Here is a 444,736-nt window from a genome sequence, read left to right on the forward strand (position 1 = left end):
GTCCATAAGTCTGCCATATTTCAAATTGATATATCGCGTTCCTTGAACCCCTTTTAGATCGCACCGACTCATTTTTGTCACGAATGTATAAAACTCGCAATTTAATTATAATTCGCAGCATCCAAGAAAACGGTTTTTCCAGGTCGAAAAAATTTGAGTACACTCTCCGAGAGTCGCTCCACAAGCCTGCCAAATTTCAAATCGAAATACCCAACAGGTTCGCTCCAAAAAATTCCCGAAGACAGCCTCGCGCACGATAAGTCGAAGGAGACTAGGTTGATCTCGGAATTCGGTCACGAACAATACATTCCAGTTCGAAGGAACGATTCCGAGACTAGTCCGGAACAAGTCCGAAAGGGTTCGACGAACCGACCCACACCCTATCTGCGATAAAGGTCTCCGATAATGGTCTCCGATAATCGATCGTCGCTGCGGTGGAAAGGGTTCTCGGTCACCGGGAAACTAGCCAGTGCGTCGAACCGTCGGAAACGGATCCGTCGCCGACGTGTTCCGGGACGTTCCGAGCCAACGAAACGCGTCTTTGCGAGCTACCCCTGCAACCGACGTCTCTAGCAAGTTGCCAGCACCAAATCAGACCGGGGAACGAGCAGCGGAAACTTCCGCGGACAAAGGTAAACTGCTTAGCTTGGGCACGAGGCGCCCGGTTCCACGCTCCGTTGCACAGCCCTGAACTGGTTTCTTTTTGCTGGGAAGAGCTCAATCGCCGCTTCTGGATCCGTCTGCGACTGTAACGCGTTTGTCGAACTTTTTGCGCGACGGTCGCCCCATTTCCTAGCCGTTTAAAACAACTTATTTAATAATTAGACTGCGGATCTTTATGTAACTGGCTTTTGAAAATGTTCAAAAAATTCTAGGATGTAAAATCTGACAGAATTTAGTACGATTTTCATTTATTTCAAATCTAAAAAGGAAAATAAGGTTCTATTTTATTCCACTTTCTTAAAATTCATCTACAAAAATTGAAAATTGCATAAACCAGACTAGAAGAGACAATATTTATCAATGGTTTTGTATATAATGTGTGTAAAATGAGAATATATCTTACGTTTTACATCCCGAATCTGTTCGAGAGCCACCCTCCGTCGTCGGAGCATTACATCGCGCGATTATGGTCACGTGGAGGCGAACGGTGCAGCAGGGCCGTAGTTGCGAAACACTGGAATCAATACGGTGCATTCTCTCCCATTCATGACTTGTGCGCGCGGTGTTACACGCGTTCACTCATTCACGGTGACCGAATGCTGCCGGGTAAGGGCACCGTCTTCGATTTTCGACGGATCGTTCAAGTACTCGACACCTGCCACCGCAAACCGCTATCGATACTATAGCACTCGCCGTTTCCTTCCTGATATTGTCACATACCTGCTCGTGCTCGATGATGTACTCGAATATTGTGCGATCACAATACTGCGGGAAGCATTTATTAGAAAAATTGGTAGACGTATTGGTCAGTGACCACGGCCTACCAATTCGTGCGAGTATTCCCTGGGTCACTGACCATTGTCTGCCAGGTCTCTCCAACCATTTTGACCAAAAGAAAATGCGTTTGAGAGTTTGCAACAAGGTCTGAATCCCTTTACCTCAAAAATTTTGAAAATATGAGAGGCTGCAGTGATCCTTCGATCACTTGTGATCGCAGGTGTTCAATTGAAAATTCCCGGATCAAGCAGAGCTTCCGGGTGGTATTGTGCGATCACAATACTGCGGGAGCATTTATTAGAAAAATTGGTAGACGTATTGGTCAGTGACCACGGCCTACCAATTCGTGCGAGTATTACCTCGGTCACTGACCATTGTCTGCCAGGTCTCTCCAACCATTTTGACCAAAAGAAAATGCGTTTGAGAGTTTGCAACAAGATCTGAATCCTTTTACCTAAAAAATTTTGGAATTATGAAATGCTGCAATGATTCTTCAATCACCTGTGATCGCAGGTGTTCAATTGAAAATTCCCGGATCAAGCAGAGCTTCCGGGTGGTATTGTGCGATCACAATACTGCCGGAGCATTTATTAGAAAAATTGGTAGACGTATTGGTCAGTGACCACGGCCTACCAATTCGTGCGAGTATTACCTCGGTCACTGACCATTGTCTGCCAGGTCTCTCCAACCATTTTGACCAAAAGAAAATGCGTTTGAGAGTTTGCAACAAGGTCTGAATCCCTTTACCTCAAAAATTTTGAAAATATGAGAGGCTGCAGTGATCCTTCGATCACTTGTGATCGCAGGTGTTCAATTGAAAATTCCCGGATCAAGCAGAGCTTCCGGGTGGTATTGTGCGATCACAATACTGCGGGAGCATTTATTAGAAAAATTGGTAGACGTATTGGTCAGTGACCACGGCCTACCAATTCGTGCGAGTATTACCTCGGTCACTGACCATTGTCTGCCAGGTCTCTCCAACCATTTTGACCAAAAGAAAATGCGTTTGAGAGTTTGCAACAAGGTCTGAATCCCTTTACCTCAAAAATTTTGAAAATATGAGAGGCTGCAGTGATCCTTCGATCACTTGTGATCGCAGGTGTTGAATTGAAAATTCCCGGATCAAGCTGCTTCCGGATGGTGTATATCCGCTTGTCGCGGGGGTGGTGAAGCGCGGAAAATGGGGGTTGGTCGAGCGAAAGAGAAACGAATGAGAGAGAGAGAGAGAGGGAGAGAGAGGAAACACGGCGGAGAGCATAGCGCAACACAGGCAACTATCGTGAGGTGGCCGGATCAATATTCCGTCCGGTCCATCCTCTGACCCATATCTCTCTTTCTCCCTTACTTACCTGTGCACTCCCGTCTCTGCACCCCTAACCCCTGACCCCCCACCCTAGATTTTCTTCGTTTGATCCCCTCTATCCCCCTCCGACGTCCCGTATCGTTGTCTTTGACCGTTCCACGAGCGCATCGTCGTCGTTGTCGTCGAATTTCTTCAATTAGCTTTCCAGCTCTGGTTCTTGTCTTCGACGATCCCCGTGCAGCCGGGGGTGGGTTTCGTCGTAATAGAACCGCTCCTTGCCCTCGGCTTCGGATTTATTCAGATTGGAATTCATAATTGGCGGATTTAGGTTGCGGCACGATCGAATTTCGCGAACCCACGTTTCTTAGCTGCGAGCTGCAATATTGGTACACTGCGGAGCTTCGAGTTTCGTAGTATTGTTATTAATTCTTGGGCGTGCAAATGAAATTCGCTGCCCTGTTTGTCCGACTTGACTGAGGATCTTCATGCAAAATTACAATTGTCTGTTTCGATTGTAAGTCACGGGAATCATGTAGGAATTGGTTTGTTTCTTTAATCACGGTTTCAAGTTGATAAGTAATAAATGCAGACAATTTTGATTTTCCCAAATTCATTTTTGGGTACAATTCTGCGGAGATGAACCTACGAACCCAACTGAATCATGGTAAAATGTTTTTCTAGCCGAGGGTATTAGAATACGAACTCTGGAGATAATGCTTTATTCAATATTGTTGTTAATTCATTAAAATGACGTGAAACTATTTACAATGATGCGAGCACAGTGTTGTGCTCACCCGAACAAGATGAAAGTGAAGTTAACCCTTTGCACTCGGAACCATTCTAATTCGAAAATCGAATTTTTCATCCGGCCTGAAACGCTTAACCATAGATCGAGAAACAAAAACGTGATCGATGAACACAAAGACGTGGTCGACGATGAACACAAAGACGACAAAGACGACAAAGACGTGGTCGACGATGAACAAAAAGAAAAATCACACTAGATCGGCACGCGACGACGTAAAAAGGTCTACGCGCATTCTGAGGGTCTGCAGCGACCCGCCCGTAGCCGGGCACGGTCCGCCAAGCGAGAATCGCGATGAATTTCGGGCTTTCTCGTGTTTCGCACTTGTGTTTCTTACATTGGTGATCCGACCCACTTCTCTCCACTTGCACTTGGTTCCCTTTCCCATCCCCGCAGCCGGTTCCTTTCGCAGGGAGCCGTTGTCTTCGCTTTTGTCCGGTATTTCTTTTCCCTCGTTCCTCAGGCCGGGCCGGGCCTGGGTTGGACCGGAGCGTTCGCTTTTTCCCTCGCGACTCCGCCGACCGTTCGCTCATTCATTCACGTCCATCCAGTCACGAGCGACTCGTTACTTTTCATTCCCTGACCTACATAGACCGTCGTCTTTTATTCACGTATCCTTTCCTGCCCCATTCTTTCGACGTCCCTAAGCTCGATAAATATATAAATCGACTCGACTTCCCGCTCGGAACCACCCCCACCGACGCCGACGAATAAATGAATCTCATCCCCCATCTCCGTGCATTTTATTCTTTGATTATTATCGCTGTCGTTATGCCTCGGTGTCTATTGTGCGCGTCGCGAAAATTCAGAGAGTGTGTTACAAGGAATAAACCCCGTCAGATTAATTCTAAGGGTGCAAAATCGAACCTTGATAATTCGGATATTTTTCGATTTTGCGGTACAATTAGTCTGTGGGTGTTTATTTTTAATTGTTGCAGGCGAATTTCAAGAAAGTGCGAGCAAATAAAATCTTATTTTTAGGGGAAGTAGCCTTTATAGATCTGAAATTTATAAAAATCGTATTAAATTGTGTGGAATTTCATGTTTTAGCACTTTTCGAACATTTTTAGAACCCATAAATGCATAAAGATCCGCAGTCTAGTTATAATATAATCGTATAAATAAATAAATAAATGTCGTATTCAATTGCGTGAAATTTCATATTCTGGCATTTTTTGAACACTTTAGAAGCCATCAATGCATAAAGATCCGCAGTCTAGTTATAATATAATCGTATAAATAAATAAACGTTGTATTCATTTGTGTGGCATTTCATATTCTAGCAATTTTTGAACATTTTAGAAGCCACCAATGCATAAAGATCCGCAGTCTATGATATAATAGTATAAATAAATAAATAAACGTCGTATTCAATTGTGTGGAATTTCATATTCTAGCATTTTTTGAACATTTTAGAACCCATAAATGCATAAAGATCCGCAGTAGGATTATAATACAAATAGTATAAATAAATAAATAAACGTCGTATTAAATTGTGTGGAGTTTTTCATATTCTATTATAACATTTTTAGAACCCATAAATGCATAAAGATCCGCAGTATGGTTATAATAGAAATAGTATAAATAAATAAATAAACGTCGTATTAAATTCTGTGGAATTTCATATTCTAGCATTTTTTGAACATTTTAGAAGCCATCAATGCATATAAAGATCCGCAGTCTAGTTATAATATAATAAATGTTTCTCAATCGTTTATGTAATTAGAGAAAAAAATGGAAAAATTATCAAGGGAAATCCAGTTCCGCTTGTTATCGTTCCCCGGCGTGTTGATGCGAACCATCGAGATTTCGCTCCGTCGAAATGTATGTATATCGCGAGGATACGACGTCGTCGTCGGAGTCTATAGCCCGGTTAGAGCTGCGAAACACGCCTCTGTGTACCTCTGTTGACACGTAATTATCTCTGCGTAGCGGGTACACGTGTCTTTCCACCGGCGTCGTCGTCAGCTTGTTTGATTTTCGTGCGTTCGACGGTGTCGGAATTCTCACGTTCCGCCGATAATGTTTGTCCGACTGGCTGAACTTTCGACTAATGAGTTGCACAACTTCTACTGCGCTCGCACAACGTACACCAAGTTATGCTAATCCTTGGGAACCTTCGAATTGTTCAATCCATATTTATTAAGCAGTTGATGCAAATGCTGCATTCGACAATTTTTTTTTAGAAAAATGGCGGACTAAACAGAAAATTTGTTACGTGTCATTCGTAGTATCTATCTTGAGCTGCACAGGAGTATTTTTTAATTTTGGCTTGCCTACAAAATGGCGGTGTAGCAGCTCCTACAAGTGTCATTGATTTTCAAGGTCCAAGACATTGTGAAGTTGCTGTAAATGCTACTTTTAGCAATTTTCTTTGGAAAAATGGTAGAGTAATCAGAACATTTGTTACGAGTCATTAGTAGTATCAATCTTCAGTTGTTCAGGAGTATTTTTTAATTTTGGCTTGCCCACAAAATGGCGGTGTAGCAGCTCCTACAAGTACACACCATTGATTTTCAAGGTCCTAGACATTGTGAAGTTGCTGTAAATGCTACTTTCGGTAATTTTTTTTTTGGAAAACGGTGGGATTAACAGAAAATCTGTTCCGAGTGATTCCTAGTATCCATCTTGAGCCGCGCAAGAGTATTTTTTAGTTTCGCCTAGCCGACAAAATGGCTCCAAACTCGCCATTCGAAGTAAGAATCGTTCTGCGAAAACGAACTCTTCTGTCTGCCTCAACCTGATTCACCTTCCCGTTGATCAGTCCGAGATTCAAAACAAAAGTATAAACAGTGGATTAGCTGTGCCATTCCTCGGGAACGCTAGAATCTCGCGCCGAAGTTCGTAGAAGTATCCGCTGCGACCCATTTGCGAGAAAACAAAAAAAAAAGTATCGTCGACACAGCAGCGTCGCTTACGTTTATCATTGTCGCGGGCACGATAATGACGAGCTCACACACACTGGTCGTTGAGCAGTGTGCGACCGACTTGCGTCAATCGGTCGAATAATAAAAAGAAACGAGAGAGAGAGAGACAGAGAGGCTCTCCTTCTCGATCCTGGCGTTTCTTCCGGCGGTTGTTGGTCGATCGTTGATAAATAACAAAGGAGGAGGCCGAAAAGCGACCTGGTTGCGGGTCAGCGATGATTCCCAATAATTAGGAGCAGCGTATCGCTGGCATAATCGTCCTGATTTCTGTTATTTCAGTTGTATTAACGGATGAATATTTCGCTAGTATTCGGAACGGACGCGTTCCAGGTCGCCTGGGGCGAACTTCCGGTTGATCGACGTATCGAAACCTTCTGCTCGAGACTCCTCCGGATAAATGAATGATCGAGGGCGGAAGGGGTGGGCTCGGTTTTTCTCGGAAAGCCGGCCGGAATCGAAATTCGATGTGGAATTGGCCGGCGGCCAGCCGAGCGCGCATTGTTACCGTGTCCACGGTATGTAAGATCGCGCAGTAAATCGACTCGAGTGGATTGTCGGACGTTTGACAGACAGCCCGACAGGTGGCAGACGGTCGCCGAAAGGTGTCAAGAATTTTCAGAGAAGAATCCGGCCGACGCGACGCTCTGCCAGAGGACTTTCTCGCTGTTGTTGTCTTGTCTCGCTGTCTCGAGCTGCCCGGTCCTTTGGATGAGTTCACGAACGCCCACGCTATTTACACAGGTGTGCCAATATCTGTCACGAGACCGTCATATCGTCGGCCTCGTATGAAAATTGCCTAAGTCCAGGAAAGTCAATTTTACAGGAGGCGAAGAAAACGAATTAACGGGGGTATATTCTCGTTTCTAGGATTATAAGCGTGCGGGTTGCGTCTTCTCGTTTCTCGATAATGCAAAGATGGAGTTTTTCAGTAGTCAAATGCGCTAGATAAAAGATCGATCTAGGTCGCGATCGCCCTCAAAAGTCCTATTTTTACGTCTACGAGGCGTAATTTGCATTATTCGGCAGCATGCAGCTATCGCAGTTTTATCGACGCTGTTTTTTCGAGCTTCGAAAGCCGAGCCGAACTGCGACTCTCCGCGTCTCTTTCTTTCCCATACGCTGTCCATCCTTGCGCCCGAATCGGTCATCGTCAATTAAACCACTAAATACAGTTGAAATTATATCGTGTTCGGTATTATCTTAATCAGAAAAATGCCACAAATACGTTGGTGAAAGTTTCATGAAAAAATAAGTAATAATAAAAAAGATTTTATGGGAAAACCCCCATCTCTGCATTATCGAGAAATGAGAAGGCGCACCCCCCCCCCCACCCTTGCGATCCTGGCAACGAGAGTCTACCCCCTTAAAGCGAAACTATTTTGCTAAACAAGCGCAGTTTTCAAATTCTAATATTATGGCGCTACTTAACAACTTGTCGGTGAACTATTACCCTCAAACCGTAGGAATTGAAGAATTATACCTAACAAGGCGAAGCTGAAAACCCAAGTTTTATAAAAACCGGACCTAGGCAGTTTCCATACGAGGCCGACGATGTTATACGCGGAACGCACAATCGAAAACGTATACTATCCAACTTTTCTATACGGGCAACCATTCCCGAGAAAATCGAGCCCGGCTCGCGAAACGCGATAGCCCGTATTCGAGCATTGATTTTTTCGAAAACGCAGCCTCCAGCGGAAAAATGTTATCCTACGTTTTCGACTAGGGTTTCCGTGTAGGATCGACGCGGCGTTCGAACACCCGGGTCACTGTCACCGGGAACGGATTATTATTTCATTTCGACAAGCCGCGCGCCTCGTTTCCCAGAGAATCGATCACGCGGCCACGTTCGATCGTAATTTTCTCGAGAACGTAGAGCTCGAATGAAAAAACATTGTCCCGCAGTTTCGATTCGGTTTCTCGCGTAGAATCGATACGGCGTTCGAATATCCAGCGCGTTGTCGCAGGAAATGAATTATTGTTTAATTTCGGCGACGAAGCTTCGTTTTACGAGGACCGCGTGCGCGCGATGTGGACACGTTCAACTCTGATTTTCTCGGGAACGAAAGCTCGAATCAAGAAATACTGTTCCACATTTCCGGTTCGGTGTTTCACGCGGAATCGCCTGGGCATGGTAATATTCGGCCCAGTGCACTCGCGAACGAATTATCATTCAGAAATCTGATAGTCAGGCGTCGGAGGAGATCGTGGAGGGTTTGTAAAATGTTTAGGCGGTTTGTTGTTCGGATGATGGAGCACTGTTTGCAGTTCTCGTAATGAAAACTTCCGAATGACAGCGGCGAATGTACACCCGATGGTCGAATTAACGAAGATCGACCACGGCGGACGGGACAATCGCGCGTTGATCGCGTCATAATCGAATTCACCTGGATTACAATTTCCAGGCCGTTTGGAGGACCGGACGGTCAGAGGGGTCGAGGGGTGGCGGATGGCCTCCCATAATTTACTTTCGACGGTCCCGAACGCGTTGTTATATTTGGTGAATTTCAATGACTCCGGCGTCGGGCTGTAGTCGACAGCAAAGTGTTTCCCGGCGCTTGATTGCGCTCTCCGGCCCCTCTGAACAAACGCGTTAAATTTCGAAAATATTGATTGTTCATCGAGTGGGGGTCTCGGTTCGGGATCGGGAGTGGTTTCCGGTGTGCCTGACGCGATTCCGCCGCGCTGCACCCGAAATTTCGTTGCAGTCGCACTGCAGTCGCCCGCAGACCATCACCATTCCCAGCAACGTGACCCCGAACTGTTTTATTTATCCCGAAAACAATCCGGAAAAAATTGTTCGCTTCAGTTTTAACGTGTCTTTTCACATCCCAGGAGGTCTTGGTTCCCCATCACGAATGGTTTTCCCAGGGAAAATTCAGAAACCCTCACTTTCCTCTCACCGCGTGCATCGATAAATTATTTATTCCTCCCACGAGCGACAAAGAAAGTGGGCCTGGAAAAAATATTTTGCTGTCGTTTATTAACGTCTTTTCACATCCCAGGGGGTTTCCGTTCCAGATCGTGGACGGTTCTCCCAGGAAAAAATCAGAAACGCTTCATTTTCAATTTACTGAGTGGCTCGATAAATTATTTATTCCTCCCACGAGCAACAAAGAAAGCGGACCTGGAAAAAATGTTTTGCAGTCGTTTATTAACGTCTTTTCACATCCCAGGGGTTTCGGTTCCAAATCGTGGACGGTTCTCCCAGGAAAAAATCAGAAACGCTTCATTTTCAATTTACCGAGTGGTTCGATAAATTATTTATTCCTCCCACGAGCAACAAAGAAAGCGGACCTGGAAAAAATGTTCTGCTGTCGTTTATTAACGTCTTTTCACATCCCGGGGGGTTTCGGTTCCAGATCGTGGACGGTTCTCTCAGAAAAAAATCAGAAACCCTCACTTTCATTTTCCTCTCACCGCGTGGATCGATAAATTATTTATTCCTCCCACGAGCAACAAAGAAAGTGGACCTGGGAAAAATGTCTTGCTGTAGTATAGGGATGCCCTTTTACATCCCAGAAGGTCTCGGTTCCCTAACGCGTACGGTTTCTGCACAAAAAATTGCCATGTGCTCCATTTTCATACCCTCTCCAGTAACGCGTATTCATCCGCTCGATCGATACGCCATCTGGAGAGATCGACGCGTCGATCGTTGCCGAGCTGATCGAGCACAAGTCGTGTATTAATCAGCGTGATGTAAACACGTCAGTCGGCGGAAAATACCGGCACGGAGCAAGATTCCCGATGGAGGAATGGCACTCGACTATTTCGCGATGCCTTCGCACGTGGCGTTCTGAGCCGATGTCACCGGCGGAACGTATTTTGGGAACGCTGACTGCATTCGCGACGATCCACGAAGATGCAGAGGGCCCTTTAGTTCGGTGAGAATTTCGGTTTCATCTTATATCATATTCCGCACGCAAAGATCCTCCAGAATCAATTTTCAACAGTTTCCTGCATCGGAATTCTCAGGGTCCCTTTCGTTCCTCTACCGTCTAATTTTCCTGCAATTTTCTTTCGATTTTACTGCAAGTTTCCAGACAGTTTTGCGGGTACAGTAGCACCTTGATTAACCGGCTTGATCGGGAGACAAACAGCCCGGATAAATTCTATTCCAAAATAAATTTTTTATTTTCGATTCCATTCATAATACCCGATTCCTACTGTATTCGCTGCTATTTTATCATCGTTGGTTTTCTTATTTGGTTTTCCATGTGAAATTTTTCATTTCCGCGCAATTACTTCGCAACTCTCTTTTAAGTTCACTGAAATTTTTGCTTGGGACCACCGTTTCCACGGTATTAGTATCGTGTTCGTTAATTACCCGGCTTTCCGGCGAGTTCGTCATTGTCCCGACACCAATAACAACGCGCGAACCGTCGACGACGCTCAACACAAACTTTCCTGTCCTTGAACGCCGGCGCACATTTTCGGGAAACTCGACCGTTTCCGACGCGAAATTCCTAACGAACGACCGTCCATCAACTCGCCTAATATGCGCCATCAACCTAAATTCTCGCGACGTAACGCAATTCCAGTTGATCGATCACAAAATAAACTCCTCGAGGACCGAAAAGGTAGATTCGAAATTTTTTTTTTTGGGAAAACCGTCAGCCAAATAGAAAATCTATTCCGAGTCGTTTATGGTACCTATCTTGAGCTACGCAAGAGTATTTTTTCTATTTCGCCTTGCCTACAAAATGGCGGTGTAGGAGCTCTTACAAATAGCATCGATTTCTGAGGTGCATAGTTGTGTGACATTTCTTAAGAAATTACAAACGCTGTTTATGGCAATTTTTTTTGGAAAAATGTTGGAATAAGTGAAAAATCTGTTCAGTGTGGTTCATAGCACCTCTCTTGAGCTACATATTAGTATTTTTTTATTTCATCCTGGCGACAAAATGGCGGTGCCAGAGTCACCCCAAACGGCATCTATCATTCAGTTCTACAAATCCGCAAAAAATCAAATATTCGACTTTCAGGAATTTTTTCCGGGAAACCGGCGGGCTAAATGATAAATCTATTCAGTGTCATTCATAGTACCCATCATGAGGTGCACAGAAATATTTTTCTTATTTTTCCTCGCCGCAAAATGGCGTTGCTAGACCACCTCCGAATGGCGGCGTCTATCATTCTACAATTCCCCAAAAACCAAACACGCCGCATTTAGGAATTTTTTCTGAAAAAGCCGGGGTCTAAATGAAAAATCTATTCAGTGTGATTCATAGCACCTATCTTGAGCTACATATCAGTATTTTTTTTATTTCATCCTGGCGACAAAATGGCGGTGCCAGAGTCACCCCAAACGGCATCTATCATTCAGTTCTACAAATCCGCAAAAAAAAATCAAATATTCGACTTTCAGGAATTTTTTCCGGGAAACCGGCGGGCTAAATGATAAATCTATTCAGTGTGATTCATAGCACCTATCGTGAGGTACACGGAAACATTTTCTCCAGCTCTCTCGGATCCTAACACAGTAGGTACGGCTGAAAAGAATCGCTAGAATCGCGAAAGTTCTCGCGTAGAACAGTAACATAGCCAGAGCCGGTCGCGGGGTAGATTCTATTCATGTGCAGGCGTTGCGAAATCGTTCCAGTTGGGAAACCGATCCGGGACCGCGTTTCTCGCGATTCGGGCGCGATTAAAAACTTTTCTGTCCATGCAACACGACGCGACGACTTGTTTTTGTCAGTCGGACTATTAATACGCGGCTTTTGGCAGCTAGGCGAGCGAGAACAGTCACGTTACTCTCTCTCTTCCTCGCTCTCTCTCACTCTTCCATCCTCCTCTCTCTCTCTCTTCGAAGAATTTGCCAAAGCTAATGTCTTCTCTTCGAATCTCTCTCGTAGATATCTCCCTACAGAGAGATCGTTCCGAATCGCTCGAGCGTGTAGATACACTGCGTTTCGAAAACACGTTCCAGCTGAACGGTCACGCGGAATGTAAACACGACAGTTTAATGAGATTACGCAGCGGATTACTAGCTGGTCGCGTGTCGCTCCCAGAGAACTGTACCCGCAAATTGAAATCGAACTTTATCGAATTTTTCTTCTCTCCAATCCTATTGCCTCACGGTCCTATAAATGTTCCTTCGTCGAGAATGTAGCTGAACGTGCAGTCTAGATTTTCACGGAGATCATTGTGTGCGGAAATTATGCTGGCTTCGAAACATTAATCGTTTTCCATTGGGAAGTTGTTGGCACACTGTTGATTTACATATGTGGCGAATGGCGTCGCAAAATCCGTCTGCGAGGATTGGAATTGAATCTAGTTGCTGTGCAGAAGGCGTAGCAGAGCCTCGAGCATTTAAATAACTTTTGACATAATTTTATAAGCATTTAAATCATTTTTAAATCGTGAGTGGACTGGGATTTCATGCATTCTTATTCAAAATGAATTCATTGCAAGATTGTAAGAAGAATTCAATGAGATAGAGTATTAACTATTGAAAAATTTTTTAAAATAATTTTAATAATTGTTTTATCACCGACTTCTTCGAGAATAATGCATTAAGTAGACTAGGATTTCATGCATTCTTATTCAAAATGAATTAGTCATTGCAAAACTGTAAGAAGTATTCAATGGTAGACCATCGACGATTGAAATAATTTTTTAAATAATATTTTTAATTGATTTATCACCGACTTCTTTGACAATAATGAGTAGACTGGGATTTCCTGCATTCATGCGTTCAAAATGAATTCATTGCAAGAAGAATTCATTGCAAGAAGAATTCATTGCAAGAAGAATTCATTGCAAGATTGTAAGAAGAATTCATTGCAAGATTGCAAGAAGAATTCAATGATGTTAGACCATCAACCAATGAAATAATTTTTTAAATAAACTTTTTAATGGTTTCATCACCGACTAAAGAATAAGAAGTCGATGGTCCATTATTTTCGATTAATTATTGTTCCTAGTATTATTAAAAGAGAGACTCCATTTCCATTGAACTTTTGTCGCTGATTCGCTTAACAACTTCTGGGAAACGATTAATAAACAAAGAGAACAGGTGAAAAACAATAGCTCTGCTCGCAGACAAAAACCGGACAGCCGACAGCGCCGCTAGCCAGAAGATCCACAGAAGTTGTTTGATCCAGTCCAACCAAGGATCCGGTCGATCGTTTCCAATCCTCGAGAGGCCGTCGTCAAGTCGCAACATCGTGACGAGGATCGATCCAAGATCGCGAAACCGCGCGAATCCTTCAAAATCGATCAATTTAAGGATCCGTGATGCCCAGGGTCGATTTCGTTCGATCTTCCGATCGATTCGCGTCCGAGGGTCGATTTCCACCGACGACTCTAGAGCCTTGTGCGACCGATTCGCATCGTTTCGGACTTCTCTGGGATTTTCCAGCAAATTTGCAGCGGTTTATTAGAAGAATTTTCGCGATTAATCAAAAGGCAACTTATAGATTAAGGGAATCGTGCAATAGCAGGGGCGGTGTATCCGCTGTGGAAGATGATGTTTTTAGTATAGCGATCGTCGGGCTGCGATCCGACGCAGATTATTATGCGGGGAAATCGTTGCGCGAGTCTCGGCCGGAAGCCACGTAGCGCTTGGGACTTCTGGTCGCGACTCGCGCGCCATTTTTCGGGGGAAGGTGGCCAGAATTAGTGTTAAACTTGTTGCATGAATGTTCACAATAGGTCGAATTTAGTTTTAAGCTTTTCGCGTCATATCCGCAGCTCGGTCTGCTAACCCCTGATTCGTTTAGTCCAGTCCAGGCTCTGATCTTTCCTCCTCTGAAGTCTCGTCTGGGGTGTTTCGTTCTTCAAAGCACTTCCTCTACGATCTACGGCGATCTCGACGGGCTCGCTGTCACACGAGTCCTCTTTCGATTGTTCACTGAACAGATCCAGGAACCTGTTCAACCTCTTTAGCCTATGGCTCAGACTTTTCATCAGCAAATGCGAGGAACGACTGGTCGAGATCAGCCGTGGAATCGTCGACGTTGTTGCAGTCAGAGATCCTACTGCCCCTCATAGAGTCCTCCTCAGATTCATTCGCCGGGTCATCACCTTCCTTCGAGTTGGTGATGGAAGGACTACCTGCAGACGTCGAGTCGGTGTCGGGATTGCTGAGGCTGTCACAGTCAGAGGATATTCCGACTCTCATGGAGTCCTCCTCAGGATCATCCTCCAGGTAATCCTCTTTGTCCGAGTTGCTGAACGAAGGACTCCCTGCAGACGTCGAGTCAGGTTCGGTATAGTGGAGGCTGCTGGTGGACGAACCCTGATACGTCCGTGCTTCAGGAGTCTTGAAATAGAAATTCCTGATCATCTCGGGGTCCCTTGAAGTCTCGTTCGGCTGCGTTTGGTCCATCAAAGGACTCCCTTCAAAATCTGCGTTGATCCCAACAGGATCGCTGTCGGACGAGTCCTCTTTCGACTGTTCACTGGACAGATCCAGGAAGTTCGAGTCCACGTATAGGCTCAGGCAGTCCGAGGTATTTAGCTCAACTACTTCTTCCGAAGCACCTCCCGAAGATTCTCCGGGACGAGGATCAGGATCAGGATTCTGACGAGCCTTGCAGATCTTTCCTTGCACGTAAGGACTATCTGACAAGGTAATGCATTCGACCCAGCGATGCTGATGCGAAGATGTCTCCAGCTTCTCCACGTCATTATTATTTGCATCGATATCTTCATCATCCACCTCGAGGTCGTCGATCCGTTGAATGCAGGACACCAGAATCCGCTCCTTCTGATCCTGGGTGACCGTGTCCCTGAACTCTTGGTTCAAGCTCAGTCTGACCTTTTCAATCTTCTCCTGCTGGCTCATGCTAGTATCAACACTCCGCCTCGCCTTCTTCAGGATGCAGGTGTAGGTCGATATGAACGTGGCCGTGCGGTCCAACAGGGAACAGTTCTCCTCTTCCATCGAGTCGTACAGTTCCGGACAAGGCGAGCCGGTCTCGGCCTGTACGGGACTGTCCACAAAGTAACTGCTCCTCCTGCAACGATTCCTCAGAGGAGTCTTCATCCTGCACAGCTCATCTACGTCGGCTTCCAAGTTTCTTCCGGGCTGGTCCACGTGCTCCAGGATCACGCCGACAGCCTCGTCGTCGAAGGGCCTCCTCCCCCGGACCGAAAAGTCCATGTGAAAACGTTCCTCCAGTTTCCTCTTCAGCCTCTCGAGCCCGCTGGTGTTCGGCTCCTCCGCGTCCTCGGCGAAAGAGGACTCTTGCGAGTCTTCACAAGCTGACACCTGTATCGGCACCTTCGCCGGCGTACTGGTCGGCGCGCAAGGGCTTCCAGATATTCCTAGCGAGCTCAGTTTTCGCACCAAGTCCCTCACCGAAGAACGACGTCCACACTCCGCTCGCGCCAGACCGGTCCGCGCCGGGGTATTGTCGTTCTCTAAGGCAAGCAGACGCTCCAACGAGTCCGAGGAACTGTTCGCGCTCATTGTGGCAGTAAAGTTCTCAACTACAATGAAAAAAGTTTGGGTAATCTTTTCTGAAATTTTTGCCTTTCTCCTATAAATTTCTGCCGCTTTCCTATGTTATCCTGTAGATTTTGGCGAGAACTCCGGGGGAGGATCGCCGAGGATCAGAATCCCTGCGAGCCTCCTATTTCTCTCCCTGATCGTTGGGACTGCTGTCTGCCAGCACTACGCATTCGACCTCGTGTGTCCCGCTTCTCTGCATCATTATTGTTCATCTCGGATGCAGAACTCAGCTTCTCCATCTCGCTGAGGAGCTTGCTGCAGCAGCGTTTACAGGCGGACTTTACGCTTCCTCGGCGAAATAGTCATAATATCAACAAGTCCGAGATGAACAACGATGCAGGGGTAGCAAATGAAACGACGGGAGGAGCGAACAACGGTAGTGATCGAATTTTTACCTCGAGATTTTAACGTGATCAATTCTCAGCTTTTTATTTTCTTATCGAACGATCCTACCCGTTTTATTTACCGCGACGACCGGTTTTATCGATCGAACTATCACTCGACACCGTTGATCGCTTCTCTCTCTTGTAAATATTCACCCTGGCTCTATTTTATTGTACTATTGCGGGCAGAACTTCGGGCAAAACAGTCGAATGATCGATCTTTTTGAAATGATCAATAGCGGAGTAATTGAATTTACAATTTCAATTAATCTCTGTTTCTATGGAAAGCGTATAATAGTGTAGAAGGCTCGTCGCTAAATTAATTTCCGGGATCGCGAAATCGTCGATGTTTATAATATTGATATACATGTCTTAAATAATAGAATAGTTTGGAGCGAATTCCATACAGTTAATTATTATAGTGAACAGTAATAATCGTAGTATCATTAATTATAATACTCATTGATAATTGGTAGCACAATGATTGTATCACAGAGTCAACAATTCTACGAATACACTCACACGATGTACTGTAATTTCTTCTGTACTTGAAATGTATCATTTATTTATGTATCATATATTGCGCGTAAAGGGGATACGATTAAATTCTCGTTTTCAAGAATACTTGTGTATGCATATGTATCGAACTTTATCTCGTGTCTGATCACCGACGACCTATTCCCCTTGGACGCCTGAAAATTCAACCTCTCCGCGGTTTCTTAATTATTTATGGCTCCGAGAGTGTTCCGCCGTGTTAATTATTAAATGCCAGCCGTGCGAGGCGCTTTCTGTTGCGTTTCAAGTATTTAGCTCCCTGGAAATTCGCTGTATGAATTAGATAAACTTTTCGGCTCCTAGGTTTGGCTGTTTCTGTTCACTTTTTTTCATAGCTTCTGGTTCATCTTTGGAAAAAGTAGTCTGTAAAAGAATAGTCTGGAAGTCGCAATTTTACTTATAAATCGGGCACAATTTTTGTTTGCTTTCCGTTTCGAGAACAATTCCCAACTCGATGGCGTTGATTGTTAAAATTAGAAATTTACTTATCAATCGTGCACGTTTTTTTTTTTAAGCTTTCGGTTTCGGAAACAATTTCAAATTCGACGGCTCCAATCGTTAAAATTTGTAAAATTTAAAATTTTGTTTGCTTTCCGTTTCGAGAACAATTCCCAACTCGATGGCGTTGATTGTTAAAATTAGAAATTTACTTATCAATCGTGCACGTTTTTTTTTAAGCTTTCGGTTTCGCAAACAATTTCGAACTCCATGGCGTTGATAGTTGATTAATCGACAGCGAAAATTCGTATTTTCTTTTAGAAATTTCCAATTTAGGAAGTTGCAGTTTTATTTATAAATCGCGCACAATTTCTTTTTTAAGCTTTCGGTTTCGGGAACAATTTCAAATTCGATGGCTCTAATTGTTAAAAATTTGTAGTTTCTCTTAGACATTTCCAATTCAGTGTCACTTGAATTTTCTTATTATGCAAAAATTGCTCACAACTGTTATCAAAATGTTTTTTTTTTTAAATTTTCTAAATATTAATCGTGCCTTCTCGTTTCGTGAGCCGAAGCTTGTAAATAGAGGACGGGGCGAAAACCGATATTTGCAAAATCCGGGAAAATAGATGACCGAAAGTACGCGTTCGAAAATACCGCCGCGGTGCCCTAAAATTGGACGCTCCTTTAATATTTCGCAAGACTTAGAATACACCGTGCTTGAACCGCAGTTTCTATGATTAGCCGAGAAATGCTCTTTCCGTTCCATGATTGGAATCGCGGCTCTATTAACGGAACGGCCGGCCAAAGAAAATGTCGATCCCTCTCGCAGAATATTCGTCGATTGCGGATCGATTCGCGAATTTCATGGGTCGATTAAAAATTCAGCTTTAATGGTGGGGACGCTTTCGTGCAAATTTATGTTGGTTTAATACAAGGTTCGAGTGCACGAACGCGAGCCTTTTCCCGGACGATTCTCGATTATTGAAGGTTCTATTAAGGGACCGACGAAACAGATCGGTCGAATCAGTCACCCTAAATCCCGACCATGCCAACCACATCGATTCCAGATGCCACAGTGCACTCGTATCTCGAGGTTAATCGAACCTGGTTGCAGACTGCAGTGTAAATGAGAAAATTGTGCTGTCGACTGAACCGTACTTGATTAGCTTTTTCAAGAATATCTTTTACCAGGTTGCAGTGCACACCAAACTCTTTTTACACACGGTAGACATGCTTCCACAAACACCGAGGGAAAAGGTAACTCAAACTTAACTGCAACAATCCTATTTTTAACGAAATTACAACGGTTCAAACATCGTCAAATAATTTCTGAAAATTAGAAATTTACTGTCCTCGTTTCGTCACTTGTGACGAAGTGGATACATTTTTCATGAGTAAATTAGGGATAGTTCGTGGAAGCAGAGGCTTCAAGCTTGAAAATAAGCCTAAATTTATTGTTATACGATTTTTTTTCACGAAATTAAAACAGCTCAAACGTCGTCAAACATTTTTCTGAAAATGGGAAATGTAGTGTCCTCGTTTCCCCACTTGGGACAAGGTGAAAAAATTTTTGATGGGTAAATTAGGGATAGTTCGTGGAAGTAGAGGCTTCAAGCTTGATAATAAGCCTAAAATTATCACACGATACTTTTTTAACGAAATTACAACGGTTCAAACGTCGTCGAACATTTTTCTAAAAATGTCTAATTTAGTATCCTCATTTCTCCAACTATTACAAAGTGGACAAATTTTTTCTGAGTATATTAGGGATAGATTATGGTAGTAGAGTCTTCAAACTTTAAAGTAAGCCTAAATTTATTATCGTACGATTTTTTCACGAAATTAGAACAGCTCGAACATCGTCAAACATTTTCCTAAAAATTGCAAATCCGCATATTTTCCAAGAGGTACCTACCAAATTCTAATATTTCTAATTCACAATTATTAGAGTGAAATGTAATAATTAAGATAATAATAGTTACTTTTGGCCTGCGTAAGCCTATCGTGAAATCCCCTAAGAAATCACCGAGAAATGAATAAGGTGGGAACGGCTAATCAGAAATCGGTTTTCGCCACTACCAACCTCGAAAACTGAAACCGTGTGAGACTCTCAGCAGCACCGTGGTTCGCCACGTGTCCGTAGCACAAAGCTCGCGGTTAGTGGAAGAAGCAGAAGCCAAGTGAAAATGTCGGAAAACAATTTGGCCGAAATGGTGCAGGACTCCTCGTGTTGTACAACGAAGAAGTTTTGCAAAACTTTGGACACGCTGCCGTTGGACAATAATAAACGCAGCGATAACCTGTACCTAGCGGTACGACAATGTTTGCACAAGGTGCACAGGTTGTCCCGCAGTTCCATGATGTCGCCATTGAAGAGTCCCAGACCTGTTTCAAGCCATGGAACAAGCTCCGGAGTCTTGCAAGAGTCCTTGGTCGAGAAATTCTGCGCGATCAAGGCGTTCTTCGATCGGAACGCTCAGAAAATCGAAAAGACTGGATCTAGGAGATGCAAGACGACCGTGTGGCTGGCCAGCGTTATGGGATCGACCGATCAGGGCTCCACTTCGGACAAAGTACGGTGATTCGATCTATTTTATACTTCAAGGATCACTTTATACTAGATTTCACTTTATTTATACTTCAAAATTGTTATTTTTCGTGCTCGAAAATTTCGCCAGTGGTAGAACACTCGCTAAAGTTTTCTAGAAAATTGTAGAACGTTTTTTCTCATTATTTTTTATAAACGTACGAATTTCGAAATTCATACTTCGACTGTCGTACTGTAAGCATCTTCAATAATTTATAGTTTAACATTAAAATTGTTGTTTTCCTTTCTCGAAAATTTCGCCAGTGGTAGAACACTCGCTGAAGTTTTCTAGAAAATTGTAGAACGTTTTTTCTCATCATTTTTTATAAACGTACGAATTACGAAATTGATACTTCGACTGTCGTAATGTAAGCATCTTCAATAATTTATAGTTTAACTTTAAAATTGTTGTTTTCCTTTCTCGAAAATTTCGCCAGTGGTAGAACACTCGCTAAAGTTTTCTAGAAAATTGTAGAACGTTTTTTCTCATCATTTTTTATAAACGTACGAATTTCGAAATTCATACTTCGACTGTCGTACTGTAAGCATCTTCAATAATTTATAGTTTAACATTAAAATTGTTGTTTTCCTACCTCGAAAATTTCGGCAGTGTTAGAACACTCGCTAAAGTTTTCTAGAAAATTCTAGAACGTTTTTTCTCATCATTTTTTATAAACGTACGAATTTCGAAATTGATACTTCGACTGTCGTACTGTAAGCATCTTCAATAATTTATAGTTTAACTTTAAAATTGTTGTTTTCCTTTCTCGAAAATTTCGCCAGTGGTAGAACACTCGCTAAAGTTTTCTAGAAAATTCTAGAACGTTTTTTCTCATCATTTTTTATAAACGTACGAATTTCGAAATTGATACTTCGACTGTCGTAATGTAAGCATCTTCAATAATTTATAGTTTAACTTTAAAATTGTTGTTTTCCTTTCTCTAAAATTTCGGCAGTGTTAGAACACTCGCTGAAGTTTTCTAGAAAATTGTAGAACGCTTTTTCATCTTTTTCACGAACGTACGAATTTCGAAATTGATACTTGGACTCTCTTAGTGCAAATATCTGTAATAATTTCTTGCTATTCGTTTCGCTTAAAATAGTTAAATATTTTAAATAATTTTCTGACGGTGTGAATCCTGGAATCGCGCTGATTTTCTGTGTTTTCTCGCAGTAATTGCTGTTGGGACGTGGAGATCGAGGCGAGGACGACGAAGGATGTATTTTTCGAAGAGGTCGTCGAAAAGCGTAGAGAGCTCTCTTGTTATATATTTATTTATTATTCCACCACGTTCTCCGGGAGGTTATGATTTGAAGATCGATGGTCGCGTTCGATGCAGGGGTAACAATATCGAGTAACATGTATGGAAACAACGTTAGACAGTGAGAGAACGGAGAAAATGGCGGAGAGAGAGACGAGTAGTTTCTTGCGATGCGATTCGCGAGCACGATCGCTCGGCGATCAGGATGAAAAATGTCGCTTGGAGGTACAGCGCGACAATAACGCGAGCTAGTTTGTCCCAGGAATGATAGGTCGGCGGGAATATAAAATGATCGTCGCTAGCGTTTCACTCGCGTGCTTATTTACACGGCGCATCTGCGCTGCATTTATCAGCTGTTCGCGATGCATTCGTCCGGCGTAATTGTCGGGCCGTTCGCGCTCTTTCTCTCTCTCTCTCGCTAATGAACCCTGCTCGAGCAATTATAATAGATTGCGCGTCGAAGCCGCGAGTTCCCGGGAAAGAACTCGTTTATGCGAATCATTTTATCCGCCGAAAACAACGTGTTGCTTCCCGTTGTTCTCGGCCCTTCAACTCGAATATTATACTACTCGGTGATTTTATATGCGAGGATATTATATGATACATTTTGTATACGAGAATATTGTACTGTACATTTTATATATGCGAAGATTATACATTTTATACGAGGTTTATGTTTGATTTCTAACTAAATAAAAGATTAATCGCTTGCGGAACGATGATTTAATCCTTTAAATTGTTTGTTATTTGAACGCAACAATTATACCGCAATGCGGAACTTTATGTAAAATAGGAATTTCCTTGCTAGAATTTGTTAGAGATGTTACTGCACTGTGGACGTAGCTTTACATCAAACTTGCAGAGAATTAAAATTGTTATCGAGTTACAAGATTTGATTTATTCACATTTCTCGCGATTTTTGTTAAGGTATATTGTTGAATATAATCTGTTGAAGCAATTCCCATGAATAACTTCGATAATTGTAAACTGAACAATTTGAAATATTTTTCATTCACGATTATTGAGATTGAAAGATGCATCCATGAGGAATTATTCAACAAATTCATTTCGTTGGGTATACAATATTTAAGAAATTTGGATAGATGCGCTCTTGTTATTTTTATAAAGTAACGTTAGTGGTAATAATTGTAGGAAACCTATGATACACTGCTAGGGATTTTCTAATTACAGTCAAAGGTATTTGAACGCACTTTAAAACAGTATAACTTTTTTATATTTGTAGCATTGGTTTACTAAATGATCTGCAAAACAGATTCTCCAAAAATTAGAATTTACAAGGTTGCATGCAAGAAGAAAAAATTTTGGGCCCTTAATGAAAATTTGAAATATATGTTTTGTAGATCTATGTTAATAATACTCATGCTGAAGATTTCATCAAAATCGATTAACATACTCCATAATTCCTCGCGACTTTTCGATCTTTCGATGCGTGTCGTTTTTTTTCTGCGTCAACCGATTTCGATGAAATTTTCAGCATGTGTATAACTAACATACATTTGCAAAACGCATATTTTAAATTTTCATTACGGGCTCTAATAAAAAAGTTATATATGGTGCCTCTTTTTCGTTCTCGTGTAATTCTTAGCAATTGCAATTTTTTCGAAATCTTCTCTGCATGTCGTTTGGTAAATCAATTCTTCTAATTGCTCAAGAAAAATCAGGTTGTTTGGACCGAACACAAAAAAAGTTATACTGTTTCAAAGTGCGTTCAAATACTTTCGTGGTTCACTGTACAAAGGAATCTTCCCCAACGGGCAGATTCTCCAAACACAGACAAACTACATATATCTCCTTCCTTCAACGGGTCTGGTGACTTTCCACTAGTGACTTTCCTCTCGCATTTGCTGACCGTATCCAAAACAAACCGATCGTTCCCGTGTGTCTGTTGTCACTGCGAACGAGCCTTGATCGTCGAACGACAATTTGGAAACGCAACTTAATCGTAGCCGTTAGAATCGCGCCGCCATCTTTCGCGTTCCATTTGCTGGCATCACAGTTTCGCAAACGAAGCGGTATAGGACGGTTGTAGACAAGTGTGTCCAGTTAAGAACAAATTTTTTTGGTGATTTATAGTTCCAGAAACTTTTCAGTTAACAGTAAAACTACCGAGATCCGAACGAGCCTTGATCGTCGAACGACAAGTTTGAGAGCAATCGTGATCGTAACGTAATATATTTAATAATTAACGTAATCGTTGTCGTTATCATCGCGCCGCCATCTTTCGCGTTCCATTTGTTCGCCCCATAGTTTCGCGAACGGATCAGTATATCTCGAATTCTCTTTCGACGACGTGAGTGTTGGTTTCGGACAGTGTGTCGAGGTAAGAACAACTTTTTGTCGGGTTGTAGTTAAAGAAAATTTTCAGCTGAATCACAGTGATCTAGTTAACACTAAAAATACCACCACCGGTCAAATGACCGGTTCCAGATTATTTACTTCACAATGAACCGGGCAAAGTTCATATAAAGCTCAATTTTTAATTTTAAAAAAAGCTCAATAGGTTTGCAGATTCTTCTTTTCTCGAGTTTGAAACGGAACGCTTTTCGACGACGTGAGTGTTGGGTTTTCGGACAGTGTCGAGGTCAGAACAAATTTTTGTAGAATTGTAGTTAAAGAAAATTTTCGACGACGTGAGTGTTGGGTTTCGGACAGTGTCGAGGTCAGAACAAATTTTTGTCGAGTTGTAGTTAAAGAAAATTTTTAGCTGAATCACAGTGATCTAGTTACAGTAAAACTATCCAGCCTCGAACGAGACTGAAATTTTTTAATTTATAATAGAAAATACGACACAGAATTTAGTATGATTTTTATTTATTTTAGATCTAAACAGCCTATTCGATTCGGGTGTCTGAAAACTCGTGTTCAAAAAAGTCGTTTCCAACTGGCAGATTCTCAAAATACAGAAAAACTATATCTACTTTCTCCAACGGGCCTCGTGGCTCTTGTGACTTTCCTCTCTTGCTGACCCTATCCAAAACAAACCGATCGTTTCAAACCGAAAAAATTTCTCCAACATATATTTGTTCACTTTTGACAGAAAAAAATGTGGAATCTGCCATTTCGCCGGGCTCTGTGGTTCCAGCGTTACTTCAACCAAAACTGGATGCATTGAATTTCGGTTCTAATCAAAATTTATTTTCGTCCATCTGTTACAGTAACATATCTCTACGCGACAGTGAACGTGTTGAATCGAAAGCAACGTTTATCAGTGAACGTTCGAGTGTACATTCATCTAGTTTATCAAAAAATCGGTAGGTTGAAGACGTTGATTGGTTTCTCAAATTTCTTCTTCGCCGAGTCTCTCAATTCAGAGGGGGTGAGGAGAACCAAAAAAAATGTTCGACTGCTCTTTTCCTTGCGTAACCAGAAATGTTTTCCTTTCCCCTATAAATTCTCACCGTTTCCCTATGTATATCCAGTAGATTTAGACGAGAAGATGTGAGAAATCCAAGTTTCGATCCTGGTGGATCAATGGTTCAAAAGTTATGAATGTTTAACACTAGGTTTACGGACATTTTTTTTACGGACACCCGTCAAATTGACGGGTAAAGGAAATCATGTGTTTTCTTTAAAAAAATAAAGCGGTTTATTTAATTTAAAAACAATTACGATCTTAACAAACTGAATATAAGTTAATTAAATCGGGTTTACTTTACCGGACTCAAAATTAGTACCTTTCTCCTACGAATTATGATGTATTTGGTATGTGATCCAGTAGATTTGTACCCGGCGCAGATGCAGATCGAAGTTTCGATCCTGTAGGATCAATATTTGAGGAGCTATGGTCGCTTAAAGTTGAGCATTTTCGACAGGCAAGGGCGCCGCACAGTGGGACCTGTCGTCCAAATCGGAGACAAAATCAAAGAACTTTCGATAGAAATGAGGTAGAGCGATGAAATTTTTTTTAAATGAAAGCTGAAACTTTGCAGAATATGGGAAAAATAGGGAGATTATGGTAAGAACGTTTTTTAACGTTGAGAAAATTCGTTAAACTTGCACAATTTCAAGAAAATTGTGGTTTTTCCAATACCACGCGCGGAAAAATTTTTTTTTGAACATGCTATACTTCATTTCCGATAGATTTTTTCACGCTGATTTCAAATCTGGTCTCAAAATTTTTCTACGACCTCAGGATATTGCAAAATCGATTTCTTGAAATTCTACATGTTTAACGAATTTTCTCAAGATTAAAAACCGTTCGTACAGTAACCATCCTATTTTTCCCATATTCTGCAAAGTTTCAGTTTTAATTTAAAAAAAATATCATCGCTCTACCTCATTTCAATCGAAAGTTCTTTGATTTTGTCTCCGATTTGGACGAAAGGTCCCACTGTGCGCCGCCCAAGAAACTGGGAATTATGTACAACTTTAAGCGACCATAACTCCTCAACTATTGATCCCAGAGGTTCGAAACGTCGATCTGCATCCGCGCCGGGTACAAATCTACTGGATTACACAGCAAATACGTAATAATTCGTAGGAGAAAGATACTAATTTTGAGTCCGGTAAAGTAAAAAGCAGCCATTAAATCTGTTACGATTACATAAATAAAAACAAACTTTTACTGTTCATACATTTATTCCGCGCATTTCTTTCAGACATGAATAGTATGCCTGTCGGATAATTGTCCCTAGGCAGACCCGTGTTGGGGATAAATATCGATAATTATCTCCGTTGAATTATAATTTTTATTTGGTATCTACGTTCTAACTTTACATTTGTCACCAGGAAAATAATTTCATGAAAATAAAAACGGTTTATTACGATTGACTATGAAACTGGCCTCCCCGTCACGATAGATATACATCATACAGAATTCTGAAACTACAGAACTGAGGGGGAAATAAATTTGGGTATATATTCGTTTCATTACACCAATAATTGCCAGCACAAATTGGAAAAAAATGAATAGTTATGGTTTTGTAACCTGGTGTCAAAGTTGTTCAAATCGCTCAACCTTAAACATTTACAACTTGTTAACCATTGATCCTTCAGGATGGAAACTTGGACTTCTCACACGTTCTCGCCAAAATCTACAGGATAACATAGGAAAGCGGCAGCAATTTATAGGAGAAAGGCAAAAATTTCAGAAAAGATTACCGAAATTTTTTTCATTGTAGTTGAGGACTTTACTGCCACAATGAGCGCGAACAGTTCCTCGGACTCGTTGGAGCGTCTGCTTGCCTTAGAGAACAACAATACCCCGGCGCGGACCGGTCTGGCGCGAGCGGAGTGTGGACGTCGTTCTTCGGTGATGGACTTGGTGCGAAAACTGAGCTCGCTAGGAATATCTGGAAGCCCTTGCGCGCCGACCAGCACGCCGGCGAAGGTGCCGATACAGGTGTCAGCTTGTGAAGACTCGCAAGAGTCCTCTGTCGCCGAGGACGCGGAGGAGCCGAACACCAGCGGGCTCGAGAGGCTGAAGAGGAAACTGGAGGAACGTTTTCACATGGACTTTTCGGTCCGGGGGAGGAGGCCCTTCGACGACGAGGCTGTCGGCGTGATCCTGGAGCACGTGGACCAGCCCGGAAGAAACTTGGAAGCCGACGTAGATGAGCTGTGCAGGATGAAGACTCCTCTGAGGAATCGTTGCAGGAGGAGCAGTTACTTTGTGGACAGCCCCGTACAGGCCGAGGCCGGCTCGCCTTGTCCGGAACTGTACGACCCGATGGAAGAGGACAACTGTTCCCTGTTGGACCGCACGGCCACCTTCATATCGAGCTACTACTGCATCCTGAAGAAGGCGAGGCGGAGTGTTGATACTAGCATGAGCCAGCAGGAGAAAATTGAAAAGGTCAGACTGAGCTTGAACCAAGAGTTCAGGGACACGGTCACCCAGGATCAGAAGGAGCGGATTCTGGAGTCCTGCATTCAACGGATCGACGACCTCGAGGTGGATGATGAAGATATCGATGCAAATAATAATGATGTGGAGAAGCTGGAGATATCTCCGCATCAGCATCGCGGGATTGAATGCATTACCTTGTCAGATAGTCCTTACGTGCAAGGAAACATCTGCGAGGCTCGTCAGAATCCTGATCCTGATCCTCGTCCCGGAGGATCTTCGGGAGGTCCTTCGGAAGAAGTAGTGGAGCTAGATACCTCGGACTGCCTGAGCATATACGTGGACTCGAACTTCCTGGATCTGTCCAGTGAACAGTCGAAAATGGACTCGTCCGACAGCGATCCTGTTGAGATCAACGCAGATTTTGAAGGGAGTGCTTTGATGGACCAAACGCAGCCGAACGAGACTTCAAGGGACCCCGAGATGATCAGGAATTTCTATTTCAAGACTCCTGAAGCACGGACGTATCAGGGTTCGTCCACCAGCAGCCTCCACTATACCGAACCTGACTCGACGTCTGCAGGGAGTCCTTCGTTCAGCAACTCGGACAAAGAGGATTACCTGGAGGATGATCCTGAGGAGGACTCCATGAGAGTCGGGATATCCTCTGACTGTGACAGCCTCAGCAATCCCGACACCGTCTGGACGTCTGCAAGTAGTCCTTCGATCACCAACTCGAAGGAAGGTGATGACCCGGCGAATGAATCTGAGGAGGACTCCATGAGGGGCAGTAGGATCTCTGACTGCGACAGCTTCGACGATTCCACGGCTGATCTCGACCAGTCGTCGTTCCTCGCATTTGCTGACGAAAAGTCTGAGACAGAGGCTAAAGAGGTTGAACAGGTTCTAAGCATGTTGCGCTTAGACTATGGAATTTTATGGAAAATAAAAATCGTTCGAATTGATACCACGGTATGAGGATCGTCTAGATATTCACATCTCTTCGTAACGATTTAACGGAAATATTGCAACAGTGTCTTTAAACTCTTTAACTTTCTCTCTGCGTATTCTTATTCTAATGTTAACCGTGTACAGGGGGGTAATTGGACAGTTTTCGAGCAAAATGAAAGAGAAGATTTGTCTGCATAAGTATTTGTGAAATTTTATTGATTTTTAAAAGATAAGAGTGCACAATACTTACTTAAACATTTTGGATACGGTTAAACACTTTCATAGTTTGATATTTGATTTTTAATAATTGAACGGCTCGGTATGATTTTCTGAAAATTTCCCTACGTTTACACAGCACTTTGAGGAACGTGTACAAAAATTTTCAGCTTCAACAATTCATTTTTTGATTAGTTATAACAATTTCACTGAAGGGGCCTCTCTTGCGATAAATTTAGAGGGGTTGTGCTAGACTTGCCCTGTTATGCAAATTTTTAAAAACTGAACAGCTCGGTATAAATTTTTGAAAATTTTCTCACGTTTAGACAGACATTTGAAGAACATATACAAAAATTTTCAGCTTAAACAATTCATTTTTTTGTAAGCTATAACAATTCTACCGGGGGCCCTCTCTTTCGGTGAAAGTATTTAGAGGTTGTTCCAAACTTGCTCTCTTTCAGAATTGTTATAACTGAGCGGCTCGGTATAAATTTTTGTAAATTTTCCGACATTTAGACAGACCTTTCAAGAACATATACAAAAACTTTCAGCCGAGAGGTTCCGCTTTTCATTAAGACACAATAATTTATACAATCCTGGTAACGAGTCTATCCCGTTAAACACTTTCATAGTTTGCTATTTGATCGGTTTTTATTCTACATAAAATCCGCAGCCAGGTCGGAAGATCATTTCGGTTCTTTGTAACTGTTTCGTAATTGCTTCCAATCCTGGTTTGAGCAGGTCATGGAACCGACGAGGTACCTCAGTTGTTCTTCGATAGGGAACGAATCCACGTGCGCCGAGGGCTCTGCGGAAACTGACAGTATCTACGTCGAGTTGGAAGACGATGTCTTCAGAGACCGTGTGCCGCTTAGTTCGCCCAAGAAAACACGCGGTGGCCCCCTCAAGGAGTTCTTCGAGAAGCTTTCTGGGAAGCGCAGTTCACGCTCGCCGAAAAGTTCACGTAATCCAACCTGCAGGTCACCCAGGGTGATGATCGACAGGTGCAAGGACAACTTGTCGAAATTGACCAAGAAGACGATCGAAAACCCCGAGAGATGTAGCCCAGGTAACACTGTCCAACAAATTTCAACGTTTCTTTCACATTTCGATTTTCACTATGCGATTCTTATAGTTTGTTGCGCTGATCCCGAATCTGTCCTTAATTTTTCCCCTAGTCGTTGAGTTTGATTTTGAAGAAAAGACGTATTCAACTTTAAGCAAATATTCTGATGTTATTTTAAAAGATTTTGGATTGTTCTTTCCCGAGTACAATGATATTCAATATTATTACGTTATGAATGTTGAAGCACGTTTAAACAATCATTAGTAGACTTTATGCAATTTTCAATTTTTTGTAGACGGATTTGAAGAAAGCGGTACTAAATAAAATCCTATTTTCATTGGTAATAAACTTTAATTAGTTAAGACAGCGAATCTTTATGCAAAAGAAAAATTTTCTACCTGGATTACAATAAACTAGAGCGAAATAGAAATTTCTTTTTTAATTTGTTTGATAGATTGAAAATGTAATAAGTATTTTTAAATTCTTCCAATATATTTTTACTGTTTGAAATTACACCTACTCATCTTCGACAAGAATGTATAAAATCTGCTGTCTAGTAGTAATATTTGCAGTTCCGAAATAAATACGAATCGTACTAAATTCTGTCGAATTTGATGCTCCAGCATTTTTTGAAAATTTTTATAAACACCAATTTTTGAGGATATTTTTCAGTTTATCTTAAAAAAAGTAAGGGTCCAGCGTAAAATCTATATCACGCGATGGAGCAGACTTTTACCTTGAGAAACCCCTGTTTGAAGTTTGCAACTCATGTCGGGCGAAGATGTTTCAAACTTCTAAGGGAGGTTTCTGAAGGTATATTTCGATTTTACGCTCTGGACCATTATTTTGTAAGATAAACTGAAAAATATCCTAAAAAAATTGATGCAAAAGTGGTGTCTCTCCATCTCTAATGATTGTTTAAACATTCCTAATGTATTAATATTGGACATCGCTGTATTCACGAAAGTCTACAGAATCTTTTGCTGTAAAGAACAATTCCAAATATTTTACAATTACCTCAGAATATTTGTTTAAAGTTGAAAAATATGTTTTTTCTGCAAAATAAAATTTCTCAAAAACTGCACCATTATTCGAAATATTCGTTACATTGTTAAACATGTCGGGATCTAACCAATTACAAAACTTTTAAATACAGTATGATGTATTCCATTAATGTCATATCCACAAAATGAAAAAAAATCATGTATTTGGTTGGATCGAAAGTTCGTAGCGTTTGTAAATTAAAATTGAAAGCAGGAATTCAGATATTTATTCATAGATTTATTCAATAACATATTTTCCATTCAGTTCTGTTACTTTCTGCCATTTTCGAGGTAACTTCTCGTGTTATTGAATAAACACATGAGCAAATACCTTAATTTTATCTTCGATTCTTATAATTTGAGCTACACACTTTCTCTTTCCAACCCGATAGAATGGAATTATTCTAGATCGGAAGAAATGTTTCATTTCCGAGCTAAAATAGCTCCGAGTGCAAAGGGTTAAGATTCGGAATCAGCGTAAAAAAATTCTATAAGAATCGCATAGCGAAAATCTAAACGTTTTTTCGCTGTTGGACAGTATAATGGACGTTGCGGAGAGGAGACTCAGAACTACTCGAGGAGAGTGGGAGGCTGTTAATCATGCTGCTAGGCAAAGAGTACGCAGCCGGAGGATGATAGGGGACTCGCGATAACTTTGCGGTCGGCCTTTAGGGTGATCAATATTTGCCGAACTCGGTTTTAATTGCGCGCCGATTCCCCGCTCTTCTTCGCGGTTTTGCGCGCTGCGGATAGTGCGCGCGAAACTCTCGCTGGTGCCTCGCGGAATCGATATATCCGGGCTACTGGATCATTCTAACGAGCTACGATCATGCTCGTTTAGAAGATGGCGACGGTTAAAGGTTCTTTTTCATGGCACGGAGACGTTGAGGAATTCGCTGCGGATTCTATTCCGGATTAAAGTTTATTTCATTCCCCGACAGACCTTCCACTTTTTAATGTTTCGCTAATTTCTTCATGAATGCGTACAAATCCGCAGAATTTTTAAGATAAATGTGTCTAATAATGATTCTTTAAGGAATTGATTCGTGGAAGATTGATGATCGACGGTGTATTACATGACTCTGTTTTCCTTGTTCGCAGATGTCCTCTTTCCGCCATCGCACAAACTGACAGTGGCAGAAGTGTTCGACCCAGAAACGAATCGGCCGCGGCCGGAAATCCTCAAACAACACTTTATCCTCGAAGGTAGGATCGACGAGGCGGCGGCCCTTCGTATAGTGAACGATGGAGCCGCCCTACTGCGCTCGGAGAAGACTATGATCGACATAGAAGCTCCCGTCACCGGTGAGTACCGAATATCTTTCAATCGAGACCTGTTCACTTGCTCCGGGAAACTAAAATGTATCGGCAACAGCTCCCAGCACCTTGAACAACACATGTAAAATTTTCCGGCTTAAACAATTTGTTTATTGTTGAGATATAACAATTTTAGGCCGTCTCCTTCGGTGAAAGAATTTAGGGGTTCTATCAGATTTGCTCCGCCGAGGAATTTTTAATAACTAAACGGGTTGTTCGAAATTTACAAAACTTTTCACATATTTCGACAGTACTTTCAAGAACGTATACGAAAATTTTCAGCTTAATCAGTTCATTTTTTGGTGAGATGTAACAATTTTAGGCCGTCTCCTTCGGTGAAAGAATTTAGGGGTTGGACCAGATTTGCTCCATTGAGGAATTTTTAATAACTGAACGGCTTGGTATAAAATCGCAATACTCACGGTACATTTATACAGAACTTTCAAGAACACGTGCAAAAATTTTCAGCTCGAACAATTCATTTTTTGTTAAGACACAACAATTTCAGTGAAGGCTCTCTCCTTCGGTGAAAGAATTTAGAAATTGCTCCCTTTCAAAATTGTTCATAACTGATCGGCTTGTGATAAATTTATAAAACTTTTCGCATATTTGGACGATACTTCGAAGAACATGTACGAAAATGTTCAGCTCGAACAACTCATTTTTCAGTAAGATATAACAATTTTAATTGGCTGAGGAAATATGTGAAAACTTTCGTCACGGATGAAACCAAATCAAACCCTCTCGCGACAGTTCGTTTCTAACGACGAAATTCCTTGGCTTGGAAAATTAAACCAACATTCCGAGAAGCTTCCGAAGGGTTGACAAAGTGTTTGGAAAGAGGTGCTGGCGGCTAGGAGTGAATTTTCCTTGGCGGCGTATCGCTGAAGAAGGTCCGCGTCCGTGGAAAGCGGCTGGCCGCTCGAGTGGACGCATTATATCGGGACACATTAGAGCGAAAAATGTGGAAAAGCTCTTGACACAGTTTCCACGTGTATAGCGGGAGCTGGCGAGCTTGCGGAGGACCGATTCGTCACCTTCGGTGTGCGTTTACATGAACGGTCTCGCAATCGCGCGCGGAAGGCAGAAAAGTATCGACACGTCGTCGTCGTCGTCGACGATTCCCGTCACCATGAAACGAGCCACCGCGCCGTCGTGTTGACGGATGCACGGTCGAGCGGCTCGTTTCGCCTGATCCAATATGGGACGAGCATGAGATCGATTCCGCTCGTGTGGACCGGCCTTAAACCCCCGGCCCGATGGACAGTCGAGGACGAGGGACGCTTTAACGCTTTGAATCCAGCTGGCGACTGGTCGATTCGAATCTTCATACACGGGGTCGCGGAAATACACCACTCAAACCGACCTGTAAGCTTCATCAAGCTTCATCGACTCATTAATCACCGAAAATCGGAGGTCAACGCTGCTAATCTCTCATGCAGTCCTCCACTGACCAGCCGAATCTCTAATTAGTTGAATTACTGTTAGATGAAGCAAATTTTCGGAATCATACAAATTAGTTCCATGTTCGAGCGCGGTTCAGAGCCATCGCTACCGCTAGTGATGGGCACAGAACTATCCAGATCGAGAAACTATTTAAAGAGACTGTACATGTGTATTTTATACACGGTATATATTTATGAGAATGTTCATTGAGGTTTTTGGTCAGCCATTTTGAGTGATTATTGCTAGAATGGACACGTTTCTCACAGGTGCGTACCTCGTACTCTTTCACCCTTTTCCCGGTGTTTTTCTTCCCCCCAACCACCTGATCATTTTCCCACCCCCAATTTACTCCTTTTCCTACAGTTTTTGCTTTCAACCCCTCGTCGCCACTCTCTGACTCTTATTTCTCACTCCTCTCTTTTTCCCCTCGTAGTTCTGGACTCCTTTTTCGCTCGCCATTTCTCTCTCTCTCTCTCTTTCTGCACCCCTTTCTTCGAGTCAGCATTCACAGCAACCCCTTTCCATTTTCCCTTCAACTCGACCTTCCCTTTCTTCGCCGCGTCCCGAGAGACGTTTCGCCGATCTCTCCACTACTTTTTACTCGGTGACCCTCTGCTAATGCACTTGTGCAACCCTGCGCACATAAATCCACGCGAGCGTTCATGGCAACGGTCTCTCTTTGTTTTTTTTCTGTTTCCCCACTCTTTGCTCTTATCTTCTCCTCACTCGTGACGACCACGTGTCCAAGGATAACGCTGCTACAACACGTTCGCTACCCGCTGCGTCACGATCATCGTTTTAATTTCATGTAAAGAAAATTCATCCGAGATATTATTCCTTTTGAGTCCCTCTCCATAGGCGAAAGAATTTAGGGGTTGTACCAGATTTGCTTCCTTTCAGAATTTTTCATAACCGAACGGCTCGGCATAAATTATTTAAATTTTTCCTACACGTAGACAAACCTTTGAAGAAGATATACGAAAATTTTTTCAGCTTCAACAATTCATTTTTCGTGAACATATACCAATTTTAATGGGGACCTTCTCATTCGGTGAAGGAATTAAGTAGTTTTTCCAGATTTGCTCCCTTCCAGAATTTTTCATGACTGAACGGCTCGGCAGAAATTATTGAAAATTTTCCTACATTTAGACAGACCTTCCAAGAATATGTAGAAAAATTTTCGGCTTAAACAATTCATTTTTCGTGAACATACAACAATTTTAAGGGGGTCTCTCTCCTTGAGTGAAGGAATTTAGACGTTGTACCAGACTTGCGCACTTTCAGAATTTTTCATGACTGAACGGCTCGGCATAAATTATTGAAAATTTTCCTACATTTAGACATTCCTTTGAAGAACGTATACAAAAATTTTCAGCTTAAAAAATCCATTTTTCGTGAACTTATAACAACTTTAATGGAGGTCTTTCGGTAAAAAAATGTAGGGGTTGGTCAAGATTTATTTCTTTGAGAAATATTTAACAACCAAACGGCTCCATATAAAATCGCAATACTTACAGTAAATTTAGACAATACTTTGAAGTACGCGTAGACAAATTTTCGAGTCCCTGAACTCTTGCTGAGATTTTTCATTTCCGTTTAATACAAAGCAAGACCGTGATCGGCGCCACCCCCTCGCACCCCGAATCATCAATTACACGCATCAATTAGTTCCATCAGGGTCGTCTTCGCGGTGTCTGCGATTGTTCTCCGCCGTGGACAATACACAGACCAGAACACAATAACTCGGATCGATTCGATTGCGTCCTTCACCCCACTCTCGCGTACTTCCCCCGACCCCTTTTCAACACTGTGACCGCCGAGTATAGTTATTGCGTTTCGTCGGCGACGCAACAACTATGTTGCTGATCTAATCCTTTCGCTTCGATCCCCTTCGTTTGCCCAAGGTTCCCACACTTACAAGGGAAGAATTACTCCAAGTTTCCGACTTCGATTTTGATAATTTCTTGTGAGACGATGGTATATGGATCCCTGATGATGTCTGAAAAATATTAGGTGTAGTTACCCAATAGTTTCAAAGATATAACCAATTAAAGTTGAAGCTTGTTGAGTAGTTTTCGAAGTTCCGTTAGCCGTGAAAGTTCAATTGTTTATATCTTTAAAACTATTGAGTAACTACGCCTAATATTTTGCAGACATCATTAGGGATCTATACACCATCGTCTCACAAAAGATTATCAAAATCGAAGTCGGACACTTGGCGGTCCCTCCCTTGTTAGGGGTGCGTTTCTACTCTCATCTCCATAATTCGAAAAATTTTGGGGAAACACTGCTCCGAATTTCTCATTTATAGTTATAGGTTAATATTTTCGATTATTTCATTTTTTAAACGTTAGACCTCACCCTTAATAAATGTATTTATTTTTGAAATTGACTCGATAAAATTTTCAATAGTAAGAAAGTTAATGGAATTTAAAAATGTCAGTATTTTTGATCTGTTGAAAGAAAAATCTTTCCACGTGGTTGTCAGTTCTCCAAATTGGAGTAAAAATTTTTATTCTGCATGCAGATGAGAAAATTCGATTTTTCGGTGACAGAGTCGAAGGTTCCAGGAGCGATTAGGCTTCGTCTCCAGGAAAGTCGACGGCTACTCTTTCTTGGCCGGGTTCTTTCCGTTCGTTTCGCTTGTACCACCGGCTGCTGCATCCGCCGCGCTCATAACTCATCCCTCGCCCACCCCCGTAGTCCTTTCTTCGGCAGTTCCGTTGCAGATCCACGTTCTTTCTACGTAATTTCTCTTCCCGTCGTTCTTTCTTCTTTTTCCTTCTCGGGGAAGACACGCGTGCCTCGGATCTCAGCGAAGATTCTCTTCTATCACGTCCGCTAATCACTACATCGATCATTACCCTAATCACCGGAATACTTGAGAGCTTAATGCATTAATCGCATCCGGTATCGTCGAAGCGTTTGGAAACGTTGATAGGCTGATTCTTGTTCAATTATTTAACAATGTTCCACCCGTTTGATCGTCTTGATACTTTTGTGCATGATAGTCACGTGATCGAAGATTATTCCCGATTTTTTTCAAGATCACTCGAAGGGTTGATTGCGAGAACCACAGAAAAATAAATTTTTCAACCCTTGAAATACGACGAATAGGATAAGAATGAAAAATGTATAGTTCATAATTCGTAGTGATAATCAATTGTCTTGCACCTAGTAGATTCCAACAAAATGCATTAAATAGACTCAACAATTAATTTTTAATTGTTGAGTCAATTTCAAAGGATGCAAGCAATGAATATAAATGGTACTTACTAATTTTTTTCTGTTGTAGAGAACGTGTAAATTAAATGTGACCAAAGTATCCTATATTTTCTAAATATTAATTATTCTTATATTTTATAATTTTTTTAAATTTAAGGGGGATAATCATTTTCCAATTTCGCTGCTAGAGCTGTCCATAATCATCTCAGAATTTCTCAATCTCTTTTGTAAAATTCATTCAAGAAGCATATGTATTATATATATATTTGATTTTGCGTTGAAATATTATCGTATAATAGCTGCATCTAATGAAATTGAAACAGTAAAATCAAGTTGGCAGCTTGCATTCTTTAATTACCATTTTGTCGAATAATCGTCCCACGATTTCTCAATCTCTTTTTTCCAAAATTCATTCAAGCAGCCTATGTATTATATACATTTAATTTTGCATTCAAATATTATATCGTATAATAGCCACATCTAATCAAACTGAAACAGTAAAATCAAGTTGGAAGCTTGCATTCTTTAATTACCATTTTGTCGAATAAACGTCCCACAAAATTTCTCAATCTCTTTTTTCCAAAATTCATTCAAGCAGCCTATGTATTATATATATATTTAATTTTGCGTTCAAATATTATCGTATAATAGCCACATCTAATCAAATTGAAACAGTAAAATCAAGTTGGAAGCTTGCATTCTTTAATTACCATTTTGTCGAATAAACGTCCCACAAAATTTCTCAATCTCTTTTTTCCAAAATTCATTCAAGCAGCCTATGTATTATATATATTTAATTTTGCGTTCAAATATTATATCGTATAATAGCCACATCTAATCAAATTGAAACAGTAAAATCAAGTTGGAAGCTTGCATTCTTGAATTACCATTTTGTCGAATAAACGTCCCACAAAATTTCTCAATCTCTTTTTTCCAAAATTCATTCAAGCAGCCTATGTATTATATATATATTTAATTTTGCGTTCAAATATTATCGTATAATAGCCACATCTAATCAAATTGAAACAGTAAAATCAAGTTGGAAGCTTGCATTCTTTAATTACTTTAATTATAAAATTCACTGTGTCCGTTATAATAAAATCATATCTGAAAGATGCTGCCGCTGCAACGCGACCTGCGAAGTCTTAAAAATACAGTTTAGTAACAGGATCGTACAAACAAGTATGCTCGAGACATTGAGAATACTGTATAGTATAAATAGTTTATGCGACCTGGTTTCCGAGCGATGAAAGGCATTTTTCAATTGTTACGGGGAAGATGGGTCCCGGCGGGAACCGAAATTTTTATTCCCTCGGATAATTTTACGATCCGCCGCTTTATGGTCGCTGTAGCTCTCTCTCCGGGAGTCTGGCAGCCGTTTTTCTGATCGAGACGAACGGAGAAGACAATGAAAAGACAGACACGGAGTGGTAAAACTGTCGACGAGACGCAGCTCCGCGGGGATCGCCCGAGCAATTTTAATGGCGTCTCTCAGCTCGCGACCCCGTTCTCTTGATCCTTGGAAAGGAGATTGTTCGTCGTCGGATTCATTTATTAATTTCTGCCCAGCTATCGTTGCACCGTTTAAATCTCCCGACAAGATTCTCTACTCGTTAGAGTTTGCGGACGATTTCCGATGATGCTCTTCTTCTTCTTCTTCTTCTTCGATTTCATCGATTCCCATCGGGGGTGTTAACTTAATGCACTTCCTAGAAAATTGTTCGGCCACCGCACGCCGCTTGAATTATTCAGAATATTCCCGCGGGATCAACGGGAACCGAAACTTTAGATGCAACTCTCGTCGAACATTAATTGAGTCGCCGCGACCTGCAACACGGACCGTTCGATCTTTCCTGCTTAACGAGAAATTATCTTTCGCTTCGACAGGAAAACTTCGGTTTTATGCTTGTCCCTGCGTTATGCTCTTCTGGGAGCGGACGGTCGGTGATTAGAAATGTTAGGGTTTACGTGGGATTTACACAGCACTTTGAAGAATATATACAAAAATTTTCAGCTGAAACAATTCATTTTTTGAGTAATTATAACAATTTTATTGGAGGCGTCTTTTGCGGTACATTTAGGGGTTGTTCTAGACCTGCTCTCTTTCCGAATTTTTAAAAACTGAACGGCTCGGTATACATTTCTGAAAATTTTCCTACGTTTAGAAAGGCCCTTGAAGAACATACACAAAAATTTTCAGCTTAAACAATTCATTTTTGGTGTACATATAATAATTTTAATGGGGGCCCTTTTCTTCAGTGAAAGAATTTAGGGGTTGTTCCAAGCGTGCTCTCCTGCAGAATTTTTAATAACTGAACGGCTCGGTATAAATTTCTGTAAATTTTCCTACACTTGCACAGCACTTTGAAGAATATGCTCCAAAATTTTCAACTTAAACAATTCATTTTTCGATTAGTTATAACAATTTTATTGAAGGCCTCTCTTGTAGTACATTTAGGTCTTGTGCTGGACTTGCCCCGTTTAGGAATTTTTCAAAACTGAACGGCTTGTGTTAAATTGATAAAAATTTTTCCACGTTTAGACAGTACTTCGAAGAAAGACAAAACATTTGCAAAGACTATTTAAACCTTTTGTAGTCGCAGGTATATCCGCGGGAAAATCGCAGACATTTTATTCGACTTGGAGTGTTTCTATTGTGTACGGTTTCGAGGATTTCGTGCATACGAAATCGTGGCGCGTTTGTTTAAGCCATGCACAAGTCAGCAATCCTAGAGCTCTGTGATTCCCTCTCGTCTCTGGCAGACGTTCGACTGGTATTCCATTTCGGCTGGAAACAGATCCTCTAATGGAATCGCGGCTATGTAGAGGCAACCAGTGTTCCCGTCAGCTTGAACAGCCACGGAGTTGTTAATTATCCTATTAGACGGTAACGAGACAAAGTCGACCCCGCGGTTAATACAGCACGCGCGGCTCCCGGCCGTGTTAACAACGCCTCGGAGCTGGTAACGCGTCCCGATGAAATTACACACGGTTTTGGCAGTCGTGGGAAATAGCAGTATCGGTTGTCGAAACTCCTGACGAAGGAGATTGTCCGCCATTGTGTTCTCCGACTTGGACTTCCGCAGCGAAATTCGACCGGTTCAGATCTGGCTAAAAATCCTTGAAATGTTTGCCGAAACATTTTTAAATATGTTGATCAAGGCTGCATGGTTAAATTTCCAGAAAAGAGTCTGAAGAATTTTATAATAGTAATTATTTTACTGTGCAGAAGTGAAAGCATAAGTACATCGGAGGACTTTAAAATAATATAGCAGAGTTCAGCCAATAATCCGAAAGATAGTGTTGGCTCCAGCTTGGAGAACGTGGACTCTGGAATCGTGTAAAGGAAAATTGGCTCCGTAACAAATTGTAACACTCGCGGTACACTTAGCTGGTACTTCGAAGAGCCCATACAAAAATTTTCAGCTCTATCCACTTACTTTTTAATAAGATACAACAATTTATTTAAAAATGTTAATAACTAAACGACGCGGTGTAAGTTAATGGAACTTTTCCTACGTTTGGATGGTATTTTAAAGAAGGGATAAAAAAATTTTCATCTCGAACGGTCCATTTTTTATTGAAATATAACAATTCTTTCGAGGGGCCCCGTCTTGTCAAACTCTAAAGGGTTGTACTCGTCGTACTGCCTAGAAAAATTGTTAATAACTAAACGACGTGTTGTAAGTTAATGGAACTTTTCCTACGTTTGGATGATATTTTGAAGAAGGGATAAAAAAATTTTCATCTCGAACGGTCCATTTTTTTTATTGAAATATAACAATTCTTTCGAGGGGCCCTCTGTCTTGTAAAACTCTAAGGGGTCGTACTCGCCGTACTGCCCAGAAAAATTGTTAATAACTAAACGACGTGGTGTAAGTTTGTGAAACTGTTCCTACCTTTAGATGGTACTTTGAAGAAGATATACAAAAATTTTCATCTCAAACGGTCCATTTTTAATTGAAATATAACAATTCTTTCGAGGGGCCCCCTGTCTTGTCAAACTCTAAGGGGTTGTACAAAACTTGCTGTTCAAAAAAATTGTTAATAATTAAACGACCTGGTGGAAATTTCTGATACTTTTCCTACATTTATTCGACACTTGGAACAACGTATAGAAAAATGTTTATTTCAAATTCGAGTTCCTTAGCAATCAGTTTAGAGAACATAGACTCCAGAAACGTATAAAAGAAAATTGAAAATTGGAATTATGAGAGGTGTGCACAGGACTATCGATCAAATTTCGAAGGGGAAACGATCGCAGGTAGGGTCGGGAAATCGGCGAATTGACACAGCAGAGTATCATTAGGCAACCAGGAACGATTCGGATCGCGAGCAAGGGAGGAACAGTTACACGATTGCCGAACAAGCTCTAATTCATCGTGGATGGTCCACGGATACCTGTTCCACACCCCGAAGGCACCATTAAGGGGCTGCCTATCTACCAGCTCGCTTCCGGGCTCGGCGTTATTGCGACGAGTTCGAGATACCCGTGAGGAGGAGGAAATTATTTCGCGAGCAAAGTAATGGCGGGTGTCCTTCCGCGACGCCATCGGCCCTCCAATTAGAGACACCCTCCGAAGGACGTCTTTCCTCCGCCCCTGCTCCCCGAACCAGCCAACTTTTCCTTTGTCGCGTTTCTAGACCATGTTCCAAGTGGTGTTAATCCTTTCAGCACGAACATCGGAGACAGCGTCCGATTTCTGAAGAGCTCCGAACAGATCTGTTCTAAAGAAATTATTGTATCTTAATGAAAAGCGGAACTTGCCGGCTGAAAATTTTCGTGTATTTTCATCAAACGTCTGTCTGAACGTAGGAATATTTACAAAAATTTATACCGAGCTGTTCATTTACGAAAAATTTTGAAAAAAAGTAGATCTAAAACAACCCCTCTTAAATGTACTGCAAAAGAGACCTTCAATAAAATTGTTCCAACTAATCAAAAAATGAATTGTTTAAGCTGAAAATTTGTGTGTATGTTCTTCAAAGGTCTGTCTGAACGTAACAAAATTTTCAAAAATGTATACCAAGCTGTTCAGTTTTTAAAAATTCTGAGATGATCAAGTCCAGCACAACCCCTAAATGTCCTGCAAGAGAGGCCTTCGATAAAATTGTTACACCTTACCAAAAAATGAATCGTCCAAGCTGAAAATTTTTGTGAATGTTCTTCAGAGTACTGTCTAAACGTAGGAGAATTTTCCCAATTTTATACCGAGCCGTTCAGGTATAAAAAATTGCATAATTGAAGAAATCTCGTGAAACGTGAAATCGAAAGAGGTCGGAGGTGGTGCTTCATTTTGCGAAGAAGGGTGGAGCCGGTGGTCGAGCTGCAATTTCCCTGGCGGATAGGGGGGGTCGGATTGCAACTCGGCTCGTCACAACAATGAAAGATTGTGGTTGCGCAAGGGGAAGACGCCTGCCAGGACCGAGTTCCGTCGGAATCATCGTCGTATCCGGGAACAAGACAGCATTGTTGCTGTGTCGAAACGGAGGACAGCCGGGCCAAGACGAATGGCCACCGCGAGAAATGATGAGAGTAGAGTCGCACCCGTGCTCCCTGCCATCGGCGAATTAAATGAAACGAGATAAATGGATTACGGCAGTGGCAACGTTGGCGGTTTGAGACTTTTCCACGTTGTCGCGTTCCGAGGGACCTCTGCCATTTACGGCCGCGCGTTGCTGTTACGAAAAAGCCTGGCAGACGCATTAAAACACGCGTTAAATTTCTGGGAAGCCTCGAGACAATAGGATGGGCCAAGACACCGGCGAGAAATACGGTATTCGGCTCTCTGTTGATTCCGACGCTCTACCCAGCCACAATTTATGGCCGCTCGTCTAAATACGCCGTTCCGAAATCATCGTGATCGCACTGTCGCACCTAATTCCTCTCGATCACCCTCTCCGGATCGTTTGGGACTCCTACGTCGTCTTTCGGAATTTTTAATAGCTAAATGGCTCGGTATAAATTTCTGGAAATTTTCCTATATTTAGACAGTACTTTGAGGAACATACACAAAAATTTTCAGCTCGAACAATTCATTTTCTGATTAGATATAACAACTTTGGGAAGGCCACTTGGTAAAAGAAAACAGCGCTAGCCGTGCTGCCCTGAGGAATTTTTTAATACTAAACCGCTCGGTGAAAATTTCTAAAATGTTTGCGCACATATACACAGTACTTTGAAGAACGCATACAAAAATTTTCAGCTCGAAAGAGTCACTTTTCAGTAAGATACATACAAAAATTTCTTCGGGGGCTCTGCTGTTTTTGTAGGCGTGGTCAGCGGGGGTGGGCGTGGTCTCATTGCTCCCGTCAGAGCCAAAACAATATTCTACAGGTTAATCTCACTCTGAGCATACTCTCCAGCATCAAAACCCACTTATAGTCGTTCCATCTTTCTCGTGACCAGGAAAATGGGGTGGAAACCACCCCTAACTTCAAAACTGCATTCCTCCTCCAAAAATCAAGCTATTCGAACCAATCCAAATGCAAAAGAGAGCTTCATGTCCCCTCTATCTTTCACATATTTCCTCAACATTTTAATATACAGCAGGACCTCGATTAACCGGCTTGATAGGGAGACAAACAGCCCGGATAAATTAACGAGGGAAATAATTGAAATGTACATTATATTCCAAAATTAATTTTTCATTTTTGAAAATTTATTTCTCTTCATAACATAATTATATTTAAACGCATTTTTATTTATAATAATCGGGATCCGGTTAATCGAGGTCCTACTGTACTTGTCAAGCCTAGAAAAAGTAGTTGAGCTGATTTCCGAAGAACTCTGTGCGAGACTTTCAAGTTTCCCGGTGAGTCCGGGCGTCGTGTTGCATCGATTCGAAAATTTCCATCAGGATTTCGCGGAGGACAAGGTCGCAGGACACGGCGGGGCCACGTGACCTAACTCAGCCTCGAGTCACGAACCGAGAAACCTAACCCAGACCCTCCACCGTCCGAGATCGTATCTGCCCGTTTCGTCCGATCGCTTAATCGTTCGCGTTTTAATTGCTCCACGGAAAAAACGAGAATTTGCGTGGGCTTCGCGGCGCTCGGATTAGATGTTATCACCATCGGCCAGGATCGTTCCAGATAATCGGACAGAACCGGCGCCGATCGCACGGAAACGTTAAACACCCGACAGATCGGGATCGGATTAACGGGCTGGATCGTGCACGCCTTCTCGCTAGCCGCCATTTTATTCCGCTCGTAGATTAAATTCTTAACGCCGGAATAACCGGGCACGCCGAAACGAGTCCTCGTTTCGCGTCTTTTATTTTACGGCTGCGGGAATTGCGCAGTCGCCTTTGCGGAATGTTATTAACTATCTCGCGAGCGACGTTGCACCGCGGATCTTTATATGCAAAGTCATGATTTTCCGAATAATAAGAATTTTTATCTTGCAACGTAACGGGCCGAGTACAATGTAAATATTCCGTTTCCGGATACGCGAAAATCGTAATAATTATAATCACTAGACTGTGGATTTTTATGCATTCTGGGTTCTGAATATTTTTTAAAAGTATTCAGAATATGTTCCACGAATATTACCATTGAAAATGAAACTCTCATTTTGTTGACCATCGCCTACGAAAATTGAAACTTTTCAAAAACTAATGAAAATGTTCGATACATTTCAGCACGATTTTTATTTCTTCAACAACATTGTTACATCTGAAAATTTTTATTTATGTTCTTCAAAGTACTGTCTAAATACAGGAAAATTTTCAAAAATTTACACCGAGCCATTTAGTTATTAAAAAATTCAATAGCAGGGCAAGTCTAGCACAACCCCTAAATAAAATAAATAAAACCCCTAAATAAAATTGTTATAACTAATCGACAAATGATTCGTTTAAGCTGAAAATTTTTGCATATGTTCTTCAAAGTACTGTCCAAACGTAGGAAAATTTACAAAAAATTATACCGAGCCGCTCAATTATAAAAATTCTGAAAGAGAGCAAGTCTGGAACAACTTCTAAATACTTTCACCGAAGGAGAGGGCCCTCGGTAGAATTGTTATAGCTTACAAAAAAATGAATTGTTTAAGCTGAAAATTTTTGTTTACGTTCTTCAAAGGTCTGTCTAAACGTAAGAAAATTTTCAAAAATTTACACCGTGCAGTTTAGTTTTCAAAAATTTCCATAACAGGGCAAGTCTAGCACAACCCCTAAATTTACCGCAAGTGAAGCCTTCAATAAAATTCTTATATCTAATCGAAAAACGAATTGTGTAAGCTGAAAATTTTTGTACATGTTCTTCAAAGTACTGTGCAAACGTAGGAAAATTCTCAGAAATTTATACCGGGCCATTTCGTTATTAAAAATTGCGGAAAGAGACATAGTAAAGGAATTGAGTGCGACAGTGCTATCACAAAAATCGAAAATAGCATAAAAATCCGCAGTCTAATAATCTAGGGAGGATTACGCTGCCCGATGGAATATTATATTTTATCGTCGGGGCTTCGACGTTAGTGTTTCTTTACATCTTCATCAAACCGTTCCGCGTTCCCGAACGCAATCAAATCATTTACCGACCATAACCGGCGTCGTCGTTAAGTCCGTCAGACGGCGAGTTTCCGCGGCGCGTAAAAAAATGAAATTCCAAGTTCCAGGCGAGTGATGTTCGTCCTAAAAAAAATTCTTTTTTAATGCTCGAGCATCAAGGGAGAATAAAACTGAGCGATTTCGGCTTGATCCTCGTTGGATAAAATCGCGAGGCGCGCTCGATCGTCGGAGAAGCCGATTTTTATAGCGCTGCGAAGCCTTCCGTGTTTACGGTTCAATTTTCGCGGGCCAGGAATCTAGAAAATGGTCGTTCAGATGCTACAGGCGATTTTGCACGTTGTAACTATTTTTATTATCCGTCGGGATCTATAAAGCGACGAACCTCGATTTTACGGAGTCGCGGGTTTTATGGGGCTGCGTTAATTTTTATTCTGTGGTCCATTTTCTGCGTTGAAAATATTGTTTAAACAAATGACTTCTTCGGAATGTTTGTGGCTGAATTCCTCAGTCGAATACGCGTCATCTGAAAAAAATTTCGTTGTTCTACGTCTTCTGCTTGTCGAGATATCTCGGAAAAAGTCTTTCATCCCCCATTTCGAGGGATGATCTCATGTCTGAGACAAATCGCGTTGTAAATGAAGAAAAATATTTTTCCACGTCGATTATCTTTTTTAACAGACTAGCTACAATTACACTTGCGTAATGTTAGAATTTATTTATTTATTTATAAACAAGGTGAGATAGAAAGATGGCAAATATAATGATACATTGATTGTGGGAAGTAGGAATAACGTGAAAATTGATTTCATCCTTTAACGACTTTCTTACATTAAAAGCAACATTACAACATGTTTGAATTTTTAAAATCTTTTACTACTTCAAATTTCACCCAACCAATTTCTTCATAAATTCGTAAAGATCCGCAGTCTAACCGGGTTGACCGTTCGGACAGAAGTGACAGGAAAAACAATGAATTCCATCAATTCATTTATTCATTGCTTATTGCTTTAAACCGTCAGGAATGAACCCAGAAGTTTAATAATTTACCAAATAATTATATTCCTTGGAAAATCAACCTAAACAGACGGAATTCTCGGTTTGTTTCTGGAGGCAACGCCCTTTCTCCAGCTTCTCGATCGAACAAATTAAGAAAAGCTGCGATTCCGTGCGAATCGGAAGATCCCGAGTTGAAATTTCCGGTTGTCCCGTTGGATCTCCGTGAAATCTCGCTGCGTCCTCGAGATTATCCCGGGAGATTTGAAATTTTCAATCTCGCCGACAATGGTTCGCCCGTGTTGGGTCCCGGCCCGCGAAAACCGCCGGGGAAAACGGTTTATCCGACTTTCTCGTCGAATATGTGGTTGGGGAGGGGGTAGTTCGCCGAAAAAGTCTCGGCCCCGACTGACTTTTTAATAAAACCTGGAAAATCTCGTTGGTCGCGCGCGCGAAAAGTTTTCCTCGTATCGATTCTGGCCGGCAGCCCTCTATCATCGAGATGCCTGCACGCTAGCGCAAAACCTACCCCTGTGATCGAATTCGAGAAAGGCCCTTTCGATTCTGCGAGATTTCTTTATGTAAATAATTGTTCACAAACAAACGGCTCGGTCTAATATTTTTAAATATTTCCTATACAGGGTGTCCCAAAATTCGTGAAAATCCCGAAAGGGGGTGGTTCCTGAGACCATTTCAAGCGACATTTTCCTTTGCAAAAATGTTATCCGCGGCTTTGTTTAGGAGTTATTAACGAAAAACACGGACCAATCAGAGCGCGCCCTGGCCCGGCGCGCCAAGCCGCGCCGGCAAGCGAGTGTCGCGGTACGCCGTGACATCGCATCGTGACGGCGCGGCGGCCCAGGGCGCGCTCTGATTGGTCCGTGTTTTTCGTTAATAACTCCTAAACAAAGCCGCAGTTGACTTTGGTGCAAAGGAAAATGTCTCTTAGAATGGTCTCAGGAACCACCCCCTTTCGGGATTTTCACGAATTTTGGGACACCCTGTATTTATAGAAGGTACTTCAAGGAAGGGGTGGGTCAATTTTCAACTTAAACAATTCATTTTTTCGCGAGTTGCAACAATTTTATTGAATGGCTCTCTTACGGTACATTTAGGGGTTGTGCTAAACTTGCTTCTCTTTTCAGAATTTTTCATACCTAAACGTCTTGCGACGAATTTATAAGAATTTTTCTATATTCAGACAGTGCTTTGAAGAGCATATACAAAATGTTTCAGCTAAAACAATTCAATATTTTATTAGATACGACAATTTTAGGCCATCTCCTTTGATAGGAAGATTTAGAGGTGGTGCTAGACTTGCTTCCTTCCAGAATTTTTCATACCTAAACGGCTTATAACAAATTTATAAAAATGTGCCCATATTTAGACAGTACTTTGAAGAACATCTACAAAAATTTTCAACCAATAAGATTCGCTTTTAAGTAAGATAGGTACAATAATTTCATCGGGAGTTTCTCCTACGACTATTTTAGGGGTTACGCGCGATTTGTTCCTCCGAGGAATTTTTTGGAACTGTATGGCTCGGTGAAAATTTTTCGAACTTTTTCCGCGTATAGACAGTACTTTGACGAACGCGTACAAAAATATTCAGCCGAAAAAAATGATTTTGTCCCGAATGATCGAGTGATCTTCCGGCGACGCTCGGAGACACGCTTTGTGAATAGCGACATACATATTTATCCGGTTGTACCATTATCGATCGACATTTCTTTTTTCCTTTTTGACCGGGAGAACGGCGACGTTTCAACGCGTTGATGGACGTTTTAAAATACCAGCTGGAGGCGCGCTGCGACGCGTTTATCGACGATAGCGATACATCGTTGCGCTCGCTCTCGCCAATTTATTTACCGCTCGCTAATATCTGTTTCGAATTTGCACGCAGTCCTTTGATCGGTTAAACTCTCTCTGTCAAATCCCCTCCGCGTCCCGTAGTAGTTCCCCCGGATCTTTGAAATGTTTGATTCTGTGTGCTGAAGCGGAAGCGGAGAGCCAGAGGCATTAGCACTCTGTTACTCGGGCCGATTGAGCGATAAATCCCGCGATGATCCGCCGGGGACACCCCAGGCCGAGCTTCATTTCCACGAGGATCCTTATTTACGAGCTCGTGGCTCCGGGACCAGATGAATCCTGCCGCTACATAACCGAAAGGTTAGAATGATCGCGCCGGATCCACGCGAAAAAATAAGCCAAGACACGCCAGACAATTTTTTAATATGACGCGTCCTTCCGGAGATTCGAAGTTTATCTCTCTCGATGATCGTTCCCTTCGGATTTCCTCGGGAACGAAGGCAACTACAGAGAATCTTCGTTCTACATTTTCGATTCAGTTGCACCCGTAGAAATCACCCCCCCCCCCCCTGCACGCTTTTATCCGGACATCTTGCGGACAAGGGTGCCTCTTGTTTCCTCACGTTCCGCTCGAGAAACGAGAGAAGGAAGAACACTGCATAGGAGATGTTCGAACCGAATTTCCTCGGGAACCAGAACACCTATGAAAAATCTTCGCTCCACATTTTCGACTCAGTTTTTCCCGTAGAATTCATCCCCCGGCTCGCTTTTATCCGGACATCTTGCGTAGGAGCTGGATCAGCTGTTGTTTCAGAGGGATTGTCAGAAAAGGGAACGACTGCATATGCAGGTTTCAAACTGAATTTCCTTGGGAACCAGACCACCTATGAAAAATCTTCGTTCCACATTTTCGACTCAGTTTTTCCCGTAGAATTCATCCCCCAGCTCGCTTTTATCCGGACATCTTGCGTAGGAGCTGGATCAGCTGTTGTTTCCGAGGAATTGTCAGAAAAGGGAACGACTGCATATGCAGGTTTCAAACTGAATTTCCTCGGGAAGGAAGCCACTTATGAAAAATCTTCATTCCACATTTTCGACTCAGTTTTTCCCGTAGAATTCATCCCCCGGCTCGCTTTTATCCGGACATCTTGCGTAGGAGCTGAAATTCCAAGAAAGGGGAACGACTGTATATGGAGGTTTCAATCCCAATTTCCTTGAGAGCGAAACCACCTACGAAAAATCTTCGTTCTACTTTTGCAACTCGGCTTGTCCCGTAGAATTCGCTCTGCTGTCTGTAAAGGGAAAGATTGGAGTCCAGCGGGCCGGTTAGGGTTGGTTTATTCGATCGGTGGCGCTAATGGCCGACGTTTTATTGGAAGATGCACCCCGAGGAGAGAGGGCTGATTAAGCGACACGGCTGTGCCACGCGATCGCGATATACCGAAGTCGGATTCGGAGCAACGATTAAGAATAATTGCCGGCGAACCGAGCCACGCAGTTCTATTATGCCGAGGCGCGATCATTTCGCTCGATTACCATTAAACTCGTTAGTTTTCATTTTCCACCAGCCGAAGGACAAGCGAATCCAAGGCTCTGGATTGCGGAGAGCCGCGTTTAAAAACTCTCTGTCTCTCTCTCTCTCTCTTGCTCGCTCGCTCTCACTCTTCGCGTTTCACTGCGTCGCGCGACATTGACATTTCCTACCGCCCTGCCGCCGGACCTCTCGTCTCTCTCTCTTTTTTTTTATAACCGCCTCTGACCTCTAGTATTTGACGCGGAGACCTCGTTTTATTTTGCGCAACTTTTTGCAACAACAATCCACCGGCCGTTCTATTCTCGACCAGCCGCCTGCGCGGAAGGGTTGAAATTTTTACCGCAGACTATGATGCTCCTCTTCCGTTGTCTCTTCGGGGCACGTTGCTTTCGACGGACAGGCTGTTTCCAATCTTTTTCTACCATCGGATGGTGGTTCGAAAAACGCGTGCAAAAATTGTCGGCGTGATTAATTCGGTTTTTGAAAAGCTGCGTCAATTTTAGCGAGGTTCGGTTAGAGAACATAGGTTGTGCTGGAGTTGTTTCATTGAACAATTTTTTATAACGGCTCGTTTCTTTTTTATAAAACAGCAACGATTATAGTAAATTTAGCTGGTACTTTGAAGAACCTATACAAAAATTTTCAGCCCGAACCAGTTACTTTTTAGTCAGATACAACAATTTCTTCGGGGGCTCATCTTGTCGTCAAGATGTAGGGGTCGTGCAAGACTTGCTGTTAGAGAAATTTTTAATAACCAAACGACTCGGTGTAAGTTTGTGGAACTTCTCCTACGTTTAGACGGTACTTTGATGAACGTATAAAAAAATTTTCATCTCAAACGGCCCATGTTTTACTGAAATATAACAATTCTTTCGAGGGATACCCTGTCTTGTCAAACTCCAAGTGGTCGTCTGCTCAGAAAAATTGTTAATAACTAAACGACTCGGTGCAAGTTTGCGGAACTTTTCCTCCGTGTAGACAGTGCTTTGAAGAACGTATACAAAATTGTTCATCCGAAACGGTCCTGTTTTTTATTACGATATAAAAATTTTCCGAGGTACCTGTTCACGTCGAACTTGAAGGGGTCACACACACGGTACTGCTCGGAGAAATGTTTAATAAATAACCGACCCGGTATAACTTCATGGAAAATTTCCTCCGTTTAGATGGTACTTCGAGGAACATACAGAAAAATTTTCAGCTCGACGGACCGGCTTGTTCGGAAGATACGACGGTTCCCGTGGGTGCTTGCTATTTTATCGTGCTCGATATATTTATTTCAGTAAACTTGAACCTTCTGCTGTTTGGTGGCGGTAGAGAGCCGAGTAGGAGAAAAATTCTGTTTCCGTTGCGAGGGTTGCGCGGGGGACGTCAACCACTTCTCGCGTTGACCCAGAAACTGCGGGGGTGGTGTTGGGGTGGTTGTGGGTCGACGCGGCATGGGCTGCGGCCGAGCACGTTCGTTAGGAGATATTTATTCGTTCCGGCCAATTTTTCCCGTCCACCTGTATTTCCCCGAATCTCGTTTGCCATGGGGAGGAAGCGATGGCCCCGCGGATATCTGCATAGCGTTCGCGATAGCCTCGGCCTTTAATTTCCAGCGCACGTAACACGACGCGAGAACACAGGCGAGAGACAGCAACCGTCTAAAAAGAGAGAAAGAGAGAAAAGAAAGCCCCAGTCTTCGCAGGCTCGTTTCTCTTCGCCTCTCTCTTTCTCTCTCTCTCTCTCTCAACCCCTCGCGCAACCCCCGTCGTCGTTTCTCGTTTCTTTCGGTTTCTTTCCCTCGCGAAACCTTATCTCCGTTCCCCGTATCTCGACGAACGATGGAATACATGCACCCTCGCGTGTCGTGTTACGTACAACGTAAAACCACCCCTGTTCCAACAACCGCGGCTCGGTTAAAAAGGGGCGACAGACGCGGGGCTGGGGTTGATATACATTATCGCGGCCAACGAGCACTCCTCGGACCACCCTTCTACACCCCGGAACGAATTTATTCGGCTCGGACGCCCGAATCCTCCACCCCCGTATCTAATCAACCCCTTCCAGTCGGAAATCCATTCTTTTACCGGCGTACTTTGGGATTTTTTGCTCACCCAATCGCCTGCCACAAGTTTCCCGAACTTTTCTCACACCTAGATAGCACTTTGCACCTGTAGAACAATTTTCTACTTGAACAATTCATTTTTTCTTAAGGTATAACAGTTTTAGTGGACGACTCCCTTGTGGTGCATTTAGGGGTTATGGAACGGCTTGGTATAAATCTTTGAAAATTTTTCTACATTTAGACAGCACTTTGGAGAACACGCAAAAAAATTTTCAGTCGAACTATTTCATTTTTTGGTAAGATATAACAATATTCGTGAACACTCACTCATTCAGTGAAAGTATAGTAGTTGCTCCATTTCAAAATTTTTCATATATAAACGGTTTCTGAAAAATTTGGAAAAAAAATTTCCATATTTAGAGAGACCTTTCAAGAACATGTACCAAAATTTTCAGCTCAAACAATTCATTTTTAGTTAAGATATAACAATTTTAGAGTGATGACTCTCTGCTTCGGTACATTGAGGGGTTGTGCTCGACTTGCTCCGTTTGAGTTTTTTCAATATCTGAACGGCTCGGTATAAATTCTTGAAAATTTTCCTACATTTAGACAGCGCTTTGGAGAACACGTAAGAAAATTTTCAGCTCGAATGAGCCACTTTCCAGTGCGGTACAATTCAAAGTCCTCGGTGTTAAAATGCAGGGTTTGTACGAATAAAACTTTTCACGTGTGTAGACAGCACATTGGGAAACGTATAGAAAATTCGTTGGCTTAAAAGATTGATATCCGGTGCTATTGATTTTCCGTGAGTCGCCTCGGCGACGAATTAAGAAACGAGGAACGGATAGCCGCCGGTGCTCGTGCACCCGTGCAAAAATCGCATCGGGAATCTGTTCACGGAGAGTAAGAATAAAATTTTCAAGATAACGACGTCGATATCTTCCCTCTCGAATTGCAAAGCTCGGATCTTTCGCTCGGCGAGGCTCCAGTTAACGATCAAACTTTAAGACGCTCACGAAGCTTCTGTTTCCCTTTCGAAAGAGACAGAGAGACGCTCTCCGTTCGTTGCTGATATTTCTGCTTGTTTCGCGGAACCCAGCAATCTCGTTTCCCCTCTTTCACCGTCTCTCCGTTCAATCCCGCTTCATCTGCATGTTTCACGAGCTCCGTTTCAGTTTTCTCCGCCGCGTGCAATTCCATTCTCCGTTTATCAGAAATTGATCCGGTTCTGGGTCCTCCTCCGTCACTGTTTCGGATTCGACGAGCTGCATCCACCCACCAACGACAGATTCAAAGCCATCCGAAGGCGAGCTCTCACGACGGCACTGTTCGATTTTATTAAATTAGCAAATGGAACTCGGGCCTCCTTCCGAGTCGACGAATCACGGGAAAAATTACTCGTTTTATTCTTAATCTCCGGAAAAAATTGCAGTTCAAATGGAAAGTGCTAATTAGCCCCTTTCAGGGTGAAATACTCTTTATTCCTAGTATGGGATGAAAGTTCATTTGACCACATTAAACAATTTTTTTCAAGGAACTAAAATCAACATGTATTCGAACAACTTCTAGGATTTTATGCATTCATGGGAAAACTGGGTAATCCTAGTTTTAAATAATAAAAATACGACGAGAATTACACAGCATAACGTTTCTGGCAACCTAACAAAACCACTGAACAGAGAAATAAATTCCTACTCGGTTCCTACGTCTTGCAACGAATGCGAATGATTGTTATTACCACGCTTATATTAGATTGCCGAGTTGTTGTTGTTGTATGCGTCAAATCTTCTAATCGAATTTTAAACCACTTCCCGATGAGCTGGAGACTTGAAACTATAAACGTAGCTCGGAACTGGATGACAATGCAATACTTTAAAAAAGCCTATGCGGTTAGGAGATATAAACTATTAAATTTAACCGTTACACCTCCTCGCGCGACGCTCGGTAGTACGTGATCGCGTTCAGCGATCCCCACTCCGCGCGCTAGCGCTCCCTACTCCACTACGCGTTCCCACTCCACTGGCCCACTTCGCACCGAAGGAACTCAGTGTGGTTTTGATGTTCCGTTCATTCAGTTCCATTTTGAATTCTCATTCTCATTCTATCTCGCGTATTTCCATATCTTACTATTTCATACCAGCATTACTATATCTTGCGTTCCATTTAAAAAAGACTAAAAAGTAGAAAATAAACAAAAAATACATTAAAAAAAACTTTCTAAAAACCACGCTTATATTGAAATGCACTAAATAGGAGAAAATAATTTTTTTAAACGTTAGTGACTATAAATAAAAGCGTGGAGCGCCCACGAAGATTACGTCAATATAGTTCAGCGCTCCACGCTTTTATTTATAGCGACTCTAATGTCTAAAAAATTTATTTTCTCCTTGTTAGTGCATTTTAATATAAGCGTGGTTTTTAAAAAGATTTTTTTTTGCATAGAAAAGGTATGTTATACCGAAAGGATCATTTTTGCGAGAGATCGGACGTCTCGAGGGCTCGAATCTCGAAGGAAGCTTGTTCCCGAGGCAAGGGGTTGCGTTCGACTTTTATATCTGGGGGCGTTAGGGGCGGCCATTTCGTTTGCGGACAGATGCAGCTGGTCGCGGCGAATGCATCTCAACGAATGCATTCCGGTGTTATTACGCGCGGAACCGACGTCGCAGTGTTTCCAGCGAGAATAGAGTAGCGTTGAAACACGCGTCGCAACGCGGTTGCATACCCGCTGCATCGGTGTTACGAGCACCGCCGCGCCGGTGTCCCGTTTAATCCGAAAAAGCAATCCGTGCACGCTCTACGCCGGCTTTTATGGGCAATTTTAACGAGCACCATAAATCCGGATGATACGCCGCGCGTCGTTCGGCCCGTCGTAAATTACCGGGAATATTTTCGTATCGTATTATATTCCGCTCGCCCGAGCAGAGCCCGGCTGCGATTCTCCGCGATGCACCGGGACCACCGCGAATATTCTGCGCTCTGAATACGCTTTCCCCGGCGTCCTCTCTATGTTCTTGTATTTTTTTAAACAAATTGTAACTGTCTCAATCTTCCAAATATCAATTTCAATTTTTAAAAAATTTAATGTCTCACTTCTCCATCTGTCACGTTGTGCAAACATTTTTTCTGGGCAAATTGTTGATGGTCTGCGGAAGTAGAGGCTTCAAGCTTTAAATAAAGCCAAAGTTTATGTTCGTACGAGTTGTTTTAACGGAACTACAACAGCTCAAACATTTTCAAAGAATTGCAAATTTAGTGCCTCTGTTCTCCCACCTGTTACAATGTGGAAAAATTTTTTATGGGAGAATTAAGGGTAGTTTATCAAAGTAGAGGCTCTATGCTTTAAAATAAGCCCAATTATGTTGTCAAACTATTTTTTTTAAGGAAATTGTAACAGCTCAAACATCGTTAAATATTTTCTAAAAATTGCAAATTTAGTGTCCCCATTTTCCCACCTGTTACAAAGTGGAAAAATTTTTTATGGGTAAATTAAGGACAGTTTATCAAAGTAGAGGCTCCAAGCTTTAAAATAAGCTCAATTATATTGTCGAACTATTTTTTTCTAAGGAAATTGTAACAGCTCAAACATCGTTAAGCATTTTCTAAAAATTGCAAATATAGCGACCTCATTTCCCAACCTCTCACAAAGTAGACAAATTTTTTATGCGAAAATTATGGATAGTTCATCAAAGTGCAGGCTCCAAGCTTTAAAACAAGCCGAAGCTAATGTCCATACGATTTTGTTTCGCTAAATTACAACTGTTCAAACATCATCAAACATTTTTCCGAAACAGGAGATCCATGGAACAATCGCGAGAAAATTTTTCGTTTCTATACACGCTTTAATTGACAGGATTTTCGAGAGAGAAAATGTCAGTTCTCCACCGCGAGATCGGACGCTAGATTGTTGTTCCTAGTTCGTTGCCAAATTCGTAGCAGGTCGGTAATAAACCTCGACGTTTGACGTTGAATGATGGAGTTGGACCTCGCTTGATGTCACAATTATACTCGAACAATTCGGACGTCCAAGATCCCCAATTTTATTCTCGATTATATGAACCTGAAACAGTATTAATAAATTTCCCACAGAGAAAAGTACAAATAAAAATCGCGCGAGAGCAAGCAACGTGCAAGAGCTCTGCTAGATTTCAATTCGCAAAAGTAGAGATAAAATTTCGACGCGGAGAAAGAGCACACAAACGAAATAAAGTACAAATAATAAAATAAAATCTCGACGTGGAAAAATTCGAGTAAAATTCGCAGAAAACGTGGGTATGTGAAAGAGCGCCGGCTGGTCTGCGTTCGCAGAGGGTTGCGATCGCTCGCGACATGACTCGGCAAAGAAGAAAGCACACTATCGAGCTTGCTGCTCGCTCGAATGCACTTTTCAGCAGAGTCCTGGTGGGTGGACACCGCGAAGTGCCCTTCGGCCTGCATTGTTAGCGGATGACAAATGAACCGGACGTGTGATTGATATTGGCGAACCACAGGATAAAGCGGAGCGCATGGTCCAATGGGACGGCCATCGTCTTCACGTCATCGACATGCGTGTCAACCCCGGTGAATGCGTTTTCATCGCAGCCCTCGCGCGTTTATCTAACGTGATCTATCTTGGATCTTCGTCATCGGCTGGATCAACCCAGATCCCGGCTGCTCTTTACTTTACCGGACTTAAAATTTGTGCCTTTCTCCTATGAATTATACATCTAAGTTTCGATCCTGTAGGATCAATGGTTCAGGAGTTATGCTTGCTTAAAGTTGAGCGTTTTTGACAGATAAGGGCGCCGCCATATTGGTTTGCAGCGACGGTCGCGCGCCGCTTACTGAGTTGGTTAGGATTAGGTCGGGGAGGGGGGCAAGGTCCGGCGGTTCTGCTCGGTAAGCGGCTCGCGGTCGTCACTACAAACCAATATGGCGGAGCCCTTACCTGTCAAAAACACTGCAGATTGCTCAACTTTAAACAAGCATAACTCCTGAACCATTGATCCTACATGATCGAAACTTCGATGTATAATTTATAGGAGAAATGCACAAATTTTGAGTCCGGTAAAGTCAAGTTTACCCCCAGGTCCCTGAATAATTCGTATCATTTCCCTTTCGATCGATGGAAACTCTGATTTTTGGTGACTCGGATCGATCTCTCGTGATCTCGCCCAGGAATTTCTGTGAAAATTAACTGTGACATAGTTCATACCAAATTATGGGGGGGGGGGGTTAAGACATCACTATTATGGTATTATACTGGAGTTAAAAAATGTATTCAATCAAATCCCATGAAAATCTCCCTTTACAATCTCAATAATCGCGAAATAAAAAATCTAAAATGTTTTGATCGTTAATGCTTTGACATGGGGCATAGGTTAAATTGCATTATTTTTTCGAGTCTTTCGAATTTATATTCATGACTTTTTTTCTGGTGGAGACGTGAATCCGATACTATAAAGCTCAATTAATGTATAAACGCAAATTTGTTGGAATTGTGACGTTTCCCCTGGCAACCACAGAATTCTCCGATACACTCTGCCGAAAGCTTTTCGATCGCAGATCATGATATATCGATTTTGATAACGCGGTTGACGTTTGCGAGTTGTCGGCGAGTGATGTGCGAGACTCGGATATATCGGCGTGCCCGGGCTAAAGATAGCCCGGAAAACGCGTGGCCATTGCTAGGCGGCGCGTCAAAGAGAAGGCACGATTGTCTGTCAGATATAAATAGATCGATCGAAAGCACACATTACGGTTGGTGTCGGGTCGTCGATCGTGCCGCGTTAAGAATTCACGAGAAACGTTGAAAATCCCGGCGGAGCCGTCAGCTGTTCCTCGTGCACGTGCACACGTGTCCACGTGGCTGCATTTTTCGCGCCCAGAGCACACTCCGGTCGAAACCCTGCTCGCCGTCCCACACAATCTCGTCTGCCCGATTATCGGTCGAGCTGAAACTTTGACCACATTTAGACGGTGCTTCCAAATCTATGTAGAAAAATATTTAACTTGCACAATTCAGTTTTTGGTGGGATATAACAATTTTAAGCCATCTTCTTCGGTGAAAGAATTTGGGGATTGTACTAGATTTGCTTCCTCTCAAAGTTTTTCATAGCTAAACGGAGTATGAGAAAATTATAAAAATTTTTCCATATTTAGACAATACTCTCAAGAACATATACAAAAATTTTCAGTTTGAACAAATTATTTTCTGGTGAGATATAACAATTTTAAGCCATCTTCTTCGGTGAAAGAATTTAGGGGCTGTACTAGATTTGCTTCCTCTCAAAATTTTTCATAACTAAACGGCTTGTGATACAATTATAAAAAATTTTTCATATTTAGACAGTACTTTGAAATACGTATACAAAAATTTTCAGCTTAGACAATTCATTTTTTGAAGAGTTGTAACAATTTTAGGCCATCTCTTTGGATAGGAAGATTTAGGGGTTATACTAGACTTGCTTCCTCTCAAAATTTTTCATAACTAAACGGCTTGTGATAAAATTGTAATAATTATTTCATATTCAGACAGTACTTTCAAGAATACGTCTAAAAACTTTCAGCTTAAACAACTAATTTTTGGGCGAGATATAACAATTTTAGTCCCTCTCTCCTTTGATGGAAAGACGTGGGAGTCTTGCTAGACTTGCTGTCTTTCAGAATTTTTCATAACGAAACGACTTGTTGTAAATTTATAAAAATTTTTCCATATTCAGACAGGACTTAGAAGAACATATAGAAAAATCTTCAGCTTAAACAATTCATTTTTTGGTAAGATATAATTTTGTTGGGTCCTTGCCAGTCCTGCACAGCGTATAAGACTGGAGCATCGTTGGGATTTTACGATCCCAATAGATTAGCGGAGGACGAAGGGTGGAAAGGGCGGAGTTTGTGGGGCTGGCAGACTGTAAAATAATTATTTAGGGGCGCCAGGAGACGTCTGGTCGACGGAATCATTTGTATTCGTGTCCCGAAGACGCGCACCCCCCGGGAAACACAGCTCTCGCAACCCTCGAATCTCGGCCGAAAGATAAATCACCGTGTTTCCCAACCCCCTCCGACAGCGTAACAACCGTATAATGATCCATAATAAGAAACGCATTTCGTCCTCGAAGGGTTCTTGATGGCGCACGGTAAAATGAAGATGCGTCGGTCGCCATTACTTGTCTTTCCCCCTAGTCGTCGCGGAATGAATATCCTCAACAAAGTATATTTCGTGATATGTGTTGAGAGCCAACGGGTGCGTGGACGTTTTTTAAACTTCTCGCGTATTTAAACAGCACTTTGAAGTAAATGCAGAAAAATTTTCAGCTTAAACAATTCATTTTTTGTTAAGTTATAACAATTTTAGTGAGAGTTCTCTCCTTGACTGAAAGAATTTAGGGGTTGCTTCCGTTCAGCATTTTTCATTCCTAAACGGCTTGTGGTAAATTTATTAAAAAATTTCCACATTTAGACAGTACTTTGAAGAACATCTACAAAAATTTTCAGCTTAGACAATTCATTTTTTGTTGAGTTATAACAATTTTAGTGAGAGTTCTCTCCTTGACTGAAAGAATTTAGAGGTTGCTCCTTTCACAATTTTTTATACCTAAACGGCTTGTGGTAAATTTATAAAAAAATTTCCACATTTAGACAGTACTTTGAAGAACATCTACAAAAATTTTCGGCTTAAACAATTGATTTTTTGGTAAGATACTGAATTTTTTTCGAGGGTCTGTCCGTGAGAAATTCGTCTAATGCTTTCAAAAATCTGCAAGGGTAACTGCAGGACTGAAAGCCTGATGGGGGTATGCTATAACAAGCATAATCAATCTGTCCCAGATCCTCCGGTGATCATTCTCGTCCCAAAGGACAGTTCGCAGCGGGATTTTCCTGGTCGGCTTGTGAACGGGTGTCGTTTTTTCCCGTTCTGCGATGTTGGAGAAGCTTGCTCGCGAGGGTGTACGGGGATGCACGGGGGTGGTGGAGGATCGCAAACAGAGAGATCCCTGTCTCGTTAGGTCCGAACTTTCCGTCGCAATCAGGCCTCGTTCCGGCATGTCGCAAGCCTCGCAAGAGCGAAAAGAGTGGCGCAAACGGGGCCGGAGAACCCTTTTAACCGAGGGTTCATTACTCGGGGCTCGTGACCCGGTTTTAATTAAATGTACTCACGCGCGCGTGATTGCGTGTGCCGCCTCTGTAACACGGTGTCCTTACGCGGCGTGCCGTCACGCGAGCCGTTGCGTGCACGCACTGTGCCACTGCCATAAACGCGGCCGCATGGAGTCCCATACACCGTTCCATTATGTTCCTGTCAAGATTCCAGGCCTTTTTATTGGCTTTGAATTTGACTGAGATCGTATCTCTCCCCCTTCGAGAGATTATTTCGAACATGTTTGACAAGACTCAGATTTATGGGGTTCTATGGGAATATAGTAGGCAGAGGAAAAAGGCTGTTCGGAGTTAGGGGTGCGAGTTGTTATATTTCTGAGGAAATTAGTTGGGTGAAATATAAAACAGTAATAGATTAGAAAAAATTCAAGAATATTGCAATGTTATTTTTAACGTATCAAAGTCGTTAAGGGATGGAATAAATTCTTACGTTATTCCGCAATCAATGCAGAATAATTTTATTTTGAAGTCTAATTGTATTCACGAAATAAAAAAACTAACGTCAATTATAGGAAACAGAGGCTAAATTAAAGTGTGATTCTTCTTTTAATTATTTCAATAAATTTCCAAGAACGCAACGATATTTTTTGTTCTCATCAATCTTTAGTATTTTAGCTAGACATTTTGTAATAAAGTCCGCGGTCCAGTTATGATACTCCTACGCCAATGAAAAGTGAGACAGAATCTAAATACAATTGACTCAGCAATGATCAGATAAAGTAGAATATGTTCGCAGTGGTCAGACGAGGGGGTGTAGGTCGGCGAATGGTCAGGCAAGGTAGCATGTGTCTCTCGGTGGGCAGATTCAAGTGGAAAGTCACTAGCAGTGGACAGGGACAAGTAGAATAAATCTGTCTGTGGTCAGACGGAACTAGAATATCTCCGTTTGTGGTTAGACGAAGGTAGAATAACTCCGTATGTGGTCAGACGAAGGTGGAGTGCATTCCAGTGGCCCGGTGAAGGTCGATATATCTGCTTGCGGTCAGATGATAGTATTATTAATAGACTGTGAACTTTATGCATTTATGACAAAAGTGAGTGGGTGAAACAGTAGTGAGATATAACTAAATATAATTTTAATAACAGCTTCTTAAAATTATTCCAGTGGCCTGCACATGATGTTTAACATTTTTATTTGTGAAGGTCCGCAATCATTGATTTAATGGTTAATGTTAATAGTGAAAGTAGAATAAGTCCGTCTGTGGTCAGACACATCTAGAACGTCTCCACCTGTGATCAGAAAAATAGATTGCTTCAGTCCAAGATCAGAAATTGTTCAAACTTTGCGAGCAGTTAGACGGTTGTTTAAAGAACATATAGAAAAATTTTCAACTTAAACAAATTATTTTTGGATAAGATATAACAATTTTAGTCCCCGTCCTTCGGTGAAAGAATTTAGGGGTCCTGTTAGACTTGCTGTCTTTCAGAATTTTTCATAACTGAACGGCTTGCGATAAATTTACAAAAATTCTTCCATATTTTGCCAGTACTTTGAAAAACATATAGGAAAATTGTCAGCTTAAACAATTTATTTTTGGATAAGATATAACAATTTTAGTCCCCGTCCTTCGGTGAAAGAATTTAGGGGTTGTGCTAGACTTGCGGTCTTTCAGAATTTTTCATAACTGAACGGCTTGCGATAAATTTACAAAAATTCTTCCATATTTAGCCAGTACTTTGAAAAACATATAGGAAAATTGTCAGCTTAAACAATTTATTTTTGGATAAGATATAACAATTTTAGTCCCCGTCCTTCGGTGAAAGAATTTAGGGGTTGTGCTAGACTTGCGGTCTTTCAGAATTTTTCATAACTGAACGGCTTGCGATAAATTTACAAAAATTCTTCCATATTTAGCCAGTACTTTGAAAAACATATAGGAAAATTTTCAACTTAATATTTTTAACGTTTAATGTTGCTCCCCTCAATCGAGCCTACACTTGGCAGGTTTGAAATTCCTCAGGGGATTCGACAGTTTCCCAGTAATGTAGATCAGGTAGGTTCCCGGGATTGATCAGGGGCGGACTTGGACAATCGTCTGGGAAGAGGAGACCCTTAAGCAGGAGGAAGTAGGAAGCCTGAGGCTGATACGTGAGGGGAATACCTGAGCACATGAGGCCTGGGGGGTGGGGGGAACTCGTGTTCCCGGGCAACAGTCATTGTGCTTAGAAGTAGCTTAAGCTAATTGTGAGAGCCGCCCTGGGAATTTCTCTCGCACGGCTAATGGGGCGGAGCCGGAGTGGCTCTTCAGGAACGCTATCGTGCTCGAGCTGATTAAGTGCGCCGTGGACCGATGTCAGAAGACGATAATTTGCATCCGGATTATGTCGCCGTGCACCGGATGTACCGGATGCACCGAATGCAACGCAGAGAGACCCTCTTGAGGCCGCGTAAAACCTGGCCTCTCGACGGGACTCGACGAGCTAACCCAGAATCGAATCGCGCGGTGGCTGATCGTTAGCCTGATCGATTACTATTCTCTCTGCCCCCTCCCCTCTATTCCACCCCTCTCTCTCCCTTTTCTTGATGAGTAGACTGCGGATCTTAATGCATTTGTAGCAAAATTGAATAGGTGAAATTGAAAATTGTTGGAGAATTTAAAGAACTTTCGGATTTCATCCCCTAAATTTGTCCACAAGTGCGATTTGCAATGAACTATTTATATAAATTGAATAGATGAAAAATTGAAAATGTCGATATATGATCTCTCCTCTATTAAAATCATTAAGGGAAGAAATAACTTACTTGATTAATCTTACTCTTTCGGATTTCATCCCCTAAATTTTTCCACTATTGCTAAAGATTTGACAGTGGTCGCACAGAAAATACGATTTCCAATTAACTATAATCAGTAGACTGCGAATCTTTATGCATTTGTAGCAAAATTGAGTAGATAAAATTGAAAATTGTTGGAAAATTTAAAAAATTGGAAACACCAATACCATATTTTTCCACAGAAGGAACGATCTCTATTCAATATCAGTTTATTTCAGTTTGTTTATGAAACCGTTTGTTGATATATGATTTCTCTCTCGTCTATTAAAATCATTAAGGGAAGAAATAACATTCAGCTTGGTTTCTATTTCTTGCAATAGATGCAGACAATTTTTATTTTGCATAAAGATCCGCAGTCTAGTGATGAGCTTTCGCGATAAAAACACTGCCTCTCTCTCTCTCTCTCTCTCTCTCTCTCTCTCTCTCTTGCTTGGTTAGTGTTATTATTTTTCCGCGGCAGCGTATCGCGGAATGGTCCCGTCGGATATACAGGTTAACAGCGATGTCGTGACCTGGATGTTCAGGACGTTCCGATGCGCCGTTACGATGCTACGTGGACGGAATTCGCGACGACTGGCTTTCGGCGAGCGTGCGCCGCTGATCTCGACCCGATGGGAATGGATAAGCTATCTCTGATGACCGCCGATGCGTCGTGATCGTCGCCTGTTCCGATTTCGCTAAGTGGACATATCCGCTCTTATCACTTTTATAATCTATGAAATTTGAATAGTTGGAAGCCCATGGGGCCCATCAATAGGAATTTTTTAATAGATCCTCGAGTAGCAATAGCAATTTTCATTTGTGAACCACTATTCACCCCTAATCACGTGATTGAATAACTTATTTGAAATGATTTTTTAATAGTTCCTTGGGTTACAATAGCAATTTTTATTTGTGAACCACAACTCACCCCTAATCACGTAATTTAATAATTTATTTCGGAATTAATATTGAAATGATTTTTTAATAGTTCCTTGGGTTACAATAGCAATTTTTGTTTGTAAACCACAACTCACCCCTAATCACGTAATTTAATCATTTATTTTGGAATTAATATTGAAATGATTTTTTAATAGTTCCTTGGGTTACAATAACAATTTTAATTTGTAAACCACAACTCGCCCCTCATCACGTAATTTGATTATTTATTTTGGAATTAATATTGAAATGATTTTTTAAGAGATCCTTGGGTAGCAATAGCAATTTTTATTTGGGAACCACAACTCACCCTTAATCACGTAATTTAATAATTTATTTTGGAATTAATATTGAAATGATTTTTTAATAGTTCCATGGGGTACAATAACAATTTTAATTTGTAAACCACAACTCACCCCTCATCATGTAATTTGATTATTTATTTTAGAATTAATATTGAAATGATTTTTTAAGAGATCCTTGGGTTACAATAACAATTTTAATTTGTAAACCACAACTCACCCCTCATCACGTAATTTGATTATTTATTTCGGAATTAATATTGAAATGATTTTTTAATAGTTCCTTGGGCAGAGCAATAGCAATTTTTATTTGGGAACCACAACTCACCCCTAATCACGTAATTTAATAATTTTTATATAGAAATGATTTTCTAATCTTTCTTTTGGCAACTGTAATAAAAAGATGTAAGAAAGTGTTGTTTCTATGCGCGCGCGCGCAAAATAAAAATTTTCTACCCGTGGAGTGTAACAAAAATGTATTTTCATTCTTCAGAAATGTAGGTTTATATTCTTCTAATGCCTTTAGTGTTTCAAATTACACTTATTAATTTTTCTCATAAATGCATGAAACGCAAAGTGATTAACATTCGAAAGCTGGAGACATTAATCCCGTGTAATGAGATTGAAAAGGTATGTCCGTGAATCGGGAGAAAACTTCCGCAGAGAATTGCAGGATGTTCGAAACGGAATTAGTTTAAAAGAGAGAAACGTTTAAAAAGTTCGCCAGCAGACTGGCATAATTCACTTGAGCTCAGTTGTTTTGGAACGTAACGAAGATATTAAGGAAACGATGTTAAAAGTTTGCAAATTGTTCGCGACGCGAAACAACGTTTCCGGAGAGTTAATTATTTCTTAGCGGAATTAAATCATTGAATAATTGATTTTCACGATATTTGAAGATCTGTTTCGTTGTACACTGATTCTTCTATCTTCGGTGCTTAGGATCCCAGTGTATGGTCAAGCACAGTGGAATATCTCAGTCTGTGGTCAGACAAAGTGGAATAAATTATCACAAAAATGGTCGAATGCGAAAGTGTACACATTACAAGAATTTAAGGACATGGTTGCATCATTTCAACAATTTTTGGTCCTTTCAAAGCTGAATGAATCGATGAACAAGTAGAATCGTGTGGCAAATGTCGGACGAAGTAGATCATCTCGTCGAATATCGACCACAGTAGAACAGGACGAGCTGTTGTCAGCCGAAACTAGAATAGACCGGCCTGGGACCATACAAAAGTAATAAAGGTCAATCTGCGATCTGCCGAAAGTAGAATAGCCCTGTATACAATCTTCGAAAACAGAGAAGGGTCACTTTAAACAGATTAAGTCACTTTAAATTTGGCACTATTTCTTATTTGTGAAGATCAGAGTTCGACAAGTGGTTAATGGAATTGTATAAAATTATTAATTGTAAAAGAAACAGTATCTTTTTATAATTAGAAATAACAATTCTCAGTGGAAGACCCTGCAGAATATTCAGAGATTCGAGTTGTCATTCTTCGACACATGATTAGTAAAATTGTGAAGGATTCTAAAATTGTCAAACAATTACTAATTGTAAAAACACAGTGTTTCTTTTATAATTTAAAATACCATTTATTAATGGAAGACCCTGCAGAATATTCAGAGATTCGAGTTGTCATTCTTCGACACTTGATTAGTAAAATTGTGAAGGATTCTAAAATTGTCAAACAATTACTAATTGTAAAAACACAGTGTTTCTAAATTTATAATTTAAAATACCATTTATCAATGGAAGACCCTGCAGAATATTCAGAGATTCGAGTTGTCATTCTTCGACACATGATTAGTAAAATTGTGAAGGATTCTAAAATTGTCAAACAATTACTAATTGTAAAAACACAGTGTTTCTAAATTTATAATTTAAAATACCATTTATCAATGGAAGACCCTGCAGAATATTCAGAGATTCGAGTTGTCATTCTTCGACACATGATTAGTAAAATTGTGAACGATTCTAAAATTGTCAAACAATTATTAATTGTAAAAATAATAGTGTTTCTTTTACAATTTAAAATACCATTTATCAATGGAAGACCCTGCAGAATATTCAGAGATTCGAGTTGTCATTCTTCGACACATGATTAGTAAAATTGTGAAGGATTCTAAAATGGTCAAACAATTACTAATTGTAAAAACACAGTGTTTCTTTTATAAGTTAAAATACCATTTATCAATGGAATTCTCTGTAGAATATTCAGAGATTCGAGTTGTCACTCTTCGAGAAATGATTAGTAAAATTGTGAAAAATTCTAAAATTGTCGAACAATTACTAATTGTAAAAACACAGTGTTTCTTTTACAATTTAAAATACGATTTCTCAATGGAAGACTCTGTAGAATATTCAGAGATTCGAGTTGTCACTCTCAGACACATGATTAGTAAAATTGTGAAAGATTTTAAAATTGTCAAACAATTATTAATTGTAAAAATAATAGTGTTTCTTTTACAATTTAAAATAGCATTTCTCAATGGAAGACTCTGTAGAATATTCAGTGATCCGAGGAAGTGTAGTTTGAATGTTTATCGGTGTAAAGAAAAATTGATTAAAAGATACGAAGCTTGAGAATTTTGGCCAGGAAAAGCATGTTTCCAGTTGACTGTACCGGTTCGGGATCGAACGGCGTGCAATAGGTTCGCATGCTTTTAATCGGAGTAAGAGAGCTCGGGTCGGGACGAGTCGTTCGAACGAATAACGAGGGCAGCTTGTTAATTCCCGCAGGTAGGTGAGCAACGGTGAAAAACACCGGTAAACAATTCGCGATAAATCGCTGAATACGATCGCGAATCTCCTTTCCCGCGACTCTCGGCGTCCTCGTTTAAGCCGCGCGTCGGCGTCGGTCGTTTAAAGCCGGCCATTCGTATTAATTATTCCCACGTCGGCCTGATTAACGAGCTCACCCGTGCAATTTGTAGTCACGCTCGCGACCGCTCTAATGATAATATAGCTCCCGAAGAGAGGGAGAGGGAGAGAAATGAGAAAAAGGCAAACGAGCGATGACTTCGTTGGCGCCCAGACGCTATCGATCTCTCGGACTCTCGCACTGGACCGGACGATCAAACAGTTCATTAAGATTTTCACAGTAAATCTACCACTGCCGATCAAATAACCGGTTTTATATTTCTCATTTCACAATTATTGCAATTATGAAGTTGCTTACATCGAAATTGATTCGATAAATTTCTTTATCCAAGCCAGAGTTGTGCTCATTCAATTGCATTGTAATTTTAATTACATAGTATTTTGTAATTGTACTCCAACTGCAATTACGAATTATATTGTAATTTAATTACAATGTATTTTATAATTGTACTTCCACACACTTGCAATTACGAATTATATTGTAATTGAACTGAATGAAGATCTGATTTATAAATTGCAATATGACTGAATCAAAATGTAATTCGATTAATTTGTAATTATAATTCCTGGAGTAATTCAATTGCAATTCTGCACTACTCTGATCCAAGCACATATTGCCATAAAAATTGCACAGGATCTAAATGAATAGAATCTTGTGATTTTTGTGTTAACAATATTTAATATATTGCAATTTATATAATTTAATATATAAATTATATAATGTTATATATTGCAATTTATAGATCTCTAAATGTGGTTTCAATTTCGTTTGAAACACATTTTTGTCAGATTAGTGGAACTGCCTGAAGAAACTAAAAAATGCTGAAAATAAATAAAATGTCGATTTCCACAAACAATCCAAAGATATTGTCGAAAAGAATTTCCATCACATTTTGCGTGTTTACTCCATGTATAATTCATTTCATTCGCGGAATGAAAGATTTTAAAATAAAGTCAAAATAGTTATTGTAGTATCGATCACTGAATTCCTTGATATATTTTCTTATATTCTTACATAGTGTCACATTAGTATTATATGTAGTATTATAGTGTCGCACAGTACATATCACTAACTACCACAGGTGTTGCTTTTTTCCTTCGCGTCTTTCTCCTCGGGATCTACTCGGAAATTGAATTAATCCTCCCGAGATTATAAGAAAATCGTTGGGACTCGGCTTAATGGATTTCGCAGAACTCTTATTCGCTTCGAAAAAGTGGCACAAGCTTCCCGGTAAATATGTGTTGCGAGTTCATCGATTCTGCTTTCTCCCCGGTGCAAAAACGAGGAGAGTAAAAAGTGTTGTGAGGAAATTGAAGAGAAAAAAGCAGGAGAACAGAGTGGTAAAGGTAAAAATGGAATTTACAGGGTTGCGCCTACAGAAAATGGAGGAAAATGTAGTAATCTCCTGGGAGAGTTGTTGCAGCAACCCCCTGGGATCTTGAACGAATAAAAACAGAGAACACAAAAGAGCACGCTATGAATGAAATTGAAAATATGCTTGCAAAAAGCTGACTTTATTAGGAAAAAAAAAATATGTGGAAAGAAACTTCTGCGGAGTGTTGTTGGAGGTGGGAAAATTTCAGCGCGCGTGAAAAGTTGCACGAGCGGAACATAAAGCTTGCATGATGAAAAATGGCGTGAAACTTGAAAGAAAGGGGTTTGTTAGGGAGTTAGAAAAATTTGGAAAAATCATGAGAAAATCAAAATAGCTTTCCTCTGTCGATTTGTGCAAGGAAAATTCGGAGAAATGGGGGAAAAGAAGCAGTTTTCTTCGGTCGAGATTGGTACAAGAAAAATTCCGGATCGAAAAAGAAAAGGTGCATTTCGAATGGGGGGAAATTTATAGAATTTAGAAAATAAAGCAGTTTTCTACAGTCAAGTGGTACAAGAAAAATTCTGGTTGGAAAAAGAAAAGGTGCATTACAAATGGGAAAATTTGAAAGAAACGGGAAAATCTAGAATTTTTCTACAGTCGATTGGCAGAAGGAAAATTCCGTATCGAAAATGAAAAGGTGGATTGCAGATGAGAAAATTTGGGAAATAGGAAAAGTAAGCAGTTTTCTACAGTCCAGTGGCACAAGAAAAATTCCGGATCGAAAAAGAAAAGGTGCATTGCGAATGGGGGGGATGGGATTTAGAGAATTAGGAAAATAAAGCAGTTTTCCTCTGTCGATTGCCAGAAGGAAAATTCCGAATAAAAAAAGCTGCACAGCAAACGGGAAAATTCGCAGAAAAGTGCAGAGGAGGAAGACTGTAGGAGAGAAATAATAATAATTATTATTATTTATTATGAACGGACCGAGGTCCATTTACACAAATCTTTACAATAGAACAAAGACTTAACATAAATTACTAAGAAAGGACATGCATAAAAAAAAACTGTTGGTATAAAGATACTGATATTATAAGTTAATCCTGCGTAATTTTTTTTTGAACGTGTGTAACGACCCATTAAAATAATCAATACTATTATATAGAGTGTTGGAGAGTTTGCAATAATTCTATTTTTAGGATTTATTAATCCATATGTGGATTTGCATTTAAGTGTTTGAAAACCTGCTCGAGGTCTCAAAGCACGTTCAGGTGCGTAAGAATTGATTTGCATAAGGAGAGAGGGACAATCTATATGGTTATTAATTAAATTAAAAATAAAGCTCTGGTCGGATACTGTTCTGCGAGCAGACAATGTTTCCAGGTTGACTATGTTTAACGAGTCAGAATGCGGACAATAAAATATCGAAAATACGGCGGGCTGGGGCTGCGAAATGCGCAATTTCCGCAAGACGCAGCCGCATGAGAGCTGCAAGACTTCCTGCATCTTCTATACCTGTCGCCTCTCTCACTCTCTTTCCATTTAGAGAGGAGAAGAGAGAATGGTCGTTTAAAATATGACGCGCTGGCTGGTTTCCTTCCAGAAAATCTTTCACGCCCGCCGGCGTGTGTACAGGGTCGTATTTTTCTTGGAGGGACATTACTTAGCATCGTGGTGTCTGCGCACGGGACCGGGCGGCGGGTCGGGTCGGGGCGGGTTTATATACCGCTATGTAGCGGTGTAAACATACCGGGGAGGCGGATCGATTTATGCAGCTAAGTAAGTGCATTTTTATGCACCGTTTCACAGCCGAGACGAGCAGCCTTGCAACGAGTCACTTCGTTTAACGAACGACCTATATAGCCGACGCTCGCGCGCACCTCCCTCGCCCTGAAACTCGCCGTACCCGCGCGCCGCACCGTGTCAAATCGATTCATTCGAGAATTCGACGTACTCTCGCACCCCCGGGAACCTACTCCCACACATTAACATCCTCGAGACACACTTGATAAATCTCCGCGATCCGCATTCTATTCCTTCGACGACGGGCCGGCCATCCGATTGGAATTCTCCACGATTTCGACCAATCTACAGTTACGCACGCAATTGATCACTGGATTGTTGATTTTATGCATTTATGACGAAAATTGACGCGTTCAATTTGAAGCAGTGAACGAATTAAGAAGATTTAAGGACATCGGTGTATTAATTTCAGCTTGATAGGATGATTAACACTAAATCTTTGCAAAAACGACCAGGCTCTATTTATTTAGATTTTCTGCAATTTTTACAACAATATGTGCTTGGATACAGAATTTTATCGAATCAATATTCACGTAAGCAGCTTCATAATTTCAATAATTATGAAATGAAAAATATAAAACCGATCATCTGACCGGCAGTGGTAGGTTTAGTGCTAAAAGACGAATACAATTTTTATTCGGCTCCTCTGTGTCCTGCTGTCAATGCAAACATTTTTCAGTTTGCATGAAGATCGCGCACTTCAACCCCTTGCCCTACGATTTATTTTACGGTTTTAGTGATCAGAACTTTAATATAGTTCGTATAATTTCCTTCAATAGCTGTATTATAGCAAAACCAAAGTAGAATTCGATTTTTTAAGTTGTTTAAAGGAAATTAGTAGCATACATAATTATTTAGACTCTGTTCAGAATCTTCATCATGAGTCAGACATGATATTGTAGGGGATGCGGTTAAATCAGAATAACTTGTTTATGAATGGACCAAACGAGTTCAATTTCTCTGTAATGCTCGAAGGATTAGTTTAGTAAATGACGTCTAATAATCAGGTTGAAAAAATGCAATTTGATGTGTTTTGTAAACTCGTATACATTATATACGTTCTGAAAATTTCATTGAAATTGGTTAATTGGTTTACGAATTATAAACGATCAAACGTGGTGAAAATTGCAATTTTTCTTAATTTACACTTTTGACGAAGACGTCGTCCAAGAATCTTTTCTAAGCTTCATTTTATACTTAATAACCAGCCGAATGATTAATTTCTACTAGAAAATTTTTAGAACATCAGCTGTTGAAAGTTGTGAGCTAATCGTCAGCAGATGTGTTGGGTAAAATACAATTTTTGTCTAAATGAGAAAATAAAAAATTATTTTTCGAACACAGACGCGATGTAATTGGAATTGCTGGTACAGTGAAATCGCGGTAAACGAGTTCTTTGATTGGGAAATACCGGCAGGAGTATGATCGATGTATAGCAGGTAATGCGAGATAATGAATATCGCACCGAATCTATCATATAAAATTGTTTGTCGTCGAGTGAGAGTCTTTTATCGTCGATTTATCGTGCCAGCGTCGTCGTAGCGCGTGGCCTTTGTGAGCTTCGGGTTTAATACCCCGTTTAATTAGCGCGTTACATATTTCCGCTGCGTTTAATTAAATATATTTATTCGTTGCGCGATTCTGTCGGGAAAGGTGGTGGAATGATAAAATCGCGACAACGGAATTCGAAATTGCATTCTAGGCGATTAACACTAAACTGCTGGTCACGAGATCGGTTTCAAATTTTGCAACTCATTATCATGATTAATGATTCTATAAATTAGCCTGACCACGCATAATAAAAATTCTGCACAGTTCATATAAATTTTACCTGGTCATTTTCGTAATTCAAAACATATCAATGGCTCTCTTAATAAAAATTTCACAATATGTACGACATGAAAATAATGGTGCAAAATTTATGTAAATTTAATCCTGTCATTGTCATAATTTAAAACATATGAATGGCTCTCAATAACAATTTCATGTCATAGAAATATCATATAGAAATATTATATAAAACGTTATAAAAATTGTGCAAAATCTACATAAACGTAATCTTGTCATTCTCATAATTCAAAACACATCAGTGGTCCTTAAAAAAACGTCATGATATACAAATCTGATATCAAAATAAAAATTGTGCAAAATCCACATAATGTCATTTTCATAATTTAAAATATACCGGTGACTCTTAAACAAAATTTCATTTCATATAAATATGCATAAAAATGTCATATAAATCGTTATAAAAATTTTGCAAAATCTACATAAACGTGATCTTGTCATTCTCATAATTCAAAACACAATAGAGTGGTCCTTAAAAATACGTCATGATATACAAATCTGATATCAAAATAAAAATTGTGCAAAATCCACATAATGTCATTTTCATAATTTAAAATATACCGGTGACTCTTAAACAAAATTTCATTTCATATAAATATGCATAAAAATGTCATATAAATCGTTATAAAAATTTTGCAAAATCTACATAAACGTGATCTTGTCATTCTCATAATTAAAAACACATCAACAATATATAGATCTCGCATCAAAATAAAATTAGTGTAAAATCTGTAAAATGTCATTTTCATAATTTAAAATATTGGCTGTAAACGCTCGGTAGGTAACGTTAATCGAGACTCGTCTATCGAGAAACGATATCAATTACTTGTAAGGCGCTCTCGCGATTCTCGGGCAAGTGAAACCCATTGTTGCCCATTTTTGCCCATTTTTGCCATTGCAAAAATTCGTCCGATTCCGCGACGTACAAAGCCGGTTAAGCGGAAGTGGTGGTCGATACAGCATCGCGCGTTGCATCCTCACTAAGTAAGTGCCAGTTAACGTTTGCATGTGTGCGCACCGGAAACGGAGAGGAGCTGGTTCGATTTGGGAAACGCAAAGCCGGTAATCATCGGAGCCGCAAACCGTCATAATCGCGTGTCGATTGCCGATGCTCCTGAACGGAATTCCGGAATTCGCTGGACCGGTACAGGCTCGAGACGATCTCCTTTGCCTAGTCCAGGCTTTAATCACCGTGGCCCTTAATTATCTTGGACAGGAAATTAATTGGGAGTCGGGAAAAATGAGGAACCCGGTGGGAAATACTTCTGCAATTGGATAAAGACCCAGGAGTGGGGAGAGGAGTTTTAAACAGGGACCAAAAATAACAATTATTATAAAATTTTCTACGATGAAAATCATTAATAAAAAGTTATATAATGTACACAAAACATAAAGAGAAAAATTCGACGAACAGAATGATTTAAAAATATCGATTTTTATACTTTTTGGTTAAAAGTAACAATTATTAGTGTCCAAAAAATTGAATCCTCCTCGATAACTGTTATCGATGTAGGAAAACTGTTTCGCTTGCTCGAAGCAGTTAGAAAGAGAAATGTATTTCTATCGCTTATAAGTTATCGATGTGATCGAATTTATTTTCACTTGTTCACGATAATCATTGATGAGAAAATTCATTTTCGTTGCTTCTTTATTGAGTTGTCTACTATTTTTCGGATGGAGCAAGCCTGTGAAATTCATTGCGGTTTCGTGCAACAAGACAAGTCAACAGACCATAAGAACAATACAAAATCGTTTGTTTGTCACATTAAATTTTGATTGTAGCGATTAATTTTACAAATAAAAAATTTATGAAATAATTGACTGTCTACCATTCGAAAGTTGTACTTTTAATAATAACTATTACAAATTGCCTCCATCAATAAAACTGTTATAAGCAATCGAAATGAACTTCCCTCATTGATAACTGTTATCAGTAGACTGCGGATCTTTATGCATTTATAAAGAAACTGGTTGGGTAAAATATAAAACAGCAAAACATTTAAAAAATTCAAAAGTGTTGTATTGTTACTTTTAATATAACAAACTCGTTATGCGATGAAATCAATTTTCATGTTATTCCTGCTGCCCACAATCAACGCGACACACTATTATTTTGCATAAAGATCCGCAGTCTAATTATAAAAGACTAAATATAAAATTACTCGAATTGATTAATGGCAATATTGAAATTATACAGCCGAATAAAACAGTAGGAGATGAATACGTCTCTTCTGCAACAGAAGCTACCAAATTTTCTTCTCGATGGTGGAAACGTACCAGTGTACGCACCAGGTTTCACGTAACAGAATTAATTAATGGCAATATTGAAATATAGTGTGATACGCGTACGCGAACAAATGAATTTAGCCACGTCCCAAAAGTAGTTCTTCCGCAGGAAAACAGCGTCAGCTCGACAAAACGCGAGCGCAGGGCAAGCTCGAGCTTATGGCAGCCGAGCTGCGTGCGTGCACGCGTAATTACTAGGTTCTTGGCTGACATAGTTGGCTCTCTTTGCCTGTGATTCGCCGTTGGGATCGGCAGCACGCATAATTAACGCGATACGGAACACAAGACCCGGTGCCTGTATTTCGGAATAGTGGATCGTTTGAAATATGCAGTGGACGCCGCAAGCCCCTCTGCAATTAGTCAGCCTGTAATCTCATCTCGGGCTGTTGCGGAGACAACACTACTGTTACGGTCCCCTAATTTCGCCTAATTTCGATTCGAGAATTTCGATCACTCTCGCGCCCGCGCGTCGAACACCGTATCTCTCGTTTTCCACCGCATCTTTATTCCCCATTCTCTTTATTTGATATTCCCGGTCGGTCGACTGTCAGCGATCGTGTTTGCGGCTGACGAGGGAAATCCGCCAGATGTTGAATTAGTTTCGAAACAATAATAGTCGCGCGAAGCTATAAGGCTCGACCTATCACAGCGTAACAGCGAACACGTTAACGACGAATTAATCGAAACACTTTCCAGCTGAGCTGTTGACAGTACTGCCCCTGGCAGCAACCTGCTCTCCCGATCAATATCGTCGACGGAATTTCCACGTTAACCAGAACTGCTGCTCGAGTCCACGTAATTTTTTGGAATTTTTTTCTGAGATAAATGCCAAATCGATCACGTTTTGCAGGCACCATCGTCGATTTTGTTCTAAATTAAATATGTTACGGTCCATGTGAAATTAGGGGGGGTTTGAGTCATCATTTTGTCGGTTTCGAATTTGTCTAGAAATGGCAGGCTTGCGAGAATTTCAATTTTTTCGCCAATATGTTCAAAAATTTTTATCCTTTTGAGGAGTGGAACAAGTCGCAAGCAGTGTTGGGCATTAATCGATTAAAATTTTAATCGTGATTGATTGATTAATGTATACGATTAAAACAAGAAATCGTCGAATAAATCGGCGATTGATTCAATCGATTGATGAAGAGTTAATCGTCAATCGTTGATTAAATGAAGAAATCGTCGAATAAATCGGCGATTGATTCAATCGATTGATGAAGTTAATCGTCAATCGTTGATTACATGAAGAAATCGTCGAATAAATCGGCGATTGATTCAATCGATTGATGAAGAGTTAATCGTCAATCGTTGATTAAATGAAGAAATCGTCGAATAAATCGGCGATTGATTCAATCGATTGATGAAGTTAATCGTCAATCGTTGATTAAATGAAGAAATCGTCGAATAAATCGGCGATTGATTCAATCGATTGATGAAGAGTTAATCGTCAATCGTTGATTAAATGAAGAAATCGTCGAATAAATCGGCGATTGATTCAATCGATTGATGAAGAGTTAATCGTCAATCGTTGATTAAATGAAGAAATCGTCGAATAAATCGGCGAATAAATCGGCGATTGATTCAATCGATTGATGAAGAGTTAATCGTCAATCGTTGATTAAATGAAGAAATCGTCGAATAAATCGGCGATTGATTCAATCGATTGATGAAGTTAATCGTCAATCGTTGATTAAATGAAGAAATCGTCGAATAAATCGGCGATTGATTCAATTGATTAATTTAATCGTCGATCGTTGATTAAAAAAAGGAATCGTCGAAAACAAACATAAAAGCACGTAAACAGAATTTGTATTATGGACCAAATGACAATACACCTAAACACAGTTTACATTTTTTTCAGTATTCATACAGTACCGATTACGTATTTCATCTCGAAATTTCAGCAATAATCATTAAACAATTATCCGATTGACGATTAATAATCGTTAATCGCAATTAACGACTAAAGTAGAAATTTAATCGTTAACCGCAATTAACGACCAAACTAGGAGATCAATTGTTAGTTGCGATTAACGATTGAAGTAGAAATTTAGTCGTCAATCGTTGATTAATTTTTTGCCCAACACTGGTCGCAACGAAAAAAAAACTGTTGACCTCTCGCCTTGAGATTAATTTGGTAGTTTGCTCATAGTAATTTTTATTTTTTCATTTATTAAAGCGAGATAATTAAAGCGCCCATTAAAAATTATTACAAGCCGCAGAATAGGTGTGTTTTGAAGTAACCCGCTCGTTAAACGGAGTGTGTTAGTTCCGAGAGCGGTTTAATTAACAAAACTAATTTAAGCGTCCAGCAAAGGAAAAGCTCTGGGAGAATTGGATAGCGGTCGGAAATGTAGTTCGTTGAAATGGGGTTTGCTGGTTCGATTTTCGAAAAAGCCTGTGGCGACGGTTACTCGATTTGATCGCGTTTTGAAATTCTCTGGAGTCCGGGGGCAGAAAAGGGACGATCTATCAATGTTCCCGCAAGGAGAAGCTGATCAACCGGAAAGCCGCTGCCACGAGACGCGCTATCGATCCATGTTCAGGTTAATACTGGCATTAGCTAAAATAAAATTTATCGAGGAAAGGGCCGCCGCGGTAGAATCATTTTCCGATAACGCTCGGCCCTGAACCTTCCCGTGGAATATTTACGCGGCTGTTTTCTTCTCGATCATGCTCCACGCTTTCAGGGACAAGCGCCGGTGGACATTGAAACTGCGCTGCTTCATCGATATCTTTTTATTTAAAGATATTTCACACTGGAACTAGCAAGCTACAATTTTTCCTTACCGAACCGGGAAACGTATCTCCACGAAACTTTACACACACTTTCTCACAGGTCCAAATTGTATTTTCAAATTTTTTCACATCGGTATCATCAAAATTATAATTGTTATTAAATATTATTCAGTGGTCATTCACTGGTTATTCACGTCTCCTTCTTCGGGGAATAACTATCACAATTTCGACGATAGCGGGATAGGAAAAATCATGGACGCGGGCCAAAGGTGCCCAAATATTTCCACAAAGTTTCCCAGGGCTGTGTCTATCGGGCCCCGCACGAAAAATTCCCGAGTCCCACTAGGCGCCGCAGTAGTATAGGTCCGCGTGTGGTCAGACCGTACGGTGAAGCTTGTCTGCTTTATCACGATTTTTCAAGGGTTTCCGACAATCCGAGAAAAAAATGTTTCCCACAAAAGTTGTACAGTATTTGAACATCTACAAACATCTGTATATAAAATTTCGAAAAGAAATTTTTTCGGACAGAAAATGAAGATCATTTTGATTTTTTAAATATTAAGATGCATTTTGGATTTCGTGATATAGTATTCTATCTGGTGGGGTAAGACGAATTCAACAATCTGCTATATCATGTCCACGAGTCCATAAATAACGCTAAAATATTATTTTCTGAAATCCACCAGAAGATCGCCACTTGTTGCTGAATTATGCGAGCGTTCGCCCGATGGGAGACGATATGGACACCGTTATTTAAACTCCGCGCGTCCTAGAAAACAATAGTCCGATAAATGCTCGAGGAATCTAGTCTCGGATACTGTGCGATGGTTCGTTGTTTGACACATTGTGTACAGGGCTCCGTACAAGAACGTTTGCGCAAGTTTTGAGGAACCGGAGAGGGCTTAGGAACATTTTCCTAAGTTTCCCCGAATAACGCTCGACGACCGAAAGTTTTCGCAGCAAGAGCTTCCCGGCTACCTTCGTGCACCTATACCTCGCCGCTCCAGACGACACGAAAGCGTAATTTCACTTGGAAACGTTCGCAAACAAGTTTACAGAGCCTCGAGGGCCGATGACGATGCTCGCTCGCTCGCTCGCTCGCTCGCTCGCTCGCTTGCCTATTAATCGCGCTCAGCTAATTTCCCGAGATCGACCTTGAGCCCCCATGGCGATCTACTTTTCATGCAGATCGTAGATCCATTGGTCACACCGATATCCCTGATGTAACATTTTATCCATTCAAATACGAAATTCAGTAATTAATCGACAATTTTGATACTTCGGGTCTGGATCGACCCGGGCACCGCCGCCGAAGGGTTAGAAATATTCGTTGGAAAGTAGAAAGCAATGACAGCGAAACTGGTCGACCTGCAATTTTACTTGGGAAGCTCTGAGTCGACAAAATGAAATTTGATCTTTAGAATTGTAATGCTTTAGTAATAAATAATAATTTATGATACTATATATAAATAATAATAAACTAAAATTGTAGATCCATTGGTCACGCCGATATCCCTGATGTAACATTTTATCCATTCAAATACGAAATTCAGTAATTAATCGACGATTTTGATACTTCGGGTCTGGATCGACCCGGGCACCGCCGTCGAAGGGTTAGAAATATTCGGCAGTGGAGTGGGTAGGCACTGGACAGTGATCGCACAGGCGACCCAGGACAGTAAATGAGAATTTACTATGGTTGCCTTTCCAGAGCTGGAATAAATGAAAATCATGCTAAATCCTGTCGTATTTTATATCGTAGCATTTTTTCAAAATTTTCATAAGTGCGTAAAGGTCTACTATAAATAATAAGAAACTGAAATTAATGATAATTTGTAATTATAGTCTATCCAGCTTGTAAATCAATCAAATTTCCATTCGCATTAATATTTGTACGCAAAGTATTTTTCGCAAGACATTTTGTAGTTATTTTTAAAAAATCGTTCGCTATGCAAAATTGCACAAAGGTGCGTCGAATGAAAAAATCAATCAAAATCTGTGACGTACGTCCAAGAAATTCGCACTGGAAAGTTCTCCCTTGTAAACAGCACACTTGATCGGTCCCGCGCGTTAATCGGGTCGAAAACAATCCAATTTGTTTACCGTGAATTTAACGGAGCTTATGGGGTCGACCCTCGTCGAACAATGAGGCATCTCTCCCCACCACGCGAGTGTATTTGCCACTGCGAAATTATTCACAATGAGGGACACGCGTGGAAATACCTGGTACAGTTTTCCGCCAATCACGATTAGCCTAAACGGTTCTCCGATTCAGGTAGAAGTTGCATCGACATAGTCCTCCGTCGACCTTCGTGCCGCGTGTGTCTTGTGTATAGTGTTCTTCTGCTTCTGTCGCCATTGGATTATATTTATCTGCGAGGTACTTTATCTGTGTAAATTATCCTTAATCTTACCAAATTTTTATCTAACGAGGAGAGAGGGAAATAGATACATTAAGTTGGCAATTTTTAGAAAATGTCTGACGATGAACTGTTTTAATTTGAACTGTTGTAATTTCGTGAAAAAAGATCGTACGAACATAAACTTAGGCTTATTTTATAGCTCGAACCTTCTACTTTCACATACCATCACTAATTTTCCCATGAAAAATTCTTCTATCGTCTAACAGGCGGGGAAGTGGAGGCACTAACTTTGCAATTTTTAAAAAATGTTTGACGATGTTTGGGCTGCTATAATTTCGTGGAAAAAAATCGTAGGTCGGTAAATTTAAGCTTATTTCAAAGCTTGAAGTGTCTACTTTCACCGACGATACCTAATTTCTGCATAAAAATTTTTTCCACTTTCCGACAGGTGGGAGAGTGGAGACATTAAATTTGCAATTTTTTAAAAATGTTTGACGATGTTTGGGCTGCTATAATTTCGTGGAAAAAAATCATAGGTCGATAAACTTAGGCTTATTTCAAAGCTTGAAGCTTCTACTTTCACCCACTATACCTAATTTCTGCATAAAAATTTTTTCCACTTTCCGACAGGTGGGAAGGTGGAGACATTAAATTTGCAATTTTTTAAAAATGTTTGACGATGTTTGGGCTGCTATAATTCCGTGGAAAAAAATCGCAGGTCGATAAACTTAGGCTTATTTCAAAGCTTGAAGCTTCTACTTTAACTGACTATACTTAATTTGAGCATAAAAAACTTTTCCACTTTCTGATAAGTGGGGAAACGAGAACACCGAATTTGCAATTTTTAGGAAATTGTTAATCATATTTAAATTCTTGTAATTTCGTTAAAAAAAATAGTGCAACATTAACAGATTCGATTTTCCTTGGTGTTTCAGTATGCGGGGACATCCATGGCCAATTCTACGACCTGATGAAGTTATTCGAGGTGGGCGGACCACCCTCCTCGACGAAGTATCTCTTCCTCGGCGATTACGTAGACAGGGGTTATTTCAGTATCGAGGTAAGTTCATTGTTCAACTTTCGGCTGCTCGGTTGGCCTACAATGATCGGCGAGAAATGACACGGCATAGTCGTTTACCACCCGCGATCTAAATCGCATCGTTTGGTCGATGATTCTCCTCAATTTTGTAAATACATAAATAAATAAATACCAGACGAAGACTGTACAAGGCCAGCGGATCGTTTCCTGCATTCCGCAATTTATTCTAATTGCGTTTTAATTGTCATTCAATTTGCTTCTCGTGGTACATAAACATCCAAGCGCAATATTTCAACAAGCTCCATTTAAAAATGAATATTTAGACAAATAATTACGTCGCTTGGGGAAAATATGGTTCGCAAAAGTAATATAATAACGTTGCAAATGTTAATTGAATAAATTCATGAGCGCTTTCGTGTTCAGAAAAGGTACAAACGAGAAAAAAAAACCTGAAAGCTTCCGTCGAAATCGAAAAAAGCTCTCGCGCAACTCGCGTGTTTGTCTTCCGTTAATTTCCTCCCTTGTTTCCATTGTTATTTAAAAAAGGGGGGGATAGGCCACAAAGTTTCGTCGACAATAGCGCTTCTGTTCACGGAGACGCATAAAAATTGAAAAGCTAGCCCGAAAGCGCCGAGTACACAGAAATATACGAGAGAGGAATCGACGAATCCCGGGCCCGGCTAATTACCGAGGCTACTAATTAGCGATTCGCTCGGTTAATCATCAATTAATGCTCTCCTCGTTTATCTTCCATCGCCGCCGGAGCTGCGCCTCGCGGGAAGCTTCCGAACTTGTGGAACGTTTACGGGACCTTTGAGATGGGAGACGCGTGTCCCATGCAACGGGTGTCCCAGAAATATGCGCGAATTTAAACGTCAGAATTCAAACGGTTTTTCACAACGTTCTTGTCACAATTCCAGAGTTCTACCTTTTGTTAATTTCTTACAGCTGTAAATTTTGTTTGTTTTTACTCCACGTTCTTTCAAGCCCTCCTTCCAGCCTCCTTTTATTTATAATATTTTTAAAAATTGCCCGACACTTCGATTCTTTCTGTGGAACAACACTCATCTCCAGTGCTAAATGTACATTAAAAAATGTTTTTACTCCACATTTTTTCGAGCCCTCCTTCTAGCCTCCTTTTATTTATAGTATTTTTAAAAATTGCTCGATACTTCGATTCTTTCTGTGGGAACAACGATCATCTTCAGGGCTAAATGTACGTTAAAAAATGTTTGTTGGAAGTCGTTTGAAAATGGTGGAGACCCTAAGAGACAGTTCAGACGGTTTAAAAACTGTTGCAGTATTTTCTGTGTCTCGCAGTTGAATTGACAATTTTTATTTTGCGTGGAAGTCCGTTTAACAAGTCATTCGGTTTTGGATTTCTGAATTTTCGTAAATATTATTGTATATTTGACAAATATTTCGGTACACATAACGCAAATATATTGGATTTCGAAGGATGGGTTATCGATGTATATAAAGATCTCGAAAACATTTTTCAAAAACGTGTTTCCACTGTGGGTGGAAGCTCTGGAAATCTTTTTCGACCTGGTAGTTTAGACCTGACAGTTTAGATGTTTTAAATGGTGCTGTAATATTTTCAATTAATGCAGACAATTTTTATTTTGCACTAGAGCTTTTGCCCGCGGCTTCGCTCGCATAGAAAACCGTTTAATGCCCTCGGAAATTGATATTGTTTCTCCATAAAACCTTTTAACCCCCCATTCACCCCTATAGAGTTTTAATTTTATGTTATGCCGCCATCTTAGATTTCAAACCCCCTTTTCACCCCTTAGGGGATCAATTTTTTAAAATGCCGAAACAGGTGTTTGATTAATTCTACTAAAGAGCATTAAGACCACGTGTATGAAGTAAATCCGACCACGAACAAAATATTCCTCATACAAACGTTACAACCCCTTTTCACCCCCATGGAGGTTGAATTTCTAAATATCCTTTCTTATCCCTTGTGTAGATCATAAAGGAAACCTCTGTGCAAAATTTCAGCTTTCTGGGTACAAGGGTTTAGCCTGGGCGTTAGTCGGTGAGTGAGTGAGTCAGCACTGCATTTTTATATAATAGAGATGAAAATAACAATCTAATACGTTCTTGGGTTTCACAAATATTATTCTATTTGACAAATATTTTGGTAAAGATGCCTGGCAAATATTTTAGATTTTGAAGAAAGGGGGTTGTCGGTGTATAAAAAAATTTCAAAAACATTTCTGAAACTCTGTGGATGGAAGCTCTGGCAATCTTCTTCGCGTAGCAAAGGACACGGGTCCTCGTCGAAGGGTTCGAAGGTAGTTCAGGTTCGAAGGACCTGGTTGAAGAAGAGCAGGAATTGTAGGAAGGATGAAGAGAGAGAGAGAGAGAGTGAGAGCCAGCCAGGGGCGAGCGGCTGCGAGCTCTCTCGCCTCGGCTCGGCTCGCCGATCGATACTCTCTATCCGCAATATGCTTCGCCGGATTCTTCGAGGCTGGCGAGGAGAGATTCGCCGGGATTTCTCCGTGGAACGTGCACGCGTTCCGCGAGGATTTTCATTTTCTGAGTGAAACGACGAGGCAAGGCGAGGCGCAGAATCCGGAAGAAATGAAGAGGACCGAAGGGAACCGAACTCTCCCTGCCTCTGGAAAGATGGGATTATGAGCGAATTGCTGCGGGAAAGACGAAGCCGAGTGGAATGTTTAGATTACAAACACCCGGGGAACCGAAGATGGAGAGATAGGAATCACCCGGAAAAATGGATGAACGCTCGCGCGACGCTCCCACTTTTACCAGATCCTTCGGGATACACTGGTGGAACAGTGGGAATTTGTTTTTTTAAAGACTCGATTCTCTTCTGCCGAGTCTTCAAATCTCGAGCGAGGTCTACTGAAAATTACACAAGCTAGTATTTCTCGAATTTATTGAACACTCAAGTGAAACAGTAAAAATTTATATTTTATTCTATTTACATACACAGTCTACAAGCTGAAATCTTTGGGAAGGTCTCTAGGAATTTTCAATTTTTTATTCACATTGTATTTTGGGAGTCGTAACATTGTTTTCGAATTTTTCTTACCCTTAATATTTGGGGCGAGGTCTCTCGTGAAATTTCAATTTTGGATCGAAGTCGTAAATTATAGAAATACATTTTTTCCACCCTCAATAATTTGCCCACAGTCGTGAAAAAAATATATAAAACGCAGGACATCGATTCGAGTATTTTCATATTTTTTTTCATCCCTGTATCTTAATAAACAACCGAGTAAAAAAATGACAAAGTTACGGGTGTTCATACAAATGTCCATAAACGAGGGTCTGGCGACACTTTAAATTTTCAGGGAATATTTTTCAGCTTAAGAGCATCGTTTTGCACACGATACTGAGAACCTCGTGGGGGTTGTTGAACCGTGCTTGTTCCTTAGATGATCGCGTCGATCAATCACCTAATTCCTGGACGTGGCGTTCGTTACCGGGAATGTTCTCCGTGTAGGTGACTGGGATCTATGGCAGCACTTTCGTACTCAGGTGTGTTCGGCGTCGGTTCGGTGTGGTATAACTTCGGTCCTCGAGCGGGCCGAAGATGAATCGGGGTCTCCACGTTTGCGGAAGTGTAAGTAAATTGGGTTCTTACGGTCCCCTGGGTAGCCGGTTCAAGTGCGCACTCTCGGGTTTTCGATGATTTCGAGTGGCGCCGATGAATTCGTTCGACCGGGGCGCGCACTTGTCTTCGGAGACACGCGAGCCTCGCGATTTAAATTGGAAAAACGGCTCTTGTCGAGTGCTCGCCGGGAAATTGGGTCGAAGATGAAAATAGCTGGGGAACGCTGCTCCGGGGAATATTAGAAATAAACCGGGAAAATATTCCCGTATTCGAAAAACCATTGTAGAAGACCGCAATCCATTTCTTCCGCCGCGAGATCAACTTCTACTTACTCCACGAACGTTATAAACAATCAGGAAAATATTCCTTTACACGAAAAACCATTATAAAAGGCAGCAATTTATTTCTGCCACCGCGAGATCAAATTCTACTTACTCGACGAACATTATAAACAATCAGGAAAATGTTCCTGGGGCCGTAACACCATTGTAAAAGACCGAAATCAATGTCTTCTGCCGCGAGATCAAATTCTACTTACTCGACGAACATTATAAACAATCAGGAAAATATTCCTTTACACGAAAAACCATTATAAAAGGCCGCAATTTATTTCTGCCACCGCGAGATCAAATTCTACTTACTCGACGAACATTATAAACAATCAGGAAAATGTTCCTGGGGCCGTAACACCATTGTAAAAGACCGAAATCAATGTCTTCTGCCGCGAGATCAAATTCTACTTACTCGACGAACATTATAAACAGTCAGGAAAATGTTCCTGGGCCCGAAAAACCAGTGTACAATAGGCCAATCCATTAATTATGCACGTTATTTATTAACTAACGCGAAATTGATTAAGACAAACGGACGGACATGGCCGCAGACAGGGCGAGATGACTAACAACACCCACGATGGCAGTGAATGACGAGATACTCGACCATCTGCCAAGACAATAAATCAGCCGTGCTGTTGAGCCTCATCCCAAAAAATTCGGAAATTCCTCGACGCACGGTCATCCAGTCGCGCGCGGCCAATAAAACGTAAATGGACTATCGCGCGGATGATAACGCGTAATGGAGATGCGGATAACCGATCGGCGCGTGCATAATCCCGGAACGAGCCTGGACAATGGCGGCGCCGCGTCGATCAGCTTTCGGATTTCTATTAATCAACCGAGTCATCGGGAAACGAGGATAGAGCCGACGCCGCCACCGGTAATTTCCGCGAGCCCCCTTTGTTTCCCCCGCGGACAAAAGACGCGGACGCGTTTCGCGTTAAATCGCTCGGCGTACTGGTGTCGTTATTGTTTTGCGGGTCGATCAACAGGGAATTCGATATTTTTGGTCGAACCGATCCAAATCGAGCGAGAAAATCTATTCGCAGAGGGTTATTAGCTGTGTTTGTTTTATAGTGGTGGTTCGGTAGTCGCTGATCGGTCGGGGGGTGGTCAGTGACCCGCGATCGGCAGGTTAAGCAAGCTCCGTTCACGTTGTGAGTTAAGATGGGTGACCGCAGACAGGATTTTCCATTTTCTGGGTTTTTTCCTTTGGTTTGGGGTTGGGGAATTATTCTTTGGGGTCATTTAGAGGTTACTGGGAAGGTTCCTCGTGATCCGAACTGACCATCATGATCACAAATTGGGTTCTGTGGTTTCTGGGTTCCATGAGATCACCAACGCTCCTGATAACAACGTAGAAATTGGGTTTTCGTGGATGATTAAGGACGAGGTCACGATGATCATAGGGTTCTAAGCTGTGGTATTGTGTCCTTGGGTCACAAAGGTCACAGAAGCAAGGTTCCTTGTGATCATTATGATAAAAAATAGGGTTCTGTAACCTGGGTTCACGAGATCATCAGGATAACGACGTAGAAATTGGGTTTTCGTGGATGATTAAGGTTGAGGTCACGATGATCATAGGGTTTTCTAAGCTGTGGTATTGTGTCCTTGGGTCATAGAGGTCACAGAAGCAAGGTTCCTTGTGATCATTATGATAAAAAATAGGGTTCTGTAACCTGGGTTCACGAGATCATCAGGATAACGACGTAGAAATTGGGTTTTCGTGGATGATTAAGGTTGAGGTCACGATGATCATAGGGTTCTGAGCTGTGGTATTGTGTCCTTGGGTCACAAAGGTCACGGAAGCAGGGCTCATTGTGATCATTATGATAAAAAATAGGGTTCTGTAACCTGGGTTCACGAGATCATCAGGATAACGACGTAGAAATTGGGTTTTCGTGGATGATTAAGGTTGAGGTCACGATGATCATAGGGTTCTAAGCTGTGGTATTGTGTCCTTGGGTCATAGAGGTCACAGAAGCAAGGTTACTCGTGATCATTGTGATAAAAAAGTGCGTTCTGTAACCTGGTTTCACGATATCAGCATGATAACGACGTAGAAATAGGGTTTTCGTGGTTGGTTAGGGAATCATGATAGTCATAGAGTTTTGGGGTGTAGTATTGTCTCCTTGGGTCACAGAGGTCACAGAAGCATGGTCCCCCTCGTGATCATTATGATAAAGAATTGGATTCTGCAACCTCAGGTTCACGGGATCACCGAAGTGAGCGAGTTCTTAGTGAAATTGCGTTCTTATGAGAGAATAGGGTCGAGATTACAAGATCACACAAGATGCTCATGCCTCGAGAATAATGTTTAAGGTTCCCCAGAGTCGCGGAACTTCGTACAAGTCGTAGAACTCTCGCGGTCTGACTATGACGAGCCTATTCCCCTGAAGCGGAGAGTCTTATCAAGCCCTAAACGGTGTTTCAAAAGCGATAGGGAAAATGGTTCTGCTGGGTTTACAGTAATTTATCCGAGCATGATCGTGTGGACCATACTGCTCGTCCAATAAAACAAGGTTTTCATGGAAGTCATTATATCACTGGGGAAGAGGAGGAGGGAACAATGGCGACGTTTCTCGCTCTCGTACCGCATTCATAGCCACTTATGCGATTGTTCCCGAGCAGGGATACGCGACGCGTACCACCTCTCGCGCATTAATACTACACGTGATACCCGCATTCGAAACAAACCGTTAATGTATACACAATGAATAAAAGATGCGTCTCTCTCTCTCTCTCTCTCTCTCTCTTCGCTCATCCTGCTCCAGCAGCAGAGCCGCCCTCTCTGCACACGCTCTGTCTCCCATTCGATATCGATTCGACGACCGCGGCCAAGTTTATAACGATTGTTTACCGTGTGCGTCGTGACTGCGCATTTTTCGCAAATAAATCGTCGTCTGCGTTTTAAACGCCAACCGATCCGCGAGCATTGTTTGCACAATAAACGCGGTATGTCTCCGCTCGCTTTGCAAGGAAAAACACAATTTCGACGAGGAAAGTGAAATATCAAAATGTAGAAACGTAGAAACGTAGAAATTCGTGATTCATACAAATATTGGGATATTCACCACAATTTGATTAATAAGACCGTCCCCCCTTAGAAAAAATGTTTTCTATCACTAAATATTATTATTTTTCGACGTAGAATAAGAATATGAAATAAAAAAAATATGGGTTTCCATTTGAAAAAATGAAGTTGAAAAATTTGCACAGCGCCATTAAATGTGCCCCTTCATATGAATAATATATTTTGTATAAAACATTTTTTCACATTTATGCTGGTATCCGTAATAATTGACTGTCTCAAGATAAATGGACCACCCTGTACTTCCAAGCATTACTTCCATTTACCAAAGTACTTGTAAAATACTCGAAACTATCTGGAATAGATTCGATTATACTTCGGAGTACCATTTCTATTTTTCGAAGTACTTACAGACTGGTAATTATTTTTCTCGGCGCACAGGTTCGATCAATTTCTACACTAAATGAATATAGCTTGAGGGGCATGATCGAACCTGTGCGCCGAGAAAAATAATTACCATTCTTTCAAATAGTGCGATCGCGAAAAATACCTCCTTTACTTACAGACTCTCCGAATTCAATCAATGTTCGAACCTGTCTCCGAGGTACTTGATCACACCCCTAATAGACAGTACTTTCTCCCCCGCATATTCGTGGAAAATGGCGGCCCATGGTGAATCGCTCGATGGTTAAATCGAGTCAGCCCTGGATCCCGAGACGCAGGAATTCAGCGACGCGTTGCCAAACCTGTCAACTCAGCCGCTTCGAAAACAAAGACACTGCGCCTCGAGAAGATTAATCGCGGAACGGCCGATCGCGTTGAGACGCGAGCGCGTAGACGCTTTTGTTCCGCGTTGCCAGTTTCGTTAATCCTGTTGCTTCTCGTCCGCCCAGCGATTAATTAGTCTCGTGCTCGAAATACAGGCTGAACCACGAATCCTGACCAGTAGAGATTACTCTGTTATTAGTAGACTGCCGATCTACATGCATTTATAGCAATATTGAATACATGAAATTCAAAATTGTTGAAGAATTTTAAGAAATGAAGATGCCCATCTATGATTTTCTCTCTATTGAAATGATTAACGGAAGAAATAACATTCAATTTAGCTTATATGTTTCTTCCGGACTGTGATCCTTTAATATTGCCAAATAAATATTAGGTTGTCCCAAAAGTTGGTTTTCGATGCATGCACATAATGCAAATTCATATTAAGAAGTACTAAAATATTAACATAAAGATTATCGTATTGTTTGTATTTATTTAGCGACATTAAAGGAACACATTCCGGAAGAAACTTTTGGGACAATCTAATATTTCTTGTATTTCTTATATGTATATCTGCAGTCCAGTGATAAAAACATTTTCGATCGGACTGCTAATTACAGGGTGATCTCTACTGGTCACGATTCGTGGTTCACCCTCTATATTAGCCGTGCAAATGAATTCGACGCCTTTTTTAGCTCGCCGTTCAACATCCTCCGATCATGATTTCGGCCCGGACGCTCTATAAATCGCAAGACGATGAAAGCGGATAAATAACGCGCCGATATTAGCACTTCGACGAAACGATAAACGTTTTTACGACGGTCTGTCTCGCCCGCGGAGATCTATAAAAAGCGAATTCCCACCCGGAGAAAAAGAACCAGCCGGTCATTGTCGAGCGTTATGTGCTCGCGACAAGACTCGTAAAGCGCGTCGGGTCGGAACCTCGTCCATTCTTTCAACGTAGCCAACGATTTTTCAATCCCACGTGAACTTTTTGCCGTCGCAATCCTCTTTTCTTGCTCGCTCGACTCCGCGGAATTCGGAGCTTAAACGCGCTCGAGCGGTTTGGAAGCGACGTTCGCGAATTTATTTCTGAGGAACCAGGAAGCGTTCGGTAAAGAGTATTCGTGGGGCTGAAAGGCGATATTATCGACCGTGCCTCGTAATTTTTTCGTTAAGAAATATTTACTGTAGTCGTAGATATGATTATTTTTTATGTAGCCCGTCGGCGGAGGTTGTGTACTCGAAAAGCGACTTTTGTGAATTTATTAATATGCAACTAGGAAACATATCGCAACGAATCTTGTCGCGTTTGAATACTGATAGTATCGAGTACATCTCGTAATTTTTTCGTAAAGAAATATTGACAATTGTCGAAGATACGGTTGTTTTTTATGTAGCCCGTCGGCGGAGGTTGTGTACTCGAAAAGCGACTTTTGTGAATTTATTAATGAGAAACTAGGAAACATATCGCAACGAATCATGTCGCGTTTGAATACTGATTGTATCGAGTACATCTCGTAATATTTTCGTAAAGAAATATTGACAATTGTCAAAGATATGATTATTTTTTATGTAGCCCGTCGGCGGAGGTTGTGTACTCGAAAAGCGACTTTTGTGAATTTATTAATGAGAAACTAGGAAACATATCGCAACGAATCTTGTCGCGTTTGAAAACTGATAGTATCGAGTACATCTCGTAATTTTTTCATCAAAAAATATTGACAATCCTCAAAGATATGGCCTTCCTCCCGGCGGTGCTTTCTGAAGTTTACGGAGACGAAAATGTTGAAAATCGAATTGTGCGAATTGTGTGAACTTTGTGGCGTAACGCATCCCTTTAAAAAATGCAAAAAAATCGAGAAATGTGCAGTCGTGTGCGAACAACACGCCAGCACGGTTTTCCCAAAGTATTCTGCACGGTGGCAGGAACAGAAACGATCTTTCTCTGTCCGAGTCGTTGTAAAAACACTAACGAACCTTGTTCTCTGTTGCAGTGCGTATTGTACCTGTGGGCGCTGAAACTGTGCCATCCAAATACACTGTTCCTCCTCAGAGGTAACCACGAGTGCCGTCATCTCACGGAATACTTCACATTTAAGCAAGAATGTAAGTAGCCTCGACGTGTATTTCCCCGGAGGGTGATTTTCGGTTCGCGCGCGATCGGCGAAATTCGAGAACCCCGTTTCCACGGTCGATTTGCTCGGAGTCGAGAAACCCTGGTCGTCGTTCCGACGAAATTCCGTCGCGTCGACGTTCTACAGCTTTTTTTCGACGGCGGTGGAGGGGGGCAACAGCAAACAATGAACTCCTATCGATTTTCGATGGGCGCCGATATGTTTTCGGCGGCCACGGTTTTCACGCCCGGGACCGGAAGTGAAACAGCGCGGAATGCCTGCGGAATTCTTGCCGGTCGATCGCGACTGGGAAAATCGAGCAAGAAAATGTATTTGCAGAGTCATATTAGTCGAACAATAATTGTTTTGCAATTGCGGCTCGGTCAGGATGGTCAGTGACTCGCGATCGGTCACGTTAAACGGGCTTCTAGGTAAGCTAAGCGAGTTTCTGGAGTTTTCCCTCTAGTTTGTGTCTGGAGAATTATTCTTTATGGTCATATAGAGATTATTAGGAAGGTTCCTTGTGATCCGAACTGACGGTCATGATCAAAAATTGGGTTCTGTGATCTGGGCTCCAAGAGATCATTCAAGCCCCTGATAACGACGTAGAAATTGGGTTTTCGTGGATGGTTAGAGTCGATTTTTCCATTTTTCTGAGTTTCTAGGGTTTTCTCTCTAATTTGGGTCTGGAAAATTGTTTTTTGAGGTCGTAGAGATCATTGGGAATACAGTTTCTCGTGATCCGATCTAACGGTCATGATCAAAAATTGGGTTCCGGATTCCAAGAGATCATTCACGCCTCTGATAACGACGTAGAAATTGGGTTTTCGTGGATGGTTAGAGTCGATTTTTCCATTTTTCTGAGTTTCTAGGGTTTTTCTCTCTAATTTGGGTCTGGAAAATTGTTCTTTGAGGTCATAGAGATCATTGGGAATACAGTTTCTCGTGATTCGATCTGACGGTCATGATTTCGTGGATGGTTAGGTTTGAGGTCAGGATGGTCACGGGGTCCTGGGCTGTGGTATTGTCCCCTTGGGTCACATAGGTCACAGGAGTAAGGTTCCTCGTGGCCAGAACCATGCAGCATCATGAAAAATTGAGCGCTCTTACAATGAGCGAGTTACGTTCTGAATTTATTATTGTCGTAGCCGTGCCATTAGCGGCAGGATGTTTGCCGGTCGATCGCGACTGGGAAAATCGAGTTCGCTTGAATAATTCGTGGAACCGGTGTCCGACTCCGTCGACCAGGGCATTTTCAATCATTAATCCCGCCGCTCCGAGGAACGCGGGTCTCCCCAGCCATATCAAAGGGGACGAGGATTTTAATTGCGTCCCTACGGCGATCCCAATTTACAATCGAGTTTACACTTAGCTCGATTTCACGCTCGAGAGAGGGCGAATTATGGCGCGGACACTGGTGCGGCCAACGGGCTGCTGCCTCTTTATCGTCGACTAATGCTCGGCGATACGTGTTTTACCCGGTGAAAGGAGCCGTCTCTCGTTGTCCGGTTTCCGCGATTTCAATTCGCCCCGCGGTTAATTCAATTCCAACAACAATTCCGTGACGTTTCACCGAAACTGTGGAACCGAGCGTGGCCGTGAGAAACAGCCTTCGACGTTTGATCGGCGATCGAGAGAATACCAAGTTTGATTTCCGTTCGCTTCGAGCGGAAGGGAAAAAGTTAAGTGATTCATATTTTTACAGTAACAATGTACGACTGTAGTCGTTGCTCAGGAATTTTTTCAGAATTTTTCGTGAAGTGCTTCACGCTTTAAAAAATACGAGAATGTATTCTTGTCCATAGCAAAGTTCATCCCCCTGCTTCTTGATCAGTGGGAAGATAATACGAGTTTTCTGCGGAAGTTTAAAAGCGACGTTCTTAATATTTTTATAGGAACAATGTACGATTGTTGTCGTTGCTCAGGAATTTTTTCAGAATTTTTCGTGAAGTGCTTCACGCTTTAAAAAATACGAGAATCTATTCTTGTCCACAGCAAAATTTCATCCCCCTGCTTCTTGATCAGTGGCAAGATAATACGAGTTCTCTGCGGAAATTTAAAAGCGACGTTCTTAATATTTTTACAGTAACAACGTGTAACTATGTCCATCACCCAGTAATTTTTTCAAAATTTTTTATAAAGTGCATCCCAGTTAAAAAATTCGTCTATTTCCTCTATCAAACATTACACTAGACGATCCTGCGTGAGCTAGTATACGGATGAAGGAGGGTTAGAATTTATCCTGAAAATATTTGTCGAAATCGATTTCCGGTTCGAGGAGTGATGGTTTGAAAACGCGTTCGAAGGTTGATTACACGGAATCAACTTTCCGCAAGGAAAATGTCTCACGGTGGATGGAGTGAGGTTTTCTTGGTATGCGTGGGAAGAAGAGGTCTTCGCGGGTTATTCTAACCGGGTCCAGGATCCCAGGTTCCAGGGTTCGACCGGAATCACCTCGATATCTCGAGAAGGTCTGCGTGGCGCAGTCGAGTCGAGTCGACCCGCGGAAAACCGTATCGATCCTGGAAAATTCTCCGATACTGGGTCAAGCCGCGCGTATTTACGAGGCTCGCGTTAACCCTCCGCTACCAACATTACGTTTATGATTCCTACGTCGCTCCTTTCGACCGCTATCAATCCCTCAGGGAGCCTTTCGGTCCTATCCTCTTACCTACGCCCTCGGTTATTACCGGAATCTCCATTTTTCCAACTAACCTCCGCAATCGCAAACCTTGTTACAGAAATACCCAAGTCTTTCTCACACGAGTTTGAAAATAGGACGCTAAACTTGTAATTTTTGAAAATGTCGATTTTCGGGTTGCTATAATTTCGGGAGCAAAAATCGTACGAGCATAAACTCGGGTTTATGTTAAAGCTTGAAGCCTCTACTTTCACGGTCTATTATTAATTTTCCCATAAAAAATTTGTCGACTTCGTACCAGGTGGAAAAATGAGGACACTAAATTTGCAATTTTTTGAAAAACGTCGATCTTCGAGCTGTCGTAATTTCGTTTAAAAAAATCGAATGATGATGAACTTAGGCTTATTTCAAAGCTTGAATCCTGTATTTTCACGGTCTATTATTAATTTTCCCATAAAAAATTTGTCGACTTCGTACCAGGTAGAAAAATGAGAACACTAAATTTGCAATTTTTTGAAAAACGTCGATATTCGGGCTGCTGTAATTTCGGGAGCAAAAATCGTACGAGCATAAACTCGGGTTTCTGTTAAATCTTGAAGCCTCTACTTTAACGGTCTATCACTAATTTTCCCATAAAAAATTTTTCGCCTTCGTACCAGGTGGAAAAATGAGGACACTAAATTTGCAACTTTTGGAAAAACGTCAATCTTCGAGCTGTCGTAATTTCCTTTAAAAAAAATCGAATGATGGCTTATTTTAGGCTAATTTTAAAGCCTGAATCCTCTACTATCCCGGTCTATCCCTAGTTTATCCATATAAAATTGTTCCACGTTACACCAGACGGGGAAATGGCATAATTCCTAGAAGCCAATTCACGATTTTTCACGTCGCACTTACGTCCTTAAACATAGAATTAACTGGGGCATGCGTCGAAGGACATCCCTAAATGTAACATGTATTCTCTGCGGAAGGGTTCGTTAGAGGATCGATCGATGCTTTCGTCCCGAATCATGTAAATTTTCTGTTCTTCCTGTGACGTTCTACTTTGCGAATTTTCCGGTTTCGCAACTGTCGAGGCGGAGTATACATCGTTGGCGTAATTTCCCCGGGAAAAGCAAGGTTTCCCGTTGAAATTCCGACAGCTGGGTGAGCCAGCATGATCGTGTCGAGGTCCCAGGGTTGTTTATCGCGGCCGCTGTGTGTTTCATCAGGGTTCTCGTGTTTCGACGAGAGAACCTGCCGAGAGAATCTCGGTTTCGCGGCTCGGCGCATCGGGAACCAGCGGAGAACGCATTATTCGTAGGACTTCTGGCACAGTGAGGGTACACGGGAGAGCTGCTGGCAGCTGTCCAGAGGGTCAGCGGAGTCGCCAAAAACGATTGTTCCGGCGAAAACACCGACCGCGAAACGAGAGAGAATTAATCGATCTCGAAGCGAAACCGAAAGCCGGCGCTTTCGGATCGAATCATCCTCCGCGATCTGTCTCCCCTAATTTCTGTACTGTCCTCAGCCTGAACATGCTCGGTGGTCCTCCATCTTTGCTCAGAAAATAGTCAAATTCAAAATTCTGGGTCACCAATTAACTCTTTGCACTCGGAGATATTTTAACTGAAAAATGAAACATTTTATAAATTTTATGGATACGAAATTGGTATAATACCTCATGCAATACCTAAATGTTTAGTGATTGATTGGACATATTTAATAATGTAAAAAATATTTCGAATAATAGTACAGAAATTTTGTCTTCAGACAATTTTCAACAAGTATCGGAAATATTCAGTGTGGACGAAGTCATTGCTCCATCCTGTACGTTATTTTGTAAATAAATTTGTGTTTTTGCGCCACTTTGTATATTTGTGGAAGGGTTCTTAGGCCAAATACGTGTTCACTTTGTTTCCTGCGTGGAATTCGCCAACAGACATTAGGAAGCCTCGCAATCAAGGTCGAGAGGGGTCGAGATATCTCGACGGGTGGCTCGAGCTGACAGGTTCGACCAGCAATCTGTCCGCCGACAAATCTTGAGGCTGTCGAACCTCGAGATCTCGGTTCTTTTATTGACAGGGGATTCTTCTTGGTCAGAGGGCCAGGGTCGTGGCAAACACTTTGTCATTTCACTGTGTCCTTCGTCGAAAAACAATTACGGAAGGTTAACGTCACTCGAACGAACTTCTGACGGCTCTTCAATCTACTTTCACTGAAATCGTAACATTGTCTTCAAGGCAATTGCAATGTTCAGTCTTCCGAAAATTTTGATTGCAATCTTCAAGTTCTTCAGACAATTTTCGAGGACTTCAGACAATTTTCGAGGACTTCAGACAATTTTCGAGGATTTCAAACAATTTTCAAGGACTTCAGACAATTTTCAAGGATTTCAAACAATTTTCGAGGATTTCAAACAATTTTCGAGGACTTCGGACAATTTTCGAGGACTTCGGACAATTTTCGAGGACTTCGGACAATTTTCGATGATTTCAAACAATTTTCGAGTACTTCAAAGAATTTTCGAGGACTTCAGACAATTTTCGAAGACTTCAGACAATTTTCGAGGACTTCAGACAATTTTCGAGGATTTCAAACAATTTTCGAGGACTTCAATCAATTTTCGAGGACTTCAATCAATTTTCGAGGATTTCAAAGAATTTTCGAGGACTTCAAACAATTTTCGAGGACTTCAAACAATTTTCGAGGTCTTCGCACAATTTCCAAAGTCTTCAGACAATTTCCAAAGTCTTAAAAAATGTCACTTTTACTTAAAACTCCGTGACAATCTACTAAAAATGGAATTTCATTTTTTCTGTCGGTCTTCAAAGCGATTTCGAGACGGTCCCGAGGAGGGGACAGTCCCAGGGCCGTGAAACTGGTACCTCTGAAGGGGGCTGCTTCGCGGCACGTCGGGATCGAATAAAAGCGCCGAAAGTCGCTTTTGTTCGCGGGCAATAACACTGGGGACGACAGTTCGTAGCCGTGGCCGCGATAAAAGAAACAAAGCGTGGAAAGTAGTCGAATCGAGCCTGTCGCTGGCCAACTTTCTCCGGCTTTTTTTCCTGTTTCGTTTTCTATTTGATCCTCCACAACCCTCCCGTCGTCGATCCCCGATTGAATTTTTTTCTCCGGTTCAGTTGTTGTTTTCTCTTTTCGTTTTCGTTCATCCGGTTTTCATCTACCTCGCGACATAAAAGCCTGGTACGATCGCGACCGGTTTTCACGGATGAGAATGTCGCGTGGTTGTTTGTACGATTGTTTGTCTGCTTTCAGGTAAAATAAAATACTCGGAGAGAGTGTACGACGCGTGCATGGACGCCTTCGACTGTCTGCCGCTCGCCGCCCTCATGAACCAACAGTTCCTTTGTGTACACGGTGGCCTGTCACCGGAGATACACAATTTAGAAGACATTCGGAAGGTAAGTAGAGCTTTCCCCATTCTTCCTACCAATCGTTTTTTACTATTCTAATCGCCGGAAATCGTCTGCGGATTTTTCAAGAGACCCGAAATTTTCCTCTTGCTTCAATTCTGTCGACAGGGGAGGATGAGCCTTCGAAATTATTTTTTTACCAGAGAACTATTACACGGATCGTTTTGAAATTTTTTCACCGCATTGTTCTAACATCAAGCCGTCGATACGAATTTTTCTAACTGGATCACGGTCATTGTTTCCGAGATCAAACTTATGAAGTGCCGCGGTACAGTGTCGAGCGGTGCGCACCTGTCCTGATCTGTAACTAAGTCAATTTTAGAGATTATTCAATGAAATTTTCAGGGAATACACCTCAAAGCTAACACTATCGGGCAAAAATTTCCAAAAATTTATTTCCCAAGCCGGTCACGCAAAAATAATTAATATCCCCTTGGGGGTAGTTGTCTAAACTAACAATTTTGATGCCGTGCGCATCTATCGTGATCTGTAACCAAGTCAATTTTAGAGATTATTCAATGAAATTTTCAGGGAATATACTTCAAAGCTAACACTATCGGGCAAAAATTTCAAAAAATTTATTTCCCCAGCCAATCACGGAAAAATAATTAATATCCCCGTGGCTTCCAGTTGTCTAAGACCAAAATTTTCAACTCCAATGATTGACAATTTGGAACGATCCTTTGATTGGTCGAAAACATTTTTAGAACCTGAAACATGGCGGATCAACGTCACACCATTTGCTCGGCGAATGGTTCGCCGCGACAGGAAAATATTTTCGGGGTTCGAGTGGCGTTATTATTCAACGGTAAAGTTGCCGGTCTCTCTCCGAGCCAATCTGTTCCGGTTAAAGAATTCCGACTTGCGGCGTCTGGCTCGCGTTCATCCCTCAAAGGATCAATTCCTGCCGGAGTTCGAACGGCGAAAAGAAATCTCTTTGAGGAGGAGCACGGCGCGGAATTCCTCTCTCGCTGAGTGAGAGAGCAGAGGCGAAACGGTGGCTGAATTTCGTTACAACGGGTGTCGAGTGTGTTGCTCGGCGGGTTTCTGGATCGTTGCGAGGGTTCCAGGGGTTGCTCCGGGTTCGCCTGAACCGCTGCATTCCGTCTCGGATTCCGCGCGTTTTTCCCTCCGCGATGATGCGAAGGACTCGCCCTACTGGGAAACCGCCTCGGAACGAATGGGATTCCATCGAGAAACACGTCCTCGTAAAAGGAGGACAGGCTTCGCCCTTCAAAATGAGCCCGGTTAGATTATCGCGCGATTTTTTCCGGTGGAGTTATGGCAAATTGAACGCGGAGATGTTCGGAAGAACAAAAACCTTCAGCTTTTTTATTTCCGAGGCACCGTTCTCGTTTGCGCGCTCGATTTTTAATGAAAATCACGGTTTAAGAAGGTTGAAGTGTAGGCTCCGCCCTTCAAAATCAGCCCAGTTTGATAAACGCGCGATTTTTTCCGGTGGAGTTATGGCAAATTGAACGCGGAGATGTTCGGAAGAACAAAAACCTTCAGCTTTTTTATTTCCGAGGCACTATTCTCGTTCCCGCGCTCGATTTTTAATGAAAATCGAAGGCGAACAAAATGGCACTGTAAGGAGGTTAAAGTGCAGACTCCGCCCTTCAAAATTATCTCAGTTTGATTATCGTGCGACATTTTCTCGCGGAGAGTTACAGCAAATTGGAAATATTCGAAGATCTGGGGTAGGTACTACGAAACATCTCCATCTTCTCGTCCGATTTTTAATGTAAATCATTGTTGAACAATATGGCGGTTTAAGGAGGTTGAAGTATAGGCTCCGCCCTTCAAAATGAGCGCGGTTAGTTAGGTTGCCGCGCGATTTTTTCCGGGGGAGTTATGGCGAATTGAACGCGAAGATGTTCGGAAGAACAAAAACCTTTGATTTTCTAATTTCCGAAGAACCATTCTGGTTTCCGCGCTCGATTTTTAATGAAAATCGAAGGCGAACAAAATGGCACTTTAAGGCGGTTGAAGTGCAGACTCCGCCCTTCAAAATGAGCCTGGTTAGATTATCGCGCGACATTTTTTCGCAGAGTTATAGCAGATTGAAAATATTCGAAGCTCTGGGGTAGGTACTACGAAACATCTCCATCTTCTCGTCCGATTTTTAATGTAAATCATTGTTGAACAAAATGGCGGTTTAAGGAGGTTGAAGTATAGGCTCCGCTCTTCAAAATGAGCGCGGTTAGGTTGCCGCGCGATTTTTTCCGGTGGAGTTATGGCAAATTGAATGCGAAAATGTTGAAACGTATGCAACTCTTTAAAACTCGGGGAACCATTCTTATTTCCGCGCTCGATTTCTAATGGAACAAAGTGGCGGGCTGAATTTCACTTTAGGGGACCAAAGATTTTGTACTTTTTAAAACTATAATCTCGCAGATTTTGAAGAGGAAATTCCAAACATCCAAGTTGCAACGTTAGTTCTAACTAGACTGCGAATCTTAAATAAAAATGTTCTGCATTGATTGTGGGAATCAGGGGAGAAATAATAGTTGATTTCATCCCTTAATGATTTTATCGCATTAAAGACAATATTACAATATTCTTCACATTTTCCAATTGTTTACTGTTTTATATTTCACCCAACCAGTTTCTTCATAAATGATTTTAGACATTTATGAAATCTTCTCAAAATCTACTGGAATTATATAAAAAAATCCAAATTACATAAAAGAATCATATAAAAAAAAATTAAAATCAGTCCAGCGAGGTTCATCGGCGCCGATTTGCCCAGGAAACGGGTGAAACATTTTCGGGCAGCGGTCTGCTCCCTTACCTTGGCGGCGGAGTTCGTTTTATCCTCGCAGAATCGAGACGTAATTAGATCTTGAAGGAAATTACGTCGGTTCCCCGAGAAAAAGGAAAATTGTTGGTGTTTGACTTCGCGGCGATGTAACTTCGCAGAGGAGAGTCGGACGACGATGTTTCTCGAGTCATTTCGAACGGCGGGGCTTCTGTTTTTGCTTTTGCTCGAGATATTTTTCTTCGGGGATGCTTTTAGACCGAAGTGCGGAAGGGAGAGTGCAACCTCCTCGAGTAGTATCCTGGATTACCGTGCTGTCCGCGATGGGCGCTTCGTTTAAATTGCGCGGATCGGTGAGAGAAAATCGTGCGACTAATTTTGAGACTTAATTGGAGCTTCGAAACAAAAATTGGCCAAGCTCTACAGACAACATTCAATATCCTCCTCCTCATCATCAGTCCTCGTTTGTAAAATTTTGGAGTGCCACGCGATTTTTTTCGTCCACTTTTCAGAAGTATCCCGAGGAAGGAAATGATTTAAAGGGATGAGAGTAGAGACTCCTTTAAAATGAGCTCGGTTAGGTCGTCGTGCGACTTTTCCCAGCGGAGTTACGGCGTGAACAATTTTGCCCTTCTGCTTTGAGCTCACTGTAGGTCTCGATCGTCGGTTTATCGAACGATTATTTATCGAGCGATGGTATTATCGTATCGAATCTGTTCCTGGGAGAGGAAACCGGTCGGAGAGCCGTGAAATATTCATACATTAATAGAAAATGGAAGGAGGAGCCGGGTTGAAAGGGACATCCGACGGATGTTCGAGGCTGAAGCCGTGCGGGATCCACTTTTATGGTCTTTTACGTCTCAAAGGGACGACTTATCGATCCGTCGATCTCCATATCAAACGTGTGCCGGGGATGGTCTGCGATAAAATCGTCTCCGGAAATAAAACGTCGAACCTCGGAGTCTCTTTGGATCCTAGGAATTCCTAATTTCGTGGTGCCCTGGCATCGGGCGAGCACGCGATAAATATTAAAAGCTGGCCCGAGAGAGGGCTTTGCTCCCTGGAGCGTTCTAACCCTTTGTCGGCAGCTAACAAAGAATCATGTTAATTAATTAGACGATCGATTAGCCTCGAGATGATGCCAACCGCAGTCTTGGCCCCCTTTCAGTCGCGGTTCGTTGAATCGGTCGTTCGTCTCCCCGCTACTTATTCTTTCTGTTTTCTGTGTCATTTAAATACACTCGGAATTGGCAATGTTATGACTTAACCCCCCTCCCCTGAAATACATAGCTAATTTTACATCAAACTTAATTTTCAGCAGGATCCATAGCCTACTTGTTTGAGAAAAACGATTCATACCGCGTTGAATAACCCCTTGGCTAAACGAGTCGAAATAATTTGCAGAACTCCACGCGTATCTTTTATACAAATTCGAAATTGGCAAAGTGATGACTTAAACCCCCCTTGAAATAGCTCATTTTACATCATACTTAATTTCCAGCAGGATCCATAGCCTACTTGTTTGACTAAACCGACTCATACCGCGTTGAATAACCCCTTCGCTAAACGAGTCAAAATAATATGCAAAATTCCACGCGTATCTTTTAAACAAATTCGAAATTGGCAAAGTGATGACTTAAACCCCCCCTGAAATAGCTCATTTTACATCATACTTAATTTCCAGCAGGGTTTACAACCTATTTCTTTGAGAAAAACGATTCATACCGCGTTGAATAACCCTTCGCTAAACGAGTCGAAATAATTTGCAGAACTCCACGCGTATCTTTTATACAAATTCGAAATTGGCAAAGTGATGACTTAAACCCCCCTAGAAATAGCTCATTTTACATCATACTTAATTTTCAGCAGGATGCATAACCTATTTCTTTGAGAAAAACGATTCATATCGCGTTGAATAACGCTTCGCTAAACGAGTCGGAATAATATGCAAAATTCCACGCGTATCTTTTAAACAAATTCGAAATTGGCAAAGTGATGACTTAAACCCCCCTTGAAATAGCTCATTTTACATCATACTTAATTTTCAGTAGGATGCATAACCTATTTCTTTGAGAAAAACGATTCATACCGCGTTGAATAATCCCTTCGCAAAACGAGTCGGAATAATATGCAAAATTCCACGCGTATCTTTTAAACAAATTCGAAATTGGCAAAGTGATGACTTAAACCCCCCCTGAAATAGCTCATTTTACATCATACTTAATTTCCAGCAGGATCCATAATCTATTTGTTTGATAAAACCGATTCATACCGCGTTGAATAGCCCCTTCGCTAAACGAGTCGGAATAATATGTAGAACTCCACGCGTATCTTTTAAACAAATTCGAAATGAGCAGAGTGATGACTTAAACCCCCCCTGAAATAGCTCATTTTACATCATACTTAATTTCCAACAGGATCCATAACCTATTTGTTTGAGAAAAAGTATTCATACCGTTGAATAAGCTCTTCGCTAAACGAGTCGGAATAATATGCAAAATTCCACGCGTATCTTTAAACAAATTCGAAATCGGCAAAGCGATGACATCATAAACTCCCCCTGAAATCGCTTATTCTACCCCACACTTGGTTCTCGACTCCCCGTTCCGATTCCTTGAAAGAAAAGCGATCAATCCCTCCAGTCTCATGATAAACGGAGGTAATTCAGCGTCGCCGCTTTTCAATTCGCAGTTTTCTCGTCGAGGAAAGCGGATGAAAAGCGCGGAACAGGAAAAGACGAGTAAGCAACGAAGCCTTGTGGGTGGTCGATGGGGTGGGTTGAAGCGAGAAAGAAAGGGAAGATAGAGCGAAGGAAATCGCTTCGAAAGATGGCGCAGGAGAAAATAGAGAGAAGGTAAGAAAGAAAAACAGACCGAAGCGAAGAAAGACAGAATAAAAGGAAAATGGGGAAACTAAGAGGGGGTGCATCTGTTCCGGCAGATCACGAGGGTATTTCTCGTGGGAGAACGGGGGGGGAATGGGTAACCCTCTTCTTCCAGACTGTTCCCGTTCGTCGCGCTCCCCTTTTCAGCTGCAACAATCGCGGAAAATAAGTCGCGGCAGGGGGTGGAAGGAAGGGGGTTGGATCCCGCGGCGGGGAAACAAAAGCCTGGGAAACTGGGTGAAGTTCGACGAGTCGGAAATATTCGCCGGGTATTCCGCGCGGTAATTTGCATCGACGTTATCGGTCGTTCCTCCTCCCGGTCGATCGCAGGCCTCGATATTTTAATAGTCCCGCGAGCTCTCTCTCTCTCTTTTCACCCCTCCTTCTTTGTCTCTCCGTTTTCAAGAGTTGGGCGGGGTCGCTTCCCCACGAAACTACCGGTTGAAGATGGAAAAAATTTTCTAACAAAATTTCGTTAAAACTTTAACACTCTCGAAACCGTTAGGAAAAATTCTATATTATTTTTATATTTCATCTTGTTGCAATTCGACAGAGCGAGAAACCAATCTCTGATCATTAGTATGTGGATCTTTATGCAAAATAAAAATTGTCTGCATCGATTACAGGACATGGAAACTGTATTGAATGTTATTTCTTCCCTTGATGATTTTAGAGGAGGACAGATCATCGTATATTGACATTTTCAATTTTTAAGATTTCCTTACAATTTTGAATCTCATCTACTCAATTTTGCTGTAAATGCTTAAGGATCCGAAGTATACTGATTATAGTTCATTGGAAGTCGCATTTTCATCATCGAAAAATGTAGGGGATGAAATCCGGAATATAATAGTAAGATTAATCCAGTTATTTCTTCCCTTAATAATTTTAATGGAGGAGAGATCGTATATTGACATTTTCAATTTTTAAAATTTCCTTACAATTTTGAATCTCATCTACTCAATTTTGCTGTAAATGCTTAAGGATCCGAAGTATACTGATTATAGTTCATTGGAAGTCGCATTTTCATCATCGAAAAATGTAGGGGATGAAATCCGGAATATAATAGTAAGATTAATCCAGTTATTTCTTCCCTTAATAATTTTAATGGAGGAGAGATCGTATATTGACATTTTCAATTTTCAAAATTTTCGTACAATTTTGAATCTTATCTACTCAATTTTGCTGTAACTGCATAAAGATCTGCAGTCTACTGATTATACTTCATTGGAAGTCTCATTTCCATCACTGAAAAATTTAGAGGATGAAATCCGAAGTAGTAAGATTAATCAAGTAAGTTATTTCCTCCCTTAATAATTTTAATAGAGGAAAGATCGTATATTGACATTTTCAATTTTAAAAACTTTCGTACAATTTTGAATCTCATCTCATCAATTTTGCTATAAATGCATAAACATCCGCAGCCCACTGATTATAGTTGATTGTAAATCGAATTTTCTGTGCGATCACCGGCGAATTTTGTGCACTTGTGGAAAAATCTAGGGGATGAAATCCGAAATAATTATTCAAGACCGTCAGTGCTATTAAAATTGTTAGAGAAGTACAGGACAATATTTATCCTGTCTGAAGCCACCGCTCTACAGTGGTCCTTCTAGATCCACGATTTCTCTTCGGAAAATCCTTCCGGGGGAATTTTTGCGAGACGAATCTCCTCGAGCAGATTTTCCAGGAGGGTTACTCAGCCCTTTCCCTCCCAGCATCGAAGACGGTTTTTCCTTTAGCTAATCGGCCGGTTTCAAGGAATCGCGTAGGCTCGAGGTTTCCGAAGGTCGGTATGCAAATGTCAGCAGAAGAGGGTGTCCGTTGTATTCCCCTGTCGACATTTGGTATTCATATCGCTTACCCGCGGTTGCAAAACCCGTCTTTTACGTCGGAGCACACGGAATAATACATAACAGAAGCCGAGGGAGCGGATCTATGGGACTCTGATAAATATTGCATGGTCCCGACCGACTTCCACCCTCGCTGTCGCCAGAATTTCCAGCATATTTCGCGCGGACACTTCTCTCGCTGGACCTGCACCATACCAAATAAATGATCCGCCATCTTATTGGACGAGCACGGTCTCTTTTGCTCGAAACTCTTTCGATTGCCACACGAAATTCCGTCGAACTCGAAAAATGCGACGTTGAAATGCGACCTAGAAACTCTACAGGTTTTCTGCAGAATCCTGTGCACATTTAACCTGTTCTAATTCCGTAAAAAACAATCCTACAACAATAAACTTGGCACGGTTTTGAACCTTGAAGATTCTACTTTCGCACGCCATTATTGATTCTCCTCTGAGATATTTTTATATGATGTAGCAGATGAGAAACTGAAGAGCAATTTTTACTAAAAAAATGCTACGAATTGAAACCTCTGTGAAAACATTAAAAAATTTTTCTCGCGAATGAATCTTCCACAGATTTGAAGATTGAAGCCTCCTCTTTGCAACGACACCTTAAAAATTTATGTACGATTCTTTTTCACTGATTTATGGAAGAAAAAGTAGGACCTGGTTCGATGCTGTAAAGTATTCACGCTTGTACCAAGGATGGTGGTATACCTACCATTCAAAATTCGATAAATCGGTTAGAAAACATCGTAGATCAAGTTTTAAGCACTCATTGGAAAGAGGAAGCTTCGATCTTTAAATCTACGGCGGTTTCAGTCGTGAGAAAAATTTTTCTACATTTCTACAGATGTTTCAAATTGTAACATTTTGGACCAGAAGAGTGTCTCTAGTTTTCCAGTCGCTGTATTCTGCAAAACTGTCTTGGACAAAAATTATCGATGGGTGGCGAAAGTAGAGGTTTCGAGCTTTGAAATAAGCGCAAGTTTATGTTCGTACGATTTCTTTTCACGAAATTACAGCTGTTCATATATCAACAATTTCTCGAGAATAATGTGCTGTCTGGATCCACTGTACAATTGTACTGTAATGTACGTTCACGAAACAATAGAATGCTTACGCTACGTTTCTCGCACATTCGGATGATAATTCTTCCACGTCAGACGGTCGTCGCATCAATTCCAAGAGAGACCAAGGTCCCGACGCCAACACCGACAGGAAGCTAACGTCTCTAATTAGATCTCCGCTGTTCTCTTTGGGAAAACGCGACGCAGTTTTAACGGGCGAGTGGTCGCTGAAAGATTCATAAGAAGCTGAACGAGGAGACACGAGTGTCCGTCGGTCCGGTAATAATTCCATTTGCGGGGGCGACGAAGGTCCTGCCACGTCGAATTGGAACGGGAAATATCCGGAGCGAGTCCGAGTATTATTTAATGGGAGAACTTCCGCCAGGAAATTACTCTAGACGCTGTGTCGAGGAATGAAGATCTATCGTTCTCCAAGCAGCTTTTGTAGATCACTTTTGTAGAAAGTAATTGTAAAATCTCGGGTGACTATACAAAAGAGTAGGAAAATAAATTCGTGCCGCTGAGCCGTCCGTTTCTTACGGGAACGCGGCACGAATCATCTGTTTCCGGGTAAGTAGTTTCGGACGGCTTGTAGTCAGACAGAGTCTAAATTGTTCCTGTTAGTTCCCCTATCTAGATATTCATATTAATTCCTATACATTCTTACAAATTCCTACAAATTCATATTAATTCCTATTAATTCGTACAAATTCATATTAATTCTTATAAATTCATATTAATTTCTACAAATTCATACAGATTCCTATAAATTCATATTAATTCCTACAAATTCATATTAGTTCATATTATATATATATATAATTCCAGAAATTCATATTAATTCTTATAAATTCTTACAAATTTTGTATTAATTCCTACAAATTTCTATAAATTTTTTTACGAATTCGTATTAATTTTTATAAATTCTTGCAATTTCAAATTAATTCCTATTTTACATTAATTCCTTTATATTTTCTTACATATTCCTATTAATTCCTATAAATTCATATTAATTCTTATAAATTCATATTAATTTCTACAAATTCATGCTGATTCCTATAAATTCATACTCCATTCCTATAAATTCATACTCATTCCTATAAATTCATACTCATTCCTACAAATTCATACTCATTCCTACACATTCATACTCATTCCTACAAATTCATACTCATTCCTACAAATTCATACTCATTCCTACACATTCATACTCATTCCTACAAATTCATACTCATTCCTACAAATTCATACTCATTCCTACAAATTCATACTCATTCCTACAAATTCATACTCATTCCTACAAATTCATATTGATTGCTATAAATTCTTAGAAATTCCAGAGAATTCCTACAAATATTCTATTAATTCCCCCATCATATTCGACACGGCCAACAAGAGGATCAAAACGGAACTGAACAACGAGTTAGCTCGTGTCTCCCAACAAATATAATAAAACTATAGAATATAACGACTAGTTGTGTGGCTCTCTCGTGTACCTTGCCACACAAACGAGATCTACTGACGTAACCGATGGAAACACACGGTTAATAATCGAAAATCCGTAGTAGAGGGAACAGAAGAATACGGAGCAAAAAGGAATCGAAGCAGCTTATTATAATACCAAAAGGGAACATTGTGAGCCGCCTGAAATCTGTTTAGCTGGCAGGGAATTGCGATAGAAAAAGGCAAGCGTGTCGGAGTTTCTAGCCAGGTTGTCGAGCACCGTTCCCGATAATTACCGCGCTGTAATTACCCGACCATAACGAGCCGACTTAACGTTGACGTATCGACGTTGTCTCTGCGTGTATGCGCGCCTGACGCCGCGACGGAGGCTCGGTACTCTGGACTGCAAGTTTCGATCATAATGGGTAACGCTAATTATGCTGAATGGCATTAGTTCTCGACACACGGGACACGTGCGAGCATGTCGGCGCACGCGCAACGACTCGACCCGACCGGCCTGATGCAGTTTACACTGTAACTAGCAGTTTGCACCTAATAATGCCAGACGCAATAACATCGGCATTATTGCCGACGGCGACGTGGCTTTTCGGAATAGACGATCAGAAACTTGCCATCTTTGCATTTTTGCCATGATGACAGTTTTTATTATTTTTGCTTGGAAAAAATTACATATATACTTGAAACACCCACAAACACATGTGCAAAATCCTGATACGAAAAGTTTGATAATTCTCTTGAAAAAAATGTTCGAAAATCAGAATACTCTTTAGACTTTATTTCTATAGAAACATTCCCACCCCTATAGCAATTCTGATTATTTTTACTTGGAAAAAATTACACATGTGCAAAATCCTGATACGTAAAGTTTGATAATTCTCTTGAAAAAAATTTTCGAAAATCGGAATACTCTTTAGACTTTATTTCTATAGAAACATTCCCACCCCTATAGCAATTCTGATTATTTTTACTTGGAAAAAATTACATATGCATTTCAAACACCCACAAACACATCTACAAAGTCCTGATACGAAAAGTTTGATAATTCTCCTGAAAAAAATTTTCGAAAATCGGAATACTCCTTAAACTTTATTTCTATGGAAACATTCCCACCCCTATAGCAATTTTGATTATTTTTACTAGGAAAAAATTACATATGCATTTCAAACATCCACAAACACATCTACAAAGTCCTGATACGAGAAGTTTGATAATTCTCTTGAAAAAAATTTTCGAAAATCGGAATACTCTTTAGACTTTATTTCTATAGAAACATTCCCACCCCTATAGCAATTCTGATTATTTTTACTTGGAAAAAATTACATATGCATTTCAAACACCCACAAACACATCTACAAAGTCCTGATACGAAAAGTTTGATAATTCTCCTGAAAAAAATTTTCGAAAATCGGAATACTCCTTAAACTTTATTTCTATGGAAACATTCCCACCCCTATAGCAATTTTGATTATTTTTACTAGGAAAAAATTACATATGCATTTCAAACATCCACAAACACATCTACAAAGTCCTGATACGAGAAGTTTGATAATTCTCTTGAAAAAAATTTTCGAAAATCGGAATACTCTTTAGACTTTATTTCTATAGAAACATTCCCACCCCTATAGCAATTCTGATTATTTTTACTTGGAAAAAATTACATATGCATTTCAAACACCCACAAACACATCTACAAAGTCCTGATACGAAAAGTTTGATAATTCTCCTGAAAAAAATTTTCGAAAATCGGAATACTCCTTAAACTTTATTTCTATGGAAACATTCCCACCCCTATAGCAATTTTGATTATTTTTACTAGGAAAAAATTACATATGCATTTCAAACATCCACAAACACATCTACAAAGTCCTGATACGAGAAGTTTGATAATTCTCTTGAAAAAAATTTTCGAAAATCGGAATACTCTTTAGACTTTATTTCTATAGAAACATTCCCACCCCTATAGCAATTCTGATTATTTTTACTTGGAAAAAATTACATATGCATTTCAAACACCCACAAACACATCTACAAAGTCCTGATACGAAAAGTTTGATAATTCTCCTGAAAAAAATTTTCGAAAATCGGAATACTCCTTAAACTTTATTTCTATGGAAACATTCCCACCCCTATAGCAATTTTGATTATTTTTACTAGGAAAAAATTACATATGCATTTCAAACATCCACAAACACATCTACAAAGTCCTGATACGAGAAGTTTGATAATTCTCTTGAAAAAAATTTTCGAAAATCGGAATACTCTTTAGACTTTATTTCTATAGAAACATTCCCACCCCTATAGCAATTCTGATTATTTTTACTTGGAAAAAATTACATATGCATTTCAAATATCCACAAACACATCTACAAAGTCCTGATACGAAAAGTTTGATAATTCTCTTGAAAAAAATTTTCGAAAATCGGGATACTCCTTAAACTTCACTTCTAAAGAAACATTGCCACCCCTATAGCAATTTTGATTATTTTTACTAGGAAAAAATTACATATGCATTTCAAACATCCACAAACACATCTACAAAGTCCTGATACGAAAAGTTTGATAATTCTCTTGAAAAAATTTTCGAAAGTCGGAATACTCCTCAAACTTTATTTCTAAAGAAACATTGCCACCCCTATAGCAATTTTGATTATTTTTCCTTGGAAAAAATTACATATGCATTTCAAACATCCACAAACACATCTACAAAGTCCTGATACGAGAAGTTTGATAATTCTCTTGAAAAAAATTTTCGAATATCGGAATACTCTTTAGACTTTATTTCTATAGAAACATTCCCACCCCTATAGCAATTTTGATTATTTTTACTTGGAAAAAATTACATATGCATTTCAAACACCCACAAACACATCTACAAAGTCCTGATACGAAAAGTTTGATAATTCTCCTGAAAAAAATTTTCGAAAATCGGAATACTCCTTAAACTTTATTTCTATGGAAACATTCCCACCCCTATAGCAATTTTGATTATTTTTCCTTGGAAAAAATTACATATGCATTTCAAACATCCACAAACACATCTACAAAGTCCTGATACGAGAAGTTTGATAATTCTCTTGAAAAAAATTTTCGAAAATCGGAATACTCTTTAGACTTTATTTCTATAGAAACATTCCCACCCCTATAGCAATTCTGATTATTTTTACTTGGAAAAAATTACATATGCATTTCAAACACCCACAAACACATCTACAAAGTCCTGATACGAAAAGTTTGATAATTCTCCTGAAAAAAATTTTCGAAAATCGGAATACTCCTTAAACTTTATTTCTATGGAAACATTCCCACCCCTATAGCAATTTTGATTATTTTTCCTTGGAAAAAATTACATATGCATTTCAAACATCCACAAACACATCTACAAAGTCCTGATACGAAAAGTTTGATAATTCTCTTGAAAAAAATTTTCGAAAATCGGGATACTCCTTAAACTTCATTTCTAAAGAAACATTGCCACCCCTATAGCAATTTTGATTATTTTTACTAGGAAAAAATTACATATGCATTTCAAACATCCACAAACACATCTACAAAATCCTGATACGAGAAGTTGAGCGGTTCTTCTGGAAATAATTTTCGAAAATCAATATACCCCTGGAAATTTATTCCTAAAGGGGTAACGGTGATCGATAGCGCTTCTATAGCAAAGCTTCTGCACCGTGTACGGTCACGACGATTACGCAGCGTATTTACCGATGTGTATCGGACAGTTCCTTGGACTAATTCGATCGATGTTGACTTTGCTGTTACAGTTGGACAGGTTCAAAGAGCCACCGGCGTTCGGCCCCATGTGCGACCTGCTTTGGTCCGACCCGCTCGAGGACTTCGGCAACGAGAAGAACGCGGACCACTTCTCCCATAATAGCGTCAGGGGTTGTTCGTACTTTTATAGGTGAGAGACTGCCTTTCTTTTCCTACACACGTCTTGCACGGAAGAACTCCGAGTCTTTTGCGCGAACGTGACGGAACCTCCCATCTTTTCAATTTAGTGCAAATATTCGGTCGAAACGAAGCTGGAAATACGATGAAAATTTATTTGGAATTTAGTGATCAGCTTCAGTGAAACAATTTCACGTTTCTGAAAGAATTGCGTTCACTCCTGCATGAATTATTGTCTCCGGCTGAGATTTATGAGCAATTTTTCGAAATTAAATTCAACCAAACCCAAAAAAGAAACACGTCAGAGCGTCGGCGAAACGAATTTACAGTGTCGAGCTCGAGCGCTATTTTCCAGCAGAAAAATTATCATTCGTGGTCGGGAACGTGCCTCGATAGGTGTGAAAAATTTCGAAAATTTTCCTCGAGCCGTTTCCTCTAAAAAAATTCCCAAAGTTCTCATCCTCAACCAGCATCCCTAAACGAAAGAAAGCGATTTTTCCGAGTGAAAGGAAAGAATTCTTCGATTTTTGCGTGCCCTCTAGCGATAGGGGGTTGCGAGGGGGTTGGACCGGGATGTGTTTGAAGCGTTCTATCGGTTCGATTCGAAACCCATGTCCCGGACAAAGGAGCATCGGCGTGGAAGGGGAAAGAAGGGGCGGCGCTGGGTCGCGCGACAATTGTTATTAATTTCCCCGGATAGAGCGGAAGAGGACGAGGTTGCGCGGGGTTGTCTGGGGAGGGGTGTGGCGTGGCAGATAGAGGGTGAACTTCCGGTGAAACTTGTCCCGAAGTTGGCTCGTTTCGCGTCGCGCGATCGCGGCCACCCGCTTCCGACCGCTTCGCGGGACAAACGACCGGCTAATTACTCGTTGAATGGGATAACGACAAAAAAGGAGGCAGACATTCCCGAAAGTGTGATGGCGGTGTGTGAATGAGAACCGAGCGAGAAGCGTTTTTTCGGTGGAAACGCGCGCGAGCGCGGCTGAAAGGAACGAAAATATTTTTCCCGACGTCCACTCGTCGGTTTTTCGAGATCCGACGCGTCGATTGCCGATAACAGCGCCGAATGAACGTTTCGGCTCTTCCTCTGCCTCCCGGGACTTTTATTTTCAGCAGAATCCTTCGTGCGACCGGATAATAGAGGAATTTCGCTCGGCACGGACGATCGTTTCCGTGCTTTTTTAATTCGATTCGCGGTACCGAGGTGTCCGAACTTAATTTGGAAATGTAGACAAATGTACAGGATAATTCAAACTATTGAGTTGGCAAGAAAGTAATCTCGGTATTTTAAGGTGAAATGAAAGCCAATTTTTTTACTCGAGCAATAAACTCTTTAATCAACAAAATATTTTCCATTACGTTCGATGATCTTCTGCCATCTTTCTGGTAGATTCATAATTCCGCGCTGGTAAAACTTCTTATCATCATCAGAGAATGTTTTACCATTCAAAGAGTTTTGTAAACTTCGCAGCAAATGGTAATCTGATGGTGCAATGTCCGGGCTACATGGTGGATGTGACATCACTTGTATTATCAAAGATACGTGTGGCAAAACACAATGGTAAAACATTCACTGATAATGACAACCTGAAATCGCACTTTTTGATCAGTTTTTTGCCGATAAGGACCAGAGGTTTCATGAGCGCGGAATTATGAAGCTATCAGAAATATGGCGAAGGATCATCGAACACAATGAAAAATATTTTACTGATCAAAGTTCATTGCTTGAATAGAAAAATTCGGTTTTATTTCACCTCAATATTTTGTTAACTGTCAAATTTTTCGGCCACATCCTAGTACCTTTCTACGTAGACTAGCGAGGAGAATCGATTGTATGAAAAAAATTTAGCCACTCATTTAAAAAAATGTCGATGACCTTTATACGACCTTGATCTGATCGCTGCTCCTCCAGCTAGGGAAATATGATCGACACTATCTCGTAGCTCCGTAGAAGCCATTCATCTTTTCCCGGTAACATTATTTTCTAACTTCAAGCGGAAATTTTAAAATTTCCTGGATCAGCCTGTAGACTGAATAGCAGAATTCCAGATAATTTTTAATAGTTAAACCGCACGAAGTCCAAGGAAATTGAATCTTGTCATTTGTGTAACTAGACTGCTCTTTATGCGAAACAGAAATTGTTTGCTGGGTTTGCAAGAGACAGGGGGCAAATGGAAACGTCACTTTTTAATCATTTTAATACACTGGAGGCGATTCACTGATTTTTTAAATCCTTTTAACATTTTTACTTGAGTTACAGTGTTTACCTGTCACCTTGCATATAAATGTATAAAATGCAGTCTACTTTATAAGGGAACATGGAACAGTTACTTTTGAGGCTCGATAAGGGTTTGATGTTAATATTCGATGTCGGGCCGTTGACAAATTAATTTCGGACATCTCGAAGCTCGTTTCCGTCGATCGATTAATTAGGAAGCTAGAAAACCCGCGTATCGCACGGACCAACGCAGCGCAGCAAGTAGTTGCCAGCGCTGATTCGACGCGGTCCGACCATACACGTGACTCTTCCACTGAATTCGAACAATTACGCGACCAGCTGATTAACTATGTTTACAGGACACGATTTCGTAACCCGGTCCGATCCCGTCGATAATTTCTTCGGCTAATGAAGAGGAATCGTGCCTTGTTTAAATTCGCTCGACGCTCGAAACGAACCTCCATTACCGGAATCGATCTGGTCCGACCTAGCGCGGACTCGTACCACTAAAATCGCGTCCTGTTATCGCTCTGCAGCAACAAAACATTTTTCGATCTCTCTCGCGTGACAACCTTACAGATATTAATTTATTAAAGATCAAATGGGACTTCTCTGGACCGACAATTAATTTATTTATGGCCGCACAACGATAAGGCTCCTAATCTAGGCTACCCTCGACTGCTTCTCGAGAGTTGGGGGTGTTCACATAGCATTTTGACACAATTAAAAAATGTAATAAATTAATAAGCCCATAGCTAGTGCAATGGAGGCTTGAAAGCCATATAATGTAGGCCCAAGGCTTCCCTCAACTGCTCCTCAAGAGTTGGAGGCGTTCACATATGTTTTTAACACAGTCAAAAAATTTAATAAAGTAGTTCAGATTAAGGCCAGTTCTCATACTGCCACAGTGACTTCGCTGAACCAACAATTAATTTATTTATAGTCGCACAACGATGGTAGGGCTCCCAATCTAGGCCTAGAGCTACCATCAATTGCTCCTCAAGACTTGGAGGTGTTCACGAAGGTTTTTAACACAATTATAAAATATAATTAATTAATTATGCCCACAGTGTGTTCTAAATGCAATGTAGATTTCCTTGATGCAGCAGATAATTTATTCATCAACGTATAATGAAGGTAGGGCTCCCAATCTAGGCCCAAGGCTTCCCTCAACTGCTCCTTAAAAGTTGAAGGCGTTCACATAAGTTTTTAACACAGTCAAAAAATTTAATAAAGTAGTTCAGATTAAGGCCAGTTCTCATACTGCCACAGTGACTTCGCTGAACCAACAATTAATTTATTTATAGTCGCACAACGATGGTAGGGCTCCCAATCTAGGCCTAGAGCTACCATCAATTGCTCCTCAAGACTTGGAGGTGTTCACGAAGGTTTTTATCACAATTAAAAAATATAATTAATTAATTAAGCCCACAGTGTGTTCTAAATGCAATGTAGATTTCCTTGATGCAGCAGATAATTTATTCATGAACGTATAATGAAGGTGTAGGGCTCCCAATCCAGGACTAGGACACAGCATTCCTTCCTCTCGCTCGGGAACCGCTTCCTTAATCATTGCCACGGTGTGAACGGTGCCTAATGGTCGTTAGCGACCTTGCCTCTACCTTGGCTCGGCCGTTTCTCACGGTCCTTGGCCAGGTCAGTTATAGGCGCGCGAAACAGGTCGGTCGTCTGACGTCTACCGGTTAATTTGTTTACACGAACGCCGTGGACGCCGACGCCAGGCGTCGTCGGTGCGCGCCCCTCCCACGACGCGATCCTAGCACGAACATCAGAAATTATTGAAAAACTGCCGTCATTCTCCGAACGAACTTCGATGCTTTTCCGATACTATTTTTAGTTCGAAATGACACCGGCTCGTTTCAGCAATTTTCATGCAAACATTTCGTAGAGTATTTTAAACAAATTCTTCCGGTGCAAATTTTACTAATTATTAGATTGTCAATTTTAAACGAATTCTTCTGCAAGTTACAATTTTAAACTAATTTTGTTGCAAGTTATACCATTTTTAACAAATTCTTTTCAAGTTACAATTTTATATAAATTTTTTGCAAGTTACGATTTTCAATAAGGTTTTTGCAAGTTACAATTTTGAAAAAGGTTCTTGCAAGTTACAATTTTGAAAAAGGCTTTTGCAAGTTACAATTTTGAAAAAGGTTTTTGCAAGTTACAATTTTGAAAAAGGTTTTTGCAAGTTACAATTTTGGAAAAGGTTTTTTCAAGTTACAATTGTGAAAAAGGTTTTTGCAAGTTACAATTTTGAAAAAGGTTCTTGCAAGTTACAATTTTGAAAAAGGCTTTTGCAAGTTACAATTTTGAAAAAGGTTTTTGCAAGTTACAATTTTGAAAAAGGTTTTTGCAAGTTACAATTTTGAAAAAGGTTTTTGCAAGTTACAATTTTGGAAAAGGTTTTTTCAAGTTACAATTGTGAAAAAGGTTTTTGCAAGTTACAATTTTGAAAAAGGTTCTTGCAAGTTACAATTTTGAAAAAGGCTTTTGCAAGTTACAATTGTGAAAAAGGTTTTTGCAAGTTACAATTTTGAAAAAGGTTCTTGCAAGTTACAATTTTGAAAAAGGCTTTTGCAAGTTACAATTTTGAAAAAGGTTTTTGCAAGTTACAATTTTGAAAAAGGTTTTTGCAAGTTACAATTTTGGAAAAGGTTTTTTCAAGTTACAATTGTGAAAAAGGTTTTTGCAAGTTACAATTTTGAAAAAGGTTCTTGCAAGTTACAATTTTGAAAAAGGCTTTTGCAAGTTACAATTTTGAAAAAGGTTTTCGCAAGTTACAATTTTGAAAGAGGTTTTTGCAAGTTACAATTTTGAAAGAGGTTTTTGCAAGTTACAATTTTAAACAAATTTTTTGCAAATTACGATTTTCGTGGGATACTTTAGAAAAATCGGAAAATTTTTAGAAAAATGTGCCACGTCGACTGAGCGAGTCCTCGTAGTCCTCGGAAAAATGATGGCGGGGCGAAATCGAAGGACGACGCGAGTTTCAGCAAGGTTCTCGTCGGAAGTTCGGTGCGAAGGCGGCTTAAAACGGTCTCGAGAATGTTGCGAGCTTAGGCCTCGGCACGCGAGGTTGCACGCGAAATTTTCGCGATAACTCTGCCCCTCTTTCTCTCTCTTACTCGCTTTCGCTCGGCTTTCTCGCCGAGTAATTTTATCCAGAAGCGAGGCGAGGCGATCGAACGCGCGATAACAGAACCACGGGCCGAGCATTTAGAAATTATAATGCGCCTCCCCCCGATAAATCATCATCATCTGACGGGGGTCATCTCGCGGATCGATCCACTCGAATTCAATTCATCGGCTCGGGCCACCTGAAGCCGCGGTGAATTAATTGAAACCGCCTGACTGAGACAAATTTCCCGCGGAACTCCTTCGTCAAACTGTCGGAGCAATTCTTCGAGAAATTGCGTTGATGGCACCAAACATACAAATGAATCTGCACCGTTTAGTGCAAATGTAATTACTTTATGGAATTAAATCGTTTAGAAATAGTCTCTTCTGTTAGACTGCTTTGATTACTTGCTATTCCATTTTGAACGACATTCGGATTAAACTTCTCTTTACGGGACCAAAAATATTAGACTTTTTTCAATATAATGCCGTAGATTTCGACGAAGAAATTCCAGAAATCCAAGTTTAACGTTAGGAATTCACTGGTTAAAAAGTTGTGGGTGTTTAGATATGGCGGCGCTCTTATCTCTCATAATCGCTTAAAATCGCTCAACTTTAGACACGCATAACTTTCGAACCAGTGAGTTCCTAACATTAAAACTCGGATTTTCGGGATTTCCTCCTCAAAATCTACAGGAATACAGAAAAAGAAGTCGAAATTATCGGCCCCCTGAAGCGAAGTTCAACCTATTTTCAGCGCTATTTTGTTCCGTTGAAATTATTTCAGAAATGAGAACGGTTGTCGACAGAGGGACTTCCACATTTGATAAAAATTCGATATTGCGATGATTGTAAAGGGTTAATAGAAATCGGTGCAGCACCGCGCGGTGTCTCCTGGAAATTGATGCGATTCGACGCGTACAATGGGAACGCGCACCGGTATTTCAATCCGGCGTCGCGTTTTCGCGATCGAACTTCAATTGAAATTTCAGAATTTCATTTTCGCGTGCTCCGGAGAGCGATGTTCGAGTAAATCCCTGGGGGTTCTCTGCCGCGACGGTTTCCACAGAGAGAATGAGAGGAAGAGAGCGAGAGAGAGAGATAGTCGTCGAATTTACGGGAAACAAGTGGTTCTCGGTTGTATTTGAATATTTGAACTTTTAATCCGCCGCCTCGGGAGGCGCGGCACAATAAAGCCGGCCGCGATAAATCAGTTCGCGGCTCGCATAATTCATCGCGAATTACGGAATCCACGATGAAGCCGGACGATAAATCATTTCCGGTTAGCCGTGTCGGTCGAGAGCTTCGCCGTTCCTTCCCGCGAAAGGCGAGGCTTGTCGAACGGCAAAAACACCCTCTCCGATTAATTTCCATCATCCACCGACACATTCTCTTCGTACGTGTGCTCGGGTTTAATCCGCCGCTACAGTGATTAGAACTTCTTTATCACCGGACAAGAATGGCGAGATCCAGGCCGGTCTCTCGAGGAAGCATTCGAATTGAAATTCCACTTGGAGTTGGATCGTGTGTCCCGGGCGAGCAAGCGAAGTTAATGTGTTCAGCAGGATTGACCGGTTCCGAGCCGGAAGACGCATTTAATTTTAGACGAGAGGGGCCAGCCTCCGGTCGTCGAGCTGTGAATTTTACGGCGACTTTTACCGCGAGAATTATTCCCGGCCGATCGTAAAACCGGGAGACGGTGCCCGACCGTTATGGCCCACGACGGAGTTACGATCGTTCAGCTTTAACATTAATTGCCGCTCCAAAGTAACCGGAACCGTTTCCTTGATGATAATTTTTTTTTTTTTGTTATTCTCTCGATGCGGGGGAAAACAGTCACTCTTGAGGAGCAGTCGAAGGAAGCCCTAGGCCTATATTGGGAGCCCTAGTCGTAGATTGGGAGCTCTAGTCATATTTTAGCCCTAGATTGCGAGTCTTAGGCCTACCCTCGGCCGAGATTGGGACCTCTAGGCCTAACCTAGGCCTAAATTAGAAGCACTAGGCCTATATTGGGAGCCCTAGTCATAGATTGGGAGCCCTAGTCATATTTTAGCCCTAGATTGCGAGTCTTAGGCCTACCCTAGGCCTATATAGACCTATATTGGAAGCCCTAGGCCTATATTGGGGGCCCTAGTCCTAGATTGGGAGCCCTAGCATCTATATGCCTAGATTGGGAGTCCTACGCCTAGATTAGAAGCCTTAGGCCTATATTGGGAGCCCTAGGCCTATTCTAGCCCAAGATTGCGAGCTTTAGGCCCACCTTCAGCCTAGAGTGGGATCCCTAGGCCTACCCTAGGCCTAAATTAGAAGCACTAGACCTATATTGGGATTCCTAGTCCTATATTGGGAGCCCTAGCCACAGATTGGAATCCATATGCCCCGATTGCGAGCCCTATCTTCGCTGCATGACTGTGTATAAATTATTTCTTCCTTACAAGAAGCCTCCAGTCCACGTACAACACTTCCCTTAATGAATTTATTATATTTTTTAAATGTCTGAGAACCCTCTAATCTCTGAAGAGGAGTCTGAGGAAGCCTCAGAGAGTCCCGTCTCTGTCACACGGTTATAAACAAATTTGTAGGTCCTGAAGGTCCTGTTTGAGCTGAAGAAAGTCACAATTATTTTTTGAACGTAGAAACCGTTCTTCGGGTCCTGTGACCTCTGAAGGACTAGGGTTAGAATTGTAGCTGACCTAAGCTTGCGACTGGTCCAGAGCACCTTGGAGAGTTGATATCCGTTCGGAAGTTGCCAGGCGTTTACGAGGATGGAATAAAACCTTGAAGAGCTGCAGGTCCGGGCGTTACACAGCGGTGTCGAGGATTTACGAGGTCTTATGGGGGGTTAGAACGTGGGAAACGGGCGAAGTATCGCGTAACGGCTTCTTTATAGCACCGTGGCCATTACGGAATTGCTCTGGAGTCGCGTGGGATCTCGCGAATATTATGATCCCGCTTCCTCATTTTGTGATTGCGCTCCTGGAACGTTCTCTCTCTCCTCCGAGAAACCTCTCAATTTTTGACAAAGAATTCTCCTGAAAAAATTCTTACAGATCACTTTCAGTGGAATTAACCCTTTGCACTCGAAAAATTCCCTTATCGCAATTCGAAAATTGCTGAAAAATACATGTGCACGCCATTTCATATGCCTAACATTGTGAAAATCGTGTAGTATGATAATGTTCTGAAGTCGGGATAACATCGAGTGCAAAGGGGTGAGTCGATCACTGTGATTCAGGATTCAATTCCGTGGATTGTGTTCGCAGTTACGCGGCGTGCTGCGACTTCCTGCAGAACAACAACCTCCTCAGCATCATCAGGGCACACGAGGCGCAGGACGCAGGGTACCGCATGTACCGGAAATCCCAGACGACGGGCTTCCCATCGCTAATTACCATCTTCAGCGCGCCCAACTACCTAGACGTTTACAACAACAAGGTAAGGATCAAGCTCTCGCGCCTCTTGGAAACAGCTGTTTCATTACTATTGTCGGCTCGTTATGGATCCTCCCGCATTCATCGCCCCTCCGAACAACCCCATCACACAATGGAACACTGAATTCATTAATATTCACCATCTACGAACCTAATCTCGATCAGACAAGTTCCCGAACATTTTTGCACAAAATCTTCGAATTCCAAGGTTATTTCAAGGACGTGTGCCGAACTTGTTCTTTTTCTGTGCTTTCATCGTATCGAAACACACATATGGAATTCCATTGAAAAAAACCACGAGGTCATTTTGAAATAATCTTTAAAAAATGAAGATAGAATTTTTTTATTTAAATCAAATTGTTTTTAATCAAATTTCTCAGTCATGAATTAACATTTAAAGGATCAATCTCCAAGCAAATATGCCATTCCATTTAAAGAACACTTTGTGATCTCGAACAAATTAATATTTTTTGTCACAAAATCACTTCTTCGTTTTCCTAAAATTTCTCAGTCACGGAATAATGTTTAAAGGTTCAATATCCACACAAAAATGACATACCATGTAAAGAACACGAGGTGACCTTGAAATAACCTTGAAAAATGAGCTTTTTTTGTCAAAATCTTTTGTAAAACTTCTCAGTCACGAAATAATATTTAAAGGATCAATCTCTCCAAGCAAATATGACATTCCATTTAAAGAACACGAGGTGACCTTGAAATAACCTTTAAAAAAAATAAAGACAGAATGTTTTCGTCAAAATCAAATTTTTTTTGTAACATTTCTCAGTCACGAGATAACGTTTAAAGGATCAACATCCAAACAAATACAATATTCAATTGAAAGAACACTTGAGGACACAAATTTCAAGAAAAAATTAACATTTTTGTCACAAAAACAAACTTTTTTGTGCAATTTCTCAGTCACGAAATAACATTTGAAGGATCTTCTGCAATATTCTGAATCCATATTTGCAAAGAGCAGCCCCCGCGAGCCAGAGAGTCGATTAAAATTGTTACAGAGGTTTCTCTTTTTCGGAGTTAGTAAGAATTCGCGAATTCGGTCAGTCGGTGGTAGCAGCGCTGGAGGGGTTCGGTAAGACACGGTGTGCAGCCCGTGCTGCAATTAACCGTCGGAATTGGAAACTAGGATCGTTGCAGCCCGCCGCGGTCGACAGCTCTGTTGCGGAGATTAATTTCGTTGCGTTTTCCAGGCGGCCGTGCTGAAGTACGAGAACAACGTGATGAACATCAGGCAGTTCAACTGCTCGCCGCACCCCTACTGGTTGCCGAATTTCATGGATGTATTCACGTGGTCCTTACCGTTTGTCGGTGAAAAAGGTAAGTGAACGATGGACCCGACCCTCGTGAGGTTTTTCCTTCAGGTGTCGAATAACCCTCTCTTTCAGATATAATAATCACGTCTGTCCCACAGAACATCGTTTACCACGGATTTTTATTCGTTTCGTTTTCTGTTGATTGAACCGACGATCGAAATTAAAGAAACGCGATGTCGTTACCAACGATGTTCAATCCGCTGTAACTTCTTCAAGAAAAATGCTACGACGATCTACCTGTGCTCATTTCAAAGCGTAGAACCTCTACTTTCATCCCCTGAAACTATATTTCCCCCATCATCCCTCTGTATCAAACCAGGCAAGAAATAATGACAAGGGGGTTGCCCCAAATATTTAAAATTAGTTCAAATATTTCTGCGGGGGTTAGAAAATTTTTGCTGGGGGACTCTAACCACCGCGAACTCGAAGATCAAAGTCTCCTTTTTGAAATTTCCTGTACGATTTTTTCCATCCGATTTTTCTCGATTTTTCTCCCTGTCGATAAATGCAGCGTCCCCTAAAATTATGAAGCTAGGCGAGGGTGGTAGAGGATTTTCTCATTGAAACGAGCCGTGTTGGTTCGTGGTACGATTTCCCTCGTGGAAGTTACACCGGCTGGAACATCGTGTTCCGCGATCCGCTTTGATTTTCATCGTCGACGAGCGAGACATGGATCCGTCCGGTGATCGCACGTTCGCGACACAATTAAAGGAGATTAATCGCTGGTTGTTTCCACGTGTCCGCAGTCACGGAGATGTTGGTGAACGTGCTGAACATCTGCTCGGACGACGAGCTGATGAGCGACGGCGACGACGGGCTGGAAGAAGGTAATGTCGAGCATCTCGCCCCGCATATCTACATCTCTCTCCTCTTAATACGATATCGTATATTTCTTGCAGAGTCACTCTTCTTTCTTTCTGTTCGTTTCTATTCGTATTCTCCCTCTCCACGGCTCGGCAATGTCGCGAAGAGCCAGGAGAGGAAAAATCCAGAACAGAAACGATTACTGGTCCCTCTTACATCGTGATCAGAGTGTTCGTTTTTCACGTTATTTTGTGGTGGTGCTTGAACGATTAACAGTTTGGAAACTGTGAGAGCACGCGGTGCGTTCCCGAACGTGTTCTCCGAAACAAGGACAACGGTCCTCGAACTCTCGTTCGCCGAAAGTTTCCGCGGATGTTGACGCGCCTCGCGCCAGCCTTCTCTCGATGATGCATCGGAGTGCATTCCCGTGTTCATTCCGAGTCGATCGCCAAGCGTTTCCGAGTAAACAACGCCGGATGCGTCGCACCGTTGTCAGACACGTGCTGAGAGTCTCAGCCCACGGTTTCACATCTCCAGACACGATTTAAGAGAGGCCACGTTTCACCCTCGGCACCCTGAGGATCCGTTCGGATCGTTTCCGGTCGGGATCGAAGGATCCAACGGGATGGGCCGAGGATCCTCGCGGTACCCTGTGGATCCGTGTCGATCGTTCCGGTGCGGAGCTGTCGATCAAATTGGAGGACCGAACGTGTTTACGCAATGTTGATGAGAATAGTTGAACTAATTTTTAACTTTTATATAATCCCTGTAGAGATTTTGAAGAGGAAATTCCGAGGAACAAAGTTTTAATGTTAGGAATTCACCGGTTCAAAAGTTACGCGTGTTTGAAGTTCAGCGATTTTAAGTGCTTTTGGTAGTAGGAAACTAAACGAATGAATATTAACGGTCTAAAACTATTTTACAAAATTTACAGCTAATCAATGTTAAAATAGAGACTCACATTATCGATATCCGCCACGTTGTGATGTCGGTAAATGATGTGGCAATATGGCGGCGCCCCTAACTCCTCTCCATAGCGCTTAAAGTCGCTCAACTTTAAACACTCGTAACTTTTGAACCAGTAAATTCTTAGTATTAAAACTTGGATTTTTCGAATCTCCCCCTCAAATCTGTGGATATTACATAGAAATAGTTGTCTACGTAAAAACTAAAAATGTACATTCCACGGTTGAAGCAGGAACAATTCTCAAAATTGAAAATTACGTATTTATGATCGCATCAGAGGTGTTTCAATCTCTTTGAATATTGTTTAAATGCTCGTAATGTTAAAGAAAAACATATCGCAGTGTTAGAAAGAGTCTGTAGAAATTTCCAAACTTTCTTCCGATCATGTAGTTAAACAGCGTAGATGAAAATTCAGGTGATCTCGATCGACGAACGATCTATTACGAGGTACAGCTCCGCACTCGGACGACCGACGCGAGAAAAGCAGAAGAAAGGAAAGGCAGACTGCACCCACGCGTGTCTATCCGGGTTTCTATCGAGATATAATCACCCCCAACAACCCCCTCGCGCAAAGAATAATCACTTTTGCTACGGCCGCACCTCTTTCGAAATTTCACCTTTGTCTCGCTCTCCCCCTGCCCACCCCTCTCGACGATGTTCTCTCTCGCTCTCTCTCGACCCGAATAGTATCAAATTTATCAACCCCCTCCGACCCCAACCCCCGACCCCTTTTTCAACATGTATCACCGACCGGGCCGAGAATTCGCGAGATAAACACGCGATCACACGCCTCTATCACTGTTGAGGAAGATTTTGAATTCTGTTTCTGTTTCCATTTTCACCCGCTGCACGGACAGATGGTAAGAAGCGCCACTCGACTCTTCTAATCGTCACATTGTTAAGAGCTTCATTGGTTATCATTCTGATTTCTTTTAGCTGTTTTTATCATAGATAGTGTCTCGGTGTGTCAAAGACTTTTCTCTCTATCTATCTATCTATCTATCTCTATTTGTATATTTATTCAACATGTTTTTACGTTCTTTCTATCTCTCTTTCTCTCTATCTCTGTCACACCTATTCCGTTCTCTTGTCCTTCCTCGAATCGAGGAGCAAAAATGACGAGGATCGACGGTCTCGAAAAGAAATCGCCGCTCGTCTGTTTCTGTCTCAATTTCCTCTTTTATGATTCTCCATTTCTCTCTCTCACTTTCTTTCTCTTACTCTTTAACTGTCTGTCTCTGTTTCTTTATCATTCACTGTCTTTATATCACTATACTATTCATCTTTCCATGGTTCGTCATCAAGGTACGAGAGGATTCTACTTTTTTTTTTCTTAATCTTTTTCTGTATCTAGATATTTCTCTCTCTCTCTATTATGTATATATATATATATAAATATCTTTCTATCTCTGTTCTTCCTCTCTCCTCATTAAATATTGTACGTACATACTGTATATTAAATATATATACTTACCCAAGTATATGTATACTTCGATGGCACACTGCCTGGATTCTTAACGTTGTCACCGGTAGACTCTCATTTTCTGCATCGTTGCGATCATAGTACATGCATAGACATCTGTTTTGTCACCTTCGCTCGGCCCTGTCAAGATGGCGGCCACCCACGCGCTGCGAGAACACAATATACCTACCGAAAAGTGTACATTCCGAAAATAATCGGTGGACTGCGGATTTTATGCATTTATTAAACTAGATAAATATTTAGTGAACCTAAAAATATTGTGTTATATTTATCGAGAAAAGAAATTAATGCGAAGCTTGTATGTCTTGCAGTTAGTGGAGACAATTTTTATTTTGCTTAAAAATCCGCTGGTATTCTAATCTACTCGTGTTGCTATCGCTATAATTAAACTGTGGATGTTCATACAATTTGGCAATCTCGAAATTTTTATTAACCACATCCGGTATTGATGAACAACAAACAAAAATCATGTATTGTATGCAAATAATATTTTCTGAAAATTTCAAACTTCCACAGTTTGATGCAAAAGTGAATTCTTGATCGTCTCCTCGCCGCCATCTTGAATCACGCGAATCTCGCATGCATCGATCGGCCGTAGCTCGATCACGATCCAGGATCGACCTCCGGCCGATCGGGAAACATTCTCGGTGTTAATTAAGGAATAAAAATATTTCTACCCCCTACGCCCTGCCCTCAGCCCCCCATGAAACCCCATAAAGCCCCCACGTCTCTCCGAATTGATTCCGCTCAACTCTCTTTCTTTGTACCATTCTCCGAAATCAGTTTTAAGTCCAATGACCCACTTATTCTCTTCTGTACACCGAACTCTTTCTACTCCACTTCTCCCATAATGCGTAGCGGCCCTCCCCTGCGACGGGGGTGGCTTCTGGACACAGGGGAAGACCCAAATCAAAATTCAATCTAACCCCCTGAACAAAAATTTCGAGGACAGGCCCACATAGAATTTGACAATTTTTCTCCCCCCCCCCCCCCCCCATTACAAACCACTGATCTTTGAAAGAAAATTTTTTTAAGTAGAATGAACCTTAAAGAACACCCCTGTATTTTTTTCTCGATGATTTTTTCTTTCTTTTCGTTGGAACAAAATTTTCTACTCGTCCACGCTCCCGGACGGAGCTTTCCTGAGGAACGTAGCATCTCAATATTGAATTGCAGATTTTAATCACGAAGCTGTGTTAAAAAATAATATTTTTCGTCGGTCAAACGAAGGTCAAACAACATCCCTGTATTTTTCTCTCAACGATGCTTGAAATTAGCTTGAAAAAAGTTGTAAACTCGTTCAATTCTGTCTCACACTGATACAACGATCTGGTCCAATCGTCCTCCCCCTCGTCCCGGAAGCCACGCCCCGAAAGCCACGCCCTCGTGAACCTCTCGAAAAGAAAGATGGGTCTAACACGAGCCGTTAAAGAACATGATAAAGATCGATGTCCTTATTGATCGAGCAAGATCGATCATGATCGCCGAGAGACATAGAGCACAGCCCCCAGCCCCTAGCCCCGCCCCCATAAATCGAAACCACGCCCATTAGCCCCGCCCCGAAAACCAAGAAAGTTGCACTGACTGTCTTTTATCGTACTCCTTCTCTATTATATTTGTATCAATCACACTGGCCTTGGACTCCTCCTATCTCGGCACGACACTATGCTACTACCTCTACTTCTACTACTTCTACTACTTCTACTACTACTACTACCACTACTACTAACTACTACTGTTACAATCTACGACGTCTACTACTACTACTACTACCTACGACGTCTACTACGACTACTACCTACTACGTCTACTACTACTACTAATACTACTACTACTACTACTACTACTACTATTACTACCTACTACTACTATTACTAACTACTACTACTACTACTACTAACTACTACTATCAACTACTACTACTACTACTACCTACTACTACCACCACTCAAAACTCCGTTGTTCGGCATACGCAACCCCCGTAAAGTCGCAGCCAAAGTCGTTGTCCAAAAAAAGAATGGTAAGTCCCCGTGAGAGCCGACGACTTGACGCAAAAGTTTTCTGTCGTTCTTTCTTTCTCTCTCTCTCTCTTTTTCTTTCGTTTTTTTTATTTGTTTCCTTTGTTCTTTGTCTCTTCAAGCCACCAAGTAACCCGTAATATATTCTTTGAGTTTGTCGCCATGTGAACGTGTTCTTGCCGATCCGAGAAGCGTTCGTATCGCGCGCGTGCACTCGCTAGCATCGCGAGGATGCTCGCGTGCGCACGCGCACATCTGACCGCAACTGTTTTTTTGTTTCTCGCCAGTGTTTTCTTGTATTGTTTGCGAGCGCGGTCACGTCGTCGAGGCGGCGGCACCCCGCGATCCTAATTTCATTATAATGACGTTGACATTTCGTCGTCCAGTTCATTCGATCGAGTCTGACCGATTTCGACTTGTACTACTGGACTGCGGATCTACGTGCAGATTTTACTAAAAAAAATTAGCCAGCTTCTCTTGGCGACAGCATTCACCCATCTTCAATTTAGAAATCTTTCAGTGAGATTTGCTTAATCGTCGAAATTCCAAAATCAGATGGCTAGTCCAGCTTTTTCGGAAAATATCGCTGTCCATATTGTGCATGAAGAATTTATAAAATCTGGACTTCCACGCATAATGTATTGTTGATTAGCAATCGATTAGAGTCGAGTCCATCTAATTAAAATGAAAATGGGTGTAGCCCTGTAGTATCTATTTCGAAAGAACTCTAATTTTAATAATTGTTGAAATTCGCAGTCTCAGCTAAAAAATTTCTAACGATTCTGATCGAATTTTGAACCTGAATTGTTCACGCTGTGAGTTCATAAAAGATGGAAGACTGTTCGCTGGGATAATTTCAAGTAGAAAAGTCGTCGATTAGTCCGACAGAACCGCCTCGCGACCGCTGTTCCGCTCTCAAGCCGATAGTTCTCACTTGTTTCTCGTCTGTTCCTGTTTAATTGCGACGTTTGTACACGTACATACAACCAACATAAATGTGCGTCTCCGCGTGCACGTGTACACGACGTCCGTCTATTTGTTCCATCTACTTCTTGTTCCTTTTTACACGCGAGCTCTGCAATTTTGGTTTACATCGCGCGCGATTCATTCGGAGTTGTTTCTCTCTGTTTTACTCCATTCAGTTCGATTTCTTCTTTGCGTTTATTCTTCCCCGTTTTTCTTCTCCCTTGGTTCTGTTTCGTTTACACCTGTCCGCCAACACCTGTTCCTACATCCCTATCTCTGTCGCCCACGCTGACTTCGACTTCGACTTCGTGGAACCACCGAAGTCCTCAAGATAGCGGTAAAACTCGTTCATGATGTGGAATTTCGTTGATAAATAATTGCAATGTTGTTTTGACTCTTCGGTCGTTCCACGTGCCAACACAAATCGCTCTCGTCACCAGCCACCTGTCTCGTCAAGATTATCCATCCCTCTCTTCGATCGACCATCTGACTAAAATTGACGATCCCTCGAGTACACTGGAATTGCCGAATAGAAGTTTTCCCCAGGAAAAAACAGTTCTTTTTAGATTAACCCTATCTGGGTCTGTCTCGACCCGGAGTATCCATCGTCATTCAATTGTTCGACCCCTCGGAGTTAAATTGACACGCTCACTTCCAGTTTAATTAATTGTTTACACTTTGTTATATAAACTGATAATATTCAGTATCCTACTAAATCGTTTCAGTATTTCGTAGAGTTGCGTAAACATAATAATAATGATAGCGAGCGTGTTAAATGAACAGGTATTGTTAATTAAAAAATGAATAAAAGGTCTCGAAAATTTTGAGGTTTTTAGGTCCCAGTTAGGTAATGTGCTCCAGTTAGGGATGCGTTTATTGATCTTTATGGTTGTTCATTCGTCGAAGCATTTGTTGGAATAGGGAAATAATTCTTCTCTCTGATCAAATTTTGATTTCGGTCTGCATTTTCGAGGATTTCGCGCAGATCGTTTGAAAATGCTGGAAGCCTAAACGCGCGGGCGACCGACGGCAATACGTTTCTCCATAAACAACCTCGAAAGGCAAGCGTCGACGGATAATCCGGATGGAACACGGTTAATCTGCCGGCGGTAGCATGCAAGCTGGTCGATTGTTTTAAGCCCTCTCCGTTGCTCTTCTTCTTTCGTCCACTGCCCCCCCCCCTCTCTATCTATCTGTCTTTCTCTATATATCCCCCCCCCCCCCTAGTCTCGATGTCTCTGATCCCCGGGGAACGTGTGCAGATCGATCGAACGCATCGAGTAGCAATGGGATAGAGCACCTTGCAAGTAGAATCCTAACTGATTGCATTCCAACCCCCATAAGTACACCTCGGGGGAAACTTTGAGCCGAAACTCCCCGAATTGCCATAAACAATTTTCAAGCTGATTGCAGAGAACAAGGAATTTTTCAATTTTAAATAATTGTTTGCTATTGAGACCCTTCGGAATTTAGTACATCATGTTTAGTATAAATCTCAATCTGACTTCGGAAAACAAGGAATTGTTCAAAAATTAAAAATTGTAAGCTTCCGAGATGCTTGATAATTTTGTATACTATTTTTAGTATAAATTTCGATCTGACTTTGGAAGCCAAGGAATTGTTCAAGAATTAAAAATTGTAAGCTTCCGAGCTGCTTGGAAATTTAGTACAACATGTTTAGTATAAATTACAATCTGATGTTGGAAATCAAGGGAATTTTTCAATATTTAAAATTGTTTGCTATTGAGACCCTTGAGAATTTAGTACACCATGTTTAGTATAAATCTCGATTCGACTTGGGAAAACAAGGAATTGTTCAAAAATTTTAAATTGTGAGCTTTTCCAACCCTTGGAAATGTAGTGTACCGTATTTAGTATTTTCAATCTGATTTTGGAAAACAAGGAATTTTTCAATATTTGAAATTGTTTGCTCTAGTGAGACTCTTAGAAATTTAAATTTAGTATTTATGTTTAGTATTTTCAACCTGACTTTAAAAACAAGGAATTGTTCAACAATTAAAAATTGTAAGCTTTCTGTAAGCTGCTGATGCTTGAAAAATTTCTACACGATGTCTAGTATTTTTAATCTCCAATTAAGACAATTTTTATTCTGCATAAAGTCTAAAGATTAAATAATTTATGCTAACTTGAAAAATATGAAAAATCCCATTGGTCAATACAGTTTCTCCAGCGTTCTAACCAACGTCGATCCTATCGTTAAAGGAGTCAGTATCGATCCTTCCAAATCAAATTTCGAGGAGTACAGAAATTGGAGAAAGCAATGTAGAGTTTTATTATCGAGTGTTCTCTCTCTCTCTCTCTCTCTCTCTCTCTCTCTGTCTTTCTGGGAGCGCCGTGCGACGTGTCTTTTGTTGGATCGAACCACTTATGGTCGCACGTGAGTAGTCGTTTCGACGGCCAGGAGCGTAGTAGTCAGGGGGCAAAGGAAACAGCCGACAGTCGAGAGCCCCCCTTTCTCTCCACCCCCTCAAACACCCCTGGGACTTGACACCATCCCCTATTTCTGCGTGTATTTTTATTATTTTCCATTTACCTTTTCTTTCGTTGAACTGGACAGGGACCGAGTCACGAGGACCGTCCTACCGTCACTCGTAGCTCTCTTCCGCGTCGCCATTTCCTTCTCTCTCTTTCTCTATTTCTCTCTTACTCTGTCTCTCTCTCTCTCTCTTTTTGTGTTTCCGAGTGGGACCACCCCCGCGAGCCCACGTGACAGAAGCATCTCCGGACAGGACGACATTTCAACCACCCAGCAACCCCTCTCGATCCAACAACCCCTGTCGGCACTGTGCTAACCCTCTTTCAGACCCTGCACGCTTCTCTCTCTTTCTCTCTCTCTTCTCTCTTTCTTCTCTCTTTGTCTATCTATTTATCTGTCTTCCTCTACACGCCCGCGTTCGTGTTAAAGGAGAACCAGGAAATGATTGCCTGCCAACGCTTTCGAATTGGATCAGTGACACCGTTGCAAAATTGGCTTCTAACAATTTTTAATTACAAACAAAAAAGTCTACAACCTTTTTTACGCAACTACAGTGACAAATAAGCATACAAGGATAATCTACGTCGAAAAACACGTCGAAAATTTAGAACAGAGTTTTCTCATACGGGGCTTCGTTTTCGAGAAAATCGAATATTTTTTTATTTATCGGCTTAATCTCTGTACCACGATAAAAAGTAAAAGTACCAGAATAATCTACGTTGGAAACCACGTCGAAACTGTAGAATCAATACTTTTGTACGAACCTTCGTTTTCGAGAAAATCGAACTTTATTAAAAACGCAATTTGTTTATTTATCGTCAGTATCTCAACTACAATAAAAAAGTTAAAATACTGGGATAATCTACATCGAAAACCACGTCGAAAATGTAGAACAAAGTTTTTCCATACGAGCCTTCGTTTTCGTGAAAATCGTGGGTGAATATTGCCTTGTCTGACCATGGCTGTCCGTTTCCCCTTAAAATCGAGGTGACGATTTGAATTCGATTTTCTCGGCAACGAAGGCTCGGATCGAAAAATTGTATTCTCCATTTTCTACGTGGTTTTTAACGTAGAATCTGCTGCGTTAGTTTTTAATCCTTAATTCGAGCGCATAAATGTAAAAATCAACAGTGAAAGACTGTTGGACGGTACTCCTTGAACCCGAACGCCGAACGAAAATGATTCAATCAGCATAAGCTCTGTCGCCACAGCATCATGTGTCACACTACGAGCTCATCTTTCACGAGACCACGTCTGCTCCACAGTGTTTCGTCTACATTATACCTGTCTCTCATTCTCTTTCTCTCTCACTCACTCTTTCTCCGCTCTCTCTCTCTCTCTGTCTCTTTTTCTTCCCTGGATTTGCTTGTGTTCTAATCGTTTCTCAGTTCTCTCCCTTCAACGAACCAGTTCTTTTCTTTCTGTTCGTTAATTATCTTCCCTTTCTTTTCAGTCTGTTTTTTTTTGTCTCTTTCTCTGTCTGTCTTTTCTTTGAGCGATTATGCGAAACCCCTTTTCTTTTTCTCCCAATGATTTATTTATTATCGCGCATGCTAGTGTGAAACGTAGATGTCCTAGGATTATTCTAGACTAATTAACTTGACTCGAGGGATTACCTCGAGCTCGGGGATCATGCGAGGAACAATGCTTTCAATTATCCAAACAAATTCTACATCGAAATTATTTTTGAAGTTCAACAGCGATTTAAAAATAGATTTTTTTTAAATTTTTCTGTTCCTTGACGGATGATCGCGGATCTCTCGCACGATCAACGAGGAAACGTATATTAATCAAAGATTTTTCTTAATCAGTTTTTCCAGGTAGCTTCTATGTAGCGGTGTGTTAATTACCGCGCACTAAATACCCCTTCGAATGTCCGACGTGATGACGGTCTCTCTCTCTCTCTTCCTCTCAATCTTTCTCTCTTCTCATTTCTCCGTCTCTCTATCGAGATTACTTTCCTCAGCGGTTGTGTCTCGACAGCAGCAATGTCGATAATACGAAAGAACGAGACGAGAAGAGAAACAGTACCGCCACGTAGAAAGTAATCACGGAGTTTCCGGTGGCCAGGGCGGTCTGCGCGACTACGCAGATCAAGCGAGCAACAATCTTCTCCGGTTTCACCGAATTACGATACTGAAACCACTTCTGAACACGCAGGACCAATCGATTTTATCAGTTTTGCGGCTTTCTTCCGATATTTTGCGGACGTCAAGCTGCCCGCCATTTTTACCATTTTTCTTTGATGATTAACTACGAAGATTCCGTGGATAGCATTTTAATTTTTATTAGAATGAACATTCACGATCAAGCTATTCTTCATTTTTGCCATTTTAGACCATTTTTCTTTGGTAATTAACTTCGAAGATTTCGTGGATTATATTTTATTTTTAGTAAATACATAGCTTCTCTAGTATTACTGTTTACTAGAATGAGCATTCACGATCAAGCTACTATTTATTTTTGCCATTTTTCTTTGGTGATCATTTTTTGTATTTTATATTTGTTGAATTCTCATTGCTTCTGGTACCCTTGTTTACTAGAACGAACGTTCACGATCAAACTACTGTTCATTTTTGCCATTTTTACCATTTTTTTTTATGATTAACGTCGAAGATTTTGTGGATTATATTTTATTTTTAATAAATACATAGCTACTGGTACCATTGTTTACTAGATTGAACATTCACGATCAATCTACTGTTCATTTTTGCCATTTTTACCATTTTTCTTTGATGATTAACGTCAAATATTTCGTGAATAGCATTTTATCTTTATTAAACACATAGCTTCCAGTATTATTGTTTACTAGAACGTCCCTCCACGAAGCTTCTGTCCATTCTTACCATTTCTCTCCGCTAATTAGTAGACTGCAGATTTTTATTTCATTAATGTATCAATAGAATATTATTAATATATTATTATTAATTGCCAGGTACAGTAGCTACGTAGACATTCATTTCTTTTCCTAATAATTTTATTAGAGTGCAGAACAATACAACAGTATTAACAAACAATTTTTATTTTCCAGTTTTTGATCATCAAATTTGATTCTCTATTTTTGCCAGTGGAATCTTGAATATACTTTTTGGAATCGCAGACCGCCCGTGCCTCTTATTAACGAATTACCTTTTTACGCTTTCAGTGCCGATCGTTGTAACCGACAAAGATCGATGTATCATCCAATTGATCTACCAGTCCAAGTTCGAGGATCTCCGAAATCCACACAGAAACAAATTAACTCGAGAAGACATTTCTTTCTAAAGTCAATTCTAATCTTTTCTGACGACATGCTTTTTAAAATTTCTTCTTTCCAATGAAAAAATATTAGGTTGTTCCAACGCAATGCAAATTCGACCCAGTCTTTCTTGAAGAAAATTGCATTATTAGCAAATACGTATAATAAAACGTTAACGATCACTTGTGTATGCGTTGATTTAACAATATCAATACATTGGAAACTTCTAGGACAACTTAAAAATAAATTCTCAAAACTTATTACTGCCAATATTGTTAGCAAACACTCGATGGCTTCGTCAAAACTTCGAGAAAAATTGTTTTCCGTGGATTTTCCCGGTAAAATCCAGATTTTCTCGGTAGCGGGCGCCATCGCGATTGTTTCTGTGTCAGCGGTTTCCGGCTGGGCGATCGATAAAACTCGTGTTTCGAAATAACTCGGCCCGAAATCCCGGGGAAAATTCGGATTTAACCGGAGCGAAATTCCGAAACGATCTCGTGATTTCCGTCGCGGGGTCTTCGAAATTGGACGGCAAATCCTCTCGATAGCACATCGATCCGCCGATCCGTGAAGCAGAATCAACGACAAAAAAAACATCGATGTGAAATCGAGATGCGATCCCCAACAAACGGGAGCGGGCTGGAAAAACAACCCAGCGCGATTCATATCGAAAGACCTGAAATTCTTCAGCGTTGTTCAAACTTACTGTTATTTGGTAAGGGTGGGCAGCCACCCGGAAATTTTTGACACGTGGGTACCCGGAAATTTTTGGTACCCGAAGTCGAAATCGGGTCGGGGAACCCGAAAATTTATATTGTTCGGAGACTCGAATGTCATAGATTTTGTGATGCCAGAGTATTACTAATTTTTTATTTAATTTCCGAGTAACTGACCCAGACATAACAAATTTTTGGGTCCCTTGTTAATAGACAGAGGATCTTTATGCAAACTAAAAATTTTCTAATAGAAATTTGTATTTTTTCTTAACATGTTTAATAGAGGGAAAATAGCATAACAGTATTTTTAAATTGTTCTAATGTCTTTACTGTTTTAAATTACACCTACTCATTTCTCTCATAAAATGCATAAAATCTACTGTCTACTAATTAATTGTATTAAATTTTTGGGTCCCTTGTTAATAGACAGAGGATCTTTCTGCAAACTAAAAATTTTCTACTTGAATTACAACAAACTTGAGTGAAATAGAAATTTGTATTCTTTCTTAACATGTTTAATAGGTTGAAAATAGTATAACAGTATTTTTAAATTGTTCTAATGTCTTTACTGTTTTAAATTACACCTACTCATTTCTCTCATAAAATGCATAAAATCTGCTGTCTACTAATTAATTGTATTAAATTTTCGGGTCCCTAGTTAATGGACAGCGGATCTTTATACAAAATAAAAATTTTCTACTTGAATTACATCAAACTTGAGTGAAATAGAAATTTGTATTCTTTCTTAACATGTTTAATAGGTTGAAAATAGTATAACAGTATTTTTAAATTGTTCTAATGTCTTTACTCTTTTAAATTACACCTACTCGATTTTGCCATAAACGCATAAAATCCGCTGTCTACTAATTAATCGTAAAAATTTTCTACTTGAATTGCAACAAACTGGAGTGAAATACAGAAATATCTATTCCTTCTTAATCCGTTCAACAGATTGATTCTTTAATCTATACTTAAATTCTTCTAACATTTTCACTGGTTTAAATTACATCACCTCATTCCTGTGATAAATGCATAAAATCCGCTGTTTATTACAATAATTATATTAAATTTCCGAGTACCTGACTCGAATGCAATTTCCGGCCCGCTCCCCGCAGACTAAGATAAGAATAATCAAAAGCAGCGACTCGCAGAAAACGTTCTGCGGAATGTTTCCTGGGAGGACGTTGCGAGAGATCTTTCTGAAACTTTGAACCGCACACGCTTGACTTGAATGCCACTTACGCTGTGCACTCTTTTTCTTGTCTGTTCTATGTGTTCTTTTCTTTACGCCACAATTCTACAACCAACCAACCAACCAACCAACCAATGAACCAACCAACCAACCAACCATCACCAATTCGAAAAAAAAATTTGTGCAATGATTCGCAAAAACCTCCTTCGTCGGACTGTCCGAGCGATCGATTCTGACGTCGATCTCCAATCGAACATGACCGAGCTGAACAAAAAAAAAAAAAAATAATACCAAAAACCATATATGTACATATATGTATATGTATATACATCTGTCCGCCTCTCTCTCTATCTCTTCTCTTCGGCCGCATTGACGCTGCTCTCACATTGTTGGTTACTTCTGTCCTTTTATTCACGTCCACGCTCACCATCGGTAAACCGACCATGGGCACCATGGCCGCCATGGTAACCCGATGGTCACCCGACGGTCTGGTCCGAAAACGACCCCGCCTACCATCGCGTACGGTGAGTTCTTCTCTTGTGTTGACAAAACAAAAACAAAAAACAAAAATATATACGAGACAAAATACGCGCGGGATCTCGACGCGTGGAGGATCCCGACGACGTTCGGGAGACCTAATCCCGATCTATCGATCGCCTCGCGATCGATAACGTTCAGGATTCCGAGTCGCGATAGCGGCTGAACGAGGATTCTTCGATTTTCTGGAATTGCGCACTCTGAGACGGAACCGCGGTGTTTCCATCGGCGGAACCTGTCAGCTTGTTCGATCACTCTGAGAGCGATTAGGCCTCCCAGCCCGGGGCTATCCTCCATGGATCGACACGCAGAACGGAATGGGAGCTAGCCCGCGCCCAACGGTCGCATCATTTTACAAAGGAAATTGCGTTAGAGGACCTTCGGGTGTCAATGTTTTAGCTCGCGTTCGTTTAGTGTTAATTTAGTTTCAATCGGATTTGTTTGCGGAGACAGCCGTTGGGCGGGGCCTCCTATCGCACAGTGGCGGCCATCGAGGAATTTAGTGTAGCTTTAGAACTACAGCGAGTATTCAGATGGAACTCGAGGAGTCCGGAAGGATTTTAGAGTTAACGGTGAATCTACTGAACACTGGAAGCGATTGAACAGTGACCAGATCGGATTTTGTATTTTTATAGTACGGTATGTTTTAGAGTACTGTTTATAGTCACTTTTAGTGCTCAGTAGGTTTATCGTTAATAGACTGCGGATTGCGAAAATAAATTTATTAGCTTCACAAATTAATTCGTGGCGATTAACTAAATTCAATGTGGGATGCTGCAACTCTTTGTTAAAGGATAGGGATTATTTTTAAGAATATATATTTTAATTTGTAAATGAACAACGAATTTATGAAGGTAAAGAGATTAATTAATTTGCACAGCTAATAGGAATATTATTAGAAGCCAAAATAGATTTTTATTGAATTCTTGTTTGTAAATGAACAACGAATTTATGAAGGTAAAGAGACGAATTAATTTGTACTAGTAAAATTATTAGGAGCCGAAATAGATTTTTATTGAAATTCATGTTTCTTAAAATTAATGCGATCAATTTTGCAAGGAGATCCGCAGTCTAATTATTAGATTATAGTTCAATAACATTATTGTGTCTCTATTTTTGTGTCCATCTGCTTCTTTTTTTAATAATCAGAGTAATGATCGATAAAATTTTTTGAAATTTCTGTGGAGCAAGTGAAAATTCTTCGATCGAAGCCACTGTGCAACGTTGCCAAACGAAACCACGCGACACGGCATCGACGCTAGCACATAGGCGTCGCGACGAGAGTGAAACGTCACCAGAGGAGTCTGTTCGCAGTGGCGGCGCCTATGGTCGTCGCAAAGTCACGGAGATCCATCTCTGAAGAACGATCTTTCTCGAGGATCGACGGCTCCGAGCCAACGAGGACGCGATTTCGATCGTAGAGATCATCGTTCGTGATCTCTAACTTTCCTCCTCGATCTTCTCTTGACTCGTTGGCTCGAGCTCTGCTGCGCCTGTTAGAAATGCTGAATGATAGAGCACTCTGGTAGAAGTGTTTTTTATCCAGGGATCGAAACGAACAAATTTTTAATCGACTCCGGAAATTTTTAGAAAATCACTCTTCGGGACTTTTTTAACAAGGAACATATTGTCGTGGAACAGATGTTTTAGTAGTATGAAATTTGTAGAACGTGAAAATTATAGGGCTTCCAAAATAATTGCAGAGATCTCAAAAAAAATGTAGAGCCTTCAACTAAAAATTATAGGTCTTGCAGACAAATTGTAGGCCTTTTAGAAAAATTGTAGGCCTGTCAGAAAAATTGTAGGCCTGTCAGAAAAATTGTAGGGCTCTCAGGAAAATTGTTGGGCTCTCAGGAAAATTGAAGAGCCTTCTACTAGAAATTGTAGAGTCTTCAACTAGAAATTGTAGAGCTTCCAAAAAAATTGTAGGGCTTCCAAAAATATTCTAGGGCTTCCAAAACAATTGTAGAGCTTTCAGAAAAAATATACTCTTCAACTAAAAATTATAGGTCATGCAGAAAAATTGAACAGCCTTCAAATCAAAATTATAGGGCATGCAGAAAAATTGTAGTGTATTCTAAAAAATTGTAGGGCTCTCAGGAAAATTGAAGAGCCTTCTACTAGAAACTGTAGAGCTTCCAAAAAAATTGTAGGGCTTCCAAAAAAATTGTAGGGCTTCCAAAAATATTCTAGGGCTTCCAAAACAATTGTAGGGCTCTCAGAAAAAATGTAGAGACTTCAACTAAAAATTATAGGTGTTGCAGAAAAATTGTAGGGCTTCCAAAACAATTGTAGAGCTCTCAGAAAAAATGTAGAGCCTTGTCAACTGAGAATGGTAGTCAACTAAGAATGGTAGGTCTTACAGAAAAATTGTAGGGCTTTAAGAAAGAATACAGAGCCTTCAACCAAAAATTGTAGGGCTTCCAGTAACATTTTAGAGCTTTCAGAATAATGACAGTGTATCCATAAAAATTGCAGAACCTTCAACAAATAATTGTAGGGCTTCCAAAAAGAATTAGTCGGAGTATATTCGTCGAACAGAATCCCGGTTAGCGACAATTGCGAACTTCTTTAATATCGATGAACAAAATGTCTGTTGCCGCGTTAAACTTTTTCAATATCGATGAACAAAATATCTGTTCCAGCGTTAAACTTTTTCATTTTCAGATTTTTAAAAGTTCTATTCGTACTTTCACTTCCGTGGACAGTTCTGATCGGTAATCAATACTGCAAGTACGTTTTTTAAAAAAGTCCCACGGTCTTTATTTAAAACAGATGCTATGAAAAAGTTCCACAACTCTTTCGATCCCTGTTCTGTTCGAGTTTCGATCGTCGAGGTGTCCTTCCAGGTTCCTTCAGAGGAACTTTTCCTCTTTCTGTCTCTCTCTCTCTCTCTCTCTCTCTCTCTCCATCTCTGTCTTTTTCTCTTTTTCTCTCCTCTACTGGCGGGTTTATAATGTGTTAGTTACGCTCTCCTGTTGCGCGATGGATCTCCGTTTCTCGAGGTCGAACACCTTATGATAAATGTTAGCTCGGTAGATGGCTGTCGCAATGACTCCGAAAGATCCATAGATCAAACTGGCATCTTAGAGTCTCGTAATGCATCTGATCTTCCATCAGAATATTTCGGAACACAGTGTCATAAAATTCAGTATTAAAACTGCAAGGACAACAACACAACATTGTTATTAAAAATGTAGACAAGTAAATCCATCATTTATACATCTATGAAACAGCATTAAACTTTCAATACGTTTCATTGAATCGTCCGAAGGATTTCCGAAATTGTTCGAGGCTGATGAATGATTTATCGCGACAGACATACGATGATCCTGATGGAAGGTTAGCGGGTTGATTCACGATCATTGTACCGTGTCATTGCGACAGGCTGGGTGCGTTACCATGCGCTGACACGTAAATGTCTAGAGAGCAAAAAGGCTTGATCTGTTGTACAAACTAGTAGTGACGTACGTCGTTGTATGTGCCGCATCTCGTCCTTCCCGCGAGAACCGCAGGATCCAAGGGATCCAAAAGATATACGAACGAACGCGTACGGTGAAAATCCATTCGACTCGAAACCGATGGAAAGTTTTGCCGATTTTACACACTCAGTCCTCGCGTATCGATTCCGTGACCTTTCAACTTTTCTTGATCCATTGACAATGGGACGTTGTCGCAATCACCGACCCCTCTGTAGGAACGCAGCTCTTGCAAAATTCGTATTTAATTCACTGTGATTCTTTTGGTACTTAATTGTTTGGGTACTGTCTCCGAGAACATTGTGGAGCCCTCAATTAAAAATTGTAGGGCTTCCCGAAGCATTCTAGAGCTAGCCGAAATATTGTGGGGCTTGCAGAAAAAATATACAGCTTCTAGACAAGTGATGTGGCTTTTCAAAACATTATAGAGCTTGTAGAAAAATTATAGATCCTTCAAATAAAAATTATAGGGCATGCAGAAACATTGTAGGGCTTGCAGAAACATTGTAGGGCTTGCAGAAAAATTAGAGGACATGCAGAAACATTGTAGGACTTGCAGAAAAATTGTAGTGTATTCTAAAAAATTGTAGGGCTATCAGAAAAATGTAGAGCCTTCAAATAAAAATTATAGGGCTTTCAGAAAAATTGTAGAGTCTACTAAAAATTGTAGAGCTTGCAGAAAAGATGTAGTCTTCAACTAAAAATTATAGGTCTTGCAGAAAAATTGTAGGGCTATCAGAAAAAATGTAGAGTCTTCAACTATAAATTGTAGGGCTATCAGAAAAATGTAGAGCCTTCAAATAAAAATTATAGGGCTTACAGAAAAATCGTAGAGCATCCGAATAAAAATTATAGGGCTTACAGAAAAATCGTAGAGCATCCGAATAAAAATTATAGGGCATGCAGAAACATTGCAGGGCTTGCAGAAAAATTGTAGAGCCTTCAAATAAAAATGATAGAGCCTTTAAATAAAAATTATAATAGAGCCATCAATAAAAATTATAGGGCTTGGAGAAAAATTGTAGAACCTTCAAATAAAAATTATAGGGCTTTCAGAAAAATGGTAGACCCTTCAAATTAAAAATTGTCGGGCTTCCAGAAAAATGGTAGAGTCTAGAAAAAATTTGTAAGGCTTGCAGAGAAGTAATAAATCTTGCAGAAATTCCGATTTTTTGCGAAACCGGATTTCGTAATCCCTGCAAGAGCTGCGGTCCGAGGAAAGTTACACGGCAATCCGGTGGTTGTTACGCGTCCCTGAGAAGTCTGTAACCCGAGTGACGAATTGCCCAATTTGCTGTAGCGACCTCGCCACCACCCCCGACAACCGGAGACTTAGCTCGCGAACCGTTAGGCAAGCGGAAACACGAGGACACCGGGACGATACTTTCACGTACGTCGACTCGTGTGCCCGTAGAAAACCCAGCTGGACCTTCGTGTAGTACTCGTGACTAATATCCGTGTCGTGACATCCCTTGAACGAAAATTTGCAAAGAAACGCTATGAGACGCTTGCAGTCCTTGACCGAAGACGCCACAGGGAAAAAAAGAAATCCACACGCTTCGATTTACAATTTCTTAATCGAAATAAGTAAATACTGTGTCGTTCGGGAAGTATTGAGTGTCGTAAATTCGACGTTTCCGATTTTTCCCCGTGGATCTTCGCGCTCAGGAACAATAAAAAAAGGGCCCGCTGCGGCGAGTAGCTCTAGAAGGCTGTCCGATGGTCGAAGGGTTTCTATTTTCCATCCCCTATAACAATCGGAACCATCCCTGGATCGCTGAATTCGAGTTTCAACCCGTATCGCCCGGAGATTGTTAAATAAACATTTATTCCGGCGACAGTGGTTCTCGCGTTTCTTTTCTTCTTCATTCCGATGATTCATAGGACAATTAGAGGCTCCCCGCGGACCTTCTCATCTGGAAGTTGCGCGATTAACATCGCGGATTAGGTTTAATGGGGGCCGCGAGCGCCTCGCGATTATAATTACTGTACACGGGCGTAATTAGTACGCTAAACGAGAAAGAAACGGCGGTCGGGAGTGCTGCTTTTTAGGTCGCGATATTGCGACCCGTTCCCAACAGGTTATTTCCTTTCGTTTATCCCGTGCTGCTCGTGTATGTGTGTGCGACGCGTGAATTTTATTTCTCCCGAGTCGTCGTTATTTCACGGCTAATTTGTCGCGTCGGGAAAATGGCGCGGAGGTTGCGCCGGTTCACCAGAGTTCGTTCGCTTCTCTTTCGATTTTTCCGCTGAATTTGCTTTTCCGACGCCCATGTAATTGGGGTGCTAAAAGAGCGCGACGCGATTATGTCAAATTGTCGAGACGGGATCATTGGAAATTTTCTTCGTGGGAAAGGTCATAGGGACTTGGATAACATCTTAGATTCTTTCGGACCGTTCTAGGGACTTTCTAGGGATTTAGAGATCGTTCTAAATACTTCTAGCTCATTCTAGGGACTTCGAGGACATGTTAGGGCCTCGAAGAACGTGCCAGAAACGACTAGAGAACCACTGTGCGCGTCCCACCGGAAAATTCGCTTCCCCAGACACGGGCAATCGCTGTTCACCGCGAGAGCCGTTCGTTTCGCTGCCCGGGGGGCGGAGCGAGCGGAGTGGGCGTGGCCCGAGCGCTCCGGCGTTGCCCGTGTCCGCTGCGTAACGTAAAATCGGTGATCCCCTCGGATAAGGGTTAAACGAACGGAACACGGAGAGCTCACGGGGAACAAAAGCCTCTTCGGACGGCCTCCCGAGGAATTTCTCAGTACCGAACGAAAAGAGAAACCGGGGTAAAAGAAAAAAAGAAAGAAAGAACCGGTAAAAATGCGAACGAGAAAGTAGGCAAGTAGCGGTGAAAAATTAACCAACGGCGAGCGCAACGGTTTAAAGCGCCGCAGTGACCGACGGTGCGTACGTTTCTCGCGCTCAGCCTGCATGTGCATGCGACCTATTTTTTTCTCTCTTGCATCCCGTGTTTTTTGCATATATGCGACATAATAGAACTGCGAAACGCGCGCGCACACGCGAGAACAGTGTGCCAGTGTGTCGCTGTGCGTACGTGTATATTCGCGCACGATCACACACACACACACACGCGCGTGCATCCGTATGCAATGAGCTTGTGCTATTATCCTCGTGCACATACACACACACGATGTCTCTGTATCTAGCTCTCTCACTCTCTGTCTTTCTCTCTCTCTCTCTCTCTCTCTCTCTTTCTATCTTTCTGCCTCTGTATATATGTATGTCTGTGTACATAGTCGATGCACGTGTACACGGTGGCGCGAAAGTATGCGAGAAATACATTCTGACGCTTCGTCTACCGGCGGGACTCGGTTTTTAACGGTGGACTCTCATTGCGAAAGGATCTGGAATAGACTCTGCGGATCTTTATGCATTTATGTCTTCAAACAATTTTTTTTAAAATGCTGGACGATAGAATTCCACAGAATTTAGTAGGATTCTTATTTATCGCAGATCCATTGGGTCGGCAAGAAAGTAATTTCGAACATTATGAAGTTTTACGAGCGCGGAATTATGAAGCTACTAGAAAGATGGCGGAAGATCATCGAACAAGATCAAAGAGAATATTTTACTAATTAAAGTTGAACAGAAAAACTGTCTTGTCAACCCAATACAAAGACCATTGAAAATAATATTTCACATGATTCCAAAAATTTTGAAAATTGCATAAACATCCGCGTTCGACGTGTCGATCGTTAAACAAATTCCCCACGGAGTAGTAACTTGTTCAACGAAGACGAAACTAAATCGCTAACACGTCGAACCCTCCTTTGACCCCGATCGAATTTTACTTGTTTCGCCTAACCTAATCTAACCTAAACGATCGACGCGTCGAACTATACTCCCGAGGAAAATCTCTCGCATAAAACAATTTGATTTGCACTTCGAAGAAATGTGAAAAGAATGAACCGCCACCGGTAGATAATGCGTCAAGACTTTTCCGAGAGTCTGATCACGCCAAAATGGCGGACACGTAATGTCCAAGTACGCCGAGTCTAATAAGCACACGCTCGTCGCGTGCGCCTACTCCTGGCTGTTTAGTTTTGCCGTTGTTGTTTGCCGTGCGACTCGAGATTAACGAGTGACGTGTTCTCCGTTAATTTTTGTTTCTATCTCTCTCTCTGAAACAATATTATTTTCCGTTTTTTATTTTTGTTTTGTCTCTTGGTAAATTATTTTCTTAACAAAAAAGAAAAAAAGAAAGAAACATTCACCGGTTAATAAAAAGCTGTGGTATGAATAACGTAGTTCTTGTTGGCGAAGATCGATTAACTCGGCCGATCTACCGTATTGTAGATCGCCGGGTGAATCGGTGATCCCGATCTCGCGAAGGCTAGCCGCACACCCACGCATCTTGTATGTAGTTGTACGCCTGAGAATCCCCTGGGAATATCTGCTGCTAAAACTCTCGTTCCTCGCGAGATTCCCATCGTGCTCGACCGAGAGAATATGTGTTTGCGTGTATTCGATGGCGGAGCCAAAGCAGCTTAGAGCTTGATCCTCGTAGATCGGAGATATAACCGAAGAGACGCCTTCGCGATTTCGTCGATCACTAGAGCGATACGCGTGGTCGATTCCGGAACCGATCGATCTAACCGGTGGCTCTCGGTTTTCTAGGTGCAGCAGCCAATCTACGCAAGGAGGTAATCAGAAACAAGATCAGGGCCATCGGCAAGATGGCGCGTGTCTTCTCTGTCTTGAGGTAAGGATATTTTGTTGTTCGCTTCCCTAAACGTACATAGGTTCTCTCATCCCCTTAAACTGTGAACGAGATTCACGAATCTCGAACGGTTTCTAAAACGCATGTATTTTTATTTGTACTATTTACAAACATAGAATATTTCAAAAAGGATGTTTAGGAGATGTTTAGGATGTTTTAAATAATTGTTACACGGCAAAAGCTGTGTCAAACATGTAGCACCAACCCTTGGAATTTATTGTTACTTTAATTGATTAAATATGAGGAATTAAATATTGCAGAAAATGTGGAGAATTTAATGGAATTACGGGGTTCATTAAACCCTTGCTAAATTATTTGTCAAATTCGCGACAACCTCAATTTAAAATGTTTTAAATAATTGTTACACGGGAGAACTGTGTCAAAAATGTAACACCAACCCTTGGAATTTATTGTTACTTTAATTGATTAAATACGAGAAATTAAATATTGAAGACAATGTGAGGAATTAAATATTGAAGGAAATGTGAAGAATTTAATGGAATTGTCAGGTTAATTAACCCCATATTAACACCATCATGCTAATATCATTCTTTCGTTTTAGGGAGGAAAGCGAGAGCGTGTTACAGCTGAAGGGGTTGACACCGACTGGAGCTTTGCCTCTTGGCGCATTATCTGGTGGCAAGACGTCCCTAAAAAACGGTAAACAACTCCTGGAAATCTCTGGAATAATTAGAACTGCGGTAACAATTACGTGTCAAAGTACCACCGAATTTGGGCGAATTGGAAACATTAATTTTATAGTAATTAATTTTCCAATGTGGAAATAACTTTGTGTGAAATTAATCAAGCCGTAAACGGTGACCTTGGTATACCTGCGCCTCGAGTTGATTGGGGGTGCCGTAAACCACGCGTCACCCTAATTACAATACCCCCGATGGGACTTGTATATCCCCACTTTATCCTCCATATTTTCCGAAAGCGATTCAGCGAGTCTTCAATCTTCATAGAGTGAGCGTCGTGTGTCAAGTGTCACAGTTACGTATTACTATCTTATTATAATAATATCTTATCACAATCTATCTCTTATTCTAATAATTATAAATATTCTATCCATATATTCATGAACACATAAGTGTCTGTAATAATCTATAGTTATTTAATCTTGTTAACGAATCGATCATAAAAATGTCGTCGCGAACGCGAGTATGTATATGCGAAAGAATAAACTGTGTGCGTGGGTTCTCGAGTTCGTCGACCGATCGAATCGATTTCGAGCGCGATAATGGAAAGGTTTCGGTGGTATTTTGATTGAACGGTGTCGGGGGTGTGAACGGTGGTGACCGGTGCCGTTGTTTCCAGCTCTCCAAGGGTTCTCGCCGAACCACAAAATCACCTCGTTCGCCGAGGCGAAGGGTCTCGACGCTATAAACGAGAGGATGCCGCCAAGAAAGGACGCTCCACCCACGCCGGTAAACGAGGAGAAGCCCGTGATAAAGCCGCCGACTCCTGCGGGAGACAAGCGGGACCACAACACACCGCAACCGCAATCGTGAGCCTCACACTCGTCCAATCAAGGTACACATCACGCCCACGTGGACGATCCTGACCGAGGGAGATGTCACTCTAACCCCCTCGATCTTTCTCTCTGCCTCCAGCTCTCTCTTTCTCTATCTCTATCTCTCTATCTTTCTATTCGTATCTCTAACGCCGCCCCTGGCACAGAATATTCGACCGAAATCGCGGATTAGATCCAAAGAACTATTCTGACAGCGAGGTAGCTATCGTATCAGCCTCCATCAATTTTAGTAGGTACACTCACGTTGGAACAGTAGACATATTCTTCTAACACGGTAGCTAGAGAATTCAGCAACCACCATCAGTTTTAGTGGACACACTGAACCCTCTGATAACGGGGTAGCTATTGAGTACAGTAGGTTCCCTCAATTTCTAGTAGGTACACTCACTCCTCTTATAACAAGATAGCTATTCAATTCAGCAGCCTCTATAAATTTTTAGTAGATGTAGTCATTCAGGTCATCCTTCTCATAATATGGTAGCTATTGAGTTCAGCAACCAGCATCAATTTTTAGTAGATATAGTCATCCTTCTTATAATATGGTAACTATTGAGTTCAGCAACCACCATCACTTTTTAGTAGATATAATCATTCTTCTTATAATATGGTAGATATTCAGTTCAGCAACCACCATCAATTCTTCGTAGATATAGTAATCCTTCTTATAATATGGTAGCTATTCAGTTAAGCAATTCAGTTAAGCAGTTAAGCATTTATAACACGCTAGTTATTGAGTTGAATAGCCCCCATCAATTTTTATTGTAGTAGGTACAACAACCCTTTTCTAAATCGATAGCTATTGAGTTCAGCAATCGCCATCAATTTTCAGTAGGTGCACTCAACCCTTTTCTAAATTGGTAGCTATCGAGTTCCACTGCTCTCATCAATTCTTAGTAGGTGCACTCAACCCTTTTCTAAATTGGTAGCTATTGAGTTCAGCAACCACCATCAATTTTTAGTAGATACACTGAATCCTTTTATAACACGCTAGTTATTGAGTTGAATAGCCCCCATCAATTTTTATTGTAGTACAACACCCCTTTTCTAAATCGATAGCTATTGAGTTCAGCAATCGCCATCAATTTTCAGTAGGTGCACTCAACCCTTTTCTAAATTGGTAGCTATTAAGTTCAGCAACCACCATGAATTTTTAGTAGGAACACTGAACCCACTTATAACACGGTAACTATTGAGTTCGGAAGATTCCCCCAATTTTTAGTAGATATAGTCATCACTCTTATAACACGGTATCTATATTGAGTGCAGCAACCCTCATCAACTTTTAGTAGGTACACTCAACCCTTTTCTAAATTGATAGTTATTGAGTTCAGCAACCTCCATATTATTTTTTAGTAGGTACACTCAACTCTTTTCTAAATTGATAGTTATTGAGTTCAGCAACCCCCATCAATTTTTAATAGGTACATTTAACTCTTTTCTAAATCAGTAGCTATTGAGTTCAACAACCCCCCTCATTTTTTACTAGATACATTCAACGCTCTTCTAACAAGATGGCTATCTATTTCAGCAGTTTCTATAACTATAGCTAGATCACTCTCTACAGTCTATGCTTAACACTTAACAAAATTAACCCTTAAGTGGATAATATGACTATTTAATATTTAATGTAACTATTTAATAATGTAACTATTTGTGGATTTAAACGAAATTTTACTAAGTTTCTAATTACTTTGTTTCTATTTAATTGTAACACTGCATTTTTGAAGTACATTCTAAAGTTCCACTCGAGGGTTAATATTTTCTAGATAAAATCATCCATGTTTACTCCAATGCTCGAGGGATTAACAATTATTTCTCGGGTCGAATATGCTTCGCCAGGGGTGTATACATACTCCCAGAAAATGACCGCGTGTATTTTCTCTGGCGATGAAGTTAAACGACATGTGTGTCGCTTTCTGTTCGAGTCGAGTCGATGAGATTGGTAATGTAATTCGGTGACGGGAACAGTTTCCACGAGTGATCGTGTATCGAAAACTCACTATTCAGCCAGTGCATATCACCGACTAACATGCACGAGCCGCACTCACGGACTGACTTGTCTATCACGCAGGCTAACCCTCTCATCAATTTAACACGGAACACGCGGACTCACGGCTTCGCGTGTCGTCCTGCACGCCTCGGTGTAACACTTTGTCGACCGTGGATGCGTACCTTGTTAACGCTAGAACCCCGTTCATGCTTCGAACACCTCGGGATAGTTGATCGATCACGGAACTGATATCAGTGCCCTCGGTATTTCTAGCGTTTGATAGTACTCGAAAACAATGATGTTTTCTGGAAGCTCGAGCTGGGGTTCTAGCCACTTAATTGTTGATATAATTGTTCATCGTTTAAAGGTAATCGTTGTGTGTGAATGGACAGTCTCTTGACCCTTTCGCTGCTTTGAGGATTCGTTAATTTTCGGAAATTTCCCGCGCACGACCAATATCGCGCCGTGTTAATTCGCATGGTCTAGTGTACGGCCGGCCTCATAAACTATGGCACGTCTGCGGAACTTCGGAAACGTTCGTCGAAGTTTCGATATTGTCATCACGGTAACTGTCCGCGACTCGATAGAATTAGAGGCAAAGTAGTTGCGGCCGTTTATTGTCAGGCCTCGGGTCACCGGGTACGCTTTTGGGAGTGGGTAGACGACAGCTATTAACTGTCGAACGACGACGCCTGGGTCCGTTCGAACCCCAGTTTCTCGAAAGGTCTCGCAGCGCAACTTCTCATCCTCTAAAAGCCAAGTTAATAACCGATTGATATATGGGACCGTGATATCCTGGCAGCAAAAGGATTAAAAGACGGTTACCAAGTACCACAATTTTACCCCCTCGTGTATATCACAAATCAGTGTCCTCGAGATATATTGCCTGCTGGGGATTAAGGAGAACGCCACAGGGGATTGGGGATCGCCTCACAATGGACGCTGCAATCTCAGAAGCTTCCGATATACAATTAATAAAACCTAACCCTTAAAAATTGGTAGAGGTAGATTTTTTAACGCAATGAGGGTGTTGCAGTTCTTGGTTTGCTCTGTCTACATGTCAATTGTCAGGTGGGGTTATAAATTGTTGCACCCCCAACCCCTACATATTTGAAAACCAAATTTCTCCAAAACCAAGGGATATTTTAAACATCTCCTTGGGGGATTTATAGTACTAGGTTCACTCTTAGTTATCAATTTTCAGCTATGGTTATAAGGATAGTAATTCCAGCACCCCGAACCCCCAAAAGTTTAAATCTTAAATTCTTCAATATTGGAGGCATATTTTAGAAAACGGACTGGGGTTGTTACAGTACTAGCTTAGCTCTGTCTAAATATAATTTTTACGTCGGGTTGTAAATTATTATTGCGATTGCTGCACTCCCAACCTTTAAATATTTCAAAACCAAATTTCTCCAAAACCAAGGGATATTTTAAACATCTCCTTGGGGGATTTATAGTACTAGGTTCACTCTTAGTTATCAATTTTCAGCTATGGTTATAAGGATAGTAATTCCAGCACCCCCAACCCCCAAAAGTTTAAATCTTAAATTCTTCAATATTGGAGGCACATTTTAGAAAACGGACTGGGGTTGTTACAGTACTAGCTTAGCTCTGTCTAAATATAATTTTTACGTGGGGTTGTAAATTATTATTGCGATTGCTGCACTCCCAACCTTTAAATATTTCAAAACCAAATTTCTCCAAAACCAAGGGATATTTTAAACATCTCCTTGGGGGATTTATAGTACTAGGTTCACTCTTAGTTATCAATTTTCAGCTATGGTTATAAGGATAGTAATTCCAGCACCCCCAACCCCCAAAAGTTTAAATCTTAAATTCTTCAATATTGGAGGCATATTTTAGAAAACGGACTGGGGTTGTTACAGTACTAGCTTAGCTCTGTCTAAATATCATTTTTACGTGGGGTTGTAAATTATTATTGCGATTGCTGCACTCCCAACCTTTAAATATTTCAAAACCAAATTTCTCCAAAACCAAGGGATATTTTAAACATCTCCTTGGGGGATTTATAGTACTAGGTTCACTCTTAGTTATCAATTTTCAGCTATGGTTATAAGGATAGTAATTCCAGCACCCCCAACCCCCAAAAGTTTAAATCTTAAATTCTTCAATATTGGAGGCATATTTTAGAAAACGGACTGGGGTTGTTACAGTACTAGCTTAGCTCTGTCTAAATATCATTTTTACGTGGGGTTGTAAATTATTATTGCGATTGCTGCACTCCCAACCTTTAAATATTTCAAAACCAAATTTCTCAAAAAGCAGGGGATATTTTAAAGATCGTCTTCAGGGGTTTATAGTACTAGGTTCACTTTTAGTTATCAATTTTCAGCTGGGGTCGTAAGGACAGTAATTGCAGCAACCCCAACCCCCGAAAGTTTAAATCAAAAATTTCTCAAAAACTAGGGCATATCTTGAATATCACCTTGAAGGGGGTTATAGTACTAGGTTTACTCTGCTTAGTTACAAATTTTCACATGGGGTCATAACGGCAGGGATTGCTGCACCCCAACCCCTAACAATTTCAATCTTAAATTCTTCCAAAACGGAATTGTATTCTTAAAAACGCATTCAGGATGATGCATTACTAAGTTCTCTCTATCTACATACCAATTTTCACATGGGGACATAATCACAGCGTCGCCTTGACCCCCAACCCCTGAAAATTTCAAACCCTTTCTCAAAAACCAGGGCATATTTTAAAGATCGCCTTGAAGAAGATTATAGTACTAGATTTGCTCTGTTTAGTTACCAACTTTCACATGGGGTAAATAATAAAAGCAGCGATTGCTGCACCCCAACCCCTAACAATTTCAATCTCAAATTCTCCCAATACATGCTGCATTACTAAGTTCACTCTGTCACATACCAATTTTCACATAGCATCAAAATAACAGCGACTCCTGCACCCCGACCACTAAAAATTTTAATCTTAAATTGCTAAAAAACGGAAACGCAAATTTTTAACCTCTTGCCGTATTTTATTGAGTCAGACTCGTGATGAAGATTTCAAACAAAGTTTAACAGATATGAATGTTATGCCATTCTTTTAAGCTGAAGTAAAATTTAAACTGAATGTAGCCGTACAAAACACATAAAATTTCTTTATTCTTCTACCTTATTCTTGAGGATGAAGACTGTAACTGTATCGAAAATGTTACGGCAAGGGGTTAAAAATACTTCGAGGATGTTGCAGTACCAGATTCGCTCCACTTAATCACCAATTTTCACATAGAGTCACAAAGACAGGGACTCCTGCATCCCCTAAAAATTCAAAAATTGTTCAAACTCAGAAGCATATTTCAAAAAACGCTTCGAGGCAGTAGCCAGTACCATATCCACCCAAGCCACCAACTAATTTACTGTCGCACAGCAAACACTCCCCACCCCCGTGGCGTTCTCCAGGGACCCAGTGACAGTCGACACAATCGAATCCACACAGAGCATGCCGGGCACGCATGGGACTCGGTCGACAGAGTGTTCCGTCCCTGTTCCAAGAAAATATCGATCGAGTCCAGACCGAAGTCTTGTTTCAGGTGGCAAGGATGGGTCGTAAGGTCCCAGCGCTGTCGTCGCCACCATCGAAAGATCCAAACCATTGCTCGTCTCTCCCCCCCGGTTGTTATCGCTAGTGCACTGTTCGTCGAGGCAAGAGGATGTCGCCGCGGATCCGAGAAGGATCCTCCTCGCAAGTACGAGGCCCGAGAAGAGAAGCAGAAGAAGAAGAAGAAGGATGATTCGAATAAGAAGGATGATGCTGATGACGATGATGATAAGGAAGATGAGGATGAGGCTGCGCGACGAGGGATCCGCTCGAACAACTTTGGCCGTCGGCGCAGAAGCGTCAGGAGCCGAGGTTCCTGTCCCCGTTTGTCAAGGTTCCTCGAGGATCATCGCCAGGGGCGACGATGGAGACGGTTCGGCCCTGGTCTGGTTCCGTTCCGCTCGCGTTTCGACCGCGTCGTATCGTCAAAAACGCATCGAAAACGCGGCGTCTCGTTGTTCGCCTCGCGGGAGGAGGAATCGCGATCATCATTGATCCCGTTCGTCCTGTTGCTGTCCAGCGACGAGGACGAGGACGACTTCGATCTCGATCTGTCCGGCGATCTTCTGCTCTCTGTGATCGCGAGATAGTAGGGCCTCCGACCTTCTTCCCTTCGAGAAGAAAGCTCAGAGTAAAATGTAAAAGAGTATGCGTGTGTGTGAAAGAGAGAGAGAGAGAGAGAGAGAGAGAGAGAGAGAGAGATTATTGGATCGATGGGAATTCCGGGGGACCATTGAGAGGATTGATTCGAGAGTAAAATGAGAAATCATACCAGGATTATTCTCCTCGATCCTCACGCTCGGATAGCCCTATTATGTACCAGCGTGTATTCGAACAAAGAAGGTTCGGGGGTTCTACGGATACATCAGGACACCGTCGCGAGGCGAACGATCGAGAACGGGGCGAGAAAAACGGTTCTCTCCGCCGAGTAAGTTATTACGAACGAAGATTATATGCGAAACGGATTTTCTTTTTTCGATCTTCGACGCGCGATTCTTACCACGATTATAATATGAATACATATACAATACATGCATACACGTACACACATAGAGAGACATATACGCGACAGGTTTCGACGAGAGTAAATTTCGAACGGAGTTATTCACACGGGAGATGATATAGGGAAACAAAGATACAACAACAACAAGAATAAAGAAACCATAGAAAAGAGAAAAAAAGAGAAGGCAGCTGGCCTGTCGGTACGGCGGAGCTTCCGGTTTTAGGATTTACTAGGTTCTTAAGGAGTCCGCCCCTGGGTGGTGCGAACGGCATCCCCACGACAGGGTGGGGTTTACTTAAATCTTAAGTCGAGCTAAGCGTTTAGGGTTAAGCCGTAAGTTATATCGGAGAATTTATTTAATATACCGCATATATATACGATAAATATATTATTAATTGATTATTACTATTATTATTATTATTATTGTCGCTATTAATATTATTATTATTATCGATTACCGTTATTATTATTGTTACTATTATTATGATTTGTATTATCGATATATGATACGGTTACGGTGATCACCGCCGCCGCGTGCACACGCTCGCAATTATTTTTTGCACGTCGAGCGAGTCCTTTCCGCGAACACCGAGGCTGCGTGAGTTTCTCACACATACACACACACACACACACACACACACGACTGATCGATATGTCTCGAAGTCTCGTTTCTTCGTGTTCTTTTCGGGTGTTTCTTTCCTCTTTGCTTTGTCTCCCCTTCCGCGTTCGGTTCGCGACCTTTCGTTCAGTCGGTCACAGCGTGTCCTGGGAAATCGTTCTTGGAAACCCATCTTTATTTTTATTTTTAAAGCGTTCGGATACCAGAAAACGTACATCCGAATCGTACTTCCTGCATCTATACGATGCTCAGGACTTTTCGTCTTTTTTCAAACGGAATTTCTCGAGTCCTTACAATTCGGATCTTCATGCAAAACAAAAATGACTTTCCCTGGGAGAACTAGGACTCTTCTCCAATTTCATCTGTCCACTGTTTTAATTTGCATCTGCTCAGTCTTATCGTAAAATCTACAGGGTAATCCGTTTTTAAACGGCCAAATGTTAACCAGCTGTAGCGGACCCCAAATGGAACAACTTTTACCCCTATCACTTTTTTGGTTTCAGTCTTGATTTCCAGATAATTGCAAAAAACTCCATCATTTTTTGAGTTTACATAAAATTAAATATCTCAGGACTCCAATGATGAATCTTGATGGTTTTTCCTTTGTTTAGTTTTAAAATAAGTAGGAGCATCTTTTTTATTAAATAAACTTTTTTGTATGACCTTCGGATAAAAAGAAAAAAAAAAGTGATATGGGTAAAAGTTGTTCCATTTCGGGGTCCTCTACAGCTGGTTAACGTTTGGCCGTTTAAAAACGGATGACCCTGTATAATTACATTGCGGATCTTTACGCGGAATAGAAATCATCTACCTCAATCGCAACAAACTGGACAAGATGAAAATCGATTTCATTCTTTGATGAATTAAATAGTTTGTAAAAATATGACTGCGTATCTTTATGCGAGATAGAAATGTTGTACATGATTTGTAAAAGACAGGACCCTTAATAAGTGAAAGACATCGACGTTTCTAATTGTCTTAGCTGGTTCACAATTGTAAATCGCGATTTTTGTCATGAATATTTACAATCCGCAGTCGACGAATAGGACCAAAGGGTTTCCCGTAGCGTTTTTCCGAGAGCCAAGTGACCTCCGGCGATCGTCACCCCATGAAAACCCCGTGCGATCCCGCATAGCGCACGGGGTCCTCGGTGTTCTAATTACCATCACCGCTCTCCCCGTTCGCGAGAGCGAAAAAAAATTATCAATCGATTCCCCGTCAAGTTTCTACCCTCGATCAAACCCGGGAAACCGATATCTCCTCGTGTCATCGATTCCAAAACTTGCCTCTCGCGTTTTAGAGAACAAAAACCACCCCATCGAACGAAAAAACATCGTGTAAAAAACACACAGAAACACATACACACACAGGAGACTTCGAACGAAAGCAAAAATCGAAAACGGAGAGGGACGATCGAGATCGCAAAAAAGAAAGGAGAAAGGAGACAAACTGTGAAAGAGAAAAAAGCAAAATGGGCGCGCTCGACGGGGCAGACACAGGGAATCTCGCGGAGGCTTCGGCGGGCCTCTCGATCGCAGCATCGAGAAACGATTTCTATCAAATTTCGATCCTCGTATACACAGAGATGAACATGGACACACACACACAGGGAGTCGCGGTTGGTCGAGAGAGACAGACAGACAGACGGAAACCGGAAAACAAGACACAGTAGCGTCGAGTCGAATTTTCTCGCGAGGGGAGCCGATTTGCGGTTCCGGGAGGAGCGAAGGAACGGAAAAAAAAAGACAAAAAAGGATCGACCAAAACAATTGTAATCCGCGTCCTCGCGTGTGAAGGGAGCGTATATAATGATTTAAATTATAAAAACCGTAGAGCACAGCCGTGTATAAGGGAAAAGAGAGCGACGGGAAGAGCGAAAGCCGCGCGCGAAAACACAGAGAGAGACACGAGAAACAATTTTGACGAACGTGTTCGCGGGCGTGTCTCGGGGACAGCGAACGAATATTTTGTCCGAGTCCAAGAACGTCGGGGTCCCGAGGGACCCAGAGATATCGGCGCCACGGACAGCCACTTGCATAACACGTCTAGTAACGTTTGATCTTCTATGATTTTAATGTGTGTTCTTGCTACTATCCGACATAAGTCTGGGCCACGGCCGCGCACCGCCTGCTCGCGCTTGGCGCCGGAAGTTTCTCCTCGAGAAACAAAATACAGAGACCTCCTCACCGCTCTTTTTAAAAAGATAAATTTCAGCTAGTGCGTAGCGTCTCGAGAAACCGCGAGATTGACTCTTCGAGGATCTTCTGAAATATCAAACATGTTTGTCTCGAGGTATATTATTAATACTGGGCCAACGAGAAGCGTTGATGGTCTTGTATTATTTATATACGCTGCGGATCTTCGTGCGAAAATTGTCTAGCCTCTTGCCAAAACTGTGACGGAACTCTTTGATGTATTTATTTCCATTAATTTGTCAGACTTCGTTTAAAATCTTCGTCGCGAATCTAATTGCGAGAGATTGGAGCCAGAATTTAATTATTTAATTCTTTCAAAAAGCTGAAAATTATAGATTAGTATTTTTAACGCTAAACCTAGCAAGTATTAAAAGCGCATATTGTCTCGTAAAAATGACGAGATGATTTATTGCGATACTGTGCCATTTTTATTCAAGTGTATACTTCAGCAAAGAAATCTGTTCGATAATTATGAACGCATAAAATCCGCGGTCTAGTTTAATTATATCAGTGTGTCTTGTACTTTAGAAACTAGATAATCGTCCTCGAAGGGTTAAATTAAGGCTTCAAGCTTAGGGGATCAGCAGCGACACCACTCGGTCCCGACGTTTCTCGAATATCAGTGCCAAACTACATTCCCTTTTTCATTTACGTTCACTTATTGTCAGGCGAACAGGGTTTTCGATTGTTTGAGAGATTCTCGTTCCGCCGGGAACTCGAGGACTTCCGGTCTTCGCTCCCAAGATGGCCGCCCCGTGGCCCTTCTCCAATCCCGAACTCACTCGAGACTTCGCGTTTGTTCCCCCCCCCCCTCCCCCCGTTGATTTTTAAGCACCAATCGGACTGTTCTCCGTTTCGTTTTTCAATCTCCCGCGGTTTCCGGCGCGCTGATTTCTCACCGGAACCGGAACCCTGTAACACCCTGTAGCACCATCCCCGAGGAAATCATTTCGAGCAACTTTTTCAGTCGGTTTTGCTGTTTTTCTCTAGCCAATTGCGATTTGAAACGGCTAATCGAGAGAGCTGAAGTGGAGGCGGCGGAAGCGGTTCGGGACCGAGGTGGTCGCACGGTGTTTCGAATGGCGCGTTCCAGTTTGACGAAACTCCGAAGCTGCAGATTAATCGGAAATATCCATCTAGATTAATATTCCTAGAGAAAATTATTTCTTATAATAATAATTAAAACTCAACTGCGGATCTACATGCGAGATAAGTTTCCTCCATCAATTGCGAGAAATGGAAATCACATGGAATACTCATTCGTCTTTTAATAATTTAGAAATATTTCTTAAATCCTTTTAATCTTGCCACTACTTTATATTTCACTTTCTCAATTTTGTCACGAATACATCAAATCCGTAGTCTGATAACTAGCAATGTCGTTTCCGTTTTGTTCGTCTAAATAGATAATAATTGTTAGAGAAGCAGTTTCGTCAGCTGGTTCCTGCGAACGAAACAACGTGTGTCGCCGGGGAATCATAGCGAGACGTGTGCGTAGCAACAAATGAACAACAAAAAGGAGAAACGACGGTCTGAGGGGGGGTTGGAAGGGAGGGGGAAGTGGATCGAGGGCCACTTCCGGCGGCCGAATCGCGTTCCGGCGGCAGTGTAAAAGAATTACGGTCTGAAACATAATAAAGATAATTGAGAAAAAGAATATTATTATAAAAAAGGAGAAAAAATGAATTAAATAAGAAATACACATATATATACATACGCATATATGTATATATATGTGTATACACAGGAGGAAGGAAAAAAAAACAAATTATTATATATATATATATATATCTCTCTCTCTTCTCACTATGATAAAGAAACAAACAAAAAAAAAGGATATACAGTGAAATAATAATTCTATCTCTCTTTGCTACCAAGTTGTACTTATTCTTAATTGATTTACTTGTACAAAAGAATGTGTTAAATAATAATGAAATACATGATATACATCTATAAATAATAACATATTATAAATAATATAAATATATTGTGTGTATGCGCGCGTGTACACGTGTTCCGTACACGCGAAAAAAACAAAAAAAAAAAAGCGAAACGAGAGAGAAAAAAAAAACGTTGAGTGTGTGTGTTGCGTACGGTGGTGTTTCTCGATGCCACACACGTGTACACGCACGTGCGTGATGATATAGCGTTAATTAACGATTATTATTCTTATCGATTAAATATCACGGTCGTACGTGTGGATACCACCGGTTTATTCTTACTTACCTTTTTAATTATCGATTGTCACGCCGATTCGTGTCCGTAATTCTGATTACCACTAATTAAATAATCATTCTTCTCGTTGCCGTTCAGCGACGACGTTACACCGGCGCCGTTTAACACTGATTGTAGGCTGCGGAACAGGGAATATCCGGGGCTGGGTAAAATCGTATGCGAAATATCATCATCACCGAACAAACGCTATATACAAATTACACGGCCAATCATCCACAGTTGAACGAGAAACCCTCACGATCATCGTCGAACGAACCGTTCAATTTTATCGAATAAAATATTTATCGAACAAACAAATCGCGTACATTCTCGTTTCGACCCTTTCGACTCGAGGGTGTTGCATTTCAAACGTTCATCCTAAACGTTAGGTCAGCGCACGAACTCCTGCCCGGTCTTCCTGTAAATCTATTAAGGTTTACGGAGAACTAAAATTATTTTAAATCATTTTATCGAAATATAGCTAGAATTAATGTATCAAAATTTTTAGCGCCATTCTTTTTATAATATCTACATTGAATGTATCAGAACCCATACATCTATTGTTAACACTAAACCTACCACGACGATCTAGATTTTTTATCTTGCAATTATTGAAATTATAATGATGCTTCCATTAAGAAATGATTTAATAAGTATATCTTTATCAAGAAATCGGGCATGAACATCCGCACTGACCTGACACAATGTTCCCGTCGTTTTGCTAGACAAAAATCAGTTTCCTTCGGAGAGAGAATATCATTGTCTAAAGAGAGACGCTAAACGAGGTCCCCTTAACCCTTAGCAGTCGAGGGGTGACTCGGAGTCACCACTAAAAATATCCACAATATTATTTGCATTATTAAATATGTCCATATTTAATCAATTGCTACAAGTATTGTATGAGTTTTTTTAGCTTGAAGTTTGCTTTAAGTATTGTACGAGGTATTATTAAATGTAGAATTATTCTAGGTCGCGGAAGAAACGTTTAATTTTTAAGTTAACACATTACCGACCGGTGATTACTGCACAATTTTTAAAATCTATGGTTCATGGCTGAATTTTTAATGGAACCTTCAACAGCGACAGCAATTTTCACTGTGAACTAACAAGTCACCCTCAATAACGTTATTTAACACATTACCGACCGGTGATTATTGCTTAATTTTGAAAAATCTATGGTTCATGGCTAAACACTTTTTAATGGAACCTTCAATAGTAACAGCAATTTTCATTATGAACTAACAAGACACTCTCAATAGCGTCATCTAATAGCTTCATTTAAGATTGCAATGTAAAAGAAAATTTCTATGCTTCCTTTTGGTACAGAAAAATTATTAAAAATTTCTATGCTTCCTTTTGGTACAGAAAAATTATTGAAAATTTCTATGCTTTCTTTTGGTACAGAAAAATTATTGAAAATTTCTATGCTTCCTTTTGGTACAGAAAAATTATTGAAAATTTCTATGCTTTCTTTTGGTACAGAAAAATTATTGAAAATTTCTATGCTTTCTTTTGGTACAGAAAAATTATTGAAAATTTCTATGCTTTCTTTTGGTACAGAAAAATTATTGAAAATTTCTATGCTTCCTTTTGGTACAGAAAAATTATTGGAAATTTCTATGCTTTCTTTTGGTACCGAAAAATTATTGGAAATTTCTATGCTTTCTTTTGGTACAGAAAAATTATTGAAAATTTCTGTGCTTTCTTTTGGTACAGAAAAATTATTGAAAATTTCTGTGCTTTCTTTTGGTACAGAAAAATTATTAAAAATTTCTATGCTTCCTTTTGGTACAGAAAAATTATTGAAAATTTCTATGCTTCCTTTTGGTACAGAAAAATTATTGAAAATTTCTATGCTTTCTTTTGGTACAGAAAAATTATTGAAAATTTCTATGCTTTCTTTTGGTACAGAAAAATTATTGAAAATTTCTATGCTTTCTTTTGGTACAGAAAAATGATTGAAAATCCTATTAATAGGCTTCCGGTAGGTAAAGTGTTAATACTTTCATTTAAGATTGTAATGTAAAAGAAAATTTCTATGCTTTCTCCTGGTACAGCGCAATTATTGAAAATCCTAGGCTTCCTCTAGGTAAAGTGTTAAACTAGCTCTGACTGCGAAGGGTTAATCCTTAGCACTCGAGTGGTGACTCTGAGGGTCCACTAAAAATGTAATAATATGTTGGTATCTAATCAATTACTAAACATTTAAATATTGTACGAGGTATAATATCAAATATTTCATATCCACCAAATTTAAAAAATGGTATACAATGTAATTGTTTTAGTTTAGAAGAGATGTTTTTAATTTTCAAGCGGAGGGTTAACCCTTAGCACTTGAGTGGTGATTCTGAGGCGGCACTAAAAATTGCTGTACCATTATTTAAAATATTCTTTACATTATTAGAGATGTTAGTATCTAATCAATTACGAGTATTATATCAACCATTTTATATCCGTTAAATTTAGAAAATCATCTAGAATGGAATTATTCCAGGTCGGCTGAGATGTTTCATTTTCAAGTTGAAATAGCTACGACTGCGAAGGGTTAATATTTTAATATTGTGTACTTCAGAGTTTTCCTTCCGAGTAGAAGCGAATTCTTCAACGGTGTCCCCCGGAACGGATAATTTTCGTGTAGCCGAGGAAACTGCGGTATCGAGAGAGAGAGAGAGAGATCGTTCGACGTCGGGAAACGAATTTTACGAAGACGTTCGTGCAACTGAGGATGCGATGAACCCGTCACACGGCTATCGAGAACAGTATTTTACCCATCCCTGCAGAACACGATCGCCGCGGAGTGAGCACGTTGAAGTGAGAGAACGTGTGCGTATGAGAGTCTTCGGTAAAGCTAATATACAAGCTGTATATTAACTGTTACCGCTGTTCACTGTCATTGTGATGATGGTATTACACCGTTTTAGCTGCACGCTGCCACGAGGGCCACGGGATTCCATTCTCGGGACGCCATTGCACCCAGATCATTCGATTCGGGCTCGTTCGGGTTTTATCTTCAATCGCAAGCCAAGGAACGCACTGGAGCCTGTCGTGTTGCGCCGAGGATCTTTACGCGTGATGCTATTTTCCTTCATTTTACCAACACTAGGTTTACCGAGCACTAAAAGTCACCATTTTACATATTTCAGACAAGTAACGGGGAACGGATCTGTCGAAATTTTTAGAATACACACGCCGGAAGAAGTCGATTTGTTCGAATCTCAGTAAGGTAACAGCGCCAATAGTTGACCAGCACAAATCACTGCGTGAATAATAGCAAATGCCTTTTATCCTCTATTAAGGTGGAAATGCTGTTTGAACTTTTTACATTGTAAAACAAAGCTGTCTTTTCTTTTTAATAACTGTATTATTCAAATTTTCTAGACATTTTTGAAAATTCAATAATCGTGGCAGAAGTTGACCATCCTTGAAAACGAGAGAACTACTAATTGATCATACATTAGTTAGCAGTTGACTTGCAATGATTAGTACATATTACAAGTAAAAGGGCAAAGAATGAATTAAAGAAGTTAACCCTTAGCACTAAATATTGTTGAATCAATAATGTAAAATGATTGTTACGTTATTAAATTATCAGATGATTAAATTGTCAATGGTTAAGTTGTAAAGAATACAGCTTTGTTAATCAATTATATAGTCGCCATTCTTATCTACAATTAGAAAAGAAGAAGAGTTTAGTATTCATGTTAAAATACTTCCGCGTGCAAAGGCTTAACACCAGATAATTCTAATTTAGAAACAAAGAGTAGGTCTCGTGATTTGCTTGTTCTTAATTAATATGAGAATCTACTTACTTCCACGTTTCCCTGAAAAATGGTCAACTTCTTATACGAGGTCAATTATTGGTGCGTTTACCTTAATCGTAAATTAAAAATTGCGGAGGCACAGGGGATACCTATTCAATCAATTAATTAGAAAATCTGTACTGTCAATACTGGGACAAAAGCGTCACTAATTCGTGCTGGAAAATGATTATCATCGTTTTTTAACGAAATTCCTGTCTGTGCTTTCAACCAGAACATATTGGAGCCTGTCGCAACCCTGTCGATCTGCGACACAGATCAAAGAATCCACGAGATCGCGTAAAGATCCTGAGGATCTATCCCCGAAGCAGGGCTTCCCGCCTCGCAGCTTTGCCAACCGGAAAGAGCCGTGTTCGAGGCGTCGAAGTTCGAACATACGCGGTGGAAAAAAAGTCAGTTTCGAAGACGTGTGCCCTCGTGCGTCCCCGTGCAGCCGCCTCGTAACATTGTACATATTATCTGCGCGGGTGTCTCGATCCCAACGTGTATCGTGTCGTAGAAATCTCTTTAGATAGGCGAGAAAAAGTGACGATCGATCGTCGGTAAGTTATCGACTCGGCTCGGATCCCCCGCCGGATTTTCTCCGATCCTCGGGGAGGATGGATCCTGTGGATTCGTCAACATTTATCAATTCCTCGAAAGGTCCTGTTTCTTCGGGATCATCCTGGGCGATCGTGTCCTTTCAGAAAAATCTTCCTCGGGAGGGAGAAGGACGCGATCGTCGCGAGCCGTACTGCTTTCGTAACGACGGATCCTGACGATCCTCGCGCCGCCATTGCGCACCGTAGATCCTTCGGGCAAGCCTGGATCCTTTGAATCGGCGCGCACAAATCAGCGTTTTCATGATTTAGAATTCACTAGACTGCGGGTTTCGAGCATATTTATTCGGTAAAAAATTAATTAACGAGTTAATGAAATGTTTGTATTTTTCTCGGAAACCGGTGTGACCTCAAGGTCAACGTACCACAGTCATTTTAAAAAATACTAAACCTCTGGTTTTCTTAGTTAGAACGGTTAGAAATGTTTAATTTGATGTTTTATTTTATGAAAACCAGGATGAGTAACAAATTGATCAACCAGAAAAAATTTCCTTCTAAAAATTGCTGTACCATTATTCAAAACATTTAAATATTGTATCAGGTATTAGACTTATTTTTTTATCCATAAAATGAAAAGATCATATGGAATGGAATTTTACAAAAACCAAGACGAATAATTAATTGATCAACCAGAAATTTCCTTATAAAAATTGTTGTACCCCATTATCCAAAACATTTAAATATTGTATCAGGTATTATATTTACTTTCTTATCCATAAAATGAAAAAAATCATATAGAACAGAATTTTACAAAAACCAAGATGAATGATAAATTGATCAACCAGAAATTTCCTTATAAAAATTGCTTCGTACCATTGTTCAAAATATTGTTCACGTTATTAAATATATTTAGTCAGATTACATTATTAAATATATTGGGATCTAACCAATCACTACACATTTAAACAGTGTATGAGCTATTATATTTACTTTCGTATCCATAAAATGAAAAAAAATCATAGGAAGAAATGTTTAATTTCCGAGATAAAATAGCTCGATGTTTCCACAGATGTTTTCTCGTGCTTTCGAACTCCGTGCACGTTATAACCCCGCGTAAAGATCCGCAGTCTGGTTATATCGGTAGGATGCGGAGGATCTGCGAAATGCTCGATCCGCGCGATGGCGTCGCGAGGACCGGCGACGAGGAGGGGAGGAGCTGTATAATACTGTAGAAGCGTGTATATCGTTAAACTTACGATTGGGTCGAAACCCAAAGCCTTTCTCTTAGACTTACGTGCGTGTCCACCGGCTCTCGAGCGCCGGGATCGATCGATCCTTGGTCGTCCTTGCGAGAAAAAGAAAACCTAGAGCGAGCGAGAGAGAGAGAGAGGAGAAAAAGGAAAGAGAAGAAGTGTGTGAAATCACGCGACGGCGATTTTCGAGAAGCTCGCTAGCGAGAGAGAGAGAGAGAGAGAGAGAGAGGGAGGGAGTGAAAGAAGCGACGCGACGGTTGCCCCGAGACAGAGAGAGAGAGAGAGAAAGTAAAACCTTCCTCAATAGCAATATTTTACTCAATAGCAAAACGAGAGAGAAAAGAAAAGAGGGGACGTTCTAGAAAACTTGTATTCTAGATTTTATATGTGAATCTCAACGGGGGAGAGAGCCGGGGGAGAGATTCTTAAAACGTTCGTTGTCTTTTTATAACGCGATTAATGGCGGAGGGGAACAGTGGAGGATCGAAGAACGGTTGAACGAGACGTGGAGGAACGTGTGCGTGCGAAGAGACACGGAGGATCGATCGATCGTCGTCACCCTTTGGTGGGGCTAGCGATCTCTTAGATTGTTAAAAACGAACAAAAAAAGGAAACGAGAGGAACTCGTTCGAGACACACTTTTGTCCCTCCGTGACGCGAGCAAGAGAGAACGCCGACGAGCGATTTTACCGTTTTATCTACATTTTTCAGACGCGCACTCTTTTTCTCTATCTCTCTTTGTAACTCTTTCTATTTCTGTCCGCGCGATGTGTTGTCCCCGCGATCTATATCGCGGCGACGATCTATCAGAAAGATAATTATACGATATTCAAGGAACGGATATATATAGTCGTACGCCTCGATCGGACCGGAAGCAGCCCCAACCACGGATATGTATGTCGGATCTTTTTCAAGCTGCTTCCGGTAGAGGCGCGACCGGATCGCGGATGTGATATATCGATCGATTAAGTATCCCATTTGAGCTAAGAATAAAATGGAATCGTTATTAATCATTGCACGAGACTGTTATTCTATACGTTCGGTTCTTTCGCCGCATAATCATCGCTGGACTGCGGATCCTTGTGCTTGTCGATCGCACGATCTCCAAACCTATGTGAAACTATGATCGATTATGTGAAACAGTGCTGGGCACGGGTCTCCTCTCTCCCCTCTCCATGGCAATCGACGCTTAACCGGAGGGGGACGCTGTGGGGGGACGGTCTTGTCTCGATTTAAGCAAATGTGCCCAGCACTGATGTAATGTGATTTGTTTGTAATTACTAGACGGCGGATCTCGGAATAAACATTGTCCATGTCAATTGTGAGAAACCGGAAGTTCAACTGGAATATCAGTGCGAAAGTTCGCGACCGATTTCGTATTTAAATACGACACACAACGGAAAGCCATCGTGGAAAGTAATAGTGCAACAATATCCTCGATTTATGCTGTCTTTTCAGTTCGCATCTCGGATCGCATTCTTGTCAGCATATAAATCCGCAGTCTAGTAATCACTAGACAGCAGATTTCTTTGGGAAATAAACATTTTCTTTCTGAATTTCAACGAACTGGTGTCGAATGGGAATTTATTTTCCTTCTTGATGTGTTGAACCCTTTGCACTCCTTTGTCGAGTCTTATTTTTTAGTGAAAAACAGATATAAATTGCAACGAAGTTTGAGTAATATTTTAACCCTTCGCACTCCAGCCTAGTGGCTCGTATAGTACACTAACAACTCCAGCACTATATTAGTTAGAAGTGTATAAATACAGTAGCGGACAAAAGTTTAAGACCTCTCCAAAGAAGACGATAACTTTTTTTAATATTGTACTATATACGATTTGAGCTTTTTTGGCAAGCTAGAGCAATTAGTTTACTAAAGGAATGTGAAAAGAAATTTTTTCAAAAATTGCAATAGATCGGAATTGATGAAAAAAATACTAAAAGTTGAATTTTTAACTTTTTTATGTGAGCCTATATTGAAAATATAAAAAATACGTTTTGTAGATCTGTGTCAATTAAACGTATTCTGAAAATTTCGTCAAAATCGGTCGACGTTGCAATGAGCTACAAACGTTTAAAGATGGTAAAAATTGCAGATTTTCACAATTTTCGGCAATAAATCGTTAAAAATAGTTAAAAAAATTAATTTTCACATCCTTAACTAATTGTTCTAGATTCCCAAAAAGTTCAAATCGTATAGTACAATATTAAAAAAGTTATCGTCTTCTTTAGAGCAGTCTTAAACTTTTGTCCGCTGCTGTATGTATACAGGATGAACATTATAAAGCGTTACAGACGAATATCTCCAAAAATATTGATTGTACGCAAAAATGTTTCAGATGGAAGTTGTTCAGTACCGAGGGAGACATCACGTGGTGGGACTTTTATTTTTCCCGGTGGACACTCCAAGGTCAGGTGAAGGTCAACTTTCTTTTTTCAAATGGAATGTCCTATTTTTCATACCATACATCGATAGAGTATCAAATTCTGTGTATAAAAGTGTTGACCTTCGTATGTCCTAAACCCAATAGTTAACGAGATATTATCCAAAGAAGAAAGAAAATTGTTTCGATAATATCTCGTTAACTATTCGATTTAGGACATATGAAGGTCAACACTTTTATACTCGGAACTTGATACTCTATCGATCTATGATATAAAGAATAGGACATTCCATTAAAAAAAATCAAGGTGACCTTCTCCTCACGTTGGTGTGTCCATCGGGAAAAATAAAAATCCCACCACATGATGTCTCTCTTGGTACTGGACAACTTTCATCTGAAACATTTTTGCATATGATCAACATTTTTGGAGATATTCGTCGGTAACGCTTTATAATGTTCACCCTGTATATATTTAATAAAAAAAATACGGTTGCTGCAATAAAACAAAATATTTGTTCCTTAGCTATATTATATGAAACAAGTTCGAATTTATAAATCTTCAACAAAATGAAAATTTTATTTTTCCAAATTCATATTTCAAATGTCACATTATCAGCGACAGCGGAGTGCTGAGGGTTAATATAATTAGTAAACAAAACAGTAGGGATTCGTTGCCAAGAAAATTGAAAAATAATTCAGAGTGCGAAGGGTTAATAGATTTAAAATGATATATAATAGTGTTTGTAAATTCTTCTAATGTTACTATTGTTGTTTTAAATGACGCCTGCTCATTATTGTCATAAATGCATGTAATCCGCTGTCTAGTAATCACAAATTTTAAAGACACACCGTTTTCGAGGCTCTCTCGAGACTCCATTTTGTTTCCTCATTGTCCAGACATTTTCCATTCGCGTGCGAGGGTTGGAAAGTAAATCATACAAATCCAGCTCTTGAAAAATCGTTGTTAATAAATGGAACGATTGCATAAAGTTGCGCAATCCTCCAATCATTCTCCAGCAATTCCGACCACTCTGTCCGCCATTTTGTTGTCGCTCAACTTCGTCGATGACCTTCCACGCGTGATTTATTATTGCGAGTAGACTGCGGATCTTTATGCAAATTTATCCGGAATTGTTTTACACGGAGTACAGAATAACAAAATGTTTTTTTTTTGTCCACACAGAGATGAGTTAAATAAATCAATGAAATCAAAACATCCCTATTCACATCGTTGCTAGTTTATTTATAAGCAAATTCGGATCAGTTTTACTAATTTCGCCTACTTTCTTTCGAACTTTCTTTGGAAAAGGAAGGACGTTATTGCATATGCACGATTTAGGTAAATCCTGATCCAAAAGACGCCATAAGCTTGCGTAGGTCCGCGGTCCAGTTAGAAATGGATACGGAAAAATTCGGAGGAGCATCAGTCCGATCGACGCGTACGATCCAAACAAAATGGCGCTGGACTATCGCGACTTTACAGGCGGTTCTATACATGTATATATATATATACACGCATATAGTAAGTATGGAATACCGAATTACGTTCCGTGCATTCTCATCTTTTTATATACATATTTACATAAATAAAATATATACACTCGCACAGATGGAGGAGCGAAGAATCAGGCACACACACACACACACACACGAGACCGTAGGCTAAAACACATCCGACACACACAGGTGCCACTAAAAATATATCATTATTTAAAATATATATGTATTCTCCACACATTACTAAATTTATTTATATTTAAGAAATTACTTTATAATTATTACTATTAAATTATTATTATTATTATTCTTACTGTTGGTACATTAATGTAATTGTTTGTAATTAATCATTATCATTAGGATTGTAATTGTTATGATTAAAGACACACCACACACATTACCATACATACGACACATACACACACAGATCGACATACCGATATCACCGCTGTTATTATTATTAACGATTATCATCGGTGAACAAATTAGGAGGAAAGAAAAAGGAGTGAGGGAAGGAGGAATACGAAGAGGTATGATATTATGGGATAATTGCTAACGATGGAAGTGAAATAAATGATCTTACTTATACATAATTATAAACACGTCGTGATGACATATTGATAACAATTAATTATTACGATAACGTAACGAAATTATTATTATTACTATTATAAATAACGCCCTATTCCCATTTGTTGTGAATGTTTACGTTGCTTTATGATATTCCGGATATTCTAAAAATAAAGTCTATAATTTCCACGATCGAACGTCTTTCAATACGCCCGTATTTGATGATCGATAGCAATCTTATTAGCTGTTTTTCCAAGTAGTTTGTTTCTAAGTCTGTGATATTGTTTGCACTAGGTGTGGGCATTTTTGTGGCAGTTGAGACAAGACGGTCCCCATCGTGGCGACCACTCTCCCCCACCAGCATCCGTCGTTACTTTGAAGGAAGGACGAGCTTCGTCCGTCGCAAGCAGTACGCAGGCTTCGTGCATCGGAGAAGCAAGCATTTGAGGGGCCCCAACCGTGCTCAGCACTGCCTGATGACATTTTACAGCAAGAATTATTTGCACGAAGATCAAGAAATGAATAACAGTTTAAAAATTTATCAGTAACTAATTCATTAATGCAAACTCTGTCGAACAGTGTGTAACTTAACAATTCTTTGCTGCGATTTATTGTTTAAGAGAGCTCTTGTACACTTTTAATATACAATAAATATCCTATCTATATACCCAACATCATGAACTATTTATTTAAAACCCTACCCTACTATTAAGTTGGCGAAATTTCAGAAACGTAAAGATTGCGGCCGAGTTGTCTTTGAATTGTACTACTGATTTGGAGTTGTAAAAATAGTGAAAATCTTTAAAAATCTAAAATTTTCGACCGTCTGACTTTCCTTGAGTTGTACTACTGAATTTCGTGCCACCTCCTGTGACGTCATGTTCTCCTAATACAAAGTTCAATTTTCGAGATTTTCGAAAAATTTCCTCGAAAATTGAGAAAGTATTAGGAGAACATGACGTCACAGGAGGTGGCACGAAATTCAGTAGTATAAGTCAACGACAAATCAGACGGCCGAAATTTTTAAAAATCTCGAAAATTGGAAAAGTATCAGGAGCACATGACGTCACAGGAGGTGGCACTAAATTCAGTAGTATAAGTCAACGACAAGTCAGACGGCCGAAAAATTTTAAAAATCTCGAAAATTGGAAAAGTATCAGGAGCACATGACGTCACAGGAGGTGGCACTAAATTCAGTAGTATAAGTCAACGACAAGTCAGACGGCCGAAAAATTTTAAAAATCTCGAAAATTGGAAAAGTATCAGGAGCACATGACGTCACAGGAGGTGGCACGAAATTCAGTAGTATAAGTCAACGACAAGTCAGACGGCCGAAATTTTTCAAAAATCCCGAAAATTGGAAAAGTATCAGGAGCACATGACGTCACAGGAGGTGGCACGAAATTCAGTAGTATAAGTCAACGACAAGTCAGACGGCCGAAAAATTTTAAAAATCTCGAAAATTGGAAAAGTATCAGGAGCACATGACGTCACAGGAGGTGGCACGAAATTCAGTAGTATAAGTCAACGACAAGTCAGACGGCCGAAAATTTTTCGAAAATCTCGAAAATTGGAAAAGTATCAGGAGCACATGACGTCACAGGAGGTGGCACGAATTTCAGTAGTATAAGTCGACGACAAGTCAGACGGCCGAAAATTTTTAAAAATCTCGAAAATTGGAAAAGTATCAGGAGCACATGACGTCACAGGAGGTGGCACGAAATTCAGTAGTATAAGTCAACGACAAGTCAGACGGCCGAAATTTTTCGAAAATCTCGAAAATTGAACTTTGTATTAGGAGAACATGATATCAAAGGAGGTGGCACTAAATTCAGTAGTATAAGTCAACCATAAGTCAGACTGTCGAGAATTAAGAAAGTATTAGGAGAACATGATACGCACAAAAGTGTTCCATGTAAGGAAAGGGAAGGTATGTAAAGGAAAATAACTTTGTTACTACAAAATAGTGTTTGTACAAAAGTTTATTGCACACTTATATTAGTACAATACATTATAAATAAGAAAAGACATGTTTAAAATTAAAAATAACAAACTTAAAACGTAGTAGGATTTTAATAAACGAACTACCATGTTGAAGATATTTTTTATTGTATATTAACAACGCTTGAACGTGTTGGTTGTCGTTTCGTATAATAAATAATTGTATCCGTGTCGCGCGATCCTCTTCTCGTCGTCTTATATGGCAAAATAGATAGTAGAACACGTCAGACATCCTCGACGGTCGGCGGTAGACTAAATTAATGTGCAGCAATTAATTAGGAAGCGGTCAATGGACTCGATCACCATCTGTGGCAAACCGCTCAAGCTGCAACCCGATTCATAAGCTTATTTTGTGTCAGATGGCGCCACCAGACATGGGTAACAGTCGGTAACGTTGACTATCAGTTTGAATGTTTTGCCACTACGTGTAATGGCGCTGTACGGCGGTTTATTCAAAACAAATAATTCCTGTCGGAGATTTCATTGCACCTTATAGAAACGGCGGCAAGAATTATTTGCGCCAATCCCAGACAATCGAAAATGATTTCTCTAATAAAAAGGGATATGGAAAATGCTGAGGTCTAGTCATGATTACAAAAAATCGAACAAATGTACACGTACTTAGGGATGGTGAAGGAACGAATGAACACACACACGGCAGAAGTTCATATTTTCAACAATTTACTCCTAGGCTCTTGTTTTGGCCAGATCGGGACCGGCAAATACTTTGCGGGCCCCTTCTTGTTATACAATACATAAAAATAATGATATTTACAAATGTAGGATAACGTTAGGCACTCAATGAACAAAACAATGAAACTATAAATGGTTTTTCTCTATCATACATATTGGAGGTGTGTGTTTTACGACGAATAATAATAAATCATTGAAGAATGCACTCAGAGAGCAGAGTGAGATACAATTACAAGGATACTAATAAAAAAAAAAAAAGATAGAAGAGAAAAAGAAAATTAGCATAGCGCTGATTCGATTGGATGTAAAAGACGAAAAAAGAAAAGCGACGAAACAAAAAAAGAAACAAAATATATCGTGTTTGAATAATACGAATTTTATTCGTACTCGATTATCGTTTTGCGATTCGATTACGGTTTCGAACGTGTGGAATGTTGGAGGTCGGGTGACAAGCAATGTTTTCTCACGTGGAATGTGCTCGCGCGATGTCTCTCTCTCTCTCTCTCTCTCGCTCGCTCTCTCTCACGTTTTTTTGTTTTTCATTTCTTTCGCGATTTTTTTAAATTAAGTCACTTTACCTATACTGTATAAGTACCTCACTGCTGTTATTACATTAATTTCTTTTCTCTCTCTCTCGTGTGTATTTCACTGGCCTTTGCGTTCATTGTCGTGAACAGTGGACATCGAAAGGAAGTGTCAGTCGCTGAGCCGACCTCCTCTCGACGAGAGGTCGGATCAGCCCCGTGAGTTTTCCCCGTGTTCTACGAATGTCCGTAGACTAGAGTTATCTCTATCTCGAAATATCGTTTAAGTTAAAAATAATCGTTCTAGTTCTACAATTTCGTTTCGTTAGTTCTTTTTCCACCCGGTTTCTTTTGTTTTCTATTCTCGAATTGATCGTGAATCGCAGTACACGTTCGAATGATGTGCATCGACACAGAGCTCTCTCTCTCTCTCTCTCTCACTATCTCGCTCGCATACACCGTCGTTTACGTGGATGCAAAAATGAAAAAGAAAAAGAGGTCACAGTCTCTATACGTCGGAGTAACGTTCTCTCTCTCTCCCTCTCTCTCGATTATCACTGAAGCCGATTTAAATATATTTATTCGGTGAATGTTAATCCTTTTTCTTCTCTGCTCATATTTCTTTCTGTTCTCTGATCGTCCCCCCCTCATTCGTCGCTCGGTTGATATTCAACGATCCCGACTCGTGTACAAATTACGACAATATCATTGTTCCAAGTTCATCTCACATAAAGTCCACATTACGCAGAATAAAATAAGTTATACGATTTGTCTATTTCTCATTAAAATATTATGATACAAATTACAATTATTTATAGTTCAGGGTCTAAGAGCCGTTAGATCGAACTAGAAAAATCTTTATTACCCACTTCCACGTTAGATAGCCGGAGAAGTGCCACGTACAATTGTATATTGTTTTATTTGCAATAGAATTTTTTGTACAAACAATCACTCTTACACGTGTTCGCGTACGGCTGATATGGCTTTCGTTTATTTTTTTTCCCAAAAAAGGACACAACAAAAGAGGATGACCGGTTATTATGTTCGCATGGTCACCTCCGACGAACTGTTATTTCGAAGTACTGTGTGTTTTCTGTGTATGTAGCGTGTATTTATTCTCTCTCTCTCGTTCTCCCGTGGGACATCTGTTATGCTTGTATATAACGAGTAATATTTATACTTAGTCGCAAAGAATACGAAAGGCTTGGTTGTACATTTGGTCAATAAAACTTCCCTTGCAATCGCGCGCGCGTCTCGCTCGCCCTAAAAATAGAAAGTTTTTATAATCGGTACTGCGTTGTATGCTAACGACCCTTAACCCTTTGATAATATCACAGATGAATGAGTTTCCGTGTTGTGCGTTACGCGTCGCTACCTAAGGTTCCTAACAAGTGCGTTGATCCTTTCGATTTTCTCGCCGAGCACCCGCCTCTCCGAATCGAGGGCAGTTTTCGCGGACAGGAGCTCGTATATCCTTCGTTCCAGCTGGATCGTCTCGGAACGCAAGCTGTTCGACTGCGCTGCCAGCCTCGATGTCTCGCTCGTCAAAATTCTCTTCTCCAGCGTTTTCTCTGAAACAATGCACAAGGGGACCAATTAGAACCACTTCCGGGACAGGAGACCAATATTGTTCGCAGTAGAAAGGGAAATATCAATTTTAACAAATGCTCGCAAATTGTTCTTACTGCATTGAACGTTATTTTTTAAATAGAGTATTTATATGAATTTTTATCACAAAAATCTACTCTTTCAATGTTCATTAGAACTATAACATTTATTAAATTGTGCTAATTTCTTCGTTTCCGAGGCTCATTTAGGAAACAATGTTCGGGAAAGTTTATTTTAGGACCACAGTGCGCCGTCAACATTTTTTTTCTCAGTTGCTATTCGAGGCATTCGGGTGAAATAAAATGGCAAAAACAGCTACACATTAGCACGACCTTGCTTAATTTTTTCGAAACTGTAAACCGATTATTACGGAGAAAAATAATTTATTGAGCTCGGCTCGTTCTCTGCGAATGAAAGTCGTCTGGAGGGTATCCCCGAAAGATTACGATCCGCAGTCAACATTTTTTTTCTCGGTTGCTATTCGAGACATCCAGATAAAACAAAATGGCAAAAGCAGCTACACATTAGCACGACCTTGCTTAATTTTTTCGAAACTGTAAACCGATTATTACGGAGAAAAATAATGTATCGAACTCGGCTCGTTCTCTGCGTGTTCTCTCTCTCTCTCGCCGACTATGCTATACTGCGAGTGTGGCCCGCCGTCAACATTTTTTTTCTCGGTAACTATTCGAAACATCCAGGTAAAACAAAACGGCGAAAACAGCTACGCATTAGCAGTACCTTGTTTAATTTTTTCGAAACTGTGAACCGATTATTATGAAGAGAAATAATTAATTTCACGGGGTTAGGCACACTGTAGCAACAATTTAGCGAAGAACACCCTTCCCCTTTTCCTGTAGGATTCTCGAAACGTTTCGAACTGTGTACCTTTGGAATACTCTCTGTAGGCGAGCAGAATGTCCTCGATTCCGTTCCACTTGGGTCTGTCTCGTTTCCCGGCGACGTTCTCGTCGGCGCCGTCGTCGATGATCTTGACGTCGACGATCTTGCAGTGTTGTTTGACGCCATTCTCGCCGGGCACCGGTAAAACAGGATAGCACATCGGAACTATGTTCGGAACCAAAGGCGGCAGAGGCGGCGGCCGTTCAGGAACGTGCTTCACTTTCACCCGGTCCAACAGTCTCATCTTCTGCGGCGGTTTCGGTAACATTGGCGGGTTCATCGAGTAAGCCTTGGCGATCCTCTCGCAGTACGCTGTCACGGTGTTCGTGCTCTTCCGCTTCTTGCGATCTTGAAGGACGTACTGCCACGTTACCTCTGCCTCTGAAATGTTCCACATCGAATTGTTAATAAAATGAGAAAATTAATAAGAAATAAGAGGAGAGAGTATACCAGAGTTGTTCGCTTACCGTCTCTTCTGCTTGGAGGCATCACATCGAGTCCTATGGTTTTCAGGAAACCAACTTTCGGCTCGAAGTCCGCCGAGTGAAGCAACGCGTCCGGATGGTCGCGAGGTATCGGTAAGACTGACTCGAGGAACGGTTCCCCTTCCGAAGGCAAGTCCGGCGGGTCTGGGTTCAATTTGTACCTCTTCTCCACCTTGCAGAGCTCCATCTCTGTAAAACGTTTACCAACCAGTCACAAACTACACCGTGAATTTGGAGACGCCATTCCGTGGCAATGTAGGGGGCAGGTCGGTCGTACTCTTTTAGATCATACGTATTTTAAATAACATTTTAAATAAAGTAACTTGTAAAGATATAAATGCAGATTTCATATTATATACAGCTACGTTAACCCTTTGCAATTATTTTTCAATTTTATCCGCCAACAACTCTCTACTATTTCAAGAGTTTCTTATTTTAAACAGTTTCGTTTACTAATTATTAGACTGCGGATCTTTATGCAAAATAAAAATTGTCTACATCGATTGCAAGAAATAGAAACTAAATTAAATGTTATTTCTTTCCTTAATGACTTTAATAGAGGAGAAATCATATATTGACATCTTCAATTTTTTTAATACATATTTCAACAATTTTTTGAATTTCATCCCCTCAATTTCACTATAAATGCATAAAGATCCGCTGTCTACTAATTATATTAAACACTGCTCTCAAACTTTGTTGTAATTTATATTTGTTCTTAACTAAAGAATAAAAAATTTAATAAATGAAGGAAGAACCAAATACATATAAAAACCCGTTTCATTTACATTTCTCTTTCTCTGATCTCGACAAAGGAGTGCAAAGGTGTGCCTAACCTAACCTAATCTAACATTTAACCCTTCGCTGCATATTTAGTGTAAATATCATATCTGATACAGTTAACAAAGCTGGTATATAGTAAACTAAGAATGTGCTTTCTTACTATTCTACACATTTTATCTCATTTGATGAAATGTTGTTTTGGTGTTTTTAAATATTTTTTCCTTAAATAAAACACAAATCTGACCTTCTTTCAATTTTTTCATCCCAATTAAAAAAATCATGCAGTGAATGGTTAACTTTTTCCAAATGATATTTAAAATAATAGAAACCTGTCAAAAACACTGTAAATCGCTCAACTTTGAACACTCGTAACTAGACAGCGGATCTTTATACAAAATAAAAATTTTATACCCGAACTGCAACAAACTGAAGCGAGGTGGAATATAATTTTCTTCGTTAATACGTTTAATAGATTAAAAATAACAAAGCAGCATTTTAAAATTCTTCTAATGTCTTCACTGTTTCGAATTACACCTTCTCATTTTTGTCATAAATGCATAAAATCCTAAAATATGTTTTTAAATATATTTTTCCCTTAAATAAAACACAAAAACTGACCTTCCCTCAATTTTTTCATCCCAATTAAAAAAATCATGCAGTGAAGGGTTAACTTTTTGCAAATGATATTTAAAATAATAGAAACCTGTCAAAAACACTGTAAATCGCTCAACTTTAAACATTCATAACTAAACAGCGGATCTTTATACAAAATAAAAACTTTATACCCGAACTGCAACAAACTGAAGCGAAGTGGAATATAATTTTCTTCGTTAATACGTTTAATAGATTAAAAATAACAAAGCAGCATTTTAAAATTCTTCTAATGTTTTCACTGTTTCGAATTACACCTTCTCATTTTTGTCATAAATACATAAAATCCTAAAATATGTTTTTAAATATATTTTTCCCTTAAATAAAACACAAAAACTGACCTTCCCTCAATTTTTTCATCCCAATTAAAAAAATCATGCAGTGAAGGGTTAACTTTTTGCAAATGATATTTAAAATAATAAAAGCCTGTCAAAAACACTGTAAATCGCTCAACTTTGAACACTCATAACTAGACAGCGGATCTTTATACAAAATAAAAATTTTATACCCGAACTGCAACAAACTGAAGCGAGGTGGAATATAATTTTCTTCGTTAATACGTTTAACAGATTGAAAATAACAAAGCAGCATTTTAAAATTCTTCTAATGTCTTCACTGTTTCGAATTACACCTTCTCATTTTTGTCATAAATGCATAAAATCCTAAAATATGTTTTTAAATATATTTTTCCCTTAAATAAAACACAAAAACTGACCTTCCCTCAATTTTTTCATCCCAATTAAAAAAATCATGCAGTGAAGGGTTAACTTTTTGCAAATGATATTTAAAATAATAAAAGCCTGTCAAAAACACTGTAAATCGCTCAACTTTAAACATTCATAACTAAACAGCGGATCTTTATACAAAATAAAAACTTTATACCCGAACTGCAACAAACTGAAGCGAAGTGGAATATAATTTTCTTCGTTAATACGTTTAACAGATTGAAAATAACAAAGCAGCATTTTAAAATTCTTCTAATGTCTTCACTGTTTCGAATTACACCTTCTCATTTGTGTCATAAATGCATAAAATCCGCTGTCTACCCATAACTATTGAACGACAAGGAAAATCGAACCCAGTAACACTATCCGTAGAGAGAAAAGTAACACTATGCGAGGGAAGACAGTAAACATGTAGGTTTACCGTTTCGCGTGCTGAGAGTGGTCAATCCGAACATGGCGAGGAACGCGAGCTTCTGATCGGAGTATTGTAGCTTAGCGGGCGGTCCCTTGGTGATCCACAGATCAACATCCTTGATCTCTTCCTCGCCCTCGGAGTCGGAGCTACAAACTAGACTGGCGTTCCTCTCGCGTTTTCGTTTCCGCCGCCTCTCGGCGAGGTCCAACGAGGACGTGAGCTCCTTCGGCTTCTCAGGTACAAGGAAAGAAGACGACGACGACGTGGACTTGTCGCACGGTTGAACGGCGACGTCCTGTTTGACTAGAGCCTTGCTCAGGTCGGGCACGTTCAGCACCGGTGGCTCGCACTTCACGGAAATCTCAGTCAAATTATTGCACTTGTCGGTGAAACAAAATGCGGCGGCGGCGGCGGTCTTCAGCTCGTTCGAGAAGTTCAACAGCTTCTCCTGGTACTTCGGTATCTGGAGCAGAACGTTCGACACGTTCTGACAGGTACGTAGAACCTCCTCGGACTTGATGCTCTGCATCAGCTGGCTGGTGTCGATCGGTTTCTGCGCGATCTCGTTCACGCTGAACTTAAAACTCGGTTGAAACGATAATGTGGACAAAACGTTGTTGCTCGACAGATCGGTCGTCGGCGGATTGTTCGCTGCTTGATCGACGACGATCTCGGGCTTGATCTCTTTCTCAGTTAGAGGAGTAAACGCCTCAGGCTGAAAGATAGGGGGGGCCTTCACCTGATCATAGCTCGAATGGGGTACCAAGGGTTTCTCGATCGAGTGATTCTTCCCCGAATGATTCTGGCTAGCCGGTTGCGCGGCTTTCTCGATCATCTTCTCGCAGTACGAGGAGTTCTTAGCGTCGATCTTCGGGGTCACCTGGTGACTATTATCACCGTTGCTCTTCTGATGCGAGTGGCTGGAGATCTTGCTCCCAGGAGCGACACTATTGCTACCATTGTAACTCAAGTTCCCGGAAACAGTTTTCTCAGCGACGCAGTTCGCGTTCATCACGACATTCTCCGATCTCTGGGAGGACGCGATCGTGGTGACCGGACTGGACTCGCTGGTAGGATGATGGGAGCTCTGTCTCGTGCAGTTCGAGCTGGTGACGCTCGTCCCGGTGGCACTGCCTCCGCCGCTGTTGCTGCCGTTCGTGGCCAAACTGGGAACATTGATCTTCCCCTGGGGATGATGTTGCTGATGGGCGGACGCCGAGGGGAAGTGCGGCGGTTTGTACAGTCCGGGGACGTGCGAGACGGGTATGTGAGGATGATGGAACTGTTGAGGAGGATAGGGTATCGGCTGCTGGGACAAGGATGACTGTTGAAGACCGACGATGTTCTTGGTCTCCGGGCTGTCAATCGGCTGCGAGACTTGCGTGGTCGCGGACGATTTGACAGACGGCGACTCGGTTTGGTGGGACAGCTGGCTGGTGATGCTGTGGTTGTGACTGTTGACCAGGGGCCTTTGCTGCGGCTTCGACGAGGAACGGAACGAGTCCTCGAACGGCCTGACGAACACCGGCTGCGAGATGGGTGAGGAGCTGCTGGCAGCGATGGTGGTCATCGTGGTGACAGTGGTGGAGGCGGTGGCAGTGGTCGGCACCGTTGCCAAAGTGTCTTTGCTCCTTGAAGACGTGTGAACGCCGTGAGGCAACGACGGCGGCGGCGGCGGTGATTTTCGTGGCGCCATATTCACGTGATTCACGTTGCTGGATGGAACGGTGTTAGGGGTGGTCATAGTGTGCGTGGCTAGCGTGGTGATGGTGCCACCGCCGGATAGACAGCTGGTGGTGGCTGCGCCGCTGCGCTGCTGCTGATGGGAAACCGGTGGTGGCAGCGACGGAGGTTGTTGGGTTTGAGGTTGTTGCTGTTGCTGCGGTTGCTGATGGTAAATAGAGGTCGTGACGGTAGTGGTCGCGCTGCTCATTATCGTAGCGGTGTGCTGACTAGAATGATTAGTGGTGGAGGGCACGGGAGGCAGGTGTAACGATGGGATGGAGATGATGGGAGGCATGGGCATGTTCAACGGTGGAGGTGGAGGTGGTGGTCCTATCACTGCTGGGGTTAGAGAGGACATGGAGGCTATGGAGGGTATGGGGGGTGGACCGATAGGCGCGGAGCTTATGGCTGGAGGGGGTCCAAGGTTCAGGGGCGGCATACTCGAGGCTAGTGGAGGTGGGGGCATCGCGGCGGAGCTCACGGAACAGATTGAAGCCGTGGACAGGGGAGGAGGTCCGATCGGAGCTGGAGGATTCGGGAATCCCGGCAGACGAGCGTGGTACATCCCTCCTCCCGATCCTGATGGATCCGTCGTTGCTGTTGGCGGTGCTGACGACGATCCCGAAGATCCATCTTCCTTTCGAGATTGATGGTGGTTGCTGACCACCGTCGCCACGTTTCCGCCGCTGTTCCCGTTGCTGCTGTTGTTGCTGGTGACCACGCTGTTGCTCGCCGAATTGCTGCCGCTGTTGCCACCCCCTTGACTCGGCCGGTCTCTGTTCTCGCGGTCTCGCTCCCGGTCGCTGTGCATCTGAGCCGCTATGGTCGGCTTCCTAGCTGGAACAAATCCCGAACACAATGCTTGGTAATCTTCCTCTGACACCCAATGCTGGTCGCGACTTACGGGGAACATGGCCGGGTCGATACACGCTATCCGACACTACGAAATCACGTAGAACTGCCGTCGGATATTCCTCAATGTGTTTCAATTAGGCCTGTCATTATCCGGATTTCGAGTTACAACGAGCTATCCGGATAATGAATCCAGACAGAATTAGTGACAGATCTAATTTGGACAGAGGTGTTTAGTATCCGGAAACTAAACAACAGGATTATTGAATTATTATTAGCATGCTGTGTGCCGGATAGTGTAGATCGACCTTTGGACGTGTGCAAGAGAAAATGGCGGCCGTGGACGCGGGTCGGCAAGGCATCGAGTCGGGCTTATCGAGAATTTTGGGATTATGCTTGCAGGGGTGCACACCCCTTTGAATAGATAGCTATCGGGGCTTCTATGGGATATGGTTGCTTGTCTCGTGCCTCCCTTGAGCGTTACAGTGACGATAAAGGTGCGTCCACACTACTTTCATTCGATAAAAGAATGTTCCTTCAGTGTGGACGTAGCTTTATGCCGATGATGATTGTACTTTGGTACATCGAGGACACTGATGCGACTGCGGATTTTGGCATGGTGCATTCGGTGTGAGAACTATCTTCCACGCGAGTTTCGTAAAAATTGAATGGACTGTAGAAATGTTTACAATAATTATTGTACAAATTTTGTGTGACTTGATCTTGAATTGTCGAAGGCATGTACAGAGTCGCCAGAAAGTGACCAAACCAGCACTCGAGGGGAATACAAGGTACCCCCTCTCTGATGACCAGAGGTAGAGTCATATGCGCGTGCGCAGCGCAACGTGCCACTATTACTCTACTCTGGTCATCAGAGAGGGGCTACATGGTACGTCATCTCACCGTGACTCCCCTCATCTGGCGACACTGGGCATGTGTGCAATCATGAGCGAGATCGTTGACACAAATATTAAGTAAATTCATTCCAGATCAAAATGGCAGATCCAAGACAATTTAAGACTATAATAAATCGACCAGGATTGAAGATCACTGGTTCCGATGTACATCGAAAGTTGCTCCACTGGTTTCTAGGTTATCCTAGGTGGCGCTAGCAGCGTCGCAAGATGGCAGTCTTCTGGGGCCGATGAGGAACTCATTGCACCATACCAAATACAGACAGAGCAAGCGTGTACACAATGTGTCATCAAATTTGACATTCTTTTTAACCAGCGTTATCAAATCTTTTTGTGAATAAAATAATTCTATTGTACAGCTGTCATTATCGTCAATTGTTTCGTCGTATACATTAAATAAATCGGCAGATTTATGTATCAATATGAAGGACGTTCCAATACATGCTTGCTCCATCGATGTTTCGACAGATACCTTAAAGAAAAATGGTTAAACAAAATTCGAATGAAATTCAGTTGGTCTCCGATGGATTGCGAGGAGTCCGCTTAGGGTTAATTGGAGGTTCAAGGTCGCGAGCTCCAGGTGGTAAGTGGGAGCTGGGCGATTTGGTGTCGCGAGGAGAAGCGTTCGGTTAGGCGATCATTATTTTTCAACTTAACTCTGATCAGTGAATCTCTTGGTTGGTCTACCTTGTCGTCGACTTACCTGACTGGTTCCCCGAATAGCGCACGCGCGCGCGTAATCTCGCAGCCTGTCGTTCGTTCTGAGCACAGTAAAACACACGCATTCGCATTCGCAAGTATTGGGGATGATTTGCCTTTTGTTTTTTTTGCCATTTTTGTTTTTTCTCGATAAACACAATCGCGAGAGAAAAACTACTGTCATCTTGTTTCTCTTCGGCGGAGAGCTCTGTCGGGATTGACGCGCGATCGATCGATAGATCTCGAACGGTATTACAGCACGCAGTAACGCTACGAGACGATCTCTCTCTTTCTCTCGTTCGACATATATAGTAGACACGTGTGGCCGCATACTTAATAGAAAAGCAGTAAACTCCGTTCACGAATCGTCCCCAAAACTGTTTCAGAAAATGTGAATCGAAGGGTCAAAAGTAACTCCAAGTCAAACAGAATTTTGATCACTGTGTTTGTTTTTTTTTTGTTGCTTTATTTTTATTTCCTTCCTCTTCCTCTCTCTCTCTCTCTCTTCACCATTATTTTATCATCATCGTCATAATCATAATAATTCATCATCATCAGCGGCAGCATCAACTTTCTCTCTCTCTCTCTCTCTCGCTCACTCTCTCGCAATGTTTATTTTCAATTATAGTCGTCCAAATATACATGTTTACATAATAAATTATATAAAAAATCGGTGTAATTTTGATAAAAGAACATTGTTTGACAAACGTTATATACATCGGTGGATTCAGTCAATAAATTGATCAATTATTATACGATCACTACACAATTCAAAAGAAAAGGAACGAGTCAACTGCGACATTCATCATCATCATCATCATCGATCAGTTTAGTTTGCAAATTCTCTAAAACAGTTGCGGGAACTAACGCAAGAGTGCACTGCTTCCGGGAAATGGTCTCTCTCTCACTCTCTCTCTCTCTCACACGCTTACAATCCACAGAATCTCTCCCTTTCGCTCTCTCTCTCCCTCTTTTATCTCTCGCGGGGGGCGGAGAAAAGAACACCTTATCCTTAAAAAAGAAAACAAAACAAAAAGACAAAAAAAAACAATCGGGTATAAGCGAGCGACGGAAGAGCACGTTCCCTGACGAGTTATCGGGAACTGACTAACTGACTGATTGGCTGACTGACTGACTGACTGGCTGACAGCCACCGATAGTCCCTTCGAATTGTTTATCGTGTCACGAAACCATCGTCGTCTTAACACATTACCCGCCAGCGATTTTTACGTTGTAAAATTACGAATTTGTTCGCAGACCATCCCTAGGAACGTTTCTTAATTCATCCTTCGAGAACCACCACCCCCACCCCACCCCTGCGCGAGCAGGATCGCGAATGTGATTGTTTAAAAAATCATTTGAATTAATTCATCGAATATTTTACGTGTAGCTCTGAGTGAATCATTTTTATAGAAATCATTCGTCGCTTTGTACCGCGTTTTCCAAATACAACGAATCCTCTATAAACGCAAAAAAGGCCGTTCACGATAAACGCAAAAGAAACATCCACTCCGCTGTAGTAATCTTAGCTCGGCTCGGGTATATCGGTGTGAACTAATGCGACGCGGAGAATCGCAGTCGTCGGTACAAGTTAGAAGGCCCGTGCGCGTCCTCACAATGTAACGGCAATATTTAATCTTTTTTATTATTACTTATTTTACATATTTTTTCATGAAACTTTCACCAATATATTTGTGGCATTTTTCCGATTAAAATAAGACCAAACACGATATAATTTCAACTGTATTTAGCGGTTTAATTGACCATGAACGTTTCGGGCGCGAGGAAGGACAGCGTATGGGAAAGAAAGAGACGCGGAGAGTCGCAGTCGCTGTCTTTCTACTGTCCCGTCTACGATAAATGCAAACGAACCTCCCCGAGGCTTTTCCGTTCATACAGGATTATACTGTAATTGGAACAATTTTTTTGGAAAATCAAAAATAGTAAATATAGTAAAAATATTGTTTACTAAATTTGTTCGCGTCACACGAACGACTGAACATGTATAAATAAATTGGGACAACGCGACACATGACTAAAATAAGAAATTACGTAGAAGAAAAATGTTTGAATCATTAACTTCTGTGTCTTACAGTCGGATAACTTTTATCTTGCAGAAAAGTCCGCAGTCTATTCAAGCCGTCTACGTTTCATAGTTTTTTGTGAATTTTGCTCCGCTCAGAAAAATCCACGGAACGCGACGAAAATAATTGTAGATGTTCTACAAACTTGGAAGATCACCCGAGAATTTTTAGAGGCGCCTGGTACCGCAAACATTTAAGGAAAAAATTGTCTGAACCCGGCGCGCGAACCATGCCAGCGAGAAACGAGGTTGCAGAGGGGGTTTCTGGTGGGTAAAGTGTTAAAAGAGATCGATTTGTGAAAAAAAAAAAAAAAGGAAAATACGAATGGCGGAGAACGCGACGCGGAAGGGCGGTTCGGAGGTTCGCAGAGAACAAGAGCACGGGTCGACGATCAGGATCAAGTATTTTCCGTGGTCGTGCACTCTTATGTTCGAGTCTCGCCGTTCGAAACGCGTTACTAGCTACGGAACGATTAACTATATAACAAGGCTTGAAACGGTTCCGAAAATAACTGTTCAAAACTGTTATAACAAAGGCTCTGGCTGAAACGATTACGAAGACATTTTCTCTCTGAACTGATACTCCCATTTTTTCGATTTCCTATTGTATTTCTTTCATCCTCGATCATTTATTCACGAAACCTTCACGACCATACTCGCGACATTTTTCCGAGTAAAATGAGTACCAACACGACATGGTTCGAAGCACATTTGCATTAGACCTTCTATTATCCGAACCGAGTAAGTTCAATCCATAATTATCCATATAGATTTCACCACAAACAATTCATTAAAGATTTAATCTAGTACAATATCCATACTCAGTTTTCCAAATACTAATTTTCCTCGATCAGTTCGGATAATCGAGATTCCTCTTAAAAGTGATCGGAATGGTACCGTGTTTGGGCTCGTTTTAATCGGAAAAACGCGAGGAATACGATGCTGTAAGTTTCGCAGAGAAATGATTGAAGTTAGGTTTTTCCTAACAACGATTCAGCATGAACGTTCTCCGTGACCGTTCTCGATCGATGCTATAACAGTTTCCAAGCCCTGCTAAAAGTAACACGGGGCGTCGTGCGTGTCATCGTACATAAACGGGGTCCGCTGTCGTTACAAAGGAATATCAGTTATCACCTCGTGGCCCGACCTTGAACACAAAACGATAGAGAAAACGGGCGTCTGACGACCGACCGAAGGCCGACTTACATCCGCGATCATGATGCCAGAGGCATCTGCCGATAAGTCTGACTTCGGTCCGCGCTGTCGAACAGTAAACTGTGTTTGCGTGTGTGTGTGTGAGTGTGTTTACTTCCTGCGATTTGGTTAGAAATCTCGGATATGACCTGTGTGACCTCTCGGTTGCTCGACTTTCTCTCTCTCTCTCTCACCCTCTGCGCTACGCAAAAAACGTTTGTGTACATATCTCTCTCTCTCACTCTCTCACGTTCTCTCTGCTTTTTCTGTGTACATCAGGGGCGGGCACGGTAGGGGCCCCTCAAACTCCTGCTTCCCCCACCAACCTCCCTTTTAACACATTACCGACCGGTGATTATTGCATAATTTTGAAAAATCTATGGTACATGGCTAAATACTTTTTAATGGAACCTTCAATAGCAACAGCAATTTTCATTGTGAACTAACAAGTCACCCTCAGTAATATCGTCTAATAGTTTCAGTTAAGATTGCAATGTAAAAGAAAATTTCTATGCTTTCTTTTGGTACAGCGCAATTATTGAAAATCCTATTAATAGGCTTTCGGTAGGTAAAGTGTTAAGCAACTGCTTGTGACGGCCGAAAGCGCGTCCTTTCTCCATGGTAACGACGGATGCTGGTGGGGGACACTGGGCGCTGTGGTGGGGACCCCTGATGTACATCGTAGAGTGTGTTTTGTCACCGTGTGTTTGTGTAGGTTCGCGCAGACATATTAGTCGTCTTTGTTTTCTCGAAATTCGTCTCGATCGTCGGCGACACCGTGCGCTTGGCTAGAAAATATCGATTCCTACCTCTCCTCCAATAAGAAACGTTCGACTACGTTACGGCTAGAACTTCGATTATAATCTAAGTTAAAATTAGAAGCGTAGTATTGTTCTTTTGTTTGTCGATCTTCGATTCACAGTCAGATGTGTATACGTGTGTGTGTGTGTCTCTCTCTCTTTCTTTCTTTCTCCCTCTCTCTTTGTGTATGTGTGAGTATAGTATGTTTATGTATGTCGAAGTGTGGTTTTCTTTCGTATTTTACAAAAACGACTTCTCCTCGCTTGCCTCGCCCGGACCATCCGGAAAAAAAACCGCGGATGGACCGTCGAACGCAGTACAGGCTTGTCTGACGATTACGTCGTCGACGGATCAACGCCGACGGCTCGACGAAACACATGGGGTGGAACCGATTTTAGAGGGGGAAGCTCGGCACGCACGCCGATTCTTATGGGGCTCCCGACAATCGTTCTTGAAGCTTCAAGGACGTTCCCGTTCGGAGCAGTCGATCACCTCATTCTCTCTTTTTAAACACATCTTTTTTAAAAATGAGAACGCTTTAATTTAACTAAAAATAGCTTTAATTAGATTCACCCTTAGCTGGTTAAAAATTTCTATTTTGTCGTTAATGATGTTCAGGCTATTTTCTGAAACATTTTTTGGAATTTGTGTTTCTATCTCGAATGTGACAGCTGTTTATTTAATCTGATCTACGTAAATTAAGTAAATAACGATCTTTATATCTTCTAGGTCAAAATAGACCCAGCATCAGCCATCGGAGTTGACACTAAACCTATCACTGACACATATATGACCGATTTTACATAATTTATTTCATAATTGTTAGATTATGAAGATCTTCCCGTACGAAACATCTTATATATATTACATGATTGTTTAAGTTCGTGCCCGATTTAAAAATAAAATTCAATGGTTAAATTTTAAAGATTGGTTAAATTAAAATTGAATTATATATATATTTATATATTTATATATATATATATATATATATATATATAAAATTTTCTACAATTAGAAAAGAATGATGACTATATGTATAATTGATTAAGAAAAATTTTGTTATTCAAGTAAACATTATAATAAAAACCTCGAGAACACCAAATAAATTCAATCTTGACGTTCTATTTAGCTCGAGTTCGCTGATTCGTGGCAGCAATAAACAATGATACATCACAGACAAGATATAATATATTGTTTGATAACGTTGTATTGTCTTGAGAGAATGTTTTGCCTAAATCGACAGCTCCGAATGGAAACGCCCCGTTTAACCGACACCAAAGAATTTTGCGGTATTCGGTTGGGGGTTGTTGCAACCCCTGCGTGTATTCTCTGGGTCTCCTTCGACCCAAGGCTCTAATAATTGTATAAAATCCTCGAAAACTTCAAAGGCAGTTGTGAATGATCTCCGAAAATGCTAGGGGAATTCTTCACGAATCTCACGAATTGCAAAAGCTTAACATATTGATTGTTTTGAACTACCAATTTCTATAATTTAAGAATATGATAAAATATTAAACATGATTCTCAATAATTATCTTTGTCAATAGAGCATCTCTCACAGTGGTGGTTGCTCCCGTAAAAGTCGTTTTGTTAGATATTCACAGATGCATGGCACCAACCGAATACAGCAACATTTCTAGAGTGGCCCGAGATAAACAATTGAGAAGTGTTGCATAGAAATCGGCGTCGATTACTTACCGATCTTCCCTCGTGGTTCGCAAAAGTGTTCGCACCCCATCGATTACAGTGACCGAGCCATATTTTCTGAGGGGAATTGCTATAACGCAAACAATACCTATCTGGTACAACCGAACAGATTTAATAATTACTATCCGCAAGGATATCTATGCGAAAGAAAAATTCTCAATTGAACAAACTGGAGCAAGATAAAAATTGATTTCTCTCCTGAATACCTTCGTTAAGTTGAAAACAACTAAACTCTTTCTTCTCCTTCTAAAACAAGGGGTAGCTCGTGACGAAAAATGTCTGCTGTACAGAAGGGAGCTCAAAAATCATTTACATAATAATCCCAAACATAACGTTACCGAGGCTGACTTGGTTCACGATTGAAATAGCTGTGAAAAGATCCATTAAAAAATCTATGGACTTTCAGAGAATTGTGAAACAGTCGCCGGTAAATAATGCGTGAACACTGAGAAATCCGAGGGTGTGCTAAACACCTGGAAAAGGCAATGTACAGTCCCATCTCGATGAAAATCTGTCGCAGTCACTGACAATCGAAAGGTAGCGAGCACTTTCTCAACCCACGCTATAGAGGTCTGTAGTCCGTAGACCGAGAGATTCAACTAAAACGAGACACAAAGGAGGTAAAAACGAGAAACGTCTGTGCCGCGTAGGGAGAAAAAGTAGGGAAGGACGAATAGGAGAGAGATAAGGGGATGAAGGAACGAAGGGAATATAAGGTATTGTCTGAAAAACGATGTGATCAGGTGTGTTGGACGTTTTCTCGCGATACGCAGGCACACGCTCGCAAATATTTGAAACAAGAGAAGAAAGGGGGGCGGGGCGGGGTGCAGAAGAAAAATGGATAATCGTTTGACGCGCGCGAGAAAAGCGAACCTGCGGGACAGAGTCTCGCGATCGCTCGGGCAAATCGATGCTTTCTTTTTAATGAAAGGCAGTGGGGGGTGGAGCGACTCGCTCACCTGCAGTATCGGCAGATGCAGGTGCGGGCGCGGGTACCGGGGCTGCAGGTGCGGAAGTTCGCGCCGCTCTTCTCCTCTCCTCCTCGTCGCGCAGCGCGGCTTGTTCCCGTGCTTGCCTTAACCGATGCTCCTCCTCCAGTTTCAGCCTGAAAACCGGAAACATCTTGTTCAATACAACGCCGAGCATACGGTACACATCGAGGCCCGATTGAGCCCGAAAAATTGGCTGCACTCGTCAAGAAAATTCAATTTGACAACCCCTTGCTCTCGCCTTTGCTGCAATTTTTCTAGCTTTTCTCTTTCACAAGCTCCTTTTTAATTGTCCCAGCTTTTTACGTAATATAATCAGACTTCTCATCTCTGTGCAAATTGAAAATGTTTTGCGGAGCAATTGTGGGGGACACTGAAGTCAAACAGAAATGTGTCTCTCCTTTTACAACTTTAATAAGTCCAGAATAATGTAATCTGCGGATGCATTTATGACAAAAATGGACAGCTGCAATTCTAAACAGTCTGGTAATAATATTTCTAAACTCAACACACACTTCGCTGACTCTGTATCGTTTGTACATGTATGAATCTCACGTTCAAACCTAGCTACACCCCAAACACAGTAATATTTCGTACATTTTTGAGTCTATTAAGGAAAGAGGACGTTCCAGAAGATTTTTAAGTATTGTATACTGTGGAGCAGACTTTCTATAATCTCAGCGAGCGTTCCAGAGCACCATTGGTAGCGAGTTGATGGGGTGTCTCCTAATTCCAGGCGAATGCAACCAACATCTCCGCTTCTCCCACTTACCGTTCGTGCATCACGGGAGACATCAGGCCAAGGGACGCGGGCGGTAGCATGTCCGGGCTGTATCTTAACCCGTACAGCGGGTACGAAGGTAGCCCGGGGAACAACGGCGGTCTCAGCATTCCACACCGTTCCAGATACAACTGTTCCTCTAATCTGTGAATTGGTAACAGAAGATACGGTGTTATTCAACTTTGCCCTTGTTCAGAGAATCAGATAAATCACAACATCGATCTTATCGGACGATTATATTGCTTGTCATTTAACACATTACCGACCGGTGATTATTGCATAATTTTGAAGAATCTATGATACATGGCTAAACACTTTTTAATGGAACCTTCAATAGCAACAGCAATTTTCATTATGAACTAACCAGTCACCCTTAATAACATCATCTAATAGTTTCATCTAAGATTGCAATATAAAAGAAAATTTCTACGCTTTCTTTTGGTACAGCACACTTATTGAAAATCCTATTAATAGGCTTCCGGTAGGTAAAGAGTTGATAAAATTTAGGGAAGGAATAATAATGCAGTTTCTATTTCTTGCTACATCACTGCGTAATGATCCGCAGTCTAATATTAGTAATTCTGAACATCAATCTATCTGTTCCGAAGTGAATTGAATTATAGCGTAAGGTGCAAACTTCTTTACCAAGTAGTTAAAAGTGATTGTGACTGAACCTTGATCGTTTGCACGAATGAAACAAGCAAGTCCTGCATGAGACGTTAACACTAAACCTGGCTCAGTCAGATGACCAGTTCTCTGTTTCGCAATCATTGTAATTATGAAACCACTTTCGTAGGAAATGACTGAATTGGCTTCCATATTTAAGTATTAGATTCGCAACTAAGTTTGCAACCTCAACATTTTCTCAAACAAAGTCAGTTATATATATTTTTTAAGCACTAGTATTTTATATAAAATTAATTGCAAAATTCAGAGCTTCTCAATGATATGCAGTCCAAAAGGTATGGTCACTGAATGAGGTTATAATGATATATTAGGTTGGCAACTAAGTTTGCGACCTCAACATTTTCTCAAACAGTCATTTATATGTATATATTTTTTAAGCACTAGTATTTTATATAAAATTAATCGCAAAATTCAGAGCTTCCCAATGATATACAGTTCAAAGGGAATGGTCACTGAATGAGGTTATAATGATATATTAGGTTGGCCACTAAATTCGCGACCTTTTGTTTCGCAATTCCTTTATTGTATCATTATAACCTCATTCAGTGACCATTCCTTTCGAACTGTATATCATTGAAAAGCTCAGAATTTTGCGATTAAGTTGATCTAAAATACACGTGCTTAAAAAATATATATAAATGACTTTGTTTTAGAAAATGTGGAGATCGCGAACTCAGTTGCCAACCTAATAATAAAAGAATTACGAAACAAAAAGTCGCGGATTTATTGTATCATTATAACCTCATTCAGTGACCATTCCTTTCGAACTGTATATCATTGAAAAGCTCAGAATTTTGCGATTAAGTTGATCTAAAATACACGTGCTTAAAAAATATATATAAATGACTTTGTTTTAGAAAATGTGGAGATCGCGAACTTGGTTGACAACCTAATAATAAAAGAATTACGAAACAAAAAGTCGCTGATTTAGTTGCCAACCTAATACACTTGAGTAAATGTAATCTGCACACTTTTATAAAGCGTTTGTACGTTTTGAAACGTTCAACGCGAAGATCGAACAACGATTTTCGATGAAGGAAGAATTTCAAAGTTGACAATTACCTATAAGCGTGTTGGAGGTGTGGCGGTGGGTAGAGACCATGGTGATAGGGACTGTAGGCCGCAGGATCCAAGGCAAAAGCCGGTGGAGCATGGGCCGGATGGTGTTCGGGCCGATACGGCTGGAAACCGGAACGGGCCAGCAAATCGGAAGCTGCGGCTGTCACGCTATGTTTGCTGGTGTCGGCGGGTCTTGCGGTCGTGTACAACGAGGGAATCTCTTCGGGTCTTCTCTCGTGGGTGGATCGCTCCTAAAATAGAAACGATAAATCATGGTTAGTCACACAACTGTCCGCAAGTTTTACATTTAATCCTGGACGGCCTCGCCGCGATTCCGACAACCTGATTCGACCAAATCGATACATACGTATCTATACATTGACATCCTTCAAATTTTTGTTACTAATTTCTGTTCAATTTTACCGACAAAATTACCTCAAATTCTACTATTAACTTCGTCTTTAACAATTCACAATGGGTTTACGGGACCATTATTACTAGACAGCGGATTTTATGCATTTATGACAGGAATGAGTCGGTGTGATTTAAAACAGTAAAAAGATTAGAAGAATTTAAAAGTACTTAGTTTTCAACCTATTAAACATATTCAGAAACAAAATAAATTTCCATTTCACTCCAGTTTGTTGCAAATCGGGTAGAAAATGATTATTTTGCAGAAAGATCCGCTGTCTCGTTAATAATAATTATTATTGAGAGTATAAAGAATTACTCAACAAATTTATTTCTTTAGTTATAGTCCCGAACGCCGTCAATTATAAAATTGCAAGAAAGATCCTAGGGTTAAACAATTTCATTTTAAAAACGTGTAAAGAGTTGAATAAAAAGTGTGTTGATTCGTCGAAGAAGAAATAGCGTGAGTAGGCTGTCGGAAACGTTCGAGAGGCCCATTCAAGGGTCCGATTATTGTAAGAGAGGACGGAGCTCACCTTGGCAGGGGAAGGGCCCCTGACCAGAGGAGGCGGGGCCCGATTCTTGGGACTCGCGCGAGGTTCTTCTTCCTGAGGTGCTGGGCCTGCCTGTTTTGCCAGGTTCCTCAACGCGGCGGCGAAGCTTCTGCTGTTCTGCTGACTGCCCGGACCAGGCCCAGGTGTATGACCCTGAGGTAAAACACCGGAACTGGGCCTGTGGGATTTGCTGATCGCGGTGGGTTGCGCTTTGGTGCTGGCTGGCTGGAGACCTGAAATCAGAATTCACACACATGTTAAAATCCACTTTATACTTCTTGCACATCTACCAGAAATGGGAGACTAAGTTATTTATTTAGAAGTGTGTTCGATGCTACGAGTATAAAGGTCCGCCATAAAACCACCGACAAAAACTTGTCTTGATTGACAAATGAGCCTAATCCGGTAATTAAGCTTAGCCCACCGTGCCGAGGAGAATTCATACCGGTACAATAACTCTTGTGAAAAAACTCGCATCTTCGGGGGATGATGGAGGGGAGAAAAATTCGACGAAGCGATTTCACAATAAAATAAACATTTTCCAGGGAATCTGTTCATCCGACGGTTCGCGAAGGGTTAAGTAAAAGGTCAGCAGCCACGATCCTTGAGGTTGGCTCTCTCGCTTCCCACCTTCTTTCCCACCCCCCGTTTCCTTCGTCCTCCTTTCGGTCTCCGGTGTTGCGCGTCAACGAGCACCCGATAAAACGAGAACGGGGCTGTTATCGAACACGGTAACGACGATCTCCGTCTTATCGAATCGCTTAGAAGCTCGGCTCGGGATTTCACCGGACCATCCCCGCGCTTCCGGTTATATAAAAAGCTTTGCGACTCTCCGCGAAAAAATTCCTTCCACGCACGGAATCTTCGAGTTAAAAATCTGGAAAAATCACGGATTGTACACCCCAATGCCAGAAACCTACTAGAATTTTTTCGAAATTTTCCAGTCGAGAATAGCGTAGATACAAATCGATTTCCACCCCTCCCTGTATGTACTGGTAGCGGTAGCAGTAGGCTCGTCGATTTTGATTTTTCACGCGCGGAATCTTCGAGTTAAAAATCTGGAAAAATTAGAGGTGGCAGATCCCAATGCCAGAAAATCATTGGAATTTTTTCAAAATTTTTGCAGTTTCCGATTTGGCAGAAATTGCTTTTCTCTTCAAGGTATGGATAGAGGGTTGAAAAGTACTCGAAAATTTCCTCTCGCGGTGTATAATGAATACTTGACTGGTTGGCGTTCCGAGGGTGGTTTCGAACCCCATTTTTACGGTGCACCGTTTCTAGAAGACACACCCTGTAGATTCGGAAGGCGAGAATCTCGACGGCGGGCGTAATGCGTGCATATTGCTAGGAGAATTTACGACGCCCGAGAATTCGGTGGGAACATTCGTACTCCGGAGCAGCAGTGCCGACTTTCTGGAATTTTTTCTGCCACCCCTCGCCTTATAGATTTTTCACAAAGATTCGCTAACTCCTCCGGGATCGTTTGACACTTCTGATTTTTCGTTTTGCGATCGCTGAGGCAGCTGGAAGTTTTTTCTCGCTCGGGGGATGAAATTGATTTTCTGCATTTATGTTTGTTAGACTTGGAACAATTTTAATTTTCACATAGATCCGGTCTAGTAATTACCGCAAGGGACTGAAAAAATCCAGCAGTATTTTCGGCATTAACGAATCCCGATTTCCCACCCCCGGTGGCAAAATTTCGAACAAACTTCATTTGGCCCGTGGGAACCGTGGCCTACTCGAAAGTTTGCCACTCGGGGAGGAAACGACGTGGGTGGTCGATGAAATTTTTCCCGAAAAACTCGTCGGGATTTTTTGCCAGCAGACAGTGGAGGGGTAGCAAGGTCGACGCTCGTTAACCCCCTGTCTAAGCCCCTGCGCCGGTGTATAGCGAAATTATTATGTCGTCTTTGTTGATCGAGGCTCGTGGCGTTCTACACATTCGACAATTTTGTTGAAATTTTGCAGGGGGTTGGAGAGGATTGACAGGCGTTTCTAGACCGATTCAAATTCCCAGTTCCGAATTGAATTTTTCAGGCTCCAGTCACGACACAATAGCTCGGTGGCTGTAGAGTGCTCCCCTAAGTTCCAAAATTGAAGGGGGCCAGGTGGTTAGCACCCCTTGTTAGTTTCGGACGCGGAATTTAACGGGCGTCCCGTTTTCGTCACGCGTTACGAAGCAATCTTCACGCACGAGGTGTCCCATTCAACGTCACAAAGCGAGAGCATGTTTTGCAAAATTCCTAAAATAAATAATGGCCTGCGAAAGTACAGTTTTCGAGGTTTAAAATGAGTCCAAGTTTATGGCTATACGATTGTTATTCACGAAATGACAACAGGTTGAATATCGTCAAACTTGTCTCATAAAAATATTCTGACGATGTTTGAAAATTTCCAATCTCTAGAAAAAAAATCATACGGACATAAATTTGAGCTTATTTTAAAGCTCGAAGCCTCTACTTTCACGAACTATCACTAATTCGTCCATAACAAATTTGTACGTCTTGTAACAGTTGGGGAAATGAAGAGACTAAATTTCCAATTGTTAGGAAATGTTTGACGATGTTTGAATAATTATAGTATCGTTATAAAAAATAGTACAACAATATAATTGGACTCATTTTGAAGCCTGAGGCTTCTACTTTAATCATGCGTCGTTCATTTTTGTCAAAGATATTTTTCGGCGATACAGGGACTGGGAAACTGTCGGCTGAATATTTTCTTTAGCAGAATCATCCCCTAGCTGGGTCCTGGTGGTTTGGGACACCCTGTATATACTACGTAGAACGTATATACAGGAGGACGAGCTCGGTGAAAACACTTTAGTGTAAAAACAGAGTTAGTGGCGTAATCCTTCCCTCTTTAGTCGTGGTTGCCTCGCTCTCCGGTATCGCTCGCTCGCTGGCTTCTCTCCCTCGTTCTTCCACGGGGATGCAGGAGCAGCTATCCACCCCCTATCGCGGGGGTCGGTGGAGGGGGTCACGGGGACTGTGGCGGTCTGGATTCAGGCTCTTCCTGTCTTAGTGGTGTGGCGTTACCATGGTAACAGACTGTAAGCCGCTTAACACCACCCCCGGTTGCACCCTTTCCACTCGCTGGTGGAATCCTTGTGCTTCCGACGTCGAGTCAACCCTCCCTTGCTTGGTCGTTCGCGTTGGCGAATGTCGCCATCCCTTCACCATCCCTTCCACCTCATCCCTCGAACACAGCCCTTCGTCGATCACCAGAAAGAGAATAAGAGAGAGAGAGAGACTCGTCGTCGTCAACGCACCTTCTCGCGCTTGCGACGAGCACGAGGGCTCTCTTCGATTGTTCAACGGGGGACAATCTGTGTTTCGGGGGGGAACCTAGGCAACCCTTAACGGGGATGACACGTTGACCACCGACTTTTCGATTCGGTGGAGAAAATCGCTGGGGAGCCGTGCCTCAAGCTACAGAGTCGAATCAGCTCGGTAAGGGTAGGTTCTGCGATTTGTTTGTCATTTCTGAATTGATTTTAGGGCTTGCACAAATTTCTGTTTAACGAGCACGAGTGAAAATGTCGAACCCACCCCCTCGTGACTTATGTAATTGCGTGGGATCGATAGACGACTGCGGGTTTTATGCTTTCGTCACAATCAATGAAGTTGAGAACGTCAACTTATCAACCCTCAGCGATCGTTCCAAGGCAAAAATTGCTACGACATTAAACAAAATATGTATTGGGTTGGCAAGTAAGTAATTTTGGTATGTTAAGGTGAAATAGAAATTTCTTTAATCGATCAGATATTTTAATAAAGCTTAATAAAGTTATTGGAGCTATTTTCATAAAGCCAACATATTGAATAACAAACTTGGGTTTCATTTATTCATTCACCTTAAAATACCGAAACTACTATCGTGCCAACCCGATACACTCTGAAATTTTTTCGTGTCCAACAAGTTACCGAACATTTAATTTGCGAGGGTGCACCAGCGAAAAAATCGGCTCGCGCGAGGGATGAGAACGCGACGAGATACCGGGAACGCGATCTCCACGCGCGGAATTTATTTCGAATCGCGATTGTGTTCCGGCGATACCGTCGCTGGCTCTCCGCCCCTATTTGTTCTTGCCTCGGCGTGGGGGGAGGACAGACTGGAGGGTCGGGAAACAAAAAGAGAGGTTATTAAGATGACGGCGGAGAAAGGAGCGCCGGGAATACGGATGAAAAGACATCGGGTGCCGAAGTCGTGCGTTTCGAGAGGGTGGAAACGGTGACGGTGGTTTTCTCTGTCTCCTCCCCTGCTCGGAGGGAGGAAGATAGAGGAATGGGGATGACAGAGGGTGGGAGAGAAAGAGACGCGACACGGAGGGAGGTAATCGCGTGTCGGTCGAGAGGAAGCAAAGGTGTGTGCGCTCCGCTGACGAGGAATTGAATGGAGGGTGAAAACCATCCTCGGAATCACCGAGCCCACTGAGCCATCGGGTATTCTACCCTCTCTCTCTCTCTCTCTCTCTCTGCCACGGTTATATTCTCGTTTCAACCGGAGAGCTGACTCGCACACGCGCAGCACCAGACTCGGATGTTGTCCCAGACCAGGCACCGGCGTTCCTCGGTTAAAACAGTTGAATAATCATTATTTCGATCATTCTTCCGCCGGGATCTTTGCGCAGAAGATTCTAGCGTTCGTCTGGACACCGGGACAAATTCAAACTGACATTTATAAACGATTGTGAAAAACTCTGCACTATATTCTAAATAATGCCTTCTAGTTTGAGGGTGAAGAAAAATTGTTCATCTCGGGAGGTTCGATTTTAATCACGCTATTTCTTAATATCTTCTTGCGAGAAAAATGGAGATTCAAAATTACACGCAAATTTTAATCACTGCATAAAATAAGTCGTGGTGCAGGGGTTCGAAGAAAACGTGCAGAACTAATGAAATTTGCGATCGGCGTTCGGGGGGTGGTAATCCTTAATTCTAAATACCTCCTGGTTCAATTTGATGCCGCCATTTTTTAATATTTCCTTGCGAGACAAATTAATCACAGCATAAAATAAGTCGTAGTGCAGGGGGTCGAAGGAAACGTGCAAAACTAATGAAATTTGCGATCGGCTATCGGGGGGGGGGGGGGGGTGGTAATCCCTCGTTTGGGAGCAATCTTCGTCGAACCGGGAGACTTCGTCGCATAAAGAGCTGGGCACTTATTTCAAATCGAGTTTGCCGATGGCAGACAAAGGATCGCCCGGATGTCGTCGCGTCTGTGACGCTTGATTTTCCGAATCGAGAAAACGAGTAGAGGGTAGGTAGCATCAGAAGGAAAGAAAAAGAGGGCGGTGTAAGAGTGGCGTAAAATGGGGTTGGTCCGACGTCTTGCCGATAGAGATCGCGTGCTCGAAAGTTCTTCCGAACCGCTTACTCTTTTCATCTGGTTTCTCCCCGCGGAATCCGAGATTCGTATCGAGCTTGGCAAAGAGCTTTTGAAGATCAAAGGGCCGCGTTTTCCTCTTGCCGATCGAGCGAGAAGAGAAGCGCGTGCACTCTCTGCACGCGCGTTGTCGAGCCAACGGAATAAGAGAGAGAAAAATAGAGGGGTGGGGGGAGAGAGAGAGGACGTAATCGCGAAGTCGGAGAAGCTACGAGCGCGAATAATGCAAGCTTTCCCGCTGCAAGCTTGCCGCAGTTTGCTGCAACGACGACGACGAAGCGTCAAGTCGCGCGGGAAGCCGGGAAATATCGGCGCGAGGCAATTTGTAATTAGCCAGACACCGTCCCGGAGTTATTGCCGTATCGTCCCGTTCGCGCCGGATTAAAAACTGCAATTTATATTCCGCCGCGATCGTAGGAAATAATTAATGCCTGTCGGCGGATCGAGCGACACGCCATCATTTTTCTCTTTCTCCCCACCCCCCCCCCCCCTCTCTGTCTCTTCTTTCCGTGGTTATCGACGCCATACCGGAGCAAATTATGCGTTCCCATTCCGAGGAAACAGAGATCAAAGAGGTCGACTGGATATGCGATCGACTGCCTTCTAATCGGGGAAACCATCGGATTTTTCATGCACCCTCATGGCGGATCCTGTCATCTTCGAAATTTTTGTATGAAGCTTTCAGCAACTTATTCCTCGCAGTTTTCCGATTCAAACGAGCCCAAACACGACACCATTCGGAGCAGATTTGCGCGATTCACGATTTAATGAGATTATGCGAACTGATTAGGCGAACGAGCAAAAATGGTCCGAAGTGTGCCGTGTTTGGGCTCGTTTTAATCAGAAAAACGCGGCGGATACATTCATGCACATCTTGTTCACATATCAGGTCATCACTATAATAAAATTGAATGTTGTTTACGTATTATCATTCGTCGCATTTTTCCGATTCAAACGAGCCCAAACACGACACCATTCAGAGCACATTTGCGCGATTCACGATTTAGTGAGATTATGCGAACTGATTAGGCGAACGAGCAAACATGCTCCGAAATATGCCGTGTTTGGGCTCGTTTCAATCAGGAAAACGCGACGAATACATTCATGCACATCTCGTCCACATATCCGGATATTACTCCAACAAAATTATTGCTAACAATCACGACCTCGGTCGAAATGTCGGTACAACGTGTCGAACACTGCCCCGGTGTCACAGGCGGTCACAAAAGCGAGCAGAGTTTGCCAAGGGTTAATCCCCACGAGTTCGCCTAACCGTTCGGGACAGGCGTCGGGCGTCGGGTCCACGGGAAGTCGAGTTTCGCGTGAAAAATCAATGCCGGAAGGACTGCCGCCGGCAAATTGGAAAAGGGTCGCGACCCCGACGCCGTCCGCGGGAAATCGAGCCGAATTAAAACGACTATGGTGCACGCCCCCGCGATAATTCATGCGCGCGGCTTACGCGTGTTTGCCCGGCCTGTTGCCCGCTCGCAAAACCGTCCTACACATTTTTCTACTGATATTTTATTTACGCCCCCGACCACACCGTTGTCACGCACCGCACGCTCTCGCAACGAGCTCGAACACGATCGATTACGCGAACCGTACCGAGGAATTGATCATTCGCGCCATTCTCTTTCGCCCTTCTGCGGTCCCAAGTGCTCTCTGGCTTTTCTATTCTTATGTGGCACATAGTTTTATGTATATTGTGTGCACAAATATGTATGAAATGTACACAACTATGTATAAAACGTATCCAATCATGTATACAACATATCCAATCATGTATACAACGTATCCGATCATGTATACAACATATACGGTTATGTATACAAATATGTTTAAAATGTATACAAACATATATAAAATGTATACAAATATGTATAAAACGTATACAATCATGTATACAACATATACGATCATGTATACAACATATACGATCATGTATACAACATATACAATTATGTATACAAATATGTATACAACATATACAATTATGTATAAAAAAATATGTTTAAAATGTATACAAACATATATAAAATGTATACAAATATGTATACAACGTATCCAATCATGTATAAAACGTATCCAATCATGTATAAAACGTATACAATCATGTATACAACATATACAATCATGTATACAACATATACAATCATGTATACAACATATACAATCATGTATACACACAAATATGTATACAACATATACAATTATGTATACAAATGTTTAAAATGTATACACATATGTATAAAATGTATACAAATATGTATACAACCTATGTATAAAACATGTACAATCGTGTATAAAATGGTTCTAGCCATTTCTTAAATAATACACACCCAAATGAATAAATTTGTCGAACAATTCCTCGTGGATTTTACAATCTCGACAACCGTGGATAATAAATATTATAACTCGTCACACTTTGGCAGATCTCGTGAACCTGGTGTTAAATAAAATTGTAGTGGTCACGTATGTGTGACTTTAGGTACGTCGATATATTATATCGACTTTATTAAAATCGTTGTAGACAGGAAGAAATTGTTAAATGTCTACTGCTGTACGTGAAAAAATGTGTCGGAAGGGTGCAATGATGTACCCTCGTTCAGCGAAAATCTGGCTGAATGGTAACGTCTGATGGTAACATGCCTATTCTACTAGCAGCTAACTAGCGATCTCGTTTCGCAGGAATGAAATCGCAAGGAAAACGAGAGAGTAATATCTAAAACTGAGAACAATATCAGGGGCGGTGGAAAAAGGCTTGGGAAGAGGAAGGGTGGCGGTTGAGCCGTTTGTTTGGCTAGCGGGGGTGCGACGGGTTATCGATATAGAGGGGGTGGGAACACAGCGGTTAGAGTCGAGGTAAACGCGAAGCCGATCGGCCGAATCAATTGTTCGACTTCCCAATAGGATTTGACCGCGGCCCGAATAAAAGGACGCGTGTCCCGCAGTTTTATTTGCTTGGACACACGGGGTGACAGCGGCGATCGCTAACAGAGGAACAATCTCGGTTCTACGGTGACACTGTCGTCCGATCCTTTCGGCCTCGATTCAAACGGGACACCCAGGCGAATCGATTCGAGAGAGACAGCATCATCGCAGAGCTATAGCGTGTGCTGTTATACACGGCTATAGCAGTGGCCGAGCGTGCGACAGATGTTGATCTAACTGCGTGTGGCAACCCTTTGTAGAGGCTGCAATTTACACGCGCCCACCTCGCGGCAGAAAAATATGGGGGACGGGGTGGCGATGAGTGGTTGTCGACCAGAGGGGATGCAACGGGGAACATGGACAACCGAGCCAACCGTTCAACGGTGATTGTTCGCGACCACACTGTGCACCGCGTCTGCGCTGCCAACGGTGCACACTGCCATTCCACCGATCGCCCGCAAAACCGACCCCGCTTCCGATACCACCCCCGCCGCGAAACTCTGCGGCCCGAACCGACCACCAAATTTTCTCCTTAACCCATTATACCCCAAATTCTAATTTTTCAAGTATTCCAACCCTCAGCACTCCAATGGCGACTCTGAGGCGCCACGAAAAATTACTGTGGCATTATTCAAACTATTGTTAAATCACACCAATTCCATATACACAGAATTTCAAAAATCATAGGGATGGAAATATTCTGAATCGAAGGAAATGTTTTAATTTTCTAGTGAAAATAGCTTTGGGTGCAAAGGGATAAAACAAACTTACTTGGGATCGAAGAATAACTCCTATAACCTGGTGTTAGTAATTTTTTTATAGGGGGATGCGTGAAGGAGATACGTAGGTCAACTCCGTTTTTTAAAATGGAGTGCTATGGTTTACATTCTTTAGATTCGGATAGTTTCAAGACGAATGCAGTGTCCTATTATGGACGTCATTCAAGGTCAGTCAGGGTCAACTGTTATTTTAATTTAATGGAACAGTACATATGATTTTTTATCTATGTTCTGATAGTTACAAGATGAATACAAGGACCTCTATTATGAAGGTAATTCAGGGTCAACTGTTACTTTTTTTTCTAATGGAACAGTGCGTATGATTTTTTATATTCTGATAGTTACGAGATGAATGCTATGACCAATTATAGAGGTCATCCAATATCACTCAGGGTCAACTATTTTTTTTTTAATGGAACAGAGTATGGTTTTTTATCAACATTTTAATAGTTTCAAGATGAATGCAATGACCAATTATGGAGGTCATTGAATGTCTCTCAGGGTGAACTCTGTTTTTTAAAAATGGAACGGTATGATTTCTCTATTTACATTCCGATAGATTCAAGATGAATACAATGATGTATTAAAAAGATTTTCTATTTACATTCCGATAGTTCCAAGACGAATACAACCAGCTATTCTAAAGGTCGTTCAAGGTCAATAGAATATAAATTGTCTCGAAGCACTCTTGGAATCGTTATCCGGGAAATCGTTCGGCGGCGAACATTCGCACCTCGCCGGCGTAAAATTTGCATTTTTCCCTCTTACCATAGTCGGCACCCGGATTGTTCGGGGATGCCACCGAGGTCGTGATAGTCGCGAGCTTCGGCGAACCGCGGGCAAAACGTTATTAAATCGTGGATTCCCGTCACGTTCCACGATCTAACGAATTAATATGGAAATGCCGAAGCACCTTACGAACGAACCCAGCGTCGAAGCGAAATCCCAGAGGCACCCTTCGATCGTCGCCACCAACGAGGGTGAGCAGATCGAGCCGCATTGGCGTCGCCGTTTCGATTTTCCATCCCTTCCCGTCCTCCATCCGCGTATTTCTTATTTATTCGCCGTCGTAATCCGACCGTTGGCCCGCGGATGCAATCGTCGGACGTTCTCATACCTTCGGCACTGTCTCTCTGACCAAGTTTCCCCAATTTTTATTCCTCCAAATTTCGAACAGTAGCGCGAATTACGACGTTGTAATTTGAAGTGGAAGTCCACGAAGGGATTCATAAAATAATTTGTCCATGAAAAAGTATTTTTACTGAGATTGTCGAAGCTGATAAATATTTCCAATTTCTCATACTTTCGAGACTCTGTCTGCCCAAGTTTCCCTCAATTTTTATTCTTCCAAATTTCGAACAGTAGCGCGAATTAGGACGTTGTAATTTCAAGTGGAAGTCCACGAAGGGATTCATAAAATAATTTGTCTATGAAAAAGTATTTTTACTGAGATTAGCGGAAATTTAGTGTCGAAATAATTCTTCGGACCCGCCAGTTTTCGAAGCAACAGTTTGGAATAAAAGGGGAGGCTTGTTCTCGAGACCCTTGTTTTCTATTGTTTCGATCGCAGCCCGTTTTATACGGCGTTTTACGCGATCGGAATCGCCAAGTCCGACAAGCCTCGAACGCTCGCCATGGCCCCCATATACAGGGGCGGAATTTCGACGCCCATGATGACTGCAGAGTGCCACGGCTACGACCGTACTAAAATGAAACGTATATTTGAGGTCGGGGCGGATCAGGCCAGGGGTTGAACTCGCGGGGCCCCCGAGTCGTTTATATGGTGATTCAATGGGGGTGCTTGGCAAAATGTCAAGGGACTCGTAAGGGTGCCACGAGCTACGCAGAGCTACGACTCTCTTCTCGAACCAGCTCGGTTATCCCAACGAAAATTTCTACCGTTCCTTCTGCGAATCCTTCGGAAACCTTCATTTATTATTACTGCGGTGCGGATTTTACACATTTATTGTAAAAACCAGTGAAACAAATATAACACGGCGGAAGCTCTGAAAATATTTAACCAATCTAGTAAAATTATTAGATGGTGAATTTCATGCATTTATGACAACAATGAAAATATTTAACCAAACTAGTAAAATTATTAGATGGCGAATTTCATGCATTTATGACAACAATGAAAATATTTAACCAATCTAGTAAAATTATTAGATGGTGAATTTCATGCATTTATGACAACAATGAAAATATTTAACCAATTTAGTAAAATTATTACATGGCGATTTTCGTGCATTTATGACAACAATGAAAATATTTAACCAATCTAGAGTAAAATTATTAGATGGTGAATTTCATGCATTTATGACAACAATGAAAATATTTAACCAATTTAGTAAAATTATTAGATAGCGATTTTCGTGGATTTATGACAACAATGAAAATATTTAACCAATCTAGAGTAAAATTATTAGATGGTGAATTTCATGCATTTATGACAACAATGAAAATATTTAACCAATCTAGAGTAAAATTATTAGATGGTGAATTTCATGCATTTATGACAACAATGAAAATATTTAACCAATCTAGTAAAATTATTAGATGGTGAATTTCATGCATTTATGACAACAATGAAAATATTTAACCAATCTAGAGTAAAATTATTAGATGGCGAATTTCATGAATTTATGACTACAATGAAAATATTTAACCAATCTAGTAAAATTATTAGATGATGAATTTCATGCATTTATGACAACAATCAGTAGGTCTAATATAAAACAGCAAACGAAGTGGAATAAATTAAACGTACTGTTATACTATTTTTAACCTATTAAACGTATTAAGAGAAAAAGCAAATTTCTGTTTCATGTAAAACATTTTTATATTGCATAAAGACCCACTGTCTAATTATTACCGTTCTATTTTTTAATATTTACTCATAGGGTTGAGCTGGGAACTGTTGTCACACTGAATTTGTCGAAACAAATATTGTTTAACCTTTAACTACCCGCGCGCCCTGAATTTTCACTTAAGTACTCGCGCGGTGTATTTTGTACACCATATGTATCACTGTGTGATTAAGTACATATATCATTGTATTAGTACAAGAAAATACATTATCTTGATGAATTATGATATTTACTGATTATTTATTGATACGTCGATTCCAAGACACAGAGGTTGCATAGAAAGTTCTTTCTTGTTTTAATTATTTTATTGAACTGAAACTAATACGTTGATGTCCTTAAATTTTCTAAATACGTCCACTGCTTTAAATTGTACGTAACAAATTGGATAAGCAACAGAACATTGTTCTCGAATTTTTGGAAGTGGTGTCACTCGATGGGTTGCTTGCAATACCCACCCCTAAAAAATTAAATGATTTTTTTCCACCCTTAATAATTTGAACACGACGGTGAAAAAAATGTATGATATGAAGGAGGTAAGTTCGAGTATTTTCGGTTTTTTTTTTAATCCGAATATCTTAATTAACAACCGAGAAAAAAAAATGATACAGTTAAGGGTATTTACCCTCATATCATCCTTATACGAAGGGTTAGCGACTTAAAATTTTAGGGGGTTATCTTTCAGCCTAAAACTAACCTAAAACCATTGTTTTCCACATAATATCAATAAAAATTGTGGGTGGGGCAGCCGCTGGACCAATCTTAGTCTGCTAGGCCCTTTCGGCCCGAACGAATTCAAACAAAGATTGACTGGAACCCAGTCCGGCTGCTCAAACAAGCACGGAGGGTGGTCGATTCGCCTGTAGGGGTGGAGATGGGAACGTTGAACCGATTCCAGGAGAAAGATATCGGTACATCTCGGATCGAACGGTGTCGGTTGGCGTCGTTGTCGCGTGGACCACTTCATTCTCGTTTCTTTTTAGTAGTACCGCTGTACCGCAGCCGGGTATCAAAAGCAGCAACAGCGTAGCAGTAACAGCAACAGCGGAATAGCAAGAGCGACGAGGTAGCCGGTCGGTCGTCGCCGAATAAATTCCCCGGGGTAAATAGTAAAATGAAATCTGCACCCCGGCACTCGGCCGCCGTGAAAACACGGCCCCTCATTAATTCCGACCGCCGCTATAAAACCCCGGAACAGCGGAACACATCGAGAGAGTGTAGCCCAGTCCCCAACCCTTCCTCTCTCTCTCTCTCTCTCTCTCTCTCATCCCTTCTTCCTCTCTCCTCTCTTTCTCTAGCTTCGCTCCCATCAACACCTAGCTTTCTCGTCTCCTTCGTCGACCCCTCTCCAACCCCCGTAAACCCCTGCTGTCCCCATTCTTCGTCGAGCGGAGAGAACCGGTGGCGTACACCACCCTCGGTCACGTATAAAAGCCGCGTATTCAATTACCCGGCATCGACCGGTCGAATAACGAATGTGCACGCTATGGAAAATATCCCCGACAACCCCCCACCGATGCTTTTGTACCGACAACCCCCCCTGCCAACGCCGTGGAATCGCGAACCTGCGCGCGTAAACCTTCGCGGCCGCTCGCACTGCCCGAAAAATAAATGGAACGAGCGTCGCGGCTCGCGGCTACCAATTCCACTATCGAGACGATGGCACAGAGGAACAAGCTATTAGGTTGTTGCGTATGAAACGTCCGATTTTAGAATGCAACTCTTAGAACACGTTTCGATCAAGAAATGCTATCACAATGATGAAAAAGATTTTACAAAAATTACAATTTACAAGGTTACGTGCGAAAATAATAAAAGCATTTTCTAAAACTTTATTTGGGACCGTAATGAAAATTTAAAATATGTGTTTTGTAGATCTATGTTAGTTATACACATGCTGAAAATTTCAACAAAATCGGTTGACATACCCGAGAGTTACGAGCGGTAAAATTCAAAGTTTTTTTCGTAAGTTTTGGTCAATTTCTGCATAAAATCCACAGATTCCTACATGTTTCGATGCGCGTCGTTTTCTTCTGCGTCAACCGATTTCGATGAAATTTTCAGCATGTGTACGAACTAACATAGATCTACGAAACGCATATTTTAAATTTTCATTACTGGCTCTGGTAAAAAAAGTTATAAATGGTGCCACTTTTACTTTCTCCTGTATAATTCTTAGCAATTGCAAATTCAATTCTTCTAATTGAAGTTATTCTATAATAAATTAAAAATTTAATATTATTCTAATAAAAAGTTATTCTGTTTTAAGATGCGTTCAAATAGTTTTTTGTGGTTCACTGTATTTGTGTATTTAAGTTATATGGAAGCTTGTATCATCCCCATCGATCCCCACTACCCAGATTACCTGTTGGAGACGCCGGTTGCCGTCACGGGTCGGCGTGCGATTCGATCGATCGATCGATCGATCCGCCGGAAGTCCGCGGATTTATCCGACGCTGTAATGCGATCAAGGGATTAGCCGGCGATCAGCCGGTCGAATGCGCGAAAGCGGTCGCGAGCGGGTACAGTGTACGCCGGATTACCGGCACCATGGACGACGGGTACACACGTATCAACCGCGATCCGCGTTTACCGATCGGGCAAGCGGTAACCGGGCCACCCTTCAACGTGGTCCACACCACCGACCACGCGGGTTGGTAACAAAGAACAATGAGGGTTTCTACTTTTTTAACACCATACGTTCCTCGAAAAACCGTGCAAAAATGTAATTAAAACCGTAAAAATGTAAAAAACAATCGTACAGCGATGAACTCTCGACTCATTTTGAAGCTTGTACATTCTACTTTCGCATACCACCGTTCGTTTTTTCCCCAGAATATTTGTGCATGATGTAGAAGGTGAATATTGAGGACACGTTTTTGGTCGAAAATTTTGAAACCTCTGTAGAAACATTGAAAAATTTTTGTCGCCAACGAATTTTTCACAGATTTGAAGACCGAAGCCTCCCCTTTACAACGAGACCTTAAACATTGATGTGCGATTTTTTAAAACGAAATTACAACAGTTCAAAGTTCATCAAACATTTTTCTAAAAATTGCGAATTTAGTGTCTTCGTTTCCCCACGTGTACCGAATTTGACAATATTTAACCTGTCGTAATTTCGCGAAAAAGAATCGTGCGACAATAAACTTGGGCTTATTTTAAAGCTTGAAGATTCTACTTTCGCAAATTATTATTAATTTCCCTGTAAGACATTTTTACAGAATGTGGAGGGCGAGAAACTGGGGTACTATTTACCTAAAAAATGCTATGAATTGAAACTTGTGTAAAAGCATTGAAAAATTTCTGTCGCGAACGAATCTTCCACAGGTTTGAAGACCGAAGCCTCCCCTTTACAACGAGGTCTTAAAAAACGCTGTACGATTTCCTGAGGTTGTTTTACAGGCAAAAATAAGGACCAAGTTACGTCATATTTGATTCGGAGAATACCACGGGAATATCGTGGCGAATTTCTAGGCGAGAGGAAGCGACGAGTTCGCGAGCTTTCGAGGAGGTTCTAGACAGTTTCGAGCCGCGTCTGCGTGCACCGGCGATGCACTCCTGCACTCCGGTGCATGCGGTTGCCGGGAACACATATTGCCTTCCGTCGGCGAAGCGGCCACGTGAAAACGAACATGCAGGCGTCCTCTCACCCCGCACAGGCCACTAGCCTAAACCCTGGCCAACGCGTTCGCATAGAGCTGGGAATTGCAACGGCGCAGCATAAACCATTCGGCGGGATCGCAATCAACTCGCTCGTGCATTTTCAATTGAAACGGCGCGGCGCGCAACTCTCGGATGCGTCTTGCGGGCACCTCGGAAATGGCGGCGGCTTTCCACGAGGTCTCATACAAAATGTACACAGTGTACGAAGTATACGTTGCTTTGCAAATCCAGCATGGAATTTACCCTGTCTTTATTATTTTTAATACATTTTTAATTATGTACTTTTATTACCTTTTAATAAAATTCTTTTATTTCTTTTTAATAAAATACTTTTATTTTCTTTTAATAAAATACTTTTATTACCTATTAATAAAATACTTCTATTTTCAATAAAATACTTTTATTACCTTTAATAAAATACCTTCATTACCTTTAATAAAATACTATCATTACCTTTAAAAACAGACTTTTATTACCCTTAATAAAATACGTTCATCTCTAATAAAATACTTCAATTACTTTTATAATGAATACTTTTGTTAATAAAATACTTTTGTTTGTAATGAAACACGAAATTTAACTTCATTTCAGTCAAATTCATTTGACCAGCGATGAAGTACTCTATTTGAAAATATTTTTCGTCTTCCTTCGAGAATGAAGACTTCCTTCCTCTCTATCGTCCCAAGACAATTCGTCTTCGAGATTGTTTGCCCGGAACCGTAAAATGTCGAATTTCGTGAGGCCTCGGTCGAGTCCCGAGAGCGCGGTGCCGCGGAATGATTGCACAATCTAATAGTGGTCGCGGGGGATGCAGACACCGTCGGCGAACAGGTGCAATTAAGCGATACGGCACAATTACGGCGGAAGGAGCGATGCGCGCCGACGCGGAAAAATTTTCGCGAAGGTGTTCGGCGTCCGCGTTTCTCGGGGAATTAAATAAAAACCCGCGGAGAGGAGAGGGTTGTTCTGGCGACGTTGTACCGGTCGGATCTAGTCCTGGTTCGCGGAACGAAATGAAATAACGAGTAGGTGGTCGCGCGAAATGGAATGAAAATTCACGCGGAAAAGGCCGAGCGGGAACGCGAGAAATTAAAGTCCCTCCTTCCTCTTTCCACTCTGCTTCTTCCTTCCTCTCTTCCCGAGCTTCCGGTTCTCCTTTCCAGCGGGGCTTTTTGTCCACGGCTCTCTATCTCGTCGACGAGACGAGAAAAAGGAGGAGAACGGATCCGCGGACTGATTGCGATTGAAATCAAAACGCTACGAGGGGGATGGAAAACGATCTGCCCGACGAGAATCTCTCTCTCTCTTTCTCTTCCTTTTTGTTTTGCGCTCCTCGCGCCGAATCGAAAGTCCATCGACCGCCGTATTTATGACGGCCGACGGGTCGAGAGTTAATTTCCACCTCCCCGAGATCAACCGGATCGCGGGAAATATTGCCGAAAGGTGAAGCTAGGCCCGATTTAACAGTGGAAATGATAAACAGCCGGGAACGATTCGTTTCGCGGTTATTGGAAAGGGGAGAGCGGTTTATTTTTTAACTTTGAAATGAAGCGTCGTGGTTGCTTGAAAAAAATTGGATACATTCTTCGAATGTTAATTGAAAACTGTACCAAGTTTGGGGGAGGAACACCCAGTACACTGCTTTCGAAAAATTCCCGAAGATGGCCTTACAAGCGCCGGAGTAAAACAACCCCTAAACCGCGTCCTCTGCCCAACACTGTAACTCCGAAGAGAATGATTATTCTAACTTGTAAAAATTTGAGCAAGTACTTCGAATTCTACTTAAAAACTACACCAAGTATGAAATTATTGTAGTCGACATTGTTCCTCTAAAAAATTCCCGAAGATGGCCTTACGAGCATCAGAGTAAAAAACAAGCCCTAAACCGCGTCCTCTGCCCAACATTGTAACTCCGAAGAGAATGATGATTTCAACTTGAAAAAATTTGAGCAAGTTCTTCGGATTCTACTTAAAAACTATGCCAAGTATGAAATTATTGTAGTCGACATTGTTCCTCTAAAAAATTCCCGAAGGTGGCCTTACAAGCGTCAGAGTAAAAAACAACCCCTAAAACGTGTCTTCTATCTGTCACTGTAACTCCGAAGAGAATGATTATTCTAACTTGAAAAAATTTGAGCAAGTACTTCGAATTCTACTTAAAAACTATGCCAAGTATGAAATTGTTGTAGTCGGCACAGTTCCTTTGAAAAATTCCAGAAGATCGCTCGACTCTCGGAGCGAAAAGCTAGAACATCCAGCGCTGTAACTTCGAAGAAAATGGCTACTGTTGCCTGACAAAATGTGAGTATGTGCCCCAACCTTTGGATAATTAGTGTACCAAATTTGGAACTGCAGTACCCGGTACGTTCCAATGAAAAAATTTCCGAAAATTACGATCTGAGTGAAAAACTCGCACGATTTCTCTCTCTCTCGTCTCCAGGCGATTTATGAATTTAGAAGTACCTCCGGACCGTGAAGATCGGCCGGATGGGATAATCCGTCTCATCTTTTCTATCCTGCGGTCGTTATCGAGAAACTCCCGTCGGGGGACAGGGAGACCGGGTCGATTTATCCATTCGACCCTGGCGGCACTCTCCGGCTCGTTAATATTAATTAACGGCGGTGACATCACGCTCTCCTAAATATTTGATTACCTCGTATACCCTCGGAGCGAGATAGAAAGAGAGACAGAGGCCACGGTGGCTCGGTTTTCCGCGTCGTTAGGCGCCGCTAATCATCCTTTAAATTCGTTCCCAACCCCGGAAATTGAACGACTTCTAGGTCGCTTCCGCGCTCCCGGCGAAAAATGATTACCTGGAAGCTAGCTCGCTCGTCGAGGCTCCAGAAAACTCTACTCCCCGCTTTCCTGTTTCGACCCGGTTCGAATTACCCGCTCGAATCCATTCTTCAAACCGGACTGGCCGAGAAACCTCTCTCGAAGACGTTCAGACACTCTTCAAGTTCTTCCCAAAAATAATTTCTCTGTGTAACCATTCGTCATTGCATTCGCGACATTCCTCCGAGTAAAATGAGTCCAAACACGACCCAATTCGGGTCAAATTTGTTCATTTAATACACGATAAAGTGTAGCCTCGATTATCCGAACTGATCGATGAAATCCGAGTATTCGGACGACCTAGCTACACCAGATCTACACTTGAATCTTCGTGATTTTCGTTCTTCGTTTTTTAGATCTTTATGATGATCGTTATGCACTGAATTAACCCCGTTCGGATAATAGAGGCTCCACAAACGTGCTCCGAAAGGTGTCATGTGGGGGCTCGTTTCACTCGGCAGGATGTCACGAGTGCGTCGGTGAAGGTTTCCCGAAGAAATTGTTGAAAAGAAAAGGAATACAATATAAATAAACAGTGAAAAGTGGACCCTGGATTATCCTCTCGAAGCACCGTTCCGAGCCACCTGTTCGGGACGAATGAACGCACTCATCGTATCGCGTATCGGTAATAATTTCGGAGAAGCGCGAGAGGGATCGGGTGGCGACGGTAATAAGGCGGAACGAGCCCTCTTTCCGCGAGGTCGCCGGGCGTTCCTTTTCATCTTGTTGGAACAGGTTCCCGGAGAGAGAGCCGGTCTTTGAATGGCTTTCGGGTGTGCGGGAGGTCGGTGCAACCCTCGACAAATGCACCGGGTAAACAGTCCGCGTCGCATTCATTAGGAAAGTTTAGGTGGAGAGAGTTGCCGGAGGGGGTGGTTGGTGTGTCGCGCAGCCTGTTGGCGTAAGTTCGTGGTCAAAGGATTGCGGAGAGCAAAGAGGCCAAACGAGAGCACGAGAGAGACAGAGAGATACGAAGCAGAGATCGGGTGACGTCGGTCGGCTCTTTCAATTTCCGTTGAACCGTCGGGCGTATTGGTTCGACGCTTTTCCGATACGGGGCCAGAATGGCCCGACGGAGCTCGAGCCGCTATCTACCGGGGCAAGCTCTCCGCCAGAGTCCTTTCGCTCCGAGGGTTTAAGCGTTCTCTCCTCCATCCACGCTTTCCACCCCCTCTCCGCCACATTCGCCCTCTGAACCACCATCCGGCACACCCTCCGACCCTTTATTCGCCAAAGAGGGCTGCGGCAGCAGGGGTAGCAATTGCGAAACTAGTTGCCTGGCTTTAAACTCGCCTGCCATCCCTCCCTCTCGAGCAGGGAGGGAGAGAGAGAGAGAGATGTAGCCCGCTCTCTCCGTGCCAGCCAGCCGAGTGGTTGGAGAGGATTGAGAGGGCAATATGTTCCTGAGAAGCCTCCAATTTCCTCCGTACAAGGCCACCGCGGACCCCTACAGGGGCTGGCAACCGCCATGGGAACCATGGCGCCCGCTCTCCACCGGCAATCCACTCCTACCAGACGCAACATCGATTCCTACGGTCCCTTCTTCCGACCGAGCATCCCTACGCACCGCAGGGACTTCTTCGGGGTCGACGAGCTGCTCCCTACGGATTTGCCGGCCAGATTCGTGCGCGATGCTCACCTGGTACCGGCTCGCAGTCACGGAGCTTCGTTCACGGATGGGTAGATTTTGACCATGGTCCCGGCACCGTGTTCCTCGCTTCATCATGTTCTTTTTTTACTCAGGAAATCTCGAGATTTATTACAACATTAGGTACAAGCACAACCAAAGTATACAGTAACCTCTACGTACCAGCAAGGGAGCAGCGAACTGGGTCGTGTTTAATCGGAAATATGCCGCCGATATCTTGGTACAGTGTTCATTAAAACATTCATTAATTTTGAAAATCGAAAATGAAATTTTCGAACCAAAAGACATTGGTCAGAAACATAGATACGTCCACAGGCTGCTGAAATCTGAACTCTTTAACCCGTTATAATATTGTGAAAAACAATCGTACGACGATGAACTGGGACTCCTTTTGAAGCTTGAACATTCTACTCTCGCATACCATCGGTCATTTTTTCACAGGATATTTGTGCAAGACATAGCAGGTAGAAAATTGAGGACAGGTTATGCCTGAGTAGTGTTACAAATTGAAACCTCTGTAAAAACATTAAATAATTTTTGTCGTCGACGAATCTTCCACAGAATTGAAGAGCGAAGCCTCCCCTTTACAACGAGACCTTGAACATTGATGTACGATTTTTTTCGACAAAATTACGACAGTTCAAACATCGTCAAACATTTTTATAAAAATTGCTAATTTAGTGTGTCTCCATTTCCCCACGCGTTACAACATTGCGATAATTTTTTATGGTCAAATTTATGATAGGCGGCATAAGTAGAGGCTTCGAGCTTTAAAATAAGACCGCGTTCATGGTCGTGCGATTTTTTTTCTGGAAATTATAACTGTTATAATTGAAATTGTTCTCAACTAAGTGAACTCTTCAGCTTCAGACTATCAAAGGAGGTCCCATCTAGCTTTACACTAGGGAATTATTTCCGAGAAAAGTACCAGGCGCGACGATTTCAAATTTTGCGTCCTCGTTAATGAGCATTCGAGGATGACGTGAGAATTTTTTCACCCCGAAAACGCGAGTGGGTCGCGACCTGGAACAGCATAGGCTTCGCCAGAGGCATCACGATGAAAGTCACGAGGCTTCGACCCGGCGAAGGGTGTCAAGGGCGCTTCTCAACGGAGTATCTCGACGAACCTGTTCGATCAAGGCTCATCTGTAGGAGAGATCATCTCGAGGAAAAAGCGCAGCGTTAGCGCGCGGCGCTTATCTCGCTGCGACGCGGCCCGGAAGAAAGAAATACGGGGCCGGCCGATAACAAAGTCAAGGAGGAATAAAGAATTGTTCGAGGAGGGTTGACTCGAGTGAGAGAAAGCCGGAGAGAGAGCAATCGATATCGTCTCTGCCCCTGCGAGAAGCCAGTGTAATCCACTCCGCTATCCACTCGCGAACCCTCTTCCTTCCCCCGCCCCTCTCTATCTCTCTCTCGCTCCTTCTCTTAATTCGCAGACTTCCTCTGGCAAATCGTTTCCAGGTCTCCGGTCGTTCGAGACGGTTTTTCCCGCGGTTCGAGCGTACAAATTTCACGGGATCGCTGCCGCCACCAAGCTTTACAACCTGGCTCGGTATCCACGGCAGTCGACTTTTTCCTGCCTGCTGTTATTATTTATTCGGTAGCGGCGGCGACGAGCCTACAGGCCGCCGCAGGAACGGTGGTCCTGGGTGTAATCGCAGGTAAAGTTGATTTTAATCAGCTAGAAATGAACTGGCATCTTGCTACGCAGATTCGCGGAGCTGTGGTTCGAGGAAATGGTCCTAAAAATTCCCTTAAACATAGTCCTAAAAATGATCCTAGAAATGGTCCTAAAAATAGTTCTCGAAGTGGTCCTAGGAATGGTCCAATTTTAACTTGAAAAAAATACATGCTTGTTTGAATTATTTTTACTCCAGCTATCATAATAAAGAGATCTAGATTAATTTCACCGGTTCCTAATTTTCGCAATTTTTTGTATCCAGTTAATTCGTAATGCAAATCGTTATAAAACACAGTAAGTAATTAATTAATAAATTTGTTCCTAGAAATTGTCTTAGAAATTGTCCTAGAAATTGTCTTAGAAATTGTTCTACAAATGGTCCTACAAATACTACAAGAAATGGTCCCAAAAAACGGTCCTTTCTCTATCTTCAGATTTTAACTTCAAGGTAGATGGTTATTTATATTATTACTTTTACTCCAAATTCCATAATAAAGAGATTTTCAAATTTTCACACCCAGTTTACTCGTAATGCATATCGTCATAAAACACAGTAAATAATTAATTAAAAAGCCTATTCAATTGCTGAGCTAAAGGACATGTTTTCATCGAACTCTCGTTTGTTTGAACAATTTCTAAACACAGTAAATCATTAATTAAAAAGCCTGTTCAATTGCTGGGCTAAAGGCCATGTTTTCATCGAACTCTTGTTTGTCTGAACAATTTCTGAACACAGTCAATCATTAATTAAAAAGCCTGTTCAATTGCTGGGCTAAAGGTCATGTTTTCAGCGAACTCTTGTTTGTCTGAGCAGTTTCTGAACACATTAAATCATTAATTAAAAAGCCTGTTCAATTGCTGGGCTAAAGGCCATGTTCTTATCGAACTCTTGTTTGTCTGAACAATTTCTGAACACAGTAAATCATTAATTAAAATGCCTGTTCAATTGCTGGGCTAAAGGTCATGTTTTCAGCGAACTCTTGTTTGTCTGAACAGTTTCTGAACACATTAAATCATTAATTAAAAAGCCTGTTCAATTGCTGAGCTAAAGGACATGTTTTTATCGAACTCTTGTTTGTCTGAACAATTTCTGAACACAGTAAATAATTCATTAAAAAGCCTGTTCCATTGCTGAGCTGAAGGACATGTTTTCATCGAACTCTTTTTTGTCTGAACAGTTTCAGAAAATATTGTGTTCGAACCCAGGCCTCCAGTTTTGCAACGTCCTGTATTTCTCTATCTACCCTTCGGCTTCCGGCGTTTCCTCGACGAAAACTTGGTGCGAGGGTCTACGTAACGCACGATAAACTTCAAGAGGGTGAAGATTAACGGGCACGGGAACTTTTCACGCCAAGTACACGGCAAGCAGAGGCTCCACCGCCTGTGGGATTCGCCTGGGTAAAAGCGGAAAAGTTTCTCGTTGCCTCCGCAGTACCACCCTTCCCCGGATTCCAGCGGGTCCTTGGAGATCGATCGCCGGAATTGATTTCTCGATTTGAATATTCTCGAATTCATTCTGATCGAACATATTCGTCATGTTTTTCTGATTGAAACGAGTCCAAACACGACATTGTTCCGATCAAAACTGCTCGTTTAATCGCACAAGACAGTACAACGATGATTCAGTTCGCATAATCGAGGTTGTACTAAATCGAGGATAGAACGAGCAAGGGTGCACCGAACTGGGTCGTGTTTGGGCTCGTTCTAATTGGAAAAATGTCGACAATATTTTGGTATATTGTTCAGTAAAAAATTGATCAATTTTGAAAATCGAAAATAAACTTTTTTGATCAATGTCGGAACTTTGACTTTCCTATAACCTTCTGTGTAGAAACATATATAAATCCGCACGAAACCAGCGGGGAAGAAGAGTATTTCTGTCGGTGCCGGACGATTATGACACGCTCTAGTAACGTCTGTTACTTTGTTCAAAAAAACGGCCAGCACAGAGGGTCCCGCCGTGCCATTTCGCTAGATTAATTTCTCGAGACGAAGACTTCCTCCCCGAGGCACGTCTATTCCACTTTTCCGAGATATTTGTGGTAAAAGACTCTCTCTTTCTCTCTTTTGAAAATAAAATCGTTTTCTATGAAGCTTCAGAGGGTAGGAATTACGAAGTTCAAACGGACCGGTGGTCCCGGAGTTCTCGTTGTCCAACGGCGGAACAAAGGCCTCCATTTTGCAGTTTTGTGCTCGCCAGCTGCCGTATTTCAATTATTTAATTATGTCTTTCGACGGGAGGATTTTAGAAAGACGGTCGACTCAGAGCATTTTTAGAAAGACGGTCGACGAGAGGATTTTCAGAAAGACGCTCAATGAGTATTTACTGCAATACAGTTAAATTTTTGTACTGAACTCTTACAATATTGTAAATAAAAGTTCGCTTTTTATAATTTCAATAATTGTGCAAAAAAATTTTAGACAATGATTCAGTGATTTGTGAATCAAAACTTTGCAATGAAATTTTTATTTTACATGAAAATTCGCATTTTATGATTTCAAAAATTGTGAAACAAATATTTGAAACAGTGATTGAATGATTTGTGAATTAGTACCTTGCAATAAAATGTTTATTTTGCATAAAAATCCGCATTTTATAGTTTCAATAATTGTGCAAAAAAATTTTAGACAAATTCAGTGATTTGTGAATATGTAAATACTTTGCACTAAAAATTTTGTTTTCCATAAAAATCTGCACTTTATGATTTTAATAACTGTGAAACAAAAATTTGAGACAATGATTGAATGATTTGTGAATTATTGATCAGAGTCCGGTAAAAAGGGGAGGAAAGCAAAATTGTTTGGAAAATGCATAAGAAGAGCATATCAATTTCATAGAACCGAAAATTCGGAAGAATTTCGAAGATGTCGCGTGTGTTTCGATTTCCATATTTCGAAACGGATGTTATCCATTTCGAGGACGAAATACCGGGTTCCCGGTGGCTGTTCCCGTTGGTTTCCGGCGGGAGCGACGCGGATCGAGATTTAAAAGCTGCATTTTCCGCGGAAAAAGAACGGGCCCGGTTGGTTAAAGCGAGGAAAAGGACGTTTGCGATCCTTTTCAAGCGCAAAGATAGAAACGCTCCGCTGCTTCGCTGACAGCGGGGAAAAAAGAGAGAAGGGAACAACCGTGAAGAGAAAGGGAGAGAGGGAAAGAGAGAGAGAGAGAGAACGAAGAGAACCGGCGGCAGAGAGGAGAGAATGGGAGAGCGCGCGAAAGAGGGAACGCTTTAATCACTCGTCGCTCGGAAAACACATTTATCTGGAAATCCTTGGCACCGAAAAGAAATCCCGGCATTTATCCGCGGATTGCGTTTCACAGGCTGCGCGCTCTGCTCTGTTCGAATTCTTTCGAAACGCTGCCGAGACAACGCCGCGAACGGAAGCGTGCAATCTACATGGGATGATTCACGTTCGACGAAATCCTGATTGTTCATACTTTATGCTTGTATTCCAACGTGCTGCGAAATTAAATTTTATCAAAAATTGCCCACGTTCAAAGTGCTGTAACTTTCTAAAAAAAATCTCGTAGGATATTCATTCTGGTCTCATTTTGAAGCTTGGACCTTCTACTATCAAACCCCAATGTCCGTTTCACCTAACAAAATTTTTCCACAGAATTCAACCGGATAGAAAGTGGGCATTTTGTTCCGAATTTTCCGCAAATTCAAACGTTCGTGGAGAGGTCAAAAAATTTTTCTAATTAATAAAACCAATGTAAATTTAAAAATTAGAGTCTCGTCTTTAAAATGAGCTGCGGGTGGTCGTGCTACGATTTTTTTTCGCCAAGTTATTGAACATTGAATGAGGACGGGAGACGATTTCCCGGGCCGAATTTTCGTCCGGAAAAATTCATTTTTCCTCCATGTTTCTCTTGTCTACGTTCGGATCTTCGGCATTCCTTTTCGGCGGGAACGCCGCTTTGAAAGACCTGGCGAATCCTCTTCGGAGGAAGCGGGTCTCGCGACGGATTTTCCGACCGATGGAAAACCGAGGAGGGTTTTTCCGGCGGAAGCGATGACAATCGCTCGGCGGATCCGGCGAACCGGAAGGGAACAGGAGCCGGAATAATCGCAGCCGATGCTTGGCAAGCAATCGGCAGCCTCGTTACCAGCTGCCGGCTCGTTAATTAACCGCGATTACGGGGGCGGCGGTGCATGCGAGAGAGCAGCCCGGCTCTCTTCTCCGCCCACTCTCAGCCCCCACCCACCCAGTTTCCCCCTCCATCGAGAGGAAACCACCCACCCACCACCCGTGCACACACGCCTCGCCCCTCGTTACACTCACCACTTCCCTGCGCGACAAGCTTGCATCCGAATAACCGTCCGTCCGTGAAATCGTTACGACTCCGCACACTCTCCGGGCTCTCTCGTATCGGGCGCAAATCCCCTTTGCGAGTTTTCAACGCCGCCGACCGTTTCCCAGGCCGCCGCCGAGGAAATCGGTTGTTTCTAACGACCGGGCTCGCGCAACAATGCCCGGAGAGAACCCACTCTCCTCCTCCACACCGTCCCGGATAAATGTATCAGATGCGCTCGCGATACTTTTTCCCGAACCCCTCCCCTATCGTGGAATTATACCAGACTCCTGCCAAGTGGATTTTTATTTGCACTCGATCGAGCATTTTTTCGATCGTGGACGATTCAATTTATCTGAAAATCTTGAAACAACGTCCAACTGTCTTCCCAGCGTGCTGCCCCGCAACTGGAAGCCACGGTATCGCGGCAACGATCGTATACCGTTAGATATGCCAGCGGGAGAGCTCTCTCTCTCTCTCTCTCTCTCTCTCTCTCTCTAGACCGTTTGTTTTTGCACCGGTCCGCCGACGGGACTGCGAGACGGTCTGATTAGCCCGAGCACGATCACCTGAACGCCCGTGCCCAGTTTCACTCACCGGCAGAGCTATGCTCCGGTTTATTTTCCGATGACCAGAGCGGGCGTGGTCGTGTATCGAGACACTGTGCGAGATACACCGTGTACTTTGTGTGATTTCTAGGGGATTTAGTCGGGGGCACGCCTACCGGGGCTACGAGGGCGACAGGCCACGCCTACTTGGGCTCCGAGAGCAACAGGCCACGCCTATTCGGCACGTAAGAGAAAAAATACTTTACTCTATTTGAAATGCCAAGGATTGGGACTAAAATTGGACACAATTGAATCCTGACAAAGCTGGGGACCACTCTTTACTTTTGCTACCAATTATATATACACGTTATTATTAGACTGCGGATCTTTATGCAAAATAAAAATGTTTGCATTGATTGCAAGACACAGGCGCCAAACAAAAATTTCATTCTTCTTTTAATTATCTTATTAAGGTGAAACAAGTACATTGGTGGCATTAAATCTTTTCAATACCTCCACTGTTTTAAATTTTACGTACCCATGTTTGTCATAAATGCATAAAATCCGCAGTCTAATGATTATATACACAGTCCAACAATCTGGATTTTCAGAAAATAGTTCGGGTCACGCCGACTGTGTCGCAGGAGTAAACCACGTCCACGCAGAGCTCCGAGAGCGACTGGCCACGCCTATTCAATGTCCCGGGAGCAACAAGTCACGCCCACCCGAAGTTCATTGCACACGAGGCGCATGAACTGAACGCTTTGTCATCTTTTTTTTCTCGAAACCTACGGACTCTAGCGCCACAAGCAATGATTCAAAGACTGTAAACAGGATAAAAATTCGACGCGCAGACAGATCCTGCAGAGATCATTCACCAATTGGAATGCTAGCGCCGGCAGACGGATTTTTCTGTTTCGAGGAGACGGCGACACTCGAATCACGGTTTAATTTATGCGTATCAACGCGCGAACAATGAAGACGTCGTCGCCCATTTATATGCGACGGGGCGCGCGAAAGCGTGCCGTGATCGACGACAGACCGTCGAGTCAAATAGCTTATTCTCTGGTCGCGACACTCCGCCTCTTTCGTCGTTCTCTTTTCACTGAGATCTGTCTGTCGCGACGACGATTGACTTACGAGTCGGTTTTGCATCGAACACACCTCGGACAAGTTTATCTGCTTACCTGAAACAAAAAAGAAACGAGGATGGTTAGAAGAGGTGACTCTTTGGAGAGTTTTAGGGAATGTGGAGTGTGGGCCACGCCTACTAAGACTAGGCCACACCTTCCCGGACGAAACCACGCCCACTTAAGTAGTTCTAAAGATCAACTTCTGTGGAATATTATTTTCCTATTCGCTCCTAGTGATCGTCAAAGCTAGATTATGAATTTAAATAGGCACAACGTTTATTCGAACGACTAATATACAAATGTAACGCAGCTGAATCGAGCGGAATACAATCCAGAGGCGTCTCTGGCGGATCAGGGGACAATTGAACGGTCCCGATAACCAGTGGCATCGGATTGTCGCCGCCCGGATGCGTCGATATTAATTTGACACGGTAAACGTGGCGGTGGAACGTGCCGGTTGGCCGCGTCAGGCCAAATATAGCTCGGCGCGGATACGCGTGTCAGTCGTCGTCGTCAGCTCGGCCGTTTTCGCATCGCGAATCATCAAGCGATCCGATCCGATTCGTCTTCGTCCCTGGGAGAGAGGCTATTTCCTTTTTCCTTCGCACATACGGACGCGCTACACATGTTTATCCGTTCTGGTGTTCGACTACCAGAGTAACTCCAACGGCAGGTTCAATTTTAACTGTTTCTCGATGCAAAAATTCCAGAGCATTGCTGGAAGATGGACTAGACTGTCCGCAAATGTAGAAAACAAGAGAGCCCTTAGTTCCAAAATGAAAAAATAGGACAAGGACCACTGTTTAATGGTTGTGTCCAGTGGTTGACTTTATGACGTTCAAACGTTTACTGCAAGCTCAATTTTATTTGTTTCCCGATACAAAAATACCTGAGCATTGCTGGAGGATATGGTAGACTACTCGCAAAAGTAGAAAACAAAATGGCTCCCAGCTAGACGACAAAAAAATCCAACAGAGGACCATTGTAGTTTTTGCTGAGTGGCTAGCTCTGTGACATTCAAACGCCTACTGCAAGCTCAATTTTGACTTTCTCACGATGTAAAAATTTGTGAACATCGGTGAATCGCCTACGAAAATGTCTGCCAACGTACAGGGCAAAGGGCCTGCCAGTTTCGCGGCAAAAACATCGCGAAGTCAGGCATCTTCGGTACGTTGCAATGTGCGTGGATCGACGATCCGCTTGATCGATAAGATCGGAGGAAACGGGGAACGAGCAGGGCAGCTGAGAGAGTCCATTTCGCTCGTCACTATGTACCTCCGAGCCTCGCTAGCTCGACAAGCCACTCGTAAATACGCCTCGGACGTAATTCGTATCACGCGGATCGTCCGAGCGCGGGGTTAACCGGTGTCACGGAGCCACTTGACCCGCGATCAATGAAACCTCGGAATTCTCGGATGAAAAATTCTTCGCGGGTTGCCTCCGGCGTCAAAGGCGAGAGAGGGCCGGGGTTCACGCTCGAGCGCGAAACAACGCGCGCTCCGCGCTGCAAAACGTTACCTTTGTGCACGTGTAATTACTTTTCGAGAGCGAGTTAATTAACCGGCCCGCGGTGCGGTGCGCGCCCGAGCGCGCGCGCGTCCAGAATTTCAGAACGTTTATCGAATAAACGCGGCCCCATCGGCCACGCCGGCCATAAAATTCCCAAGCCCCCGGACGCGCCGACGACTTTCCGAAATTGCTATCGGAAATTTTCGACGCGCCCACGCCGGTCTGTTCTCCGCTTCCAGCGATTACTCTGTCGCGCGATGATAGAGGAGTTTGGCTTAAAAATCAGCCTCGGATCTCTCGATCGACAGTTTCCCCACACGTCTACCATAGAATTATCCTGCAATTTTTAAATATTTTCACGGACTTTCCAACTTTTAGCATTTTCAAGAGAGAACCTGCCTCCGGTTTTTGACCTGCTGAGTCGTGGAACAATTTTCTGGGGAAAAACGAACAACGGCTCGAGAAAGTAGAGGCTTCCATCTTTAAAATTACTCCAGGTTGAATGCCGTACCATTTTTTGTTGCGAAATTATCGCATTTGTAGATGATCGTTTCTCGAACACTTTCTGGATCTAACTGTACACTCGCTTACAGCGAGACGGGAGTCTTCGCCCCGCCCCCTGGAGCGCGATCTCCGTTGTCCCCGCCCCCGAGCGGACTCGTGGCACCGCGTCACCCTTAGCTACCTCTTATCGATGGTCGACTGGCAGTCGATGTATCGATAATCGAGTTTGCGCGGAACGCTGTCCGTATCGGCGCGACTCCGTCCGGCATGCCGGCTGGCGTCGCTTTGCCGTCGGTAATTGATTTATATACTGTGCCTTTGATGTCAGTCCGGCGTTTCGACGCCGACGCCAACGTTCGCGATGAAAGCGTACAGGCAGCCAGGCAACGCGACGCTTCGCCCGATCCTCTTATCGGAGACACATCATCGATTTCGAGCCTCGTCGTCGTCGGTTCCAGATTTCGTTCCATCGATCCGGTCAACGGATCGATCCGACGCGGATCCCTCACCGACGATGTTGGCTTTTAGCCGCTGCACGCCGAAGAGACAGAGACGCCGCACACGGTCATTTATTATGAACCAGCTACGAAGGAAAACTCAAAACTCAGCTTAGCCGTACTGTGTGGCTGCTCGAAAATTATTCCGTAGTGGTCCGGTGGGTTTTTTATGTTGGAGCTGGGAGTTCTTGTGTTTTGTAATTTTAGCGGCAGTTTTGTACATCTTTCAGCAATGCTCAGGAATTTTTGGATCGAGGAACAGTCAAAATTGAGCTTGCAGCACGCGTTTGAATGTTACAGAGTTAGTCGCCCGATAAAAATCCTGCATTGGACCCCTGTTTGATTTTCTTATTTTCCAACTGGGAATGTTTTGTGTTTTGTACTTTTGCGAGTGGTCTATCCTATGATGTTCCAGCAATGTTCAGGAATTTTTGGATCGACGAATAGTCAAAATTGAGCTTGCGGCACGCGCGTTCGAATGTTACAGAGCTAGTCGCCCGATAAAAATCCTGCATTGGGCCCCTGTTTGATTTTTTTATTTTCTAACTGAGAATGTTTTGTGTTTTGTACTTTTGCGAGTGGTCTATCCTATGTTCCAGCAATGTTCAGGAATTTTTGGATCGAGGAACAGTCAAAATTGAGCTTGCAGCACGCGTTTGAATGTTACAGAGCTAGTTGCTCGACAAAAATCCTGCAGTGGTTCCCTGTTGGATTTTTTTATTTTGCAACTGGGAATAATTGTGTTTTGTACTTTTGCGAGTAGTTTAGTCCATGTTCCAGCAATGTTCGCACATTTTGCACCGCAGATAAATTAACACTGAGCTTGCAGTAAGCGTTAGAAGGTCACAGAGTTGGTTGCTCGACAACGAGACTGCATCGTTCACTGTAGAATATTTGTGTACTTCAGAACCAGGAGGGTTCCGCAAATTTTTACATCGTTAGAAAGTGAAATTACGGCGTGCTTTTATCCGAGTCGATTCGGATTTCGATCTGGCGACGTTGGCTTTTCCCAGCGTCGTTTCCGGCACGATCGAACGAAGACGGAGAGACAGTCATTTATTATGAAGCAGCACGGAGGAAGAGGAGAAATAGCGTGGAACGGGTAAACAGACGAGAGGCACACTCTCGCGCGGAACGTGATACCGAGAAATTCAATGAAACAGGGACACGGGAGCCGGATAGTTCCCGGGAAAAGCGTTTCTAAACCGAGCCCGCTCGTAAAACCGCGGGACTGCCGCGGGTTTACGATCAATTACGGGCAGAAAGGCTGAACAAGCGGGAAACGGGGCGCGCGTGTTTGTTTTGCGGCCGAGAAACAGCTGTACGCGTCCAACCAGAGGATTACCGAATTCGATTCGCCGCGGTGTTCCGCCTACCAGCACGCCCAATCGCCTTACCATCGTCTCTCGATTATGCGAAATCCTAGCGGAGTGGAGATTTTCGGGGCCGATGCTTCTCCGCCGAGCGAAACGGAAATCGGAGCGACGCGATCGCTGCAATCGGCTTTCAAACGTTCACTGCAAAGCTCAATTTTCATTGTTCCTCGATACAAAAATTCCTGGACATTGATGGAAGAAGAGCGAAACTACTCGCAAAGGTAGAAAACACAAGGATTCCCAGTTGGAAAATAAAAACGTCCAACAGGGGATCGCTGTAGAATTTTTGTCGAGTGACTAGCTCTCTGTAACTTTCAAACGCGTGCTGCAAGCTCAATTTTGACTGTTCCTCGATGCAAAAATTCCTGAACACTGCTGGGAGATGGACTTAGACGACCCGCAGAAGTAGAAAACACAAGCATTCCCAGTTGGAAAATAAAAAAATCAGACGGGGGAGTACTGCAGGATTTTCGTCGAGCGACTAGCTCTGTAACATTCAAACACGTGCTGCAAGCTAAATTTTGACTGTTCCTCGATGCAAAAATTCCCGAACACTGCTGGGAGATGGACTTAGACGACCCGCAAAAGTCGAAAACACAAGCATTCCCAGATGGAAAATAAAAAAATCAGACAGGGGACCACTATAGAATTGTTGTCTGTGGGCGGGTCGGCGCGCAGAGAGGATAGTCGGTGTAATGGTACAGTCCGTGCGAACCCGGCGAAGAAATCTATGCGGGGCCATCTAGGCGGTCCGCTAATTAAAGCTCGCGGCGCGACGGAAGCCGTAAAACGCGGGAGAAAGCGAGCAAGCGTTTGCGATTTCGCGAGAGGAAATTCCAGCGGGTAGTAGTCGCGAACGCGCCTTAAACTTCGTGGCCCGAATCAATTTAGCGGATTCGCGGTGGAAGTTGGAGGCTCACGCATGTGTCTTCGCAGAGAGGAGAGGAGAGGAAAGAGTAAAAGAGGAGGATTGGATCCGCTCGCTGGCACGTGAACGCGTGCGGGAACACGCTCCGGCGAGTACGTGGAAGAAAGCGTGTTCGTGCGTGGCGCGCGCTTCTTCAGAAGCGCTGCGATCCGAGAGGAGAGTACTCTACACGTTGCTGGCACGTGTGTCCGTGAGCGTGTGTACGTCTGTAGGTTTGGAAAAAGAGAAGAGAGGGAGAGGAGGAGTAGGAGAAGGAGGAGAGAGGGTCGGTGAGAGGCGAGAGCGCGGCTGCCGGATGATTACGGAGGGCGATGAGGCCAGGGAGCAAGTTTAACGGGCTGGTAAGCCGATGACTCGGAGTCATGACAACGCGTACAGTGGGGTCAACGAGTGCCAATTGGGGCCAACGGTGTCAAACGACGCCAATAGCCTGTTGGGAAACAAACGTGGCTGCCCTCTCCGCTGACCGTCTGCCATGCTCGATTCTCGGGATCGTTCGTCACACCACGAAAACGTCAACGATCTCTCGCGACGAACGCGGGAACACCGGCGGTCGTTCGTTGATCCACGAATCGCTTCGACGTTCCACCATCTCGCGGGAAAAGACCGCCAAGACACGGGAAAATTGGGATTTGGTACTGGCGATCGGCTCCGCGGGGCCACGAAGCCACTCCCACTCGGGGTATTTCATGTAGAGCCATCTAAAAGGGCTTCCAGAGCACGATTTTGTCGAACACGGTAATCGCTGCTGAAAAGCTGGGCTTTAATATTGGCGATTGGCTCTGCGGGGCCCAGAAACCACGCCTACTTGAGGCATTTAGTACAGAGCCATCTACAAGGATTTTCAGAGCACGATTTTGTCGAACAGGGTAATCGCTGCCGAAAAGCTGGGCTTCAATATTGGCGATTGGCTCAGCGAGGTCACGAAGCCGCGCCTACTTGAGGCGTTTCATACAGAGACATGTGAAAAGGTTCTCAGAGTACGATTTTTGTCGAACACAAAGCCACGCCCACTCGGGGCATTTTGTACATAGACGTCTGAAAGTGTTTCCAGAGCAGGATTTTAAGAGAATAGGGAGTTTCAGGACATTCTGAGCGAAGATAACACTGTAGTTAATTGTCGTTGTTGAATGTAGGCCACGCCCACCGGGATTCAATGGTACCGGATCACCCTCAGCCGGCCATATAAGAATTTATACGAACGAAAATGAATATCCTGATTATTTCCAAAAGAATCTTGCGGTCGTTGCAAAAATATCGAACGTAAAAATTCGCGTAAAGTTTTGCGGTAGAATAACAATGACTTCGGCGAACTGGTCGGTGGCCCGCCGGGATCAACAAATCCCCGACAAACGATTTCACGGCGAGCATTCCGAGGTATCTGCGAATCGGATCGACCGGCAGCCGCCCTCGGCGTATCCACGTCTACGGTTTCGCGTGTCGCGCGCGTATCCGGTGCTCGCGAGGCAATCGAATTCCGCCTTTGGCGAGCTCGAGGGGTCGCGAGAGAACGTGTACGGCGCGGAATGCGGCGCTAGAGAGCGCGAAAAATGCCGGAAATATTCGACGTCGTTGACGCTGCGCTCGCTCTCCGTGCGAGAAACGAGAGAAATGGAGGAAACGCGATCGCTGCTGCGGATACCGGAGAAAAGCTGTTCCGACGGGGTTCGGGGGGAAGCGGGAGTGGGGAACTTCGGTTTCTAAAGTCTCCGGAGTCGAGATTGGGGAGAGCACCGCGAGAAGCCTTTGAGCGCCGCGATGCAACTTCCGCTTTTGTCCGATCCACCCCCGGCAGGGAGGGGAAAACGTCTCCGGCGACGTTCGGTTCGTTGAAACCGGCCCGGAATATCGATTGCCGGAAGTTAACAGCGGGGATGACAAAAAAACAGCAGCTCCGTTGGCGGTGCGGTTTGCCGGCGAGATTGGTTTTCATGGGAAATGTCGCTCGTGACTGCAGAGAGCACGCCGCGCATCAGCTGCGTTGGTTTAGCTTCATCTTTGTGGCTCTCACAGTTTTCAAGAAGAGCCACAGTTCACTATAGTTCGCACAAACCACGCCTGTTAAGGATTAACTACGCCTACTTGGGACAAACCACGCCTATTAAGGATTAACTACGCCTGCTCAAGATAAGCCACGCCTATACTTCGGGGAAATCGCGCCTGTTAAGGATTAACTACGCCTACTTGGGACAAACCACGCCTATTAAGGATTAACTACGCCTGCTCAAGATAAGCCACGCCCACCACGCTACCTACTTTTCTCCTTTAACATCGAATTCATTGTTTCCTCTGGGAAATTGCCGCAGAGGACTGCGCAGGTCGCTCCCCGGGGCCAACAGGCCCGTACCGAGTCCGATAAAATTCTCCGCAGTCAAGGCATCGGCGCGAAGCGAGTTAAGACAACGCCCAAGCCTTGGAGTTCTTAAATCCCGACAGGTCGACCGAATATTGAACGATATCCTCGGAGTGCATTAGCGATTCCCGGCACGGGACACCGGCAGACTGTGACCGGACACGAGAGGAGGCAATCGCCTCGAATACACGGGACTCTCGTCTTCGGTTCGGAAACGCGTCACACCGACGCGCGACCGAACAGAATAACAAATAGGGGGTACGGGGGCTGTTCCGAAAGAGGACCCCGGATAAAATCGTCGAGGCCGAACCGCCTAATCGAACTGTCGGTAGCAGATAACCGGGCGATAATTACTTTTCGAAGCGACTCGATTAATACCATGATCAGCCGCTGCCGCCACCGCCGCGCTTGGCCCTCCTCCACGCTCTTCTACAGCCTCTGCTAATCACCTTCTTCCTATCCACCGAGTTTTCCTCTTCGCCACCGGTGGGCGGAACACCACGGTCTCTTTTTACTCGGGCAACACGTCCACGGTGTCTCTCGTCGTCGTTTCACCGGGCTGCCGCTACTCCTTGCGCCCCATTAACACCGATTTCTTTTTGCGACGCGTGCCAACTTTCTTCCGGACCCGTCCACCGAGACACTGGCCTCCGCGATCCTTGCTTTCGGGACACCCGCTCGATCGCGTGGACTGTATCTCTGTGGCCGGGACTGCGAATTTTTCGGGGCTATTTGTATATTACTGGATACATACACTGTTTTGAATGTTGAATATTATAAAATTAGAACTAGAAGAGCCACGGCTGATCGATACAAATTATAAAGTTTAGAAAAATTAAATTCGACTTTTCTGTACTGTGAATAATTAACCCTTTGCACCCGAGTCGCGACTTTCAGGCGCCACTAAAAATTGCGCCGTCAAAATAAACATTTCGGTATTCTACGTGTAAATTGTGGGGATCAGTTTCATATAAAATGGAATCAGGGGAATTATCAGAAGAAAAATTTGGTTTTGGAATGTAAACAACTCCGAGTGCAAAGGGCGAACAGGGTTGGGGCCGATACCCGAAAATTCGGGTTCTATCGGGTCCCGAAAATTCATAATACACATTCAGGCACCCAAATGTTAGATTTTCGGGTACAAGGGCGAACGCCGAAGGATCTCCATCAAATACGAAACAAAATGGTGGAACCAGCGTTACTAGGGATCGGCGAAAAAATCGTTCGAGCTTCTCGCTGCGGAATTTGATACGCAGCTGTAGTTGATGCATTTCGGAGGCTATGAAAAAGAGCTGCGGATGTGTCGCGGACCGATGCCCACCGGAAAAAGAGAGAAATAGGCGGGCCACAGGTTGCCGGTGCGGTGGACGGAAATTTCGCGAACGAGCCCGCAAACCGTCGCGGACGTTTCAGCGCGTTGACAGCGCGCTCTCTCGGCTCGTTATCGTCGCGGGATCCACAGGGGCTCGAAATCGCTGGTGCCGATCGAAAACATTTTCTCGTTAACGCGCGCCACAGCTTTCTCTGTTCTGGGGTTGGCTCTAGCGGGATAGAGAGAGAGAGAGAGGGGGGGGCAAGTGCGGTTCAGAGCGGACAGAAGCGGAGGGTTATTAATTTCGTCGACTGGCCGGGTAATCGATCGACCGCGTCGCTATAGTGGCCCGCTCATTAAAATAATCATGGGCACGCGCGCCCCTGCCGTGTTGGAAACCGAACAGAGAGGAAGGAGGGCTTAACATGCACGGGACCGCGCATTATTATTAATTAATCCGTTTAGGATTTATAGGACATATCGCTGCCGATGTCCTGCACAAAGCTCGCCCTGATTCTGTCCCTCCTTTCCTCGATAATCGATCATAGACCGTGGAAAAGAAAAATTGAACGATCAATAGGAATTTTTCGATCTCCGCCATCGATACAAATGCGAAATTTTGAGCGTGCGCTTTACACTGCGGATTTACAGCAAAAATATCGAGAGGCAGAAGAAATAATACAATATTACTGTAAATTATTATCACTGGTATAATTACTGTAAATATAGAATTACTGGTGGATTGCTTGTAACCTATTCAAATTATTCTGAGAAGAAATCAACTCGTGACTTCTGGAAAATATATGAATATTACTGTAAATTACTGTCACTATTAAATTACTGGTGGATTGCTTGTAACCTCTATTAAAATTATTATGAGAAGAAATTCGACTTCACGGAAAAATTTGAAGGGGTGAAACGTAAAATAGAAAAAATGTAATACATATTACTGTAAGATACTATAATTAGTAATTACTGTAAATATAAAATTACTGGTGGATTGCTTGCAATCTGTTAAAACTGTTAACAGGAGAAATCAAGTAGCAACTCCTCGCAAGTGATGCAGGCAATTTTTCTTTTGCAGAAAGCTCGCAGTGTGTTAAATCCGTGTTAAGATCCTTCTAAAAAATTTTGGGAGATTGCCCAACGCACGATATTTGAATTTCGAGAGTTTCGAGAGGATCGGTAAATATTTCGAGCAAGGCAGCGCGATCGAGGAGCGGAGATCTCGAAGGTCGGCGATTTCTGGTTGCGCTCCCTCCGCCTAATTGCGGATACGAACATTTGTATCCCGGGTTTATTGGTTCGTAAAACGGAGCCATTCGACGTTTGTTCTCCGCGAAGGAGAACAAGAACTCGACAGAGAGAGAGGGGGAGAGAAGAGGAGCATCGACCGAGACAGTAGGTTATTCGAGTAACGCGAGGAACAGGCGGCCGGGTTCTCGGCTTCGCTCGCCTCGAATCCTCTTAAAGTTCTCCTAGTCGAACACCGTGTTCGTTTCTTCGGTGCGCCAACCATCTCTCTCTCTCTCTCTCTTGCACAAGTGTGCACTTGCACTCGTTCGTCCGCCTTCGTCGAATGGTCTGTACAAGAACGAATTCCACCAGAAACCTGTTTCCGGCTTCCCGACACACAGCGATTCGTGCACAGGTACTCGAATCCTCTCTCGTTTAGAAGCTCCGTTGCCGGCTTCGATCGACTCTTACCGACAAACGTGATCTCGTCAAGGTATGCCAGTCTCCTTACCTTGAGAGCTCCTTCTTTCGTTCTCTCGATCTTTTTTCCCCCCCGTCCGACCAGAGTATAGTTCGACCTGGTTCGCGTTACCTCTCGCGATTACGCTCGTTCGTTTAACACGTCCCGCGATGCCGATACCCGCGTTTTGTCGATCGGATTCTCGAAATTTCTCGCGTCTCGATCGCATTTCGCTCCTTCCCAGAGGTCGGTTGCACCTAGGACAACTATGATGCTCCTCGTGGCCCTAATCGAGTGAATAATTTCGCGGGAATATTATTTTCTGCGGATTTCAAGGGGATTTTTGGTCTCTGGTCAAAATACGAATTTTCTATTAATTTTCTACTATTATAATAATTCAAATAATTTCTTATATTCCCACGCTTTTAAATTAGCTTACCGAGTTGTCATTGTTGTTGTTGTTGTTGTATCCGTCAAATCTTGTAATCGAATTTTAAACCACTTCCCGATGAGCTAGAGACTCGAAACTTTAAACATAGCTCGGAACAGGACGACAATGCGATATTAAAAAACAAATTTAAAAGAAAAAACTGTGCGTTCAGGAGAAAAAAAATTTATAATATTAACCGTCACACGGTTGAACCAATTTGGAGGAGAATAATTATTGTAGGCTGTTTGGAAGTTATTAAAGAAGGAAACAAATTTCGGACTCGACTTTCTTGCAATTGTTGTAGACAATTTTTCATTTCCACCCGCAGTCTTTACTTAATAAAGCTTCCAGTAGTCCAAGGAACTGCACATTTTCGAATACGAAATTTCGAGACCTCCCGGAGATCGATCAAGATCACTTCGATTTTTTAAAATATTAATCTTCATTCTCATCTGAGGATGTAGCTGACGTTAAGACAAATCCAATAATCTGACCGTGGACCTTCAAAAAGAAAATTTGAAAAACATGCTAAACCTGCTCTCGAACCCCATGTTAAAATCTCTCAGGGGATCAGGGTTTAAATTATTTTCCGGCTAATACGCAGCTCCCGCAAATCGACTGCAGCCGCGAAGACAGGAAGGAAGGAAGGAAGGAAGGAAGGAAGGAAGGAAGGAAGGAAGAAGGAAGCCGCAGAGGAAGAGGACGATCGTCTCCCGAATTACGCGCTCGAGTAACGCACAGTCGCCGGAGAAGTCTTTCTCGATCGTTTTTTACGGTGTCTAATAAACCGGGAGCCCGATATCGACCATCCTGAATTTCCGGGGTGCGGAATTACGGGTCTCCCGCGCGATCGTCCACAGGAAATTTGTCCCTCTCGTGGACGCCGATCCGGAATGGCCAGATTAAGACTTGTCCCCCACTCTACCGTTCCCCTTCTACACGATCTCTCGATGTCACGTGACTGGCCCGATACTGGCAGAGAGGGGGTAACTGTATTCCCCTCCGATTCGAGTCAATTCCCCTGATTAAGACTTGTCCCCCACTCTACCGTTCCCCTTCCGCGACGCTATTCCCTGGCCACAGTCTTTGGCTTGACACGCCCCTGCGTGTCACGTGACTGATTCGGTACTGGCAGAGGGGGGATAGCTTCCCTTCCGTTCGAGTCACAGTTGCGCTGATCATAACTCTGTGGTTATTAGGAAGAACTGTGTCACATACTTTCACTTTCGAGATATTGCAGTTTAAAGTTACGATCACTAATGTTTTAATATAGGACAAATCGGTTAAAATGCATTAATTTTTGGAGCCTTTCGAATTTCTTTTCATGAATTTTGTCGTCATGAAGCTCAATATTAATGAGTAAACTCAATTTGAAATTGTGGCATGTTTTTTCCTTGTAATCGCGGAACTTTGTGTTAGCGTCACCATGTTATGATTTGTCTCCCCACTCCACCGTTCCCCTCCTGCGTCACTGTTCCCCACGCTTCCTTCACGGCCCTGGCAGAGTGGGGGTATAACCTTTTCCCCTAGTCTGGCGACGCTGATCTACGCGTTACCGCGCCCTCGTTTACGCTCCCATCTCGAATCGGCGGATCCGAATGCCTCTCCGGAGAATACGGGATCGAACCGACCGAGAGAAATAGAGGGAGAGAGAGAGAGAGAGAGAGAGAGACCGCGGCGGAGAGAAATTTTAACGATTCTCTCGTTGCACAGCAGAGTTGCGGCGATCCGCTCTCGGCTTAAGCAAATTGCCGAGGGAATTGCCCGCATCAGCCACTTTCCTTCTACTCGGTTATTCCGATAATTTGCTCGCCGGCGACGTCGCCGGAGAAACAGAGATAGAGGTGTTCAACTCGCGCCTCGACACCGTGGCCCCCTTAATCGGAATTTACGCGATGGACGCGCCGCGTTAAATCCACGAAAGAAGCGATACCGTCCAAGTCTCGTAAAGGGGAACAGCTTTTACGGCTCCGTATATTTCATCGGAATACTTAGGCGATTTTTTTCGCGGGGGAAAGCTTTGGACGCACCGCGCGATAAAAGCTCGACGACCACGCCGCTGCGACTCAGAGCCGCGGTCGCAACAGTTTCTACGGGATCGAGAGCTTTCTCTGTTTTTTATTTTCGGTTTTCCAACTCGGTCGCCAGAGAGCGGGGTTGTCCTCGTTCGCGAACGCGACGAAACTTTCATAGCGAGACACGCGGCCCATGAAAAATGGCTTTATCGCGCGGACCGGCTCGGTTTTCCGGCCACCGCTCCGACCCCGCTTTGCATAAATGTTTATACATTCGCCCGCTTCCTCCCAGAGAGACGAACACGTCGATCCTGGCCCCACAAGCAAAGAGCGACGATTTTTCATCGTTTTATCTCGGGATCGCCTTCTAACTTTGGTGTAGAAGTGTGGAACGTTTTGAGGACCTTCGTCTGATGTTAGTTAACAAGCGTGTGAAATTTTGAGTCGCAATGTCCGATAATTTCGCTTCAAAAAATTCGCGAAGATCGTCTCTCTGGGACAGGCGTTAAACTATCAAACCCCTTTGTACGAGTTCGAACGACTATGCGCAGTTCAAAAAAATTTTTTCAGGACTGAATCCACCGCGATCTTACAAAGGGAAGTTTCTCCTTTACAACGACAGCTCGAAAGACGATCTACAATTTTTTATTGCAAAGTTATTGCAATATTTGTTATAATAGGCAGCGAGAAACTGAAATCGCGATTTTTCCTATCTTTTGGAAATTGTGCAACTTCGAATGACTCTGCGGAGTTCGAAAAATTTTTGTCGGGACTGAATCCACCGCGATCTTACAAAGGGAAGTTTCTCCTGTACAACGACAGCTCGAAAGTCGATCGGCAATTTTTAATTGCAAAGATATTGCAATTTTCGTCGCAACGCCGACGTAGAAATTACGATTTCTCTGACTCTCTGGGAATTGCGTAGATTCCAACGATTCCACGGTGTCCAAAGAATTTATGTCCAGGTCCGTATCGACGCGAGGTAGTAGGGGGAAGCTTCCGGTTCGCAACGACGCCACGGAAGTGGTTCCACGATTTTTCCTGGGGCTTTTATTGCAGCTGACAGGATGGTCGTGTGAAAATGTACCTTGTTACGCTGTCCGTTCGCAGGACCGTTCGGTCCGAGATCGGGAAGGATTCGCGGACGATAAAACGGCATCGATCGGGTGTGGATTGAACGCGAGTAAACGTACGAGTGACCCGAAGTCGGGTCGCCGGTATCAAGTTGACCCGAAAAATTCTGGAATCGTCGAGAGACCGCGGTGGAATTGCCTCGTTGCTCGCCCGGCATATCAAACGTCGTGGTCGTTGTCGTCCGTGTGCACAGTTCTCGTTGTCGGCATGATATCGCGAAGAGGAATGCCTGTCGCGTACACACCGTCAGTCCGAGAGTCGGATATCCCCCCGGGAACGCGTTTTCGTGTCTTTGAGATATCAATTTCCGACCTGGGCTAGACGTGCGCGCGCGTACACGCTAATTGAAATTTATATTACCGTCGCGCGTTGCACGCCACTCGACTCTCCCCGGCCTCCTATCCTTTCGCGTATTTATTAATGGAGCCAGCCCGATTCTACACCGTGGAACTTATTCCGTTACAATAACCCGATACGCCCGGCGACACGCGATACCGTATATCCCAAGCCCGAAGCGCTGCGCTAAGCGTGGGCCGCGATTTTTCCCAGTAGATCGTTCGACTCAGTTTTATCTAGTCTCTTCTCGGCCGCTCCTCGCGTTATAGACGTTCAATATTATTAGAAAATCGAATTGTTTAATTCTCTCTTGTAATTTTGCAATGGTATCATTGAAATTATTACGTGGCTGTGTTCGTGACATTTTTCTGATTGAAACCAGTCCAAACACGACCCACTTCGCAGCATATTTACTCGTTCAATCCAGCATTCAGTAAAATCTCGATTATGCGAACACTCATGTTCCGACGCCACTTCGCGGATTACGGGAACAATTGTGATCCGAATTGTGTCGTGTTTGGGCTCGTTTTAATCAGGAAACCGTCGCGAATACGCTTCTGCAGGTTTCATTGAAGAAGTGCAACATTTGTTTATTCTGTTAAACAATTAACTGAGTCATGATCAAGCTGTAGCGCTGGAATAGCGAGTCTGAGCCGCCACTAAACATTGCTGTACATATTGTTGACGTTAATAATCAATTAGAAATTAATAATTGAAAATATTCTTGGTCGGAAGGCTCGGATCGCTGGATCATCGTCGATCGAGGCGATCCTCCTGCCGTTTATTGGTGAATTGCGGGACGGGAGGAGCAAAAAGTCGGCGCGAGGGTCAAGTGGCCGATACGAGAGCGTGCACTGCAAGCCGAAGCGGAGCGGCGAGCGCGTTTCAACCTGTAATGAAAATTGATGGGCTGGCTAACCGCGTTTCACGACAGTTGCAGCTGCAGCAGGCAGTCCGCGGGCCTTCTGGCAACTTCCTCGCCTATATCCCGTCCCGGCCGAGCAACTGGTCCGTGCACTTCCAAGGCTGGTTGCGAACGCGACACTCGTAACGATCTCGAACTCTTTCTCTGCGCTCCGGCTTTACGATTGTCGGAGACGCTTATGGAGCCTTGTGCAACGCGCTGAGAATTTTTCTACCGAACAACTATTAAAGACCGCTCCTGGCCAGATCAGGGGAATTGAGGGGAATCCCCCCACCCCGCCGGTACCGGAGAGTCACGTGACGCTGTGACTCATGGAGAGGCGGAGCAAGTCACGTGACGCGGCTGAGACGGGAGGGTGGAGGAAGAAGTCTTAATCTGGCGACTCCTCTGCGTTCTCTCTGCGATAATTCGGTTAGTTCGATGAATTTTTAAATGAAGTTTTCGGGGGAACGCAGTTCGAGAGGTGCGCTGTACTGCAGTGTAAGCGAGTTTCGCGGTCGTTTCCCGGGAGACGGAAAAAAGGCGGTCAGGAGGCGTGGCTCTCGGCCGATCTTCGACCAGTCAACTTTACGACCGATTACGCGATAAATTCCCTCAGTCGTGTAGAACGACAGGCGTGACCGACAAATTGCTCCTCGACCGTGTTCCTCTCGCAAGGATTCGTTCTGCGGCACGGTGCAGCTTTTACGATTTTCGCCGGGCAACGATAATCAGGCTCGCGAGCTGTTCGACGAATGTCGCTCTACTTTCTTGATCGTATACTCAGTCTGTTGTAGATGCTTATAAATTGTATACGAGTTCGTCGTAGTTCCAATTTTCTATGAATATTATAGCCTCGATCGACAGAACCGATTACGCTCGCTGAAATCCGCAGTTCGTCGATCATGGTCGAACCGTAACTTCCGAATCCGAAAGTTCTTCGATCGTGCGGTTTAAACGGTGGAAAAGTTTTCGCGAGACTAAACGATCGGTAGCCTCATGCGGCGTGTAACACGAAACTGAAATAGCCCTCTCTCTCTCTTTCTCTCTCCTCCCTTCGATATTCCCGAGCTTGTTGCGTCACGCGTCGTTGTTTCAGTATTGTATCCGAGACCGGCCGAGATAATAATATTTCCCTAGATAAGTAAGGCTGCCGGCATAATCGTAAATTCCCGTTCCCGGCGTAACGAAGCCGTGCTCTCTCTTTCTCTCTCTCTCTCTCCCTTTTCCACAGCATAAATTCCATTTTATACACCGAGGCGAGGCAAGGCGTCGGCAATCTTCGACGCGGCACGTTGTTTCGCGGCGCGATACTCTCGATATAATCTTCCGGCAAACCGGTCGCCGTAATTTGACATTCGCGCGAGATACGCCGAGAAAAGGGAGAAAGATCGTGGAAATAATTGCGAGAGGGCCGGCCCGGTGCCGATTTATGCGAGCGCAAGAGCGAATCGCCCGACAAAGGAGACAGTGCTAGCTCGAGGAAGCGAAAAACCGTTGAAAAAGCCAGACGGAAACGTAATGGCCCGTTAGCCGAACTTCGAAGGTAACGAACTGGCACAATAGTCGCGTTAATTACCGACACTTTGAAGTCCGCACGCTTCTCCGGAGTCCTTCTCTCAATCCCACCCTCTCTCTTTTTCTTTTGGTTTCTCTCTAGTTTCGTGGTCCACGACGGCAACAGTTAACTCGCGCTTCGTTGGAACACCGCCAAGATGGAACGCGAGCTACGTTGCCATCGGTGATTAATCATCCGCAGAGTGGAAAAGGCACGGTAAAGAGAAAGGCCGAACCTCTACACTCTGTACGGTTAGGCGAGCGCGGTGCAAGCTGTTTCCGATCGCTGGAATACAGATTTTATGCATTTAAAACGAAAATCCAGGCCCTCCAGAATTTTACCAGACTGTCTAGAACGTTATCCAGGCCGTATAGAACATTTCCCTGGAACTCTAGAATTTTTCTCTGGCCTCTAGAATTTTCCTAAACCCTTCTACAATTTTTCTGGTGCCCCCTAGAATTTTTCTCTGGCCTCTAGAATTTTCCTAGACCCTCTACAATTTTCTTGGAACCTCTAGATTTTTCCCGGGCTCTCTACCATGTTCCTGGGTGCCTTCAGAATTTTCTCAGACCCTCTAGAACTTTTCTCTGGCCTCTAGAATTTTCCTAAACCCCTCTACAATTTTTCTCTGGACTCTAGAATTTTCCTAGACCCCTCTACAATTTTCCTGGAAGCTCTAGATTTTTCCCAGACTTTCTACCATTTTCCTGGATGCCTTCAGAATTTTCTCAGACCCTCTAGAATTATCCTGGTACCTCTACAATTTTTCTAGGGCCCTCTACAATTTTCCTGGAGCCACTAGATTTTTCCTAGGCCCTCTAGATTTTTCCTAGGCCTCTAGAACCTTCCTACGATCTTCATAATCTTCCCACAGACTCTAGATATTTTCCAAAATTCCTGAGCACTTCCTAAGAGACGTCCAAAATTTTCCCACGGCATCTGGAACCGCCCTAGAATTTCTATAATTTTCCTGCTCCCTCTGGGATTGTTCCTAGATCCTATAGAATTTTCCCAGAGCAATGGAAAACAAGAAAGTTCTCGGTGACAGGCCGAGGAACACATCGCCTGTACGCGAGAGTGACATTTCAGTCCGGTAGCTTTCCCACCGGTGTTGTCCCAGGGGTATTCAACAGCTACGATTTTCGGGGGGTGAAACACCGGGCACCGAATCACCGTGCAATCTGGGGGCGGTGGCAATTAGGGTCGTTGGGAAGCATCCGCGAGCACGCGTCTGCACCGCGTAAAGCTTGTTACGATACGATCGAGCGATTCCGGGTGCTCGCGTTCGCGCGGGGGCGCGCGTGGGTGGCTGGGGCAAAGTGTTTAACCGGAAAATCAAATAGGCGTCAAGCAAAAAGGCAAATAAAAATTAGCCGTGCGGTAGCTTTTAAACCGATTCCCGTTCGCGGACCCTTCGATTGCCAGAGACTGCCCCTGGTAATTTCATTGCAATGATTTCGCTGGCCATTTTTCCGATCCATTTCTCGTCGGGCACGATTTCCACCCCTCTCTCTCTCTCTCGTTGGGGCTCTCTCGTCCCGTTCGCGAAGCGCAGGCGCGATTGAATCGTAAATTCGCGTGGTAATTGAAACGCAAACGCCGTTCGCCAGTTACGTTAATCCAATGAAATACAGCGCTGGTTCCAGAGAGAGAGAGAGAGAGAGAGAGAGAGAGAGAGAGAGAGAAAGCCATCTCCGTAACCACCATCGACACCGTGTACCCACACCCCGCTCTCCCGGCCTGCATCCCTCGAAACACCGTCCCTCACGGTTATCAACTCGCCAGCGAGAAGTCAACATGCGAACCGACCCGTCCCCATAACGGCTCGCGTGACTCTAATGATTACGAATTAGCCATAAATTGTGCGATCATGTAAAGCGGCCGTAATTTATAACGGCGGCGGTGCAGGCTACCACCGACTTCCAACCCCTCTACCACTGCCGAAAAAATACATTCGACTACGGCACTTTAGGGCTAGATGATTCGCTTCGGCGATTGGTCGTGGTACGGATATTCGCGGAAAATAATATTGTAATTTTTCTAGTGAATTTTACGAACTGCATGAAGGATTAACTATACTTAAAATTCGTCTCGATAAAATTCTTTACTAATGTACTATTAATTTGATGATAATTTGGTGATTTCTATACGAAATTAAAATTGTTTGTCCCAATTGCCAGAAACACGAGTCACATAGACATGGCATATATTTTTTTTTAATGTTTAAACATGGCATATTATAGTCATCTGAATCTAATTTTTATATTAAATTGCGTTAACGATATAGAAGATTTACTATACTCAAGATTCATCTCAATAAAACTCGTTACTGATGTAAAAATTAATTTTATAATAATACTGATCACTAGACTGCGTATCTTTATGCAAAATAAAAAATGTTTGCATTGTTTGCAACACACAGAAGCCAGAAATTTCTTTCTTCTTTTAATTGTCTTATTCAGCTGAAATTAATACACTGATGTCCTTGAATCTACTTAATTCGTCCACTGCTTTAAATTGTACGTGCCCATTTTCGTCATAAATGCATAAAATCCGCAGTCTACTGATCACCTATTAAATTTAATTTTTGTACAAATTTCGTACCCTACGTGTAGATTTTCACACGAAATAAAAATTGTCATTAATTGATGCGGGAGCTACGTAGACAGTCATTCCACTTCTCAATGGTTTACAAAGGTTGAAAATGGTGCAGTAACATTTTTAAATAACATCTACAAATTTCTATTATAAATTCATAAAATACGCAGTCTAATTAAATTGCATTTCCGTCACAAATGCCCAAAATCCGTGACCAACCCTTAAATATCAGAAATGGAAAAAATTGTCTGCGCGCCCGTCCGGAGAACAATCGGACACGAACAAGAAAAATCGTTAAGCCGAGTTTCGAACAGCTAACGTCTCTATTTCATCTTCGGTTAGTCGCGGCAGGAATTCCCCTCATTGAACCTGTCGGTCGATCGATGCGGCTGCGATGAAACGGAGCACTTTGCTCGTGCGAGTGCCGCACACGGGTCAAAAATACCTCGCCGAAAAAAAAAAGAAGAGACCAACCATTTTGCATCCGGCGGAAACGAGCCGGATTGAACGAGAGGCAGAAGGTTGATCGCGTGCCCGTTCGTTTTCCGGGGAAAGCTGCCCTTAGACCTCGGCGGAGAGAAAAGAGCAAAGTACAAGGAGGAGGAGGAGAAATCTCTCGGGCGATTCCGAGAGTCAAGGTTTATGGAATTGGACAATCTGTAAGGGACGTCGAAGCGTCGGTAAATTAATTCGAAAGCGACGTCGAGCGTGCCACTCGTTTGTCAAGGGCTGTCTGCTGATTTATATTCGGCTGTCGGCCTTTGACTGGCGCGGAGAGAAAGGTCGAGAGGGAGAGACAGAGAGGGGTGTATATCTCTTCCGAAGGGACGAAAGAAGAAACCAATGTGTGTGTGTGCAGACCGTGATCCCCTTCTACTGGCACCTACGCCACCGGAGAGTATTGATCGAAATCGAAGGGGAGAGTTTCCGATGTGGGTTGGGTCATACCTAATTCATAGTCCTCGGGTTCTTCCAACCCTCTTCTCGGTGATTATTTCAGGGTGGATGGGGGCTTGAACGCACCGCTTACGGAACACGACGGGACCGCTGTACACACCGGAAACCGACCGTCACACAGAGCCAACCGAGCCCGCAACTCTGCTTGCACGAAACTATACTACTCAGCAAAATCAACCGGATGCATTCTCGATCCTTCCTGCAAAAATTCTGGATCGTTCCGCAGTGGAACACCGAAGTTGCCATTTTTCTCCTTCGATTTTTTGAAGATTCAGTTTAAACAAATCTGTGGATTAAAGGGTTTATCTGAGACTGAATCCAACGCGATCTTACAGGGGGAAGTTTCTCCGTTACAACGACAGCCAGAAAGTCGATCCACGATTTTTTATTGCAAAGTTTTTGCAATTTTTGTTATAATAGGGAGCGAGAAACTGAAATTGCGATTTTTAGGAAATTGTGAAAATTCAAATGACTCTGTCGAGTTCGAAACATTTTTTTCAGGACTGAATCCACCGCGATCTTACAGAGGGAAGTTTCTCCTTTACAACGGCAGCCAGAAAGTCGATCTACGATTTTTTATTGCAATGTTATTACAATTTTTGTTGTAATATAGAGCGAGAAACTGTAATTGCGATTATTCTAATTATGCAACTATAAATGAGTCTGTAGAGCTCGAAAAATTTTTTTCAGGACTGAATCATCCGCGATCTTACAGAGGGAAGTTTCTCCATTACAACGACAGCCAGAAAGTCGATCCACGATTTTTTATTGCAAAGTTGTTGCAATTTTTGTTATAATAGGGAGCGAGAAACTGAAATTGCGATTTTTAGGAAATTGTGAAAATTCAAATGACTCTGTCGAGTTCGAAAAATTATTTTCAGGACTGAATCCACCACGATCATACAGAGGGAAGTTCCCTCTTTATACAACGACACTAAATATCGATTTTATTTACAACTCTATTATACTTCAACTGGGAAGTGTGAGGTTAACGTTAGAACGACTCGCAGCACAGGGGTAGTGTCCATTCGAGATACGATAAAACGGTAGAAAAAGATCGTAGATCGACTTTCGAGGTATCGTTGTAAAGCGGAATCTTCCGTCTACAAGATACTGTAGGAATCAGTCTCCAAAAAAATTTTTTCCCACACAAGATTTATAAAGAATCGGAAAAATCGCAACTTCAGTTTCCCTCTCTATATCACAACAAAAATTGCAATAACATCACAACAACAAATCGTAGATCAACATTTATGGTGGCGTTGAAAATCGGAAACATCCCCCTATACGATCCCCATGGGATAATTGTTGAAAAAAATTTTTATTTATCGTAGTCGCGTATTTAACGACGAAATGGGATTTCCGAGAGAATTAGAACTCTGTGGATAAAACCACAAGATTTTTCCGCGGAAGGTCGTGCGATTTCCGCAAGGGATCGCGAGAGAGAGAGGTAACGTGTAAAAACCGCGTCGGGGACGTTGATAATCGCGGGGGCGGCAGAAGTTTTACGACGGGTGAGAAAGTGGACGCCATAAGGCGCGCGTTTCCTCCATAAAACACAACCCTTCCCCGAGTTTCGCTCACCCTCGACCTCGCCACCCGTCATCCGCTATCCGCCATCCGCCTACAAGCCGCCGTTACTCCAGGAAGGCAGTACGTGAGTTATACAACAGGAAATACTCGTGTCGGGACGCCGGCATGCATTTTACATGCGCGCGTCCGCGTTAACGCGGGCCCTGCTCACCTATCAACCTTCGAAACCCGCGAACGAGACCTCTATCCGCCAAGATGAGGCTCCAATTAACCCTTTCCCTTCTCGCCATTTATCCCAATCCCTCGCGTCGCGATCTCCGTCTCCACCCTTTACCCTGCGATTTCATCTTCACCTTCTATCAACTACGATGCCCTTAAAAAAATCAGAAAAACCCAAGAACATCGTGGGACTTTCCACTCTCTTTTTAAACACGTTTGCTTAATGCGAAAAGATAATATCAACGCAGTAATCCGAGAACTTCAATATAAAATCAGCAATTTTAAGTTCCAAAAATTTTTTAAAAATCGATTTTATGGTCGAAAATTCGGAAAAAATTCACAGTGGCGTATGCTGTTGGTTAGAATATTCATCTATTTTTTCGGAATTTTTTGTTCAGCAGAATGGGAGATATAATTCGCGAAACGTTTCCTTTGTGGACCCTGATCGAATCTAACAGATTCCGGTTCTTCGTGCAAAATAAAGCGGCATGAAAATGCATCTCCTTTTGCAATAACGTGAAGTCGACGATGATGCCATTTTCGTGGAGGTTGTGCCTTTTTCCAGCATAGTTTCCGAGGGTAGTTTTCACCGTCGATCGAAGAATAATGGCCGCGGCGGACTAGACTTTCCCAGAAAAATCCACGAAGATGGGGGGTGGAGGAAATGAAGATCGACAAGATCCAGAGACCGGGGGTTGGTAAATACGCTGAACGTCGCGAAGCAAAGGGTCGCAGGGACAGGGGTAAGGGTAAGGGTGAGGGTCGAAGAGTGGGCAGAAGGTTGGAGAAAGGAGACCGGGCTGAAAGGGCATCGTGTGCGTCGCTGTGAAGGGGTTCGCCATGCTCGAGAGGAAGATAGACGTTGGGAAAGGGGGTTGGATAGAAACACAAAGGGTTATTTTAACAACTCTTTGTGCCCGGCGTGGCGGAACAGGAAGGAGAGGAACGTAACGCCGCTGCCTTGCAATTATTCAGTGGACGGCGGGGGAGGGGCGAGACATCGGGGAACGAAGAAAGGGAACGCGACGATTAGTGGGGGGGCGGAAACAGTGAGACACAGACAAAGAGACTGTGTGAGTGATCGTCCCGAAGGGTGGAAAAGTCGAAGTCCGAAAGACGATAGGTAATCGACTCTATCGGACCGATGGGTGGTCGACCTTCCGCCTTTTTTCTTCTTCAGCTTCTTGCACCGGTCAAACGACCCTCCCCACATCCCCGTGGATTCTAGTTTTTCATTTGCGAACAAATTTTTGCGTTCTCTCCAAGCGTTGTGTAATACGTATGCGAAAGGATTTGCTTGAATCAAAGAAACGGCAAAGAAGCCACGCCCACTCCGTGTACTTCGAGCTCGAGTTACACTGGAGAAAGAATCCGAGATGAACCGGAGCAGGGGTCTTTAAAAATCGGCGGTGAGTAGGCGTGGCTATACTGGCGAGAGCAACGGAGCCACGCCCATTCGATGTATTTTAGATGGGACTGTCGTTAGAATATTTAGAAATTCATTTTTAGGTGGGAATCGAGGGTTGAAAGAGGTTCCGATTAATCGACGAGGCTTCTCAAGCCACGCCTACTTTATGCAGCATGCAACGAAGCCCCGGCCATTTCAAACATTTCGCGTAGACTTTCAGACACGAGCTTCTGAAAAATATCAGATTAAAACCCGAGGTGGGAATCGATCGCGTTTTGGAAAATGGATTGTGATAAAGCCACGCCTCCAACGACAAGACCAGAGCAGTTACGCCTACTATCCAAGCGAAAATGATCGTTTGCGAACATATTTGGCCGACAAGATAGTTCGACCGCGCTATACTCGGGCTAGTTGGGGTACCGGTTGTCGCACAGGCAGATGCGCGCAGCCGCCGCGACGAGGTTAGGGGAATTAGCCAAGTTAGACGCTGTTAGGCGACCACCCGGATCGGGGATCCCGTAATGGAACTGGATTTAACCCCGAGGGCCGCCGGTGGGGCTTCGTCGTCGTTGCAGAGACTCCCGCAGCCCGGAGCTCCCACTGACGTTGCCAACATGACAACGCGTCGCCGTAGGTATCGATATCTCGCCGGGGGATAAGCAATCTCCCACAACCATCTCGGGGGAGCCTTGCAGAAAGCAACAGCGCCGACGTTTTCCGTGGAGCAGGTTGCACGGAATTCAATTAAGACGCTACAAAATAGCGAACACTTCGAAACATATTTTTCTGTTTAAAAATACAAGCGAATTGATTTGCACACCTAACTATCAGCCTTCGGTTTTTCGCACCGCTGCACATTATTATCGACGAGGCTGAGGTCGCGGGAAACTTTGTCCACGCGCGATAAGGGCTATCTCTAATGACGTACAATTGCTAACAATCGTTGGCGCGACGATAACGTTACGTCAGAGGCTGGCGAAGCTAACGGGCTGCGACATTTCGGTGTGTCGATGGAGTCTCTCTCTCTCTCTCTCTCTCTCTTTCCGCTTCGAAATTTCCTCGAGCACGCCACCCGATTATCGATCGTCCGACACCGAGACAGAGAGACCGTGTCTCTATACCTCGTACAGATTTCGAGCCGAGAAATCTCTTTTGTTTACGCGCGTGAAACGGTGCAGAAAACCGAGAGAAATGTACCGTTCGCGAGTGGGAAGCTGGAGGGGAGAAAGGGAGAGAGACGAGTTCCGTTCCTGGATATCGGAAGAACGATTTACGCCGGTGACAAACCGTTCGAGGAGCACCGAGAGACTACCACCGCGGTTGTTTTGTCTCCGCGAGCTTCGACGAAACGATTACTCGCTGTTCCGGGGACGAACGATCGCACGGAGGAGAATAGCTTCGACGATCATTCGACACCAGCTCTGCCACGCGATCTCTACTCTCGCGATTGTTCGATCGACGAGGGTCGTTATTAAAATTCTAAAACGCCGAAAGTATCAGTCGCCGAGCTGTACTCTTCGACTATCGATTGCCAGGGACCAAAGTCGAATCGTTTTAATCCTTAAACGATTGTCAGTGCTTGTCCAACTTCTTCGTCGCGAGCCACACGGTCCCCGTCATTAATCAGCTCCCCCACTGCTGGCGCTGCGACCGCCCACCGTGTCGGAGAGTGGGGTAACGTCAACGCCCACATATGTAATACCTACAGATTCTGCAGGAATTTTACAGAAATTTTTTATAGGAACACCCCTGATAATCTGACCGATAATCGATTGAGTGCGGATTTTATGCATTTACACAGAATAGAGAAAGAAATAGATGAATTTATTATTGGTACGTTTTAAACAACCTATTAAAATTATTAACTCTTCTTGCAATTGATGCAGACAATTTTTAGTTTACAGAATGATCCCCACCCCAGTAATTAATTTTGTAATATTCCTCAGAATTATATATATAGGATTCCTGTTCCTTGCAACTGATTTAATTACAATTTTGCATAAAAATCTGAAGGTCTAGCTAGAACATCTTTTATTTTGCAGAGCAATTTGCCTCCCTGTAATTAATTTTGAAATACTCCTCAAAATCACACACAGGGTTCCTCTTCCTAGCAACTGACGGAGACAATTTTGTCAAATTAGAACAGACAATTGTTCTTTCGCATAAAACTCCGCAGTTTAATAATCGCATTCGTTCGACTAAACCACAAGTCTTAATTACGAGACCGCCTCGAAGTTACAAAGAAACGGATTATATCGGTGATTCGGAGGCAGCTATCGGCAACTTTAAATATGAATTAACGTCGACGTTGCTGCGTGGAGAAATGCGACGGGGGGTGGAGGGATGATTTCTGCAGAATCGAGCGGGATTTAATTCGAGAGCTCGATTGCGAGCGAGTGTCCGGCGAAGGGCGCCGAGCTCGGCCATTTATCCGCGAGCGAAAACTAATTAAGCGAGGTATCGGAGATTCTGGTTTTCGCCGGCGCAACAGGCGGAACAACTGGAGTCCTTAATCGGATATACTCTTATCCAGAGGTGAGGGAGGGGTGTGTGTCAAACACAGAAAGAGTACGAGGGTCGTCTGAAAAAAGTTTTGAGTCTCAAAGTCTCGACATGAAGATGACGTTACTCTTGAAAACCATTCTGGTACTACAATAATATGTTTTGAAAGATGCCGGGAAAAATTTCAGACATTTGAACGCTCAATTGTTGTTTGAGAGTCATTTGTGTCAGGCGATGTCTTTTCATTCTGAGGCAAATTATAACTAATATATTTAACATCGCAGAGATTTTGTAAAAAGGAAATTAGCTGGTTAATAGAATGATACAAATTTTTATTTTGAAAGTGGCCCGAGTCCATTTGTCAGTTGTTTGATGTTGTTTGAGGATTTCATATCAACAAGATTTTTGGAGGACGCAATTTTTAAAATGGTAAACAATTCTAACGGAGAAACAATAAGAGAAATGAACCATATAAAATTTTCTACAAGATATCAATGGATGAGAATGCAGAGTTTAAAATGCTGAATTTATTACCGCGTCGGGGTAGATCAAAAAAATTCGAAAATATTGTATTGACACCACTTTATAAAAATATAAGACAAATTACAACAGCGAAATGCAAGGATATGATTGACTTACTACGATATATACCAACGGAGCCACCATGACTTCTTCAAATCCCTCGCGCATACACAAAATATAATTGAGGAGTAAATTATTATGTAATTTATATAGTTAGAAGATCTCCTGAATTGCATAAATGGTGTCTTTCAAGTTTTGTAATGAAATATAAAATGAATCGAATATTGTTTCTCCACAATTTGAAGCATTTTAAATTATATCGAATGGACTCGGGCTGTTTCAAATTTTATGACAAATCTGGTTGTTAATTTTGAAAGTGGCTTAAGTCCATTCTTGGTAAGAAGACATATATTATCCACTTAATAATTGCTACTATTTTAATAGGAATTGTAAATTTAATTCTCTTAGATACACTTGAGGAGTGTGATACAATGGTATCCTATACGTATATTTTTAATTTCATTGAAACGCAAACTGTTAAATATCTCAATTTAAACTTAAATGGACTCAGGCCACTTTCAAAATAAACGGCTCACTCGTTTCCATGTTGGGCTCAAAACTTTTCAGACGACCCTCGAATACACAAACTTGTCCGAGCCGAATTTCTCCGCAGAATTCGGAACGGGAAACTAGCTGGCCGATTTTCGGATTCGAGCCGCACGGACTGGATTAAAACGAAAAAAAAATGATATCAGCTCTCCGGATCGCTCTCGTCACCGGCAGATAATTAATTTCTCTCCCCGGGCAAAAAACGGCGACAACGAGAGATGGAAGAGAGGCGAGGTGGATATACCCATCGCGGAGGGAATATCGTGGAGAACCGGCTCCCGGGGCTTCGTGCGCGATCGCCCGACACGATACCCGACATCCGACAGACGACATCCGACATCCGACGCACCGAGCGCGCGCAGGAATCAACCGGGAACTCTTCTGCGACAACTTCGAAAAATCAATCTCCTTGCCGACACGGTTCCACGCGAAATCGGCCCGAACACCGGCAGTTGGAGAACGATGTGGTGGCCGATGACTTGGGAAAAAATGGGGATGGAAAAAATATTCTGGCGTACTCGAAGAATGTCTTTTCACTCTCCAAGAGGAATTATTCTTGTACACCTAATCGTTTCGTCGAGAAAAATTCGTCAATTTCGAAATCGTTTGAAAAATGCTGAAATTGGAAACGAAGGAGTTGACACAGGATCCTGAATTATCACGAGAATGGGATGGAAAATGAGGTTGAAAAAAATATTCTGGTGTACTTGAAGAATGTCTTTTCACTCTCCAAGAGGAATTATTCTTGTATACCTAATCTTTTCGTTGAGAAAAATTTGAGAATATCGGAAAATATGCTCAAAACATTCTGAAATTGGAGACGAAAGAGTTAACACAAGATCCTGAATTATCAAGAGGATGAAACAGAAAATTAAGTTAAAAAAATATTCTGGTGTACTTGAAGAATGCCTTTTCACCCTCCAACAAGAATCATTCTCGTAGCGCCAATCGTTCTCTCGAAAAAAATTCGTGAAGATCGATATCAAAAAATGAAACTGGAAACGAAATGTTTCGCGAGACCCTAAATTATCATGCGAACGAGGGTGAAAACGAAGTTCAGGAAAATGTTCTGTTGTATTCCAAGAACGCCTCCTCGCATCGAAATCCGATTTACCCGTATATCATCGATAACACGCTCGAGAAAAATTGCGAAAAATAAAAAACGCCCTCGGTTCAGCTCCGTCACGTTAAGAATAATCGCGGCAGGTTGCGGAGGGGGAAGCGAGGGTGGAGGACGGGGGTGGCATAGATCGAGCTGTCGCCGAGAACTCGATCAAGAAGCCGGAAAGCCGGAGAAGTACCGTGGAAAGAAAGCAGAAAGGAAGTGGCACGAACGAACAGAAAAGAGAGATAGAAAACCGCCACGCGCGGGAGAACCGACAGATACTACGCCAATGTTTCAATATTTACTGTGGTTCGATAACCGATTAAAAAAAGGATCCATAATTAATCCAGGAACCGCTTTCGCGTGAGCCGGATTAACATCGTCGGACGGATAGTCGTTGCTGGAGTAATTGTTTTTGTTTTTAACCAGAAGGCCTGCTCTGGTGAAAAAAGCTGCGAGATATTTTCAGCTCGAAACGCATCGATGCTCTACGGTTCTCGGAGCAACACCGGCGGTGGCGATAACTTAAATTATACGCGCGGCGATCAACCGGAGGCGAAGTGCGCCGAGGTAGTTAAGAAAATTGCCAGTACTCCTGGCGAACGCCTCTCTCCACCTTCTCTTTGAGGCGAAACTACTTATTCTTTCCTGTCCTTCTTTTTTTAATCCCTTTCTTTCTCGTCGGCCTCGCGGAACGTAGGCGACCGACGCATGAGGCACCGTCGATCGCTGGAAACTTCGGTGAAAGCCAAGAGATTGAACGATCGAAGTTCCTGCGCGGATCGATCTCGACGATTCTTTCACTGTTGCCCTTTGAAAATTATTATTTCAATTTTAGTTGACGTTTTCTGAATCATATTTCAACGCGACGATTTTCTAAATTCTTGCGTGCTCGTGATAACGCCTCGGCTAACAATTTCTCAGATCATTACGAAAATAGTGAACATTACAGGACTGGAAATTACAAAAATACTGGAAATTACAAAAATACTGAAAATTACAAAAATACTGAACCCAAATTAACGCATCATAAAATCGGTCGATACGCAAAGATCGACACTATTTTCAACGAAAAAGGTACCGACATATAATAATGAAAATTAATGATGAAAACAACAATAAAAATTAATGACAATAATAAAAATATCGATTCGGTCGCAAAGATCGGTATCATGTTTAACGAAAAAGGTACCGACCCATGCTTAATGCATCGTAAAATCGATTCGATCGCAAAAAACGTTACTCTACTCAATAAAAACGCTCCCAAAAAAAATCACGGGTTATAAAATCGGTTGGATCGCAGAGATCGTCAGTCTTCTCAACGAGAAAGGTACTGATGTCAATTTGCAACGTATAAAATAATCGTTCTAACATAAAAATCGCTAACCAGTTCAACGAAAAAGATGCCAAAAAAATCTCAACAAATAAAAACGGTTCGATTACAAAGATCGTCACTATTTTCGACGAGAAAGGTATCGAACCAAGGTCAATGCACCGTAAAATCGGTTGGACCGCAGAGGTCGCCACTGTTTTCAATACAAAAGAGGTGCTAAAAAAAAATTACACCGCATAAAATCGGTTCTATCGCGAAAATCAACACTCTTCGCAACGGAAAAGCTACTGAAATTGATTTGCAACGAATAAAATCGGTTCTATCGCGAAGATCGTCACTGTGCTCAACGGAAAAGCTACTGAAATTGATTTGCAACGAATAAAATCGGTTCTGTCACAAAGATCGTTAGCCTGTCCAACGAAAAATTTGCCAAAAGAAAATCACAACGTATAAAATCGGTTCGATTGCAACGATCGTAACTCTTTTCAACAAAAGAGGTGCTAAAGAAAAATGTCACCGCATAAAATCGGTTTTATCGCGAAGATCGACACTCTTCCCAACCGAAAAGCTACTGAAATTGATTTGCAACGAATAAAATCGGTTCTGTCACAAAGATAGTTAGCATATTCAACAAAAAATATGCCAAAAAGAAATCACAACGTAGAAAATCGGTTCGATTGCAAAGATCGTGACTCTTTTCAACACAAAAGAGGTACTAAAGAAAAATGTCACCGCATAAAATCGGTTCTATCGCGAAGATCGTTACCCTGCAGAATGAGAAAGGTACCAAAAGAAGATCGCAACGAGCAAAATCGGTTCCGACCGCGAAAATCGGCGCTCTCTCCAACAGGAAAGTAACTCGACCAAGACGAGCGCGCCGTAAAAATCGGTTCGATCTGAAAAGTCGTTGTCGAACGAAAAGGTTACCAAGAATAGCACATAAAATCGGTACGGCTTGAAAGTACCTGGATAGTAGTACGGATGTCCAGCGTGCGAGGGATGCACGAGTGGATGCGGCGCCCGGAAGTCCATTTCGGAAGCCGTTGATGGGGTCGTAGAGCTTGCGGAGTCACCGTCGGCTAGACTCTCTATCCGGATGCACAGAAACCGTGCAGAGCACCTCTCTACCACAACGACGCACTAAATCTTTCGCGAGAGAGAGAGAGAGCCTACGGAGCACGGTTCCGTTTTCTCTCCTCCGGCTGATCAGCGGATCGATCGCGCAGCATTTTCCGAGGGAGAGATCGCGATCGCGAGAAATTCACACAAAACCACCACACATCGGGGACAACCTTCGATATATATATGTATATATATCTCACTGTGCGGAGAATAATCCTGTTGGCTGCGGCAGGATTCGAAAATAAATCACAGGACCGGTATAACAAGCTGGATCCGCGGGGTTCGTTCTCAGCGGGGATCGGTGAAAAACCGTGCGGCCGTTGTTGTCAGAGTCATTGTTTTCCTGGACTGGGGGTTCGGAGCGCGCGATGCTCGCGACGCTACTCGCGCGGTCCCGTCATCATTCATCGCGCATACTCGCGCGGCGCGCGCGTTCCCGTCGACGCGTGATTTACAGCGGGTAAGCTCGAGAATTCCACGAAAAACGAAAAAAAAAAAAAGAAAACGGAAAAACCACGGGCACCAAAAGGACAAAACACTGCGCGCACTTCTTGGTCGCCGGAAACCGAGCGCCGACAAAAAAGTTTTCCGTAGGTGTGTGCGCGTGTTGCACCGACGAGAAAGAACACCGAGAGGAGAGAGAGTCGTTTTTCGCTGCGGCAGAGGGTCGGCCAGAGCGGAGACACATACGCGTTGCTCGAACACCGTCCGCTCGTGCACTGTCGGAGCGTAGCACGAAGCCGGAGGCGAACTCGCGGAGACAGGAACAGAGGGAACACGCACACGCAGAACCGCGCACGCACTCGCTTGCTTGCTCGTTCGCTCGCGCGAGAGAGAGGGGTGTATGTACGCGCGGAGCGATGGCAGAGTTCCGCTCCGCGCACTAATCACCACTTAATTGGCCGAGACCGACGCGGCAGGTCGTGCCATTACGGCTAATTGACTGAATGCTTCGGCGCTACCGCCGGACGGCCAGGATATATTTTCACGCGCGCCGTATCTCTCTCTCTCTCTCTCTCTGGGATAGAGTGGGGGGGATACAGAGTCACGGGGTTGCGTGAACCCGACAGAGAAAGGGAGACAGGGGGTGGGAGGGGGAAGGATCGAGAGAGTATAGACGCTTTTAAAGCGCGTCGGTATCGGTGTCCTTTGTCCGCGGACGCAGCGCTGCGCGCGTGCGCTAACCAGACGCTTTTCCGACGAGCGTCGCGACGGCGGTGACGACGACGCCGGCTACGCAACCCGCCAGAGAAAATCCATCGTTAACGAGCGGCTCTCTCGCTTTTGTCCTCCGTTTTTTTTTCTCTTGCTGTCTGTTTTTCTCTCTCTCTCTCTCTCTCGTCCTCGGTCGCTCGCGCGCGCGTCGCGTGCCGATCACGACAACACGCATGCGACACCACCCCTCAATCTCGCGACGCGAACCCAACGATGGCTGGTGCTCGACTGAGGTGACGCGCGGTCGACGCGCTTCGTTCGTCTTCGGCCTTACCCCCCACTTTACCCCAACGCCTTTCTCTCTCTCTCTCTCTCTCTCTCTCTCTCTCTCTCTCTCTCTCTCTTTCCCTCCGGTCGGCTCAGAAGTGGGGGGAGAGATCGTTTTGCAGTGTGCGTGGAGCGGACGATTGCCGCGCTTCGTCGAGATCCACCGATCCGCTCGGAAACGCTCGGCGAACCTCGAGCGGCGTGCGACGAGCCGTGAAACGCGCCGATCCGCTTCCCGATCGTGGGATCGATCTTCGATTCGATACGATAGTCAGTTCTTAAATAGTAAACCTTACCGCGAGCTCGAAATCCGATTAGAATGTTTCAGTTTAGACAAACGACAAGGCAAGCTTGGATGAAAAATTTATCTTATCGATTTCCAGGGGTGCTACTTCATGATTTCAATAATTATGAAATGGCAACGTATGTATTGTGATTAGGGTTGCCAGAAATATTTTGTCCAAATATAGAAGAAGTAGTGAAAACTGCAATTATGTATATATGAGGTAGCCTCAAAATATAGGAGTTCAAGTAAAAGAGGTAGACAGCACATTTTAAACTTTTTTATTCAAAGATGATTTTTTATTCAAATATGATATAGGAGATCTGGCAACCTTAATTGTGATTGACGCTTACGATGACTTTCTTTCGGCCTTCGTTATTACTAGACTGCGGATTTTATGCAATTGTGGTAGAAATTGGTAGGCGCAATTTAAAATGGAGCAAAGATTAAGAGAATTTGGAAACGTGAATTTACTACTTTCAACGTATTAAAATTATTAGAGGATGATAGAATTTTTTATGTGGCCCCTCCTTCTTAAAATCAATGTGCACACAATTTTTATAAATTATTCCCTACAGGACAAAGAAAATTTGTGTCCACTATTGTCTGATCGGTACATATTGTGACAACGAAATAGAATTTTATCATTTTAAAACTTGTATCACGAGTGTCTCTGACTCGATGTTGTAGTGGAAGGGGTAACCCAAACCTTGAAGCTATTCGATCTCGAAAATTTGACATTAAAATTCTACAGGATCTTTTTCACACTGTATGAATACGGAATTGATTCGATTGATAAAATATTCACTCCAAACCGTACTGAAATGTTCGGTAATTTGTTAATAGACAGCGGATCTTTGTGCAAAATGAAATTTTTTCACGCGAATTACAAGAAATTGGAGTGAAGACATTTATTCCCTTCCCTAGTATGTTTTGTAAATTGTTCTAATTCTTTTACTGTTTTACATTGCACCTATTCATTTTTGCCATAAATGCATAAAATCCAGTCTAAATGATAAATAAAATAATAGATATTACCCACGTTTTTATGTGAATTACAACAAATTGGAGTGAAGACATTGATGCATAAGATCCGTTGCCTACTTATTGGACACGAATCTAGCAATGTGAAGAATAGTTGACTTCTCGAGTTCGGGGTTGCAGGTTGATAAGGCAGTGGAAAGCCGCGAGAGACGCAACGTTGGGGATGGGAGGGGGGAGGGAGGGAGGGGTGGCGCGAATTTAATGAAATCTCGGAGAAAGGCGAAAAACGGCGCGCCGTTCGAGAATGTTGGCTGAGTTCCGGTTCCTTTATTCGCGCAGCCCTCTTGCGTAACCGTGCTCGCCTCGGGGTAATAAGTGAGAAGGGGGGGGGGGCAGAGGCACCACACGTATATACGAAGAACACGATATCCCGGAGGTTCCCCTATCTCCGTCCGACTTTCCCTTTACCTTCTCGCTCCGTGCTTCGAAAGCCATCTGGCGCTGAAGCGGCACGCGCTGTGAAACCAGCGCGGCAACCCCCTCTAACCACCCCCTTAACCGCCCTTCCCCCTCGCAACACCCCTATACACATCGGCCAGTCGACGATCCACCCTCTCGCTTCGTGTGCTGCTTCCTTCCCTTCACCGAACCGCCCCGTTCAAATCTAGCTACTTCGTCGAGTCCGACCGTACCAACGACCACCGCACACATACAAACACACTCGTGCGGATATGCACACACGCACACACATCTTCAGGAGTGCAAGCAACCCCCTTCGGTCGACCTGTAACGTGCAACTCGCGCGTTAGCCGAGCTACGGAACTTTGTACACACGCGGCAGAGGTGCGAACAAAGGACGATTAACGGAAGCGGACGCCGGAAGGAGTATCGCGGCAGTATCGCCATCATCGTCCGGTCACTTTGTCCCGTTTCGTCGAAACCGTACAAGTCAACCGAAAATCGTTTCTTTCAATCGATACTTCTACATCCTACGCATCGGTTTTGCATTCACCCATTGCACTCGGAGAAATTTTAACTTGAAAATTAAACATTTCTTCCGACCTCGAATATTTCCGTTGTGGGTAAAACTTTACTTTACCGGACAGTGGCGGATCTAACGGTTAGCGGACTAAGCGGCCGCGTGGGGCCCCTGGATACGTTAGGGCCCCGAATTTTAAATAAATTTATTTAACGTGTAACGCTACGAAAATTTTCATCACTTTCCTTTTTTGTTAATAAGTGTTTGAGAGTTTTTTTTTTGCAATCTTCTATATCTAACTTGAGTTTGAGAGCCCCGAATTTTAAATAAAATTTATTGTATAACGGTATGAAAATTTTCAAGACTTTTCTTTTTTGTTAATAAGAGTTTATGAGAGTTTTCTTGCAACTTCTGTTTCTAACTTGAGTTTGAGGGCCCCAAAATTTTTACCGCTCGGGGCCTCCACTTGACTTGAGTCGCCACTGTTACCGGACTCAAAATTTGTGCCATTCTCCTGTAAATCATTATGTGTTTGGTATGTAATCCAGTAGATTTGTACGCGGGACGACTGTAGATCGAAGTTTCGATCCTGTAGGATCAACGGTTCAGGAGTTATGCTTCATTAAAGTTGAGCAATCTGCAGTGTTTTTGACAGGTAAAGGCGCCGCCATATTGGTTTGTAGTGACCAAAGTGGGAGAGAGTTGGTTGGTGATTAGGTCGGGACCTAACCAATATGGCGGCGCCCTTACTTGTCAAAAGCATTGCAGATTGCTCAACTTTAATGAAGCATAACTCCTGAACCATTGATCCTACAGGATCGAGAATTCGATCTGCAGCCGCCCCGGCTACCAATCTACTGGATTACATACCAAATACATTATAATTTATAGGAGGAAGGCACAAATTTTGAATCTGGTAAAATAAAGAGCAGCCTTTTCATTTACTATAATTTTTTTAAATTTTGTGGATATGAAATTGGTGTATAATACCTCATACAAATAGCTAAATGTTTAGTAATTGATTAGATACAGACATATCCTGCTCCTTTTTCTTGTAATCGATAACATTTTTATTTTGCATCAACATTCGCAGCCTGCTTGGGCCAGTCAGGTAACTTGAATACCTCAATTTAATGATTTTGTTCAAAAATAGTGAGACTATTGTAGATTTTTATGTTCGTTCAATTTATATTCGAGGTATAAAAATATGTATCAATAAGAATATCGTAGAACATTTTCGTCGTTGACACGAGGGTGAAATTTTTGGAATATTTTTGCTATCTTGAATATTTCGACCTTAATTTAGGTAAATCAAATTTTCTTTTCCTTATCAAATGGTAAGACCATTGTAGATTTTTATGTTCTTTGAATTTACATTTGATGCATAAAAATATGAATAAGAATATCGTAGAAAATTTTGGTCATTGACACGAGGGTGAAATTTTTTGAATATTTTTGCTGTCTTGAATACCTCGACCTTAATTTAGGTAAATCGGATTCAATTTCTTTTCAGAAATTCTGTAATGTTTTTGTTAACAAATGGCAAGACTATCGTAGATTTTTATGTTCTTGTAATTTACATTTGACACAAAAAAATATGAATAAGAATATCGTAGAAAATTGTGGTCATTGACACGAGGGGGAAATTTTCTGAATATTTTTGCTGTCTTGAATACCTCGACCTTAATTTAGGTAAATCGAATTCAATTTCTTCCCAGAACTTCTGTAATGTTTTTGTTAACAAATGACAAAACTATTGTAGATTTTTATGTTCGTTCAATTTACATTTAAAGCATAAAAATATGAATAATATCGTAGGAAATTTTGAATATCGGAGCGGGGGTGAAATTCTTTGAATATTTTTGCTGTTTTTTCGCCTTCTCAAGTTTGTGTAAATTATTCGTTTGGGAATCGAGGAGCTATACAGTCTTCGTGACAAGAATATGTTGAAACGCGTTCCGAATTCGTTTCGAAATGTAGTCTACTAGACATTTCCGAAGGTCTGCGGTTCGTAAGCCGGCCACCGTGTAACGCAACAACGAGTTAATTATTCAAGACGTTGAAAATTTCAGCCTTGGATGCACTTATCGCTCATCGTCGCTGTTAATGGACGAGATACCTTTGCAAATTTCGCGACACAATGCATCGGCGAGCGATTTACGTAACGCGGCGACAATGTTGAAACCCGATAAAAATTTTGAAAATACTCTTATCAATGTTGGAACAGTTACACCTTAGGCTGTAAACGTTTTTACAAGCAGTTATGGCTTCCGGAAATTTTCAAGAAACGGTAGAATATTAAATTCCACAGAATTTAGTTCGATTTTCATTTATTACGACGGCTACCAATGAAAATATGATTTTAATTTTTAAAAAACTTGCTTAAAACATAAACATCCGCAGTCGATTCACGTCTAATGTTTTTAATAACAGTCGAAAGAATTGGTTTATCTTCGAACATTCTAAATTGAGATTATCGCGATCTCGACAGAATTTATTTCGACTTTCATATATTTTCGATCTACAATGGCTATTACCTATGAAAATACGATTTCATTTACCACTTTCTTCAAATTTACCTATAAAAATTGATAATTCCGTAAACATCCATGTAGTCACGTTTGATAACGTTTTCCATAACAGTTGTAAAAGTTCGTACGTGCTCAAACATTAAAAATTGTGAACATTTCAAGATTTGAAGAAACAAAATGAATTGTTACTTGAAACCTTAACACTAAACCTACCACTGCCGGTCAAATGACCGGTTCTATATTGTTCATTTCATCATTATTGAGATTATGAAGTTGCATACATGGAAATTGATTCGATAAACATTTTCACCCAACACATATTGATAATAAAAATTGCACAAAATCTAAATAAATAGAGCCTCGTCATTTTTATCATCTAAAACATTTTAATCGCTTTTAGAGTTCGATAGGTTTAACGTTAAAATTGCGAAAAAGCCACACGTAACCAGCAGACATCCAAACGATCATCCATCAACGCGACACGGTTCCGTCAGAGTCTCAGCAGAAGAACCTGTACATCCGTCAAGTAATTACAGCGTACGTAACGCGTGTGTCGCGCGTTCGAAACCGGAAGCGCTCTCTCAGTTTCTCTGCGGCAGCTATCGAAACCGGCGCGGTCCAATAAACTGATACGGCTATTAGCCGTTATCGTTGACTCGATATAACCGCGAGGCGTGCTCTTTTGAACCGGGGTTCGGCGGATTAAAGCGCGTGCACACGTCGCCGGAGATTGTTTCGCGGACGCGGCGCGGCGCGCGCGAATCAATATTTTCGTTCCGGCGAGATCAACCGACGCGACAGCAACAAGTTTCGCCGCGGCGACGAGATAACGCTGCAATTTTCCGCGAGAGCAAGGATAGAGCAGTGCACGGCTCGTCCGTCGACGTTTCTCCGGCGGCGCCCGGTGTCGAGAAGCGAAAAAGAAAAATTCTTCGAAAGAGAGAGAGAGAGGAAGAATGGCCGGAGAAGCTCGAGGGAGGGAAAGAGAGCGTGCTAGCGAGCGAACAGTTAGGTTCCCGGAGTCGGAGAACCCAACAGGCGGCTGTCTGTCGAGCAAAATCAATGCGTGCCAGCGACAGGGAACCAACCCCCTCTCGCCCTTCTTTCGTTCCGACGGTGAACGACTATCCTCCTCCAGCTAGACCGTGACCAACCCTCTTCTTCTCTCTCTCTCTCTCTCTCTAGGCCCGCAACCCCCTAGCTCCCTGTCTTTCTCTTCTCTTTTCACCTAGCTTGCTCGCTTACTCCCGTTTCCCACTCGTTCGTTCCCTCGTTCGTGTGTTCCCTCCTGCCGAACCTCCGAGGCACAAACGCGTCCGCCAGTCCGTGCTCACCCTCGTTTCATCCCAACCCCCTCTTCAAAGCCCCCGCACCCTCAACACCCCCGCTCAAGCCCAAAAGGCACAGCCAACCCCCCAACCCCCCAGGGACTAATAAGCCGTATTATTTTTATCACGGTCGGGCGAGACCGATTCTGCGACCCGTCTTCGCGATACCCATCCCCTTCCGGTCAATCTGTGATTCGCTGCCGGATTTTCCAAATTTTTCATTCATCGAATTATCTGCAAGCGATACCATCTTGACATTGATCCTTTCCTATTAATTTATGCGCACCAATAATTATTTTAAATTATTATTCCAAATAGACCAGCAAAGCTACGGAATATAGTTAAATAATATTTGAAGCCAGTTCTAAAATAAAACTCTCAATATTCCCGTCGAATTGTCCGGGAGCCCATTGATACCATTTCTCTAAGTCGACCACCCTAGTCGAAGTGCCTTGGAGAGCGACAGACTCGGTTCGGATAATCGAGGCTCCACTTATATCGTGGATTAAACGACCAAATACAATCCGAACTGTATCGTGTTTGTACTCGTTTAAACCGTAAAAATGTCGCGAACATGTTCCTGTACATGTTTTATAAATCATTCTGGTATGTACACGATCTGAGTAATTTTCTAGGCCTGGAGAAAATTCTTCTATCGTCGAAATAAATTTCCCTGTCGAATTTCCTGGTGGATCGGCAGGAAATCGGCGCGAGCGACAGACACGGTAGGCGAGTGTTGCGTTAGTCGGATCGGTAGGCAGAAGAGAGAGCGTAACAGGAATGTTACTCGAAACGAAACGAGCCGTGGAGTTGGCCGCGAGTGCTCCTCGCGAAAGCTACTCGGCGCGGCGGTTAATTATTAACGCGAGCCAACACAGAGAGAAACCGCCGCCGCACGTTGCTCGTGCACGCTCTCGCTCTAAGAGGGTTGCACGCGCGCGTGTTTCCGCCGGCGCGGCATTAACCCGCTAGCCATCAAAATGTAAATATCGCCCCGGGTATCTGATTAAAGCTCCTCCGTGTTCCTGACGAGTTCGGATTAAATCGCGCGCCCCGTCGCTGTCGACGAGTCGATAGACCAAACGATGTTTCGATCCCCATCTCGATCTTCCTCTCGATCGCGAGGGATCTACCTTATTTCCCACCCGACTCGCAGTGGCCTGGAAACACGGTTTTCGTCAGCGAAATTCAATTTTGGAAGCATCGTTATTTCCAGAAAACAGTCTTCTGCTGTTCGTAAAATTCGATATCCGAATAAAAATTGAGTAAGAACGATTTAAAACAGTGAAATGATCTAAAAGATTTAATAATATCGTATTGTATCATAATGATTAGTGTAACAAGAATTTTTAAAGAACTCTCGTTTCTTCCAATCGATGCAGAAATATATAATATTATTTCCTAACGAAAACGTTTGATAATAATTTTGTATTCCAATCAACAATCGAATACAATTTCTTCGATGTACCACGCAATCGGACAATTTCTACTTCACCCGATCCGATCGGCGTCTACTAAAAAACCGACCACGCTGAAGCATCGCCGCGCTCCCCTTCTCTTTCCAATAAAATATATCGGGCGTAGATCCATGACTCAGACGTAACGCGGTTGGATAACGATCTCGATCCTTCCCGGCGCAATTTCATTCCGCCGAGAGGCTGCACCTCGAGACGGTCCAGATTCTCGGGGAATAGTTCGCGTGGAAAAAAAAAAAAGATGCTGGAACAGTTGTCGGTGGAGAATAGGGGCCGCCGTCGTGTTAGAGAAAGAGAGATCCTTCGGAATCCTGGCACCGATTTCGCGGTGGAGAATGTACACCGAGAGATCGAGGCTTTTGGCTGCACGCCTGCCGAGAATACGCGAGCAATTCCGCTCTCTGCGGTTCTTCGAGCGACAAGGAGCGCGGAAAGCAGTCGATAACGTTGATATCGATCCTCAAAGGAAGAGGAAAACGAACTCTGGTACTCTCCTCTCTCTGTCAAGAGAAATCGTGGGTTGTAACGGGTTTCTCTCTTTCTCTCTCGGTGTAAGGAGACGATGATGTCCTGTCGGTAGGTTTACCAGGAGGACGGGAGAGCCGTGTTGACGAGAAACGACAGGGCCGGCTCCCTAATTCGAATTTAGGTGTTGGGCGGGTTGGCAAGTGGGCGCAATGCGGTGTCACGCTGCGGGCGTTTGCTCTTTCTCCCTCTTCCCCTCCCTTCCTCCCTCGCTCCTATTTCTCTCCATTGTACCCTCCTTTCCGGTTTCGGCTCTCCACTTGCCCCGTTTCGAACCAACCCCCTTCTCTCTCTCTCTCTCGCTCTCTTTCTCTCTACGCCAAACTCTCTGTCACCCCCCTTCAACCCCGTTAAATCCCACCAACACCTCCAACCACCTATTCCGTCTAAGCCGGATCGAGCGACCTTAATCGACCCCCTGTGATCTCGACGACGATCGCAAGCGCACACCCGAGACCCCACTACACTCTCCAACACGCGTTACCCTCACCCGACCACCCCTCCACGCTCCCCGCACCACCAACGTCACTAATTTCTGCGATCATCGCTGATTTTTCGCCAGGAACTTCTCCCATCCCCTTCCGCTCCGGAGAGCTGCTCTGGCTTTCAATTCCATTTTTTCACCGTCGATTTTTGTGAATTTTCTTCGGAACTATCAACCTGCCAACCCTGACGTATTTTGAAGAAAACATTTGAATCAATTTATGCAAATATATGTTCAACCCTTTGCACGCGGAGCTATTTTAACTTGAGAATGAAAGTCGATAACAATTTTATTTTGCTCGGATATTCGCTGCCTGCTCGGGCCAATCAGGTACCTTGAATACCTGAATATTAACACTTTACCTATCGGAAGACTGTTAACAGAATTGCCAACCCTGAACTGTGTCGTATTTAGAAGAAAACATTTGAATCAATTTATGCAAATGTGTGTTCAACCCTTTGCACGCGGAGCTATTTTAACTTGAGAATGAAAGTCGATAACATTTTTATTTTGCACGGACATTCGCTGCCTGCTCGGGCCAATCAGGTACCTTGAATACCTCAATATTAACACTTTACCTACCGGAAGACTGTTAATAGAATTTTCAATAATTGTGCTGCACCAAAAGAAAGCATAGAAATTTTCTTTTACATTACAATCTGAAATTAAACTGTCAAATGACGTTATTGAGGGTGACCTTTTAGTTCACAACGAAAATTGCTGTTGCTATTAAAGGTTCCATTAAAAAGTGTCATGTACTTTTTAATGGATTTTTCAAAATTATGCAATATTCACCGGTCGGTATTGTGTTAATTTAAGTAAGTCGAGTTCTTTAATGATTTCTTCCAACCCAGAATAATTCTATATGATTTCCTTATTTTATGGATATGAAATTGATTTAATACGTCATACAACACTTACAAGGAAAGGACCCCAAGTGTCCGACTTCGATTTTGATAATTTTTTGTGAGATGATGGTACATGGATCCCTAATTATGTATGCAAAATATTAGGTGTAGTTACTCAATAGTTTCAAAGATATAATCAATTGAACTTTCACGCAACCTGCTTACACGGCTAATGGAACTTCGAAAACAGCTCAACAAGCTTTAACTTTAATTGTTTAAATACTTTAAAGCTATTGAGTAACTACACCTAATATTGTGCAGACATCATTAGAGATCCATGTACCATCGTCTCACAAAAAATTATCAAAATCGAAATCGGGTCCTTCCCTTGTTAAATGTATAGCAATTATAAGATGACATATGATTTTCTCCTCCATCATTTTTTCCTACTTTTGCTTAACCCTTCGCCGCATTTTAACGAGTCACACTCGTCATGAAGATTTTAAACGAAGTCTAACAAATATGAATATTACGCCTATCTTTTCAAATGAAATAAAATTTGATTTGTTTGTAATCAATAGACCGCGTATCTTTATGCAAAATAAAAAAAATGTATGCACTGATTGCAAGACATAGTAACAAAATAGAAATTTCTTTCTTCATTTAATCGTCTTATTAAGCTGAAATTAATACACAGATGTCCTTAAATCTTCTTAATTCGTTCGCCGCTTTAAATTGCACGTACCCATTTTTGTCATAAACGCATAAAATCCTCATTTCATCTCAAACATTTTTGCGTATAATCAATATTTCTGGAGATATTCGCCTGTGACGCTCTATAACGTTCACCCTGTATAATAGTCCGCCATTAAATGCTCCAAGTATTCGATCAAACGTTTGATATCCGGCCAAGAGCAATCCTGGAAACCCGCATAGTACAAGGAACGTAACCGCGGAATAAATCCAGTCGATAGGCGATTGACGCCAGCGTGGCGTCACCGGTAGAGTCACGCTAGTTTCGCGAGGCATTCTAGTTTCGCGAACGTTTCGCCCGCGGCCACGCTCATTGAAAAGAAAAACGCGCGAGAGCAGGCTCGTCGAGTGTAAGTTTACGACTTCTAAATAGCAGAGCCGTGCTCGGCGTTACACGATCGCCGACACGTAAAACTCGAAGAAACTCACCTCTTGCCACGGGAGAGAAACACGTACCACGGCCGGTAAGCCGAAACGATAAAAACCGAAACGGCAGGAGAGAAGAAAAAAAAAGAAGAGAAGCAACACGAGGGTAAAAAGGGGGAAAAGAGTGTTACGATCTAACCGGTGGAGAGGCGAAGAAGCTGAGAAGTTACCCCTGGCCTAGGGATTTCGTTTCTTGGGAAAATATACACGCCGCGAACGGCTTAAACGATACAGAAAACTTTCCGGGACCCGATGAAAAACCGCCGGAAGATCTTTGTGTACTTTCCACCCCTTCCGGTCGCGGCCTTTCCTTTTTTTCGTAGTTTCCGGGGACGTTCTACTTGATTTTAGCAGACAGACACACGGCGATCTTTACTGAAGGGGACGCTTCGTTATTTCTAGTTTTGAAACACTATTGATTGGACTGCGGTGCGAGATAAAAATCGACGGCATCGATTGCGAGGAACAGCTGCCATATCTTTTCCTAATTACCAGTTGAAAATTACGTTTACGCCATAAATGCTTAATCCCTTGCCTATCCCTTGCCCTACGATTTATTTTACGGTTTCAGTGATTAGAACTTTTTTGTACATCGTATAATTTCCTGAAACAATAGCTGCAGATTAACAAAAACAAAAAGTAATTCTATTTCTGTTTAAAGGAAATTAATAACATATTTGTTAGACTTTGTTGAATTCTTCGACACGAGTCTGACTCGTTAAAATACGGCAAGGAAATTGAGAAAAGCTGTTGATCTTCGTTTTCCCTCGCGATTTAAAATTTCGCAGACACCGTTACAGTGATTAGAACACGTCTTTATCCCGAAAAATGTAGAAGAGATAAGAAAATTTATATTTCTTGTATGGCTACATTTATTTGGATGCTTAAATATTGATTGGAAATTAATCAAATGTCATTTCATCTAAAAAGAAAAGCACAGTATTCATATTTGTTAGACTTTTTCAAATCTTCGTTAGACGTCTGACTAGTTAAAATACGGCAAGGGGTTAACGGACGTACAACCTCAGAAACTGAGAAAGCTGTTGATCATCGTTTTTCCTCGCGCTCGAAAAATTCTCGAACTCCATAACCGCGCGAAGATCCGCAGTCTAATCGAACGGGAGCCTAGCGACGTGAACTCCGCGAGGAATGTGATAATGCTCGCCGGCTTCCGGTTTTCCAGCGTAACGCGATCCTCCGCAGCGTGTCGCGTGGCAAAAAATTCGAAATCCAACGATTTCTCGCGATGTGTGAAACTCGAACTGGCGTTCGACTCGAGTGGCTCGCGAGAGGTGAAGAAGACCGAGGTATCGCTAAACCGAGGACCGATAACCTCACAATCTGAAAAATGTTCTGCCCGCCGGAACGTTTTCGTTATCTTTCGCTAGACTAGTTCGTCTAATCTCCGCTGATGTGCGCGCATAGATCTAAAAAAAAACTGGGGAAACGATGCCAATAAAATAAACATCCGGTTTCCCAATGTACTCTCGATTAGCGTGTTCGTTCATCCGATTCGTTCGGATTTCCTGCCGTTTTATAACAACAACATCAAATGGTATATTGTTTGTAGAACTGGGTCACTCACCTTGCTCTTTCTCCGGGACCTTGGCTGGAACCTTCTTGTCCGGCGCCTTTGGCGAACAATTCTTTCGTGCTGGTCGAACTGACGTCAACGTCGATGGCACCTGCAACAAACATTTAACGTTTATTCAACAGACTGCGATTATTAGACGGATTTTATGCATTTTATGCGAGGAGGTGAAACCATTTCGATGAATTTTTGCACATTCGCAACATTGTACGATGAGCAGGCGTATTCGATCGTAAATTACATTTTGCAAGTTTCCAGGATTGCAAGGATTTTCCAGTAGTGAAAAGCCCTAGATAAAATATCAATCTAGTGCGAGAGTAGAATTCTTTTCGAGATCCAGACGAGTTCTCGAAAATTTCAAGGTTTTCAGTACTCGATTACCATTACAAGTAGACAGCGGATTTTATGCATTTATGACAAAATTGAGCAGGTGCAATTTGACACAGTGAAAATATTAGAAGAATTTAAAAACACTGTTATATTATTTTCAGCCTATTAAACATATTAAGAAAGAAAATAAATTTCTGTTTCGCTCCAGCTCGTTGCAATTCTAGTAGACAATTTTATTTTGCTACATGCTGCAGAATAATGCAAATTAGGACAGATTGATCTTTATCTAGCGCTTTGGGCTACTGGAGAACCTCATCTTTGCATTACGAATAGCCAGCGGATTTTTATGCAAAATAAAAATTGATTACGTAAATTGCAACAAACTGACGTGAAACAGGAACTTATTTTCTTCCTGAATATACTTAATGGGTTGAAAATAATATAATATAGTATCTGAAATTTCTTCTAATGTTTTTATAAATGCATAAAATGCGCTGTATGATTATGAAGAAACCCTGGAAACGAGTTTACCCCGTTAAAGATGTGTCACAGGTACTCACCACCTTCTCGGATCGTTCACCGGACGGCAGTCTGGCGATGGTAGCGTCTGGACTGTCCTCCGGCGGCGGTGGTTGTACTATCCAATTATACTCTCGTTTTTCAACCGGCAGGCCCCACCGTTCGTACTCGAGGCTTTGTGTGCGCAACGTTTCGTAACAATCGAGGCAGACCACTGCGAAATCCCCGTTCTCCAGCAACAGGCTCTTGTCCGGCTGCCGGTGGTACTTGAGGAACGGGAAATCCTTGACGAGCAACGCTCTGACACGTTTCCGGTAGGTTGTTATGCCGCAGACGTAGCAGCAGTAGTCGTGGGTATTGTACTGTCTCTCGGCGGCGTTCACTTGCTGGCCGCTGGGGAGGGATTCGTATCGACGCCACTGCGCCAAAAGGGAGTGATAACAGAACGTGCATACCAACGCGGAGCCGTCCTCCCTTAGCTGCTCGGCGTTCGGAGGCGACTGATGCCGCAACAATTCTGGGAAGAACGGCGCGTTCCGACCCTGAGGACGACCGTACAACACTCGAGCCAGTGTCAGGTCACTGTGCAGACCGCACAGAAAACAGTATATGGAGCTGCTCGACGTTCCCGGATTGCTGCCGAACGTTCGATCCGAGCTGGAGCTTGGCGGCGTCGCGATCGACCGATTCACGTCGCCGTTTGGATGAGGACTAGGAATATCATACCTGAAAGACCAGTTAAAAGACTTTAGTCAATGCGACCAAACGTGGAACACTGCTGGAAGAAATTGTCGAGGAGCTACTGCCTTGTATCATTGCCAGCTGAAAGGATGTCACCCCTTGAATCTTTTTCTGGTTTTTGATTTGAATTTGTAAGTACACATTGAACTTGATCCCACCCCTAAGCAAAGCCTATACATTGGGACAACGGGAACATCAATGGCGATGTCTTTTCAGCTCGCAATCATACAAGTTTCCGAAACACTGTCGCTGTAAGAAACTTTTGCATTTCGAAGTAGATTCCCGACAGTTTTCTGTTCCAGAGGATCGGACAAAGGTGTTGAACAACCTGCGACGTTCTAGAGGAACACGTTCGGCGTCCATACTCTCCCACTGTTGGGCCAGGTGGTTCACACAGTGACTACAGGCCAACACTCTGCCGTGACTATCCATACAAGCGTTCTCCGAGGTGCGTGCCATTCCTCGCAGACAGGGAAAATGCATGGCGTGCGAGTTCATTCCTTCCGGGCTCGTGGACAACCTACCAACAAGATAATTGATTAGGTCTCGATGTTCGATGTCCAATTAGGTTGTATCTCAACGCGGTCGCTACGCTGTGCTATCCACAATCTCGTAATTTATTCAAAGATTGCCCCTTATAATTTCTCGTAAGAAATAAATCGATGTAGGGTAAAGGTACCAGTTACCGTGCCCCAGTTAGCGGACACAAAACAAACTTTTTAGAAATTAATAAAAATAACATGAAGTACCTAGTATCTCTTCATTTTTAAAAATAAAATTTATGTTTCCCCTTTGTATTATAAATCGACAATTTTTAATTTCCGATTACAGAAAATGCTTATTAATGTATCTTTTGTATTTTAACAAAATCGTCCAGAAAAATTTGACGATACAGATGATAATCGATCGTTTATCACAAACAATGCAAAATTAATTACAGAATGCCTTCGAATTAATGAAAAACTTCCGAGTCCTCGCTAAACATCCGGTAACGGTACCTTTACCCTAGACCATTTTTATTTTAAGTCACAACATTTAACCCTTTAGACTCGAAGCGATTTTAACTCGAAAATTAAACATTTCTTCCGACCTAGAATGTTACCATTCTCTATGATTTTTCAAATCTTGTAATCAATACAATTCCTAAATGTTTAGCAATTGATTAAATGCCGATATATTTATATTTTGAAGAAACGAGTACGTACCATTCCATGTGTGTGCGCGGATAGAGTCTCTCGCAGATATAGCACCTATAGTTTTGGCCAAGTGCGACGGTTCCGTTCTCAGCGGGCGCGTTGTTCGGCGAGTTTCGTTGGCCGGCCGCGGCGACCTTAACCCCTGTTCTTTGCTTGTTCACGGCAACCGAGGATTTGTTAAGATCGTACGGTTTGAACCGGATATCGCTGCCGGCCGAGTTCGCCGGTGACTTAGCGACCGCGGGCCTCGGCGAAGGGCCCTGCTGCCGGAAGTCGACCACCGTTTGACCCGCTGACTGGGTCTCATGATTCTCGCCGCCGAAAACTTGCTGTTTCTGCGGTATGGCTTTGTAACAAATGGAGCAGACTTGCACCATCCCCTGAGGACTAATAGGACTAGCTCCTGACGGAGGTTTCAGCGAATAAATATAAGGATAGTACGCCTCCTTCTCCGGGTTCGCGCAGCAGTAGAGGAGCCTAATACTGGACGAAGGGTACTCGAGCGCGCACGTGTAGCAAATGAACGTGGTCGTGTCCATGGCCGGCGCTTGACGTTTGCGGAGCGTGTAGTTCCGGTCGTCGTGGGGCACTCCTTGTCGTGTATACGCCTTCCATTGCAGCAGAAGGTGGTTCTGGCACGCTGTACAAGCCTGGAATCCCCAGAAACATCAGTCAGAGTAATGGCGAGGCGAGCAGCAAGCAGCAAAATTTCTTTAAAAATTTACGCTGCAGAATAATTCGAATTACGCCTCGTAAACGTAAAAATAGGACTTTTGAAGGCGACTGCAGCCTAGATTGGCCTTTGGACTAATTAAAAACCCCATCAATAATGGAAGAACGAGTCTACCCCGTTAATAGCTCGGGAATCCTCCATATTTATCATCTTGCATGGAGGGTTCTGTATAGGTAAGAGGTAAAACGGTGTACCTGTACGCGACCTGCGCTGTCCATAGGTCTACTTCTGCTCGGTCTCGGATGAAGCATCAGAGAAGGGAAGAATGGGGGAGGACTGGCCGAAGGGTGCGGCGGGGTTGGCAGTGGTTTGGCTGCGATATGACTAAGCGAGCCTCTCTTGAACTCGTCCCCGCAAACGTAACAAACTTCCGTCACCGAATTCTTGTCCGGCATCGAGAGATCCAGGATGTCGGTGCCGACGCTCGACGAGGATCCACCGCTGTAAATCGCTGGAATTCAGAGAAAAACAAGACGGTTACTCGTAAACCATACAGAAACGTTTCACAAAAGAAAAACTTGCGTGCGTCGAACGATTCGAACGCAGAACTATGATCCCGTAAGTAGTTACGAACCGATTTCGAGCCGACCTATTTATCTGCGACGCTGGCAACTAATGAGTATCGGATTAGCTGAGTTAGATCTGGAAAGGTCGCGCGCGAGTTGCACTTGAGATCAGAATTCGAATTAGATATGCATTTAGCGCTTTATCTGCGAGACTGTTGACCTTTATTTACAAACATTCAGCCGGCTGAATGCAGCGTCTGTGTATTTAACATAAAGAAAGCGTGTGCAGACTCGCAGACTCGTTAATCGTTCCACAGCGAAATGCTGACAGCGTTGAATTACAGTTCACTGTAGACGAGAGACTAAGGGTACGAACACATCGAGAGATGCCACTAACGATCAGACCGAAGCGTCGAAATAAAATGTAATACTTTCGTAGTGGAAGCGCGTTCACGTTGAAGCGGCGAGTAGATCTAGCTGTCTTAGCTTCTATCGCGGCTCCAATGAATTCTAACAAGGACGAGCTCCAGGATATCTCTCTCAGCTGATACATCCTGAAACGAGGACTAATCGAAACTATTCGATCGGTACAGTAAAGTCGCGATCTAGCTCCTTGAGGATCTCCACGATCACTGTCCCTGCGCCTACCCTTCCACTGGGGAGCATCTCCACAAGGAGCCAAGGCACAAGTTTTGTTATTGGATCAGTGATGTTTACACTTCTTGGCGACCGAGGCCTCTCGAGCTTCGCTGCCCTTTCCTACGTTCGGCGCGGTCTTTGAAGCCACAGAAAAATAGTATCCCGCTTATATCTAGGTCGGAACACAGAACCGAGATACGCGTTACAGTCGGACATTACTGTAGTCTCCCTACACGATCTCTTTCCCTGCTCGGAACAGGCGATGGGAGCTAGATCGCGACTTTACTGTAATATTGTAGACCGCGAACGTACGTTGAGGCTGTGGCGGTAACGCTGGTTGCGGTGCTGGCGAGCTCCTCGGTGCGTGTCGCAGATCCAAAGCCGCTTCGCTGGATATTCTGGCGTCCTCGACGGGCTGCCTGGGGCTCTGTAACCTCTGATGGGGCGATTGCAGTCTTTGATGGGGAGATTCCATGGTGAGCCTCGCCTGTTCCAGGTGCCTGTGCGTTTCAGCAGTGTTCGAGTGCGGTCGTGGCAGTTCGATGGAGTTCGACGGGGGCCTTGTTTGCTCGACTCTCGGCGAGGGCGAGTTCGCCGGTAGTCTCGGCGAGATTCCGACCGGTCTGTTCTCCGGTCTGAGCTGTGGCGTTTGCTCGTTGGTCAGACCAAGAACTTGAGCAGCGTACTCCCCTTGAAGAGCCATCTCGGCCCCGGTGAACGGCCCGCCATCGCATCTCTTCAGCCAGTAAATTCGTTGACTGTGCGGCCTGGCATCCTGTTCGTAGCTCTCCCATTGCTGCAGTAACAAAGCGTAGCAAAGGCTACAGGCTTTCACAGCACCGCTGCGGGCTCCCTCGCCGCGATAACCGGCTGGTGGTTCATGGGACTCGAGGAACGGGAAATAAGGCTCGTTCGGCGCACCAGCCGGATTCGGCTTCACTCGCAGCCAGTACTGCTCGCTGTGGCCCACTGTCCCACAAACGAAGCAGACCCTGGCACCTCCGATCTCCTCGGAGGTTGGATTTGGCTGCGGATTCGCGAGAGACTGTCCGTCCAGGCCAGGCTCATTTTTCACGTACAGTTTGTTTTCCATCATGTCAGGAAACCATCGGGTTTCTTTCTTCAACGACCTTCTATATACTTCTGTTTGGCACGCATATACGATCACAAGTTACTACGATTGACGATGCTCTCTTGGAATTTTCCGCATATCTGGAAACAAGAAAGAACAATCCTATTAGTACAGGGACATAAGAGTATTTCTGGCGCGAAGAGTGTCACCGATGGTTAAACGGATACAAGGTATATTACTTCAGATGTATACAGGGAACCTTATTGTATGCAAATTAGTTTATTCGGGTGCAGCTGCGACCTCGTTCTTTATTCAACAAGGAATACGCCAAACACAATTGCTCGTCCGGGAACAAATTTGTCTTTTAATTGTATAACACCCGGCCCAAACTCGACGACAGGGCAATAAACTTTTACGTAAACACCGCTCCCCGTTCCTCCCCCTCGAACGCACCAGAGTTTCGAATAACATTCGCAAGATTATGTGCTTGGTATTACAAAATGTTACCCGAGGAAAACATGTCATGAACTTGGGGCCTTAATAAACTTTGCGCTTCCTCTTCTACGGCGCTAGACTGTTCAGCGAAACGAAATCAAGACAACGAGACAACAGAGTCGGTGGACGGTGCCTGTAAACACAAGTACTTGGTTATGAAATATGTATCCGAACAATAGACCCAGGGAAAGATTACTTTCGATTCCGCCAATTCCAGAAGGTGCGGGCTCGAGTTCGTCGTAAACTCTTAACGTAATTGAAGCATTGCAACGTGCGATGCTTTTAGAATACGGTAACATGTGGTGTATTTTTGGCGCATTGCTACATCGACGTTTACCGACACCGACCATAAAACACTTCTTCGGGCGTCGGTAACAGAAGGTGAAAACCGCGTGAGGCACGTTTCGTTTCGCTGAGGTGCGCGTGGACGATGATTTTTCGTGGAGGTAGGATTCCGAGTAAGGTTCGTGGAGGAAGCACATAGACGAAGGTAAGCGTTTTCGGTATGGAATTAACGTATCCGTCGAGGAAGGGTAAGATCCGGGGACGAGAGATCGGTGGAGAATCGTCGGTGGACGATCCGCCCCTGGAACGGAGAAGAAAAACGTGATTCTGTGAGAATAATCGACGCAATGGTGGCCTTAGCGGCGAGTCGCACGTCGCCAAACGCTTTCGTCGGTTGTCTCGACGCTGGTTTATCTGCGATCGGTCGCGCGAATCGTTTGCGACGTGCTGAGGAGGATTTCGACGATAAAACGATCGGTGGGAGAGGGATCACAGGGATCAAGGGGAAGAGGCAGAGCCGTGCACTGTGCCTCTGCTACCGAAATACGCAGCCACGACGGGCACACACTGAACACGCACCGTTCACGGGCCTCCACGGTCGTTCCACTCACGTTTTCACAGTCCGGCGAGATTGGCCACCGCATCGCTATTCAACGGCGGTGATTTTGCTCGGCGATACGTATTGCTTGGTCGAAGCGGAGCCTCCTTATCTCGGGTTCTAGTCTCTGCCATACGTGCTCGAGCTGCACACCGAGCTGCGGGGTGTCACCTTCGAAAGAACGTTCCGGCTCGTTCCACTCATATTTACATGTGTCGTGCACCGTGCTACCCGACCCCGATCCGTATCCCACTGTCCCATCCACGAGAACTATAACAAAACCGGTCCCGCGACTACGAAAAATACATTTTCTGATGGCACAGCACCGCGACTTTGGCTCAATTCACCGCCATGTTGCAAAATCGCGATCCGCTTCCCATGATGCCACGCAGCTTCGTCATATGACAGTGCCGCGCCGCTAACCAATCGAATGCGACGACGCATGCGCACCAAACGCCGACCACGACCGAACCGCCGCGAACTACCTTCGCCCGCGAAGTTTGAAATATTTTTTTTCCAACCGCGGATACCCAGCAATTTTATAATTGCGTTACGTAACGATAACCGTGTTCGTTGAACCTCCCGGAGAGAGATCATACGCGCACCTCGATCTACAGAAAATTTACGCAGCTACACCGATTATCGATTTCTCGAGATTTATTGTTCGTAGTTCGGATTAGGATATTCGAATCGGACGAATACTAAACGGCGCCGATTTCGATTTATTCCGGGCATCGAAGAATATCGAAATTATTGTTGTTATTACTCTTTTCGATGCATTTACGCGCTTCATTTGGATTAATATTCTGGGAGAGAGAATTCGACGTCTGCGGAAAAGATAATTTAGAAATACATTTTTATTTTCCTGAGAAATTCATTTTGAAAGAATTATGTACCGTTACCGAGGGTACTGCTATTTTTAATCTTGCAAGGAGAGATTGAGGAGAGAAAGTAAAGTAAACAGAAATTCAGATTTCAAAGGTCTCGAGATTTCCTCGACGTCCACTTCGGGAAATTATGGTGTGCATCGTAGTTTAACGAGACGCACACGATAATTATTGATACAACATGATTATACACAGAAAATATTGTTGGGACAGGCTTACATGGGTGGCGACGTCTGGAGGGGGGAATAAATACGAACAACAATCGATGTTTCACCGTATTTAATCAACAGGTTGGGACATTGCACCTTCGTATTGCTAAAAATTATTTTTCATAGATTGTGTTGTTTCTTTATATGTATATATATATATATATTTTTATATTTATAATATGTATACCACTGTGTCTCAAGTGGAATCCTGATATAATACTAAAAAATAATTGGAAATACTTTAAAAATACTCTTTGCAAACGATAATTCTTAGAAATCCATTCTCTCTGATATCGTTCGTTTCTACCATACACATCTAACAGCTACGATGATCTCGAATTCCTCCGTGTACGGCTTTACACAGACAATTATAATCACAAAAAGGTTTCCCCTCCTTCTCACGTTACTCTAACGGTGGCGATGTTCCAAACAACAAATTGCATTTTGCGGCTCGTAGAAAAATGTCTCCCTCGTTCTCGGAGAATTATGCGCAGTCAGAAGAACCGACAGGGAAGTTTTTCCGACCTGATGATCTCTCTCTCTATCTATCACTCTATCACTCTCTCTCTCACTCTTTCGTCACTGTGTTTTAAACCTAAAGAATCATTGAAACCGATATCTGATTCGTAGAAGCAGCGCGATCACGATCTCCTCGGAACCGGTACGGTATAAAAATACTAAAAGAAACTAAACAGATGCAGTTCGACAGGGAAATAAAAAGGTATCTACGCCTTCGCTGACTTAACGAGACTGTGTGTATGCGTGTGTGTTCGGTATACACATTGTAATAACATGTAAAAACGCTGTCTTTCTCTCCCACCCTTTCACTCTCGCTAACGTTCTTTCTATCTCTCTTATTCTCTCTCCCTCTCGCTCCCTTATAAATAATTATAAACTAGGTCTGTTTTGCATTGATGAATGACTACAACGATCTCCTTGTCTCTCACTTTTCTCCCGCTCTTTCTCTCTTTCTCCAGAACACGTACCAAAGAGCTCTATTAACATCCAGCTCTATTTGCCATAGTGTCTCAAACTGATTCATACTCCTTGGAGGATGGTAGCTGGACTGCGGATCTTTCTGCAAGATGTTTGCCAAAGATTCCCGTTTGTTCGAAAGAATTGTCAGTGAACACTTTTTCTCAAGGACCCATTTTTCAAGATACAGGGTCGTCAATATTTCTTTTAAAGAAAATTGCTCAGGGCGTAAGATCCGCAGTTCAGCGACGATCAAGGGAAAGGCAAGGACGACGCGGGGCGCCGCGCGAAATGAACCGTAATAAATAATACACGCGAAGAACAACAATCGCAGGCTCGTCCGAACGACCGGCCAACTCACTTTCGTTTTTTCTTTTGATTCTGTAACAACCTTTTTCCTTGCTACTGACACGCGAACCTGGCAGACCGCGGACTCGTTACGGCGTAATTGTCAACGGGGTTACGTTTCGTAAAAATCAAAGGAAAAAATCACGAGTGTCTTACGCTAAAAACCAACGCGAAAACGTCACTTGGAACATGCCGCTGGTGGCAGCGACGCAGTAACAGTCCGCAGTCTACCGAGATCCTATAATCAATCCTCGTTTGTTCGTTCGTTTTTTTCTTTGCGCTATGAGTTGCTTAAAAGATGGCATACGGCGGCGAGTTCGTTAAATCGGATTTGACATTTGGTGAACGCATGACTTTTACTCTGTCGACCCTATCGGTCGGGTTATCTCGTTTTTATGTACATATAAACAGATATATTACTGTAACAAGGTTTCCTCCTCTCGTACAGGACGTTCCACAACGCGCAGGGAGAAAAAAAAGTAGCCAGCGAATGAATAAACGATCGACAGTACGCGGTTCCCGTTATCGAGCAGGCTAATCTATACAGGCGAACGCGAACGGAATCACAGAGAATACAGAGCGAGCGTGTTGCATCACGAGCCGGGGAACAGTTTTCTATAAATCGGTGTCATTCACGAAGATTATTCGCCGCGGTCGCTATAAATGAAACGTCCTTTACGAGGAGGCACGTCGCGCCGCTCGTTTTATAAACGATACACAACGCGTAATGAATAACGGGGCATTATATTAAAAAAATACGATGGGTCACTGGTTCCGATAACACCGTTCACCCCTGGGTCACCGCGATTATCTAAATGAAAGTTGACACACACGAGAACAAAACGACCCGGCGGTCTGTCTCTATCTATCTCTAATTGTAAAGAGAAACAAGAGCAACAAGTGTCGCGCGAGCAATGAATCGAACAACGAACGAAACTTATTGGTCCGATTTCCACGACGATTAGAACAAAGAAACGAGAATGAAACATAGAATCAACGCGTACGAAAGCGATTCGCAGCTCTTATCTTGACGCAGGTAGATAAGGACTCATCACAGTGACAACCAACTAGCCGTCCGACGTGCAGCGACGTACAGCGAACGACTTCCGAGACTGTTTCGCGTTCAGCATCGAAAACGGGCTTTAGATTCTAGTTACGCAAGCCAATTTTCATTAAAAACGAGACACAGTTCCTAGAAAAATAGTCGACGTGTGTTTCCTCGGTGTAACAACCCCTCTGGCTAGGGGTTGTAAATATTTCTTGAAATGTATCGCTAACCAGACGGTTTAGTAGTGTCGTACAATCTTTTTCGAATCGCGCAATTACCAATGGTCATCTCTTTACACAACGCATTAACAATTCTGAAAACTTATGAACTTCAGCAAACTCATGTGCATGACCTCCTGGATGTTTTGCTCCTCGCCATACGACAATAACTATTAAACTATATTAAGCTCGCTAGACGAAAGAATAATGTGTCTGCAAGAAATATGTTTAAAAAATTAATCAAGTGGACAATGTCCGATCTCAAACTCCGAAAGAATCTCAGATGCTTCTAATCTCAATTCGTGGTTGACGTGTTTTTCGTCGTGAACGCATCAAATCGTTACTAGACAGCGGATCTTCACGCAAAATAAAAATTAATTTTCTCTCTTAACATGTTCAACAGGTTGATAATGATATAAAAGTAAGTTTTAATGTTTTAAATGACACCTACACATTTTTGTCATAAATGCATAAAATCCGCCGTCTAATCATTACCGTTCTAAGAACTGTTTCTCGTCTGAGTCTCGGAAAAATCGGCTCGCGTGGTTCCCGTGTGACCTAGATGGCGGGCGTGTAGATCAGTAGGATCCAGCGACTCGACGAGCGAAGACCCCGAGGACTCTTTGAACGACGCCGAGCCTGGCGACTTGCCGGTCTCAAATATCGTCGCTGTTCACCGATCTCTCGGAGCTGAGACTCCTTTTGTCGACCTCTTCGGAAGATGTCCGACGATAACTAGGTTCGATCACAGCGTCCGCGACCGACCTCGGGCTGTGCTTGTCCACGTGCGTCAACTCGATCGGAAGATAGATCGTCCGACAGTGATCTATGTCCGCCCGACACAGCGGACACCGTTCGCAACGACGAGCGCAATCCAAACAGGCGACCGCGTGTCCGCACGGGAACAACGCCGTGTCCAGGCTGCGGTCCATGCAAATGCGACACAGCATCGCGTCCAGTAATCTTGCCAGGCATTCCCGGGATTCCTGCGGGTTCAACCGAACGTTTAAAATCCATCCGACCCTTCACGCTTGGTCATACTTCGCACATTTACGACATAGTTTCCCAAGTTCGCTTCAGAGTCTCATTTTTCAAACATTTATCACAGTTGGGACATAGTTAGACCGTCAGGACTTCCTGCGGAGTCCGTTGTAAAAGTATGTGGCAAATCTTGTCTTACAACAGTAGCAACACTGAGTTTATTCAGATAATAGATGCTTGGACATGGAAATTTAATTTTGCAGTAAATGTTCAACCAATACTTTGTTCCTGACACATTTGTCTAGAGTTTACACTACAGATTTTGACGTCACTTTTCATTGATACTTTTTCGTTCAATTTTTACTGTCATTTAATTGTTTAACTTTTGTCAGATTTTTGGTACAGTCCCAGCACAGGCAGGTGACTTCTTTTTTGAACAATTTTGGCGAGTTAAACATACTATAACAGTTTTGATCTACTATTTTCTGCCGCAAGTGTATGAAATCAGTCCATCGACTCTCCAGACTTCCTCAGCGTCCAGATTGAGAAACTATGCGTCGAGGTGCAGTTCGAGTGAACTATACCTTGCACTTAGGATCCTCGCAGTCGCCAGCGCAGTCGTGCCTCTCCAAGATCTGTTTCTCTTTCTCGTCCGGCAATCTGACGGTCGCCGATTCGCAGTATAGTGCTCGTCGCGCGTTGTCGTACACCTCTCTGCAGGTCCTGCGGATGTCGAACACGTACTTCTTCCCCAGCGTCGAGTCCTCGTTGAAGATCGAGATAATGGTGCCCTGAAAGACCAGGGAAATGATTACACTATTCTCCAATGCTCCAGTGGTGTCGATGGACAGCCGGATTGTATGCGTTCGTGACAAGAGTGAATAGGTGCAATTTAGAAGAGGAAGTAACAGATTTATAAAGCGTTCAAGAATTTTCAGCATATCGAAACTATTAACCCTTTGGAGGCGACGATTGTCAGTAAGTAGACTGCGGATGTTCATGCATTTTCCAATGTTTGTAGACAAATTTTAAGAAAGTGGAATAGAGAAATAGAATCCTATTTCTAAATAAAACAACAGAATTTTATATTCTAGCCTTTCTTGAAAATTTTCATAAATGCATAAAGATCCACAGTCTAATTGTCAGTTTCCCTCTGCACGATCAACATTATACGTTGTTATAATAACCTCCCGATAGTTAAGACGTTTTGATATTCTCCCTAGCCATCTTAAAACTCTAGAAATCGCTCAATAAAGCGTGTACTCAATTCTGAAACATTTCTCAGAGCCATTCCGGCGAGCTGATGTCGGGTTCACAAGGAAAGTAGATTTTATTTTCATACAAATTCGATTTCGCATAAAAATCCGCTGTCATCGGGATCCTAATATGATAATTCGAGGGTACCTTCAGGTCTCGAATGAACTGTGCGGTCACAGCGCTCCTGACAGTCTCGCAGCTGTAGAACGCGTGTTTCTCGGTGATCGCTCGATACAGGCCGCTGGCCGATTGACTCGAGTCCAACTTGAAGTTCAGCGACGTCTCGTCGCCGTCCAGGGACAGGTACACCAAGTGGAACATCCGACGCTGCGACGTAGCGCTCTGTATCGCTGTGTACGGTATACTGAGAACAGAGAAACGTCTGTTATATAGGAGTTAGGGAGGACAAGTCTCTCGGTGGTTGCTGGAAACGTACTTTTGCGTTTCCTCGCCGTCGTTGCGGTACACCGTGATCCCGTGGGGACCCACGCCGATCATGGACACTCCGTTGTAGCCGAATTTGCTGTGGAACATCTCCTGGCCGAAGGTGTCCAGGTTCGAGATCTCCTTCAGCAGCCAGTACTCCGCCGTTGACGCTTTCATACCCTGCACAGAAAATTGAGACTATGAATTGTTTGGAACCTTTTAAAAAATCGAAATTTAAAGACATTCTTTAAGACTGCAATAAACGAGCCTGAATTTCATTTTTAATTTTAATTTAATCCGTCCCTCGTGCCAATTTCACACAGTCTTCGTGACAGGAACTTCGTGACTTTTATTATTTTTTTTTTTTTTACAAAAAGCATAAAAAAATAACGGTTTATAGTATTTTTATAGAAAAGTTTAATATAATTGAGGGGTAATATTAAGATATTTTAGAACAGAGCGTTTTCATAGAAAAGTTTAACATTATTGAGGGGTAATATTAAAATATTTAGAATGGCGTTTTTATGAAACGAAAGGTTTAATATTAATATTAATGAGAATTTTAATATTAGCTAAATAAATAAAATAATTAACCAAATAATATAATATTGTTATTTTATCGATCTTTTATCACTGTGTCAATTTGACTCCGAGGAACAGATTCAGTTCGCGAAACGAGGAACGGATGAGAGTTAATGTTTGCTCTCACCTAGTTTCCTAGAGGTGAAAAAATTTTAGAAAAATTGGTCGGGATCATGGAGAAACTTTCAAATGTCGTTTTTCACAACTTTTTGTAAACTCATTATAACTTTGTTCCACTCAAATGGCTCGTGCATTAATTTACCTTCACCGACTTGACTCGTGAAGCACAGAAATGTTAAAGAATTGTGTACTGAAAGAATTTAGCAAGGCTACTTCAGCCACAATGTATGTAAATTCAAAGGACTGTATTGTCCGCTGCAATAGCTGCCTATATGCAAGAAACTAACGTGAGAACGTGCATAGCTGAGTAAGGTGAAAGAAAAGTCTCGAACCTTGATCTCCTTGTGTTGCTGGACTATCCGGTGCAGCAGATCCTGTGGTTTCGTATCGCAAGGCTCTGTCGGCTGTATCTGACAGCACTGCGAATAAAGCGCATGCAACGGCGATATGGCATCGTAATCGCCGACGTCCGCTTGCGCTATCAAGGCGACCAACCGTGCTACCGAGCCCCAATCCGAGACCTTCAATCTACCTTCGACCAGCTCCAAACGAGAGTGCAAGTAGAACTGGTGCCTGCGGATCCGAGAAAAACGAGTCGCATTAGAGAACAGATTACATACTTGCAGGTTGGGTTACTGACCGTGTCGAGTTCACGATGGAATTTTGTACTGGGAGGGATTGTATAGTGCAACTAACATTAATTTAAGAAAACGAAAGGCGAGTTTTCGAGTCCCCATTTTATGGGGTAGGTTGGGCCAAATTAGGGAGGTTTGAGTCATCACTTTGCAGAGATTGGATTCGTTTAGGAGCTACGAACCTTTCAATCTTACCGAGTTAGTACATTTTTGTTGAAACTTATGGTGCAGCTTATTGGTTAGGGGGATTAGCTCTTTGGGGACCATGATGATTATTTTGTCACTTTCATGAGGTACTTTGGGCCAAATTAGGGGGGGTTGAAGTCATCACTTTGCAGAGATTGGATTCGTTTAGGAGCTATTGGCTTTAGAGTCCTGTCATGTTTTTCAATTTTTGTGGAAACTGGTGGTGCTCATTGATTAGGAAGGTTAGCTTTTTGGGAACCATGATGATCATTTTGTCACTTTCATGGGGTAGTATGGGCCAAATTAGGGGAGGTTTAAGTCATCACTTTACAGAGATTGGATTTGTTGATGAGCTATAAGCCTTCGACTCCTGTCATGTTTGTCAATTTTTGTGGAAACTGGTGACGCTTATTGATTAGGGAGATTCCTAGCTGTTTGGAGACCATGATAACCATTTTGTCACTTTCATGGGGTAGTTTGGGCCAAATTAGGGGGGGGGGGTTTAAGTCATCACTTTACAGAGATTGGATTTGTTCATGAGCTTTGAGCCTTCGAGTCCTGTCGTGTTTTTCAATTTTTGTGGAAACTGGTGGCGATCATTGATTAGGAAGATTAGCTCTTTGAGGACCATGATGATCATTTTGTCACTTTCATGGGGTAGTTTGGGCCAAATTAGGGGGTGTTTAAGTCATCACTTTACAGAGCTTCGATTTGTTCAAGAGCTATGAGCCTTCGAGTCTTGTCATGTTTATTACTTTTGTGGAAACGTGTGATCATCTATTATTGAGATTCCTAGCTCTTTGGGGTCCATGATGATGATTTTGTAACTTTCACGGGATCCTCGTGCAAGGATTAAGTTCCTGAATGAAATAGAAGCCTCCGAATGCATTTTCGTCAATTTTCGTAAATCTCATTCACCGATTTCGCTAATTCATCCGGTGAAAAGGCGACCCCGGCCCGAAAACCCCGAAAACCGCTATCTCGCGTTACTTTCGACTCGACTGTCAGATCCCGGTGGTTTCGGTTTTATCGGGGACGCGGAACGTCGGAAGATAATTAGCTCGAGGATTAATTGCCCCGACGCCGCTCAAAGTATAACCGAAGGAGTTATTAGGTTGAAAAGCAGCTGCATCCGTCGATTCCGAGCGTCGCGACGTTGCCATTAATCTGGCTAACTATGACGAGCCTTCCAGTATAACCGAGCAACGAAATACAACGTTGAAAAGCGGCAAAAAAAAGTCGTCCTTAATTTTTGCCAACGGTGTGGTACACGTCGTCTACACTTTTCAGCCGCGAGATGCTGAAAATTCGCGGTCTGGTAATATAACCCGGGAATAAAAAATTCCCAGCCGTTTCAACCGAGATACGTTCTCAGTTTTTCGATTTGGTGGAGAAAAGCGACGCAGCAGAAAAGAAGAAACGCGATTAACGTTGAACGATCCTCCGACGAAATGAAGCATCTCGGATGCGAATTTCCAGCCGACGGAAAGTTGGATACGCCGCGCGCCCTCCCGAAGGTGAACGGGGGGGAAAAAAGCGCGGAAGTGGCTGTGCCGCGTGCTAGCATGTAGGCGGGCGAATGTGTTCTCGAGATTTCGTTTACTCCGACTTTCGTAGCGCGCTTTGTAATCCACTGGCATTACGAGCCACTCGCCCCGAACCTCGTTTCGCAGGAGGATTATTCGTCGGCTGCCTTCTCGCCGTTACAGCGGCCGGCGAAAACCAACTTTCCCGGGGAAACTCCCGCCGGGAGAAATTTCGAATCGCGCGAAAATTTCGGCGACGCTTTTCCGGGGAACGTTGGCTTTGGAAATTGACACAGTGCTCAAAAATAAGGTTCGTCCTCGTGAATCAAACCAACTGCATTCTCCTTAACGCGTCGGCTAGCAGCATTTTTGCCTGTCTTCATCATTGAAATGTTTTAGGTGCAACGCAAACGGTTTACATATTTATCGAGCAACTATTTTGAATACTCGAGTGCTCGAAGACGATGTTCACTCTGCGGTGAAGATCGTCCGTTACGCAACGTCGAGAAATTAGTTTGCTAGACGGTTGTTGGAAAGTTCCGCAGGCGTGTTGCCGCAATCGCGAGTGCGGAACGAAACAGGAAAAAGGGGAACGATCATAAACTGAGAGCGAGACCTGTTGATTGTCAGAGGATGGGCCAGCGAATGCGGATGGGTCGATTGATACACCCGGCGCGCCGAAAACCAAGAAAATAATTAGCGTAACCCAGTCGACCGAATTGCTCTAAACCTTCTTGATCGCAGGAAGTTGTGCGTATTCGATTCAGATGGTTCGTAGAAGGCTGAGAACCTGCCTAATCAAGCAATGTGATTCGAGGAAATATACAAACACTGCAGGATCGTACTTTAAAGACTCGAAATTCATACACAAAATGGTGTGTGCAATGAAATGATGATTTGCACTCTCTAATTTGGCCCACACCATGCGATATAAACGGTGAAATGGTCGGCATAATGCGCAAAAGGTTGAGGATCGCCTCAATTAACGAGCACGATTCACGAAAATGGATAAACCCTGTAGGATCGTACTTCAAAGGCTCGCAATTCAAAGAGGACATGGTACAGGGCGAAATGATGGCATAAACCATCCATAATTTGACCCACACTACAAGACAAAAATGATAAAAATATCAACGTCATCGCAGGAGGCTGAGAATCTCCCTAATTAATCAGCGAGTCTCGCGAAAATGGATAAACCCTGCAGGATCGTACTTCAAAGGCTCGAAATTCATCGACAAAACGGTATACAACGGAATGATGACTTACACTCTCTCATTAGGCCCACACCATGCGATATAAACGGTGAAATGGTCGGCATAATGCGCAAAAGGTTGAGGATCGCCTTAATTAACGAGCACGATTCACGAAAATGGATAAACCCTGTAGGATCGTACTTCAAAGGCTCGCAATTCAAAGAGGACATGGTACAGGGCGAAATGATGGCATAAACCATCCATAATTTGACCCACACTACAAGACAAAAATGATAAAAATATCAACGTCATCGCAGGAGGCTGGGAATCTCCCTAATTAATCAGCGAGACTCGCGAAAATGGATAAACCCTGCAGGATCGTACTTCAAAGGCTCGAAATTCATCGACAAAACGGTATACAACGGAATGATGACTTACACTCTCTCATTAGGCCCACATCATGTGATATAAACGGTGAAATGGTCGGCATAATGCGCAGAAGGTTGAGGATCGCCTTAATTAACGAGCACGATTCACGAAAATGGACAAACAATATTATACAGAACGAAATAATGGATAAACATGATAAAGATATCGACGTATTAGCAGGAGACTACGAAAATCATGCATTCCTCGGTACGTGAAACCTTGTAAAATAAGTTCATCGATTCCCGGCCCGACAAGAACCTATTAAAAAGTTGCGCAACTCTTCCGCTGTCCGATGGTCACTCGATCCAAGTTTGCAGATCGGCGCTCGTTGGAAGCTGGACCGATCCCGACAGTGTCAAGCCGATTCTCTTGGTTCCCGGTGCACGGAGGAATCATTAGATTCGCGAATGGACGTGGTCCCGGCTTAGCCCGGGAACTTCGCGAGGAACAACTTCGACGACAATGCGGTTCCCGATACGGCCGAGGATTTTCCGAACTGTCTGCTCGCGGTCGACAATGTTCCGTTCCGTCGTGGTTCCGCTTGACGATCGTCTCCACGACTTATGCACCAGGTCCGATTTCGCGAGAGTCTCTCCTTTCTCTCTCTCTCCGTAGGGCGTTCGTTCGATCGGGAAGTTGCGCCGGAGGCGTGGCAACTAATGTTAGCATTTCAATTTAATCTGGACGCAACAGTAGCATCAAACCATGGAACTCGATTTACTAGGCGGAATTCAGTTTCCGAAGCTACAATTGTATCTACGGGTAAGGTCGAGCCGATAGTCTCGCGACGGCAACGCTGCCTAGGCCACGGGCGACCCCCATTTTCTTATCCCGCGACTCCTCGCGGACCGCACACATCCCCGTAGCAATATTCGAAAGTTCCAGGGCTCGGATTAGAGCTCAAAGATCAGGTTTTATGATATGTCCAGCTAGGTTTGTAGAAAATGTCCTTTCAAAGTCTTCGAATGCCTGTTCAAATGTTCTGGGGCTGTGCTAACTTTAGCGACCGCTGGTATCGCAAACCCACCGAAAAGAGTAGAACGGTTAGAGGATGCTGGATCGATCGAACAGTTCCTAGAGTCTATTAAAAAGTTCCCGGACTAGATAAACAGAATAAAACCTGGAAGAGGTGACCAGGTCCTTCTGGGACCTACGGAGCGATTTTAAATTCCACTACGCCCGGATTGAACGTATCGATTCGTTCGAAACCGAGAGGTTAATCATTTCTATCACATAGTGTGGGTCAAATTAGGGGTGGTTTAAGTCATCATTTCGCCCTGTACCATTTCCTCTTTGAATCGCCAGCCTTTGAAGTACGATTCTACACGTTTATCCATTTTCATGAGTCCCGCTGATTAATTAGGGAGATTATCAGCCTCCTGCGATGACGTCAATATTTTTGTCATTCTTGTCACGTAGTGTGGGTCAAATTAGGGGTGGTTTAAGTCATCATTTCGCCCTGTACCATTTCCTCTTTGAATCGCGAGCCTTTGAAGTACGATCCTACAGGGATAATCCATTTTCGTGAGTCTTGCTGCTTAATTATGGAGATTCTCAACCTCCAGCGATGACGTTGATATTTTTATCATTCTTGTCATGTAGTGTGGGACAAATTAGGGGTGGTTTAAGTCATCATTTCGTCCTTGCGCCATTTCCTCGATGAATTGCAAGCCTTTGAATCCTCCAGTGTCGGTAGATTTCGCAAACCGTCGAACAAATGAACTTTTCCGCCCGAAATTAAAGAGACTCGTTACAACTTCCCATTGTAATTTCCCCTGCGACAACGACGTATCAGAATGTTTCGGCGAAGAAACCGATTCCGCTCGCGGCATGGCCGGGCCAATTCATAGCTGTCCCAAACACGGGCCGGTCTAGCTGGAAATTAACGCGCTTTGAAATTACCACGGTCGAATGAAACGACCTCGTCATCCTCCGGTGAATTAATTACGCGGGCAAACGATGCCCAGCAGACTCGGCCAACCCACCCACGTCCACGCTTTTCACCAACGTGCAAATTTTTGTAGCGCGTCCTCCCCGTCCCCGGGATAGTACAATACACGCCGACAAACGATAACGCGCAATTACGGGTGACGTTAAAGTATAAAGCGCGACGCGTCATAGATAAATCGAACGAACACGGAAACTCTTCGAGAAATATTCCCCAGATACACTCGCTTAATTCCTGGTCAAACGATTTCGCGATTTTTCGCCTCGTCGAAGAAGCTCGGCGCTCGTGCGCGCCTTTGTTCAGCGTTTATCTTCGGAACGAAATTCATTCGAATCTTTGCGTAGCCATTTTTCCTTTTCGCGAACGTGCACGGATTTTTTGTTTCGACTTTCCTGCATCTTTTCTCTCCGGCAAAAGTTCCGTCGCTCGTTTCACTCACATTTGCATGTTTCTGCTAGGAATGAACATATAAATAGTTAAACATTTCTTCTATAATTTCTTTTCATAACTTTATAAATATTTTTATCATCACAGATTAATTTATATTTGAAAACCTAACCCTTATGTCGATAACCGGGTACACACTTTTAGCTTCTTTTAATAACTTTATACATATTTTTATCATCATAGATTAATCTATATTTGAAACATGAAATTATGCATCGAACTATGAAGTGCATCATCCTTGAAGATCGTTGGAACTTTTCGTTATTGTTGCAATACTTGGATTCTATCGTTCGAGGACTAATTCATTATAGATTGCAGCTCTTCCAAGGATAAACATTTCCACCGGAAGTTAAAAGCATAAAAAATAATGCAACAGCGGTGTTGAATTTCGTCGATGGTTTCCACTGTTTCGCGTTTCGTCCGCCGATTTTTGACATGAATGCGCCAAATTCCCGGCTGGAATTATTAATACCCTCGGATTGGGAGTTTCGATGATGAATCGACATTGTTTCGTGCATGATCCATTCGGCCGCATCAAATATAAACGACGCTGACGCAGCGCTATCTCCTCATCCGCAAATTTCACAATTTATTTTGATGCGGTTGCGAAACGATATAATTGTCGCGTGCAATCTGCTCGGGCGATTTGTGTAGAAGGATAATTGGAAGAGACCGAACGAATAGTCGTGAGAATGTCACAGTATTCATATTTCGCGGTTTCAGGCGAGCGAGTCCAATGAAAATGTCCAAAAATAAACAAAACTATTACTTTCTCATTGTAAAAATCGGTTTGCCACTCGAAAGTCAAATCGAAATTTGCGCCATTTTCATCCCGAAGGCCTCCATTATCGATGACCAGATCGGAAAAATTCTTCCACAAAATGGCACCCGGTTAGCCCGGATGTACTTTGAGTAATCGAGGGTTTGAAGAAACCGCGGCAAATTGTTATTCCGCTGCGACGAAATCTGCGAGGATCCAGTCCTGCCTCCCTACGTCCAATAAATTTTCTTGGGACCTCTAGAATTTTCTTGGGACCTCTAGAATTTTCTTGGGACCTCTAGAACTTTTCCTAGGACCTCTAGAACTTTTCCTAGGACCTCTGGAATTTTCTCAGGACCACTAGAACTTTTCCTGGGATCTCCAGAATTTTCCTGAGATCTTTAGAACTTTTCCTAGGACTTCTAGAATTTTCTGAGTACCTCTAGAATTTTCCTGGGATCCCAAGAATTTTTCCTATAGCCTCTAGAACCTTCCGAGAGTCACTAGAATTTTCCTGGGATCTTTGGAACTTTTCCTAGGACCTGTAAAATTTTCCTCAGGTCTTTAGAACTTCTCCTAGGATCTCTAGAATTTTCTTAGTACCTCTAGAATTTTCCTGGGATCCCAAGAATTTTTCCTATAGCCTCTAGAACCTTCCGAGAGTCACTAGAATTTTCCTGGGATCTTTGGAACTTTTCCTAGGACCTGAACAATTTTCCTAAGATCTTTAGAACTTTTCTAGCAGTCCTGATTGATCTGACAAGCATCATTTTAATCCTCAGGGCACGCTATTATTGGCTCAAGGATAACGGATCGAAAAAATTCTTCCACAAAATGGCGCCCGGTTAGAACCGGATGTACTCACGAGTATTCATGCGTTGAAGAAAACCGCAGCAAATTGTTATGGCGCTGCGACAAAATCCAAGAGGACCCGGCCGTGCCTCCGTCCAATAATTAGTCGCGAGGCGGAGCAGCTTATTAAGCGAGACATTAAGAACAAAGTTTCGAGCCGCGGGACCGCGGGAAGCAAAGGGAAATACGGAGAGGAAGTCGCGGTGTTTGCGCAGCCATCTAACGCCGTCGTGTCGCAGTTTGAAGATAAATAGAACGGTACCCGGGAAATCTTCCCCGTCGTGTGGATATTTCGTTTCCCGCTGCACGAGTCCTAAAGATGGCGCCGAACGCTGCAGACTTGACTTCAGCAAGTTCCGCGCGATCTGGCAGTTTTTAACAATAAAGAGAAATGATGAGAGAAGCAAAGAGAGAGAACTGTTCCGACCATTCTGCTCTGCAAGTTCGAGCGGAACCAATATCGTCCGCGCGATGACAAATGTCGTCCTGCCTCGGGACTCCTCCATTTGTACCCTTGTCCACCCTGCGAGAGTATCGAACTTCCCCGATAACTTTCATCCGGCGAGAAAGATGTCCTCGAGGAAGCTCCCCGACGATCAGGCCGATCATCCCCGCAAATTACCGGTCGCACCACCGTACAGACTTTTCGAAACTTTATCGACAACGTCAGAAATCTAATTCCTGTAACGTGTAATTTCATTTTGCGACCGTAACGATTGGTACGTACATTTGTGTGGTTAAGTCTGGGTTAGGTTACATTATGTAGAAGAATCTCAAAATAATACTGTTATATTATTTTCGACAAATTAAACATATTAAGACAGATAATAAATTTCTGTCTCCCCCTCCTGTTTGTCGCAATGCAGGTACAACATTTTTATTTTGCATGAACGCCCGCTGTCTATTTATGAGTACACATTTTTCCCTGATAAACATATTTCCCTACATCTGTGGTTCCAAGGGAAAACGCCGCAAAATTTCAGTTCATGCATTCATTGAGCTTTATAGTATACATATAGGATTTACGGATCTACCAGAGAAAAAGTCAGGAAAATCTGTGATATATATAGAACCAAAACGTTAAAATATAAATATATAAATATAAATAAAAAAATATAAATATAAATTAAAATATAAATATATAAAGTCAAAGCGTCAGTGATGAAAAATTTAATCTCCGATATTTTTAATTCGGGATTACTTAGATCGTGGAGATGCATTCACATACTTAATAAATTTATTTCTCTGGGTATATATTATTTATAAACTGGCTGAACATTTGGATGCACACATTCCTGTTATTTTTATAAAGCGTTGTCAAAAATAGTCGCTTTTAGTGTTCCACTGGAGGTACACCCTTATGACTGCAATTATTAGAATTCTTCTGACAATTTACCGAGCGAAAAAGAACATTTATATTTATCGTATGAGCACACGAATTCACCAATGGTTGAATATCATTTAAAGTTAAGTAGAATTTTATTTCTCGATGTTATATTGAGTTGGGAAGAAAATAATTTCGGTATTTTAAGAAGTGAAATAGAGCCAAATCTTTTTATTCAAGCAATGAACTTTAATGCATAAGATATTTACCCTTTCGTTCGATGATCTTTTGCCAAAAAGGAATAAACAAGAAAATATTTCATTGATTACAGTTGAATTAAAATTACTTTCTTGCCAACCCAACAGTCACATGTCAACCAACGTCACACATGTGTGACAACGATTTCGTACAGTGCATTTACGTGCGTACAGAATGATGCTTGCAAATGTTATAACTTTTCTGCGACAGTACTTTTATTTTGGATTTTAGGAAGAGATTTTAGGAGATTTATTTACAATTAATATTGTAACCAGAGAGGCTGAAACGAATGCTGGACGTGTTAACGAAAGTAGAACAAGGTCGTGCGTGTATGCGTATTCTGGATCATTTTGGACCCGCCACGTCATTCTCCGTAGCGCCGCGAAATTTACGAACGCGCTGTAACGCAGGATATGCTTGTCGTTTTTGAGAGACGATTTCCCAAGAGCGAGAAGTGGTTTCGTCAAGTTTCACGAGCGGGCCCCGTTCGTTCCAGCGAGATATTGAATAATTGAAGCATCCCCGTAATCTCGGCTGGATGGTGTTCTCCTTAAAAAATGATTTACGGGACGGTGCAGGGGGAACAGAATTTATTGCCGGCGGTTGTATCGGCTGGGCGGAGATCGGGACGCGAGCGGGGGTGGTTAATAACGATGCCTCGGCTGAGTTTCGAGCGTAATCAAGCTAGGATACGGCTACTTCGCATGGTTTACGCTATGGTTTTCCAACGTGGCTGTTCGAAACCTCTATTCTCTTTCGATTCGTCTTCCGACTTGAAAATTGCGCCCGGACAAGAAGACTTTAGGGAGGAAAAATTGAATCCGGAAAGAGTGATCGGAATTTTTCAATTTCTCAACGTGTTTACAATTTTTCCGCAAATCTAAATAGACCTGTCATAAAGTGCGAGATTTCAGCTTTAATTTGAGCCCTCGAACGTTCGGAAATTCCTACTAGAACTCATTGTAAACTTTACTCCAATCAACCCCTTAAAATCGAATCAATTATGTCTGGGCTATTGATCAGAACATTTCAATTTCGGAAAACGTGTTCGAATTTCCCGGAAAACCTAAATGCACCAATCACGAAGTACAAGCTTTCAGCTTTAATTTGAGTTCTCGAACGTTCGAAAATTCCTACGGGAACACACTTTAAAATTGACTCGAAGTAACCCCTTAAAATCCTCGCATTGCTAACCGAGTGATCGACCGGGGTTGTTCAAGGGGTTTATCACTATTTCTATACGATCTCGAATTTTCCCGGAAAACCTAAATAGACCTATCACAAAGTACGATCATCCAGCTTTAATTTGAGTTCTCGAAGGTTCAAAAATTGCTACTGGAACACATTTTAAAATGTACTCCAATCAACCCCTTAAAATCGAGTCCAATTTTTCCGAGCTACTGATCGGGGCATTTCAATTTTGGAACAGCTGTTCGAATTTTCCCGGAGAACCGAAATGGGCCAATCACAGAGTACAAGCTTTCAGCTTTAATTTGAGCCCTCGAACTTCCGAAAATTCGTTCGGCAACGCATTCTGGAATTGAAGAAGCCCCTTAAAATCGACGTTGCATCGATTTGTTCAACCCTGTTCGAAAACGCAGCGAGAAGGACAAAGTATAACGTGGAAGGTTGATGCATTTCCCAGCGTTTCGTTTCGCTCTGCTTTTCTTCTGCCCGGGAACAGGTTAACAGTTAATGATCGTAGTTCGTCAGAGTCAGGATTCGGGAGGCCATCTTTTGTTGAAGACACGGCGCGGTGGAACGGTCGAATGCCGGAACCGTGGAACAAAGGGCGTGCAGTCGCGGAAACCAGTTCGCCATAGAGCACGATTTCGGGCCTCGGGGGAGTATAAATCAGAGATTATTACAATGGTTTTGCCGCGAGATACACACAGAGAGAGAGAGAGAGAGAGAGAGAGAGCAATGGCTGCGTTACATTCGATGCAACCGATGCGAGACACAATGCCTCTGCGATTCTGTAAAATCTCTTAATACCTCTACGGGACATCTGTACAGGATTCCTTTGTCTGCTCCTTTTAAACACGCGTAGAGGCTGTGCGCAAGTATGCGCCAGCTCCGAAGGCACCTCACCTAATGAAAATATTTTAGGAGCAACAAGAGAAAAACTCGCCAGAATTTTAATCATGCCCTGAGGAAGCTTTGAGAATGCCTGGAGTCTAGGAGAGGGTCGCGAAAAAATCGTTGGAGCGGTTTCGTCGCGTGTTTGGATACTGTGAAAAAGGGGTAGAAGCGAGTATGAAAGTAACTAGTACCTCCGGAGGGCCTCTGGAATTTTTACTAGGACATCTAGAATTTTCCTAGAGCCTGTAGAATCAGTTTGCCAGAAGATTTAGAATTGTCGTAGGGTCGTAGGATTTTTCTTATCATTTTTTCTGGAGCTATAGAAACTTTCAGGGGTTTCCAAAATTTTCTTAGGGCCTCTAGAATTTTTCTGGAACCTCTAGAACTTTCCTGGAATCTCTAGAACTTCCCCTAGAATTTTTCCTATTGTCTCTAGAACCTTCTTAGGGCCTCTACAATTTTTCTGAGATCTCTAGCACTTTTTCTAAGACCTTTAGAATTTTTCTCACATTTCTAAAATTTTTCCTCGAATCCCTAGAATCTTCTTAGGGTCTCTAGAATTTTTCTGGGGTCTCTAGCACTTTTCCTGGGATCTCTAGAATTTTTCTAGCAACTCTAAAATTTTTCCTGGAAACTCTAGAATTTTCCTAGCATATCTAGAATTTTTCCATTTGCCTCTAGAACCTTTCCAGGGCTGCTAGAACTTTCCTGAGGTTCCTAGAATTTTCCCGGGGTATCTAGAATTTTTCTGGAGCCCCTAGAACCATGCTACAAGTTTTAGAATTGGAATTATTGAATTTTATATAGCTCGCGCATCATGATAGGGCTATTTAAGTTTGGCAGCGATGACGAGGTAACAGGGGGGACACGACGATTACAAGCAGTTACAGAGCATTTGATGGAAAATGACCGGTGCGAGCCAGACGAGCGGTTTGCGGTCGAATTTAACGACCATTCGAGATCAGCGAACTTTCCGCCACGCTTCGAAATCCGTGTTTCGTGTTGGTGTTGGTATATCGCTTTCAGAGAAAAGTCGCGTCGGCGAACAAACAAACGGCAATCGAGTGGCACGGGGGCGTAATTTCATTCGGGGTTCGTTTCGCGTTCGCTCGTCGAACCGGCCGAGATCATAATTGGCCGGAGCCGAGGGTTCTAAAGGCTAGTGCAAATATTTAAAAGCGTTTTTATATTTAAACGTGCTGCCCCGGCTCCGGTGACTCGAGAGCTCAAGGAGGAAAACCAGTCCGGAACGCTCGGAAACGTTTTCGGAGACAAAACGAGAAACGTTCGAACGGTTTCTCTTATTGTTCCCGGAATTATCCTGCTGAAAATAATTTATTTCGCCGAACGTGCGGCTTCTGTCTCTCCGGAATCCTTGCTGGTAGCAACTGGATCTGATTTATCCTCGAGAAACAACGTGTACCCACTGTCGCGACAATCACTCTGAACGTATCGTGCATAAATAAAATTGAAATGTCTCTTGTCCGTTTTCAGCAGGTTCATAGAGCTACCTAGGGGAATACAATTGGAGAGAAAGAAATTTTTTAAACTGCATTGACAAATGTTTTTTTACCATCATTCACTGCAATTTTAATTTCGAGTTTTTTTAATGTCGTTTGCTGTTCTTCAAAATCCACGAGGATCCACTCACTCCTGTCTCCCTATGTCCAATTAATTTTCTTGGGACCTCTAGAATTTTCTCAGGACCACTAGAATTTTCCTGGGATCTCTAGAACTTTTCCTAGGATCTCTAGAATTTTCTTAGTACCTCTAGAATTTTCCTGAGACCCCTACAATTTTTCCTACAGCCTCTAGAACCTTCATAGGATCTCTAGAATTTTCTTAGTACCTCTGGAATTTTCCTTGGATCCCTAGAATTTTTCCTATAGCCTCTAGAACCTTCCGAGGGTCTCTAGAATTTTCCTGGGATCTTTAGAACTTTTCCTAGGACCTGTCAAATTTTCCTCAGATCTTTAGAACTTCTCCTAGGATCTTTAGAATTCTCTTAGTACCTCTAGAATTTTCCTGGGATCCGTAGAATTTTTCCTATAGCCTCTAGAATCTTCCTAGGGTCTCTAGAACCTTCCTAGGATCTCCAGAGCTTTTCCTGGGATCTCTAGAATTTTCTCTATAGCCTCTAAAAAAACATTTTTTACAATCAATTCACTGCAACTTTAATTTCGACTTTTTTAAATATCGTGTGTTGTTCTTCAGATACTTGACGAAAAAGAATATATTGAAATTTTTTCCTGAGGGTTGATTTCAGCCCTTCGCGAGAAGTGGCATGAAAAAGTAGGATTGTGTATGAACCCCTTGATTTATCATTTTCTTTACAAGAATGTCGTAGAAGAGAAAAGAAAATGTATAAATTTTTTTTCTTTTTTAAAAGCGTAACATTCCTATTCATTAAGCTTTCTTAAAAATCTTAATTACGAGCCTGACTCGTTAAAACACGGCAAGGGATTAATTGTATAACTTCTTTTGTGAGAAAGTTCCTGAAGAATGACGCGTGCAGATTCGAACGAGGGTTTGAAGAGTTAGCAGCGTTATCAAGGATAAAGACTAGCACACTCTCTAACTAATGCAGTATTTACGGAATCTTTCAATCCCTGCTCGTACGGGGTAATTTGTAATTTTTCGAACGAGGAGAGCCAGCCTCCGTTCTATGTTTTTTATTTTCGCTTCTGGGTTATTCCGGGCGAGGAGAGCGTTGTTAACGGGTCGGTCCGGTATAATAGCGTAATAATAACAATATTTTCGACGGGTTACGTTGGTGCCTCGAGCGTGAAAGCTTTACAGGAAACGAGCGCCGAGTAAAAACTACTGAATCGTTTAACCCGCGCACCAGGGGGAACGGTGAAAACCGTCCCGGGGAAAGTTCACCGATATGAAAACTTCCCTCGCGGGGGTTACACCCGTGGAGGAGTACATATAGAAAACTTAAATGGCTTTACGATCGTTCTTAATCCGAAACTCCGACTGGTATCGCACCGAAGTTCGCGTTCCTTCCTACGGCTTCGGAAACCGTAAACTCCCGGCTAAGATAATCCCCCACCGTTCGTGAGAATGCCATGGGGCTAAACACCGTCGAAAATGGTCCGGAAAACCGTCCGACAGCTATAAGAATCATCTGACAAACGGGGCGACGCTGTTGCACGATGGGGTGGCTCGAAAAACACGAACGAAATTATTCTAGCGTTAGTTATTAGTGCAACCGCATAACGTGCTACGTCGTTGTATTCGTCTTAACGTTAGCTACGCATTATTCTAAAATGCATCGAACTAGACCAACTCCGCAGCAGATACAAAATTTCTAAAGAATTCTCTTAAAAACACCGTCACTTTTTTAATATTGGACTATCCGATTTGAACATTTTTTAGAAGCTAGAGCAACTAGTTTACTACAGGATATGAGAAGAAATTTTTGCAAAAATTGCATTTGGTCGGAACTTTTTTTATGCGGGCCTATATTGAAATTTTAAAAAATACTTTTTGTAGATCTGTATCAATTATATGTACTGTGAAAGTTTCATAGAAATCTTGTTGATGCGGGAAAAAAACGACGTTTGTTATCATTTTTATGTTCAATTCCTTTATAGCAAAAAAATAAATATCATAATAGTAATTATCAAGAGGATATAAATTATTCAAAAATAATTTTGTCCACCTAAAATTGAAACATTTACCACTGTGCGTCGATAGCAAGAAATAGAAACTAAGTTGAATGTATTTCTTGATCTGTGAATAGAGGATATGCAATGACGATCGTTCTAAAATTTCCGACACCTCTCCTGACTTAAATAGAGAAGAAATCATATATTGACATCATCAATTTCTAAAATTCTACTACAATTTTGAATTTCATCTTCTCAATTTTGTTATAGATGCATAAAGATCCGCAGTCTAGTCATCCGAGTCGATCGAGTTTTGCAGGATAGGGAGGAATATAGGAGGAACCGTTCGAACGCGACCCCCGAAATCGCGAGTTTATGCATCCGTTTCTGCGAGGGGTTGCATTCCCGATTCCTTTGGATCTGGAAGCGCGAGGCGGTCCACGAGATTTAGCTCAGGAGTTTCGGGGCTTAGGCGAACCTCCGAAGCGCTTACTATTCGAATCGCTGGGCGTTCTGTTCCGCGAGGCCTTCTTAATTGCGTCGGATCTCTCGCAAAGGGAAAGAGAGACCACCGAATTAATCCTGGTCACCGATTTCTCGATCCGTTCTGACGTTTCCTCGAAGTTCTACGGAGACTCCGAGCCCTGGAGACCTGCGAAAGTTCTAGGGAACGTCTTTAATCAGAAAGATTTTAAAGGTCCCCAAGCAGAGTTCCGAAACTGCTAGCAAGGTTCTAGAGGGTGCAGGAAAAATCTTAGAGACCCCAAGAAAATTCTAAAGACCTCAAGAAAATTCTAAAGACCCCAAGAAAATTCTAAAGACCTCAAGAAAATTCTAAAGACCTCAAGAAAATTCTAAAGACCCCAAGAAAATTCTAGAGACCCCAAGAAAATTCTAGAGACCCCAAGAAAATTAAAGAGACCCCAAGAAAACTCTAGAGACCTCAAGAAAACTCTAGAGACCCCAAGAAAATTCTTGAAATCCTAGGAAAAGTTCTAGAGACCCTCTGGAGCTTCTAGAGGGTGCAGGAAAAATTCTAGAGATCCTAAGAAAAGTTCTAGAGACCCTCTGGAGGATCTAGAGCTTGCAGAAGAAATTCTAGAGATCCGAGGAAAAGTTCTAGCGACCCTCTGGAGGATCTAGAGGGTGCAGGAAAAATTCTAGAGATCCCAGGAAAAGTTTCTACGGATCCTAATCAAATTCTATAGCTCCTAGACCATGACTTCTAGAGGTCCTCGGTGTCCACATCGGCGAGTAAATTCACCGGATGGCGTGCAAATGTCTCGACAATAGAATACGACAGCGCACACAAGTTCCGGCAACGTTTCCTGCTTTCCGTTAAGTAAAATACCGGGTCGTCGCGTCGGCTTGCGACGAGCAAACGCGACGTAATGGGAAGCGAGTTCTCAGTTTACGGTCGAACACTTCGACCCTCGAGATGCATTAATTAATGCCGACGAGCCAACGCGATGGATCGCTCGTTTGCACGCGGAACGAGCACGGCCGGTGGCGCGACGCATATTTCCAATTATCAAATAGTAAGCGCGCGCAACGAAATCAATTTCAGGTTTAATGAAATTCCAGCGTCTCGCGGATAGGATGCCGAGCGCGCACGCCGCGAATAGCAGGCGCTCTCTCTCTCTCTCCAGTGAGTGCTCTTATTAAAAATATCAACCTTTTTTCCTCGACCCTCTCCACCTTCATCCCTCTGTCTCGCTCGCTAGCTGTCTTTTCACATATTTCTGTCGCCAGCTCGTTTTCTTTAATCTCGTCGACTCGGATTCGCCGGTCGACCGACGCGGGTTAAAATATTCATGCCACGATCGTAAGTTAATTCGTCCCTCTGGTCGACGACACGGACGTTTAAGCGGCCCGGGGAGATATTAACGGGGAAATATTCAAACGACGTTAATGCAGTACGCGCGCTAATTCGCGTCGCGACGCCCGACGGCTCGTGAAACTTCCGGGAATTATCGTTTCCCGTTGCTCCCGATGCCTCGGCCACGACTTAATCTCGACCCTGCGAGAAATAAACCCCATTCCCCTCCTCGTCCCATCAAATTAGATTCCCGGATCGTTTTATGCGCCCGGTCCTCCTCCGAGCACAAACCACGTGCGCGAACGGACTTCGGCAATTTCTCTCGGCGAAACGATTCCGTGGAACTTCGGGAAACCTTGCTCACGTATCACAGAATACTGCGGAGTGTACGGGGGAATTTTTGTGCAGGATGATTACCAGCGAGGTACCAGATGGAAATGTTTATCCCCTTGCCCGACGATCTATTTTACGGTTTCGGTGATTAGAACTGTTTTGCAGTTCGTAATCTTGCTGAGGAAGGAGAAAATTTATGTCCACTGTATGCCTGCATTTCTCTAATAACTGTACATTAACGAAATTAAAATAGAATTTCATCTCGGTTTGAAGGAAATTAATATAACTAGACCGTGTGCGGATTCTATGCATTTATGACAAAAATTGGTGGATGTAATTTAATACAGTGAAAGCATTAAAATTTAAGAACATCCATGTGTTATTTTCAATTTGTTACGATTGTTAGAGATAGGAAGACATTTCTGAAACGTTTTAATCACTATAACTGTAAAGAAAATGGTACAGCAAAATTTGAATGCAAAGAACATCGATAAATAACTGTTCATCTTGTTATTTCATCGATCTTTCATCACTGTGTGAATTTGACACCGAAGGACAGATTCAATTCGTGAAATGAGGGACGGATGAGGGTTAATAACATACATATTCATTAGACTCTGTTCAGAATCTTCATCACGAGCCTGATACGATGTTGTTGTCGGCGATTCCGGGAATTATTTCGGAACGATTTCGCCGTTCGAGGTAAAGAACTACCGGTGAGTTTCGAAAAGATTCCCCGGGATTAATTCGGAAATGAGGCAGGGGAGCAGAGATAACGATCGAAACAATCGAATATTCATCGGTTTCCGATAACGACGGGGCCACCGTATTCCCGAGAACAATCAACCGTTTAATCAATCGGCTTATCGCAGTTTTCAATTTACGGGGCCCCCGATCGAGGGCATACTACTTTCCGCGAATGCTACACCGTTCGTTGTTGTACCAATTCCCTCCATAACGTCGCGAATTACCGTTTTAATCCCACGGTGCATGCTGCAAACACGGGTTCCAACAACAGTGGCAGTTTTCTGACTGTAGCTTTAATTTAAGCCCTCGAAAGTTCGGCAACTCATTTTAAAATTGGTTGGACGTGACCCCTTAAGGATCAATCTTTCTCCTGCAAAGTACTCGTTGGGATTTATCAATTTTTTAAAGTGACCACGAATTTTTCTACAAGTATACATGATACTGTAAGAAAGAGCAGGATTTAAGCTTTAATTTAAGCCTTTGAGCGTTTGAAAATTCCTACGGGAACACATTTTAAAATGGTCTGCAAGTCACCCATTAAAATCCTCAGATTTTTCAGTGAGTGATTCATAGGGGTTTTTCAATTTTTCCGTATGATCTCGAATTTTTCCCGCAAACGTAAATGGCACTATTACAAAGTGTAATTCTGAAGCTTTGATTTAAGCCTTTGAACGTTTGAAAATTCCTACGGGAACACATTTTCAAATTGATCTGCAGCCACCCCTTAAAATCCTCAGATTTTTCAGCGAGCGATTCATAGGGGTTTTTCAATTTTTCCGTATGATCTCGAATTTTTCCCGCAAACCTAAATGGCACTATCACAAAGTCCGCCTCTGAAGCTTTGATTTCAGCCGTTGAACGTTTCAAAATTCCTACGGGAACACATTTTAAAATTGATCTGCAGCAACGCCCTTCAAATCCTCACATTTTTCAGCGAACGATTCATAGGGGTTTTTCAATTGTTTAAAATAATCTCTAATTTTTCTACGTATCTAAATGACACTATCATAAAGTGCGATCCTCAAGCTTTGATTTAAGCCTTTAAACGTTTGAAAATTCCTATTTTAACACATTTTAAATTTATTTGCAGCAACGCCCTTCAAATCCTCAGATTTTTCAGTGAGTGATTCATAGGGGTTTTTCAATTGTTTAAAATAATCTCTAATTTTTCTACGTATCTAAATGACACTATCATAAAGTGCGATCCTCAATCTTTGATTTAAGCCTTTAAACGTTTGAAAATTCCTATTGGAACACATTTTAAATTTATTTGCAGCAACGCCCTTCAAATCCTCAGATTTTTCAGTGAGTGATTCATAGGGGTTTTTCAATTGTTTAAAATAATCTCTAATATTTCTACGTATCTAAATGACACTATCATAAAGTGCGATCCTCAACCTTCGATTTAAGCCTTTAAACGTTTGAAAATTCCTATTGGAACACATTTTAAATTTATTTGCAGCAACGCCCTTCAAATCCTCACATTTTTCAGCGAGTGGTTCATAAGGGTTTCATCCTTTTTCTGTGTGATCTCGAATTTTTCTACAAATCTAAATGGACGCATCAGAAAGTGCGATCTTCCAGCTTGAATTTAAGTCCTCGAACGTTAAAAAATTCGTCCCGAAAACAAACTAACATCAATTCGAAGCACCCCCTTAAAATTCGCTGAACTTCGAAGTATCTCTAAAAAAAATCTCAAGTTTCCCAATAACCTAATTGGATCTTCCATAAAGTACGACCTCCCAGCTTCCGTTTACAACCTCGTTAGCTAACAAACAAATATTTCTCGCTTTTTTCTAATCCTTCTCTGTTACAATCTCGTTCGAGTTTGAACGGATCGCGTTCGAGAACGACAATCAGGTTCGAGGAGGATCAGCGTGTGCGAGCTGATTGAATTTCGTTGGAGGATTTCCGGGATTTTTCGCGAGCACCGGCGACAGGACAGGGATCCAGGACAGTGTAAATCTGGGAACACGTGTTGCTGGACGCGCGGCCGTTGCGTCGAGCGCGTCAGCTGCGCGCAATTACCGTGCGACGAATTAATTCGCGTGTGTCGGCGGCATTACTCGACTCGTCGCAGAGTTTACCCTCGCCAAGGCCAATCCGTGCGACCGCGATTAAACTCGAATTACAATTTCGATCCGTCCGAGCGATCGATCGGATACCGAATTTGCTCCCATCCAATTATCGTCAGAAATGTTCCTCAAAAAACCGCGCAAAAAAGGTAATTAAAACTAACAAGTTCTAAAATATGGAACCAAAAAATATTTGAACATCGTCGATCTTCAACCTCGTGTAATTTCGTGGAAAAAAATCGCACGGCGATAAACTCGGACTCATTTTAAAGCTTGAAGACTCTACTTTCGCACACCCTTGTTCATTTTCCTCGAACATATTTTTGCATGATGTAGCAGGCAAAGAATTGAGGACACAATTTTCTTTAAAATTTCTTCCTTAGAGTTTCTTTAAAACTCTGCAGAAATGTTAAAAAATTTATCTCGCGAGTGAATCTTCCACAGACTTCAAGATCAAACCTTCCTCTTTCGAATGAGATCTTGAAAATCGATGTACGATTTTGTTTTGGTCAAGTTGTCGACGTTTGAATGAGCTGGAGGAGCAGGTGCTGGTTAAATCAAGTAGCATCAAACGGACAAACTGTGCCACATTGAATCGTCTGTAGAAAAGCTAAAAAATGTTTCTCGTGAACAAATCTTTCACAGATTTGAAGATTGGACCTTCCTCTTCGCAACGAGATCTTAAAAATTGACGTACGATTTTTTAAAACTGTTTCATGGAAGGAAAACCAGAACCAAGTTCGATGGTGTAAAACCGATCAGCTTCCGCGTTCAAACTTTAATAAGAGGACTAAAAAAAATCGTGGGGCGATCTTTTTGGCGTCGTTGTAAAGGGGAGACATCAATCTTCGAGTTCCCGGAGGATTCACTCACCGGAAAAAATGTTCAGTGTTCCCGAACGTGGAGAAAGCGCTAATCTTTGTAGAAATTAATATAAACCATGATCTACGAAAAATGGTAGTTTCTCTACAAGAATCCTGCACGGATGTGAATTCTTGAGACCGACGATATAGTTAGAGTTCCAGGGGAGGTCCTGGCGAATCCTCGGGACCCGTCTCGAGAGTTTAGTCTTTCTCTCCGAGAGTTTCTTACTCGCGAGAGAGTCGATTCGTAGACGAGAAACATTTCGGTTCGGGGAGAACGAGGCAGAGGATAGTCGAAGCTCTCTGGTCGAATTGAAAATCGTTCCCGCGGAAAGAATCCTCCCTAACCTCGAGAGCGTAGCGCTGGGAATCGGCTCGATTCGTCGAGTACGCGATTGATCGATCGTCAAGAGGAGGCGAGGGAACCGGAGAGAGGTTTCCTCTTCGAATCGGCGAACGAGCACGTACAAAATTGCATGCCACGATCGAAGTACGGTCGCCGCGCTGATTGCGCCGCATAATATGATCGCTGAATGCACGGGGTGTCCCGTAATAAGCTTCCTGTATCTCAGAAATACCGAAAAGAACCATGAAACAACCTTCCTCCGCGAAAAATGCGAGGCGAACTTCCGGGAAAATTTGCTGATTGCGAACTCTTCCCTCCTCGGATCCTATCTCGCAGCTCCTTCCGAACGCTTTGTCGAGGTTCTTGATGATGCAACAACCGTCAGGGTTTCGCCTGATCAGCGCGGAAAATAAATCGACCAATTTTTATTTGTCGCGATTCGCTCGGGACACCCTTTGTCCACTCGTCGGATTCTTCGATCCCCGTTGAAATAGTTTTTCAACCCTTAGCGCTCGAGTGGTAACGTTGTTTCAAATATTATTTAGATATGTAGGTGCCTAATCAATTACTAAACATTTAGGTATTGTATCCACAAAATTTAAAAAGTCATTGAGTATGGGAAATATTCTAGACCGGAAGAGATGTTTAACTTTCGAGTTGAAATAGTGCAAAGGGTTAAAACTCGTAGATATTTTTCGGTTAAAATTGCTTCGGCAAAAGTCCGGCCGCCCATTCTCATTTCTTCCGCAGATTTGCCAAATATCGTGGAAAACTTGGAAAATTTCTTGCGCAACTATTGGTTCGTGACGTGAATAAAATAGCAAATTGTATGAATTTAGGGGATGGTTCCGAAGAGATCCTCGGAGGATCGAAGAAGTTAGGCTCGCGGTGGCTACAATTGTTGGAGTCTGTTTGGCAGAGGTGGTGATGAGAGTTCTGCTCTTACCTGGTGGCTTCCTGCAGCAACAGGTGAGGTGGAACCCAAAATTTCACCCTTAACGCGAACCTCAGGGGTGCAACACCGCCCCCGGTTTGCCTTTCTATGGGATTCCTCAGGTTCAGCCAGAGCTCCTCGCCTTTCGCGTTCTGGTACTTCAATCCGAAATAGTCGCACTCCTTGCTGATTCCCAAACAGTCGCACGCCTGCAAACGAAACAGTCTATTATTAGAAGTGTCGAACAGAGTCATACGAGGAACAATTAAACCAAACTTTGCAATGATAAACCTTCCCAGGACCATTGGAACCATTATAGAGCTCCTAGCAATTTTTATAGATGCTTCAGCACCTTTCGAGGACCTCTAGAATTTTTCCTGCAGACTCTACAACCTTCCTAAGATCTCTAGAATTTTTCCTGCAGACTCTAGAACCTTCCTAGGATCTCTAGAATTTTTCCTGCAGACTCTAGAACCTTTCTAGGATCTCTAGAATTTTTCCTGCAGACTCTAGAACCTTTCTAGGATCTCTAGAATTTTTCCTACAGACTCTAGAACCTTTCTAGGATCTCTATAATTTTTCCTGCAGACTCTAGAACCTTTCTAGGATCTCTAGAATTTTTCCAGCAGACTCGAGAACCTTTCTAGAATCTCTAGAATTTTTCCAGCAGACTCGAGAACCTTTCTAGAATCTCTAGAATTTTTCCTGCAGACTCTAGAACCTTTCTAGCATCTCTAGAATTTTCCTAGAATCTCTAAAATTTTCCCAAAGGTTCTAGAACTTTTCTTGGATATATAGAATTTTTTAGGACTTCTAGGACTTTTCCTGGGATCTCCAGAATTTTTCTCGGAGACCCTAGAACCTTACTAGAACTTCTACAATTTTCCCAGATTTCTCTTAGAACCATCCTAGGATTTCTAGAATTTTCCAAGGATTGCTGGAATATTTTTTAGATCCTCTAGCCCGTACCTAGGATCTATAGAAATTTTGAACAGCCTTTAGAATCTTCCTAGGGTCTCTAGAATTTTTCTAGGAACTCTAGACTTTTCCCAGAGACTCTAGAACCTTCCAAGGATATTTAGAATTTTCTTAAGTTTTCTAGAACTTTTTTTGGAACCTCGGTAATTTGTCTTAGGATTTTTTTGAATTTTTCTAGGTTATCTAGAGTTTCCCTAGAGCCTCTAGAACTTTTGTGGAACTTCTAAAACCTTTGTGGAGACTCTAAAGCCTTTGTGGAGCCTCTAGAACCTTTGTGGAGCCTCTAGAACCTTTGTGGAGCCTCTAGAACCTTTGTGGAGCCTCTAGAACCTTTGTGGAGCCTCTAGAACCTTTGTAGAGCCTCTAAAACCTTTGTAGAGTGTGATTTCTGACTTCAGTGTGAGAATTTGAGGAAAAATATTGAGTATGCGACTTAAAAAGCTGATAACAGCTGTGCTCTGTCCGAGCAAACATGACAAATAGTTACATGTTTTTCCCCGCAATAATTTACGAGAAATTTCGGATTATCGTTCGTACTTTCCAAAAGTTTGACGTTGTCGGCCAGCCGGGTAACAAGAGGTCCCGGGAACTGATCGAAACGTTTTTCCCCGGGGTCCGCCGGTGCAGTTTGTCTTGAGGGGTGATTTGTTCGCGATTCGTAGTCGCACGACGAAAAAACGCACGCCTGTGTTTGTGTATGTGTACTTCGCTCGGGAGAGTAACACGCTCGATCCGATTAATACCCTCGGAAGCCACAGACTGATTCGCGGGAAAACAGCTGCCGCGGTCGAGCAAACCGTCTAACAAATGGCCGGTAATAATTTCGAAAGTTAGCCCGAGGTCCCCATGGTGTGCGACAGGACTCCTCCGAACACTATACCACCATTACCAAGTATGCTACGCTCCTTTCTCTCCTGGGGCACCACGGGAAATCTGCCTTTCCTTGCTACGTGGTCGTATAAACATTTTCAAACATGTTCCTGTGCATTTTGTTTTGAACTTCTTAGTATTATTGATGGGCTATGAACATGCACATGTGTAAAATAGGAATTTTGTTGGTTACTATATGTCCATAAGATTGTAAATATAAACCCCAATAATTAATATATAATTTTATTCTAAGAATTGATTTCTCAGCCACTTTCGATAATCTAGCAAAAAAATGTGTGCAACGAAACTTTATCAGTATTTACACATCTACAAGCTCAGTATGTACAAATTTGGAAAAAAATTGATCGTGACAAAAAATCAAGGTCACTATAAATATATAATTTTATTTTAGAAATTCATTTTTCCGCTACTTTTAATAGTCTAGCGAAAAACTTTGTTAGACAAAACTTCAATATTTAAACATCTACAAACTCAGCATGTAAAATTACGGAAGAAGATAGTTCCTGACAAAATATCAAGGTCACCTTGACTTTTTAGACAGAAATATTCACCTTATGTCTTATGTCTCTGACTTGTGACGTACAATACCATAATTTACCCCTTTTTAGAGAGGAACAGCCCCGTGCGCCGAAGCGGTTTCGAGCCATCGACGATTTTCGATTTCCCATTTTCGCGGGGGTCGAAACAATAAGTCGGGGACCGGGATGCAGGGTTGGTCGGTCGATGGAGTCGTTAGGTGTTCGCTGGTTGGGTGGTTTTCGGGAAGAAGACGGAAAGTCGGTCACAGCCGGGTCGCGATAAGGGAAATTCGCGGCGAGAAGAGGAAGAACTGCGGACCAAGAAGCGTAAGAGAAGGAGGCCACGATAAATTCGGCGACGTCGCGGATTGCGACTGTGATTTTTGCTGGGGCCCCGGGAAAAACCTCGAATAATGGTCGAGCTGGCTAGGCGTCCTGCGTCCATTTTTCGGGGTATGTATTTCCGGTAGCGAACCAGCCCTGGGGCTCTGCCGGCGACTCTCGCGTTACACGGCGGGCTCCTCCTTTTTAATTTGTTACGGATCCCCGCACGGGCGAAGCTCGGCTATCCGGTTCCTTTTTTTCTTTTTTGCGCCCGCGACTTTATCGATGCAACCCGGGCAAAAAAGGAATATCGTGCAATATCCGAGCGAACCGGGTCACAAAGGTTTCATCAATGTTTCAAAGGCTCGACCCACCGAAAAATCGCTCGGAACGGTCTTACACGCACACGTTGCCGCGTTCGCACGATCACCGTTCACCGTTCATAGCGCAGCCTGTGCTTTTTTCCATCGGAACGACACGACGACCTATCGGTTGCAAATGGACCGATAACTGCGACGCACACCAACGAACAGCATTCGCTTTTCGGACCGTTGCGTTGCAAGAACGTCCGCGGCTCTGGGACGATCGACTAACTAAAATTTTGGAATTGAAAAACTCGCCGCGCGAAACGCCGAATACATATCCGCGAAACTTCGGAGCCTTTAACCTTCCCAGGATCAGCAAATTTTCCTCGGTGCCACTAGAATTTTTCCTGGACCCTCTAGAATTTTCTTAGTAGCTCTAGAATTTTTCCTAGTTCCTTCAAAATTTACCTGGACATTCTAGAACCCATACAAAATATTTAAAATATTTTCTAGTACCTGTAGAACCCTTCTAAGACCACCAGAATTTCTCCCAAGTTCCTTAGCACCTGCCAAAGACCTCCAGAATTTTCGTAGAGAATCTAGACCCTTCCCAATAGAATTTTCTTAGTAGCTCTAGAATTCCTAGTTTCTTCAAAATTTTTCTAGAGATTATAGAATCCATCTAAGATATTTTAACTTTTTTCTAGTACCTCCAGAACCCTCCTAAGACCTCTAGAATTTTTCCTAAGTTCCTTAGCACCTCCTAAACACTCCAGAATTTTCGCAGAGAATCTAGACCCTTCCTAACATCTTCAGAATTTTCCTGTGGCCTCTAGAATTTTTCCTGGACACTCTAGAATTTTCCTAGTACTTGTATACTAGAAATTTCCTAGAATCTCCCTCGTTATCTTTCCTAGGTACTCTAGAATTTTCCGAGAGCCTCCGGAACCTTTCACTCCTGCATAAAGATCGTCAGTCCGATAATTGCATGTACAATTTATGTACAGCAGCGTGCAATTCTGGCGTGGAGTTATTTAGGTACAAAAATGAAAACTGACTCGTATCGAAAAAATGGAGAAATTCGAACTTGAAGTGATCCAACAGTGCAGAAAAAAATACGTGAATCGCGCCGTAAGGTAGGATCGCCGGGATTCCGTTCGAGGCGAAAGGAGAGCACGATTGAAATTTCACGATGGACTAAGGTAAATAAGGAAATGGCGCTTGTTCTCTGGCCGACTTCCGGTATTCCGGTCACGTATCTGCGACGCGCGAAGCGGAGAATCCGCGCGCAGCGTAACCGCGTCTAGTATCGAAACGCGTCGGTCGCGGGAAAAGGCTTTGGGAATCTAGTTTCCGGTAAAGCCGCGGCTGCGAAACTTCGTTACCCTGTTAGACCGTAGTTTGTTCAATGGAACGGATTAAACGGAATTCCGACCGCCATTTGGATAAAAACGTGCGTTCCTACGGAATGGGAAGACGAATTCGCGGCTTCTGGAAAATTGTGCACGTTGTAGGAATGTTGTAGAGAGTCTGAGATAAATCTGGGCTTTCTTAAACTTGGTGCTAAAGGATTCACGAAAAAATACTACACATCCTATGAAGGATCTAGAGGCGCTGGGAAAATTCTAGAGACTGTAACAAGGTTCTAGAGACTATAGGGAAAGTTCTAGAGATCTCAGGAGGACTGGAGATCCTCATAAAAGTTCTACGGATTTCAGGAAAATTCTAGAGGTCCGAGAAAAAGCTCTAGAGATCTCAGGAAAATTCTAGAGGTCCTAGGGAAAGCTCTAGAGATCCCAAGAAAATTCTAGAGGTCCTAGGGAAAGCTCTAGAGATCTCAGGAAAATTCTAGAGATCCTAGGAAAATTCCGGAGGCTCTAGAGAGGTGCTATAAAATCTGGAAAAATTCTGGAGGCTCCAGGGATCTGCTGAAGGAATTCTGGGCTCAGAATTCTGCCCAGAAAATTCTGGGACACCGTTCCAAGCGCAGAGCTATCAAAGCTTCATGAAACTCGTAAGGGTTTCTTCGTAAATCATATTGCTCGCATAGTAATTTCGTCGACGGTACAGCAGGCAGCGGAGGACTGGTGTACGGTGGAAAAGCGCAGATGGTTTACTGGTCTGTTTCCCTGCGGTTTGTAAAAAAGCATAGCCGTGTGGGCGAGGGGGGGGGGGAGGGCGCAGGTCGTTTTTCGGTGGCAGTAATCTGTCGCCGTGAGGTCCAGAAATTCGCCGTGGCCAACGCAGCAACGGTTGATACCCGGTGCTCTCTCTCGTTTGTTGTCGGTGCCGCGGCGGATTAACGAGTTTATTTAATTCGACCCGGCATGGCAGAGATATTAATTTTCCCGGCACGAATGCAAATTGCTTCATTTCGGGGCGGAGAGTTGTTTTCGCTGCGGCGCGTGTGTGTCACCGTGTAAAATGTGTTTGAACGCACAGGTTGGCGCTACGTTGTGTGTTGTGCGTGAAGGAAGGCCGCACCGCGCGCGTTTCGTTTCGTTTCGGCCCGTGCTCGTTTGCCCGCGACCGTGCGCACACAGGCTACGTACATTAAACTTTTCCGATTACGCTGCCAGCCAAAAGCTTTCGCGCACACGCATACACACACACAGACACGCACGGAATGCCGCAGAGTAAAGCCGCTCGAAATACGTGCTGTTTTCGCGCGAAATTCCACCAGCTTTCGCTCTCTCCCTCAGGCCCGCTCGGTTTTTCTCAGTCTGCCCTCGCCGCTTCGTTAACGCGGATTCTTTTATTCCTACGTTCTTAAATAATCATCGACCACCGAGCATACTGTCTGCGTGAATGCGCTTCTTACGATTTATCCGCTTTCCGATCCCTGTTTAGCAGCTTAGCCTTTTTTTTCGTCTCCCTGCAGTTCGTTGTTTTTGCGAGTTTTTCCGTGGCCGCCAATCCTGGATTAGTCCTACAGACGTTCTACAAATTCGAGAGGCGGTTCGGGGTCCCTAGAAAAATTCTAGAGACTCTATCACGGTGCACGAAAATCAAGGGAAAAATTCTAGACCCTGGGAAGGTGCAAGAAAATCTATGAAAAAATTCTAGAGTCTCTATCAAGGTGCAAGAAAATCTAGGAAAAATTCTGGAAACTCTATCAAGGTGCAAGAAAATATACGAAAAATTCTGGAGATCGTAAGAATGTTCTAAAGGCCCTCGGAAAATTCTAGAGACTCTATCAAGATGCAAGAAAATCTAGGAAAAATTCTAGATACTCTATCAAGGTGCAAGAAAATCTAGGGAAAATTCTGGAGACTCTATCAAGGTGCAAGAAAATCTAGGAAAAATTCTAGAGACTCTATCAAGGTGCAAGAAAATCTAGGAAAAATTCTGGAGACTCTATCAAGGTGCAAGAAAATCTAGGAAAAATTCTAGAGACTCTATCAAGGTGCAAGAAAATGTATGAAAAATTCTGGAGACTCTATCAAGCTGCAAGAAAATCTAGGAAAAATTCTGGAGACTCTAGAAGGGTGCTACACATTTGGGCAATATTCTAGAGGTCCTAGGAAAGCTCCAGGCGCTTTATGAAAATTCAAGATACCTTAGGAAGGTTCTAGTAACATCACCAAAGAATTTCGTTGTATATCGTGCTTGCGATAAATCGCAAGATCGCCGATCGAAGAGCCGGCAAACACAAGTGTCGACCTTCCGAGAGGCCAGTGCACCGGTGCCCCGTGTTTGTAATTCCTATCGGCGCGTTTCTGCGACGCCTCTCGCGTGCGTTCGCAATAACGATCGGCTCTTTAAATATTTGCATCGCGAACAGGGCGCGGCGATACCGCGCGCAGACGATACATACTGGATACATATTGGGATTTCCACAAGAGCCCGGCGAAATTCTCGCGGCTGTCTAAGCCAGGCACGCAGGATAAAATTGTTTCGCGGGGAACAACGACCAAGCCTTTCGCTGGCGACCACCCATGCATACCATGGTCACGAACCCGGAATTCTTGGATACGAGTACCTCGGAATTCTCGAAGGTATCCCCTGGTCTGCTTCTAATAACTCGGATCCTTTCTCGATTTTCTTTTTCCACCCACGGAATTTCCCGTGACGATTCCCTCCTCTCTGGCGACGCGCAACCCTAACGAGCCGAACCTAACGAAATTTGCCGGCCAGTCCGCTTCCGGATCCGGTATTGCTCGCTTCTCGCTCGGGGAAGCTCGATTTCCTCCCTGACCGAGTGTTGGAAACTAGAGTGCGGGAAACTCGCTGTGACGCCGCCATTTTCTAAGGTGCCATTGTAAAAAAATTCATACAAGTAGCGCAATACATGCACCTTCGCGTGAGGTAATTGTTTAAAACAGAAGCCAATTAATTTTCTCAAAGAAAAATTTCTAAAGATCTGTTAACTAGACGTGACCCGTCAAAGAGGAGGACAGAGACTTTAAAAAACAATTTTTGGGAAAGAGACTGCCACTAGGGAATTTCTTAACCTCCCCCTATAAAAAAATTACTGCAAGTAGCTCAATGTGTGCTCTTTCGAACGAGGTACCTGTTTTGAAGAAGAACTCATTAATTTTTTCAGAAAAAATTTTTTAAAGATCTGTTAACGAGAGTTCACCCTTCAAAAAGAAGGGTGGAGACTTTAAAAAACAATTTTCGGGAAAGAGGCTGTCACTCGGCCACTTTTTAACTTTCCTTTACAAAAAAATTAGTACAAGTATGGCAATGTATGCACTTTCGAATGAGGTACTTGTTTTCAAAAAGGTCCGATTAATTTTTACAGAAAAAATTTCTGAATATCGTGCAGAACATAACCGCGTATCTATTATTCGTCGACTGGACCGGCACATTTTCACGGACATGATCGCAACTCCCAGCCGATTATTCCTCGGACAAGATGAAGTTTCCCCCGCGGGGAAAGAGTGTTTCGATGTTTGCCGGATGCTGGAACGACGACCGGGAACTTCGGAACTGTCGGCGTCGGAGGCAAAGTTTCCCGTCGATCTGTTTTATCGGATCGAACGAGTCGTCGGCGTCGTCGTCGGGAAATTGTTTCGCGAAACTTTTTCGGTGGATCCGCGCCAAAGAGAGAGCCTCTTCCCCGCGGTTGCGCTGCAAATAATTTCCGATTCGCCCCCACGGTGATGCGTTTTATCAACGGAATGGAATTCCCTCTCGGTCGACGAATATTCGCGGATGGAAACGTTTCGGTTTGGAAACGCGCGACAAATCACTCTTGCGCTTCGTGATCCGCGTGCGAAGTGCGGTTCACGCGGTCCTCGGAACGTCTCCAGAAGGAAATCCGTTTTCCTGGACGTTTCTGCGTTGTGCGACGGTGGATCCTTCGTAGAGGTAACGTCGGTCACTTGTAGCGAGTAGACTGCGGTTCTTTGCGTGATACACATTTTCCAGGGCCTTTAGAATTTTCCTAGAGCCACTAGACCATTGTTAGGATTTCTAGAATTTTCCTAGAACGTCTGGAAGTTATTCTGAATATTCTAGCATTTCCACGGAGCCTCTCTAAAATTTTCCTAGAGCGTCTAGAATTTTCCTGGTGATTCTAGAACATTGCTAGGATTTCTAGAATTTTCCTAGAACGTCCAAAAGTTTTTCTGAATTATCCTAGCATCTCCCGAGAGCCTCTAAAATTTTCCTAGAGCGTCTAGAATTTCCCTGTAGCTTCTACAAGATTGCTAGAATTTCTAGAATTTTCCTAGAATGTGTAGAAGTTATTCTGAATATTCTAGCATTTCCACAGAACCTCTAAAATTTTCCTAGAGCGTCTAGAGTTTGCCTGGACCCTCTAGAACATTTCTAGGATTTCTATAACTTTCCTGGAGCTCCTAGACCCTCGATGGAGTTTCTAGAGTTCTCGTAGGACCTCCGAAATTTTTCCAAGGTCTTCTAACTCCTTCCTAGAGTGTCTACAATTTTCCTGGAGGCTCTAGAAATTGTCTAAATGATGTTAACTATTCTGCAATAAAAATATGACTCGAAGGAAAGGTCCATGGAAGGGTTAACACTAAACGTACCGACCATCAAATGTGACTAATGTGTATGGTATTATAAAAATAAGATTAAATATCTCGTGCGATTTTTACTATAATATACATATACTGGAGTCAAAAAGTATGTTCATTCAATTCCCCCATGAAAACACCTTTACAATCTCAATAATTGTCAAATAAAATATCTAAAATGGGTCATTTCACGCCTCGTGGTAGGTTTAGTGTTAAAGAAGGATCGGATGTTGAGAATGAGGGATTAGACGTGAAGAATTTCGGTTGAGGAAGACAAAGGTGAAGGATGCTCGAGCATGGCCGAGGATTTGGTTGTCGGAGCGCGAAATAGGTGCCGGATCGAGCGTAATCAAGTTTCCCGAGAGCGTCGAATCGTTTTTCCTGTTTCCGCGGCAGAATGGAAGCGCGGTGACTAGGTCATGGAAGCGATAATTATTTACACCAGCGAGTCGACTCGACGGTCCCAGTAGCTCGAGGTTAGCTGAATTGGGAAGCGTCCAACAGGCTGTGTCGCAACGTGTCGCGGTGGATAGATAAAGGACCTAGATCCCGGAGATATTCCACGAGGGGAAGATGGCGTGTCCGTGTGCTCCATCTGTAACAGGCGGGTCGACATCGTTGTACCGGGGTTTCGGTTAGGTTTAGGTTATATACGCCTCTCTACCCCCCACCCACACCCCACACCTCCCTTGTTCCTCTAGGCCGACCTTGCAGCGTAACGACCCACGTTACACGTCCTCTAAATTGGCTCGCGAACATGTCTCGCCGCCAGTATAGATCGCTCGTCAAAGCAGCAGCACGCGTTGACCTTCCTCCATTTTCCTCGAACGAAACTATCGTACATCTCACAGAATTTTTGCGAACAGACGATCTGGAAATTTGGAACTTTGCAGTTGTGTTTGTCCAACCTCAAAGAACTCAACAATATTTTTTGCAACCGGATGTAGCGATCGTAGCGAAATCTGCAAAATTGACCAATTTGACGCAGGAGGACTTTTGACAATTTTTTTTAACGAGACTGGTTAACCTGGAAATTTGAAATTTTACAGGTGCGTTCGTCCATCTTTAGAGAACACAACAATATTTTTTGCGATCGGATGCAATGACCGTGTCGAAATCTGCAAAATTTAAAAATTTGACGTAGGAGGATTTTTACCAATTTGACGCAGGAGGATTTTTAACAATTTTTTTTAACGAGACTGGTTAATTTGGAAATTTGAAACTTTATAGGTGTGTTCGTTCATCTTCAGAGAACTCAACAATATTTTTTGCAACCGGATGTAGCGATCGTAGCGAAATCTGCAAAATTGACCAATTTGACGCAGGAGGACTTTTGACAATTTTTTTTAACGAGATTGGTTAACCTGGAAATTGGAAATTTTACAGGTGCGTTCGTCCATCTTTAGAGAACACAACAATATTTTTTGCGATCGGATGCAATGACCGTGTCGAAATCTGCAAAATTTAAAAATTTGACGTAGGAGGATTTTTATCAATTTGACGCAGGAGGATTTTTAACAATTTTTTTTAACGAGACTGGTTAATTTGGAAATTTGAAACTTTACAGGTGTGTTCGTTCATCTTCAGAGAACTCAACAATATTTTTTGCAACCGGATGTAGCGATCGTAGCGAAATCTGCAAAATTGACCAATTTGACGCAGGAGGACTTTTGACAATTTTTTTTAACGAGACTGGTTAACCTGGAAATTGGAAATTTTACAGGTGCGTTCGTCCATCTTCAGAGAACACAACAATATTTTTTGCGATCGGATGCAATGACCGTGTCGAAATCTGCAAAATTTAAAACTTTGACGTAGGAGGATTTTTACCAATTTGACGCAGGAGGATTTTTAACCATTTTTTTTTTAACGAGACTGGTTAACCTGGAAATTTGAAATTTTACAGGTGTGTTCGTCCATCTTTAGAGAACACAACAATATTTTTTGCAACCGGATGCAATGACCGTGTCGTAATCTGCAAAATTTATCTTTATTTTTTTAATCTGAACAATTTTTATTAACGAGGCAAGCAAAATTTACTTTTGACAATTTTTTTTTTTAACGAGACCGGTTGACAATATTTTTGAATTAATTATAAATTAAAATTATTAGAATCCGCCATTCGGACGGGTCCGGTAAACTTATTGTGACGCAAGACAATTTTACGAGATAGTAAATAATGATTTGCGTTATTAATTTCTCATTGTTCTCCGGAACGAGAACGCGAAAGATAAACAGCGGTATCCCATTTTGATAGATGATCACTGCCAACGGTGGTCCCTTTATTCTCGTCATTGTGTGTATTATATCCTTTTATCAATGGCCCCGACTGATTTTATAAATTGACAATGAATTAATTGCTGATAATGTAGACAGAGTTTCGGATATCTTCGGAGGAAAATTAATGTTTGTACGAAACGGTTGATTTTTGCCCGGTCAGAGCTGTATTTTACCGTGCGTCGTGGTCGCGGTCTCGCGATCGATACGGAATATGTAATTACCTTAATGGGACCAAAGAAAACTGTCCGAGCAGCGAACGGGATTTTCCTTGTCCGACAGAAATTACGATAATTGATTAATGGCCTCGCTAATAAATTGGAAGTCGGTTTCGATCGGATCGCTCCACCTGCTATTTTAACACGCCTGCTACTCGAGTTACTTGACCGGTCGTGACGTACTTCCAATTAAAGCCCAACCCACTCGGGACTCTAATTTCAGTATTAAAAATTACTGCCGAATTCGAAACCTTATATTATTCATCGCGCGTTAATTTCGCACATTTTTATTCTGCATTTCTGGTGAAAGTATTCGAAAGGGCTCAAATTAAAGCTGGAAGATCGCACTCAATGATAGAATCATTTAGATTCAGTAGAAATTTCGGAATAGTGTAGGAAAATTAAAAATTATGGCCGCCACTGTCCACACTCTACCTTCCCCTTCTACGACGCTATTCCCCCACGCTGCGGCCCGGTCACGTGACTCTTTCCCCTCAATTTGTGCTCACTTCGCTCATCGAATTCTAATTTCACTATTAAAAATTAGTTAGATTCACACATTTTTATTTTGCACTTCTGGTGGAAATTTTCCGAAGTTTGAGGGCTCAAATTAAAGCTGGAAGATCGCACTCAATGATAGGATCATTTAGATTCAGTAGAAATTTCGGAATAGTGTAGGAAAATTAAAAATTATGGCCGCCACTGTCCACACTCTACCTTCCCCTTCTACGACGCTATTCCCCCACGCTGCGGCCCGGTCACGTGACTCTTTCCCCTCAATTTGTGCTCACTTCGCTCATCGAATTCTAATTTCACTGTTAAAAATTAGTTAGATTCACACATTTTTATTTTGCACTTCTGGTGGAAATTTTCCAAAGTTTGAGGGCTCAAATTAAAGCTGGAAGCTCGCACTCAATGATAGGATCATTTAGATTCAGTAGAAATTTCGGAATAGTGTAGGAAAATTAAAAATTATGGCCGCCACTGTCCTCATTCTACCTTCCCCTTCTACGATGCCATTCCCCCACGCTGCGGCCCGGTCACGCGACACTTTCCCCTCAATTCTGTGGCTCGGTTCGCAGAGTGCGATGTGGAGAGAAGCCTCCCCTTACGCCACACCGAATAGAATAGGTTGTCGGGCCCCGTGCGGCCCGCGGGCCTTTAATTTGGCACCCCTCTACTGAATCAAACAACCAAACGTAATCCAAATTGTACCGTGTTTGGACTCGTTTCAACCGGAAGAACGTCGCGAATATATACGTGGAAGCCTAAGAAAATTGCCAGTTTTCAGAAAAAATCGTGCACCTCGTGCAGCAGAAATAATATTTGTGGAGACTATAGATTACCGAACAGGTTGGAAAGGTGTTCGGCGTTGGCCATCGCTGTAAGTGGATGCGACGGGTTGTTTCGCGGGGAATTCAACCGGGAAGAAGGTCCCGGGGGTGCGAGGGGGAGCGGGATGTCGCGGGTTAAGTGGTTTTGTTCGGAAACAAAGGAGGAAAAGCTACATACCCGGGAGCTTTTTGCCTTCTCTTGTCCTGGCTTCTCTTAACGACCCTCTCGAGCCGCCGGCAAAGAGCGACGGGGCTCGCCGAAGAAAGAGGAAAAGTGGAATGAAAGGGCTGCGCGCTATGACGAGAGACGAGTCGCGACGCAGTCGAAAAAGTTGCGGTACGTGCCGAAGTGGTCACCGGCTTTGCGGAACAGACGGTCGTTAAACCCTTCGCTCCTATTCCGGAACCTCTGTTATCCGAACCTGCGCCGGCTCGAACGACGAAACGATCCTCGAACTAACTGGAAGACATTTCAACTCGATTTTTCGATAGGGGTTTTTCAACGAAAAATAGCAGTCTACCGGAAACTTTCTACCGGATCGACGCGCCATGAAAATATTTCTCGGTTCTACAAAATGGCGCGTCGCAGCAGCTGCAGAACGAAACGAATGTGACCCCAAGGGGTTGCGACGTAAAGCCGATACCTTTACACGGATTTTTTTGTGTTTCGAAAAATAGTGTGGTCGTTTCGAGAAGTTCACAGATTTTTCGGTTCCGCAAAATGTCGGAGACAAATGTTCCCCTCGAGGGGTTGCGACATGAAAATGGAAGTTGTCGAACCTTTTTTTGTTCGGAGATAATGGAAGAGTCGATCGAAGAGCTTTCTCGAACAGTGTACACGTTTTTCTGTAGAAAATGGCTGCTACGGATGTTCCACAAACGCGTGGCCGCTCGAGGGGCTTCGAACTGCGGAGGGTGCGAAAGTTCTCGCAGCATTTGCGATCGTGACAGCATTAGGTTCGTCGAGGGTCAAGTATCCGAGCACCTTGGGGAAGGTTTTCGAGAGTCTCGAAGCGCCGGGAAAACTTCGGTGCTCGACCAGTTCGAACAACTGCGCGGAATAAACGCCGTGCCGCGTCGAAACTTCGATCGGAGACTAATTAGTTTTTTCACTTCGAACGGAAAATCTCGGTTAGACAAGTCGGGTGGTCCGTAGGGGAGGGGGGAAGTCTTGGCGAAGAGAGCGTTTTTCTTTTGGCCGCGTTCGTTTTCCGGGTGGTTCGAGAGTCGACGATGCAGGGCGGTGAATGCACGCTTCGAAACACACGGCCGAGCGGAAGAGGTCGGTGAAAAGGAGTCGAAAAGGAGTCGATAAGGGAGTCGAGAGGAAACTGGAAAAGCTCGGGAGAGAAAAGCGAGGTGCGAGCACGGTGGCGGGCGCGCTGGTTTATGCGACGAAACAGGTACTCGACCGGAAATACGATAGCGTTCCTCCTCCCGCCGTTTCTTCGACGTCGCCTGGCGTTTCCCCTCGGCCCGAGTTCAATAAGTATCGACTTTGCATTTAGTAGTGCATCGATACGGCTCGTTTCTTGGCTGCGAACGCCGACCTGGCTGCCGCAACATGCTCGCTGTATTTCACGCGAGAGGAAATTCGCTACGCGATCAACGTTGCGCCATTTGCATCCCCGCGGAACCCACCAGTATCTTCAACTCTGGGGAATTTAGAGCGACCCCGCAGAATCATCCCAGCACCTCTAAAATATTTCCTATATTCTGCTGCGTCTATCTACGATTTCCAGAATTTTCCTGAAGCCTCTAGAACCTTCCCAGGATTTTCAGAATTTTTCCGGAGCTTTTAGAAGCTTCCTAGGACATTTGGAATTTTTCTTTGATCTTCCAGCAATTTTTTTAGTGTCTCTAGCATTGTCCTACAGCCACTAGAACCTTTCTAGGTTTTTGCTAAATCCGTTAACAACCTTCCTAGGATCTTTAGAATTTGTCCAGAACCTCTACAATCTTCCTCAAATTGCTAGACCTTTTCTAGAGCATCTAGAATTTTTCCTGCATCTTGTAGCACCTTCCTAGAGTCTCAAGAATTTTCCTGGGCCACCCAGACGCTTCCTACGATATCTAAAATTTTCCTGAAGCAACTAAAACCTTTCTAGAACATCTAGAATTTTATCCAAATCCTTTAGCACCTTCCTAGAATCTCCAGAATTCTTCCAAGATTTTCTTGCACCTTCCTAGAGTCTCCAAAATTTTCCGAGAGTCTCTGAAATTTTCCGAGGGCCTCTAGAACATTCCTACGATATGTCGAATTTTTCTAGAGCATTGAAAACCTCCCTAAGATATCCTAAATTTTGCTAACCCAGATCTAGAGCTTTCCTAGGACCTCTAGAATATTACTCAAATCCTTCAGCACCATCCTAGAATCCTCAGAATTTTTCTGGAGCGTCTAGAATTTTTCCAACATCGTGTAGCACCTTTCTAGAGCTTCTAAAGATTTTCCAGAACCTTCCTACGACTTCTATCTCATCATTGTCTCTTTCGCTGTCACCTTTGAAAAATGCGACTTCACGATCTTCCTACGAACGCAGTGGGAGAGGAAGATCGACAGAGGAGAGATTGGTTGCCAGGGTCGTACAGGGCACAGGTCCTTTGACTCGCAGAAAGCCGATTAATCGATTTCATAAGACTGCAAAGTTATTCCCGCGCCGACAAGGCTGTAAGAGGATTCGAATTTGCATAATCCGAGCGCGGCCGAAAGGATTCGCATTCTCGCTGGAAGGTCAAAGATCCGTGAACGTGTCTGACGCGTTTCAATGAGGATCAGAGACCTGGTTCGAAACAGTTTCGAAATCGTTTCTCTTTCCCTTCTCTCTCTCTCTCTCTCCTCTCTTTCGCGAATATCCAACCGAGGAACCAGCGCTGATATAACCGGGACCGTCGCCGTTACTATCGTTGACTGGTCGCTTTAATTACGCGTCCAGCCCCGCAATATCCGAACAATAGAAGTTGCCCGCTGGTCGAAGGCGAGGTGAAGAGGGAAACACATATACAGAGAGAGAGAATTCCATTGAACGTGGCGAAGCGCGTTCCGGCCGAGCTTTCGGCGTGTATTAATTATCCCGTCTAATCACCATGGCAATTACGCAATGATCCGCGAACCCTTCCCGCGCCGCATTCTCCGTAATCATGCCAACGGTCGGTGCGTTTGCACGCGCGACACGTTCCGTTCGTCGACAACCCTCTAATTTACCGACGGAACCGCTCCTAAGGGCTTCAACATAATATTTCAAGATTCTCCGGCTTGTTGCACCGCCTCCGCGATACATCAGATCCTGTTTGCCTTGCGACGTGCCGCCGAACTGCGGATTTTAGGCGTACAGAACAAGAATTAAAATGTTCTAGTTTTTTGGACCAACACTTTCGACTAAACAAAACAAGAATGAAAATATTATAGTTTTTTGGACCAGTACTTTGGACTCAACAGAACAAGAATTAAAATGTTCTAGCTTTTTGGACCAACACTTTGGACTCGCCAGAACAAGAATTAAAATGTTCTAGTTTTTTGGACCGACACCTTGGACTCAACAGAACAAGAATTAAAATATTCGAATCTATTGAACCAGCACTTTGGACTCAACAAAACAAGAATGAAAATATTCGAATCGTTTGGACCAACACCTTGGACTCAACAGAATAAGAATTAAAATATTCTAGCTTTTTGGACCAACACTTTGGACTCAACAGAACAAGAATTAAAATATTCTAATTTTTTGGACTCGACAGAACAAGAATTAAAGTATTCTAATTTTTTGGACTCAACAGAACAAGAATTAAAGTATTTTAATTTTTTCGACCAATACTTTGGACTCAATAGAACAAGAATTAAAATATTCTAGTATTTTGGACCAACAGTTTGAACTCAACAGTACGAAAATTTAAATATTCGAATATTTTGTACTCAACAGAACAAGAATTAAATGTGCTCATTTTTTGGACCAACACTTTGGAGTCAACAGAACGGAAATTAAAGTATATAATCTTCTTGATCAACCCTCGCTATCCTCACTTGAAGAATAAATTTAATGAAACAATTTATATCGGGATTAGGCCGCGGATCTCTAAGCAAAATGAAAATTTTGTGCATTGACTGTGGGAAGCAGGACTAAAATAAAAATTAGTTTCATCCCTTAATGACTTTGTTTCATTGAAAACAACATTATGATATCCTCGAATTTTCTTCATAATTTCTTCATAAATGCATAAAGATCCGCAGTCTAGTCGGGAAAAACTCCAAAAAATTGTACGAACCCCTTCGTAATCCAATACGGGTACTAAACTACTGAACATACATACATATATCAGTTCAGATCCCTGACACGATGAAGGGGTTGAGGACACATGTTTTCGGAAGCGTGTTTAGGAGTACACAAGGTAATTTTTCAAGACCGGTCAAGCGACGGACCTGTCGAAGCAGCGTTTCGATCGAGTCACGGCTCAAAGAGCGCGAACTGTGAAAACCTCTCGCACGAGCGGCGACAAAGAGCGTCAGTTTATCAAGAGTTGCTGTGCTCCAGGCTCATCGTCGCGTCATGTCCACCCCTGTCGAGCAAGTTTCGAAGTGAAACCGACCGCGTAATTTCCGGGACGCCGGTCCCCCGATGAAATTTCGCGAGGAAAAGAACCGAAACGACCTTTCCTCTTTTCTTTGCACGGGCGACAAGCCCCTCCGAGCTGAATCATTTCAGCCAGGGTGAACCCAAACAATTAGAACACTTGATTCGGTTCTTCGAATTATTCAAAATGGGACCTAGCCAATGCGACAGCTCACACGTTCGATCGTGAACGTACACAGTAAATCCTCTATAAACTCAAAAATGCCGTACAAATTTTTAAATGTGTTTTCACAACATTCACAAAAAATTGGTCGATGTCCAACAAGGATCTCGAAAATCGGCTAGCTCTATCGGGGACGGTTCCGGGGGCGGTATCGGCCTCCCTGTCGCAAATAAATTCGCTTCCGGCGGAGGTAAGCGGATCAGGATCGAAACGGAAGAAAGAACGAATACTTGGACGACCGAAGATCGAACATCCGGCGCGTGGGATCTCCCAAAGGGGATTTCACACTTCGAAGATGATCTACAAGCTTCCTCGCTTCCTCGGTTCCTCGGCTTATCCCGCTTTCTCCCCATTCCCGCGATGGAATCGTTAATTTTTTTCCGCCTCGAGCCACTCCGATAAACAGGAAAGAAGAGCGAGAGAGAGAGAGAGAGAGAGAGAGAGAGAGAGAGAGAGAGAGAACGAACGATCGAAAAAGAGATTCTTGTCGATCGACGAGGAATTTATTCTACAGAATTCCCTTTGGCCGAAGAAATTCGGAAGAAGTTCCGAAGCTCGAAAGTTTCCTTGGTCCCGGACACGACTAGCCGAGAAAAGTTCCGAATTCGAATTTCCCGCGCACGGGACAAGCTTCTTGTTGAATGCGTCTCGAGCTGAATTACTTGGACGCTGTAGAACCGAGTTTGAAGCTCGTGGGAGTCGTTTGAAAGGATTTACTCGAGTCGTCCAGGAAAATTGATTTAATTAGTAACAACTGGAGCTGCGAGGCAAACGAGTTCTGCACTAGAATCTGTACCTGACACTCTTACCAGGTTTATTTCCGTATTAAAGGCTACATTTTTACTTAAAAAGAATCACAATCAAATGTAAAAACAGAATACAATTGAGTATTACTCGATTTTTCGCTCCGCCGAGAGTCGAGGGCCACGAGGCCGCGCCCAGGCCCCGCCCACCGAGCCAGACCACGCCCACTCCATGCAGAAACCGCGAGCAGTTCTCGGATTCTAACCTCCTGCAGAAATACACTTTTCTCCTCTCCTGTCAGCCGTCTCGAAACACGTCACGGAAGTTCATTAGCACCGACAGAGGCGACGGTTTTTTCATTTCCCCGTGTAAGCAACTGTCGGGTCGCTTTTGACGTAATCCCGATATTTGCATCGCCGCGGAGCTTCGGAGGCGACCGAAGAGGGGTCGATTGGGAGACGCGATGAATACGGAAATGAAAGCGTACCGAGATGTCGCCGGAAAAAAACGGTCGGAGGGAAAGAGCGGAGGGGACAAAAAAAGATGGGACGAGTAACGGTCGATCTTGCGAGGTGGAAACTAGTACCGAATTTACATTAACGAAATAGAGACAGGACTATCGATTCCCGATCGTGGCCGGGGGAAAGAATAGAGCCGGAAGGGGCGGGGAAAGGGGGAGGATAAATCGAGACGGCACAACGGCAATCCAGTTAATTGAAACCGAGGTGTACTCCTGTGAATCCGTTCTTCCCCGGCCCCGAAATATAACGAAAGTTGTTGAAACATCGACGCGGGTCTGCTGCGACGCTCCAGGTTAATTGAAATTATTAATTAATGTGGGAGCGGGAGTCTGCTCTCCAGATTCGTGACACCTGGGACACGATCGACTACGGAGAAAAGCTATTTTCTATCAGGCTTGCTTCTTTCATAAAATTCTTCTAGAGATTTATTCTTAAAAATTAAAATAATGTTTATGTGTTCTGAAAAAATTCTTGTAGACCCTCGCCTGCTAAGCTTCGATACAGCTTTGTCCAGAGTAGCCAGTTTAAGACTTGTCTGCCCACTCCAGCTCCCCCTTCTAAGACGGTCTTCCCCCACGCTTCCGTCACGGCCCGCCCACGGCCGCGTCACGTGACTGACCCGGCACTGGCAGAGAGGGGGTAACTGTTTCAATTGGAGTCAATCCCCAGGCGACTCTACGATATCTGTCGCGATCTGGTTCGAGCAACGCAGCCCGGGAGAGCGGAGCGATAGATTCTCGGTTTTCAGTGGTTCCCAGCCGTGTCACGTGACTTCCCCGGTACTGGCAGAGAGGGGGTAACTGTTTCAATTGGAGTCAATCCCCAGGCGACTCTACGATATCTATCGCGATCAGGTTCGAGCAACGCAGCGTGGAAGAGCGCAAGATCTAAACGGCGTTCAGCGGCCTCGCGAGCGGAGGATCCTCGGTTTTCAGTGGTTCCCAGCCGTGTCACGTGACTTCCTCGGTACTGGCAGAGAGGGGGTAACTGTTTCAATTGGAGTCAATGCCCAGGCGACTCTACGATATCTATCGCGATCAGGTTCGAGCAACGCAGCTTGGAAGAGCGCAAGATCTAAACGGCGTTCAGCGGCCTCGCGAGCGGAGGATCCTCGGTTCCCGGTGGTTCCCGAAGCGATATCGTCGGGATCAGATTTTCATCTCGCGGAGCACACTTGGGTCAAGAGGACTCTCTTCCCCGGCGCATCTTTTCCTTCTAGATCGCTCCGCTTGCTTCCCAGAGACAAACGTTCCGCTTCTAACCGCTCCGTCAACGCTCCGCACCGCTCTGCACCGCTCCGCACGGCGAAATTGCACCCAGGGTGGAAGAGAGCACTCGTGCGGCCCTGCGAGGAGCGGAGAGGACACTTGAAAATCGTGGAATAGTGAGCGAACCTCGGGTAATTTCTTCGCGGAGAAAATAATCCTTGAGAAGTTTATGGAGGCCGGTGCTTTGTCGATCGAGGAGGAAGTAACTGTGTTCCTATCCATGGCGAACGCGCGAGAGTCAATAAAACCGTCGACCATGCGGGAATCGATCGGCATTGTTGGACCCAAACGATCCCCGCACGACAAACACCCGCTTTTTCGAGCTTTTCTGCCGAGTACTTCTACCTTGCCCAGGAAATTTCAAATAAATCGCAAGATCCGGATGGCACTTCCCTCCCCACCTCTCTCTCTCTCTCCCTCTCTGTGTCTTTCTTCTTATCTGGACGTTGTTCTCGCTGTTCCGGCTCGCACCGGGAACCGGAAATCGGACTTCTAGTCGCCACGTGTGACCAGAGACGGAATAACGTTCCGAGGAGCTGAAGAACCTGCGATTCAACATACTAGATAGAGGCAGCTCTGTGTTTATAGAACAGACTAGCCTGTACCAACTTCCGCTTGCGAGTTTCCTCTTTACTGGACGCGGAGATTTCGTGCACTTACCACGAAAATCGACCGAACACGCTGAATTGTAGAAACATTTTAAAAATTTAAATATATGTAAATGTTATACTAATATTTTCGATTTATTGCAATGGTTGACACTCGGTCTACGAGGCGATTTGTTGAGATTATTTAACAAAATCTTTCTTTCGGTATGCAAGTTATAAAAAAGGTGGCTGAAAATTTGGATAGACACGTTGTTGCGTGTGATTTTGGTGAAAAAATATAATTTCGCGTGGTGAGGTGTAACAATTAATATTTAAATATTTTTCTTCTCCTAGACGCACAGTCTCTTTTTAAAATTTGTTTTTTAATATTGCATTTGTCATACAGTTCTGAGCTATGTTTAAAGTTTCAAGTCTCTAGCTCATCGGGGAGCAGTTTAAAATTCGATTGCAAGATTTGACGCATACAACAACGACACGGCAAGCTAATACGAGCGTATTAATAAATAAAAATCGTACTAAATTCTGTTGAATTTAATAATAAATTTTTATAAGCCACGAATGCATAAAGATCCGCAGTCTAATAATAACTGTTTCAAAAATCGTACCGTACGACTGCAGTTTGAGACGTTAGAAGCATTAATTTACGAGATAAAGTGTAAAAAGATTTTCGAAATGGCGTGCGTTTATCCAGTGTGTTGATCCAGACCTCCTCAGTCTGGCTGGGAAATGGTTTTCCCTGAATTTCCGTAGGCGCTTCACGTGGAAGAGTGGTAATGCCTGTAACCGCTGAAATAAATGATAGTGCGCGGGGGGTTAAGTACGAGTCGGGCCAGAGGGCTTCGATGCAAAGCGACGGGTGCGACGAATCGAAGAAAACGGGAGCGGACAGGCGTAGGAAAGACCCGACCCAGAAGAAGCATCCCCGAAGGAACAAAAGGGTTGCGCGCGAAGGTTTGTTGGCCCCAGCCGTGCTGCTTAAGCTGGCGTTTTCCAACTAACGCGATCACCAGAGCAAGCTCCCCTCGGTAGTGGCGCGCTTTACGCGGATAAAGGTAACGAGAGTGCACACGTGGGAGTCCTCTTATCCGCTGGTTACATCGAGAATCGCCTCCTTACAATCGCTAACACGCGCATGACCCGGAAATGAAGCAGGCCTTGACTGTGCACGAGTTCATTTGAACTTGACACTGGTGTCTGCTTGCTGACGGTTCTAACGCGAGACATTATACAATAATTGAATAATTAATGGAAATCTATACGCCAGTAGAACTATTACTTCGTGGTAACGCGCCTCGTGGATACTTCGGAGTCGGAGCGGTGAAGCCACGCCCACCGAGAGGCCACGCCTGCACTCTACAAAGTAAATTCTTTTCAAATCTCCCTCCTCTATTTTCTAAGTAAAAGAAGCTTTGTCTACTCGCAAGACAGTGCCTCTCGGTCCCTGTGGAATCGGGAGCAACAAAGTCACGCCTACTGGAAGACCACGCCTATATTCTGGGGAGCCAAGTAAATTCTGTATAGGAGATCCTTGGTCTCTTTCTCTATTAGGTAGAAGTGTTGAGCATGTTACTCGTCCTTGCGACCACTGTGTGTGGAATGGAATCTTTTGACTCCTGTGACACGCCCACGAGAAAGCCAAACCTGCATTTCACACGAGCACGGTACAGTTTGTTCAGAGAGACCTATTTTATGCTCTATGGAAAATTGAAAGGAGCAAGACTCTGTCTCTTGGGGTTTGATATGCTGATAGGTACGAAGCCACACCTACCAAGAGACCACGCCTCTATATAATGAAAGTAAGATACTCTGATTAATCCACTCCCCTTTTCTAGTCAAGTTGCTAGTCGATGCAAGTGTCCTTTGATCAAGGGCGGTATCTCTCGACTCCTTCGGAATGGGGAGCAACGAAGCCACGCCTATCTTTAGGATCAGCCACGCCTGCTCTTTGAGGATTTTGAATTTGATCTGCTGCTGGCTAAAAGTATTAAAATTCTCTGTGTCTCCCGTGGCACGTTTCCTGAACGAGCTCCTGGGCCCGTTCGGAGGATTTATCAGCGAAGTTACCGAGCGCAGTCTACCTTAAAACAAAGGGGCTTTAGCCGAAACTCTTGGAGACCCAGGATTTTGACCTGGTAAGCCGGTAAGTGCCCTTTCGTCAAGAGATTTGCCAAATACGAGCTAGTGCATTGAACACAACAGGTTCCACTTGTCGAACCCCGCCACGAACCAACGCATTTTTAATGCTTTGATCGTTGAATGCATTGCACGCTTCCTGCTTTTATTCTTTGATAATTCGGTTGCACTGTCGAGTTCCCAGGATTATCATAGTGTGAATGTGAGCAGTCGCGACGATTACGTCTCTGTTTGCATTAGCAAACACCCGGCAACGACGCGACGGCACGGAGGCAGAAATCCGCGATGGAAAGCCGGCGTTTGAAGCGATTTGTCTCGATCATCGATCCATCGATTCCCCCGCTATCCATCTCTCGCTGTTTGCTGGGAATTCGCGTTCGGATTCGCGCGCTTGTCCACCTCGTAATTCACGGCTTATTGTGCGCGACGAAGAGGCAAGCATGCCACGCCGCGGAACGCTTGCCATCCGAACCATAATCTTCACTAAAATTAACTTTCAGAGCAGTAATGCTCTTAGGCTTCTCCGCGACTCTATTCTCGGCCGCTGATTTATCCGATCACCACCGCCCACTTTCTCCGCGGTGTTCGCAACCGGCGAGTACGAACTAGAAAATTCAATAGCAAGGGCTGGCAACTTCGAGCGGAGCAAGTCTGCCGAAAGTAAATAGACTGGTGGCGCGACGGTTCCCGAAAACGTCATTGGACTACTCTGATTCATTTGCGGTGAAGACACTTTGATTATCGCCTGAACTCGGAGAGGTCTTGCAAAAATTGTTGTTGTATTCTCTGAAGGTGGGTAAACAGGTCTGTAAAGTTTGAAGATGCCGGGATCACTAGTTGAGTTCAGAAAAATTGCCCAACCTCTGGGATTAAGATCGTTTCTGAAGCTTCCAGTCGAGATACCCTAATTCTGCATGCAAATTCTGATAGGATCATGACGTCCTCTTACAAAAAATGTTATTGCCTTCTCTGAAGATGGGTAAACAGGTCTGCAAAGTTTAGAATTTCCAGACTGACTACTCTCGTTCAGAAAAATTCCCGAAGATCGCCTAGCCTCGGATTAAGATCGTTTCTGAAGCTTCCACTTCGAGTAACCTAATTCTGCATACCGATTTCGATACTATCACTATAGACGCCAACAAAAAATATTGTCGTCTTCTTTGAGGATGGGTAAACACATCTGCAAAGTTTGAAATTTCCAGACTGACTAGTTTCGTTCAGAAAAATTCCCGAAGATCGCCTAGCCTCGGATTAAGATCGTTTCTGAAGCTTCCACTTTGAGTAACCTAATTCTGCATACTGATTTCGATACGATCACGATGGCCGCTTGCAAAAAATATTGTCGCCTTCTCCGAAGATGGGTAAACATGTCTGCAAACTTTCAAGTTGCCAGGTTCACTACTTTCGTACAAAAAAATTCCCAAAGATCGCTCAGTCTCGGATTAAAATCGTTCCTGAGGCTTCCAGTCTCGACACCCTAATTCTGCGTACAGATTTCGATACGATCACTATAGCCGCTTCCAAAAATTGTTGTTGTCTTCTCTGAAGATACATAAACAGGTCTGCAAACTTTCATGTTGCCAGGTTCACTACTTTCGTACAAAAAAATTCCCAAAGATCGCCCAGCCTCGGATTAAGATCGTTCCTGAGGCTTCCAGTCTCGATACCCTAATTCTGCGTACAGATCTCGATACGATCACTATAGCCGCTAGCAAAAATTGTTGTTATCTTCTCCGAAGATGGCTAAACACGCTCGCAAAGTTTAAGATCTGTACGTTGGGTGGTTTCGTTTGAAAAAATGATAATGTATGTACATGCAGCTAATGCGGGGGGTTTATTTTTCGTGATACGTTTCGGGTGAATTCCGAAAGGAACAAAACGGCAGAGAGTAATATCGTCTGGCGACGAACGCCATAGCGAATCGTATGAAGGTATAATTAGAGAGCGCGCCGGAAGACTGTGGAAACGCGCGGCAGCGGTTCGTCGAGTTTTAATAAGGGAAGAGAGCACACGACGCTGCCGGTCCGCGCCTAATTTGAAATTTCATAAAGCGAGTCGAGTGTAAAATTCAATTTTACGGGGAACGCTGTTTGAATAAACATAAGGAAGGATCTTTCCTAATTGATTCGACGGAGCGTCGCGATTAAATCGTTGCGGCACCCGGGGAAAAACGTTACCGCAACCGTTACCTCCGGGGGTGGTGTGGCGCGGCAAGGCCGACAATTTTCTCCGCGAATTTCCCTCCCCGACCCGGTTACTCTAAGCTGCTGCCACGGAATCGAACTTTTTTACAGCTTGCGGCTTGGAAAACGCGAGTCGCCTCGCCGCAGGAAATTCGGGAAATTGCTCAGTCCACGGCGAGGAAGGGGAAAATGCGAGCGTGAAACCACGGTGTCCACACGAAGGCAATATCGTCGGACAATGAAATTGTCGGCCATGTAACGCGTCGCATTTTTGCGCGACGGAAAGGGCGGAGCTAAACTTCCCCCTACCACGCTACTCTCCACGTGACGCGGGGAGGGGGTAGCTTTTCCCCTCGATTCGTGCTGCCTCATCTGGCTGAATGAGAAAGGAAAGAACAAAGGAGCTCTCAAATGTTGCGAGAAGTACCTAGAACGGATAGAAACATGCAGGATCAACAGCACTCGATCCTGCCAGCTCCATTCGTCCGTTTCAACGAGAACGATCCGACGAAAATTGCGATCACATTCCACTTTGGTAATTGCAGTTATTGCGACCGTTGTTAACGAGCTTTAATTGTAATAGATCGCGGGGTTTATGCGTTTATGACAAAAATGGCCGACCGCGATTGGGAACAGTGAAGGAACGAAATAATTTTATTATATCGACGCATTCCTTGCAACTCGCTAAAATTAATACACGGAGAAATAAATTCCTATTTGGTTTCCGTGTGCTGCGATGGGCAAGAATCGTTATTATTTTGCATAACAATCCGTACAATAAAATTCCTCCGTTACATTCCGCAAAAATAAAAATTCCTTTCTCTTCATTTGTTTAATACAATGGTTCTACTAATTATTTTGCCGTTTTGTGTTTCCGCATCCATTTTTTCTCGCGAATGCGTAAAAACCGCAGGCATTAACGGATTCGCGATTTCTCGTTGCTCGGCTCGACTGTTCAAATATTTTAATAAACCCCTTTTCAGCAGAAGATGAATATTAATGCTTCGAACCGTGACTTTCGACGCACAGGTGGCTGAAATGAATTGGTAGCTATCTGCGAGTCCAGGATTGTGGACGTCACATATGGCGCCGGTAGCGACCTGAGATTAATGACTCTATTATTAAGTGCGAGGTTCTAATTGAAGCCCTCTTGAACGTTCAAATACTCCGGGCGAGTCTCGCGAATATATCGATCAAGATCGATCGTTCTGTGACAGAAGGATGATTCCCGAAGACACGTACAGCGGTACCAGCGATCAAGATCAGCTGCCATGACTCGGCGAAGATAATGACACGTTGATGCCCGCGAATAATACGTTTGTTCGCAGTGGAGTACGAACGTGAAAGCGATAGGTGCACGGCGATATGCACGGTGTAATTGCACAGGATGTATTGAGTTCGAAGTGCGATCGTTACGAAGCGACGGGACGCGACAGAGGACACGCCCATCGCGAGCGCGTGTTACGTTTATCAGCTCGTAATAATAATCGCGATCGAACGCTATGCAAGTCCGCCCCCTCCCGTAACACCGTCCGCCATAGCCGCCGGCGTGTCAGCCTGCGAAAGATTTACGGCTGAAAATCCGCGGCGACTAGACGAGCGTGAGCGTGCGCGCGAACATCGAGGAATTTATTAACGGGAAAGAGACAAACTGCGCGCGCGACCTGCCAGCCCCGGTAACGCGTCTTTGATGTCGAGAACGTTTCGAAACTTGCCCCCGAACGTCGCAGTTCTACAGACAGCCGGAAACTTTCGGCAAGCAAGTTCGAAGCCGAGAGGCGCGTCCTGCGTCGACTCCGAAGACATGTCGCCGCGCGAACACTGCCGAGAGGTCGAAAAGAAAGCGAACGGAGCCGCGATCCTAACCTGTACTTCCATCTTCTCTGTGCTGTGTTCTTAGACGCTTTTCTATTTTCATTATAATGCACGATACGAGAGGATACAAACGTGTTTAGAATCGTTGAACGCGTTACTAGTCCTTGGGACATAACGCAGACCACTTTGTACGCGGAGTCTTCTGGCCCCTGTGACACGCCCACTAGGAAGCCACGCCTGCGTTTAGACGCTCCCCTATTTTTATTATAATGCACGATATAAGGGGATGCAAACGTTTTTAGAATCGTTGAACGCGTTACTAGTCCTTGGGACATAACGCAAACCACTTTGTACGCGGAGTCTTCTGGCCCCTGTGACACGCCCACTAGGAAGCCACGCCTGCGTTTAGACGCTCCCCTATTTTTATTATAATGCACGATACGAGAGGATACAAACGTGTTTAGAATCGTTGAACGCGTTACTAGTCCTTGGGACATAACGCAGACCACTTTGTACGCGGAGTCTTCTGGCCCCTGTGACACGCCCACTAGGAAGCCACGCCTGCGTTTAGACGCTCCCCTATTTTTATTATAATGCACGATACAAGGGGATGCAAACGTTTTTAGAATCGTTGAACGCGTTACTAGTCTTGGGACATAACGCAGACCACTTTGTACGTGGAGTCTTCTGGCCCCTGTGACACGCCCACTAGGAGGCCACGCCTGCATTTAGACGCTCCCCTATTTTTATTATAATGTAACGTAGTTATTCAACAATTTTTAAATAGAGGTAGGTTCAGCGTTGAAATCGTAGCTTTTATGGATCCGATCACAGATAACTTCACGCCGAGAAGACTCGACATCGGTGACAAAGATCGCGAGCAATTATGCGACCGCCGGACCGCACGCGATAACAGACGGCGAAGAAAGGCGCGAGCAAGTTCCCGCAATTTATCAGCCCCGCGGAAACGTAAAGAGATCGGATCTCTCACTCGTCGACGCTCCGGATCGCGGTGGAAATAACGATCCAGCGGTCCAAGTCCGCTAGATCCCGTGAGTCGCGAGAAATCTTCGAGATGTCGGCCGAAAGCGTTAACCTGCTCCTCTCTGATCGAGAATTTTTAATTTTTGCAGTACGATCTCGAATTTCTCTGCGAATCTAAATTACACTGCAATAAAGTGCAATCCTTAAGCTTTAATTTAAGCTCTTGAACGTGGAAAAATTCATACGGGAACACATTTTAAAATTACCCCGCAGCAACCCCATGAAATCCTCTCATCTTTCACCGTGCCACCAATCGGAATTTTTAATATTTTTTGCAGTATGTTCTCGACTTTTTCTGCAAATCTAAATTACCCTATCACAAAGTGCAATCCTTAAGCTTTAATTCGAGCCTTTGAACGTTCGAAAATTCCCACGGGAACCGCATTCTGCTGTAAAATCATTCCACCACCATTGAAAGAAACGGCCGAAGATTGAAATGATCGGTGGAATAAAACAGGATTAAAAGCTGGGGCTGGAAAATGATCTCGCTCGGCCTGTATAGGATCCTTTGAATTCCTACGAGAATCGTTAGAAGGCCCTTTTCGTCCTTTCGAGAGAGCTCGTGAAATTGTTTAGAAACCCTTTAGGTTCCGAATAGACAATCGAATCCTCTCGGGCGTAAGCCGAGAAGTGTAAAGAACGAATCTCTAGCGGCGAAGAGAGCGGTAGAGGAGGAAAGCGAGAACATCAGTCTTGTCGAAACCTCGTTAAATGAATTCTCGAGTCAATCGATTAATCTTTCCGCAATGAATGCCTCTCGCCTGACGGATCGTTTCGCTTTGGGGATCTCGCGTTCGAGCCTCTTCCCGATCTCGATCTCGGCGATTGTATTAAGCGCATTCGGCATTCTAATCGACGTAATGGATCGCGTCTCCGTGGCGGATCGAAATCCTCGCTACCGATCCTCATTTTTCCTGGCACGGGAGAAATCGCGTCGTTAAACAAAATGATTTCCTAACCCCGGGATTAAACATTACACGAAATCGCTCCAATAACGCCAGACTGCGGCCCGAGGCGCAAACAAAATTAGTCCCACGGGCTGTCGGGCCGAGCCCCGTTAATTAAACTCAATTTGCGTGATCGTAGTTGCCAAGAAGTTCCATCATCGCGCGCTCGCGAACTTCGAACCCGTGGCGGTTCGCAAGCAGTGCCGCCATCGCGATTTTCCTCGAGCACTTGTCGACGACCGCTGGGGATCCAGCGATTTTTCAAAGACACGGCGAATATTTTCGTTCGGCCGGCTCGAATCCGCGCTCGTTAGCTTCATTATCTCGACCGAGTTTGCGTCTCGAGTTCGGAGCGTTTTCCGCGCACGGTTCGCCACCGAGTTGGATTTTTCCCGTGGTCCGCGCGCCGCGTGTTCGCGAGGAGGTTTTATCCCAGCGACCGGAAAGCAGCTTTCGTTCCCGAAAGCATTCGAGAGTCCTAGTGACGCGCGAGCTCTTCGACGCCGAGAATAGTTATTTATTCGGGAGCACGTTCCGCTTTTGCTCATTCGGCGAGAGGAAGATTTCGGAAAGAATGGACCGCCGAAAAATATTGATTCCCCGGCGACACGATTGTACCGTGGTAATTTCCTTCTCCTTACTCGTTCAGTTTTATTCGGCCATTCGCGGCGGGCAAGAACAGTATTAGCTCCATCGAATCGGGGTAACTGCGCGCGATCATGGCGAATGGAACCGGAAAGTTTCCGCCGAACCTTCTTGTCCGGGCGCGCGCGTGTGCGCGGCCCAATTGCGTTTCCATGTTGTCCCTTGTTTATCGCGGCGCACTAGAAGTTCCATTCTGCTCGACGAAAAATGAGAACCGAGAATTCTGGAACTGTTATTCTAGAACAGTTCGTTTATTCTTTGGAATGGGGAGCGGCGAAATCACGCCCACCGGGGGCCACGCCTGCAAAGTATATTCTTCCCAGAGAAATGGAAATTGCTCTTCTCCATTTTGAAACAGCGTTGTCTGTTCGCAGGACAATGCCTCTTGGATCCCGGGGAATTGGGAGCAACGAGGTCACGCCTACTGCAAGATCACGCCTACTGGAAGGCTACGCCCATATTCAAGGAAGCTAAGTAAATTCTGTAGGGAGCGAGCAATTCTTAGCCCCTTTTCCTATTTTCTAGGTAAAATTGTTAAACATGTCACTCCTTGGGACAACTCTGACACGCCTACTAGGAAGCCACGCCTGCATTTCACACGTGCATAGTAAAGTTTGTTCAGGGAGACCTATTTTACCTAAAATTGAAAGGAGTAAGGCTAGTATGTATGTCGGCAGACACTGTCTCTTGGCGTTTGCTGTACTGAGAGCAACTGAGCCACGCCTACCAAGTGACCACGCCTGCGCTTTACACAATATAAGTATGATAGTCTGTTTATTCCACTACCCTTTTCTTCTACTACCGACTGGTTGTTACATTAGTCGATACAAGTACAGTTTATTTAGGGTGCGGTGTCTCACGATCCCTCCAGATTCAGGAGCAACGAAGCCACGCCTACTGCCAGGGCTTGTACTTGTAGGGACCAAGTCGTTAGTCGATACAAGTACGGTTTATTTAGAGAACCGTCTCTCCCGACCCCTTCGAAATTAAGAGTAACGAAACTACGCCTACTGGCAGGCCACGCCCACGTAACGTCCCAGCTGTCCGATCCAGCAGAGTATCCAGTATTTTATAATCGACGTTCGCGCGGAACGTCCGCCGTAATCCGCGAGTGGATCTCCTCTGTCTCCCGTCGATTTTACAAGCGGAACGAAACAAAGTATTCGACAACAGCGCAAACACAATCCGGAAAGGTTACGTGCCCGTCAGCGTGTTTCCATCCGAAGGGAGGGAAACACAAAAAGACCCGGGGTAGCTGGATGAACGAACGAACGAACCTGTTATCACGCAAGCTGGCTCGATACAGCGTCGACTGACTCCCCGTCCCCCGGGGGTGGCGGCACCTCCGCCGTGTCATTTTTCGTCGATAGTCGGCTCCGAAATCCATCTAACAAGCGAACTTTGTCGTCGAGGGGACGAGATCCTTTCTAAATTTTGATACGATCGTCATATCCGCTTGGAAAAAATATGATTGCATACTCCGAAGATCGGAGAACCTGACTGCAAAGTTTAAGACCGCTGCGTCGACCGGTCTCGCCGCAAAAAATTCCCTAAGCGGCGAGACGTTAAGGGGGGGGAAGTGCGGCGAACAGCGAGGAAACATTGACAGGACACTTTCTACGAGAAAAAACGTGTGTCAGATTGTTTCGGATCGACTTGCCGGCGCTTTCGCATTGTCCCCGAATTTTTGTCCCGTTTGTTTCGCCGGTCGTCGCGCAGCTGTCCGGACAATTAAAAAAGCAGACAATGAAACGTCCAATGTACACAGGCGCGTGTGTGTACGCCGCTGTTTGGTCGAGCGGAAGGATAATAAACATTCGGGTGATCGCGCGCGAGTCATTGAATCATTCCGGAATCCTTTTGTTCGGTTCCCGTTCCGTTCCATAGCGTTTTATTTACTGTACACCGAGCGGACCGGACGACGAGCGCGGGCTGTTTTATTTGGTCGCGCGTCCGCACGGGCGAGAGCGCACGTTGCGTCAAAAAGACGAGCGGGAAAATCGCGACGCTTTTCCTGCCCACCGTGTAAATTGATCTGTCAGCCGTAAATGAAACGCGAGAGCATCGTGGCTGCCTTCCTATTCTTCCCGGCGAGTCGAGTTGAAGGGAAAACAATTGCTCGAGATTCCGGAAAAACAACGAAAGCGCGCCCAGGCAAATTGCGAAAAATAAACGCGCGCTTCGAGCAACAACGTTCGCCTTCGAAATTCCTATTGAACCTAAACGCGACCGTAGCGTTCCCCGTCGTCGGATAAAAACCGCGCGCACGCGATAAAAACCGTGGGATGAAAACCGTGCGCGTCCGTTTTATCGCCTCGAGGGTCGAGCGAAATATAATTTGCCGTTGCTAACGGTGGGGGAGGTTGGAGGGTGCGGAACAGGTGCGGCACCGCGACGCCAACTATAAATCCTGTTTACGGCGGCGTTGGCCTGCTTCGCCGTTGGCCGTGTGTCACGTGCGATAACCTGTTCGAGCACGTGGCGCGCGGCACACGCTTCGGGAACACAGAAAGAGAAACAAGGTTCGGTACGTTCATCCTGGACTTCGGACTCCGCGTGCGTCTTCTTTCACGTCGGAAATAGAGGCGGTATTGCGCGAGAGCTGCCGTTCGTTGAGAAACACCGGGGAAATTGAGGAGGCGAGCGACCGTCACGCGCGTGCGAAAACGAGTCGGCTGCCAGAGGCGAGTATGTATAGTGGGAGCATGATTAACAGCGCTGCTGCCAGCGGAGGCGCCAGATCAGGGGAATTGACTCGAATCGAGGAGGAAAAGTTAACCTACGGAAAAGGATAAGCCCGATGAGGACGCAGGAGATCCGATACGATGAGTCGCCCACCACCGCGGGAATAAATGCGAAGAGTAGGACCCCGGGTGATGGTACAGTAATGTCTCTATTGATGCAAAAGCCTCGGGGCGATTCGGTTGCGTCGGTCGTGGACGGGTAGCTCTATTTTTTTGAGCTTCAAACACCGAGCCGAACGTAGAAAAGTACCACGTGTAAAGCGAATTCAAAAACTGTGCCGGCGACTGCGACTCTCCGCGTCTTTTTCTTTCCTATACGCTGCCCTTGCTTGGGCCCGAGACTTTCATCGTCAATTAAACAACGAATTACAGTTGAAATTATATCGCGTTTGGTCTTTCTTTAATCAGAAAAATGCCACGAATATATTGATGAAAGTTTCATTAAAAAACAAGTAATAAGTAATAAAAGTCGGCCTGAAACCTGCTAGATCGCTCGCTCCTCGGTTTATACTGAAGCAAATTTCTTGTTTTGAAACACATAAGACCATATGAACCATTTATTTATTAGAGAGGTGTGCGTAACACAACATTTACCCACCGCCCTGAAACAAAACAAGAAGGGAGGCAAAGTTACCATCTCTGCCTGTACCCGGACTAGTCACGTGACGTATTCCCCCCAGAATGCTCCCCCTTCTACCACTAACTGTGACTCGATTCTCCTCGCAAGTGGGAGCAACGTGACCACGTTATTAGAACACGTGACGTCATATTATCCCCACTCCCCTACTTTTTCGGGCAACTCTATGAGTGCGAAGCCAGCGACTAATTGCGTAAGCGAGGCGCGGAGATGCAAACGAGCAAAGGAGAAAGCGTGATGGGTTGATTCGCCGTGTTCAATTTAGAACGTCGTCGTCGTCGTTGCTCGATAAAGGAGAAAGTGACGCACCAGACGGCCAGGCACCTACAGAGAAAGGAGAAAGAGAGCTGAAAACTGCTGTCCAAGTTCTGTCACCCGAATTTCTTACAATTCAGACCTGACCAGCTAGAGATTCGTGCGTTTCGCTCGTCGCTTGCTTTGCCACGGCTCTTTCCCCTGACTAGGCTTGACCCCACCCCCATTTCGCGACGATACGGAGGAAAAATTAGGAGAAAAATACTGAAAATATTTCGGGAAAATCTAAATATACTGTTTCACTACTTTAAACTTAATAACATAATTAAGAACTTGCAGGCGTACACAGTCTATTAAGATCTCACGCTTTAGCTCCGCCCTCGATCGCGACGATACGGAGGAAATATTCAAGCCCCAGCATTTCTGCCAAAATAGGTCAGATTAAAATTAAAATACTGAAAATATTCCGAGAATCTAATATTACTGTTTCGTTATTTTCAGATTAATAAAATGATTAAAAAATTGTATTTGTAACTCGTACGTGTTGTAATTCCACAGTCTTACGGTTTGGCCCCGCCCTCAATCACGACGCTACGGAGGAAAAATTAGGAGAAAAATTAAAATACTGAAAATATTTCGGAAATCTAAAAATACTTAATAAAATAATAAAGAACTTGCAGATGTACACAATCTATTAAGATCTCACGCTTTAGCTCCGCCCTCGATCGCGACGATACGGAGGAAATATTGAAGCCCTGCATTTCTGCCAAAACCGAGCAGATTAAAATTAAAATACTGAAAATATTCCGAGAATCTAAAATTACTGTTTCGTTATTTTCAGATTAATAAAATGATTAAAAAATTGTATTTGTAACTCGTACGTGTTGTAATTCCACAGTCTTACGCTTTGGCCCCGCCCTCAATCACGAAGCTACGGAGGAAAAATTAGGAGAAAAATTAAAATAATGAAAATATTTCAGAAATCTAAAAAAACTTAATAAAATAATAAAGAACTTGCAGATGTACACAATCTATTTCGATCTCACGCTTTTGCTCCGCCCTCGATCGCGACGATACGGAGGAAATATTGAAGCCCTGCATTTCTGCCAAAACCGAGCAGATTGAAATTAAAATACTAAAAATATTCCGAGAATCTAAAATTACTGTTTCGTTATTTTCAGATTAATAAAATGATTAAAAAATTGTATTTGTCACTCGTACGTGTTGTAATTCCACAGTCTTACGGTTTGGCCCCGCCCTCGATCGCGACGCTACGGAGGAAGATTGGAAAATGCCGTTCCGACTAAAAAATTCGAAGAAACCACGACGAATTCGATTAAATGAGGGAGAACCGACGCTTCGAAATTCGGGAAGATATTGGCTCGTGTCTGGGGAGCATTCTTCGAGATCTCCGGAGCGCTCTTATCGAAATATGGAATGCCGGGAATTCGGTGGGATTCGTGTATTCCGCGGTGAAGTTTTCCCATTATCGGCGATGTTGCACCTTTCGAAACTAGATATCTCCCTAGGAGAGCCTTGCTCTCGGAATAGAAGTATGAAACGTTCCCGGGGATCGACTCGTAATTCTTCGATTAGTATACCGATCCGGCGCACGAGACAGGCGCGTGCTACACTAACAAACACGCGGACGGAGCGTGACGAGCAGCCACGCGCTCAACGTGCTCCATTGTTCGCCGAGAAGCTGCTTTTACTGTTCCGCGAGGCGCACAGTCTTCTTTTATGCTGGCTCCGTCAGGAGAAACTTTAACTCGTGAAATCCGAATTTATTTGAAACCGACCCGCTGCGTTACGATTTTCTTTACGTCCTTGATTAGAACTTGCCGAGTTGTTATTTTCCAGAAAGAAAATCTATCGGACGATCCGGTGACGACACTTTGCTGCTCTTGATTGACTTTATGGGAAACTTGCTGGAGAGTAGTCGTCATATTTTTCTGATTGAAACGACACCAAACGTAACACAATTTGGACTGTTTGTAATTCGAGATGCGGGGGGTGAAAACAGTCGAGTATCTTGGGAACCATTGGATCTAGAGAGTGGTTCAAACGACGAAGTTGTGTATTTTTTTACACTCAATCCAGCCACGCAATATGGTTTTAGAGATCTCAATTGGTTTAAAAAATATTAAATGAAATTTCTCTCTTAAAACATTGTTAATCTTATCTGGGTGAAACTTTCTGTGGAGTACTCCTCATAATTTTCTGATTAAAATGACACCAAATATGGCACAATTTGGACTGCATTCGGTAGTTTAATTCATCAGGGGGTGAAAACAGCCCCAATTTAGGGTTGGAACCACTTGGTCGAATATCTCAGCACCTACTGCAGCTGGAGGGGTGGTTCAAAGGACAAAGTTGTACTTTTTTTTACACTCAATCCAGCCACGCAATCTGATTTTAGATATCTCAATTGGTTTAAAAAATATTAAATGAAATTTCTCTCTTAAAACATTGTTAATCTTATCTGGGTGAAACTTTCTGTGGAGTACTCCTCATAATTTTCTGATTAAAATGACACCAAACATGGCACAATTTGCACTGCATTCGGTAGTTTAATTCATCAGGGGGTGAAAACAGCCCCAATTTGGGGTTGGAACCACTTGGTCGAATATCTCGGCACCTAATGGAGCTAGAGTGGTGGTTCAAAGGAGAAAGTTGTACATTTTCTTACCCTCAATCCGTCCACGCAATCTGATTTTAGATATCTCGATTTAAAAAATATTCAACAAAATTTTTAAAAACCACAAAAGTAACGCTAGCTTGAAAATAACGAAAAATGTTCTTCCTGAGATCGCATTTTCGCGAATTTCTCTGCCTACGGATTTCCGTCGACATTGTCCCAGCGAGGGAGCCGTTAATTAGCTGCGAGAACGCAAAGGAGCACAGAGAGGCGAGGCAGCACACGAAGAATATCGGTTCTGCGTTGCCGATGGGTGAAGGGTTGATTAGCCTCCGGGTAAAATGAGCGGAACGGAACGGAACGGAACAAAGGAGCATCCTGCTCGAGGGAAAAGAGAGAGGGAGAGAGAACGAGGACTTTGGAGGGAACCGAGACATCCGGGCAATCGAACGGAGTATCTGGAGATGGGCAAACAACTCCGGGATACGAATCAGCTCTCGGACCGATTAAAGAGTCCAGATTCCAGAAGGGCGCGAGGAATACCAGGCAAACAGGCCTGGGAGCTGAAGTAGCTGGTCTCTCTTCCGATCGGAATCAAAGAAAGGAAACTCTCTCTCTCTTGAACTCTTCCAGTCTTCCAACGTGCCCGTTCTTTTATTTCACCCGTTCCTCAAGAGCACTGCTCGCGGAAACTTCTCCACGGATTTACCCCCGTTCCCTTGTATCTTTGCGCCGAGCTTCTCCACGTCTCTCGAGCTTCGAAACTTCGCGGAACTTCGGGAAACAACGGCTGCGTCCTCTTCGTGGATTAACCCATAGCCCAATTTATGCGCGGGGATTTTTTGCAATATTGCGAGCAGACTCGCGTATAACAATTGTGTGAACAAATTACTTAAATTTAAATTAATATCATGATCTTGATAATGACACCGTCCATGCCCCCCCCCCCCCATTATGTATGATGTATTAAAATAATTATTATGATACCGAAACGAAATATTATGTATCGTGTTTATTTATTTCGTCGTGTCCTTCGTGAAATGTCTGAAAGCGTTCCAGGGTACCTGCAAGTGTGTTCGCGACTAATTTGCGAGTCCAGGACCGGTGGACCTTGTTCCTCTTCGAAAAGTTGTTCTGTCGACACGGTGTCGAGCGTCGAAACTTCGAACGGTGCTCGTTGCCAGCTATTTCGCGAATCGATGCCGCCGGCACCTCTTCTCGGTGCAAAGTCCAAACTGACGAAACGACGCGACGGTACGGTGCACGCCGCGCACGCGAAGGTAAAAAAAGATACAACTCTGACAACGACAGACACATCCGGCCCGGAGAAAGTGCGCTGACACCTACGCGACGGTACTTTGGACCCAGCTCGGACGCATTTCGGGCTGGATTAAGGATGGTCCGATAAGTATCGAGATTGAGTTCACTGGAAATGCTGTGGACATCGTCTAAAATGTCCAAAATGTCTAAAATTTCACACCCAACATCTTGTTCTTCATACAGCCTGTCCCAAAAATGGACTCCCTTGAAAGTGGTGATCCCTGACATGATTCCAAGCAACTTTTTCCTTTGCGGAAATGTTCTCCGTCGCTTCGTTAGGGAGTTATTGACGAAAAACACGAACCAATCAGCCTCGCCCATTAAAGCCACGCCCAGCGGGGCCCACAGCCACGCTCTAATTGGTCCGTGATTTTCGTTAATAACTCCTGAACGAAGCCAGGGAGGACATTTTCGCAAAGAAAAATGTTACTTCAAACGACATCAGGAATTCCAAAATGTCCAAAATTTGATATCCAACATCTTGTTCTTCATACAACCTGTCCCAAAAATGGACTCCCTTGAAAGTGGTGATCCCTGACATGATTCCAAGCAACTTTTTCCTTTGCGGAAATGTTCTCTGCGGCATCGTTAGGGAGTTATTAACGGAAAACACGAACCAATCAGCCTCGCCCATCAAAGCCACGCCCAGCGGGGCCCACAGCCGCGCTCTAATTGGTCCGTGATTTTCGTTAATAACTCCTGAACGAAGCCAGGGAGGACATTTTCGCAAAGGAAAAAGTTATTCCAAACGACATCAGGAATCATCCCTCTCAAGGAAGATTATTTTCGGGACACCCTCTATTGTACGCGGTTAATTAGCGTGTTTCCAGTCAGATGATTTTATTCCTTATTTACATCGGAGGCCGATTTCCGAAATAATCCGTCTGATAGCGCGATAAAGGAACCAGCGGCCGCTTAACGAAATAACGTACGTGCAGGCGAGTCTTGCGAAAGGATAAAGGATATACGTGACTCACCTCCTGGAAAATTTCTCCGTCTCGTACATACCGGTGTATCGGACGGGTGGAAGCTACGTACGCGGCTTCACGTTCCAATGCACACTGTTACCCCCGTGGATTTCTCGAGTTCTTACCTGAAACAAAAGAAACAACGTGTCAGAACAGAGAAAATACTTTCATTTCACTCGTCCTCGGTGTTTATTGTATTAAACCCTGTATATGCCAGCTGGAAATTCGTTTGTTCTCCGTTTACCGTGCTGCGTTCCATCCGTCGCTTGCTTTGGACACGCCCCCTTTCGCGACAGTACGGAAAAGGTATTCGAGAAACTTCGATTTTGTTATTCGGAACGATTGCGTGCATTTAAAATGGGAAATTAACGATTATAGAGAATATAGAGAATCCAGTGGTGATCAGTAAACTGTTTCGGCCACGCCCCCTTTCGCGACGATACGGAGAAAACGCTCGAGAAGCTTTTATTTTGTTATCTAGAGCAATTGCATGCATTTAAAACGGGTAATGAATGATTATAGAGAATTTAGTGAATACAGTAGTGATCAGTGACCTTTTTCGACCACGCCCCCTTTCGCGACGATACGGAGGAAACGCTCGAGAAGCTTTTATTTCATTATCTAGAGCAATTGCGTGCATTTAAAATGGTAAATTAATGATTACAGAGAAGTTAGTGAATACAGTGGTGATCAGTGACCTTTTTTGGCCACGCCCCCCTTCGCGACGATACGAAGAAAACGCTCGAGAAGCTTTTATCTTGTTATCTAGAGCAATTGCATGCATTTAAAACGGAAACTTAATAATTATACAGAATTTAGTGGATATAGTGGTGATCAGTGACCTTTTTCGATCACGCTCCCTTTCGCGACGCTACGGAGGAAACGTTTGAAAATCTGTTATTCTCCTCTCTGCGGCTATTAAATTCGTCCGAAACGTGGAGCACCGACTAAACCACGATTCGTGCTGGTTTTCTGGTCGGAGGATCGCGAAGTTCGAGATCTCGGAGAGGATCGTGCGGTGCAAACGGGAAACGAGTGAAGTAACTGGTTATTTCTGTAGCAGAAATTCGAATCGACCGGCAGACACGCGGATAGCGTTGTCCGTCGCGTCGTTTCCGGCTGTGGTGTAATTTCCTGGCCGGGTTCAGCGACACGGGCAACGGATATCGAGTCGCGTTTCGTTAACCTCGAAAAGAATCGCGATCCTATCTGTTACACAGTCTCCGACGACACGTCGTCGTTCAATTCGATCTCCGAGACCTGCTCTACCCCCGGTAACGATGTAACACACGGGCGAGACCGAATTTCTTCGGGCGAGAGAAACGAAGAGACGGAATAAGATCACGAAAAACCGAACGATATTATATCGGAACGTGTCGCGGAATCGATGACGATGATCGTGGACGTGTTATACATAGTGCGGTGCTCGCAAATTGCTCTTGTTAATTTACGTCTATTCGCGTATCTGCAATTGGCAACTATTGTTGCGCTGTATTAGCATGATTACCTCGGAGTATGCACGTTCGAGCGACTATAATGGACCTTGACGATCGTCGCATCGATTTCCTATGCAACCAGACGTTCAAATTGCCTGATACTTCCAGAATCGGTCACGCGCGCGAGTTTGTTACCATTGTGTGCATATTTTCACGGTTCGAGAAGGAGAGAGGAGGGAAGAGAGGGGAAGCTGACAATGTTGAGATAGCCGAGAGCATGTGCTGACGGAGCTGAGAGAATGTTCTGAGGAAATGTTTTCCAACAGTTTTTGTGCATGTTCCGGTCTTAGTTAATTTACGCGAATTCTTTCTTTTTCTATTGTAAACATTTGTGTAAAAGGACTACGATCCGTTTGTAATAAATATGATGATAATAATAATAAATGTGCTGAGAAAATGAGCTGAGAGACTGTGTGTTGAGAGTGTGTGCAGAGAGAGCTGCGAGAGTGTGCTGAAAGTGCTGACAGAACTGTGAGGGTATGCTGAGAGTGCTTAGAGAGCTGTGAGAGTGTGCTGAGAGAGTTGAGACAGCTGAGAGAGGGCGCTGTGAGTACTTAGAGAGCGGGAGAGTGTGCTGAGAGAGTTTAGAGTGCTGGTAGTGCTGAGAGAGTGTGCTGTGAGCTGAGAGAGCTGTAATAGTGTGCTGAGAGTGCTTAGAGAGCTGTGAGAGTGTACTGAGAGAGTTTAGAGTGCTGGTAGTGCTGAGAGAGAGAGAGTGCTGGTAGTGCTGAGAGAGAGAGTGCTGGTAGTGCTGAGAGAGAGAGTGCTGGTAGTGCTGAGAGAGAGAGAGTGCTGGTAGTGCTGAGAGAGAGAGTGCTGGTAGTGCTGAGAGAGAGAGAGAGAGAGAGAGAGAGAGGGAGAGAGGGAGAGTGCTGGTAGTGCTGAGAGAGTGTGCTGTGAGCTGAGAGAGCTGTAATAGTGTGCTCAGAGAGCTGTAATAGTGTGCTGAGAGTGCTATGAGAGCTGAGAGAGTGTGTGGAGGATGCTGTGAGAGATGAGAGAGATGAGATAGCTGAGAGAGCGGAGGAACTCGTCTCAGGTAAGACGTCGCGAAACGACGTTATAATAGTCGACGCGTGGAATAAAATTGTAACATCGCCGAGAATACACCGCTGGGGAAACAGACATTCCGAGACGCGCTCGGTTCCCGAGAGCGACAATTTAAAAATGAAATCGTGGACTCGTTCCAGGATACACGAGTAATCCGCGGCGTAAATATTCACCGTTGTCGACCCGATAGGTCGCGTTTCCACGACCGGTTCACCGCGCACATTTATACGACGTCGCCGCGAGCAACGGGAGAACACCGTTGATTTCGTTCATCGCCGATAAATTAAAACCGGTCACGATAAAACGCCTACAGCCTGCGCCCGGTGTCTGGTTCTCTGATGTTGGCGCCACGCCAGACACTCGATTTCTTGGAAGATACGCTTCGAAAATCGCCTTCTGCTTCGATTCCGTTCAATGTCTTGCCAGACTGCTTAACAATAATTCATTTGTAATTATCGGACTGCGGATACTCATGCAAAATGAAATTGTCCGCGTCGATTACAAGAAAGCGGCGCCACGGAGAAAAATTGATTTATTGTCGGAATAAATCATCAGGTACCTTAAAGTTTTATTCATCAATGTTTGACCATGTCTGATCGATTCAGAGCTCAGGCTAGGTCAAATTTCGACTGAAAGGCCCCGAAAGAGCGAATCCCAAAATGTCCCAACAATTCCGAAAGGAGCAGCGCCGCGTTAAAAATCGCGTTTGACCATGTTTGATGAATTTAGAAATCAAACTCACAGTCAAATTTCGATTTAAAGATCCCAAAATGTCTCAACAATTCCGAGAGAAACAGCGCCGCGTTAAAAATCGTGTTTCCTCACGTTTGTCCGCGTTTCACCATGTTTGATCGATACAGAGCTCAGACTCGGTCGAATTTCGAAAGGCCCCGAAAAGAGCGAATCCCAAAATGTCCCAACAATTCCTAAAGAAACAGCGCCGCGTTAACAATCGCGTTTGACCATGTTTGATGAATTTACAACTCAAACTCACAGTAAAATTCCGATTGAAAGATCCCAAAATGTCTGAACAATTCCGAGAGGTACAGCGCCGCGTTAAAAATCGCGTTTGTCCAGGTTTGACGGCGTTTGCCCGCGTCGAGCGGCTCGGAAACCGGCGAGCGAATAAATTGAAAAAAGTATTGCGACCGGGACAGGCGAGTGGACAACGACGTCGAAGACACAAAGAGATCGGTGGAAAATACGTGGACGGCTGCAACGGCGGCATCCGAAGATAATTGAAAAGAATCTCGGGTGGTGCTCTCGGTCCAGTTTACTTGAGGGTTGCTGTCACCTTTTCCGCGAGCCTCGTAAAAGCTACGAACTACCGATCCATTAATTATCGCCGGAAGCCCGGGAACTTTTCTAATTCGGGAAAAACCTCGTTGGATCTGTCGCTTTTCACCGAGAGAGGCAACGGGCGCGCGTCACTTTCGGAATCAAAGAGATTCGTCTTCGCTCAGGAATTCTTCGCGAAGGATCCGCGAAACGAGGGAGAGAGAGAGAGAGAGAGAGAAAAATAGTGGAAAAACGAAGAAGAGAAGGTCGTTTCCGCGACGTCCAATCAACGTCGGGACTCTGCAATTACGTTCTGGTAATTAAAACCCGAACGACGAATACTTTGCGAAGACTACTTAGAACTTCCCGCAGGAGAACGGCGTCCGACGTCGTTAAACGTGATGTGCCATAACTCGCCGCGCTGCTTTCTTTTCATCCTTCAGCTCCACTCATTTTCCGAAGACTACCGTAGATTTTTCGCCGCGGAGTGAAGGATTCTCTTGTATCGTCGCGCGCGATTAACGGTGGATCGTGCACCGTGTTCGAGCACACGGCGAACATGTTGGCCGCACAAACATCGACGTAACGCGACGATGCTTCGAGTATGCTTGCGCTCGGCTCCCGCCTACCGGCTTCCGGAGGCACGTACCCGCCGATATTTGCATAAGCTACCCGACGACACCCGCTCTGCTACGGAAGAACGAAAATTAATCTGCCTCGGACTGAAAATCAAGACTGAAAACCTTCTGATTCAGCAATTTGTCTGCCGGCATATTTTTCGATGCGCAAAATCGGGGACGAAGAAATGAACAAAAGAATGTTCAATAGAATGTTCAAAGACATTATGAAAGAAATGTTGAAAGAAATGTACAAAGACATGTACAAAGACAAGTTCAAAGAAATGTTCAAAGATCTTCATCAACTCCTTTTAGAACTGTTATCTAAAATTATGCTGTGCAGTCAAACTGTGCAGTCAATGTACTCATTGATAAGCTTCCGGTAGATAAATTGGATCCAATTGAGTGGAACACGGTTACTCGCTCTCTGCCAGTACCTGACAGTCACGTGATACACGCAAGACAGAGACGGAACGCGTCACGTGACCGGGCGGAAGCGTGGGGGGCAGAGTCGTGGAAGGGGAAGGTAGAGTGGGAGGGGCCAATCTCAATCTGGCCACTCTGGTCCTACGACGAGCCAATTCACTTACACTACACTCATGAATAATGCCATAATTGTGTATATTGCAACAACTGCAGCCCCTTTCAGCTGTTAACAGGCTGGCAAAGCTACTACATATAATATTTCGTACAGTGTTACTTTCAAGACTGCGGATATCTTTATGCATTTGTGAAGAAATTGGTGAACTATAAAACAGTAAAAGATTTTAAATGAATGTTGAAAACACAAACTCGTTAAGGGATGAAATCAATTTTCGTATTACTCCTGCTTCCCACAATCAATGCAGAACATTTTTATTCTGCATAAAGATCCGCAATCTAGCAATTGCAATGTTTCGGCAAGTTGGTCGGTAAAATTCGCACGAATAAAAATCCCCGGCGCGCTTTAAACCCGTCGCTGCTCGGGGCCGCGATTCGCTCGTCAGCAACAAGTAGAATTAGTCTTTGAGATTTCTGGCGAGCGGGAGCGTGTTCCTCGAAACACCTTGGCGGGTTTCGCGGGGTTTCAACCGCGCCGATTGAGCCGGGGCTTATTCCGCGAGCGATTTCCAGCTGGATTCGAGCGATAATTCCCATGAAAATCGAGCAGTTCCGAAAGTAAAATTTAATATCGCGCGAATGCAACCGTACAAGACCGTTCGGAATTCTCGTTAGGGAAGCATTCAGAGATATGGGAGACGGTGGAGAGGTGTTATTTGGGGGGAATGAATCGACGGTGCGCAGTCGGCGAACGAGTAGAGCAGAAACTGCACTTCTACCCGTTAGAGGAAGAAAGGAAGAATGTGTGCTTCCTGAGCTCGGACGAGGTAGTTTATGCTTCGTCGACGACACGTACCGTCTCTACGACGGGAGCATGATTGGAGGCTTCCTCTCGCCAATTAGTTTGTCTACCAAACTAGCCCGACGACGATCGCTAGCTTCGAACACGCTGCAACCCCCGTTTTTTTCACGTTCTTCCATCAGATCGAAACACGTGGAGAACGCAAGGGCTCGCTCGGAAGTGACCTAACTTTCCCTGCAGTGAAGCATTTTCGCGAGGATCGCGAATAACTTCGGTGTTTCCCTTGATTTGATTAGCCCCACCGAGTTGGACGTCCATATACGAACAGCTTTTCCAATTCTGTCGAAAAAACCGTTTCCCGAATTTTTTGAAGACACGGTGTCACGACAAAACATATGTACATTTCTTTTTTCTCACTCGTGCAATTTTGATTGTTCGCGCTTGAAAAAAAATCGCGCATGTACTCCAACTACCCGCAAAAGCGTGTGTAAAATCCTGGTGGGAAAAGTTCGGTGGTTCTTGCGAAAAAAAAATTCGCAAAAATCGCGTTCGAACTCGAAATGACCCCTCCAGGCCGTTTTCGATGTTTAGGAATTATTTTCTGCGAAACTGTTGGACCTCTCGCGTCGAGATTTTTCGCACGTATTTGTTGGTGTGCGGAGTGCGCGAGTGATTTTTCTCGAGTAAAAATAACCAGAGTACATATACTCGTTTCGACGAATCCGGGTCGGTGTTCGTGGTTGAAAATAATGGGGAAAAAATCGATTTTTTTCGGAAATTAAAAACCACGGTGACCGCTTGAATACGCGATATTCGCGGAAGCGGTTTGTTGATGTTTCTTTTTTCAGAGATCCCGGCGGCTGTAACTGAAAAATCCGTAGTCGATAATGAATTCAGTTCTTGAACAAACGAGCTGTCGGCGCACGTGCACTACCGCGCGCGTTTCGATGCACCCAGCGCGACGAACGCGACGAGTGCGTTTACATGGGAACGCGGCGTGCGCGGGCGCGCCTCTGTGCAGCCTCTCTGCGTGTATGCGCGAGATCGTTAATCGCCCCAGGAAAACTATTGACCCGATTCAATCGCGAGCGCTTTATCGAACACGAATGGGCAAACCCATTTTGCCCGAAAGGCGGAACAGAAATACGGGTCGAGGACTGGCCTCCCCCGAATGTAATCGAATACCCTGTCCCCCTCCACTCTCCTATTTCCCCCTTCCCCCGCGTTTCTAGTATTATGTCAATCTGGGTATACATATTCAAAGTTCGCGACTCGTGGCCCCGGTGAACCTGTTTATTCTGTCGCGCGTTCCGTTCAAGTCTGCGCCCGGAATTCTATGGATCTATTTAATAACCCGCCGGTAACTTTGCTCTGCCATTCAACGGGAGCTTAGGCGACGAAACTAGTTGGCCATTGAGGCTCGAATGGTGCCTGTTATTAAAGTGGCATCCTCTAATTTTCATGATACACGCCGGACGCGTAAGCCTCTTCCAGATGCGCAGGACAAGGTCTTTTGAAATATCTGCGGCCGAGAACTTCGTCTTTATGCGAAAGAAAAATTGTCTGCGTCGTTTGCAAGAATTTAATATGCTCGTGTAATAAGCTCAAAATAAAATATTCTTCAATTCTTTTAACTTCGTCTTTGTCGTGAGTGTATAAAATTCCCAGTAAGATTATTCACTAATTTCGTATCAATACACAGACTGTCTCCAAAAATGTTGTAATACTTGAGAGGGGCGATTCCTGAGGCGATTTGGAGCAACTTTTCCCTTTGCGAAAATGTTCTCCGTGGCTTCGTTAAGGAGTTATTAACGAAAAACACGTGGACCAGTCAAAGCGCGGCTTCAGAGCTCGCTGGGCGTGGCGTTCTCCCCACTCCTGGGCCCTCCCCACCAAATTACTGTAAAGTGGGAGGAGACTGGGGAGAATAGGAGTGTTGTATCCTTGCAGTCACGCGAGACAGAGCACGGTGGGGGCAGTATGAAATAATTAGTAGTGGGGGAACTGGTGCACTGGTAGTGGGAGTGGTCAAGCGACAGGGGGGAGGACCGCGCTCCGATTGGTCCAAGTTTTTCGTTGATAACTCCTTAACGAAGCCTCGTAGAAGATTTTCGCAAAGGAAAAAGTTACTTCAAATTACCTCAGGAATCACCTCCTCCAAGGAAGCATATTTTTCAGGCTTTTTCGACTGAAACAGGACACAGTTTGAATCATAGTTGCTCGTTTTTTCCACGCTACAGCATGATAGAGTTATCCTGCTGATAAGTTGACTTCTTATCGATGAATACCGCGTCTACTTAACCCCCGGTATCTTTATCTAAGCTGTCGGTGAACGCTCGAACGAGCTTATCCAAGTGCCGGGTGCGCTATTGCAGCTTGTTCCCCGAAAAATTGTTATAGGAAAACTCGTAAAAACAACGGCTCCATCCAAGCGTGAAGATAACCGTGGCAGGTAACGTCGGCTGCTCTCTGTATCACGCTCGATCGGAGACACTCGAGGAAAAAACGATTCGAATAATTTTCCCCTGGGCGAGACGCGATTTCTCGCGAACCTTGTCCTCGCAATTTCCTCCTCGCCATTACCGTCGGATTTCCCTCGAGCTTCCTCTTTAGGTCTCGCAACCTTCGACTATTTTACGCGAGTCAACCGACCATTTCCGCGCTGACAACTATACCAGGTCGTTCTCTCCTTCGATCCTCGACTGCATCCAGAAATCAAATCCTGTGCCGTCGTCGCTTCTTCCCAAATTAGCGCAAGTTTATTGCACTATAAATTTGTGATGGAAAAATGTTTGATGAAGCTTGAGTAGTTACAATTTCGTGAAAAAAGATCGTACATCGATTTTCAAGGCCTCGTCGCAAACTGCAGACTTCAATCTTGAAATTTGCGGAAGACTCGTTCTCGAGAACCATTTTTTAACGTTCTCATACAAAGGTTTCAATTCATACCATTTTGGAGGTAAAATGGGTCCCCAGTTTCTCATCTACTACATCATGCAAAAGTATGTTAGAGGAAAATGAACAATGGCGTGTCAAAGTAGAGTCTTCAAGCTTTGAAATGAGTCCAAGTTTATTGCTGTACGCTAATTTTTCACGAAAGTATGACAGGTTAAATATCGTCGAACTCGATTCCAAAAAATAGTCGAACAGTGTCCGATATTTGAACAGTCATAACTTCCAGGAAAAAAATCGTACGGTCGTAAACTTGGGCTTATTTTGAAGCTTGGAGCTTCCGCTGTTACACGTTATCACTGACGTGTCCATAAAAAATTTTTCATTCTTGTAACATGTGGATATATGGACACACAAGTTAGCAATTTTACCACGTTTTTTAGAAAATGTTTGAGCAGTTATAATTTCGTGAAAAAAAATCGTATGATGATAAACTTAGGCTTATTTTAGAGCTTGGAGCTTCCACTGTTACACGTTATCACTGACGTGTCCATAAAAAATTTTTCATTCTTGTAACATGTGGATATATAGATACACGAAATTAGCAATTTTTAGAAAATGTTTGAGCAGCTATAATTTCGTGAAAAAAAATCGTATGGTGATAAACTTAGGCTTATTTTAGAGCTTGGATTCCATGCGATCGCATCCTATCGCTAACTCACCGATAAAAAATGTTTACGTGTCGTCACACGTGGATAAATATAAAATGTGCAATTTTTAGAAAATCGTCGATTACGTTACAATTACATTCAAACAAAAATAGTACGGCAGTATAACGGTTGCAGTAAAATGTGATAAAAACCAAAGAGTCGGGTGTACCAAGGATAGCTCTAAACTTGCCAAGAATAAACCCGTTTTATAGCGAATTCGGGGACGTTGTTCATTGACCCCTGTCACCGGCGTGTTATACATGCGCATCGGTAATCAGCTGACAGCGATAATGTCAACGGTTGCGAGCTTATGACGCCTCGACAACCGGTGCACTTTGAGTCGCTTAGGATCGACGAGACAGGTTAGGCCAGTCGTACAGGAAACCGTATTTCGGTCGCGGAAAGATGGCCGTTGTTTTTATCGTATGTATATGCATAGCGAATAGAAACAACGTGGAGCACGTTATGCCTGAACGTATCGCCGGCCATTTGCTCGAGCCATTTCGCACCTGACGCCCGCGAATGGCACGCGCCGTCCGGAAATCGAGTTCCATTTTCATTGTCGGTGTTTACCATAAATTCGATACGTGGACAAGCGCCATAATGGAGGATTCGAGTCGTGCACGCATCCCGACCACCGTAAATCCACAAGCATCCTCTCGTCCGACAACTGCACCTTCCCTTTCGACCCCTTTCGCATCGTGTTAAACCGATGGAGATTTTAACCCCCCTACGTTTTCCACTTAACACTAAACCTAGCTCCACCGGTCAGAAGTTCCAGATTTATTATTTTGCAATAATTGGAATAATGAAAATGATTTTGTAAGACTTTACTGTATACATATCTTTAGTGGAGGAAATATTATAGTAGGAGCCGCACAAAGTCTAAATAAAATCAATCTTGTCATTTTTATAAGGGGACATGTGTGTATCAGTTATTTCTAAGGGTGCTCAAATTGCTCGCAATGAGGTATAGAAGAATCCCAGCAACACTAAAAAACAACAAAAAATTTCCCACAGTTCCGATCGGATAATCGAGGTTCTACATTAACACGTTCAACGATCGTCAATTAATATATTAGATTGGGAAAAAAGAAATCCATTATTTTTACGTTATCTCAACCGGAGAAATGATGGATTTCTTTTTCCCCAACCTAATATAATCCATGTAGCATTATTATAAAATATTTAAACTAATAGACTGGGTATTTTTATGCAAAATAAAAATGTTCCTAATTGATTGCCAGAAATAGGAGCCGAATACAAATATTTTTCATTACTTAAAAATTGTACGCGGTTGAAAATAATACAATGTTTTAATCTTTTCGCTTTTGTTCAATTTTACCAATTTTCTCCACGAATGCTTCGAATCCGCAGTCCCCTAATCCAACAGGAAGGAAATCAACGTATTTTTCATTATTTAAAAATTGTATCGAGTTGAAAATAATATGTATATTGTTTTAATTTCTTCGCTTTTGTTCAATTATGCCAATTTTCTCCACGAATGCTTCGAATCCGCAGTCTTCTAATCCAACAGGAAGGAAATCAATGTTCATGTTGCTCCAGTTTGTTGCAATCCGGTTGAAACATTTTTATTCTGCACAAAGACCCGCAGTTAAGTGTCACGAGCCTCCGGTTAAAGTTCCATACAGAAATCATTAGAATGAAGAAAATGGTTCATCGAATCAAGATCTTGCTATCTACTCCGCCAAAACTGTGCCACTTCGGAGTTTCCTCCGCGTTAACAGTGGCTCAATAAACCTGGGCAAGATTAGTGTTGCGGGCCCAGCTTGCGTTATAGCCGTGGAATAAATTGCGGAAGGGTTAAAGCAGCAGCCGCCGTTCTCAGTTGGAGTCCACTCGAACCGGAAGCTCCGTCGTTTCGGTCAATTTAAATAAATCACCGCGATAAATACCGGGAGAGGAGCCGCCACGACCCCTCGGACGACCCAGTTCGAGCCTCGAAGCACTCGTTCGCGACGCTAATCGCGAGATTTATGCAGACACTTCCGGTTCCGCGAATATTCATGCATTGTTCGGTCATTGGAAAGCGGGACGAAGGCTCGACTGAGCTCGTCGTTCAGATTCTTCGCGTAAGAATCTAGAAAGACGTGTTCGATTATTGCAGCAATCGAGTTTAGTTGGTACTTTTGTTTTTGGTCAGTTTTTGGTCAGAAAACATTCGCCAGAGTCGCTTAAACGTGTGCCCCACTCTACCCTCCCCCTTCCACAACGCGTCACGTGACTAATCGGCAGAGGGTGGGGGGTAAGTATTTCCCCTCGATTCGTGCTCCAACCCCTCATCCGGCGACTCTAGCCACGAGAACCTAGTCTCTCACTCTGCCTTTCCTCTTCTACCGCGGCGTTCCCCCACTCTCCCGTCCAGCCACGTGACGCGTTCCGCCTCTGTGGTGCGTCACGCCGTCACGTGACTGATCCGGTAGAGAGGGAGAAACTTTTTTCCCCTGATCTGGCGACTCTGACCGTCGAGGAGCGGTTTTATAGCTCGCGCGCGTTTCGTTCGCGTAATTTCAAAAGCAATCTCGAGAGGAGTCTACCGGTAATCTCTTCCGTCCTCGAAAGCACTCCTCGAAAACTCTCTCTGTCCCCGAGATATTCATATTCCCCGAGAGAAAATAACTGCGATTAACGGTCGCGCGATTACCGAGCGGTATTAACGCGATCTTCCGTTATGGAAGCATCCGACTTCGTTAAGCCGTTCGCGTAATTGGTCCAGATGCAGCCGTGGCTACGGGAAATCCCCGCCCGCGTCTCCGACACGTGGGATCCTCCAAACAATCGTTAAGTAACGAGAAAAAAAACTCGAATCTAAGAAGGAAACCAGGAGGAACTCGTAAAATCGAAATGAAAAGCCTGGCTGGCGCGCACAGGCCGTCAAAGGAAATCGAAAAATGCATTGTTTCACGTCGATCCTATAATGGAAATTTAACCATTGCGCAATGCATACTGCAGCAAACTGCTTTCAATTTGCCTTTCTAATTTTTTGCGAACTCTCGTTGGGACAAATAGCACAATTGCGCAGATCTGTAGTACGTAATGCTCGTGAATCGATTTATAATCGATTTACATTCGATTTACACTTACACCCAACTCCTTCTTCACGAGATTTTGAAATAACACTGTCCGAAAAAAGATACGTTTATATGTACAGTGGGTTCAAAAAGTATTCGAACACTGAATCTCCCAGTTTCGAGAAACGAAGCAATCGAACTTCGTCGTCGATTTTCTTACATAAAACAGGTGGGAAAAAATCGTATATCAACTTTCAAGGTCTCGTTGTAAAGGAGAAACTTCAATCTTCAAATCTGTGGAAGACTCGTTCCCGAGAAAAATTTATTAACGTTTCTACAGACGATCCAATTTACCATAGATTGTCCCTACGATCCTACTTAATTTAAGCAGGACCTCGTTCAAACATCGATAACTCGACCAAAAAAAATCGTAGATCGATTTGTCAGATCTCTTTGTAAAGAGGAAGGTTTAGTCTTGGAATCTGTGGAAGATTTGTTCACGAAAAAAATTTTTTAATGTTTTCATAAAGGTTTCCATTTTTCCTCAAAAATGGTATAATTTCTCGTCCCCAGTTTCTCGCCTACCACATCGTGGAAAAACATCTTCGAGGAAAATTAATGATGGCGTGCGAAAGTAGAATGTGCAAGCTTCAAAATGAGCCTAAGTTTATTACTGTACGATTATTTTTTACGAAATTATGTCAGGATAAACATCGTCAATCTTTTGAGAATTAGAAATTTGATGTAGACTCAAAATACTTTTCGGATCGACTGTACATATCTCGGAACTTATACAGTTAAACTCTCATTATCTTTTTTGCGCGGTTTTTTTTTAGGAGTATATGTAAGAACAGAGTTGGTTGGACTAGTTAAATTATGTACTTACATAACTGATCGTATTTATGAACATAGAATTGAAGTTAGTGGATTGATCGTGAGTAAACTGGCAACTGCAGAAACTTCTACAAACTAGATTTGCAACTCAAATTCTTAAGAAACAATGCAGTTCCTGTTTCACACAATCTTAATTTCGCATAAATATCCAGTTATGAATAAAACACTAAAAATTGCATTGATTCCAAGTGGACAAAAATCAAACGTTCTGAAACTCTTTTTACCTCTCGACTCTGTTTCGAATTTCACCCACTCTGTCGCAATTACGTGAAATCGTAACTTGTTTGTGCGCATAAATATGATATTACCTCGGGGACAGCAAAAATTATGGTGATCTGTCGAAAGAACTTCGCGAAGCACGAATTTTTTAAATGAGACCGTGATTAACCATTCGAAGCGTTGCGATGTACATTTATTATTCCGAATTCCAAGGCTGTTTTGGCAATTTATTTTCAGGAGAAGTATGGAACCTTTAGCATTGGGAGTTTGCAGACATATTCGTTGGCATTCGAAGCACACGTGTGATTTTTTTTCACGCAGAAATAATCACAATTACGTGAGTTGTACATATTTTTATAGAGCACGTTTTTAAAACACATTGTTGAAAAGAATCGATTTTTGGGAAATGAAAAACCATAGCGAATGAAACCGATAGTGAATGAAAACCAATAATGAATCGTATATATTTTGATAGAGCACGTTTTAGAAAACATCGTTGAAAAAAATTGATTTTGTTTAGTTAAATAAAATGCAAATCAAAAAATCGTTTTATGAGTTGTACAAATTTTTATAGAGCACGATTTAGGAAGCATTGTTGAAAAGAATCAATTTTTGGGAAATGAAAAACTATAGTAAATGAAACCATACTGAATGAAGAACAATAGTGAATCGTATATACTTTAAGAGCACGTTTTAGAAAACATTGTTGAAAAAAATCGATGTTATTTGGTTACATAAAATGCAAAATCGATTTACGAGTTGTAACAAATTTTTATAGAGCACGATTTAGGAAGCATTGTTGAAAAGAATCGATTTTGTGGAAATGAAAAGCCAGTGTACCCTCGATAAACGATTACTATCGCGGGCAAAGGGTTGAATAAAATGCAAAATCGATTTTCCGAAAATGGAAAAGCGTCTTAAAAAGATTGCCCTGACCGGAAAAAAGGATCGATAATGTTCAGACGGTCCGGCACCATAATATCAGTGCTTTATGTCGCCGTTTCTATTGTAGTTCCGCGTCAGGACTAGGAAACTAATCTCGGGGCGCAGCGATTCGGCGTCTGGAATGCCGCCAGCGCCGGAAACTGTACCCGGCCTCGAGTTAAGCCCATTTGTAAACCGTCGCGATTGCATACTGTCGAACGAAAAATAGCAATAAGCTGCCGAACCCCTTCTTACAGAGCTCTCCAGCTAGCAATAATCGTCTGGGAACGTCGTCGTATCTACATCGTTTCTCGGACTGTTTCTACCGACAACGCGAGGGCAATCCGACGACTGTCCTATTTTGATTTTAACGAGCTTTCCTCCGACGATAGCCTGTGGGGCCATAATGACCGCCGCTGCGAACATACTGTTGCCGTAGCCACCGTTTCCTTCTTCAAACCGAATTTTCCTCCAAGAAAAATATGAAAAAAAGCATGCATCTTCAGCGTTCAAGATCATTTGAAGGTCACCTCACGGTGCATGTTCAAACATGTGCAGCAAACATGTATGTATACGAGCCGTTCATTTTGAAAGTGACCTATGTCGATTAAATATTATCGTATACTCGTTTATGACAGATAACTTCGAGTTGTACACGCTACTACAGGCAACGAAAACCAATTAACAAATGGACATGGGGCACTTTCAAAATAAACGGCTCATATGTTATTAAAAAAAATATATCAATGCCAAAAAGATATTGATGCCTTTCAAATAACACATAAAAAGTTATTTATTTTTTCAAATTTGAAGAGGATATTCTGGGGGTCGCAGTTGAGTGAGACACCCTGTATAGAGGTAAATGCATAAAGGCATTTCCTCTTCATTGATAATTTCAATTGTCACACTGTGTCAAACTGTAGCTGCTCATTTTCGTCATAAATGCATAAAATTCAAGATGGAGGATCCAAATTCAAGATGGAGGATCCAAATTCTAGATGGAGGATCAAAATTCAAGATGGAGGATCCAAATTCTAGATGAAGGATCCAAATTCTAGATGGAGGATCCAAATTCTAGATGGAGGATCCAAATTCTAGGTGGAGGATCCAAATTCTAGGTGGAGGATCCAAATTCTAGGTGGAGGATCCAAATTCTAGGTGGAGGATCCAAATTCTAGGTGGAGGATTCAAATTCTAGGTGGAGGATTCAAATTCTAGGTGGAGGATCCAAATTCTAGCTGGAGGATCAAAATTCTAGCTGGAGGATCAAAATTCTAGATGGAGGATCCAAATTCTAGGTGGAGGATCCAAATTCTAGGTGGAGGATCCAAATTCTAGATGGAGGATCCAAATTCTAGATGGAGGATCCAAATTCTAGATGGAGGATCCAAATTCAGATCGATAAACTACCAATTTCGAGCCCACACGACCCGAATGATTCCGGAGGAGGACGAGAGGAAAAGTTGTCTCGAGTTTCTTCGTGGGACTTTCGACTTTTACGATCGGATGAAAGAATAATACCAGGAACGGAGCAGTAAGTAGTGTCCCTCAGCTCAGTGGCAGCCACTTTCGATATACGCTGTACGATATATCGTGGATGTATCATCGAGAAGGAGAGACGACAGTAGTTTCGTGAAACCGAACCGCCATTTCGGGGCCACCTCCGGCCCGCTTTCTAATCCACGACGATCGCTCGATATCGGCAGAGAGGCTTATTGTGCCGGAGGGTGTACCGAGATACTATACCGATGTACCGTCGACGGCTATGCTCGTCTATAACTCTCGCTTATCTTTGACACGACGTCGTGCCGGTGTACCGAGCGAACGCGCGCCGTTACAATAACGTTTTCGATAGCTGTCGCGACGCCGACAGAAATTCTCCAACAGCTGCGGGACCGGACGATTTTTCAGAATTTTTTCCGGGAGAACCGTCCCCGATATGGAAATAAACTATCCGGGAAGGTAAAGTGCTAGTCTTACGTTATGCGAGAACATTTTTGTTCGACTCGGTCCTTTCGGCGTTTCTCCGATTATTATCGTCTTGATCAAAAAAGAAGTCTTTTTGAAGAGAAGTTATTCCAACTTTCTGGAAAGTGAATCCTGCGAGCTGAAAATTTTTGTACAGGGCCCTCGAAGTAGTGGATAAATGTAGTAAAAGTTTCAAAAATCTGCGCTCGGACGTCTGGTCTCGAAAAATTGTTGAAGCTCATGCTTTTTGCAGCCAGGCAAATGGTTGGATGACCGCTGTCGCTTTACACTGCTAAAAACAATTTTAGAAAATGAATCAACCGAGCTGAAAATTTTTCTACATGTCGTTCAAAGTATTTGTCTAGACGTAGCAAAAGTTTCGCAAATCTGCGCTCACGTGTCAGTTCTTAAAAAATTGTTGATCCATGCTTTATCGATCAAGGCAAATGTCTAAATGCCACAGGCTGCTACAATGATTCATATAATTTTTGAAAAAATGAATCGTCCGAGCTGGAAATTTTTCTACAAGGTCTTCGAAGTGTTATGTAACTGTAGAAAAATTTTCGCCAATCTGCACTCACGTGTTTTTCCTGAAAAAATTGTTGATCCATGCTTTACCGAGCAAGGCAAATTGTCTAAATACCACAGGTTGCTAAAAGCAGTCATACAATTGTTAAAAAACTGAATCCTCCGTGCTGAAAATTTTTTAACACGTTCTCCAAAGTGCTATCTAAATATGGTAAAAGTTTCAGCAATCTGCAACTCACGTGCTTGTTCTTAAAAAATTGTTGATCCACGCTTTTTCCAGCGAAGCCAAATGGCTAGATAACACAGTCTGCTAAAAGCAGTCATATAACTTTTAGAAAACTGAATCCTCCGAGCTGAAAATTTTTGAACACGTTCTTCGAAGTGCTATCTAAATACGGTAAAAGTTTCAGCAATCTGTGGTCACGCATTTGTCCTTAAAAAATAATTTTCAAAGATGAATCTTCCAAGCTGAAAATTCCTGTATAGATCCTCCGAAGTTCTGAAAAAATGGTGAGATCTAGGTCTTGTGTCCCAGCCATTATCGGATTAATTTCCCGTCCATAGAAACTGTCGGATAGTAGGTCGGCTAGAATGGCTGAAGTTCTCGATGCGGGAGCATTCCTTCCGGAGATGGTGGAGCTGGCTGCTGCGTGGGCGTCGTCGTTCCCGATCGTCTGTGTCTTAGAGAAACGTCGCGTCGTCCTGCTGGAGAACTCGTCGGGAAGCTGGCGGAGATTCGTAAAGCGTATTCAGGGCCAGTTTAGCCCGCGGAGAATGGCCTTAATGCGGTCCATTCTTCTTTCTCCCTCCCTCGACCTCTGTATACCAGTTTCTCTGTTGGAATCTTACTCTTCTCGCTCTCATGCATATGTAACGACCGACGTGGCCTATACAGAGGCTCGCGTCTGTACACGTTCCGGCGAACACGTTTAAGGGTAAATACTGTTCGTTCAGAAACGCGCATACGAATGCATCGTGGAATGCTCGGGCCGTTCGTAGAGCCGGGTACAGGCGTTATTATCACCTATACTTGGGGATCGTCGAACGCAGATACCTCCGGGTGCTCTACCCGCGCCCGTTCATCGTCGAAATGGAAGCGATAGCGGACGAAATTCCTAGACACCCTCGGAAATTAAGGGAAGTGGGCTTCGTACTCGTTTCGTACGACACTGAACTGGTTCGATCAGGGTCCTTCGGAAATTAAAGGGAACGACACGAGAAATTTCCAATTTAAATCGTCCTCTCCAATCGATCGTTCCCAGCGATTCCCTTCGAAATCCACCAGCGTGTACGGTAAAGTGCCCAAATGTGGTATAGTCGCCTATTATGGCACTACCTTATATCTTGTATAGGAAAAGTTGCACTCCAGTGAGAAAATCCTCAAAAAATAGTTTCGACCTGGGGATCCATGGTATCGAATTTACAAAATAATTCTCAACAGACCTGACTAAAACTAATAAGAAAAATTATCTTCATCGATCTTTCATTGTTTAAAAATTGTACGCAGTTGAGAATAATATATGAACATCCTGTGAAATTGTTTTATCAATTTTCTTCATAAATGCATCAGGTCCGCTGATTAAACAGGAAGTCAATTTTTATGTTACTCCAGCTTGTAATCCGGTTAAAACATTCTTATTTCGCACAAGTTTCGTACAAAAAGTCATTAGAAACAAGGAAGTTGTTCAAGATTTTCGCATCTACTTCACTGTAACTGTGCCACTCCGAGTTTCCTCCACGTTAACAGTGGCTGGATCTCGAATAAATTGCGGAAGGGTTAAGAAACATTGGAAACAAGTAGAAAATTTGTTCATCGAATCAAGATTTCCGCATCTACTTCACTATAACTGTGCCACTCCGAGTTTCCTCCACGTTATCAGTGGCTGGCTCTCGAATAAATTGCGGAAGGGTTAAAAAACATTAGAAACAAGTAGAAAAGGTTGTTCATCGAATCAAGATTATCGCATCTACACCGCTGTAACTGTGCCACGCCGCGTTTCCTCCTCGTTAAAAGTGTCGCGTTCCAGAGAGAAAAGGAAGAAGTTTCGCTGGCACGGGCACGCGAAACTTCCGCGAGTCTGAACGTATTAATTCGCGGTGGATGATGTCGCAGCCACGCACCGGGGATTACGTTCTCCCGTAGTTGTGTAGGCTTGGCGAAATAACAAACGCTAGAGAGAGGGAGCGAGAGAGAGAGAAGGGGGGTTGGCGGCAACGATGCGGGTTCTACGGCCCCGTGGGATCCGTAAGAAAAGCTCGCGAACTTGTGCATCGACGCGGTAAGCCGAGGCTGCATCGTTGCAAAACGCTGCCCGCATCGCCTGCAACGGCTGCACACCGTTATTATCTCTTCCGGCGATGCTTCCCCGCTAAAACCTACGGTAATCTGCATCATCCGTGGAACACGTCCATCCCATGTTCGAACCGATAGCGAGACCTCTACGGGCTGCCCTAAATTTATCTTTCGAGGGAGCCAGAGCTTCGAAACCGTACACCGACGCGAAACTCAGGGTCGGCGAACTTTGCATCTCTTCAGGGGTCCTCGAATATCCAATAAAGTCTGCGGTCTGGCGTTTTATCTTAGCACCGGCTGCATCTCGATTCTACAGCTGACTGTTATCGGTGGAGATGCAGTCGCAAGCTCCATGATTGCACTAACTGAATGATTCAATGACTGACTGGTTGGTGGAAGCACGCGCGTCACCCTTGTGGAAATTGCAAGACTTAAAAACAATTGTTCGCGAGAAGATCACAGAGAAATTTGTAGGCAGGGTCACCAGACACCAGGGGAATCGAATTGAATTTAGGGGAGTACAGTTACCCCCTCTCTGCCACTACCGCGTGAGTCACGGCGCAGCCAATTGGGTGCGCGCATCGCATCACGTGACGGAAAGTGGGGGAATAGCGTCGTGGAAGGGGAAGGATAGAGTACGGACAAACCTCGCGACACTCCTCTCAATTTTGAGGACTGTAATACAGGCTCAAAACGCTATTGAGGAACATTAGAGATTGTTCGATGCAACAACGGTGCAAGACAGTGGACGGATCGAGTAAAAGTTAATTTTACTCGGTAAGGATTAAACGGAGGACGCGGCCGAACCAGACAAATATTGGCTGACGCCGCTTTCGCGTTAAAAGCTCGCATATTTTACTCGATCCTGCTGCCAGTCTAACCGGTTGGCAGACGCTGTCGCCGTAAGACAAGGCGTTAAAGATCATATTCAATCTGTTCCCCCGACTTTGCTGCGGTCTTCCCGTTTTTCCGGGCGAGTGGAGTGTAGGAAAATGTGCTCTCGGACGGCTCGGTGCATTTTAAAAGAATCCATTAAGGCTGATCGATACCTTATCGGGGCACTTTGCGCGGCTCGAGTGTTTTACAGCGAGCTCCTTTGCTCCCGTCGACGTTCTTCGGCCGATTTTTCTGTTAGACTCGACGCGAATTTTCACGGATTTTTCGATGATGGTTCAATGGAGCTTCACGGTGCCTTGAACGTCTCCTTCCAACGATAGGAGCCCCGAGGCATCACGATTTTAACGTTAAACCCGCCGACTTGATTAAACATGCGTGTACAATCATTTCCAGCGAAATCGATCGGAGAGGTTCGGAGGAATAAATATCCCAGTAAATGGAATTGTGCTATCACTGCTGCTGCAATGAACAGAGATATTTCGGAGCAAGCTTTTATCGCCGCTGTTCGTAAATATAAACGCGCTCGAGAGCGTGGCGGTTTTCTTTCGCGCGAGGAGCGCATAAAACTGGGAGCCGCGGTGCAGTAGCGTTCAGCCGGGATTATAGTCGACGGGGGTAGCATTAGCGCGGATTAACCGATCGCCATTGAAGGCTTTATTTCGGGGGCGAGCACACGCGTTCCGTATCTCGATAACCAGATTGCGGAAGTAACCGGAAAAGAATGAGAGAAGAAACGTGTCGCCGAATGCAAAGCATATCGATTAGCTTCGCGTATTCGACTTTTATGGTGGTTCCGAGCAAATCCTCTTGTGATTCTCATCGAGGTTGGTTGCGGCACGGGTTATCCGCGGATGGCAGAAATAGCTTCGTCAATGTCGAAACGGAACGAAGAAGAATCGGGAAAGCCGATGGCACAGCTGACCAGTGTTCTCCGTGCACCCTCGAACGAGACCAGTACATCCTGCTCTTCTTCTTCGGGAAGAAACGATACGGTCCTCTCGGACATTGGACAGCCGTGGGATGAACGGCGAAGACAAACGAGCGGAAAAACAAAATACGCTCCGGAAACCTATTACCGTATAACTCGATTTTCTCTTCGGAACGAAGAGAAACCGCTCGCCTCCGCAGTACTGCCCTTCTCTTCGGGTTTCTCGCACTAGTCGATTGTCTCTCCCGACTGGAAAATCCACTCTCGGCAAGAAGCAACTCTGTGTGTCCGCTCCGACTCCGCGAGTAAATATCGGCCGGATACCGGAGCTTGGAATCTCTAAACCGTCTTGAGCCGTGCAATGGGTTTCTAGGAGCTTGCATGGGTCTCGGCAGTGTTCTGTTTGCCTTCGATCCCACGGGATGTCTCGCCGAAGGAGACTTAGAATGTGGGCGAAAGAATGCGAAATTGCAAGATTGCGAAGACTTTCTGCAGTTTTTTAAAATTTTTCATCGCGTTTTAAGGCTGAAAAAAATTATTTCGAGATCTAGCTATCACTCCGAAAATCCCGGCTTGCAACCCCCAACTTTCCCAGGACATTTCTCCATCAATATGCAAGATATTCGAATAAAGCAAAATGGAAATAATGGGTCTACATTGACCCTACAACCTCAATTTTTTTCAAAATTTTCGGTCACGTTTTACATCTGAAAAAATTATTTCGAGATCTAGCTATTACTCCGAAAATCCCGGCTTGCGACCTCTAACTTTCCCAAGACATTTCTCCATCAATATGCAAGATATTCGAATAAACCAAAATGGAAATAATGGGTCTACATTAGCTCTACAACCTCAATTTTTTCCAAAATTTTGAGTCACGTTGTGAGTCTACAAAAATTATTTCAAGATCTAGCTATAACTCCGCACATCCCAGCCTGCAACCCCCAACTTTCCCAGGACATTTCTCCATCAATATGCAAGATATTCGAATAAACCAAAATGGAAATAATGGGTCTACATCATTAGCTCTACAACCTCAATTTTTTTTCAAAATTTTGAGTCACGTTGTGAGTCTACAAAAATTAGTTCAAGATCTAGTTATTACTCCGCACATACCAGCTTGCAGCACGCAACTTTGCCAGGGCATTTCTCCATCAATATGCAAGATATTCGAACAAACCAAAATGGAAATAATAGGTCTAGATTGGTTCTACAACCTCAATTTTTTCCAAAATTTTGAGTTACGTTACGAGTTCAGCATCCACAGCTGAACCTGGATGCAGTCTCGGTTGGACACTCACACGAAGTAGTGTTATCAGATTTAGTCGATAGTTCGTATCGGTGCGAGCGATCGACGTTTTCGTAGACGGTATGTGTCCTGGGTAACGCAATCATCGTGACGAGTTGGCGATCGTCTCGGTTGGTTTGATAATGTTACGACCAATGGTCGGCGACCGGTAGCCGTCGCTCAGTGTCCGGCGCAGTGTAATTCCACGGGCAGAAACCCAGCATCGGTTAACCGTACGGGGACCGTAGTTACTCGTTGGTTTTCACCGATGAAAACGTAATTACGTACTTTGTCTCCCGGTTACGGGGAGACTGGGGTCGCATTTAATTGCCGCGTCGCTTGCAAACAGAGACTCGAAATTTCATCGCGGACCATTCCCCTGAAAGTAGACGCTTCTTCGTTTCATTCTGCCATCGCTGTCCTCCAGAGTACGGGTCGCGGTTCGTTTCTCACTAGAGAACCCCCGTTTCCCTCCACCTTCCCCTTCCACGACGCTATTCCCCACGTTTCCACCACACTGTCACGTGACTGATCCGTTACTGACACAGGGAGGTTTACTTTTTACCCTCATCTGGCGACTCTGACTTCGGTTTCGGTCTCGATCTGATATAATTCATAACTACACTGCGGATCTTTACGCATTTATGGCTTAGGAAAATCTTCAAAAAAGGATAGAATACAAAATTCGACAGAATTTTGGGCAATTTTGATTTGTTTTGGATCTGTTAGGTGTGCTAATAAGTTCCTTCCCCTTTTTTACGTCATGATACAAAGATTAATACTGTTCCGAGAACTGTTGTATACATATACATTCGAGGAACCATATCTGCGAGTGTTGATATATGACGTCATGATACGGAAATGAATACTGTTTCGAGAACTATTGTTTTAAACATTCCAGGGCCCATATCTGCCGGTCCTGTTACAGTAAACATCGCGATATCTTAGGTTTGTAAACAAAGATAGAGCGACGGCCGTTTGGGTCTCACGTTTTTGGTATAAATTGTATCGGCGAGCTCTGGACCATAGTCACTCTAACCCCAGCTTTGGAAGAGAGAGCATCTATATAAATATCGTTTAAAAGATATCTGCCTTGTTTCATTATTACAAAATTACTTCGAGACAATCTTATGCCTGATTTATGTAATACAATCTTTTTGGAAAAATAAGGGAAAGAACTTATTTGCACATTTAATACAATGGCTGTTTCCATTAAAAGTAGGAGTTTATTTCATTCCACTTTCTTCATTTGTCTACAAAAATTGGAAAATGCATAAAATCCGCAATCTATTCGCAACATTTATTCGCACACGGTCCCAGTTTGCAATTTTTCACCTCGCAGTGTTCACTGATCCGTTACTTTTTTTTATAGATGCCCGGACTGCGGATTTTTATGCAATAAAATTTTCAAACGTCGATTACAGTCTACCTGAGCTAAGTACTTTATTTTCCCTCGTTAATAATTTCAACATGTTGAAAATATGACGCCTACCGAGATTCGTTTTCCTGTTTCAAATTGCACCTGATTTTTGTTCATGAATGTAAAGGGTAAAAAATGTATTAAAAAACTTTTTAAAAAACCACGCTTATATTAAAATGCACTAAAAAGGAGAAAATCATTTTTTTAGACATTCGTAACTATAAGTGAAAGCGTGGAGCGCTGAACTACATTGACGTAATCTTCGTGGGCGCTCCACGCTTTTATTTGTCGTCACTAATGCCTAAAAAAATTATTTTCTCCTTTTTAGTGCATTTTAATACAAGCGTGGTTTTTAACGTTTTTTTCATTTTCTATTTTTTAGTCTTTTTTAAATGGAACGCAAGATATAGTAATACTGGTATGAAATAGTAAGATATATATATATATAGAAACGCAAGATATGGAATGAGGGGATGAATCCGAGATACGACGTGTCTTGATGGAGTCCGAAATTGTCCGGAATGAAACTGAACGAACGGAACACCACACTGACCGAGCTCCTTCGGTGCGAAATGGGTCAGTGGAGTGGGGATGAGTGGGAACGCGTAGTGGAGTAGGGAGCGCTGACGCGCGGAGTGGGGATCGCTGAACGCGATTACGTACTACCGAGCGTCGCGCGACGAAGTGTGACCGTTAATATTAACATTTTTCTTCTCCTGAACGCACAGTTTCCTTAAAATTTGTTTTTCAATATTGCATTGTCATCCAGTTCTGAGCAATGTTTAAAGTTCCAAGTCTGTAGCTCATCGGGAAGTGGTTTAAAATTCGGTTACAAGATTTGACTCATACAACGACAACCTCAACTCAGCAAGCTAATATAAGCGTGGTAAAAAGATCACAAGAATTTAGCGTGAATACATTTCTCGCCATAAAGGCGGGTACAGAGTTCTCGCAATTAACGCCAACGATTTTTATTTCGCACGAAGATTCCAGTCATCACAGTTCACCACTTAATGGACGCTCATCCGACGCTTCTCTCAGTTCTCCCGCGATCTCGACCGAAGTGTCGGACAAAGGTATGACAAGTTCGGAACGGGTTCGAAACCGCGATGCATCGCACCGCGCGGGTAATAGCCGCGGAGATTGCAGTCGCTCGAGTTGCAGTATCGCGGCGGAACGAGGGGTAAAAAAACGTGCTATACGACGGGAGTCATTCGTCGCGCACAGCAGGGAATGGTGGTGGAAAAAAAAAAGGAGGAAGAGTTATGCAGCTGTTTTCACAGTTTCAAATCGTCGCCATATTCCGGGGCAAATGAGGGATGCATAATCCACGGGAGCCGTCCGCGCATAGTGCGCGCGGTGTAATGAAGCGTTTTAAATGCAGCGTTTTAAATCAGCGACGGAGGGAGAGATCTACGAGAATACGGGGAAGAATCGTTTTCTCGTGTGTCTGCGCGAGCTGTATGGATTTTAATGATATCGCGCGGCACGCATAATCGCTGACGTTAAAATTGCATCCCTCGCGCTGCAGAGCGGTGCAGCGCGAGTGCAGCGCGAGTGCAACGGCGATCGGCCGGTTTATCATACGGCTAAATTCCCAATTTCCCAGCCCGGTCTCACCGCTCGTCTAATTTCGCTGCGGTCCTCGCAAAACGTTACGAGCGGCCCGCGGTCGCTGTAATTCCCACCGTAAAACAACGCCGACCCTGTTTGCCGGCCAGGAAAAATTTGAATTACGCTGCGACGTGCAGTATGCCGACGTCGAATCCACCGCCGCGCTAATTTCGCCAATTTTTTCGCCACGCCAATTATTATTGTCGGCGAGTTAAATAACCTCACGAGGCACCTCGACGGCGCGATTCTGCCTTTGAGAGAAATTTTCTGTGTTCGTTATAAAAACGAGTGCACATTCAAACGGTAAAAAGATTACGAGAATTTAAGAGTACCGATACATGCTTCGCAACTTGATACACCAGGTCAATAATAATAATATTATATTGATAGCAGCAAAAACACATCGTTACATTCCAAATCGATCTGTCAAATAGCTTGCTTCAGGCAGCTGATTAAAGCAGACGTGTTTGCTTTGGTTAGAAAAATGGAAAACTTGAGAAATCGTGCAGTCATTGAATATTTATATAAAAAAGGATTAAACCGGCTCCTTCCCTAGAGGAAAATCATTTCGGAGATGGGGTAAATGAATCAGAAGATCGCTGGAAAAAAATGTATCCAGCTTAAGGGAGAATTTACTGAAGAATAAATATATTCTGTCTCGTTATTTCATGTCATTTCATTGTTAGGCTACGAACTTTCTGAATGACCTAGTGATAGTGTTGCGGAGGCCCCGTCTTGTCGGAGAACACATTGCAATTATAAAAAGACAGGACAATAACACTTCTTTATTTTCTATCAAACGGACAATGTCTAATAACGACTCGAGAGGATCGGTCGTCTTTCTTCTTGTCAACAACAACCTCGTTGTCCGGATAGCACAATAGTGATCCGACAGACGACTTCTCTCGATCTCTGCGATATCTTCAGAATATCACAGGAGGATGCAACTTCATCTCAAGCCGCCGTAACAATAGAACCACTGAAGAAATAAATTCCTAGCTGGTTATCATGTCCTGCAAACAATTCTGTTTACAATTCTCGTTCCCCTTCCACGACGCTGTTCCCCACGCTTCCGCCCGGTCACGTGACGCGGCTAGTCCCTGTCGTGCATGCGTCACAATGTCACGTGACCACGTGACGTAAACACCAGCGTTCGTTTGTCAATTTTCAAGTTAAAATTGCTCCGAGTGCAAAGGGTTAAAAGCGAACGATCATCGACGAGTGAGACAGGATTTATTAATTCGACAACTAAAAGAAGAACGTGCGAAGCCCTGGATCTTGTATGTATATTCATTTCCGAGATACGCGAGCACAAAATAGTGCACGGTTGGAACATGAAAAAACTGGAAACAGTCGAAGAAAGCAAATAATCTCTGGTCCTCGGAAGAAGAGGGCCGCCGATAGAGCCGATCGGGAAATCCTCTTGAACGCCCGGAGCCGAATGAACAGGGACGACCATATTAATATTTCATTTATGCAAACGAGCGGAGTTCGTTTTGTTCAGTCTGTGTATCGCGCCATTGATTTACGACCGAGAATGTCTACTTTTCCCCGTTGGAAAACATCGATTTCTTCTCGCAGAGCGAAATTCCTGGGAGAATTGTTTCGAGTTTACATTTTCGCGAAATAGCCGCGCGAGACTCTCGTTCGCCGGACAGCATCTCTGCGATTATAGGTTCAGCGTGCACGCGCGTCTTTTTATCGCGGCTGTTTATCTTTTTGAGAGAGCGGAGAAAGTACGAAGAGCCTTCGTATGTATGCAGTATGCAGTCGAGCGGCAGCCGTCGTCGGGTTCTAGGCGACGAGAAACGAGGATCTTTTCATTTCCGACTGTCGCGTCACTTCCAATTTAACGTATTTCATCCAATTTCCGTTTCGGTCGTCGAGAATCCAATCACCGCTAACATTTCATTCGACCTGTAACCCAGATATTACTGTTCTCCCATTTCCGTCTGTTTTTCCTCAAGGCAGAGCCGGAGCGATCGCTGTCGAAATTCCCCAATAACTCGAAACGAACCCGAACCCCGTTCGCCGAATCCACGGCGAGAACCGCCGGGCCCGAATTCTGCTGCGAACCAGTCACCGCCTTCGAAATCCACCCTGAAGAAGGGTTAAAGTTAAGTAAAATGACGACATTTTTTCGCAGGCTACGTTTCTAATCGGACGACTTGTATTCATGAGAGCCTCTTACTTAGTATCTTCTCAAAATTCCTGACATCATTTGAAGCAACTTTTCGCAAAAAGTTGCTTTAAATTACCACGTTAATCACCCCACCCGAGGAAGTGCAAATTTTTCTCGCGACTGAAACCTCCACAGATTTCAAGATTGAAGCTTCCCCTTTCCAACGAGTGCTTAAAACTTGACTCACGATTTTTTCTGGTCGACTTACCGAGCTTTCAATGAAACCTGCACTCCCATCTTTGCAACAATACGAGGTACACACATGGTCCTCATTTTTGTTCTATAAAACAGTCCCAGAAAGTCGTACATCAACTTTTAACATCTCGTTATACAGAGGAGACTTCAATCTTTAAATCTGTGGAAGATTCGTGAACGAGAAAATTTTTTTAACGTTTTTACAAACGATTCAATATACCATAGTTTGTCCTTGCGATCCTACCTGATTTAAACAGCACCTGCTCCTCCACCTCATTCAAACATCGATAACTTGACCAAAAAAAATCATAGATCAATTTTCAAGATTCCAGTGTAAAGAGGAAGGTTTAACCTTGCAATCTGTGGAAGATTCGTTCACGGGAAAAATTTTTTAATGTTTCCACGGAGGTTTGAATTTGTACCATTTTTGGGGTAAAATGGTACAGAGTTTCTCGTCCCAAATTTCTCGTCTACCGCATCATGGAAAAACATCTTCGAGGAAAATTAATAATGGTTGGCGAAAGTAGAATGTTCAATCTTCAAAATGAGCTAAAATTGATTACTGTAGGATTGTTTTTTACGAAATTCCAACAGGATAAAGGTCGTGAATTTCTCGAGAATTTTGAGAGGAAGGAATGACGCTCGCGTTTAGCAAATTTAGTTTGGAATCTTCACAGGGATGTTCTTACCCCTAAAGTTGGGCGTCTTTGGGAACACGCAAGTGGAATCGGTGTTTCCGAGGTGGCAGACTAGAACGGCCATTTCTATTGGCGGTTGAACGAGCCGTTGACGAACAGCGAGACGTTTTTATCGCGCGACGCGACGATTCGCCGGCATTGTTAAACAGGCGTTTTCCAAGCGGAGGAAGAAAGCGGTCTCCGTCTTCGTAATTTCATCGCAAATCCGTGCACGTCGCGAGTTGATGTAGTTGCAACGAGTTCCGTCGGAGCGTCGCGACGCCTCGCGTCCCGTCGCGTCGTCGCCCGTACCAGCCGCCGTGTATCTAATTAATAGGATTAATTAAGAAGTTCGCGCCATGTTTCACCAAGTACCGTCAGCTTTCCCTACAATTTTTCCCCTTTCGTCTTGTCGCCGTGAATCAACCCCCTGCCCCCGTAGAAATTACGGGATCTCCTGCGAGGCTCGTTTACGCGCCGATGTTTGCGAAAAAGGGACCCAACGGAACTGGAAACACGTCGGAACCGACGGAACAAGAAGGAAACACGGGACTCGTTCACCCTCGACAACGCCTTCAATCAACATATCCATTCGTTGTATCGTAATCTTTGTATTATTTATATTATATGTATAACAAACAATAGTTTATACTTCACAGACGCGTTCGCGACATTTTCCCGATTGAAACGAGTCCAAACACGACGCAATTCAGACCGTGTTTACTCGTTTAATCCACGATATAGTGGAACCTCGATTATCCGAACTATTCAACGGAAGTAAGACTTATACCGAAAATAACTCCGTTGTTTTTAGTAATACAGGAAAATGTTTCAGGCAGAAAATGTTTGGTTCAGTGGGGCGATTATTGTGACGGAGAAGCTTTTTTTTCTCCAGGTCATATTTTCCATAGATAATGGCGAATTCGGTTCGGATAATGGAGGTCCCAACGTATCGTGGATTAAAGGACTAAATGTAATCGGAATTGTACCGTGTTCGGGCTCATTTTAACCAGAAAAATGTCACGCATGAGTTGGTAGAAGTTTGATCAGATAGGTTAATGGTGATATCCCGTTACGACCGTAAGGGGCTAATGGGATCGGCACGCGTCGTTAAGAGGAGGCGGGATCGAAACGCGCGAGACGACCCGGCATAAAGTATTAAATAAACGACCTCCTCGAAGTTACGTCTCTCGCGGGTGAGTTAGGAAAGTAATCGAGGCCGTGAGAAAGAGTAATAGTGGATGGAACCGAGCGAAGACCACGGTGCGCCATAGTACCAAGGGGGTTGCGAGCTCGTTCATCACTGCCCGCCACCCCTAAATGTTTCCTTTGTGGGCTTTCAAAGTTTCAGTGGTGGCCAAGCCCGTGTCTGTAACTATCTCATCGATTGTTTTATAGCGGGACGAACCTATGGGATTTGTCGCTTCTATAATCCGTACCACCTACCCCCTAGTCGTTATTCTTTGCGCTATTCCCCTCCGGAGCTTCGACGAAAAAATTCCCTCTCTGGAAATTACCTGATCCTCCTGTAATCCCGTTTTCCCAAGGTTCCGCCATTTTTCACTGTTTCGAACGCGTTCGAACCCTGTACCAACTACTCCAGTATCAACCCTTTCGAGCACGGTCATCCCCAAGTTCATGGAGGTCCTTCGTTGTTCGCTAACAATTTAACGCCTTGTCCGGCGATTCCGAAATAAAATTCTATTTCTTGCAGTCGATATACAGGGTGAGTCTCCAAACTTCACGACTTCAAATAACACTTCATTTTATGTACGAATAAATTTTTTAAACATATGTTGCATGGCTTTCAGTGCTGGTACGTGTCTGACACCGAATCCGCATCATGGGCTAATCTACTGAACAATGAATGAGGTCTTCCTTCGTCAAGGCATAACTCCTACAATTTTGAGTATTCCAACTCCAAAAAATTCGGTTGTACAGTACAAACAGTAGGAAACATGTGTGCAAAATTTGGTTAACAAACAGCCGTCAAATTTCTTTCGAAAAATTTTCAAAAATTAAAAAAGTGACGCGATGAGTGAGCGAGTCTCCTCCATCTTCAAGGCACTATAACTCCTACAATTTTGAGTACTTCGACTTCAAAAAATTCTGCTGTATAGTTGAAACAGTAGGAAATATGTGTGCAAAACCTGAATAAAAAATAGTCATGAAATTTCTTCCGAAAAATTTTCAAAAATTAAGGAGGGTCGCGATGAGTGAGCGAGTCTCCTCCATCTTCAAGGCACTATAACTCCTACAATTTTGAGTATTTTGTCTTCAAAAAATTCTGCTGTTTAGTTCAAACAGTAGGAAATATGTGTGCAAAATCTGAATAAAAAATAGTCATCAGATTTCTTCCGAAAAATTTTCAAAAATTAGGGAGGGTCGCGATGAGTGAGCGAATCTCTTCCCTCTTCAAGGCACTATAACTCCTACAATTTTGAGTATTTCGACCTCAAAAAATTCTGGTGTATAGTTCAAACAGTAGAAAACACGTGTGCAAAATCTGAATAAAAAATAGTCATGAAATTTCTTTCGAAAAATTGTCAAAAATTAGAAATTAACGAAATACTCGGTTCGGGTAGAAACACGTGTTCCAGCGTGTGCGTTCGCAAATATTTCTCTCCGCGGGGAATCACTTTCGAACCGATGAAATTAATTCGCATGGGACCCGAATAGCGATCGGACATGTATCTCGGCGAGCATTCGGCCCGCGCCTCGCAAATGCAACGTATCCGGCCGGTGATTCTCGGCATGAAACGTTGCGAGCCATCAGAGGAATATATACGTACGATCACAGACGCGACGGCCTTTGTCGGGATTCGAGGTATAGGATCCATTGAATTCCGTGTACCGACGCGACGAAACGCGGAATGAATTCCTTAGGAACCCACCTGGCCCGGCGAATGCCGCGAGCATTCACCGAACAGTACCGGGAACGCTATAATAATTACACTGCGGAGCTTCGTGCAAAAAGAGAGGAACAAAGGGAATGAATAGCAGCCACGAAATATTTAATTATTTAAATATTTCATTACTACAGTGATCGACAGTGATATTCGGACATCTTTAAAAGGATAGCTGTTTTAAAATTGAACCAAACGACTTGAATTTTTTCGAAAAATCCAAACGAATTCTGACGAACATTTTTAAACAGTTTGAAAGGTGTAAAGGTGAAATTATACAGAGTGTAAAAGTGAAATTATATAGTGCAAAAGTGAAATTATATAGCGCAAAAGTGAAATTGCTCTTCGATTTCTAAATCCGCGTTGCTTCGGATTCCAGACAGATGAAAGTCGTGTAGACAATTATTATCATAATTGTATGAATACATTATGCGTGATGGATGTACACAAAAAAACAATCTATATATATAAAAGCGAAGTCCTGACTCACCTATCAACGTCCAGGCTAAACCCTTGGACTTAGAAAGCTGAAATTTTGCACAGAGGTTTCCCTTATGATCTATACAAGGGATAAGAAAGGATATTTCGAAATTCAATCCCCAAGGGGGTGAAAAGGGGTTGCAACGTTTGTATGAGGAATATTTTGTTCGTGGTCGGATTTACTTCGTACTTGGTCTTAATGCTCTTTGATATAATTAATCAAACACCTATTTCGGCATTTTAAAAAATTCAACCCCTAAGGGGGTGAAAAGGGGTTACAACGTTTGTATGAGGAATATTTTGTTCGTGGTCGGATTTACTTCATACTTGGTCTTAATGCTCTTTGATATAATTAATCAAACACCTGTTTCGGCATTTTAAAAAATTCAACCCCTACGGGGGTGAAAAGGGGTTGCAACGTTTGTATGAGGAATATTTTGTTCGTGGTCGGATTTACTTCATACTTGGTCTTAATGCTCTTTGATATAATTAATCAAACACCTGTTTCGGCATTTTAAAAAATTGAACCCCCAAGGGGGTGAAAAGGGGTTTTGAAATCTAAGATTGCGGCATGACATAAAATTAAAACTCTATAGGGGTGAATGGGGGGTTAAAAGGTTTTATGGAGAAACAATAGCAATTTCCGAGGACATTAAACGGTTTCCTGTGCGAGCGAAGCCGCGGGCGAAAGCTAGTATGTAATAAAGTTTTTGCGCAGCTCGCGTGAGAACCGTATCTAAAAGTAATCGCGTGTAACAGTGTAATGCATGCGACAACACGTATGTAGATAATACGCAAAGCCAGCTACTATTTCCAAGCCACAAGGTCGAAACAGTGTGTCTCTATTTGGTAAACAAAGTATCCAGCGAATTCCTTACATCCTGCAACCAGAACTTACCTCTTGAAACAGATGCGCTTGATTAGCCTCTGGAAAGCTTAATTTTCATTCTTTCTTCGTCGAAAAAATCATGAACATAGTCGAATCATAGACGAAACCATGCGCGACGGTTTCATCAAGATGGATTTCGTAGTTTCGTGGTGAAAAATTCGCAAAACCAAAAATATTGCATCTTTCGAGCAAAACTTTCCTCTGAGAATTGGTAAGCTTGATTACCTTTTGTGAAGCTCAATTTTCATTTTTGATTCGTCAAAAAAATCATGAATGTAGCCAAAGTATAGTCGAAAGTGGTCGCGAAGGTCTCGTGAAGATAGATTTCGTAGTTTTGTGGTGAAAAAATGGCAAAGTACATAGTACTAAAATATCCATCTTTTGAGAATTTTTCAGAACTTTGAGAATTGGTAAGCTTGATTAGCTTATGGGAAGTTCAATTCTCATGTTTACTTTGTCAAAAAATTCATAAGCATAGCTAAAGCGTATACGAAACTGTACGCGAAGGTCTCATGACGATAGATTTCGTAGTTTCGTGGTGAAAAAATCGCAAAGCCAAAAATATTGCATCTTTCGAGCAAAATTTTCCTCGAGAATTGTCGGCGCTTGATTCGGTTATGGGAAGCTCAATTTTCATTTTTTCCTTATCAAAAAATTCGTGAACCTTGCCCAATCATAGACGAAACTGTACGCGAAGGTCCCACAAAAGAAGACGTCGCGGTTTCGCAGGGAAAAAATCGCGAGGCAAGCCTAAGCTACCTTGGCTCGGGGGAGAATGGTCGTTTAATCGAACAGAAAGGTTTCCGGTCGTGTGAATCGGCTCGCCTTGAGCGTGCGCTTTGCAAAAAACGTGGAAAATAGAATTTCTTACGATCCAGCGAAAGGTAGGAGACGCGACGGGTCGGACAATTCGAAAAGAAGAAAAGGGCTGAAAGCGCATTCAGCCACGGAAGAGAGGAGGTTCCTGCGGAACGCAATTAAGTGGCGTAATGAGATTCCTGCGACGACTCTGCCGGATCGACGTCCTTTCAACGTATGCCCGAGAAATTCGGAAATGGTTCAAGTTAAATGAACGTTCCCGCGACCGTGAAAGAAGACCGGATATCGTTCCTACAGCTAATTAAACTCCAAAGCACCTCTCTAGCCACTCCCTTCGCCGGTTTCTTTTACGAAACGACCAGAAAAATCGGACTTTCAACGGTGGCCTTTGGGGACAAGAAGACGGTCTCTCTGATTTTGCGGTAATTAACGATTCGCGAGGGTCAATTTCTCCGGAAACGTGCATGAAATTCGTATCTTTGCTAGATACAACTTGGTCCCCGTTTTTCTTCCAAAAAAAAGTGAAAAATAATCGTACATCAACTTTTAAGGTCTCTTTGCAAAGCAGAGACTTCAATCTTCAAATCTGTGGAAGATTCATCCGCGAGAGAAATTTATTAACGTTTTTGCAGAGGTGTGGGTTAGGTTCTTCATACAATTCTTTAGGAAAACCAGGACCCCCAGTTTCTCATTTGCTACATCATGTAACAATATGTTAGGGGAAAATGAACAATGGGGTGCGAAAGTAAAATCTGCAAGCTTTAAAATGAATCCAAGTCTATTGCTGTACGATTTTTTTTCACGAAATTACGACAGGTTAAATATCGTCAAACTTAATTCCAAAAAATATTCGAATACTGTTTGCGAGAAATGGTTGATGATATTTGAACAGCCATAACTTTGTGAAAAAAAAAATCGTATGAAGATGAACTTGTGCTTATTACAAAGCTTGAAGTCTCTACTTTCACAGACTATCAGTAATTTATCCATAAAAAATTTTTCCATGATGCGACAAGCGAGAGAATAGGGACACGAAATTTTCAATTTTTAGAAAAACGTTTGATGACGTCTAAAGCGTTCCAATTTCATTTTTAAAAAAACCGTTCATCAATTTTTAGGGCGTCGTCGTAAAAGGGAGGCTTCAATCTTCAAATCTGTGGAAGATTCATAGAACGAGAAAAATTTTCCAATGTTTTCAGAGATGTTTCATCCACGTTTACGGGTGTAAGCTTTTGTTTTCCAGTGTCGTCCACGTTTTTAATTTCAGGCGATTCGGAGATTCCTCTCTCGAAGAATGCTCGACACATCGAGATTTCAAACGGCCCGCGCGCGAAAGTTTGTCCTATCGCGAGAACTTTATCGCTGCAACTTGAAGCGGAAAGTTGAATTAAACGATTAAGCACCGCGAGAGAGAGAGAGGGAGAGAAAACTGGCCGTAAAGTTTGTATACTTTCGACTGGGTGGTCCAGGTGAAACAGCTATTCTCGCTTGTTCAAAATTACCCCCGGCAAGTCCCGATTAATTCGAATCGACAATGCCGCCCGGTGCTCGAGGCAAGAAACGAATTCCGGGGGAAAAGACTCGCATAATCGCGAGGGAATGGGAAAACACGCCGGTAAACACAAATTAGATCCCGGGGGAGGGTGAGAGCTATACTCGCTGATCGGATCCGAGACACAAAGACGACGTAAATTGAATTCCAGGTTCGAACCTCTGCCACTTTCGACCTAATTCCCAACTGCCATCTCCTCCCACCCCCCGAAATTCCGCGAAATTGTTTTCAATCGAAATTCTATCGAAAAACATCCGGCGATGATACAAGCCCGATGATGCAACCGCCAAGTCAGCGCGCGAAAAGAGGACGCGAACTGCTCTTTCCCCCTTTGTCGAGATTAGGAGGGAAGAAGAACGACTCTCTGCCCTTTTTGTAGGCTAGGAGGGAGCACAAATCCAAGGAAAAAGGCACGTGACCGGACGGGAAGCCTGGGGGAACAGCGTCGCAGAGGGGGAAGCTAGAATGAGCACAAAAATTCTAATCTGCCACTCTGCGTGGCACAAACGCAACTTTACCAAATTATCTCCCTTTTCCATTTAATTTTCTATCGAATTGAGAATTGTTTGTAACACTAGCAGTACACTTTGCCTTATAATAATGACGAAACTGCATTTATTTAGATTTCGTATCAGTCTCGCCGACAATTGTCCCAGAACTATCCCCACCCCTGCGGGATGTAGCCTTTTGGTATAATTTTCATTAGAAAAATGCCACGAATATGTTGGTCAAAGTTCCATCAAAAAACAATGAAAAATAAAGAGGTTTTATTATTGGATTAGTTATGTTTACACTTCTCGGCGACCGAGGCCTCTCGAGCTCCGCTGTCCTTTTCTACGTTCGGCAAAAGTCGAAGAATAGTATCCCTGCTGGATAATTGTCTCTGGGCAGACCCGTGTTGGGGACAATTATCGATAAAATACTGTACTTCAATAGAGAAGTTCACTGAAACAATTTCCCAGGGAAAACATATTTATAATTTTAATATTTTAAAAGAACAAATCAGGAGCAAGTCATTATTACTTGCAGTAAGAAAAAATAAAACGTTTTAATTACTATGGAAACAAAGGTGGCTCCTAATTCGAAATCGTGGCGTTCTGTACGTTTACACATTATCTACTTATCTACTTCAACCGAAGCGTCCACGTTTTGCGCCAACAACCCGGTGGCAATGAAGTGGTATTCCAGCACGATTTTGGCAGCGTGTCAACGAGATTAGAGCGGGGAGGTGCATTGTCGTGGAACTCTCGGAGAGATTCGATAGCGATCGCGGCTCTCCGCGGAAAATGGGTGGGCGCGGGAGTCAAACTAAAATCGCGTCGGACAATTTTGTCGCGGTAGGCGCACTCCAAGCATCTAATAATACGGTGCTCAGTGAAATTGCGACCCAGTTAGGCTTTGACCCACTTGGTTGCATCGTAATCATCGTCGAGTGCTCCGCTCGGATTGATATTAGAGGTAAACACACGCCCGTGTCGGAAGAGACTAGCTAGATCTAGGGTCTCTCGTTTGCATTGGCCATCGCAGCTGCTTTACCTTCCCACGACTCCGTGAAAACTCGCTCGAGATGCTTCGAACTTGATTACCGCGTCCCTCAACGCTATCCGTGTCTTTGTTCAGTATTTTTCCAATTATCGCCGAGTATTTGCATTTTTATTTCCATCCAAGTCGGCCTCGAGGTGTTATCTCTGGGTTCAAACTTCGACGGATTAGGTGTTCAAAGACCCGCGGACACGCGTGACTTCGTATTTACATATTTTAGTCGTTTCTAATCCTGCTGACCGACCGTACTGATTAGGGTTGCCAGAAATGTTTTATCCAAATATAGAAGAAGTAGTGGAAACTGCAATTATGTATACATATGAGATAGGCTCAAAATATATAGGAGTTCAAGTGAAAGAGGTACACAGCACATTTTAAACTTTTTTTATTCAAACAAAGACTTTTGAAAATTCAGATATGGTATAGGAGATCAAGTTCAAATATAGAAGACTCGTATCAAATATATGTAGAAGATCTGGCAACCCTAGTCCTGATCCTCTTAGTCCGTCCGATACACAATATGGCGGATGCTCGTCCATTTTTGTAGCTGTACAATACTGTACATACAGTGCTGCGAATAATTATAAACACACTTATTTCCTGTCTTTTTTCGTTATTATTTCCAAGAACCCACTAAGTAAATTGTACTACATTTATGATGAGGGAGTAGGACATTTTCCATGTTAACAATTTTCTCGTTATCTCTTCTTCGTGCAATGTAGCAGGCTAAATGTTTCAAAACAAGGAAATTTGAGCTGTGAATATTTATAAACTCAATCGTTGTTCATACCTCATTCAAAACGTTTCTGAAGTTTTGTCAGATCTTTTTAGTGATAGTAACATTACAGCAAGTCTCCAGAAGTATTTTTTGAAGGATCTTTGAAATCTATGCCGCGTGGCACGCAATTCAGTGATGTAGGAAACAGCGAATAATTGATTTGAAGAGCTGCGGGAAAAGTCAACGAGGATTTGCGAGTATAATTCATAGATCCCGAAGTGTAGTTAAAAATTTCTTGAAACTTGCTATTGAAAATTGCGGTACATAATATCAAGCGATTAGAACGACCTACACGATTTTCGTCAACTGTGAAACGTGCAGTTTTAAGGGAGATATCAAAAACTGGAACTTCGTCTACAATTGTGAGTGATTTAACTTGAACTGTGATTCCAATTTGAGTGATTCCAAACTAAGAAAGTGGGTTGCACATTCTGGAAGGTTTAAATATCAGAAATGTATGTGTGTGTGCGAAAACCGCCATTACAAAAGCGTCATAGTGACGCTAGACTAAAATTTACCGAAAGATTCATTCGAAAAAATAGCACGTGGAGACATGTGATCTGGAGCGATGAAAAAAAGTTTAATCTTGATGAGCCTGATGAGTTCAATTATTACTGACACAATTTGAGGAAGGAAAGAAAGATCGTGTCGCGAAGAACTCAGGCACGTGGATCAGTCATGGTTTGGGCTGCCTTTAAAAGCAATTTTAAAAGTGAAACAGCTTTTGTAAACGATAGAGTGCTGCTAGTTATCAACAGATGTTACACGACTATTTGTTGCGTTTTATAACATTAACAGAAGACGATATAAAACGATTTTCCAGCAAGATAATCCTCCCATTCACACAGCATCCTCCACAAAAAAGTGGTTTCAAGAGTTCGAGATCGAGCTATTACCCTGGCCAGCAGTGAGCCCTGATTTGAACGGGTCCCATGGAAATCGTCGACACAGATTTCTCCGTCACGGTTTTCACCGACAGCATTTCATTAATTTATTTATTAATTAATTAATTCAAGAACACTCGGTTTCACATTTCGTTTTTCCACTGATTTTCATTCAATCCACATTAATTAATTAATAAAAACTTAATAAAATGTTGCCGGTGAAAACCGTGTCGGAGAAATCTGTGTTGGTGATTTCCATGGGACCCGATTTGAACTCCATCGAAAAAACCTATGGGGTATCCTCGCGAGGAGTCCCCTAATCGTCGAGCAACCCTATCAGTTACGTCGAGCGTGTAAGATTACTTCTTCGGATATTTTTACCAAGAACGTTAATCGGGTCTTTGTACGACCAGACAGAGTAGCGACTCGGTCAGGCAGGTAAGTCAGCCACCACACCGGCGAAGGTGAACAAAGCTGGTTCGCCTAACCGTGGCGAGAAAGGTGCATCTCCGCTGGTGTATCGTGAGGCGGCTATACAACGCGACCGATGCATCTAGCGTCCTATAAATAGAGTTCGAACCCTGAAGAAGAACGGAGACGTCGCAGCGCAGCAGTGGAACGACCACCGAGGTTGCCGTGAGGTCATCCCAGGTCGGGGATAAATTAAATATACGATCACCTCGATCACGCCGCTACCTCATCGATCATTCCTAGTCTTTTCTTCACCGCTGCTACTCGATCAATTTCTGACAGGGTACGTCGCATCCACGATCGAAGAAAACGATCGACGACTCACGTCGTTTTCGCGACACGATCTAACAGGTGAACACTTTCGTGTCGAAGAGGATCGCGTGGATCGCGAACAGGTGAACGACACTTTAGGCCGCGCAGCGACAATTACAGTACAACTCTTTTGAATTGAAAAGATACGTGTATACAGTGAATCCAAAAGTTAATACCTCATTCTTTCGGTGGGAATATATTCTAAACTTGTCATAAAATTTATAAGGTGAGTGTAAAAAGTATTCGTACGCCATTTAAAATAGAATAACTTTTCTATAATCGTACCAAACGACCTGATTTTTTTTTTATAATCAATTAGAAGCATTGGTTTACGAAATGAAAAATGCAAAAAAGATTTTCCGCAAATTACAATTTACATACAAGGTGTCACATGCATAAATAAAAAAGTTAAATATACTGTTTTGTAGATGTATAGTAGTTACACACATGCTGAAAATTTCATCGAAATCGATTAACATACACACATATACAATTTCGTATATCTACAAAACATACATACATATGTATATTTTAAATTTTCATCAAAGGTCCAAATAAAAAGGTTTTAAAAAATGCTTGTTTTATTTTCGCATGTAACCTTGTAAATTATAATTATTTGGAAAATATTTTATGCATACCATTTCGTAAACCAATGCTTCTAATTGATTATAAAAAATCAGGTCGTTCGGTACAATTACAAAAAAGTTATTCTTGTTTTGAAGAGCGAATGAATACTTTTTATACTCGCAGTATATTTTAGCGCGTTAACACTAAACCTACCAAGCCTTAAAAATAACTGGTAGATGTTTCCTTATATAAATGACAAGTTTGATTTTATTTAGACTTTGTACAGCTCCTACTGTAAGACAGTAGGACCTCGATTAACCGGATCCCGATTATAAACAATTGTGCGTTTAAATACGATTATATTATAAAGGGAAATAAATTTTCAAAATAAATTTTCTCGGGTCTCGATTATCCATCGGGCCTTAATTTGTCCGGGGTGTTTGCCTCCCAATCAAGCCGGTTAATCGAGGTCCGACCTTATTTCTTATGAAATAATCTTTAATATTTCAATAATCGTGAAATAAAAAATCTGGAAACGGTCATTTTGACCGGTGATGGTAGGTTTAGTGTTAAATCAATATGTCAGTGTGTACCACCAGTGGTATTCGGAACGCGATAAAAAGAACAATACAGCAATATAATTGTTAAGTTCCCATTACATTTTTGCACGGTGTAGTTGCAAAACTTTTAAACGCAGGCAATGACGCACTTATCATCCCTAACAGCTAGTCATGCTCGTGTTTCCTGATAACTAACAAGTTATTGTCTGTGAATAACTATTATTAAATATTCGTGAGAATGTCGATTGAAAGTTGGACTCTTTTTGCTAGAAAAAACGTTTATTGTATTTCGTAGAGAAACGGAAATTGCAAATATATACACTCGAGGGAAACAAGCGAACTCGTTGCAAAATTGGAATATAAGCCCACGACGTGAAATTTCATCAACTCTAACGTAAAACGAGCTAATATTTGGAATTGGAAATATGTTCTACACTGAACAATTCGGGAACAGTAAATAAGAAATTGAAATTTCCAATTGTTTCCGATTCGATCTTGCTTCGAACAACAACGACGAATTTTATATTCACGAGTATACACACATACCACGCTCTTTATTGAATAAAAAGTACGCGAACACCGAGAAGGTTAATTGAAACATATGGAACAGATGTAATCCACGAGCGTAAGCGGATCATCATCGCAAAATGCAAACGATCGACATTTTCACGGATGGTAATTTCTGCCGGATTAAAACAGGATTGTTTATTGTACTTTTTAAATAAATTGCTGCGCCGAATGATTCGCGACGCGGCCCAAAACCTTCCGGATCGATCAAGGTCGTTCAGACATTCATAGCAATTAAAATGGTACTCCATTGTTTTGTTTTAGATCAATAGAAAAGTACATAATAATAAATAATAACATAACATAATAAAAGTACATATACTTTTATATAATATTCCTTCTTCAAAGCACTATATAATTTCTACAATTTTAAATAATTTCATTATATAGTACAAATAATATATAGAAAATGAGTATACAAAACAATCGTCTGATTTTTTTCGAAAAATTGAAGTCGGGTCTTTATCGACCCGGTTGTAAAAATCGTCATTTAATTCCTCAGTTTCTGGCAACAATCTAGAGTGAAATAGAAAATCTTCTTTCTTAATATGTTTGACGGGTTGAAGATAATATAACAGTCTTATTAAATTCTTCTAATATTTTCACTATTTTAAATTACAACTACTCATTTTTGTAATAAAATGCATAAAATCCGCTGTGTGTCTGCTAATAAGAAACTAAATTCAACGAAACAAAAAAGAAAGACTAATACATACAGTGGATCTTTACGCAAAATAAAAATTTTCTACCTGCATTGCAACAAACTGGAACAGAATTGAAATTTATCTCCTTTCTTAATACGTTCAATAGGTTGAAAATAATATAACGTCTTATTAAATTCTTCTAATATTTTCACTACTTTAAACTACAACTACTCATTTTTGTAATAAATGCATAAAATCCGCTGTCTACTAACAAGAAAGAGTAATAAGACATTGAATTCAATGAACCGAAAGAAAAAGTAATAAGTAATAAAATTCAATGAACCGAAAGAAAGAGTAATAAGAAATTAAATGAAATGAACCGAGAAAGAAAGAGTGGCAAATAATCATAAACATCCTCAACGATATACAATTGCGAAATTGCTTTAACCCTCCGAATGTTAAATCGCAGACCGCGGCTCGCGCGAAACAATATTCGCCGCCATGTTATTTTTTTGATTGTTGTGGGTTTTACACTTCGTCAAAGACGCGTTCACGCGTATTAGAAAGTAAGAGGAGAAGCGGCGCGCATATCGCGACGGTAATTCCGAAAACGAGAACGAGACCTTGCCACCCGACACACCGTTCTCAAATTTCAAATTGCGCCCGCGAGTGTGTATGCACAAACCGAGTGTTTTCGGGAGCATCTGTTGCGCACGTGAGTTACGAGCTAGCCTTAAGGCATCGTTCACACCGTAACCGCTTTATCACTCGCGGATTTCGTGACCCGCTGAGAAACGGTACCGAATAGAATTTTCGCAAGAGGGACAGAGACAGAAACAATGAGACAGAGAAGAGGTGGGGTGAAGCTTATCGGTATGAATCGACACTTGTCCACATCCCGTTATCAGATATCATTTCGCCAAACAAAGGCGCATAGTAAGTTCTATAAACGGTCGCTTTGTTATTGTTTACACTCGAGGGAGAGCCGGACAAAAGCGACCTTTGATACGTCTAATGTGTACACGATCGAACAAAACTTTTCACGAAATTCTTTAAGTATCTGAACGTCCTTCACTCCATTCCTTCCTCGTAAACGTCGTTCCGAAAACGATCCAGATCGATACCATATCGCAAGGAAGACAACCCAATTTATATTTAACATAATCTCCTGCAATTGTTTTGCTAAAAAAAAAAAAACAATACCGATGACGCAGCGAAAGAAGGTGGAACAAAAGGGTTCCGGATGAAAACGGTGTGGTGGAGACTCGGTTGGCTTTCGGTAACAATAACAATAACGACATAAATAATAATGACTCACCTTTTCGAGACACTCCTGGCCGATGGCTTTCGGGTCGACCTGCACCTCGAGGATAACGGAGTTCGCTTGGCTAACGAGGCACCACATCTTGCTAGGGATCGTATCCAAAGAGGTTCCGTATAAACACACAGTGTCGCCGCGACTGAACCGAATTGAGAAAAACCGAACCGAAAGAAAAACCGCACCGTTCACACAGAACTCGGGGGACACGCGTTATCAACGACGATGATCTCTTCCTCTCCTCCGGATCCGCGGCTGGTCGGCGACCGGTCTCGGCCCGGTACGCTCTTAACCATAACAGAATTAAAACGCGTACCCGTGCACAGCTGTCACCGCGTCCTCGAACGCGACCTCGTCGATCGGCAACGTGCTCGCGCTCCTGCTAACCGAACACGTCTCCTCGGCTTCCATTTCTCGGTGCAGAACAGTGCAGAATGGCACACGCACTGACACCGCTCCGCGCTGCCTGGATTAGTTCGCGAAATCGAATCACCTTTCGCGAGCGACGGAGTGGCGCTAGTGTTCTCTGTGTGCGAATACGACACGCACACCATCAAACCCACCGTCGAACACCGATAGATTGCCGAGGAAAGGTTGGGTTCACACAGCTGATACCCCCCACCCGCCACGAATGTTCCCGAAGATACCCGAACCCTCCACCAATTGCGACCCGCCTCACCGGAAGCCACGAATCGCGCGCGAAATTACCGCGCTCGAAAATGTCCAAGGTAACTTTGTCCTTTCTTGAAGTCTGAATAAAAGATAATAAAAGTTTTATTTGCGAATTAGAAATAATATAATATATAAATTATTTGTGGGATTGTTTACATGATTTTATGATTAGCCCCTTGCCGTATAACTTTACAGTTACAGTGACTGAATCGTCTTTATCCCCAAAAATATATAGAAGAGAAAAGAAAATATATATTTCTTGTATGGCTACATTTTCATTTGAATGCTTAAATAGTGATTACTAGACTGCGCATCTTTATGCATTTGTGACAAAGTTGAGTAGATGAAACTGGAAATTGTCGGAAAATTTTAAAAATTGAATTCTCTCCTCGATTAAAATCATTAAGGGAAGAAATAACATTCAATTTGGTTTCTATTTCTTGCAATCGATGCGGACAATTATTATTTTGCATAAAGATCCGAAGTCGTCTATTGATTACGAACGAATAAAGTTTGATTTCATCGAAAAAGAAAGGCACAACATTCATATTTGATGTCTGACTCGTGAAAATACGGCAAGGGCTTAAATGAAAAATTTGATTGCTGTTTGAAAATGAAATATTAATTTAATTCGTAATTTCTTATTTATTATACGAGTATTTCCGAGTGTTGTCAAACTTGTTTTTCACTGAACGATGGGAGAAATTATGGAAGCAATATATTTACTTGAATTGAATAGTAATCTAAATGAAAATACACGCCAGAAGAATAAATAAAGTACTTAAATAGTTAAACCTGATCATTCATTGATGAAGAAACACTTTTTACAACGAAAATTTCAGATTTTGTCCAGTCAACGACGTGCACCATCCGAAACGCTGCGACGAAATAGTGAATCCGGGCTGCGCCTGCGCGGCAGATCGAGGGGGAAGTCGAGAGCGGGAAAATTCGAATCGCGGAGAAGCGAAGTTGGAAAGTAAGTAAATAGAATATTTTGTAATAGAGCGCGTATGTGATAGCCGTATATTTTAAACATTCGTTTCGTCGTTAATTGCAAGAAACATTGCCCGAATCCGATTGGTCCCGAATGGTTTCGTATATTACATATCGCGAACTTTTGTCAGTCACGGAAGCTTTTACGTAATCGCGGGTTACGCAATTGTGAAACCTAGCCAACTTCCGTTTGAACTAGAAATTACGAATGCGGGAAAATATATTCTCACGGCAGAGTTCTATATTGATGACTGAATAGATTTTCGCTATTTTTATTGTTGAACATTAATACTGTACAGATTTGCCAGCTCGCAGAGACAGGGTATACACATGAGGTATTATTTCGTACAACGTAACAACATTTAAAAATTTCAAACAAAACAAACAGTGTGTGTATTCTTGTACATCGTCGCGAGAATCGCGATGTATTTTGGGAGCTTGTTCGCGATTCCCGTGAGGCTGTACGGGATTTCCTATAATCGCGATTTGTGTCCTCGATGTAGCAGAATTATTGGAATGACATCTAGCGACATTTAACGTTGTATAACTTTTTTTTTGTTTGCCACCACCCTAAAGTTTTTAACATTTACACGTCATCCTAATATATCTAGGCCTTGATATATCACAATGACGACAACCTCTTTAATACATTTCTATACTACTATCGCGATGCAGCTACTCTAAATCTTAAACTTTCCAACACGGTGGTAGAAGCTCAGCATAGTTACGATTACATTTATTGTCGTGTAGCAACCGCAGGAAAAATTCTAGCAATTTCAGTACCACCATCTACGATTCAAAGGTATACGGTTTTCTCTGATAAAAGTACAACATAACGGCAATAGATACGTTTTAAGATATGATAAAGGAAAGTACTTAATGTACATTTATAGCATAAGATGCGATATTTATATGCGTCGACTCCGTTCACTCCGACTTAAATTTCTTTGCGGTAATTCTTGTGCAATTCTGGCTTGATGTTGTACACCAGCTTCAAGATTGTGAGCATCACCTGCGCAACAGAAATAACCAAATGTTAGGACGTTCGATTGGAAGTGTTCTTATCAAATGGATTGTAAGCGTTATAAAACCACGTACAATGTCTTTGTGCACAGCGATAGCTTGGTTCATCTCCTCTATTTTAATTTTGGTATCGGCATCTATACGGGCGGCAACGTCTTCTTTAGAACCCATGTGCTGGATATCAAAATATTCAATGATTTAATAACATTTTTGACAAGATCCATAGCTAGTTAAGTTTTCTAAGTACTTTACCTTGGCTTCAAATTCACGGAATTGTCTTTCCCGTTCTTGCCTGTACTTCTCAATCTCATCTTGAGCTTCCTCCTTAGCTTGCTTCAATCGGCGCGCTTTACCTAAATGGAAAAATTACTTTGGAGTTAGAAACTTGTTGCAGCAGGTACAAAATAGAACGTATTAATTCGCGTATATTAGGCTACATCAATAAATTAGGCGATGGTTAGACTAATTATATCAAAAAGGACCGTTCAACGATATTCTACCCTGACGCAACTATATACGTCACTACGGACACTCGAGGTAATCGAATAAAAAATAAAACACGCCAAATTGCATCGCCGAGTCGCATTACCTCAATTCATACAAATATCGTTTCCTCGATAGATTTAAAAGGTTACACCCAGTTGAATTCAGGGTCACAAAAAAGTTGATCGTGAAGTGTTACATGCGGAACACTTTCGACGGCAAATCCAATAGTTGAATAGAAACTCACGTTTTCTCGCTTCGGATACTTTCTCCGCGGCTCTTTTCTCGGCAGCCAGAAGCTGTTGAATACCTTGCGTCTGGCTGGCCATCTTTGCAGCAAACGAACAGAGCTGTATTCCGAACGAAAGAATCACAAATCGATCATATGACTTTGGAGTTTCCGTTGTTTGCCCCGCCTTAAAGTGATGGCGCTCTACCTTGCACTCTCACGTGTACCACCGTGTGCAATGCAGAATTCACGTTATCAGCACGAGCGCCAATCGCGGTTCCAAAAATTACCGCCACGATATAAAAATATGTATTACACTAAATTTAATATCGAAAGTATAACGAATAATTGCAATATTTATTACTCGTTCCCCGTATACCCTCCTCTTTTCACGCATTTCGAAGCCCGGGGTAGGAGACTTGGATAATTAATTATTCAAGAAGAAAGATATATTAAACTTATTTAATATATTCAATGTACAATAATAAATGGAAACTTAATTTATTGATTTACATTTTAGTTTATCCGATTCCCCTGTATATTCTGCTTGTTATTCAAGAGAATCTTCTCTTGACGCTTCTTCTCCTCCTTAAACGCCTCGGTATTCGCTTTTCGTTCTATCCTCCTCTCCTAAAACGAATAATTAACGATTTTAATTAATTGCTTACGCTGTGAATATCAATAAGGAGCAAGCATTACTTTTCTGTATTCCTTGAGGGCCTTCTTCCTTTCTCTTCTTTCATACGCGGTTTCATCCTTCGGTCTTATGCTCAATATACTAAGAGTTGATTTCATGGTTTCCGCAACAGATTGCGATCCCCTTGCTTTGCCGATTTCATTTTGTTGATCGAACTGTGCTAAAGTTTTGGCAGTCAGCTTCCCAGAAGAGACATCCAATACGTTTTTCGGAATACCAGTTCTTGGATCAACTTTAATTTTTTCTACCTGCACACAAATTTATGATTACCAAATCAAATTTCACAAAAATCGAAGAATTATTCTCAAGCTCTGTACCTTGGGCTCCGAAATCAATTTCGGATGATTATAAATATTACTGTATGTACTGATAAAGCTTTCACAGTCCCATTTATCTTTTTGTCTCGCAGCCACGACAAGATCTTCTAAATTATCTTCATCCTCGGAATACTCGTTTTCCAAAATTCTCATCTTATCCTTCATCAACTTCACAACATTGTTGGTCTGTAAAGACAGAGTACTTTGAGAATCGTTGTTTGTTCTACTCGCAGATAATAATATACAGTTCTTACGTCTTCGTGTTGCTGTTGTTCGAATTCGGATGCACACTGAAGCAGCAAATCTGAATCCGGTGCGACGTGTCCCTCGATTTCATCACATTCTAAGGCACCGATCTCACTGTCGTCGTACGCTTCATACATCTACAGATAAAACGATTTAAAATATATGCTGATCAAGAAAAAAGAAGATAATGAATACCAACTTTCTCAAACTTGTCATCCAGTAACGTTAATTGCGCGTTTCTTCTCATAACGCTACTACTCATAGAATACTCCGTAAAACGCGATCTTGTTTCTTCTTCTCGAAATGTGTACTGAGGACCGTTCAGACTACACACTTCATCTTGTTCTTCATCTGATAATGCTAGTCCTCCAGATGACCGATCTGCTTAAGCCGAATCATAAAATACATATAAATATACATAAAATATAAATATACAAACATACACAAGTGCATTTACATACTGTACTCATCATCATCATCTTCCTCTTCATTGCCACTGACATCAGCATTGGCTAATTCAATGAAATTGTCTTCCAGCTCGTTTTCCGAATCATCGTAATCGAAGTCCTCGTCCATCGCTGCTACTATGTCTGGGTCCAGATCCAACCGTAACCCAGAAACAGGAGCAGCTTTGTTGAGAAGCCCAACTTTCTCCTCCACGCTCGACTCGAACACGGAGGAAGGTAAGTTAATCTTTGGCTCATCTTTGCTTTCAGACTTCTCATTTTTTTTTGACCCGCTTGTACAATCTATACGTTCCCACTCTGTTGTCAACAAATTTGCATCTTTTAGATGCTGTAAGTAATCGTAATCATCGTCGAAATATATGCCATATTTTTGTTGCTCCTCTTTGCGTTTGTTATCGTTCAGGCTCCTCCTCTCTATCTTAGCAGCCTGCGTGCTTCCCGCAGGCACGAGAACTCGTTGGGGTGCGTTCTCATCGGCGATCAAAGGATCCTTTTGCGACCGATGAACCAAATGGAACGACACCGAGTTCTTCTTGTCAATGAATTTCTTTGCTTTACACCTTGGCTGAAAAATTTGCCAGATATCACATATGTATAACTAACTTAACAATCTTAACCCTTTGCACTCCGAATTATTTTTCAATTTTGTTGCCAACAACTCTTTACTATTTAAAGTGTTTTATTTGAAATTTACTTCAAAGGACAGCTCCTTGACTCGACTGCTACTTATTTTAAACAAATTTGTTTGTGGAACTTATATTTGTTTTAACTAAAAAACAAGACAATTAAATAAATAAAAGAAGAACCAAATGCATATAAGAACCCGATGTATTTACATTTTTCTTTCTCTGATATCGAGTCACACTCGACAAACGAGAGAGTGCAAAGAGTTAACCTCCCAACGAGTTACAATTAATTTTCTAACTTACCATTTTCGCAGTATTCTCGGCAGAGAGGATCCTCTCTGTATTCTCAGTTCAAGTTTAACATACAATGCACAAGTCTGTGTACAAGATTGACGCACGAGAACAACTTCAATTTCTTTATTTACTGAATTTACGATCGGAGCACGAAAGCATGCGTTTCGTCAGCGGCTCTCAACTTTGTCGCAAAGTTAAAATACAAATGAAAATAATGCGGTATCAGAGAGGATACGGAAAATGAATTATTAATTAACATTTGCAATAATGATATTTTGCGCGATCTGTAACTTTTATGGGTAGCAACGAAAATAATATTAATGCCCAAGCCAGATTGGACAATGTTATTTTTGTGGCAAAGCCTATCCTGTTTCTTCCTTGAAATAATCAATGATAACATAGCGTTCGTTATTGATGTTCGATAAACGCGTTACAATACTCGAACGGAGCACAGAGAATGGGGCTCTTTGATCGTTTAGCGAATCTTTTAGGTCTTAAGAAAAAAGAAGTAAACGTTTTAGTAGTGGGCCTTAACAACAGTGGTAAGTCGACGGTCATAAATAATTTCAAACGCGAGGATGACCGTTGCATAGACATAGTGCCCACTGTTGCGTATAATGTTGAAAAATTCTCATGTAAGTTAAACAATGGCGAGTGAACCACGTTGCTCGATGTTCGATTGCCGTGCTTAAATTGTTGCTTGCACTTTTTGTACCGATCGGTTCGAGCACCACTTGTTATCTTATAAGGAAATGAAACAAGTATTTACATTTCTTATGAAAGGGGTAGGAACATACATTTTCATTTATTTAAGCCTGAATTTTATTCGTTATTTCATTTATCCCTTTTTCTTTTCTCAATACTTTCTATTCTTGCACCACTTGTTATCTTATAAGGAAATGAAACAAGTACATTGAACTGTAAACCTTTATTATACATATATATACACGTTATACATTTATATTTACTACTTTTACTAATTTTATCTTCTGCCTTTACTTAGTCAGTCTTAATTCTTTTCATTACTTCATTTATACGTTTTTCTTTTCTTAATACTTTTTAATCTTGCAGTTTGTTCTGGAATACTAATAGTACTAATATCATCGAGATCAGCTGTTTCCATAACTGCTGAACCATTATGATGCATTGGGGTGCTAGTAATCACTTCATCCACATCCCTATGCAATACAAATTTGTCAGGGGTCACCAGTTTTCTAGATGTGCCAGGACTCACATGTGAAGTTTTAATTGATCGAAAATTAAGTTTGACCTGTTTCAATTTCTCGTTATTCTTCTCATATAACTTATGTACATTACTCGTAGATGTTACATTCTCCTTATTCTTATTTATACCACTTGTAGATGGCCCTTGGATTGGACTAGAATTCTGCGTATTTCTCTTCTTACTTTGCGAAGCAACAGGTTCATTGCTCTTCTCAACATTTCGTGAAATATATAAATCTCCTTTTCTTTGTTTCTTCTGCCCCTTTCTAGGTCTAGCAGATTCGGTTCGAGTCTTATTTTTCTTATTTTCATTTGTGGAATATTGACTAGGATTCTGCTTATTTCCCTTCTCATTTTGCGAAACAGCAGGTTCATCGTTTCTCTCAACATTTCTTGAAATATATAAATCTCCTTTTCTTGTTTTCCTCTGCCTCTTTCTAGTAGATGTCCTTCGCTGCTGCCAGTTTTTTAAATAGCCTTCTTCGTTTGAACTACTCGAGTACTGAAAAGAAAGTATTTTTTAGTAGGAATGTATACTTTGCAATGAAGTCACATAGTTAACATACATCAATTTCTAGTGGACTATCCTCGTCAATTTCTTGTGACCATGTAAACGGACTGTCGTTCCACATTTTCTCAAATGCTGTACTCAGATCCATCGATTTAAAACACTTTACAGATTGTTTGAACTGCTCTTTCGCTTTTGCGTTTAACTGTTCGTTTTGTAAATCGATATCCACTTTACTTGGCTTGATTGCATCAATATTATATTCAATATGTATAACTGCATTTATGTAGTCATCATCTTCGACACTATGTACACCTATCAAATTTATCATCATGTGAGTATACCCATCACTTGTTTGCAAAGTGCTGTTCTTCGTGTTAGATATGGTGTCCTGTAAATTTTCGATATTAGACTTTTCGTTCGACTGCGAACACCATGGATTAGAAGCGAATATATACCTTCAATGCCTTAAATTGTTCGCATCGTATAAAGTAACAATCTACGTAGTGTCTACAAGTTCTGACAAAGTTAGGTACATCTCTTATATTATTCGAAAACTGGCCTACTACATCTTCTAAATCAATGGACATCGGCATCGTCCATTTTCCTAAAGACCATTTAGTGTCTTTATACAGTACTTGTACGCCATAAATATATTCTTTGTCGTATTTATTCGACGGAGACAGATTAAATACAAATTCTTGTTCAGTGAACTGAAGACAACGGAAACCGGCAAAACGAAATAATTCCAATTCCAATTCTACATTGACATCCGGAATTTGCGAGTTGTCTAAATCGAAGCAAGTGTCAAGAGCATTCGACTTGCTGTCAATTTTGACATTTTTAAACGGGAAGAGGTCCAATTCGCACTCCAGTTGCGGAATTATGGACCGTAACTTTGCAATTTCCTTTTTCAATTTATCCTTTTCCTCCTGCAGCGGATCTAAAATCAGGAAAACGATAATATTAATCCAGTGGAAAAGTAATATTTGTACTTAATGTTTTATGTTTATTGTAACATTTATTTATTATATTTTTGTTCAAATAACAGTATCAATATCCACACCAAAACATTTTTGGCATTTTCCTTTGATGTTTTTATTAGATCAATACAAGCGGTATCGATTTTTAAGAAGCTACATTGTATTGCAAAACGGTAGCGAGAGAAATATGAGAAATAGATAGGATATCTCAGATATAAAAAGTGTACTATTAAATTATATTAATTGTAGATGTACATTTCTCACCTAGGCTCTTTTCTGATATTTGCTTAGATGTGTCGACCTTTTTATTTCTCTTCTTTACTTCCATGACAAATTATTTCATAAATGTAAACACAATTTAACCCTACTATTTTCAAATATGTATCAGTACGTATATCCCGCCAAGATGTGATATGTGAATGTGAATGTGACGTGTACGCGATCAGTGGTTCTCATTTGCTACGACGAGAAGTTCGACAATTTTATTCGCGTATAATCTTTATTACTGTATAAAAATGTATGCGTTTTTTTCCAGTTAAAAATGTCATTTTTACGGCATTCGATATGTCGGGTCACGACCGTCACAGAGCTTTATGGGAGCATTATTACAAGGACTGTCACGGTATTATTTTTATAATTGACAGCAGCGACAAGCTACGATTGGTCGTGGTGAAAGAAGAGCTGGATATGCTTCTTCAGCATCCAGACGTAGCAGGTATTGTCGTGTTCGTATTTTTACAGAAAAATCTTTCGAGAGACATCTGGAAGAATGAAATGTACTTGAAACATTCTAGGTCGCAAAATACCAATACTTTTTCTGGCGAACAAAATGGATCTGCCCGATTCTTTGACTACTGTCAAACTGGTTGCTGGCCTCGGCCTTGACCGTATACAAAATAAACCGTGGCATATTCGAGCAACGAACGCGATCACCGGAGAAGGTTTACAGCCAGGCATAGAATGGCTGACAGACCAAATTCGTGACATATACATCAACAAAAGATAAAGAAAATGTTGACAGGCCGCAAGAACACAATATACATACATTTTACTATTTATCGATGTACAACATAATGTAATTTAGACAGTCTTATACGAATGAACCGCGCAATCGAATTGATATTTGTAACAAATCCGTCCAATAAATATATTAGCCATATTTTTGTGATACTTTGTTGACGCAGGTCGTTCAGAACAATTATCCGAATATTTCTTTTAATAAATTTATAAATTCGATATTCTTTCTGTGATGATATAAAGAAATTCCGTTGACGAGGAAAGCTGTTTTTATATTGCTTGCAATTTGTAACAGGTTGCATATCGCAAGGGACTAATCTTTAGTACAACCAAGCTACCGCCAGATGGTGATGACGTTTGTTTACATAGTCCTGAACAATATAAATATGTAAATTTGGCAAAATACTTGTTTAATATTGATCGGTGACCATTTTCTGACCTTCTCTAATAAATACTACGTCGATCTGTAACTGACGATCGATGACAATCAATCGTGTCATTATCACGGTGAACAATTAATATGGTGTCGCCACAGTCTTATCAGACTACGTCAGAATTTCTACGTGGGAGTATGGCATATCGACTGATATCGACCCGTAACATTTGACAGTTTCACGTGAATTTCCACCGACACTCGCGGAATGTCTGTGAAACTTGGCAGGAAAATGAATGGGAAACATGTATTTGTCACTTCAATCTTATTCGTGGTCTCGCTTCAATTTACAGCATGCAACGCCGTTAAAAGATATCCGCTGCTCATGCCAAATGTTAGACCGTACAGGGTAAGTGTTAAACAACCCGCACGAAATATTTTAAATATGTTTAAACATTTCAGACAGTATGTACCGTGTTCATTCGTTTTGAAAGTATAAAATGTCACAAATATGACATAGTTTTTATAATTCATAGGAGGAACTATATTTGTGTACACCTGTTAAAGTGGATCCTTCACAAAACTACTATATAGTTGGTTTCGAACCGAATGCGACAATGGCAACCGCTCACCATATACTTTTATACGGTTGCGGTAAACCAGGGAGCTCGAAAGCTGTGTGGAATTGTGGTGAGATGGAGCACCATATCGAAGAGGAAGATGAGACCATGATGCCTTGTGCAGAGCAGTCCCAGGTATAGAACTGCTTAGACTCGTTTCCAGGATTGCAAGGGTACGGGATGCACCTTCTCATTTCTTTGGGGCTTTTCAGCAGTCAAAAGCGCTTGATAAAAGATCAATCTAGGCCGCAGTCACCCCCAAATTTTCTATTTTTACATTTACCAGATGTGAAAATAGGACTTTTGCAATCCTGGAAACCAGACTAGCCCCTTAAGATACTGCGAAGAAATGCATTTCCTTGTTTTATTAATTCCCAATTTTTCCTACAGATATTGTACGCTTGGGCAAGAGACGCACCAAAGCTAATTTTACCAGAAGGAGTGGGCTTTAAAGTTGGCGGGAATTCTACTATCCAGTACTTGGTTCTGCAGGTACATTATGCTCACATTGATCACTTCAAGGATGGTAGCACGGATGACTCGGGCGTGTTTCTTCATTACACGTTACGTCCACTGAATAAACTAGCTGGGATCTTTTTACTGGGCACCTCGGGTGTGATACCCCCGAAGACCACAACCTACATGGAGACGTCCTGCATGATAAGAGAGAATAAAACCATACATCCGATTGCGTACAGAACGCACACGCACTCGCTCGGCAAAGTAGTTTCTGGGTATCTAGTGAAACCAGATTACACGTGGATAGAGCTAGGGAAAAGGGACCCTCTGACGCCACAGATGTTTTATCCCATACACAACAAGGTCTCGGCTGGACAAGGCGATCGAATAGCAGCTCGCTGCACTATGCAAAGCAATCGTGACAGTTCGACGTACATAGGCGCCACCAAGACCGACGAAATGTGCAATTTCTACTTAATGTACTACGTCGAGAACGACGAACCGTTGAAGATGAAATACTGTTTCACTCCAGGCCCTCCGTCTTACTATTGGAGAGAAGCTGGACTGCTCAACATACCTGACATCGAGGCGTCCAGTTTGTAACTCCTCGATTTTCGTACCTAAACTGGAACATTTGGCACATACACAAGACTGCGAACAGTGGAACCACTTTCCTCTAACGAAGTCTATCTTTGCTATTTCCTCCACTATTTACACGACTTTGAGTTGTCCGACCTCAAGTACTTAAGTTGCTCGAAATTCAGTCCTGACTATCGCTAGCATTTAAGCAGGGTAACGTTGACAGGTGTGGTATTATTGTGCCACAGGAAGATGGTGTTGTAAACGAGGCGATTAGTTGCAAGATGGGCCTACAGAGTGTAAGGATTTAATATTGTTACTAATACTACTTCCAATCATTTCTGACGACCAACGGTAATTATTAGTTAACACTGGGCTGCGAATCTCATGCATTTTCGAAATGGAAAAATCGCAGAAAATTTGTTATTATCGTATAAAGTTCCGCAGTCTGGTTATCGACAACGCACAACCAGTGATTTTCAGTACTTCTTCTTTCGATTTCTGAATTGTCGAAGATTATTTATTTATGCGACCCTTACGTGTACTTACGTTATACCTCCACCAATTTGTTTATTAAAGAGAAACTCTGAAGAAATCCATATCGACGTTAAATACGAAACAATCACGTGTTTACTGACACAGAGACTACTGAGCCAGTAATATACATATATATATATTATATTTTTAAACAGAGCGGTGCTCCGAAGTTGTACATACTAGATTCTTTTAGCGCTAATCGACTGAAAGTATTCTATCCTACGATAATGCAAATTATTTTCGAAAATATACAGATGACAAATAGGTTCGTTTCTATATAAAACTCTTAATAATATATTATACCGATACGCGAATAAATCGTCTGATCCTTATTGCAATTCATTTGCTATGTATCTTTATTGCACCAGTGTGTCCTTAATGTTAATCCATTAGCATCATAAAGAACAATAAAATATCATTAAATTAAAACATTATAGATTTCACGAAATCGTACGATGCTCGCGGCACAGTCTCGCGATCATTGTGAATCGATTGACCTTCGATCACCGTTACAAGATCGTATTTGCCGAATATTCACGATTACACTCATCAAATCCGGTGAAAGGAGACTCTTACAAAGGCGTCTCTCGACCGGCCCCTTTGACGAGCTTTTTAATCGAGCTTCGAACACTTGCGGACGAATCAATTAGCATCATTATTGTCATCGAACAATCGTCGTAAACAAATATTATAAAAAGAAACATCGTACTTCATGTTTTATGGTGTTGCTGTAAAGGGGAAAAGAATTTTTTAATGTCAGAGATAAGTACTTCAATTCGCCACCCGCTATCGTGCAGAGGAATTCCAGAAGATAATGAACGGCGGATCGCGAATACTTTTCGGCGTCGCTGTATTTTGCAAGCATTATCGTTCTGTAAATTGGGTCCCCGTAAAAAGTGTGTCGTCGAGCGTGGACGTACGTTTTTGGAAAACAAATGAACGGTGAAAGTGCAGCGAGCACGTCGAAGAATCTAACGAAGGTGTGGCCGAACACATTAAAAACCGTCGATCATTCGCCGGAACGTATCGACGCGTGTTTCCACCGTCGCGATTTACCGATCGCGTTCCCATCGTTTCTCGGAATATGCATATTTTCGCGAAAGCCACTAATCTTCTCTAGCGTCGATTCCGACGCGTCGAGCTTCGCGTTTCCGCGCCCTCGGTTTCCGGTTGTGCGCGTTTCCGGTTCGCAGATACAAGTCTGGGAATCGCCGGGGCGAAGTGTACGTTTTCGACTTGGCGCGGGTTAATTACGTCGATTCTCCGGTTACTAGCTGCAAAATTGGAAACCGGTTTCTCTCATTACGTCGTTAGCGTACCCGTCTTCTCTTTGAGAAGACGATTCGGTGTCAATGTTCACGGGACTTTACTATTCCCTCGCCACGGAAAACAAATGATTACTTTCGAACCGGTAAACCGACGACGTCCACCGCGTCCACGCTGCTGTTTTCATCGGCGTACCCTGAAACACTATGTCACACCGTTCGCGCGAAGCATCTCGTATTAGGTCATCATTCTTCAAGCTGTGCTTGTCATTTTTATGAGGCAGCGCCGGACACAGCGTACACGCAAAATGGGAATATGTACTTCTTGAAGAAACAAATCAATTTCTGTTTGCAGAAAGATTATACAGGGAAGTCTCTTGTCGAAGAAATTGAGACTATATAATTGAGAATAGATTATTGTTTAACATAACCTATGTAGATTTTGTACGGTTCTTATTATAGTACGTGCTCTACTAAAGTGTCCATTAAATAGATTCAGTATCATTCCTGAAAAACAATCATTAAAGATCTGGAGTGTAGCGATTAGTCGAAGAGAGTCGTTTCAGAATAATTTGATTCGCGTAATCATTACTGCATAAAAATGTATGTGTTCTTTTCCAGTTAAAAATGTCGTTCACCTGGATATGTCGTTGAATTATTAAAGATCTGGATTCCAGCGATTAATCGAAGAGGATCGTTCCAGAATAATTTTATTCGCGTAATCATTACTGCATAAAAGTGTATGTGTTCTTTTCCAGTTAAAAACGTCATTCATCTGGATATGCCGTTGATTCTTTCAAGATCTGAAGTCCAGCGATTGGTCGAAGAGGATCGTTTCGGAATAATCGAAGTTTCTGTTGAAAATCCGCTTTCTCCGGCGATCTAATAGTAAATAATAGATGTTTTTTTTCGGTCTAGGGAGACTCGATCTATTTCGAAGACAGAGGAGCTATCGGAAGGATGGCACTGGAACGATACACGACCGCGTGAAAGTAAAATTGATATGCGTACGCTGCGTGCGCTTTATATTTCCGGTTGGCAGTAGCCTTTATTGTTCGCTTTCACGCAAGAATCCGAGGTCAGGAACGAGGATCGTGAATCGAAAAGCAACAATTTCTCGTGTATGCCGTCTGCTTCCGAGGCCTTTCTCGTCTTCGATCACTCGAGAACAATTAGCCCGAGAGCAAATCGCTTCTGCTCTTCTTCTATTGGCAATACCGATTAGCGTCTCGCTCGAAGAAAACGGAAGTTTCGTTAGCACACGTTCAAGGGAAAGTTCACCAAACACTGCACGAACGAGCCCGTTCAATCTTCAAATTTGTGGAAGATCCGTTCACCGAAAAAATTTTCTAATGTTTTTACAGAGGTTTCAAGTTTTAGCATTTCTCAGGAAAATTGGGTCCCCAGTTTCTCGGCTGCTACATCGTGTAAAACTATCTCGGAGGAAAATTAATAATGGCGAGCGAAAGTAGAGTCTTCAAACTTCGAAATGAGTCCAAGTTTATTGCTGTGTGATTATTTTCTGCGAAATCATCTCAGGTCAAATATCGTCAAACTTGATACCAAAAAATATTCGAGTACTGTTTGTGAAAAATATTTGACGATGTTTGAACAGCCATAATTTTGTGAGAAAAAATCGTATGGGCATGAGCTTGGGTTTATTTTAAAGCTCGAAGCCTCTACTTTTACACACTATCAGTAATTTGTGCCTAAAAAATTTGTCCGCTTTGTATCAGGTGGGGAAACGAGGACACTAAATTTTGTTGAACACCCGCGTAATCGGAGTGTCCGTCAATCCGCGAGAGGAAAGTTCAAATTTGTCGGCCATGGTAATTTATCGTTACAGCGAGCGCGATAGTGGCGGGGAGCGGGCGCGATAATGCGTCAATGAAAACGGCTTGTCACGCGCGCAGAAAAGAGTATCGTCGTCGGTAAAAGCATGTCTCGTCGTTAGGAAAGCGACTGGAGCACATATGCAGAGGCCCGATGTGCGATGATGGGCCGAACGCTCTGCAGGTTGCTTCGAAAGTAAGCAGCCTCGATCACGTTTTGTCCGATGTCAGCTCGCCGCGCGAACACTATGCAGACGTGGCTTGTCCGAGGTGTTCTTGTTTCTCCTCGATCGGAATACATACATACCCATCGGGAGATCGGCGGCAGGACTCCTCTCGATTTCGATCCGGCCCGGCCCGCCTACTAATTGTAAGTTTAGATTTCGGAAACACATCTTGTCCATTAACGGCGAACGAGGCTGCGCTGCCACGGCCTCGGACAAGCGTATTTGTCAATGTGGCACATCTTCGAAGAATCCTCGCGAGTATAACCGCCCGTTAAGCGCCCGCCTCTCGATAACGTTTGCATCCTTCCTTTCTCCTTTTTCTGGTCTCTCCTTCGGCCCGCGGATCATACACGGCCGCTCGCACGCTCTTCTTCTTCCTCTTTTCTCTCTTCTTCTTCAGCGCAATCGGTTCTTCTTCCCTTTTTTTCACCGTGATCGATTCTCTTCCCTCTTCTTAAGCGCGAACGACTCTTCCTCGCTCTCCTCTTCTTCAGAGCGGTTCTTCTTCGCTCTCCTCTTCCGTGCGACCTTTTTCCTCTCTCCTCTTCAGCGTGATCGATTCTCTTCCCTCTTCTTCAGCGCGAGCGACTCTGCTTCAGCGCGATTTTCCTTCGCGCTCCTCTTCCGTGCGAGTTTTCTTCACTCTCCTCTTCAGCGTGATCGATTTTCTTTCCTCTTCCCCAGCGCGAACAATTTTATTCCTGTTCGGACAGCATCGAAGCACCGAGCGAATATCGGCCGACAACCGAACAGGGACACAACTTCCCGAGTTTTATTGCTCCGCGTTCGACTCCGTTTCGAAACGTTCCGACTCGAAACTGTACCGAACTCGCCGCGATACCGGACAAATAACGAAAACCCATCCATTTTTCTACCAGGAAGTTGGACACACCGAGGACTATTCGTGCGACGAAACTTTCCCGATTTTACACGCGTGCCACACGGCTCTCCACTGTTTCTAACATCGTTTCCGCCTTTTCTGCGACGCTCCCACAGCTTCTAATTTCACTGTTCTGATTTAGGTCGATTCGCTCGCCGCCCTTGGATCTCGTCCAGGAGTGAAATTGCGGCGGAACGGAACTGGGGGTGAATTCTGCAGGACGTCGGGGAATTGTGGACTTTTTACATCGGTCGTTGACGTCACTGGGTTTACGGAGCATTGAAAGTGCTATAAAAAAAAGGGGGCACCGCGGAGAGCCATAAATCTTGGTTGAACGATTCAATCGTAATTGCATCCCTAATTATCAGTCAAGGGTTGTCGAATGCCCGTGGAAACCCTTCGAAGGATCGCACGGTCGGAAGCCTAAACGGAGGGTAAACGGAGAGGACGAATCGCGGGAGAGGGAGAGAGAGAGAGAGAGGGAGCGAGAGAGAGAGAGAGGCACGTGGGACAAGAGAGAAGTCGCGATTGGTTAAGCCGGTTGGAAAAGCCCGCCTGGCTGCTCGACCGGCCGGCACTTCGCTCAGTTCTCCACTGTGCTCCGAGTGAACCGGAGCTTTCGCCAAACCAGCAACCTGTGGAACAGAGACCCCGAAGAGATCCTCCATCCTCGGATAACCTGGAACACGCCTGGACCATCGGCTCTCTCGACCGGATCACGCGAGAAACTGTTTCGAATTTCGCTCTGATCAGCCCGCGGGACGCTGATCAGCATTTCCGGCTGGTTCTCGCGGCCAGTTCGCGGAAAACCGGGCCAAACAGACAGCAAACAAACCGCGGCACGCTGGAACAGAGGAAGCTATGCTCCTGGAGGGAAACAAACTGCCACCCACGCTCTAGAACGAGATCTGCTAATTAACCTGTCGATCGGTCATCCGTCTGCCACGAGGGAATCGCCATGGTGAGTCCTGTCATGTTTTTCTCTTCTTCTTCTTCTTCATTGTTACCGTGATCCTCGTCGGAAGCGTTCAAGCTCAACCCTCTGCGCTCCCACGTCAAGTTACCACTGTCACGTGACATTCGCGATCTCGAAGTACACTCGAAAATTATTGGTTTTATACACTTTGTTGTTTAAAACACTACGTGTACGGAGCACCGACAGTGATTATTTTGTATAACAAGAGTGTATCTATACAAATTTTTCCGATTTTTTAAATTAAACAGTTCCTCGTGGATGTGTTTTTACAATTTCGATAATCGTGAATGAAAGATACTAAATTTAGTGTTAAGGTCATAGCTAGACAGCGAATCTCTATGCGAAATAAAAATTTTTTATCCGGATTGCAACAAACTGGAGTGAAACACGAGTTTATTTTATGTTTAATAGATTGAAAAGACTATATTAATAGTATTTTAAAAATCTTCTAATGTTTTTACCGTTTTAAATTACACTTGCTCACTTTTGTCATAAATGCATGAAATCCGCTGTCTAGTCATGACTCTCATTGACACTCTCCGTTTTTCAAAGAATTATTAGAAAACTGTCGATAAGTGTATGCATTAGAGATTTGATATGCTTTCGAGAAGTGAAAGGTGACCCCGTCTTTCAGTGATTCGTAAATATTTATTGCACGTGTTATTATGTTTCTATTATTGACGAAAGCACGTGGCGGAGAATGAAAAGTTACGGTGTCCCATTATCGTCCTTTATGTGCGCTGACAATAGGGACCCTTTCAGGTAGATTGCACCGTACGTTAATTTTTTATAGCTAGATTGACTCTCGGAGCTTGTTTGACAGCTTGCAATAAAAATAAAAATATCACAGTCGTAAAAATTAATTCTTCGCAGCTACAGTTTCAGAGCTAGTTCCGCGTCTTGCAATAGAAATAAAAAGATCACAATTGACAAAAGTAATATCATTGTAGCTAGATCAAGTTTCACAGAGCTGTTTCTATATCTTGCAATAAAAAGAAAAATATCGAAATTGCCAAAATCCATTTTTTGCAGCTAGAGTCTCTGAGCTTGTTCGACAGCTTGCAATAAAAATAAAAAGATCACAGTCGTCAAAATTAATTTTGGTAATTATTTACAAAAGCACCACCCTCTCCGATTTTGATAAAATTGATATATGATATAGATATGGACATTTTGAACAACTTTTTCCTTTTCTAATATAGGGGGGTCGCTTGTAGTTTTCGAGATATTTGCAAAAAACTATCGCGAATACTGTATTGAATTTTTCGCATTCCTGGACACTCCGCTGCAACGTAGATCTGTTTAGGTGCGGCGTTTGTTTACATTTTGACGCTGTAGAGATAAGAGAGAAAACAGGGGGGGGGCGGAAAGGGCCAGCCGACCCCCCTATATTGGAAAAGGAAAAAGTTGTTTAGAATGTGTTGCTGCATAACATATATAAATTTCATCAAAATCGGAGAGGGTGGTACTTTTGTAAATAATTACCAGAGTAATATCATTGTAGCTAGATCAAGTTTCACAGAGCTGCTTCAATATCTTGCAATAAAAATAAAAATATCAATTCGCTAAAATTCAGTTTTCGCAGCTAGAGTCTCGGAGCTTGTTCGACAGCTTGCAATAAAAATAAACAGAGGGCGCCCATCGCTTGCAATAAAAATGAAAATACCGTCCAGTTAGATCGTGACTCGGAATTTCTTCGATAGCAATGAAAAATGTGAAAATCACACGGAACGAGTTTTGTGCAGCCCCGCGAATCGTTGATATTTAATTAAAGGAATTAGTAGTCGCGTCGAGGAAAGTTTGTCTCTCCCGGAGTCAGACACCGTCGGCTTTTCTAGAGATGGGCTCTTTCACGGGGGATCAAGCTAAACGACGTTTCCGGATAACACGTATAGAAACTGTTTGAACTAGGTCGCACACCTTTTTCTCCCCGTGTACCGCAGTAGCCCGCCTCGCATCCAATTCGACCGACTCTCCGCCCGCACGAAATTGCATCTGTTTCATCGGCATTCAGGAAGAGTGCCAAACTTTCGTCTCTGTCCGGTTCCTCGGCTCCGTTCTTCTTCCTCCTAGGCAGGGAGCCGGAGTACCAATCCTCTCGCGAATCACGATCGATCGATCGCGCCGGCACCGCATCCTCGACGCCGGAGATTAATCCTGCTCGGGATGCGCCATGGTTTCCCAAACGATGCACCTCTTCAGAAAGTCCCGAAGAATTTCGAACACTCCCGAAACTGAAATTCTTCGCGATGCTGCACAGAAACAGAGCCACTCAATTTTTTTGATATAATCTGTGGTAGAAACCAGGGACCGAAAATAACAGTTATTCTAAAATTTTCTACGATAAAAATCATTAATAAAAAGTTGATGATTAATGAAATTTAAGATAATGTACACGAAATATAAAGAAACGAATTCGAAGAACAAAATGATGCAATTTGCAATGTTGCAAATTTTATTTTAGATGAAGGTCTAGCTTGGTGCAGCACAATTACTGAAAATCCTGTTGACAGGCTCCCAGTAGATAAAGCTAAAGGAAATAAATTTTTATTTTGCTCGAGTTTGTTTTCAATCTTTATTTGCAATGTTGCAAATTTTATTTTAGATGAAGGTCTAGCTTGGTGCAGCACAATTATTGAAAATCCTGTTGACAGGCTCCCAGTAGATAAAGCGAAAGGAACTAAATTTTTATTTTGCTCGAGTTTCTTTTCAATCTTTATTTGCAATGTAGCAAATTTTATTTTAGATAAAGGTCTAGCTTGGTGCAGCACAATTATTGAAAATCCTGTTGACAGGCTCCCAGTAGATAAAGCTAACGGAACTAAATTTTAATTTTGCTCGGGTTTGTTGCAATCAAGGCAGAGAATTTTTATTTTGGCAGGAGCTGTATTGATAACTTCGTGGAGAGTGACTTGGCTAAAATTTTCTTGGAAAGGTCGGGATAATCGGTGTACATGTGCGATCGAGAAACTATTGTTCGGCTCGAACACGAGCGGGTCCGATCGTTTCGCGCGAGAACAAATAAAAGAGGAAAGGAACGCGGGTGCAACAACGGGACAAGACTGTCCTCTCTTCCTCCCCGCTGAACTTCCCTTTGGATTTATGATTGCTGTACGGTGCAAAGGGACCGTGCTCGTTTCCTGGTTGTAAAGGGAGATATATGAACCTTAGGGGACACCGTACATCCAACTGGAAACTGCGAGGCAGGCACACACGTGCGACCACCGAGGGCTATTTGCAAAGACCAATCCTTTGCTGGTGGTTAATCGAACATTTAGAGCATAATTTAATATATTCTGCTTTGAATTTTTAACTTCTACATTTTTCAAATTATTTGCAATTTCATCAGCCTGTTCCAAAAGTTTCCCTGCCCGTTCGGTATGTGCGAAATTTCATTTTGAAAGATATTTTCGGAACCGAATTGTTTCTGCATAGGAGAAGGCCGCTGCAGTTTCGGATAGTTCATCCGCAGCATAATGCACCGAGTCGGCGGACTGCAATTCGTACGCCGATCGATCTATCGAAATATTGCGAGACACTCGAACAGTGCGGTCATCGACGAGCACCGATAGCTCTGACGTAACGCGAATAATACGGCAATAGAACATCCTGTATTGCGACGATGCACCCTGCACCGTGGTGCAACTATACTTCGGTGCAACATTTTCATCGCAGATACGAACGGTTTCGCAGTGTTCGATTGCGATTTTTTTCCACGGAATTGCAACACTCCAACGTCGACAATTTTCTAAAAATAGCAAATTTACTGTCTTCATTCTTCCGTCTGTTACAACACGAATAAATTTTTTGTGCACAAATTATTAATGGTGTATAAAAGTAGAATCTTCGAGTTTTAAAATAAGCACAAATTCGTGTTCGTACCATTTTTTTTTCACGAAATTATGACTGTTCAAACGTAATCAAACCTTTTCTGAAAAATTGCAAATTTTGTGTCCTCATTTCCCCACGTGTTACAACGTGAAAACATTTTTTATGGACAAATTATTGATGGAATACAAAAGTAGAAGCTTCGAGTTTTAAAATAAGCACAAATTCATGTTCGTACCATTTTTTTCACGAAATTATGACTGTTCAAACATAATCAAACATTTTCTAAACAATTGCATTTGGTTCCTCATTTCCATACCTGTTACAACATGAAAACATTTTTTCTGGACAAGTTAGTTCATAAAGATAGAAGAAGAAAGGATTATTTTGCCGATCCTAGTGGTCGCCTAATGGGAAACGGCGATGTGGGTCTCGAAGAAACGCATCTCGTCGTTTTCATCCGGCTTCCCCGATTTCTATGGGAACCTGTCCGTTTTCTGCCATCTCGCCCTTTGACAGCCGCAATTAGCGAGTACGTAACTGCTAAGCAATTATCGAGGACACGCGATATGCTTGCCGCGGGCTCTCGAGGGCTGACCACGGTTCGCCAGAATCGGTAGGTGTCCGGTCAAGAGGTCATCCGACCGGGCAATTTTTCCCAGTGCCGACTACAATGCCGATCTCCATTTAAAAAGGCTTGAATGCCGACAAGATTCGCGAGAACAAAAATTTAACTTGTTAAACGTCGATAAATGTTTTCAATATCAAAAATTGCCACCCATCATCGAAGAGTCTCGTTAATTCTATGGTATTCTATGGTTGTCATGCAGAACGCCGCATGTCACATACTTTTACTTTCGAGATATATTGCCGTTTGAAGTTTTGCACTATTTTTTTGATCCTTTAGAATTTGTTTTCACGACCTTTTTCTGATAAATACATAAATCCTATACTATAGCGCTCAATTAACGCATTTAAAATTTTTTGAAATTGTGATAAGCGGCGTTTTTCCTTGCAACCACAGAATCTCGCTGGGATCTACAGGTTTCACAAGATCGATAACACGAGGGATGAGCGCAGCGTATCGTTTCGATCACGCTCTCCAGGGTTCGAATTCGATCTGTCGCGAGAGGTTCGCGAGTCGATCGGTGAAAGGTTGATCTTGTTTCGACGGAAAGAAGGAAAACGCAAGTGCGGATTCGCGAGGAGATAATCGCGAGAGCGATCAGCGTATAAGACGAACACGGAAACGCGGCGTGTTGGTCCGATGCGTATGGGTTCGTTCCTAGACGCGTATCGCTTTCCGGTTTGCGTAGTAATTTATTTGATGGGATTGATGCCGCTCACGGGAGCCCATAACTTTCGTCATTTCTCCAGTCAGAGTTGGAAGAGACCACCTAGAAAAGAACCGGAGAAATTCTCTCATCGATGCGAAGCAGCGAACACATGTAAATCGCGTGACCCCTATTCGGGACACGATTCCGACAGAAGTGCAGGAAATCTTTGCGGGACCGTACGAAATCGCCGTGGAAGATACGCGTTGAACACCATTCGGTGGATGGCAATATATTTGGAGAACAATTCTACGGATAGGAGGACGTTTGAAAAACCATTCGGTGGATAGCAATACATTTGGAGAGGCATCCGGTGGATAAAGATGCAGTTGGTAAACCATTCAGTGGATTGAAATACAGTTGGAGAACTATCCAGTGGATGGAGATACATTTGGAGAACCATCTGGTGGATAGCAATACATTTGGAGAACCATCCGGTGGTTAAAGATGCAGTTGGTAAACCATTCAGTGGATTGAAATACAGTTGGAGAACTATCCAGTGGATGGAGATACATTTGGAGAACCATCTGGTGGATAGCAATACATTTGTAGAGTCATCCGGTGGATAAAAATGCAGTTGGTAACCATTCAATGGATTGAAATACAGTTGGAGAACTATCCAGTGGATGGAGATACATTTGGCGAACCATTCGGTGGATAGCAATACAGTTGGAGAATCATCCAGGTGATAACAGTATCGTTAATGAACCATCCAGTGGATAGTAATTTATTTTGAGAACCATCCGATGGATAACAGTAGAGTTGAGGTACCATTCAGTGGATAGCAATATCTACAATTTTTGGAACAATCCGGTGGATTGCAATACATTTGAGGAACCAGCTGGTGAATAACAATGTTCACAATTGAGGAACCATTCAGTGGATAGCAATGCATTTGGCGAACCATCCGGTGGTTCGGCTCGGCTCGGTTCAAAAGTGAGAAAAAGTGGTCGGCCCACGGGCCCGCGTGGCTTCTCCGGGGCCCGTCAAGACCCGCCGAGAGATAAGCCGGAGACAGTTCGATCCGAGAAATCGATTCTCGGCTTGTCATTGCTCAACGTAACACCGATCGCGCCTTGTAACGCGCCAACACAGAAAAGTAACGATCGATTTAATCGAGCCTGGTCTCGCTCACAGGCAAGCCGCTGATGGAACCCACGATCTTGATGCGAAGCGATGCGTTGCGATGCGTATACTCTTCTTCTTCGCGTACAACCTGTCCTCGTTTGCGTCCGGGCCGTTCACGTTTTTAAACAAATTTCCGACGATTACGCAACTGTCCCGTTAACCCGCGCATTCACTAATTCCTTCTCGAGTTGGGACACACGTGAGATGATCGTACATGCTCCGTTCGTTGGGAACGGTGTCGAGGAGTCGATACACACTGTCGATTTCTGTCTGGAAGCTGTAGTACAATGTTACAGGCTTAATCACCGATAAGGCAAGATTAGTTGTGGAACACTGGGTTCAGTTGTAAGCTAGACGGTTCTCCGAATGTACTGCTATCCACTAAACAGGTCTTCGACTGCTTATACACTGCATGGTTAAATGTATGATGTTCACTGAAGGGTTCTTCAACTGTATTACTATCCACTGAATGGATCTGCAAAAGGTTTGGTCACCCGGTAGACAGTTCTTCTTTTTGCACAATGCGCCTCGGTTTATGCAGAAATTGTCCTCCGATATTGTTGTCTCACCGAAAAATTAATATACCCGGTCAACAAGACCCGCTGCCATTGCATTGAACGTTTATACATTTTAGATTATTAGACAATATCTACACACAGTCTTCTTTTTCAATTTTTATACATTTTAGATTATTAGACAATATCTACACACAGTCTTCTTTTTCAATTCTTATAAATTTTAGATTATCAGACAATATCTACACACAGTCTTCTTTTTCAATTCTTATAAATTTTAGATTATCAGACAATATCTACACACAGTCTTCTTTTTCAATTTTTATACATTTTAGATTATTAGACAATATTTACACAGTCTTTCTCTGAACGTTTACACATTTTAGATTATCAGACAATATCTACACACAGTCTTCTTTTTCAATTTTTATACATTCTAGATTATCAGACAATATCTACACAGTTCTCTTTTTTAATTTTTATACATTTTAGATTATTATACAATATCTACACACAGTCTTCTTTTTCAATTTTTATACATTCTAGATTATCAGACAATATCTACACAGTTCTCTTTTTTAATTTTTATACATTTTAGATTATTATACAATATCTACACACAGTCTTCTTTTTCAATTTTTATACATTCTAGATTATCAGACAATATCTACACAGTCGTCTGTTTTCATTTTTATACATTTTAGATTATTAGACAATATTTACACAGTCGTCTGTTTTAATTTTTATACATTTTAGATTATTAGACAATATTTACACAGTCGTCTGTATTCATTTTTATAAATTTTAGGTTATTAGACAATACTTGCACAGTCTTTTTCCGAGCGTTTATACATTTTAGATAATTAGACAGTCTATTCCTTTTCCATTGAGCATTGATTTATTTTGTACGATCGGATAATGGCCGCCCCCTTCCGTATAAGGGAAAGTGGAAAATGTTGATTTTCATAGACGGAGAAGTGACGGACAACCGAGTGGGTCCACCGGGACCCCGTCCATCAGGATCCGTGGGACTGCGTATTGGTACGGTTTCGCATGGTTGTGTTATCCCGTAAGGCCCCGGACACCATGAAAATTTCATCGCACGCGAGAAGAGGAGCGGTAGCGAGACCGAACGGCCTGCATACGTAATACACCTTCTTAGCTAATATAGGCCGGTTTCGTTTCGGGGCCACGGCTCTGCTCCCCTCGCGGCCTTCTTACCGATGTCTTCTCGTTAAAGGTTTCTCCTTTCGATAAAAAGAACCTCTTCCTGGTCCTCTGATCTCTTCGGGATCTATCCCTACTTTCGTTGCTTTTCATCCTTTGGATCCTGTCGGTCCAGGGTCCACTTGGACCCACAACGTGACATCTATTAATTGCTCAACAGTGGGCCTTAACACTTAGCGAGTAGTAAAAGTGATTGACACGTTCCACCCCTTCGAAATTACGAAACTGAATTTATTTTAAGGGATCGCGTTACTTGAGCACAGAACTGAATCATTTACAATGGATTTTTGTAATTTCACTAATTATAAAATGAAAAATATTCACCAATATTTTGAGACCTGATTTATTTCCGAAGTTTCGGCCGTGTTCTGGCGATTTCGGATCACCGTGGCGATCGATCCGGGCTCGGTAAAGTTGCATCGGATCGTTACGCGCGTTTGCTCGGCTATTAACCTCGATAATCTGTGATCTTCGGCGTCGAGAGATACCGGGAGGGACCACTTTCGTTCGGATACGCGTCGGTTTCGTTTCCCGGAAACCCGTCGCATAAGACGACGCTAATTGTGAGATCGATCATTAATTCCCTGTGGACGTAGGCCGGGTCCCGTGGCCTGCCGATTAACACGCGTGTCGTGTGCAGCAGTGCTCACCTGGATTCGCGAAGTTTCGAAGTCAATTCTTCGGGGAATCGACTCGACAAGAAGTTAATGCAATGAAGAAACTTTCAAATTCGCCGATGTTTCTAATCTTCTCGAATGCGGTGCCAATGGATTGTCGAGGTCCTCCCGATTAAAACGAGCCCAAACACGACGTATATCGGTCCATTTTTACGAACTTCGTAAAACCATGTCCTCCATTTTGTTATTTACATCGAGTACAGAACTAGTCCGATTTGCGTCGTGTTTGGGCTCGTTTCAATCGGAAAAATGTCAGCGATCCACCGGTACTGAATTCGAAAAGGTGCAAAGAAAAATGGTGGAACTGGAAATTCTTCTTTAGCATACGATAAGTGTGGTTGAGATAAGAGACAGAAGTTCTCCCGATTAAAACGAGCCCAAACACGACGTAAATCGGTCCACTTTTACGAACTTCGTAAAACCATGTCCTCCATTTTGTTATTTACATCGGGTACAAAACTAGTCCGATATGCGTCGTGTTTGGGCTCGTTTCAATCAGAAAAATGTCAGCGATCCACCGGTACTGATATCGGAAAGGTGCAAACAAAAATGGTGGAAGTGGAAATTCTTCTTTATTACAGGATGAAGTTAAGATAAGGGATACAGGTATTGAGTATCGAGGAAAGAGAGTTGGGTCGTGCAAATTGAAGTGTAACATAGGTTTAGTCAAATTTAAGAGTGAGCACTACTGTTACTTACACAGAGGCGAGCCCGGAAGATTTCGCGGCTGTTTATACGGGCGGTCGCGCGAGCGCACGATAGCCTTGTGTGGTCTCCGCAGGAGAGAGATAAAGTGAAACCATGGGGCCACGCTGTCTCGGGATTCAACCTCGATCTCAGGGCCGTTTGCGGCGCGCGTTTCTTCCCGTTCCGGTTTTCGTCCTGCCTTCCCTCCTACGAAAGATCCCCCGGATCGCCTCCGTTGCGAACGCTATACCGATCCACACCGATTCCGCATCGAACGTTCGTCTTCCTGGATCGTTAGATCTCGGCTGTGTGTGTCATATCGATACCGAACAGTTTTCACATTTTGTCGGATTATTCTCTGTTTATTATTTATTCGGCAGCTTCTCTCCGTCGCAAACGATCGAGAAAGAACCTCCGGATCGCCTGTGTTGAATCGAACGTTCATCTTCCTGGATCGTTAGATCTCGGCTGTGTGTGTCATATCGATTCCGGACAGTTTTTACATTTTGTCGGATTATTCTCTGTTTATTATTTATTCGGCAGCTTCTTTTCGTCGCAAACGATCGAGAACCATCGATCCTCGACATCCATCGACGATAAAACTTTCTACCAATGGTAATCGGTGATTAGGCGACTCGGTTGCGGCAAATCGGGAACAAGGGTCACATCTGTTCCCCTGATTCGAATTTGGCTGTCGCGTGTGTCCGTGATCATGCTGCTCGCGCAACCTGTATAATCGTGTAACCTCTGCGACCGCGCATTAATTAGTCGACTCTCGCGAGCATAAGCGAGCTCATAGCGTGCACCTCGCTGTCTACTTTCTCCGGTCGGTATCCTCTTCTATCAGTGACGATTGCGATTCAAATTAATCACCTTTACAATTTTTGTAAAATTTTTTCCGCGGATGGATCGGCCACAGATTTGGAGATCGAAGTCTTACCTTCACGACGAGACCTTAAACACGAATGTACCATTTTTTGAAAGAAAATTACGACAGGTCAAACATCGTTAGATTTGATTCCGAAAAATGTGCGAAAAATGTTCGACAAATTTCGAACGGTTATAGTTTCGTGAAATTAAAAATCGTATGGACATAAACTTCGGCTTATTTTACAGCTTAAAGGCTCTACTTTTACTCTATTTTACTAATTTATCCGTAGAAAAATTTTACACGTTGCAACGGGTGTGGAAATGGGGACACATAAATTTGCGGAAAATGTTCGGTGACGTTTAAACTGTTGTAATTTCGTGAAAAAAAATCGTGCGCACCTAAACTTGGGCTTATTTTAAAGCTCGAAGACTCTGTTTTAACAGGATATTACTAATTTGTCTATAAAAAATTTTTGCATGTTGTAGAAAGTGGGGAAATGAAGACACTAAATTTGAAATTCTCATTTGTACAGTCGTAATTTCATGACAAAAAATTGTGTGAACATTAACTCCACTATTACAGAGTATCGCTAGTTCGCCGAACAAATTGTATTAAATTAATTGGAATCGCCGGTAGGAAAGCAATTAGCCCTCGCGTTGGAACGTTGGAAGAGCATATGGAAAAGTGCATAATCGCGGCGGCTCGGTAATCGCAGAAACGGGGTCGCGCGGAGGGATGCTGTTTCGCACAGGTCTCGGAAAGCCTGTTGGTTTCCATCGTGCTCGTATTTGCACGTGGGTACGAGCGGCGTATCGAGAGACGGACACGTGGTAACGGTAGACGATGCTTCGGGCGCCGATCTCTCCCTCTTCTTCTTCGTTCTCTTCCCCCTTCTCTCTCTCTCTCTGTCTCTCTTTCTCTTTGAAGTAAGATTCCCAAAGAAAGAACGTGGCTGGCATGGACGAGCGAGCAAAGAATGCCGCCTTCGTGGAGGCAGAGCCTCTAGATCCGACGAGATTCGACCTTGAGCCTCGTGAGATCCGCCGCGTGTACGTCTCGAAAAATTTCCCAGGCGACGAGATCGATCCATCGATCGATCGGTCCGGGATTCGCGCGAGACCAGACCAGACGAGACGAGACGTGACGAGACGGCTCGCCGGCCGGGGCCCCAGGACCACTTTCGAAATTCAATGGAAACACGCGTGCTATTCGACCGCTGGAGTCGACATCAAAGGGATACCCGCTCGGAAACCGGTAAAGCTGTCCCGTCCCGTAGCTTTCCTCATGGTTGTCGCATGCTCGCTGGGAAAATTCATGTCAATTTCCATGGACCCCGAAGCGGAATCGTTGAAACCATGCGTCGTCACGTCACGAGAAAATCTAGACTTTTCAAACACAACTTCGTGGCAGCCCTTTCCTGTGCAAATCATAGTGTCCATGCACGAATCATAATATCCATGCACAGATCATAATGTCCATGATCAAAACGTCACGTTCATGTACGAATCATAATGTTCATGAACAAAACGCCGTGTTCATGTACGAATCATGATGTTCATGAATAGACAGCGGATCTTTATGCAAAATAAAAATGTTCTACCTGCATTGTAACAAAGTGGAGTGAATTGGAGAATTTATTTTCTTTCAAAATATGTGTTTAATAGATTGGAATCAATGTAACAGTGGTTTTAAATTCTTCTGATGTTTCTACTATTTCAATTTACACCTACTAATTTTTCCCATTAATGCATAAAATCCGCTGTCTGTTCATGAACAACTCACAATGTTCATGCACAAGTCATAATGTTCGTGCACAAGTCACAATGTTCGTGCACAAGTCATAATGTTCCTGCACAAGTCACAATGTTCGTGCACAAGTCATAATGTTCCTGCACAAGTCATAATTTTGGTGAACAAGTCATAATGTTGGTGAACAAGTCATAATGTTCCTGCACAAGTCATAATGTTCCTGCACAAATCATAAAGCTCCTGCACGAATCATAAATCTCCTGCACGAATCATAAAGCTTCTGCACGAATCATAAAACTCCTGCACGAATCATAAAGCTCCTGCACAAATCATAAAGCTCCTGCACAAATTATAAACGTCGATTGTGGTTATCGGTCTCCAACGATTAGCAACGACGCGACGCCCGCGAACAATTGACTAAATTCCATCGTATTCGAGAACAATTCAATTGTCCGTGAACGTTCCCCTCGATTGGGTTCAAACGGAGCCGATGCGAGTAAACGACCGGTTACCGGTGCGCGATCTTTGCGCTTCGCGGTTTGCGCGTGTCTCGGGTGAAAGTATTATCCGTCGAGGCCCGTTCGAAATGTCGACGAGCAAAATTGTCGTTTCGAAACCAGCCAAAAATTGGCACGTTCCGTATGAAGAAGATGCAAAGAGGATAGAAGAAGATGAAGGAGAATACTCTTCTAATCTCTAATCGGTTCCAATTAATTTACGATTCGGTCGAGCGGAAACAGGTTCTCCGGCGACTGTAAATTCGTAATCGACGATCTACGAGGAAAGTATAATGATCGTTGGTCGCGAATCGGCCAACTGGGATCGTGTAGCACGCGCGTGTCTTCGTAGACTCGAAGACCGGAGCCTTTTTTTTCGCGTTCTCCTCCCACTTTCTCGGCTCGGTTCATTGAGAAGCTTGTTCCTCTCGTTATCGGCTGTATCTCGAACCAGTCCGAGCCACGCCGTTGAAAGGTTGAAGCCGAACGGAACGGTTTCTCGGCGATCTCGAGAAAGGATGCGCACCGCTGCGGATGTCCCGATCGTGGGAACACGATTCGCGCGGCGAGGTTCGAATAGGTCGCGCGACCTCTCTCTCGAATTATTACTCGGACACGAACCCGAGTTTGCTTTGCCCACGCCGGCCCGAAATCGCAAAAATGCCGCCGACATGCCAACCTCCGAACCTATAAACGATTTTTGCAGAACTTTTGCAAACATTTTTTCATTCTCAAAATATAGAACATTCAAGCTGCAAAATAAGCCCGACTTTACGTTCGTACGATTTTTTTTCAAGAAATTGTGACTGTTCAAACATCATCAATCATTTATCTAACAATTGCGAATTTGGGGTGTTCTGATTTTCCCACGTGTCACAAAGTGGAAAAATTTTTCATGGATAAATTAGTTATAGTCTGTGAAAGTAGAGGCTTCAAGCTTTAATATAAGCCCAAGTTTATCTTCATACGATTTTTTTTCAAGAAATTGTGATTGTTCAAACATCGTCATACATTTTTTGCGAACAATATTCGACTATTTTTGACAATGTTTGAACTGTCATAATTTCGTAAAAAATAATCGTAGCGCAACAATCTTGCACTCATTTTAAAGATTGAAGACTCCACTTCCGCACACCATTCTTCATTTTCCTCTAGAATATTTTTACATGATGTAGCAGATGAGAAACTGGGGTCCCATTTTTCTCTAAAAAATTATATAAATTGAAACCTCTGTCGCGAAAAGTGAAAAAATTTTTCTTGTGAATAAATCTTCCACAGATTTGAAGATTGAAGCCTCCGCTTCGCAAAGAGACCTTAAAAATCGATGTACGATTTTTTAGGGCTGTTTTATAGAACAAAAATGAGCATCATGTTTGATCGTCTAAGGTACCTCATATTATTGCAAAGATGCCAGTGCACCTTCCAATTTAAAGCTTAATAGAACGACTAGAAAAAATCGTAGATAAAGTTTCTTGGTGTCGTTGTAAAGAGGAAGCTTTAATCTTGAAATCTGCGGTGGTCTCGGTCGCGAGAAAAATTTTTCAGTGTTTTCAGAGCCCTTTTATTGGTAGAATTTTCGAGAAAAACATGTTTTCGGTTTTTCATCTGTCACGTCTTGCAAAATTGTCTCGAGGAAAAATGAATGATAGTTAGTAAAAACTAGAAGTCCGAAGCTTTAAAATGAGACCAGGATTATTATTGTACTATTTTGTTTAACGAAATCGTCGCTGTTTCAATTAAAACTTTGCTGTTCCAGATGACGCGGAGGAAATCGGTGGCGCTTGCTCTCTACCGATGTCTGATCTTGGCCGGAGCGATCTACTGTTCGTCTTGTCAAAGCGTGTCCTCCGGCTCGGACAACAAGGCTGGTAAGTCAGCGAGTTTCTCCGAAACTTGGTCTATTTTTTAAACAATCTCCCCCGGAAGCGTTTCGCTTAATAAAAATAGAAACTCGTTTGACCGACGTGGTAGTAGGGTCAAATCCTCTTCCGTCGTTGCTTCAGCCAGCTTTCGCAGGATAGGAAAACTGTGTTGAAAAGCGGTGGTCTTTTGCGACAAACTTTTTCTCTCCGGACGGGGCACATAGTGTTTCCCTCTGTTTGCGAAGTTGTGCTCGCGGAACGGGCGCGCGGCTGTTTCCGAGAGAGCTGCTCCATTCGTCGACGAGCAAAGATTCATTAAGGTTGAGAGCTTGCAGTTCGTGCCGTCGGCTCGTTGCGACGAGGGGAACGGATCTCTTCCTTGTCCCCGATTTATTGTCACGTGTCTTGAACCGGCGCATTGACGGGGCCCATCTTAATTACCGGCGGCGCGAGCGCGTCTTCCATTTTCTCGATTGTTTTCCCCGCATCCGGAAAAAAGGGGCTCGACATCGCGCGCTTTTTGTTCGCCAACGTATTCGTCACATTTCCCCGATTAAAATGAGTCCAAACACGACGTCATTCGGAGCACATTTGCTCGTTTAATCCACGATATAGCAGACCCTCGATTATCCGAACGAAACATTAGAAAACAGATGACGAAACAATTACTAGCCAACCGTGCTCCTAACAGTGTCGTGTTTGGACTCATTTTACTCGGAAAAACGTCACGAACATGTTCCCAAAAAGGAAAAACAAAAAATGTTCATGTTTTCTTTAACAAGAAAAAAGAATCGACAGTCGATACGGGATGAGTTTTCCTATGTTTCATGTGTATCGGAGCACACACGAGTGTTTTTTTTCTTCGGCACCGTGCTGAGTGACCTACTGACCCGAGGTACACGTCGGCACACACACGTACAGCGCGTTCCCTAAATCTCTCGAGCATAAAGAAGGAAATAGAAAGAGAGAGGGAGATACATGTCGTCGCGTTGAACGAGATTATTAATGTCATTATCGTGTGCCGTGTATATTTTCGAAATTCTGGCCGCGGGACAGAGGAATGTTCTCCCGCAGCGCGGAGGAACGTTTCCCCGCAGTTTCCTGCATGGCGATCGAAGAATCCGCAAAGCCCGTCGCAAGCCCGACCACCCGCATTCCATTTCTGTTGATGCATCGACCGAAAAAATGCCACCTGTTGCTATTTGCTCCATTAGAAATCTGTTAATCGCGGTTTTTGTCAGATTAAGATTGTCCCCACTCTACCCTTCCCCCTCTACGACGTTCCCCCACGCCCTCGGCCCGGTCACGTGACGCGTCTGTCCTTGTCAACTCTGCTGCACCGTTACCATGAAAATGAGGTGTAATTTAAAATAGTCAGAACATTAGGAGAATTTATAACATATCGATCTTATTAAAATAGAAAATTCCATGTCACTCCAGAAAATTCTTATTTCGCATAATGATGTGTCCACTTATGATTACATATAAAATTTTGTCGTATTAGAACAACTAAATTACCGCTTGAACATCGTCTTAAATTACTTCTATATTGGTCTTAACAATCTCTTGATTGAAGGGGTCCCTGACCGACCGTGAACGCGTTAGGAATCAAGAGCAGCGAGGCCACGCCCACTTCGGAGCGGCACTCCGCGCGTCGGTAGTGGGCGTGGCGCCGGTGCTCCCGATTCCGACGAGTGGTTGGCCCGCAGGGCAATCTTTGCCCACCGTTAGACGCGCTCGTAAACAAACCTTGATCCCTGGCCTCTCGATACTCGATTCGTCGCTGTGAGAAATCGCCGGCTTCTAACGAGCGAAAAAAATCCTCGGAAGCAATTACTCGTCGTACGTCACGCTTGTTGCGTGAAATATGCGACACGCGCAACCTGCGAAACTTCGGAGATCGTGCATCTAGCCGTGCATTATGCGCAAATGGGACGAGAAACGTAACGAAAGCGGGGACGTCGGAGCAAGAGAGAGGGGGAGGTGGAAAGAGAGAGAGAGAGAGAGAGAGAGAGAGAGAGAGAGAGAGAGAAGGAGAGCAGAGTCGGAGAGTAACCGTGTTCCTTCTCCGCTTGTGTTTCGATGTACGCGCGCATCCGTGCGAGACTATGTCGCGACGCATGACACGTGTATTTATGCGACACGACTCGAGTACTGGCGCCTGCAGCCAGCCGTTTCGTCCCCGTGGGACATTCGGAGACACCGGCGGACCTCGGCCCACTCGGCATACCGATGAAACATTTATGCGAGTACACTAACGAGACACTGGAGGGAGAAGAACTGTAGAAGAATCTCTTGACAACCTCGGATTTTCCAAATTTTTCATAAAGCGATCATATTAAAAGCGGTTTCCATCGACCTCGATAATCGAGTTTGGATAATAGAGGTTCCACTTTGTAGTAGATTAAACGAGCGCACACGATCCAAACTTCATCGTGTTTGGTGTCGTTCGGATCGGTAAACGATCCTCACAGAACAGGATAATTGAGTTCGGATAATCGAGGTCCCACTTTATGGTCGATTAAACGAACGCACACGATCCAAACTGTGTCGTGTTTGGTATCGTTCGAATCGGAAAACGGTCCTCATAGACCAGGATAATCGAGTTCGGAAAATCGAGGTTCCACTTTACGATGGATTAAACAACCGCACAAGATCCAAACTTCATCGTGTTTGGAGTCGTTCAAATCGGAAGAATACGACAAATATGCTAGTGGAAGTTCCACAATTGTCTCGCGAGGCAGGAATGCTGAAGTAACGTATTTGTAGATCATAGAAGTAGAAATGCTATTCACTCGCACCTCTGATATCCTTTTTTTTCCGAATTTTAATAAAGCGATTATCTTAAAACAGGTCCCCTTCGGCCAGGATGTTCGAGGTTCCATTTGATAATGAATTAAACGGCTACTCAAGATCAAAACTGCCTCGAGTATAACCTCGAATTTCCAAATTTCCAAATTTTTCATAAAACGATCCCCATCCACAGGGGTAATCGAGTTCGGATAATCGAGATTCTACTTTATGGTGGATTAAACGACCGCACACGATCCAAATAGCGTTGTGTTTGGTATCGTTCAAACCGGAAAAATACGACAATTATGATAGTGAAAGTTTCACAAGTTTCATGCGAGGAAGGAATGCTTCGCTGAAGTAACGTATCTGTAGATCATCGAAATAGAAATGCTATTCACTCGAAATCTCTCACATTCAAGTACGCGATCGGAGTTCGATAAATTTATGACAGTAGGATCGTCGCGATCGTAAATCCAGCAATGATAAATCAAGGGAATCGCGTGTCCAGTAATCGGTGGAAACGTATAATAGAACGGGCATCGATTAATCAAGGTGACTCGCGTCGTTATTCAAGATATTACCTATTTATTTATGTTCGAGCCTACGGGACGCGTAAAATATTCCAAATCTCACGTGCTGGGTTTTTTTTCAAACTCTTCTCCATTCAAATTATTCAGTGAAAATTAAATAAAAGGCTGAAAATCGTGAAAAACTAATTTTCATAATTTTTAAATGGTCAACACACATAAGAATTTTTTAAATTTTCTTTGCCGGGTCAAGTAAAAAATTGGTGGGGAGTAATTTTTCCTTAAATCCGAAAAACACAATTTTTTCCAAAATTCTAGTCCTTCTAACTTGGCAGATAAACTGAAGTCAAATCCATTTATGAAAATTTTATCCTCATTTAAAGTGTTATTAGACCAGGGTTTCCCAAACTTTTTCTCTGATGGAGCACTTTAAGGCTCTTCGAATTTTGACGGAGCAATCTTGCGTAATTTGAAGGGTAGGTAATGACACATAATCATGAATAGATTGCGGATCTTTATGCAAAATAAAAATGTTCTGCATTGATTGTGGGGGAAGATGGGATAAAATAAAAATTGATTTCATCCCTTAATCACTTTGTTACATTAAAAACGATATTACAATATTCTTAAATTTTTCTAATCCTTTGCTGTTTTATATTTTACTTAACCAATTTCTTCATAAATGCATAAAGATCCGCAGTCTAATCATGAATGTCTTAAATTATTCATATGTAAAATTATTATAGTCAAAGTGTTGAAAAAAAGATTTGTTATTAATATTTCTTCTCGGAGCACAGTTTGGGAAATCCTGTATTATATATATACACTATCTACTAATTATTTACTAATTATTTACCAGACTAATTGACCACTAAAACACCGACAACCTTCTGTTCTTAGGCCAGAACGAGAGCAAACCACGGGTCTTCTCCCCTCGGATGGACTACGACGAGTGGACACCGCTGGGTCGTGGCGATCCACTGAAGAACAACCCGACCTTCGACTACGTTCCCCCAGTGCTGGACCGAGTGCAATACTGGCTGGACTCGCACACGACAGAGTCGTCCTTGAAGCGTGACGTGTTAGTCCTGGGCGTAACTGCAAAGAAAACAAGCCCTAAGATCCCGGAGCAGTTCCTGAAGTTCGTGGACGGGCCGAAATTCTCGAAGAACTCGAACCAGGACACTCCGTATCGAAACGACTTCACGGGAAGTGGGGGTGCGGAGCCCCCGAAGCTGATGCGAACGACGAGCTTCCGTAACGGGCCGACGATCGACTACAGAAACCAGAATCGAATACAATCGTTACCAGCGAGTTACTACCCGAGTCCTTTCTACGGACACAAATCGAAGCCATACACGATGATGCTGCCGCCGCCATTGGTGCAGAAGGACAAGATAGTGAGCTTCGTGGAGCCAACGCAACAATTCAGCACTCAAACCGAGGAAGGACCCGTGCTGCGTGAGCCATCACAGTTTTACGTTCCCTCGAAGAACTATAACAATCAGCACGCCCCATCCACGAAGTCGCAATCCCAGAACTTCAAGTCGCCTAACAAAGGCCACATAATCTCTCAGGTGGAGACGATAAAGAGCGTGCAGCAGGGGTCCTCGACAACCCAGCCTCCGAAATCCCGGCTGGAGAGCGTGACCGCCCCCTCCGTGTCCTTCGAAAAGTCGAACCTGATCTACCAATCCACGCAGACTGTCTCCAGCGGCTGGCCCAACAGCGTGATTCAGTCGACTCCAAGTACTGCTTTCGATCAACCGCACTGGCAAGTTCACGACTACAATCGCGACCACTACGAGATCGACCACCACGTGGCGGCGTCGTCTAACCAGCACGAGGTCGTGGTGGAGCAGCAGAACGCGAACATAATCGTGGACGGAGACAGCGGCGAGAACGAGGAAGTGATTATAGGGCAGAAGGAGGCGGTCCCGTCGACGCCAGGTCGTCTGACCACGGATCCCGAGTTGAGCGGCGATCAGACGCAAGCGGAGACCGAGGAGAAGATGCACATAGTCCTGGCGAACACTTCCGGTAGCCAGGAGAGCGACAGGGAGCCGGTTGCAGTGGTGATGCCGACCAATTACTCGGAGAAGAAGCCTCCACCTAGCTCTCCAACTCTCCCCGAGGCTCAGACAAGTCCACCAGAAGTGTCGACAGTCGAGACGGAGGTGACCAGTCATCGGCGACCGGAACCCCCGAGGAACCTGCCGATGATGTCCGAGGAGAGTCATCAGGCTGCTGTGCAGTTTCCAGGAGCGATGGTGCCCAACAGGATGATGCAGTCCCACAGACAACACCTTCAACCTGGACCCAGACCAGGCTCCCTTCACTCCTTCGGCTTCCCTCAAGCTCCACTTCAGTCCATGATGCACCCTCAACCCAGACCCAATCACGCAATGATGCAGTTCCTGGGAAGCATGCGTCCCGGCATGGGATTCCGGGCGCCGGGTCCCATGGCGATGTTCCCGCCGATGACGCACATACACGCGCCTCCCATGAAGAGCCACGCGGCGCCGATGGATCAGCATCATCAAGAGTTCTCCATCACCTTCACCGAGTCCCCAGAGCAATCTTCCATGAGCGATCAGCTCGCGGTGATCGGAATAGAGGAGGATCACGAAGCTGATCGTCACCGATCTAGACTCCCCGAGACCACCACGCCGATCCCCATTACTAGTCCCACCATGAGCCCTCTCCTGCCTACTGTCTCCACCATGGAACACCCTTCGGAGATGCTGCAGACCCATGATACTCAAGGGTCCTCGCAGAATTCTCTGCTAGGCGCTATCTTGACGAAAGAGAAGGATGAGGAGGCTGATGCTAGACCGCAGGTGACCACTGTGCAGAGTCTAACGACCGACCCTATATTCTCTCACTACAAACAACCCGCGAAGCCTCTTCGAGGACCCATGTACCTGATCATTCAAGGTCACTCGAAGGTTAAGACTTATAAACCCACGGTGACCAAGCACGGCATGCCGAAGAGCGAGATCAAGGAGGCTACGACGGATAGACAGCTGTCGAAGTTCGAGCAGTTCATCAACGAGAACACGAAGAGCAGAAACGTGACGAACGCGGCTGTTCTGGAGAAGAAGAAGGCGGAGGAGAAAGCCAGGGCGGAGAAGATCGCGCAAGCTCGGCAGAACAGCTTGATGAGCTTGGTCGAAAGCGGATTGGGCAGCTTCGCTGTCTCACCGTCGCCGTCGTCTTCGGCTACTCCGTCCGGAGAGGAAGAGTATCAACCGAACTCCGTGACCACCATCGAGATCAATGGGAATTAGGCTGATCCCTCGTCACGTTGTCGTCGCGCCGTCCCGAAAGGACACACCCGGAGATTCGAACGTCTCTTCGGGTACTATTATTACGTTTTTTCTACGATATTTATTCTATTATTATACACCGTGATCATCCGAGTAGAGGCTCAACAGCGCGGCAGGACACCTGCCTCGGTCTCTCATCTGCGGTGAGAGAGGCGCGCCAATTTCTTATGTGCCAGTATACACGCGTACGCGATACAAATACACTGCGACACGTGCGACTGTTCCGCGAGGGTCTCTGTTTCACCCGTGTCGGGGAGCTCCGTTGATGAGAATATTCGTTTGTCTTTTTTTACTTAAACATTTTATGTGCAATTGTATGCTCAATTTTCTTCAACTGGTCCGTCCCGTGACATTTTTTAATAGTTTTTTGTCGAGTCACGTGGTCTTGTAGAGCCACCTGCTCTTGTAGACTCACGTGTTCTTGGAGATCGACGCGCAGCTCGTGTCGGATAGATTGTTCCTCGGGATCGATGTTACGGACTTTGTTCAAAGTCGAGTATCATGTAGTACATGCATAATTAGGGGGGGTTTAAGTCATCATCTCCCTGGATTCCAATTAGTTTATTATAAGAAACTATTTTTAGTTGAACCTCTGCTTAGAGGTCTCCATTCCATGTCTAGGTCGTTTCAAATCGATTATTCTCGAGGATCGAGGTTAGGGACCTTGTTCAAAGTCGACTATCACGTAATACATGCATAATTAGGGGGGGTTTAAGTCATCATCTCTCTGGATTCCAATTAGTTTATTATAACAAAGCATTTTTAGTTGAACGTGTGCTTAGAGGTCTCTATTCCATGTCTAGGTCGTTTCAAATCGATTATTCTCGAGGATTGAGGTTAGGGATCTTGTTCAAAGTCGAGTATCATGTAATACATGCATAATTAGTGAGGGTTTAAGTCATCATCTCTCCGGATTCCAATTAGTTTATTATAACAAAGCATTTTTGTTGAATCTCTGCTTAGAGATCTCTATTCCATGTCTAGGTCGTTTCAAATCGAGTATTCTCGAGGATTGAGGTTAGGGACTTTGTTCAAAATGAAGTATGATGTAATACATGCATAATTAACCAATTTGTTTATAAAATTATAATTCTTCGATGCCTAGGAACTTTCATCACATCTGGGTCAGTATTGAGAACAAATTTTTTTGAAAATTACCACCAGATTCTAATTGTAATTCTGTCATGCCCCAGCTTATCAGAGTTCCAGGAAAATATGGAACTGGTCCGGAACACGCGTGAAACAGGGGCCCAAACATTTCAGTCTCGCACAGGACAACCAGCAGAGAAAGAAACAGCGTGTCGTTAATATCGTTCTGCGTAAAACACATGTCGCCCGTTGCGACGATGAGATTGCTCAACGGATTCAGGCAGACCGAGAGCTGCCGCGGTTATCTATCGAAGCGGAAACGTCAGGGAACGAGCTTCTGAATGTTATTTATCGTAGTCGAAAGTTTAATTTATTATTTTCTGTTCCGAATCTACGGTGGACAAGAGATCGACGGGAAAAAAACGGAACCTCGCGATCGACGGAGAACGAGATGCTCGATCATGCTCCGCGCGTATGGTATTATTCACGCTAGTCTTACGCTCATCACTTACCGTACCAATACACCGCGTTCTCCCCGACGCCCGTAAAAATCGTTGGCACGTTCGCTACCACTGTCACAAATGCTCGTCAACTGTTTTTTAGCGTGCTCAAAGATAGTCAAATAAACTTCATTAATTTTATTTATCAAATTAATTTGCTGTAAAAAAACGTGGTGCACAATATTCAGATATGTTGGGTCTTTCTTCCTCGAAATTTGTTTCAATTAACTTTATTTGTCAAATTAATTTGCTGCTGAAAAATCTTGGTGCACATTATTCAGAGATTTTGGCTCTTTCTTCTTCTAAATTTGTTTGCTGTAAAAAAATCGTGGTGCACAATATTCAGAGATTTTGGGACTTTCTTCTCCGAAATTTGTTTCAATATAGAATAAAAGAGCTACGTTGCATAAAATATTTCCGAGCGAACGTGTTAACTTTCAGCGTTGACAAGTAAAACTCGAGACAAGGAATATTAGAAATTGAATTTGTCACTGAATTTGCTTTCAATTTGTTTGCCATTTTTAACGGGTAGCTAGGAACACGACGTCAGAAACGGGGGATACGTATCGGCGCTCGCGGGCAAAGTCGCCAGATAAATAGAAACGATGTCACGTGACCAGCTCGTGGTGGAGTGGGGAGTAGCGTCGTAGAAGGGGAAGGTAGAGTGGGGACACAAGTCTTGGCGATTCTGCTTGCGAGTCGATCGTTCGATTGTCGATCGCGCGCTTCAACGGGAAATCACGAGCGTCGCAAACATGTATCACGGATATGCTGTACCGTGTACGATCATTGTACCTGACGGTCGCAAGTGTCTTTTGAGTTTCCGTTTGTCAATAAAATTGTCGCATCAGCACACACCTATCAAAATGGTGAATCCATTGAAACACTGTCAATCCTGTTAAACAAATTCTATCGACGCTCCGCGGAATAACTGGAATCACTGGATGTTTGAACAGTTATAATTTCTTGAAAAAAAATCGCACGGACTTAAATTTGGCCTTATTTTAAAACTTGAAGCCTCTATTTTCACAGACTACCACAAATTTACCCATAAAAAATTTGTTCACTTTGTAACACGTGGGGAAATGAGAACACCAAGTTCGCAATTGTTAGATAAATGTATGACGATGTTTGAACAGTTATAATTTCTTGGAAAAATATCGCACGGACATGAATTTGGCCTTATTTTAAAGCTTGAAGCCTCTACTTTTACACACTATCAGTAATTTGTCCATAAAAAATTTGTCCACTTTCTAACAGGTGGGCAAATGAAGACCCTAAATTCGTAATTTTTAGAAAATGTTTATTGAAGTTTGAACAGTTACAATTTCGTGAAAAAAAATCGTACGGTCACAAACTCGGGCTCATTTTAAAGCTTGAAGCCTCCACTTTGACAGACTGTCAGTGATTTGTCCATAAAAAATTTTTCCGCTTCCTAACAGGTGGGGAAATGAAGACACTAAATTTGCAATTTTTCGAAAATGTTTGATGATGTTCGGACAGTTATAATTTCATGGAAAAAAATCGTACATCAATTTTTAAAGTGTCGTTGTAAAGGGAGACTTCAATCTTCGAATCAGTGGAAGAAAAAAATTTTTCAATATTTTTAGAAACGCGTCAATTTGACCGCGTAAAAAAGGAGTCTCGTATGGGATTTGATAGACATATCGATGTAGTGTTTGAAGAAAATATGTTCCCGTTGTCGAAGAAAATAGCGGTGCGACGCTTCGGAACGGTCTCGCGACGAATAAATGGCAATCGATTACACGCCCACCACCCCGGCGAAAATTTATCGCTGGAACAGCTCCTCGGGAGCGTCCGCGGGATTAAAACTGCCGAAACGGTACTTTGTTTCGATTTATCGGCGCTAATGATCCTTAATTCTCGTCCTCGACTTTGAATCACCTTCGTGTTTCTTGGGCGCCATGCCGACGGTCACGGCGTAACCCCGTATTTTTCTTCCATTGACCGATCGACGGGGACGAATAATTACTATTTCGTTACTGCGATCGAGTAACGCGAGCCTGGCTCGATCGCAAGATCGATAGCCGAAAACAGGAACCACGAGGAGGAGGGATCTGAAACGCCGAGTCAGTGCTGCCCTGGATCCTCTTTCGTTCAAAATGGCGGATTCTAATATTTGTAATTCACGTTGCATCCATGAGGAATTCAACAAAATTGATTTCTTTGGGTAAACATTATTTAAAAAAGTGACTAAAAATTTGTATAGAGATGCATGTTCCTTACTTCTCCAAAATAATATGCAATTTTACTAATGTATACCTGGACTGCGGATTTTTATGCACGTATGGAAAATTTGGCTGGGTAGAATATATAAAACAGTGAACAATAATTAGAAACATCCAAAGATATTGTTTATTTTTAACGTATAAAAATGATGAAGAGATAAAGTTTTATTTATTAGGTTGAAGGGAAAGTTCTCTATCGTGTTTCAAAGAAAATTCCCATTATCTGTAACACCTCGTTGTCATTTTTCAGATAACAATGACTCGCTAGCAACATGTGTTTTTGATTTAGAAGCAAAATCACCTGGTTATTTAAACTACGACAGAACTTTCCCTCCAAACTTAATAACTTCTGCTTCCCACAGTCGAACAGTTTATTTTGCACAAAGATATGCAGTCTAATAATCAAATCCGTCTACTAATAATGACAATCTCTAAACTACAGTCGTTCGGAAAAGAAGTTATGGCAGTGCTTCAAATTTACCTTAAAAATAAATTAAGAAACAGCTTCAAAGCCAGCCTCAAATTCACCAACAAAATAAATGAAAATCAGTTTCGAAGACAGCTTCAAAGACAGCTTTTCGAAGTAGATTAAAGCCAGTTTTTCTAAGTAGATTAAAGACAGCTTTTCTAAGTAGATTAAAGACAGCTTTTCTAAGTAGATAAAGACAGCTTTTCAAAGTAGATAAAGACAGCTTTTCGAAGTAGATAAATACAGCTTTTCAAAGTAGATAAACACAGCTTTTCGAAGTAGATAAAGCCAGCATTAAAGATACCTTAGAGCCAGCGTCAAAGTCAGCTTTTCAAAGCCAGCTTTACAAAGCCAGCTTTATAAAACCAGCTTTATAAAACCAGCTTTTCAAAACCAGCTTTTCAAAACCAGCTTTTCAAAGCCAGCTTTATAAAACCAGCTTTTCAAAACCAGCTTTTCAAAACCAGCTTTTCAAAACCAGCTTTTCAAAACCAGCTTTTCAAAGCCAGCTTCAAAGCATCAGACATTTATATTTTGCAGAAAGATCCGCAGTCTAATAATAATGAAATCAAATCCGTCTACAAATAATAATCTCTAAAATAGTCGTTCGAAAAGGAAGTTATGTCAGTGACGCGAGTAGGAGAGCATGATGGTAGATTCGGAACGTGGGATTGAAAGGGCTCGAATTGAAATTTTAAGGTCCCCGAACGCGAGAGTATGGAGGCGAATGATTTTCGAAGGTCGAAGGGCGGAAGGGGCCCAGAAAAAGAGAAAGAGAGAGGAAGAGACTTGAAAGGGACTCTCGAAGACTGTGCAGGAGTGGAGAGGAGACAGACCGGGCCGAACCGAAAGCACGAATTTAAGGTTAATTTATGGCGTAATTTAGTTTCAATGTCGGTAGCATAAATCTCCCGTGGAGGACAGGGGTCCGGGGCCCCGCGACGTGCGTGTCGAGAAAAAAGTCGACGAAATAAAGTTACCGGCACGTAGATGCTGGACCAAAGCCGGTACCGAGTGCACCGGTATCTCTCCAGCCTCTCTTCCCCTCTTTTTCTCCGTTTCTCTCTTAATGATTTGGTTTCGCTTAGCTCCGGTTCCCACCGGGCCTATCCGGGCTCTACGGACATCCAGTCTCCATCCTCCGCTGAGAAACCTCGATAGAAAAATATTGACGGAGATCTGAGTATCAGCTGCACAAATTCATGGCTCCCTTGTAAAATTATTAGAATTATTAGAATGATTCTTTCGCATTTGGTGCGGGAATCAACAATTCTTTTGTTGCACATTTAGTGCCTTCGTTCTCCCACCTATTACAACGTGAACAAATTTTTCAGGGATAAATTAGTGATAGTGTGTGGAAATGGAGGCTTCAAGCTTTAAAGTGAGTCCAGGTTTATCTACATACGATTTTTTTTCACATGATTATGACTATTCAAACTTTGTCGAACATTTTCCAAAAATTGCAAATATAGTATCCCCATTTCTCCACCTGTCGCAAAGTGGAAAAATTTTTCATGAATAAATTGGTGATAGTGTGTCAAAGTAGAAGCTTCAAGCTTTAAAATAAGCACAAGTTTAGGTTCGTACGATTTTTTCTCACGAAATCATGGCTGTTCAAACATCGTCAAATCTTTTTCGCGAACAGTATGAGACTATTTTTGGGAATCAAGTTTGACAATATTTGAACTGTCATAATTTCGTACAAAATGATCGTGGAACAATGAACTTGGGTTCATTTTAAAGCTTGAAGAGTCTACTTTCGCTCACCATTAGTCATTTTCCTCTAAGATATTTTTACACGATGTAGCAGATGAAAAACTGGAGACCCTATTTTCCTCAAAAATAGTATGAATTGAAACCTCTGTGTGAGGATCGTGCAGCAATAATCTTGGACTCATTAGGATGTGAAAAATTGGTTTTCCAATGTCGAACCCATAGAAAAAAATAATGCGAAAATCGCGTTTCGACATCCTGAGATAAAAGCCAAGTAATTTAATAAAAATTTGAATAAAATCGAATATCAAGAGCATAATTAAATAGAGCGTAAAACAAGCTTTAAAATTACATTAAAACAAAGGAACAAAAATCCTACATTCCTATCTTTACAACCTAATATTTCTTGCAATTTTAATTTTGCATAAAGATCCGCAGTCCGAATATTAGAGTTCACACGGACAACGAAAAGTCGAAGCTCGCGCGATTTCCGCGACTCCCGAACCTACTCGTGAGAAACGCTCGAGCTAAATCAAGAGAAGAAGAAGAAGAAGAGAGAGCGTTATATTTATTTCTTGGGGAATCGCGGAAAAAGTTGTCCGGCCATTCGCGGCGGATCGAATGCGCCGGATTGCATCCTGTTGTTGGTCAGATCTATTCTATCGCACCCTCGCGAAAAACCGTGGCGACCGTTTTTCCGTGCGATTTTCGCGGCGATCTGCTAGCACGAGAATATCGAATTCGTTGTTGGATCGTGTCGGATGTAAATCGAACTTTCCCGTAACGGGTCGCAAGATCGTCTCGGGGACCACTTCTTTTTCTTGATCCTACGTCCTCGTCCTCGTCCTCGCCCGCGTCACGGTGCGAGTTTTAATCTGGAACGTGGCGATCGTCTACGGGAAGCGCAGGCCTCATTGCACCACTGTGGAAACTAGAAACCGGTGGCAAAAACTAACCCAATATCTAAGCTTGTCGCCGTACCCTCTCTCGGTCTCGCGATTCTCTGTTCCGTTCCGTTCCGGTACTTGGAACCCACGCCTCTCGCATATCTAGTCCGGCCTTATTCTGCGATCTGCAAACTGCACAGGAAACGGCGACCCGAAACCGCGATCCTCGCCAAAATTCAACTATTCAAGCCTCGGACTTCTACTTTCACTAACTCAACTAACTAACTCACTAACTACTCATTTTTTCCCCTCTTTGCAACATGCCACACGTGAAAAACCGAAAACATGTTTTCTCTAAAAAAATTCTAACAATTCAAGCGTCTCTGAAAGCCTTGAAAAATTTTTCTCGCCACCCAGACCACCGCAGATTTCAAGATTAAAGCTTCCTCTTTACAACCACACCAAGAAACTTGATCTACCATTTTTTTTAGGCGTTTTATTAAGCTTTAAATTGGAAGCTGCTCTGGCATCTTTGCAATAATATAAGGTACCTTAGACGATCAAACATGATCCTCATTTTTGTACTATAAAACAGCCCTAAAAAATCGTACATCGATTTTTACGGTCTCTTTGCAAAGCGGAGGCTTCAATCTTCAAATCCGTGGAAGATTCATTCACGAGAAAAATTTTTTAACGTTTCCACAGAGGTTTCGATTCATATCATTTTTTAGGAAATATGGGTCCTCAGTTTCTCGTCTGCTACATCATGTAAAACTATGTTAGAGGAAAATGAGCAATGGTGCGCGAAAGTAGACTCTTCAAGCTTTAAAATGAGTGCAAGTTTGTTGCTCTACGATTACCTTTTACGAAATTATGACAGTTCAAACATTGTCAAACTTGATTCTCAAAAATAGTCGAATACTGTTCGCGAAAAATTTATGGCACGATGTTTGAACATTCATAATTTCTTGAAAAAAAATCGTACAAAGATAAACTTGGGCTTATATTAAAGCTTGAAGCCTCTACTTTGACATGCTGTCACTAATTTATCCGTAAAAAATTTTTCCACTTTGTGACACGTAGGGAAATGAGAACACTCTAAATTTGCAATTTTTAGAAAATTGTTGACTGTAGTATGATCGAAAGAGAGATTGAGAAGAAGTCGACGAGGGTTACGAGAGAGAAGAAACTTGGTGCGGAGGGTAAAATCGAGACGATCGGATGTTGGACAGTGGCGGAAGCAGTCTGCTGTCAACGGTGGAGTTGTTTAGACCGGTAAGCTCGTGGAAAGAAGCGAAAGAACGAAGCAAGCAAGCAACGCGGCTCGGCGGCTCTCTCTTTCTGTCTCTCCTTCTCCTCTTCCCTGCCGCGAGTCGTCCGAATGGTACGTGAGTTCCAGAAACACACTGACGACTCTTGGATTCCTCGTACCGATAGATGCAGCTTGTCGCAGAAGGCTCTATGATCGGCATCCCTCGTCCGGCATGCGAAACGTTTCCCGTTTTCCACAGAAATCGTCTAGACTGGCCAGATGAGACCGAGCAACCGGAAATCGTCGAGCGACGCCGGCGGAAGCTGCCTCGAACGCTCTCGCGAAATCTCCCACGATTCCTCTCCCTATTAATTTGCTCACTACCAAAGTTTAATGGGCGTAGGAGCCGTGAAAAATTCATTTGGTTATAATTTGTTCGACTTCAAGCATTTTATGAAATGCAACGTCAAAGCCAGCTTTAAAGACAGCGTCAAAGCAAGCATTGAAATAGATTACAGGTATCTTAAAGCCAGCTTCAAATTTACCTTCAAATTCACTTACAAAATAAATTAAACCCAGCTTCAAATTCACCTTCAAAATAAATTAAAATCAGCTTCGAAGACAACTTCAAAACCATCTTCGAAGACAGCTTCAAAGACTGCTTCAAATTCACCTTAAAAATAGATTACAATCAGCCTGAAAGGTGGCTTAAAGCCAGCTTCAAAGACTGCTTCAAATTCACCTTAAAAATAGATTACAATCAGCCTGAAAGGTGGCTTAAAGCCAGCTTCAAAGGCTGTTTCAAAAGCCTGTTTCAAAAGCCTGTTTCAAAGCCTGCTTCAAAGCCTGTTTCAAAGTCTGCTTCAAAGCCTGCTTCAAAGCCTGCTTAAAAGTTTGTTTCAAAGCCTGTTTCAAAGCCTGTTTCAAAGCCTGCTTCAAAGTCTGCTTCAAAGTCTGCTTCAAAGTCTGCTTCAAAACCTGCTTAAAATTTTGTTTCAAAGCCTGTTTCAAAGTTTGTTTCAAAGCCTGCTTCAAAGCCTGCTTCAAAGCATGCTTCAAAGTTTGTTTCAAAGCCTGCTTCAAAACCAGCTTCAAAGCCTGCTTCAAAGCCAGCTTCGAAACCCTTGAACGGCGGCTTGGAGCCAGTTGCATCTCTCGCGAAATCCGTGGTGGTTCTTGTCACATGCGGAATGCACGAGCCACGTTCGGAGTCAAAGCATGATCGCCGCCGCGGCGATAGGCGACGCTGGTACGGGTCACGGAACGAGAATACGTGATGGCACGCGACACGGCCTCTTTCCAATCGTTTCGACGTTTCACCGACACCTGGGGATTCACCTTTGTTCGCGTCCACCGCGGAAAACCGGAGCTGGAAATTCGTCCGGCGACAAACGCTCTTCTTCTCCTGACCGGAAGTGCCGCTACGGCGGCGGCGGCGGCTGCGTCGCAAAGTCGATGGCCGCTTCGACTGTCCACTTACCCTGTCGACAACATGTCACATGTTGTTTCGCAAAATAGTTATTCGATGCAACCTCGCAACGGGCCTGTCCCGACCCGGGGAAAGTGGTATGCAAATTACATCCTGCTCGGAATTGCCGAAATAATCATTCTTAGAACGTCGTCGAGCGAAACGAACCGTGCGCGATTCGCTGTGACTCGCATTAATATTCGAACAGGCTTCGGGACACGATCGCTGGATCATTTCTGACCCGGGTAGCGGACCTTCATCCATAATTTTGCTGTTAACACTAAACCTACCACCACCGGTCACATAAACGGCTTCAGAGTTTTTATCTCACAATTATTGAAGTTGTAAAGATGCTTTCGTAGTAAATGATTAAGTAAATACATTTAATAGCGGAGATATAATAATAATAATATGAACCGCAAATCAAATAAATCAAACAAATCAAATAAATTTAATCTTGTTATTTTTATAAGACATCATGTATCGGTTAATTTTAGAGCTCGGTAGGTTTAGTGTTAATGCTTTTAGTGCTCTGGCAACTTTTTCGTTCCTAAAAATCTACGATTTAGGATTCTAATCTACGATTTCGAATTTTATCTAGATCCATCGGTCTTCTTATCGCGCAAACTTGCATAACCTTCTAGCTCTAAAAGTATTAACCCCTTGCCGTACGATTTCCTTCATGGTTACAATTACAACTTCTTCGTCTTTAATAATATCACCGATGAGAACAGAAAGTTTGTATCTATTGTATACCTACATTTACTTTAACGCTGAAATATTGATTGCAAAATAATTGAATTCTCTTTCGTCTTAAAAGAAAGACAGCACATTCATATTTAGCAAATTACATTTAAAGTATTCGCCACGAGTCCAACGTCCAACTCGTTATTATTCGGCAGGAATCGGTATATGTATATGTATATTGATCTATAGATCGGCAGGTCTGACAGTCCAAGTGTAAATACTAAACCTATCAAGCTCTAAAAGTATTAATTCCATGCCGTACGATTTTTCTCCTGGTTATAACAACTGCAACTTCGTTATCTTTAATAATTTCACTGATGAGATCAGAAGAAGAAGTTCTTTCGTTTCACATTTCGCAGATTACATTTCAACTGTTCGTCACGATTCTGACTCGTTAGTATACGGCAAGGGGTAATCATTTTTTACCGTAGTCAGTGTATACTGATCTATAAGATCGGCGCGCGTGCATGATCGGCAGGTCTGACGGTCGGTCGGCGCGTCTTTCAGGTTTTTCATCGGCGCATAGTCACGCGGGTACCGGATACAAGAAGAAAGTTCGGTCGCCGATTTAGTCGCCGATGAAAGTATCGCTTCGAGTTCGGACTCGGGAATCCGGCGCAGAGTTTTGCATACAATCGATCGAGATTAGAAAGCAATTAAACGATTCCCCTGGAGCCATCCCGAAGCGTCGGCTTGTGTTTGCCCATCATTTCTTCCACGGACAAATGAACGTTTCCGTGAAGCCCTGGATCATTGGACAAGCACGAGATCTCGCTGCGATTTATGCGGTCACCTGCTCGAAACGATCGCATCGACATTTCCATGCACTTATAAGCACGGGGACGAGCATATTGCTCGCATAAACGAACCGTGTAACGCATTATGCGAGCCGCGACCAATGACCGGTGCTCTGATCACGTTCGAAACAACCTCGAATATATTCGTAGTTTACCCGGAAACATACCTACCTGTTCGTTTATTTTATAAAAGGAACGTTTAGTTTATTTCGTAAACGAAATTAGTTTATTATTATTAGTTTATATAGGGTGAAGAGGTACCAGTTATACCGAATATTTAGCGAAGACTTGGAAGTTTATTGGGTTGGCAAGAAAGTAATTTCAGTATTTTAAGGGGAAATATATAGAGTCCAATTTTTTTATTCGAGCAAAAGGATTTTAATGAATAAGACATTGTTTCTTTTGTTCGATGATCTTTTACACAAAAAAGAATAAATAAGAAAATATTTTATTGATTAAAGTTCATCGCTTGAATAAAGAAATACCTACTTTCTTGCCAACCCCCAATATTATTCATTTGAAAAGGCATTCTGTAATTTATTTTCCATTATTTCTGATATACGATTGATTATCAACCTTTTTTCTGTATCGTCAAATTTTTCTGAACGATTTTGTTAAAAATAGAAATTTTAATCCGAAGTTATTTGGTCCTATTTACCGGACACAAGAAATTTGCGATAAGAAATTAATACTAGGTACTTCATGTTATTTTTATTAATTTCTAAAAAGTTTGTTTCGTACCTTTACCCTACCGATTCGTTTATTTCATGAAGGAAATTAGTTTATGATTCGTTTTGACTCTCGGTGACCTTCAAGAGAATCTTTTTTCACGCTGCTAACTTTTTAAGAATCCTCCACGTATACAGAATATTTCCGATTGGAATTTGCGCGCGATTAATTCGTTATTAATCATTTTCAATCGGTCGATTTCTTAATTAGCTTGTAATATATGTATAGACTAATGTGAACGTTTTTATACAACAGAAAATTTGTTGGTAAATGGTATATTGTTCGTTTGACTTTCCTGTATCCATATTACACGAAAAACATTGACCCGAATAGCGTAATAAATAAATAATTGATCAAATAGTGACAGAAACTCTGAAAAGTGAGCGATGGCGTCTTCTAACGGCCAGCCCCGGAAACATGAAAATAGAAAATCGGTAATAACTTGGAAATGTTTTTAGTTATAAATTGTTCGTGGTAAGTCATTGTATCAAATACGTATCGTAGATACTCATAAATATTAACTGTTGGATATGAAAGATATTATACATAGTGATACATTATATTTACATTTATTGATAATGAAAAAAATCAATAGTATTGGATATTCATTACAGCAGCAAATGATTCGTGCCGCTGTTCCCATAAGACACAATGTTAATTCCGGCACGAATTATTTGCGCTTCGTATACGTACTTACAGCGCCATCTAGCGGTAGAACGCTCAAACTGTTAGTCAAATTTAGTTCCGAAACAACCGTTAGATGGCGCTGTTCAACACTGTCCGTACAGCGCCAATTCGTGCAGCGGCAAAACGCTCAAACTGTTAGCGAAATGTTACCGACAGAGGTACCGGTCGGTAACCGCGCCATGTAGCGGTTGATTTGGAACTAAATTTGGCTAACAGTTTGAGCGTTTTGCCGCTAGATGTCGCTGTAAGTACGTATACGAAGCGCAAATAATTCGTGCCGGAATTAACATTGCCTCTTATGGGAAAAGCGGCACGAATCATTTGCTGTTGGAATGAATATAATCAATACTCTTTATTTTGCATGAATAAATTATCTTTATTGTACAATACAGACACAGAGGATTCTCGGGTATACACCCACCAATTCTTTTAGCCCTTGAATAACAATTTCTTGAATATTTAACCATATCCACGGTCACCTGTCAATAACGCGTGTCAGCTTCCTGCGCTTCCCGACAAAATGTATAATATATGTATTCGTCTGATTTTGACAGTTGACATAATGTGATGCACATGTGTTAGAACATTCTTGGAGGTTGCATAAATATCTGTAAATAATTTATAACCGTAGAAAGGGTCGTGTATATCTAATTACCACACCTGGGATGGCAGAAAAACCTGATTGTTCAGTAAAACAGACCTCTTCTCGAAATTGTGCAATATAATACGACCAGAAGAGGATCGTGCGACACGGATACAATTATTTATTATACGAAACGACAACCAACACGTTCAAGCGTTGTTAATATACAATAAAAAATATCTTCAACATGGTAGTTCGTTTATTAAAATCCTACTACGTTTTAAGTTTGTTATTTTTAATTTTAAACATATCTTTTCTTATTTATAATGTATTGTACTAATATAAGTGTGCAATAAACTTTTGTACAAACACTATTTTGTAGTAACAAAGTTATTTTCCTTTACATACCTTCCCTTTTCTTACATGGAACACTTTTGTGCGTATCATGTTCTCCTAATACTTTCGTAATTCTCGACAGTCTGACTTATGGTTGACTTATACTACTGAATTTAGTGCCACCTCCTTCGATATCATGTGCTCCTGATACTTTCCCAATTTTCGAGATTTTTAAAAATTTTCGGCCGTCTGACTTGTCGTCGACTTATACTACTGAAATTCGTGCCACCTCCTGTGACGTCATGTGCTCCTGATACTTTTCCAATTTTCGAGATTTTTAAAAATTTTCGGCCGTCTGACTTGTCGTTGACTTATACTACTGAATTTCGTGCCACCTCCTTCGATATCATGTGCTCCTGATACTTTCCCAATTTTCGAGATTTTCGAAAATTTGCGCCAATTTTCGACCGTCTGACTTGTCGTTGAGCTGTACTACTGAATTTTCGAAATTTTTCGAGCGTCTGACTTATCGTTGACTTATACTACTGAATTTAGTGCCACCTCCTGTGACGTCATGTGCTCCTAATACAAAGTTCAATTTTCGAGATTTTCGAAAAATTTCCTCGAAAAATTGAGAAAGTATTAGGAGAACATGACGTCACAGGAGGTGGCACTAAATTCAGTAGTATAAGTCAACGATAAGTCAGACGCTCGAAAAATTTCGAAAATTCAGTAGTACAGCTCAACGACAAGTCAGACGGCCGAAAATTGGCGAAAATTTTCGAAAAATCTCGAAAATTGAACTTTGTATTAGGAGAACATGATGTGGAAGGAGGTGGCACGAAATTCAGTAGTATAAGTCAACGACAAGTCAGACGGCCGAAAATTTTTAAAAATCTCGAAAATTGGAAAAGTATCAGGAGCACATGACGTCACAGGAGGTGGCACGAAATTCAGTAGTATAAGTCAACGACAAGTCAGACGGCCGAAAATTTTAAAAAATCTCGAAAATTGGAAAAGTATCAGGAGCACATGACGTCACAGGAGGTGGCACGAATTTCAGTAGTATAAGTCGACGACAAGTCAGACGGCCGAAAATTTTTAAAAATCTCGAAAATTGGAAAAGGATCAGGAGCACATGACGTCACAGAAGGTGGCACTAAATTCAGTAGTACAGCTCAACGACAAGTCAGACGGCCGAAAATTGGCGAAAATCTCGAAAATTGAACTTTGTATTAGGAGAACATGATGTGGAAGGAGGTGGCACGAAATTCAGTAGTGCAACTCAACGACAAGTCAGACATCCGAAAATTTTTGTTTTCCGATTTTCGTTATTTTTGCGATTCCAAATCAGTACAGTAACTCAATGACAAGTTAGACGGGCGTACATTTTTGTGAGAATCAAGAACAGGTTAGGACTTTGGGATAAATTGGTGGTTCAATAAATATTTACGCAGATATGCTTTTTTATTACGTTGTCTTTATTTATTCATTGTAGATTCATACAGAAATTGTGTGTATTGTACAAGTACATAACTTATGGTATACATTGTAAAAACATTTGTAACAAGAACGTTGACTGGCTCAGAGAAAATTGCTCAGAGAAGACATAAAGGAATTTTTATGTAGTTCCTGCGTCTTGTAATTATCAAAGAAAATTTTATTTTGCGTAGAGATCCACAGTCTACTCATCACTGATCAAATGTACCGCCCGGAGTGTCGCTGTGTCCCTATTCTTTTTTCAAATGTCGTACAAGGCGCGATCCTAGCGGAAAATGCAGTGAATTGCATCACATATTGACGACGGTGAAGCGGTGAATACGGTGAACATTCATACATTCATAAAATCGCCGGCTCAAAATTGTCTAATTTATTGTCGTTAACATTTGTCTAACAAAAAGAAACGCTCCATCGTTTCGCAATAATGGCAGCGTTCGAGGGTAACTATTCCCACAATTGTACAAATCAAACGCATCGTGTTGTCAACGATATACTCGACTGTCAAAGTCTTTTATACAATATTTTATTTTCAGAAATGGGAGTGCAGGGAGAAATTGCCACTGCAGTTGACGAAATGGAATGGACGTGCGTATTTCCCAGAAAATTATAAAATAATATATAACAAATTACTTCACTGTACTTGTATTTAATTACAACTGTTATAACCTGGATCCATCTTGCCATTTAAATTGTAGATTGCCAACAGACGTGCAATCTGAAGCAATACCGCTAATCCTTGGCGGTGGAGATGTGTTAATGGCTGCAGAAACTGGCAGCGGAAAGACTGGTGCCTTTTGTTTACCCGTTATACAAATAGTGTGGGAAACTCTGAAGGACTTTGAATCTGGAAAAGCAACTAGTTCAGCGACCACGCAACCGAAACCTGGTAAGGGTTTCTTATTTCATATATTTTATACCTGTCACAACTTGTATTCATTTATTAATAATTTACAGCCACACATTGGGCCCTTAGTTTATTCGATAGAGGCATACCATTGGCGATAACCCCGGATGGTTTGAGATGCCAGAGCCGTGAACAAAAAAGCTGGTTCGGTGGTCGCGCGAATAAAGGAGTCCAGGGAAATAAGAAATTCTTCTATGAAGTTATAGTAACCGACGAAGGTCTGTGCCGTGTTGGCTGGTCCCTGTCTCAGGTGAGCACTGAAGCACTTACACCAGTGACAAGCAACCCACAGACTGCAGTGAGCCAAAAGCGGAAACCTAGTACTACACACAGGCTGCAATGAATGCAATATTAAATACTTTGTTCCGTTGGCAACTTCAATTCCAGTCTGAGTCTACGCTATGGTCTCCTAGTGCCTCTTTAATGTGTCTTAAAAGTAACTGGTACATGTTAGTGTTGTTAAAATGAGCTCCGGTTCCTGAGCTTTGAAGGCTCGAGTTGCGACTTCAGTCGTAAATGCTGGAGCCTTGGTTTGAACCTTGAGCTGTGAGAACTGGAGTCCTCAATGCTTGAGCTTGAACTAAATCATACTAAATGTGTTCATAATTAAATCATAAATAAATGTGTTCGCAGGCTAGCTTGGATTTGGGCACAGACAAGTTTGGCTATGGTTTCGGTGGGACTGGTAAAAAGTCGAATGCGAAAGAATTCAATGACTATGGCGACTCTTTCGGCACGCACGACGTGATTGGATGTTACTTGGATCTCGACAAGGGAGAAATTAGTTACACGAAGAACGGCGTCAATCTTGGTACAGCGTTCACTCTAAACGCGCAACAAAAGTCTCAGACCTATTACCCAGCTGTTGTCTTGAAGAATTCAGAGATGTCTTTCAATTTCGGAGCACAGCCATTCAAATATGCTCCTCGTGACGATTATATGGCTGTCGCTTCTGCTCCGAAGGAATTTGTAAAAGAAAATCCAGTGACCAGCACCGCCAGAAGCAAGGAGGTTGGCAAACCGAAATGTAATGCTCCTCAAGCCATAATCATAGAGCCATCTAGAGAACTGGCCGAGCAAACCTTTAACCAAATCCAGAAAGTATGTAGACACTAATAATTAGACTGTGGATCTTTATGCATTTATGGTTTATACAAATTTTCATTCATACACAGATTTTATTTCATTTCGGATCTAAGTTGTAGACGAGTTTCGAAAACAAAAATTGCATAAAGATCCGCAGTCTAGCTACTACCAATGAAAACAGAATTTTATTTGGTACCACTTTTCTAAAATTTGTCTGCAAAAATTGAAAATTGCATGAACCCTATTTTGTATTAAAATACAAGGAATTGGGCAAGAACTTCTGAACTAACCTAACGTCTTCTCAAATATATATCTTAAGCAATATTTAAATTTTAGTTCAAGAAGTACTTGAAAGATCCTGTCATCAGGGAGCTATTAGTTATCGGTGGAGTCAGCGTGAAGGAACAAATATCTGTATTGAATTCTGGCGTGGATATAGTAGTTGGAACGCCGGGACGTTTAGAAGATCTGATTCAAGGCGGCTACTTGGCTCTAACTCATTGCAGGTACCAGTTAATGACCGAGCTCTGATATTGGTTCACGAGGCGTTATTTGCATTATTCAAAAGATCAATCTAGGCGGCAGTCGCCATCAAAAGTCCTGTTTTTACGTTTACGAGGCCTAATTTTACATTATTCGACAGCATGTAGCTGTCGCAGCTTTATGAAAATTGCTACATGCGTAGTTTTATGTTTAATAACACTAATTACGCCTTGTAAACGTAAAAATAGAAAATTTGAGAGCGATTGCGACCTAGATCTAGCACTTTTGACTACTGAAAACCCCACCTTTGCATTAAAGAAAAATGAGAGGGCCCATCCCGTACCCTTGAAAGAAGAATACCCCCTTGGATCGAAACTGCGAACGTATTACCATTAAATTTCCCTGGTCTCCAGATTCTTCATTCTGGACGAAGCCGACGGTCTGCTGAAGCAAGGATACAGCAGCCTAATCGATCGGCTATACAAACAAATTCCTAAAATCACATCCGACGGGAAGCGACTGCAGATGATAGTGTGTTCAGCCACGCTGCATTCGTTCGATGTGAAAAACATGGCCAGCAGACTGATGCATTTCCCGACTTGGGTGGATTTGAAAGGCGAAGACGCAGTACCCGAGACAGTCCACCACGTTGTAGTAACTGTAGACCCTCAGAAGGACAGGACCTGGCATAAGTTAAGGACACACATAGCAACCGATGGTATCCACGAGAGAGACAACATAGTACCCGGTGGCAACACTCCAGGTGGAGTTGAAGAATATTTTCCTAAAAATGTTCTTCCTGTTCTACGTTTCTAAGATCGAATGTAATTTACAGAGACATTGTCGGAAGCTGTGAAGATATTAAAGGGAGAATACTGTATTCGTGCTATTGTGGAACATAATATGGACAGAGCCCTAATCTTTTGTAGAACGAAGATAGATTGCGACAACTTGGAACGGTATCTGAAGCAGACCGGAGGAAAAGATTTCTCTTGCGTGTGTCTTCATGGGGACAGAAAACCCCAAGAACGTAAAGCTAATTTGGAGAAGTTCAAGAAGCAGGAAGTGAAGTTCCTGATCTGTACTGACGTTGCTGCTAGGGGGCTGGACATCACAGGGTTACCTTTCAGTCCGTACATAATTATATCTTTCATCTTTCACCTTGCAAAAACACACTGTTTTCTTTGGAAAATTTTTCTGGAACACGCTTTCAGACACATACACTCCCGTGTATAAGTCACCGGACACTAATGCAAATTTGGATGCAGACGATTCTTAAAAATGGTACTTCTACAGCTGCATAATCATCCCACAATTTCGCAATCTCTTTTTCCCAACATTTATTCAAATAGCATGTGTATATATTTAATTTTGCATTCAAATCGTATGATATAGCCACATCTAATCAAAATAATTTAATTACCATTCTGTTGAAGATAAGTAAGTGTCCTGTGATTTATGGACGGGAGTGTAGTTCGAAGCTACCTAGTAAACCTAGTGATGTAATCAGTACACAGGAATTTTTCTAGTGAACGAATTCTTTTCTAGTGATCAACATTACCCTGCCAGATGAGAAATCGAACTACGTGCACCGTATAGGAAGAGTTGGTAGAGCCGAGAGAATGGGTCTGGCCATTTCTCTGGTCAGCAAAGTACCTGAAAAAGTATGGTACCACGGTGAATGGTGTCCTTCCCGCGGAAGAAATTGTCAGAACACTACTCTAACTGATCAGGGTGGTTGTTGCGTCTGGTACAAAGAGCAGACTGTAAGTGACTGTACTCCTACGCATCAAATCCCTTCTCTACCATTTCCTAACCATGTTTTATTTGTTCCCTCAGTATCTAGCCGATATCGAGGATCACCTGAACGTCACGATCCAGCAGGTCGACAAGGACATAAAGGTTCCTCAACATGCTTTCGACGGGAAGGTCACGTACGGCCAGAAGATGGCCAATAAGGGTACGCAATGTTCTCCGTATGATTTGTGATGAACATTTTTACAGCCAGAAAATTCTATTCAATGAAAAAGTATGAATTGCTTGAATCATGCTGTGCGTTCAATATTACAGGTTCGAATTACCAGAACCACGTTCAGCAAATGGTCCCGTACGTGTCGCAGCTATCATCGTTGGAGTCCAAGGCGCAATTGTTATACTTGAAGAGACACATGGCCGCCGCAGCGAATTAACGCGCTTCGGATTTGTTAAAAAGCCTGCAGTTCTTTTCTACTTGAAGATAAATCGTGATCTGCTAATCAATTGATTATTGCCGATATGTTGCTCGGCATATGGAATAGTCTTCGGAGTATTTATAAATAACGTGTACTTTCAAATATAATATATAAGAGGTTCGTTTACAAATAATATAAAATCATGTGTTCCCCCGACACGTCGGAGAATTACCCTGGTCCTCAGCTTCTCGTTTCGCAGAAACTTGGAAACCCGTCGTCGATTGCTATGTGATACGCGACCGTCAAAATAACATTCGCGTTTGTGTATATAAGACATACGGCAAGTGTTTATTGTATCATTATAATCTTCATAATTGTACCATCGCTATTTCAGTTACACAAATGTATAATACAGTGGCCTTGCAGTGTTTGGTTTTTGTTGTAATTTTTTCTTTTCATTTTTCTTTTTTTTTCACAATATCTCTCATCTCCTTCCGCATTCTCTTTCTCTCTCTCTCCCCCTCTATCTTTCTTTCTTTCTCCCTTGTATATGTGCATGTACGCGCAAGCGCGCACCTTATGATCTGAATTTTGTATTTAGAGTATAATGTATATATATATCTATATATTCATATATATATCATATACTCTTGGAATTTACTAAATGACTTTTCTTTAATTACACATAATAATTTATACACATTTCTCGAAATCAATGGTAAACGACTAAAGTTATACAGTGTACAAATCATACCATTTCTCTCTCTCTCTCTCTCTCTCTCTCTCGCTCGCTCTATCTGTTTCTCTGCATTCAGATAAATCAGAGTATGTGCATATTCCTCTGCTCTTCTCAAATAGTGTGCGCGGTTCGCCTCGAACCACATTATCTCCCATTAATTATACGCTAAACTTAATCGATTTAATCAGCATTAGATTCATGAAAACATTTTTATAGTTTCTTGGTTTCATTATTTTTTCTTTTTCTTCATCATATTCAGACAGTCATCACAGAATGAGAATGAAATATTTTTCTTCTTACTTCTTGTAATCTAAAAACACATTTACAATCGTTCTTCCCTTTCGCACTATCTCACGCATACTCTCGCATTCTCTCACTCTCTCTCTCTCTTTCTCTTTGGCGCACTCTTGGCTCACACGCGCGCATAGTCGATTTTCCTGACTGCATTTAACTCGGTAAATCATATTTATATAATATATATATATAATATATATAACGTATATATAATATATATATTTATTCATGTATTTTTATGTATATCAATTTATCATATACACTACATAGTCCACCCCACGATTCTCGCTTTTAATAGCGACTGAACGATCCCGTCCGATCAATACTCCCGTTCGCCTATTATTCTTCTAATTAAACTCATCTTTCTCTCTCTCTCTCGTTTGATTGCATCGTACGCAACGTGACAGCGTGTGTGTGTACGTCTCTGTATGTGTATGTTGTCGTTTATAGTTATTGTGCACTTTGGAAACGTTCTCGAAGTTTTCGGGTAAAGAAAAAACGAAAGAAGAGAAAAAACGAGATAAACAAACGGAGAAAGTCGAGACCGTGGGGCGGACAACATTAATTTTTCATTTTTCTAACAGAGTTTCTCGAGTTCCGTTATCGTTAATATTATTATTATTATTATTATTCATTTACATCACGTATAGATCTGTCCTCTCTCTCTCTCTCTCTCTCGATTTCCCCCACCGTTTTAAAACGCTAAATTTGTCGAGCGTTCATTTATTGTTAATGCTCGACGCCACGGTTCATTCTCGTCGTTTTATTTATTTTTTTTAATAACAAACTCGAATCTCCTCTGCCCCCCTTTGTCTCTCTCTCTCTCTGTCTCTCTTCCGAGTCATTTGCTAAACATGCTTCCTAAGTGACACGCAACAACGAGTTTCTTATGATTTATTAAATGGGGGAGAGAACCACGGGCCTTTTCGGGTGGAGGACGTTTAATTAATTGACGAGCCTAAGAGAGAGAGAGAGAGAGAGAGAGAGAGAGAGAGAGAGAGAGAGAGGGAGAGAGAGAACCGTTTACTCTCTCAGTTTCTCTTCCCCCATCGGACTATTACATGTGGAAAATACATTTATACGCGAACAAGTTTTGAATCGGAGCGATCTCGCGTTCGTTTCCCTTGCTACTTCCTGTTTTTTCGTGCGACTTCCGGTCGGCCATGTTGCCCTCGGGTGTCCACCGCACTCCAAATCGCCTCTGTTCGGCAGCCATTTTTCGTTCGCTTGTCGCTAACTTGTTAAACAATACGTGGCTCTCACCTTCCGAGGTGAGTCTGGCCATTTTTATAAAAAATGGCCACCATTTTTATGAAAAATGGCCACGAGCGTCTGCTTAGGATAGTTCTCTCGTCGAACCTATTTATGTAAACACTATGTCAGACATGGGCAACGTGCTTTTGCCCCTGGGAGCAATTATTCGGAGCAGATAGTGTCATAGGAGGAGACACTGCACCTTTCTTTTACAGATTGCCCCGAGTGGGCGTGGTTCAGCTGCCCCCGACTTCTACGGAACCAGAGAGGTCAGTGCCCCACAGGGCAACCTCTCCCCATGCCTGCTCCAAGTCTTTTTTCCTCGGAGCAAATTGGCCCAGCTCGCGCACCGACCTCGCGAGGGCCATTTCCTCCGATCGACGGCTTTCGAACGCGATTTGGATCCCGGCGAACATGATCCGAGGATTGGAAAGGTGTTCAAACAGCACTGATCGTCGTACAGGCATGGGCAATGAGCGACTCTAGGAAACATCAGAGAAAAAGAGAAAAGATCGTCCTTTATTCTTTGTCCCTGTGTAAAGTGCCTCGAGTGGGCGTGGCCTCGGTGCTCCAAGTTCAAAGAGAACCACGAATAGCGACAAAGAACGACGCCTCAGGGGAAATCAGAGCAAAAGGTAGAAGATCGTCTTTTCTTCTTTCTCTCTGTGTAGAGTGGTTGAAAAGTGGGCGTGGTTTCGGTGGCCCAGAGGACAGGCTCCGCCCACGCCTGCCGTTCGTTCATATTCATCCGAGCGATCTTACGTTCGAGACAGACGAACCTGAAGACAAGGTTTCCCACCTGTGGCCAGGTGAAGTTTCGATCCAATTAAGGGGGTGTTCACATTTCCAGGAATGCAAAGATGGAGTTCTTCGGTAGTCAAAAGCGCTACTTTTACGTTTACCAGGAAAATACAGTAATCCCTGTAGTGTGACAGAGATCGTGAAGGGATACTATTATTTTTTGTAGAAAAGGACAGACAACACTAGCGCAATAATGAAACTTCTTTATTGTTTACTTATTTTTAATGAAATTTTACCGATATATTTGCGACAGTTTTCTGATTAAAATGACGCCAAACAATAGATGCAATTTTACCCATATTTACTGTACACGTGAAACATAATTTATAATGTATCATATACATATAAGAAAATTGAAAATAAAAAAGGTAGTATCGCGTTGGTATTTTAAACAATCCAATAAGCTTGGAATTTTTGCCAACCGTCGCGGTGGCTGTTCCTCTTTCTTTCTCAATTAAACCACTAAATACAGTTGAAATTATATCGCGTTTAGTATGAATTTAATCAGAGAAAAATGCCACAAATAAGTTGGTGAAAGTAACGAATTAAAAAAGTAATGTAAAATAAAGAAGTTTTGTAATTGGATTAGTAGTGGTTCACACAGGTATACCCGACCTTGTCCGTAACGGGATACGCCCCCAGCAGTGTTCCGATATGGTGCATCTTTTCTCGCGCATGCGCGGCCAAAACAGTGACGTATCTATGTATTAGGATGATGAGGTACCAGACCCCTGAGGCAGTTATATTGGTGGGAATGTACCAAACAATCTGTTCCGGATAAAAAGACTCCAGGACGTGTCCTATGAGTTACAAAATATACAGAAATACATATGTTCTACATTCATTTTTCAGAATTAAATCATACCAATTTTTTTTTAATTCTGCGGGGTGCTCAAGGTTCCCCATTTTATCGAGAATCTTACTTTACTGAGTCTGAAATCGCCGCGCATGCGCCAGAAAAGATGCAGCACATCGGAACACTGCCCTCCAAGTGAAAGGGGTAGGGGAACTGACTCAGATCGCAAAGCTCCGTCGCGCTTAGATCGCGACATTACTGTAGCTGCATGCACAGCTTATGTAATAATGCAAATTAAGCCTCGTAAACGTAAAAATAGGACTTTTGAGGACTACTGCGGTCCAGATTGATTTTTTATCTAGTGCTTTTGAAACTGGAGAGCCCCATCTTCGCATTATCGAGAAACGAGAAGTCGTATCCCGCACTGTAAAGGAGAACACCCCCTCGACGGGAGAACTGACCAATTCGTTTACAATTATCGAAGCTTACGGCAACAGAAATGAAGGTCAGTGGGCGAACGTTCTGATCGTTATAAAACAGCGATGAATCCGGAGAACGGATAAGCGAGGGTCGGAGAGGTTGAAAGAAGCGAACAGTCGCACAAATCCATTCCGAAACGGACGAGTAAACTCTCGTCCAGGTTAATTGACGCGACGTAAGACCGTCCCGAGACTGACCGTCTGTGATGAACGGCGACCTTGTAATCCTCGACGAAACACGGAGAGAACCAACGGAAACACTCGACAAATAGAGAAGTACAATGAGAAAGGCACGATCCACAATCGGGAGACATCCGGAATCACCGATACGATCGCGGACGTTACAGATCGAAGATACAAATGGAACTTATTGCCAGTCCGCGACTCGAAATTCTACGAGGACCGAGGTGAAGAGAGGGACCAGCTGATTTACCGCATCGTTACGCGAAAATCGCTGGTCGACAGGCGAGATAAATAGCTTTCTAATGACGATGAACAACGGCGTTTACCGACGCCGACGATGACTATAATATGACAATGAAGAAACCCGACTGTGTAAAGACAATCTCTCTCTCTCTCTTTTCTTCTGTTCTCATTATTTCTTCTTTTTTTTTTTATCGAATAACAGTGTAACGATAAGACGATCACAATAAATGACTCTGTATCCTTAACATAAACGCGAACACGGCGAGTTACGCGGGTTTACACCGCGTGTATACTTCTTTGTAGTTTCTCAATTGTCCAGCTCGCGGACAATGTTCGAACGAGCGCAGAACTATATACCGCAACCGGACAGGTTTCTCGGTTCTCTTCACTAATACCGGTTTTCTCGCGCTGAAAAATCTTTCTCTCTTTCGAACACTGAACACAAGGAGAAAGAAGTGATTCCGTAGAAAATCGTGTACCGATATACGGGCTCCGAGCTTCCGTGTGTCTGCACGAACCTGCCGTTCCTTGTATTTACAAATCAAAATAATAATAATAATAATTACTTGCACCGCTCGGCTCTTACATGTACATATTCACATGCCTCTGGTACATTGTACGTACGAAGAAAAAGGAAAAACTTGTGCGATCGGCGTATATACACACACACACATACATATATATGTATATACGTTGTAAATGGACTGCCGATTCTTACGCGTCCGTAGCTCGCGAGAATGTCACTCGATTTTGTGAAGTGTCGGAGCTATCGAAGACTTCGGCCTTTGAAAAATCTTGTTTCGCGTAAAAATCCGCAGTCCGGTTAATAATCGTGGCCACGCAAATCGTTCGGTAAATCGTTAATTGATCAGTCTCTCGCCTGGTACGTCGACGGGACTCACTATTCCGAATTTCAACCCTGCAGTTGCGCACAGATCCACTACACACCGATTTGTACACTAAACAATCGGAAATAACAATGTTCCTGAATTTCTTTCGGACAGATGCACAGTGTACGCTCGAAGTACACATTTGAAAGTATTTTAGGTTATTTTTGTAGAATTTCAGACCGACGGAGTGCCTCACAATTCTGAATTACAACACTGCACACCGGGTTTTCTATCAAACATTTGCAAATACGAATGTTTCTGAATTTCTTTCGCACAGATGAACAGTGTAGGCTCGAAGTACACACATTTGAAAGTATTTTAGGTTATTTTTGCAGAATTTCTGACCAACGTAGTGCCTCGCAATTCTGAATTTCAACACTGCACACCGGTTTTTCTATTAAACAACCTCAAATACGAATGTTCCTGAATTTCTTTCGCACAGATGCACAGTGTAGGCTCGAAGTAAATAATTGAAAGTATTTTAGACAATTTTTGTGCCTCTGCAGGGTCGATTATCCGTATTCTAACGCGCGCGTAGTCGGAGAAGACGATACAGCGACGATGTTAGGTGACAGAAGTGTTGAAACGTCGAATGGCCAAACGATTTGACGCCGCAACCCTAAGCGCGTAGTTCCGCCGTTTCCGGTGGAACATGGCGTTCTCTATCGCGAAAGAAGCCCTCGGAGGAGAGAGAAACGAAAAGAAACCGTGTAAGAACATCGTACCCCTTCCACACACGCGCTGGCATACACGAGAAACGATTTTCCATGGGGACGTGCCCTCTAAGCAGCCCCACGAGCCGTTCCGCAGCTTCAAATAAAATCACTTCCTGTTCGCGTGATCTTATTTTCGGCTGTTGACCGGTGAAGTTTGCGTGGGGAATTTACAGGACACCCTGTATATATATATACATATATCTTTGTGCTGGGTGAACAATTAATTCACGGAAGTTTCATCGACAGTTAATAATACTCTCTTTCTCTAATTTCTCACATCCATGCAATCCTTCTTCTGTCTTCCACCCCCTCTCTCTCTCTCTCTCTCTCTCTCTCGCTCGCTCGCTCTCGTTCAAGTTACAAGTTGCACAGTAAAAATAACACCTCGCAACGCGTATAAATACTATGGCTTGCCGGTTATGTGATTAGTACGATAGGTATACATATAGATGTACGCACACGGGCCCCATTACACATTGATATTACACGAGAGTACATTTACGAGGGTGGCGGGACTCGTGTCGTGGCGAGAATACGAATCCGTCGACGTACGATCCTCGAGAATGACCACGTTGATAACCTTTCTCTTTGTGTGTGGAAACGCGACACCACCTTTTTGTCGGACACGCATGTGTCTCTTTCTTTGATAGAGAAAGAAGGATTCTCTCGAAGCGCGCGAAGAAAAAGTCGATCAAACGAAAGGAGATAGAACCTGTTGCACATTCTGCTCTCGGCGAAGTCTAATTTACAAAATAGAATAGTTATATGTATATATATATATGTATGTATATACTGTACAAATGACTGTATTCGCCTAGTCGCTTTTATCTACTTAGTCGAAGAAAATTGTGCCCATCTCTGGTCTAAACGTGAACACAGGAAACGCAACGGCTAGATCGTTAATCGAATCGAGGAACGTTCCGCGAGCACACACACTCCTCCTCTCGTCGCTCGCATGATCGTCGCTGGACTGCGGATCACACGCATTTATGGTAAAAATGCAGATTTGCAATTCAAGGAAAGACATATCAAAGAAACTTAAGAGCTTCGATTATACTAATTTTGGTTGGCTGTTTCACAAAGAATTTTTAGTTAGGTTAGGACCATAAGCCCGGTGTTCATAAATGCACAATGATCCGCAGTTTAGTGACAGCACTACTGCACAATTGCAACAGTTCAGAACTGCGGATCTTTATGCAAAATAAAAATTGTCTACATCAATTGCAAAAAATCGAATGTTGTTTCTTCTTTTAATGATTTTCATAGGAGATGAATCATACATCGACATCTTCAATGTTTTGAAAGCATAAAGATCCACAGTCTAGTGATCACTGAACTGGAGATGTTTAGAAACGTACTTCTTCAGTGATCCCCGAGGATTTTCTGCATTGTAAATTACTGTGTCTGAACATCCGCAGCACAGTGACAATTTCTCTAGAGAGTGCTAATTCAGTTTGTCTTCAGGTGTTGCGATTTTTGATGCACTAGTAAGGACAAGCGTTTGAGAGAGAAGCGAAAATGAAAGAGCGATCGAATTTGATAGGAAACGTCTGGAGCAGGACGATAACAGGAGGATAGCGTTAGTCAGAAACCTGGCTTCTTCGTTTCTCGCTCAGTTTCGCGCGATAGTCTCGTTTTCCTATCAGGAAAAGGATCTACCGGTCCGCGGTTTGATCCAGCTGCTTCACGGTGCGAGCCTACGTTTTACGTGCGCACACGGCGAGAGAAAGAGGTGCCACATACTTCCCGAATCACTCTAATAAATAGACTACGGATCTTTATACAAAATAAAAATTGTCTGCGTCAATTGCAAGACACGGTAGCCATTTACAAGCTGTTCTCTTTTTCAGATGATTCGAACAAGCTGAAAATAGTACATCGGCACTTTTAACCCGTAGCACTCGAGTGGCGACTCTTATTAAATGATTTCGTATCAAATGAATCACTAAACATTTGAGGATTGCATGAGCAAATTGAATAAAATGAAATATTCTAGGTTAGAAAAAATGTTTAGTTTTCCGAGTGCAAAGGGTTAAATTTATTTAATTCTTCCATTAATTTAAATTGCACCATTCTTCCCAGTAATGCACAAAAAATCCGCGCTTTACTGATAAACAATGTATACCCATTTGAAAAACGAACTTTACACTCGATGAAATTAATTTCCCCTCTACACCAATATTGATAGAACGTTGCTTCAAGATCCTCAGTCTATTCATAGAAATGCCTATTAATATCCAAGTGTTGATAAACCTCCAGCAAAGAAATTGTCTCAAAGCTTTTCCTGAAAACGACTCGAACA

At 42.7% G+C, this 444,736-nt stretch overlaps 11 protein-coding genes and 1 long non-coding RNA gene across 21 annotated transcripts; 6 read left to right on the forward strand and 6 right to left on the reverse strand.

The window, feature by feature from the left end:
- The first annotated feature begins 15,990 nt into the window (after positions 1 to 15,990).
- Positions 15,991 to 25,373, forward strand: LOC143216898 (uncharacterized). The gene is made up of 2 exons (XM_076440468.1): positions 15,991 to 19,887; positions 21,076 to 25,373. Exons 1-2 carry the CDS (start codon positions 19,501 to 19,503, stop codon positions 21,076 to 21,078), a joined length of 390 nt encoding a protein of 129 aa, XP_076296583.1. The 5' UTR covers positions 15,991 to 19,500; the 3' UTR covers positions 21,079 to 25,373.
- LOC143216891 (uncharacterized) lies at positions 23,471 to 161,472 on the forward strand. Of its 7 annotated transcripts, XM_076440456.1 has the most exons (17): positions 23,471 to 23,504; positions 24,340 to 24,435; positions 26,305 to 27,863; positions 28,878 to 29,205; positions 31,347 to 31,550; positions 79,433 to 79,557; positions 89,257 to 89,368; positions 95,276 to 95,421; positions 109,235 to 109,374; positions 117,984 to 118,155; positions 119,363 to 119,489; positions 120,232 to 120,312; positions 124,726 to 124,758; positions 142,020 to 142,104; positions 142,685 to 142,782; positions 143,443 to 143,632; positions 149,210 to 161,472. In XM_076440456.1, the coding sequence occupies exons 3-17, from the start codon at positions 26,325 to 26,327 to the stop codon at positions 149,805 to 149,807; spliced, it is 3,978 nt and encodes a 1,325-aa protein (XP_076296571.1). In that variant the 5' UTR covers positions 23,471 to 23,504; positions 24,340 to 24,435; positions 26,305 to 26,324; the 3' UTR covers positions 149,808 to 161,472. The 7 variants fall into 7 exon arrangements, with proteins under 7 accessions (XP_076296571.1, XP_076296566.1, XP_076296572.1 ...); XM_076440451.1 differs by lacking the exons at positions 23,471 to 23,504; positions 24,340 to 24,435 and having other exon boundaries at positions 26,179 to 27,863; positions 142,029 to 142,104; XM_076440457.1 differs by lacking the exons at positions 23,471 to 23,504; positions 24,340 to 24,435 and having other exon boundaries at positions 26,179 to 27,863; positions 143,443 to 143,658; positions 149,210 to 149,349.
- A 6,886-nt stretch (positions 161,473 to 168,358) lies between these two features.
- On the reverse strand, positions 168,359 to 267,754 carry Px (MAP7 domain-containg protein plexus). 2 transcript variants are annotated; one of them, XM_076440677.1, is made up of 15 exons: positions 267,610 to 267,754; positions 265,459 to 266,358; positions 264,196 to 264,452; positions 263,278 to 263,918; positions 262,401 to 262,592; positions 261,373 to 262,057; positions 260,477 to 260,576; positions 188,536 to 188,786; positions 187,592 to 187,839; positions 185,834 to 185,986; positions 185,032 to 185,177; positions 174,104 to 176,659; positions 171,506 to 171,712; positions 171,024 to 171,419; positions 168,359 to 170,098 (listed from the first exon to the last, which is right to left on the reverse strand). In XM_076440677.1, exons 2-15 carry the CDS (start codon positions 266,240 to 266,242, stop codon positions 169,899 to 169,901), a joined length of 6,816 nt encoding a protein of 2,271 aa, XP_076296792.1. In that variant the 5' UTR covers positions 266,243 to 266,358; positions 267,610 to 267,754; the 3' UTR covers positions 168,359 to 169,898. The 2 variants fall into 2 exon arrangements, with proteins under 2 accessions (XP_076296792.1, XP_076296793.1); XM_076440678.1 differs by having other exon boundaries at positions 267,578 to 267,720.
- A 994-nt stretch (positions 267,755 to 268,748) lies between these two features.
- Positions 268,749 to 378,281, reverse strand: Dnr1 (E3 ubiquitin-protein ligase defense repressor 1). The gene is made up of 7 exons (XM_076440681.1): positions 377,839 to 378,281; positions 297,031 to 297,227; positions 274,980 to 275,220; positions 273,956 to 274,125; positions 273,667 to 273,883; positions 272,847 to 273,053; positions 268,749 to 272,267 (listed from the first exon to the last, which is right to left on the reverse strand). Exons 1-7 carry the CDS (start codon positions 377,923 to 377,925, stop codon positions 271,938 to 271,940), a joined length of 1,449 nt encoding a protein of 482 aa, XP_076296796.1. The 5' UTR covers positions 377,926 to 378,281; the 3' UTR covers positions 268,749 to 271,937.
- Positions 343,127 to 366,913, reverse strand: LOC143217018 (uncharacterized). Its single transcript, XR_013010703.1, has 2 exons — positions 357,209 to 366,913; positions 343,127 to 357,024 (listed from the first exon to the last, which is right to left on the reverse strand). It is a non-coding gene; the product is annotated as an uncharacterized LOC143217018 (long non-coding RNA).
- A 1,478-nt stretch (positions 378,282 to 379,759) lies between the features above and the next one.
- Vha13 (V-type proton ATPase subunit Vha13) lies at positions 379,760 to 381,446 on the reverse strand. The gene is made up of 4 exons (XM_076440688.1): positions 381,257 to 381,446; positions 380,779 to 380,879; positions 380,602 to 380,700; positions 379,760 to 380,515 (listed from the first exon to the last, which is right to left on the reverse strand). The coding sequence occupies exons 1-4, from the start codon at positions 381,336 to 381,338 to the stop codon at positions 380,441 to 380,443; spliced, it is 357 nt and encodes a 118-aa protein (XP_076296803.1). The 5' UTR covers positions 381,339 to 381,446; the 3' UTR covers positions 379,760 to 380,440.
- Positions 381,447 to 381,686: 240 nt separating this feature from the next.
- Ltv1 (LTV1 ribosome biogenesis factor) lies at positions 381,687 to 384,230 on the reverse strand. 2 transcript variants are annotated; one of them, XM_076440682.1, is made up of 7 exons: positions 383,895 to 384,230; positions 382,960 to 383,530; positions 382,698 to 382,882; positions 382,507 to 382,635; positions 382,253 to 382,438; positions 381,938 to 382,183; positions 381,687 to 381,868 (listed from the first exon to the last, which is right to left on the reverse strand). In XM_076440682.1, the coding sequence occupies exons 1-7, from the start codon at positions 383,895 to 383,897 to the stop codon at positions 381,755 to 381,757; spliced, it is 1,434 nt and encodes a 477-aa protein (XP_076296797.1). In that variant the 5' UTR covers positions 383,898 to 384,230; the 3' UTR covers positions 381,687 to 381,754. The 2 variants fall into 2 exon arrangements, with proteins under 2 accessions (XP_076296797.1, XP_076296798.1); XM_076440683.1 differs by having other exon boundaries at positions 382,698 to 382,879; positions 383,895 to 384,095.
- Arl6 (ADP ribosylation factor-like 6) lies at positions 384,039 to 387,820 on the forward strand. Of its 2 annotated transcripts, none has more exons than XM_076440686.1 (3): positions 384,039 to 384,520; positions 387,136 to 387,315; positions 387,395 to 387,820. In XM_076440686.1, exons 1-3 carry the CDS (start codon positions 384,343 to 384,345, stop codon positions 387,604 to 387,606), a joined length of 570 nt encoding a protein of 189 aa, XP_076296801.1. In that variant the 5' UTR covers positions 384,039 to 384,342; the 3' UTR covers positions 387,607 to 387,820. The 2 variants fall into 2 exon arrangements, with proteins under 2 accessions (XP_076296801.1, XP_076296802.1); XM_076440687.1 differs by having other exon boundaries at positions 384,039 to 384,427.
- On the reverse strand, positions 384,799 to 387,129 carry LOC143217011 (uncharacterized). Its single transcript, XM_076440680.1, has 4 exons — positions 386,865 to 387,129; positions 386,076 to 386,560; positions 385,676 to 386,008; positions 384,799 to 385,611 (listed from the first exon to the last, which is right to left on the reverse strand). Exons 1-4 carry the CDS (start codon positions 386,926 to 386,928, stop codon positions 384,913 to 384,915), a joined length of 1,581 nt encoding a protein of 526 aa, XP_076296795.1. The 5' UTR covers positions 386,929 to 387,129; the 3' UTR covers positions 384,799 to 384,912.
- Positions 387,821 to 388,070: 250 nt separating the features above from the next.
- On the forward strand, positions 388,071 to 390,523 carry Phm (Peptidylglycine-alpha-hydroxylating monooxygenase). The gene is made up of 3 exons (XM_076440684.1): positions 388,071 to 388,399; positions 388,527 to 388,745; positions 389,001 to 390,523. Exons 1-3 carry the CDS (start codon positions 388,259 to 388,261, stop codon positions 389,670 to 389,672), a joined length of 1,032 nt encoding a protein of 343 aa, XP_076296799.1. The 5' UTR covers positions 388,071 to 388,258; the 3' UTR covers positions 389,673 to 390,523.
- Positions 390,524 to 395,207: 4,684 nt separating this feature from the next.
- On the forward strand, positions 395,208 to 418,970 carry LOC143217010 (uncharacterized). Its single transcript, XM_076440679.1, has 3 exons — positions 395,208 to 395,350; positions 409,635 to 409,746; positions 413,961 to 418,970. Exons 1-3 carry the CDS (start codon positions 395,348 to 395,350, stop codon positions 416,348 to 416,350), a joined length of 2,505 nt encoding a protein of 834 aa, XP_076296794.1. The 5' UTR covers positions 395,208 to 395,347; the 3' UTR covers positions 416,351 to 418,970.
- Positions 418,971 to 431,674: 12,704 nt separating this feature from the next.
- Positions 431,675 to 437,859, forward strand: Ddx1 (ATP-dependent RNA helicase Ddx1). Its single transcript, XM_076440880.1, has 11 exons — positions 431,675 to 431,835; positions 431,929 to 431,980; positions 432,091 to 432,281; positions 432,350 to 432,549; positions 432,933 to 433,400; positions 433,722 to 433,891; positions 434,282 to 434,631; positions 434,704 to 434,997; positions 435,417 to 435,634; positions 435,708 to 435,828; positions 435,939 to 437,859. The coding sequence occupies exons 1-11, from the start codon at positions 431,820 to 431,822 to the stop codon at positions 436,055 to 436,057; spliced, it is 2,199 nt and encodes a 732-aa protein (XP_076296995.1). The 5' UTR covers positions 431,675 to 431,819; the 3' UTR covers positions 436,058 to 437,859.
- The last annotated feature ends 6,877 nt before the right edge of the window (positions 437,860 to 444,736 follow it).

Source organism: Lasioglossum baleicum, chromosome 16 (genome assembly GCF_051020765.1).
Source record: "Lasioglossum baleicum chromosome 16, iyLasBale1, whole genome shotgun sequence".
NCBI classification, from domain to species: domain Eukaryota; kingdom Metazoa; phylum Arthropoda; class Insecta; order Hymenoptera; family Halictidae; genus Lasioglossum; species Lasioglossum baleicum.

Coding starts and splice junctions, on each gene's coding strand:
- Vha13 (XM_076440688.1), bottom strand. CDS start 381,338: ATGGCCAGCCAGACGCAAGGTATTCAACAGCTTCTGGCTGCCGAGAAA. Junction 380,880..381,256: donor AGTATCCGAAGCGAGAAAAC/GTGAGTTTCTAT, acceptor TTTTCCATTTAG/GTAAAGCGCGCCGATTGAAG. Junction 380,516..380,601: donor TCGCTGTGCACAAAGACATT/GTACGTGGTTTT, acceptor TCTGTTGCGCAG/GTGATGCTCACAATCTTGAA.
- LOC143217010 (XM_076440679.1), top strand. Junction 409,747..413,960: donor CGGCTCGGACAACAAGGCTG/GTAAGTCAGCGA, acceptor TTCTGTTCTTAG/GCCAGAACGAGAGCAAACCA.
- LOC143216891 (XM_076440456.1), top strand. CDS start 26,325: ATGAGCGCGAACAGTTCCTCGGACTCGTTGGAGCGTCTGCTTGCCTTA. Junction 89,369..95,275: donor CTTCACATTTAAGCAAGAAT/GTAAGTAGCCTC, acceptor GTCTGCTTTCAG/GTAAAATAAAATACTCGGAG. Junction 120,313..124,725: donor CGACGACGGGCTGGAAGAAG/GTAATGTCGAGC, acceptor ACCCCCGTAAAG/TCGCAGCCAAAGTCGTTGTC.
- Px (XM_076440677.1), bottom strand. CDS start 266,242: ATGATGGAAAACAAACTGTACGTGAAAAATGAGCCTGGCCTGGACGGA. Junction 260,577..261,372: donor GTGAACGATCCGAGAAGGTG/GTGAGTACCTGT, acceptor TGTTTGTTGCAG/GTGCCATCGACGTTGACGTC. Junction 188,787..260,476: donor GGTCCCGGAGAAAGAGCAAG/GTGAGTGACCCA, acceptor TTCTGATTTCAG/GTCTCCAGCCAGCCAGCACC.
- Dnr1 (XM_076440681.1), bottom strand. CDS start 377,925: ATGTGGTGCCTCGTTAGCCAAGCGAACTCCGTTATCCTCGAGGTGCAG. Junction 274,126..274,979: donor AGCAACACAAGGAGATCAAG/GTTCGAGACTTT, acceptor TTTTCTGTGCAG/GGTATGAAAGCGTCAACGGC. Junction 273,884..273,955: donor GACGGCGAGGAAACGCAAAA/GTACGTTTCCAG, acceptor CTCTGTTCTCAG/TATACCGTACACAGCGATAC.
- Phm (XM_076440684.1), top strand. CDS start 388,259: ATGTCTGTGAAACTTGGCAGGAAAATGAATGGGAAACATGTATTTGTC. Junction 388,400..388,526: donor CAAATGTTAGACCGTACAGG/GTAAGTGTTAAA, acceptor TATAATTCATAG/GAGGAACTATATTTGTGTAC. Junction 388,746..389,000: donor CTTGTGCAGAGCAGTCCCAG/GTATAGAACTGC, acceptor TTTTTCCTACAG/ATATTGTACGCTTGGGCAAG.
- Arl6 (XM_076440686.1), top strand. CDS start 384,343: ATGGGGCTCTTTGATCGTTTAGCGAATCTTTTAGGTCTTAAGAAAAAA. Junction 384,521..387,135: donor TAATGTTGAAAAATTCTCAT/GTAAGTTAAACA, acceptor GTTTTTTTCCAG/TTAAAAATGTCATTTTTACG. Junction 387,316..387,394: donor TCAGCATCCAGACGTAGCAG/GTATTGTCGTGT, acceptor GAAACATTCTAG/GTCGCAAAATACCAATACTT.
- Ltv1 (XM_076440682.1), bottom strand. Junction 382,883..382,959: donor AGATGATGATGATGAGTACA/GTATGTAAATGC, acceptor ATTCGGCTTAAG/CAGATCGGTCATCTGGAGGA. Junction 381,869..381,937: donor CCCTCAAGGAATACAGAAAA/GTAATGCTTGCT, acceptor TATTCGTTTTAG/GAGAGGAGGATAGAACGAAA.
- LOC143216898 (XM_076440468.1), top strand. CDS start 19,501: ATGTCGGAAAACAATTTGGCCGAAATGGTGCAGGACTCCTCGTGTTGT.
- LOC143217011 (XM_076440680.1), bottom strand. CDS start 386,928: ATGGAAGTAAAGAAGAGAAATAAAAAGGTCGACACATCTAAGCAAATA. Junction 386,561..386,864: donor AATATCAGAAAAGAGCCTAG/GTGAGAAATGTA, acceptor TCCTGATTTTAG/ATCCGCTGCAGGAGGAAAAG. Junction 385,612..385,675: donor ATAGTCCACTAGAAATTGAT/GTATGTTAACTA, acceptor CTTTCTTTTCAG/TACTCGAGTAGTTCAAACGA.
- Ddx1 (XM_076440880.1), top strand. Junction 433,892..434,281: donor TTGGCTCTAACTCATTGCAG/GTACCAGTTAAT, acceptor CCTGGTCTCCAG/ATTCTTCATTCTGGACGAAG. Junction 435,635..435,707: donor TCTGGTACAAAGAGCAGACT/GTAAGTGACTGT, acceptor TTGTTCCCTCAG/TATCTAGCCGATATCGAGGA.